Here is a 576,716-nt window from a genome sequence, read left to right on the forward strand (position 1 = left end):
TGAACAAACCAGGATGATCATAGCACCATACCTTTGTATTTTAATTCTTTTAAAGAATTACTGAAAAATTACTGCGCTGTAATGAACTGTATTCATAGCATGGATAAATACCTTGTCAGTCAAAAAATGAGTCGTGGGGCGCGTGAAATTTCCACCAACACTCCGACCGTTCTACACGGATCATTAATCCATTCCCGAGGAAAACGTTCAACATAAATATAGTAGAGAAAATTTTGGGTTTTTGCACAGGAAAGATGAGCTGAGACCTTGAATTTATTAGTTTAATATCTAAATATCTGAAAAAAATTTCAATTACTCCTAGGGACGCAAGACATAAATTTCTGCAGGGAAATTCAAATCATTAGTAGTGAAAATGAAGAAATATTATTCAGTTGTATATTATAAGATATAGGGACACAATTAAAATGATTTAGCAGTATTGAAAGCAATGAAAGTTGGAAGAAAAGTTAATCTGACATTAGGACCAAATGTGAAAAGAGTTAAATTCTGATTCCAGACGAACAAGAGGAAATAAGAATACTATAGTGCCGCATATACAAGAAGTGAAATACAAAACCTTGCCAAGCACTATCACACGTTTCCCTGGCAACATTTTCACACGAGGGAATACAAGGTTAGAGGTGAGGAAATTGTGAGTTTCTAAACTCTTATAATTCTTTATAACTTCGTGTTCGTGCTGAAAACTGGGTACTCCAGTATGTCTAATACGGTCAGGCGTGACAACTGGTACCGCAGCTCAAACTGGTCACAGCCACACTTCTGAACTTTCTTCTGATAGCGCTTACGGTTGTAATGAGTCATACTTCATCAAATAATAATGACTAACGATGCTTCGGTATGTCGTCCATCCTCGAAACGCATCAACAACATGGGCTACGCTTTGTTATCATGACTGCTTAATAGATGGCGCTCGCGTAGCGTCGCCCTTCTACACTAAGCAGAACACTGCAGGGTCGAAAGAAAAACAATAAAGCCACGTTTTCTGGAGGAAACTGGAAATAATGAGGTTTAAAAACTAACCGATAACTTCACAAAAGAAATAAACGGCGGCTATTTTCAAATGGGCATCAGCTGATTTGACGATTCTTGTCCTAATAGACAGTTCAGTTTCTGTGTAGCTGGCATCAGGTATTACAGCGTTTTTATTACTCGATAAAACGATTTAAATTCAAGTGAAAAGGAATATATGAAGTAAAATAAAAGATAACAGCACTGAATGTCATAAACAGGGCCGCCAACCGCTCAGAACGAAAAACCGCTGTTTTCACAGACAGCCGTTACAAAAATAACTGTAGAGTCGGGATTCCTCAACAATAGGTTATACCTAATAATAATAATAATAATAATAAAGACTGTTGATGAAGTTGGTTCAAAAACAGTGAAATTTCATTTTAATTACAACTAAAAAAAAAAAGAAAACAGATTGTTTTATCATTTAATGCTCACAATAGCAATTACAGGTTTAAAATTATTTGTTATATCATCTACACAAGAATTCATCCTACTAAATATGCATCACTTGTGTATATGCAAAAAAACTGCGCCATCCTATAAAATTCAAAATATTTTTCAAAATGGTTAACATTGAGGCCTTCACATACATTTTTAATGTAAAATTATATTCATAAATATAATGTATATTCAACAGTAACATTTTGTAAATATGTAAAAATTTTTCCATCACTGAACATAAATTCAGCCTCAATAAAAACACCGCAGCAGTTTAATATTTTCAACAAATATAAAAGTTAGAAATTCAAAGTTTATAAGGCATGCCTTTAAGGCAGTTCTCGATATTTTACTCAATCAAGAATCTGATACTGCACTGCTGAAAATTGCAGATAAATCGCTATTTTGAAAAAGTCACCACTTCACCTATATATAATAATAACAAATCAAATTGGAAAACTTGATGGAAAAGATTTAAAATAAGCCACAATTTTACGGTATTTATTATGAAATAATGTTGAAATTATTAGAAAAAGTATAAAGGGGTCGATAAAACTATACGTTAACTTACTTTCAATTGACGATTAGTGTTAGAAGTTATTAAATAGAATCGATTTTCCTAAATTGATACCATACTAACTGAGACGTTCTTTTTTCGAAATCAAGGTGACTTTTTCAAGACATTACAAATATGTTGTTTCAACATAAACCTGCAAATATATTTTCAGTGAAGCAGTAGTATTTCTGCAGGTGTTCTTGTGATCTTGACATTTCTTAATATTATATGGTAACATCATATATTTGTAACACATATATCACTGTGTGAAATCACTGACAACCATCTTTATATTCGTAAATCAACCTCATTACGTCTTAAACAAATAAACGTTTTTTCGGAAATTCTTATTAAAAATACTTTTTTGGTTAATGCAAAAATTCTTATAAATACAAATCTTGAAAATGTAGATTTATGATATTGGCATGAAAGAAATGCTTTTTATGCATCTGTGGTAACACCTATAATAAACCAGAGAAAACAGGCAATAACTTTATTTAGTTCAGTTTCTTAGCACTATTAGATAGTTTGAAATTTTAAAAAAGAAATATGTAAATGATTGTTGTTAAGGACAGATGATAAGTGAATGAAAATAGTTTTTGGAACTAAGAGCAGGAAAGTTTAATTTTGTTTTATAAATCAGTTAAGATTGGAGACAAGTTTTATGAAGTCTAATTTGAAATTTGGATAATTATAATGAAAAACATAACCTCTTAATTTTAAACCATGTTAAATTTGATTATCGAACTGTAACTAATCAAATTGTAGCGAGTACAACAAACTCAAAATATAATTGTATAATATTTAATTATATATAATTTTTTAATTTTATAAAACAATATATGAACAATGGGTATTTTTAAAAGAAATTTCAGAAATAACGTTACTCACGTTTGTAATATCAACATTAACAACAATGGTTTCACTACAAAATAATATAAGTTTCATTCTAAAAGTATATATTATCTACTTTTCTACAGACACTTAACAAAAAATAAAAACAGGCCATAATCTATGCATCATCAAACTAATACATCAAAAAATAAATCTATCACTGCAGTCGATACTTATCTAACATTTAAATAATCTTGTAGTGAAAAATGAATATCAAAAATTACATGTTCATAAAAAGCGAGATATCAATTATAAATATGGTAACTGGGGTACGAAAATATTTAATCGCTCAAAATGATATTTTGTCCTAAAATAAAATTAAAAAGAACTTTGGAAATAGTAGCTGGTATTAGATTCATTTTGGTAGTCTTCATTAGTGAGGTATAATTTTGAATATATATTGGACATATCATCAAGCCACATAAAACTGTAACAGAAACTTATAATTTATTGAAACAACTATATGACTATGAACGTTTTTAAACATTTTCAAAATGACCGAGATGTTGAAGATGATTTACGTTTGGGTCGCCTTTCCACGTCAAAAACGAATGATAATATCGAAAAAGTCGGTAATCTCATTAGATCTGAAAGTCGGCTAAGTATTCGGGCGATTTTTGAATCTATGGGAATTGATAAGAATGTGTGCTGCAAATTTTACATGAAAATTTTTACATGCGATAAGTTTGTGCAAAACTGGTGTCTAAAATCCTCACATTAAAAAGAAGCTCGTAAAATTATCTGTATCGACACTTTAAAAGCGATTGGAAATGTCTCAAACTTATTAGAAACGATAATAACGTGTGACGAATCAAATCTGCATTGAAAGGAGTATGTTGAAGCTGGGAAAGAAAAAGCAGCGAGCGTCCTGAAGGACCAGCGCTGTTTCGAACAATAGAAGATTAGCATGAAGCGATGTAGGGATAGAGTAAGGGTATATATTAAAAGTAATGATAATTAAATTTACTTAATATCAAAATCAAATATCTTTTCGTTATTTTATAGCCACATCTCGTATTGCATTCATTCAATAAAATAGTCCTCCTCAAGTGTGCGTGCATTAATAATTATCTGATGGCATCTGCATTTTCAGAATTATGAAATAAATAACAGTTTATTAACATAATTGGAGGTATTTGTAATTTCGTTAACAAGATATTCAATTGATTCTCAAGATGGTGTTGATGAAGAGTCGAGCTTATAGCTAATCAATCTGCTTCCACATTCTAGTTCTTAATTCTATAACACAAATTCTAAAGGTGTAATTTCATGTTAGCGCTTGACGCTATCTTAGAGCTTCAATTGAGGTAACATGGTATAATTTTGACATTTTGACATTATAAATTAATTCAGCTTTAGCATTAAACATTGTTTAGCTTTCTAAATCGGATATTATAGCAAAAAACCTGAATCTACATTATCTGGTGTTTACTAATGTTTTGAAAAGTATAATTAACTACGAGGTGAATATTTAATAAATAACTTTAACGATACAATATATATTCATCCTTTAGAATAAATCGCCAATTTAAGACGAAAATTTAATCAAACAATTATGGAAAAAACCATATATTGATAGAGGTATGTTTTAGTGCTTTTTTTAAGCGTTTTGAAACTTGACGCTCTTATATTTAACGCTGCATTAATTTGAGATATCGCTCCAGTCTAAATTATACCACATGACCTCATTTGACGCTCTAAGCCATGATTTTCTTGGTATTCTTGTGATGTTTCACCAAATCTTACTATCGACATTTTTATTTTACTTGAATGTAAATTGGTTAAAACGTTCCGCTGAAAAATTCAATGACTTAAAAATTGTCACATAACCTCTTTTAAAGATTGTGCATTATTTTTTGTGTTTTTCCATTTGTTATTAGTTACTCCGACGTTCAAAATGCTTCATAATCTATTGTCGTCGGTGTTGAGTATAAAAGTGAAGGTGCGCGGGAAAATAGTCAATAATTAAGACTAGAGAGAGCGTATAAGGGTGTCGATGGTAAAAACAAATACAATAAATTAACAATTGATAGCTCTTTAATTGATATTTCCAAAGTTAGCACTTCATTTAAAGATCTAATAAATAACATGTATTCCACGAGATCTGAAATATCATATCTTTTTAATATTATAACTCACTTTTTGCGAACTTTATAACAATATCCAACAACGAACAATATACAATATTATATAAGGTAGGTTTTATTGTTGTTTCTCTTGTTATTATTCTGTAAGATGTTCGTTATTAGTTTCTCTATAAATAGAAAATAAGTAGCTAAAAAAGTGCTACCGCTTCTATCACTGCACATTTGTGAGCATACTACAACTTTACTATGTTACTTAGAAATACTACTAGATCGGAATCAGAAATAATCCTCGAAACAACTAAGTCAGTTATATTCCATATATTTAATTGAACAAATCCCCGTCCTAATTTATAATTGAGTTGCGTCTGATTCTGATATCATGATGACACTTCTGGATTAAAAGGAAGTTAGTAGAAACACTAAATCAAAAGTAGGAGTTGGCAGACTTCAAGTATTAGAAATAAAAAAGTGCAGAATAGCAGCAACTTATGAAATTGAGAGACTTTTGAGCAAATGATTTATGTAAAAAAATCAATTGAATGGATATTCTAACAACTCTCAGTTGAGGAAACTCATTTATTCTGAAAAGCTTCGGAAGTAAAGGAAAGGCAGGTAAATCGGAGTGAGTGGCAAAATTGTAAATCACATTAGATCGACTTGATTGTAATTTCTAATGTAATCTTCGAGACTTATACAGTCTTAAGCTTAAGGTGACATATTATCATATGGAAATAATTTATGTTCTTGGCCAAAATAACAAAGACGTCCCAATTGAGCATCAGTTACTTCGATTGAATAATAATAATGATATCGATCAATCTGTGTCACCGACGACTGCAAAACCAATTAAAATAATAGAAAGGACTCCGGAGAAAAATTTAGTCATGTCAATTACTGCTTCCGAACTCTCTTACAAAAATAAGGACCCTGCTTCTTCACACGAACAATTTCAGATTATAGACACAGAAAGGAAACCACTCCTACCCTCAGCTAGACAGATATAAAACGAAACATTATGTATTTCCAAAGGAAAGGATTCCAGAACAATTTCAGACTACAAACGTTACTGAGCTTCAATAAGATACATCTAAAACAAATGTTTCATCTTTTCCACTCGCAGGTCTAGAAACTTCTACCCTCGGCCAGCCACATATAAAACGAAAGATTGTGTATTTCCAAAGGAAAGGATTCCAGAAAAACTTCAGACTACAAACATTACTGAGCTTGAACAAGATACATCTAAAACAAATGTTTCATCTTTTCCACTCGCAGGTCTAGAAACTTCTACCCTCGGCCAGCCACATATAAAACGAAAGATTGTGTATTTCCAAAGGAAAGGATTCCAGAAAAACTTCAGACTACAAACATTACTGAGCTTGAACAAGATACATTTAAAACTAAAGTTTCATCTTTTCCACTCGCAGATCTAGAAACTTCTACCCTCGGCCAGCCACATATAAAACGAAAGATTGTGTATTTCCAAAGGAAAGGATTCCAGAAAAACTTCAGACTACAAACATTACTGAGCTTGAACAAGATACATCTAAAACAAATGTTTCATCTTTTCCACTCGCAGGTCTAGAAACTTCTACCCTCGGCCAGCCACATATAAAACGAAAGATTGTGTATTTCCAAAGGAAAGGATTCCAGAAAAACTTCAGACTACAAACATTACTGAGCTTGAACAAGATACATCTAAAACAAATGTTTCATCTTTTCCACTCGCAGGTCTAGAAACTTCTACCCTCGGCCAGCCACATATAAAACGAAAGATTGTGTATTTCCAAAGGAAAGGATTCCAGAAAAACTTCAGACTACAAACATTACTGAGCTTGAACAAGATACATTTAAAACTAAAGTTTCATCTTTTCCACTCGCAGATCTAGAAACTTCTACCCTCGGCCAGCCACATATAAAACGAAAGATTGTGTATTTCCAAAGGAAAGGATTCCAGAAAAACTTCAGACTACAAACATTACTGAGCTTGAACAAGATACATCTAAAACAAATGTTTCATCTTTTCCACTCGCAGGTCTAGAAACTTCTGCCCTCGGCCAGCCACATATAAAACGAAAGATTGTGTATTTCCAAAGGAAAGGATTCCAGAAAAACTTCAGACTACAAACATTACTGAGCTTGAACAAGATACATTTAAAACTAAAGTTTCATCTTTTCCACTCGCAGATCTAGAAACTTCTACCCTCGGCCAGCCACATATAAAACGAAAGATTATGTATTTCCAAAGGAAAGGATTCCAGAACAATTTCAGACTACAAACGTTACTGAGCTTTAACAAGATACATTTAAAACTAAAGTTTCATCTTTTCCACTCGCAGGTCTAGAAACTTCTACCCTCGGCCAGCCACATATAAAACGAAAGATTATGTATTTCCAAAGGAAAGGATTCCAGAACAATTTCAGACTACAAACGTTACTGAGCTTCAACAAGATACATTTAAAACTAAAGTTTCATCTTTTCCACTCGCAGGTCTAGAAACTTCTACCCTCGGCCAGCCACATATAAAACGAAAGATTATGTATTTCCAAAGGAAAGGATTCCAGAACAATTTCAGACTACAAACGTTACTGAGCTTCAACAAGATACATCTAAAACAAATGTTTCATCTTTTCCACTCGCAGGTCTAGAAACTTCTACCCTCGGCCAGCCACATATAAAACGAAAGATTATGTATTTCCAAAGGAAAGGATTCCAGAACAATTTCAGACTACAAACGTTACTGAGCTTCAACAAGATACATCTAAAACAAATGTTTCATCTTTTCCACTCGCAGGTCTAGAAACTTCTACCCTCGGCCAGCCACATATAAAACGAAAGATTGTGTATTTCCAAAGGAAAGTATTCCAGAAAAACTTCAGACTACAAATATTACTGAGTTCCAACCAGGTACGTCTACTAATGTTTCATCTTTTCCATTCGCAGGTCTAGAAACTTCTACCCTCGGCCAGGCACAAATAAAACGAAAGATTATGTGTTTCCAAAAGAAAGGATTCCAGAAAAACTTCAGACTACAAATATTACTGAGCTTCAACCAGGTACGTCTACTAATGTTTCATCTTTTCCATTCGCAGGTCTAGAAACTTCTACCCTCGGCCAGGCACAAATAAAACGAAAGATTATGTGTTTCCAAAAGAAAGGATTCCAGAAAAACTTCAGACTACAAATATTACTGAGCTTCAACCAGGTACGTCTACTAATGTTTCATCTTTTCCATTCGCAGGTCTAGAAACTTCTACCCTCGGCCAGGCACAAATAAAACGAAAGATTATGTATTTCCAAAGGAAAGGATTCCAGAAAAACTTCAGACTACAAATATTACTGAGTTCCAACCAGGTACGTCTACTAATGTTTCATCTTTTCCATTCGCAGGTCTAGAAACTTCTACCCTCGGCCAGGCACAAATAAAACGAAAGATTATGTGTTTCCAAAAGAAAGGATTCCAGAAAAACTTCAGACTACAAATATTACTGAGCTTCAACCAGGTACGTCTACTAATGTTTCTTTTTTTCCACTCGCAAATCTATTTCCATAGTGTGATCAAAATTTGAATCGAAAAGGAAAAACCTGAGTTCTGACGTCCACAGTCTATAAAGAGAGGAATTTCTTGAAAGAAGTAATAAAAACAAAAAACCAAAAGAGAATGCTGTAGAAAGGAAGGTAGAGGTCGTAGACGTTATAAAAAACGATAAGAAAGCTGCAAAAACAGCAAAAAAAGATAGTGATAGTGAAGATAGAGCTGCAGCTTTATGTATTTTTTGTAGAAAAATTATTTCTCATCTGATATTTTGTAATAACATGGGGTTAATAAAATTTACGTTACCTGCCCTTCCTCTATATTGTGCAATTTATCAAATCAAGTAATATGCAAGGAGATTTTTCGATAAGACTGGAAGTTGTTGAAGTTTTTATAGTGGCTATAAATACAATAAACAGGGTATAAATAAGCTGCATCAAGTAAATTATTGAAGAATATGGGTTTCGTGATTGATAGACCCCTACAATTATTGAGAGGAATGCAGCAAGTTGACGGAAAAACTTTTTTCAGTTTATTGTGAATTGATGAGTTAAAGCATGCGTGATACAGCTGTCTTTAAGGTAATTATACTATTATTAGATACTACTAGTATGATTAATGTTTAAACTTAAATTACATTCGATATGACACTTCTGACGATACTACCAACAAACTAATGACACCAATTTTGGTACAAGTTTCATTGTTTTAGAATCAGCATACTAACTTAAATATTGTTCGGGAGAATTTTTAAATACTTCGTGTTTCAACAATTATTTCCAAATTTTACTAAATTAACTTCAACCAAAAATAGACTCTATAAACATAAAAACAATCAACAAAAAAATAGTTCTGTCGAAAAATACTTGGCAACATCAATATTTTTTTTCGAAATGTCGATTCTAATATAGAATGTCTAATGATCAAAAACCAGTGCAAGAAACACAAAAATCAAATGTAAAAAAAAATATACAAAGACAAAAACGATTGGTAACTGAAATGGTAGTACCAAGCAACAGATCTCGACAATTTATATCAAAAGTAAAAGTTGTGTATTGATTAATAATATACAGTTTACTACCACAGAGTAGATTAGGTGAAACAAGTTGTTATAATTTGAGATAACACGTTTTTTAACAATATGAAAGAAGTCGAAAAGAACTTAATACAAAGCGTCATGTTAAACGGTTGTTGTGAGGTGATTTTAATGAGTTTTTAATGAAGAAACTAACACAAACTGTTTTATTCTTAGAAGAATACACAATAGTGGAAAGTAAAGTAAAGTGAAAAGTTACTGAGATTAGACTATGATCGAGAATACAGGGTTGTTTCTGAACTAACAAATATTCAATTGAATAGAATGGTCAATTTTATACAAAGGAAAATATTCGTAAAAAATGATAGTATACTATTACTGGGATTGTTGCTTGATCATTGTGAAAAAATTTAAAGTACTTATATAATATAAAAAAATGGTTTAGCCAAGTATACATTCGGTAACAATGTTCTAGAAACAAACATTAATTTCTACTACAAGTAATAAACTTAACAGCTACATGATGACTACATGTGTATGTTTTATATACAAATGTTTTGGTTGTCTCGTTAAAGAACAGTTGATTCTTCACTGAAGTAAGTAGTTTTCGAGTTTTGGTGGATGAACAACGGTTGTATCTTCTTAGGAAATACGTGGAGAAAAATCCAACTCCTTCAGGTACTTAGACATCTTCATATTTTGACAATTTGTTCTTTAAAATTAAATTTTCTTTCTTCATACGTTCTAATTCTTGGCGAAGTCCTACATTCTAAACAAAAATAATAAGTTTTTTTTAAATATTTGCGCAGTACAGATAACGTGTTTAAAGAAATTGATATATAAGATACCAGAAAGAAATGAACCAGTACATCTGAATATCAATATTAATAAAACCACCACAAAGGTCATATTGAACTTATATAAAGATATGAAGGCTGCAGTAAAAATCCTAAATAGAGTATCGGGATTCTTCACAGTCAATAACTGCTTAAGATAAGAGTGCTGCATCCTCTCAGCACTTTTAAAAATATATTTTTCTAAAGCTTTAACAACTTGGAAGAAAGAATGCAAATAAATCGGGATCTAAATCGATGATGACACCTGGTTGTACACCTTTTAGTTTGTAGATGGTCAGGTAATATGTGCAAAAAAACAAAGATGACTTAAAAGACATGCACGCAAATTAAAGAATACGGAAAATTGCGATTGCAGATGAACGTAGAAAAGACACAGTAATTGTGTATAGGAGAGGATACAATCGATGTAAAAACAACGAAATTATAGTGAGATGTGAGAATTATAAATATCTAGGAGTTATTTTTGACAAAGGGACAGATGATACAGAACTAAAATGTAAAATAAACGGAGCAATAACGAATCCTCTAAATGGAATAAAAAAACAACGAAAATTGAAAACTGTATATGGATCGAAAACGTGGAGAATGAAAGAATAATTGTAGAAAAAACTAGAAACCATGGAAATGGATGCCATAAGGAAAGCAAATAGAACGTCAAGATTAGATCTGGTCAGAAACGATACAATTATAGAGAATATTGAGAACGAAGTTGATTTGGAACGGGCAAAGGTAATGATTGCCAAAAAAATGACACCTAATATTCCTTGATTACTTCAAGTAAATTGAATCTACAATTTCGGATCAGGGCAGTTTTCTTTTTGATGTTCTGTTATTTGTTCATTGAGGAAAATTATAATAAATGAAAAATCTTCATGTTAATTTTGGGGTAGGTATAGAACACGACAATTTCTCAATACTAACCTCTTTTTCTAGGTATCCTGCTCGAAGTGCGATTTGATTTTCCTTCATCCGACGGGCGTCACGCGACCTCTTAGCTGCCAAGTTATTCTTCCTCCGTCTCGCCCAGTATTTGTCATCTTTGAGGTCATCGGGAACGAATTGTTTCCGGGACTTTTTGATAAGTGGTTGTGGTTTCAGATCCTCATCTGAAATTACTCTCTTCCTTGGATCGAAGTCTCGACAACTCGAAGCCATAGATAAAGCTTCAGAAAAATCTGTATTTTTAGACATTAATATTGTAGTGTTTGTAAAACTTTTCATTTCACTGATGCCTTACTAAATTTCTTCTGTGCATTATGAAACACGAATCTAGTAAGGACATGTACAATATTACAGTTAATAATGACTGAAACAAAATAAACAAAAACGGAAAGATGGAAAGAAATGATATTTTTGTCTTTCTGTTTCGTTATGATGCTTCTAGACATTTGTACTACGGGTAATTTTTGTTTAATCAATGTCTAGAGGTTTTTCTGAACTTTAGTAAGGCTTCCATAAATAAACTAAGTTATTTGATATACTTTTAATATTCAACAAGTTTAATTTATAAAATATCTGTACCAAACGATTCTTATTCATTTTAATTTAAAAAATTGGAATATCGCGCTTCTATTTCACATGTTCAAATTCGAAAAACACCAATTAAGTCAATCATCTGGTACATATAATTTTATAAAAATACAACATCGATCAATAAGTCGGCGATCTGGAACAAAAAACAAATGTTTTAGCCAAATTTCGTTTTATTCTTCATTTAATTTTCCTTCGAGAATGAAAACAGCTACAACTAGTAGTTGCTGGAGACTAGATCCGGAGAATATGGTGAGAAAAAACGGCACTAATTTAAAAAAAAATATATAATCATGTTTGAATGCTCATTCTCCCAAGTCAATACTAGTAATATAGGAAAGCTGTTAAGTTCTTTTCCTATTACAAATCATCAGTTTATCCATTATTATCCAAGTCTACATCAACAAACATCTATAGACACATAGTATTCCCAATTTGGTAATGATCTAACTCTGGGTCAAATTCCTGGAGACAATGGAGAGAGATGAAAGCAGTGCTTAGTCTGAAACACTGAAAAAACAACTACACCAATCCAAACCTATCGTTCCATCAGACTCACTAGTTTTTTTCTTCAAACAAAGGAGATGACGGTCCGGTATTTGAAATAAAGTATGTTGATCGAAATATGCCCAAAAAAATGCCTACGGTCCTAAAAGAGATAAATATTGCTTTTTGCTGAATTTTTTAGCCGAAACAGGCCTTTGCTGAAGACACTGCAAAATAATTTTGGGAACCTCGAGCTACCAGTACCAGTAAGCTCAGAATTTCTTTTCGGCGTAGCAAAAACTGCAGCTGTCAGATCCTCAAACAGGCTACTTTCAAGACAGTATCCACGGAGATGGATGGAACATCTGAAATGAGATAAGCTAAGGAACACATAAATTAGCATTTTGCCATTAATTGCTCTGTTTAAACAGGCGGGAAATACGACTGATCATTGAAATCCTTATGGTATAGGCATTAGGGCAAAACTTCCATATGATATCTTCATGAAGAAAGCTCAAAATTCAACAGCTGTCGTTTGAAAGATGGTATCACAAGAGAAAAATATAAATATGCGATTTTTAATAATCTTAATTTGTCGTCAGACCAATAACTTATTGATGGGAATTATATCATTGGAATAATAATTCATTATTAAAAGTATTCATAGTCATGCGGTTTTCACTTACTGGAGTCGGCAGGTGAGGGAGGGTTCATGGTATCCGGGCTCATACAATCGCTCGGACTGGGCGATCTTTCTCTTTTGGGCACTGACTGAGAACTGTTTAAGGGACCTAAAGAACTATGGGTACCCAATCCGTCCATCGATACGCCATTTTCTGATAAGAATTCATCCAAATCCACGTACTGGAAGCACCAAAATTACAAACTACAACTTTTTTCTTGCTCGACAATCGATAATATTGAAAAAATATCATTACCTTAAGGTCCGTTTCATAAGTCTTATCCCAAAGATTTGGACCGAGAAACGCTGTTTGTGCTTCAACAGTATTCCAAAGTTCCCCATCGTCTTTATTTTTATCATCTCCTAATATACTTCCTGCTAAATCTTTGATCGTTGTGTGACCATGACTGTGCGAGTGAGGTGGTTTACTATTTCCTGTAACCAAAAGAATAAGAACTGAAATATACCCAAAATTTGGATTGAATAATTATTAATTTGAAACATATGAATTAGGCACAGGAAACAATTTGGAGGTATTTACACTGCATCTCTTCACTTTTCTGAAATAACTTTTCGCTAAGTCATTTTTTGATATCTAGGAACAGAAAGTAATCAGTAAATGCCGTCGTTTGACATAAAAACTTGTCAGCAGGAAAACATAAGTTTGGCCAGTTAACAGTTTCTCATTTTATATAATTAAAAAAAAATTACATTCCATCTCATCAGCCTCAGCGTCAGTATTTTACTTGGAAGAATGTGTTGGTCGAAAGACCATTATAGCAATATTGGACTGGCAAATCCACGGACCTGGCTCTTCCCTATGTGATGAGAACGATGGAGATAAGTGTATTTGGAAGTGAAAAAAATCAACCAATACGTTCAAAACCCATTCTTGGAGTAGCCAAAAGCTTTGCTATGATATCTCTTACTAGTCTCGCAAAAAAACTATGCGGAAAAGCTATTGTACACATAAATGGGCCTTTTTTCTCTGTAACTAATAAACTGTTCCACTTAAACAAGCCCGAAATTCGTTAACCGGACTCGGACATATCTATACTTTGAGCATCAAAGAAGATTCGAAATGCCGCTGGTCTATGAAGAAGCAAGTAACAATAAATAACGCGTTCGGTAAGTGCCTAGCAGCGGTCAGATGTACGAGATTCACGCACTTGGGCAATCATTACAGAAACATAGCAAATGTGATGTCAATATATTAAAAATAACTCTATCAAGACATCCCAATATATATGATTGAAATTCAAACATCATACACAGTAGGATTGCTTAATTTTGGTTTACTGACCGTAAACTAAAAACATAGAAATAGAAGATATCAATGTAATAAGCCTAACAGAAGGCCAAATTGGGTGGTGACAGTGAAATTGGGGGTTCCTCAAACATATGAAGTAATACTCGTCCATTACCTGATAAATCAAAATGAAAATGAGCAAAATAGTTTATAATATACAGTCAACTCCTAATTTTGTAAAAGTTTTCAATAATCTTGAATATTGTCTTTCTTATTTCATCTATTCAATTCACGTCCACAGTCTACCATACCTAACCCAACCAAACGTAACCTAACCTAATGCATATTTTACCCATGAATACAGATTTTAAAACTTTTGTAATTTTAATATTGTCGTGCAAAAGGATAATTTGATTTCACCACCTATCCCATTTCCTCATATGAATCTATGATCATTTTGAAGGGTAGTTAATTATTCGAAGATATAGTTTAAAAAATTATAACCTCACACAATTTTTTTGTAGAAATTAAGGAACTTGGTAATTAATTTCAATTTTTTAATTGCTTTCTGTAAAGTTTAAAAATATGTATGGAAATTATTTCTCAGATTTTTGTTTTTGTTATAAAACAAACTAATATTTCAATACCGGCGATCTCTTTTTATAAAAATCGCATTCTAAACTTCTTTAGTATATATAAATCAAATTACTTAAATTCACTGGAAAATCAGACACATATAATCGATTTTAGATTCTAATACAAAATTTTGGTTGAAAAACGACTCTGCTAAAAACGACTCTTTCAAATCTTATATTTCACTAATTTTTTGTAGACGTTTTTTGCTTTCATCTATAATAAAATTGATATTAACAAGACTAACAATCGACTTTTGCTTGGCAAATTTATGTTGCATGTTAACAAGTGGTTGGCCTTGAAGACATCTCCAAGTTCTTCTCGCAAGCACACGGAAATCGAATCAAATATTTCTAATAAGAGTGCGTTACGATGTAAAATGTTTAAATCATTATTTGATGATGTGCTGGACATTTCCAGTTGGTTCAATTTAGCTTTACAGAACATTTTAGTTTGGCATTTAGAAATGCCATTCAATATTTAATCCTTCTAGCTTGCTAAAATTAGATGTTTTAAATATTATTTTGAAGGTTTAGAAATGTAAAATGGATGAAAAATTAGTAGTGTATGATTGAGAAGAGACTTGAAATAAATATTACTACAAGATTTTTCTTTTAGAAGTTCGATAATAGGTTTTCCATTGATATACCACCGAGAATTTTGCAATCCCTAATAAAGACTGGTGATTTTTTCTTTGTGATTCTTTGTAATTTTCACAAAATAGCTATTTCCACCTAATTGCTTTACGGCCAAACGCCATCTGACAAATTTGATCCAACTATAAAGACGGGAAACAAATTTTTAGTGAAATAAATTGAAAAGCTCAATTTTTGCACACATGATGTCAGTTTGACTTAACAGCGTCGATATATCGAATGTGTTCGTGAAGAAAATCACTGAAAATTGTTGGCTTATGTTATATATATATTATTTTTGTCTTGGTTTGGAAAAATAGCTTTGGTGTAGTTTCAAACAATATCAGAGATATAAATTCGAGTTTAATTATGTATAAAAGTGGCCTTTATAGATATTAATTTAGATTTAGAAAAATACTATTATACGAAATTATAAATATATATTATATAAATACATCTAAATGTTCTTGATTTTAGGTCTCTTCTGTTTCAAAATTAGTTTTTTTTAAGTCTTTATCAAAATATTTTGATAAAGTCGAAACGTCAAACTTTATCTTCCAAAAATTATTAAAAAACTAATTTTGAAACAGAAGAGGGATAAAATCGAAAATATTTAGATGCATTAATATATTAAAAGGTCTAAGAAATAAGAAATTAAAGAAATTTATTGTATGGATCGCGGTCAATATCAATAATCTGACATACAGCTTACAAAATCCAAATAAAAAAATTTAGAACTTTTTGAATATACAAGATAGCATATCCAAATCCAATACAACTTTATAAAACAGAAGATTATTATGGAAATTATTAGGTTTCCAAGAGTTTACGTTGTGTATCATATTTAATATCCACTCGCAAGTTGAAGAAAAATTCTAGCTGTTTCTTAAGATATCTCGGGGACAGAAAGATGATGTGAATATGCAGTTTTCGCTATTTTAATGTTAATTTAGTTCACTTTTGAAATATCTGGGTGATTCCATTATAACTGTGATATTCAATGTCCTGTATTGTTTTTTGTACTAGTCATTAATTAATAATCAATTAATAAAAATTTTGTGTTAATTGAATAATTCTTAAGATATTTAAACATTATTTTTATACAATATAACTTGCCACTTAAAGAAAACTTATACTACATCACTTGAATGTCAGTACCGTGTCATGTCCATTCCTAGAATTTACCGATAAATTATTAATTTTTTTTGTCGTAACAAATGATTTAAACTAATTACCTTATAAATTCTAATGTTTATGATCAAACTGAGGAAAATTGATGCACTTGTTGTTTAATATCTTAAGTTACCATGTCAGTACCGTGGATAAATGAGTCAGTACCGTGGAACTCAAAATCCGAAATTTGTGTCTTGCTCGTGATACTTTGAAGTTGTAGTAAATTCCTCTTAGAGTTTTATTTTTACAGTAAAATAGATGAATAATATGCATAAAAAAGTTAGAAAAGTTAAATTTTAAAATCTTGAAATTTTGAATACAAAAAATCACAGTTAGAACGGAATCACCCATCTACTCAAAATTTTATAATTCTATTAAAATTTGTCAAGAGAAATCACAATATCTAAAATATATGCAACAACTCCCTCTAACATTCATGTTGCTAATACAATTGCTTTAATTTGATATATTTCGAATTGCTGGATACAAAATACAAAAATCGGTTTAGCAGAACCGGAGTTACAGCTATTTTTTGAAAATAAAGTTCCCAATCTCCCCCACCTCTTATTTGAAGAAATAGACTAAACCATGTGGAATTTTTCCCAATAAAATAAATTACCCAAAATTGGTAATGAGTACGTCTCTGTTGATTAAGTATTTTGTTTTGTAGCCTTGAACTAGACTCCCTCTTACCTTTTTCTTTGAAGTAGAAAGATTTTTTCGAAAATAGTCAAACGAATTTCATTCCTCAAGGTTGAAAAAATTGCCGACTTAAACATTTAACTACGCTTTGTAACTCCTTTAATTGCCGCAATTGCACCTTGCAGATCTGTGTTCTAATAATTATAATATTTAAATCGAATCACATATTACTACAATCTCAACAGGGACGTACTGAATAAATATTAGTATGCAATAAGCATATAAACTGTATTTCAAGAATAGAACTATTAGGTTAGGTTAGGTTGGGTTACTTTAAGTTAGGTTAAGTTTTTCGTATTCAGAAAGAATAAATGCATTTTTTAACGAAATGTCGGCAGTGTACCCTCTAGAAATTAATGAATCTCAATCTAAAATAATTAATTCGTAAAAGTATTAATATAATAGTGTTCTTGAAAATATTCTTCGTGGCTGGGCCGGGGGTGTTGGTAGTTAAAAATTTTAAATCATTGTTCAAATTTAGTCTAAATTTTTAACACCCCCATCTCATAATTTTGAAACAGAAGAGACCTAAAATCAAGAACATTTAGAAAGGTCTAAGAAATAAGAAATTGAAGAACTATGAAAATATTCTGTTACATTTTTGCGATATCGAAACCGAACCTGTAATGTGATTTATTTCTATTAAAATTCATCAGTTGTTTAAAATGTAATTTTCAGTTTATAATGATAGCTATTTGCATCTAATTAATACGTGCTATTCATTCATACTTCAGCAGGTTATATCCAATGTCAAAGAGATTTAAATTTAATTGCAATGGTGCTGTAGTACAAAAAAAAAATAAATCTGGCAGTTAGAAATATAATAGTATACAGTTAGAAGGATATCCTCCATATGCATTTTCCAAAATTTTGGAAAAAAAACTGTCAGTTCAAAGGTTTGAAACGCTGAGTAATTCCTTTCAATATATATAATAGATTTGGAATTCTTGTTACTAAATTTAAGGTTAACGTTTTTAGGAAACTTCACATCGCCAAAAAATTAACTAAAATACATAATTAAGTGGAGTGCAAATTGAGAGAAAGTTTAAAAAAGAAAGGTACATGATTAGAACATAAGAAGAAAGCGAAAAATAGACGTTGGTTGACTTCAAGTGATGTATCCTACCTGTTACTATCGATATGGTTTTTGGTTTTCTCATTTTCAGGACGTGTAAGACATATTTATTCCAAAGTGTGCCATTTAAACGTTAAATTCAACTAAAATGAACCTGCAACTGTTTTTAGTAGACCGACTACCATAAATCTAATTAGTCCAAAGAACGAGCTATTTTTTTCAAATTCTCTTGTTATGAATTGCTCAAATCTATTGCTCTTCAGTTGACGAATGAGTTCTTGAAGTGAATATAGCCTTCAATTTTGTTATAATACCTCATATAGTACCTACCTATAGTACCTCAGTGTTTCGAATTCTCTTTTTGTGATAAAAAACAGATACAGTTTTTAAAAGACAAAACTTTCTTAAAGTATTGATTAGAAACGATTCGGAGGGATGATTATACCCCTTAAATACATACATACATCACATTTCGGGAACATTCCGTCCAGCGCAGCGCTTTGACTACTTCAAACTCGGAAGATCAATAACATAGTCGGATCTGATGTGATTCAATTTTTCATAAATTAAACCAGATTATTTCTCATTTCGAGCGAGATCCATAACCATATTTTGTATGACATACTATCTACAGGAAAGCTGACACGACTTTAGAGGAAATGGCTATCCGCATATGCGGACTGTATCTGCCGAAGAAATCGCAGGGCTGGCTCCTATGTGGAAAGTGATCATTTCTAAACACCAGCACTCACAGGCAATAGACTTCGCAAGTACCTATATACCTGGCGAAGATCAGACACTCCTAAATGCACCTACTCCAGCAAGGAAGACGATGTTGAGCATACAATCTTCCACTGCTCCAAGAAAGAAACGTGGACGAAGTTTCAATACTGTCAATATGATGGAGTACTTGTTAGAATCAGAGTAGTCCTCGAAGTACACTTATGAAGCGATACAGGCTATAATATAAACCAAAGAGAAATCGATCTAGGTTAGTAACTTTTAAAAACAAATTTTATAATTGCACGTATTCGTTAATGAGAATTATTTATTTGATAGATCAGTTAGACGAGAGAATAGAAGCTCGAATGAAACTTCTAACTAGTCCACTCTTGGAATAATATTTTCATACATGTTTGTTGAGTATTTCTTTCGATTCAGATTTGGTGAATTTATCATGAATTTGTTTGCCTGAAATACCTCAATTTGAGATTATGATTTCCATGTTTTCTGCATATTCAATCAATATTATGAGTTTATATAAGTGGTTTTATTTAAATGATTCATTTAATTTAATGGTATTAGTAAAGTATTTTCATAGTACGTCGAAGGTCAAGTACCAACATAAAAAGTAACTTAGTAGTCATGCATTATTTTAAAATGTTATAAATTTCTATGAACCATGGAAATATGGAAAACATAACAACCATAAATATGGAAACAATAAATGTTTTTTGTGGGCTTTGTGTTTGTTCAGAACTACCATTGAAAAGGTTAGCCTGTATTGTCTTTTTAAATTATTAATTTTTTTAACTACCTAATAAATCTAATTTAATAAACGTGTTGATAAACAAACTAAGTTTTTGCATGAACGGAAAATAAAGACGAAAATAGCCAGGAGAACAAAAATTCTGATTATCACTTCTACAAGCTCCAACTTTTTGCCAAAAATTCATATCAAGGAAAATCAGCTTCTATGAAGCAAATTTATTTTATTGTAACCTCTGTAACACTGTGATACGTGAAAAAGTGATGAGTGTCAGTGTTCAAATTTTTGGGCACGAAACAAATTGAACACAACAAACGGTACCCACTTTATTAATGCTACAAACTTGTTATCATATAGGCAATTAATGTATCAAAATATACTACACATATCTGAAAATGGTGAGCAATAAAATCCAAAGATTTATTATTCATTAGTGTCGATTTTTATTTGATGCATTTCAATAATATTGAATTGAAATGAATATTAAAATAAGAGAAAATCACGTTGCAAGGTGTATGATTCTCGAATAAACTGGATTTATCATTGATATCGAAATATAGTAATAGTAATATAGACATATCGAACTAGTGGCATAATACATCGAGTCCTTAATTTATTATTTTCTACTTCAACTTCACACTTGCTAACTTGCTAATCGCAAAGGATAAATCTCCAACAGGCAGAAGAAGTATTGGTCGATCGAGAAAGAGATCGTGTGACAATTTGTTTCCAGAAGGCGGAAACTGAAGAAGAAACAGGTTTTAAGCCTACCATACAAGAAGGAGGAAGAAGAAGAAGAACTTCAGAAGTTTTTTCTATTATTTCTTGTTTTATATCGCTCAAACGATTTTCATAATGTATCTTGGATTCAACTTTTTTCCATTTGTTCCATTTGATCCCGCATTTCTATTCCAATCTGTAAAATTTCTTGAATTTTTTTTATAATTTATTTGCATTATCTTCTCTATTTCCACTAGAATTCTCAGTACTGCGTTTTTTTTCTTTGTTTGTAGCTTCTTTCTGTTTCGTATTTGTACTTTCTCCAGAAACATCATCAATATTTCTACTCTCTATGTCGACTCCTTCACTATGTCTTAATTCACCTGTTTTTGTTTTGTTATCGATTAAGATCACGGAATCGGATCACTTCTTATCAATTAACTGATAACCACCCTACACAGCTACCCTTCTCTCGATAATGTCTTCAAAGTAGGAACTGAAACGTGAAAAATTCTCAAAATTTCAACGCGGTTCACCTCGTGTACCTTTCCGAACATCAATTTTTTAAATTTTCTGCTAGAGCTTACTCCTCACTAACAATATGGCGGTGCACTGACGTCAGTACATAGTAAGCTTGTAAACAGATAACGGCAATTTTTACAACTCACTTGTTTTTATGTTATAAAATGTTTTTTAAGCAATAAAAAATAACAAAATAGTTACAGGCTATTGGAAAATACTCATGTACATTATCGTCCACAATATATTTTGTGTAAATGTACAAGTACCCACAAACAATTATGGGAATCGAAGGAACAAACAGTATTCTAATTCTTTGTATCTTATTTAATTTATATATAATAATTATCATGTCCTGGAGGTAAACTGTTTATCTTCAGTCTCTGAAGATGATAAATTGGTTTTCGAAACGCGAAACAATGTAATTGTGAGTGTTGGTTTAGTGGTGTTGTAGGTAGTCAGTGTATTCAGTATGAATATCGCCAACGGTTCCAGAAATTCCAACTTAGTCTATTGACCCTATTCATAAACTTGACGTTGCTGTCGTTAACCTAAAAATTTTGTTATTATTTTTGACACGTATACCGCTTTTTGTTTTCGTGATATTTTTGTTTGTAATCCGGTATTTATGGACGATATTATGGAAAATAACCAAGAGTTTATTTGTATTGGGAGCATTAGGCAAAATTACGTGACAAAAGCAAATGGATATGATTGGCTCTTTTCCGTTACTATGGCAAACGGAAAGTCAAGTTTACGAATCGACTTTGAGGCTTGGCAACTGGAATGTCAAAATTTGAATACTCTATAGTTTCGTATGTCTTATGACGTTTCGGGCATAAAAACATAGATGGCGTTTATATCAATTTAGATATGGAAGTAGTCCAAATTACCTGTAGTATCTCAAAAATACTGTAATTTCTCTTATAATAGAAAAAAAAAATTTAAATATAACGATATATTTATAATTGAATGAAAATAATCTTAATTTACACGAACTTATGAATTATATCAGCTAAATTCAAGTTATTGTGATCAAGTCTGGATTACTGTCATTTTTGGTGAAATGCAATTTCTCGTTCCGCATCTCAGTTCCAATAACTATCAGGAAGTAATTGCATAAATCAATGGATGAAAAACGGAAAAAAATTATAAAAACAACAAATTATGCAATTGAATACCACAGTTATGTGATATGCCGATAAATTTTATTATTATAAACAGTAAATCAATCGATTCTTATAATTTTACGCTTCAATAAAGCGAAATGTCCCAATCGATTAATTAAACCAAAGAAATTATACGAAATATCAATGTAATCAAGTCGATATAAAAAAATCTTGAGGTGCGACCTATAAAATCATTCTCCCATTGTCCCAGTCACAGAAATCTCATTTTTTTGAGTAAACTTTCCTCGGTCTCCTTGCTCAAACTACTCACAATATCAATTTCATGTCTGACTGATGCTTCTATGCCACTATGAGTCAAAATGTTCGTTAATCGCCGTTTAATTTCATCTTCGCTCTTAAATCTTTTACCTCTAACTTTATGAACTATAGTTACACATCAGATCTCTATGGAGGGTGTAGAGTAGCCTTGGAAATCCAGGTATTGTGGATAAAAGCAATTGCACACCTTAACTGATTTTGCCTCACCTTTTTTCGATAATATTTTGACGCAATTGCCTCAGTAAAATATGCCAATTTTACAGTTGTATTTGATTCTTTAAAGTCAAGGATAACGTTGCAGTTTCAAAATATTACAGCCATAACTTTTTTGGTGCCCTTTGCTTTTATTGGCACGGGCTCACGTTTTCGATGCCACTCCATGGAATCTCTTTTGGATGTCAGATCATACTAAAAGACTAATATTGATCGAAATATACTTCCTTGGTTTTCGTGTAAAAGCTCTAAAAACGGCAAACAACATTCTACTCGACGCTGCTTTTGCACTGCATTGAGAATTCGAGGCATCCTTGTTTTGGAAATGCGGCTCTATCTGGTAATTCCTTTTGTTTTAAGGCTCCGGTATGTCACTTAGAACAATGTCTTCCATTCATTTGATGTTTTCTGGAGTAATCACCATCACAGGACCTCCCGTGCTCGACTATAATGAGACGGTTCGAAGCTGAAACTTTGAGTAAAGCTTGCTGAGACGAAGTAATTCATTCAGATGATGAACTTTCCAGAAAATAGTAAAATATATGCTGGTAGCTATGGCAACAGAAAATCGAAACATTCATAGGTCAAAAGGAAACAAAAAAACCTTCTTCCCGTCAAAATTACTTCAGTAATATGATTATTCAGTAATACAAAATCCAAAACTCTTTATTGAACTCTTTAATAAGTTTTCTATTTATAACAACGTCACTAATTTCTTTTGTTTGATACTATCAATGACTAATGAAAAAAAAAAAAAGATTGTATGACGACAAAAAGAAATGGGGCAATGAAAACAAATAAAACAGCAATTATGAAAATCAGATCTTTCCTTTCACTAAAATGAAAATAGTATACATCTGTTGGATATGAATAATACCAGACGATATTCTAATATATTGGTAAATTGATCTTCCAGCAGTAGAATTACGTTTATTAGTATGTTGCAAGACAATTGAATTTCTCCAAACATATTTATCATAATCATTATTAAATTATTTCTTTGGTATGGGAAGAACTTCCTGAGGCAAACGTATTTAATTATTATTTCGCCTCCCCGGACGATATGAGAGGTAATGCGATGTTTTGCAGAATAGTAAGTTGACGACTAACAGAAAACTCATAGAAATCGGATTGAGAAAGTAACTTCTAGTTTAACAAGGTTATGAAAATAACCTTTGACAAAATGACATGCTGACCAGTATCAAACTGGTAATATAATCGTTTAAAAACATTTTATCACTCTTCTAAATTTTACGACTTATGTGTTTCATTCAAAAACAACTTTTATTAATCGACCAATATAATTTTTATTGTTTTTTTATCGCGTAACCACTTTAATATAAGGTATTATATTAAATGCATACCTCACATTCTAGTAAGCAAAAAATTACGGAAACGCGCGACGGAATATTAAATTGAATTTCTACTGTGCCAATTTGAAAACCGTACGAGGAAAAAGGAAATAAAAATATCTATTGGATCAGTAAACCAGATCAGGAGCCTCGTTATTATGTAACTTTCTAACGACATACAGATCCGTAACGAAAATATAATATTTCTGAATAAAAAAAGTTAATTATAAATGAAGAATAGGCCATTACATTAGGACCTTGCGCCAAGGTCTAGTAAAGTTATTAAATCATGACAATAAATTCAAACTCGGTAAAAACTTTCCCTATTATTGATTTTTCTATGAAAAAATATTTAGAAGATTTCCGCGTAACTTGAAATATTTGGTCAACAGAAAAGTATCAATAAAGTAATTAATGATGATGTGGCAACACCGAAGCACTTTATTGTTCATTAAAAATTGTATTTTTCAATATTTTCTCTCAGAATCACCAACTTTATTATTTAACTATGTACATGACCACAAAATGCCTTTTTAAATAGATACAAAATATACCATTTGTTTGTTATTCACATATAATTTTGATAAATTAGTTCTATATGGTTTTACCTGTATGAAGCATCTTTTAAATGATGATTCCACTTTTTAGCCTGTACACACAGCTCTAATACGAGGTCCCAAAGTATCTAGTCTGACCTAGAGATAGTGATTGCTTGAAAAATAACACAGTATCTATACAACATATGTTTCAAGTTTGGAGACGCCACGTTGTTTAGTATTTGTTAGGAAGCCATCATGAATAATAAACGTTTTAAGTGAATTTGCAAAATTGGTCATCGTTATGTCATATAATACTTTTATTTGGAAGGCCTTAGCCCAACCAATATGAAAGCTGAACTATATTCTAATCTGGGTGAGATTGTTCCTTTGTTATCAAGAGTAAAATATTGAGTAATAGAATTTAAACGAGGCCGTACGACTTTCTAGGACCAGCCTCGCAGTGGTCGACCAAATGAGGTGAAAACTCCAGAAATGTTGAGGAAATCCATACTGGATTGTCGTCTAATAAAAATGCACCTGCTAATAGACATAGTAGGCATTACAAAAAGTGCGGACATCGCATATCAACTGAAAATTTGGACACGAGAAAGCTGTGTTCAAGATGGGTACCGCGTTTGCTAATAATGGAACAAAAACAGCGTAGTGAATTTGATTTGGCGATTTTTCGCAGAAATGAATGAAATTTGGGTGTATCAATTCATAAAAACCATCAAAACAATGAACTGAAAAGGAGAGAACCGGTTCCAAAGAAGGCAAAGACCGTTCCATTTGCAGGCAAGGTTATGGCGTCTTGTACGTGTGGGATAATTTTCATTAATTTTCTTGAAAAAGGATGGCGAGTATTATGCTATATTTGAGCGAAGAAATCAAGCAAAAATAGCAGCATTTGGCTCAGAAGAAGGTGTTGTTTCATTCGAAACATACATCAGCTCACAAACCCATTATTGCATGGCCAAAATTAATGAATTAAATTTTGCATTCACCCTATTCGCCATATTTATTTCACTCGGATTATTTTCTGTTTCCAGACTTGAAAAAATTTTACTTTACGATTCTTATTATAAAAAGGATATCGCTTGGAAAAGTGTAAGTTGCTAAATGAACATTACTTCTGGAAACAACACTAGTTCTCGAAAAATTGAATAAAAAATTATCTTGTGTTTATCTAAAGGAGTAATTTCATATTTCTTAGACCTTTTGATATGTTTATTCTAAATCTAAGGTCTCTTATAATATTTACTACAATTCTTTATAAGTAATACTTTATCACTCTTCTATCTGCACAAAATGATTTCAATTTATTGTAGGACATCCAAAAATATCAAATTCTGGCCTCATTACATTTGTGGAATGAATCGATATTTTTATTTGTTTGAAAAACAATTTGAGGAATTTTCAAAACTATAAATATCCGTAGGAAAATAGAATACCTGCTTAGTGAACGTAATAAATGACGATACTCTCATAGACGAAGCATATTTTATCATAAGCTGTCAACAAATCCAATATATATCGAGAAGGATACAAAATTATCAATGAAGAAGGCAATTGGTAGTTAAAATTATTATTATTTCGTGATGATTTGTCTTAATTTTAGATTTTAGTTCGGTTTGAATATCTTATATGTTTAAATTTTTTTAGCTCAAGCCGGAGCTGGTAAGAAATACCAGCATGTGAAGAATTAACTTCCTGAAAGTGAAAATAACGCATTTCATCACAATATTACGTACTGGTAATTGTGTATTCAGATGCACTCACCAATTTCATTCTTATTCAATATTTGAAATTCAGTACCATTTATTTTATTCATAATTTTTATATATAAACATAAATAGTATCGATTCTATTTAATTATTATTAGATTTGATAAAAGAATAGTGTTAACTTGAAATATCAAAATATATAAATTGAACTGAGAATCCTTAATAATACGATTTTCAATATTGTATGGTGTAGGTGTAGAATTCTAAACGGTTATAATTAATAAATAGTGAATGTACGACGATGGTCCCAGAAGTGCCTAGCTCAACAAAAAAAATACAAAAATGTTAGAAAGAAATTTATTTATTTTTCAACGTAAACTTGTTTTATCTCCATACATTTTACCCAGCGATGCCCTTTTTATAATAAGAATCGTCAGGAATAGCCATTAACTGGTGACATTACTTCTTCATTGGTGGAAAATAATTGACCACCGAGACAATTTTTCAAGTTTGGGGACAGAAAATGATCTGATGGAGCAAAATCTCGTGAATAGGATGTTTGAGGTAGTGATTCAAGCTTTAATTCATTTATTTTGGCCATTGCAATAACAGATATGTGAGCTGGTGCATTGTCTTGATGAAACAACTCTTTCTTTATCGCTCGAACATTGTAATAAGTTCGAATAATACCCGTCGTTAACAGTTTCTCATTTTTCAATGAAAATGATCCCACGTGCATCCCAAAAACCGACGCCATGACCTTGTCTGCAGATGGAACGGTCTTTTCCCTCTTTGGATTCTCCTTTTTCGGTCCATTGATTTGATTGTTTTTTTATTTCTAGTGTAAAGTGATTTATTTCTGTGAAACATTGCCAAACATTTGATTGAAACATCTTCACGACGCTGTTTTTATTCCAATGTGATCAAACGCGGCATCCATCTTGCGCACATCTTTCTCATGTCCAAATTTTCAGTTAATAAGCGATGTATCGCACATTTTGAAAAGCCTACTATGTCTGCTCGCTCACGTACTTTCAGGCAACGATCATCCAGTACAACTTTGTGGATTTTCTTCAACATTTCTGGACCTCATTTGGTCGACTACTGCTATACTGGACTTTGAATGTTGTATGGCCTCGTTTAAACGAAGGAGCAGCCTCGCCCAGAGTAGAATCTAGTTCAGCTTCTATACTAATACATATAACAAATGATAAACTTGAAACATATGCTTTCTAGATTGTGTACTTTCTAATACATTGGTATTTTTCAAGCATCTACTGCCATAACTAGGTAGGGCGAGGTACTTTTGGTATCATCCTCGTATATACCTATAATATATGCCTTAAAAGAGAATGCTTTGATAACTTGGGACTTCTTATACTCTTATACAACGCCTTGTAAGTTGATTATTATAATTACTTTTGAATATTTAATAAAAGCGTTAATGAATTTACTGGTTATATATTAGACTAATATAACTCATGTTTACGTAATCGAGAAGTAGCCTCTTTATTTTTTATCATCAATGTTTAATGTGTTAAAAATGAAGATTGTCCGACAGAAATAAAACCGGATATTGATTATTTCCTTGGTAAGTGAATCACTCTGTACGAAACATTTGACCTTATTTCATAAACTGAATTTTATTTGTGCCAATTGCTTAGTCGGAAGTATTCTCTTTTGTGCTTTCCTTGCGACTGGTGAAAGTGAGAGTGCTTTAAAATCTCAGTGAAACTGGTAGTTGGGTTTTGTCTTTATATAGATTAAAACTCGTTTAAATAATACTAGAAATATAAAAATTCCAAAATCATTTGAGTCTTAAATTATTTAGGTTTTATATACTTTTTTTTTTGACCATGAATTATTTTGATAATTCATTTTGAAAAACAAAAATTATATACAAATATAAATAATTTCTTCGAGTTAATAGAGAATTTAAACGTGTATCCGCAGTAAGATGGGTAATTTGCTCAAAAGATTACAGGAAATCGTATATTTGAGATACAGTTAGAATCATTAGTTCAAATTTTAGGATTTTCTTGCGTCTGTTAATTTCATAGAAATTCCAGACCCAATTAGGATTCACGTTTGTATTGTATCCAGTAAAAAACCTTCGATTACGATGTAATAGGCTTTCTTTGTCCAGGCGAGATAGCCCAAAAATAGTTTTCTACGATTTGTGTGAAACTTTGTATTTCGGTGGTGGAAAGTATGTAAAATTACATATCTTTATCCGTGGTCTGAAATATTTTTTTTGTCATTGTCAAAAACATTTATATATGTCGATTTTAAGACAATTTCTATTTTTTTGCTTATAGCTTCGTTGCTTGTCATCAAAAGACCTATAAAAGTAGACGTTGCACGTTGGAAAATATTAATTAGATCAAGAGATGAACGAAAATAACAATGTCTATTGCTGTTTCTAGATAAACAATTTTAAAGGAGTTTAGTTATTGTCATTGAGTCTTGTATTGTTCCAAAATATTCTGAACTATCGAAAAATGACGTGGGTAGAAGCTGGACATTGTATGTTTAATGGTTTAATGATTTAAGACCTTATAAATTAATTAACAGCTATAACAGCAATTTTTTAATGAGTACATTTCATTATTTTTCGTAAAAAGTCGACGTTAATTTATAAAAAAATGGAATTTTGATATCGAGGGAATTTTTTTTCGAAATCCCCTTTGTTGCAAAATGAATCTCGTGCGGATACGTCTTTTTTTTCATAACTTTTTGATACGTAGGCTGAAATTTTAGTGCGAATATAGTTGAAAATGTGTATATAATTATAAAAGTAATTCAAATTAGCATATTTTATTTATTAGCGAAAATAGATTACTGAGTTGAATTAATATGTATTGAGATATGTATAATGAAAGGCATTAATTATTATTTGCTGTTATTAACTGTAATTTTATTAATAAATATAATTTTTATAAGATATAATTGTATAAACAAATGTATGGATATTAGTAAGAATAAATGAAAATTAATGAAATTTGTTGGACTCATTTACTGTTAGCAAAATTGCAATTTAGTATTTTTGGCTATGCAAATCGATTCTTCTCGTGGGGAGATAGCAAATTAAAAAAAATCATCCAAAATCAAGCGCTCAGTTAATTTTGTTTTAAGGGAGAGATTTCCACGAGATACGTGATTTTTCATGTAATGATAGTACTGTAAATAAAAAATTATGGGATACATTGTTTTCTTCAACTCGCTAAATTTGTTGTACAATTAATTTTTACTTCTCCGGTCTGTATCTCCGTGGTTTTTCAACGAAACTAAAATTTTCTTTTTTTAAATGAAAGCTATTTTTATGCAATTTCGATGTACGTAACAAAAAGTTTTGAAAAAAAGACGTATCCGCACGAGATTTCATTTTGCACCTAAGGGGATTTCGAAAAAAATAATGAAATCTACTCATCACAAAATCAGTACAACCACATTCAACGCATAGACCAAGTTTCTTGTTATTGCTGTTAATTTCTATTAAACGTACAATCTCCAGCTTTTGCCCACGCCATTTTTTGATAGTTTAGAATATTTTGGCACAATTACAAGACTCAATGACAATAACTAAACTCCTTTATAATTTCTTATCTAGAAACAATAATAGTCATTGTTATTTTCGTTTATCTCTTGAACTAATTAATATTTTTCAACGTGCAACGTCTACTTTTGTAGGTCCTTTAATGACAAGAAAAAAAGGATTGAAATTTTTTTATGTAATGTCACCAGCAACAAAGCTATAAGCAAAAAATTAGAAATTGCCTTAAAATCGACATATATAGGTGTTTTTGACAATGAAAAAAAAAATTATTCCAGACCACGGATAAAGATATGTCATTGTACATACCACCGAAATACAAAGTTTCACACAAATCGTGGAAAACTGAACGATTTTTCCTAAATTTCCTGGACTATTCTATCTACTTAGATGCAGTATTCTACCCAGTCTGAGGGATTTGTCTCATTATTCCCTCTTCTTCAGCTTAATATGTTCCTCAATCTAGAAGTCAGGGTTTCCCACTGTAGGTTTTAGCCTTTTAACTGGTTAGTGATTGCTTTGTCGTTAGCGATTTAAATGCATCTATGTTAAAGGACCAAGATCCTCTGCACCGCCATTTCGCTAGCCATCTTATTAAGTAACAACATTCCAATAGGTTTAAGTTAATGTTTTGGTTGATACTGTCAGTTTTTTTACCATATAGTATACTTTTATTATAAACATTTCATTCATTACATTAAAATATAATATATCTGATTATATGGTATGTTCGAATCCACCTCGTTAACCACTATCCATAGTGGATAGTTTCTCTTTATCACTGAGCAGAGGTGTACACCTGTATGTATACGAATTAAGAACAAAGACACTAAATTATATTTAACGAAGTGGTTATTAACGAAAACTTATATTCATTACTTAGGTTATGTAATACCAGCAATCTTAATTTTATTCCACACCGTATGCCAACGTAATTATATCCAAGACAACTGTTCATATTTAATAAGAAATTAACCAATCGGCAATAAAAAAAACTAAATTATCATCGTTGTGGTAATTCTTTATTTTGAATATGTCCATATTTAGAAAATGTTCATTTGTAGTAACGAATATTGAATTGAATACATGGAAGTGATGTTAACGCAGTAAGCTTCTGGATCCCGAGTGATATAATGATGACATCTTCCCATAAATACATGATATATCTACGGAATTTACAATTCACAGTATGAAAATATTATCCCCCTCTGAATTAAAAGCACCTCCTCGAAAATTTTTAAAAAAAGGGGGTCGTGTGGAACCTTTTTGGAGAAAGATTCAATGCTCTATTCAACAATATGAAGTTTATTAATTTTTGTGCAATCATGACTGAGAAAATTAATTTTTAAAATGTGAAATTTTGATAATGTCTCTATCAAAAAACTTTGTGTGAAAATAATGTTCTTTACAATTAAATTAAATATTCTAAATGACCACCATTCACTTGACAATAACCGAGGCGATTCTAGGATTTTCGTACAACATTTTGTATAACCTCAGGGGTTATTTTGTCAATTTTTCCCGTTATCCTAACTTTTAAATCAGCACTATTGACTGGTCTATTAAAGTATACTTTGGAGTTCAGAATAGAGTCAAATCTGGGGATTCGATCATTCCACCTATAATTTCGAACTGTACGTGCAAAATGCGGTGGAGTCTTGTTGGTATTAAATACATCGATCTATCTCATCTAAATAAACCTCACCCTTAACTGTGCTCCCAAAAAAATAAAAGCCCATAATTTTATTGTTGATGATACCAGTCCAAACGTTCACTTTTTTAGGATATTGAGTATGAGCCTCAAACATTCAGTGAGGATTGTCTCTCCTTCAATATCTACAGTTTTGTTTGTTAACCGTTCCGTTTAAATGAAACGTCGATTCATCAGAAAAAACAATTTTTTTTATTATCAGATAATAGTCGTTTATCCCGTCCAACATCAGGATAATCTTCATCTATCAGAATAATCTTGATTTAACTCCCGAATCAATTAAACTTTTTAAGGGTGGTGGTATTTTTCTTTATGCAAAACTCTCAAAATAGATAATTTACTTACATCGTTATCGAAGGCAAGTTCTCGAGTTGTCTTATGCGGATTTATCCGAATCTCATATCCGAAATACATCAAACTTTTTTTCATCAATAAATCGAGAATTTCTACCTAATTTTTCGTATCCAGTTTCACGGAACTTTTTTTCAATATCGCTAGCCGTAAACTACGAAACATATTCATCAAGGTATTTACTATTAAAAATTTCACAATCCTCCTTTTTTATTCATATTTTATCACTAAATTTTTAATTTCTGGATTTACACTCTCCTGTTTCCTTATTAAAATGCAAATTTCATCTCGAAATTAAAATTTTTCCAAACTTAGGTTATTTTTTGGTTCTTGTGGTTTCATTATTAAGACAGTCAATACATCAACAAAAACATCCGCTTTCAGAAATTATTGAACCATGTTTCTACGATTATTCTTGGTTTTGTCTCATTAAAAATATCGTACCATAGCTATTTTAAACAGCACCGGATTCAGGATTCCAGAAATATCGTATTTTTTCATATCTATTGTGATCTGCATGTGTTTTGGTTTTTGGCTATTGCTAAAGGAGTACAGTGAATGGAACAGGACGGATACTACTCTGTTTATTGGAAATATTTGTAAAAATGATTGCCAGAACGTTTTTTAATTTTTAAATTTTGGCGAATGCGCCGGAGTTTTATTGCTGGAAGAAAATCGAAATGTAAAATGAAAAATATCAGTGAATTAGCTACGAGATATACTATAAGTAGAAATCGATGCAAAAATACACCAATAAATTTTAATAAATACTATAAAAAATCTTGAAATGTTTTTTTATATTTATTCACAAAGTAAAAACAGAACGCACTTAAGCCCAAACATGGTCCGTCGTAAATAACATCTGACCCCTTTTGTTACATCATACTTAATATTACTATCCATAATTTAAATGATCTGAAAGTCGATGGCATGTTATTAGTTATTATGCAATGTCCTATTAATTTGGTTCCATGCGTACACCTGTTAAGGAGTGAAAACATGCAGTACGCAAATTAATTTAATCATAACGACAATAATCAAAGTTGATATAGTTTAGATGTATCGAGTTTATGCATTTCAAATTTATTTTGATAATGGAAAAATCGAAATATTGAAGCAATTTACATCAATATCTTTAGCAATGATATATTCGTCGGTCGGAGTAAAAACCGTAAAATTATAAAAATATTAGAGAAGGTAAAAAGATGAAAACTGTTTTTATAAAATTGCCCGTAACAAATATCCCGGATAATTTATAAATAAGTTTCACTTGAAAATGAATGTCAGAAATATGAAATAACCCAAAAAGTTTTACGAGTAACCAATTTGAACTTGGCATTAATAGTGATTGTTTAATCCGTGCACGTGTTTTTGGTATAAGAATATTCTTCCACTACATTGCTTAAACTAAAAAATGTACTCAGTGGAACTGAATCCATTCGAATCGAATCAAATATGTTTTGACAAGACACGTTATCAAAAGTAAGATTAAAATAAATATATAAACCAATCGTTGCACTAATCAAATTGATGATCGTTTTTTGAGACAACGTGTTATCAGAAATCTACTAAAAAATGAATTATTAGATGTTTGAAATATCGATATATAATTTCGAACGGTTGGGAAATTTAATACATGAAGCAGAGTTAAACAACAGAAGACCAGCCAAAAAACCCCTGATCGTGTGTCCCGAAGGCAAGAAGAAAAGTTTACAAACTACCATCTCTCCTAAAGTGCCTTTTGATTATAACTCTTAAATGTTTTGGGGAGAAATTTGCTTCGATGCTCATACGGAATTGGTCTCTATACGTACGATATTACTTGTAGTGCATTTTGCTACGTCTGTTGGGCCTAATTTTTTACTCATGTAGGACAAAGCTCGGCCACTCGAGGCTAGCCAGGTTATTGGCTACTTACATGATGTCAATATCCCTTTATTAGAGTGGCCACTTAACAGCCTATTTATGAATCCTATAGATCATCTATGGGATTATCTTAAAAAGAAAATTCCAAGTTTCTAATCACAACCAACTCCTAGAAGTTACTTTCGTTGAACATTTGATATCAAACATGACTTGACGTATCAATGTAGTGATAAGAAGTACAGGAAGGCTCATTAGGTAAGGTTGATCTATTTGCATTTATTTTCTTTATTATGCATTTCCAGCAAAAGGTTTTATGGAAAATATAAGAGAAATTGAGGTTATGTTGAGGTCATATTCGACTAATTATTAGGTATTTATTATTATTTCAATGTTACTTAGTTTTATTTTGCGCTTTTATATTCTATAAATCTTTAGATCAAGTGAAGTGTTGCTTTAATTTTGTCCAGGGGCTTATGAACTTGTTCACGAACATTTATTTCCCTTTCACTAAAGTCTGCTATCTGATTCGACAGCTTCTTTTTTGTAGCAAAATCTAGTTTAATCCACGAAATAATAGTTTTATTTTCACAGAAAACCCCATCATTTGTGAATCAGTAAAAAAATTGTGTTTTTTAGAAGTGAATTAATTGGAAACCAAGAAATAATCGAAAACGAGAATAAGAAGACTAAAGTAACGAGAAATCTACGAATGATGAGGATACAGGTTTGAGCGAAGAGTATAGGAAATAGAAATGAAAAATAATGACATAAAAATCGAATACAAAGAAGATTCATTATACAAGTAAACAAGACCTGAGTGACTGAAGCGCATTATTTAAAACAAGAAAAATATCAATAATCCCATTTATTTAATAATTTTGTCATCACTATATATTTGACAATTCTAATAATAATTGGTTGATGAAATCAAAAATGATGTGAAGTGACGTCCATTGAAGCCAAATAACGTCTATTGTGAATTGATGTTGATCGATAAAAAAAGAAAGAGAGATTCGTTGGTCTGAGTTTGGGAGGATAAGAAGGATTTTTGTAAGGACTGTGGTTTGTTTGAGTAGGCTCTGATATAGGAATAGCTCCTCTGCAGGGCTGGGGTTGTCGTGGTTTCGATGGGTTGTGTTTGCCTAACTATTTCTAAAGGGAGATTTTGGCCGAATGAAAACGAAGTGAAACAACAACTGCCCTTCTGTTTTTTTTTTAAATTTTGGGGGTTTTATTATTTTTTAGTGTTTTTTTTGGAATTTTGTGTGTTTTTTTCATTTTAAATTTGGGATGGACGGGTTCAGCTGCGACTGTATTATTCCCTATCGTCGGCCATTTGGCTGGAGAATTACCAAGTGGCAGGGAAATTGCAGAAAACCGACGATTTGTTGATCGATGTCTCATGATGTCTATTGACGGGCGGTGAGACGATCAGACAAATAGACAGACGCCAAAAAGCTCCATCGACCGGTTAAAACACTTTTGGTAATGAATAAATAATATTGAAGTAATTAATGCGATCATTTGGTGTCTTCCACAAATCATTTGGGAGTTTGCAGATTTATTTATTTACGTATTCAACTCAAGTCGTACATCAATATTTACGTATCAGAAAAATACTAGATTGTCGGAATTCCATCTCCAAACCATGTCAATATTTACAGTTCACATCGTGAATAAAAATTACATTTTATACTTGTTGCGTTTATTTTTATAGTTTTCGTTAAAGATCGATACTAGTTACTTGATGACTTAAAGATGATTTTTCTTGTAATTAAAAACCTACAAACAACCAATAAATCTGTCGATTGTACCATTTGTCGTGATAAATTCGATATCTTCATAGTTCTTCCTGGAATTAATGAAGTACAAAGCACGCTGGCGAGAGATTTCAATCGGTAGTTAGAAGAGGAAATTCCAAGTAATTACCGAGAACTAGATATTTTATTGAAGCAATTGTGCAAGAAATATCCGTAACGATAAGTAATTAAAAAATCGATTATAATTTATACAAAAATTGGTAAATTAAGTATGCCACACATTTCTCAAGCAAAAGTGAAAACAAAACATCGACGAATAGGTTTTAACACTTTATTATATAAAAACCGAAATCACACCGAGCGATAATTTATCTGCTCTGAATTTCAATAACCAGTCTCAAAAAAAATTACCAGTGGCTCAACAATATTCATCAGAATAATAATAAACCTTTTTTATACTGATAAAGAAAGTGAAAAGGAATTTTTACCCAGATAACCTGTTAATATAGAAAATCGTTATTATTACGAGATTAAGAATCATCTAATTTTATGGTGAAGATTTCTTACTACTAATACAAGGTCTGTATAATATCTGAGCAAAGTGGTTTTTCCATTGAAGTATCATATTCAAAATTTGTCGTATATGAGAGCAGATACGGTATACTGGTTCACCTGATTTCTAGTACCTTTATAACTTTAGTAACATGACATTTCGGTCGACTTGTGAATGTTTTAAAACGAGTAAGAGTGGCCGTACCCAGTCCAGAAGTTTATACTCCCTTATGGTGAATTTACGTTGACTATAAGAAATAATGTGCTCTCAAAACAGGCGTCTGGGGTCACCTTGTAGGCGACTAGTCAACAGCTGCAGATGAATTAAAAGTTTGCTAACTATGCGACTGCATTTCGATGTTACGATTTGAGTAGACAATTGGTATAGTATCATTTTGGAATATTACTAATTCAAAAGTACAAGAATTATTAGACGATGTGGTGATTTTTCGACGACTTGTTTTATTTTCTTCAAAAGAAGTAGCGACGTTTGTCGTCTATCGTAATTGGACTATCAATGATTGAAAACTGGATCTGTTCTCCGATGAAACTAGAGTTAGTCTTAAAGTTTCAGATGGACGTGATATGTCTAGCGAAGGCAAGGAGAAAGCTTTGCTAGCTAACATTGCCTTCTGGTGGTGGCTCTAAAATGTTTTGGAAAGGAATATGCTTCGATGCTCGTACGGAATTGTCCAATATTACGTAGACAACATTATTGGCGAATATGAAATGCTTTTTGCTTCGTTTGTTGGGCCTTTTATTTTTCATTTATGCTCTACGACGCTCGTTTCTATGAAGCTACTTATTTTATAGTGTAGTTTTAGCTCATAGTATTGCCTTGCAGTAGTGGACATGAGACAAAGAGACATGTACGGTTGTAATCCATTGTGATATCGAAGCGTTCAACTTTCAAACGTCTCTTCGCTATAAAAGCATTCTTATTATTTAGTTTTAGCTTCTTAATAATTCTATTGTATACCAATAATACGTAATTTGATATTATTTGTAATTCTTGCTATCCTGTGATGCCAAAACTAATGCCAGTTTATTCAAGTAGTATCAGAAATAAATCGGGTGATTTTTTTGGTAAATAAGTCACCAATGCTTGTTCACGATAACCAACTTTCAGGAGTAACTAATTTAGTCCAAATATTGACATGGCTACTTTGATTAGAGGTCGAATCTAACTTTTAACATTCTTCATAGTTTTATGTTTCTAATTTCCATTAGTTGAATCAGTTTTTTAATTTTAAATTTAGGTTAATATCTATCTACTGGGTAGCTACATTAAACTAAGAAGTTATTTCAATAATCTCATCACTCAATTCAAGTAAAAACGTTGAACTAAAATGATCTCCAGTAATGTTAATTTTTTATTTGGTTTCGTGGTTTGCAACACGTCATCAGTAAAAGCGAAAGTAAAAAAATTAACATCCGCACATATATTTACATATATTATATCTAATCAATAAATTTGGTTAGCACCGTTTTACGATCCGTGAAACGCTTAAATAGCCACTAGCATTTTGAAATTACCAAATGTTGTGACGACTAAAAAACAAACGATACAAAAATTAATAGTCAATGTATGAAAATGTATTGCGAAAAGGAAGTTCGTTATTAACAATTTCGCTTTCTTTCACTACATCACTGCATCATTCGACTGTACAAGGACTATTAAAAAATAAATCAAATATTATTCGACAAGGATTTAAATTACTTTTGTTTCCTTGTTGTACGAGTATTAACGTCGTTGAATCTGTAAAATTCTTAGGGTTTGTTGTGGACAATGGGAGTTATATATTGCCGCCGTATTCAAAAATTAAGTTCCGCCTGTTTTGCACTGAAAACAGTTTCCGAAGAACTGAACTTATCCATCTCCTTAACAGTTTATTATGCCTTTATTGAGTCGCATCTCCGATATGCCCTTTCCTTCCAGGGTACGTGTGGTGCGACTCAATTTGAGTAAATCTTCCAACTCCAAAAGATATTTACTCGGACTAAACAGCAGGGCTCATTGCAATTAAAAGATTAAAAATTCTTTATTCATCTTTGAATCCGTTTGCTTAACTCGTAAGCACGCTTCTCCAATTTCAGAAAGATCGTTGCACGGCTATCCACTTAGGAACGCGGAGGACGATCTTTAAGGGCTCAATATTTTACAATGCAAAAAATGCACAATCATTTGCCTATTGAAATCAAATCGATATCATCTTTTCCCGCAATAATTTGTAGGTTTAATTTTTGATATGGACTTATATACGTCTTATATACTAATTATTACCTATAATTTCGTTACTCATTGTGGTTTTCTTCTGTACATCGAAATTTTATTTCATATGTATCTTTATTTAGTTATTTGTTCGTTCGTATTTTTAGTTTTTACAAGTTTTTGTCTACAAATTGTAACAATTTTTTGACAATAAATCATTTCAAGTTTTAACAAAACATGATTAAGGTTTAAGAAATCAAGTGTATTTCGGAAAAACCTTTTTTTTATGTGTCTTTTATATGGCGAATTCTTTATGTTGAATGAGTATTCAAAGGAAGTTTATCAATACCTTCGATAGAACTGATTTCTGGCTCGTTCGACACATTACAGAATTTCTGTTTTTTACAGATATCTTCTTGAAATACAAAGAGAACTGAAATCGCCTTGCTTCGTTATTTTATTCTGTGCTACAAATAGTGATCTAAATCTCGTTTTGGTTTAGAATTCGCAATCATCTCATAAGTGATCTACTGAATAGTAATCTCCGAAAAATCGTATAGTTTATGTTTTATAAACAATCGTTAAATTATCGTAAAGCTTGAGTGGTATTTATAATACAAATTATTAAATTAGTTTTATGATTGCGTTTCGATTAAATTGAATTGATGAACAAAACAAATATTTTAAAAATACTCCTCGTACATAGATAGTCGTACTAGATTGACCCACAAGCGAGGCCGATTCTCCTACTTTCATTTAAGTGGAAGTTTACGGTGTGGTAGTACTACTTGGAAATGCCATTATGAAATCGAAATTGTTCTTAGTAGAATTGCGACACTGCAACATAATTGTTAAAATAAGATGAACTAAGGAAGTAGCGGTAGTTTTTTATTCATAGAGAAAACTTTATGATAATTTGGTTAAATAAATTTCTGAAATATCTACATACTATTAATTTTATTATTCATGAACATTAATTGTTATGGACAGACCAGAAAGTACTGAACAAGATTATAACAAGTACTTCCTGGATAAGACCTTTTTTATTGTTATTTTTTGTTCATATGGGTGCAGGAATTTGGACAGAAGCAAATATATAGAGTGTAGTAAAAACTGTTATTAGACTACGTTATGTCTCGAGCGAGTGCTCTCGTCAACTCTCGCCAAAGAGGCTCATCTAACAATCTTACTGAGTTCACTTTCGTCGGATTAGTTGCGAATACCGAGACGATGAACACACGTGTCCTCTGTAAGATTCCCTCTTTTACCTCTTTTCATCCACATCTACAGTATGCTCCGATATCCTAACCCATTTTGCAACTTTTTTGGTTTTTATGAGTCTTTTATGGGTCTTATAGTATAGATCATTAGAAAAATTTAATTCACTTCCATTGTTCCAAATATTGAAGCGCGGGAGAGTGTTCAGCAATATTCCAACTTCCTAGCGAGACATGCCGAGACTCGGACACAAAAAACTCGAGACATACCGAGGCGAGACGAGAGCTAACCTGTACATTCTCGCACTCGGCATTTCTCGAGGTGTCTCGATACATACGTTTTTATCGCAACAAATAATATTAGAGAGAAATTGATGATATAAGAAATATGGGTCGAAGGTGTTAAAATATTAGTTCTTTGAAATAGAAATCATGAGGAATCTAGGGAAATTGTAAACACACTGCCTTCTGATATCTTTATTGCCTCAGCTATCTTACGTAATTTCAATTTACGATTGGATATAACTAATTTGTGATGTTTTTGATGTTTTCTGGAGTAACCACTTCAATTGGACAATCAGAACATTCACTATGATCGGTGTCTATACGACCGCGTTTAAATTCAACAAATCATTAACAAATAGTTCTTTTCGATGGAATACAGTCCGGATAACACTTTTGAATCCATTGCTGATCTTCCACAGTTTTTGTTTTTCATCAAGAAGCAATTACCAAACGAAATTCTTTCGAAAATATCAAAAATAGCTTCATTTAAATGTCTGTCAATTATTTCTGACTAAACAAAATTAGTAGAAATTCTACACATCCTCTTTTGAAAGTTGGTAGCGCCATCTGTGTGACATACGACTTATTTAATGATATAATATTTGTATAATAAGCTTACGCTCGAATCTACGTCTGTTTTAGATGGTAATTGTACTTTGACTAACCAATGTTCGGGTTAATCATATAAATCCATTTTTCATTACTAGTGACAACTTTGACAACTTTTATAGATGCTACCCAATGATTTTGAATGGCAATGTTGAAATGAATTTCGATAATCGGCGATAAACTGTTTCCCTTGTAACTTTATATCCTTCAATATCGCACGAATTGAGCGTCTAATCCCCACTATTAAAACAATTAAACCAACGCTGTGTCATTGGCTAATTAACTTTGTCTTCCCCTTCAATTCTACAAGTTTTTTTGCTGTTTTAAACTTTTGTTTCCCATAATGTCTTAACAATACTCGAATTTAATATTTATCTCACTCAATATTTATTATAAAAACGTACTGCGTCATCAATAAACAAAAAGAAAATAATTAAATGAAAGTGAAGCAATTCTATTCTTCATAGAATTAGAGACTAGTCTAAACAAGATAAAATCATTCGACACTGGTAATAATTTATTTTTATTTATGCATTTTCTATGGTATTATCACAACTTTTCCATTTACCAATAAATTTATCATAAATCAACTTGTTTATCGTGTACTTACACGTTTTTTTCTGAAATACTATGAATTCTTTCTAAGATATCTGAGTGTAATTTTGATCAGCTTTGACTTTCAAAAGGAATTTGCTAATTATAAGGAATTAACCTTTCAAACTGTTCAAGTCAGTGACGTGGATAGCTATTAAAAAATAATTCCTGATGAATGGCTCTTATTTGAATTCGATTCTTGTCAAAAATGGATTGCGATAATATTCAACTCCAAAAATTGAATTATTGATTGTCGCATCCTTTCGTGTTTATAATGTCAAGCATGGACCTTGACCAGAACATGGATTTCATATCTAAGTAACCAGACTATAATCTAGTAAAGCACATGTAAGAAAATGTGCTGTCAAGTTACCTCGTGGGTGAAATTGATCAACCAGAGACGTATTAGGAAAATTGTTGAGTTTTTATGTGAAAATATACTTCAAACTACAAGATAAGGAACCATTTTCGGGAAATATTTTACGGATGTTTTGAAAGAAACCAATTTATTATGTGACATAATAATGGTATGTATAAATATGTATGAATTAATGTATAAATTAATTTCTCAATCTGTGTGATATATTGTCTATAAATCCGTTTTTTAAAACTGTGCTGGAAGTCTTTTTTCGGTCAGCTTCATCAATTCATGTCGCTTTCTCTTTCTCAGCCTCGACGGAATCAAAAATTTTGTTGTATATTGTGAGTTTCACCTCAGTATGGAGTATGAGGTGAATGATGCTGATTACAGGGATGAACTTTGTACAAATAATTTGGAATGGGCACGATGGAGACCTATGAATGATTCGTCTTTATTTTAGTTCATTTTTTTCCACTAGCAGAAATGTGAATATTGGGATGGTTATCGACACATTTTGGCACTTGTTCTTCGATGTGGTTATTCATTTTTGAGCTGTGTCCATTATGTGGATGAAAAAGAGAATTTCAAAGATTATGTGAAAGTGAAGTCTCATAATAAGTATTTTGTTTGTTTGATATTAAAAAGAAACATGTCAAATGATCAATTACCTTTTCTAGGTTCAAGAGAAAAAACTTTGTTTACGCTTGCGTAGAATTTTATGCTAGTTTTAAATATATCCTTGAAAATATAATAAATTTTGCATTAATGTTATTACAGAAAATATGCTATTATATATAAATTTTTCGTTATAAATAATAAGATAGAATAGGAGCTATTTCTACCATATCAGTGCTATTTTCGTTATAATTTCGTATCATTTGCATTATGCAATTATGTCTATTATCTATTCACTATCTCCAGTAAAACTTTCGTCATTACTCCACCAAATACTTGCCAAATTCATAATTTAAAGTATTACCAGCTGATATATATGCTAAATATCTAATTTCTTTTAAATATATGGTAAATGTTGATTTATTAACAGTGTCAAGTGTCATTAACTTTACAAAAGTTCACAAAAAATTACATAACATCTTTAATAACTTTCTCTGTAGTTTATTTTTGAATTTATCTACTCTTAAGAGTCCATAAAATGATATTTACAACTTTTCAATGGTAACTATATGCGAAAAACAAAATAAATAAATAGTGTCATAAACATTTTCCAGACATAAGTACAATTAATTTGGATCTCATGATTTTCGGACAATGTTTGAATTTAAGTTTATATTTTAAAACATTGATTAAATGTTCTTAAACAAATTTTAAACATTTTCTCAACTCAGAAATGAATATTTAAAGCAAACAAGACAGTAACTCGATTAAGAAAATCAGCTTATTTAGATTTACGTTGCTTTTTGAAAGAAATTAACTATAAAAACTGTATTGATGAACGAATATTTATTCAAAATTATAAAAGTTAAAGCATGATTGTATATATTAAAAATTTACTTCATTTTAAATTCTTTACTCAGTAGTACGAATATTTAAAAAAAAAAAAAATTCAAAGCATCCAACAACAACGTTTCTTTTTTTAGTGTATTTTGTACATTCATAATTTCTAATTGAATTCAATAATGTAATGTCGTAATACCGCAATTTGCACACCTCAAACTCAATGTAATGATAAGTACTATGAAATTTATGGTGCATTTCACTGGAAGTAAATTCAAAGTTTTATCAAAGTCCACCAAAATCCCGTAAACAAATCTTGGTTCACGAAGCAATCCCAGTTAATGAAAAATTAGCAGTCAAATCTATATATTCTTTCCCCGTTACATAAAAACGACGAAATGATTAAAAAAATATAGTTATGAGAATCGAAGAATAAACTTTGATTTTTCAACACCATCTGGATCAAGCTACGATAACAAAACAAAAAAAAACTTTTTGATTATGCGTTTGTCATTTATTTGCTGCAGAATGTACAAGAACACGAAACTGATAATCCGTGGCCTTCCACGTCACGATAAGCGCTCCTACTATGAATCTAATTGCTGATTAAAGGGTTGTTTCCTTTGATGTCTTCTCGCACCACGGCAGCGTTTCGCGATTCTGTTCAATTTGCCGCAGAAGGATAAGACGTCGCTGTTAAATATCATTATCAAAAGTCGCTTATAACAGCCGATCACCATTCCTTTTTATCCGAAAGCAGTATCACAGATGCTGGTTAAGTTAATGATTTTCTGAAAAACACTTCACAGTTTCTGCAAGAAAGTAGTGTTAATATTGAGCCGTGATCATTCTTTTAACCAGATTTGAATCCCATTGAATTGAAAAAATTACAAAAAAGACTGTATTTCCATAATTATTCACAGATTCTGAAGCAGTTAATCCAATTTTATCATAACATTGTACTTAAGCAATGAAGTAATTGCTAAGCATAAATGGTTTTCAATTAGGTGGACAGTAATAAGTTGGTTGTAATGAAGCAAAGCAAATGGGTCGCTTAAAACTCTCAGGTATCCCGGATCTATCTTACTAAGTTGGAATTTCTGGAAACGTTGAAGAAATTCATACTGAACACACTGTTCATACTATTACTACACCAACACTCACAATTACACTTTTGGTAAGTAAATTACCTTCTTCATTGATTGAAAATTTTGAAACGTAATTTTCCCCAAAACTGTACTTTTAGGGATAGAGTGAATATGAAGCAGTTCCCCAATTAAACGAAACTTTAAGTAAAATGTGCGATTCGAATAATATCTAAAATCAAAATTTTTCAATCGATAGGTACGTTCTGCAGCCATATCTCCATATCTATGACTAATTGGAAATAGATCTTCTTTAAGGAGTTTTTCACGCTGGTTTCAAAAATTGCAATTCGTTTTTCACCACGTCTGGTTAACTCACAAATGGGTAATGTCTATCGCGAGGATCAATTCCCGACTTTTAAATAACCATACGCTAAATCTGAGAGTGATGCTAATTCATCAGAAGGTGAATTTACTCCAAGATAACGTGATGATCCACAGCTGTCAACCAGAATTAAATGATTTGGTTAGAGATTTAAGCCTGTCGAATGAGGAATATCTGAAATCAAAAAATCTCTTAGCCCCAGGTACATTCTTTTCATGGTATCGATATAGAGCACGAGATGTACTATCTTTCTTTGTAGAAAAAAAATTTGATGGTGTTCTGTTGTAATATTTTTCATGTAATGGAATATTTTGGAATCATTTACGAAACGTCTCAGTAGAGAAGATTGATTCCTTTTTCAAACGTGCCCAAAAAGAGTTCTTCTACATAATGGCAATGAATACGCCTCAATTCCAGTTGCCCATTCCGTTTATTTGAAGGAAAATATGAAAATGTTGGAACCCTATTGGGCAATATCAACGCGGAGCGCCGATGTGTGTGTGGCGATTTTAAAATCATATGGCTTCTGCTGGGTTTTACAAAAATGCCTCTTATGTAAAAGGAACAGTAGAGCTCGTGACAAACACTGGAAATAGAAATTGTGGCATCCTGCATGAATCTTTCATTGACCATAAGAAGATTTTGCTACCACCGCTGCACATCAAGCTCGGATTAAAGATGTTTTATGAAAAGAAGGCGCTTGCTTCAAGTATCTTTTAGAAAAATGAACTTTAAAAAAGTTTGTGCGATGTTTTTTAGACAATAATAAAGATCTCATGTACAAATACCTAGTAGGAACGATATCATTATAAAAATCCTGGATGCAATGACAATTTGAATATTTCACTGTTGCTAGAATCTCTTGAGGGATTACCAAGACACCCAAGAGATGTGCAGAGTTCTAAAGCTGAAATGAAGTATTTTCACGTTACTATTTGATTTTTAAATTTTAAACACATATTTCAAAATGCCGTCATGCTTTTTTTTAATTAATAAAAAATTCATCATTTGTCAACTATTCATTTTCATTCAAAAATATCCTGTACACGTAAACTAATATCGAAAACAAAATTTGTATTGTAGATGAGTGAAAACACGTGTTTTTCTTCATGACTTCATAGTCGAGTGAAATTATATAATGGAATTGTACAAAAGCTAGATGTAATAGAGAAAATCGGAAAGCATGAAAAACATTTCAGAAACAGCTATTTTCATTGATCATCCGTAGAAAAATTTTCATATGGACAGTAGTGTTATTTAATTAAAATGTGAATTGGTTAATGCACGCATAGAATAATAATGAAAATTCATTAATACAGTTTTAAACAATAATATTTGCAAATAAGGTTATGAAGGAGTCATTGAATAATCTAATTATACAGGTGAACACAGCTATGTATTTCACTCTGGAACATATTTCATTTTAATCTATCAATTAAAAGTCCACAACAGAAGTAGATTAAGTAGAATGTCAATTAGAATCTGATATGGCAAGCAATCTAAATCGATTTTGAATAATGTGAATCAAATAGTTTCTATTCAGTTGGGCGGTGAAGTTATTTATATCGTATTGAAACAGTACTCAATTTTTTGACAAATTTTCTAGTGTAGTTCAATTAACTTTCATTTTTCAAAGCCCAAAAGTATAATGATCAATCTAATTGATATCATTGGAAGCCATAATTTGATATTCTTTCTACCTATATACCTTGATTGCTCGTTCGTTATGATTTAATTTAATTGAAAGGACGTAAGATAGATTATATAGTTATGATGATGGTCACAGAAATACATTTTTCCCAGTGCTATTCAATAAATTCGCTATTTTATAATAAGAATCGTCAAGCTTCTCAAAACAACCATTAACTGCTGAAGTCACTTATTCATTGTTGGAAAATCTTTGACCACCAAGCCATTTTCTTAAGAAAATTATCCGAGGGAGCTAAATCTAGCGAATAGGGTGCATTATATTGACGAAACAACTAGTATATTATTCTTTCCTTCAAAATTCCACCTTTGCCTCTATGATTCTATAGCTCTACATATTTTAAAATGTTCAACAAGCATTTTGGTGTTTTGAAGAACGTATTTATAGTTTTCAGTCGCAATTCCTTAATAGAAATCAGTTTAGGTATTCTCGGAAATCTTTCCATCATGTATTTCTAGACCCATTCTCTCTAGTGCTCTATTCTATTATTATCAGTTCGACCGTAGAATAATTAGAAATCAAAGTATGCCATTTATTTAGAATAATATCTATTTCTTTTTTGCTAATTTGACCCATTCTAATAGAAACTTTTGACTAGCTTAAATTGATTATTGAATGTAATTATTAATTACTGTTAAAATCGTTTTTTCACAGAAAGTGAATAGTCGAAATGATCGGTTGCGATCTAGTAATTTTTCCCAGTAAACAGAATATTTTCTTTCTATTCAGAACTATAGGATCTATTTGTTTTATGAAATGGTTATATGACAATCAGTTTTTAAAATACACCAGTTTAACTAATTTTTTCTTCATGTTACTAGTATCAAAACAATCAGTCTAAATTAAAGTTCAAAATATAAAGCTGCATAATGAAACATGATAATTTTGAAAAAGTACTTATCTAAAATGAATTTATTTCTTAGTTATTGCTCATTGAGGGATGGCTATTTTTGGAGAACTCCGAAATTGAAAACTTAGAACCTCAAAAAACTTGAAATTTAGGTAATTTTTGGAAAAATTCTTGGAAAATCTTTTTCAAACCACATACAAAAAACTTTATAATGAGCACTATCAAAATGTATAAGAGTTGACTGATTGATAACAAAAATAAGGTTTATTCTTTTTTTTTGAAAAATGTAATAATTATACCCTTGCCATTACCACCCTAATTGAAATTAATCATAATCCAAGTGCAATTAACTTTATTTATGTATTATTGATATAAATCTATGTAATTTGAACGGTTTTGAATGCTTATTTAAAAAAAAACATATATTAAATTGAACACAGCATTTCCGAAATCTCATGTTGTGAGAAAATGTTTGAATACTAATTGTAAGGTTTTTTTTTCAAAAATTTTGAGCTTTTGTAAATCTATGTATCATAAAAATTGAAAGAGATACATTAGTTCAAAGTATGCATTCGCGTACCAAATTTGGTTTATGCAACTCCTTTGAGCTGAACTCTTTTCGAAATCGGGGGGTTTTAATTGATATGACGTTGAAATATTTGAAATTCTCTACAAAATGATTTTTTCAAAAAGTTTCTAGTCTGAAAATTGATCGAGTTATTGTCGAAAAACCAAAATTTCGAAGCACTTATTTTGGAGCATTGGAAAAAGAGAAACGTGGAGCAACAGTTGGGACGAATAAGAAGAAAAAGAAGATATTAGTGATGATAAAATGTAATAAATCAAAGTTGTTCTTCATATTATTTTCTAAATAAAGACATTTTATTGATTTTGAAAATATTTCAATTTTTTTATTATTTCTGTAAAAAAATTTTTGGGTCATTGAAGATGAGTTTCATAGGGTTGAAACGTTTAATAAGCAACACTTCTTAAAAATGATGAAATATTCTCAATCGTTAAGGTTACTTCATATGATTAGGGGATGATTTGGAGTGGTTACAAGAATTTGATTGATCATAAACTTGTTTGAGAATGTCAAAAGATTTACGAATACATTTTAACTTCATTTGACCCGAAACATACGTAAAATCCGAAATTTTAAATTTTTTTCCCAAAAAGAGTATTTAAAACTCCTAAAAATATGAAAACCCGGTAAAAGTGTCTTTAAAAAAAGCTTTCAATATTACTACCCTTAGAAAATGGTCTTTGGAGGGATTGCATGAACCCGATTAATCATAAACATTTTTCAAAATTTCAATAAATTTACGAATAATTCATTTAAACTGTGATTTACTTAAACACATGCTAAAATCGAGGATTTCTATATTTTTTACGATAGTAATAAATAAAAGTAGATGACTAAGTAGAGCTTAAATCTGTTTCCTGGCCTATTAGTTGGTTACAGAGAAGTAATTGATGTTAGTAAGTGATTACTGAATGTCTAATAAAACTAATAAGTTGTTGATTTCGTAGGACACATGCTTTTAACAATAAAATTAAATCTAAACTATACAAATAGCCGACGTTATAAAATAATAAAATAAATAATAATCATAGATAAATTCATTAAATATTATATATTTTGACAACAATGAAAATTTTTTTAATGCAATGAGAAAAAACCAACTTATAATAACTTTTCACACGTGTTTATCAAGTAATATTCATCGGTAATTTCTATAAAAGTGAACTGACCGTATAATAGGATAAATGAATTTAATTATAACTTAGATGGAACACTAGGTAACCTTCAAATAGTAAAAATGTTTAATTATGTTTATAATATACCTACGGGAGCTGAGAATACTTTTATTATATTGAAAAGATGTGCATAATTATACAGGTAAGAATCAAGTAACTGATTGGATTATGTATTTACATAATGAATTTAGTATTTGTCGTTTTAATTTACACTCTTTCTATTCGTAGAACAAACCACTCCACTATACACCAAGTACACAGCTTATCAGGTGTCATAGAAAAACCATTAGAAAAGAAGAAAGTCCATTCCTCTGTTTTCTTAGACGTGGCTAAGGCATTTGGGGTTCAAATACAAAGTGAACAAACTCTTGCCTAACTTATATGAGAAAACGAGCCTTCAGAATAAAGCAAGAAGAAACTTACTCAGACTTGTATCAAATAAACGCGGATGTTTCCACAAGATAGTGTTTTTAGACCGGTCGTTTTGACACAAAGAAGCATCAGACATCAATTAGATAAAACGATGAAAAGGTACAATATGCTAAAATCTTGGTCTACACAAGATGCGAAATTAAGCTGGAAACCTCACATCAAAAAGAAATGACAAGAACTAGGTGTTAGGTACAAGAGAATGTATTGAGAAGACAATCCACCCTGCCAATTTTTAACAAACTACTTAATATGAACAGATCCTGAAACCGGTATGGACCTACGGGATGAGCCAGCGAAAGCAACACCCAAATAATCCATATATATCAATAATGGTCTTCATCGGGATCCGAAGATAGACATTGTAAGGCAGGTATTCACTAAATTTGTAAATACTCACAAACAGCGGCTCTTAAAACATGTGACACCAACCTAGAGAGGAGACTGAAGACGACGAAGCCTTTTGAGATAGTTATAGAAGTGCTTAATGCAAAAGCAAAAGAATAGTGTGGAATTTTACATATTGTTGTTAATAAAGAATATAAAAATTGTACTTATAATAATTGAAGGAGTTTCTACTGATTTTAGTTTCCAGAGATTTATAGTAATTGAGGATGGAATAATATTGTTCGATTGATTAGTTTAAATGATCAGCTGAGAAGTTGATTTCTGCTAAAACTTTTGCCCTATTTAGGTAAATAATTGTATTAATATGCTTAACTCATATAAACATAAATCATTTCTCTTCCAATACTTATTATTCAGGTTTATATTCTTTAGAAATTTAATTCGAAAATCCCGACAGGTATTCAGCTTGAATAGATAAACAATTTAACTATTAGGTATTCTTTAAACAATAAAAAAGTTGTTGTCCATGAACGAGAGATGGTAATAATTTATAACCAGTTTTTGGCTCTACTATTATACGAATAGTTTTATCTTGTCGAATTCGAATCTGTTCAAGTGTGTTAGACTTGAACTAGTTGATACGTTACCGTGCTAAAATACGAGATATGCTTGTATATATATAATCGGATATGTGTCTCTAGGTTCTTTTGTGTTTCAAGGTCTACGTAAGGTTAATAGTTTTTCGAAGGATTCCTCTCATCAGCGAATATATACAATAATAGGTATTTAAATACAATTCGTCCAAAAAATATTGCAAATATTTATATTAACAAAAAAATAATAAATAAATATATAATACCTTCAATTTTTTAGTTGTAGGAAGAAATATTTGAGTCTACTATAAATTGGTACATGATGGGCAATAAAAATATCAGAAAGAAATAAAAAAATACAGGAATAAAAATGGTTATTGAATGGGTAACTAAGACCATATCCTAAATTATACCCGTTCGATGTAGGAAAATTAGGATGGTTGCTTTTTTTAGAAGACATACTCTTAGCCATTCGTCTTGACAAGTTTTACAACATGATGTTTGCCTGGCACATTATTTCCATGCATTTTTTAGATCAAACATATCCTAATAGGTGAATAGGAAGTAGAAGTTTATTTATTCGACCACCCAGATCTCCAGACCTAAATTCCTTAGATTTTTATTTGTGGGGTCTAATAAAAGATCTCGTTTACACCAATAGATCCACGACAAGAGATTATGTAATTAAAAGAATACAACAGGTAATACGAGGTATTTTAATGACAGGAATTGGAACTGCTGTATTATTTAGTAACTGATTTCATGTACAGAAAATGACGGACGACATTTTGAACACCTAAGGCGCCGCTAATTACGTAGCTAGTCATTTTCATTGTCAATTGTTAGATTTCTTACATGGTTTATGTAATCATTTCTTCTGACTGTTATAAATATTCGATTACATTTGGTAGGTAGGCCAATGTAATATATTCGAAGAAAAATTTTTGCAGTTTATACATTTCTCGAGATATCACGGGATACAATAGATGTCAACATGTAGTGATCGCTATTTCAAACTTTGATGCTTCGATTTAAATTTATTACGAGAAATTCAGTGTCAGTTTCTTCGTTTACTGACATATTCACTATTTCAGTATTTCATATTATTTATTCATAAGACAAAAAACTTATTTTAGCTTTAGAAAAACGGATCTCTCGAACTGCTCTCATATCTAGATTTTATTAGAGAGTCCATCACTCACAGATCAAGCACAAGAATTGTTGCGTTCTTTTTTTTTCATTTTCTGATACACTAATGATTTTGGTGAAGAATATATAGAAAAACGATTTGAATTTACATAGATAAGTTGCATGGGCTGCAATTATTTTCTTTGTGATGTGAAAATTCCAAAATCCTATTACATCAAAAAATTCCGGAAGAATGGCGTCAAAGTTTTAACCACAGTTTAACTGTTTAAAAAAGAAGACAAAAAGATACCCGCAAACAAAGATCATGACAAACATAATAAATGAACTCACCACATTGAGCGATGAACAACACAAGGATTCAGATCAGAAAGAACTTATACAGATGCGATATTTATCCTGCGACAAATACAGAAAAATCCATCGAATATAACCGGCGTTCATGTGTTTTATAGACCTGGAAAAGGCTTTTGACCGAATACATCTTCTGTACAACTTCTATACAAACAAACGGCAAATCCCATATAATAATATATATCATAAAAACTATCGAAAAGATTTACCAGAGAAATAAAATACAGACCAAAATCAATGGATAACTACCGAAGAAATTCCTGTAATCAATGGTATTCGACAAGGAGATTCTCTTAGCGTTATGGACAAAGTAATAAAAAGCACTCGTAACCTGAAAGGGTATAAAATGGGAAAAAATACGTCAAGATCCTGTGCTATGTCGATGATGTTGTTCTGATTGCAGAAAACGAAGATGGCCTACAGAAATTACTATTCGAATTCAACACAAAAAACAAAAAGTTTAAAAAGGGAGATATCTGCAGCAAAAAGGAAATGCACGACCACCTCAAAAGCACAGATGCAAACTGGTTGTGGATGACGAAATTATACAACAAGAGATGAAATTTGAATATCTAGACATAGAAATATCAGGATACGGTGATATCGAAGAAACCAAGCGGCAAAAACAGCACGAACCTCAGCTTACAATCTTCCAAAACAAATATAGAGGAATCGAGATCAAATCCCGAATCTACAAGGGTGTCATTCGATCTTAATTAACATCCACAGGGGAGGCCAGACACATCGAACACAAAGAAAATATTAGAAACCAACGAAATTAAAATAGTGCAGAGAGAGAAGCGAGGACATTAGAAGAACATGTAAGATTGACAGCGTAAACGAATGGATACTGGGAAGTAATAAATGACGACGGAATGGTCAAAATAGACCTTAGGGCGCCGATGCATTGGAAGACCCCGCAAGAGATTAAGCGACAACCTCTCTAATAATTAAACGGTAGAGGATACGACGAAAAACAAGAATTTTGCTTACATTAAAGAAAAGAAGAATTTCAGAAACTAAGTTTCCCGAAAAATAAGATAATATCGCGCAACTTTCGCCAGTTCAATTAGAATGAAATAACCACATTTTTTATTCTTTGTATAACAATTATTAGTTCACAAAATTCTTCATAATTAATTAGCATTGTTGATTAACTTTTGAATATAATTATTTTTTTAAAGAAAAGCAATCAAAATCATTAGCTAACTTCATTCATACATCATAAAGAAGAATATGATGAGCGATGCGGAAAAAACGAAGATATTATGTAACTGTTACTACATGGAAGTCTTCTTTTCGATTTCAACACTGATGCGAACGTTCCTAATTACACTTTCACTATCATGACTAAGAATAGATAGATCCTAGACGCATCAGTCATACTTATATATTGCAGAAGTTTTAAAAATGGTTCAAATACGTGAAAGATAAAAGCACAATTCATGATTTTATTTCACGAATGTAACTATGAATAAATTCATTTAAACTTATTTTTCTGAGATTAAAACATAAAATATAATTCATGGTGGGGGTGATCTAAAGATTAGTATAATTATCTTCTTGGTATTGCCCTTCTTAATACAATGAATAATTTCAAAACAAAGACCTAAAAATCGCCGCTAAATCTGTGTGCGGCAGTTTCTTCCTGATACATTCCAATTTCTATTTCATGATACATTCTTATTTTATTCGGAATATACTCAGGGTGATAGAAACGCGAACACCCAGTAGAAATGATTCTCGGTAAAATCAGGGAATTCATAACATATCACTGATTAAAAATTCACTCCAACGAGCCGAAGCAACGCTGTAAATTACTTGATCTTTTACCACAAATTGGAGACAAATCCTTGGACAAGTTAGAAGATAATTTTGAGATCAATGAAAGTACTGTAGTATTTTGGTTATATTTGGACTCAAGGGTCTGTCCAAAGTTTTGGTGCACAAAGTGATGGACCGTACTGTTTGAAATGGTTATCATGTCTATTAGCTCGCGCACTTTCAGTCGAAGATCATCCAGTACTGCTTTGGGAATTTTTCGTCGACTACTGTATATTTTCTAATACAGTTGTATTTTTCAAGCAACTACCACCATCTCTAGGTCAAGCCAAGTACTTCGAGGACCATCCTGGTACGACTACAGGAGGTTCAATATTGTTTGGATCGCGTTTTATTTTGATATGTGTGTTACTTATAAGAACAATTTAATTTTGTTTATATATCGCAGAAACAAGGATAATTAGAGCAAAGAGTTAAGTAATTAAGTGATTAACAAAATGATTGTAACAGTGAATACAAATATTTCACAGAGTTAATTTAATTGGAATACAACCCTAAGCCAATACAAGCACATAGTTTATGACGTTCATAAATATTTGAGAAAGACATTTTCGCATTTCTTTACCATTGATATTTCACAAACGATTAGAAAATATACTATTAAGACGAAACTACTAGATGCTTGGGAGATTTTGAATTGACTCAATCATCATAAAAATAAAAAACATCTTTGAAAGTATATCGACAGGTTTTTGGACATCAACAACAGTGGTTAACAGTTTATTTAAGGAAGTTGTAGTGGATTTATGTAAAAACTAACTAACCAGAACTTGTACGCAGTTTTTGGAACGTTTTAATATCTTCAAATGTGTTAGAAAATAGGAATTCACTTTTGTCGTAGAGATTTCAAATTTGGTGAACGATTTTCTTGAATTAATGGGTGCATTTATAAGTTTGTAGTTGAAATAAAATTTTAAAATTCCCATAATTAAGTTAATACTTTAAATTCAAGTAGTAGTCTAACATAACATCGTTAATTCCGTCGAGGATATTTTTAATAGGTGATTTCCTGTTAGGAATTCTAAGGATATAATAATTTTGATCCGATCAGAGGATATAAAATGATGTGACAGTCGCGTTATTACTAAAAACAATGAAGTTGTACTTCTACACGGACATACTAATTAATCAGGTTAGTACATGGATGAAAGAGTACATACAACAGAAAGAAAAAAAATTACAATGACGGTATATTATTCATTTAAATGAAATACTCTACCTCATCAAGCATTTACCTGTCAAGTTAGTTAGTTAGCACATAGAGTTAGTTGAAAATTTTCACTCTCACCAATTAAAAATAAATATTTCACCTTTTGGATTTTGTTATTTTGAGGTGAAAGTTGATTTTTGGATATCTGTAAGTTGGACTTATTTCGACAACACTTTATTTATTACATGAACATGAAGGCAATTAACAGAAACTACGATCTAATATTTGCAATTACTCTGAAAGTATTATTATCGAATTTTTTCTTTTTTAATTGCAGCGGAAATGGCCATTTAGTTTTATCTACAAGTAAATTGAATAATACTACAGTTGATCGTATTGGATCAATGTAACGTGGTATGTGTCGTTTAAAAATTCATGTCACGGAAACACTTGTTTCCGTAACCAAACGTTCATTGTGTATGAAATTTCTAAAAATTTGTTTTTGATAAAACGATTTACTGTTTTCAAAATATTTGATGTTATTTATTTCACTTATATGGAGTATTTTATTGAGAAACTTTTTTCCTATGTACGAATCATAAAAATATAGTCCATTATTTTATAAAAATCAGAATAGTAACAACAAATTTCACTTCAAAAAACTGACTTTTGGTAGCAATGGATAATCCATCGTTGAATCTACCACTTTATTGGAAATAACTTTCATCAGCTTTTTTGTGGCCTTCTTAATGTCAGAAATGGTTCCAAAACCGTTTTTTTCCACCATATTCTTAGGAATCATAAACCATTTTTAGTACAACGTGTTGTCATAACCAAGAAGAAAGCAATTTATTTTCACGCGGGAGTTTCTTCTAGTAGCCCCTTATGACATTTGGAGTTTAAAGAATGAATGGAATTAACTGTTTGTACATTCTCATCTGTTTTTCTTAAAGGACCGACCATTCTTTGTCTTTCAAACATTCTAAAGAGAGATACTGCAAGCAAGATCTCACTAATTCAACTATAGTACCTGACTGACAAACCGAAAATGGCTTAAAGTTTCCACCTCTTATCAATACTAAAGATTAAGAGACGCACAGAAAGTAATTCTGTTATAAAAATTAATTTACCTCATTTTTAACCTTTTTACATAAATTATTAGTACGTGTATGGTTTTTACATTATAACGGAATGCAGCAGATTCAAATATCCAGGATTGTTATCAGAAAATAAAAAAAGTTAAGCGGACATAAGTAATGAGACAGGATAAGGTTACAGAGTATTTAGGCAACTGAATTCAATCATTTTGAACAAGAATATCACAAAGAAAACCATATGAAACAAAGATTCGTAAAGGTGACAGGGACACAACGAGTTGCGATAGAAAGCGCCCAGAAGATGTTTAGTTTCAAAATTTTTAAACTAAGTTTCAAATGAACAATCTAGAAACCTTTAGATGGATATTCGCGCCTCTCGTTTAATTCAGTTATAAAAGAGTATACAAGCATTTCTATTTCTGAGCGTACTTTGAATTAATGAATAATTCTCAACCACCTAGTATATATATTATGACGAAACCAGTGAACCAACGTCAAGAGAAAGTGTTAAGTTCTACAGACCCATTAACAATTTAATAGCGGTAGTGATCACATTCTCTTCAATCATTTTGATAACCTCTACTGGGATTAATCAAAATTCCATGCGTTATGATTCAGACAAATCGAACCAAGAATCAATATATAAAGAAATAAGTTACAATTATAGTGAATGTGTGTTCTGACGCACCGTTCTTCAGAAGAACACGTCAGAACTCGTTTAGATAAATCAAAAACTAGACAAACGCTCTCGAAAAATGACGGGACGTCTCGTTGATCCGTACTTTTTGAGGGTCACTTGACAAACCAAATTTATACGGAAATACTCGTGGATTAACGTGGACAAAAGGACAAGGATCCAATACTCGCGAAAACATTTCATGCAGGATGGATTCGTCGAGTATCCCGCACGATTATGTGACCTGATTTTTTTCTTTGGGGCTTTCTCCAGGACCGCGTCGTTTTTGCAATTAAAGAAGACTAAGTTGGTATTTCTGGAACATTCTAAATACACTATCCACACCACCACTAACAATTATACTGTCTAACAACCGTTCTGATGACCAAGTTATCGTTTTCAGATACTGCAGGTAAAAAGTTTATCTTTAGTATCTGAAGACGATAACTTGATTATCGAAACACGCGTTAGACAGTTTAATTGTGAGTGTTAGTGTAGTAGTAGTGTGATTAGTTTATTTAGACTTGAAGAGGAGACAATAAAGCTTATCTCCCTCTGTTCCCATCCTGTTCAATATCATTGTCATGTTTTGTAGATTCTTTGTCATTTGACGTATGTAGTCACCCCTGAATCACAGATCATGTATCAGTCGCACTGATATCATTCTCTTGTGCAAGATCATCATCAGTATCATCAATCAATACTGCCTAATACTTTCCTATTTCAAGCGGACGTATGGCAGATTAAATATTGAAATGCCTAATTGGTTACAATTTATTACAGTGCACCATCAATTCACAATCAAGTTCTGCTAGATTCTGCTTGAAAACAGAAACATAATTATACATATTGAATACATCTGGCCAACCAAGGTCAAATAGAATTGGTACCATGATCTTCCACAAATGAAATGTGACGTCAAGTGCGAAGGAGGAAAATACATCATCCTGTTCCTTACTAGATAAAAACAAATTCATAATATTTGTAAGAAAAGGAGAGACTAATTTTTCTCATTTTCTATTTATAGAAAAATAATTATTAAAAGTACAAATATCGCTTTGGTATGACCATCATACTTTGTTTTATAAGTGAATAGAATGGAATTCCCTATATTTACCAATAAAATTTACATTATCTCAATTTTCCATTTTAAAATATACAGGAAAGTACATTCAGTGAATTGAATAACAACGAATTCAAAGAAACAGCATTGTTTAAACAATTTTTCTCATTTCAAGAAATATCAAAAACAATTTACGCTCTTCCGAAATTTCTTCAATAATATTCTCACTTTCTCTAACAATTTCATTGGATTTTTCACTAAAAGTCTTTACTTCAAACTATAATCTCTCTTGTACAAGGTCGAACCATCTTAGTTGTCTTCGATTTTTTTCCTTTACACGCACTTTTCTACATACGTGACTATCTACGCCTTTCAATGTTTCAAACTACATATAACAACAAATTCTAAAATTATTGGTAGCAATAATATATTCTATTTTCATTGCTTAATAATTTAATGTTAATTACACCTTGTAAACCAACATATACGATTAAAACAGGTACCATATACAATTTTTAGATTCTTTTAAATGATGGTATTTATGACCAATACACCACTGGCCATACGGTAAAAAGGTAGTAGAGTTTCAATCCCGGAAGAAACCGTATTCAGTTTGGAGAAAGTTTATAGTTATCGTAGACGGCTTGTAAAGTGGAACCGGTCCCGCGTCTTTTAGCAAAGAGAGAACATAAAGTTTACTTTCGACAGTTTCTTACATAGTAACATTGCGAAACGCCCACATTCATCAGACCAATAGACTATCGAATATTCTTGTTCTTTTCCACCAAAACCACAAATCGAAAGAAATTTTATAATAACTTTTTCATGTAAAATATAAACAAAACTTTAAAATGTATATCATTATTTATTATTTATAATATTTTTTCACTAATTAGATTAATAATGACGTTAAATTGCAAACAGATATGAAAACTTCATGTAACTAAAATCAACGGTTGTTCTAACCAAAAATTATTTTCCATTATGTGCTCAATACATCATTGAATCACCAGAAAACGATATGTGTTCAATAAACATATATACAGTGAATAAAAAACATACTTGAGAGATGCAGAGTCATCGTCTGAATAAATTAGACTGATATTAGTTAACTTGGTGACATTTAGAAATACTTTTCAACTTCAAAATGCTTCAGATGAAGTAAAATTTCAGAGAAAAAACCAAATCTTTTGACCAAATTTAAGTCCATGTTCGATTCCAGAGAAGTTGTGGATGTTTAATTATATAAATATTAACCATTGAAATTTCATACGAGGGTAGCTACTTAATTTTTGAGACATGACAACACTGATGACAATATATCTGACACTGCATTCATGAAATTTGGATTTCTATAATGATAAACGTGCTCAGAACGAGTGCTATTTGAGTTGTTCACAGATACTAGAAATATTCGTCTTGATCTAGACTTTCGACGTGGATTAAACCAACAGCAATGTGCCGATTGACTCTCTTCGACTTTCGTTGATGAAGAACCACCGTGTTTCGCTGCTTTTCCGAATTCAATAGTGGTCGCACTTCACTACAGGGCGAATTTCGTGAAAGTCGTTCAAAATTTGCTATTTTGACAGAAAACATCGAAGCCGTGCGTAAACTGATATTCCATGAGATTGAGACATACTTGGGTATTAGTTCCACTCGCAAATATTTTATATTGCATGACCATTTGGCTATAAACAAAATTGTTGGCGTTGGATATCGCATAATTTGACAATTGCTTCAAAAAATCCTGAAAAATTCGAATCGCGTTACTTCAAAACACGTCTATAAGCAACTAAACATGGATCTATGCATATGAACCCGAAACTAAATGACTATAGGCTGTATGGGTCTTTGAAGACGAGCCAAATCGAACAAAAGTTCCATTAGAGCAACGTGGAACGGTCAATTTGTTTACCAGAAGTGTTCGACAAAACCGGGGAAACCAATAGCAGAAGACGAATAATTTTCTTTCTAATAAAAACGTTTTTGAACAGTCAAAACATCGAACTGATGGGTCATCCGTTGTTTGACATCAAAAGATTTCTTCTTTTTCCTGCAGATCAAAAATTAAATGCGAGATCAACGTTTTTCTATATCTGAAAAAGCGGTTGATGTGTTCAAATCATATGCCATGTCGAATTAGAAACTAGAAACATGAATTTGTTGAAAAATAATTGAGGAAAATTAAGAAATGAAATTCGATAAGATAATCAATCGACAACTATTAATTTGAAGGACAAACTTAGACTCAAGTCAATGAGATACATAATGTCATCTAACTGATAATGTTTTATTTTCCAATCAAATTTATTTTTGGTGGAATTGCTGATAATTTAACGAACATGCCTAAAAAATATTAACCACGATGACGGGCAAGACGAAAATAGTTGAAGAGTTGAAGCGTGGAAAGGTCAAATTAAGCACAAAAAATCGTCTTTTCTACTTGAACAAAAATTAAGAAACAGGATCAATGAGAATTTCCGTAATGTTATTTTATATGTGAAATGTACAAATTTATTCTGACTAATATTCGATTTTTTTCTCCAAATGTTGAGACATGCCTTTGATCGTCTATGAAACGACAACCTTATAATTTTTCAAAAAAATTCCAGTCCCATCTCATGTTTGTAGTAAAAGTAATATTTATCTACATTTCTGTTATTAATGATCAAAACAGGACTTACAAGAAACAAATAAATTGACGTTAAAAGAGATAAATGATATAAATTGAAAAACATGCATATATAGAATATGCAAATTTAAATCATTTACAATTTTCTTTTAGGTCAAACTACTTAGATCTTTAGATTGTTGTTCAAATATAGGTAATGTGCGAAAAGTGGACAAATGTCTCAGTTCAAACAGGTTATTGACTATTCGAGTATTTAGTACAAGTCCTTGTGAAGTATTTTAATATATTTGCAAATAATAGTAGTGCAATTAACGTTGGATCAAGTGAATTGCTAGGAAAAGCAGTATTTTGAAAGAAACCAAATTAAATTTTATATTACTTTCTAACTATGTATTATACGTATCCCAATACCAGGATTTGATCTTCGAATCACCTGTCTTTGATTCCTTTATTCATCTCGCTCATTTAGATTTTTTTTCTACTGGTTTCAACTCGATGATAGTTTCATCTTCGTTATTCTCTACATAATATCCAAACCAAACCAAAATTGTCTATCTTTAATATCTTCCATTAAATGAAAATATTTTTTCATATTTAATCAAAGCGAAAATGCAATATACATGTGGTTAGACATATTTCTTTAACTTGCTTTTATTATTTCGCGTTAACTACTACCCCCAATCCTACAAAAGGGAATGATCATCATAGAGCCACATCTTACAGACCTAATAGCTTGTTTCTCATCTTATAAAATATCTACATTTAAACACTAAACAGCACTCTAAAAGGAGTAAACAAGAACGCTGTTCAGCAATCTTCCTGGACCATCACAGAGGCTCTAGATTTGGTTCCAAGCGCGGATCATGGGGTCATGACCACCCCTAAACTCTAATTAATATCCATTTCAGTATGTACATATTAGCATAGTTTAATTTTTGATAAATTACTTTGGGAAAATTGTCATTTTCTGTAGTCCTTAGACCGAACTCAATAAAAACCTTTTGCATTACCCCAGACAAAACAACAGTATAAAGTATACTGACTGACGTTGTGATATATAATTCAAATTCGATGAGAAATTGTGGTTTAAAGTAAAATTCATCGTAATTAATTTATAAAAAGGCTCAAAATGCCATGTATTTGGTGGAGAACTCGTCTTAACCCTCCGACAGGCGCAATATGATTCATTACTTATTCGGGCGCAATTTATCTGAGATATCAAATACACAAACATGCGGTAAATTTCATTGTAATAAGGAAACATTATTATTGGGCGACTCAAGTTTAATAAAACATTTATTGAAACATATTATTTTACAATAGAAATAATATAAAATATTTTTGTTAAAATAAAATTGCGGCTCAATGAAAGCTTTAGTCTGTATTAAAAGTATTTTCATTAAAGATCAATATATCGACAATCATCTTTATTTCCTTTCAATAAATATGCTTGTGTAATTCACAATCATTTTTATCATTTCCTCCGACTTAATCCATTTCCAGCATTCTAATGGAGAAAAAGCATTTGGCAAATGCATCAAAACATTATGGCTTACACGTTTTATCCGGGTATCGGTACAGCATTCATCTTCTTCGGAGCTTTTTCCTTCTTGCTCTCAATCAAAGTCTTCTTGCTTTTCTTCTATTGTATCTGATTCGTCGCCAATACCTTCATTTTCCAGCAAGTCCTCTTCATTAAATAATAATTCATGAATGGCTGCCAGGTCGTCTGGGTTCTGGGGATTAAAACGCTCCCGCCTTTTTGCCGTTTGATTTTGGAACGTGATCTGGCGCAATTAATCTCACCGATTCGAATTTCTCTGACGGTATCGTTGAACGTAATGGATATAAAGTGGGCGTAGGGTCGGCAATGAGGGTAGGAGTCAGGAAGATAGCTGGAGGCCCTGCTCTCTATTGTGAAACACTGAAATTTGGTAGACCAAAACAAATTCTACTCATCTCACAGATAAAATGCGCCTGACGGAAGGTTAATACTAATGGTCCTCCCTTTGTCAAGATCCTGGATCTGCTGCTGATAAAATGTACATGTTAATAGGTAAAAAATCCAAGTATCAACTGAAAATGTGCTAATAGAAGAATCCTTATGCCGGTAAGGACTTATTGGATTTGCTCTGGGGGGAAACCAGTAATCAGAAACAGAGTACCAAGACATTCAAATGATTTGGCCTAACAGCTATTTATTCTAAGCAGTGAAGTGGAGCGGCTTAAAACTATTAAACTTTATGACTTAAGTAATCGTAAATAAATTTTTGTTTACCATACAAAATCATTAAATATTAGCAGAAATATGTGGGATAGTCCAGTGCTATAAGTAAAAAAAATGATGTCAATACGAAGTCTTTGTTGATAATTTATTTTCTGAATATTTCTCATAATTGAGAAAACATTTTTTCTTTGCAGATGTAAGTAACAGATAGCCTTAAAAGTACATCTTATATTATTATTTTTTTCAAAGAAAATTTTATTAAACTCAACTTAATACCCAACTAAAAATATTTTTTTAGATTTAATCACAGAAAACCTAGTACAAACTTTATTGTACGTGAGAATAGACAGATTTCTTGAAGTTGCTTTTATTATTTCAAGATACAATCTTTACCGTTGAGATTTTGGTAATTTTTTATGCAACTTGACATTCTCCAAGTCCGAACTTTCACTTTATCCAAATATTTATGACGCTTGATATGTATAAAACACATTGGCGTCGAAAAAGGGTGCAATATATATAATTTATGGATTTAGTTTCATTTTTTTTAGAACTTTTATATAAATTTGTTTTTGTTAATAGAAACTTTCATATTATTGATTAACTTATTTATTTAAGTTGGTGAAATTCTTAATTTTAATAAAAAAAAACTTTAGCAGCATAGGAATTGTTCCAATTACCTTTTATTGAACAATCATTGTTTTTTATTTCCGTTTGTTTTGATTATGGTTTGATTAGTTCAATTCCACAAATAAAGTAATCAAATGGAATAGTACAATAGGTCATATCAACAAATTGTCGTCCTTCATTGGCTATTCTCACTACGATTCAACGAACAATAAGAGGTGTGCTAATCCAACCTTAAATATACAAATGTTTGAAAAACCTATAGTTAATAATGAAAATTTCAATGCCATGCCTACGAACCGTTAGCAAATTTGTTGATTTCACCGAGTTTTGTCAACGTATTCAATTTATTCATATAATTTTTATTATTTATATTGTTAACACACTGGGATTCCAGCTAATGATTCCAAAAAATAAGGAAATAACTGTAACTACTTCAAATTTTGTTTTATTTGAATCCACCTCTGTCCAATTTTCATCCTGCACTGCTTCTATAGCCTATTCTGCTAAGTTCGAATCCATTTATATAACATTACAGAATATACGTTAAATACGTTAATTTAAGGTTATATTTTTTTAATTTCTTATTTCTTAGACCTTTTGATATATTACTGCATCTAAATGTTCTTGATTTTAGGTTACTTCTGTTTTAGAATTAGTTTTTTTAATAATTTTTGGAAGATAAAATTTACGTTTCGACTTTTATTTCGTCTTTATCAAAATATGATATTGACAATTTACGTATTCATATTCATCATGAATATCAAAATAAGATTAAAATCATACTAGAACTTTGTTCTAATAGAAAAATTAATTTTTCCTTAGTTCTTACATCTCAAATATATAGCAGTAATTAATTAAACTATTCGTAGTTTTGTTAGAATTTACAAAATAAAATTATAAATTTTACTTAACTTATTTAGATCTTTTTTATCATTTATAGCTTTTTCGTTCTTATGAATGTAAACCATTTCTAAAAAGAAAAGTGGAAACATCAAATTTTATCTTCCAAAAATTATTAAAAAACCTAATTTTAAAACAGTTTAGACCTTAAATCAAGAACATTTGGATGCGTTTAATGCTATTTTGATCCCCAATGAACGTTTGATATATTATTTGGAGCAATATCATCATTTACCGGCAAGGATCTGTGAAAACAGTCTATTAAAGTCCTGTAAGTGTAAAATCCTCATTAATTTCTGTAGTATTAACATTTTTTCTATATTTTCTATAGAATACGCGTTTATTGATTGATATATGAAACCTAGTATGATCCCTCAACTTTGTTTTATTTCTTATTTATTTTTTTTAAATAATACTTCTGGGATTTATGTAGCTTCCAAAGTTCTCCATAAAAATTGTAGTGCTGTTGATTAAACTTAAACGTTTTCGCTACGTAATTTAGTCCATTCTATTTTTCTAGTATCCCAACTTGACTAAAGTGTTTTGAAGTTAAAATGATCTAGGCGTAACATCAGTTACTTTAGTAGATACATTTATAAAAATTTATAAGCATTTAATATTTAGGTTCTCATTTATTGAGATTTTAGATGTGTTTTCTAGATATAACTACAGTTCTTCTTTTTCTTTCAATGCATATCCACTAATGGATGTTCTCAATAACATTTTCCATCGCTTCTCAATTTCTTGCGGTGTGTATTAATGATTGTATATCGTGTAGTCCTGCCCACTGCCTGATGTTTCGCAGCCAAAATTTTTTCTTCCTTCCGATCCCTCTTTTTCCTTCAATTTTATCTTCGATTAATTGGTGCGAAAATTGATATTTGTTGTTTCGCTTAATGCGCTCTAGGCATGCCGTTCTTCGTTTTCTTCCTAATTAATTCCAATAATTCACGTTGTTTGCCGATGCGATTCAGAATTTCTTCGTTTTTTAATCTAGCGGTCCAAGGCACCTTAAGGATTCTGCATTGTCTTCAATATCCAACCTTCCATGCCGTAGAGAAGCACCGACCAAAAGTAGCAATTCACGAACCTCAGTCGTCGGTGTAGGTTATGATCAAAATCTAGACAAATAAGCACTCTTCGAAACCTCAAGAATGCCTATCCAAGTTAATTCGACTGTAATTCAACTCAACTTTTATAAATTTTCTAAAAACCCATCATATTTATTCACATATTTCCCTCCAGGTAGATATATGCTGAACGTTTCATCTTGCAAGTGATAGTTGAGTTGTTTCCAGTCACTTCAAACATTCATCTTGGTCAAATAATGGAATTAAATCGGGAACATTTTCGTGCAATGCAAATAAATTGCGAGGTCCACGTTTCATTTGTCTATTTCAAAACTTAATATCCGTGTATTTGATCTAATAATGGTATGTACGTAAAATTTTGGTGATGAGTTTCTTAGTAATTCAGTATTGATGAATATTTAAGAAAAAATTTAGATAGGATCGAGAAGGTGGAGCAAAGAACATTGAGAAGATAGACATTTAATAGGAAAAAATGAGAAGAGCATTCAATGCATAATAGAAACAGGTAAATTTTGAGCATCTTGAGAAGTTCTAATATTAAGATTCAGCAGATTGGAAATTAGATCGGAAAAAAATGGGATAGAAACAGTATTTGAAACATCAAAAATTCAAATATTTATATTCAGCAAAAGGGAAATGGAATGCAAAACAGTAGAAGAAATACTGTTAATAAATCTAAACGAAAAAACGAGGATGGTCCCAGAAGTAACTGGACCACAAAGAGAAAACACAAAAATTTTGTAAAAAAATATATTTATTTGTTAACGTAATTTTTTTTAGTACCATACACTTTTCCATGCGATACCCTGTTTATAATAAGAATCGTCAAAAATAGCCATTAACTGAAGACATCACCTCTTCATTGTTGGAACATCTTTGACCATCCAGCGGTTATTTCAAGTCTGGGAATAGAAAATAATTCGAGAGAGTTGAATCTTGCGAATACGGTGCATGTGGTAGTGATTCAAACTTTAATTCATTTATTTTGGTTATTGCAATAACGGATTTGTGAGCTGGTGCAATGTCTTAATTAAACAACACTTTCTTCTTAATCAAATGCCGCCGTTTTTGCTCGATTTCTTTGCTCAAACGTTGCAGTAGGTTCAGATAAAGCTCGCATTTGACAGTTTTTCCTTTTTTGAAATAGTCAATGAAAATAATCCCACGTGAATCCCAAAAAACCGATGCCATGTCCTTGCCTGCAGATGCAACGGTCTTTGTCTCTTTTGGAACCGTTTCTCCCTTTTCAGTCCATCGTTTTGATTGTTCTTTTGTTTCAGGTGTGAAGTGATAGATCCACGTTCCATCCATGGGTATAAAAGTGCTTCATTTCTGTGAAACATTACCAAAACTTGATGGAAACACCTTCACGATGTTGCTTTTGTTCCATTGTGAGCAAATGCAGTATCCATTTTGCGCACAGCTTTCTCGTGTCTAAATTTTCTGCTAGCTCGCGCACTTTCAGTCGACGAGCATCCAGTACCGCTTTTTTTATTTTTTCAACATTCCTGGAGTCGTCACCTTATTTGGTTGACCACTGCGATGCTGGTCTTCGCAGACCTCACGACATAGTTTAAATACTGCTACCCAACTACTGTTGATAACGAAGAAGAAGTCTCAGCTAGAGTAGAATCTAGTCCAGCTTTTATATAGGTAAGGTTAGTTTTCGGTCAAAATCTGAAGTTAAGACCAATAGAAAAAAATTGAAGAAATAATAAAACAAATATGGGAAAGATTAATATACAAAAAAGAATCGTGTTGAAGACCACTAAGTGTATAATGATGATTCGTATCGGAATCAAAATGAGAAGAAATGAAACGGATAACAGGAAATAGAATGTTGTGAAGAGAGAGCTTGACAAGAATACCAATAAACTCAGCACCTCAACATGTGAGAGTACAGTGTATAAGCCGAGGAAAGAAGGTTGGCAATGTTGTCAACTTGTGTATGGAAAGAGGTCCTCTAGTGAAAATTGTTAAATTTTTCGACGGTTCTACCTCAAACAAATTCTTGATTGCGTGTACACTACATAGAACTTTGTCAATATAATAACAATATTAGCTGAACCTACAATTTGTAGTACCTATTATATACTAACGACATTTAAATTGTCACTAAACCAATGTCAAACACTCGAATATCACAATAGCATTCAAAATCTCATAACACAAAATACTATGGCATTGTAGCGAACTATGAAATGACTTACTAACAGCCTTGAGTTTTTTTTTTGGCATAATTAAACAAAAAAAGACCGAGAGCACAGATGGGAAGTACTACATAAAGTGTTCTCGTATTACGTTATATCGGTTTTTAAACATCCTAACAAACTTCAAGATGCATCCTAGAAACGCCAAGGTCAAACGTGGATTAAAAGTCTTAGAATAAATAATGTATTTTTAACTTCACGGTTTACTGATACTTCACACTCTTCCAGTAATAAATGAAACGCTTATTAAAATGTAGGTAATATTTCCGTAGGAATGTTTACTCGTGTGAGCAATTTCAAAATAAGGGGAATATTCGGAATTTTATTGAAATATGTAGATGAAATGGATCATTAGATGCATTTGAAAGTGTTAACCCTTTGTAAAGCCATGACTTATCTCGACCGTTCTCACAGACACCGATGAGTTGCTGTTTCCACGGAATCACAGTACGAGGGGACCTCATCAACATCAACATATAAAAGTATTTTTTCACACATTTCCAGTTAGTCAGTTGTGGTCATTTACAATCAATCGTAATCATTTTATAACTAGTTCGTGTTAAAATAAAGTTGTTTGAAAGGTGTATGTTAATAATTTGAAAGTCAAGTGACATTTGTGACAGAAATCGGTTGTTTGTCATTTAAAATTAAAATATTATACCAATTAGCTCAGAAAATGTGGTATCGTGAGTTTATCAATAGAAATATATCGCGACCAAAATGACAAATTATATTTTGACAAATACTTTAGAAGCTTACTAGTGCTAGAATACTTACACAGAAAACAGTATACTGAGTGTTTGTACAATATGCTGAAACAAGATTCGAGATTGCAAATTACTTGTTATTCCAAGAGCCCCAACCAAAAAAAGAGGTTCTGAAAAAAACGTACGGGAACAGGTATTTTTTTAATATTTTCAGGGGTGTAACTTTTTTTGTATAACGCATAGGTTTCCAATGAAATTTATAGAAAATTTTATGCTCTACAATTTAGTTACCACCATTTTTTATTTATCGTTGACCATTAATTAAATATTTAGCAAAAACCATATTAAAAAAAGCGCTATAATTAAAAACCTCTGCGTTATACAAAAAAAAGTTTCGAATAAAAATGATGGCAAATATTATTATCTACAATAATGATCTCCGCAGTTTTTGTCGCACGATGCGCGGTTCGCGAGATATTTAATAAAACGTGTTTTTCAAGATAGCGGCTGAAGCGAAGCCCTTCCATGACATCCACTTGGATTTACATTCAAGGAACACCCCTGAACATATTAAAAAAATACCTGTTCCCGTACGTTTTTTACAAAAAAGCCCGGCTCTTGGCCTGGTCCAGGTCTGGTTGCCTAGATAAACCCAAGACTGGTCTGCATCTCTGGGCCAGGCTGGTTGCTTGTAAAAATAGATTTTGTATATATTGTTAAAAAAATTATAGTTTTATGACAAATTCTATAATGCACTCTATTAATTAGTGTGCATAAAAATATTAGTTAAATAATTAAACATATAAGGGTTACTCAGAATTCTGCCAAGCCTGGCTGACTATAATGACTATACGATCAAAATATAATATAGTGTATATAATATAAAAAAATTGTTAATCGGTAAAAATCAAAGCAACGGTTTTAGAAAATATGTCAACAGATTATAACTTGACATAATTATATTCATTCGAATCAAGATCCAACATATAAATTCAAGCGTCATTGAAAAAGTTCCATTTCAAATTTTTGCATCCAGTAGTTGGATTATTAAATTAATTTTTGCAACTTATAATAATAATCCAACACATACCTCTCATTTATTTTGTTTTAATGTTGGCAAATCGTACAATTTATAGTTTATTTGAACAAGTTTTCCGTAGACAAGGCAATTTGCCAATTTCAATGAAGGAATGTTTTAATCAAATATGTCAGACTAGTCTTGTGTCATTATTGAGATGAATTAAATAATTACTGAAAAATTAAACCCTATAATTGAAATATTTCCACAATCCACCTGCTTATATGTTTTTTTCTTAAGTAAAAAGCAAACACAAGATTAGTCCGATTTGTGCCTGTCATAGATATTGATCTTGAACTCCTCTAGATTGTAGTATTCGAGAAAAACGTGCTTTGGTAACTGACTCCATAGGCTCACACTTCTCCAAAAGTAAGAGTCCCGATAAATTATGGTGGACAACTGCCGTGATAGTATCGGTAAAACAGAGTCAGGTCTTTCTTCTAAGCTCCAAGCTGTAAGTTTCTGGTTACTATGGGTAGCCTATAAGCTCTCTTTTGTGTTGGATGAAGCACTCTAAGGGTATTCTTCGGAGCTAAACTCCAAATGTGCGAGCATCTGCTCAAAAATGGACGATTCTCGACCTTGTAGAGGACTAGAAGCTGTTGCGGAGTATAACATCTTTTGGATATTCAAGTTTTTGTGAAGCTGCCTAAACTAATTCGACCAGGTGACTAATCCAGGACATATTCTCATTCACCAAAAGAAAAAACATTTCTCTATTTGATGTAGTCTATAAGCTAATCTAGAGCTAACATCTCAAGGCTGTGATCGATAAGACCGAGAAAATGATGATAGAAATACTTAAGGACTTAAACCGGAGCTGATTAACCGTTTCTATAAGTCCCTTGTGCAACCAAATCGTTGGCTAAGCAGCTTTCTTCTGATTTACGAAGGCCAAATCACTCAAGGGACGAATTGCAACGAACAGAATGTGTTTCTATAACAGAAGGATTTTGTTTGAATAATTTCAACCGCTGTCTTGCAGCTTACTCTAGACTATGAAATTAAATTGGTATTGTGTTATAATTGGTTTTAATAAAGAAAACTGAGTTTTGTGGTGGATCATTGTACAATCAGAATATTTGCCTTCTTTAAAGAAACTCCAAAACTAAAAAACAACAAGGTTAAGATCTGTACTTCTGAATGGACAAGGAATAGCTGCATCAGGGCCTTTTCCAAATCACCGTTCAGGGTACAGACCGGAAAAATATTTCCCGAATTCGTTACTAAATATGCAGGGGTTCTTTCAAATACCACATATTTCCCTTTTTTTTTAGAATTAAAAGCTTTTGGCTTGCCGTACTGTATATGAGATTTAATATATCAATTTAAGAAAACGTCAATCCCGTCAATCTGCTAAATTATCTGAAATATTGATATTCTTTTCAGTTTTAGCGTAGTTATCACTTATCTTTTAATTAAGTCTTTGAAATATCCCATATATTTCTGTCATATCTCTATTTGTAGTAAATATAATTATTCCAATAATGTTTTGTTTATATTATTGTACTATGTAGTTTAAATTTATAACTAAGAACCCGTTAATAGTATAATCGTATTTTTAGTGTCCAGATTTTTGACGGAGTTTATCAATTTTTTGTTGATATCTGCAAAATCGAACGTAGCAAGTTTTTCAATTATTTATACAATCCAGTTCTATTCCATTCCGTTGTTACCCATAAGTTCCAAAGTTATATCAGGTATACTGTAATTTTTTATCTCGATTTTTCATGTATATTATAATTTTCTGGTAAAATCATTATTACATCGTCGATTGGATTGTAATACTAGGATGGTCCCAGAAGTACCAGACCCAACGAAGAGAACAAAAAAATTTGGGGGAAAAGTATATTTATTTGTTAACATAATATCCTTTTAGCTCCATAAACTTATTCCAGCGATGTTCAATAAGTTTTTATAATAAGAATCGTTAAGCTCCTCAGAATAGCTATTAACTGCCGACATCTCCTCTTCATCTTTGACCTCCGAGCCATGTTTTCAAGTCTGGGAATAGAAAATAATCCGAGGGGGCTGAATCTGGCGAATAGAGTGTAAAAGATAGCAATTCAAACATTTTGGTCATTGCAATAACGAATATGTGAGCGGGTGCAATGTCTTGATGAAACAACACTTTCTTCTTAGTCAAATGCCGCCTTTTTTGCTTGATTACGTTGCTAAAACATTGGAGTAAGTTCGGATAAAACTCGCCATTGACAGTTTTTCCTTTTTCGAGATTATCAATAAATAATCCCACATGCATCCCAAAAAACCGACGCCATGTCCTTGCCTGCAGATGCAATGGTCTTTGCATACTATGAAGCCGGATCTCCCTTTTCAGTCCGTTGTTTTGAGTATTCTTTTGTTTTGGGTGTGAAGTGATAGACCCTTGTTTCATCCATAGTATTAAACAACGAAAAAAATTGGCTTCAATTCTGTGAAACATTACCAAACACTCGATGGAAACATCGTGAGGCAAACGCGGCACCCATCTCGCACACAGCTTTATTTCAAGATCAAATTTTCAGTTAATATATTTTTTGAAATGTTTATTATGTCTTCTAACACCCGCACTTTCAGTCGACCATCATTCAGTACCGCTTTATGACTTCTGGTGCATCCTGAACATCAAAATTAGAATTTGAATACAGAAATCGATTCTCTGTTGAAAAATATAGTGATAATTTATCAATCCCAATATTTTCATTTGTCAAAATTTGAATCGAGTGATTTTCCAAATTTTTTTATTATGTTTTTATATGCCAATTTAACGAGGTACCAAAACCAGTTAAGCCTTTTCCAGTGCCATATCCTATTGTATATTGCGGATTTATGAAAAAACCTCGAATATTTCTTTCGAAATAAATAAAAATTCTACCCACAGATCTACTTGGCTGGTTGCCGAAATTGTGAATGAAAATATCACGACGATTACATAAATTAGAGTAAACCAACAACAGAGCTGTCAAAATTCCATTATCACGCATCTTCCTAAATGATCCGAAAATATTTTCATTGAAACGGAAAATTTCGTCACTGATTATAGTTTACAAATCATTTACTATTAATTTACATCCAATATTTTAATAATATTAGGAGTATAATGTTAAAGTTCTGTAACTGACTGACTGACCTTTCTTGTTGTTAAGAAATATAAAAGTTGTCGATCCTTGTTCAACTATTTAAGTACCTCTTTATTATTGGTATAGAGCCCAAGAGCTCTTGAGGATTCCATTGGAGCAATTTTTAACGATCAATTCTAAGTGGTATACCAGCATTTGTTTGTCAGAAGTGTTTGAAAAAATCAGGGAAATCCACCACAGATTCTCCTTCACGAAAATGCGAGCTCTCGTACATCAGTTTCAACAAAAACGTTTCTGAACAGTCAAAACATCAAATTGATGGGTTATACGTCGTACAGTCCTTGTTTGACACCCAATGATTTCTTCTTATTACTACAGATGAAAAATATATAGCGAGGTCAAAGTTTTTCTACACCAGAAGAAGTGGTTCAAATCACATGCTTTAGAGGTACCTCATTCGGGATGGCAAATTGGTTCAAACGCATGATGTCAATGGACAATATTTCGAAAAACAATGGAGCCATATTCAATTATAAAAATTTGTTTCTTGTTAGATTTTAATTAATCATTATGTACTTCTTCAAAATTCCTGTCCAGATATTGATTATCTTGAGATTTGAGCTTTGTTCGCGGGCTGATTCCGAATCAGTTTACGAACCGATCGCTTATTGCGTACTCAGCTTCTGAATTTTTATCGGTTATCGGATAACACGGAAGCTGTTAGAGCAGTTCTACAGTGTTTTGTTGAAGGCATCGCGGTAAATTAAAATCGCGAACAGGCACGTAATCAAGCATGTACATTACGCCGATTTCAAACTGGTAACCAACTGATTCGGAATCAATTCTTAATTTGACGCGCGAACAAAGCTATCATCTTAAAAAAATTGTATTAATTTTTTATCGTCCTGGTATGTATCAATATTTTAACAAGAAGAGTATATCATTTCAAGTAATTATTGAAGCGTGTAGACCAGTTAAATTTCTAAGGTCGAACGTTGAATTTATGGTTTCAATTAAATTTCCAAATCATAAATAATCATAAGTGAAAGTTCAAATAATCTAGATGTTGAAAGATCCATTGATGAATATAAGTGCTAATTTTAAAATAAATTTATAGTATAGATATTGTACATGTATATAAAAATATCAATATTTTCCTATGGAATGATAATTCTTTCTTATAGTGTTTTCGTACACTGGTGAATGGGTTGAGATACTACTAAAACATCTTTGGATTTCAATCAAATCACTTCGGTTAGTTCCGTTTTTACCTAACAGTATGACGAAGAGAGACTAGAAGAATATTAAGAATGAACTTAAAATGATATAAAACAATCAGATTAGTTACTAATATCTATTCAAATAATTTACAATAAGAAAATAATTTTTGTTTTGTGTGAAATATACGTGGCGAATTCAATTCCTGGATTGTTATAGTGCAAACATTTCATGGTCATCAAATGATCCAGATTCACGTAATTGTCGCCTTTCCCGAAAGAACTTTAAGATATTATTCAAAGCATTGAAATTATTCCAAACAAAATCGAATTCATTTATGAACTTGAACAAATGACATCAGCTCAGTTGATGGCCATTTCTATCATTGTTTTTTTGGTTTTTTTTGAAAATACCAAATCATTAATTTGGCCAAATCAGCCAATTATATCTTCATTTCAATTCATCGTATCTTCTGTACGTTGAGAATCTGCCTTAAGAAAAAATCGCTTTCCATATGGGAAAATTCTTACGCCTCAATTTAACCATGTTGTAGCCTGTAAGTCTCTAATTCTATGATGAGAACAATTTTTTTACTTCCTTCTAGTATTTTTGTTTGGACTGCGATTAATATGAAACTCGCTTATTGTTAAGATATTATTGGAAACAAAAGTTTAAAGCAGCTGTGGAAGCAGTGAAAATATATAAAATTGAAAACGAAAATACAGTTAATGAGCGAACGTTACAGCGTTGGTTTATTCGTTTTAATATAATGTGTTTTGACGATTGAAGATCGTGAATTTGAAATATTATTGTTACAGAAAGCACCAATTATCGAATTTTCCTATACGTTATCTAGATACCATACATGTGAAATAATGAGATGAGTGGCCGAATATGAAAAATCAATGGTTAGACAAGAAAAATTTTATTAAATCCAGTCGCAAAGACATGGAAAGTCTTTGTGTCTGTCTGGGGAAGTTATGAAGCTTTAGTCTACTTCGGATTCACTCCAGATTGTCGAGCTATCAATGCCGAGGGTTATAGTGAATAGCAAATGCGAATGTATGAGGTTTCATTATAGAAATATCGAGGGTTTTGTTAACCGAAACCGTGTTCTCTCGTAACAAAATAATGCTTAACCACATACCGCGAAAATTATGCAATCGAATAACTTGGTGTAATCTCACTCTGGATCACTATTTAATGAAATCCATAGTAATATTATTACCCGGAAAAAAATTTGAGTTCAAAGGATAAGAAAAATTTAGTGTGACATTTAATGTGAATAAATAGTTTTATCAATATCTCGAGGAGTTTGCTGAACGTTGGGTTGAAGCCCAACTCATGAAACCTGTGATTATTAGCTCGAATAAGAGTTTATATATAATTTTTCATATTTCATCGGAAGAAATTGATATGGAACTCAGATAGGCACAGATAGACAATGAAGATCCAAATTATTATTCGTAATGCAAGCCTGAAATTTCAATTTCATTCATTTGAAGGAAGTATTGTTTATGACTGATTCAATTGGGGGTAAGTAGCGGGTAATTTGAAATTAGTTTTCTGAAAATATTAAAAATTTAAGAAGGTTGGAAGAAATGAAACAATCTCATTCTTTTGGAAAATCGCATGAACTAATTTTTGGTACAATAGGAACCATGTGTTAATACATTCACTTCACTTACAACACATTAATTTTATTATCCTGCAAGCTTCAGCGCTCAAAACTCATGTCAACTTCAGAACTAAATAGAAAACTAAAAACATTCTGGACTAAGTTTTTTCTCAGTAACAATAATATACATTGTGATTTAGTTGGTTGAATAGTGGCAATAGAGTATCATTCTGAAAGAGATCAGATTCAATATTTTGGAAACCAAAAGGAAACAGTAATAGGATAAAACTCATTGGGAAAGGGACATAATTTAAGGAAAAATGAGAAAAAAATATAATTTACCAGCCATCGGAGTTCGGGAAGAGGTTGAGTTCTTAAGGTGAAATTTTATCTGTCCCATGGAAAAAAGTTTAATGTTGTACGAAAAGGAAAATTCTACGTTCGTATGTACGATGTTCCCACATAACCTCAAAATGTATATGAAAAATTCAAATATCAAATTTTAAAAGAAAATACGAGATTTCGTTTACCAATTTATGTTCCAAACACACTGTAATTTTTTTAATTTAGAAATTTTTCTGTAGACAACAATCGTTTAAAAGCTTTACCTTATCGAGATGAAAAAACACGTCAAGATGTATTGTAAGTATTTATATTTTCATTATATTTGAAACGATGGAACTCCACATTCACAGTTGTATAAAAATGTGCTTGAAATTGGTATTTTCATGGCACATTTAGCCTTAGGTCTCGGTGAAAAATAAGCTTTGTCATGAGCTTTTGAAAAATCATTCATTTTATGCACTTCATACAAAATAATTATTTATGTAACGAGTCGACGTAAGATCGACGGATGAGAATATTGTTTACATTCGTCGAAAAAAGGCCTTTACATACGAATTGCACACAATATTTTTTCTACTAGCGAACATTTAATTTTCCTATTGAAGAAACTATTACTGGATAAAGTAGATCTCTATTGCACTAGTGCATTAAATATTTATTGTACTCATCTGTCATTATAGTACAGAAGTTTTTGATTAAGACAAACATAATTGGATTACGAAATTACTAGAAAATGCGTTTTTTTTTCTAAAACGCCATATGATTACAATTTATAAACACAGACGTAAATGCCTCAAACATACGATATCACAACTACTACGATTTGGATAATGCGACTCCGCAATTTTAGAAATGTTAGTCAAAAATTATTTTCTGTCTTTCTTGAATGTAGGAAAAATATTGTATGCAACTCGTACGAAAAGTGTGCAAACTAGACAAAATTATTCCATTTACTTTTCTCACATGAGTTCATCCGTTGTATTAATATTGATTTTTTTGGTATGATTTAATTTTTTTTCCATTTTTTAAAAATTTCAAGCTTTAACTTAACTTACTTTCTGTTTTCTAGACATTTTTAAAAACGTAATCTTTAACTCTATCTAAAATCAACATTATAGAATTGCCATTTGGATGGTAATTCATCATTTTACTGGAAAAAAACTGTTGATGTAATATTATTTTTTTAATATAAGTTTTCTAATACATTTTAGTACACTTAAATTACGATGTTTTTGTATAAAAGGCATTTATTTTTGTTAAATCGTCTTGATATTGGATATCAATTAATAAATAATGTATTTTTCTATAAGAAATATTTTATAATAATAGCAGTACGAATATAAATAAACTTTAACTAGTAAATAATAGCTTAACAGTTTTTTACGAAAATATTTAAAATTATATATGCTGCTAAAAATATCATCGCTAATATCAAAAGCATATTTTTTGATAAAAACGTAGTACCCAAATTAAACGGAAATTCCAAAAATTTTATGGGTCGTAATAAGAAAAAATATAATTTTTTTAAACCAACTTTAGTAAAACTTAGAAAAACTCTGTATTAAGATACATATTTATAAGTAACTTGCTTAGGTACAACATTGACAAATATCTCATGTTATAACAGGTGATGAAAAAACCTGTCAACTATCATTTATCATGATGTTAACTCAAAAATACAACATAAAATCCATACTACTCATAGATTCTATCGAAATATGATAGATTTTTGAGTAATCAAAAAAAGTGTATCAATATTCAAATATAAATAATTTTTGAAAAAATTTTTTTTGAGATGTTATTTCGTTATAATGATTTTTCCTGTAGATACTGCCGAAGAATTCATTACTTCAATGAGAAATAGAGAATATTTTGGAACCTCTAAGTTATAAATTGAATGTAAATGTGATGAAACTTTCATAATTCGAAGATTTCAATCGGTACTTTTGTGGTACCATTTATAAAAATCGAAACTTTCTAATTCGTTTAAGGAATTAAATCAATTCCACCACCAGATAAAAAACGAACAATACCATTAGTAGTACCGTTCATGTAGACATGTTGTCTCCACAATTGTTGGTACTGCGTCCACCTGTGCGATTCATCCTGTTGAGGTGCCTGGACGTGTGTGAGGGTGCCTTGCATCACTCCGACCGGCACCTGATGTCCCAGCGGCGCCGGCGCCGCGGTTGTACTTATCGGCGGCGCTGGTAACTGATATTCCATTTCCTTAACCGGTACCACAAAACTCATCCCTAACACATGCTAACTTATGTTCCAATGAAATCACACTTTTGTCACTTTTTTTGCAATTCGAGCCGCGGATAAGTAACAACAAATTATTCTAATACACTATTCGATACCGGTACACCTTAGCGCTCTTCTATGGTACGACAAGAGAGCAACTGGACGGCGATCAGTGGCGGTTCTGGCGGCGACGAAGTGAATGGGCCCAGGAGGGGGCAAAACAAAACACTCTCGGTTTCGCAAATGCCGGAAACTACGCCAGCCGACTGAGATGATCGCGATTTTGTTATTGTTCTTTCTCTGTTGCCTACTCGGATGGTTGCTTAACGCTGTTTGTATACGAGCATTGCAGCAGCGAAGGCGGTTTGAAAATTCGAAGAGAAATTTATCGGTATCTCTTTATTTTCATAAGGGATAAGCGCTTCGTATTTCCATAAAAAATTATTCAGAATTTAGATTTGATGATACTATATTTAATATGAAAATGATAATTAATGTATCGAGCATATAATAGAATAATTTTTTTTGCGCAATCATTCATATTAAACAAAATAAATAATTATAATCAACAATTGAAATTAACGAGATACCAACATACAAAGAAAAATAAAATTGTTTAACCTCCGCGTGTAAAGAATATTTATATGATAGTTGTAGTTCTAAATCTTTTTGATTTTTTAGGTACCTTCTGTTTCAAAATTAGTTTTTTTGATAGTTTTTAAAAGAAAGATAAATTATAACGTTTCGACTTTTCTTTAAGTCCTTATCAAAATATGATATTGACACTGACAATTTACGTATTTATATTCATCATGAATATCAAAATACGATTAAAATCATACTAGAACTTTGTTCTAATGGAAAAATTAATTTTTCTTTAGTTCTTACATCTCAAATATGTAGCAGTAATCAATTAAATTATTTGTAGTTTTATTAGAATTTACAAAATAAAATTTTGATTTTTACTTATTACTATATTACTAATTATTCATGTTTTTTTCTAAATTTCTAAAATTTTTTTTTGTGTATTAGATTCCGTTCTAAAAATGTTGAATCTTTATAATCAATATGATAAAAAAATAAAACTGCATCAACGAATCATGAAATATCAAAAAAAAACACAAACTCAGTTATGAAGATTCAAAAATTCTTGAAACGGAATCTTATACACGAAAAAGAGAATTTTTAGAGCTGGTTCACATTCATAAGAACGAAAGAGCATGAATGAATGAAAACTACAATTAATATAATTGATGACTGCCAAAGAAAAATTAATCTATCTGGAAAAAATTTTTCTATTTTGATTTTATTCTTATTTTGATATTCATGATGAAGGTGATCTATTGATAAATATAAATACGCAAATTGTCAGTGTTAATATCATATTTTGTTAAAGATTTAAAGAAAAGTTGAAACGTCAAATTTTATCTATCTTTAAAACATTATTAAAAAAACTAATTTTGAAACAGAAGAGACCTAAAATCAAAAAGATTTAGAAACATAAATATAACAAAAGGTCTAAGAAATAAGAAATTAAAGATATTTATAATATTCGTTGAAAAGATGATGGTAGCCTTTATGGTGAAGCATAAAAAATATTACAGCCACAAATTCCCAACACCGCAAATTTAGTAGTAGCACTCTAATAATAATAAGAAACCAAAACAAACATTTCACTTTTGCAAACATCCATACATTGGATTAGTTCAAACTTATTTCTAGAACTGTTTTTATTATACATTGAATTGGTTCTCCTTTCACGGTTTCATCAATTTTTTCATATTTTTCTCTTTCATATTTCCATATTCTACAGAATTTAAGCTTAGTTTTGTCATACATTCTGTACCTGTAAGGTATAACTCTTAGTTTTTTCTTAGTTCTACCTTCCTTAATTATTTTTCTGATATTTTTATCTCATTATTTATATATCTGTATGTACTTCATTTTTATTTGATTTATTACTCACTCATCCTATTACTTCGTATATTATATTCTTATGTACACTAACTCATTCGGTTCTTCTTCTTCTGGTTAGGTTAGGTTAGATTAGGTTAGGTTAGGTTAGGTTAGGTTAGGTTAGGTTAGGTTAGGTTAGGTTAGGTTAGTCTAGTCTTTTTTGGTATCCACTTTCATTTGCTTAATTTTTGCTCTTTATTTCATAAATATTGACTGATTATTCTAGACTTACTTGGTGATTAAATTTCAACCGGGTTGATAAACAAACAATATTTTCACGTATTTCAATACAAAGTTTCTTTACCATCTTAAAAATAGGCCAATATAAGCTTCATATAAGCGAATTACTTTTTATGGTTTCGATGGACTCATGGCGCGTATTTTTGAATTTCGAAAAGTGGATAAAGTTACAAGGAGCTAAATCTAGCGAATACGGTGGCTGAGAGATGATTTTCTTTTCGAGTGTAATAAAAAAAATCAGTTACAATCATGCTGAAAAGTGACGGCGTATTATCGTGGTTAAAAATCCATAAACTGTTTGTCTACAAATCCGGTTATTTTCGACAAATTTTTCCACTGAGCCGCTACAAAACGATCAAGTAGTACTTCTTATTAATTATTAGATACTCTCGAACAAATTCATGGTAAACCTCATTACTGCAATCGAAGAAAACGTTAATTTTCGACCTATTTTGTGGTGATTTCAACTCATTCTTAGAGCGCGAGATTTTTGGATAGTTTGGATATCACGTCTCGTCAACAGTAATGATGCGTTTAATGAATATCAAGCCTTCCTCATTTAAGCATCTCTTTTGCAACATCTGCTCGAGTTTGCTTATGCAAAAACTTCAGGTCTTTTGTTACGAGGCTAGCATTGATACACTTAATGTGTGTTGAGTCAATCCATACGACATGTTAACAACCTCTGCTGTCTCTCAGATGCTGATACAACCATTTGTTCAATTGCGAATCCTTGAGGCGACCTCGTCGCCCAACCTATTTTCTGCCATAGTTAATATCCTCAGGATAAAGCTAACAAGCACACACTCAATTTAAGGAAACAAAGAAAAAAATTACGTCACACGTTAAGGGGGCGGGAGAGAGACATTGTGCGACAAGGGGGTGGGAGTGGTCCTGAATTTCGTGACTTCCCATTTTAAAATCTATTATAAACTAAATGTTAAAACACGAATCTTAAACTATTGATTAAATAAAAGGCGATAAGAATTTTTACCTATCACGGAGGATGATGACGATGATGCTGTACGATTGGATGAAAAAGATATTGACACAGCTAATATTCCTGATATTAACAGCCCAAACGAAAACTAAGTGGCCGCTATGCCAGTTATGAATAATTTAAATGAGTGTATTCAAAATTCATGGACTCAAGATTATTAAGTTTATATCTTCAATCAATACGAATCCATTAATATTTTTTGTTTTGTTAATTTCTTTAATTGATATAAATATACACTTTTTGTTTTATTAACCGTTTGATATGGTGTTAATTTTATAAAAAAATTGTTTAAATGAAACTAGAACTGATTTCGGAACAGTTTCCATTCAATAATTTCTAGATTTAATTTGCAAAATATGCTAGCTAGGGGGGAGTCTTACAATTTTGGGTATAAAGCAAACTAATCTACTAGTTAAAAACTGTATTTTTTAGAAAATATATAAAACATAGAACGAAATATTCTAGTATAAATATCGATTGAGATTTCACGTGCATACAACAACCACTCTTTAATATTAATATTTAGATTAAGTTATAAACGATACACTCCTGGGACTCGTATCTCTTTGAAATGTATTAAGAAAATTAAATTATTTTTGTAAATTGCTGGGATCCATTTACATAAAAGGCGGATTTACCGTAATATAGTCAGTTTTAGCACTAGTCCCCCTATGAATTATTTAATAATATGGATTACCCATTGGTGTAATGGAATATTTTGTTGATAAAATTGCGAAAAAAAAAACAAAATTGTGTAATAGAAGCATATAAAAATAATATGAATATTATTCATCAGAATATTAAGAAAATTGGAATGTACAATATTCAGCATAAAATATATTGATATATCATTTGGAAGGTTTCTTCATTTTCTATTCGAAAACCTTAAATATAAAAATTAGAAATTAGAACGTTGTGGTAACATTATAATTTTTTTAATCGTTATTTGCCTTACCGCTCAAAAAATTGGATAAATATTCGTTCTCTTAAATTCACAACATCAAGTTAATGAAATTTTAACGAAAATTATATATTGGAAATTTATAATGGACGAATAATTTGGTAATACATATTGTGGTTTTCATAATGCTTTTTCAATGTATTTCAAAATTTTATAAGGGGCTCAAAATTTCAGTCCAATCAAGAGGGTCCATGAATCTACCTATTTTTTTCGTTTACCAGCAGAAATCTTCAATGTTGTGGATTTACCAATACCATTAGTACCTACAAGTCCCAATACTTCACCAGGACGAGTAATGGGCAAATTGATAATGGCAATAACTCCTGAAGGATATTTTTTACGCAACTAACTTCAATACAAAATTTTCCAAGACGAACTGTAGGGAAGTATTTCTCACATTCTTGCTTGTATCTCTTTATTTTACGCTAACAATATGAGTTAGTGCGTCGAATTCCTCCATTTCTTTTCGTCTGTCTTATAATTTGTTTTCCAACAGAAAACAATACTTAAAACGTCACCACTAATCAACTTACCATGAGTAGACGATGGCAAAACCAATTTGAAAATGTATTTTCAATGGATACCATCATAAAAAGAATTTTTGCTTACAAAATTTTATCAAGACTTAATCGGAAAATAATTTTTAAGGATGTTGTAGCGAATTTTGGTAATCATCGTTCTCTATCCAGCTTTATTACTCGACTCGTATCATCACTACAAAGCAGGTAAATTTTTTATATGATAGTACTTATGTCCTTTCGGTTTTTCTATTATTACAAGGTTCCCATTTCGAAATTGTAGATAATATGAATTTGTATGTTGTTATTTTTAAGAAAAAAATTTGTCTCAACTTACACCCTGTATAATACGCATATGTATGGAATCGAAGAATTGCAACGAGACTGTTGAATGAATTGTAGGTTTTTTTAATTGATTGATGTCATAAAAACATCGATATCTGTCATAGTTCTGGATTCATTCAATTTTATACACAGGGATGACACTAACTTTTTGAAACTTTTTCGGTTTTGTATCAAAATATTGAAAATATAAAAAATAATCAGATATCGAAAATTCATATTTCATATCTTCATCGACTATCCTCAAAAATGTAAAACAATAAAAGTAAAAGTAGAGATTGCAAAAATGAAATAGAGAGTTGGTTAGGTTGGAAACTTTTCAGAAAACCCTTACAGGATGGAGAATTTCTATTATAATAAAGATTTACTATAATTTCATACTCTTGAATTTAGAAATATCCTGTTTAATAATAGTACATATCGTATTTTCTGAGAAAACTCACCTGAATTATTCGCAAACTGTCTATGTATCTGCGGAAAAAATCCTGACTCGTAGTAAGGATTCGGCGCACATTGTCTAGCCCACGATGGATAAGGTCCTACATAAGCTTCGATAGGGCCGAGCCCTTCGGTGCAATAAGGTTCACGAATAGAATTGTCCGGTTGCGGAAAAGTCATGGACAAGCATCCACAATTTTCCCGAGGCCAAGTAGAAGCCGCAATTTTAGAGTCTTTGTAACGGTAGTAAGATTTTTTTTAGATTAGGTAGATGTGTTGATAAGAGTGTAATTTCTCCTAAACCAAACGAATTACTAAAACAATTATTAAATTCATTCGGAATATTTAATAAATAATTTAATAGTTTGGTAATAAAAATTTAGATGTTATCTGTCCGTCAAACATGTGGTATAATACTAAATAATTCAATAATTGGAAATTGCAGATAATCTTTATATATATAGGACAAGTAAAGCTGGAAGGTTTTGTGTGATCACGACTGAATGCTACAAATTGTCGCAAGAGGCCTATGGGGACAATTCTCTATCTCCAGGTCGCCCTGTGACTGTTTCAACTCCGGAAACAGTGACCAAAATCAACCGAATTGTGCGTGAAGATCATCGAATGAACATCCGGATGATTGCCGAGGCTGTAAACACTGATAAAGAAACGGTTAGAAAAATTTTACACGAAAAATTAAACACGACAAAAGTCTATGCGAAGTTGGTGCCGAAATATCTGACTCCTTTGTCATCGGGTCTGCTCAGATTTCCTTGAAAGGTTAGAAAAAAATCTGCTTCGAAAGGGACCCGATTTGAGTCGATGGAAGCGATAAAGTAAAAACGGCAGAGCTCCTAAAGGCACTCACCAAAGAATACTTCCAGCACTACTTCGATCAATGGAAAAACCCTTTATCGTAACCAGTCTCGTTATTTAATAGCCAGACATCGTAAGGAATCTTTCTTGTCAAGTTATATACTACTGAAAAATTTAGTCAGTTCTAAAACACAACTTAGAGGTGTAATTATCTGATTTAAATACCTCGAAGTTAGTTACTTTTGTGGAATGGTTAACTGTTACTAGCTACACTGTAAATTTCTTTTGTAAAATTAAACGTATGATCGCAAAAATTAATATATCAAATTATAAAATTTGAATAATTTCCTTAACCAATTAAGCAATTTCACTTAGATGAGGTGGAACGTTAGGATCTTTGAGTATAAATCTTCCTTGGATAGTAATTACTTTGAAGATTAAAAAAAAATAATTAGTCTTTTGATTGATTCACTATGTTTTGTTGTAAAATTACAAAAAAAGGTTGTGAGATTAACGTCGGGTATTTTTAAACAAATTTAGTAAGTTTTCTAATTGAAATAAATCAGAAAAATATATATAAGAGCATGTCAGAGAAAGTCCATCTTAATTGAGTTACAACACTATATGGTAAATTTACTAAGGATCCTAATTACAAAATTATAAATTAAAGTTGTTAAATTTTCTTTTATCGCTTAGTAATTTATAAAAAATGTCTTATGATTGATTCTCTTCAACTGGATTGAAATACTGTGTTTGGTAAATTCACTAAGTTGCTTTGTGCTTGAACTTCCTACTCATTTTTTATAAAATAATCAAAGAAATTTCTAACTGTGTTTGCGAGTTTGAATTTTTACACAATCATTTTCAATCCCTAGAAATTCATACTTGGCCCACTATGAGTTAAAAAATGTGGCCAAAAAATCGTCAGTCTTTTAATCAACTTTTATTTTCGTCATTTTCGTTTTCTTAGATATTAGTAGATATCTAGTATTTTTTTTAAACAACTTTGCGCATGATCACACGAAATGAAAGGAATATTTTGGTTATATCAAGATGGTAACTAGTTTTTAAATCGAATTGTACTACTCTAGTTCCCACACCCAAGAGCTTATAATCATTTCAAAATATTCCAATGCTTCGCTTCCGATTCAATCTTTTGGTTCATCTGAACAAATATTTGAAACAAAGAGCTTAAAAAAGTGAATACATATAAAACTAAACACGTTTTCTGTTTTCGGTATATTTTGTACTTAAAACTACTGAATATGTTTCGAAAGTCGTTTCGAAGCTGTTGAATCATGAACGACGATACAAAATTGAGTCTTTAAAGACGAGTGCCAAGTGTTCAAAAAGACATATCACGCCGTTCGAAATACAAACTCACAAATTTCTAGTGAGACAATTAATGGATTCTGCATGTTTTTGGGTAAGCAATCTACAATCTTTTCCGTTCTCGCCTAAAACTCTTTAGACAACAACTTTGTTTCCACAAATGTAATTTTGCAGAATTTAGGATTGATTAACGATGTTTAAAAATGATGAATGGATGTTAACCCTAACAGTTAGTTAATTATATATCAGTTATTTTTCATATTAGTTGTTACTGCGATGTTTTTAAATCAATTTGAGACGAATGAAGTTGGCAGCATGTCTTCACCTTGGAACAAAAATAGATAAGTGACATTGTTCAGAGTTTATGGTATCAACTACACCATTTTTCATTGTTGAAACAATATACAGTCTTATAAATCATTAACCCTAGATATTATGTCAAATGTAGTAAGAAAATTAAAAATAATGAAATTTCTACAATCTTCAGTAAAGCCTTTATTGGATGTCTCCATTAGATGAAATAACAACTCATGGGTTAATTCCACGTAGTAAATAATAAAAAATTTTAATCGATCTTTGACCAAAGTTGTTCAAAATGGAAAACCGGCGGATGATGTACTCATAAAAATATAACAACAAGATGGGCATTCATTGAATTACACATTCTGAGACGAAAAATAATAATGTAATATGAGATTCTTTTGAAATTTGAAATTTACTAATCATTGTGGCTTAGGACTTGCATTTGGTATAAATACTTTATACTAGTTTTGGAAAAGTTTAAAGGAAAAGCATCTTCTTTCCTATCATTCAAATCAATGACTATTGCAATTGTACTTTGGAACGTTGAGCTTAATTAATCGACAGTGTTTGTGGTTTAATTTATTACCTACTTTACAACACCTTGTATATCCCCGTTTCAAGTATATTCCAATTATAATTCGTATCTTTATTTATATAATTAAACTTTATAATTTCCGATTCTATCAAAGCCGAATTATCGTTAACACTAACACGTAACGAATTATTTAAAACAAATCTTATTTATTACATTACCGATACTATTTATGAGATATGACACGGAAAAATCACCAAAATTCTTAATCGATTATTTAAAATCACTAATCAACTACGACTGTCACCCGAATTTGAAGAAGAATCGCATGTAACTGATGGATTAGCGTCACGGTTCCATACGGGGGTGAGTTTAGCACACTGGGACGCACGTGGACTACCACATCACGTTTACAGTAACGTGAATAAGTGCTTGTATTATGGTAAAGAGAAATATAAGGGAGGAATTTTTCATCCAACTAGACATTTAGGATACTGTGTCACGTTATTTCGCAAATATTTAGGTTCAAAGGTTTTGTTTAATATAAACTAATCATAATAATTAAATATTTTTTGAATTATTCACTTTTAATTGGGTTCCATTTTCAACAAATGTATATCCAAACAATGACCTAGTTGATAGAATTAAACAAGCATTCAAAAAATTAACAATTTCTTCGAAAATCAATTATAATGTATGTACGAGGGCTGCTACTTAAGATTCACATATCGTTTGAAGCAACGCCATTAAATTTTTTCGGCATTTCTTTATTTAATATTTTTGAGAGCCCAATTCATGAAATATTGAATGTTTGAAACTGAAAATAATGTTCAAGTATGCATCAATGTAACAAGGTAGCTCGAAACGGTGCTTCATCATCAAAAGTCGAAACGAGTTGATCGGCTCACTGCTGTTAGTTTAATCCACGACGAAATCATAGAAAATCACTGAACGAAAATGTTAATTCAATTTTTTGACCAAAATACGTACTTTATAAAGGCAATGTCATATCTCAAAAGTTAAGTAGCATTCCTCGTATATATTCTATCAATCAATTCTGATATTTGACCGCATAATGTTGTGAAACTAAAAATTTTTATGAGGCAACTTCTGTATATCGCTACAGTGGGACATCTACAAAACATGCAACTTTAGGTAATCAGCAAATGAAGTTTTTCACTACAGATAATTACAAATTGCTTCTTAAGTACCTAATTAAAAATGAAAAAAATACTAATATGCTGTCTGATAGTTCCTGAAAGAGTGTTTTGACATTTTTTCCGATTTTAGCATTAATTATAGCTATAAAAAATTGATAATAAGGCTTGACAGGGATGTCTCACTGTAACACTGAAAATCTAACTTTTCTCAGGTCAAGTCTCAGCAAATAAAATACATTATCAGTCTATTTGGGACTATATGTGTACTGATAATAAAAATCATCCCTTCACATAGCTTTTCAGCTTTGAAGTTCCAGAAAAAGAAAAATAATTTATACATCATAGTTTAGCTTCTTATGTCTAACCTAACGTAAACTAACAACTGATTTCAACTAAGAATATTGATAGAATATGAATCAATAAACAGGAACATACGAAAATTCATAGAATTTTATCTTTTCCATGGTCAAACACGAATAAAAAAAAACAAATATTGATATATTTACTAACGATAGTCGTATGTAGACAAACTAGACTAAATTCTCTGCAAATTTTATGTTAGGTAATGCAGACATAAGAAGCTAAACTATGATGTATAAATTATTTTTCTTTTTATATAACTTCAAAGTTGAAAAACTATATGAAGGGATAATTTCCGCGCCCTACATATATATATTTTTTTTCAGCATAATTTTTCTCTATAACATACTGAAGTTTTAACGAAATCGGAGGGGTGTAACCTAATCCAGATAATTACCAAAGGGTGAAATGAAATAATGTAGTCAATGGTACAAAAATGATATTATTTTTATTTCTATTTACAACATATGAAATAGTCTTCCTTCCTCATTGTCTTTTTCAATGTTTATGTTTCTTCATAACTGTTAGCAGATGGTTAAAACTTCTTTGAGCTTTTTCAATTAAAAAATAATTAGTGATGTGCTTAAAGAATTAGATTTACTGAATACAATGAAATTAGATCTTTTCTTTTATTTTCTGTGATAGAAGGTGCTTCGGTGTAAGCTTTCTTTAATACTAACTCCTTTGTGCTTTTCCTTGTCTTATAAAAAATAGAATATTCATTTGTTTTCTTAGTTCAACTATCTTTACATCGTTTCTGGTGGATTTCTCATCATCTGTGTTTAAAGAAAAATGTTTACCAAAATCTTCTTCCGATTATAAAAGTCCAATGTTTCCATTTCTTTTATAATATAGAACTTCCTTATCTTAATTTTCCGTGTGGCCGACTATTAGGTATTTATAATAGTTTCAATTTGCATAGTTTAAATTCAAAATAAGTACATAGAAAAAACATACTTATTCTTATTTTGTGACACAGTATTATCACTGTAAAATATCAAATTATTCTTGTCTTCACAGTGGTCTTTTATGAATTCATGAACCCAGCTCCCAATTTTCACACCACCTCGATTTGCAATGCCTTCATGCAACAAATAGCGATAACCTTTTCTTTTTGAAGTAAATTTCTTTGAAATATGCATTCAATTTTGATTTATAGTAGAATAGTGATACTTTATATATTATATAAAGAAATATTTCAATAACAATCAACTCTATCTTCCATACGAAACTGAAGATACGACTGGACATTCAACTGAATCTCTTATACCGATTAAAGTTTTGAACTGAGTTCACCCTGAGTGAGGTTATATGCTGTCCTATTGGAACCCTTAATATTCGACATTAACATATTAATAATTGAAATTGAAATATGTTCTAATGATCAATATTATTATCTCCAGATTCCTGTAAGGAATAACTGTCTTCTTTTGAATCGAAATAAAGTGCATGTCATTTAAATTTTCTTAATAATTAAATACCAATAATTCTGACAATATCCATTTTAAATATTGATTTTCGTAATTTTTTGTTTTGGATGTCCCAGTAGTTCTGTTTGTCTAGCCTCCATTGAATTAAACATACCAAGTAAGATCTTAGAAGGTAAAATTAAGAACAGAAATCCTCAAAAGGGAAGCATGGACCCTAGTAGTGTCTTTGGAAGAGATAATGAAGATAGATTATGATTCTGTCTATGCAAAAACGACATCAGGACAATTTCTTATCAATTCGCAAAACAGAAATTAGTATTCGTAAATCAAAAGGTGTCTTCATAGCTAAAGCAACGACTGTAAACCAAAAGGAAGTAAGAATCTATTTTGATTTACTTGACACAACTTGCCAGAAAGAGATCCAAAGCTATATGGACGATAACATCCACCAAAAATAGTAAGTTTGGTAGTTTGCAGCAATGCTGAGGGTAACTTCTAACCGCCTGGGTTATAATGAAAGACAAAATAAACAAAAAAGTAGAAGGATGATTTGCTACTAGAGTCTATGTTGTTTATGGCAGATCGATCTGCTTACATCAATGTTTAATGTTGTTCAGTGGAGGCGTGAACATTTTGTACCTAGACAACATCAAGAAAAAGTCCAATTAGTGCTCGACGGGCATGCTTCTCATGTGAATTCTTGAAACCTTTTTATGAATCGTGTCTTGTATGGCTTAGAAATTAAGTTAGAAGGTGTATTACAAGATACCAATTTGGTGAGCTTCTGAGTGTGAGTTGGGGAAAGGTGGCTACTATACGAAATATAATTATATTAAGAATATCATGGATGGACAGAGTTACAAATTCCGAAATACAAAAATAAAAGATGTGAGAACAATAATAACGTAAACAAGTTTTGGGACCCATAACAAGGAATGGGAATGTAAATGGCTTGCTTCAGCTCACTCATTAAAGCAGAATATACGATCATAGGAGAACGGGATAAAGAGAAAACTCTTGAGTCCAAAACGTAATCTAAACTAGCTCAGATTTATTTTGGACGACTGCCAATAGAGTTGGAATATCAGAGGAAGATTTAAAAGGATTCTATATTCAATTGAATGATTTATAAAAACCAAAACGATTTTTCCATTTAAGATTTCAGCGGTTGCGCCGGTTCCCGCTTGTCACCAAATTGTGACCAAATAGAGGCTGAAATTGAGTGATTCGTTTTGAAATTGATAACTTGTATATTAGAGTATAGATAAATATAAGTTATTTACTATGAATTTAAGATGATTTAATCAGGATTTTCCTAAATTATTCGAAATAATATAGCAATTAAAGTTATGTGTTTTATTTTAATTTAATCCTGGGTACGTCTATGATATTTGTGCTACACAGATAATTCATTCTGTGTTCACCATTTCTATCCGCCAATAAAAGTGAAAGTCTTGCGAAATGTAGGTGTAACTCACGTTAAATTGACAGGATCGAACTTGCCCATTCAGTTCCATATATATGTCTACATAGTAAATATAATAGAGAAAGGAAGAGAAATCAAAATCTACTTTGTGAACAGTATTCTGCTTTTTCGAATTTTTACTGTTAAATTTGTATATATAATATAAATTGCACTTGTTGCGGATTTCGAAACATTTACTTGGATTATATAAATAACCCACCTTCTTTTTCAAGCTAAAATGACCTGGAAAATAGCTGTTAGCTCTTATTAATTTGATAATTTAACTGAGTTCCTGAATATTTCAATAAAAAAATATAAAGAAAATAAAAGTGAATCCAAATCAGATGTACAGTTTTTTCTTACAAATAGTTATTTTTTATGTAAAGAACACATTTAATATCTGGATAACGATAGGGTTTAGGTATAGGAATTTGCCTCATTTTTACCCATGAATGCATTAAAATAGAAAAAAACCGGGTGGTTCTATTTAAAAAAATAAAGAAATTTGATATTTATGACGTTAAACTTTGAAAAATTTTTATACACACCCTGTAAAAAACGAAATTTTTTTAACTTAGATTCCGAATAGAACCGAATAGAAACCATTTTCATATTTTTAAGGGTATCTTGGTAAAAAAATAATTTATAAGTATCTGTAACGGTCAAATTTTTTACAAAAAATTTAATAACTCAAAAAGTATGCATTTTTCGAAAAAAGTTTTTAGACAAAAGTATACTATAATTTTACGTAGAGTTCAAAAATGTATTAATATATAGAGTGTTCTATTTAAAATTACAAAGTTACAGTGCCGTCTTTGAAAATATTTTAGTGAAAAAGATCGTATCCGAAAACCCAAACGTAGAAATTGTATACTTGGAATTAACATAAACATAAACTATCAAGCTGCTTGACAGGGTGCACAGCTTTCATCGGTTCACTTTTTTGTAATTATTTCGTATATATGTAGATAAATAATAAGCAATGGAATAGAGATTCAAATTGTTTTATGTCTACAATCTTCCACATAACTAACCTTCAGGAAGAATGTGAATGTAACCCAAATATAGATCAAATTTTGTAGTACATTTTAATGTATTTGACTTCCAGACTTGAATCCGTTGTGTATAGATCAATTTTTAAGTTCCAGAAAAAACTGGTCCCCAAATCAATCCAAGTTTCGGTTTATCACTTAAAATGGAGAATCCATGAATTACATACTTTATTTCTAAGCAGAATCGAAAACTCAAAAAAAACAGCGTCTGTCGTAATCTACTGGATTGTGAGGCTTAAGATGACGATCAATGAAGCAAAACCTATGAAAACAAATTGTAAGTCGAAGTAGAAACATGCAATTTTCGGAAACTTGCCCATATATTACATGGTTTCTCGAAAATTAAAACACGTTCATCTCTACTGCATGTTCGATATCCTTTTAAGTGGTATAGAGGGCATTTAATGAAGGTAAACAGACTGTACAGTCTCTTAGAGAAGGTCAGTACGGATAATTCAATGGAGACTACGAGAAACGAGAGATACCACAAAGCAGATGAATAGATAGGAAACATTAGATAGAAACTAATAACAATAAACCAGAGAAAGAGGTTTATATCCAAGAGTGGATGGTGAAAAGCAGTGGAATAAGCACAAATAGATATTGAATCAAAATGGTGAAGTGTACTAAGTATACTGGTTGAGGTATAACAGTATAACAGGTTGAGGGAGCAGATTATAGAGTTGTAAAAGTGAAATAATCAATTTTATTCAATAAACTTAAAAATATAAATTAGATTAGTATATATTTCAATGAACGTATTTTTTCCTGAAAATATTTGATGTATAGTACGCTCCGTATAGAATCCAAAATACGCATATTTCGAAATAATTTCTCACACTGCCGTTGAAATGAATAAGTAAAAGTGATGTTCCGATTAACGTCTAAAAGTATACACACAGTCTGAATTACCAAATTTTCACGCACTTTCTATTTCGCCTATAGCTGACGTCACAGACGCAATTAACCATTTTCGGCTTCGCACGAGTTGACGGTTCCTTCGTATGAGGTCAACACACTATCTTTACCTTTCTTTTTCACGATACCAGCGAATTTAATGGCTTCGCTAGCTATGCAATCTTAAGTAAATAAATCTACAAATATGTGTACGTATACGGTGGATTAAATGAAAAAATATTATTTTAAATACAATCTTACACAAATGAAATTTCTATCGACTAAATTTAATTTATTAACAGCCATTATTCAAGGTGGCAATCGCTACCTTCAACCCTTTTTTAAAAACAAAGTTAACCATCAATTTTGTAAACAGGAAGTATATATATTAATGGCGTTCCTTGTCGTATGAATCAAAAGGTTTAGATTTGTACACAGTGCCTTTCACATAGCCCTCTAGAAATCTAATAATGTAAAATCAGGTTATCGCGTTGGCTATTCTATCAATCGTTGCTTCTTATCCACCGATTGAGAAATATTGAGGTACTGCTGCACATTGAGTTAGTAATGTGATGGTACTTATCATGCCGAAAACATATCTTAATTATTATTCAAGTTATTTTTAATGAGAGGAAATTTTTTTGAAAAATTAAAAAACGCTTTCTTCATTGTAACTTTGAAACCATATTTTTGTTCAGCATGAAGCTCTTTGAACCATCAATTAAAACTTTGTATTCACTTAAAGTGATGTGCAATATCAAGTATGGACATGACGTTTTTTCTATGAAATCATGGGATTATATCTTATTTTCCTCTATAAATCCCTTATTTTATCTATAACAAAGTCCTAGCAAGTCTCATTTGGAATGTTTTTTGTAGTTCTTTAAAAAAGATTTGATACATTTTTTTCGTAAAATTGACCGTTTTCCACTTATGCAATTTTTCAAAATTTCGGTACAAAGGTTCCACCTTTAATAAATCATAACTCGGTTTTTATTAGGTCTATAACCAACCAAAAAAAAAAACATTTTTTCCATTTTTTTGCAAGCTATATTTAACCTTTAAGTTTTGGAGGAATCTAGTAAAAAAATCAAAATTTGAATCACAAAAAAGTATTGATCTTTCGAACAAACATCATAGTATAAATTGAGCTTTTTACTATGGATTTGTACGGTCAGTTTCAACAGAAAAATCCCCATTTCTTAGTTGGGGTGGTATTCACCCCCAAAGTAAAAGCACATATCGGTAGATTTTGTTTTTTGAGGTATTTACAATCTTCTGTTGAAATTCAAGCAAATTTATGCGTCTAGATGGAAATAAAACAGTTGTTTACTGGACTATTAACAGATTTCGGGGGGATGTGATGGTGAATTACCTCGTTAGGGTGCATTGACTATTGTATATAGCACTTTGTTTTGGAATTTGGAATGCGATATTGGAATTAAGAAATCTAACGTTGCAATGAAAACTCTTCATAATATTTGTACTGAATACCTACTGTACATTTGTAAAGAAATGATTTTATTTTATTCCTAATTGCTGCGATAAACTTAAAAACGATAACATGTTTGAATAAAGAGTGAAGATTTAAAAAATTGAAAGTCTACTTTTCATCCAAAAAGGGGTTGAAAGTAGGGATTGCATTTTGGTTAAAAAATGTCAATTTATAACTTAAATTTGACGTGATTCGGAATTTTTCATAAATAGGAACAGTCACCGTTGCTTTTTACACACTGTATGAAAAAATTTAACAATTCTAAACTTGAAGACCACAAAATTAAACAGTATAAATATAAAATACCCTACTGAGGAAATAATTATTTCGATTCCATCGTCTGTTCTCAACTATCTATAATGATAAATCAAATTTCTTACTTTTTGAAACACTTTTTTCATTTGAATAATAAAGGAATGATATTAATTTTATTATGGTACTATGATTACAATAAATTACGAGAGAAAAAATTGCGGTTATTTATCGGAGACCAATTCAACAATGAAGTGTCGGTTATCCATGAGTAAGTTAATTTCACTGTTCCTGTCTGAATAATTATTTAACACAGCGGTGTTACTAATGTAACTTTGTGGGTGAAAGTGAAATTTGCCAATACAGTTAACAACAGCGAGATGGCGAATTTATAAAACCGTAAGTTTCAATGTTGCTTTTCTCAAACAAAAGTCAATTGTACTACAATAGCGGGATAAAGCAATTATATTTGAACAATACTACATCACTCAATAAGTGGTGTGACTGATACATAGATGGCGCTGCTAAAATCGAATCCGTATGACGTTTATGAAGTACCAACCTTCAAAAGACTATGTGTAAAATTTCATATTTTGATTAGTCAGATATAATGGACAGCCATTTAAGTGTTTTCAAAACAATGGATTCACAACAATTTCGTGTGTTAATTTATCATTGCTTCTTGATAAAAAAAGCTCAGCATTGGTTAGGTTAGGAAAGTGCACCATCGAAAAGAAAGTGGTCGAACAGACACCGATGATGATGAACGTTCTGGTTGTCAAATTGAGGTGATTCGTTCAGAAAACATAAAAAAAATCGACAAATTCGTTATATCTAATCGTAAATTGAAATTGTATGAAATGGCTGAGGATTCAGAGCAGTGTTTGGCCATGTTTACACCTAATAAATCAGATTTTTAGCATCGATGTATGACTATAAATGAAACATGGATCCATCACTTTACTCCTAAATCAAATTGATCATTATCTGAGTGGACTGCAGCAAGTAATCCACGTCCAAAGTTATAACAGTCAACTGGAAGATAATTGACAACCATTTAAGTGAAGCTACTTTTGTTGTTTTCAAAACAATTTCGTATGTTAATTTATCATTGCTTCTTGATTAGAAAAAATACTGTGCAAGCTTAGCAATGGTTAGGTTAGAAAAGTGCGCCTCCGAAAAGAACGTGGCCGTATAGATACTGATGAAGATGATGAACGTTCTGGCCGTCAAATTGTGGTGGTTAATCCAAAGACATAAAAAAGCTCGTCAATCGTGAATTGAAATTGCAATTTTGCATGATTATAACACAGTAGATCAAAAATAACAATGTGTTGATGATTTAGAACATTGTTTGACCATGTTTACAACTAATAAATCAGATTTTTAGCGTCGATATCTGACAATAGAGGAAACATGGATCGATCACTACACTCCTGAAGCAAAACGATCATCATCTGAGTGGATTGTAGCCGGTGAAGCATCCAAATGCACAACAGTCAGCTGGAAATGTTATAGCTTCAGTATTTTGGAAATATTGTTCATCGACTATCTCCAACAGAGGGAGACAAACGATAGCAAATACTACAAAGAGTTGTTGGATCGTTTGAATGCAAAAATAAAGGAAAAACGTCCTTATATGTCGAAGGAAAAACCACTGTTTTACCAAGATAATGCGCCTATTAACAAGTTTATAGCAACGATGGTTAAATTACAAGAATTACTTTTCGAATTGCTTCCTCATTCACCGTATTATCCAATGACTACTTTTTTGGTTTACATGCTATATAATATAAAGTCGAAAGTGATATGAATGATTAATCATTTTATATTAAACGTCAATGTTAATTTCTCTTAACGAGGTCAAAATATTTTTAAGAGTGTTTCTATTTCATTTATCCATTCTTTCTAGTGAAAACCGATTGAGGAATATATCGATCCAAAAATGTCCGATTTTTTGTTAATATTTGTATCATTACTGTATTAATAAAATAATAATTAAGTAACCATGCCTTATCACGGACATTTAATTTAGTACGTAGCAGATGCCAATTTGATACTTATTTAGTTTTATCTTTGTAAGTTTTGAATATTTGAATAAATGTTTAATCATTTAATCAATGTACAGCTCCTAACCAATAAAATATCTATTCAATAGATACTTGAGGTATGAACAATGAAGAATGTCTCATTATTTGGGTTTTACCTAAATTACAAAAGACTCAGTTGCCAAACCTTAACACACAAGACAATCATTGATGGACTACGTTATTTGTAGTTCTCGATTAGAGTCACAAGTGAGATAATCCATGCATCTGCTATTCAACTTGTATCATAAAGAAATATTTAAGGAACCCCTCGATGGACTGCAAGAAGGCATGATGATTAGATAACAGATCATACTAAGAATGTAATTTCAATGTCAAAATATTTTATTACTCAACATATTAACCTCTTAATTGGATACATTTATAACAACGAACCTGCAACGTCTCTAGATCTTTGAAAAAAAAATGTTTCTTCTTGCCAGACCTCCTCGTTGGAAGAAAATTTACGACCTTTTAAACTTTTTTTCAGTTGAGGAAAGAGATGTATGGCAACATGAGATTTATGTGCAGGGGCGTTGTACTAAAAAAACAAAGCACCTTTGGATAGCTTTCCGCGTCTTTTCTTTTTAATTTTTTCCCGTAGAGTGGTCAGTAATGTCGAATAGTAATCTCCAGTTATTGTTCTACCCTTATCCAAAGAATCAATCATGATTACTCAATGGCAATCGCAATAACTGAAGCAAGCAGCAGATTTTTGGACACGAAACTTCTTGGGACTTGGAGAACCAGAGTGTCGCTATTCCATCCATTGTTGCTTTGTTTCTGGATCGTAGAAATATACCCAAGTCTCATCCATAGTAACAACAGATCGAACGCGATGCTTCTACCCTTGTACGCTTTTGGTCAACATTCAAACATTTGGAGATCCATTTTGCAGCAATTTTTCGCATACCCAAATTGACGTGAACTATATGATGAACGCGTTCGTGTGAAATATTCAGTGCTTCAGATATCCGTTTTAGCCCAATTCGACGGTCTGATAAAATCATGTCCTGAACTGCATTGATATTTTCGGGGACTGATACAGAAACTGGCCCTCCCGATCGGTCATCATCTTCAATGGAAAATTTACCTCTTTTGAAGCTTGCAGTCCAATTTTTCACGGTCGCATACGAAGGACATTGATCACCAAGGATATTAAGCATATCTTCGTAAATCTTCTTACCTCTTAACCCTTTTAAATTCTTGGTACTTGATGATGGCTCGATACTTTCGGTGGATATCTTTTTCCGTTCAATTTATCGCGTAACTCTGTTTCACTTTTTTGACTTCAAACTTTACACTGACACTTCTACTAAGTTATTGTTCGTTGCTATAGTAACGCAATATTTTGTTTAAGCATGGAACTGGTCTAGGCTAACTAGAGATCAATACATCTTCGTACGATCTATCTCAAATAACAAAATGAGGATCTTCTAGATTGTAAATTGAATCAAATTCTCGTAATAAGAATGTGAGGAGAGGTTAAAATCGAAAAACTTAAGTAAACATCCAAGGGAAGACATACAGAAAACCAACATGTGGTTAGAGCAATTTGAAAATAAAAAATGTGCAGAAAAAACTCTTTTTGTAAATGCTGCAGTAGCGGGAATTGATTGTAGAAAACGTGAGTTTAAAAAATTATCACCATTCTTACTAAATACTTGTTTTGTGCAGTTTATAATTCTATAATAACCTAAAATATCAACAATTTTATTTTTTCGTAATCTCGACACACTTCTCATTCTCATAAATCACGTTAATTTTTGACGTGTACCGTAATTTTATATCTATTTATGGATATTTTTAAGTGAACATTCAAATGACCCATTAAATCGAAACATTATAATAAGAATCACGAGTCGAATAGAAATCCAGTCACATGTCCAGAAACGCGCCTTGGCAAGTCACGTGGAATGCAGTGAGTTTCCTAGAGCGTTACCATAACAACGAGAGAAGCTATCTGCGCGGTAACAAATAATTTTTATGGTGAGGAGAATAAATAAATGTGACAATGTTGCCGATAAAACGATACTATGGGAACTATGAAAATTAATAAATTATTAACTAGAAGTAGTTGAACCTCATAATAAAGATCACAGAAAATTCAAGCTTTTATTATTATTTTTTCATATCATATAAAGCGTTATGATGAAAGCAATAAAAACTGAATTTGATTTATTAAATTTGATCAAATTGACCATACAAAATCTACCAATTACGTGAGGTTTACATTCAATATCGAAGACTATAACAAAAATAACTCGCATTTTCACGAATTTCCGAGTGAAATTTTCCAAACGAAACATTTTTTTATATGAAATCCGGCAACAATGAATGAATAGTTTGGCCCTGTTCACTTGTTTATATTAATGTAGGTCATTGGAGAAAGTTAATATATTGTGTTCGTGAAATTGATCATCTTATTAGGCAAACATGTTAACAAGAATGCATTTAGTGTAGTATAATTTTCAGGGGAAATATTTTATCTCTCTTTCACAATTACTTTTAGTATCAAAGTAATTTGTCATGAGTTGCAATTTAATTAACATAAGAGAGAATGATAATATTTATCAATAGTGTGATAACGTAAATATACGACACATTAAAAAGCAATTACTTGGCGGAGATCTCAGTTTTATTGTCAAGTCTCATTCTGAATCAGTTTAGATCGTATGCGCAAAACAAACTTTTCACATTTCTAATTTCTATATTTATTAAACAATATATTTATGCTTTGGTCTTTGAACTCAAAATAATAATAATAATAATTCTTTATACAATACTTTCAATATTTAATACATTCAGTACAAAATCAACGCACTAGGTCTGTTTACCTTCTACATAATTTTGTTTATTGAACGATGTATCAATTTTTAGTAATTCCCTTGTACTTTGGCTAAGATTGCGCCTCGAAGTTTTGAAACCTAGTCTCCCTTCCATCCAAGGTCTAGCAAGTTGGTGACTTGGATCAATGATAAATTGATAAGAGGTGAAGTTATTTTTTTCCTTCCAATGTTTTTTCAGCAATACATATAGATTAATAAAAGCAGTATTTATCATTCCGAATAAATATACTTGAGGGCCAACGTATTGTCTTTCTGGTGCAAGATATATTGGAGCATGGAGTTTAGAATTATTGCGTGTTTTTATGTTAATTTTGCAAATTTCTGCTCTTTAGTGCATCATGGATAGTGATAATATAATTTTTTTTTGAACGGAGGACATACGAAACAAACAAAACATTGATGAATCGTGTCTTCGCTTCTAACATTTCTGATGGGATTCCTTTCTTATTTTTACTTAGAGTCCTAGTAATAAACAATTTCTATGTATACTGCGAAAGTAGTTAATCAATTGTCCATGGAGATGTTCCAGAAATAATTTCTTCATGTGATTCTGAAGTAAAATTTTACAAAATTTGACTATTTGATATTGTCATCTGAGAATAATCATTAAGCATTTTGTGCTTTGAAACAACGTTATCAATTTTTGCAGGTTTTGAATATATTATTTAGAAAAGCTCATCCTATAGTTCTTGGTTTATGCTCTTATCTTCTGCTTTGGACAAAGCAGATAAAAATCGAATAGAGAATTTCGAAATATGGGTTTATAGACACTTACGAGTATCATAGACCTAATCTAACCAACGTATCAGTATTACAAGATATTGGTTCACGTACAAGGCTGCTAACCAGAATAAACCGCATGTATCTGCATTACCTCGAACTTAAAGCTAGAAGATCAGGAACAATGAAACGATTAATCATAGAAGGGAAAGTAGAAGGCAAACGCCCAAGAGGCAGATCTCCAACTAGATGGGTAGACCAAACAAAATCCTTGGATAATATGAGACTGCATCATGCTGATAAAATTGCACTGGATAGGCAAGCATGGAAACATTTGCTGGATCGAATATAAATGGTGTCACTACTTTGGAGGATAATGGAAAGAAAAGTTCTTGAACTTTAAAATTGATAGTGAATGCAGCCGAAGACAAATATGGAGTGGAAGTACAGTGGAGCAATTAAGTTTATTGTAATTTATCACGACGCGACGTTAGATTGTAATTTACGTGGTCTGGCTATTAAATAACGAGAGTGGTTACCAAAAAGGATTTTATTATGAAAATTATTCTACATTCGAATGTTCCCTCACCACACACCTTTCCATATGTTTTTCCCATTGATTAAAGTGTTGTTGGAAGTCTTCTTTGGTAAGTGCCTTTAGGAGCTCTGCCGTTTTTGCTTTACCGCTTCCATCGACTCAAATCGGGTCCCTTTCTAAGCAGATCTAACCTTTCAAGGAAATCTGAGTAGACCCATCTACGCAAGAACTTTTGGTTAGGAATTTGATTTTCTGACACTTCGCACAGACTTTTGTCATGTATAATTCTTCGTGTAAAACTTTTCAAATCGTGTTTTTATCGGGGTTTGCAGCCTCGGCAATAATCTGGAAGATCATTCGACGATCTGCACGTACAATTTTGTTGATTTTGGTCACTGTTTCAGGAGTTTAAACAGTCACAGTGCGACCTGGGCGCTGGTCATCTTCAGTGCTCTCTCGGTCTTCATTAAAGTTCTTACACCACTCAAAAACACGTGCACGAGATAGAGAATTGTCCCTATAGACCTCTTGCAACAATTTATAGCACTCAGTAGGAGTTTTTTTCAATTTAAAGAGAAATTTTAGAAAAAAACACGTTTCAAAACGCTACTGCCCAAATACTATAATAGTGACGGAAACGTGTTTTGAAACGTAGATAGACAAGATATTTAGATACCCAAAGCACTACTAGTTTTTCCTCCACTCATCTAGGGCGCCCTCTGGGCGCGCAGTCTCGTTATTTAATAGCCAGACCTCGTATCCTTTTTTTTTCTCTACTATATATTATAAATACTACACATACGAAGAATAATGTAATAAATTAAATCAGAATATAAAGTTGAATTTACAATAATTAAGTGCAATTTTTTTTAAAACCTATTTGCGACGCCTTCCTATAGTCGGGCCAGTGAAATTTTCGTCGTCTTTGCCTCATTTTAGTAGGTGTAGACGAAGGTGCGGTGCTTGCGGACCGCCCCTTAAATCGAGCACAAGATTTTAATCATTTGACTACTGCAACCGACTAAAATATGCACATAGACGCGTTCTAATTGCTTCTAGAAGTTATAGATGAAATAATACTAGCAGTGAAAATTAAATTCACTTAATATTTATCAAAATCCAGAGACTACTTTCGAAACCAGCCGTTTATTTTGTAATTCTGTTTAAACAGCTATTAAAATTTTTATTAAAAAAATAACCTTGTAAGGGACCAATGAATAATTCAGTATACCGTTGCGTCGTTTTCTTGTTGCCATGTGGCAGAAATGGCAAAAACGATATAAATAAAAATGTTGGTTTATCTCAAGTAAATATGATAATTCTCATGATTCCAGTGCATTTTACCGAATTCGTTATGGTGGTGGTGGTGGTAGTGAATGCAACTCACCATTACTATAACGGATGACGTAGAAACGTTGGCGATCGTTTCCGCGAAATGCACATTACATGCAATTTGTAAAATGCACTCGTATTCGACGTCAGCGCATTCGGTTGCATTCAATTAACAGGATAGCAGGAGATGTGAACTCAAAATGTTCAACAGAGTTGCCGAATTGATCTCAAATACAAAATATATCAGAAAATTATATTTATTTATCCCTTGAATATAAAAAAATGTTTTAAATTTCAATTATATCCCTTGTTGATTTCTTTAAAAGCATCAGATATGTCTAATAATCACGCTGGAAATTGTAGTTCTGAAATTTTTCAGTTTTTAGATGCTCAAAACTAGAAACCTTTAAATATATGAATAGACTCAATTGAAATTCAACGTAGATTCTATTCTACAAACAAAAAATTACAAAAAATTAGTGCGTTTCTAAAAAAAAAAAAACAAATTTTAAATCCGCTTATGACAAAGTAATTTCGGTTTTATAGTATAAAATAAAACACTTTTTTTAATAAAGAATAGTTTTTATTCAATTATATACCTTTATAATAAATGGTAATCAGATGGTACCAGATCGGGGCTGTATGGGGGATGTGGCATCACTTCCCAGCCAAGCTCCAAAGAAATGCCGTGTGAGGCTTCGCATTATCATGGTGGAGCAATAAACCTTTTCTATTTGACAATTCAGGCTATTATTCTTTGATTGCTTCATCCAGTTTTATTAATTGTTGACATTAAACATCAGAATTCACTTAAATGAATTTAGGTGAACTTACGACGTTTGTTCAATTACAAATTTTAGAAATTGTTCCTTGAGGAACACTTTGAGATGAGAAATCGAATTGTGGTCATGAATACAGTTGATTATTTTTTATTATTGTTTTTTGTAGAAAAAATTAAAACATATTGCGTGTTTTTGAACGGAGAAGCTCTGTAAGACACTTGAAATTCCTTTCAACACTAATCAAACATTTAAAAAGAAAAATAGTACGAGCTAAAAATGGTATTCCATAAAGGGTAGTTTTAGGGTCTTGAACAAATTCATTTGAGACTTGCTGCTTTTTTATTTGCGGAAATATTGTTTGTTTCTCATAAATTTTAGGTAAAATATTTTCATTTGACTTATAGTTGTAACGGAACTTTTCTTTCCTCTAAATAGAACACTCTTTTTTTTACTGCTATTTTAGATTTTACGATATATTTTAATATAATAATACCTGAAGCTTCCTGAATTTTTGGACATTTTCCAAAAAATGTGTAACAGGTGCATATAAATTGATGCCAAATTCATCTCCTTCCGAAACTACATGCTAAACATGGAGGTCTCAGGAAAAAAATTATGAGATAAATAATATAATAAGATGAGGTTTCAGATTTTTTAGGTCCCACAACAATTCAATTAAGATGTGATCGAGTTAAGGAAGAAGTCGTTAAATACTGAATTTTATGAGTAGGCAAGCCTTCTAGAATAAATTATTTTTAGGTATTTTTAGGCAAAATTTGATGCTTAATTATCATTTTTCCTCAACACTCATGGTAAAAGCAAATCAGTTATAATTAGTCCTAGAATTGGGAAGGTTCCTTCTTTGGAACGGAATAGCCCACATTTTTCATTTATACATATATTGAAAAGCCACGTTTAAAAAAAGATTATGACGAAAGATTTCCAAAATCGAGCACGTATGAACGAATTTTCACTTATGTTAAGGATATATTGACCAACGCCTATAGAGCAGATCATGAAATGAAGATGTACGACGAATAAGAGATAAGTAAACACGGCTTCAGAGAGAATACAGACCAAGCAACTGCTCTGATATGGTCAGATGGTCGAAGAAAGAAGCTTTGATGTATCAAACGCAGAATAGGAGAAGACGATGAAGACCCTCAAGTACCTGGAAGATTATGAGGGTTTTCGTATTTGGAATGTGGCTTAATTAAACATCAAAGAGTAATATTTGTGGAGTTTTTGAGTTGTGTTATTTCTTGTAAAATCATTAAATTCGTAGATTTCAAATTTCAATATTCATTTAGTTTTGAAATCTATGAATTTAATGTTTTTACAATGAATACCGCAATTCAAAACCACCAATAATCTTAATTAATTTTTTCCAAGACGATGAATACACAAGTATTCGAAAACTCGGAATATATTGAAGTTAGTACACTTTGGTGTTTAATTTTGCCAAATCTTTTTTGGGTTTATGTCAATTGAAATAATTTTAAAATGGTTATTTGGACATTTTAATGACGTTTTGGTCTTTTCTTGATACCTTTTTTAAAATTAAAAGTAATTATATTGTGAAACATACAGAACTAAAAATAACAATTATTTTTAAATTTAAAAACATTTTTTTTGGTTCAAAACTTTAAGTTGATATTAGGGGCGGATTTACTGATTTGTCCTCTGAAATTCGATGCTTTTGTTTTAGACCTGAGGTTTTTTATAGGATTTTGATCATTTTCACGTCAAAAATTGTTGAAGTATATTATTTTAGGCATATTTTACAAAGCATTCGGCAACTGTTCATATACAGACGTTTAAGTATAATAATATATTTAATTTTGCTAATTGGAATAAACGGAAAATTTTGGCAAAATTTGCCACCCTTTGAAATCTGACAAAGACAACGCCGAAAACAAAATTCACGTATACTTTTGGGCCCCTGAAATTGATATTTGAAGGAAAAGTTAGAAAATAATTATATCAAGGAAAAACAAATAATAAAAAAAATGATAAAAATTATCCGTCGAGTTTTTGGTCTATCAATCCTACTATCAACAGCTTTAGAGATATTATTTTTTTAATTAAATATTATACTTTAATTCACCTGAATAGAATAGTTGTGTCTCCGATCGATCTCGTAATTATAAATTTTGTAAAGTTGGCAACGTTGGACGCAATGCATTCACCGATTAACATACACTGTTATTTATGCAATTTGCAATATGGATTCCATTCTCGGTCTCATATTAAGAGTGATTTAAAGCGTTCTGATAACAACCATTTTTTTTCCGTCAAGTGACTTGTGTGCAGTTTGATAAAAATATTATCTGTGAATAATACAGTGCAACAGAATCTATTTTAAACGTGAAGTGGCTGCCATGTTGAATAGTTGTTGCGCAAAATCAACTTTTTTAAAAATATTTATTCTATTATTGGATGATGCATGTCGAAATTTATTTTTTCAAAATCACTCGAGTACAGAGATTGAACTATAATACAAGTTGTTGGTTTAAATTGAGTATGATATCAATTAAATTATTTATACCTATAATGACGAACAAGGTACTACATTTTCCACCGATACCACTAAAAATATGTTAACAAGGTAATTTGATAATATTATGAAAGTATCCACATGCATGATATTGGCATTTGTATTTCGTATTTTATTCTGATATTCGTGATCTATTGATTCATATAAATTCGCAAATTGTTAATTTCAAGTAATACGTGAAAACGTCAAATTTTCATCTGTTATTTTCAACTGATTTTCTCTGAAAAGAGACCTAAGACAAAATGTATATTGGAATCATTATTAAGAGAAAGGAGTGGAGGTAGGATGATTAATCGTTAATTGATAAGAAGTGATCCGATTCCTTGGCCTCAATCTACCTACTCCACGCAACGAATCACTACTTTTTTGTTTATTCCAAAGTTTCAATCTGCCTACTCATTGGAATTTCACCGAGGATATGAAAAACTGAAATAAAAATATAAAAGTGATTTGAATACAAATAAAAAGTAATATGCTTACCATCGAGAGCACCGTGGGCACTAACACTATCACTGCTGGTCTTGAGCTTATCAATGAACGAATAACCACCCTACCCCCACCCCACTCTTTATAATGGCTTTAAAATGGAAGCCGAGAATTTTCAAAATTCCAATGCAGTTTAACCCGTTTCTTTATTCATATATAGTTTCAAAAGCATGAAATCTGGACGTTTTATCAATAAAAGCATTTAAATTTGGTCTAAGAAGAAAGAAATTGAAGAAAAAAGTCTTACTACATTTAATTTCTAATAAAGAATAAGTTAATAACTGTTTTTTAAGCCTTAATGCCCGCGCGGGCCATAATGCGTACTTTATGCCCGCAAGAAGTAACGAAAATTACCTAGTTTACTGTATTTTTACTTACAATAAAGACATACTTAAAAATAATAATATAAATTCACCTACTTATATATAATTTTTAATACATGAATCGAAACGCTTACCTAAACTCATCAGTTTCGATGTAGCACCACAAAGCAATTATGATGAAAATGTTTGGTATCGTTGACAATTACGAACTGTATACAGTCAAACTAGTATTTTTCCGAACTTATATAAATTATTATTAAATAATATTTCATAATTTACGTTACAAATGTTTGTTATTAAATGCAGATATAATACTGCAAAATGAGCAAAATATAATAAACAAATAGACAAATGGAAACATTGTATCAAAATTAAGGGACAATGCAACAAAAATTGTAACTTGAACTATATATATTTTTTCAAATTATTCATCATATCACAAAAAGAATATGCTGTTTAGAAGACAATTTAATATGCTTTAATGTGAGTATAAATTTTTGATATGCCACAAAAGTTATTGCTTTAATCGAAAATGGACTTGGTCAGCAGAAACCATTTTCATATCTTCAAGGGTATTCTCGTAAAAAAATGATTTATAAGGGTCGGCAACGGTCAAATTTTTTTCAAAAAAATGCGTACTCGAAAAGTATACTAAAATTTTACGTAGATTTTAAAAATGTCTTAATAAACATGGTGTTCCTCTTAAAATAACAAAGTTACGGCCAACTTCCGGTTCTACCGGCTGTCTTTTAAAATATTTTATTTAAGAAGATCGTATCCGAAAACCCAGACGTAGAAATTTTCATAAGTATTTTGTCACATACGGATAGTTTTAATTCGTTGAGGGACACCCTGTATATATATCACTCATTTAGAGCAGTGTGTAATTTATTTGAATTTATTATTATTAAAGATTGTGTAGCTTATATTGTGTGAGAATTACAAATAAGATAATGAATATCAGCTCTTTCGAAAATTGAATTTTTTCTTTTTTTTTTTCAAATTTCAATAATTTGATTTCGTATCCTCTCACAAAGATCTGATGGATTCCATTCACGAATCCATTCGACAACTTTAACAACTTCAACATACTCAGATTTTTTCCTTTTAATAAAGATTTGACTTTAGAGTTTTATAATGTCGTAATTTTACATAAATATTTTTCTATAGTTGAAAACTATGTCTTTTAGTCTATCTATGACTGTTTTCTTTCATATACATCTTCAATGATAAAATTTGTTTCTAATTTTGGTCCATATTCATTTATATTTTCTAGTTTAATTCGAGGTTCGCATTTCTATAACTATTTTTTGATTTAGTATTGGAATTTTTCATTTCTAGACTTCTTAATGCAACATTTATCAATTCTGTACACATCTAGGGAACGGTGAAACGATAATTTCATCATGCCGATTGAGACGTTTCTGCTTACGTCCCAAATAAAAAAATAGTAAGAAAACAAAACACGTGTCAAAAATTAATCAAAGTGACACAAACTTGATAATGAATAGTTTACAAAGGACATTTGCATAATGAAATTAATCTTCGAGGACAAATTAATGTCAGTTTAGACTGTGGAATATAACACGACGATAACCTTTTGGAATTAAGATTGATTGTAAATATAAACATACATATTTTTTGGGAATTTCACCTACATTTAATATATTTTAAGATATTCGACCCAATTTTATTACGACTAAAAACAGTAATTGTCATCCGTTCCATGATTATGTTTGTATGTATGTAATGAAAAATATTAGGGAAGTATATGGGCATATACAGGATATATACAAAACTGAAAAATATTTTCGTAACAACATTCGTATTCAAGACAAAGGGAGTTGCAGAAAAATAAATTTTTTAAGATTTTGCCGCAACTACTATCAACATTGTATTTAAATTTTATACGAATATGTTTCGGAAGCTGATACATCTAATCAATTTGTTTTCATGTTTTACTCTCATAGAGAGCGTTAGTTACACGGTTCTTACCAAGTAGTATTGAACTCGAAATTGTGTACCGTTTTCGGAATATTTCGATAAAACGGATACATTTAAAAAATAGGACTGAAGTCTTTCGTTTCTTGTAACGTTTCACAAAAATCGAATCTAGTATAGGATCTTTTTTATCAAAGTTAAATAAGTATGGGTACTGAATTATCGGGAAGCCTTAGTATGAAACAAACAAATATTTCTAAGTACTTATAATCATCTAACTTTGAATTTTACACGGTAATGGCATTTTCTTTGAGTTTGCCATTAGAAAACTATCATTCATTGATAGTTATGACGTTGAGTTGAATTACATTTCTGATTAAATGTTAAATTAGATATTGTTAATCAAAATGTACTCGAATTTTCAATACACTGACATATTATTAACCTTAAACGGGTGTTTAGGAAAGAGAAAAAAGTTTCCGCGAACAAACTTACCAGATAAAAATATATTTAGGTCAATTGAACGATGTTGTCGACAAACTGATAATCCTAGAGACAGAATCATCCTGAAATAGCAGCAGAGTATCACAGCTCATAAGAAATGGATAGAGGAAATTTATACAAGGCTACCAGCAAATAAATGAGAGAATATGCATTGATTGAAGAAACAAACCAAACACAGAAAGAACTCAACTCAAATCCTGTTGAAAAGATCATGAAGAAAATGAAGATGAAAACGTAATAGGAGGATTTGGAGAAAATGGAGACCAAAAAATAATGAAAATATAATATATCGAGAACATGAGTTGATAATAACGAAGAGTAAATTCAAGCATGAGGATATACATGGAAAAGAGCCTAGTGGAGCTTAAAATCAATAATTGAATCAATCGTAGTAAAAAAAAGTAATAAAACCTTATTACATGATATAAGAGTTTACAGCTTGGAAGAAGAGGGCAAGTAATTATCGTCTAGTCTTTGAGAAGCGATAAGATGGTATACCCAGAAAACAACTAAGGAAGCTATGGTAGAACCGAACGTTAAAGAGAAATGGATTGATATGAAAGAAACATGATAAAAAAATACCAAAGTACAATTAAAAATAGGCAACGTCAAGACAGGAGAACTAAAATAAGTATGTGCTCACATTGTTGTATAATTCGTGAATTAACATAGTATAAAAATAAACATTATGAAAGACAGGTTCAATGGCATGAAGAATAAATAAAAGGGACGCAAATTTTAGATTTTTATTCTTGAAAAAAACATATGAGTCAAACGAATCACAACACATATTATTCATTTCTAAAACACTATGTCAAGGAATAGTTATTTATGTATCAAGACATTAAAGTACTGCGTTGATGTTATTGAAATGATACCAATCCAGGATGAATTTTTGGATAGTTATTTATTATCTAAAAATCAGATCGCGTCCCCCTAATCTTACCTAGCCTGACCTATTCTGACCTAACCTAACCTGACCTAATCTATCCTTATATAACCTAATCTAATCTAACTTAACCTAACCCAATCTAACTTAACCATTAGGATAATTAACGATAGGAATTATAAATTGGTTATATTTTTTTTAATAATATGTTAATGTCGTTTAAATACACATTTAAAAAGATTTGGGATATTACAAATTTTGCGAGTGTTATGTTCTATAGTGTTATTAAAGTTATTGTCTTGATTATTTTGGAAATTCAGTTATTAAGTATTTCACAGTTAGTTGTGTCTTGCATAGTTCACTTTCGGTAATCAAATAACTATGGGTAAGCTTTGTGTATAGTATTCGTAACCTAGTTAATTTATCTTGCAGTTATCTACCTCTAATTGACCGAAACCATGGTTTCAATTTCGGTTTCACATCGCGTGGTCTCGATTTCGATGTTTGCCACTCGTTTTGCTACAGTTTTTTTCTCGACCATTGTGGTCAGCATTCGAATTTCCTCATAGACCAATAGGAACCCAAACTATTTCATTTCATTTTGGAGTGCTATGGGGTGTATCGGATAAAGCTGATTAATTATATGGATTGCAAGATAGCGTATAGTCCTCCAGTACAGACGCTGGTTGCTTGGTTCAGGTAGCTTAAATTGAAGTGTGCTATTTTGTAAGTTCCCTGCTGCTCATACGTCGCCAGCGGTTTTGGATGCATCTGTATATGCCAAATAAAATTGTGGAAACTCATCAAGTCTCTTTTCAATCTAACTTATCAAATTTGCACAGTGTTATGTCAGTAGGAGGGATATTTATCGATCATAGAGGTTGATTTTGTTGAGGTTTGGACATTCGATTTGGAGTTGTGCAAGAATTCGACTGACTCTTACATGAAATGGCGGATCACTTTTGATGTAAGTCGAATGTGGAAATTTGTAGCGATTGTGCTGTTTGTTATATCAAACTGGATTCTTCTGGTTTTTACTGATGGATAGTGTATATGAAGTGACAAGTATTTTCTTCGGAAATGTAGAGAAATGTTCTCCGATTTCGTATTGCAAGCTTTTTATTGGGGTGGAAAGGAATACTCATGTTGCTATTCTTAAACTGTGTTTTGAATGATTTCTGATTGGTTTAAGGTTGTTTTCTAAGCAGTTACATATACTATAGAGCCTATAAATCCTATAAACTACAAATTGGCAGTCGATAGCGGAATAATACAGCAGGTATCAAGATTCAATTAGTTGGGAATGAATATATCTAGTGAAAGAAACCTGACACAGGAGGCACAAGCGATGAAAGCATCAAAAGTCAGCGGCTGTATAAAATATATAGTGTGGAGAAACAAAGCGTTGAGATCACAGAGCAAGACCAGAATCTATAAAACGTGTGTGAGTCCTATTCTCACATATGCCTCAGAAATCAGAGCCGAGACATCAACAATAAAAAGAATAATGAGAACTATAGAGATCAGGGACCGAATAAGGAGTGAAGACATAAGAGAAGATTCTGGAAGGAAGAAATTCTGGAGGGATCACGTAGAAAGAATGCCAGAAGACAGATGAACTAAAACTCAGAGACCGAAAACACGGAGACCACCAAAGAGGTGGTACGAGAGCTGGAGTTCAGCTTCCCAGGAAGATACAAGAAGAGGGCCAAACGTACAGGATTGAACAAGACCTGGTCGGTCCTATTGAAAGAGGAACAAGGAGAAGATAGAGCCTTAGTCTATCTTTGAGCGAATAAGTGCTTTATATGTGTTTTTCGTTGTTGAAGCGCCGAGATAAAAATTATGGTGCGTATCTTCACGAAAGCGATGTGGCAATTGTTTTGCACATCAATTGAGTGTTTTATACTCTTTTGCCAAAAATTTGATATCATCGCAGTGCGAGCTGATACATGCATATACAATGTGCTTTAAAGAGAAACATTTCATTAAATGTGTCTACGTTTTGAAGGTATGTCATAAACAGTTTAATTTTATTATTACACTCTTAGGAAGCATTGTCAATAAGTTAGTCTCAAACGATCTTGGATTTGAGCCAAGGCCTACTTTGTAACGATTGTAATTAATTTTCATAAGGTTAGAAGATCATAATTTAGAAATATTCTGATTTCTAACGGATGTAAAAAAATTTGCGGTGCGCCGTTTATCCAATAAAACGTGGGTAGAATCGAAATCCTTCAATAAAACTTTAGTATACGCTAATTAAACTGTTTGGTAAAATTATAAACACTTTGGATTATTTTTGGACGCAGAAATTTTCTTTTTAATCCAATTTTATATTTGAAAAAGTGAAAATAAAATTCATTATTCAGAAAAACATGTGACTTCTCATCGGTATGCAATATTTTCTCTACGCATTCATAAGCGTATCAAAAAGGAATTTATATATAGAGACGTCTTTTAAGCTTTTGTTCATTCGATATTCTATACAAACTTTGCGGTATATTTTCAAACAATCAAATTATCATCTTCAGAGACTGAAGGTAAGCTAAAAACTATCAGTTTTCCCACCTCAAGTGAAACATTATTCTAGTGGAAAAATTCACATTTATCCCTTAAATACTAAATACTAGACTATGGAGTGGACTATGGACGTTTAACAATTCGAATCCTACCAAATGAATCCAACTATTTATTATAGGATACATCATTCATGATTATGACTGATACTCACTATGTTATCTGATCCTGCAAATTTCCTTAATAATGATATTAAGATCTAAATCACTCTAGTTGGAGCAATTACTATAGGGGCGCTTCAATATGTTTATCCATGTCAGTTTTTAGCATGAGTTTAAACATTATAGGTTTAAATGTGACTTAAGGTTAAGCAAAGGATTTACTCCTCTTGAAAATGGAGTAAATCTTCACCAAACATTCATAATCACAAAAATTTGTGTATTTAAAGTGAAATCGTATTCATTTCTACACGTAATATTTATTTTTGATTCAAAGGTTTCTTTATTCAAACAAATAGAAACATCACTTACTCAACGTAAAATATGCGAGTGACGAAAGCAAAAACGCGAGCAACGAAATTTATTCAATCCGTGACGTAAATGATTTAGAATTATTATGAAATTGGTGACTAAAAAATTCGAATTTTTCGCAAAGTTTTTCAATGACTGCAGCATGCTTTTTAGTTTATAAATTTCATTACATACGAATCTAAATTTATTTTTGTTACGATATTAGTATCTCAAATTTTATGTCATGTGTTCTGATCACATGAATGTTTTAACTCAACAAGCGTGTTTTTTTGTTGTATCGATGATTTACTACTAATCAGTAATTTGTGAGATCCATTGACGTACTTTGGAAGTATGGATATGGAAATAATTTTAATTAAGAATATTTATCTTGTACCGCGATAAGTCGAAACGTCAAGATTTTATCATCATTTTTTAAACAAAATTCAAATGAAGACAATCCTAAATATATCAGTATTTCTATCAATCGTCATTTTGATTATCGAATTTTGAAACCCAAGAATTTAACGTTATAAATATTCAAATTGACGCTTGACATAAATTCTAGTTGCTACTGAAATCGTTGTTATGAATTTTTATTGGTTAGATGATGAATAATCAAGTAAATAATAAATTGGCTTCAAAAAATATCTTGGTCAACTTCTCTAAATCAGAATTACTGATGTTGGTAAAGCAATATCTCCCGAGAGTTCTTGATATAGAATCTTTATACTTTGAGATGTTGTTGTATTAGATTCTAATGCTCCCCTTCAATATACTCCCCTCCCCACGCCACACAGCTTTCCATACTTTTGTTCCATTGATCGAAGTCTTCTTTGGCTCCTATAGGAGCTCTGCTGTTTTTTGCTTTACCGCTTCCATCGACTCAAATCGGGTCCGTTTCAAAGCAGATTTTTTTCTATTCTTTCTAACTTTTCAAGGAAATCTGAGCAGACCCGTTGACGCAAAAGCTTTTGGTCAGGAATCAGATTTTTCGGCACCAACTTCGCACAGACTTTTGTCGTGTGTAATTCCTCGTGTAAAATTTTTCTAACCGTTTCTTTATCAGCGGTTACAGTTTCGGCAATCATCCGGATGCTCATTAGAGGATCTGCACGCACAATTTGGTCAATATTGGTCACTGTTTACGGAGTGGAAACAGTCACAGGGCGACCTGGGCGCTGGTCATCTTCAGTGCTTCTCGGCCCTCACTAAAGTGCTTACACCACTAGAAAACCTTGCGCACGATGTAGAGAAATATCCCCATAGACCTCTTGCAACAATTTATAGAACTCAGTCGGAGTTTTCTTAAATTTAATGAGAAATTTGAGATTGATACGTTGTTTCACGTTCGTTTCAAATCGTTACTGGACAAATGCTATGATAGTGACGGAAACCCTTCTAGGGCGCCCTCGAATTTTTTAATTGATAACTTTGTGATGTTTTCAATGGCAGAAGTTATCAGAAATTTCACTCTACTGCAGTCTGTCCTATAAAGCATGTCTATGGGCTCAAGATCAAAATGGTCAACAGTGGAATTGACGAAGGGACAATTCTGAATTCAGGAGAATGGAAAAACCTTGTAGCAAGTTTTTTTTAGTTTGTATTGCAAATCAAAGCTTTATCTTTTTTTGTTACACAAGATTCACGTTTTTCTGTAGACTATAAACTTATTATCATTATTTGGAAAAAAAAGATGTACACTGTATGGATTTGTCACAAAATCTTTTTTGCTAATATATTGATTCCCACCACCGCATTTCACGGTTTGTTGACACTTAATTCTTGGGCTAGTCTCCTTATAACCAAATTTGACGTTAATCAGATCATCGACATAGAAATACTTTTACTGTATTATCAAACGTAAGAGCTACAGATATCGCAAAAAAATATAGTTGAAAAAAACTACTAAAACACCCGCTTTCAAATCACATGAAACTAAAAAGTTAAAAACAATTTCCCAAATAATTAATAATAAATCGGAAATTCTAGTATTATTGTGAAAAAATCGTGGGATGCATTGCTCCATATTTCTCGTAAATTGAGCGCCCGACGCTTTTTTCACATTACTAGAATTTATCATTCATTATTATCTCAAGCTTTTTAATTGATACCACCCTCGAATAATGACTTGGCTGCTTATATACCTACATCTCGTAGAAACTTGCATCGAGACATCACGGTGTAGTTGGTAAGGTTATGCTTAATTTCCAACACGGAGATCGGAGGTTCGAATCTTCCGTCAAACTAAATTTGAGTTAATATAACTGTATTAAAAAATGGAAAATTTTTATTTTCAATATATTATTTCAAAAAACGCAGGAAGTTTGAAGGTCCTTAATGAAAAGTATTTAGAAATAGTACATTTTCTTAAATTATTATTAGCAGAATTATTTTTGTATAAATATGTAGGAAGACGAAGTACTTTTAAAAAAATTCTCAACAGATTCTTGAAGGTAATTGTATGAAAAATATAATTATATGTCTTCTTAATGTACCAAAATATATTACTACACATGAATCAGTAATATACGATCCAGTTGAATTGTATCGTGAAAAATAATTAATTATCCTTGACGATGTGCCATTTGTTTTGCCGGTTGGAATCCTTATCTGAATGTTCCAATTGACACTTGTCCGGATTCATTTAATGAATACCAGAGCTGAAAAGTGAGCGAGACATTAACGGAGATCACTATAAATAACTATCGAAAATAAATGTACCGTTAGTATATTTTCGACATACCACCACGTTATTTGCCCACTAATTACTTCCTCTGTCTTCTCGAACTTATTCATCTTGATGTAGGTTTGAGAAAACGTATTCTTCGATAGATCCATCGGAATTTTATTGTGATTTGTTAACGAACGGAGATTTATGTTCTATTTTAAATCGTTGGAGATTATTCAAAATCTAGCAAGGAGAAGTAATTTTAAAACTAAAGCTCCGATAAACAGAGTAGGTATTGAATTTCTAATGGAAACATGGAAACGATATTGACGAGTACACATTATAAATTTTTTTCAAAATAAGTTAACCACAAACATTTGCGCACTGAGAAAATTTGGCCAAAATACGTAAATTGGATATGGCTTTTTTTCCCAGATTTCTTCGAACATTTCTGGCGAACGAATGCTGGTATACCATTCAAAATTGAGCATTCTTTGTTGCTCTAATTGAACAGTAGCGATATATCCCAAAAACTCCGAAGAAACAAACGACCATTTGCTTCGAAGTGCTTCGTGCGCGAACAACTTTTGTTGGATTTGGCTCGTCTTGAAAGACCCATACAGTCGATTTTATTTAGTTATAAATTCATTCTTTTTGACTGCCAATTGTTCATGAAATATTGAATATATGCGAGTGGAAATAATGCCCAAGTTTACTTCAATCACACGGTATGTCACATGACTATCTTGCAATATCAATTTACCCACAGCATCGATGTTTTCTTACGAAAATTTTCGCGATTCAATACCATCCATAGACTAAGATGAATGTTTCAAGTATGTGTAAAAAACTCAAATATCACTCGTATGACAGCATATTAAAAATGTCAAACTTTATGATGATGACAATGACAGATTTGACATATTCATATCAGTGTTACCATCTCTCAACAATCAAGTGGCAGCCCTGTATTTCATTGATTCGAATAAAAAATTCTATTCATTTCTGATCAAATAAAAGCTATTCTTATGTGTTCAATCTGTTTATAGTGATGGGTTTGTTTAACTTGTTTGTCGTTTCTTTTTTATTTTTAAGTACATGAGTTGTAGTTTTTTCTTCCATTATCTTTCATTTTCTATTAGGGGTCCATATAATTAAAACCTCCATGCTTTGTAAAATCTTACAATTATTGAACTATCTTGTCAGCTTCGTGTTTCAACAGTGATCATGTTTCATCACTTTTTCTCTTTATGGAAAACATTCAAATGCTTCCACTCTCATACAACGAAATTAGATGTGTCAGCATCATAGGTTTCTTTCATCACTTCATTTCTTTCTCATCTTCTGTTCCTTCTTTCTTCATATTTATACGTAAATTTCGATTCAAAACCAACACTTTATACTGTTGCGGATATGCAACATACATTCCAAGCAATATTATCCAAAAATTGATACCTTCTTCCAGACTTCTGAATTGCTAACGGTGAAGCTCTGGTCATTCACAAATCTATTTTTTTCTTTTAATGTATTATACCCACTTCACATATTTTGATAAAAAATAATGATAACGCCCTGGTCCTCTCCTTCCGTCGGTTTTTCTTGTCAGTATAAGCTTGAGAGTTGAATATCTCGGTGCTTGCAGGATGTGTCTTCATTCGACATGTGTTCGGTCCATGAGATCAGCAGAAGTCTGCGCAACAGCAACATTTCCATTGCTTCTATTCTGTTTAAGGATCTGACTTTCAGGGACCACGTCTCCACACCATACAAAAACCTTTTTGATAGTCTTTCACTACCAGCTGAAAAATTCGTTCTAAGTAAATGTTAAATAGCATGGGTGAGAATATGCATCCCTGACGGACTCCCCCAAGTATCTGAAGGTGTTCCTAAGCTAGAGAGCCGCTAATTCGCAGTTCCGCTGTTCGATCTGGATACAGCTTTTGTATGATCCTGATGTCTTTACTATCAATATCAACATTCTTTAGGATGTCAAACATTAAGTCATGTCGAATGGAGTCAAATGTTTTTTGGTAGTCTATAAAGCAAACGAATTCATATTTTCTTTAATCATAGCATTTTTGAATTAGTAAGTACACACCAAACCCGTTTTTAAACCCAAACTGCGTTTCTCCACTAATCTTTTCGCACTTTTTAAATATTCGTTTGTGTATAATTTTCAAAAAAGCCTATCTGTCTGTAGTCTCGGAATAGTCACAAGGGTGGATTTTAGTCAGTCTAGGGGAATACTGCCGCTATCATGTATTATGTTAAGAGGCCCGTTTACACGAGTTTAGTGAGCAAGTATTTAGTTAATTTTAAGCCGTGTGAACAGACAGTTTAGTCAGAAAAAACGATTTTCAGTTATAATTTTATTTAATCAAACTTCATTGTGAAAAACAATTTTGGTATGAAATAAAGTAAGGATTTTACCCTCGTATAATGTAATAGGAATATTGAAAAAATACCCGTGGAATGAGCAAATTTTGTTATAGAATAGACCCATATCAATTTCATACGAGCAATCACCTCCTTAATTCGGATGCATGAATTTAGAAACACCCTGTATATTTATATTAAAAAAAGTCTATTTGGCTGTCACTATATGTGACATTCAGTTTATTATTTTTTTTGTTTGTTAGGTGCAGCATCTAGTTTTTATTTTAAGACTAGTCTGCCTAGCGCAATAATTAATTATTTTGTAAAAATAAAAATGCAAAAAAAATAAGCAACCAAAAAGATATTTTTTAATACGTACTGGACCGGATCAGAGACAAATTTATAGGATTTTATTTATCAATGAAAAAAATTTACAATAAGGAAAAATATTATGTATTTATTAATGAACTGTTTCAGCAGGAGTCATTAGCAGGAAAAAGTTTATTTATTATACAAGGGAAAAAAGTACTAGATTTTAACTTGAAGAGAAAAAACCGAAGTATTTTTCCCGTGTATAGTACACAATTTTTTTCTGATAGAAAAAAAATGATTTAATATTGAAAAATCATCTAATTACAATATTAAAATTATCGATGTCAAATTTGAATTATGAAATTAATAGGCTATGTTGTACTCATAGTAACAACAATGTTTTCATGCATGAATTCATCATGTTTTGTTTTCTAAGCACGGAATTTGACATAATTAAGCAACACATGTAGATTTCCAATATACTATTTATTCAATTAACAAACAATATTATTAAAGTATCAATTACAGTCAGAAAATTAATAAATATCGGTAAATATCTCATTTTATGGTGGGAAAATTTAAGTTATTTTCTGATTTTCCCTTTTCATCGTTTCTATTGAAATTTCTCGGCGAATTGACCAACAAAAATCAACAAGCATTGCTAATGACCATTTTCCACCGTAGCGTAGCATTATATACTGTTATAATCTTTAACCTGATATGACTCCAATATTTTCAGGAAAGAAATCTTAATGCCAAATCCAAAAAAATGAATCTTCAGTGACATATTGCATCCTAAAGTTTTGTAAGCAGAAAAAATGATTTTTGATTTTCCCAAAAAAATTATGACAAACTTCCACAAAAGCCACTCAAGCTCTTTTTTCTGCTTTGCTCAACTTCGATTCAGAAGCTTCATCTTTTATTAGCTCACGTATCTGCTGACCTACAAAAATTCCTTCAATTTTGCGTCACTGGTTTGAGGAAATGTTGTTGCACTATCTTTATTTATTTAAGTGAAGTGGTGGCAGAAAAATTCTTTCCACTTAGTACCAGAGAAGTTTTTATTTTGTAATATTTTTTTTCTTGCGCGACTGTCCCACTTATAAAGAAAACAGCAAAACTTTGTGAATCTTCCTTGTAATCTAGTAACTTTAGCGACGACATTTTAATCAACACGTTGCTAAGAAAACTTTTAAAGTAATCAAATAGCTATCAAATTAATTTTGTGATTTGATCAAAAAATTGTGAAATTTGTGGTTGTTTAGTTATTTCCAATCCTATTAAGTAAAAATATCTGATTCCAAATTTTCTTTGACTACATAGGAATTAGTAGAAGTAGCCAAAGTAGCATTACAAAAATTGTTGCCAATTAAATCGCAGAAAATCTAAGATTCGTTTTCCTTGATCGTCAACTACACTTTTAGTTGAATCTTGGGGGGGACTTGATGACACTAAAGAAACATTGCGGTTGGTATTCATCAACATACCGTTTTATTTAGAACGTGTGCTAATGCTGAAATAACAACGGTTTAGTGACCAAGTACATCAATGCTACACACCTTTCCATACGTTATTTCCATTGATCGAAGCAGTACCGGAAATTTTCTTTGGTTAGGGCATTTAGAAGCTCTGCCTTTTACCGTTTCCATCGACTCAAATCGGTGCCCTTTCAAAGCAAATTTGATTTTCGAAAACAAAAAAACTCGCACAGTTCCAAATGTGGTGAGTACGGGGGGCGTGAACTCGTTCCCAAAGGCCTCTTGCAACAATTTATAGCACTCAGTCGGAGTTTTTGTCAATTTATAGAGAAATTTGAGATTGATACGTTGCTCCACGTTCGTTTCAAACCGCTTCTGCGGATACGTCTTTTGGGACGTCTAGGGCGCCCTCTAGGCGCGCAGTCTCGTTATTTAATAGCCAGACCTCGTACAACTTCAACACAAAATTCGACTTCTGTACAAAATAGTTCAAGGAACGTGTCATTTATACAATGCTCATCATTTAATAATTCTACTTTTGATATAAAGATAGCGTAATTTTATTGTCACAAAAAGTGACATTTTCTTACCTAACAATAGAGATATAATGTCAAATTTTTTCCCCTCACAGAAAGAATAAATATATCGATATTTTTTGACACATGCGGAAAGTTGATTTATTTGTTAAACACACAATTGATTAAATAAGAATTCAACTTGGTCATATAATAGAGAAAAGCCTATATCGTTATCAAAAATCAATAGAAAAGTAGGTTAGTAGTAGTAAAATTTAAATTTAAATTTAATAAAATAGTTTTTATATAATTTCAACGTTATCAAAGCAAGGAAATTTCAGTTAATTCATTCACATATACGTATAATTACGTCAAACAATGATTCTATGTTATTTTTTCAAGGCATATTTACAGACAAGTCCAATAAAAAAGGTAAACAACATAAATCTTCAATGGGGTTATATACAATGAATTAGTAAATAATTGAAAGAAATTTTTATTATTTGGAAGTTTTTGTCCCTCACTAATCTTTTTATATTCGCGGTGTGAAAAGTAGGACAGTTGACATTAAGAAAAACGAGTTTATTGAAAAAAATTGAAATACATTGCTTTGGAATTTATTACTTAAAAATGACATCGTCCAAATGTGAACCGTTGAGCTCATATCACGAAAAAATTCGTGGCAGAGACCTATTGGACGAGTGCTCCGATCTGCAAGAAGTTTTACAGTTCAGACACGAAGAAGTCGTCTTACATCTGCACACAGATCTCTGAAATCATTGTAACTGAGCCTTCTGCTTCATCTTCAAAACAGTAAGGATCTCTTGCAGTTCATAGAGTCACATAATGTAGAGGTTTTTAGATGTCATTGTTTTGGATTGGTTGCACTCCATTAGCGACACTTTTGCTTATTGATATATCCATTGAGATGAAGATGAGTTTCATCCGGAAATGATGGTAAACGCTAGATCATCTAGTTCACGAAGTGAAGCCTTTGACCAGCATCATGTGGATTTAATTACTGCACTGAATTTTGTAATGGGTACAACTCCAAATCTTCTTGTAAAATGTGAAGTAATGATGATCTGTGCACGTTAAAAGCAACAGCACCTTCCCGAATAGACAAGTCAGCCCTTGAACACCCAGATTATGGTTAATCCATTGTTGATATCGAGTGCCTTCCACTCAATCAAGTGCCTGTGTTTCACAGATGTCTTAAGATAATATACCAGTTTTTTCTACGTTATATCCTGTGGGACTACAAAAGTTCAAGTAAATTCTTCCTTTTGATGGTTTTTATGCAAAAATCTCTTCATTCTTTTGGTTATAATGAAATGAAGAAATGTTTCAAAAATTATATGATACGATCTAAGTTCCAGTCGATTCAATTAATTAGGATAATATCGAAATTGTTGATATATATAAAATATGTTTACTGATTTCTCGTTGAGTCTTAAAAGAAATGGTACTTTTAGAAAATTAGCGAAACGACCGAAATAATTAGTCATCAGTCAAACTTCTCTCTGTTCAATATCTTGTGTCTATCCGCTTCTGATAGAAGGTTGTTGTAATTTGGATGAAAATCAACCTAGCAACTATCTTGATGTGGCTTTGAATTTTTGAAATTTTCTATAGCTTCTAAATCGACATTTTATATGCGGTAAATAGAATACACTAGATTTAAACTATGAATTGCGAAGAAAATAACCTGAAATATATTTTTTTCAAATAATTACGTGATGCTGTAGAGACTTTTAGAACGAATATAGTAGATAGCGAACTCAAAATTACTTTCTTTTCAAGCGTTAATAAATTGTGCAAAGAAATCATCTTATTTTTCAAACAAAAACGTGATGTCTCACGATTTAATATGGATGAGGCAAGGCGACTTCTGCAAATAAGATAATCGGACGGAAACTGATAATGACTAAAGTTAACATACATTTTTTTTAAACAGTCACGAGAAGTCTTGCTATACTGAGGTGACGTGCTGATAGCAGGGAGACTAGTGCAAATAAAATACTTGAACGGAATCTGATACGCTGAAAATTTAACCACTTAATCACTAAAAGTAATCATATTCGATATGATTAATTTTAGTGATTGAAATTGAAAGATATATTTTTAAACAATCACGAGATTCCTTGTTAATCTAATATGAATATAGCCTCTAGCTCGGCAATATATATCAGGGTAGAAGCCTTGAAACAGTGAGAAGGATAATAGTATAATGAAACCCATTGTAAAATGAATTTATCATAAAAATAAAAAATAATTTACGGAGATTTGGGGTCGGGACGTGGAAGGACGTAGTTTTTAAGGGTGAAAAGCGCTTTAAAAGTTGAATAGTAAATTCATAGGTAATAAAAATATATACAATTTTTGTATTCACTCTTTTATCACTTAACCTCAAAATTTATGTGAAAAATTGAAATAACCAAGTTTTTGGTTTTTTATTTTCAATAAATTAGATGAAAACTTACCATTTTTATATCTCAAATGCACTGTAATTTATCTGATTATAATATTTATTCTGCACCTTATTTTCCCTTATATCGAAAAAGCACCCCTCAAAATAAGGTAAGTTTTTTATAAGTTGAAATCTTCACTTTCTGATTCTGATTCTGATTCTGTAAAAAATTTTACTACCACCATGGTAAACTTTTCCAGAAACAGCAATAAAACGAAAAAATAGCATGCGGAACTTTTTTTTTAATTTCTAAAATTTTAAGTTATGTATTAACATTTTACTCCCTAATTACTTATGTTTATCAATGTAATATGAAATATCACTTTCGTGAAATTAGATTCTGAAATTTTAATAATTAACTAAAAATTGTACAAAATTTGGATGTGACTTTTTTCGTTTTATTGTTTTATTTCCTTTTTTTGAGAAAATTTGCCATGGTGATGGTAATATTTTTTAAACCATTAGAAATTAGAGATTTTAACGAACAAAAAATTCATCTACTTTTTAAAAAAGCTGATATTAGGGTGCTTTTTTGATTTCAATAGTACTTGGGCCAAAAAAGGTAAAGTTTAACTAAATTTTGTGAAAAAATGGAGATAAAAATAAAAAACCTTGTTATTTCAATTTTTCACATGAATTTTGAGGTAATGCGAAGAAAGTGTAAATACCAAATTTGTAGATCTTTTTATTTCATACAGCTTTTCCTTTTGAAATTTTTCCATAGGACTTTTAGTTTTACCGAAAACCGAGTTAAACTGTTTTCTAGCTTCAAAAATTCACCCCTTCCTTCTCCCGATCTCAGATTTATGGTTAAGTATTTGCTCTTCAATTTTTATTAGATTTTCCTCTTTTTTCAAAGGATTTCATCCTATTATTTTTTTTTTGGTTTCAAATATTAAGGATCCTGGTCTAATAACTGAATTATCTTAGTAGTCCATTGAAATGTTAGAATTTAAAGTCCAAATATTGCATTTTTTAGAGGACGCAATTTCATTTTTGGGACATGTGTGGGAGGGTCAATACAAGCTCAACCTCAAGTTTGTGGGGTCGCAACCTTTGTACCCATATTGAAAAAAGGGGTGCATACAGCTTTTTCACGATCAATCGAAAACTATGCGTCTTACAAAAAATTTGTAAAGATAAAATTTGTTGCAAATTATTTTATTTTATTAAAATTTTCTTTTTTGCTCTCTAACTTTTTTATACATGTTACAAAAATATTACCTCAGACAAATCTTGCAGATAATCTTTTGAGGAAAATTTTTTTTGTGAATTTTTTAATTTCATTCATTTAAAAAGCTGTTACAGCGCTCCAAATTTGACCGGGTTCGTCAAAAATCCGGTGAAAAATTTATTTTTGACTTTTTTTATTGTAAATATGTTTTTAAAAGAAATTTTGTTAAATTCGTTCAACTTCACTTATTCAGTAACACCACAAACTCGAATTTAAGCTGTGACTATAGTCACAAAATTTCTGATCGATTCCTGAGATAGAACTGGTAAGAATATTGAAATGGCAAGGGCGCTGATAAAACCGAAACGTCAAAATTCACTGGTAAAAATAAAACTCATGTGATCTAAATAAAAATAGCCATAACGTTAGAACAGACTGGTTATTATTTTAACAAGTTCCTCGTGCTTTCTGACACTTAGATGAGTCATCTATTCAAAACCGTTTGCGCGTGTTTCGTTATCCATGTGCTTCGTAAAAACAAAACGAAATGGAAAAACTATTAAAAAATTCTAATTCATTATCGTTAAATCAACTACTAATTTTCTTTGATTGCATCTGCTATCATTGTATGTTATCTAATTGTCTACAATCTTCTGAAAAATCTGTTTCGCAATTGTGAGAAGTAGATAATATTATTAAATACATAATACTGGTAGAAACATATTTTATAGATAAGTGCTCTGATGTAATAAAAATTTATTTGCAAAGTATGTAATTCCGTTTCAGAATACTAATAGCATTTTGTGAAACAATTTTTTTGTTTCATAAGCTATTAACTTATGGCAATTATAAATATTATACCGCACTAACCACAAAAGTTCATTGCAGATGGTTTGCAGTCATATGATTTGTTCATGTTGTACAATATTTTCAACAAATAAAATTTTAAAAATTAATATTATAATCAGTGACGCAATTAAACTTGTTGTCGCCCTTGGCCTCGTTCGATACGCCGCCCTTTTTGATAAAATGGATTCCATTAATTTAGATCCAATATAATCATTTATTTTATTGAAGTATAATTAATCAATTATATGGACAATAATTAATTCCTTAGCACTAGTTGAGCTTTCATACACAGTAATTGTCAGTGCTTGCTTCTAATATGTTTTTACTCTTTTTAGAGCCGGAAAGATCTTTCTCCTGAACAATTTGTAGATGGGATACTCCATCAAATTCGGAGACAATGGCCACATCCGGATATACATCTCGAAAACTCCATGAATATATTATATCTCTTACATATATAATTAATAATACACTAACACTTGTTAAAACCTAATTAGGTCATATGGAATATACTTTTTGAGTCTCCGCTGAACTGTTTTTTATTTTCACTTGGCACGTGGAGGTCACAAGTTATGACTAAGCTTGGTACAAACCATGGAGCATCTACGATAAATCTTAGGCTCTTCGATTGGAATCGCTCCAGAATTTCAATATTGGAGTTGAGTGCTAATCCCCACAATGGGACTCCCTGGGTCCATATAGGCTTGAGGATTGCTTTGTAGATCAGTACTTTGCTTACTGGCCTATCAGCCAGTATAAATCCCTTAGTTTCAAACCGAATTGTTTGCGTTTGGTGAATATGTGTTTCCTTCAGGTTAATCGCTTGTCCAGGTCCAGGTCCAGATCCAGGTACATGCCAAGATATTTGACATCATTACGTTGTGGTAAGGCTTGATTGCTTAGAGTGACTTCAGGGCATTTGCATTTGGGGTTGGTGAAGGTTACCTGAACTGATCTCGACTCGTTTGCTTTAATGTGCCATTTCTTCAGCTATTTTTCTGTCTTGTTGAAATTGAGTTTAAATGTATTTGATCTGTGTAGTATGGCGATGTTATCTGCAAATGTAGCTGCTAATACATCATTGTTAGTCGGTAAATCTGTAGTTGAGTTGATAATGGATATGAATAAATTCATAGCCTAACTGACTAGTTTATGGGCAAGATTTTTCAACTCATATCTATTTCAGATGAATCATAAAAAAAATTGGAATTTTCGTAAAGTTTTTCATATGAACTTTTACACAGTTATTTGTAGGTATACTTCAGATAGTGCCTTTTTTTCATATATAAAAAGTTGTCTGTCTGTCATATCGTGTAGAAAAACTATAGATCTGCACAACGGATGATAAATCAGGTTAAGATTTTTTAAACTTCTTACTTACAGCATTAAAACGATCTGAAATTACATCTCAAGCGATGACTAAAATTGCTGTTTCTAAATGTTGTAATTTTAGGTACAATTCCGTAACTTCGAATACCGTAGTCGGTTTGCTTTTGGCAATAAATTGCGGTGCATCAATTATAGCATTATGTCGAGTAGACCAACTAGTTTGAGAAAGTCACTTAAATTTGTTCGCTGCACCAAGATCTCCCAACGATGTATAGATATAATAAAGAAATTGTACAGTTCTTGTAAAATAGAAAAGAGGTCGACTACTGTTTTTATTATTATATTTAAAGAATGGAAGGCGCAAGGAACATAATCTGCTAAAGGATTAATTGTTTTGATTCGTGTCTGGATGCATGAGTATACATCTGACATATTGCTAGCTTTATCATACGATTCACCACGAAAGTTCCTTATATACAAACCATAATGTTCTAGACATTTTAACAAAACATCTGCAATTTGGGAAGTTATTAAGATGAATTAGTTTCTAAACGCTTTCCATCACCTCTCGTACCATCTTTTCCTTGGTTTTCCTTTTTTAACTTGGTCCTCCTTTTTCTATGTCCATGTTTTTTTGTTGATTGGGTCTTATTGTTTATTATAATTGAATTATAATGCACCGAAAAGCTGTTTTTCATTCAAGGAAAATCCCTGAATCAAGAAAACTATTTTGGAAAGAAAAACTACTTGAAATAAAAAAAATATACTCATACCAAGAAAATTTCTTGGTTCAAGATTTTTTGTCTTCAGACAAGTTCTTCAATTGGATTATTAGAACCAGTCTTTGAAATGGATTGTTAGAACCAGTTTTTGAAATGGATTGTTAGAACCAGTTTTTGAAATAGATTGTTAGAACCAGTTTGTGAAATGGAATGTTAGAACCAATTTTTGCCTCACAGGCCTAGATGTAAATCGATTACTGATTATAATATTGATATGTGATATTCATTTTCGCTCTCTCAGTTTGTATATTTGGGAACCTCTAATAAGCGATCATTAGTAGATTGCGGAGTTGTTTAATAAAGCCCAATGAACGTCAGCTTAGGCTCGATGGGTGGGATGAGCAACAGAAGCCTCCCAATGTGAGCACAATATGATTCAAAGATGGACGAATCTGGGCCTTGTAGAAGATTAGAAGCTGTTGCGGAGACTGTAGCTTTTTGAAGAGGTCTCCAAGGTTATCTGGAACTGCTTTAGCCTCAACACCCAACAAGCGAATTTACGTTAATCGTGATATTTTATGTTCAGACAAGATCAAATTCCGAGCTACAGTGCCAGTCTTCTTTGTAAAAACAGCAACCTGAGTCTTACATAAAATGAGTTCAATCCTAAAATTGCTTAATCAATTTGAATTGATGAGTGATTATGTCGAAAAATAGAAAAAAACTAAGATATCCAAATATGTCTCATTCAATGAGACAAGTTTTTCATTGTGAAAATTTGTTGGCACTTTTATTTTATGGACAATTTGAAAAATTATTTCATTTAACTACTAATAAATAAGGAAAAAAGGAAAGAATGAAGATAAAATTGATAGAAAAAAGGTAAATAACTGTGCGAGAAAGGAGAGACAGACGGACATAAAAAAATAGTCAAGGACAATTCCGATCCAGTACTAGAGATAACGGTTGAATTATGATTACCTTCTAATGTCGTCTGTATGCCGACGTACGTATTATATCAACCTTAAAAATCTCTAATATTTTTCTGTTAATTTAGTTTAATAGGCAGATAATATTATCAGTTACTTAAAATTTGGTAGTAATTTTCGTATGTTGCAATTATATTTTGGTTATCTTATCTCAAACAAAAAACAATTTGATAGGAAATAGTAAGAATGTTTGTTTTTTTTAACAACCATTTCAAGATCAACATCAACGAAACAAGTTTCAATTTATTACAACAAGAAGATGATTTTCTCTGATGGAAGGTTATGGAAGTTGACAAGTACCTTTATTCATAATTATCTTATAATTGAAGAAGTTTCCTCCACATTCGTATTTCATGATACTAAATCGAAGATCCAAAAAATATAAAAAAACTATTAGATTATTACAAAGTTTCTCCAATTAAAAATAGTTGACAAAAAATTGGGATGTCAGTATTTTTTATATAAATTTTTAAACTTGACCCAAAATTCGTTCAAATTATCCTCAATTATTGCGAAGGAAACTTAATAAGGAACCTATTAATAAAAAATTGTGATGTAAATATTTTTTATAACACTTAAAGCGGTTCAATTCGGTTCGATTGGGTTGTTTTCCGGGCACAACCCACAATGTGAGCAACAATGTTTCGGGGTCTGTTCGATACATACTAGAAACAGTACAACACCGAATACTTTCTTGATACGAACAGGTTTCGTCAGGTTTTGATCAGATATAAACTCGTGTAAGGGAAATAGAAACCAATTGAAATATTCACAATATGCACAGTTAGTTTCAGTATCAACCCGATAGCCAGTGGATCTAAAAGTAATTTCTGTTTATCCATATTGTTAATTATTACTATTTGAACGTACATATAATTTTTAAGGAATTATTGTTAATATTATTATTCTTTTTATCATTTTTTATGTAGTTTCTGTCGTTGAAGACAGTCTTTTAACTTAACGTGGAATTCATCAAAAATAATTAAGTTGACATCCTAAAGTATTAAAAATATTTCTCCTCGTTTTCTCTTAGCTTAACACACATAAAAAAATTAATAATAATTATATAATGTTATATCTCTTCCTACGATATTCTAACTAATGTTTGGCTGATTCAAAAAGATTTCTGACTATCATTAGTCATTAAAGATTAATTAATTAATAAAAACTTTTCATAAAAATATATTTTGACGAATTGGGGATGGAGTTCAATTTAAATAAAATCGAAAAGTACGTAAAATGATATCAACCACGGGACAAAACTATCCATCAAATAGTCGAAACGTCAAAAAAACTAATTCTAAAACAGAGTGATCTAAAATCAAGAACATTTAGATGCATTAATAGTACTAATAAATGACAAGCAGATTGGAGTTATAAAACAATTTTTGTAGTATATACTCAACAACAAAAAAACCTGATACTTCATATTATTCTGATTAAAAACTAATTTTGTACAATGTTTTTGTTTTTGTGAGTATTCTAGTTATTACAAAGAATGGAGTGTAGTCTCTAAACTGTTTAAACATGTTTAATTTATTAAGCAAGCTTTTTCTGTCATTAATAGACAGGTTTTTTTATTTTGGTCTTTCATATGTTGACATAAACTGAGCTGATGCCTTGGCCAGAGAAGCCCGATACCATTCGCGATGCACTCCGACGTCTCCGGGAGACAGACATTTAATGGCTCCTGAGGTTCGGGAAAGACTTGAAGTGGCTCTAAATAAAATCTTATCAAGGTGACCCTCGACAGGGCCTCAATCCCTGGAAAAGCAACGGAGAGAAAGGCGATTATTTACCGATCAGTATTGAGCTCTGGAGCAATGGGGACTCAGACCACTCAGACGATCGAGAAAGAGTGCGAAGACGACCAGGGGAGCGATTTACTCAATGTACCATTCGTAATCCACGGCCTTTTGGAAGGAGATTAGTTATGGTTTTGGGTGGAATTAATTTCCACGCCTGATTTTGATGATGGGGCTCTGACTGCTCGGGGTACATCGAGGAAGTCCTCCTAGAGAAAATGATCCCATTTGCTCAATTTATTGTAGTAATTTTAGAGAATAAACCACGTCGGAAATAAAATAAAAATTCCAAACGGTAGGGATTATCTACGTTAGTAGGAATTATCTTAGAAACTCCTCGGCGTCCCAAGCAAATTAAGAAATTAGTTTAATGACTTGAAACGTACTAAAACATAAATTAAAAATAATGATTTGGCAGTAAGAAACGGGAAAACACGTGTTTGTTCTCTTAAGCGCGTAAGCAGAAAATTTGTTCAAGTCAAATTAATTTCTCTATTTCTATTTTCAACAACCTACAATAAATATTGTTTTTGGCCTCAAAATCATCACATTAAAATAGTCTGTATCATAAAAACGATCATTGTGATTTTGAACACATCGAAATACAATAAAGAACATCGAACGTATCATTATCATTAACAGCTACTAATTCCATAATTATTACTACATGGTGACAGTATTTTTATTACAAACTTGCAAAAATATTTTATTTTCAAAAAGTGGTCTAAAAAAAATTGACTTCCAAGATCGCTATTATAATTAGATTAAATGGTAACTAGTTGGGGCCAGATGAATCGAGAAGCTACAAGAAATGAAAAGTTTTAACTGAACTTTTTATGAACCTCAGCGACAGAGATGCTACTATAGTCCGGGAGGTTTGTAAGCCATCTTAAAAGAATTATACCAGAGGTAACTATGTTATCTACATACTACATCTAGTAGCGAAAAATTTTAGCGATAGATTGTACGAAAATTGTGCGATCAAAATGATTAAGACTTCCAACGATTGGTGTTACAGGTTGTCAAAAGGTGCATGTTTATTGAGATTTTATTTACTTTTTAACTTAGCTTTATAGTTTCTGTAAAATAAGTATCGTGATTTTAAAGAAAACCTGATCAATTTGAGCAGATAATCGACAGATTTGTTCAAAAAATTTAATTACCTCAACTACTACCTCAATTGAAAAAAAAAACGAAGAGCGGAATTTCAGATTTTCTTAATATATTGAAACTTATGAAAAAGAATATCGTCGTGAATTTTCACAGAATTCAAACTTATCAAAGATAGAATGCATTGATGAAGATATTCAGACATATTTTAACAAGTTATTGCTCTGCATGATGTTTTTAAAATCAGATTTGATGATATTCTGTCGATGGAAACGAAAGTGGAGGATGTGATTTAACAAGAGGTGGTGACATTTAAACGAAAATATCTTGGACTGTATGGAATTCTGCAAAAGCTTCTGATAGCGTCTCCTTCGTCATATTTTGTCAAACAGTTTTAGTGCCGTTACAAACTTATTAACGAAAAAAAAGGAGCAAATTGAGTATCACAGAACGGGGAGATTCGCCTCAAGCCAAATTGATTGATTGGTTCTTGTGCCGTAGATTTCAAAAAAGTAAAGCTGGATGGAGTCACTTTTTCGATTTTCACTCACAACACAATCAATTAAGATTTATTTAAAATTTGTTTAGTTGTTAATTCGTCGTAGATCTAATCCTCACTTGTTTCTGGGATTTGGAAATTGGTAGTAAAGCAGCTGCAGGGGATCCACTGGATCCAGCAAAATTTTGAAAGTGGTCTACGAAACAAAAAAGTTTGGGACCCAATGATCTAGATAATTCTCAATAGAACTAAGGAACATTAATGTGGAAATAACATCAGAAAAGTATAAGGATGCTTTTGACTTCGAAGACACAAGATAAAAAACTAAAGCTAGAACAGTTGAATTGGAAAATCTCGTATAGACTTCATAATTGACGCCTATTTTTTACAGAAACCAAAGCACAATCACTATGGTTCCTCACACAAATTTTAAGCAGTGATCCTTAAAAGCAGAAATACAAAAAACAAAATTGTACTGATTTGACCGATATGTCAACATATACGTATTTTACTGTAGCTATTATAAGATGACTGATGATGTTTCTTGAGATATTATTTTTAAGATTTAACTTGAATTATTGCCAAAATACCACAGTAGTGATTTTAGTTTGTATAGATTGACAAAAGGAAACCTGGAATAGTTTTTTGCTTTCGAAATTTATTCATGTTTCTGAGAAACTTAACTTTTCATAGTACAATTAACAGTATAACAACTCACAGTACTTGACTGGATTCGTTCAAATAATAACCAGAAGTCGAAACCTGGGCGAATATAGCACAAGCATACACCCAATGAATACGTTCTAGCGCGGGAATTTATCAGTTTTAAATGTGAAATCAATAGTTTTTGGTATACCTGTGATCAATTCTACATAAAATGCAGCAAAGACCCATGCTGGTATTTTTAGAAATAAGACTGGCACAGAAGCTCAGGATTTGGTTCAGTCTAAATGTCCTGCCCGAATTAGCTAATGCTTGGAGCCCTCTTCAAGACCAAGAAGCTTATAAACTCCGCAATCCTCTACAAAGCCCAGATTTGTACATTTTGCTTCCTGATCGCAACACTAGAATCTACGGTAGATTAATATCCACAAGGTAGACACCACCCGAATTACTCGAGTATGATAGGGTTTACACTCTGGTGATTGCTTTTACATAAAAAAATTGCAGATCCACCTGTTTCACTCCAACTAAAATATAGGACAGAATTTGCAGACTTTCAACAACTCAAATCCAATTTTTCAGTGTCAATTTCATTAGAACGTTACGATAAACTATGATCAATATATTGCTACGGATTTGTCCTCCACTCTTTGAATATCCTATTCATTAGAATCGTTATAGATGAGTATCAAAACAAGAGCTAAAAATATTTTGTAACTAAATGATCATAGAGGCTCTAAATTACATATATTTTCTGACGAATATATCAATCGGTAGAATTTAGTGAAATCACAATTGAAAATCGATCTAGAATTTTTATGAGAAAATCGATACATGAGATAATTCGAGGAAAATCGATGTTTTCAATTTAACGATTTAAACTATGATATATTATACTCGAAGGTGTACATGTGATCATGTATTTTACTATAATTTATACATTTCCGAGATATCATAAGTAAATAATACGAATTATTGAAAAATTTTAATGTCGAAACTAATTTTGCACTGCAAATATTTAAAATGCCCTTCTATTGGTGGTATACATAATCTACTTCTTCTATTTAGCGAACTACTTTGTGTGTATCATATCTATAATGAAATAGGGGTTGATACTCACGTATTCCGTAAAAACTTAAGAAATTACTAACCATACTTCTTAACTACCTTGTATATCTTATTTCTTATTCAAATATTTCAACTCCAATTTCAGCAGTATACGTTTATGTATCGATTTTAAGTTGAACTATTATTGAAAAGAAGTTTTGATATGAAATAAAATAAGGGTTGCTTATTTCACCCCCATATAATGTTAGATTGGAATATTGAAAATACCCGTAGTAGTCATTGGCGAGTGCACGAAAATTACAGGATTTCAAGTTTTTAGTTTAACTGAAATTTTAGAAAAAGAAACTCAATTTTAGCCACCACCTTTTAAGGGTGATATCTCGGAAAGTGGGGGGCTGAGAAAATCCTATATATAAAAATAATAGAGCATCTAAATGTTTTTGATTTTATTTTAAAATTCAAACTAGAACTTTCTTCTAATAAGAAAAATCAAACCATTTGCAGCCCTATTAGAATTCACAAAATGGAGCTAAAAACTTCACTCAAATTATTTAGGTCTTATAAATGATAAAAAAGACTTAAATAATTCAAGCAAAATTCACAGCTCAATTTTGCAAATTCCAGCAAAAGCACAAATAATCCACTACCTTTTTGTGAATTCTAATAGGGCAGCAAATGGTTTGATGTTTCAGATGTGGGAAATTAATTTTTCTTATTAGAAGAAAGTTCTAGTTTGATTTTATTCTTATTTTGATATTCATGATGAAGGTGATCTATTGATCAATATAAATACGTCAATTATCAATGTCAAAATCAAGAACATTCGGATGCATTAATATATCAAAAGGTCTAAGAAATAAGAAATTAAAAAAAAATAATAGAGTTAATAGATTATTGAAATTAAAAACTATTGTTTCAATAATTGGTACAAGTAGAATATTTTGAATGTTTGTTATATTCAATATCTTCTAGTAATTAAATTCGCCTTGAAGTGTCTCCAAGTTAATTATCTGTGTTGGAATATAATAATCAATGAGAAAAATTACAGGTTTTTATAAAATATAAATACCTATTTCAACTTTTCATTCATAATGATGAAACCGTTATATTTACAAAGTTAATTCATATTATAAATCATTCATTTTGTGAACAATCAATTTAATTAAAAGCGCCTTGGCTCTATACGTATTACGAAAACAAAATAGATCAAAATTCCCCAAAAACCAACCGCATGTCCGCCTATGATCGAAGGTAATGTGTGACATTGTATATAGTGCGCATGCGAGACCTACTATAAAACATGTGACTGTGGGTATTAGATTGATATGAAATTAAGGAAATGTTTGAAATATAAAATGATATACTCATTAATTAAAACATTCAATTTAAACGTTTATATTGACATTGATATGTACAACGTATAATCCTGTATCTAATATTAGTTTTAAAAACTAATTTGGTGTATAATTTATTCGAAATTCGGTCGGATTTCTTCATACTCGCAAGATCTTCAGCGAAAGGGCAAGATAAAAATCACTCAAAAATATTTATTTTGATTCAAACCTTACCGTTCAACAAAGGATAGTTGTGGCCTGGATGTCCTAAAAACGATTTTAAACCACTTTCGAGCAATATCGGCGAGTCCCGGTCCTTATAGCTCATCTCACTATCACTATCACTAAAATTATAGATTGATCGCGGAATTTTGGCGGTTTTATTTTGTGAGTGGTGTCAGACACCCCTCAGCCACGGTCACAGAAAAAAAAACAACCGCTGCGAATGCGGAATCGGGACTAGAAGTGTAAAAACACTTGACTAGGTACGGACGGACCAACGCAATCAATTTAGACTAAAATAGTTGGCTCTGAGAGTCGACATTACTGCACCGTAGCGCTTCGGACCGTCGTGCTCCGGGTTACAGTCCAAGGTTGATAAGGCGATGATAATATTTGAAAATTACACATGATAAATTAGACGGTGTTGTGCTGTAATCTATTACAACATAACCAAGACGCGAACCACTCGCGATCGCTGTCTACTACTTATTCCGCGGGGCGCACGCGTCGCCTCTTCCTGCTGCAATCAACCCTCCCGATTGTTCCTTCTTTTCGAAATAACACATAAACATTGAACGTGGAATCATTAGCGCCGTGATGAGTATCACACTTTTTTTAATAATAGGAAAGACTGGAGAAGCTAAGACATTATTAAAATAATCCCAATCAGCCTAGTGTAAATCTATCCAATCAATTCTTGAGATAGGATAACATGGGAATATTATAAAGTGATCATTCGTCCCGGATTTTGCGGGAGAGTCCCGTTTTTTTTCCAGTAGTCCCACTAAAGAAATCGTCTTGAAAAACACGTCATCTACCTCCACAAATTTAATATATAGACGTATAACATTGTGGTACCAGCATCATTGAAATAAATTTTACTGATTTTAACATTTTTAAACACCTTTTAAACCACCCTCATTACATAAATCGACATCGCTATTCAAATGTACAAGTCTTGTCGGTTGGTTGTATCTGTTTTAAATGCACTTCCTACTTGTCGTTACGTTTAACGTTTGTCAGGTGCGGTCGACGCTAAATAAAAGCCAAAAGTTTCGTTCGAACCCATCGAAAAACTGTCCACGGTACGGTGACGATTCTGCGCAATAGATATTATGTCTTTTTGATACTTGGTTGATTGGTAGTTGGAGATTGTGCAGAAAATATCTATAAACCCCTCCAATAACCGTTCCAAGAACGGTCTAGACTAGCAGGTTGGAACAAACCTAAAAAGTAAAAATTAGTTGTAGTGATTGTTGTGCTGGTGGTGGTGTTGGTTGTGGAGATGGTAGTAGCATAATATTGAACAAATTTGAATGTCATTATGCCCCCATAATGGACTTGTAAATATACAGACCTTAGCATAAAAATTCCTTCTCATTAAAAAGGTTTTCAGTGAATTTGTAAATAGAAAAGATTTTATTTGAAACGCCTTAGCTCAACCAATATACAAACTGCACTAAACTCTAATCTGATTGAGACCGCTCCGGCATTATCAACAGTAAAAAATTGGGTAGCAAAATTTAAACGAGGAGCTACGACATGCGAAGACCAGCATCGCATTGATCGACCAAATGAGGTAAACACTCCAAAAATGTTAAAGAAAATCTATAAAGCGTTACTGGATGATCATTGACTAAAAGTGCAAGGGCTAACAGACATAGTAGTTATTTCAAAAAGAAAGAACAATTAAAACAATGGACTGAATCGGCTCCAAAGAAGGCAAAGATAGTGGCGTCGGCTTTTGGGAAACTTATTGCAACAGTTGAGCGAAGAAATTAAGCAAAAACGGCAATTAATGACTATTTCGAGGAGCTTGACGATTCTTATTATAAAAAAGGTATCGCTGGGGCAAGCTTATGGAGCCAAAAGGAGATTACGTTGAAAAATAAATATATTTTTTCCAAACTGTTTTTGTTTTCTTTGTTGATCCAGGTACTTCTTGAATATTATGTTGATTCTACAATTTAGAATTACCCATGCTGATTATTTTGTGGAATAGTACGACACATAATTGAGAGAATTGAATAACTCACGAAGCGTAGGCCTAAAAGCAGTGAAAGATTAAGGATTGGAAATTGACCAAGTCTGGCTATCCGACGATGATGAGGCACCTCTAAAAAACTGTTATACGTCAAGAACATTATGTAAAAGTACTTTTTGTGCTGAAACCCCAGCAAATATCCTACAATATTATTATCATTCGTTTTATTTAGGAATCAAAAACTTGATTGAGATCTACCGTTCAAATATTTCTATCTAGAATCAATTCACAAAATTGTAAACGCTGATCGAATTACGAATCTTTATGAAAAGTGGTCAGAACCAGTTCATTAGCATTACCACTTGCGATTTTGTACAATTTATAATTTGGAGCAATGGCGTAATCATCTATTTGGTTCAATGGCAACACTGTTATTTTGATGGTTACTTATAAAAGTTGTGTAAAGTTATAGATAACTACCATATTATAACTTCCTCACCAATTACAAGAATAAATACTTTAAAAATTTCATGTCTTGGTACTTATATACAACTTATGAATTGTCAAAATCTGAACATTAAACAACAATCTATAATTAATTGATAATTATGGTAACGTACAATGCACAAGGTTAAATTTTGAGTAGTGAAATATGGAAATGCAGCAAGTGAGGAATTGCATCTTTACATAGAAAATATCCAGACCTATCACACATATATAATATAAGATGACATAACAAATTACTGAAAAGGGGCATATTGAAAACAAATTATTCACTCATCGACATGAGTAAATTGAGATGAATGTTTTTTGTCTGTTCAGGACAATCCTGTGGATATCTCATAATAATAAAATCAACTACTGGATGACAGAGGAATGAATTTTCATAGCTTGGTGCCTTAATTTATATTTTTATAAACTTCTGAAAAAAAAACATTGATTGAGAAACGTAGTTAAACGTTTTTATTATACGATGAGAAAATTGACAAGTTTGTTAGTTTTTGGTAAATTAAAATCAACAGTGGATGATAGAGGTTAATACTCAATGTCCAGAAAAAAATAGATATTCAAGTTATACGACTTTAATTTTTCACGTCAAAGCAATAACAACAAATAAGTGTAGATTCAGACCATTAAAAATGTCCATATCAAATATTGATCACGTTCAGAATATTATCAAATAGTTAATGGTGTTCTCCATGAGTTAAAGGTAAAAATTCGCTATTGGAAGTATATATCGATAGAACCAAGAAATTTCGAAAGAAAAAATTAGTATATCTCTATGTAAAGAGATGTCATTGCCTAGAGAAGCTTCGTTTGGTGATTGTAGAAAATGATTAAGAAATTTGGAAGTTTAACAGAATATAAAGTGTATAAAATGAGGGAATTAGAAAATTTGGAGTGGTGAATTTATACACAGTGTTTTTTACTTCCTTAATTTATTTATACACTAACACTAAATGCACTGAACTAATCACTATCCACTAAACTATGCACTAAGACTTATTACCAAATACTTATGTTATTCTTATGATGCTAATTTATTTAAACACACTGTTTACTTGTATATCCCGATGTGTTCGGGAAAACATTAGATTATTTACTGACTGATTGACTGATAAATAAGCGCATATTTATACAAAACGAATTTCTCGATAATTCGGATTTTAAAAAGTGTAAAAATAGAAAGACCTTTTTAGACATTGATTCTATAAAGCAGTTTGTGACCATTTTATAGCAATTCTTGGTTCAAATTTGTACGGGGTGCGTTTACCAAATGTTAGATTTTAATTAAAATAATCCAACGGTTTTACGATCCATGTAGTGAATTTATTAATAAAATTATTAACAACAATAGCCGCTGGAAACCCAACAAAGAGGAAAAGATAAATTTAGAAGAGATTTGAACAGATTCCAGCGAAAAAAATAAAATGAGATCATAATTTACGAACACTTAAAAAAATATGATTTTCAAAATTGAACATTTACACTTATGTTAGTTGTTGATTGTACTATTGCCGTTCTTTCAGTTTTGTATACCTTTTGTATTAGCCAAATCTTTTTTATATATTGTTAAATTAAATCAATAAATCTTCATCTGGGAGTTGGTATTTTTATTCATTTAACTCACATCCGAGGAGGATAAGACATTCTATGTTCTTAAGTTCGTAAAAATTGTTATTATTTTTGATCCAATAAAATAAAATATATTTTTATTACTAAAATTTTAAAATTACGTGCCAAACAATTTCAATTATCCTTCTCCTAAAACTATTTGTAAAGAAAGTACTGAATATAAGTCTATCCTCAAATCATGTAACTTTATATCGTCGTTATCATCGACGAGCACTGCTTAATATTTAACAGATTGTAGTTTATAAAATTTGTAATACAATCCCCTTTTTTCAAGAAGATCATCATGTGTTCCCATCTCCACAACAAAACCTCCGTCCAGAACACAAATTATATCGGCATCTTGAATCGTTGTCAAACGATGGGCTATTGTAATGCAAGTTCGACCTTGTCTTGCGTTATCCAAAGCTTCTTGCACAACCTGCACAAAAAATAGAAATTCAAACAATATGAAGGAGACGTTTTCTTCAATTCATAATCAATTTATTTATACCAAACATTATTATATATTAAAACCGAAAATAAGCAATTCGAAACACGTACTTCCTAGCGAAAAGTTTTTATTTGAAAACCATGCATTTCGTAAACTGCGATTCAGTTCTACAGCCATGTTTGCATTCTGGTCGTGGTAGCAGGAATGCTGCGATCAAATCGTCGTGTAGTAAATTCGTTGCACATGGCTATGTTTAAGCATTTTTCCACTATAGTCCAGATTAAACCATGGAAGATTATCTATTGGCAATTTTTGTCATGAAATATTTACGTAAAGAAGCAGAGGAAATGATAATATAGTTAACGCAAAAATAATTACAAGTTTCTTCTCAGAAAAGGTTTACAGAATCAAACATTCTCTTCTCGCAAGCTTGCCCTAATATGACCATCAGTATAACAAACTGTGGAGGTCTTTTTTGTCGCGGGGTTCCAAAAAAGCTGATAAATGCGTTTCCAGAATCAGTCGCGCTCCAATAATCAATTACATAACAATCAATGCAATGCGATATGTTCGGAGCGTTCGTGTCGCCGAAACCAGAACATGTGGACAGTTTCATAGATTATTTGGTCTTCTTAGAAACCACTAAGAAAGGTTTTTTCACACTTCAGAATGCGTATGGCTTCATTTGACGAAGTTTCTTCTTAGAGAAAGTTTACAGAAATAAACAATGTTTTCTCGCAAATTTTCGCTTACATGACCATCAATATAAGAAACTGTGGAGAGCGTTTTTGTAGTGAGGTTCCAAAGAAGATGATTAAAGCGTTTCCAAAATCAGTCGCGCTCAAATAATCATTCACATAACAATCAATAAAATGAGACTTGTTCGCAGTGTTCGTGTCGCCGAAACCCGGACATGTGGACAGTTTCATACATTATTTGGTCTTCTTAGAAACTATGAACAAAGATTTTTTTTATACTTTAGAATGCGTGTGGCTTCATTTGACGAAGTTTCTTCCTAGAGAAGGTTTACAGAAACAATCAATGTCTTCTCTCAAATTTGCGCTAATTTGACCATCGATATAAGAAATTTTGGAGAGCGGTCATATCCGTTCGTGTCGCTGAATCCAGGATGAAAACATGGTCGTAGACTTATATGTAACGAAAAAAATCTCTCACGTGGAATTATATGAAAATATTTTATTTATCATCTTACTTTTTCACTTTCGTTATCCAATGCTGAAGTAGCTTCATCAAGTAAAAGAATTTTTGGATTTCTCACCAAAGCCCTAGCAATAGCGACTCGTTGTTTCTGTCCGCCAGATAATTGTGTACCTTTATTCCCCACTTTGGTTTCGTAACCCTAAGAAAACATAACTCTCTTGTAGTATTGTCTTCTGAAGATCGTTATTGTTAATTTAAAACCAGGATATCCGGGGTTAATCAATTATATAATAGAAAAAAATATCAATTCATTATATATAATTATATATAATTATATATATATATATATATAATTATATATATATATTGTTAGAACGCTTTTTGCTATTTGAAATTTTTGTTTAATGTGAACATTGATACTTTATTATATTGAAAAATTAAAAAAAAATTAGTAGAAGTACTATATTCAAAAGGTCCCGAGGCTTCTTATTCCAAAGATCATGTTGTTTCGATTAAATTTTGATAGGTGAATATATTTGCAGCATTATTAGATATTTTTTCTAAATTACTCACATTTCATTGACATATGATATAAGTAGAATGGATCCAATTGAAAAATTTTGAGGAAAAACCGATCTCAATGATCAATTTCCAATTTACAAGAAATCATACTAATCCATAATTTTCCAATACATTCTTTCTTTACAAAAAATTATAAGATCTGATCTGTTTTTCAAGGCATCTTTTTTTAAAAGTTAAAATTTGCTTTTGTCCTGATTTTCAATGGGGCCACAACGCGTGAGTACTACGTTTGATTATAATATGATACAAGAATAATCAGTTATAATTATGCAACCAGTAATTACTTATTAATCGCTGTGTAGCTAAACGGCTCCGTTCAGAATAGGCAACACAAAATACGCATCTGCGGCACAAGGTCATTAAAATCAACTGCCGCCATAGACGCGATACACCATTCATTTCCGCGACTGGTGATCATTTGTATCATTAATCGTGTTATAAATTTCAATTGTGTGGAAATGTGAAAGAATAAGTTTGAAATAATCATGAAATGAACAATTTCAAAAGTTTAAACTTAAACACGCTTTGGATAAGTTAAAGTAATAATACTTTTAGATATTAACAATTTGGTAGGCGTATAAATCTCTTTAATATTAATAGTTCCATCTACGAATTCGAATCTAAACGTTTGACTAAATTTGACCATGTCAAAACGAGGCGCGAAAGTTTTCAGCCTTGGCAAAAAAACCGTATATTAAAGAAAAATTGCGCAACAGAAGATTTGTTTGTTAATTTCGTAATTTCGACAATGCAAAAGTCCCCAGTGCACTTAACGTGAATCCTACTGTCATAATAACAGAAAGCTTTATTAAAAAGCAAAATTTCAAGATTTTGGGAATTTTATTTATATTATATCCATCGCAAACAAACAAATTATTAGTAACTACACCCCAAGACGAGGTTTTTTCATTCAGAAATACCTAGATATGTATATAGATGAATGATGAATTAATTGTTATTTTATATTTTTGGTATCGTCTCAAAACGATCCAACTATTTTAAGAGTGATTGAGATGATGACAAGTGGTGAGTGAGGGGCGGCGCGGGGGTCGTTTACTAGCATGTTCCTTAAATTTTTAGTTGCCATCATGCCATTGACGGGAGAGCAACGCTCGTTTTATGTGCGCGCGTATTTTGAGAACAATCGATCATTTATTCGAGTTCGACGGTTGTATCGATGACATTATCGATTGCGCAGCGTTGCGGAAGCTCTAAGCAATGCAACAATTTTAACTTGGATCAAGACATTCAATACTACTGGAAACACTATCGACGAAATTCATTACGGCCGTCCAAGGACAGCAGGAACGCTTGGAAACATTCAGTCAGTACCAGATTCTGTAAGCCGACAGCCTCGACTCAGCTTCAGAAAGTGTGAATTTCAACTCGGACTATTACTTTATTTTACAAGATTGAACAACAACATTTTGCTCAGCGATGAGGCACATTTTCTTTGGATAGATCGAAAAAATTGTCATTTTTGGGGAGAACAGAATCCACAGGCCTTACATAAACGCTTACATTGACATGATGTGCTATTTTTTTGTGTCTTAACTGGAACAATGTGAGCATTTTAACCGGCTGACATGGTTCCAACAGGATGGAGCCACATCACACACCACTAACTTCTTTAGTTGCGTTGCACGAGTTGTTCCCAGAAAAGGTGATTTCACAAAAAGGTGTTATTTAATAGCCACCTCGGAGCCCTGAGTTAACCCCACCTGATTTGTTATTGTGGGGTTATCTTAAGAGCGTGGTCTACGAGATTGATCCACGAATTTTACAAATTTAAGAAAAAATTCTGAAGAAAAGATCAGGAGTACTCCTCAACCACAAGTTTTTAATTGTGATAATAGAATACCAGGGGGTAAAAAGGAGGGAGAATTATGGTCGAGAAGGTATGCATATACATTTCATTGACTGAAGAAATTTATACTTGATATATGTATATGAATTCCTATATTTTCTAAATGACCTTGAACACCTTATTTTCTGGAGTTTTTACCATTCAGGTATACACCAAATTTTCCAACACATAATTCTCCATCCATTTTTAGAATAATCTTCACATTAATTTTACAGACAGGATGTTTCACCACGCCGGAAAAATCTATCAACTAATTATCTATAAACTTCCTCAATGGATTGATTTCTGCTTAGCTGAACAGACCCATCTACATGAGTTCCAAGATTTTACCTTAGACATTAGAAAGGGAATTCAATTAGATTGTATTTCACAATAAAACTGCCCTTAATTTCGCGTTACAAGATTAATTTATTCTCAACGAAAATTTGGAATGTGATGCGGGATTATAAATAATATTTGCAAAAGGGGAGATTGAATTAAATTTTTCTCAAAAAAAATTTTAAAAGAGGGTGTAAAGGTGTATTAACCAATTATTTGGACTCGAGAAGAAATGTAAACCTTTTTATTTGTAAGATCAAGCCCTGAAGGAAATGTAACTGATTAATCATTATTATAAATTTCTTCATTTGATATAAATTCAAATATAAAATCAATTACAATAATTGACGAATCTCTCTTTTCCAGCACTGAAATGAAAAGGATGGAACCCAAATAGGACAAAATGCGTAATGTTTTCGCCGAAATCGTATTTATATGTGTGCTGAAGTAGCCCAATAAAAAACAAAGTGTTCTAGATATATTCAATTTTATATCAAAATTTTCTTCAACGGTTTTATTGGTAGAATTATTAAATTTTATCCTATTCTAACAAATTTCGACGATTTGTTACAAATTTCCGAATTGGATACAGTACTGCCAACTTGAAGCTTTTAAATGCGACATTTACCCAATGTTTGAACTCAGGACATCAGTAAAATATAACCCCTAGGACCCCCATTACCCGAAATCAATAAATTTTATTCTATTGTCCAAAAGACATACGACATTTCTAGATGTTGAAACATGAATTTCTTTTTTTTTTGTCTCAAATTAAACGTTAAATAACATAATAAAATTAGAAAGAAACTTTCTTATAAGCCAAAAACACACCATTGACAATTTGAAAATACTCAATTCTACACTGAGTTCCTGCATCTTTTACAAATAATAATCTGTCGCATCGAATGAATTACTCACCAAAGGAAGTGAGGAAATAAAATTATGTATATTCGCACACTTTGCAGCTTCAACTATAGCGGTCATATCTAATTTCAGATGATTAGCTCCATAAGCTATGTTCTCAGCCAGAGTTGTATCGAATAAATTCGGTTCTTGTGATACTATTCCCAACTGAGTCCTTAACGTTTGCAGGTTCATTTTTCTTGTATCAGTTTCATTTACAATAATTTCTCCATAACTTGGATCATAAAACCGTTCTAATAATTGAATGATGGTAGATTTGCCGCAACCGCTTGATCCAACTAATGCCACCGTTTTTCCTTTTGGAACGTTTAAATTTAAAGCATTTAATATTGGTACCGATGGCCTTGTTGGATATGAGAAGTGGATTTGAGAATATTTGATGGTCTCGTCTTCCTTAAAAAATAATACATGTATTAGTGAATAACAAAGTACCTGGAGTCCCATCCCATCCCATTTGTTCATAGAGTTCTTACTACAATCGGTATAAATTCTTGTTCGGTTACGATAATTTTTTCCTAAAAAAAAAACCAAACGTTTGGTTGAAGTTGAAATACTTACCCATAAAGATTTCAACGGATTTGGGATATTTCTAATGGTGGGTACTCTTTCTAAAAGTGAAATTATCCTGGATGCTGCTGTAAAACCTTTTTGAAAGTTTGGTGAAAGGGACATAGAATTTCCTAGATACCATGTGCCGATTATCATAACTTCGTTAACACTAAAAATATCGATTTTAGGATATATAAGTAGCACTTTCACTCTCCATTCGTTCAAAGACATTGCTCATATCACAAAAGTCATTGCGTTAATAGCGAATTAATTGCGAAAATGTTTGGTTTGCTCATCAAATCAAAAATATTTCTTTACAATACGTCGAAGAATTAATAATTATCAGTTGTATTTAGATTTTCCAAGATTGTATGTGGACAGTTGTGATTTTTTTAGTATAAAAGGAGAGCTTCTTTTTCTTCTTATTCATTTTTAAGATCTCACGATCTGTTAATTTTGCAGGTTTCTCTGTATCAGTTCCTGGGAGGTGAACTGCCAGCTGTCCATCCATTTCTTACGTTGTCGTCCGGGTTCTCTTTTCCCTCTGGTTTTCCTTCAAGTATGATGCGTACTAGTATCTTTTTCTTGGTCTCCCCCATCTTACGATGCCTTGCACCCCACATTGTTCCTCTTGTTTTCATTAAAAGGAAAGCTACAGCCACAAAATGATGTTATACTAGAACTTGCGATATGCATCCAAGCAACGGAAACCATGTTTAGTGAAAAGAATTCACAACCGCTAGTACATTTAAAATCAAGGATGTTCTTCGGTCTTTGTAAATACATGGAAATTGAACATCAATCTTCTTTATGTTTGAATGAGGAGGATCGCGATAATTCAACAGATTTCTACAACTATTTTTATTAAGTAGATACGTTTATGGTGAATATTATTCTGAATATCAAATGTTTAAATCTAAAACTTAATCATATTATACTATAATGCATTATACTTACGTAAAAATTGTCCCATAATCACTTTTACCCGAGATAATTAGAGTTGAACCATATTTCATTCCAGCAGCGTACGCAAACAACATTAGACTTCTTGCCATTCCCAGAACAACACCACGGAAATGTGATTTTTTCCTCGCGATCTTTAGATACGGCAGTAACTCTTTAACAAAATTATCTAGAAAAACTGCTTCGCAACCCAAAGATACAACTGTTCTTATATTACTTATAGTCTCGACAGCAAGCTAGAAAATAATTTAGAAAAGTTCATTCTCATCGAAATACTATTTTCCATTATCGTTCCATAATTCTCCAGGAACGATTTATAATAGGTTTAGGGGAAAAATTATAATAAAGGGATGGAGCGGGTGGTGGATATACAGACGACATAGTCATCTACAAAAAAATATTTTGAGAATACACTCTGAAACACAGTTCAAAGAGGACTCAACTACACAAGAAGGTGGTGTCGATCAGTGGGGATGACCGTTAACCCAAATAAGACTTATCTAAAGTCCTTCCAGTTAAACGATTAAATAATCGAGTGGAAAAAAGAGGAGAAATATCTGGAAGTCACACGAGATAGCAAACTTCTCTGGAACAAACATGAAACAGAGATTATCATCGAAGCCACAATGCTAGTATGCAGAAACTTAAGAGGAATTGAGGTTGTAACCCAAAGATCCTACTGTGAATGTAGATGGCAATTGTGAGACCAATCATCACATACGAGGCAGTGATTCGAGATACTAGAACTAGTCTGAATACCAAAAGGAACAATCTTTCATAGGTACAAAGATTGGCTTGCTTATGTGCAACTAGGGCCATTTTTTTAAAGTGATTCTAAATCTCCCAACTCTCCACATAGTACTCCTTAGCTTTGAGAAAAAAATCACCTTGATATTAAGCTGCAGAAATATGTGGGATTATAACACCATACAAGAAATGAACAGATCTATTAAATGGTATACGTATGGATCTAGAGCAGCAGACAGAACTGGAATCGAAGTGTACTAAGCTAGAACCAAACACTCTGAAAGCCTGGGCAATACACCAAGCATTTTCTAAACAGAAACATATGTAATTGAAAAATATTTCCAGTTCAATCTAGGGAAGAACTATGACAAACAGGAGATCATTATCTGTCCGATATCTAAGCAGCTAGAGCTTTCAACTCCAATATCATAAAATCCAAACTGATTTGGAATTGCATTTAAAAATTAACTAGCTACCAAGAAAAAATGTTACTGAGACACACCGGAGTGAAGGGAAATCAATTAGCTAACAAGCTGAAGCGGAGGCATACAAGCCCTTCAAGTAACCTGAACACTACAGAACAATGAAAAAAGCACTGGAAAGTAGGTAGCAAAACCAATTATTGGGACAACCTAACCTAATTGGCTGAGACAGGCAAAAACAATTTAGGAATACTTGCTGCTCAGGGGATGAAACCCCTTTCCACATTCCCAGTCCAGAGGATTGACAGATCAGCCGTAAACATTGGTTTGGGTACTAGCTGCACACCTTCTTAAGTTCACTGGCACTGGAGTTATCCAGCTTGAGCCTATATTCTACTTTGAATATCTGAGATAAAACGAGTTATCACTCACTTTGGAAGATTTTTCTAACATCTTTTGATTCTTCCGAGCATCTTCTTGCATTATCTTTTGTTCAAAATAAATCGAAAAGAATATAAGAGGACACACTGACATCAAAACCAACGTTGTGCTCCATTCAAAATAAAAAGAAAACGCAAATGTTAATATGAACGTCGACATAAAGTTCAATATAGTTCCAATTTGTACACCGGCTATCTGAAAAGTATCGAGATATTCAATTTTAAATAATAAGTAAATATAGTAAACATATAACTGAAATGATCGCTAGTAAGGCTTTTCAAAATAGTTAACTACTATGCACAATCTAAGTAAATTTGGAATTCTAGTTTCAAGGATTCCTTTCGAATCCGTTTGAATAAAGTGCTAGTCGAGAAATGTTACAAAATCAAAGTGTTTCTGCAATTATACAGGTTTCTGTGAATGGATTTTGGTTTCAACAAGATCAATAAATTTTGGCCAGCTAATAGCAACAATGAAGTGACTGACGTAAAAGTGGTAATGTATCAGTTGAGGTTAACAAACGGTCCCTCGACGTCAAAAACGAATATAAATATCCAAAAAGTTGAAAAACTTCTCCAATCAAACAGACGATTGTAATAGTGGAACGTTTGCTAAATAATATGCGAAAAACGAGACCTCAAATCAGTCTAGTGACTCTTATCAATCGCGACAACGTTCCGCGCCAAAATTATATTTTCATTTCATTTTGGTGAAAATTTGTATTGAAAATGATCAATATCATTATGAAAATAAGTGTTATTAACCAAGGGATGACTACTTTTGCTTTTTAAACTTTCAATTTTCTTGTCGGGTTCGCGTTTTTAAGATATATCTTCAAGCTAGATGCGTAACTATGCCAGTATAAAAAGACTGAAACAGTTAATATTTTTAATCGCTGTCAATTCCAACATATCAAAACAACTCTTATCTGTATATTGTTTAACAAAACGACATTCCATTTTCACCCAATAACACAACAATCAATTTATTAAACCATAAATGTCCCATACAATTCAACAATTTAATTTTCTTTATGGTCAATGTGTCAATAACACAATAATCTTTCAACTATTAATAGCGTCATAAAAGTGTAAATGAACAGTACAATAATGCATTGAGTTTATAATAAAATTTCGTTTCGTCAGTTTTTGACAGCTCAAGTATTCCTATTTCTCCTAACTGATCAGATTTAGCAATATGCAATTTCTTGTACGATTACTAAGATTGCGATTGCTATGACAAAGCTTATTTTCCTTTTGGGGCCGTGCCTGTCTTAAAACGTGGACTATTTCCAAGATAATTTGGTTGAATTGGTCTGGGTCTATCGCTACTTGTACTACTCTCAGTATATCGTAGCCATTATAGCGTTTTGCGACCTATTCATCTTGTGCCCTCAACCTGAATGATCAGGCGACGGATTTGATATTTGGTACACCTCGTAATATACGACAGAGCCCTTTCAGTTTAGTATTCATCACAGGATAAATGCATTGTAATTTGAAAATTAATAATATAAATTTTTGACTTTGTTTTTTATATAAATAATTCGTCGTATCTTTCGATCGCCTATGAATGTATATACCATGATAAAAACGATATTTTGAGTGAATTTTTATACGGACTTACTCCTTGAACAGAAACAGCATCACTAGCTAATTGAGCACATAACGCCCCTACGCCATTTTCTTTTCTATCGTACCAACTAATTTCTTGTTTCAGCATAGTTGCAAAAGTTCGGTGTCTAATTTTCATAGTCAGTCCTTCTCCAGCTATAGAAAACGTAAGCATCTGAAATAAATTGTTTCTTAATTTCACGTTTGTGCAATAATCAAATCGTTCTTGTTGCATTTGAGTATGTACACCACAATTGTTCAATTATATTCTCGTTTCATTCTCAATAATAATCTCGCAATTGGGATACTGATCGGTTTCGATGGCTTTCAATCTCATCAGAGCAGTTGATCACCTTCCTCACAACACCAGTAAGCGTTGGTTTACTGTTTATGTATATTTAAACACAACGGCTCTCTGGTATCATTTCACATCTATCTTTAATTGCTTAAATCACGATAATACAATGTATATATTGCTGATTCAAATTGTTAAAATCTGGTTACACAAAAATAAAAACAAATTAAAACTTGCCTGAATAAACATAGCACTTCCAGTCACAATACCTATAATAAGAAAATATAAACAGTAAATATTACTTTCGCTCCTTAGTTTTTCATCATCATTATTGGCAAAAACCTAAAACATATTACATCTTATTCCCAAGAACTAACCATATAGCATGAAAGTGTGTGAAAATGATTAGTGACATGTAATCTTCTTGACTACCACGAAACAAAAAAATAGAAATTATTATTAATTGTTAATATTTACTCCAATTAGTCCTCCAAAAACAACTGCATATATTGGTAAGCAAGCTCCTGTTACTAAAGACGATAAACACCCCAAAACGATATAGTGCCAATCCGAGGCATTTATTTCCATTATTTTCCATAAAATTCTTTTTACTGCAGATTGTTGAACATCTGACTATAGAAAAAATTCAAATTAGTTCACAGAATCCGCATCAGTAGTTGAGGGTTTAGAAACGTTTAGAAACTATTCAATTTTTACGATGTCTTTGAACGTATTTATTAATGAAACTTTTGAAAACTATTACTCACTATAGTCTCTTTCTTTTCCCGCTGTTCTGCTTCTTCTGTGATAAGTTTATTTCCATCATTGAAGGCTCCAGTGATTTCTTCATCTCCTAAAGTATTACTTTTAGTGAATTTTATGTTTTTAATGTACATAAGAGAACAATTTGATTCACCCGTAGTATAAAAGTATATCAATAGCTTCTAATAAATTATATATTTCTTATGTAAGGTTGACTAAAGGACAACTGTTTAGTGAAAATTCGAGTGTTTCAAAATAAAACACTGGTAATAATTAAACTTATTTCGGAAATGAATATCTATGCACACTGTATACACTCTTGCTAATAATATGATCTAAAGAATGCTCTTCAAAGCATGTACGACAAATTCTTCAAAAAACTTTGGCTTGCGTAGGAACAAACATAGAACGAAGCAAAAACCAACAAGAATAATTATTATCTGTATTTTGCAGAAAAAATAATTAGTATCAATAGCCTCGCCAATATAATATTTTTTCACTACTTCTTCAGAAGGTTTACTGATTTATATACAATTACCAAGCTTCTCTGATTTTTTCTTCTAAGTCATCATCGGTTTCATTTGAACATTTTTCTTCGTGGATTCTCCTCTGAATTATTTGTTACTTCCTCTTTGAATAACATACTTTGGGATCACACCCACTTTTTTTAAGCAAATTATCTCTGAATCAGTTCTATTTCCACATTTCACCAACCAACAAGCTAAATTTCTACTCTAAAACTTTTTTCGTTTATTAATGCTCCACTATTCAAATAAACCTTCATCAAAAATTTTAAATAAAACTATGACCAGACAATATTTCCACTTGTCAAGACAATACAACGTTGCCGGTGAGCAATTGAAGTTTATGAACTGTCTATTTTTGTATGTAAAAGAAGCCTTCTTAAACATGATATCAAGGAAAGAGTTATAGATTGAATAGAGAATGCAAAAGGATTCTTTAAAATGTCGTTTGGTTTAACTGAAGGAAAATCGACTATCGTGGTTGTAAACTTGGTAAAAGTTGAGACAAAAACCGCTAAAAGCATATAACATTCAGTAACTATCTTGGTAACATTTGATGTGAAAAATGTGGATGAGGATTGTCGCTTCAAGCATATCATCATATTTAGATCTCTTGGTAACGTGCTACTTTCCTGAAAGAAAGCAAATCACATGGTGGATACCACCTCCAGCCCCATGAAACTTTTATTATGACAAAATCCTTGTTACCGATTACCCTCAAAAATATCCTCAAAATCCCTAGGATATCGGAGTTTATGAAAGAAATAATTTTGGAGCTTGCGAAAGAAAAGACTAAAGTGATATTGGTGCATTCACCGAGGAACTTCCACAGACATATTTTGAGCACTTGCAAAAAAGCTGAAACATCTGCGGTAGATTTGAGCCGCTTAATGCCAAATATGAACATTTCTACTTCTTTAAATCGAAAAATCCTAATTATGGTCGCTTACTAAATCATGTTATAAGCAACTTCGTGTTGGTATCTTGCACTTAAACTACAGCTTGAGAAAATTCGAAGAAAACGAGTCATCATAGTATCATTGGAAGTAGTAGTGCTACTACCGGACTTGATACTCATAGACTTACTAGCAAGAGAAACAAGTTTGACATATCGTAAAGATAATTAAAGAAAGTGAGATAGAAATTTCCATGGAAAACTACCAAAGACGATGGGCCGGAATGACAGACAAAGATAGTCGGACAAAAAGATTTCTGATACAAGTTTGGTTCGATAACACGCCTTCCAACTTGTCCTGGCAGGAGGAGCGTAGGGCAAGCATTTAACAAATCGGTTGCCTACCTTTACATTCTTTCACATCAGTTATTCCTTGAGATACAACCATATTGTAATAAGATCCTTTTTTGTCCATGAGTTCCGCATGTGTTCCAATTTCTGATACTATTCCTTGGTTTATGAAAACAATACGATGAGCATTTCTTATAGTCGACAAACGATGTGCTACTATTATGGTGGTACAAGTTCCACTAATCTGAAAATAGTTCAGCTTCAGTGTTATTTCATGAAAATTCCAGCTTTTTTTTTTCTAAATTACTGGCTGTTGTTAGGAAAACTGGATCTCGACAGTACCTAAAAACCTTAATCAGTGAATTGATGGACTTACCGAGTCTAAAGCAGCTTGAACTTCTGCTTCACTAGTTGTATCCAAAGCAGATGTTGCTTCATCTAGAAGCAAAATTTCTGGACGTCTTACTAAAGCTCTAGCTATTGCTATTCTTTGTTTTTGTCCTCCAGATAACTGAGCACCTCTTTCTCCAATAACTGTTTGGTACCCATGGGGTAGAGCACAAATAAATTTGTGTGCGTTGGCTTTTTTTGCGGCTTCTTCAATATCTAATTGTGTAGCATTCAATCTTCCATATCTTATATTCTCTGCGATAGTTGTACCAAAGAGATCCGGTTCTTGACTTACAACCGCTATCTTCCGCTTCATCCAATCCAAATTAAAATCCTTTATGTCTATATCATCAATTTTTATCTTGAAAACATATTCATAATTGATTTGTAGAAACGAATTAATTTTCTACTTACTCTTCCTTCAACTGGATCGTAAAATCTCTGAAGTAATTGAATACAAGTTGATTTTCCGCATCCGGAACTTCCTACAAGAGCAACTGTCTCTCCAATATTTATTTTCAGGTTAAAACCTCGGAGTATCTAGAAATTTTTTGTTATAAATGGAGAGTTTAAGGCAAACAAATAATTCAGAAGATAAATTTCTACTGGCAACAACCATAGATAATAAATTTGGTGAAGATATGTATGAAATAAGAGACCTAGATGTTGTGGATGGTTGTGGATGCGAATAACCGCTACTGAAGTTATACAATCCTTCATTATCGATTCCTCATCATTAATTTCTATTACAGCGACTAGCCTATGAACAAAATGTACGGCATGATCGTGGGTTAATAAAGATCTTCCGCAAGCTCGAAATGTATCCCTCTGAGAGCAGATGGTTGGAAGCTAGCACAAAGTGCTGGATTGGGTATTTTTAGACCAAAATGCAAATTCTCCATACCTCTAGGAAAATCACTCATCGTTTTTCAGATAGAGTTGCTAGATTTAAACAAATAGGAGTATCTGGATATCCAGTTGTCATGAAGTTGCTTAAAGTTATTGAGAGCATGTGAAAATTAGCGTGGGAGTGCAAACAAACTCTAAAACCCCTAGCTAACAAAAAAGAAAGTAACCCTAATATAGATACTATGCCACTAGGATGTACTAAGCAATGAAGAAAAAGACAGCTTTGCTAAAAAAGGAGCATTGATTTCGTACTTAGGACCAGAGTCCTATTGTGGTCTTATGAGGTGCCACATTAATAAAGAACTGGACGGAGAGCTGAAGAATTATTTGTAGTCTCACTTGAGAATCAATCCAGGTCTAAGATAATCCTGAAACTTTATGACCACATCAGCAAAGACGTCTGAGGTGATGACCAGAAACAACATCAAACTGGTGATGGGTCTTCTGATAGGTCATTATCCCATCAAGTATGGCAGAGGATGACAACTGTAGATTCTGCGAGCAAGCCATGGAAACATCTACCCTGCGAATTTCCTGCCTATTTGGACATAGAAATCCCAGAAAAATAGTCTCTTTTTGAAATCAGAGCGATGAGTCCTGTACAAATTTATATATATAACTATTTGTTATCCATTATTATGACTCACTAGCTCTACACTCTACTAAATCTCCATAGTATGATGTGGTAATCTACTAGGAAGAATTTCGTTGATGTGATTCTTGAAATCGGGGTATCAAAAAATTAGATAATCTCAAACATATACTATTAGTGTTGTCTCAAACTATTGAGAATATATGACTTACTTTCACATCTGGTCTTGAGGGATAATCAAAGTATACATTTTCAAATGTAATATCCTTAGAAAAATTCTTTAATGTTCTACCAGCATTAACATCTTTTTTTATTATTGGCGCACTATCTATAACAGCAAAAATTTTATGTGCCGCTCCTTTCGCCGTGCCAAAGATTTCCATTAGTGGAGCTCCCATTCCAAAATTCCAAGTCGCTGTCAAAGTAGAAAAGAATACCTGAAAGATCATTTTTTTTTTAAATTCGACTTATACCTCTCAACCACTTTATTCGATATTAAAATAATAAAAGAAATAACAGTTATAGAAAATTAGTTATCACAATCCATTTCACAATTTATTTTACTTTTCATGGAAAGAATGACAACAACTTGAGACGCCAGCTCTCGCTCTTCCAAATTACCAAAACTAATGAACTGTCTTCTTCGAACATGATCTTGAATCAGATCAGAAATAGAAGAAAATAACTAGCTAGAACAAGCTGTGTTTGTCAATATGCCAGCACATTTAACGAATTTTGTACAACAATATCATCGAATCAAATAGAAAACTACTTCAAGGATGCCACTCAACGGATAGATATGAAGATAGACTTATAAGTAATACTTACTGAAATCATATTTGCTGGGGTATAAATTTGTTTTTCTGGAGGTAGGTGTCTTTCTTCAAGAATTAGCTTAACTCCGTACCAAAATGATAGGGCATAGCATGCGTATACAAAAAACCACAAGCACCCATTGCTTAGAGCATTGAAAAAACCTCGTTTCAGATTGTTCTTCTTGGCATTGATCAGATGCTTATCATATCTGGTCAACTCTTTTTGTTGGCCGTCGAATGCAACAACGGTTTTTATAGAACTCAAAACTTCTTCTGCTATTGCACCAGCAGCTCCGTAAGACTCCATTTCTTCTTCTGAAAATTTCGTAGATACCTATAAAACGTTTGTGATTGTTTTAATGAAAAAAGTATATGTCGAAATTGATTCTATTGGCAAAATTGAGAATTATTGAATAATGTTTTTATATTCATTGTTTTACTTTATAGTAATCGAGACCTCTCCCATTTTTTCTTATAGATAATGACAAGAAATTTTCACATTTTTATCAATACAATCAAGTCAATAATACTTCATGTTAACATTGTACCTTTAACTACAAGCGCTGGTATACAAAATACACCATTTGGTGTATTTTGGCAGTCTTTTTTTTTCAAAATGTACACCAAAGTTTCATAGTATTTCCAACTACCACAGTAGTTAATCCGATGAACTCCAAGTAATGAGGTAGGTGATATTCGAATAATCTTTCGATATCGAATCATATTTAGATGATTCAGGTCTTCATGACCATAGTAATTCTTCAAACTACAGCTTCCTTAGATTTCTCTTTGATGGGCACAGCAGTCTAGATAGGGAGTCGGTATTTCTGGAGTAGGAAACAATGCTACGATCCTGGATCAATACTCCTCTCTTGTAGCCAACCCATTCCAGTCTTTTTGTGACTTTGGTTCTTCGTATGCTCTAACCCTGGGATGCTTACACGAACTGCGTAAATGCTTTACCTTGCCACGATCTTTTCAAATTCTTCTGAACCATACATTTCATCAAATGGATCGGTTTGTCTTCGTCGCTGTTCTCTTGTATGGTTCTATCCTTGTTGCATTTTGAAGCCTCTATCTTTTGGATGAGCTAAACCAAGTGTCCTCTCCATGGGTCCTCATAAATGCTTTGATGCCTAGACTTTCCATCATGTTCCCTGCTGCTAATGGACAAGCGTATGGAACAAGTTGACCAATGTCTGCCTTCGGTTATTCAACTGAGATTGATACAAATGTTTCTGACCATGTCACATGCTCAACTTTCCTTTTTAGCTGTTCTAAGTCAACAGTTTCTTCAAGAGGTATCATCTGGAGTACATCTAAGGCGTACCCTACTAGCAAAGTTCACTGCCTTTAACATTATCGGACCTGTTTTAAACTGCTTGACATAATTGGTCTAACCGTCAAACGTGGGAGCTCTTGTTGATTGCATGGCAGCTGTCAGAACTTATTCAAACTTATCATATAAATATATGCGAGTATGAGAAATGTGACAGCGTAAGTTAATGCTGATTAAAAGTTCATTCACCATATTTTTTGATTACATAATCTCGCTTCAACACAGAAGGATTTATTTCGATTAAAGGATAGGAATCTAATTAATTTTATCGAAATAATTTATATTTTATGAAATTGTTCATTACCCATGATATTAACGCCATAAGAATTGTGGACAAAGGAAGTGATACCATGCACACCAATGCCAGCTTCCATCCTTTTACAAGACTTAATATAATTCCAGCTACAAAAGATGACTCGAAAAATAAGAAAGTTCCTATTTTATCGCCGATTCCATCTTCAATTTTGGAAATATTACTAGAAATTAGAATTATATTTTTACAGAACTGATAAAATTACAACATTTTTTTCGTTACAACAACACTTACTGGGTAAAGGTTGTTGCAAAATCGCCAGTTCTGTTCATATCGAACCAGGCAATATCTTGATTCAATGTTTTTTCAAAAAACTGCTTCCTTATTTTGAGAATCTAGAACAAATAGAAAAGTAGTAAGGATTATATTATATTCTGAAACTGAATTACTTTATTCGCTTAATATACGGAATTTCAAATATCTTCCTTGTTCGATTTTTTATTGCGAGCTATGTATGACAAGGCTGCTAATTTGGCAGAGTAATTAGATTAATTAGATTACATAACTATGTGTGATTCGAGTGTGGACCTGGTAAATTGAATTCAATGTAACCTACAATTTAATTCCTATGATTTTGCCTTTTCGGTTTGTTTTGTAAGCTTCCTCAGATATAGGATATGGATCATAGAAATGAGACAGGTGGCTTCTTCTGAAAGACAGTTGGCTATTTCGTTTCCTATAACTCCGACGTTAGAAGGAATACAACGATGACCGGTGTATTTTGAATTTTCAACAGTTCGTCTTGGAATGAAGATTGTGTGGTCGACACTTGTTTGATATAATTGATGGCTATTATTTGCATTTATATGGAAATGCGCATGCTTAAACGCTTGTAACATAGCGAATAGTCCATAGACACTAGAGAAAGAAGTGATTTTATCGGAACCGAAATATTTTTTTGATAACCTACTTCAGCTTTAGACTTTGAAGCATCCGTGTAGAAGACTCTATTATATTGTTTTCTTCCCATCAATTCGAAAAAAAGGTGCTGCTGGTTTCTTCCTTATTGAATTAAGGTCAATGAAATTAAGGTACATTCGAGACGTCAGTTCTCAATCTACCTAATCACCAAAACTAATGAAATACGTACAAGTGGGAGCAAATAAATTAGAGTTTTTATCATATTTTTGTTTAAGGGCTTAGACATCCGTAGATGGTACTATCAGTTTGATTATAGGTACTGGTACTGGTTCCTTTGTGAAAAGAAGAGTACTAAGCGACCAAAATTCTAATGCCTACAGACTACGGATTAACCACCAACTTCGCTATTGGAAAGTTGTGGCATGACGATGAAGATTTGATCGATCATATTGTGTTCATTGATGAATCGACCTTTTACATTATTGGACATGTTCATGATGGAAGGCTTGCTTTGCATGGCATCCACCTTTATGGCCTCAACAACAATCATTTGTATGTGCCACCACAACCAGCAGGCATACCGGAATTAAGACACATGACAGAAGCAGCTGTTGCAATGATTACTCAAGATGAAAATCAATGATTGAGCAGTTCTTGGCTATTAACATTATTTTAGATGTTTTTTAATTTAATGCTTATTGCATTAAATGCAGTTTCTAATATTCTGCACAATATTGAAAAACATTAATGAATATCCTGCCTCTTTCACTGCTGGATATGAGCCTCCCTTAACCTAGATGATTTTGCTCCATATTGGGCACATTGGATCCAATTGGATGACATCCTTTTCAGATCCCCAGTCCTCGCGTTGGCTCGGTTCCCTTAGCTTTATCCCTGAGACGCCATTTTAGTAGTCCCTTCGTCAATTTATTTCCTAACAATCTTGAGACATGTCCAATCCAGTTACATTTTTTTCGTTCTTCTTTGCAGTTTCGGATTTTATCTCGTAATGTCACAACTAACATGGACCTCTTCATGACAAGCTTTTAAGCCATAAGTCAATACAAGGATTGGTCAAACACCTTTTGTTTGAGACATGTCGATATATCTAATGTCTAAACTTGCCAAATGTAGCTTAAGTCAATGAAATAAAAGTTCCACGTAATTATGTGACATATGTATATGATAATACACAATTAACTTACCTGTTGAACAGCGCTATAACTGAAAAGAACCATGGATAAATATGTGGTGATAATAACTCCCAAGCCGATTCCAAATGTTTGGATACCATATTTCCAAATACCATAATTTAGATCTTCGGTTAACGAGTCTTTTTGATCTTGAGTCAATGAATTATTGTATAACGAGGCGTAAGCTATTATACATCCAGTTACATCACCAAATAATATCATTGCAAGAGGCTGGGCAACTCCGCAGCAGATGGAACATATTCCTCCAAATAACATACATACTTTATCTAACGTAGTCGCATATTCAAACTATGACAAAAAAAATAGTATGAGAACTTTCTATACGATGAAAATATCTTCTCGTGTTGGTGAATAATCAGTTATGGAAATTTGGATAACCTTGTACATTTTCGCATATTCTGCATCTTCTCAAATATGTATATTCTACGAGGGTAGCTACTTAAGTTTTGAGGTAGACAAATTAATCAAATATTCACTCGTATATGTAAAATAGAAAAAAATAATGAAACCTGTGAAATTTGGCAGAAACTTTTCTGAAAACCTATAAAATTACTACAAGTTTCTTTTATACTGAATAAATATGAAAATCCAAACATTAAATAAAAACAACAATTTTATTTTTCCTTGATGTTTGTCACAAATAAAATTTCTGAACGCAACCGTAATATTTGACATTTGACAACCAACTAATATGGCGATCCATTCTCTATGTCAATCGATACCTCAGAGAAAGAGTGTATGCTTTTGAGAGTGACGATTACCGCTACGTGCGTGAGAATTTTCTTTACTTCGGTGATCCTTTGTGATGCATACATGCGAGTATTTTTGCCACAAAATGAAACAGGAAATTTGTTTGCGAAGAAGTTGCTAGATATTGGAAATAATAAAGATTTCTGTCACATCACAGACTCACTAGAGGAGCTTAATAAACGTGTTTTCCCAGATATAGCGCAATAGTTCAATAACCATAATTGGGTGGGTGAAAGAACAATATTGCCGGCGAAAAATAGAGATGTCGAGGATCTCAATACGACCATTAAGACGTTTTGCCAGAACAGTTGGTTTCCTTCAAATCAGTCGATATCGTTTTGAATCAAGAACTATCCCACGGAGTTTTTGAATTCACTGGAATTGCCTGGATTACCCCCTCACAATTTGAAGTTAATAGAAGGATCAGTTATCATTATGCTGTGTAACATCAATCAACCTCGACTGTGCAATGAAACGAGACTATAAAAAAGGTGATGAATAACGTCATTGAGGCAACAATCGTAAAGGGAAAATACAAAGAAGAGAATGTCGTGATCCCGCATATTCCGATTATTTCAATGGATTTTTTTGCCATGACTATAAATAAATCGCAAGGCTAGATAATAATAATAAAACATCATTCATACCGAAAATTTTTTAATTTGTTTTGATAAAAAAGGGGTTTCTTTTGTTTGAATTGAGTTTATTTTATACAAAAGTTTAGGTCTTTTATTTATCGATTGAGGCAGTACGAAGCCTGCTGGGTCAGCTAGTATTCAATATTTGTTGTACTCACCAATCGAAAGTAACTAATTGTAGCTTTATCCTCACTCCTGTAATGAAAATATCAAAAAATAAAAATAATTTCTGTACTTTCCAATCATTTTGGAAGAAAAATTAAAGAATGATGCGATGACTAGATGTAAACTCAATACATCCTCTAGGAAAATTGAGCCTACACATTGAGAGAAGCAGCAACAATTTCTTATTGAAATATAGTGAATAAATTAGAAGAATCACGTATAAATCTGATGAATTACTGCAGCTTTCAATGACTCTTGATATATTTATATTAATTATAGACAATTAGGTAAATGCATATGGACATCGTTCTAGGTTTGCTTGGTCTTCTTAGTCGAAAATTACTTCCGCGAACCATATACAAAGGTCTCAAACAGAAGTTTAAATTTGAAAAAACAATTTTATGAAAAATAAGTAGCTATTAAATAAAGGACTCTCTTCACGGATCAGTTTGGATTTGGTCTAAATCGCTCAGACGATCGAAATTGGTGATTCACTCAATGTACTCTTTGCGAATTGTGGCTTTTCGCAAGAAGATCAATTACGATTTGGGTAGAATTAATTTCCATGCCCGGATTGAACTCATTTTCATTGGTAATTGGGCTCTAATTGTTCGGGGGCACATCGAGGAAGTTGTCTTAGAAGCTGCTCCATTTACTGGTGATTCATTTTGATGCAGATTAAAATCTATCGATAAGATCATTCTCCTATTGAATTTAATCAGCTCCAAATCGGCCTTTGTGAAGAATGAGATTCTATGCAGGTGGAGGACATCTAAACTTTAATTAAATCAATGCCTGATAGGGCTAGAGCTTTTCGTTATAGCAAAGGGAGAAATATCAGCTATTAGAATAAAAGTGAAGGAAATTTATTTTTAAAAATTTTATCAACATAAAAATACAAATTACAATTTTATAAATGCATGAATTTCAATTCAATCAATTACATGTTTACAAAATATGATCTTTTTGTGTTTTAATTTTTAGAATAATTTAGATTTTTCTTCATGTAACTAGGAAAAAGTTTTTTAAAAGAATGTGTTTATTTCTATATTAAATCTTCACTTTATATTTTTTGTTATATCTGTACTAAAATGAAAACTATTTATGTCTGGTAGATTTTGTGTAAATATCTCTTAAATTAATCAATTCTTATACGAGGGCTGCTACTTATTAACTTTTTATATATGGCAACACTAATGAACATCTGACATTGCGATTATAAGTTTTGACATTTTTTATGGTGAACGCCTTCAGAACGTGTTGTCATACGAGTCCTATTTGAGTTGTTTACAGATATTTGAAACATTCATCTTGGTTAAAGCATTTTCGTGCGATGATTTTTCTATGACTTTCGACGTGGTTTACACCAAAAACAACCTAACCTAACCTAACCTCACTTCGACTTTTGGTGATGAAGCACCATCTTAAGGTTTCCCGAATTCAATCGTGGCCGTCTAAAATATATGGCCATTAGTTCCATTGGCATACAATAAATGTTCAAAAAGGACACGTGTCGATTGGTGCAAAGAAATGGTGAAAGATCGTGTCGTACTAATTAACTAACTAAACAAGCATGGACTGTCTGGGTGGAATAATTGAAGATATTAATTATAGCAACGTAGAACGGTCAATTCTGAATGGTAAACCAGCATTTTTCTTGTTAGAAATGTTCGGAAAAATAAAGGAAACCAATCGCAGAAGATGAATTATTTTCATTTCGACATTGCGAGCTTTCACACATTAGTTTAAACAAAAATTTTGTTGATGAGTCATCCACCGCACAATTCTAATTTGGCTCTCAATGATTTCCTCTCATTCCTGCAGTATAAAAATAAATTGTGAGGTCAACGTTTTCGTACACCCGAAGAAGCAATTCATGCTTTAAAATCACATTTTGAAAAATATTGAAATATATACAATTATAAATATTTTTGTGTGTATCTAGGAATTTAAGTAGCAGCTCTCGTTTTAAAATGAAATAAATTAGAAAGGTTTAAAATATTTAACAAAATTATAAAACCAAATCTGAGTTTCCGGTTTTTTTGCTGTTGAGTTTATATTTTTTATTTTTATATTATTCCCGAATTCGGGTGAATTACATGAAATTAATTCTATGAGTTAATAACGAATTTCTCTTATCATAAATATACAATGATCTATTTTTTCCTCAATAACGTTGGGTATTTAAGGTATTTACTTACTCATTTGCTTCTTCTTTTTTGTTACACTTATTCTCAATCATTATTTTTTATAATTGTTTAAATACCGTCAATTATACTGAGTACACTACAATTCGTTTTACTGAATCGATCAGGAAATATGAAGCTGTGGCTTACGTATTAATATACATTTAAAAACAATTTCTTCAATCGAAACTTATTAAATTGTACTACCGTTAATTGACTTTAAATCACACTTCAATGTTGAATTAATTATATAGGAAAATTTATCCAAATTTGTTACAGCCATGAAATACAGTGGACAAATTAATTATGGAATAAAGAGTCTATTTCGGAAACAGAAGATTATTTGCAATAATTACGACATTTTACCAATTTTTTTTTGAAATACGTTCCACGTTCCAATTTGCATTATTAGAAAAGAAATGGATGTCATGTGATACATATTTTGAACAGGATTTTAATGACCGTATTCTAGTAAACAAAAACGTGAGAAACTTTTTTAATAAAACTAAATTTTCTAAATGGACATATTAAGTTACTCATTAAGTTGTGTGGCTAACTAAGAAAAACACAGTTTTTTGCCGAAAATCGATTTTATTCTTAAATATAATCTCCTTCAAGAACAACAACTTTTCGATGCCGTGCGTATAGAAGGATTTTTCTTTTACCTCAAGATAGGTTTCAGTTTCAGGAATTGCTTCTTCATTTGAGGTAAATTCCTTCTTCTTTGAGATTAGTGAATAGCTAGTAGGCACTGAGGGACCAGATCTGGACTATACAGTGGAAAAGGTGTTATTTTTGATCGACTGTAAGTGAGCGCGGCACCTATGCTGTAAAAAGCTTTCTCGTGGTCAAATATTCATGCATAATTGTAAACACAATGCCTTCTGATATCTATACGATCTCAGCTATCTCACACATTTTTCTAACCTAACCATTGCTGAGCTTGCACAGATAAATTAACATACGAAATTGTTTTAAATCCATTGTTTTGGAATCTGACTAATCGAAATGTTATAAAACTTCACACATAGTCTTTTGAAAGTTGGTACTTCATAAACGTCATATGGATTTGACAATGGCAGCGACATCTGTGTATCAGTCACACGACTTATTGAGAGATATAGATTTAGAGTAGTACATTTCTACAGACTCATTTTATATTTTTGGGGTCTGTTCACATATACCTTCAAATTTATATAACCCCGAAGGAAAAATTTAAAGAAAGACGTTTTATAATCTTTTCTACGGAACCACATAACATCCTTAGGTGAATTTGTATTATTGGCATTCAAAAACTTCGTTTCCATAACAAAGATAAATAACGCTTACTAATTAATATTCTATAATAAATTATCCCTATCCATACATTCACTTTATGACTTGGCATATGTCTTCGATCATCCAGATGTCGATCCAAACTGCAAGTATAGTGCTTTCCATCTTAGAATATGTCGCCTGTCGCATTTCAAAGTAGTCTTTACTGAAGACACCTTGACCAGGAAGATTCATATTTTCAATGCATCGAATATCCCATATAGGATTTTACGATGGGCCCAGTATAGGCCCATACTTGGGCCAAATATGTACAGCTCTGGCCCTAGCTTGGAAGCTGTTATTGGTCCAGACTTGGTGGGACTCTGGGATGATAACAATGTCCATCGCTTGGTTTGCAAGCCTGGATCAGGCCTAGTTGCTTAGATAAACCCAAGACTGGTTTGCAGCCCTGGGCCAGGCTGGTTGCTTGTAAAAATAGTTTTTTAATATATTGTTAATAAAATTATAGATTTATGACAATTTCTATTGAATCACTCTACTTATTAATGAACATAAAAATATTAGTTAAATAATTAAACATATTAAGAAGTGATACTATTTTTTATTATTCTATATTTTATTGTCTTTTACACATAAAAGAATTTTATTCAAAAAAAATTATTACTTTTAATATTAAGATATATATTATGGATAAGATATTAGGACAAAACTTTATATAGTTATTGAGGGTTCTGTCAAGCCTGGCTGACTATAGAATGGCCGGGGCTAAGTTACTCAGATATCAACCAGGCTTGGGCCATTATTGGTTTGCTAAGGCCGGGTTTTCCAGCGTTGGCTCAAGCTAAGCCCCGTAGCTCAAGTCTGGGGTCTCCTACATGGGATTCAACCGTGCCCTTTTAATGAAAATTTTCAGCGACAAACTCAGTTATTACCGGAAAATTATTATCCTGTAGGTGATCAATGGTCCGAGGTATTTGGTGATATACTTAAGAAAACTTCGAGTTCAACTAGGAAAGATGACGACGGCATTATGGTACCCATTGGAACGGCATTGAGGTTCAGCTGAATCATCACTCAAAAATGTTGCTAGACAAAAAAAATGAGAAAATCGTATTGAAGAAATATGATGATGACAGAATGAGGCAAAAATTATGAAATAAAGCATGAAGCAATGGGAATGTTTGTATGTTTGGTATGATAAAGAAATTTTTCTCATGATTCAAACTTCAAAATATTTTCAATAAATTTAATAGTGGAATGCTCTCAAAATTAATTTTACTTTGTTCAAATCCCCGTGCTTACGCATTGTTCCATGTCTAAAAATGACATTGCGCTCATCAATTATCTACAAATTGTTTTTGTTCGGGATTCATAGAAAACAATCTTAATTAATTACAAATTACGAAATAAAACCGGAAGGCATTTTAAGGATTCATACTGTATAAATAAAACTGTTCAATAGTATATTTTTTCAATCGTTTCCAATGGCTCGGGTAGGCGTGTTTTCACTTGTATTATTCATCACGTCGGGCTTATCTATAACATTTGGAGAACAAAAGGAGATAATGATAGACGAAGAGATCCCTTTATTGAAAGCCGACAAACATGTTCAATATGTTAGTGACAATGTGCCAATTGAAGAATCGTCACCTTGTCACATGGAATATCAGGTAACTGGTACTGAATAACGACTTTGCTTTTGATTATTTAACTCATGAATATTAAGAATTGAGCATTATTGCATAAAAAATGCAGTTTATAAAAAAACATTTTTAAACGTTCACGTACAGATTTTTACAGTCCGAATAAACATATTAAAAAAGTTTAATATCGATATTTCTAATTTAGAATCAATCGATGATCATTTCTGAAACGATATAATAAATTGCAGTTCACATATATTAGCAAGTGGGCAACAAACTTTGTTTTAAGAAGGAAGCTACGAGGCTATAAATAAAAGATAAGTTCATAAGAAACTTATTGTGTCAACTCGTTAAACCGGGTCATCTGAAACGACAGATTTGCGTCCGTAGCCCCCCTTCATCCTGTACATAATTACAGTCACTTTCGACACCATCACTCATGAAGTTTTCCCCATACACACTACTCATTATCCGATGGATTTCTGCAGCACTATGACCTTCAGCCTGTAGACAACATCGCAATTCACACTTGGCGGGAGCATCAATAATGGAGTACATATTCACGTGGCTGTAGCACAACGCCGACTGACGCCAGAATGTCAAAAATGGCGGAGTGTGTAGTGCGATAGCTTTGCAGTAGGATACACCGCAATCCCGCTCTCTTCTGCCCGCAGAGCGTCTGCACGGAGCGATCGGAGGTTGAAAAAAAGACGAGATTGTTGCATTTGACTATTTATACAAGTGTCAAGAAAAACAGAAATATTCCAATAACTTCGTTATAATGGAAATTATCCATGTAATTTAACCAAGGAAATGGTGAATATTCCGATATCTACAGGGTGGCTCATAGCAATCACACTTTTTTCAAATGCGATACTTTGTATATTTCGTCATATTTAGAGTTCTCTTATAGCCTCATTTTAACAATATAGAGTTTTACGAAAGTTTGTAGTACAGCAGACTTTGACGTGGTACATAGCTGCGTTGTTTGTTGCCTACCCTGTAGGGATATGATTTCTAAATACAAAATATAAGGAACCCAGTAGCAAAATTATTAAGACAGTTTACAGATATCAAGAATAATGTTCACTCGAGTGGTTCCGAAAAACGTTATATTTTATTATTTTAAATAGATTATATGTTATACAAAAAGTCCACAATCAATAATTTATCTGAACCGTTCGGAAAAACACGACAGTAGGGGTATTTAGAAAATAACTTTTTTTCCAAAAAATAACTACAAAATAAACACTTTGTACATAAGTCGATAAATTTATTGAAGTCTTCCAAAGATTTAGTACAAAAGTAGGAGAAGCAGTTGTTAAGAATTTATAAGAGAAGTCATAAGATTTTAGAAATAACGGACTATTGAAAAGGATATTAGCGAGTTAAAGATGAAAGAATATTGGAAGAAATATATTAGAAAGTATGTAATAAAAGATAATATCTAGAAGAGTATTTGACAATTACAACTCCACCTATGGGTTAATGAAGGAGTTAAGATCAGATCTATTACAGTCATTGACTTTTTCTACCAATTCTGTAATGGTTAGGTGGCTACTCGCTTATAGATGGCGCTAGAAGTATCATAAAATAATATTGTGAATAGTTCTAGAAACAGTTGAGGTGAAGAACAAAAATATAGTGTTATATATATATTTTTTTGAATTTATTATATCATAATAAATTACGATCCATGTACCAACAATCAAATCTCGTATATGGAAATGAAGTAATGAGTGAACAAGCAAAGAATACTGGCAATAATTGAGCCAAGAAAAAGTTTTGCGAGGGAATAAATGAGTTAGCCAAAGTACAATGTCTTTAAAAAGTCTTAGCCAAAATTCATTCAAACGTAATTGGACTACTTCAAAAATCAAATCGATAATACAGCAACAACGAGCGATAAAGTTTAGAGATACTTTCAAAAACTTACATTCCTGGCTCAAAAGTTCCTAAAAATGCTTGTAACTAGAAGAATATATTGGATTAAGACACGAATTTGTTCAAGAGAAGCAAAATTCTGGCACGAATACTTTTTTCAATAAACGGTGGGCTTCAAGCTGTATAAATCATCTAGCAAATACAACATTTTTCCTGTAATGCTACAGAAAGGCTTCGAAGTAATCATGAAAGATCTTCAGAAGCTTTTCAGATCAGATTCTAGGCTATATACCCAAAATACGGCGAGAGACAAACGTAGTGTTTATACCAGAATATCATTCAAAGTCTTATCACCTGATTTGCCTTACCTCCATTTTTTTTTTTAAATTTCAGAGCACCACCTCAGAAGTACGACAAGAAAGCCACAATTTGCTTATCATAAAGGCAAATTAATCCCCACTTTGCCTAGTTGGAGACATAGAAAAGACTCTTGACAGCAAAAATATCGCTCTAATAGTCTTCATCGATATAGAACGAGCTTTTAACAAAATTATATCGTATAGTAGCATCTACTACGGTCATTGATAATGGAGAGAGTCCTCACTAGACCTAGTGGCGCTAGATTTATAGTTCTAAGCTATGCGGATGTTCCAGTGAGGGTAGTTAGAAGCAAGCATGAAGATATAATCACAGACTGGATACAAAAGGCATTGAACACAATTAAGAACTGGGATGATGAAGAGCAACTCTTGATCTACCACAATAAAACAACACTACTCCCATTTACATGGAGAAGGAAGGCATATTTAAGGCTATCTATCCTGAATGGAACTAAACTAAGACTTATCAATGAAGTAAAATATCTAGGAGTAATCTACTTAGACAAGGTGATTGTAAAAGCCATTGCGACTATATGGATTTGTCGCAAACTTGTTGGCAAAAGAATTTTCAATTATCAAAGAATCATTGCGCTTGTTTAGTGGTCGATAACTAAACAAACAATAGCTCAAAGAAAACTAAACCAGATTCAAAGGCTAATGTGGTATTACAGCATTAGAGAAGTCACTACGTTGGCAAGTTCGAAATGTAACTTTCTGGAACATAGACGGTTTGCAGCTAGGGTAAGGAGCTGGATTGGGCATTTGTGGACCAAAATGCAAACTCTCCATATCACTAGGAACATAACTCATAACATTTCAAGGCGATAGGCATGTCAGAGGACGACGACCGCAGATTTTGCGAACAACTCATAGAAACAGCAGAGTCTCTACTCTGCGAATGTCCTGCCCTTTTCACTAAAAGGCGTAAACACATTGAAGAAGTAGTATTAACACCTTGGAAAATAGTGCACGAAAACCAACTAAAAATTGTCTCTTTTGGGAGGAGTCTTCGTATTTTGGAAGCCGAACTAGGAGATGTAGAGGCATTTACAAATTATTTTTTAGCTAAGTGACTGCCTTAACATTCTGATCCGGTGTTTTTCATGTTATGATACAAAAATGAAATATTTGTTTATTTGCATTTAAAGTCTTGATTTAATTTCAGAGTTCTTTCAATTTTTACAGGTAATGAAGAAAGTTGTTGGTACTTGTGTTAGATTAGGAAGAACAGCTCGGGGATGCGTCGCTGGCAATTATTTACATCCATTTCATCCCGAATGTATATAAATTCATTAAATTATATGAAATACAGTAATAGCTAGATTATACTTTGTTTGCCCAGCTTTTTTTCATTTGCTACCAATAAAAATAATAACAATATGTTGAATACTTTTGTTTTTTTTTCCAATCAATTTTAGTCGAATATTGAAGAGTCAGAATGCAAATTATGGTAAATTATTTTCCTTATTTATCTTAGAGATAATGATATCATGTGAATTTGATTATGTTTTATATCACAGAAATTGAATTCTTTCAGTACCTGACATGTTCAATAATTTATACCCGCATCTCTAGAGTTTCAGATAAAGTTAAAAGAAAACTAATTTGTTATATTGTATTTATTTCTTCGGTGGTAAATTGTATCTTAAACAGCAAATAGAGACTTTCATATAAACCAAAACGTTGTCCTAATGCAAAGGTTGCTAGTAATTCTGACAAATACAGAAGTAAGGTAGAAAGAAACAAAATTTTCATCTTAAGAATTTTTTTATTTGCTAAAAATAAAAACAATCACAATTTATCGAAAAAAAATCTTATCCAACCAATTTAACCGTATCTAGGAGCTGTAACTCATGATTTGTATAGCTTAAGAGTACAAAGCAACTCAATATCTTGTGTTTCAGCTTTGTTTGCATGCAAAGGCACTCAACGCCGTTAGATATACGAGGTGTGGCTATTGAATAACGAGACTTTTGCTGCTACACGTGCACCTAAGGTCAGCGACTGTCAGCTGTTTAGCCTCAAGGCTCGAATACGATGTTTACCGTGTCTGCAGAGAATCTAGAGTAGCCGATTGAAAAGAATGGCTAATTTAACATGAAAATTCTCACATACGAAAACTGTGTGCTCTCAAAAATATTTATAATGACACTTTAAATGGGAATCAAATCTGCATTGAAACAAGATTTGAGTCTTTTGAAGCTGTGAAAGTAGAAGCAACGTGCGTCCTGAAGAAACTAACTCGTTACTGCCAAACCACGTATAGCCTTTTGACAAATAACAAACAATTTATATTCTAAGACAAGATCCATGAAAATTTTCCATTTCTATGTAATTTTGTTGTTATAATCCCACATAAATGATCTTTATGTGTTAAGTTGATAATTAATAAACAACACAGAAGTAACTTTACATTTCATTTTTTCACATCATATTATGATGATACATGGGTGATTCCATTATAACTGTGATATTCAATGTCCTGTATTGTTTTTTTGTACTAGTCATTAATTAATAATCAATTAATAAAAATTTTGTGTTAATTGAATAATTCTTAAGATATTTAAACATTATTTTTATACAATATAACTTGCCACTTAAAGAAAACTTATACTACATCACTTGAATGTCAGTACCGTGTCATGTCCATTCCTAGAATTTACCGATAAATTATTAATTTTTTTTGTCGTAACAAATGATTTAAACTAATTACCTTATAAATTCTAATGTTTATGATCAAACTGAGGAAAATTGATGCACTTGTTGTTTAATATCTTAAGTTACCATGTCAGTACCGTGGATAAATGAGTCAGTACCGTGGAACTCAAAATCCGACATTTGTGTCTTGCTCGTGATACTTTGAAGTTGTAGTAAATTCCTCTTAGAGTTTTATTTTTACAGTAAAATAGATGAATAATATGCATAAAAAAGTTAGAAAAGTTAAATTTTAAAATCTTGAAATTTTGAATACAAAAAATCACAGTTAGAACGGAATCACCCACATGTCTAAACTTCAATAAAAAACTATATACCCCACATTATAAATATTATTCTATTCAAGAACACACATAGTAACTCATAATAACATTTAGTTGCATCCGATGTAGATTGGGATCCGAAAATAATTCTGGTTATAAGAATAAACTACAAAACAGAATTCACAATACTTCGAATTCTATAAAAATATCAACAGATCACTTTCTCAATAAATTTGGCACATGATAATCAATAAACAATAATTCTATATCTGAATTGGGATGGTAGGTATCTTATTTGAACATCGAAATTCAGATAAATCATCTTTGTCTTATACTATTTCTGTACATTAAAAGGTACTTCATTGGGTGAATATATTCATTAATATATAGGTACGATTAAACCATGCCCGCATTCATATTCACTTCTTAAATACCCCGACATCGAGTCATATGTCAAACAAAGTCAGAATTATTGCTAATCCCCGAACCGGAAGAAGACACTCTAACTAACAACGAACAATCGCTGTCGTAATCGTAAATGTCATCGTCCTCTTCTTCTTCCAGTCCAAACGAGTTTCTCGATCATAGTTCAATTACTTCTGGACCTTTCCACGAAATACCTGTTCGCAAGAGATTGCAAAATCTCATTACTCCAGTCATGGCAGCTACCTAAAACACAAGTGAATATTAAGTAAATCAAATTGATGACGGATGACGATCGGGTTAAATATTTTAATGATAATATCGAAAATTATGTTTATTAACCCTTTTTACAACACGTAGTTCTTGTAAACGTATAAACCTATTTCCGAATAGTTCCTTTTTTGAGTTTTTTTGTATATAAAAGTTTATATGATACTCCCTCTAATTTTCACTTTATTAATTGTGTTCTAGTTTATTAAAATAAGAAAAATTAGTAATTATAAATGAAAGTACGCTTCTTCTACAGCGTATTATATATAAATATTTTTTTCGCAGGTAAAAAACTTCCTTTTTCTTTTTCCTTCACTGCCTTATCCGTTACGAAAGTTGGCTATTAACAAGGTTATTCTTATTTTGTTTACTGCGTTTCTAAACAGATGACACTCCAAATCACTGTCGTAGGCTGTGCAACCATTTCGTCTTCTCTCTGGTCTCTTCTTACTATACAGTTTGCCTTGGACAATCAACTTCAAAATACGATTTTTGTCATGTCTTTGTCTCTACATAACCTCCATGCTGGTGATGTGCCGATATATCCGCATTTCGAAAGATTCCAATATTTTTATATTCATACTGATCATACTGTTTACGCTACCACTACACCAACACTCACAATTACACTGTCGTAAACTTTTTAGTTTACTTTCAGTCTCTGAAGACGATAACTTGGTTATCGAAACGCGCGTCAGATAGTTTAATCTTGAGCGTTGGTGTAGTTTTAGACCGCAGTTCGTGATTTTTCTATCCGTGATCGTATTTCTGATGCCTGGTTCCATTTTGCGTTTACTATAGTTCCGAGGTTTCTATTCGATCTAAGTCTAGATTGTCTATCATTGGTGCACTGGAGGATGTTGATTTTCCCTAATAATCACATGTTTTTTTTTCGATATAGTCACTCGCTGCTTATATTTTGTAGTTCTTCATTTTTATTTTCTACTGTATCGTCGGCATATCTAATGTTGTTAATTGCTTCTCCGTTGATTTTGATGCCATCCCGATAGTTGTGCGTTTTCAAATATTTCTTTGAAGTAAATGTTGAATAAATATGCAATCCTGTCCCACATCCCTTTTGACACCAATTTCCTCGCTTAGCGAACTATCTACTTTTCTTCTTATAGTTTGACTTTCTTACATAAAGTACAGCATCGTAAATCTGGAATCGCTGGAAAGGATTGATTCCGGATTTTAGATTATTCCGTATTTTAGATCATACGAACGTTTGAATACATTTATGGTGGTACCGTCTATCGCGTCAACGAGAAAACATATCGAACTTTGAAACGTTTTTAGAGTTTAACGTTATCGAAAGCCTTGGAGAAATCAATAAAGTAGAGGTCTGTGTTCCTATAAATCATTTTTAAATATTAAGAACTGTAGTCAATAACTCGATAATATTATCAGAAAAATCGACAATATTTTTTCATTATAATAATGTTTTTATATAAGTTTCTTTCGAAAAGTTATTTTTTAGCTTATTTAAATAATTTTCATGTACTATTTATTATTGTATGTAAAAGATTTAGTGACATAATTATCTTTTTATAACCATTTTTGTTAATTATTGAGATAATATATTTTAAATAAAAAATTAATTATAATAATTTAAAAAAAATGTTTATAAAAACATATTTTATCAATTTTCTTAAGGTCGGTTAAAATTTTTATAATTATGCATTAATAAATTTTCAAATTTTTTTTTATATTTTTTGACTAGGAAAAAATCTAAACCTCCAAAAACTCCAGCCGAGAGACAGCGAGCTTACAGATTAAAAAAAAATTAATGAAGGAAGCCCAAAATATTCTGGCAATCAACCAATCTTTTTTAAGTTAAATAAACTCTTTTTGCGTCTGGTTAGACTATCGAACTTAAGGAGTAAACTCCAGTCGTGCGTCGGAGCTGACACACACAATTTTTTTACAATATTATTTGAAGGTAGATCTTGTGGAACTTCAACATTCTCTTCAACAAATTTGTATTTGTGGATCGTGTCTTTGCAATGTTAGAAAACTCGCACTCACGTTGCAAAGTTTATAAAACATAAAATAAAAACGATTTATTATCAACAATAATCAGATCCGGTATGTAGGCGCTTGAAGTAGTTTTAATATTTATGCATCGACTAGATTTAATTACTTTTTCTTAACCGCGATTTTGTACATTCCAAAGTAGAGGTGACCGGTGTGGACACAGCACAAATACTGGTGTAACAGTCTTCAGTACAACTTCATGTTATTGCTATATATTTTTGTAGCTTGTCTAGATTTTGTTTATCCAACAAACATTTTCTACTTTCCACTAAATAAGTTTATAAACGTCGTACTTAATCTTAAATAACGATCGGTACTATTTTCACTTTCAAAGCAGAAATTAATAAACTTCCTCGGACTCGATCAAGAGAAACCCTCCCATGTCGCAGCATATTCGAAGTTCGTTATCGAGAAACGGCGATTTAAAGATCAACAACTTCGGATCTAGAAATTGGATGCTATGGATTTGCAACATCAATTTTGACACAATCTGTATCGAACAGTGTAAAAATAATTATATCAAAGTCAGTTTATAAAGCCAATGAACACTCCAATAAGTATCCCAGGTAGAATCATACATATACAGAAATATAGATTTAGGTAACCTCTTTTGGGATAATGGATTATATTTGATATTTTCGATATAATCCAGCTAGTCAATTTAGCTTAAAGATTTTTAAAGACACAAATCCAGCTTATTTTTATAGCATTTTCCTCGACCGAATCGACCCCAGATAAGCGTATTTCGCTACTTTCAAAACGTATTTCCTACTTCAAATCTTATCCTATCGATAATCGTTAAATATATATGCAGAAAAGGTTTAATACAAGGTTCGTCCTATATATTACAATATATAAGATTCACTTATCATCTTTTATATCATTTCGAATTTCGAAATTGTCTGTCATTCCTCAAAGTAGGAAACTTCCACTTTGTTTGTTCATACCATCGATATTAACGTTGCCATTCATCTGACGCTGTTATTGTGTTTATGATTTTTATCGCTTTGGTTCGATTGAGATTCTCAAATTTATTTGAAATGTTCTCAGACCAAAGTCCCCATTTTTTGGAGAGACTTAATAGTATGTTATGCTGAGTTCTTTTAACATATTGAGAAAGGTAAGTTGTACGAAAATATAGTGAGATACATAAAAGCACAAAGGCTCAACTGCGCCGGGCACATAATGAGAAGAAAAACAACTAAAATGATCAAAAGAATAACGCAATGAACCCCATTGTGGCCAAGGAGAAGAGGCGGGCCGAGAAAAACTTGGAGAAACGAAATGGAGGAAGACATAAGAGCAAAATGCCGGAACCGATAAAAATGGAATATAATAACAAAAGCAGCCAAAACTACGAAGAAAATAAAAATTAGAAAACTAGGAGTAATCCACCTCAAAATAGGATTTTAAAGCGTTATAAACGATAGCCATAATCCAAAGGATTAAAAGACTTGATGGTGATGATGAAGTTGTACAAAAATGGTCACAAAAGTACCTGGTCAAAAGATCATCTCCTTTAAGCTCCATACATTTCTCTTTGAAGCCGGTAATCCTTTTCAGTCCATTGTTTTCATTGTTCTTTTGTTTCTGGTACCTATGTAATGTTAGACCTACGTCTTTATTTCTGTGAAGCATTGCAAAGCACTCGTTGGAAACATTTTCACGACGCTGTTTTTGTTCCATTATGAGCAACCATCTTGCACACAGCTTTTTCATGTCCACATTTTCAGTGAATATACGATGTACCGCACATTTTGAAATGCCCGCTAACTCGCACACTTCCAATCAACGATCATCCAGAGCCACTTTGTTGTTTTTTTAACATTTCTGCAGTCGTTACCTCATTTGATCGACCACTGTGATGCTGGTCTTTGTTCAAACCCTGCTATACAGTTCAGCTTTGCTGCCAAACAAATACTAAAGAGCGTGGTGTCTTCAAACTCGTACATGAGAATTTCTTTTGGTGTTGCTCGTATGTAAACTCGATCAGATGATCGATAATCGATCTCGATTCAGAAATTCATGAAATTATTTAAATTGAAAGTCAATTTTTTCATTTTATCAATTCAGCTTCCAAATCAAAGGTCAAAATGATTGTATCATATCACAATACCTGATTCCTATGATAATCACAATGAAAAATTTATTAAAAGCAATATTTGATCCATTCATCATTGGGGCTTTCTCCTATATAATCTGTTTACGCGAAAAGTTCAGAAAAATATTTGTATTGACTTTTTGAATGCGATTAAGTTGTGTGATGGGTTGAATAAGAAACAAGATTTGGGTCTTTTTGAGCTGTAATTTTGTCACTCAAAAATTATTACGAAAAACTAATTTCAAAACAGAAGAGACCTAAAATCCAGAACATTTAGAAACATATCAAAAGGTTTAAGAAATAAGAAATTGAAGAAATAAAATATTTTATATCACCAGTCGCGTGATTTAAAAGCAACACTTAAACAGGGTGTCCCATCTGGAACTAATAACGTTGTAAGTCGCTCTAAATTTCTCTGCCCATTGTGTAGCTCAGTTAACCAAAAAAATATGATTATTTTTTTTCTTTGTTTTAAAATTGTACCACGACGAGTTAAAACTATCTGTATATGGCAAAATACTTATAGTTAAATCATGAAAATGTCTACCATTGGGTTTTCGGATAGGACCTTTTCAATTGAAATATTTTCAAAGATGGTCAACTTTCGGTTCTACCAGAAGTCGACTGTAACTTCGTTATTTTAAATTTAACACCCTATATATTAATACATTTTTGGAAGTAAAATTTTAGTATTGTATTGTCTAAAACCTTTTCGAAAAATGCATACTTTTTGAGCTATTGATTTTTTTGTAAAAATTTGAATCTATGTTGAGAAATTTTTCTTTTATACAGTAAGTGTATAAAAAGTGTCCGAAGTTTAACTTCGTAAATATCAAATTTCTTTATTTTTTTTTAATAATATACTTTCCCATACCTAAACGTTACCGTTATTAAATGTTTTCTGTAAATTTTTTGGCCATATACTGATAGTTTTAACTCGTCATGGGACACCCTGTAGATTGGATTTCGGGAAAATGTTTCAATTTGTACTTTACAACTATTATCTGTTCATGTGCATTTAAGTGAAAATACAAAAGAATCAAATTTTGATGTTAGTAAAAAATATAACTCAGATAAAAAGACATGCATAGATTATTTTTTTAAAAACAGGTCCTTGTGCCAAATATTAAAAACAGTTGGTGAATTTTGGTTTTCTTAACGAAAAATTCGTTTTTTAAATAATATATTTATTAAAGCAATTACAAGTTTATTGTTAGAGATCTGAACAGAGAATGAATTATATTAAAAGAAATTACAAGTTACATATGTTGTTAAGTAACAATTTCTCAGAAAATATAATGTTTCTGCTGCGCTTTTAAGTTTCCTTGATAAGCGGCGTATGTAACTGGTGGTTGAAATGAACATACAAAAAAACTTCAATAACATTACCAAAAACTATATGACCTCATATAACTAACACTTTCTGGTACAAATATTTTTTGTAGTGGTATTAATTGTGTCATATATTTGATCAACTGGAAAGTATTCCATCATGTTAATCTTTTTAATATTCAACATACTATTTATATAATTAAACTTCAAAACCCTACATACTTACATTAATCAACATTCTGCAGATAAAAAACGCCATTTCAGCTTTACAGAGGGCGTCGAATTCCTACAAAAAATGTAAATTTATGCATTTTGGACGACCCTTTATGATACATATTTTGAAGTTTTTTTCCAAATAAGATTAGAATGCGGCTTTTTGTGAATGTCAAACAGATGAGTTATCGAATCAACGACAAGAAAGATAATTTGGAATTCAAATTAAATTATGTACGCCAATAACGGATTACATTAGTAGTATATACGAGGTGTGGCTATTAAATGTTTATGTATATTCATCTATTATAATTTTCTCCTATTCTTTCTCAGCTTCAATAAACCCAAATCTTGATCCTGTTAATACATTCAATAATGAAAGAGGTAGAAGTCGTAGAATCCAAGAGTACTTTGTAAGAAACCATGATTTCTACATCCACAATTCGTTCCGTTTTCTTTCTTATTATTTCACGGAATAAGAACGTGAAGATAATAATTTTGAACAACAGTTTCACCTTTAGGAACCCAGTGGAGGCATATGATTCCATGAATATCGAAGCAAACAATCATCATTGACTTGATTTGCCCATGTTCGTTTTTTTGGTTTTTGGACTCGTCCAGTGCAGAGATTGGCGCTTTGATTCAGGATCATAGCTAAAAAACCAAGACCTTTCACACGTTATTATCTTGAGTCATTTTGAATAGCATTCAAAGTGTCTTATTGTTGGAATGTGAGGATTTTTACCATCAGTTCTGCACATATTTCTTGCATATTCAAATATTTGACGTTTCCGAAGTGTAAAAGCTGAACCAACTTCAAACTTTTCTCGGCTATCTTGAAAACTCCCAGCCCATTCAAAAACACGTGAACGCGACAAAAATTCATTGCCATACAATAGTTTTAATAAATTATAAGTTTCAGTTGCGGTTTTTTCAAGTTCAAGTATTATAGCGGCTAAACTGATTTGTCTACAGTCACGGTAGTAACGCATTCGAAAGAGTAAACTTCAGACTAAGCAACTGACAGTCGCTAATCTTTGACACATGCGTACTATTTCTGTAATAGCGGTAGTCTCGTTACTTAATAGCCACACCTCGTATTACATCAAATACGATCAAGGTATCGTGAAAGGAATCAGATTAATGAGTTCAAAGCTCTAACCTTTTATCAAATATCTGAAAACACTCTATATTATGTGGATGAGCATTGTTATGCATCAGGATAAAGTTCTTACAGATGAAACTGACTTAGGAAACGACGACGAAAGTTTCTTTTATGTATCGGCCCGCCGTTAATCCACCCGCTTCATTGCCAGTTTCAATAAAAACCAAATTTTGCGTCCAAACCATCCAGGAACCTTTTCCAAAAGCCATCTTTCTCCAGGTCTATAAACTCGACCACTTCTTCAGCTATAATGCAAGCATATTCGGCTTTCGTCTGAGAAGAAAACAGAGCCCCATTGTTTGTCAATGCAATTAACGTGTTGTCTGGCAAATCGTAGGTGTACTGGAGTCAATTTGGTGCCGGTGGCTGTTCATTTTGACTCAAAACTAGCTGCTTTTAGTCTTCTTCTGGCTGTTAAGCTACTCTTGTTGGACTTGAACACTAGTGAGGGGTCGACTTATCAGCGATATGATTTTTCTTTTGAAACCGCGTTTTTAAAGAAAATCACTAGTTTCTTGGTAACGGCGGTAAAATCTGAAAACAGCAGATAGACTCATGGTCAACGCACCGGCCACATTTGCTGATTTTGGCTTTATTGCAATAGGATAACCGCCTGAGCAGCTTTAATTCTTGTTATGTACATTTTTAGGTAGAATTTTTGTATCGGTTGACGTTTACTGGCTAATTGATAGGGGTGGGTTAAGTAGATAACCTTTTATCAATTGCCCCTAGTTAGCACTATTATAAACAAGCTTAAAAGGGTAGTTACCGATCATATTTTGGGACTGTGAAAGCAAGAAACAATATTTCATATAATTTTGAAACTCTAACCATCAGTTTTAAGATTTTGATAAAAATAATAGAATTTCGTGTTCTGTTTTTTGCCACTGACTTGCGATTCCAAGGGTGTCGATTTTTTTATCAGTAGTGTATAATAAATGTCTGTAGAACACAATTTATATCGAGCGTTTCCAAAAAACCTTCGTTTTTTTTCTGCTAATTTCAGCGGTATTCAACTAAGTATTTTTTTTGGACGGAGCTTGGTTCTCAACCTCTTATTTTATATAGGCGTAGCGTGATTAATGAGAAGCAAGAGTGACTGGATTCCTCACATAAATTTTCTGCTCTAACAAGAATGAACTACGTAGAGAAGTTTTCCCTAAAGTAATATAAACGAGCAACAGGTGTTTGGTATTATACAACGTGGTAGTTCATTTATGAAAATAAATGGGATAAAGCTACCCAAGGACGTCATATCAATTATGACTGATTAAATTCTGAGATGGTTAATGATGGTAATTCATTTGTTGGTTCAAAATGAATTCAAAGATGTAATCCGAAAACAAAATTTTATTTTAATTCAAATATCACATATACATGTGTAGATTCAAATCAAAGATACAAAAATGTGAGATGAAAGATATGATGTGAGCAGTCAAACATACTAAAAGTTAATGAAAAAACATTAATATTAATATTTAATAAGTTTTAAATCATTTATGTAAAAGTGTTGATCACACGATGGAAACCAAAATTTCAAAGAGAAAATCTTTTAAAGGAAATAAATAGGAGCAAGATGAAGGTACTACAAGTTGAAGAACAGGATTTTCTAATTATTTATCTGCTGGTTCCACCAAATTGTTCGGGCCTTTTTTTTATTATTCACAGCTTTCTAGTTTCTATTTATGTAAATCGAAGTAACGAGATCCGAATTTCGAACGGTGCGATGCATCCATAAACCAGAGGTGGATTTCGTTCTAACCAATTTGTTATAAATTATATAGGTGTCATCGGTAGTTTATCAAAATTTTCGTAAATTAGAATATGTTAGGAGGGAAAGTAATATTTCCGATCTATCTACAAAACCTCTTTGTTGTTTTTTTCTGAATGAAAAATTAGATTTAGTATTTCGCGTGTTTCCGCGTACCCTATTTCTAGACCATTTTATGAAGGCAAATCCATGAATAAAGTGATTTCCTTACTTTCGTTTTCCAATCCTGAATTCCTTTTTATCCTAGATCTTCCACATCCTCTGCGTACCATCTTTTCCTTGGTCTTCCTTTTTTTCTTATCCCTCTTTGTTTGTATGTGATCTAGGCACTCTTTGGATCGCTTGGATTTTATTATAATGCTTAATTTTGCTTGTCTAAATGAATTCCGTATTTCATCATTTGTGCTTCTCATCCATTATTGTCCCTTATTTTTACCCCATAGCATTTTCCTCTGTTTTATTAATAATCCACGTTTAGCATCCGTAGCTCACTGTCGGTATTATTATTTATACAGATGCAGCTTCGACTTTCTGGAGATTTTTTTTAAACCGATTATCGTATTCAATGCTCCCAACTGTTTACTTTCCTCCTAGATTTTCTTCCTCATCACCGTCGTCCTTGATAACCACCCGAAGATATAGCTTTGAACTTTCTCTAAGCTTATTATTTTTTCGTCATTCTATTGTTTTCAAAAACTTGATCTTTACTTTTGCGGTGTTATGAATTTCGTTTTATCTTTGTTGACTCGTAGATTCACTGCTGTTTCTAATAAGGCTCTTCAAATTTCCTCAAACTCGTTTTTGGTGTTGAAAAAATCACTACATCATCTGCATATACCAGTATGCCTTTCCTTGTTTTCAGTCTCCCTGTTCTGTTCAAACTGATTTAGCGTACTATCTGTGCTGGTCTGAGAACATGTAGATATTCTTTGGTTTGTCTTTATCTTCAATTTCGTATATTCAACTCCAATTTTGTAAGATTCTTGTCTAACAGCTGCACTAGAAGTGATTCTAAGTCTTCCACCAGAACCAAACACTCTGAAACCCCGGAGAGCACTGTTTTTCAAGTAGAAATTTATGCAATTGGAAAATGTGTCTAGTTCATTCTAGAGCCATTAGAGCTTTAAGCTCCAATATCCTAAAATCCAAACTCATTTGAGATTGTCTAGAAAAATTAAACGAGCTAAGTAAGAAAAATAAAATTACCCTACAAAGGATTCCGGGACACAACGGATGGAATGGAAATGAAATAGCTGATAAGCTCGCTAAAACGGGGGCAGACAATCCATTCATGAGACTTGAATCCTTCTGTGGTATCAGCTAAAGAGCAATAGAAAAATCATTAAAATAGAATGTAGATACAAGCAAAACCAATTATTGGGACAACCTAAAAAGGCCTAGACAGGCAACGACTTCTCTGAAAAACTATAACCAGAGTATATCTGCTGAATGTATCAGCCTAAGTAAGAAAAATCTACGAGTTCTATAGGGGCACTGTCGCCTCAACAAACACGTGGAGACGGTAGACCTAGCAGATAAGCGACGGGCAGATTTTGTTGCACAGAGGACGAAGCCTCTATCGACATTCTCCCGAAGCGTGAAACACTAAGAAACTCCAGAGCACTACACCTGGGAGCGCTTGAAATAGAAGAAGATCTCTGGTAATTGAAGTCATCCCACATTCTAAACTTTTTAAAAGAAATCGGATTGTTGGGGACTCAACAGATCATTCAGTATAGTTATATTCCAGCACTTATTTAGCGAAAAATAAGTTTATATGTTATTGAAATAAGATAGAGTAGACCTCCACGTTTTTTTCGAATTGATGACCTTTTCTATGGCTTGTCTGAGTGCGTCTCCGCCAATACAACATCTCGAATCTGATAACTTTATTAGCTTTCTTTCGAGATATGTCCCAAAAGAAAAATGATATAACATAATAACATAAATAATATAACAGTCACTCACAATAGGGAGAGCAGGGAGAGCCTTTATATGCTATAAAGTCAAGGATTTTATTTTAGTAACGTTGACAAACTGTGATGAAAAAACTGATTGTGCTTCAAAAATGATAGTGATTTTTTTTAATACTAATAAATAGTAATATTCATTACCTTATTTACATGATCCCTGAGAACGTTGGAATATACCATAGAGACTGCTTCCAATGCCATAAAGGTGATAAAGCCTATTACCCACGGAATTATTAGTGATATATTTTCCTGGAAAAAAAAATTTGTAGATAACAAAAACAAAACAAAATACAATGTAACTGATCAATTTCTATTTATAAGATATTTCGAATGGGATGTCTACCTTGTATGTGAATAAATAATAGGGCAGTGATTCTCGAAGTGGTCCAGATGGGGTTCATTAGAGACTCGATGGGAGTCAACGTTGACGTGACAAATGAATGGAGGTCCACAATTTGTACGTGAAGGTCCATTAAGATTTATTTAGTTTTGATAGTGCAGAGTTAAAATATTGACTCGACTTCTTTCATGAACTTGCACTATTTTATTTAATTTTTGCAAAGTTTTAATATTAAAATATTATTATTCCTATCGAATCTACAGAAATATTTTGGAGAACAGTTAGTTTCATCTGCTGTTGATGAATTTCAAAAACTGCTCTGCACATGACTTAATTTGACATACTTTGAGTAACAACACTGTACAAAGACGTATTGATGAAATGAGCTCTGATGTCGGAATTTTCTTGTTTAATTATCTGCAATGGAGAATTATTGTTGGTGTATGTTCAGGCGAAGAGCTACTATTTGCGAAGACTTTGAAGACGGACATTACAGGTAAATCAATATTTAGGGTCCACCGGATCCAGCAGTTTGGGAGCCTCTGATTTTACTGTAAAAATAATCGACGTCAAATTACAGCAACGGATTGCTCAATTTGGTCTAAGCTCAAAGGTGTTAACGTTTAGGTGCACACAAAAAAAAAATAATTAAACAATCCGTGCCCAATCGTTAACACTTGATTTACCGAGGCGCTTAATAATATATTTTTTCTAAGAGACGTGCGGAAGAGATTACCTCTAATATCATAGGCAATAGGTACAGTTCGTACGCAGAAGTAAATAAATACGAAAACCGTTACATTGGTGTCATGTGTGGGGTCCGATTGCCGATTTAAACATCTAGTGTCGGCTATCCATAATTTCCACGAGGAACTTTAATATAATGAGGGGTATTGTTACGAACAAGCTCGCAAAATGGTTCTCTAGACCGGCACTGGCCAGCTACTATGGAATTTAAAAATTCGTCGAATTCACACGGCGTCTTTCACATTTTTTATAAATGGCGGAAGCGCCTTTGATGTTTCGTTTTATAACTTCTTATTATAGCAGGCGGTTTATTTATAGTATTTCTTTTGGAGTCTATTTATTTGTTTTTGTTTGTTTTAGTGATATTTATAAGTAAATTATTATTGATAAGTTAAGGGTATTGTATAGTGTGTAATTAATTAAGAACGTAAGAGACTGTGTTTATTGATTCACCCCAGAAATAGAAAAAGTGTGAAGTGTAAATAAATAAGAAAAACGTTTCATTGGTGTTAGGTGTGGGGTCCAATTGCTGATTTTTTTATTTTATTACGAACGAGTTCGCAAAATGGTTCTCTACGCCGGTCCTGTCCAGCTAGTATGGAATTTTAAATATTCGGCGAATTCGCACGGCGTCTTTCACATTTTTTATAAATGGTGGAAGCACATTTGATGTTTCTTTTTAGAACTTTTTATTATAGCGGGTCGTTTTTTACAGTATTTCAAATAATTTCTGGAAAATTCAATTTTTTTTGTTCTTTTTATTTTATTCAGGTATATAAATGATTTGTGTCAACGCGGTAAGTAATTAATTTTGAATAAATAGTCGTAGTGAAAAGATCGAATAGCAGAAATTATTTAAGTGATATTTATAAGTAAATTAATATAAGCTAAATGTATTGTATAGTGTGTAAATAAATTAAGAGCGTAAGAGTCAATGTTTATTAATTCACCCCAGGAATAGAAAGAGAATAAATAAATACGTAAAATGTTATTTCAGTTTATTCATTTTACATAATTTTCTTCTCTGTTCACTTGTTTGTGACTGAATCCGCAATCTCGCGATAAAATTTCGATTTAAATTTCGAGGTATTTAAATACCTCAAATTTGAAAACTTAACTACCGACGGATATATTGTGTATTCACTATTTATTTTTCCCGAAAACTCACAATAAAAGACTTACTGAACATGAAAATAGATGATGTCCTATTTAAACTTAAAATTTATGGATAAATATTGTCGAAAACTCAACTTGTAGATGTAAATATATGATTGACGCGGAGCATCAAGTAATTTTCTTAGTGGCCACAGGTAATAAATAGTAAAAAAAAATATATTTTAGCCGGTCCGCTTATGGGCTCTTGGACTATAAATGTCTCTCTCAGCTTAGGGTAATATGACCAAAGTATAGGCGTCTCTAACTTTGTACATAAATTGGAAAATACCTAATCCATTAAACGTTACCATATTTTAACTTAGATTTATTTGGCAATAAATCAAATATGCCATTTTTACGAGCTACTTCTTACTCCAGCGGTGCTTCGTACACCTGAACACAATTATCACTGTCCATTTTAAATATTTATTAGCGGAAAAAAGTAGATATTAAGCTCAAATCAGATATATCCCCAGTTTTATCATAGTAATTATAGAGACTATATAAAGTTTAGTTTGCATTAAAAGCATTTTGTAATTTTTTTATCCATACAATTAATCCTATAGGTGATTCTTCTCATATTCTATTATTTTATGGAAATATTCATATCGATAGACAAATAAATAGGGATAAATGGGCGTGCGCCAGCTCTTAATTTTAATATCGGCAATAAAATTTTAACTCTTGTTATAATGTGTCAGCTCGTAATCGTGGTTGTTATGAAGATTAGACAACTCGTAACGGAAGATTATGCAGCTCGAGATTTTACTTATGAAATTAAAGACAAAAATAAAATAATATTTCACTTTCTAAACGCATAGCAAAAAGTACTCTGTACACTATTTAAAAGTTTTTCAACTTTATTTCAGATCCAAATGTAATTGTCCAACAAAAAATTTTCTCGTCGGTCAATTCTGAACAAATCTGTATTATTAAAAAAATTGTAACTAACCTGAAGCATTTAGAGATTCTAGGTTTTAAATTTTGTATTTTTCGACTTTACACAGTAGATTAGTTACTAAATTCCAGGTAATACTCTTGATGAATCCGTCATGAGTTGTATTGTGTAGAAGGACTACCTTTTCATTTACCTGAAATATCCCCGACTCGATTTGGCCGATTTGGTGCAACTTCATGGATTAAAAATCGTTACGAATTGTACCGCATCCGGATAAGAGAAATGGACTGTAAATAGTAGATTGAGTAAGATCCCATTCAAACTCATCTATATCTATTAGTTATTTTTAATATAGTGAAGAATGAAAAAACAATAATCAATATTTTTACAATACAAATGATTGTCTTAAAAGATTCCAAGCTTTTCAACAATTCCAAATAGTAGTTTCCTTCGTTCTTTTGAAAATGGACGGCTTAATTTATATTAGTGCATCCACCAGGAGTTTTAGGGATAGAAAACTTTTGAAAAAGTCCAACCCGTGAAGATAAACGTATTCTAAATATTAGTAAACATGATCGACGACTCAGTGGTCCAGAGATGGCAGCTCCGAATAATGAATCTAAGGATCTGCCTTTCAGTACTTCTACAGTGAAAAGGAGATTGAAAAAAGCTGGTATTTTAGAAAGGGTAGCAGTGGAGGAACCTTATTTAAATAAAATTAAGAGTGATTATACACATGAAGAGTTGTAACGTGTTTTATGGAGTGATGAGTGAAAATTGAAAGAAGAAGGCTTTAAAAAATAAAAAGAAAAATGTTTTACGCACTGGCCAGCATTTTATCAGCAGAAAATTTATCTTTCAGCAGGACAACCATCCCAAGCATCCCTTGCAGCTGTACAAACAGTATTTGAAAAAATTGCAAATGATAGTGTGCTAAAAGTAATAATTTGGCCGTCACAGGCTCCTGATCTTAACCATATTGAGTTATAGTTGAACAAATTGAACAGGGACGTCATAAAGAAGGGTCCTACTTCCAATTAACACGTTTAGAATATCCTGAATAGACCTGAATACCCCACGATTATTTGTTAGAGTGAATGCCAAAATTGTGCACCGAAATCATAAAATCAGAATATAATATAAATATCGAAATCCAGAATTTTGTTTTTATTCATCGGGCCTTCTTAGTAATGTTTTAGTTCTACTAGGGTTTAATTAATCAGTGTCATGTTCTCAACTTTACCACAAGTTAAAGACGTTTACTCTAGGTTAGTTCAAACCTTGCGTGATAAATTGTGTGCTTTGTTTGTACGAAGATACGACAACATCAAAACAGAGAATTTGAGTGTTTGCAGATACTTGGGATATTTAATAATTCCATGTATGAACCTTCAAATATCGTTCTAAAGGTAGATACTTTTCAAATATCCTCTGTTATATATATATATATATATATATATATATATATATATATATATATATATATATATATATATATATATATATATATATATAGCTCTAAGATATGTTTCTCGGCGAAAAGATGGATCCGAGAACAGAATGTCGATTTTCCAAATTCCATTATATAAATTAAACTTTAAATCCTTACACTTTTTCTGTGATAAATGGCTTGCTGAAATTTCCATTATGTTCTATGCCCGAATTCACAAAACTATTTTTTGGTAGATCGAACGAAGGGAAACCAGCAGAGGTTATTAAGGGAAGTGGCAGTGCCCCCGGGCGGTATTGCGTTGGTAGGCAGAATGCGCGAAGGGTCCGCTTAGTCCTTGTAGGAAATCTAAACTCGTAGATAATAATTGGATGAGGATTCATCCAAAATGGGTTATCATGTCGTATACTTGACATATATATTACTTACAGTCAATCAGTAGCGTCTACTAAATGAATAAATATTAATGCAACAATGTAACGAAATAAAAACATCATTCTATTGATGATAAAATAATATAATTACAACAAAGAATCCAATTATTCACCACGTCTCGAATTTGGAATTTCACTCTTATCTTTATGTTTGTTGTTATTGTTACAAGCAAGTTCGCAAAATTGTTCCCTAGACCGGCCCTGTCCAGCTATTATGGAATTTCAAAAATTCGGCGAATTCGCACGGCGTCTTTCACATTTTTTATAAATGGCAGAAGCGCCTTTGATGTTTCTTTTTAGAACTTTTTATTATAGCGGGCAGTTTATTCATAGTATTTCTTTTAAAGTCTATTCATTTATTTCTCTTTGTTCTAGAACTATGTAGAATTTCATTTAGATATATAAATGATTTGTGTTAATTTTAAATAAATATTCGTAGTGAAAAGATCGATTTAGTAAAAGTAATCGCAAAAATTATTTAAGTGATATTTATTAGTAAATTATTGAAAGTTAAGTGTATTGTATAGTATGTAAATAAATTAAGATCGTAAGAAACAGTCTTTATTATGTTATTTCAGTTTATTCATCATTTTATATAAATTGCTTTTCTGGTTAGTTGTTTCTGAGTGAATCCGCATTCTCGCGACAAAATTTCGATTCAAATTTCGAGGTATTTAACTACCAACGAATATATTGTTTATCCACTATATATTTTTCCTGAAATCTAACAATAAAATACTTACTGAGCTTGAAAATAGATGATGTCCTCTTTAAACTCAAAATTTATGGATAGATATTAACGAAAACTCAACTCGAATCAGTGAAACTCACAATTTTGATAAGTTCTAGTGATAAATATGGCCATTTTTTCACATCTTACCTATCATTAACGCACAACTTCATATTTACCTCATACATCAAATGAACATTATCTCTCAGCTCCTCAATTTTTATTTTCCAACATCTTTATTACCCGCTCGAAAGCATAATCGAAAAAAAATCAGACTGCGGGGTAAAACAAAAAATTATTCTATCGAAAAGGAGCATCTGGAAGCCTGTGAAGCATAAAAAATTATTAACCGTTTGAAAACATATAGAAGAAGGGGTATTCTAATCAACGAGAGTAAAGTCAATCGTCAAATTCACGGTAAAAGAAGCGAGAATACTGATTTATGAAAAAAAGTTGAAGGGCTACAGCCAGATGGACATGTATGATAAATAAAAAAAATTTGGCAATACAAAGAGTGTCCCACGACGAGTTAAAACTATCTGTATATGGCAAAATTCTTATAGTAGAATCATGAAAATTTCTACGTTTTTGGATACGATCTTTTTAACTAAAATATTTTCAAAGATGGCCGACTTCCGGTTCTACCGGAAGTCGAATGTAACTTTGTTATATTGGTCGAAACACCCTGTATATTAATAAAAGTTTGAAATCTATATAAAATTTTAGTACACTTTTATATAAAAACTTTTTTCGGAAAATGCATATTTTTTGAGTTATTAATGTTTTTGTAAAAAATTTGACCGTTGCAGACCCTTATAAATTATTTTTTTACGAGAATACCCTTAAGGATATGAATATGGTTTTTATTCGGTTGCTTTAAGTAAGCTCTAACGTATTTGAATCTATTTTGAAAATTTCTCATTTAATACAGGGTGTGTATAAAGAGTGTTCAAAATTTAACTTCATAAATATCAAATTTCCCTTTTTTTTAATAGAATTACTCGGTTTTGATGCATTTAGGGTTGAAAAATAAGGCAAATTCATGTATAATTTCCTATACCTAAACCTCAAATATATCGGAAATGACTAAAAGTTGGAATAGGATTGATAAATTGAAAAATTTAAGACAAACATTTAATATCTGGATAACGGTAAGGTTTAAGTATAGGAAAGTACATGAATTTGTCGTATATTTTACCCCTGAATACATTAAAATAGGAAAAACCGGGTGGTTCTATTTAAAAAAATAAAGAAATTTGATATTTATGAAGTTAAACATTGAACACTTTTTATACACACCCTGTATAAAAGAAAAATTTCTCAACATAGATTCAAATACGTCTGATCTTGCTCAAAGCAACCGAATAGAAACCATTTTCATATCTTAAATAGTATACTCGTAAAAAAATAATATATAAGGGTCTTCAAATGTCAAATTTTTTACAAAAAAATTAATAACTCAAAAAGTATGTATTTTTCGAAAAATGTTTTCAGACAAAACTATACTACAATTTTACGTAGATTTCAAAAATATATTAATATTCAGGGTGTTCCATTTAAAATAACAAAGTTACAGTTCTTTTCCGAAAACCCAAACGTATTTTGCCATATACAGATAGTTTTAATTCATCGTGGGACATCCTGTGTACGAGTCTACATATGTTGCCTGAATGAAGAACAAATCCAACGACGTTGTTGAGAGATTTGGTAGGGTATGATTGCATTGAATTCAATGAATCAAATTAGCACATGATAAAATCATATTATGCGAGTTTATTTGATATTATATTCTAACTTTACTGTTTGACATACATAGACAAACTATTAGCAAAGTTGTAGTAACTTAATCATGCAAGATTCCTTCCGAAGTCCGTGCAATATGTAACAGTGGATTAACTTTGATGAGAAAGCTCTTTCCGTAATGAACTTCAAGAAACTACATTCCAATTTATTAAAAACTTCAATATAGGCAAACACTTCGTATACAGTGTCTCCATGTATAACTCATTAATTATTAAGTACGCCAAAAAAACAGTAAGATTAAGAAATTGATAAATTGATCCATTACAATTAAATGTTTTTCAGAGAATATATAGGGTGAGTAACTGTTTTTTTTTTATCCTTGTTAATCTAATACTATAAATATAACGTATGGTGCAAATGCAAGGAATGATTATTTCGAAAACCGGTGATCTAAATGGGAAATTTTTATTTTTGACGTCATCTATGTAAGCGTTATGATAGAAATAATGGAAATGTGGGGGAGAAGTCTTTTTTCAAATACCTATTCACAACAAATTTCAATATATAAAAATAAACTCAAAACTAGAACTTACAAGAAACATTTAATTCCATCTTCGACCATATTTGAATATTTGCCCCCTGTAAGTTCATGACTTTATTTTAATATGGAGTAATTCATCTTTTTTGCTTATTTTTTATGTCAATTCCACATTTCTTCCCTCGATATTCAATTCCAATAAACTGGAATGGAGAGTGAGGAACGGTCAAATACCAATTTTAGTTTTGGATTTATCGTTTGTCGAATAAACACTTTCCCATTTTACACAAATGGCATTTTATCAGTAAATTTTTATGTTATTCAGACTTGTAGAGGATATTGAATATAAGTTTTGATTTATGGCTCTTAGGCTACTGTTGAGAATGAGCACCATGAACAAATAACTATGTTATCAACTCATTTTATGTAATTAAACAATGATATACAGAATTTAACGAAATAAAAGAGCAAAAAGTTGCCATTTCAACAATTTAGAATCAACCAAATTGATATATTCATTGAAAAAAATCTGCCTGTAGCACGTTGACGCATAGCTACCAAAAAATATGTTGTTGATTCGATTGTCGCGAAAAGAATTATTTAAAGATGAGGATAATAACATCGACAACTTAAGACCGATTTTAAAACTGACAACACTGTATATGGAAAACCGATTTAACATAAAAATGTTGCACAGCCTTTAAATCCGCGCATCAAAGGTAGTCGAGGTAGTCATGGCAGCCAAACGTTAAAGTCAAAATTATCCGCGAAGACACAGTTATAAAAAACTTGTGTTACGTGTTAAATGATTGGGTAAAATGCGACCTTACGTTCATCAAAATGAAAACCATAAAATGTTGTTTGTTGCTTTTTGTTTTCCAAAGTATTTGTGAATACGTCCATTAAAGACAGCGCACTCCAAAAAATGTGGAATCTGATCATTGAAAGGATCAGGAGGTTATATAATAATAATAATCCTGTGATTTAGTACATTTGGAAATATATTCATTACAAACTCAGAGCTTCCAAATTTCAACACTATTAAGAATCGGTGCAAAAAAGGAAATTAGAAAATTGAGAAAATGACTTTAAATGGAATGGAAATGGGAACATCTACAGTCGATAAATCTAAAAATTTCCAATCTAGATTTTTGCTCGTCATTTGCTAGATTATTGGGAAATTTGGAGAACTATAAATTTACAAAGGAGAAGACCAAATAGTAGAAAAAAATCAAATTTTGATATATTTCCGATATGAAAACACTTCTAAAATAGACAAAAAAAGCAAGGCATTTCAGTAAAAGTAATCGTAGCTTTACTCGGAACGTTACCAATAGATTATGCAGTAATTTTCAGCTGATACCCATTTAAAAATACCCCCCATGGGGGCAAATGCCGTTGCCGTAAGTTATTGTGTAATTTTTGAACTTATTTGATCTATTTTAGATCTTATGGACTCAAGTTTTATTGCGAAATTGCTTATCGAAGAGACGCTACAAAAAGAAGTGTGAAATTTCCTTCCGGAAACGTAACTTCCTCAGATTTTTTCCACTATGTATTATTGTGTTCAGAGTAGGAAAACGGTAAATATAATCTGACACGCAAGTGGATCGGAAACTTGTGAAAAACCAGCAGGGTTTTGACTAAAGCTCTTTTCGTCTAATGAAAAGGGTTAACTCTACCCAAAGTTTCAAATTTCTCCTTGTGTCTTCCATCTGCAAATGAGTTACCATTTTATAATCTCAACAAAGTATTTTTAAAAGCTTGAATTCAACAGTGGAAATCACGTGCGAAAAAAGTTATTATTCTAAATTTTGTGAATTGCTTGAAAACTCACTAAGAAATTGTTCGGATTCTGTTCAATTAAGTTCACTAAAACAGATCTAAAAAGTATCTAAGAAGTGCTCTAAACACCCTAAAAAATATTACAAAACAGCCCTGTAAAAATAAGAAAGTCGATTGGCTCCGTTTTTTGGAACTGTTTCTTTAGATTGCTTTATTACTTAACTTTTTATAATGTCAGAAAAAGTATCGTTTTGTTTTTTCTTGTAAATTTGATATTTTCAATATTTAATATGGTTATGTTCTGTTTTTAGTTAAGACACTTCCCAAATAGGTGTGCTCTATAGATTGAAAAAAGGATTGAGCACATCCCTACTCATGTTTGATAAACTTGAACGCAACAGTCGAAATTAATGCGAAATATTCAATTTCAGCTCTATTAGTTGCACTGAAACAAATCTAAAAACTATCTGTAAGTCCTCTTAACACCATGAGAAACAAATACAAAACAATTCCCACTATCGGAAAACCAGAAAAAGCTACATACGAGAACATTAATTGTTTCCTTCAATTGCTGTTAATATTCTTTTATACGTTTTAGGTGTCCATCTTAGCCTGTCATCTATTCCTTCTTCCTCTTCTAACTTCTTCACTTCTTTCTTCTTTAAATCCTTGAGGATTATTTCTTACTATCTCTTTTTTTGGTCATCCGTTTCGTTCTCATTTATTAGACAATAAAAACTCCGAAACTTTTTGTCATAAACGTTGAGAAGCTTGCAAAAGTCCTAATTATAAAAGTTTGTCGAATTTATAACTAAGAATTTTAATTCCGTTCTTCAATAATGACTTAAAAATATAGTAGCAGTTATTTCATATCTTAATTATACTGCTCGATATTTTGGTAATCGTCCGAATCAAATAATTTCATTGTTCATAAGATAACTGTTTCAGAATTAAAGTTTTGAAACTAAGACACGTCTCATGTTGACGACGTTAAATTTAATAAAAGCAACTTGGCGATACCCACTCCTGAAATTAATACCATAAATTGTAAGGAATTGAATGGATAGACATAAATCTAAGGAAGAGATTGGTGATGTTATTTGTACAGTAACTTTCAATGTGACGTTCCGTCTCCTCGACTACTTCAGAGGCGTATCCTTGCTATTATTATTTGTTCTTATTTCAATTAGAGACACAAGTCACATTACAAACAACATTAAAATATGAAACGCTTAAATCAGGAGTAGCAATTTAAGCATGTCTTTCAGGGGAGAGATGGTCATTGCCAATTATGCAGCATCACGAAAATACATCAACTAAAAATTGACGTCCAAATATAGAAAACAAAGCAAAACTGATTAGATATCAGACTGTTTTCCTCAGACCTACCTTATTGATGATAGGATACTGATCTTTGACATACGAGGTCTTTCCATTAATCGAAGCGGTGCTGGAAGTCTTTGGTGAGCGCCTTTAGGAGCTCTGCCTTTTACAGCTTCCCTCGACTCGAATCGGGTCCCTTCCGAAGCAGATTTTTTCTAACCTTTCAAGGAAATCTGAGCCGCTGATGCAAGAGATTTGGTCAGGAGTTTTTAGCACCAGCTTCGCACAGACTTTTGTCATGAGATAATTCCTCGTGTTAAATTCGCATGCTCATTCGACAATCTGCACGTACAATTTGGTCGATTTTGATCACTGTTTCCGGAATAGAAACAGTCACAGAGCGACCTGGGCACTGGTCATGTTCAGTGCTCTCTCGGCCTTTAACTACAATGCTCACACCACTCAAAAACCCCTCGCACGAGATAAAGAATTATACCCATAGGCTTATTGCAACATTTTAAAGCACCCAGTCGGAGTTTTTTTATTTATAAAAAAATTTAAAAAAAAACACGTTCGTTTCAAACCGATACTGCACAAATACTATGATAGTGACGAAAACGCCTTCTGGAACGTAGATAGACAAGATATCTAGATACCCAACGCACTACTAGTTTTTCCTCCACCCATCTAGGGCGACCTCTAGGCGCGCAGTCTGGTTAACTACTTCAAAATCTGTGGATGGAGAGCTCTTGGTATTACAGATGGTTCGAATCGTAGACGCGTGGTGCCTAAAGTTTTGTGCGGATACTCTTTAGGTTGAAAAAAAAATTCACCAAGATTTGAGTGAATGATTTGGTTGATTATGCTAATTTTGCTATACAAACATGGTGTCTTTCGGTTCTAGAGGAGCGACAATATGATTCTTAACCTAAAAATAGAATGATGCGAGTTGAAAATAGTAATTAATATCAAACGTGAGTTAAACAGCGATTTTTCTTTACAATTTCCCCACATTTCAGTGACACTCATTTCAGGCGAGAATGTTAACCATAAGCATAAGTCAAATCATCCACTACCTATCGATCGGTTTTTCTTTGAATACTCACATACATACATACGATTATTAATTCGTTATTCATCACAAAAATTACAAAACAAATTGTATCTGTGGTCTATAACTTAATTCGTGCGGTTTTTTTTCAAAATTTGAACGAAACATATACAATAGTATTATTGAAAGTATTGCCCATCTGAAGTTATGACCTTTTCCCATCTTTCTGGCAATTTGTGGATGCCATCCCAAAAGAACTGCCCCGGCTTGGCAGCCAAGAATGAATCAAGCCAATTTTTGATATCTCGCTTTGATGTAAACCGTTTTCCAGCGAGGGCGTTCTACATCGACCGGAACAAATGGTAGTCAGAAAGGGTGAGGTCCGGGCTATAAGGCGGGTGAGGTAAAACTTCCCATCCACTGTTTTCCAAATAGTTGGAAGTTATGATGGAAAATTATTGCCTCGTGTCTGGTCGCATATTCCGGGCGTTTTTCGGCTACTGCTCTCTTCAAAGGGAATAATTGTATCCAGTAGTGTTGCCGTTGAATTGGCTGATTGGTCGGATTTCGCATATGATTTTTTGCGCTTGGTGCTGTCGTAATGGATCCATTATTCATCACCAATAACAATCCGATGCGAAAATGACATCCTTCTGTGGCGTTCCAGCAGCATTTCGGACATGCAAAACCGCCTATCGACGTCTTTCGGCTTGAGTTCATGTGGAACCCAATTTCTTTGCTTTTGGATATATCCAGGTGCTTTTAAAAATTTTAAAATGGCTGCTTGAGTGACACTCAAGGATTATGCGAGCTCTTCTTCTGTTTGGTAACAATCTTCATCGAGTAATGCTTCCAGTTCTTCATGTTCAAACTTTTTTTGTTGCTCAGGACGTTCATCGTCTTCCAAGCCAAAATCAGCACTTTTAAATCGTGCAAACCATTTTTGACACATTCCCTCAGCTAAAGCATGTTCACCATAAACTTCCACCAAAATACGGCAGCATTTTTCTTCATATTAAAGTAATGAAGAAGAACCCCCCGCAAAAATACTTTTTCAGAAACAAAGTTCGACATTTGAGTGAAAAAAAATTGTTATTAACGCTTAAAATGAATGACATATACTGAAAAGACATACTATGGAGTGTAGAGAAGGAGGAACATTTCTGGGTTAAAAAATGTGAGCTGATTTTTGATGGGAAAATAGGTGGCGCTGATTATAGAGGGTATTCGCTTAAATTTTACGCGCTGATTTGAAAATAACTGTATAGTAATGCTTTAAATAATGCACCGTGATAATGAAATTAGTAGTATTAAAATAATGAAACGATTAACAAAACGGAATCTCGTTAAATTAACTTTTATTAACTATTATTTAGCTATTTATTTGGTTTAGATAATACATATATTCTAATATGAAAAAAAAGTAGAATCATGTAACAATAATGAAATAGTATAAAAAAAACATTTTGGTTGATTAAAATAAAATATTGAATATTTTAAACGTTGTTTAATTCTTTTCACCACCTACATAATATTCTGTTTTCGTTAGTTTATAGAATCTGAAGCTAGTTTCAGATATAGTAAGTGTTTAACTTCAGATCTCAATCCCATAGTACAATCAGCGCCACGTATTATCCCTACAGAATTCAGACCACATTTTAAACGTACCGTCCATAAGAGATGTTCCTCCTTCTCTACACTCCATAAGACATACAATAACAGTAGCTATCTAACGCAGGTTCGGAATATTGGTACGATGTAATATTATACAAGTTATGCCATCTCTTATCAAATCCACGAATTAAGTTATAGGCCCATATATAAAATAAATAACACAAAGCAAAATTTAGAGGTTGTCGGGAAAAAATTATAACGTATTAATAACAAAAAGAATTGTTCGAAACACTTTTTGAAACGTTCCAATTGACAGTCTATCAATTAATAGTCATCCAACGATAAATAATATTTTACGATGAAAACTAAATAAACGCTTCTGTTGTGTTTATACAACATTCAATGACTGCGTTGTAAATAGATTGTTAGCTAACACAGAAACTGCATTAAAAACAGAATGTGACCTTTCTAAATCTCATGTTACTACTGAAAATACCATATGCAAATGTATGGTTCTCTCTCTGCTATACATGAAATTTTACATTGTATTTTTATATTAGACAAAAAGTGGTATTCCACGTGTATATTCACTAACTGACAACAAATTATAACAGGCTCATTCCAATAATAACTGTGACATAATAAGAAATATATATTAGAATATCAACGTTGTGAAAGAATTTTTTAATCCTTTGAAATTTAATCAAAATACGGTAAATGTGAAAAACGATTCCGGTATCATAAAACCAATAGAAGAAGCTAATCTTTCTAATGACCAGTTTAGATACATATTTTGATACCGATTTATCATATGAACTGAATAAATGATGCGAAATTTTTATGTTTGAATGACTTGAAAAGAGCTCACGGATAAAAAACCGACAATTTGAGGGAAAAAACGGTAGAAATATATCGGTAGCTGTTATGAAGCTGACGCTTATTTCTTTTCTCAAATAAAATATATCTCGAAGATATTTGTAGTAGGTATCAGATCCTATTGATGAATAGCCGTTTATTTCTTTGAAAGACGAAAAGGTTAAATGGGGGATTTGGAGATGTACGGAACTAACAAATATACATTGTAAACAAAGACATATTGAAATTTTTGGAAATACAGGATTTTCCGAAAGAATGGCTGATAATTCAAATAAAAGTTTCAGTCAAAAACATCAAATAACTCTTCAAAAATACTCGATGGCCAAATCAATGATTATGGTTAATGAGAATATCAACATTTCCCATTATTTTAAGTTAATAAAACATTTATGAGGGACGCCCTATACAAAGATTATTTACTGGTGAATGTTATCGTATTAATTGGCATTGCCAGAGGTTGTTGAAAGGGAGACATTTATAATTTAGTACTAGACGATGTGAAGGATACTGGTTCTCAGTTAGTAGTCGCGAGACCGAAGTTCGAGTGATTTTGTCAAATGTCAGTTTTTCGAGCAAAATTACTGATGGAAAAATTTTGATATAAAAAGAAATTAATCCTTAAAAGAGAAGATAAAGTGTTTTATGGCAAGATTAACGCCCGAATATATGAATGAACAACAACAATAATTATCTAAATTGATACAATTAAATTAGTTTAATGTACAGTTACTAATCATCCTCGCAGTTGAATTCCAAATTAATTCAACTGCATATTCTTTATAATCTTCTCCATTCCTCTTTCTCCTATTATACTCCCAATTCTTTAATATATCTGCTACTTTTTATAACGGAATTATTTTCGACATTTCATAATTTCGAATTGACAAAACTCCATAAATTGTCTCCATATTGACGCTTTAGTATTTTTTGTGGATTGCGGGATTGCTTTTCCAATATTTTTTGTTATTTGTTGAGTCGAAAATTCCCCAAAACGACTCATGTTGTGATGTTTCAGTATGAATTATCAACAATAATTGAATAAATAACAGGGCAGACATTAAAGTGATATAAGCATATTATGTATTTGTTTAAGAGGAACAAGACGATGCACCTTATTTTATCGCTGTCAAAATGACAAAACAGTCATATTTAAATGACACATTTTATATAGGAGTTGATTTATCACATAAATACAAATATTCGTCGGGTTTTTACTGTGATCAACAGCAATACGGTGCATTTTTTGGATGTGTTCAGAAAATATAAAAATTTGCGAAAACACCTTTAACTAAAAGCACTTTCGGTAGACTACAGACAAGGAAAATGCGTAGATCAAAGAGCTGGAATAAACAATAATTGCTGAATTCCTCAATCTTGAGCATCCAGAAAAGTATGAAGACATTGCTTCAGAAGGACTTCGTCAACGCTGTTAGCCAATGCTCGGGCTAATATTAATGTTTTAAAACGACATGATGGATGAAAAATTTCATCAATGGATGAAAAACTTGTACAAGAATCCGTCCAGGGCTAAAAAAGAATAGCAAGAACTTTTGTACAAGTGTTAAACCAAAACAATTAATTTATTTGCACCATTACTGTTAATATTCAAAAATTAGAATAAAAATTTAGTTATTGATGTTAATTAATTTCTTATTTCTAATTATTTCAAACGGGAATGGTAGAATTTAATAGTACCGTAAAGTACAAGGATTTTGGTCCCGACTTAGTACTGTAGAGTCGACTTTACGGTAATAATTTGAAAAAAATGGATATAATTAACCAAAAGTATTAGAATGCAAGATATTCAGCTTGATACAGATCTAGAATAAAATGATTCATTATATAAACGTAACATAAATGAAAATACAAACACTTGTTTACGATTGGCAGTTAGTTTTAACCTATAATTATATGAAAAACTCTACGTACTAGTCAAATGAAGACGCGTTGTATCGAAATCGTATAAAATTAAGTTGTACAAACATCGATATATTATTAAAGTTATTTCTAGAATCCTCTGCATCGTAACATTGAGCAACGTCAAACTTTATATAGTTTGGAAACTTTGAGTATGGTTGGGGCTGCATCGACAAACAATTCAGATTGATATTGGTTGGTAAAGTTTCTTTATCGAACTTCCGAACATTTGTCTTCATTAATCATGAATAAAGCGGTAGAGTGCTCTAATTTCCTTCTTAGATTTGAATTTCAATAAATATCTTCATCACAACAACAGTAATGAATTAAATTATTTAACAACATACACAGTAACGAACCAAAAAAGTTTACGTGATACATTTTCACATGTTCTTAGCATATCATAGCTAACCGTGAGGTTTACATTCACCACCTCAGTACTGCAGATCCAAAGAGATAGCCGACATCGAAAATCTATTTTTGCCATCTACCATAATTCCTATTCATCACAACTTAGACTTACCAGAGTTGATGGCGTGTTTGCATTGGCAAGATATTGTTTTAAGAAATAATGGAGGCTCCAAGGAACTTACAAGGAAATTACAGCTCTTAGAAAAAGAAATGTGGTGCTTTCTACATTTTACAATATGGAAAGTTCTTCATGTGTTTGACTGATATGAGTAAATGCTTTCATGCAATCTTCTTGTGAATGGCGCTTGTTTGAACCATCTATACCTGCTTTCAATTAGATACAATGCCTCATTTTATGTAAAATCAACTACAGCCAACACAGGTGACATATATGTGGAGAATTTGTATAAGTATCGCGCAGTGAAATTGAAAAAAATTTGACTGGAAAGATCCGCTTCCGCCTCCGCTTCATATTGAACTTGGAGGACTAATGAAACACTATATGAAAGCTATGAATGGAGAGTGTGGATAGAAATACAGATAGATAATATTCGAATTGCGGTAGCATGTTTTTAAAACATCGCTAGGGCTTAACTTGATTTACAATTTTTTCTTTTCCAATGAAAATAAAAACATGGCATGTGATGCTAAATTGAGAGCTGTCGGAATGAAATTATTTCGATTGAGTTTTTAAATTCTGTTAATATATATACCAGAGAAAAAAAGTGATTTCTTGTACCTTGGGAATGTTGGAAATCTCAAATATTCACAAAAACATAGAATTTCAATTAGATTAAAAGGGATAAAGTTCGCCTAAGTGTGATGATGCCAAGAAGTGATGAGAGAATCACTTGGATTTTCAAAAGCAAACAATTTGTGGTCATGGTTGAAATTTCATCTAGCATTTATGCAAATAAGAATTACTATTGAATTTTTTCAATCAAAATATAAGTTTACAAAACTATATATCTTTTAATGTTTTTTTTTTCGTTAGAAACTGAATATATATGAGGTCTGGATATTAAATAACGAAACTGGTTACGAATCTTTCAAGGAAATCTGAGCAGACCCGTTGACGTAAAAGCTTTTGGTCAGGAATCAGATTTTTTGGCACCAACTTCGCACATACTTTGTCAAGTGTAATTCCTCGTGTAAAATTTTTCTTTATCGACTCAAAAACCCGCGCACGAGATAGAAAGTTGTTCCCTTGCAACAATTTATAGCACTCTAACCCTCTAGGCGTGCAGAATCGTAATTTAATAGCCAGGCCTCGTACATTGTGTACTCTTCCTTTTGTGAAGACGTCCTTGTTAAATAAATTGATTAAAGTTGAACGAATTGATTTACTCTTCCATTAATGACGTCGAACAAAATAACTTTTTCCAGACTTTTCAATAGAATACTTTGTGCCTTTGATAAATACCAGAAACCAAAATGAAAAACAACGTGCTTTCACTATTATTTTCGATTCTTTCCATCAATTTTCGAACAACAAAAGGCGCTAAAGTCGTATTATGCCAACCTGCCTTTTGTTTGCCAACATAATTAACCTCGCAATCTATCACGACAGATGCTATTGATGTGTAGACGAAAAAAATTCGTTCATTTTCCTTTTATTTTCTGATGAGTTCTGTTTTTCAAACAGACAGGGTTATCATTGCTGACCATTTCGTTTTGAATACTATAGCGATAAAATAACTTTCTTTGAATATACCAGTGCTGGATAAATATTTTCTATTGTCTCCATAAATAGGATTTGAAATCAATCAATATAAATGCGGTTAGTTCCCGACTAACTTTTTTGTATAAATAATTTAGATTCCTCTTGAGATGTCTCTATTTTAGTTTCCACTCTATTATATTCCATTAATATATTCCTTCAATTTCCGGTGCTTTACTTTGAAATCAGATTTTGATTTTTGGTTATAATATTTGATATTTTGTATTCATTGCATGAAAATATTCTGGAAATTTTGTTTCAACTTTATTTTAGTTGTTTCGTAGAAGATAATCTCAGTGATTATCGAATTTATTGATAGTTCAGTGATCACGGCTCCTAACCCACGAAATTTTTTTGGATTTAGATAGTTCTCAGGGTGCTTCATCGATACAGTGAAAGTTAACTTTTAGCCGCTAAGCGATATATTTTTAAAATTCCGAATTTTGCAAATCACTCGTAATCTATGCCAAATTTCCGAAAAAGTGGAGGTATCAAAAATGTAAAAAAAAATTTTCGCGCCATGTAGAATCTGAGGGAAATTATGTCCTCGGCTGAAGAAGAAACTGCTGTATCTTCTCGAAAACTCAACATTTCGGGACGAAAGAAAGTGCATTTTACTCGTTAGAGTCTCTACTTTTCAGCTGCATCTGCAAAAAATTCAGACTTATAAAATTTGCTTGTAAAACGTCGTCAATTAGACCAATTATACCTTTGAACTCACTCTGTAAAAGCAAAAAACTACTTTTACTAATGCTAGATTTTTTCATAGTTGACAAGTTCGGTTACTTTTTTATAAGTTGTTGAATACCAGCCATTTTCGCAAAATAATGAGAAAATTGAAGCTTTTTGTAGCTGAGTTGTCGAACTTCAATTTCCTTCCCAAATAAGTTCTTCTCTCTCTCTCTCTTCTAGCCGTTTTCTATCCTTTGGATATAGGCCTCTCTCATATTTTTCCAGTTTTCCCTGTTCTGTGCCACTTGGTACCAGTTAAGTCCGGCTGTTCTCTTGATATCATCATACCATCTTTGTTGTGGTCTGCCGGTGCTTCTTTTCTCCCCCCAAGGTCTCCATCTTGTTATTTTTCCGCTCCAGTTGGTGTTATTTCGAGCAACATGTCCGGCCCAGTTCCATTTAAGACTACCTATTCGCCTCACTATGTCCTCGATTTTGGTTCTATTTCTTATCCACTCATTGGTTTTATGGTCTTTAAGCGTTATTCCTATCATTTTCCGTTCTATTGATCTTTGATGTACCTTTAATTTATTCAAGATTTTCTTTGTTAGGACCCATGTTTCATGGGTCAATAAGTTCTTAAAAATGATTTTTTGTAGATTCCAAAAAGGTTGTAGTAAGTTGTGTAATCATAACAAGGCTGAACGGCTATGTAGAAGCCTGTGCGGATTGTGTTTACAAAATTCATGCACGAATCTGATTCCTGCTGACATGGGGAAAGAAGAATTTTTTGACGGAAAGACCAGTCCTGCAGGAGAAGACAGTGAAGACACCCTGACGAGCACGGAATTCCTCTTGGAAGAAATGCTCGAGACTTTTCTGAGTTATCCGCAAAAAATGCACTGTTGAAAAAATCTAGTAACACGAAATTCACGAGTAATTTTGAGATTATGAAAAAATCACAAGGAAACTTTTTTTGTAGGAAATTTTTTGAACTACATTTTTGATACCTTCACTTTTTACGAAATTAGGCATAGATTCCGAGCTATTTGCAAACAAAGATATATCGCTTAGCGGCCAAAATTTTTATGTTAACTTTCACTGTATCGATAGAGCACCTAAATCCCTAAATGCCTAAATCCAGAAAATCAGCGTCATAACTAAATTTCGTGGGCTTTGGTTCTAATTGGGCTGTACTCACTACTTTGAACTATGAGATGTGGTGCTTTTTTCGTATTTTTCCTAACAATTTCTAGGCAAAAAAATTCACTCTTTTATAAAAATTGATCATAAGGTTGTGCCGTGTTATCAGAATAGTATATTATTCAAGATAATATTATACAGCACCCTTTTATCCCATTATTTGTTATCTATTCTTTTTATTCGCCTTTGGGGCTGCCATATCATGTTTATGTATTAAGTTTCCGGTCGGAATAGGCCTCTAGTCGACTCTTAAATTGCCGAAGCTTGTATTATATTAATAAAAACTTCAAACCCATAAAGGGAATAGTGTGGATTTTGGTATTTCCATCATGGTTAATACTTTATTATTCCATTTTTTGCAACGAATGCAAAATAAGTATACCTAGTGTTTGTTTTATTTTATCTACTGTAGTAACCCATAGATGGTGATATTTCCATTGTAATAAGGACCATTGGTGCAAGCACATCGCATGTTTCTAAACAAAAACACTTCATATTACTCATTGTACCAGGCGCTTTGCGTTATATTTGTTTTGACCATAGATTTACAGATAGGAAATGGGGATGATAATCCTAGACGGCAATTACGTCTCTCAACTATACTTCTTAGACATTATGCTGTTTCTAATGGACACGGGAGCACTGAAATTTATGTTGTTTATGAAACTAGAATTGGAGTGAGTAGTAATGACAATCGATAAGGAATCTGGGTAGAACCAGATCAATAACAATCCAGAACAAGTTGATACAACCATTATTTATCCCTTATATGACTATGAACATGAAAGTTTTGGGTTTGTGTTCAACCAGACATCGCTAGAAGTGTTCCAGATACACTGAATGTAGGATATGGCATGGGATTCAATTGTGATGTGAATATAATTGAGGCAGTATCAGTCCACATTGTATGTAGATGAGTTGGTTGCAGCGAAAATTCGAACAATATCCACAAGAACCTATCAATCGCTTAATCGTTCCATTACACACAAGTGTCAACGTGTTATGGGAACGTGGAGGACATCATACCGACTATTGAATAGAGTCTTACCATTTTTTTGTCATTCAATAAGTTTTGTCAGCAAGATCCTACTTTCTAGAAAACTTTTTTTATGAATAACATTATCGATGTACAAATTACTTTTGTATTTTGAAATTTTTTGATTTTGTCTGTATTCAAAGAAATATTAAAACATCTGACAATATTAACGCTACGAACTCGTCCTCTCATATAGACCGTGAAGATGGTCCTCTTCCAATATGCTGTCTAAGCCAAAGTTTGGTGAATGCAGCGGATATTTTTATTAACATTATAAATTTTGGCACTCTATTGACATTCTTTTTGTTACGAAGATTATAGATTGTGAGGTTACTATATAAAATGAGGCTATACTCCACTGCAAAAACTTGTAATTTTTCTAATGCTTTTGTCTTCAAATCATAATATTTCAATTTACAAATTGCAGTACTACGGTTTCATGGAAACACTTCTCAGCAAAAGTCAGCTTCGAAGGGTTAATACAACGATGTCTTTTTGCAAGCCAATATAATTTGGAGTGCCCAATTTAGATATCAGTGGTAGAATATGTAAATTTACAGAGGATACTAGTTTCTCTTGGAACAATCCTGATTTCACCAGATCTGGACCATAAAACCATATCTATTATTTAGTAGAAAAGGCTGCAACGTGACCAAACTTTAGTTTTAGAAACGTTAAGACATAGAAGATTAGAATTGCACCATGTTTTGAGGGTGATTAGGTCACTGGATATGGTCCTCCAAAGGCATTATGCCCTTTTTGAGTAGCATCTACGATATGCCATTCCCTCCTGGGGACTCAGACTAAAAGATCAAAAATATTGGCACGTTTCTTCTTGATCTACCTACTACACGTGCAGAGTTTGTTAAAGGCTCAATACTGTACAATTCGATAAATATGCACAATCATTTTGGAAAGAACCTTCTAGGATGTAAACGACTTTTGATATAATACTGATATTTGATTTTGAACATTATACGCACCAGTTTGATATGAATATTTATAAATAATACAATTTTTTAACATAAATATAATCACGTAAGATTCATCCTAAGTATAAATTCACGCCACTGTTTTATGAACAAAAATTAAAATATCAAAATTGCTAGAAATCATGAAGTAGTTACCAAGAAATTTTGTAAGTGAAGGAATTGCTTGTCAATCGATAAAAATAAAAGCAATGGACGAAAATACACGCAATTCTATTTAAAAATTTTAAATCTTTTCTATTCAGATATATGCATTATATTCAATTCTCATTCTATATTCTTATCAAGAATTTTGACCGATTATATTTAATTTGAAATTTACACTTTTGTTTTGATAAAAGTCAAAAAAATTATTTTTTCTTGACCAAAACGGCTTCTCCGATAGATATGATGCACCATATGAAGTCAAAACACTTTTGAAGATTAGAAAAAGAGAAATAACTTATAGACGCTTGAAGCTTTCTAGAATTGATGAAAAAATACCGCTAGAGCACTTTTATGAGAGACTCGTTGAGTGTTTGAATAAAAGGATCGTCGTTTCCAGTAGAGGATTTTAAAAGGACTAAGAAGGAACTACTTAAAAGTTAAACGTATTTGTTTTGCTTCCAGAAAAGTTTTTACCGATGTCAGGACAAAAAAAAGGAATGAAGAGGGAACGATTTTATTCGCAATGAATCAATCCAGTTTCTTTGACGTATACGAATCAATCATTGAACTATTGATGAATAGAAAAAAAAATAATTTGGAATAACACAAGCAGCGATTAGTCAATCAGTTAAAAATGATTATAACTCTTTCTATATTTCAGATCCACTAACACAAAAGAAATGGGGAGCATCCATGTTTGAGTGCGCTTCTGTAAATACGGTTTCAATAAACGAAAAATATTAAGACCTAGTTTTGTATAGGAACAACATTTTTATGTATCAAATCTCATTCCATTAGTCGTAACAAATTGAAAATGATATTGGAAAAAAACTGAAACAAATTGGAAAGCTCAAGATTTCACGGTGCCAAAATAAACTCAAAATTAATTGTTTATTAAAGTACTTTTGGAGAATAGTATGTTTTTTCTATAAAGATGAGAGATGTATCCTCTAGTGGATAATCTTGAGAGAAAATTTAATCGAAAAGTCTTCCAAAATTGGTCATACTAGAGAACTAAACACGATTGTTGAGGTCGGACTCTTTCCTTGATGTTGGATAAAGTTAAGTTAGGTTAGGGTAGAAAAATAATAAAATTTTCCACTTATTTGAGCAATAGAACTTCATAAGCAGTTCAGTTCGACGTTCGATAACTTTTTCAAAATGTTATATAATAGTATGATTAGTATACCGCCTAAGAAAAATCATATGTGCGCTGAACTCCCGGAATTTTGCAAAAATACCAAGAAAGGCATAGAAACACGAACGCGGGAATTTGTGTTTATAAATCATACTTCGTAATCTGTTGAATTTAAGTTATTGGAATAATTCAGCGAGTATTGACTTAGAATTGATGGGAATGATAATTGAAACTTACTCATTGACTTCTGGTAAATTCAAAATAATTTATAAAAATGTACAAAAGCTGACAACGTAGCTGGATTGGGCTAAATGAAGGCAGTCGACCGAGAAGGGACGGGAAACTTATAGGAGGAGGATATACCATTATATAAGCTAGCTATTTAGCTAGCGTTAACTTAATTTTGTACAAAATATTATAAGGATAATGTCCGAAATCAAAGTTTAGAGATAAAAGTTGTACTGAACGAACCTATGATAGTTGGCGCCTTCGTTCTCGTTCAACATTAATTAAATAGATTACGCAGTCTAGCCAACGTATAAGTGCCTGATGAACGGTAAAAACTAAAAATTAGACATTTGCGCTGCAAAGAAGTCCAGTCATATATGCGTTATGTCAGAAAAGCCTAGTACTCAAACAAGACCTAAATCGAGGTTTGATAATAATGATGGGAGAACGGAGACAATTCGATGAGCAGTTGCTCAGTAGATAAACTAGGTAATGATTTTTGCATGTCAAAGGAAATATCTAACAACCAAAAGCAGTTTCAAATTTACACAATCTAATTAATTAATACTCGTTCTGAGTAAAATTATATCAGGATCAACTTTTAAAAGACGAGGTACTGAAATGACGGAAAATGTATGCAAATAATAAATCGACTTGAACGGAATATCGTATATAGTATTTCGTTGAATGTCGAGTTAATGGTATTGATATTTATTTCAATTAAATTAATGATCGAGTCCTTTAATTCACTCGTGGTCAAAAATAAAGCACCACCCCGATTTCTGAAAATATTTATTTGTTTAATAATTTTAAACTATTATTGCTATTGTTTGACTTCTTTTTAATCATTTTGACGCAATAATAAGAAATGTGTAGAAATTTTGAGTGATTCTTAATGAGTAAAAAAAATGAAAATGAAAACATTGTAATAAAACCTAATTTTCAAAAGAATAAAACTTGCATTCTGAAAAATAATGTTTTTTTTTGAACACTGGTAGCGTGAATTTCCGCTTCTGGATGTAATTGTTGCTAACATTCGCCTGGGCATGATTTCAATTAGGTGCTGTATCACTTCTTGAAGTATGTTGTCCCATCTAATGCATGCCGCTTGCTCAAGCTCATTTAAATTTTGAGGAGATAGATTTCGACGACGAATGCAGCGTTTTAAAATGTCCCAGACATGCTCGATAGGACTAATATCTGGACTTCTTGGTAGCCAGTCCAAGTTATGAATTCCTACCTCGTTTAGAACATCTTCCGCAACGTTTGGTCTAGCATTATCATGCATTAAACGTAAATCATCACCAAAAAATAGTCCAAACGGAACGACGTGATTTTCAAGAATGTCATATATGTAACTTCCTGCGTTAAGGACTGGTCTAGGAACAGACACTAATTGTGTGCGGGCATCAAAGAAATTCCTCCCCAAAACATGATAAACTCTCCTTGGAACGGCTCCTTGGAAATAATACAAGAGTGCACAAATTTTTCATTTCGCCTTCTTCGAACTTGATTACGTCTACCTGGACCTCTTAGACTGAATCTTGTCTCATCAGTAAATAAAACTTGGCATTAATTTTCTAAATTCCAATCTAAATGTTGCCTAGCAACACGATGCTGCCTGGTTAGCAAAAGCGCCTGGAGAGCTCTTCTACTACGTAGACCAGCATTCTGAAGGTGTCGTCTTATTGATCTATGAGAGATATTTACATTTTAGACTTGTCTTAAAAGGCTGTTGAGCTCTACATTTGTCATGAACCATGCAAAAACGGTCATTTCGAGTTAAAACTGAAGGACTTCCTTGTCCAGGCCTTCTAGAATGTGTGCCGGTCTCTCGAAATCTTTGCATAAATCTGCCAATGGTTGTGTGCCTGTTCAATTAACTCAGCTATTCATTCAGCTTCGTCTCTCTCGATTTAAATTACTGCTAATACACCTTGATTGACTTAAATTACTGCTTTCCACAAGTTGGGACAACAATAGAATGAAGGAAACATTAAAATATGCATAGATTTCAAATTTTAAAAAACCACAAAAACACTTATTTGCTGATAAGAAATTTCCCTACATTTTATCGCTAACATTTGAGATACTTTAACTTTTTGTGAAAAGAAATCACAAAAGATCAACATTTTAGGTTTTGATATTGAATAAAGGATAGTGCGTTATTTATGGCCACGAGTTTATTTGTTGGCAATTTGTACTTGAAAGTTTAGCTAGGATAGTTTTAGTCTTAGTCTTTGTCTGTTAAGACTGAAGCCTTTGTCGCTGATTCTCTTAGAAGCTGACTCCAGTCCTGCAATCGTTACATCGTGTGTATTTTCTTTTCCCAGCTCAACGGTATCTCATCTCATCTGGCTGCTCGCTGGTAATACAAAATCTTCCGAGAGAAATCTCCGTTGAACCACACTAATCTTTATTTCCAGTCCTCATACTTCTTTGACCAACATCTAATAATCACCGGATCTATGATATCCGAAACGAACACACTATGATCAATGTTCTCCCTTCTAATTTTTATGCTGACCTTGGCTTCTCCGAGTACTTCCATCCATTCTTCACTAGAGGCAAAAGATCCTATCATCTGGCGAGATTTTTCTACAATTTTTCCGTCAATAAGTAGGCTTGTCTTCAGGCAATATGGCTGTGATAATCTCAATTAGATTGATGAGGCCTGTGATCTCTTATCCAGCAACTGATCCCTAAAATTTTTTAACAGGAGTTTTCCATAGTTCTCTAAATATTCACCTTCCCGCTTTTCTGCACTTTGCTTCTGCGAAGAGTTCAATACAACTTCGCTTTTATTAAAGTGCGTAAAGCTGGAAGTCATTGTAACCATGAATGAACAGTTTCTTAATATTTCGGTTAAATTGATGAGAAGTTGAAATATCAAATTCCTTTGATTATGTATCGAATTTCTAAATTTACTTTTGTGGGATTAAAAAAACATTAAGGTCTCTCTGAGAAACATAATAGACGTGATTTCCAATCTGTAAGACGAAACTTTACTGGAAAATCCATTTCGGAAAACCGTAGACACGTTTCTGAATTAATTCCCTCAGTCGCATACTTCAATAACCAATTTCTAATGAAGATACTTAAGAGGCACAAATCCTTCCAATGCTGAAAGCGGATTTGATGTATTTAGAAAATTATTATATTTTGACCTATAAATGAATAATATGAATCTATTTAACATCAGTGAATTTCAAATTTACTCTATGAATAGTTTGTTGATGAATACTTTTGATTTACTGTAGATTTTCATAAATTATTTTTTTTTCAATTGAAAGTATCCCTATTGAAAACATCAATAATTACGGATCATTTTTGTGAGATACGATGCTATGAATTGAGGTTCAAATATTTTTAGAATCTAGTGAGTTTTGTATACAATTCTTTTGTTATATTACACAGGGTAACAAATGGGAAGTTGCCTAAAGTATATGCTTCTTTTTCCTCCTCTATTCTACCGTATAAGATATATCGTAGTATGTTGTCAGTTTCGATTTTCACGCCGTAAAGAGCATTACGTTTAATTTAAAATGAGTGACCATAAAAATGAAATAAAGGTGTATCTCATCGAGTGCTCTCAATCTAAAGGTAAAAACTATCTAAAGGTTATCGTACCAAGTTTGGAAATAAAAGAGTAGTTAGTGAAGATACTATTAGAAGGTGGAAGATAATATATATGGGACTTTATGGTATTACGAAGTTTATGGTAAAAGCGTCATCGGTTTAGGATATACCAAGTTTGCACACGCAGGTATAAACTGGCTCCCATATTCACCCGACTTAAACACGTGTGATTTATTCTTATGGGGCTTCTTGAAAGAATACTTCTTCCTCTACACTTAAAAATATTTTCCATAGCTTCCAAAAATGACTTGATTCATTAGCCAGGTTTTCATTGTGACCGAAATTAGACAAATCGCCAAAAATATTCTTCTTTCTCTTCTCATGCCATCTTCTCATTCACGTTTTTGAAGGCGTCTCTATCCCTTTTCTTATGATAAAGAGCCAGGATTTCTTGTTCTTTCTTCTTCATTTCCCTCTTCTCTGCCTTGCATTATGTTCTGTAGCAGTAGGTATTTGTCGTTGCCTAAGATGTGTCCTATGTAAGATGTTTTTCTAATCTTAATAATTTTCAAGAGCTTCTGTCAGTTTATAGAGCCAAATCTCAAAAGCCTCAAGTTTCTTGATCATTTGAGCTTTCAAGGTCCTTACCGACCACAAATAACATTCCATGAATCCTATTCTGACGTGAGATTTCTGTTTAATAATTGGTAACAGCTTTCTTTCGCAACCAATGCGTCTTATTACTTCGTCGTTGGTGATTCTATCAGTCCAAGGTATCTTCAGGATGCGTCTATAGAGCCACATCTCAAAAGCCTCAAGTTTCTTGATCATTTGAGCTTTTAAGGTCCTTACCGACCACAAATAACATTCCATGAATCCTATTCTGACGGGAGATTTATGTTTAATAATTGGTAACAGCTTTCTTTCGCAGCCAATGCGTCTTAGTACTTTGTCGTTGGTGATTCTATCAGTCCAAGGTGTCTTCAGGATGCGTCTATAGAGCCACATCTCAAAAGCCTCAAGTTTCTTGATCATTTGAGCTTTCAAGGTCCTTACCGACCACAAATAACATTCCATGAATCCTATTCTGACGTGAGATTTCTGTTTAATAATTGGTAACAGCTTTCTTTCGCAACCAATGCGTCTTATTACTTCGTCGTTGGTGATTCTATCAGTCCAAGGTATCTTCAGGATGCGTCTATAGAGCCACATCTCAAAAGCCTCAAGTTTCTTGATCATTTGAGCTTTTAAGGTCCTTACCGACCACAAATAACATTCCATGAATCCTATTCTGACGGGAGATTTATGTTTAATAATTGGTAACAGCTTTATTTCGCAACCAATGCGTCTTAGTACTTCGTCGTTGGTGATTCTATCAGTCCAAGGTGTCTTCAGGATGCGTCTATAGAGCCACATCTCAAATGCCTCAAGTTTCTTGATCATTTGAGCTTTCAAGGTGCAAGTTTCCACGCCGTACAGCAGTACTAACCCCACATAACATTCCATGAATCATATTCAGGAGTACTCGACAAAAATATTGTCTATTAAAAATCAATCAAAACTTTTCCTTCCAAATAATTCGAATAGAATTTTTACTTCATAAATATCTGTTGCAAAGTAATGTAGAATTTAATGGCAATAATTAATTACATCCAAGATTTATTGAGATTTATGATAATTCAATTCATTTATTTTATAATACTACAAAGATTACTCTCGGAAAATCAGCAGGTATTCAATCGGGAGGTCTCCACGTCGGTACGTACTTTTTTGAATGTCACGTTTTGTCTGGATTTTTTTGTGTTTTTTATCACGTATTCTAATTTCTAAGCACGTAACGTTTTTAAACATTCAGTGTATAGTTATGCAGCTTAAACTATAAATACATTTAAGCATATTATAAAATCAGAATATTTCAATACTGCTTTGAATATTCTTGTAAGAGGTTTATATGAGCCAACAAAAAATACAAATACCCAAAATTATTCACATAAAGAACAAAATAATTAAATATTGTCGTATGAGGACAACAACCTCCTGGACCTAGCTCGGAGCAAAAGTATCAAGTAACGTTTGAAAATCCTCCATCAAACTTCCAAAATCATCAAATAATTTCATAATTTCGAATAATACAATCATTTCTAATATCTGACTATTTTTTTTCAAATCTAGTACCATGCAATGATTGACAAATTCCATCCCTATGAATGCGTCTTCAGAAACATTTCTAGACTCCAAAATCGTCATAAATGATTTAAAAAATTTTCCAATCAAATTTTATCTCGCAAGAACGTAATATAAACCATGCTGATTGAATGAGTGTAATTCTTATTTCCAGAGACCAGTCTCAGAACTAAATATCATTGTTCAACTTCAATGATCTACATAATTTTTTAAAATCCTAACCAATAATTTCAGCACGAGATCTTTACCAGTTACAGCCAAATAATATTTCAAGAAAACTGTCATTCCATATAAAATCAGCTTCTGATGTAAGAGACGCTTTTGAAATTTTTGAAATTGATCCGAACTTTCTCGTGAAATTTTGTAAAAGGACAAGGAATTGAAATGCGTGAAACACTCAGAGAAAACATTGTCGTGTGCAGAAAAAAGTGGAAGTCGACGGGAGATAAGGTTTCGGAAGACTTAATAACCATTCATACCAGTAAAAAGAAACATAAAAAAATAAATAGAAAAAAGGGAAGAAGATGGATTGAAAATGTTTTAGAGAAAAGAATAGGTGAATATTTAAGTCGAACTTTATAGAAAAACATTTTAAAAATCTCTTCTCAGGCTTTTATCCATAATTACGTTTGATAACAGGTGTATCCAAAACAACACCAGTGGAAAGTCTTCACTGCGAATCAGGGGAACCATATATTTGAGCTTTCTCTATGCAGTCAAAGGAAAATCCAGCCCCCAATCTATGCTAGAATTAGGTCATATCTAAACAAATTAAGTTTTCTCCTTTTTGAAAGTCATGTAACTGGTTCCTCGAGCTCATCATAATTACCTACCATCTTTTATAATTTTAATTTTCGATCTGGTCCGGCTACGAATTCTAAATTTAATATATGGACCTCTGCAAAATTGAGTTTGACACTTCTGCTGTAGGTGAAACACTTTTCACTCAATCGTTAATAATCAGTATACGATTGATGCGATTTTTTTAATAAAAAAGCCGATCTTTCTTTTAAATAAAGTTATTGACTTTCCAATTATACTAAAAAAGTTAAAAGCCCATTTTGTATCAATTAAAGCTATCCCATCAGAAGTGTTCTCTAATGAAAAGCGAAAATACACTATAGATATCGAAGACTTTCCACTGTTCCCCTATATCCGTCACTAGTCGTATTCTTTCATTAAAGGACGCGGAGATCGGCGAAATTGTCTGGGTAGTGATATACGAGAGGAAGGGATGCCAATTTCGGGTCGCTGGATACGACTATTTCGGATACAATTTCAGTTGTCTACGCTCTAGCGGAAATAATTTTCAAGTTAGGAACGTTTCATTCTAGTCTTTGTGTTAACTGCGTATCCTGGCTGTTAAAATTTTATATAAACGAGATTTGCGTTATGGGATAACGTCTGTTCATAAGGTTTATTTTACTCCGTGACTGAATGTATTTGTGGTAATAAAACACACATTATTTTAGAGGACATTAGATTTTAGGGTGTACCTGAAGTTAATGAATATATACAGAAGTTATTAGTGGAAATACGTCCTTCGTTTATGACATAAAACTACCATAAATTACTAACACCAAAAATTAATTACTTAGGTAATGGAATGAAACGTAAAGTATAAATTATTATGAAATTTATTGTTGAAAAATTGTTTACAATTTGTAGACAAAATCTTGTAAAAAACTGAGAAACAAACATACGAATAACTAAATAAAGACAAAAATTAAATAAAATCTAAATATCAAGTATACAGAAGGAAACTATAATGAATAACAAAATTAAATTTAAAAATGTAAAGGTGAAAATTAACTATACTGAAATTCTAAAATTGATAATAATTTGTAGTAAAAAACATCAATATTAAATCAGTGCGTAGCATGCTAGGAAATAAAAATTATTACTAAAATGAAAGTAAATTATTATGCTTTTTTGTGCATTGTAAAGTATTGAGCCTTCAAATATTTCTCAACGTGGGATAGGTAAGTGAAAGTCGTGCTCCGCGTTTCTATGTTCCAAAGACCTTTCTAAAATAGGCAAACGGATTCAAAAATAAATAAAGAAAGGAAGAATCAATATTTTTAATATTTTAAAGAAGTCCCAGTAGTGTGCTTTGTAATTTAGACTGAGTAAATATCTAGCAACTCTTTGTTGTAGTTTAAATTTGAGTCGTATCACACGTACCTCATAAGGAAGGGACATATCGGAGATGCGACCCAATAAGGGCTTAATAAACTGCTATAGAAGTGGCTGAGTTCAGTTCTTTGGAAACTGATTTTAGCGCAAAACACGAAATTAATTTTTCGGATAAAGAATTGTCCACAACAAGCCCTAAGAATTTTACAGATTCAACGACGTCAATAAAAAAGGCTGCAATGGATTTTTATACGATTTAACTTTAGTTTTAGAAACATTGAGACACAAAACTCGGGGTATATTCACATCGGGGTGGTAATTTAAGGTAGAAATGAGAAAATAGTGAGATGGCGAATATCTAGGAAATACGCTGCTAATCACAGATCTTTCTTCGAATCTAATTCATAATGATAATAAAGTTTAACTCATAACTCTTATTGAAGAGACTAAATGAATTAATAGAGAAAGAAGCAGTGAAAAAAAGTAACTTCCCCGTTAAAATAAATGATTTTTTTTTCATTTTCTTCAAAAACTCATATGCTAGAATAAATAAATCCGAAGTGACTACAGTACCACAATACGTGACCAAAGGAATATTTATAATGTTTGGAGAAAAACTTAATAAGCTGAATGGCATATTGCAAGAAACAGAAATTGTGTGATGATTATTGCAGAAGTGATATTGGACTCAAAATCAAATTTTCGGATGCTAAGTTTACCAATAAAAATGGAATTATTTCAAACCTACTCCACAGTTAGTATCTACGTCGAATTTAGATGGGATATGCTTGTCCTATAGTGCAAACTCTCATTATTCTCTATTCAAAAATTAGTGCGTTTATTATAGCAATTGCAATAGAGCAAAAAACTCATATGATGACAAGTTATGCGAAAATCAAGTGCCAGATAAAAAAGTTTTTGAGTTTCATTCATGAAACTCAAAAACGTGTTCACGAACTTTGACTTTGAACTCAATCTCTACGTATGATCCGTATTGTTATTTTCACTGGGTTTGGGTTCTTTTTTGAGAAATGATGAAGAAATGATACTTGTTTTGATTAACAAAATCGTCGAATTGTTGCTCAATAATTAAAAATTTTTAAATTTTAAAGATTTTTAAATGGAAAAGAATATAGATCTGGATTGCCAATTATCTTTTCAGGGTGGAAAGGTGGGAAGATAGAAATTTTTATTGGCTTAAAATGCCATCGATTTTCGTATTTGAATCGGAATGAATTGGAGACGCTTTCAGCACGGACCTTGATGAAAATCAATGGGGGAATTTCACATATAACTGAACAATAATTTTGGGATGGTTAGATTTTACAGTTGACTGCTACCTTACATGTTAATCAATAAAATAACACCAAGCTTCTTTCTTATTTCTGTGAAATAAGATTATCTCTGATTCGACAAAAAAGCGATCAAAATATTTCGCGTTGAATTTTACTGTGAACCGTATTCGTCATTTTTATATATCAATAAATGAAAGATAGATTCAGTCAGTTAGTTATTTTCACGTTTCATTGCAAGTATATACCACAATTTTCATAATTGATGGAACTATACGTATAATCAAATTCGAAATTGATGCGTAGTTATTAATTGAATAAATAGAAGGATCCGTACAAATTATTCGTTATCATAAAATGAATATGTATGGAATATTGAACGCTATAAATTTTTCATAAAAATTTCATAAATGCTCCAATATATACACCCCTTTTTTCAAATAATGAATCGATCTATGAATAATATTCATAATATAATTTAACAGCAGCTTTGAGTAAGGGATAACTAAAAATAGCCAACCCCATTTATAATCATTGGTGGACAAAAAATTAGTTGTAGTAACACAAGAATGAATAGCATATTTTGATAAAATGGAACTTTAAAAGTTAAATTCATAGAACCATATTCATTGGTAAAATATTTAATATTTATAAAAAAAAGTTTCACGTTTTTTAAATCGTATTTATTGACAACTTTTATAGTTTACATCTAATAAACATGCCTCACATCTATTAAAAACAAAAACTTAAAAAAAATCACTTTAAATATCAATTAGTTCTACTTTTTACTCTTATGAGGGGTTGCACTTTCTCTTTTCAACGACCAACAGTAATCACCCATCATGACCGAATCCCATCGTCCTTGAAACCGAATTTCCATTCTTCTAATATCTTGGTGGAACCTTTGACCTTCCTTATCACCCACAGTTCCTAAATATTCGGAAAAAAATATCAGATGGGAATGGAGGAAGTGAATTTAAATGACATTTGAGCACCAAGAGATTCGTAGGCGTTTAGAAGTTGCCTAAAAATCCCCTCACTATGCCTTCCATGCTTTAAGCTACTGTCTGATGAGCTTTTTTGCAAAATTGTCATAGTCCAGCAATTTTCTTATTCATGGCCCAATAAAAACATTTTACTTTAATTTGGAATCACTCAACTGGGGAAAGATTTCTCTAAGGTATTTGAATCCTTCACCATTTTCATCCGTAGCCTTTACAAAGTTTTTATTCAATCCAAGTTTAATGTTATTGGGGGCAGAAGGACATAAAAACCCCAGAAAATTAAACTATTTTGAAAGCAGAACAATGAGATGTACAAAATATTTTCTAGGTGTAGGTGCACAGTGGACGTAAAGCCAAAGTGATTCCTCGATGAATCTACAAACTTCATCAAACTAATATAATTTTTCTGATCGAGTAAGACGCCACAAGCTTGTTATGAAAAAGGAAGTTGAAAATCTTTAAGCACCACATTAATATGAAATTATTAGAAGAAGTTTCAGCTTCCTATTCGAGAACAATGTCTTAAAATTTGACCAAACAAAGTTTGTTGGATTCTATTCGTTTCCTTCGCCAAATTAATTGAAGATGTGACTTGCACTTTAATTATAGTAAATAAAGGATTGAATGAGTGATGGAGAGTAGCTGCTAGAAATTTTTGAAAGTTTTTAAAAATATAGTGCCCAAAAACCGAACCAGATGAAAATATTTTTGACTAATTTTTTATTATACAGACCACAAAAATTATCGCATCTCTTGTATTTTAGGATATTTTCAATACTTAATTTTAGTTTTTTGGAACAATCTGTGTATGCATGAACCTAATAGATATTTCTGGTTTCTTATCATGGAAATTTATTTCGAGGGTCGCACGGAGTTGGTACCAGTGAATGACGGAACACTAAATGCTGACAGGTACATAACCATTATCCTAGAACCCCATGTATGCCCCATATCGGTGACAACTCTGTGCTAATGCACGATAACGCTCGTCCACACGCTGCTAGAGTGGTTCGGCAGTACTTAGAAGAGGTCGAGATACCCATCTTGAATTGGCCTGCACGTAGCCCGGACCTTAACCCAATAGAGCATGTCTGGGACCATCTAGGATGGCAAATTCAGCAACATTCGACACAAATAAGAACGCTAGATGATCTTCAAAATGTTCTTTTTAATTTCTGGGAAAACATACCACAAGGATAAGTCCAGAACCTGTTTAGAAGCCTTCCAAGACGAATGGAAGCTGTAATGAGAAATTTATTGACTGGTTTTAGTTTGTACAATTTTTCTGGTATTTTCTATGTTTTGGTAAATCAAACTTTTTGTACTCTGTAGATTGAACTGATATAAAATAAATGTTGGAAAAGGCGTATCTATTGATGTTTTAATCCGTAATAATGATAAAATTTCGATATGTTATGTGATAATTTTTGTGGGATGTATAGTTAAAAAATTATTTTAATAATAAGAGAAATTAGAACTTTTAATTCAAATGGTTTTTTATTATTTGTTAGGTTTCAAGTAAACGTCTCGAATTATACGAAATTTTATCGGGGCTCTGTAAAAATGATGAAGCTACTTTTAGAATTTTCAATTTTACAATTTAATAAACAGGTACACAAATTGGGAACTCATTGCTTTGGTCAGAGAAAATTAACCCAAACACATAAATGACAATATACAAAAGTCATAGTGAAGCACATTTCCATTTCAAATGAAACTCTAAGTAGTTGAATAAATGTGAGCACATTCAAAGGTATTTTCTCAAATCATACAAGCTCATATTCTGACATTTAACTTGACGTTAAATGCGTGATTCTCACTTTTTCTCTATCATTACATCAATCTAGATGGTGCAAGTATTGTGCTTGAAATGAAACGAGGAAAAAAGGGAATTTCAAATCAACATTTTTCATGTCTGCCCGAAACAGATGAACACCGACGGTGTTATAAAGAATGCTGTATATATCCTGATTATCGCTTACGACGTAGTTTTTCAAAAGGACTCCTCTTGAGATTCAAGCAAACACTGAGAGAATCTCATGAAATTCCCGAGATAAAAACCTTTTAAAATGAATTTCTATACCCGGTGAATTCGTGCATCGTACACAAAATGGTGAGAAACTACATTCATATACTATGTGTTCACAAACACTGTTAAGACTATGGAAGAGCAATTTTAACAATTAATCACGATCATTCAAGAAATTTTATCAGTTTTTAAACATCATTTGAAATTATCAGACTTGTTATAAATGTTTTTAAAACGCTTTTTCATTGTCTACTAAGTAGTAAAACTCTCTTAAGAATTGGGTGTCTACCTTTAGACCTAAACTTTTGTACAAAATCAATTCGAAACAAAACAAATAAAAAAATGCTCGATATGAATGAAGTTTTATTATTATTTTCGATTAATGACACATGATGTTGCTTAAAACTTTCAACGACTGCGATTTATTTATGGTCATCGCAAAGGCCAGACGTACCGGAAGTTGTAAACGCTGGAATCATCGGTATACGCAGGATCAAGACATCCTCTCTGTATTTTCTCTTTATGATTGTTACCTCAATAACGTTATTCATCACCTTTTTCACAGCCAGTCCTGTTCCATTGCACAATCGATGTTATTAATGCATGATAAAAACTGATCCTACTTTTAATTGCGAATAGTTCGGTGAAAATCCAAGCAATTTCATTGAATTCAAAGACTGATTTGAAGGAAACCAACTGTACCAGAAGAAAATTCATAATTTCGTAAATTGAGATCCTCGACATCTTTATTTTTCGCCACCAATATTACTCGTTCACCCAGCCAATTTTGGTTATTACGCTATATCTGGGAAAACATTACGAATAAGCTTCTCTTTTGGGACAGAAATCTGTGGGTAATGTGATGAATCCGGTCGAGGTGTCCACTGCGACTTTATTTCCAATGTCTAACAACTGCTGCGCAAACACTTTTGCTGTTTCAGCTTGTTGCAAAATTCTTCCATGTTAGCATTACACTGTGACTATCACAAAAGATCAAAAAAAGAGCACATAACTTGAGATGTCACTATCACAATGAATCACCGAAGTAAAAAAAGTTGTCAAGCATGTAGCGATAATCGTCACAAAGATAGAAGGATGCACTCTTTGTCTGATGGATCAATTGATTAGTTGGTTGTCAAATGTCAAATATGTCGAAATGTCAAATATGTCGAAATGTCAAATGAGTCGAAACGTCAATTTTTTATCAATCTCTCAAACTTATTATTAAAAAAACTAATTTTAAAACTAATATATCAAAGGTCTAAAAAATAAGAAATTGAAGGAATATATATATAATTGAAAGTTATTAGATAAAAGTAGGTGGGATAGATAACACGTTCATAAATGAAATGTCTGATATAATAAATGAACGACACACCCTATAATATTTATAGCCAATCACAGAAATATTTCGAATCTCCATAAGTTCAATTGATTATATTCTGTTGAATCACATAATTACTACTTTTTAAAGCAGATATCATTCGTTGTATTTCGTGAAACAAAAAACGAAAGGGATTGAATTTACGGAACCGGTTTTTTTATATAAAGCACTCTCAAATTTTATTCAATTAAATAAGTTTCAATGCAAAACCAACATAGTATCGCATAAATTATCAAATTAAATCAACGAAACTAGAAAAACAATTTTTTTTTGGTAGTTGTTTGTAAAATATTTGGACGTTCGGTTAAATTAATTACTACCAACGTTCAAAGTAAAACAAGCAATCAGATACGTAAATAAATTACAGTGTAATCTCTGCTTCTATCAACTGAGCGGCCTTAGACTCAGTTTTTTCATATAACATGAAAAAAGTCACAAGCGGAGGTTTGCTTTTCAGCAAATTAAAGCAAATAATTTTTTGCAACATGGACATTCCTCCCTACGTAGGGAGAAAACCAATAATGAGAAAGACTACCAAATGTTGTATAAAAACTTGGGTAGTGGTGTTTGAGTTTGGAAAATTGTGGTTGATAGAGGGATTAACACGATATGAAAAAACAAAACAAAAATTGAAATGGTCCACTGATAAGTTCGTAATTAATAAGTTTTTTGGCAACTATTCTGATAGATTAAAGCAGAACATAAAAAGTAGGTTAATAATAAAAGGTCTGTATGAGTGTACCCACCTTGTCATTGTCCAATTAATGTTTGAAGATATTTTTTAGTAATTATTAATTAATATTCTAAAAACAAGTGTTATACAATGTTTTTTGTACAACTACCCTATTTTGATGATAAAATAAATGAATTTGTAATGACCTTGAACCTCAAAATGCATTCTAATATTCAAAAAATCACAATTTGCTGGCCTGTTGAGATTTGAAAAACGTAGAAGGGAAATTTCGGTGGATCTGTTTCCTTAGCACACTTACATCAACTTTGTGAAGCAAATTTCCAATGAGAAAGTTAAACGCCTTTTTTGTTGATGTTAGTAAATATTTCAAGGTGATATCATATTAAAACGGACAAGTGAGAATAATTCTAACACAAGAATAAGTTTAAATGTTAATAAACGTGACACCAGGTGAGAAAAACTTGATGGTTAATATTGCAACAACAAAATTTAATACTTGAAGAAACACAACAAAAAATAAGTCATTGTACAAAATACAAATACCTAGGCATGATCATCACTAATGATGGAAGATTAGATGAAGCAATAACACAAAGAAATAACCAAGGAAGACAAGCAATAAGACAACTAAATAGTGTATTGTGGGACAAACAAATATCCAAGGAAAACAAACATCGAATATAGAATAGCATAATAAAAAGTATAACAACATATAGTAGCGAAGTCTGGCCTCTAAAAGAAAAAACAGTCAAAATGCTTGAAGCCACAGAAATGGATTATTGGAGACGCGCGGCAGGAATATCAAGACTGGCAAAAATAAGAAACGACAGAATCAGGGAGATCATGAAAGTGCAACATACGATTACGGAAGACATTAGGGTGAATCAGTTAAGATGGTACGGACATGTCCAAAGAATGCCTGAAGACCGCATACCCAAACAAATTTTAAATTGGGCACCACAAGGAAGAAGAAAAAGAGGAAGACCAAGATTAAGCTGGAGAGAAGGTAACGAGAAGGATATTCGAGAGAGAGGATTGGAAGAAGATCTTTGGGAAGATCGAGAAAAATGGAAACTGGGAATCGGAAGACGGCGAAGAACGTTTTAACCCGATTAATATATATATATAATATTGCAAATGTTCGAATTATTTAGAAAAAGTTGGCGTGAAAAATTATACAATTTATTAGTGAAAGATATCGAAATAACAAATAAATCATTAGTTATACAACTTCTAAAAACAACAAAGAATAGTAATCAATCGTTTTTTCTGTATTATTAGGAAGTTACATCAAAGGAAAATACAGATTACTGTTACATGGTAAATGGTAAAAAAACATGGTAAGTCGAAGTCTACGTCAGTAGACGAAGGCTCATTCTATTTCTTATAGAAAATATTTCATTTCTGGTTTCTACTAGTAATCCAGTTCCTAGAGACCAATAAAGGGGTTCTCCTTACAAAAGGTGGGGTAGAAGATTTTATTTTTTATCTCGTTTTAATTGGTATAAATAGTAAAATACTAAAAAATGTAACTAAATCTGGGTTCGGTAGAGCTTTTGGTAGCCGAAAACCCTCGAAGTTTTCGACGTTCGACAGAAACTTTAGCAGCTACGTTGATTGTGGTTTTGTCTAAGATCACATCAGGAGAAGTGTGGATCTGAGTCCGACGTAATCTTTCAGCGCTCTTTGCGCCAGACCCATCAAAAATAACTGCTACCTCAGATCCGTAATGCCTCGTCAGAAATGAGCAGTAACTTGGCGTGATATGGCGTGTTTCTGCCAAACCTGCCTTTATGGAGTAGGTAGTCACCATCCACAACAGTAAATGGTTTCTTTTCCAATACGTTTTCACAGTTTATTGGTGTGAATGCTGTGTAGAGAGAGGATTTAGTTCCTTTTCTCATACAACCTGCTTCAGAGAACAAAGCCCTAGTTATTACAAATAATTTTTAAGCAAATGGAAAAAAATATTTTCATTGGTCAATTTTTCAATGTTTTAATTCTAATACTTCACTTGTTTAATAAAAGTTTTTTCCATACACATGTTTTCTCACTCTCTTGTCTCCTTTATTCCTTTATTTGGTGATTAATTTTTCGAATTTTCTGCTAAGCACCATAGTTTTGTTTCACTATTGACTTTAAGCCCCGATGAAGCTTAGAAACAATGCAAAAGCTCGCCGAATAGGTTGGAGTGCTTTTTTTCACATTGCATTGGACTGTGAGGGATTCGATATGCCTACTCATTCCTAGTCATAATATCAATGGGGGGGGGGGGGGTTGGAGAGCCTTATTCGTCAAAAACCTAAGTCAAAAATAGAATCAAAGAAAGCATGGGTCCCAATAACACACACAAAAGAAGGCGTTACTTGGCTTTTTTACCATTTTGAGAAAAATGGTCCATCTTTGAGATGCTGTAGCTCGCTCCCTCTTGGTAGTAGAAGAAATAATTGAGTATAAAATTTGTAGGGAATTTAATGCTCTACAACTTTGTAAAGAGACTTTTTCGGTAGAACCACTCCTTTTCGAGATATTGCGAAAAAACCGGAAAATGTCAGAAAATTTCGAGGTTTTTCGGTTACCAAAAGTTGTTCCTCTGGGAACTGGACTATAGTTATGATGGTACTGGTAACTCTAGTAATTTCTTGCTTCGCAATGTTAAGAATTATAGTAGTTGTACGATTAATATCAATGTTCATAAAAGATGATTGTAAATATTCATAATACAATATTCATAATACAAATTCCGTAAATAATTATTTATATAATTTTATTTGTTAATACTGGGTTAAAAATATCTTTAACATATTTTTACGTAAACAATCACTTCTAACACTGTTGGTTTTCATTGGAAGTGACATTTTTAATAGCAGTTGTGAAAAAATATTCCATTTCAGCTGTTTAAAAAAAGGAAGTGCACCAAAATTGTCTCATTTTTTCTCCTAAGACAGCTGGGACATCACAAGTCAAGTCAGTTATTCATATTGATTCATATCTATTCTCAAATGAATTATTATGGGGATTAATAATTGTATATTGAATTTGTTTGTTAACAATGGTTTGAAAGCGATTGATATTTAATAATATCTTCTTGCAATTTTCGGAGAAATTTTCCAAAGAAAATCGCCAGATCAATGAGGTGATTGAGTGAAGATTGAACAATATTTCGACTTACTCTGTATATTCCGTATAATAATAATATGCTAAGAAGAATCATGAAGAGTTGTGTTCCTATTATCGCCAGATAAGCAATTTGAACACCTGAAAAATAAAAGAAATTATAATTTTAACATAAATAATGAGATGTTTACTAATATTTCATAAAAAGTAATCATCATCATTTGGAAAGATTGGTAATGATTTAACAGAATAAATAAATAACAGAAAACAACTTCCTCCCTTCCCAAATTCATTTTCACCTAGTTGAAGATTAGATTATTGATTAATCCTTTATTTTCTGTGAACAAATCTCGAAAAAATAATTAATGAGGTATCATCAAAGTCCATATAAACTAAGAGAAAGGTATATTAAAGTATTAAACAGATAATAACTCATCAAACTAATATCAAATTACTTAGTGCGGTCCATGAATTCTTAGCCAAACATGGACAGAAAAGTCATAAATAAAACAACTGACTAAACTAAATCTTGTACTTCTTAGTTCGGCCTTCAGCTTTGCAAACAAAAAATATTCAGACGAGGTCAGATCAAGGTTAAATGGTGAGTGTTGAATTCAAATTCTGTGAGCCCCACTCGTGTCCAGTACCTTTGGAAAGCGAACCAGTGTAGATTGAAGAATTATCATGAATCAAGCACACGTCTCAACTGGTTTTGCCTCGCCTCTTATCGATAATTTTTTGACGCAACTGCCTCAATAATTCGGAGTTATGTGTCGCGTTCACGATTCCTTCTGTTAGATGCTACTCCATGGATTCTCCTTAAACTTTCTTGGTCATAGCAGCAAAGCTCACAAAGACGCTTCCTTTTGCACTGGTTCTTGCACTATTTTTTTTTCGAACAACAATGAACGTGATCGGGGTTAGTTTCCGAACATTCAGATCATGAGTCCAAAGGATATGTTTCCTAAAGGATGGATATTTTAGTTTTATTAGTAACCAACCATCAACTCTATAACACCCAATATCAAACTTTGTTTTACTATCTTTATATTCTCTAATATCATCAAAATTTAAATGATCCTCTGTATTAAAGTTTAATTTAATAATCAAACCCAAAACCATTTGAGAAATAAGCTCTACATTGTTGTCAAAGTTTTCGAGAGAAACGTATTTTAATGAAAAAGGTTCAAGCTCATTTCAGTTAAGTGGATATATGCAGCTAGGTAGAGTTACTGCTCTTTGTTTTAATTCCCAAAAGTATCAAGTTAATACTGAAGAGTGCAGCTGTTTGTGTAATAACGTATAACTACCGTAAAACTTGAATAGTCGCAGTGTTCGTTTGACATTTGAAGAGATTTTTGTTATAATTTGTTATATCTTTTGAATACGTATATACAGAGCTCGACATAAGTCAGGCAATTTGCGATAAAGTGAAAACAATGCAGCGTCAAAATCCATTTATTAAGAGAAATTACATGGAGGCATGTCCAGCGAAGCCTGTTAAACTGTACGTGTTTCAAATTCTTCTTCAATTGCAGCTCGGAGATCCAGTGGAGCACGTGGTCATCTTGGAAAAACGAAAGTGCTGGAGGAGGCGCCACAGAAAGAAATCGTAGGGTGTCAGGTCACATGTTCACGGATCTATCCTGCATGAAATAACGGATATTCTCGCGTGTTGAATCGTTGTCCATTTGCCCAAATAAATCTTCGAACTATTCCAATCAATTTGACCCGTCACGGGATCCTCGAAAAAGTGCGTACCCACTAGATCTCCCATACACACCTCAGGCAAGTTTAACTCTTCTTCAATGAAGACGTGAGGTTTCAGTACACGCAGGAATGCCGATAAACCGTATCGTTCAGCTTAAAGGTGACTTCATATGACCACAAAATGGAATGCTGAAACTGCGGATCATCCTGAAAAATTCCAATCTACGGTCGAAATCATCCTCGTAAAATGCGTGGAGAAGAGGACTCGATAGTGCATGCGTTTCAGCATTCTTCGTTAATAACGATCGGATATTTAAAGTTCTCCCGTTAGCTGCATTGTGAATTGTTTTGGCTGCTCAACTAATGCGGCGCGGCGCGTCGACAACAGAGCCCGTTTTTAAGAATATCTGGTACGTCTTCCATACTCTCGAACGATTGAGTAATAGTCAGATGGAACTTGTTGTTGAATATAGTTTCGTAATCCGCATTCGTATTCAAATGCGATGTAACAAGAAAACTGTTTCTTGAAGAGTGAATTTGTATCGGTTATCCATTCTGGCAGACAAAACTGTACTAAGCACAAACATTCCTCGTTTCTATTTTTTCCCTAAGCGTTGCCAGACTTAAGAGCGTTGCCGGAGGTACGCTGATTTTTTTAGAGTGTTTCCTGAGTCTGTATGTACAAACATGTATCTGTGTAATAATAATACTCGTAAATTATTTAATGGAGAAATTGAAACAATTATATCACACAGAAGAATAAACTGTGTATAGTACACGCCAACTATGAAGCCGCTCATTTATAACTATCTTGAATTCGCTTTCCCAAGAGATCACTTGTATCAGATAAATAACTTTAACATCAGTATACTGAATTTCTAAATCGATTTTAATACCAAGATAACTCAAACTAACTGTTTGAAAGTGTTGAGAAGCGTCTGTCTGTACTTTTTTTGGAAATATATATCTTCTACCCGCTACCTTAGCTTTGGAAAAGGAATGCGTTCTTCACATGATACCAGCTGCGTCCACAGAAAGAACTCCGTACTCGAAGGAATTCTTAATGAATGGAAATAAAGCTGGAGTGAATCAGTTTCCTCACCTTCAGCAACTGAATAAACGGCTACGGGCAAGGTAATAGAGCCCATCCTTGAGTGAAGGTACAGGAAAATGCTTTCCGATACTAGAGAAGGAACGAGCAACAGATCAAGATGAATTGATACCAATTATATTAGAAAAACTCATGGGGTACATATTTAATGAGATTGAGGTGATTTTCCTACAAAGCTTGAAATTATACTTAAGGCAGGTAAACCAGGTAACACAATACCAGGAGACTTTACGCGGATAAGCCTTTCTTCTTCCTCTCCGAAAACGATAGAAAAGCTATTCGCATATAAAAAAAATTAGAAACAGAAACAACATAGAAACAGATTGCAAAACTCAACACGCGTATAGAAAAAGTAAGTTAGTTGAGTAAACACTGCATGAAATAACGAAATTGATCGAAAAATCATTGGAAGTGAGACATTTCACCTGGGGGCCTTCCCTGATATAAAAAGAGCCTTCAACAACCTTAGAACAGAGCCGAAATTGGATGCAATTGAATAGGATTACCCAAGACTAGGAAAATAATTACTAGAGGAACGCCCTTATTATAATCAATAGTGATTTATAAGATTCTAGCAGATCTAGAAGGAAAACGATTCAAAACAATAGCTTATGCTGACGATGTAGCTGTTTTTATTTCGGGTAAACTCTCACAAACAATCAGCCACATCATCAGAAGGGTATTGTTTTATGAATTGTTGAAATCGTTCATTGAGATATGTTTCTTATTTCCCAATAACCACATAAGTAAACAGTATGATAAATCAAAGTGTGGTAATTCTATTCCAGAATTTTACGAAAATCTGTATTGCAAGTGATTTTGAGATTTCATTCTTTTTCGTCCAACTAAGATAACAAATTAGAGCACAATTTCGAAAAGATAACTTTATAGAATCGTCGCAAGCATGATTTTACTTTCAATCATAAAGAATGATTTGTAACACATTCTAGTAAGACTTTTCCATCTCATATTCCATACGTTTCTTATTTGAACTTTTGCTTTCTAAATCTCATTCCAAAGTGTCATATAATTCTAAAGAAAAGTATGCTTTCTCGTCACGTTGGAAATATAAACGTTTTATAGAGAACTTTAATATCGTACATTCAAACTTGGACTGACAAATTGTTATTTGTAACAAAGTTTCACATAGAAAATGACAGAAGCAATCAGCTAATTATTAGTTTCTGAGTTACATACTATAATTCAATTTATTATAATCACGTTTGGTATTGATTAATTAGTTCATTTGATTTGATTTGAAAATGAAAAAACATGCATTGCACTCGTTACTGCAGTCCTGAGGTTCATGCTTAATATCATAATAAAGAGTCAAAACTTTTCACATCGTATTGGTAGTACGGTCAATTATTTTTCGACCTCATATAGTAAATAGAGTGAATTAACAAAAATATTCATTTTTGTCTTAAATTGAGCTCCGCACTTTTTTGACTAAAGCTCACCGGCGCCTAATAACAAAAGAAATTGCACCACAGACCAGTATTTCCAGAACAAGTGTTCTAACAATTCTACATGAGCATTTGAATATTACAAAAGTAAGCTCAGTACAAAAGCAGCGTCGAATAGAATTTTTAGAACTTCGTTGCGACGAAAAAGAAATTGTAATCTGATTAATTGTAATTTGTTATTAAACTACGCCCCATCCAACTCATCATAAGTACTTATGAAGACGGTACCCCGTTATTTCTATATAACCGGAATGTGCAGAAATGGATCAAGTTGCGGCTATTCATGAGTTCCAGGAGAAACTTCCATCTAAGGAGGAGGTAATCTAATGAACAAGCTCGCAAAACGGTTTCTTACGCCGGCCCTGTCCGGCTACAATGAAGTTATGAAATTTGACGAATTCGCGTGGCGCCTTTCATCTGTGTTATATAAATGATGTTTCCTTTCCAAATAATTCCTAGGAAAGTCTATTTATTTATTTCTTTTGTTTCTTTCGTTCTAGAACTTTGTAGAATTTTATTTAGGTATATAAATGTTATGTGTAAACGCAGTTTAGTTTAGTTTTAAATAAGAACGACTAAAAAGAGTGTAAATAATAAGAAAAACGTTACATTATGATCTTACATCCAAAAGAGATTCCATTAAGTGGCATCAGAAAGGAGAACCCGTGCTAAAAAAAGCAAAGACCATAACAGATATTAACAGAAGGAACCACAAAAATTTTACGATTGCAAAATTGAGAAGTGGGAAATATAAACCTGAGATAACGACAGTAATAACTGCCAAAAACGAAAAGGTGAAAAAAAAAAGAAAAAAATTGAATGAGAAAAGTCAAGTGAATTTGAACAGAACAACAATTTAAAAAAGCGTGAAGGGCAATCTTAATCAGACTTAAAAATTGATAAACGTAGGAAGAACTTTATGTAGAAGGTAAAAGTACATTGTGCACGTATTTCCCAAGCCCCAAGGGTTTTTTTGTTCATGACCTTGTTTCCTCTTCAACTATCGTTTGAACTAAGATACCTAAGACCAACGATCCATTCGATCTCCGAGTTGCAAATCAAGCACTTCGACAATCTTACTAATTTCACCGTTATTGCTCAATACTAGTTTCGACGAGATGCATGTTCTATACCAGGGTGGTAAAATAAACCAAAAACCACGTTTTCATAGCATATGAAACTAAAAAGAGAGAAATGATTTTTGAAATAAGCTTAAAACAATATTGGATGAAAAATACTTGTATTATTGTGAAGAGAGCCACTTACCATAATAAACATCTTCTAACGTTACATACTTTTTAACATTGACGCTTATTCTCCAGCTGTACAGAAGCACAACAAGGATTGAGATGTTCTGAAACAGATAAGTTCTCAATATGATTACTCAACTCCAACTATTGAATTTCTGAGAATAATAATAAAAGATTCAATGAAACATTGAAGAAGTCTAAGATATACAATGTGAACTTTTGGAACGTCGCATTTTTGGATCATAAAGTCCGTTAAAAGTTTCGATTTACGTCTACTTCTAATACCTTCCCTCAGACCTCAAGTGTATACAGCATCAGAACTCGCTTTTGAGATCCCATTGACGATTTGTTATCGAGGGGTTGGTTTTAAGTCAATCATCCATCAAATAGACTAAACAAGAGGAATCCATCACCACAAATTTAGCAGTGGCCATACCTAATCATGCGTTGATGTTGGTTACGACAATGCTTACCAAGACTTGCGCTTCGTTGTAGCTTTATCAGCGAAAGGCCTGTTAAAGCATCTTCAAAAACGTTTATTATTACAAATGGAACCAACAGGTATAGCATCCTCACTGGAAACAGTTTTAAAATATTTAAGACTTCTAGGAACAATTAAACTCTCTTAACAAAAATGTGGCTTCACTACTTGTTGGATCAATCGAACTTTAAATATCTTATTATACTTCTAACACCACTGTCTAATGTGAAAATCGATAAATACTTTCTAGAGAAACTTTCCTCCTTGTAATTGCAAACTAGGATTAAAGATATGTCTTGAGAAGTCACCTCATTTCAAATTCTATCAGGATATTGCGATTCAAGCTTTATTTTGGCATGTAGCCAGGTAATTCTGACCTTCCTCATTTGAACAATTTTTTGTACGTCTTTTCGATATTTGAATATGGAAAATAGTCATTATATAAACAATTGTGAAATAATAAGAAAAATATATTCGAAACAATGGATTGAAAATGGAGGAAGAGCTCCAAAGAAAGCAAAGATCGTTCTATCTGCAAGCAAGGTCACGGCGTCGGTTTTTTGGGATTCGTGTGGGATAATTTTCATCGACTCTCTTGAAAAAGGAGAAACTATCAACGGTGATTATTATTCAAACTCATTGCAACTTTTGAGTGAAGAAATCAAGCAAAAACAGTTGCTTTGGCTCAGAAGAAAGTGTTGTTCTATCAAGACAATATATTAGCACACCAAAATGAATGAATTAAAGTTTGAATCTTCACATCATGCAGCATATTCACCAGATTTATCCCTATCAGATTATTTTCTGTTCCCAAATTTGAAAAAAAGGCTTGGTGGTCAAAGATTTTCCAACAATGGAGAGGTGATATCGGTGGAAAAAGTGTATGGAGTGTTTTCTTGGACCAGATACTTCTGGGACCGTTCTCCTATAGTGAGTTGCACTAATTAAAATAACTATTTCAATTTTGATGTCTTTATTGTACCAAAAACTTTGAAGTTGATGTTATAGGATGTCTAAAGAAGTTATCCTTAATCTTTTCAAGCTGAGATTTGTATAATGAGCTTCATTAAAGAGAAACTCGAAAAAAATTCAGTAGATATTTTAATGATGGAAATCTTCGTGAAAAATCATTTTTCGTATTCAGAGTCGTCGACAGTATACATAGGAGTATAAAAAATTATAAATCTGATTTCAATGTATAATGATTAGTTTTTTTAGACAAAAAAACTTCGAAAAAGATCAATGGAAGTGGAAATACATATAGTAAGATCGTATAGTAACAGATGAATCAATTTTATAGGTATTTCTAAACGGAATGCAAATCCAAATGAGTTTTGAGACAGATTCTAAAGTTAGTTTCTATATAAATCAATACTTTTCGATTCAAATTCTTCACTTTGTATAATAACTAACGTTATAAAAATTATTATCGGGCTTAGAATAGGTGTGAGTTCAGAAGATTTTTTGAGATGTTTTCTCAAGTAAAATTTTTTTTTCTCTATAGTCAAGTACATATCAAGTTTGGAAGTTATATATATTTTTTTCAATTAAATTGGATCTTTTGAGACTTTCAAATGCCTAAAATAAATATTTGAAACTTATATTATCTAGCAAGACGTCGGTTATAATATTTTTAATTGAAATGACCCAGCGTTTTCAATTTTCTAGTATAAAAGAACTTTTATTCTACATAAAAGGGATTTTCAAATTATCTCCGAAATCAATATACAATCAATGTATAAATTACACTCACCAATGTATAAATTGCGGCCGTAATAGCAGCATGTCTAGGATTAAGTAATCTACAGCATCCCACATTTATGAAATGCCCATTTTTGTAGATTAGCGAAGACTTCATTTTTGACTACAACATTCCGAAAATCTGTAATAAAATATTTCCTAAAGTAACAACAGAACAAAAATTTACAATCAAGACGTTACATATATTTCAACCAAATATTTTTGTTTGTCTGTAGTCCTCAATTTTCTTTTTATAGGTATTTATCTGGACATATAGTCCAGTCAATTACGACATAAGAATAGTATTACCATTCCGGAGATATCGCGATTCTAAAAGTCACTCGAACAGAAAATATTCTTCAAAAAGTTCATCTGCTTATCCCCAAATGCCAAAGCTACAGCTCAACAGTATCAAGTTCAAACATGGCTAATCAATCAACTGAACCCAGAAGATTGGGGTTGGTTATTGATAGATAATACTCTGTAACCGATTGAAACTTTATTCCCTCCCGCTCTAGAAAAACTCCTCAATATTTTTTGCAATTTCAAATAGGTTTTAGTACCAAATGTGGCTGTGAAAAAGTCGGGTTACTGTTTTTTTCAACATGAACCAATTGCCAAGGTCAGTTGAGTATAATAGAGAAATATTGCTGTGATTTTAATGAAGAGACCAATGACTCAGCCAAATTTGAACAATTTATTATCATCCAGAAAGAGGAAGAGGAAGAAGAAGAAATCGAAGAAGATATCACTGTTGAAGTAGACTTTCCAGAGTATGAATCTGATTAAAATATCCGAAGAAATCAAATCAATAGCAATATTAATAATAAGATAATATCTAGACGGGTATTGTCCCCTCAAATTGTTCCTAAAAATTGTCATAACAGTTATTTGAGTAGGCCTACCGGGGAAACCACAGTTAAAAATGCGTACACTATCTCATAGGTGGCATGGAAATGTGTACATGTCATGTCGTATATAATGTGACTCTTAGAATCGCGATATCTTAGAAAAAAAATTATACGAACTATTTTGTAGATAATTTTAATATCTAACCTTTGTAGCACACATAGAATCGATAGGGATTTTTGAAACTTTATTTGTAATGGTAAACCCCAGCCCTCAACCAATATTTAGCATTTCGGGAATTTTTCTCAATTTAAATGTCTTTATTGACCGGACTAATACAAAAATATAAGTAGATATCAACAAATTTTTAACAAATAGTGAGTTAGGAGTAAGGCGGAGATCTCAAAATATATCTAAGATAACTGGGAATTGACCGACGAAAAACAACAATCTCGAATAGTCATTGACATATTTACAGGGGGCGCACAGAATATTGTGTAACATACTTGCAGCCGTATATTTAAATTCAACGGATTCTTAGTTTTAGCAAATGAAGTATTCGTCGTTGTCATTCTCATTAGTCCAAAATTTAAACGGAGATCACGAACAAAAATTTTCGAGAACATTTTCTACTAATGAAGCAAACATGCAATGTTCAACCTCATATTATTGACGTAAATCGAATTGGCTAGTATTTTTAAAAAGACAGCTTCAAGGTAACTTCTGTAGTTTCAATATTTTTGATGTTATACAAAAACACCTGCTCTACTTACGTCCATTAGTCATTTTGGTTCCACTTTTTCACAAACTATGCATTTAACATTTTTTAATTGATCTATGTTATATGAGGTGTGGCTATTAAATAATATTTAATATGAAATATTTTATTTTGATATCACCTCATCTGTCCTATCATCCCTCTACCATAGCGAATCTTCTGCTTTTTCTTCCACACTTTGAACAAATTCAAATCTTGTTCCTTTCAATGCTGATTTGACTTTAGGAAAGAAGGAAAAATCTCACGATACAAGATCCGCCAAATATGGCGGGTAGTCTAGCCATGTGATGTTTTATTTGATTAGAAACCTTTAGACAATGCGGAATGAGGCTCCTGTTTATCACACACATTTTTTTGATATTTTCATTCATTTGTGACGTGGATGAGCGACCAGAATGCGAATCATCTTCTCGGCTATCTTGAAAATGGACGCCAAAAACATTCATTGCCATAAATTCGTGTGAATAAATTATAAGTTTCAGTTGCAGCTTTTCCTAATTTCATGTGAAATTTCACATCCGTTTCGTCATTTTTAGGGCTACTCAAAAAAACAGTCCCTATAAAAATGAAGGCGACGGCTAGACTGGTTTGAGTACAAATATGGTAGACATGGCCTTCGAAAGAGCAGGTTCCAGGCTAAATAATGATATATAATTATCTATAGATTATTAAATCAAATATTTTTTGTTTATAATTCACTTTTTTTCAATGATCAATCCAAAAAGTTTATTGATAAGATATTCAGTTTTATTTCGAGTTTATATCTGTCAAAATTTGAGAGCAACTGGCAACTGGAGCTTTATAAGGATATGCTATTTTGAACAAAATAAAAATATTCGGAAATTCATCATTGCATTAGAAAAAAAAATCGATTGCTAAGTTGGAATTTTTGGAATCGTTGTTAATATTTAAACGACCACACTGTTTACTGCTGATACTACACCATTACTCAGGATAACAATACCTGACGCATGTTTGGATAACCAAGTTATCGTCTTCAGAAATCGAAGGTTAACTTCTTGATTCACAACATACTCAATGTGCTGTTCTATCAAGAAAAGGTATTAATTCCGATATAAGACTAATACTGGTTTATTTTTTAAGATACACAGATATTGCAAAACATCAATAATCCCACGAACCTCATATTAGGCAGAAGTAGTATGTACAATGAAAAGTAAAATATACCGTAGTGTGTCCAAAAATTAAAATGCAACCATCAGCTATCAATTTTTTAAAGCAGTATACGAGGTTTGTCAAAAAATTTGAATTTTGTGCAAGAGTAAGGTATCTTTATTTTTTACAATTCAGAAAAAGGTTATAAAGTTGATTTGACTTGAAAGCTACATTCAAATATGTAATAACAGCTATTTATTATGAAAATTCAGGTTTTTTGATTATTTACTAATCATTCCGTATTAATTATTCCGACAGGATAAAATTTAACGCAATCTAGGATGCCCTGACATGAAGTATGTGACAGTGAATGTCAGTTGTCAGTTGTAGTTTAAACATTACAATAAAAATGGCAAATTTACTAAATCGTGAAGAAAAAATAGAACTTGTGTTAATTGCTGGAGACAATTACAAAACAAATAGAGGGGCCGCAAATATTTTTAATCATAGACTTCCGGATAGAAACATTAGGCATCCAACAGTTACAAAAATTTTAAATAAATTTAAGGGTAGTGGAAGTATAGGAAATAAATTTAAGAATAAACGCCGAAAACTGGGAATGAAGACACTGAATTTGAAGTGATTCTTTCTGTCGTAGAAGACCCAAAAAGTCTTAAGAAAAAGGGCCACTGCAATTCAAACTACTTTAGAAAGTAAAGATACAGTGGTAAATATTTTAAAAAGTAATTAATATCATGCATACAAACCGCAATTTGTAAACACGTTACTACCGAGGGATTGCGATATTCGTTTTGAATTCCGCTCTCTGATTCATGGTAAGTTGGATGAAGGCAAGAACTATAATATTTGCCGATGAGGCAACATGTTCTTCAAACAGAACTGTCTTATCACAAAATTGTCAATGGTGGTCTAACAGTTATCCAAACTTTGTAATAAAAACTCGGAACCAATATTCTTTTAAAACAAACGCACGGTGTGGTGTGTACAAAAATAAATTGGTTGGACCAAGACTGTATGACAATTTGGTTCCAACAAGACGGTTCTTCCATCAATAGTACATTAAACGTCGAGTACTGCTTGAAAATATGTTTGATGGGAAGGTGATTCACAGGTATTCAGGTGTTTTTTGGCCTCCTTAGTCTGCTGAATTGACTCCCCTCGACCTGTTTTTATGGGGTTACTTGATGTAGATCATTCATTACGTATGTAAATTGCAAGGTTGTTCAAAAACTGTAATAAATAGAAAGCTTATCAAATCTTTAACAGGTAAGAGAAATAAATTGTATCCAACCAGAATAATTAATACGGAATGATTAATAAATAATCACATTACCTGAATTTTCATAACCAATGGCTTTAATTGCATATTTGAATATAATTTCTAATTCAAAACAACTTATAGGTATTGACAATTGATTCTTATTGAAGAAAACAAAGAAAGTTGCAATTTAGAGGAAACGTATCATCGAGTTCGTTTGTAATTTTAAACTTTTATTCACTTTGTGACAAAATCTATTTTCGTTCAACTATAAATGTATATTCAATTTAGTTTTATTTTTTTTCTTCAATTGAATAAACGACATTCACTAAAAGACAAAATGTAGTGTAGTTTTATTACTTATGAAAGTAGTTTATTACATTTAACATCCAAAACGTATTATTTTTTTGAGGCAGACAATTTTTCAGAATAGTTTTATTGCCACATTTTCTAACAGAAAACAGAAATAGAATATAATTATTCATACAGAGTGAATTTTATGTACGGAACGCCTCAATTATCTCGGAAACTGCTATTGTGCGCAAAGGTCTTATGATAACAAAGTTCATTTTTTTTCCGGAAAAAAAAGATGTGACAACAATGTAAATATCAAAAAGTTATAAAAATCGTACCAGCCGTTTCCGAGATAATTGAGGCGTTCCATACATAAAACTCACTCTGTATAAAGGCAGCATTTTTTACAAACCGCGTTTCTATAGTGACCTTTTCATATGTTATTCTTACATTTTTCTCAACTAAAGTAACATGGAAAGGATTCGAAAATCATGTACGACGCTTAGTGAGAAATGTCTGTGTTTGATAAATTTCGGTAATTTGATTATAAATGTCAATTAACAGGATTGTGGTTTGTTGCAAAATCTCACTTCACACGCGGTGAACGACAAGAACCAACCAATTAGTAATCTGATGATTTCAGCATGAAGGACGTACCTTATAAGGTAGACTGATTACTTCTTAATGAGATATAATATCCCGGAGATAACAATCGTTTGTATTGTCAGTAAGAAAGATCAATTTTTTTATTTAGCATCATATAAAAATCGGAAACAGTCTTATTAAGCAATATGATAAGGGACATAAAAGGTAAATTAACTCATTATTCCAAAGTTTTGAACTTTACACACAATATACAGGGTGTCGTGTAAAAACTATCTGTATATGGCAAAATACTTATAATAAATTATGAAAATTTCTACGTTTGGGTTTTCGGATATGAAATATTTTCAAAGATGTAAAATTATAGTATACTTTTGTCTTAAAACTTTTTTTGAAAAATACATACTTTTTGAGTTATTAATTTTTTTTTGATTGTTGCATACCCCTATAAATTATTTTTTTACGAGGATAACCTTTGAAGATATAAAAATAGTTTCTGTTCGGTTGCTTTTAGCAAGGCTAGACGTATTTGAATCTATTTTGAAAAATTCTTCATTTTATACAGGGTGTGTATAAAAAGTGTTGAAAGTTTAACTCCATAAATATTAAATTTCTCTATTTTTTTTATTGAACCACGCGGTTTTTTCTATTTTGGTAGAATGGAGGTAAATTTCATTTCGACCCGTTGATACAAGCACTAAAAAATAAAAGTATTTTCCTTGAAGAGGATCCTCAAAAGAAAATAATTTATAAGGGTCTGCAACGGTCAAATTTCTTACAAAAAAATTAATAAATCAAAAAGTGTGTATTCTTCGAAAAAGTTTTTAGACAAAAGTATACTAAAATTTTAAGTAGATTTGAAAAATCTATCAATATACAGGATGTTCCATTTAAAATAACAAAGTTACAGTCGACTCCCGGTAGTACCGGAAATCGGTCATCGTTTAGTTAAAAACGTAGCAATTTTCATGATTTTACTATAAGTATTTTGCCATATACAGATAGTTTCAACTAATCGTGGGACACCCCTTATATGAAAATACGAACAACCCAGACATTCATTAAAATATGAAGAGAAATACCAGCAATATAAAATAAATGCGATTCAATGTAAAAAAGCACCTAAGACGTTAAATGAAACAGCAGTACTCTTAAAAGAAACTTCAGTGATTAGATAGTGGCCATAACTGCTGAAATGATGAAATACCAGAGGATTGAAGCCCATGCATCCATGGAAGCTGAGACAAAAGATATTCTCCAAGAATAAAACATTGTGGTACTAGCAAATAACGAAAAACTGAGGGAATTTACTGCAAAGACAAGTGTGAAATAAGGTTGTGTCCTGTATTGTTTTTTTGTACTAGTCATTAATTAATAATCAATTAATAAAAATTTTGTGTTAATTGAATAATTCTTAAGATATTTAAACATTATTTTTATACAATATAACTTGCCACTTAAAGAAAACTTATACTACATCACTTGAATGTCAGTACCGTGTCATGTCCATTCCTAGAATTTACCGATAAATTATTAATTTTTTTTTTGTCGTAACAAATGATTTAAACTAATTACCTTATAAATTCTAATGTTTATGATCAAACTGAGGAAAATTGATGCACTTGTTGTTTAATATCTTAAGTTACCATGTCAGTACCGTGGATAAATGAGTCAGTACCGTGGAACTCAAAATCCGACATTTGTGTCTTGCTCGTGATACTTTGAAGTTGTAGTAAATTCCTCTTAGAGTTTTATTTTTACAGTAAAATAGATGAATAATATGCATAAAAAAGTTAGAAAAGTTAAATTTTAAAATCTTGAAATTTTGAATACAAAAAATCACAGTTAGAACGGAATCACCCATATAAAGATCTAAGTACAATAATATAAAGTTATGGTATGTTATGGTATAAAGAAAAACCGAGTGAATTATTTAATGCAATGGAAGCAACATTCCATCATACCAAAAAATATAGAAGTGAAAATTAGTGGGACCTACTAGGTACGTTATACGGCTGTCAGAGATTGAATCAAAATCAATTAGCCCTTATAAATCAATGGAATGGGCAGAATATCAAAAAGAACGCTCAAAATCAAAAGAGATTTTGAAATTATAAAGTGAGACCGGGAATAAAAGCTTCAAAGATCCAGCAAAAAATAGTACGATATGAAGATACATTATGAATCCCAATCAACGATGAACTGGTTTTAGATTAAGTTAAAAATGAGATTTTTATATTTTATTTATAATGAATATAAGTATCACACGGTATATTATTTATTCGATGCTGGATACATAAATGATGCAGAGAAGACTCTGGATTTTAAATAGAGTCAATTTTTAAAAAATTTTTCTTTCACACATTCTTCTATTCGGATATTTGCAGAAAAAAAATTTTAAGAGTGAGGACACTATGAGAGTACATTAGTACAAATTTAATTGTATCAATCAACAAATATGTTCTTTATATGATGATTAATTGATCAATTCCTCACCTACACAAAAAGTTTTTGTATATTGCCTTACTAGAAATGTTTAAAATGCTCATAAAAAATCCATCTTCATCTGCAACACAATTACTTATAAGTTCTTAAGTCTCATTGTCTATGACTGTAGTTTGTAATAACAATAATATTTCTTTCGTTTTAACATTTTACATGGGGCTGTTATATGCATTAAAACATTTTTGTTGCAATAACCGGCTCAGAAAATAAATGAGTATAAGCTCGAACAAATGATTCAGAAGGATAAAAGTCGGAAGTACAAAAAGAAATCTAAAAACTTATAGCAATAAAAGTTCTCTTTTGAAACACCAATAACAATACGTTAGAAAACGAACAACGAACTTAGGTCATTAACAGAGGATGAAGCTGTTTCACGCACACAAAAAACCTCGGCGTAAAAACCTCTACACACATTTTGCTCCCATAATATGTCTGCAAAGCCGCTGCGAAATTAATCAGCTGGTGTTGGATAAAAAATAATAGCAGTAAATTCTCATGATACGACCAATTTATGAGACATGTACTAACTCGTTAAAAGATTTCGCTTCCAAAAATTTCTTTCACCACATTTCTTGTTACCGCCGAGATTTCCAAAATTAAATTTCAACATTATTTTGTTAACCTACCGTTTAAAAATAATCCTATAATTCAAGAGAGATTTAATAAGGATTAGGTTAGGTTAGTTTAGCTTAGATTAGGTTAGGTTAGTTTGGGTTAGGTTAGGTTAGGCTAGGTTAGTTTTGAAAATAATCTTATAATTCAAAAGAGACATATAATGAAGGTGAAAGAGGCTGGAACATGGGTTAACAATAAAAAAAATCAAAACAATAGAATGGTGAATTGAAGGTTATGTCAGTCAACGTTTTATTAATTTATACAATAAGAATGGTAAGGAAGACTGCAATAAATTATTTTTCAGGGATTTATTTCTAACATCTTATTGTTAACAATTCAAAATAATAAACTCCACTTTTCTAAAACTACGACTCTTCCTAATATTCTGTTCTTAATGGACATTCAAGCGTTTTTATTCTCTTTGGCACATTACAAAAATGTTAATTAATTGATCAAAGTACTCTTCTAATTAAAGTAACATATATTCAATCTTTTTTTTTTAATTTCCACTTGATATGACCCTGCTACTGCTTTTATTATTTCCATCCAAATTACTTTTGTAATGAGATACCATTTTGTTAAGCCTGATTGGATATTTTATCGCCACTGTGACGCCTCTAGCTTTATAAAAACTTGTACGGAGCTTCCAATTTATGTGTTTACCATCGACGAACATTTAAATGAAAAATGAGACATTTTTCTATGTGATTATGGAAACAAATCAAAATGAACGTGATCCTGTTCAATGAGAAACCTTCTGCTTTTTTACAACGGGATAGAAATATGCCAAAGAAATCCAAATTTCTATTTTCGACTTTTATTTCCTACGAGTATATAGACTTAGAGAATAAATGAGGCCCATTCTAAATAGATTTACCCAACAAAAAAATGTTATCGATTTGGGATATCATTCAATATCCAATTTGAAGAAATATGACCACTTTCAATTTTTCGGAAAACATATAAACACATAAAATGGCTTTCAGCTGGTGTTCTCAAAATTAGCAGTGGATTAAAACATTTATGGGAAATCCGGAAAAATTGGAAAATGATTTTTTCTTCACATCAATCGATATCTCAACTACATTTGGAGTCTATTTCTTTGAATTTAGAAAAGCATTCAAAGATTCTGCCTTATAGAGTCATAGAGTCAAAATAAAGTTCTATCGATCATTCAGTTCTTTGTTTTCACCAGACTAGCATATAAGAAGTTTTTAAGATATCCTTAAAAAACTGAATTGATTTTATTCAGGAAAACTTGGTAGCTTAGTATCCACTATACCTGCCAACACATTAACACAAAATTGATGTTGATTCTTTGTTTGGCGTTGTATCGTGAGGATTCTCCGTGTTGTTCAATTAGGAATGTTTGTTGTTTGTGTTTTAATTCCTTCTGTAAGTATTTTCAATGAATAATTACAATTTATGATAATTTTTTCAGAATGTTATGGCGAACGTTTTCCTAGGCATGTATAACGATCTAAAAATCTACAAATCTCCTAAACCATAAATTTTATCGAGTTAAACTTTGTGCTAAAAAATTAATTGTTTAATTCCCTGTAAAAGTTACGGACTGTTAACCATTAGGCACGAGCCGCCCCCGTCTTTCAGATAGAGGAATAGATTTTTTCCGTCCAACAAACTACATGGATATACGTAATCATCCATTAAAAATTCATAATGTTCGAATGTATAATTTAGAAAATATACTTAAATATAAGCTCTGATTTCGTAAATTTAAATGCCTATAACTCGGAGATGAAGCATCGTATGAGAAATTTCATCTATTCACAATGAAGTCCCGGAACACCCTGTATTGTATAGAATTGCATCTCGGTTGACGATTATATAACCTTTATAATTCAGCAAGATATGGTATTTGCAAAATGTAAAAAACTTAGAAGAATGTGAACTTTCCTGTCTAAAGTTTTTATTGACACAATAAGTAATATTTATGACATGAAGTTCAGTTCAAAAGAAAGAGCTAGAGTTAATGACTGGTTATTTTCTTTACGGTGTACTCACTTGAAACTGGTCTTTAACAATCTGCTGGCGAAAGACAAAAAATGGATGCTAGAACGCTTCATACATATATTCTCGAAGCGAGCTCAATGTTCTCGAATAAAGGACTTGATACAGGTCGTGCCGTATAACAAATCCTGCCAATATATTTTCCCTTTGATAACATTTCCCAAAGAAGAAATTCCTCCGAACTACAACAAAAAATAAAATACCGGCACCTTAGTACGTGGTCTCTTCTGAAATGAAAGCAGTGAGTTTATATTTAGGACACGTAAACTTTGGTAAATACGGAAGGAAATAATGCAATTTGATGGAAAGGTTCGTATTTTCCTAGCTATACTTTTACCTTATTTTATATTCAGCCCGCAAAATTTTTTTACAAAAATATTCCGTGGAAATAAAAATAAGACTAAATATGAATAAAGATTCTACATACGGTCTCTGGATATTAAATAACGAAACTGGTTACGAAAAAGGGTTTTATTATAAAAATTCGAACTCTCCTGAATACTCCTATCCCTTCGCCACACATCTTTCTATAAGTTTTTTCCATTGATCGAAGCAGTGCTGGAAGTCTTCTCTGGTGAGGGCGGGACGTTTTTTTGTGTTACCGCTTTCATCGACTCAAATCGGGTCCTTTTCAAAGCGGATATATTTCTAACCTTTCATGTATAAATGATAATCCAATATTATTATGGCAAAGAGCAGATCTTATGATGAAGCTGGAAAGTGGTCATAGGAACCCCGTGATTGAACGTCGCAACCTCATCGAGTTCGGGCTCGTTTTCTCGAGTACTTTGATATGGTAACCAAGGTCTGGTGATGGAGCTGGAAGGTGTTGATAAGAACTCTGTAATTAAACGATGCAACCCTATTGAGTTTGGGCTCGTTTGTTTCGTCTTGGCGAGTATCTTGATTAGCAACAAATTTGAAAAAAGTACGTTCGGTTTGTTATGAATGTGGATCTTGTTTGATTGATTAGATGGATGTTTAAACATTTCCTATCGTTAACGTTGCAGTAGCAAAAGGAAAGAATATGTTAATTGAACCATCAAAATATATTGTCATATATGTGGCTCATAGAGGTTGTGTGAGTGTGTGTAATTTCTTCGACAGCTTCTGTTGAATATACAATTAAAAGTCAACAAAGAAATATAAGTGTTTTTGTGAAAAAGTTTCATTTTGCTTATTCAAATAAATCAATACTTGGTGATCAAAACAATACATGGACTCCTCATAAAGTGTGCAGAAAATGTGAGGAAGATCTGCGCTTGTGGTTTGAGGGTGAGAAAACTGCACTTCGTTTTGGAATTACGGCGTAAACAGAAATATCTCAAAAGCGACTGCTATTTCTGTTCAGTAGACGACAAATAAGAAGAAAATATCTCATCCACTAGTTTATATGATATCCTGATTGATGCAGAGGAATCAGAAACGTTTAATCCTCGGAACGAATCCAGTTGAGATTTTTCAGTTGACGAGGAGCTTCAACTTTTTCTCAGATGGAGCTCATAGGCCTAATCAGAAGTCTTTCAGAACATGCAGCCGAATTACTAGGTTGAAGACTGAAAAAATCTTTTATATCAGGTGATAAACTAACCTCAAATTAGTTTTACTGCATAATGGAAATGTATTATCCATTATATTATATCAATCAATTATCCAACTTGAAAAATGTGTCGATCAAATCGTTGATGAATAAATCTTTCAACACACAACGCACCCTGTATGCGCAAAAACAAAATCTGCATAATTGTATTCCAAATTTCCCAGTAAACAGATGAAGCAGGGATCGACGAATGCATTTATAATTATTATACATATCTTCCATGCTTATTATTTTACTATACCATCAAAGCTAAGTTGCCCATACAAAGGTTTTAAATATAAAAAGTATTATGATCTCGATATAGGTCACTGAAATTCTAGTTTTATAAACCTATAGTCACTAAATTGAAACACTTTGACTAGCCCTCATAGTTATATATTCTCAAACATTCACATAACATATGATATCAAGCTGGAATATTTCTCGATTTATCCAAATTTACCCTTTCTTCTGATCCTCCACAAACTTCAATAGATTAAAAAAACTAATCGATAAAAATTGAACGATATTAGTGGTTTCAGATATAGCTATGTACACTTTTATCTTCATTCATGTGAATTTAGGAATGATTTGTTCGCTTTTAAATCTAAAAATGGTCCATGACGAGTTATTTCCACTTTTCCCTCATGCATACATACATTTTCAACATATCTCTGTACATACTTAGCTTCTTTTGAAAGCTAATTGATGAGTTTTTCACACAGTACAATTATTAACAAATCAATAGATTCTAATTTCCTATATGTCTTCGGTCTTGATTATTTTATCTGTACCTAATTAGATTTTTATTATATTAGCATTAATTCATTTTTTCAAAAAGGGTTGTGAATGTATAAAATGAAATTGAAATGATCAAAAGTGTTCGAGACAGACCTCGAAAATTCGGCAGTAAATAAAATTGATTGGAACGTATCCGATATTTCCATTAATATTTCTATGTTGTGTGTAATGAAATTTTACAGTATATTTTATATAATCAATCCTGTCAATATTCATAAATATGCACTAGAGCTTCAATTTCGTAATTGCTTAACAAAATAAACTTCATAATAAAAAATAAAATATATTTCCAACAACGATCAAAAAACAAGGTATTGATTAAACACGATATGACAAAAAAAACTGAAACTTCTGTATTACGATATATGCAATGCACAGAACATAAAAAATCATTAAATTTGATATAATGTCCAGCTTCAAGGGTGTAATATCAACTCAAATGAGTAATTTGACATATTTTTTGGAGGGGTAGTTCATACAGAACGACTCAGCATATTTAGGTGGAGGTTTCTAGTATAAAGCGTATACATTCTATACTCGTACTTAATATTTTGTCGCAAAGATGATATTTAACAATGTACCTTAGGTCCGTACATTTATCGAATTACGATTTTCTGGTGTGGTTTATCAGAATATGTTATCTTCCACTTCAAGCATATTTATATGCATCTCACACTCAACATAGTACCTTTCAATTGCTGTGTACGATTGCTCTAAATATAAAAAAAATTGAGCTAAGCTCAATCGAATTGCAACACACATACTTCATGTCAAATTTGAGGAGTGCCCACTACTCAAAGATGTCTTTTAGTCTGAAATACAACTTGAAGGACATGCTGAATTCGAGTTTTCCGCTTCTTTATAAATCCACAACTAATAGCGCTACCAACTTTTACATAGTTCAATGTAACTTGCGTTGTTTTACTACATTTAATGTAACTAATCAATGATTGTTGTATAAATTTTGACTCGTCCCAACAGCGTAACTGTTCTATCAATTGTAAGATGGGTAAAAAGAAATTTGAATAAATCGATTTTGTATCTTTACTATGTCTTTGTTGTATCATCTACTTTATCATTTCTAAATGAAAGTTCTGACATAAAAACCACCATATTCTTAATCATATTATTAGCAACCATTTAATGGTTTTTATCAACTGCTTTATCTCTTTTAAAACAAATATATTCAAGTATAGTTCTTGCAGATTTTAAAAACCATTGCCTACAATTTACTAAATAGACGAGTATAATGTACTTGCATGTAAGGGAGTTTGGTTTAAACAGGGTACCAGACGTGAACTGAATTCTTTTTGTACCCAATTCGCTATTTTTCTGAAAAACGAAATTTCAAAGCAAATTAATTGCAAATAAAACAATATAAAAAACATTACAATTCCAAAGTATCTTCATAAACGGTAATGGTAGTCAGAATAATCTGAGCTAGAGTCATCATTTGATTGATTTATGAAGGGTTGTAAAATGGGTGGTACCACATAATCATCTTCTTCTTTGATGACATTCGATTAAAACAGTTTTTCTAAAGCTCTTGGTGGTCTGCGGCTAAAATTTTCTTTACCAGTTCTTAAACCTCTTTACTCAGTTCCGGAGACTGATTATTAAGTCTATAGGGTTAAATATGCAATAGTTTGAAGGTAGTTTGAGAAGAGTATGACCCTGTTCTTTGCACAACTTGTCGATATAATAAATCTCCTTTAGGCGTTTAATAACAATAAGCAATTCTTTGTTTGCTGTCCATAACTATTACTGATTGTGGTGGAATGTTAGGTAAAAGCTGTTCATTAAACCAATTTTCAAATAATTCTGCTGTCAAATCTTCATGATAATCACCTGCACAGTTTTCCCTTTAGAACATGGCCCGTTCAAACAGCAATTATTAACCTTCCCAAAATTTAATACATCGTGAATGTCAAACTATGTTTCATTGTTTCATTTATATAAATTATGTGCGTATGAAAACTTCTGTAGCCTTTTATCTGACGCAAATAATCTAGTCGCCATCGAACGATCCTTGACGATTCGGTTATTGCCGTATGTTTGTACAGTTTTTTGTGTTTAATACCACCGCCGGCAAATAACTTGCTGTGTTTAAATATATAAATCTTTATTATCAAATTTATGCCTGTCTTCATTCTCACAACACTGTACAATTTTATTGACTTCATTCGATCACGGTCTAAAGAACGCCATGTTGCTATTTATTTAAAGAAGTTTATGATTCAAATAAATCTCACCAATCCACGCCACTGCTTATCGCAGGAATATTTCGAAGAAATTGTGTACATTCGCCTTTCGACAGCTACGGCTAATAGAAATGCATTTATGTTTACGATTCGATGTTTTCATTTGTTTGTAAAGGGTGTAAACATTATTGAGTGCCGAGCGTATTTATGAAATCTTATCATGGAATATGAGCTAATTACTTTTGTTTAACATCTTGATTGGAATCGTTCGTTCCCAAATCACCTAATCAACATGATTACGTAAAAATAAATACATATGTAATTGAACTTTGTGTAGAAATTACCTAGTTCCAAGACGAAGTCCCTGAAGTGGAATAAATAATTGTAGTCGGAATGTTTTGTATTAATTACTATGGGGAGTGCACTAAAAATATGAAAACTATCGAGGGTGCTTCCCTGTTAATTAAATATATAACTAGCTTCTCCCTTTTCTACATTTAAATAACTTCACAGGTAATTGATAGAATAATTTTTTCTACTTGATTATTTCCAATTGAAATGCGAAACATTTTTTATTTTGATCTTGTATAATTAATATATATATAACTAATTTAATTACTAATAAACATTAGATCCAATAATGTGAGTACAATTCAAAAAAACTTACATTGTTTCAATATCCCAGAGTACACACAATCATTTTTTCAATTGCCGGAAGTTTGAGAATTCGCTTAAGAGTATTATGGAAATCATTTCCGTAGCAATGCTGAGCTTTCTCAATATCTACATAAAGTGCCATTTATTTTGTCACCAAAGCTCCTTCATACCATTTTATGTTAAACGTGTTCCGTAATTCTCATAGCGGATAGAAATATCGGAGAATCTACCGTACAGAAACTCCATTGGAAAGCGGTCAAGATGTATTATAGTATTTCAACAACGCTTCAACTTTATAGCTTGATCTCACGATGAAAACAGAACGAATTGGTTCGATACAAAGCAACATTCTCTTTATACTGAATATCGCCAATGGTTCCAGAAATTCCACTTCAACCCTCTTTATAGTACCAAATTGTCGCCATGTGACTATTATTTATTTGACCCATACAACTGTCATAGTCTCCAGTTTTCTGACTTTTTCCAAAACGTGGAGTGCACCAGTGTGGTGGAAGATTTCCTCTCAGATATGATAAATAATATGGTTATAACATTTCCACCTGGCAGCACCACACGTCGTTGAAAGAGAGAAACTTACCAAGTGCTCAATGGAGAGTTAGGCACGGAGAAACCCACGGAGGTCCATATATTTAAGGCTTTGACAAACCCCAGAAATTTTCATGGGGAATTAAGTAACCCAACTATTTCCTCCAAGTTTTAACCGCATCTCCAGAAGAAAATTTGTCAACCTGATCATGGATGGAAGTATTTAATTAATATGTTGTTATAGGTCCTTATTCTCTGATTGGCAAGGATAATAGTAGTTGTTTAGAGAATTCTATATTATTATCGGTCCTTTATGAGACTGCAAAATTTCTATCCAATCCAGAGGTGTTAAACACAATTTTGCAGAGGGCCATATATTAAATTTTGAATTCGTAGGCTCTCCAGATTGAAAATAAAAAAAAAATGAATTGAATTATTATAACATTTCATTCATTAAATTATATAAGTATATAATATGTGGTTGTATAATTGAAATCCTTCACCAGCCGTTTCGATTACTCGACTCAACTGACTCACGTCGCGCCGACGCACTGGCTTCATATGGTTAAGGAAGGTTCTAGTCTAGACTCGAAGCGCGTGGAAAATTATATCGGTATCGACAAAAATAATAGGATATTTTCGCTTGCTGCTAAGAGATGGCGAAACTGACTTTCTCTCTCGCTTCTCTAGGCACGCGTTTCCCTTGAAATTACTTATAACCATCCGTAGAGAAATCAAATGAAGTCTAAATGGTCTAAAGAACATGATTCTTCTTTTTGTAACACATTGCGTTCGCGGGCCTTAAGGATACCGTCCAGGGGCCTGAAGGAGCCCGCGGGTCGTATCTTTGACATGACTGATTTAATCCGATGTTTTGAGGTGTTCAAAACATCCCGTTTCATACATACATGCATGTCCAACTGATAAAACATGATAATAAATTTAAATACGAGTTGTATCACTCTCATAGTTTTCTGAAAGAATGCTTCATACATAACGAAGTAAAAGAAGAGATGCAAATTTCTTCAATGACCAAACCATTTATATATTCTTTACGTACATACAATTAAATTATTACTTATATTTATAATGTGATTTCGTAGAGCTAAAAATAATCATTTGATAAATTCTTCTGCTGAAAATCAAGTTTTCGAAGGATTTAGTTCGAATTTTGTTAGCAGAAAAGATTTATGAGGGTGAATGAATCGATGAGAAGACGCCTTTCCAAACTCAACAAGTCTATTATATGAAACTTAGAACTTAATTAGGATTGGCTATAACCTTGCACGTCATTTCTATATAACTTATTTTTCCAATGAATGAGTACAAGAAATCGTTTGAAAAGAGTATGAAATATATCAACTAAAATAATTAAAATAAAAAAGTGTAACGTAAGCAAATTTTATAAATTGATAATGACAGAAAATTGCTGAAGCAGGTCATTTCTTCAACTGATGTTTTTTCAATTGTGCTCAAAATAGATCCAGTGTTTCAAAGACCGGTTATCCAAGGATACTCTTTTGTAGAACTTGATATCATATTGGAACTGATTTGGTGGTTTTTGGTTGTGCTGCGCTTCAAAATGAGTTCCGATGTTAATTATTATAGTTATAGTAAAGCTGAATCACGATTAATACTCCACAAATCAAAACTTTGTTCATTGGATGGATGGAAAAGCAGAACATGACTAATACAGATGAACAAATCGTACTTTCTTACATTCAAAGAATGTCAGAGCACTAGAAGACATCAATAATGTGGACTATTCATTCAAAATGGCAACGTGTATTGAAAATAAACGTAGGAATTGAGATAAAATCATTTATGAAAGTTTACTTATTCATGAGTCAAGACTAGAAAATATTTTCCATAGATGCAAATCGCCATTAGCGGCATTTTTGGTTTTTGTAGAAGATGTGAATTGTGTAATCTACGCTTACATTATATCAAGAAAGAAGAAAACGTATTATCGCTATTCGATGTCAGTAGAAACTCGTCATTCTACTGTTGTCGATATTTCAAATAAAAGGTTCCTGAGAAGTACAAGGGGCACGCGTTACTTCTGTAGAGGTGGGCATAAGTCTCGAAAAATCGGCATTAGTCTGATATCGCTGATAAGTACGACAACACTGTCCAAAAAAAGATTAAAACGAAACATGGTCGTACTTCAGACAGTTGTGTGTACGAACGCAGATTATGAAACTATGTTTACCAGTCTAAGATTCGTTAAATGGCCCATACAGTCATGTGACCTGACACCTTGTGATTTCTTCCTGTAGGGCCTTTTTCAAAGACCGCGCGTTTGCAAGAGGACCACCCACCTTTCTCGATCTCTGAACTGAAATTCCGAGCCGTACTTAAATGACAATGGGATACCAATAAAAAAATGTATTCCTTTTTCTTGAAGAAATACATAAAGATAAACTTGAAAACTAACAAAGATAACTTATTAATGCTCATCACAATTCAATAATTTTCCATTTACTAATTAATCTCTGAGAGACTCACAAGAACAATTGGGTAGATAAGAAGTATTGAGTGATGTAAAATGTACTGGAAGGATACATGGATAAAGAACGGAAGATCAAAATCCATTCTATGAAAAAACTAGAGTTTTCAAAGTTATTAATTAAGTCTCAACGACGATTTTTAATCTGCCAACTAGAGATGGAGATATTTCTGGTAAATGAAAAGGTAGTCCGAGTACGTATTACCTGGAATTTAGATCTAAATCTACTTTGTAAAGTTGGATTATGTTAGGGTAGGTATGGCTACTTAACCTCAATTCACATAGAGATGTTTTAAAAACGGAAAAATAAAAAAAAATTTTTGGGCAATAATTAAACTAATATTATGATTACATTTGGATCTGGAAAAAATTTGTTATATTTTATATTATATATTATCATATTATATTATTATTATATATTATACATATTTTATTTGTGTTTTCCATTTCATAATTAGATCTTCCGTAATAAGTGGTCTAATCTTCATGACAACCACGATCATGAGTTGGCACATCTAGAGTTAAAATTTTATGGCTGGTATTAATATCGCGCGTTGGTGCACACCCCCAATGACACTATGAAAAAGAACAAAAAGAAAAATGTAGTGACTTATGATCACTCAAAAATAATGAATAAATTAATAAATATAGACAGACCAAAAAAGGGATGCCAACCAAGGGTATTTGGAGTTTTTTGGGTAAATTTTTCATCTTATATAATATTTTTATATTAAAATTTTACCAGGAAATGAAAAAAAAAAAACGTTCAAGTTCAGCTAAAGAATATCCTAACCATCTGAATATAAAATTGAGCTACGCAAATTGATGAAATAAGGTCGTTAGAGACGCCGCAATGACAAGAATATTTGAAATTACAAAAAATGTAAATGAATTAATTTGAATAGAGTTTCTCTATTCTATCGAATAATTTGAAATGGGAAATCTTATATTCGTGTGTTTAATATTTGTATCAATAAAATGATTTGAGGCATTCATCAAATAGAACTTATCATATATTACAAATTAGAAAAAAATTCGAATAATTATCCATGAACAACAAATGTGGAAACATAAAGAAACGACGATAAGACGGAACGAAAAAGTAGAATCGATTTGATAAATGATTATAAATATTGAAACATTTTACTGAATAAATTTCAGTGAAGCTGTCTCTGTTGATGCAGTTTTTCTGCGCCCTGATTTGGATAAATCTTTCACTGCACCAGTTTCGTTAAAATTTTTTACTAAAATACTGACAGTAGACCTTGTTGTGGGATTTCGGTTAGGATATAAATTATTAAAGATATCACACGTTTCTTGTTGACTTCTACGCCTATCACCATATCCTAATATCAATAAAATATCAATTATTTGTTATTGTAGCAGTCATTTATAAAAATCGTATTAGCCGTTTCCGAGATAATTAATTCGTTCCATACATAAAACTCACTCTCTATGTTAAGTAGAAACGGTGGAGGCTTTCTACCACGTGACTGAATCTCTTATATCAATAGAAATCAAACAAAAGACCGACTACTCTTTTTCAATTCATTATTCCATCCCTAGGTTACTTAAAAATAGTCTTAGTAGTATTTAATTTCTGAAAAATGTTTCCACAAATAAATTCTTGGTTGCATTCGACATAATTAAAATTGTTGAATGTGAAAATAGTTCAAATAGGGACGAAGCGCCTTTTCCGCATAGTTCATTTTATAGTTCATTATTTAGGGAGCAAATGTAAAATTTCTCACCGAAGTGGTTTTCCTGTTAGAATTGATTCTCGTAGGAAGAAATTCATTTGCGGGAAAATTCAGGGTATATAGGCAGATTTCCAATTTCTGTTTCGTTTTATTCGTCATTACCTAGGTTTCACAGGCTTATGTCAGGGTGGGTCGCAAAATTGTTTATTAACTCGAACTTTCGTAGATCTGGATATCTACTTCGAAGTTAATATTCTTCTAAGGCTGCTGTAACTTTTTAATTACATTTAATTAAAAAGAAACAGTAATAACAAGTTATAACAAGACCTTGCTATCCAGTTCACATATTTCCCTAATTTCCTGTTCAACAAATTCGACGTATTGCAATTTTTATGGTAGTCAGTATATATTGACTCACCCTTTTTGACGGCTGGATAACTTTTGACCCTTGATAAAAAAATTCCAAATCCAGCAAACATTGGAAAAGGGATTTTCCACATTTTTCATCACGAAATTCGCTTAACCTTACTTGTCACGAGTGACGAAGAAGCAAGGAAAAAAATATTTATCTTTTATGTAAATAAAGAAATCAACGCATGAATTCTTCACGAGAAAAAAAAAAGATTTTATACCTTGTTCAATTTGAATGAAAGATATTTCTGTAAATTTTTAAAATACAATACAAAAATACTCTCAATATAAGATAAATAATTTTCACAATACAAACAGTGAAGTTTAAGTATTAAATGATTCAATTATCTCGTGAACGGCTGGTACGATTTTTAAGTTATTAATAACGTTTGTAGGTTAAATAACCTAAGTTAGGTTATTTAAAATATTGTAACATAATGAATTCGATAGACATGTAGAATGGATATAACAAAAAGGAAAAAACTAAAAAATATATTCTAAACTAGAGCAAGAAATTTTAGAGCCATCAGAGAAATTGTGGAAATTACTAGAAAAAGTAATGGATTGGAAAAAGGGAAACATAGTAAAAGGAGAATATCAAAGTATACTATAAGAAGTAAGTCAACGATTTCAAAGGATAATATAATGCAAAACGAGATGAATGATAAAGAATTTGGAAAAAACTTGCACTTTGAAAGATATTAAACGTATTTGGCAGGCATCTGCAATATGAATAAGAACAGGAATGGAACGGAACGTTAAAACAGAAGTTGAAACTAAAAATTCGGGAGAAACTGTTGAAGAAACAGAAACAATTGGTACCAAAGAAAAATACGGAGATTAAGGAATCTGATCATAGAGTGGAAGAAAAAAAAATAGGGTAAAGATCGTCATGGAAACAAAAAATTATTCTTTCAAACGCTTAAATGAAAAAAAAGAAAATTAAGTGAAATAACTCTTCTCTGGCAAAGCAATCATATACTAAATTTATTCAAGTTAGGTTGTTTAAGGATTTTTGAGATGGATTCGATAGGCATGAAGAATTTTTTGATAAAATTATGGAACTATCTCTATACCATCAAGATTTTTTAATGGAGATTCAGTAAATGGAAATAACAAAAATAAAAGAAAAACAAGGAAATATATTCTAAATTAGAACAAGGGATCTTAGAGCCACCAAAGAGAAAAAAATAGTGGATTGGAAAAAGCGGAACATGATGAAAGGAGAAGATAAAAGTATACTACAAGAAATAATTTAGACATTTCAAAGGATAATACACTGCGAAAGGAGATGAATGGTAAAGAATTGGCAAAAATGTTGCACTTTGCAATATATTAAACGTATTTGGCAAGCATCTGCAATAGGAGCAAGAAGAGGAATGGACCGGAAGCTAAAACAGAAGTTAAAACTAAAAGTTTTGGTGAAACTGTTGAAGAAACAGAAACAATTGGTATCACAAAAAAGGCGTAGATTGAGGAATCTGATCATGAAGTAAAATTGAATATATGGAAGGAGTTTTGAGGAAAAATGGAGAAAGATCGTTGTAGAAAAACTGTTCAAAACGCTTAAATTAAGAAATATAATATAATGTAAAATCACTCTTCTCTAAATAGAGGTAAAGCAGTAGAATTAATAACGGAGACGTTGTTGGAAAAATGATCTCAAGCAAGAATCGAAGAATCGAAGGCTGCACATATATATATATATATATATATATATATATATATATATATATATATATATATATATATATATATTGCTTAAATATAGATTTGTCGAAATGTTTGTACCGTTAACTCTTATAAGACTAGAAGAGATTCAATACAGACAAGTTTTACTATAACAATGTCTAATTATAACTTTGTTTGCGTAGTTTTGAATAGAAATCCAGATAAACAGCTCTAAAACTAGTTTCACGGCTTTATCCATTATGTTCAAATATTTACAATAGCTTTGTATCTGGTATACAAATCTGATTTCTACGAACTTTTGATCAGGCTAATACCGAGAAGCAACTTGAATACCAAGTTTTCATTATGAGAAGTTAATTTCTGTATCATCTGTAATTGATTAAAGTTTCATTGTATCTCAATGTTTTGAATAAGTAATTACCCTAGGTCTGATGATGGTTCGTTATATATTATTGTTGATTGGTAGTTTGATATCTATATGTTAACAGCTTTGAGCCGTTACTGACTCATTAAAATAACTTAAACTTGATAGATATATCCTTATAATTCAATCATGGAAATTTTTCACAAGAATATAAAGAATGTGGTGAACGACAAGCTATCTTGGGAGAAGAAAAGAAGCTACAACGTAAAGACATGCATCAATTATCTAGAAGAACCATTCAAGTCCAAACCAATAGGTGAAAATCCTAACGATAAACTGAGAACCAGTTGAAGAAACATCATTGGAATGCAAGAATGGACCCAGAAGTACCTGGCCTAACCTAGAGACGGCGGTAGTTGCTTAAAAAATAACACAGTATCTATACAACATATGTTTCGAATTTGAAGTTAGTATTTGTTTGGTAACCATCAATTTCAGACCTGCGAAGACCAGCATCGCAGTAGTCGACCAAATGAGGTGACGACTACTCAAAATCCTCAAAGTAGTACGATGATCGTCGCAAGTGGCGAACTAGCAGACAAGTAGTAGGTATTTAAATTGTATGGTACATCGCATATTAACTAAAAAATTTGGACATAGAAAGCTGTGTGCAAGAAGGGTGTCGCGTTTGCTCACAATGGAACAAAAACAAAACAATTGACTGAAGAGGGGGGAAGCGGCTCCATCTGAGGGCAAGGCCACAGCGTCGGTTGTTTGGGAAAAACGGCTGCATTCGTTATTGCTATGATCAAAATTAATGAATTGAAGTTTGAATAGCTACCTCATACACAATATTTTTCAGATATGGATGATGTCTATTGACGATTCTTATTATAAAAAGGATATGGAACCTATTGAACATAGCTGGGAAAAGTTTTTGTTGCTAAAAAGCTGAAAAATAAATAAATTTTGTGTTTTGTTTTTGTTGGGCCAGGTACTTCTGGGATCATCCTTGTATGTTCTGGATTATTGATTTAAATTTTAAGAGAATTTTATTTCATATGAACAGACAGAAAACTTGAACGATAGACTAATAAAATTTATTGGTTCTATAGCCTATTGATAACGCTTAGCTACGTAGTGGGTTTTGGTGGCGATCTTGGTGGATTGTTTGAACATCTTGAAAGATTTCTCCAGTATTTTTCTCCAGATCATAAGATATAACATGTATCCAATACAAAAACAAGATTTGATTATTAACGAGAATTTTAAATGAATCGATTGTCTTGTTTAGTTTGTTATTATGAACCAACAGGACTATTTAGACTTCAATCGAAGTAAGACCACATACTGAGATTTCAAAAGATGTTCCAAATTGAATGAGGAAAGCTCAACAGTTTTCACACACCTGTTGATGTTCATAAAGGAAAAGAAAATTAATGAGTGGTACGTTAAAGCAAGAAATAAAAAAATCCACTTCGTATTGATTCAAGAACAGATTAAAGGAACAAAACAAATAAACAAAGAAGATTGAAATATGACATATTCTGAATAATATTTAGAGACTATAACTTAATTCGTACGGTTTGAAAAGAGATGACATAAATTGTATAATATTACATCGTTCAAATATTCCGAACCTGCGTTGGAAAGCTACTGTTATTGTACGTCTTTTCAGTATGTGTCATTCATTTTAAGCGTTAACAACAATAATTTTTTTTTCACGCAAATATGTCGAACTTTGTTCCTTGAAAAAGTATTTTTGCGGGGATTTCTTCTTCATTACTTTAATATGAAGAAAAATGCTGCCGAAAGTCATCGTATTTTGGTGGAAGTTTATGAACGAACGTGCCAAAAATGGTTTGCACGATCTAAAAATGGTGATTTTGGCTTGAAAGACGCTGAACGTCCTGGGCAGCCAAAAACGTTTGAAGATGAAGAACTGGAAGCATTACTCGATGAAGATTGTTGCCAAACACAAGAAGAGCTCGCAGAAAGGCGGTTTTACATGTCCGAAATTCTGTTGAATGCCACAGAAGGAAGTTATTTTTGAATCGGATTGTTGTTGGTGATGAGTAATGGATCCATTACGACAACCCCAAGCGCAAAAAGTCATATTCGAAATCCGGCCAACCAGCCAATTCAACGGCAAAACCGAATATCCATAGCGCGAAGGTAATGCTCTCTATTTGGTGGAATCAGAAGGGTGTGCTGTATTATGAGCTGCTAAATCCAGATGAAACCATCAATGGAGAACGCTACTGGACCCAATTAATCCGTTTGAAGAGAGGAGTAGCCGAAAAACGCCCGGAATATGTAACCAGACACAAGGCAATAATTTCCCATCAAGACAACGTCTCACGTTGCTATTCCGGTTGAGAAACTATTTGAAAAGCAGTGGATGGGAAGTTCTACCTCACCTGCCTTATAGCCCAGACCTTGTCCCTTCTGACTACGATTTGTTCCGGTCGATTCACAACGCCCTCACTGGAAAACGATTACGTCAGAGCAAGATATCAAAAATTTGCTTGATTCATTATTGGCGCAGTTCTTTTGGGATGGGATCCACAAATTATAAGAAAGATGGGACAAGATCATAGCTTCAGATGGGCAATACTTTGAATAATACTATTTTACATGTTTTTTATTAGATAACCGTTGAAATTTTGAAAAAAAACCACACGAATTAAGTTATAGACCACTACATAATGAATTTTGGTTTTGCCGCAATAAATCCATCAAATAAGTAGATGTAATATACACCAAAATAAATTAAAAATAAACCTTTCACTCAAATATGATAGATTCTGTCTTGAAAATATTTATTTATAACAAAATAGAGTTTTAATTTGAGTACAAAACCTCATTCACAAATTATTGAGACAATTATGAATGAGCTATAGTAAAATAGCACACAGCTCCACGTTTATAAATCAGTTATATGTGGCAACGTTTCCACTTGTTTTCCTAATTTCTTCAATCCTTCTACAAACGATACCTATATGATAGTTATTTTCTTCCAATGCAGAGCCCTGTGGTTTTTTATTTATACATTATCCTGTCATTCATTCGAAGTAAAACTTTCGTCCATTTAGAAAATAGATATTTCTGGTCTTTTTTAATAATTTGTATCGTCCTTTCCTGCGTTAGCTTGATATCGCCAGAGAAACAAACTTAGTAAAAAGAAAAAATGTAATTCAATGTAGTGCCGCTTTGCACACTTGCTGGAAAACATTTCTCATCGTGTCACGTATTTTATTCTCTTTAATACTGTTATCCAAAGTTCGGAAACTTTAACACAATTTGGTAATCACAAACTTTTACAATAAATACAATCTACGGCAAAACTTCAACAATAAGAAGTAACTGATAAAGTAACTCAAATCGATGTCTTGGATAATCAATGTAAGTAATTTCAGTAATTATGAAACTAGATAATTCAAGGTCGTAAATCGATTCATTCTCTTTTTTCAACGAGTTGGTATAGTGCTTTTTCCAATCATTTTATTGAGACTTGATTTGATTAGAGCCGGAATATAACTGCTATTTTAAAATAAGCTCCAAACTGGAATTAAACGGTTATCACAATTTCCCGATAACTATGTGAATTGAATGAGTGAAAATCGATTTTTATCGATGGCTTCTCAATTCAAAACTATGAAGTTTGAGATTGCCATAAGATAATCCAAAAATTTTATATAATTTAACAAGTACTTCACTGCCCCAAAAATTCCCAATTGCCTTGTGGCTTCTAAATTACGAGCTAGGTTTTTTACTGTCACTTTTCACGCAAGTTAAAAATGCTTAGAGCGTTTTATCTGCGGACTGCGTCTTGATCGAGAAGTTCCAAAATATTGTTGTTATGAAGTTGTTGTTGGTGATCTCCAGCAATCTTCTTTATCTCTTCTTTTTTATATGTTATCGGTGTTGACTATATTCCTTAGTGTGGCTTGGACCATTTGAAGGGTAGAATGATTACTTTCACTTGTATAGCCCCATTGTTGTAAACCATAAGATTATTGAGTAACTCTTTGAGTAACCCCTGCTCTAATCAGTCGGAGCTCTGAATATTCGTTTATTGAACATGGAGGCATTTTGTTATTTTTAGAAACAAATCCTTATGCCATGCTTTATAAAATGCTTTTGGAATGTCTAAAAACCAACTGAGCATTATTTATTTTCTTCAATAACTTCGTTTTGTTTATATTCTTAATAATGATGTCGATCTGTAGTATTCCTAGCTTGGGAATCATAATCATACTGCATTTATGAGTTTCGTGGATTCACAATTGCCTTTCAAGTAACTCAAGGTCGTATCCCGGGGCTTTCTCGGGATTATTGCTAATTTTAATAATATCTAACAAAGAAAACTCAAATAACAAATTATCGACATAATCGATCCTTTATAGAGTAGGAATATTCTATCATTCATTATAGTTAAATTCCAAAGTCCAACATCAACTTAGGGATATACATTCTCATTTCCACTCTAGCAACTTTAAACTAATGTAGAACTTGTAATTGCTTCAAAGCTTTGTTTTGGAAATTAGTTGATAGAGTTGTTGCCTTGAAGTCCCAAATATTACTTGGATGCGAGCAGTTCATATTAAACGTTTATGAGCTTAGGTATATACTTGTTGAAGTTTATTTAACAAAGATGGCAATCATATTTTCATGCTTTGACTGTAAAGGATTGTTTGAAGTCGTTGCGGTAGTAGAGGACATTATTGAGTGATCAATTTCGATATAATTTCTGTAAAATTTGCTAGTTTTTATAAGACATAAGTTCACGGTAGACTTCTGTGTGCAACAATGCAATGTAATAAAAACTACTACATATAAATTTTTGATTATATTATTGAAATTGATTAAATTTTCATCCATATACTATGATATTTACCTCTACGTGTTGATTAAATTATGAACGGAATTATGTACACGATAGTTAATTTTGAAGTTTAAACATAGTTGATAAAAATTTTGGAAAAAATGTGTTGTAGTTGATTGTGATGTAGAGGAAACTAAATACAAATTTGATAACTAACCGATAATATTAGAATTTGATTATAACTAAAACTGATAACATTTTTGACAGTTACACACGAAAAAGTTTGAGTGCATTTTTTGTGAAATATTTTTTCGTAGTGAAAAGAAAATTAATTGAATTTAGTAGAAAAGAAAGTTTTCTATGTAAAATTTAATCTAAACTTTTGATAAATCCACCCTAAAGAATAAAAATCTAACTTTTTCTTTTAAAATCAAAGTAAATGTTTGAAAGCCGATGAATGAAAACTTTAGTAATTGTTTATGTTTATATGGATTAGACCGCGAAAATGATTAGTGGTTAACAAATTATTTTTCAACCGATATTGTTGAGAGGTAATGGCCTGCATCATCAGATATGAATAAGATGAAAGTTTTTCTGCGGCATTTGTCGAATCTTGGTTCACAAAATTATGTAGGTGAAGAACTCGGTGTCTATTTGTCTGTAAGATATTTACTTCAGTAATGCTTGCAGTTTGGAAAAGACCAATATTTGGATTAGATTCCCTAGACGTGCAGAAGGTTTTGCTGCAACTGCTTTCGTTGCAATAGACTCAAGATTCCTAAGTTCTCAGAATTTGGTTTCGAATATATAAACAGAAAAAGACATCCTAGCATTAGCCTACAGACAATTTACATTACAAAAGAAATTTTTACAAGTGTAGATTAACAGTGGCAAGATTCTGTGTACGATCAGAATTCAGAAGAATTCTAACACATACAACATTCTCAAAATCAGCTCGGCAGAATGTTTATTATCAAGAGACGACGACTACTCTATCTCGCTTTGGAATATGACTCCCTAGAGAAATCCTACTACCCAAAAGCTGCAGAAATCCTACAATATTTCATGTAGACAAAGAGTAATAATTAAAAGGAAAGTTTTCTTTCCTCTGATATGAAACTAGAAAATAAATTATGGACGATAATTTTCAGTATTTGCATTGAGAAAGAACGTATGAAGTAACGATAATCAGGCACCAAATGAATGTCGTCAAATAGGACAGCGAAAAATAAAATCTACATCTTAAGTGCTCCTGGATGATCCTAAAAGTATATAAGCAATAATTTAGCGGCTGGATAAATTACAAATTATAAATGAAAATAAATTCGCACACATGTATTTTCAACGCAAGGTTTATTCATTTATTGTAATTTTGAATTTAAAATTTTTAACTAACATTAGAATAAACAAATAAAAATAATATGTCAAAGTATATATCCTCTAATTACAAATTATAGAAAATAGTTTTACCAGATTAAAGTGAGACGTCATTAGTTTCTTGTTGATTTTTTACTCAATTGTTCTAAACTCTGTAATTCAGCAGAATTGACAGTAGAAAAATGAACACAGACAAACGCGTATTTTACAGAGCCAAAAATTATCTTATATATGGTTTCAAAAACTGGAAAATTGTCTGGACAAAGTATGTAGACTTAAAAGGAGATTACGTTGAAGAATAAGTATGTTTTACTGTATTTTTTTTTCTATTAACATGTCGTATTTATATAGTAAAAATATGTTGCGGAAAGTAAAATCGACTCAACCCATACACATCACGGTTAACACAAACAACGATTCCACTCTTCTCGAAGTTTTTACGTGAGGAGTGGCTATGAGTAACTGGACAGTCAGAAGATTTGTCAAGGAACATGTTAAGTGAACTGACAAACAAGGGGGCTCCGTTATCTTCTTAGACGAAAGCAGAGTATGTCTGCATGGTAAATTATAAGAGAACGAATTTACAGAAGACCTGAAGAAATATTCGCGCAGTATTGTATGAAAGAAAACTTGGTTTCTGGATGGTTAAGGAAAGCATGGAAGCAAAAACCCAGGGATCACGTAGTTCTTAATTTCATCGGCGAAAACTTCATCTTAATGCAGGACAATGCCCGTCCACATATTGTAGGTTGTGTACGGTGGTATTTACAGGATTTCGGCCGGCGCTCAGTCCAAACTTAAATCCTATCGAACATTTGTAAGATGAACTTTAGAAAAAAGTTCGGGAACGAGATCAAATCGGCGCTTACTGTAGAACGAGATAGCGAGAAAGAAGAAATATCGTGCAAAGTAATTTATTCGATTTATAAAAAAGCGATTGAAAGATAGCCAGTGGAGGAAACACTTAATATTGATTGATTGATCAAATTAATTATTATTTCGAAGAATTGGGGCTTGTACTTCAGAAAATCAGGAAAATAATGGAAGCTACAGATTTTTTTATTGGACTGTTGATTTTGATTTGCTTTTAAGAGAATTGTTTGTTATTTTGACAATTTAGGTATAATTTCTATAATCAAACAAGTAGGTTTTGTGGTAGAAAATCAAAAAGAAATATGGAAGTTTTGTTTTAACATCTACTATACTAATAAATTATCTTCAAGACACTTTTTGAGGATTCGATTTGTTATATCAGCATAGTGATCTTCAAATTGTTCCATGCAGTCACATATAGTTGTTAGTGAACTTTATATTGGAAAAATTTGGTATTTAAGCCGAAACGTCACGTTAAACTTATTCTAAAAAGATTGCAAAAGTCAAATTCACCTATTTCAAAATAGAATTAAACTTATCCTAGATGGTTGGCACTATCTATATTTGAAATAACTGAAAAACTCCCGGGTTTCTGTTTTTGTTAGAAAAAGTGAAGTTCAGAACGGGACAATTTTGGATTCTTTATTTCCAATTTAATACGAGCTAGACGAACGACGATATTTCGAAAACAAGTTGGATTGACATCTGAAAGAACATTTCTTTTTTACAGTTGAACGAATTCGATCGTACTACTTCATATCAAATACATGTTTAAATCATAAATTACGATCTGATTTCTAGCCAACGGAGTAGAATTTCAGATTCCCTGAAATCATCACGCAATCTTGTTTGATATCTGAGATTCTTTTTTATGTATCAGGCTCAATCAGTGTTTGTAGTTCATACCAAAAAAAATCAATAATTTCAAAGAAATAACTAGACGAGAATTTCAGGAAAATTCAGGATATACATAATTTTATATAACTAAAACTTTTTGGTTTCAAAGAGTGCTTTTGTATAGCTGTCTTAGCTATTTCAGCCACATGATTTTTCAAGTTATAGTCGATCTTGATGATTGTGAAATATTGAGCACTTAACTAATGAACTGAACATGGAGTAGGTAGCTCAACCTTCAAAAGTGGATAGCCTTGCAACGATTTTTCTGAAATTGGGGAAGCGTGCTCACGAATTAGATAAACAGATTCAAAGTTGAATAAAGGAGGTCCATACTTAGGAGTCGAGATCACAAGCACCAAAAACTCACAACAAGAAGTTCGAACTGAAGTAATTGAAGCCCTCTGGCTATTTTTTTATATGCAGGGAAAACTCGAGCGAACACAACAAAAACGAAGAATATGATGAGCCTAATAGATCAAATGAGAAACAAAGCTATAAGAGAAGATCTGAAAATCTAGGATATAGTATGACCCACGAGATCGAGACGACGATATTGGAGACACCACGTGGACACAGAATGACGGAATATCAATGGGTTTAGAAGGCAAAATATGAAAAGCCATATTCAAGAAGACCTCAAGGAACAAATGCTAAACATCTACTTCTCAATAGACTGAATAGTAGAAGAAACAAAACCATTTTTTAGGAAAAGAGAAAGAAGAGATGATGTTGATACCACGAAGGACTAAATCCGGAGCCGTAACGGCAACAACAGCCTGTGATTTTGATACTTTAAAATCAAATCATATTGTATAATAAACTAAATATAATATATTTGTACAGAATGAATAAAACCCAATGAAAAATTATTGTAATGGAGAAATATGCTCGAAAATACAAATTAATATCATCTAAATTATTCCAACGAGAAAATTTTGTCGAAATTCTATTGTGTAAATTTCTACTTTTTTGTTTATACCATCTGGTGTGCCGAACATGCTTTTTCGGAAATAATGATTACAATTAATGAAACATACCAGCCAGTGTAATGCTGGAAATGCTCTCTAATTGAATTCAGCCAACATATGTAACCCCTTTAATATTGAAAATTGTGACCAGTGGCTGTGGCTAACGCTGTCACAAATATGGCGAGCATCCAATTTCTAATTCTCATTGTTAAAAAGGATTTACGAATTACGAAGTTAAATTAAATTCATGTTTGAATCGTTTTTCTCATTTCGTATATATTCTACTTAATCGTATTTTATGGGTTAGTCTAAATTCCGTGAAAAATTTATTTGTAGATAGAAAATCATTTTATTACATATTTCTTACAGTTATTTGTCGAGTGATTTCTCTGTCTTTTCATATTAAATAAATTGAAAGCTGGTTCATATATCGATACACGTGATCACGACGAAATGATTCTCCACGTTTTCGATTTCTTTGATACGACTCCATTAAATTGAATTAAATTGAACTTTTCTTGAGGAAATTGGCTGTAAAATATATAATGTATTTATGCTGGTGTTTTTACCTCTCCAGTAGCGTGAAATTTTTAACAAGAGGTATGTTTAAATTCACCTTTGAATGTGTTCAACATAAATCGATTTGATTTATTATGGTAGTATCTATCCATCTGAAAATATAGTATATTGTACAACAAGTGGGAAAAGCACAACTTTTCTCACGAGTGTGGAAGTGCAAACACATGAGTGAAAAAAGTACTTTTCCCACATGTTGCACACTATACTTTTTCTACCACTGCACAAATTGGAAAAATAAAAGTAATGGAATTCAATGTTTATTTTTATGATCAGTAAAACCCAAATAATATTAAAGTATCCTCTTAACTGTTGAATAATATTATTCAAAATTGTAGTTGATTGTGAGATTTTCACAATTTTATATAATTAAAACCGGAACTTCATTTATTTTTATTAAAGTTTCTGTTATGTTAATTTTAGATATTGAGGGTTGATCGTTCATATTTTCTGTCTCCATTTCTGTAAAGGGTTCGAGTGGTTTTTCAGTTGCAACGTTAATTTTATTTTTAATAGACTCCATGGCGCTTTAAGGTTCATATGGGTGATTCCGTTCTAACTGTGATTTTTGTATTCAAAATTTCAAGATTTTAAAATTTAACTTTTCTAACTTTTTTATGCATATTATTCATCTATTTTACTGTAAAAATAAAACTCTAAGAGGAATTTACTACAACTTCAAAGTATCACGAGCAAGACACAAATGTCGGATTTTGAGTTCCACGGTACTGACTCATTTATCCACGGTACTGACATGGTAACTTAAGATATTAAACAACAAGTGCATCAATTTTCCTCAGTTTGATCATAAACATTAGAATTTATAAGGTAATTAGTTTAAATCATTTGTTACGACAAAAAAAAATTAATAATTTATCGGTAAATTCTAGGAATGGACATGACACGGTACTGACATGGTAACTTAAGATATTAAACAACAAGTGCATCAATTTTCCTCAGTTTGATCATAAACATTAGAATTTATAAGGTAATTAGTTTAAATCATTTGTTACGACAAAAAAAATTAATAATTTATCGGTAAATTCTAGGAATGGACATGACACGGTACTGACATTCAAGTGATGTAGTATAAGTTTTCTTTAAGTGGCAAGTTATATTGTATAAAAATAATGTTTAAATATCTTAAGAATTATTCAATTAACACAAAATTTTTATTAATTGATTATTAATTAATGACTAGTACAAAAAAACAATACAGGACATTGAATATCACAGTTAGAACGGAATCACCCATATAAACATTGTAATTAAATATTATACGAATGTGTTTTGAAAGCTAAATGAAAAAGGTAAATTTGTTTTTCGTGGAACTCTCATAGAGGTTCGTACCAAGTGGTATTGAGCATAACTTTTTCAACATCAGATTTATTGACCATCGATGGATTGGTAGAAGTGTAGAAGCACCGATTCATCGACCTCCTTGGTCATGCCATTTCAATTCCTTGGATTACACAGTTTAGTCGTAACGTAAAGAAAAAGTTTATGCTAATGAGGTAATTCCACCTTAAGAATTGAAAGACCCCATAGCTGACTCCTAACCATCAAGAAGATTAATGGATTCTTTAGAAGAAATGATAGACTTCTATATTCGTGAAAACGAAGATATTTTGAACAACTACTCTAATTTTCAAATCATAATACATATTCCGAAAATGGTATACAGTATCTAGTTTTATCAAAAGTATCTTTTTGGTGTCGAATTAAATGTTGTTTAAGTTCACTTGAAATTTTGTTTAATAAATTTTATGTTGAAAAAGTTATGTTCACTACTACCTCGTGTAACTAGCGCCTTCTATGAGAGTCAGACATAAAAACAAATTCATTGGATGTATCAGACCTTTATCTTGAATACGGATGAAATTACGGAAATTTTTTACTAAACAAACCCCAAATATTTTTCAGTTTCCTATCTATCCTAAAGATGGGATCACTATTTTTGAAACACCCTATATATAAGTGGAAATTTCTTTAAATAAATTACTAGAATAATGGAAAGGTTTCTACGCCTATGTTTGCTATTGTATAATTAATTTAGATCCTTGAAATTTGTTGTTTTCTATGAATAATCAATGTTTCATATTTTCTACTACATCTTCAGGGAAAAGTAGCGTCTTCTGCATTAACCATTTTCAAGGCAAACTCATGATCCTAGTTCACTTAAAAAATCTTTCGATATATGGATTTCAAAGAAGTATTAACGTAATCATTAACATGATTGTAATAATGAAAGCTGGTGGTTTCATTTGATATAATAGAAGTAATTGCGTATCCCTTAATCAAATATTTGTTGTACTTCGTATTTAGAACTGATCCCTAACCCTAAAAAGGTTTGGACAAATGAAACAGTTAATTGAAATTGGGCTAAAGTAATTCAACGCAATAGGAACGATCGAGTAGACAAATTTATTATTAATCACATAAAATATATTGGAAGCAGTAATTGGATTTACAAGGAAATCGTTGGATCGCGCCTTCAAAATGTATTCCCCATAGAAAGTTCAATATTCATCTAGAGTCTTTAAACGAGAATTTGAGGCTTCTTCAAAAGTGATAGTTCGAAAGTTGAGGTAAAAAAAATTTCATACATTACTTGTATAAATCTCATTTGAAACCAGTTGCGTCGTTAAGGATTACTCGCAATTTATTGTGGTCTTAATAAAAGCTATTCCAATTAGCGTGCGAGAAGCCCTCACCGGCTTTTATCAATGTAGGGTTTCTATTTAATGGTCGACGGAAACACAATAGAACTAGTTCAATTTGTTGCTCCTTACTTTCCTATAGAAGAATGAATTTGTATCGATTATGTATACAGAGTGTGATCGAATCCGGAATCCATGAAACACTTATTAAAAATTCTTTTGTCGTTTAGTTTTTTTTTTTCGATCTCTTTAGCATGTTGCGCAGCCATCGCTATTTATTGCGACATCAATAACAATTGCTGGACATCTAGAATCTATTATATTAACATGTTTTGAATTCAAAAAATTCCAATTAAAATTGAGGCGACCCAATTGTGGGTTACGATACACAATTCGCTGATTTACCTCAATCGGGTTTAGTTTAAATAGTTACGTCTGTATAGATGAGTGAATTTTGCACCAAACTTCCACTACAGATTAATAAATGGAATGAAATACGACAATACTTTTCTCCAACAAACTCATAATGTTCTTAACGTGATCAATACCTACTATTTGTTTCCCAATAGATGGATTGAAAGACGTAGTTTTATCAAATGAATATGTTTGTGTCCAAAATTGAGTACTTTACGTGGACGCGCCACATTTTTATAGTCTTCTGTAACCGTCTCTGCTTTAAGTTGCTGGTATGTTTACTATTCAATTATATTGAAACTTTTTTCAAACTTATGTAAACGTCTAATCATTATTTGTCATCAGTTGTTTCGGTTGTATGCATCTTGCTTTGTAGAAAATCTTGCAGCAGTTTCACTTAACTTTTTCACTAATTTACTAATAGATCTTGATATAAAATGAAAATTATTAGAAATGAATTAAAATGAAGTTATTCAGTGATTGATTCTAATGTATCATTTTTACTTCTGCGTAGATATGTATATGTAGATACGAGGATGTTCCCTGATCTAGAGAAGGCGGTAGTTGAGTTTAAAGACGTCACGTTGTTTAGTATTTATATGGGAGCCATCAATAGTGAATGTTTACAGTGAATTGGTAAACATGGTGTCGTTATGTGACACAAAATTTTTATTTGAAGGGTACAGGAACCAATATAAAAGCTAAACTAGATTCTACTATGGGTGAGGCTGGTCCTTCTTTATCAACAGTAAAATATTAGGTAGCAGAATTTAAATGAGGCCGTACGAGCTAAAAAGTGGTCGATCAAATGAGTTGACGATTTTAGAAATGTTGAAGAAAATCTACAAAATGGTACTGGATGATCATCGTGCGTGTGCAAGCAGACACTTCTAAAAGAGCAGTACTTTGGGTGTTTGGAAATGTTTCGTAGAAATCAAGCCAAATTTTTGCGCCGTTACATAACTATGTATGGAACGTGGATCCATCCCTCCACACCTGAAACAGAAAAACGTCAAAACAATGAACCGACAACGGAGAATCGGCTCCAAAGAAGGCAAAAAACGTTCCAACTACAGACAAGGTTATGGCGTCAAGTTTTTTGGCATGCGCGTGGGATCACTATTAAATCGACTATATTAACATTTAGAGTCGAATCCCACTATAGTAAAGAGTGATTCATAGATTAATCAAATTAGACGTTCACCCTGTAGCAAAAAGCTATTCTCAATAGTTTCTGAAGTTTTGAATTTCGATGAAAAGGAAAAGTTTAGTATGGATTAAAAGTAACTGGATTTCAGTGGAAACCTTTTCCTTCGACTTACTCTCCAATGACTACAGATTTAGGTAGTTTCATGAAAATTGAGAAAACCGCCAACTTTATATTTTTTTGTTTATTTATTTACTTCCCGAATAGTTTTTCATTGATTTGAATGGTTATTGGCGACAACGCCATGAATCAGATAATTTCAATCAGATTTTGGAAGATCTATGTCTTCTGCGAATGATTTTGGAAGATCTATGTCTTCTGCAAATGATTTTGGAAGATCTATGTCTTTTACAAATGATTTTGGAAGATCTATGTCTTTTACAAATGATTTTGGAATATCTATGTCTTCTGCAAGTGATTTTAGAAGATCAGTGTCTTTTACAAATGATTTTGGAATATCTATGTCTTCTGCAAATGATTTTGGAAGATCAATGTCTTCTGCAAATGATTTTGGAAGATCTATGTCTTCTGCAAATGATCTTAGAAGATCAATGTCTTCTACAAATGATTTTGGAATATCTATGTCTTATGCAAATGATTTTGGAAGATCAATGTCTTCTGCAAATGATTTTGGAATATCTATGTCTTCGGCAAATGATTTTGGAAGATCAATGTCTTCTGCAAATGATTTTGGAAGATCTATGTCTTTTACAAATGATTTTGGAATATCTATGTCTTCTGCAAATGATTTTGGAAGATCAATGTCTTCTGCAAATGATTTTGGAAGATCTATGTCTTCTGCAAATGATCTTAGAAGATCAATGTCTTCTACAAATGATTTTGGAATATCTATGTCTTATGCAAATGATTTTGGAAGATCAATGTCTTCTGCAAATGATTTTGGAATATCTATGTCTTCGGCAAATGATTTTGGAAGATCAATGTCTTCTGCAAATGATCTTAGAAGATCAATGTCTTCTACAAATGATTTTGGAATATCTATGTCTTCTGCAAATGATTTTGGAAGATCAATGTCTTCTGCAAATGATTTTGGAAGATCTATGTCTTTTACAAATGATTTTGGAATATCTATGTCTTCTGCAAGTGATTTTAGAAGATCAATGTCTTCTGCAAATGATTTTAGAAGATCAGTGTCTTTTACAAATGATTTTGGAAGATCTATACATCTTACGGTGACTTTTAGTTTGGGCGAAATATTTATCTAATAATCATTCAAATTTCTTCAATTTCTTATTTCTTAGACCTTTTGACCAATACATTTGATTTGATAGCCTTAAATATGAAACTTAACTGAACGATGGATATTTGTTAGTAACCCATGGTTTATCGTAAATGAAGAGATGAACCACGATATGTAATTAATTGTAAACAGGTAATGATTAAATGATTATTAATGTATCTAAATATTGTTGATTTTAGGTATTTTCTTTATTAAAATTAGTTTCTTTTTAATAATTTTTGAACAATTGATAAAAAATTGACGTCAAAATTTATCTTTCTTTTAAAAATTATAAAGAAAACTAATTTTAAAACCGAAGAGACCGAAGATCAAGAACATTTAGATGCATTGATAAACATTTAATCATTACCTATTTACCTATTTACAATGAATTACATCTCTTCATTTACGATAAACCAACAAATATCCATCGTTCAGTTAATTTTCATATTTGAAGCTATCAAATCAAATGTATTGGTAGATGTAGCTGCAAACTGATTAAGTTTTGTTAAAAGCTTCAATGCATAATTAAAAGCTTGTTGAGGAAGATAAATTTCATGTTTAATTTACTCTATATTGTTGTAATTAAATTTCAATTGATATTCTAGTGAACGTTATTCACTATTTCTATTATCAAATTCATGCTTCATCACATACGATGTAAACAAAGTTTCGTTGTGTTTCACAAATATAAAGCAATAAGTATTAACATTGTAATAACATCATAACCCATATTAGAATGGACTTTCGGTTTATTTAGCAAACAATTCATAACTGTTAATTAGCAGTATATAAATTAGATGACTAAAATAATATTTTTGATTGCTAATTGCTGTTTTTTTGCATTTTTTTCCCAATTTATTCAAGGAACTGGCAGCCGACAAATCTAATTTATTCTATTCCATGTGAAAAAATGTAAATTGAGTAATTATAACCAGAGATATGGCCCGATTTCCGAAAAATTATCGATCATCGAACCCAATATAACTTGGGTCTTTGCAAATATGTGTGCGAAGCGAGAAAATACACTAAAATACATCAAATTGTGATAGAGTTGTTTAGAAAAGACTGCACGAAACGACTATGTCAAACAAAAACTAGGTTGTAGAGAAATATGAAGAAGAAATAGCTTGAAACACCAAACCGGAGATCACCAAAGAAGTTCAGCAAAAGAAAAACAGAAAGCATATAAAATATAATAACATTGAATCGCCGACAGGATTCCTATTGGGGCACTGTCGCTTCAAGAAACACCTGAAACGCTAGACTTAGCAGATAATGCGACGTGCAGATTTTGTCGCACAGAAGTCGAGACTTCCATCCACATTTTCTCTAAGTGTCAAACACTAAGAAATTACAGAGCACTACACCCGGAAGCGCTTGAAATAGAAGACAAAGAACTCTGGCAATAAAAACCATCCCACATTCTAGACTTTTTAAAAGGAGTGGGATTAACGGATAAGCTGTAAACACTGGATTGTACAGTATTGGAGCAAGAAAGGGGGATACAAAAGACCCTCACAGTGTATACGATACCCCAAAATCCATACATACATACATATAAAACACCGCATGAGTATGAAATATAGAAAACTGCCAGAAATCCGACAGACAACTGAAGAAGGAAATATTCTAAACAGAAATGGAATAGTACAGAAGAAAGTGTGAAATATGCTATTGAAACAATAAAACAAAACTGTGTGGTTGGAGCAATGGTAGAATAAGAGAAGCTACTAATGTGTTAATGAAAAATGCGTCCGTGCCCATCTTCGTATAATGATGAATGAACATCAAGAAGATTTGGAAAGATACTCATGATGCGTATGGGTTACTGATCTGGACGCACAAGTGACCAGTCCAGCAAAAATCGTGTTTGAGAGATACTCCATTCGATTCGGACGGAATCGTCGAATATTACGCCGAAGAACTGGGTCGAAATTTGTGGTTCTAAAGTACGTATCAGAATGATCAACGGTCGGTATAACAGATAGTGCTAGTCCCAAAAAGAAAAAAAGATGTAAAGAAATGATGGATAGCTATCTATTGGATAACCGTTAAGCTAGGCTATAGACGTTTTTGGAAGAGATTGAAGAAGTTTCTTCTCAAACAACCAACGAAGCTCCATATCAACGTAAAAGTAAGTATGGGGAAGGAACTTACAGTAGAAGAAGTATTTTGATATTGGAGATACCTAATAAGGGATATATCCGGTTTGATATAGTGATATATTTTCTAAAATTAGTTACGAAATTGTTAATAGTGTTGCAATTGCAAATCTCGAGAGTTGATAGAATACAATTTTATCGACTAATATCACCCGAGAAATGTTACAGTAAATTTTTATACGCACCATCATCCCTCCGCCTTCTTAGTATCAAAGTAAACTAGGTCAAGGAAAATATAAAACGAAACGAAACGTGATTTCGGTGTTTTGCTTAAGAAACGTCATATATCTCAGTAAATAATAGATTCCTTGAAACTTCCATTACGACGTAAGGTGACACAAACTTCAGAACCTTCAGCTAATGGTATCATAAAATATTTGGGGTGTCATAAAAACTGTTACGACAGTCAATTCCCAACTTAAATGCGTTATACAGATTTATTCTTTTATTTTTATGTAGGTAAACGAGAACAAATCGCTACTGGAAGCGACACAAACAACCAGCTTCATATACAACGATTTATTCAGTAGTAGTAAAAAAAAAGATTCCAGATTTACTTGTTCACTGGATATATCACATGTGATTTATTCTTAACTAAAGATAATGAAATAAAATGTTTACGATAAGCAAGTCACTGGGTAAAAAAACTGAAGACAAAATTGTAGTTTTATTAGTAAAATCTGAAAGCTGATGATATTAGCTTCATATTGATATAAAATATTGTGAAGTTTTTTGCTCACACAAGTTAACTGATCCTTACAAAAGGTTATCTACCTGACTCTGATGTTACCAGAGTTTACCGTCGTTACCAAGAGACTAATACATGCAGATCCGAAAAAAATGATCAATTCATTGGTAGTATATCGCTAAGAAATCGGGCCCTCACTGATGTTCAAGTCCATCAAGAGCTTACAGAAGTGGCTATGTGTGTCTCGATACCAGGAACCAAAAAGGTCAGTCACTGGTTCCAAATCAACTAGTCCACCGAGAAGACGGTCTAAAATTTACCAGAGAACATTTTAATTAGAATGACGAACTCTCTTTAGGAAACAGTGAATATTGATAGGTTAGTTCTAGTTATTTTGACAAATTGAGGCTGTGTAATACTCCCTTTTACAATTGTTCGAGATTCCTTTCCATTTGCTATTTGTTTTCATAAAAAATTTCACTCATTATAAAGCTAAGACTAATAGCTTTGAGATTCTAAAATCAAGAAAGGAATGGAAACTACAGTTTTTGGCTTAAGACTTTCGTCCGCGAGCGTGCGACTTGAGTCGATTTTTTTGGTCGTAGAACTAAATTAGGATCTAAATGTGTGATCACATGACAAAATAGGGTGCTTCTAGTTCTTGTTGATTCAGATATTTCGATTATTTTTGTGATTCCAGGTTAACAAATATTTATCGATGTTTACAAATACAATTCTTATAGCTTTTAATATGTTTATGTTTCTTAATCTTCTTGATTTTAGGTCTCTTCCGTTTCAAAATTAGTTTTTTTGATAATTTTTGCGAATAAGATAAAATTGACGTTTCGACTTTATAGCTCTATGTAACGAGTAAGGAATAATTTTTCTAGTTTGATTTTATTTTTATTATCATATATTTATTATCTTATTATCATATTTTGAAAAAGACTTAAGAAAAGTCGAAAGTTCAATTTTATCTTTCTTGCAAAAATTAAATTATTAAAAACACTAATTTTGAAACAGAAGAGACCTAAAATCAAGAAGACTTAGAAACATAATTAATCGTCCATTAATTGTCTTGTTATAGTATACTTTATCTTGTCAAATCTTCTGATAGATTTTTCTTTCCATTAGAGTAAACGATAACTGAGTTTATAACTTGCCTCTTACTTAGAAGGGGTGAATAATTACTATTAAATTGGACGCCACAAGATTTTCAACGAAACGAAATTTACAAATAAAACTTTAAGAATGCTAAAAATATTGTGTAAAGCTTTAAACTGCAGTCTAGATTGGTGGATGTAGCTTTCAGTGCTCAGTTTTTTTGTTACGATGGTGAGGACTAAAGAAGCAGATATCAAAATAAATATCATCACAAATTTTTGAGTTGTTTTGTAGACGATGTAGATAAGGGAGCGTTTGAGAACGCGAAAAAATGAGACGTCGACTATTGCACCTTAATAATTAATTAACGAAATATTGAATTTTTTCAAGAAAAGCATAACGGGCTGACGGAATTTTTTTTTCATTTCGTTGCCATAAAGAAACATATATTAACCGTGCTAGTTACAGTTCCATCTGATGAAGTTCATCGGTTATATTACAATAGCCAATGCGGCCTCATATCATCAATCGTAGAATAAAACAGTTGACAATACACTAGATTGATGTTTTGATGGAGCTTCCACTGTTTTCCTCCATCTATTGTCAAAATGTTTTTGTTTCGACGTCGTAATGCGTTGTAACAACTACTGTGATAGCTTGAATCAAACACTTTATTTGGAAGAATGACTGTATGTAGAAACTGAAATTTTGGAAAATAAATTCAGCTTTTGAATTAAGTCATCATTTGCATTATAAGCATTCGTATGTTCATGAAGTAAATCAAGTTTTTGTATTTATGAAATTATTAATATTCGACTACTTCAATGAATACTAGATGATAATACGTACTCGATAAAATCAATCTATAATTTGTTTATTTGTATAGAATTTTTGAACAAATTTTATTGGTCTAATTACTTCTAATAACTCACTAAAATAGGATAAATGATTTATTTTAAAATATTAGCTCTGTAACTTGATCAAAACTTCCACCCTCCTGAAGTTATCGGATAACCACAGAAAATCTGCAACATCGACGATCCATGAGGTGGAGTTTGTAAAAGGGTTTTACCTGATTTCGATGTGGGGAATTTTTGAGGTCGGCAAGAAAGTTTTCCTGGAGATCTTCGTAGACCGTCGATAAAAGCAGAAACGGGGATCAGAAAGTTCTTTTTGGGTTTAGAGGAAAGGAGTCATCTAGTGGTAGGGAGCGAGAGTATTTTTGGCAGTGTACTTGTTAGATTAGATGATATGAATAACGTATCAAGTTTGTAAATCATTTAAGCGGCTCGAAATTTCGTGGTACCTGAGAAATTGATCGGAAGCTTCCTGGAAATCCACGAATATGGCGGTAGCACAGTATTTTTCAGTTCAAAATATCCTCTTTTATCTCTCCTTAATCAGACGGTGGATCAGCACCAATTGGTCAACATACGCATGCATAATTCTTCTTCCACTGATATGATGACGGTCGTTTCCATTTATATAATTTTAATCCGACCATTTAGTAACATGTCGCAGATATTGGCAGTTCCGAATACTCGTCGTCAATCAAAATGATACCTACGGTCAGGTGAAATCATCTGCTTAAAATTTAATGGTGGTAAATGATGTTTTAATTCGGCGAAAAAAGAAGTGTTCTTCCACTATATTAACGCAACGGCTACGAGCTGCTTCACTATCCACCCTCTTTTCCAGATATGGCCTCGTGCGACTTCTATTGTTCGAGCGCAAATTTGAGTAGAATGACATCATAGCCTCCGCGATAACATGCTTTGCAGATTGGACCAAACAGAAAGAGTATTTCTCAGAGGGATTAAAGAAGTGGAAAAGTCTGTATTTAGAAATAAATCACCACTTTTTTCTTCTGTACGCTTGGCACTTATCGGATCACTCTGGTATTTACTTTATCCTTAAACATCAAAATATTCAAAAATTATTCTTATCAAGTACTTTTTTTAAATGTTGATGAATGATTTTAGTATAAAAAGAGGTAACATAATTTATCTTTTTCAAAGTGTTTCCTTTGGAGGTAGATTGAAAGTTGACGACCAAAAAGTGGCCTCCAAGATCTCCAGATCTCTCACCTTCAGATTTATTCCAAAGCGATTATTTGGAACCAAAACTGGATGTAGACAGATCACAAAACGTATAAATACGTGATGCGCTTGAAGTATTATTAATTCATCCACTAAAAAATAAAACCGAATTTATTTTGATGAGAAGGAGAAGTTGAAAAAAATATAAATCTTATTGAGAAAATAATCACGTTGATAAATCATTTTTCGGGTAAAAGGAAAAATATGATTTGAATTTCTAATTCTATTTTTCTCATTAACAGTCAGTGTGGTTTAGGTAGGAGTTTTTTTATCATTTAATCGAAAACTCGCCTTCCATTTTATGAAATGAAAGGGCTCTAAACATTCAACTTAACAAGGTTAATGTTTCAGTACCTCTAATTTACCTACTGTCTTCAGTAATTGACATTTGAAATGGGTTATTCGGATTCAGAACTGTATAAGTTAACCTTATTTACTTATTCATACGATATTTCATTTTGGTGAGACTTTTGACATTTTGTAGAGGCAAAAATTGATAGAACTTGAGGGTGAAATGTCTTAAGTTAAATATTCATAGCGAATGGTTATCAACTCATGAAACTGGGTTAAAGCAGATTAAGAATATTATACTTAGCGCCGTTTATTTATAAGAATAGACATAAAGGAAATAAAAGCACGCACGTTTTTTCAAAACGTAAATATAAATAATTATTACATATTATCAATTACATGTTTCCAACTTTCAATCATTCTGGTGAAAACGTCTTTTAAGCACATTTTCTCCAAACTATGAGCTTCCATAATACGTCATAAATTCATTTAAAATGCAGTCAAAATTATACTTAATACAGATAACAATATAAAGCAAATCTTCTCAATATACAAACTGGTAGATTCATTGATCTAAATTAAGCACATAAAATTTCTTTCATTTTGATAAATCACATAAAACTGCCGTAGGCTCCTATTTTATAACTTGTGGAATATTAAATTATTGAGAAAGTTTTAGTAAAGAAAATTTAGTAGTAAAACTGATCATTCGTTTTAAGCCGGTAGATATATTTTAATGAATTTCTATTCAAGGAAACCTAATGCTCATCTATGTTTTCTAAACTGATGAATATTCATAACTCCATTCCATTACACTATATTAATAACCGAGAAACTCCCTAAGACAGAGTTTTTAGTCCTACCGAGATATGTTTTTCAATGAATGAGACGCTGAAAGAGAGACGCTTCACTAATACTCGTCTTGTTGATTTTGCTGCTTACTGAAATACAACTTTGATTACAACATTTAACAAAGAAATTGTGTAAGATCGACATTGGTGAATTCCTTGGTATTTTAATGATAAATTGCATTAGAAAATCGACAATATGTTGTAATATCCCGAGCTTTCACTTTTTGAAATAATCAGTTTTTGTACACCCCTGTTCACTAAAAAAGAAAATCCTTACGTTTTTCTTGCGTTCATCAGAGTTACTACATAATGACACTGTCATTGTCAGTGACAGAGTCATTATTTCAGCTCAGTTGAAGTAGAAGTTTACCTAATCCCTCATCAGTTAACTTAAATTCAGTGAACTGTATACATCTGTCCAATTAAATCATCACAATTCTTAGTTAGCTTTATAAAGAACGCCAAGTTGTCACGAAGAGCTAACTCTATATAATTATTTTAGACTATTGGAAAACTATGTTGACTAGTCTTTTTCAAAGCCCAGGCGACGACCAATATGGCCAACGAATCCTGGTGCACTTATTTGAGTTTCTCAGTTGAAGTTATCCCTTTAAGCTCCAGACACTTTTACCAGCGATGTTCAATGAGTACTCTTTTTATAACCGTCAAGCTCCTCAAAGTACCCATTAACTGCCGACATCTCGTCTTCATTGTTGGACAATATTTCACCACTGAGCCAGGTATGGAAACAGTAAATAATCCGAGAGGATTAAATTTGTTCAATAGGGTGCATGATATAGCAAGCGTTTATTTAATTTGAATAATTTCGTGGCAGTTTGTTATGGATTTATTCAAATCAAATTGCTGCGATTATTTTCACCTTCTTGATATTTATCTCAATAGTTTGCGCGTCTAGACTGCATCGATTAATACTTATCAGACCATTTTCATACCAAATTCTTAGTAGACTCTTAGTAAACGCACTGGGCATTCTTTGTTCGATGACAACAATCCCTGAACCAAAGATTCAAGGCTAACGTTGACAGGATCGTATGACCTGAGGTAGTAATTCTTGCTAAGGATGGCAAAGAATAACTACCCGCAACGATAAATCCATTAAACACTGGATAGAAGATAGGTAGAGGACTATTTCGAATACATTCCGAGGTTTCATTGAATTTCTTGTATGTAGTGGGAGGTCGATAACAAATTAATTTCCTCAAAATCTGTTGTATAAAACTGTTGTATAATAAATAAATCATAATTGACTACAAGACGTGAACAAACGAATATTTAAAATGTTTGAAGACAAATGATCTTGAATATAATTTTTCTTCATGGATATAATCCAATCATTTTCACTAGTTCCTTCTCATAATTTTTCCCATTATCTTGCTTCATATTGGAAACCCAGTCGTCACAGAATGCCGAAACTGTTTCCATACGCATTTTTGTGTTTTCACCGTTAAATTACATCCTAAACTTCAAGCTATTTCGAAGAAATTCATTACGATTCAAAGAAGGCGGGAGTTAACTAGTAAATCTTCGAATTTGGATTTTCAAAAACAAAATTACAAATATAATTTTATCAAATAACGTTAGAAAAAGGAATTTTAATTAGAAAAATAACAGTTTTATAACGCAAAACCGCTTAGGATAGAAACTTAGAATGAATTGGGTTGAGAAACACTTAAATACCCGATTTATCACCATGTGACTATTATTCATTTGGTCCATTGAAAGAGGAACTTGACGGACAGCGATTCGAAAGCATTAAAATCTTACGTGCCCGAATGGTAAAGTGTTAAGCCAAGAGATTTTTACGTAAAAGGCATCCGAAATCTTGCGAAGAGCTAACAAAAGTATGGTAGAGTGTAATGGAGACTATCTAGAAAAACTGTAAAGATTTTCAGCTCTGTAACTTGATAATAAAATTTTATGTAGCAAAATTTCGATTTATATTCAAAACACCCTCGTACTTAGGGCTTGGTTCTTCTGTATTCCAATTACAGAGATAAATAAATTCGGAATATTTTTTTCTGAGTATCAATTCATGCGAAAACTGGACACAACATTCGTATATCAAAAAATGAAAAGTGTTTCTTGTCAAAACAACCTAGAGCTCGGTTTATCGTGTAACTTATTATGTATTTCCACTACTGAGAAGAAAGATCATTCTAATTTATGTGAAACGTCTAGTAATTTTTTATAAATTGTACACAATCTTTCCCTTTCCATAACATAATCCCATAGGTAGAGTAGTTTCACAATTTGCCCATTATTCTTCAGCTTTTCCTTTTTTCTGATGATCTCTTTAATACGGCCACATCATTTACTCCGGTGGAATGATAAATTTAGCGTCGCTAACCTCAAACAACCCATAACCCGAATTTTCTCTTTAGAAGTCCTTACAACGAGCTCTAGCTTGACGAGCTAGGCCAGTTAGTTCTCATTCTACATGTATCTCGCACTTGACAATGTGCATAAATCTTCTCACTAATGAATACTTGATTGTTGTCTCCAAGTTTTCAGCTTTTCAAACTTTGTAATATCTCTTAAAACACATCAGATTCATCAACTGCAAAATTCAATATTTAAATTGATTATTAATAATAAGGAAACTGATATCTTTTAGATTCAGAAAAAACAATTTCTATGAAAGAAATTCAACACTCTCGGCAACTAACTAACCTTACCTAACCTACAAAATTCAACTTCACTTATAACGACCTAACCTATAAAATTTAATGTCATTCATTCATAATCGAACCAATAACTCAACTCAATTCATAACGACTTAACCCACAAAAATTTGACGCCTTTCATAATGTAACCAATGAAAATTAACACCGATTTCTATAGCAACCAGAATCAATAAACTTATGTCTATCAAGCGTCAATTTGAATATTGAAGTTGATAAATCTAATGGTTTTTAAAAGATATTACACACCGCAATTTTTAACTAATGAATGAGAGTAATTTTTATCATTATTATACTTCAATGCTTATTTTTATATTGTTGTTTTGCCATAAGTTTAGTACCCGATGATGAATACATAAGTTATGGAAATATATTAGAGCTAGTACACTCAATTTAGTATTATTCAAATAACTAGAATAATCATGAACTAACAGAAATCTGTTAAATACATTTTTGGAGATTAGTGATCATTTCTAAATCTATTAATTAATGAATATGTGAACATTATTTTAAGAGAAAAGCTAGAAAGCACATTTTGGTGGAAGAAACGCAGTGTATACATTTTTCCTTACATTGAAATAAACTTAAGAAACTGCCAGAACAAAATGTTCCTTGTCACGTACTTTAACTTCGCATGTTGGAAATTTATTTTTAAAAGCTTTTTTAGGTAAAAAAATGTCAGAAGTGAGCTTACCCAACAAACTCGTAATTAGACAGGGATGAACATGGATTAAAGAGGCATTAGTCTGAACTGAATTTTTAAGCTTTAGAATTTTTTATTAGCAAATTAGTTCCATAAATGTCGCATACAGATTGTATACTGTAACTCAAGAAATTTGGAACGTTTTTTTTTTTTCATTTATCTAAACTATGGTGAAGTGATTAAAAAAGTAATTATGGATTAAAAAAAATATATTCATTAGCAATTTTCATATTTGAAAAACGTTTTTTGAAAGGTAATAATACTCCGAGAATTTCAAATGGATAGGGTTGGATTTAAAAGGGCTATGATTTATTTCCTGTGTATATTTTTTGAAAAATATGTTCTTATATAATAATAATAATCATAGAAACGTTAGAATTTTAGGCAACACGTATATGGTGTATAGTAAATTTTCTATAAATTCAGTTCGGGACCCTAGGAATAGAACCAACAGATAGATGTAGAGGCCAAAAGTTAAAATATTGAATACACAACATGAAAACTTACATGATACTGTTGAAGACAGGAATCAAAAACGAATATTTTGTTGTTGAAGGGGCATTTCTCTATTTTTGCTTGGCAAGCCTCGCTTGGATCAATGACAATAAATATTGCCAACGTTGGATCATCCATCCATAACCCAATTCTGGTCCACCTTTTTGGCTGGGCTAGGTTACTCAGCTAGAACTATTCCTCGTTAATATTTCTATTGAGACAGTCAAATTTGTTACAATCATGAATAATCACAGCCACAGCTGAGAGGCCTATTGTTCAGTTAACGCTATCAGATAAAAGAGAAGCTCGAATCTAAATCAACCAGTCTCGGAGTGATGTTAGTTAACCACAGAAATAGCCAGATGTTATAGCTCAGTCATGGCGCAAACATGAAACAATATGGATGTGCTAAAGCTAGGTTTCCAATGGTGAATTCGGGCATGACCACTTAGACGAACTTTGAGAGCTTCGGTATGATGACGCTTGCTGATTATTAGTTGGAATCGTTCTGTTCACAAACGGTGATGTTAATATATATTTTAAAATTTATGGTAACATGAAAACTTACATGTTACTGTTGAAAACAGGAATCAACAACGAATACTGTGTTGTTAAAGGGGGTTTTTGCATGACAAGCCTCGCTTGAATCAATGACAAAAAATATGGGCAACGCTGGATCACCTACCCTTAAACCAATCCTAGTTCTTTTTTTGGCTAGAGCTGGGTTTCTCAGTTTTGGGTTTTTTGGATGAAATAGTCAAAATTTGGTACAATCATGAATAATTATGCATCTCTCCTCCTTTGCCTTTTTTATAATAAAGTGCTTTCATCGAAATGTCTCGCGCAAATCGTTCAATCTACGTTCCTGACTTGAATAAATTAGATTGCTCACCCTTCTGAAATCCAAATGGAATTATTTCCAGAAGTAAACATTCATTATATCTTAATTGTACACAGATAACCTCAAAAATTTACCGTGACTCAATTTCACAAGAGCTAAGGATGTCTGGGATGAAATTGAATTCTAACGAGATCCCCGAAGCAGATAAATTGAAAGAAATTGAAATTTTATCATTAAACGAATATTAAATTATTACAATATTCTGCTATAACGTTAAAAAAGCGATGCTATATAGTAAGAAGTCGCAAGTAATCATTTTTAATATTTTAATATTTACGAAGTAGAAAGCTATAGCACGAAAATTACATGATAATAAACAAAAGTGCAAAGATATATAATGAAGAAACATGTCTCGATTCAATTGAAAGTTTTTGTGCGAAAAATTTTAGATGAAGACTGACTAGAAGAGGAAGATGAAGAAAGCCACAGATATTTCATGGACAACAGTTGAAAATGCAGTTTTTAAATACATTCTTATTTTCTCATCATTATCCTGATTTATTGCAGATACACACTTTTATTTCTTATTTAATAAAATTGTTCATTCCTTTTTAATTTGATTGTGTTTTCACTTCGTATGTACGCTTGAACGTTTGGACGTTTCGAACGTGGTTCACCGGCTGCAGTCCACTCAGATAATGATCCTTTTGATGCCGGATTGAAGTGATTGATTCATGTTTCATCCATTGCCACGTATCGATTCAAAATATCTGATTTATTATGTGTAAACATGATCAAACACTGCTCTGAATCATCAACACGTTGTTGTTTTTGATCGACTATGAGTAAAGGCAGCACCCACTTTGAAAAAAGCTTTCTCATGGTCAAATTGTAATGCATAATTGTAAACACACTGCCTTCTGATATCTTTAAGGCCTCAGCTATTTCACACTTTTTCAATATTCGATTATATATAAACAATTTGTGACTTTTTTTATGTTTTCTGGAGTAACCACCTCAATTGGACGTTCACCATCATCGGTGTCATTACGACCACGTTTAAATTCAGATTCTTTTCGATGGAACAGATTCCGGATAACACTTCTGAAGCTATTTTACAGATTTTGTTCATCAAGAAGCAATGATAAATTAATTTGAATCCATTGTTCTGAAAATAACAAAATAACATACTTAAATGGCTGTTACTTTATATTGGTATATATGAGCTTTAAACATTTCGATTATTAACTACAATTAATACTGATAGCATGATACGATTGTGGGATTTTCATTAACGAAAATATGAAATATACTCGTACTTTATTATTGAAATTGGTCATTCGACGTTTCTGTTTGATTTCTGTTCATTATTGCAAATTTTAATATACGTTCAGATATTCCATCGCACTGATAATGCCCAATATTCAATCGATACATTCAGTATCAATACCAATTGGTTTACCAACGCAGTTGCATTTTGAATTCATGAAACGCCAAAGCGTAATTTGTTTTTTCAAATAATTTTTCTCTATATGAAAGATAGTGCTAACGTCAGCGCTTTCTTAATATTTTTCTACATATAAGGATATCCTAATTCACCATAAGTTTAAATTCTATAGACTTTTGATCAGGGTCTCAAAATTGTTTCTATGAGAAGGCCCCAGAGGAAAAATTGCAGGGTGTCAAGTCTCCGTGTCTCCGTGTGAGCTACTTAAATCTTTATTATTTCCAAATAATCTTAGCCCATCAAGTGACCCTCTAACGCATGGATACCTCCCCATACAAGACTTGAGGATTCTGGTCGTTTCAGTACATGCAGCTCTGTCGATTGACCGTACAGTTAAGCTTTAAGGTCGCTTCATCCGACTACTAATCATCCTGACTGCATTCGAGGTACTACTTTTCGCAAAATTCCAATCTGCGATCCACATGATCCGCATGGAGTGCCTGCCTTTCAACATTCTTCAAATAACGGTTCGGCTCCTGAACAAACGCCAGCGCCACGGTTTCCATATTTTCGTTAATTGTTGCCGCGACCCGTCGGCAACAGAGCCCGTTTTTAAGAACTTCCGGTACGTTTTACACATTTGGTGAGAAAATGTTGTTGAAATTCGGTGAACACAGTCTCGTAATCCGCGTTCGTATACAGATATGATGAAACAACAAAAAACTCTTGGAGCGCGTACTTGTGTCGGTTACTCATTCTGAAAACGCATCTACTCGACGAGCACAGTATACAACTGTTTGAAGCACGATCATGCTTTTTTTTAAATTTTTTTCGACAGCGTTGCCGAATTTATGCCGTTTATATCATCTAGTAGCATGTGTTATTGTTGTCGATCTTCATAATAATCTGAAATAATTTTTAAGCAACTTTTCGCCTTTGCGGTGGCTACAACATCCTCGCTTTCACAATTGTCAGATACTTTAGCGAAATGAAGATTGATTCAAACTTAAGAATCACTAAACTCACTCAGTATCATTGAGAAACTTTTTATAAAAAAAAACCATGTATGTTGTCGATGTTCTAGAATTTCTAATACGTCTCTCTCTTACCACGAAAATGTTCTCCAAGTAACTTGAATTTAAAAGATTTAATATTATCTGAATGCTTTCCAACTGAATCAATATGAAAACAAGTTTTTAAAAGTTTCTATTCGCTGACCAATTAATTTGAAACTAGTTCATCAATTGTTCTATCAAACTATTTCGTTCTTTTGCAGAAGTAATGTGGAATTTTAAGAACATTTGCGCAATAATACTTGAAATTAAGGCGAAAGCTCCAGGAATACTGATAATTTTGTAATTTCTCAGAATTTATCCAATTTAAAAGTTTCCCAATAAGCAAGGCATGTTCTGAATTGAAATATGTTTATAACTAGATCAAACTCGTGCGGTTAAGCAAAAGCAATAAAAAGTCGTTTGTATTCGACACGGTATTTTCACTCCAGTACATTGGAAGCCATCTTTAAAAATCTTTAAACATTAATATATTGTCGTAATTAACTTAGCAGATACCTGTTTCTATTTTAATTTTAGAAAACATCAACAGGTGTCCCCAATGGAGTTTATTTCAGGGTAGTGCAGTGTTGGAACCATATATGTTGGTATTATGGTGGTACTTACATTGTTGTCAGATCTCTCCTTTTTCCAGAAATATTATGATGATCTCAATCCAACAATAAGCAGATATGGTCAAGACATAGATTAGGTAGAATCGTACACATATCCCAGAACAACAATAAACGCGAAATGGGACCAGGCATCAGAAATACGATCACGAATAGAAAAAGCTCGAGCTGCGTTCAACAACATGAAAAATCTGTTTTATTCTGTAGTGTAGAAGCTTGGACCACAACCGAGGCTACTTTAAAAATACTGGAATCTTTCGACCTGTGGATATTTTTTCTGAAACAACTTTATTTATCAATTAAACAGTTTACAAAAGTATTAACAATTGTTTGAATCTCAAATCAGTGCTTAAAATCTCTGACCTCGAGACTTGTATAACTAAACAGTCTTTAATGAACTATTCTCTGTCTCCACATTTACTTTAGCCTCTGATGTGTATTTATCTTGAACTGCTTCCTTCTCATTGTCATTAATAGAATTTTTTTCTTTATTTAGACTATCAGTTGCTTGGTTGCGCCATCTACAACTTCATACGGTTGTTTAACATTATCTGGATCAACTTTCTCTTCTGTGTCAACAATCTTATCAGGCTTAACAAGAACTTTATATTCTCTAACTAGATTTCCGGGAATATGGCCTCTATTATCATCAATTTCGACACCCTAAAGATCAAGTCCAGACCCAGGTTTTTTACTGAATATTTGCACAATTTCATTGGCCTTAAACGAAAGTATAGAATGCTCTGGACTGCTATATCTCAAGAGATAGACAGGCAGATATCTTCTTTTGCAGTTGACTGTCCAAGGCAAAGAGAGGACCAGGGAGAAGACGACATCGTTGAACAGCCTACGCCTATGGTTTATTGTGACGATTTGAATTTTTTCGTTTAACGCTGTCAGTAATTTTTTTGATGAATAATTTTTTTTTAAATCTGTAACGATAATTTTGAGGACAATGTATTTTTAAGAGAAAAATAAGAAGAATGAAAAATGTATGTACGAAATAATATTTATGGACTGATAACATTTTCCTATTTGAACATCCCTTTCTTCCATTTTCTGTTATAGTAGCTTTATCCAATTTTATTTTTATTTGAAAATAGTCAAATTAGGAGTTCTTTTCATTAATTGATTGAAATGAACGTGTATATTTCCACCCTTGCAAACAAAACGCTTAAAAAGGAGTTATGTTATTTGACAAAAAAACATTGGATAGAAATTCTAGGAATTTATTTCAAAGTGACACATTTTGTACACTTGGCGAAAAAAAATTTATTACGTTTCCAGTTAATGCAAATTTCATTCGCTGCGCTCTTCACAATTAAATTTGGACATAGCGTAGGGGAGTTTGGAAGCACATCGTGTACAGCAGCAGAAATTCTGCAGACGTTAACTGGAACTTGAAATATCAGTATAATAAATAGGTAATTAAGTTAATGTGTAGGGTTGAATAGAAACGATTCGTAGTACAAGCCACCTGCTTTTGTATATAATGAAAGCGATAAATTTTCTCACTTTGTTTCTGCCTTGAGCTAAAATATTTCATAAATCACAATAAAAAATGAAGGTATTTTCGAATGTGCTGAAAAAAAATCAGTAACAGAGAACAATAGAATAATTTTAGTCTAATGTTACTAACAAAAATTATAGAAACGAATTAACTAAAGTATGATTTTTATCAAGAATATCTTACCAAATCTGCGTAACTTAATTTGTGTGCTATACGTATTATAACCCAGGAATTTTAACTAAAAAACTGTCGAAAAAAATCTTTTATTCCCAAATATGAGGGTTGCTACATAAGTTTCGAAATAGACAAATAAAAACATTGGGCAGACATCTCAGTATTTAGAAAATAGACCAAGAGGTCATCAATACGATAAAAAAAATAGAACTGCATTAACGAATCATGAAATATTAAAACAATAAGTCGAAACCTCAATTTTTATCTATCTTTCAAAAATTATTAATAACTTTCAAACAAAAGTGAACTAAAATTGAGAACATTTAAAAACATAAACATATCAAAAGGTCTAAGAAATAAGAAATTGAATAAATTAAAACAAATATTCATAATTAAATTATCGTTTTTTTATTGTTTTTAGAACTATTTTCTATTGAGATCAATACTCTTTTGCATGCGTTGGAACAAATTGTGCATTTCGATTGAGGTACCTCTAAAACATGTGATTTGAACACATTAAGCGATTCTTCAAGTGTATAAAAACTGCGAGAATAATGAAAAATCATTGGGTGCCAAACAAGAACTATACGGGCGCGCATTACTCATCAATTTGATGTTTTGTTGATATCCAGACACGTTTTTGTTCTGCGGTTGATTTTCTTAATTCCTTCGAAAACTTCTAGCAAAAAATATTGGCATACCATTCAAATTTGACCGTTCTAAGTAGTTCTAATGGAACGGTTGAGATATGTCTAGTAATTCCGAAAAAACAGGCAAACAATTACTTGAAAGTGCTTCGTGCGCAAACAACTTTTGCTGAATTTTGATTATCTTGAGAAACTCACGCAGTCGATTGTTGTCGCTTGTTTTTTGAAATCCTGCGAGTGGAGCTAGTGCTCAAGTATATCTCAATCTGGCGATATGAGACATAACGATTTTGCAGAATCAGTTTACGCACAGCATAAATGTTTAGTTGCACAAAAGCCGATTTTGGACGACCTTCACGAAATTTGTCCTGTACCGAAGTCATCACATCACATCATCAAGAGTCGAAGCCAGTTGATCGGTACATTGATGTCGGTTTAATCCACGTCGAAAGTCATAGAAAATAATTACACGAAAATAGCACTTGTCAAAAATGTCAAACTCCATAGTAGAATTGACATATTCACATCAGTGTTGCCAGATCTCAAAACAGTAGCAATCTTCTTATCTTAGCTTATCTTAAGTAGGTGTTTTTATATCAGACAGTCTGCATTACAGAAATGCGATGGACGACTGCGGGGGCGTTCCTGACTCGGAAAGTGAGTTTGTTGACCGAGGGGGCACATTTTTCTCTCTGGTCTTGTTCAGTTGGAGTCGTGCTACCACTAACATCATGAAAGTACGTTGCAACGATATTTATGACTAGTGATAGCAACATTTTTCTAGAAAAACAACAAAAAACATTGTCTTGGATCTATGCTGATGCTGTTGTATGTTCACTGACCTGTGAGGGGGCATTAGCGGGAAAAAAGAGAGAGGCAGAAGTCAAGAACGGTAAACTTACAAGGGAAAATGCCCGAAGAGAAGATTTCAGTATATTAAATAAATATTAAAAAAAATATTAGACAATTTATAGCTTTTTCTATCTCTATATTCGAAATTTGATAACTAATGAGAAGATATTGAAGAAAAATTACATTAAATGTTTTATACATTATTTTTGATCTTCTTCTATTACAGCTTATAGCCTTCTACATAATATTTTGTAATCACTTCTACTTTTCATATCACATTATCCGAAAAACCCCATTAAAAAAATATTTCTAATATAGACTATGGTTTCTTTATTCTGCTCACTTTTCTTAAAGATAAAGATTCTTCTTTTCTTGATCCTGTTGTGATTAAATTTATGTTGTTTCGTATTAAAAAGTTTCTACTTAATTCATTAGATAAATGTGAAAATTCATGGACTAATAATATTTAATTATAATATGATTAAATGAAGAAAACAGTATTTCGTTTTGGAATATTTGGACGTCAACGTTTTGTTTAGGTTAATGAAATTATCAATTTAAACTTCTCGAAACGTTTGAAAGTAATTCTATTTTATTTAATTAGTTCCAAGTTATTAACGTAGGATTAGATTTGCATTATTACGAAGTATTTCAAAATTTAAATCTACTTTGATGGTGAATTAATTATTTGATAAATCCTCTATTCAATAAAACGTTCTAATTAATATTTCACAATTTATTTATGAAATTCGGATAGAATTTTCAAAACCATAGAACTTCTACTTCATACAATAGAAACTTATCATTTCCATATATCATATAGGTTTTCAATATTACAAATCCAAGTAAATGTGGTACAAATATTTCTTTTCCTTTTTTCCTTGTACTTTTTCTGATGTTGAAGGGCGATTTTGGTTCCTCTTGTACCCAATGTTCTATTCTTTTTCGTCTTCTACTAATTTCAATTAGGATTTTCCCCTCATTATCTCCCATCTCTCTTATTTCGTCTAACTACTTTCTTCTTTTTCTTCCTCGCTTCATTATTTATCTATTTTTCTTTTTATTATTATCCTTGTTCCATTCACAAAGCACATCTATTTCTGACGTTCCATGTCCCGTTTTTATTATACTTCTTCTCTTATATTTTGCTGTATTTTCATCTCACAATCTGCATTCGTATCTCATTTTATATAAAGTCATGGTTGATTTATACCTTTTGGTAGCACTACCTCATTTAAATACTATACATCTTCACTATTTTTGGAATTTTTCAGTTTTTTTACTGTTTCTTTAATGTTTTTTCCATTTGTTTGTTTCCATTCGTATGCGGTCATAATTTTCACATTTCGCCTCATTTTTCTACTGTTTCTTTTCGATCTACCTCTGAATATCTCCTGTTGTTGACCAGTTGAAAATAAGTAGAAAACTCTGGAACAATATCGATTTCCAGATTTTATCAGGTTGTCGTGGTAACATCATGTTACTATAGTAACAATACTGTCAAACAATTTGGTTGATTAAGCGAGAAAATGCCTGGTAAAGGTAAGAAGAAAAAAACGAAAAACGGTGATGCTAATAAGAAAAAAGGAGGAAAACCGAGAAAATCGGGTGGAGGAAGGAAATCAAGATCGAAAAGTGCCAGATGCAACGTAGATATTTTCACGGAAATAGCAATGGAAAACGCTTACACCACTTGTCACAACGTTCAGGATTTACTGAGATGGAGAGGTTTCCCATGGCCAGACGCGCAAAAAAAGAAGAAAAAAGGAAAAAAATGAACAAAAATCACGATAACTTCATTTTAAATAGTCGGTATTGAACTGTTTTAGTTTAATTTTTGTGTGAACTTATGATAAAATAAAGGTTAGTTAAGCTCTTATTATTTTATTCTACAATATACCGGATGATAAAAAAATTCTGTAACAGTACATTTTATTCGAATATACTATTTATAAACAAGAATTCCTAATTGATTGTAATTGTCAACTATTTAATAAAAACAATAAGAATTATGTAAAAACTTTTATAAAAGTTGATTGACACTTTTCGTTAGTTCTCAGGTATTAACTAAATTCAATTAATGAAAACAAACAATTTTTTAATCGAATAAAATCGAAGTCGAATTTGCTCTAAATTAAATGTAGTATATTTGTTTGAGCTTTAGCACTTGGTATCTCAAAATTAAGAGCTTTCGTGTACATTAAATCTTGTTTTTCCCTATGAATATAGCATTCTATGGATCAAAGTCAAAATCGTTATATGTGGCAAAATAACAAGCAATTGCGAAATCTATTTGTGACAACTTTTTTTGAAAAACCGGTACTTAATTACATCATCAACTCTTTGCCGTCAAAATAGCGACAAGTAACTCCACCCAGCAGCATTTTGTCAAACAGACTAGCCGCTCTTCTAGCCAATAGGCGGTGATGAAGTAAAACGATTTGGAAACGATCTCAGGAGGTATAAAATTGTATACAACTTCTAAACTTTTCTAAAGCTTTGTATACATATTCTTGGAGGTATTAGAAATAACATAGGATACTTTTTATGGAAAAAAATATGTTTTACGAAATATGAAACGATTATTTGGTAAGAAATCTCAAAATCTAGCTTCCTCAACGCCATCTAGCATTCCAGTAATCGAATCCCAACCCTGAGTACTGTATTACCTCACGTCAATAGCCTATCCAATTGACTATAGTTTCAGCTGTTTAGAATTTTTTTTATTTATTGTTTTTTTTTCTGTCATTATATAAACGGGATAGAACTATTTGAATGTTTGATGCTATTCATTATTTTAGATCTTACTCTTTGGCTTTAATTTTTACTCTGTTCTTCTTTACAAATGCTTCGGAAGCAAAAGCCACGTGCAACAAGGAATGAAAAATATTCGGTTCACGCATAGAAGAGAAGACAACAGCAACCAGAGCGATACCAAGTGTTTTGAGACCAGCTGAACCTCGTCTTCGGGTACGGATTCGTTCAGAAAGACGCTACGCTGCAGGAAGCTAGAAGAGCAATAGAAACGCCAGAACAATTGCATGCGAAAAGAATTCATAATACAGAAATGCAGATCAAGCTAATACCATAATTATCCTTCGATTACTATCGGTTTAATGGCTTTTTAAGATACTTCTCCTTCTTCTTTCTTATATGGTAGGTTCAAAACCTGTTTCTTCTGTAGCTGCAGCTTCCTGGATCCAGATTGTCACACCATCTCTTTCTCGGTCGACCAATACTTCTTCTGTCAGTTACATTTTCTACCTTGCACGTATTTCTTATGTTTTCACTTCTTTCTCTGCCTAAAAATATTTTCGCTGCTATTTTCCTGAGTACTTTCATTTCAATTGTCTCTAATAGTCTTTTTCTCTTAGTTGTATCAGATCTTTTCTTTGCTGTGTAAGTCATCAAAGGTCTAATTGTTGTTGTATCAGTAAAACATCAGTTTCAGTTATAAGTTAATCACCGTTTTTAATAAATTCGATAGTCAGCATCAATATGACTGTACTCAAATCTTTCGTCATTGAGAGCAGAGCTGTTTTGCCAATCCACCAGCCAAACTTCAAACTTTTTTAACGCTACCAATCAAGACATCGCACTTTGGTAAGGTTTGATTTATTTTCATTATTCGAGAGCACTTTCTTCAAATCGTTGATTGCTCGATTTCCAGTAATGTCAACCTTATTTGCACCCAATTGAAACATACCTTACATACTTTTTTTTTTCATTACGATGTAGAAATATTGAATAATTAATTATTAAACGACATTAATGGCCGGAAAAAGATTCATGCATGCATGTGCGTGCCCGCTAAGTTTGTCACGCCGCGAGAGCGCTCAGCTTGAAATCGCCCTGTATTTTTTCCTAATGCATATTAAAATCTGAAAATTTTCACAAAGCTTCTTTGCATTGTAATTTTTAATACTATGAATTCAGAAAAAGGAAATTAAAAACTCATCTCTAAAAAATGAAAAATTTTCTAAAATTTTCCGTTCGGTCGAAAAGTGCTTTTGGTAATTTGGACTGGTCTATCTTCTTTCAAAATACGCTCTAGTGTATGGCATTAAATTTTTATCAAAATATAACGATTAGTTACAAAGATCCGGCGAGTTGGACACGCGAAATCGCAAAACAATTTTTTTTCGAATTTTTTTATTAAAAACTCGATTTTGACCATGTAACCCCAATTTTAGATAAAAATAAATGTCATATTCGTATTTAGCGACGTCAAAAATATGAGGATAGACCATTGATATCGACTAGGACGGGGTTGGTCAGTTTATCACGTTATCACTTTTTAGGGGTGATCCGCTTCTCTAAATGGGAGCGAAACCGCGGGTAAAAGCTAATATATAAATAAAAATGATTAAAAGTGAAAAGATTAATGAAACTTATCATTTTAATGTGAAAAAGCGTGAATAATCCTATGATGATTCTATACCAGTATCTTTCTTTATTCTAATCTTTAATTTTGAAACAAGTACCTCACCCTTTTGTTGAATTAAAATGATATTTTTCATTAATACCTGTACAATATTTAAAGTTTTATAAACATTATTTTGTAAGCGTGTTTTTTCAGTTATTTAAACTATTTATTTTTTTCCTATCAACATCTGCATTTCACTGTATTATTTCTTTCTCTTTTCTTCTAATGAAACATAAAATTTGATCTTACGATATTGTCCGCTAAATCTTTTTCATTTATTTTGATAAAATATGTCCCATCTTTCCTTTAAAACATATGTAAAAATAAAACGTTATCCTGCACTTATTCAAACCAGAGAATTTATTAAAAATTTCCTCTTATTATTCTATATTTCACACATAACATAATTTCTCAACGTATAATATATTTTCAGAGAAATATGAGATATAACAAACATTATTAATATATATTTCCAAGTAAATATGTAAATTATCCTGCTGCTGAATTATGAGAAAACTTTTCTTCGCGAAATTGAGCTGAGCTGGAGCAATTTATTCAGGAGCAATGTAAACAAGTTGAATTTTTCCAATTAGTATAGTTTGCCATTAATAAACTGATGGCTGTTGCGTTAAAAAAATGAAATACGATAATTACGAACCTTCTAGCTATAAAATGTATTTCATACAGCTCCAGGGATAAGGGTTATCGGAGTTGTAATTTATTTGATGGAATTATCAGAATGGTTCACTAAATAAATAAAATTCTGATTCTCGATAACTTTATACTAAAATAATCAAACTTGACGTATGGTGAGGGAATTAACAAACCAGCATTGTTTGTGGAATTCCTAGAAATTTAACCGTAAAATGAAATTCGCTTCGATATACAAGAACAACAATTATAGAAATGTGAATTTATAGATGAATTTTGGACAGTTTATAAAAATATTTTAAATCGTTCACCGGAGAAAAATATATTCTTTTCTACATACTCATGACGAAGGCTGAATCACATTTCCAAAGAAAATTTTTATGTCGAATGAATGAAAAATCTTTCATTTATTCAAGCTATCGCCTCATCAACAAGCCAATTCCAATATCTGAGCAATCCAACTACGGCAAACTCGCAAAGAAATTTTGCCAGAACGATGTCAATTATACAATGAGAAAGGATCATTTCCAACTTAATATCAGTACGTTCTCAAGGAAATACTTCATAACAACCACCTGTGGAAAAAGAATTGAAGTGCTTGTAGAAGCTAAGATCGAGATGGAAATTGGAAATCATGAAGATATCACGAACCCTTTGATATTATGTATAAACACGCGTCCTCTCAAGATTGATTAAGTATGGGGATTGAAGATGAACAAGTAATGGTGGAAATGGTACGATAGGTCAATGGGAGTTGCCCTGAGAAAATTCTGTACATTACCAGTGAAAAGCAAGATGGAAGTAATACTGGAACTAGCTAGACTTTCAAACACAAATTACTGCCACCAAGAATTGAAAAAAGACACGGTGATTGAGCAATTCGAAGAAAATAGTTTGATTATTGAAATGGACGATGAGAAACCTGTTGGTGAACACCACCGAAGTCGAACAGAAAGAGATCGCGATGAAATTGTGGTGCAGCCAACATAGAAATGAAGTCCTGAAGTACCGAAGAATTGAAAACTGAATGATCAAGACATCGGACTAATTCTGAGACCTATGAAGTGGAAAACGATTCAAATAACATGGAATTTCATCGAACGTCTTGCTTCGAAATGATACTGGGCGTAATGAGATTCTATTAGAAATTTTTTATGCATATTGGAGTTTAGTACTATATATATACAGGGTGTTCCACGAAGAGTTGAAACTATCTGTATATGGCAACATATTTATAGTAAAATCATTCTACTTTTGCGTTTTCAGATACGATCTTTTTAACTAAAATATTTTCAAAGTAATTTTGTTATTTTAAATAGAACACCCTGTATATTGATATATTGATTGATTTTGGAGTCTGCGTAAAATTTTAGTATACTTTTGTCTGAAAACTTTTTTCGAAAAATGCATACTTTTTAAGTTATTAATGTTTTTGTAAAAAATTTGACCGTTACAGATACTTATACATTATTTTTTTACCAAGATACCCTTAAAGATATGAAAATGGTTTCTGTACAGGGTGAAGTATAAAAGTGCTCAAAGTTTTTTCTATCTAAAGGTAATAAATTTCGTGATGTAAGTAACGTCAACCTCGAAGATATTTTTTATGGAATTTCAACGAAAAAGGAAAAAATTATCGTCAGCTTCTCTTCACTTTTAAATATAATTTAGTATTCCCAAACTCCGTTGGCTGCAATTATTTTATTCATGAAAACTCTGCATTTTATCCCTCCATAATCCATCGTTAATGTCTTGTCATCATCCCTCTTATAAACTTGACGTTCCAATCACATCCACACGCGATATTACTAGGGGCTTTTCATAAATTCCACGTTGAGTGCAAAGTCCGCTTTGAAAATAAATATGATATGAAGTTCTTCATCCTCGCAATTGGGGGTAAAAGAGGTGAATTACAGTGAGGTTTAACATATTTAAATCTTTCTTTAAATGGTATGAGGTATGATGAAAAAATTACTTTTGGTATAATTATATGTTTCATAGCCCATATGCAGTGATAAGTTCGAACCAAATGTTGAAATCTACGTTATCTAGAGTACTAATTCTGCATAATTTTATTATTATGTATTATGAGAAATTTAGAACGGGGAAAAGTCAGTTGAGCAAAAGACATGGTTGAAACGTTCTACAAAATCAAAAAAAGTTGATTAAAAATTTGTAAACGTAGACAAACTTATTGTTCAAACAGGTGATTGACCTTTTGACAATTTGAGATGTGTTTAAATCTCTATGTAAAACATTGTAGCACATGATTTGCACATGAGACGAATGATTATAAGATGTATGACTGTTTAAATTAGAAAAACTCCGAAGTAAGATTTTTTTGCTGCAATTCCACAGTCTTAGTCGCAGTCTGATATCGAGGTTAGAGAATTGTGAATCCACTAACGCTCCTAATGTAAATCAGATTATAAAGTGTTATTTTTATTTATTTTAGAGGACATCCAGTTGATAGAGTGAATGTTGATAATAATTTTGTAACTCATTCACCCAGTATATCTAAATTTTTATCAAAAGAGTTGATGTCGATGTTAACTATATAAATAAAATAAATTTCTTTCTTAATCACCAATACGTAAAAGGTAGACTTTTGGAATATTAGTCATAACGATTATTTCTACTGAGTTGACAGAAATTTTGATTTGATTTATATGAATATTGTTGCAGACGTATTAGTCACGTAATGGAAGACCTCCTCTTCTCGTTCGGTTCGAATAAAAACCGATCGATAATCTGTCCATACGAATACATTAAATTTGAAAAACGAGACATGAGAAAACTTTCGCAGATTGTAAATCAGAAGCAAATTGTGAGCTGTTATTAAATCGGCAAAATAATCGAATAGAATCCATTAAAATATGGAAAATTATTGAAATGAATTGAATTTACCCATTGACCGAAGTTTTTTCTTTGCATATACAGAGTTATTCTAAATGATAGACCCATTTTTAAAAATTCGTATTTATTAAAGTACAAAGTCTACATGAATAATTTCTATATCAATGAAAAGAGGAAGTTTTAAAGTTTTTTTCAATGTTTTACAAGTGTAGGCAGGCGGTGATGGTTCCAGAAGCGGCCGCTAGAGTTCTCGCGGCAATAGGCCGCCATTCTCTGTCACTGCCAGTTGTAAGATGGCGACTGTGGAGCACAAAGTGTTCTGTGTTATCGAATGAGTCTCAAATTGTGGTGCAACGGGCATTTCGTGCTGAATTTGCTATTAAACCACCAACTAGAAAAAGGCATTACTTTAATCAATTTAAAGAGACCGGAAATGTGTGTAAAAGAAAAAGCACAAGCCGACCGCGTGTATCAGAAGGTGATACTAGACGGTTAGAAGATATTTCGCAGCCCAACTCGTGCAATGACAAAGAGAAGCGTCTCGAATTTTGCGGTAATGTGCTAGAATTGATGGATCATCTTCCAGCTCAGTGGAAATGTCAACAGACTCATATGAGGTTTGCAAAATCCACATACAGTATTGGAACACGAAAGAGACAACGTGTTCTGTGACATGTTGGAAAAAATGGCAATTCCCCCAAATTATGGAATATTCTCATGACATGACATTTTTCAACAGAATCAAGCTTCCCCTATCGTCAAATCGATATACGAAGCTTTTTAAATGAATCCTTTCCTCAGCGCTGGATTAGTCGCGGGAGAAATGCAGACCTGGCTATAAGCTTCTGGCCACCTCTCTTATGAGGTTATCGAGGTTATCGATGTTATGTTAAGCAATCTGATTTCGTCCCGCCTCTACCAACAACTCTGATCGATCGGTGGAGCCGTATCACTGCTGATCAGATACACTTGATCTTGTGTGGCATGAGTTTGGCTACCGTGTAGATTTTTGCCCTGCAGCAGCTGGAGGCCACATTGAACACTTGTATTACATTAAAAAAAAACTTTCTATTGGTATAAAAATTATTCATGTAGCATTTGTACTTTACTAAATACGAATTTTTAAAAATGGGTCCATCATTTAGAATAACACTGTATAATTAAAACTACAAATATTTCAGGATAAAATGTACAATTAATGATGTCATTATACTCTTGAGGATATCTACATCTCCTACAAATCTGCATTTATCTTATTGTGTGGAAATATTCATGAGAGATGAGAAATTGTTGAGGTGTGACAGGATTTTTGAGAAGATCGTTAAGAAAACTGTCTGCATAGCTGTACCAAATAAAAGAGGGCTACGAAGGAATTTAACGACTTCAAATGATGTGAATGTGAGACACAAGAAACGGAAAATATATATATGCAGAGTCGTCTAGATAGTGCTATTTATAAAGACTGTAGCAGTTGAGTTGTTAATGTTGCTATATACACGTGTGTAATTTAATTAAGAGGAGATTAATTTCGTTTAAACTGTATACTTGCTTATCTTGTGGCGTACTGAGACTTTATTAGATTACATTCTATTATCTTTCATGTTAATTAACTCTAGGTGGCAAGGAATACACATTTGTACGATGCTAATAGGTTTTTCACTGACATAATCATTTATTTATATCGTGTAAGTCTTGAAATATCCGGGTTTTTTAATATTAGTGTTAGATAGGAATCTAGTTGCTTATGTTCACATTTCAACTAACCAATGTCTGGTAATAAGTTTCGTCCTGTTTGCTTTGCATTTACCAAATTTTTAGTATCATTCTTTATGGCATCTCTTCTTCTTTTCTGTTACCGTAGCAGAATGCTTGTTCCTTTATTATTAGATTAGAGGTATACTGATCATAGTTTGTAATGTTTCACTTTTATCAATGCCTTTCTTTTTGTACTACTTGGCAATTTTTTATATTTCTCAATTTCATTTACTAATGTTAGGCATTTACCCTTGTAAATATTTCCAAACGGTAGCCTTATTAACAGGCATGTATTATTGTGCTTTCATACTGTATTAGGGTAAAGTCAAAAAATTTCAACTGTTACCAATAGATGGCGCTACGTAACAGCAGTGCTCACTTGAGAGAGATCGCATGTAGTGCAGTTTGTTGCGCCGAATAAAAATTAAAAAGTAATTCATTGGTTTTATATTAATCTAACTGAAAAATTAGTTTCTAAGTTGAGAACGTGATTTCAAATCGATTTAGTATTATTTTTCATTTATCTTGTATTTTGTTTGTATAATCTCGTGTTCGTTCTGTATTTATTTACATACCGAAAGTAGCATTTTGAGTGTTGCATGTAGTGAAATTTCCGTACTGCAAAACACTTTCGGGACGTTCTGGAGTAGACAACTTTAACTTGAATGTTGACAGTTGACAGCTTCATTTCGATGATTATCGAAATCACAAGAGATTCCACCAACATCTAGTAGAGATATACATATTACATCTGCATCCAATCCAATAAATATTAATTGTCTTGGAGGTACAATCAACATTACTTTTTACAAATAGTACATTATATTGTTCAATAAATAAAATGTTTATAATTCTCTATTATTTATTTTCTTTCCCCAGTGTAATCGTCTCGCAATTTTCAGACTCTTCCAACAAAGTAACACTTTCAGTAATTGGCATACAAATAACTATTTTATTTTAAGATACCAAAATACCTATATAAATTAATTAAAAACAACAACATGACAGTCTATAGGGCTGCAGTAACTTTTAATATTTCAAGAAAACCTTTGGAACGGCGTTTGAAGAAAAATAATCATAGAAAGGGACATTTGAGCTCGAATCATTCATTCGTATTAGAAAATGAATGATAACTCTGCCGACATATAGAGGAAATACAGTCTAAGGAATTTCCTTTAACCAGAAGCGATTTGCGGACAATCATATTTGAATTTGGACAACAGTTAAATTGGAAACATAATTTAATACATAAAAACTAAAGCTGAAATCGAGAGGAATATCTATTGCTCTTTTGAGAGGTACGAATCTGAATCATTCAGAATACTATTCCATTTTGGAGACCGTTTTGAAAAATAACGAATTTTTTACTGAGCCTGGATGAAACTGGTATCCAAGTGAATTATCATCCTGAAGCAGAAGAAATACAGTAAAGCCGACAATTGGAAAGGGAGAAACAGTGATGGTAATAGCCTGCTGCAGTGCCAAAGTAGTTTAGTTTACCTCCTGCTTGCATCATGAAGGGCAAAAATAAAAAAGAAGAGTATGAAGTCACCCCAACGAGGAATCTCAAAATCTGTTACTTACACAATCGAAACGCTTAAATTTCAAGTCCAGTCCAAGCCTCGTTTGTATAAAAAGCAGAATTAATTTCTGACGAAGAATAAATAGTAAATTTGGACAGTGAAGGTTCAGTTGGATAAGACAATGAATATGATTGTTTAAGATGTGCGTCACACTGAAAACATACAGGACGATAATATTTTTATAGCCTCAACAGCTTTTTTCAGTTCAACGAACTCTGGGAGATTAGTTGGAGGGAAAACAGGATAAAGGAAAGGATACAAAAAGGCTATCAAGCTTATGGAAGAAACAAAAACCTATCAAAAACAAAAACATAACCAAACAAAACAAAATAAACCAGACCAATAATCACGTATGCCATGGGAACAGCAGAAATTAACAAGAGGGAAGAAGATGAACTTGAAAGAGCCGAGAAAAGATAATGAGACCTATAACAGGTCCAAATATAACACAGGAGGGATAAAGAAGAGCAAAAAAACGAAGAAATAGAGAAAGAGCTGGAGACGGAAAATATCATGAGATACATAAAAGCACAAAGATTCAACTGAGCTAGGTAATATAATGAGTGGGAAACCAACTGAAATGATCAAAAGAATGACGCGATGGACCCTGTTGTGGCCAAGGAGAAGAAGCCGAGAAAGACTTGGAGAAAAAAAATAGAAGAGAACATAAGAGCACTTAATATAGAGAACTGGAGGGCAAAATTCAGGGAACCAAAAAAAAATGGAAAATAATAACAAAAGCAGCCATGACAAACAAGAAACTATAAAGAAAACAAAGAGTAATCTACTCCAAAATAGGAGTTTGAAGCGTTATAAGCGATGGCCATAATCCAAAAGATTGTAAGGCTTGATCATCATCTTCTTCTTCTACTGCCTTGTACCTACAGTGCGTTGGCGATTATCTTATGGTCAGACATCTATTTATAGCGGCATGCGAAGGCATAACATTTGTTTTCGGCCTACGTCTCTCTTTCCTTCGATCTTTTCATGTAGAATCAATTGGGGTATTCTATATCTTTCTCCTCTAAGAACGTGACCCAAATATCCAACCTGTCGCACCTTAATCAAGTTGAACAACTCTCTCTCAGTCCCCGCTCTTCTTAGTACATCTTCGTTCCTCACTCTATATGTCCATGGTGTACGCAACATTCTTCGATGGATCCACGTTTCGAAGGCTACTAGTTTATTGATGGACGATACCTTTAATGTCCATGATTCCATGCTGTACAGTAAAATTGACCACACATAACATTTGAGCATTCTATACCGAAGGTCAAAGGAGAGATTACGGTTACACGACTTGATGATAAAAAATACTATTTATCTCAAAGACACTTGTTCACAAAAAATAAGAATTAAACTGAAAGTAATTCTACTGCATTGAAATGTCAATGATGAGAAAAATTCTAACCGATATATGAGTAAAGAAGATTAAGGATATTGACTTTCTGTCAAAAAATTGGAATCTTATGTGAACATCGTATGAATAACAAAAAATTCCCCTTCGATTTCGTTTTTGCGAAGGAATTTTTTACATCGTTGTGTTCGTGACCTAAAGTTCTATTAGACCGACCTTTAAAAATGTCACCGTAATGTAGAAATTGAAAAATTGTGTGGTTATTTTTAAACCATCAACTCGACGTTGTTCATGCGTGAACCAATGATTAATAAAAATTGGTCGAAACTTATTACTTTTCGATGAATAATGAAACGTTATAACTATATATATCCCGCAGGATTTCATATGGTTGAGAACGAAAAATTCCGTCAGGTACAATAATCCCATTATTTTGGTTACAAAAATTTGATCCAAATCACATTGTACATAAATCAATTGATCAATTTGCAAGAGAATAATTTTAAAAATAAACTCATTTCCATTTTCTCATATATTAGGAATTTTATATAGAAAATTAGGTCATCTTTGTATATACAAAACTAAACGTTAAGTAATGAATATGACACTATCTCGCCCTCGAATTATATTTTTAAATACACAAATTTTACTCAGCAAGTATACTTAAAATGAAGACTGGTCATGGGAGATATCCCGCCAGGCTGTTCTACAGGCATTTAAGCTCAAAATGGTGTCAAACCTCCAAATTCTTTGATACAGCTCCGAAAAAAATATTTTTAGTAATGAAAATATTTACAGTTAATGAAAAAAAAATGAAAACAAAGATAAATTTTATGCTTTGTCATCGAAGCTATCAGCGATTTCTTTAATTCCGTATTTCTTAGACTTCTTAGACCTTGATATATTAATGCATCTAAATCTTCTTGATTTTAGGCCTTTTTGAAAGATAGATTAAATTGACATTTCGACTTTTCTTTAAGTCTTTATCCAAATATATTTTATTATTATTATTATTATATTATTATTCCTCGCAGTTATTGGCGGTTCAAAATATGTTTCTGCGTTTAAATCCATTTTAAAATGGAAATTTTGAGGTTAGGAAAAATTTTCAACCTTTTTTGTACAGAACGTTGTGCTCCACATTGTTTTGTCCCTGCAGTTTGTGTTAATATCTTCAAAATTTTCGAGTTATCCGCAATTCAAAATGTTGCGCTGTACATTTTTTGCTTTAAAACTTCTTTTTGAATTCTTCCTAGTTTTCGAATTCACGTTTCAAAATATTTTTGAGTATATAAACCCATTTTAAGGTGAAAATTTTGAAGTTAGGAACAAATAAATAGAATACTTTTTCCTAGAGAATTTTATACTCTACATTTTTTGTCACTATTGTTTTTTTAGAACTCCTCATAGTTTTCGAATTATTTGCGTTTAAAAATTTTTTTGAGTTCAAGTCTCAAAATGTCAAAAATCGCCTAATTTGCCTATACTATACTATCTTGATACTAATTAACGTTAGAACCTTTAAACACATTGGAATTGTGGAATTTATCCTATTTTTAGAAAATATCTATTTTATATAGAAAATATCGAATGTAATATGTGTGTCGGCCCTTGAAATTGTTGTGAAATTGCTGTGGTTGACGTAGTTGTCTCCGGCCGATTTACCAGCACATGGTTACTATTCAACCATAAACACTGAATCGATACCCTTCATATACACTTTGTAAATTTCTGTGTCCTTTAATAATTTCAATCGAGAAATATTTTGTAATTCAATCCATCTACAAATAAATATATAAAAGAGTCAACTACCAAATATCAGTCAGTTGATAAGGAATTATTCCAGTGACAACCAAGTAGCGGATTTAGTGAATAGTGAATTCAAAGGGTGTGTAGTTTATATTTATTACAGTTTTGAGTTTTCATTTTATAAAGATATATTTTTTTAAGAAAATACTGATCAACACATTTAAAAATGATATCTACATCTGAAACCACTGATATTTTTTAATATAATTATATAAAGGGGTCATAGTCCAGGTATTGTAGGAAAAATTTTACTAAAATTTTATTAAAACCAATTGACACACAAGATGTTTTGAGATGTACTTTAAGAAAAAAATTTTTCTTGCTAGCAGCCATGGAAAGTTTGAAAAACTGTAAAAATTGGTATTTTGTCAATAACGTGGATGTGACTAAAAATTTCGATACAATATATAGAAACAAGCATTTAGAGAGTAAAAAATTCTTAATCTAAATGTCTATTTTGATACGTGATCCTAAAATGTTGATTTTCACTAATGGACCTCTGGTAGGAAAGTCGTGACGCGCTTGCCAAATTAATTAGACTATAACTTTGCGGATACGTAATTTGAGTAGACTGAAATCTCTCAATAATTGTTATAAAGTTGATTTGCCGATTATACAATATTTGTTCGATCCCTGTTTCTGAAAACAGCTTCAACAACTCAAATTATCTATTTACGACTGAACAGTATTCCAAAAAATTTTATTACATTTAGTTCAACATCAATTGAAATAAATTCCTTAAAAGTGGAAGAAACGAAAAAATCATATAGACCGAGTAATAATTGGAAAAGAAAGATTAAAATCACTAGTTTAAACCAGAAAGACTGAAAATGTGTTAATTTATTGATTTACTAGATGGTACTAAGTAATCACTAGAAGTTCATAATTTTTATTCAATTATTCAAATCGGCCCCGCCGGATTTCCCTGTCGATTCGTTCACCGTCAGAAATCGTTGCTTGGGATTCAAAAATGAAACAGGCCTGAGATTACAAAGAAAGATGCCACAGTCGAGAGCAGGTTCTGAATAATTTCTACATTGATGAAGCTATAGTCAAAAATATAGACTTACTAGCATTATCAGGAGAGTCTCCATGTGTTTTGGAAAATTTCCGCACGTTTTAGACGCATATCTTGAAAGATCAGGGTCTTGGGACTAGATTGACAAGTTGCCTTTATCTGGAATCTCCACATCGATGAGAAAAATGAGCAAACTAAAAAACAACGTGTTTAGAAAAATGTTATATCTCATTTGTTTAATTTTGATCTATTGAATCTTGAAACAAACTCTGCTTGTCGAAATAATACAAAATACAAAAAATAAGTAAAATAACATTGTAATTAATTTTTGGATTACAAATAGAAACCATTTTTGACAGAAACTACCAACTGTATATATCAATTTCTGAACGATTTTCCTCAAAAATCACATTTACTTTGTGACTTTTCACCCAAAAATAAGGGAGTTAGGGAGATCTTAATTCCACATTATTGACAAAATACCAATTTTCGGCATCTTTTTCAGTTCCCAAAGCCGTTCGCGTGCAGAACATTTTGTTTAAAGTACTGTTCAAAAACTGCTCGTATACAAAAATCATTAAAGGTTAAAACCCATGATTCATATTATTATTCCTCGAGCGCTTCTAGAATGGTAAACAGTTCAGCAGAATTTATAGATGTAATAGTAGAGAGTACAAAGGATTTTGACAGGTTTTCGGAGTATGCCAGTTTCATCTTGATTTTTCGAAGTATCTGTGTATACCTCATAAAAGTTGAATTATTTACCTAAGGTTCATAGGTTCAAGCTTTAGGTCTGTAATAGGTAGGGCTATTGTCCATGGAGGGATAACATATATTGATGATAAATATCGCAGATTCATACTGGATAGATATGTTTTGACTCTATTATAAAAATGAGTTGAGTTGATTGGAAATTTCTTTTTAAAGCGTACAGATACCACGTTACGGATTACAGGATAGCTCTCCATTTTCTTTAAATAACAGAATAATTTTTCTAGCAAAGTTGTGAACAATTGCTCAGTAGTCAAGTTTAGATCTTATCAATGATTTGTATATGTGTAGTAAACATCAATAATCTGAACCCCAATTTTTGAATGCTAGTGCCCTGAGCAGGTTAATTGCAGGTTGGCATTTTTTCTTCAATATCAGATTGTGCGTTTTCCTTGTTAATTTTTGATCGAGTATCATTCCTAAGGAGTTTACTCCTTTCACATACCCTAACTTTTCTTCATATAGATATAAAGTTTTGAGCTGTAGCTGAGTTCTTCTTGAGGAACATTCCGCTTTTGTTTTCGATGTACTGAATCACAACCCATTTGTTTTTTTTTTTAATTTCTAAATCGGAGTATACTTCATCCACTCGCACTTGATACTGGCAATATTGTAAGAAGTTACTGCTCGTATACCAAAAATATTTTCTATTTGTTTTAGTGTCAGGTTGAAACCCATGATTCCTGGACTATTATTTTTTTCTTATTTTTGTCAGAATAATGTCTTCAATTATTTTTTACGATCTAGTTGACAATGAAGTATTAGTTTTGGTTTTTTTCCTAGTCTACGTTTTAAAATTAACTTATCGCTTCCTTATATTCCAGAAACGAGTGAAACGATGCTCAATTTAAGAAGAATGTTTCTAATATTCTCCACATTTCTTCTTGCTCAATGCATCACAAGGAGCAACACGTATATTAAAAATACCAACGTAGAAGATCTCGAGATGTCAGCATCAGGATATTCTTATCAAGTTAGTATATTGGTGACAATACGGAGTGTTCCTTTATTCAATAATAAATTACAATTATTGTTTCTAGATGTCTTTAGTTCATTAAGTAATTTAAATAATAGTTATTTATAGTAGGAGTCAAAAAGTTTGTGAAATAAGCAGAGCGAATAGCAAAATTTTACGAAAAAAAATGTTAATCACTTTTAAATCGAATGTCGAGGGTACAATTTTTTTTGTATAACCAACCTATTTCGATAAATCGATAATAAAATAAGCGAATTTAGAATGACATTAAACTGCATATCAATATTCAAATAATCACAAGGATTTGTGAATGGCAAACAACAAATATATGGATTTGGGCACGTATACACTACGACCCAAAGGATTTGTTGGTTCCCCGTTACCTGCTGCGATACTGGAGAGCCCAGTGCTTATAGCTGATCCATCAATCTCAATCCATTTCAAAAGTCTAGAATGTGGGATAGCTTTAATTGCCAGAAATCTACGTCTTCTATTTCAAGCGCTCCCAGGTGAATGTTCTGGAGTTCCTTAGTGTTTCACACTTCGAGAGAATGTGGATAGAGGTCTCGCCTTCTGTGCACGCCGCATTATCTGCTGGTCTAGGTTATCCCAATAGTTGATTTTGCTTTTGATTGATTTTATGATATTGGATCTTAGATTTCTAATCGCTGTTTGGCTATCGGATGACATGATGATAGTTTGTCTTCAGATTGAATTGGACACTTTTTTGCTTAAATTTTCGCTTGTAAAATGCTTGGGGCGCTGCCCATGCTCTTAGAGTGTTTGGTTCTGGACCAGTTCACTTCTATTCCAGTTCCGTCTGCTGTTTTTGCTCCATCCATTAGCTCAGCAGTAGGATATTGCATATACCAATTTCCTGGTTCCGTAAATCTATTTTTTTAGCATACTTACAATAAAAATAAAAAATATGGAGCTCATCAACACCGCGGATCAAATTTTCAATGACAAAGTCAAACGCCCTTGTTAAAAATGGGTATTTCAAGGTAATGGCATATGTAAAATGATAAAGCTGAAGATATCGTCCCAAAAAATCAAAAACTTTCAAACACGAATAAGTTTGATAAACATTTTTCTGCGCGAATTTTTCTTATGTTTTTACATATCATATGGAGTGTGAATTCTAGAAAAAATAAATTTATTCGAAAAGCTGTGAAAAATGATGTTTTGAAGTTACACCCTACTTGTAATATGGAAAAACAAACTTATCTTTGCTTCTTTATCATTTGAATGATGATTTTATATACATTATATACAATATACGGAATATTTTGTTTTTTGTTCAACCAAAATTTTCGCTAAAATTACTATGACGTATTTCCTATTATCTATTTTGTAATTAGTTCGATGGATTTGATGATTTCTGTGTACGATGTCACCGCCTCCAGTTCAATGTGAAATAATATAGTTTATAATCCATCTTCTTGTCTCATTCCTCTTTCTATTGTAATTATCTCCGTGTTTCCTTCTATTGTCATAATTTTCGAGGTTGAATTAATCTTTGTTACCTCGATAATTTCTTTGGCACATTTATCTCCTTCATTTTGTTTAACAGACAGCTTTCTATTGCTATTGGAGACTTGCCGAAAATCAAATTAAAAGTTTGTATAATTCCAAGTGTATAGAAAGTACAATTGATTTTAAACTATTACACATATTACTTTTTTTTCTTCATTGGATTCATGAATGTTTTTGTAGATAATATAACTTTTTTCTCAAGAAGATCTCTAATATAGCCTCAATTTAGTTATAATAATTTTTTTTGAACTTGGAGAAGATTTTTTCCAAGCAATTTGGAAAACTAAGGAAGATAACCTTCCATCCAGCGGAAGAGCCTTGCAATAACTTCTCTAAATTATTCAATCCTAGCGAACTTTCATGTCCTAGAGCGAGGGATGTCAAAGGAGATTACAAGGATTACCAAAGCAAATAAGATCGATATGATATACCCATCAATAGTGAAAATATCCAAAATCGTACATAAAAACTATCAGTTTGCTACTCATTATAATTATCAGCAGATCTAAAAAACATCATTTTATAAATTTCAAATTTATTTCGTTTTTTATGACATTCGGTACACAATTTATATGGAAACCGTGCTAATAGATGTTAATAATGATGATGCTGTCAAATTAAAAAATTTAATCATCACTTTTCACATGATATATTTAGTTTTTAGCAAAAATGAGAATCAGCATTTTTGGTTTGCCTTGTACAATGGGTATACGCGCGATTCTCTTTGTTCCACATCCCCTAGATAATCACTTCTTCTCCGTTCTATCTCTTAGTACAACAATATTACCCTTTCTAATTTCAGTCAACCTGTATATAAATATTTGTTTGCAGTATGTGCCACGTACGATTTTGATGATGTCTCTATCACAAAATTTTACGTAGAATGAAGATAATGATGAACCATAATGTTTAAAATGTTCTTTACAATTAAATTAAATGTTAAAAATGATCGAGAGGAAACAAATCGGGTGATCTGGCCGGCCATTCAATCGTTACACGTCCTCCAATCCATTTATTGGTAAAAACCTCGTTTAAATAATTTCTAACTGTATTTGCAAAATGCGGTGAAGCTTCATAATTTCCTCAGTTATGATTGCACCAAATTGAAAAAACTTTATATTGCTGACAAAAGGGCCAAAATCCTTTTCCAGCAAGGTGTCACACGACCTCCTTTCTTATTTTACATTTTCGAGTGAATGCTTATAATTCAGAAGGGGTGCAAGAAATGGATAATATTTTCATACTGTAATCAGTTAATTTTAGAATAAAAATCGACCTTTTTCAGTTTTTTTCACATCAAATAAACAATTCTCCGTTTAAGATATGAATGAATAGATTTTTCTTTTGTATCCATGTTATATATGTAATCAAAGTTTTCGTTGTTTTTCTGCCTCTGTAGCGGCTTTATGGGAAAACATTTTTATTAGGAAATTATTTTATCCATATTTCTTACTAAATAGCATTACCGTTGACCTTGGTACGTCAGCTACAGGCTACTGCTATCAAGTTCGCCATAAATGTAAACAGACGATGACATGAAAGGGGATATACTATATACGTGGATAAAATATAATGATGAAAATGAGTTTGTGCTGGAAATTGACGTGAAGGTTATTTAGAAAACAATTTTAGTATTAAAAGCGAAATAGGGAAAAAATAACAGCTCATACGTTGTTTTAATATCAGACACATCACGCTACTAGTAAAACGAAGACACCTAGAGTGTTGGTTGACTCGAATTCGCTATATGTACACGCATTTCAGATGGATCTTTTCTAGAAATCTTATTTTTTATATATTACAAAGAGACTGTAATGATTAATATAGATCTACTTCTAATAACCTAATCTAACCTACCAAAAGAAAAACGTCTGAATGATTTACATAGTCTGGTCAACATTGTGTACTCAAAATACATCACAGCTTTACTTGCCGAAACTCAATGGTGTACTCAATCAATTAACGTTGAGAGGTCGAGGTTCCCAACATCAAAATATGTGGGAATGAGACAAGTATAAAAAAAATGTTGATAGGCAATTCTAAGAATATAATTAGCAATTTAGAGTATGGAATCAGGCAGGACCTCTTAACCTAATATGAAATAGTTGATCCAGCTATGATTCCGAATATATTTGGACGTTAAAAATCAAATTTGGAATGTGAAATATCTTATATCAGAACTGATCGGTATTCCAAAAACTAGATGAAGAAATCGCGGCATTTCTACACACAATCAACTTCTCAATGTAATCACTACACTTTCCAAGTACCTAAGTCGTTTTTTAAAACGGGCAGAATATTCACAAGTTTCTATGACTTGCTCGTAGAATATACAGTTGCCATCCCTGCAATACCTATCGTTTAAGGTGGTATTTGACGCGGAACTGACCCATCAGAATACAGACTAACAGGTTAATGAGGTTTCTGCACATTTCGGGCTCTTCAGACTTCTTACCTAATGTGCTTATGCTTTGGATTGTCTTAGGTCTGAATTTTTTCTCCAATCAGACTCCATTTGATCATTGAGCTCTTCATTCGATTCGTTGATGATGCGATATGTCAAGATGCCACAGTAAGGCTCTGGTCCAAAATATGGAGCCATATACCTTTATATTAACTATCTATTGCTTTCAAAGAAAATTAAGGAAAAAGTTCATTTATTGCCGATGATTATTCAAAAGAATGATTTAAATAATCAAATATGTGACTACTTAATTTGCATTGGAAAAATTTTTCAATAAAAAGCGATTTTACAGAATCTAGAAAACTTTGATAAGAAACATTTGGCAATCAACATCGTCGAGTTCGTATTTAATCAAGTGCTTTGGTTAAAATTGAATTCAGAAAACAAAATGACCGAAATTCGATCAAACGTTATCATAAAATTCTTTACTTCTGAAGCCAATAACTAACAATCGGTAGTAGACTGAATGTTACTGTATACGATCGATTGGTAATTGATTCCAGAAACAGTTTTCACTTTATTACGGCGTATTTTATGAGAAAGTAAAATTTTATAGATCATATGGAAACTAGACGAGCAGTTGAATTACAACTTTATAATATATTTATTTTAGATGGAAAATATATCAAGTACATGGAACAGCGTTTTCCACTTATCAAGTTTGAATATAGAATAATTTTATTATCTAATGCAATAATAAAATATGAAGGAAAGTAATGTAATGTAAAATTTTAATAATGTCTCTATCAAAAAACTTTACGTAGAATGAAGATAATAATGATGCATAATATTTAGAATATATTCTCCAACGTACTTCGCAATTAAATTAAATGTTCAAAATTACCACCATTCACTTCTTGACAATTAATGAGGCGATTTTGGAGTTTTCGTTCAACATTTTGTATGACGTCAAGGGATTATTTAGTTAATTTCTTCCGTTATCCTAACCTTTAAAACCGCAATATTGTCTAATCTATTAAAATATACTTTAGAAATAATCAGTTATTTTGGAATCTGTTTTGCTAAACATCAAGATCAATGTCTGAAGATACTAAAATATTAATCAAAAAAAACAAATAAACAATTGATATGACTCTAGTAGGCTGCTGTCATTTAGGTATTCAAATTTACTAAAAGATGTCAGTATATCAATATTTGTGTCAATAAAGAGAGAAGTGCGAAAGATCAAAATAGTTGATTAAACTTATTCCTAAACTAATCAATATATGATTTTATAAGAGAATTCACTAGAATTACGGAACATTTCTTCATGTCTGTCAGATTTGTACTATTTTCCGACCGTCACTTACCAAGATATAGTATCTTGAAATCAATTTTACTACCAATATATTTTAGAACTTTTACTTTTACTCAAATTTCCTCAACTAATCATTTTATAATTTTATAAGTAAAGTCACTAGAATTATGAGAAATTTGTTTAAAAACTGTCAACTTTTCACTATTGTGAGACCGTCAGTTATCAAGATATAGTATCTTGAAGTCAATTTTACTACCAATATATTTTAGATCTTCTACTTTTACTCAAATTTCCTCAACTAATCATTTTATGATTTTATAAGTAAAGTCACTAGAATTATGAGAAATTTGTTCAAAAACTGTCAACTTTTCACTATTGTGAGACCGTCGGTTATCAAGATATAGTATCTTGAAGTCAATTTTAATACCAAAATCGTCTAGTTTCACTCAAATTTACTCAACTAATCATTTTATGATTTTATAAGTAAAGTCACTAGAATTATGAGAAATTTGTTTAAAAACTGTCAACTTTTCACTATTGTGAGACCGTCGGTTACCAAGATATAGTATCATGAAGTCAATTTTAATACCAAAATCTTCTACTTTCACTCAAATTTCCTCAACTAATCGGTTTATGATTTTATTAGTACAGTCGCTAGAATTATGATACATTTGTTCATGAATTTCGAAGTTTTTATTATTTTGGAACCCGTCGGTTACCAAGATATAGTATCTTGAAATCAATTTTACTACCAATATATTTTAGATCTTCTACTTTTACTCAAATTTCCTCAACTAATCATTTTATGATTTTATAAGTAAAGTCACTATAATTATGAGAAATTTGTTCAAAAACTGTCAACTTTTCACTATTGTGAGACCGTCGGTTACCAAGATATAGTATCTTGAAGTCAATTTTACTACCAATATATTTTAGATCTTCTACTTTCATTCAAATTTCCTCAACTAATCATTTTATGATTTTATAAGTAAAGTCACTAGAATTATGAGAAATTTGTTCAAAAACTGTCAACTTTTCACTATTGTGAGACCGTCGGTTACCAAGATATATTATCTTGAAGTCAATTTTAATACCAAAATCTTCTAATTTCACTCAAATTTCCTCAACTAATCGGTTTATGATTTTATTAGTACAGTCACTAGAATTATGATACATTTGTTCATGAATTTTGAAGTTTTTATAATTTTGGAACCCGTCGGTTACCAAGATATAGTATCTTGAAGTCAATTTTATTACTAAATCATTTAGATCTTTTACTTTCACTCAAATTTCCTCAACTAATCAATTATTTGATTTTATAAGTGGAGGCACTAGGATTATAAATTTTCAAATTTTTAATATTTGGAGACTGTCGGTTACGAAGACATTGTACCTCGATGCCAATTTTTCTACCAAAGCCCACTACATTCTCTACTTTTACACATATTTTTGAAACTGACAAATATATCATTTTATAAGAGAAATCACTAGAACTAAGAAACATTTCTTCACAAACTGTGAACTTTTCAATATTGTGGGTTCGTCGCTTACCAAGATACATAAGCGGCATTATCGGCATTATAACTTTTGTAAACTTGCGTTCATAGAAATTGGCCCACTATAAACTTTTAAAAAGAGATCAAAAAGAGAAATAAGCTGTTTCAAAGACAATTGACAAATCAAATGTTTGAAATATTAAAATTATTGCGTTTGCAACAGAAATATGCATATTATTTTGAGATAGACTTCCTACCCCAAACTTAACATCTTTGCTTAACATTCCATAAGAAACTATTAATTAGATCTAGAGATGTTATTAGAGCACAAGTAAGGTCATACTCATTATTACGAAATTAAGAGTTAAGTTTTAAATTGGCAATAATTCATGTTAATAATAAAAAAATTAATCTGCTTAATGCAATAATTTCACTAAATAAGTTTTTATTGATTTATATTCACATTAAAGCATATTGAATTTGTCTATCAGACAGCATATTTTTTTCATCGTATGAAAAATATGAAAAAATATATATTAAAGTCAAAAGATTTTTATGCAAGCAAATGATAGTTGATTGTTTTGTTGCATGGTCTTTTAATTTTATATGTGAATGTTATTTAAGCCTCTCCTATGCGATACGAATCTAAATATGAAATTCTTTGACAATTATCAAAATTTTACTCGTTTATTGATGCTGATAACATCTTTACAATCAATCCTAATTCTGTTTTCACATTCTGGGTGATAATTGTATTTCCATAGATATAAGGTCGTTGAAATATTGCTTCAATACGAAATTTATTGACTCAATTTCATTTTGTAGACAAAATCTGGAGCTCCATTCGATTATAACTCGTTTTCGAGCAAATCCCACGACAGTCCTCACGAATACGATACAATAGGAAGATATTATAATCAACCTGTACCGCTTAATTCGCTTCCGTTATCACCGAATTTCCTTTCGAATATTAATTCCGAAGATGTCGATTCATATGGAGAAATACCCGTTCCCTATGCTAAGGGATTCGACGAATTTATGGATGGCAAGTAAGTAAACAAGATAATTCTCGATCTTTGAATATCACGTTCCATATTCACCGAAAATTTGAATCAATCGTAGCTTGAAACAAGTTTTTTCACGACATGCAGTTGAAAGTTGTAAGATTACGAGGTTTGTCCCAATAGTATCGAGCCTAGCCTCATATCTTCGAATAAAAATCTCCAAACGACCTTTGGGAAATATATTTTGTGAATCGTGTAATAGTTGAATTAATATTGGTAATGAATCAAAGGCTTATAGCTAGGATTCAGAAACAATGCAACCGTCTTTACGTAGGTAGTATTCTGAATCACCCGAAAAAACCAAAAATTTGGATGAAAATGAACAAAACATAGATTGTTTCTTCAATCATCATGTTGAAGTTGATGTATTGAAAGTATACATCAAGCAGTCACACTTTGATGGTGATCTTTGATGGTGATTTGCTGGTTCAACACGAAAACGTAATTTTTATACTTTGTGCAACAATATACCCCCGAACTAAATCCCAGCAACTCTATCCAAGATCATAAATACTGTTTATTTAATATGACGTGTTATTTATTCCAATGGGGGACTATTTTAAAGGATGTCACTCACTGGAGCATTAAGCATAACACCAAAACAAAAATACAGAAACATGGGCTACGTTTAATACTTTTGGGAATAACCCCGTATATTAAAAATAGTCATTTAGGCAATTAATTTGAAATCTAGTATTATCAAACATAGAGAAATTGAATTCTTGAAAATAAAAGCGAATAAGAATTTGTGAAAATAATTAATTGTTATCACTTTGGAAACAATGCTTTTAATGCCTTATTGAAAATTTACAATAGACTCTCATTTAATTAAGTTCATCACTTTTCGTTATAATTTTTTCTTTCAAATTAACATAACGTTATTAGAGTATAATAAAGAAATGAGAAACGCTTTGTAAGTAGTGTTAAAATTGATTAAATATAATTTTTTTTGTTTCTACGAGGATGGTACCAGAAGTAACTGGCCCAACAAAGAAAACACAAAAGTTTTGAAAAACAAAATATATTTATTTTAGACCCATACACGTATCCCAACGATGTTCGATAAGTTCGATATCCTTTTTATAATAAGAATCGTCAAGCATAGTCATTAACTGCCGACATCAACTCTTCATTATTTATAAAATGTTTGACCATCTAACCACCGATTACCACCGAACCATTTTTTCATGTCTAGGAACAGAAAATAATCCGAGGAGGCTAAATCTGACGAATGGGGCGTATGAGGTAGCAATTCAAACTTTAATTCATTAATTTTGGCCATTTCAATACCGATTCCATGACATTGCTTGCAGATGGAACGGTCTTTTTTAGAACCGGTTCTTCCTTTTCAATCCTTTGTTTTGACTGTTCATTTGTTTCGGTGTGAAGTGATGAACCCACGTTTTATCCATCGGTTATATTTCTGTGAAACATTGCCAAACATCTTCACGATGCTATTTTTGTGAACAAACGCGGCACTCTTCTTGTGTAAACCTCTGTCATGTTTAAATTTTCACATAATATGCGATGTACCGCACTTTCTGGAATCCCTAATATGTCTGCTAACTCGTGCACTTAGGCCGAAGCTCATCCAGTACCGATTTGTGGATTTTCTTCAAAATTTCTGGGGTCGTCAACTCTGCTACCCAATATTTTACTGCCAAACAAATCCTAAACAAGGTGGCGTCTTCAAACTTGAAACCTATTATATACTTTCTAATACCGTGGTATTTTTCAAGCAGCTACCGCTACCTAGAGGGTACTTCTGAGACCATCCTCTTATTTTTTGAATTATAATGCTTCGAATAAAACGAATAAATGAAACTTACTTAAACTTAATTCTTATCAAGTTCTTTAACAGAGTTACGATGGATGATTTTGGAATTTACTATGAAATATTTTGTCTTGTGTAGAGAGTGTACAGTTGGTGTCCAAAAAAAAATGGATAAAAACTACATGGTTATATTCCACACTATTATAAATGTTTCATGTTTGAAAATAAACAAAATTTGTGCTTTTGACTGCATCGCATGGGAGTAATTGAACTTATTACAATATCTGTTCCAGTATATGCCATCGGGAAGTTTCCGCAGTATATTTCCAGATTGGATGTGTGAAAACTTTTTCACATAATGCAATCTTCTTTACCTTGGATTTTTCCTAGTTAGATAAGATTTTTTTATAGAGCTGTGAAGCCTGTAAAAGTACGCAGCATCACCTAGAAAACTTGGAAAAAATCGTTTCATTGCCGGTTTACTCGGAAATATTAATCATCAAATCCTCAAGCAACAGTTCATTGAAAGCAATCTCTTGTGACTTTCACTATTCCTTGTAGTTGCGTACTGATAATATCGTCAACTCGCAGATTCGAAATGGGTACAAGAGAGAGAAATTTTAATGGAGACTAGAAATTCTACAGTTTTGGTACAATTTTTCATGTTATGCGAAAGTATCTGCAGCTCACCCTCTATTCCTAATAATAAAGTTATTGGAAACTTGCTTATGTAGCAGAAAAAATTGAAAGAAATTCAATGATTTCAAACAAAAAAACTTCAAAGAAAAAAATACCTGTAAAAAGGGAATTATCAAAAGCATACAATCGTGAACATATACTCTACGCCAATTTCCCTAAGAAAAACTTTTGCAGAAATAAACGAAATAAATCGTCTAGAGGTTTTGTGAAAATTTTAGAGAAAGTTCGTTAGTAAATTCCCTTCTCTAAGCGTTGGATTTCCAATTTTTTACTGAGGAAAAGTTGAAAAAATCTATAAATTATCTCTTATAAGAGAGTCCTCGACGTATTTCCTTTGACACGGCTAATTTGAAAGCACTTTGAGATTCCCCAACAACTTTGCTAACTTGAAAACTCATCTATAATGTCGTATTCATAGTATATTCTAGTTAACGACATAATAACGAGTGAAATTATTCAGGCACAAGTTGAAAACGAAGGATTCTTAAGAAAAAATTCTCTCTCATCTTGAAAGACCTTTGATTGGAATACAAAAAACATATTTCTTGTGCCGATGCGAATATTTTCAACATCAGATGTTTTTAATTATTATGAACGAAATATCTTGGAATGGAAAAGAACTGGTATTCAAAAAATCTAAATAACTTATCGAATAGTGTGTTTATTTTAGTTTCTGGTGAATAAGTTTATCTAACCATGAACTTCTAAACTCCATTAGACTTCTCTCTAAGAAAATACGCTAATACAACATTCCATTAAACTCTATGTGAGGATTGAATTGAAACATTTCTGTTAAAATTAGTGAAAATTGAAAAGATGACATAGAGCGGAGTAGAAACGGCACTTACTTTACAGACAGGGTGATATATTTTCGAAAAATACATTAGATATCAAAAAGGCATTATTTCTCTATCCTGGTAGAAGACTGTTCCTCAGTTAAAGGTACCCAAATGAGGTTTTATTAAAATGGACATCCCCAGAATGGAAAAGCTGGACACATACCTTAAGAATTAAATTAGTAATAAGAATTTAACAAATGTAAACTATCCCCGGACTCGGAATATTTATTGCTAAGAACAAAAAAAAAAGTTTTGGCAACAAATAAATTTATTGAAAAGATAGCACAACGAATATAAAGCAGTTATAAAACAAAAACAACTCAGATTTATATATTATCAAGCTGCAAGTTGCAGCCAACAACTGAATTTCCAATTGTTGGAGTTGAATTGTTTTTGTGGTGTACCGGTTGAGTCCTTTGGGTGTGGTTGAAACTCCAGCGTGGCAACCGTAGAACTGCGAGAAAAAAACATAAAATAAGGAAGTAAACGAAAGTACGGATGGAAATTACTGAGAAAGGAATGAGTAGGAAGAACCAATTTTGTTTATTTATTAATAAATATCAAGAAAGCAAAGAAAAACTCACCTGCGAATATAAAAATACATTACGAGGTTTCATTGAATTTCTCTTAAAAAGTAGGAGGTCGATAACAAATTAATTTGTTCAAAAACTCGAATGACAGAATGAATAAATAAGAAGTGACTACTGGGTCACAATACGTGAACAAAAGAATATTTAAATTATTTGAAGAAAAACGTAACAAGCCGAATGGGATGTTACAAATAACCGTAGTGTTATTTAGTGTTATTGTTAGTTAAAAGATCGCTTGACATAGTGCAAAAAAACGTGCAAGCAATTGCATGCAATTTCATGCGAGGTCAAAATATTGTTTTAATGGATATTGCACATCGCTGCCACTAAAGCAAACAAATTCCTAACCTCAATTTTTGTTAAATCTAAGTATAATTAGAGAAGTGAAAAAGCTGTCAATAATTTTATCAGTTGCTGTCTTACTTTTGGAGCCTGATTTACATATTGGTTGTTAAACCAAAAGTAAATAGATTTCTCACTAGAATTGCAGTCCAAGCTGCAATGAAAATGGCACCAAACCGATAATATTTCAAGTGCGAGATCTTTGCATAAAACAATCATATGAACTTCATCTGCGCATGCCTTTTATCAAAAAATATCGCACATTGCATTGCATCTTGTCAAGCAGCGTATGCCTTTGATCAAGAAATATTGCATCTTGCATCATGTCGAGCGGCCTAAAGGAATTACCAGGTGCTACAAGATCCATTAAAAAAAACGGGTCAATCGGAGAGATGAGTGTGTGTGTGTGTGAGGGCGAAGGTACTTAGCCGAAATTATTTTTCATGATTTGTTTTTATAATGTAGATGTTAATGCCTTTTCAATGATCTCAAGCATGCTTATATAGGACGATCGATCGTTAAGCTGGGATGATGATCGTCAAAACGTGATGGTAGAATTTTTTATTATTTTTGTTTAACTATAGACGCTAGGGAATCGAGGTGCCACATAATCCTATTTGAATTACCCGCGAACGACACCAGCGCCATCCAGATCTTGACATATCGTTTGTTGCATAACCATCCAACCAATGCCTTTGTGAGGGGGTAGTTATCAGCTTACATCTTTTTTCGCAACGGACACGTGACTTATATAATGACCGAACGTTATGGATCCTTTTTATCTCCCCCCGTATATCTACTTCTACCAAATGTCTGTTTAAAATTTCTTCTAATCAATTATGTATGATATCGAAAAATTAGCATTTTCCAATTTGTGGTACAAAGAAATAGGTAGTAAACTGTATATTGGAACCATACACGATTCCTCTCTATAGATATGCGGAATTTTTACTGTTGTATTTCGTTTTCCAATTCCTATTATACATTCGTGTCGATAGGAAAACCGGTTATCTTTCCAACTGTATGAAATTGCAGCGATATTTCTTTATTATCGAAAATACATACGAAAAATCTCATCGAATATTCCAACAGATATAAATTCAGTAAGATACAGACAGTTGGTTACTGACTATACAAATGAGAATTCTCCGAATTCAAAACATTAAAATTCCGTCTCATTCGATTTGATGTTTGGAGTCAGTTCCTATATTTGAAAACTAGATAGTTACCTAACAAATTTCAGAAATTACTCGGATATCCACGAATAAAACATTAACTGTTTCTCTAACTTTTCCGCGTGCACTCAACATAAATTCCATGATCAACACTGTTTCCAGTTACGGTAACCTTGGAAAAACGCCGAGAGCCCTGTAGCTTCTAAAGAATTGTTAATTGCATGATGAGGATCTAAAAAATCTATTGTTTGATGCCGAATGCTAATTTATATTACCAGAAAATCAGCACATATCAAATGTGAAGATCCCAAGCGAAGTCCAAACCAGACTAACCAGAGTTAGAACATACCTTTGTCTTTGGAATTTTATTAGTATTAGGCAACAGATTTTGTGTTGATCCAACAGGCATCGTTGTCAAACAACTGACTGGAACATGCTCTCTGGTATACGGAAACAAACGTGTCCATTTTCAAAGCGTAAATTTATATTGTGTGGTTAATACTGAGCTCCAAAGCATTGCCTATTTTGCTGTGGGTCAAGGTCGATTTCTCCTTTGGAACCGCTAGCTTCACTTGAAAGTTATTTTCCTCAATTGATTGCAAATAGAATTTAACCCTTTGAAGAAAATGACTCTGGAAGATTACCTAAAAAATGGAGGAGCAGTTGGTAATCCATCTCTCAAGAAATAATGTAGACTCAACCTTAAAATCAGCAGACCAAGAGGTCTCAATAAAAAAAAGGTCTCTAGATCTCAAAGGTTGTTCTCACAATGTAAAGCTTTCAACTGGTCGGTCATATATTTTTGAATGTTCCCCGAGATTAGATCTTTAACGTTCTCTTAGTATTCAAAAGTAGTTTACACCAGCTCTTAATGATTATATGAATTCACCAAATTTAACATAGAAATTGGAAATTAATTTCGAAATTTCATCTTAAATTCCAACTCTTTGTTTTGTAACATATAACAAAAACACAACTAGTACAATATAATAAGTCTCATCATTCACCAAATCCAAGTTCGATGAATTACTAGCATAAATTGCTTTGTCTCTCGAGTAATTTTATTTTTAATTTCTTCTGTTATTTCAGCTTCCCAGAATCAAATCATTACGGGCAGCAATCAACAAACTTCATCAAAGGCGGCGGATCAAATTACGAAGACGCCGAAAGGGCAAGCAGTGGAGAAAAAGGAACAAAAGGATATTTAAATCGAGACGAATTCTCGAAAGGCCTGAAGGGTCGTCACCAAAACGACCAAAGAAAAGGATTTTATGACGTACTTGGTGGAGATAAACTCAGTCACAACCAACAAGAAGGACACTACGCCAGCGAACATCATTCAGGTCATGCTAATAAGGGAGGATCCTTCTCTGAGGAAAACAGCCACGATAAAGGGTCGAAAACGACTGGTTATCACAAAGTTTATCACAAGGATGAATACAAAAAGGACAAAAGCTTCTATGATAAAAAGGATAAGAAAGGATATTTCAACAGGTAAATTGAAGTTTATATTCTGTTTTATGGCTTTCATAGGATCAACTTAGAAAGAATAAGATGTCAAAATTCATTATTTATATTTGATAGCTGCAATTTTATTTTGATACGACGAGTTTTATAGTCCTGGAATTCCAGACATATTCTCAAATACTATCAATATAAAATCAGTCGTTTAAAAATACTAAAACTGGATTTTCATTTTATAACGGTAATAAAAAGGTTAGATAACGATTTTTGTGGTATTCAAAATTTATATTAATTGAGGTTAGGTCCAAGAAATCTACTGCTGATAAAATGGATATGTTAAACGAAATAGTTTCAGATGAAAACAAACAAAAATATGATTTTGGTTTTGTTTTCTTGTTAGCAAGATAATCAAGTTTGATAACTACCTATATTCCAATAAAACAATATACACCAAGTGAATTAAAGCTTTGCCTCACGTACCTTATGTCTAGGAGCAGCATAGTTGCGCTAGAGCACTAGGTGTTCCAGATCAGTCTTTTCGGATAGAATTAAGTTAATTTTATGCTATTAGGATATTAAGAAGTTATAAAAAAGGTGACTTCGAATTACAAGAAGAAGATATTTCTTGGGTCAGATATCGGTTAATCAGTAAGGGGTCGAATGATTATTGTTTTATTGAGAAGTTGTCTGAAAAACGATTAAACAATGGGGTCAGACATCGGTTAATCAGTAAAGGGTCGAATGATTATTGTTTTATTTTATTTGCAGTACGTTTTTACTCCAAGTAACTCAACTTTGGTTTAATTTACTATATTATCCTTCTAGGTCAAACAACTTCTTTAGTCATCAACTTTAATAATGTCGAGTTGAAATTTTCATTACATTCTTGTACATATTTCCATTTACAACGCAAATTTTTCATTCGGTATAAGAGAGTATAAGAAACAGCGTAAATTCAAGAGGATTTTGAGAGTGGAAATCGAGAATTTTCCTACAGAAACTAAAGATTCAATACGTATTGGTTCATTTTAAATGGTAAAAATTTGACTATTCCTTTAGTAATTAATAATTTCAAAATGAAATTGTAGTATTATCAATACTAAGGACGACTACAACAAGTAAACAATTATTTTAGACGATGAAAATTGTCTACTAACGCGAATTACCAATGAAATGCCACTCTGACTTTATTGTCAAAGTTTCTGGTTTCCTTTAGGCAGCCTTCTACTCTAATATTGAAATTTGTTGTTGAAATACATGCTCTGTTACATCTTTTGTAAACAGAAATAAAATTAGAAAACAAACATTTTCTGAGAATCAATTCAGAAGAAGTGAATAAAAAGCATCCTCCTTCCATTATTGCGATCCGGGATAGTGTGTGTCGAAAATGGAATCTACCCTCTCATATTTTGCGAAAAAGATGTAATTCAATTTTTGTCGCCGCACGTAAACAAGAAAGTGGATATATTTTGAAAAAAAAAATTTTGTTCAAATAATTTCCCACCAATAAAAATCTCCACATCTTAATTTATTTACTGTGATTCATCCAACCTTATTTCTAATGAATCGCAGTATAAAATTGAAATTCGATATTGGAAGTTCCAAGGGACCACGAAACACTTTTTTCTGATAGAAAAACTTTTTGGTAGAATATCTGGTCGTCTTGTGAGTCATTTCGCAATCTAATCGTTTCATCTAGTACTTCACCGATACTTTGGCGGTTGAGTTTTAGCAACAACATTGTCTACCGATGTACTAAAAGCATGTCCAGTAGCAAGCATTAAAGAACGTATTTAAATCACAGCATATTTAAAAGTACATACATTGAGAATTTATTGTCAATCATTAATGTTTTACACCCCTTGGTATAGTATAGTCCCACGTTGTAGTTTACTCTTATAGTCCCGATTGAGACTAAGGAAAACAACACTTTCTTCTTAGCCAAATGCAGTAGTTTTTTCTTGATTTCTTCGCTCAAACGTTACTTTTTCAAGATAGTCAATGGAAATTATCCCACACGCATCCCAAATAATCGACGCCATGATCATATCTGCAGATGGAACGGTCTTTGCCTTGTTTGGAGCCAATTCTTCCTTTTCAGTTCATTATTTTGATTGTTCTTTTGTTTCTGGTGTGAAGTGATGGACCCACGTTTCATCCATGGTTATGAAATATCGTAAAAATTCTATGAAACACTCGATAGAAACATCTTCAGGACGCTGTTTTTGTTCCATTGTGAGCAAACGCGGCACATCTTTCTCACATCCTAATTTTCAGTTAATAGGCGATGCACCACACATTCTGAAATGCCTACTATGTCTGCTAGCTCACGCATTTTCAGTCGACGATCATCCAGTACCACTTTTTGATTTTTTGCAATATTCCTGAAGCGTCACCTCATTTGGTCCATCACTGCGATGCTGGTCTTCGCTTAAACTCTTCTACCCAATATTTTATTATTGATAACGAAGGAACAATCTCACCCAGAGTAGAATCTAGTTTAGCTTTTATATTGGTTGGATTAATGCCTTTCAAATAAAAGTACTGTTTCAGATAACGACGACGATGTTTATAAATTCACTGAAATCGTTTAGCACTATGAATAGTTGCTAAACAAAAACTAAATAACGTGGCATCTTCAAACTTGAAACATTTGCTTTACAGATTGTGAACTTTCTAATCCAGTGATATTTTTCAAGCAACTACCGCCATTTTTAGGGCAGACCAGGTACTACTAGGACCATCCTTGTATTGTCATCCGTCCTCGACAAGTGGGCAAAATTTTGATATCGTCTGGTTAAAGTCGGACAAAAAATCGAGTTTAAAGAGAGGGAGAGAGAGAAATGCTATATTGTTAAAAATTATCAAAATTTGCAGACAATTAAAATTTCTGTCATCGGTCTCCAGTAAGTGTGCGACAGAAATCAATCAGAAGTGTTGAAGTGGTAGTAAATCGAGTTAAAAGAATCCTGTTTTGTAATTTCCACCAAACTGCATCTCTTCTCGAAATAATTATCATTTATTTCCATAATTTAGCACTTGATTATAAATGGAGAAGGAAAATCTCGATATATTAGATATTTCGAATTGTCTCAACTACAGATATTCAAGATCCTATTCGCGACAATCATAAATCAGCTGCTTTTCGTTTTTTTTTTTGTCTGTTTATGGCGTAAAATTTAGTGCCATCATTTCAAATTCCCGAGCAAAGCTCAACTGATATCAAAAGAAAATTAATTGCACGAATAAATGATTTCTGAAACTTTATATTAAACATAAAATTTCCAACATTAATTTTCCTATATGTGTTTAATGACTAAAGTTGAAAGTGTACAAAGAAAATCTTTGTATATTCTCTTAAAAGTTTCCAACTGCTGTTTTCGTTCTTTTCAAAGAAACAGTCTGCATTCTAATCGTTTCCTCGTTATAATTTTCTGCAAGAAAGTAAATTAAAATGTGTTGACAGGTAAAAACATGTTATCTAGTTTTAAACTGAGAAACATTTTATTTGTAAAGCAACGCATATTATTCACTCTGACTTGTTTTATACAATGAAATATTTATACCGGGGTATATAAAAAAGTGTATACGTATAAACCAGGTATGATAAACACGATGTTATCTAATTCACATTGAAAAAAAATTGTAAACAACATTCATTTCATTATATACAGTCTTCATTAGTTTTTTGATAATTTTATTTCAAATTCTGACACTTTTTTGTATTTTTTCTTTTACGAATAATATGATATATTCTTTCATCTCAACTCTCTATCGTTTTGTACTGGTTTCTCAAAAACTTCTTATGTGGTTCTGCACATAAAGAGTGTCTCATAAAAATGTCGATTTCCAATGTTCACTTTGTTTATTAAATAATCAAACACAAAATCTCAATATTCGAATTTACTATTTCAATTTTCAATTTCGAATCAAATATCTAATTTTGCCAGGTACTTATTTCTTATAGTTGCTAGTCGTCTTCTTCATTGCCCTGAATTCAAATGTGAGGAGGAATTCCAATAAATTTAATGTTTATTTAGGATTTCTGTATTTAAAACAGCTCTTTAACTAGGAAAAAACAACCATTTTCACAACGAAAGTGAACTATTTCCATTTTAGAATATGAAAAATATTTTCCTGGGGCACCCGACTAAATCTTAGCCTCAAGAAACATTTATTTTTTTGGTAAATTTGAATAAACGTCAAGTTTTGCGAGAACGCAACGTCTTTTGTTGAAAATCATGAAAATCGTCGAACAATAGTTCCAATGATATAAATAATTCTTCTTTGGTTTTTCTGAATCGTATAAACTGTTTTTTTTTCTCGCAACAGAAACAAAGTCTGGCTAAAATAATACCACAGAGGATTGGAGGGAATCGAGAATAAATCAAAGTTGATATCCACCCCATAATGAGGAATAGATTTGAAGGGATAATCCGTTATGTATTAGGAACTATTGATCGATAAACTTTTGGCAACAAGAAATTCATTCAGTTGAAACAGATACAAAATATCATCTCAAACGATATTTTATTTAATACTCAAAATATTCAGATGAATGATTGCATGAGATGTCTATGGGTAGGATTAAAAACGTCTGCTTCATTTTTTATAATATACACTGCCGAATATAAAATTACAGTCATCCAATAACTCGGATTTATTCCCTGAATGTTTCGATTGTTTCAACTGCTACCTCCTAGTATTAAACGCTTAAAGAGAAGTAAATGAAAAAAAATCAAAAGATGTGGAGTAATTGGAATTGCACTCTAACAATAGATAATACAGTTTGATTATAATGTTGAGCAGATATGGAAGAATTTCAAAACATTGAGATGATGATCTCAGAGAGATACTTTAGTTGTCTTACATTATATCTGATAGAAATTAAAGTACATTTACATCACAAGTGCGAATGAATGTTTAGTCAACTTCATTCATAACCTTAATCTATTCTCTATTCAATTCAAATCATCAATAATTCATTTTACAAAATGAATAATTGAAAAATCGTCTTTCTGCAGGTAGAAATTAAGTCAAACTGAGTTTTATACTAATTCTTGTGTATTCAACTCTATCAAATCATAACAATCTGAATCTTGGGGAAATTATATAGTGGGGAGCCATAAAAACCTAGGTTCACTTACTACGTGGTGAATGCTATGAAAGGAGCTTCTGATCATTACTCGTGAGCAGTTGAAGAATTAATGAAAAGTGCAACTTTATGGTTGTATAACTGCACTGGCCGAAACCGGAAGAAGAATATGATGTTAACACACACCCACACATATGCTAAGAAGAACATTCCACCACTCCCGGTTATTTCGACAGGCCCTCATCCTCGTTTGGGTCAAAGTTTTGCGCGTAGATTCCTTCCTCTCCTCTGAACTCTAAGGAGAATTTCGGAAGTCTTATCTTTTTGTTAAGAATCAACCTGTTGGCTATGGTCTTAATTGTCTGGACATCTCAATCGTCGAGTAAACCTCGCTTCGCCTTTTCTGCAGCTGTTCCGCACTTGCTCATTAAATGCGGAGTTAACGTGTCGGGGGGTATCCTTTTGTGGGTTCACTTGGTAAGCTTAGGATTGGGAAGACATTTGTTTGTTTTCGGGGCATTTTATAATGTAGCCGTTTTCATGTGGCATATTTTGCTAGGCCACTCATATTTTTTTATATGTTCTAGCTATAGTCCTTATTTGCTGTATATTTCGATTTGCTTTCAAGTTATATATTATAAAGGTCTTGTTGTACCAATATTACTGGATCTCTTGCAAAATTTGAACGTAAATAGTGTTGTTATTGTAAAGAACAACCAGATTTCTGCATTACATATTGAAAAAAGTGCGAGGGGTAAGCAACATCCCTATTCCAATCTCTCGTTTATATAGAAACCACTGGAGACTGAATTTCCGATTTTTATTTTTATATGCGGGTTCTCATAAATATTTGTGACTTCCAAAGCTCCCAATAGTTTGACCAGTAATCAATTAGGTCTACAATTAATATGCAGACTCCCATTCTTACGATTGTGAAACTTTATGTGAAACAGATTCGGGAGCCGACTATTGATCTTCTTGTCCGAACTTCAACTTTCGTTTTCGGCGAATTATTTTCGATTATTTCGCCCGTTTAATCTTCTTGTTGATCCCATTACTGCAATACTTTTATAATTTTCACGATCCCTCTGATGACCATTTTTATGAGATGGGACATACTCTTCTGAGATTTCGCTTGTATTAGTGCAACTTTGGAATAATTTTGCAAGATTTTTTGTCCCTTATTTCATTAAATAAGTTGACATGTTACTGTCAAATATCTTTCAAAATGATTATTTCGTCGAATGTATTCCATAATCATTGAGGACACCCATTTTGTCTTGGAGACTTGTTTTAAATATAAATCTAAATATTTTAAGCTTTATTCAATAGTTGAGGTATTATCGAATGTTGAATAAACCTTGTTCCTTTCGGTTAATTCAATAAAATGTGTATCATACAACTTATCTGAATACGGATGGAAAATTATATTATCCCGACATCAACAACTTTTTGTAAATGTTTTTCTCGGAATCTCTACCTTTCATTCGATAAAACATTTTGCTGGAAGGTCGGGAAAGGATTCCTTAGATGAATCCTCATAGTCGCATTAAAATCTAGGATGGTCATCTTCATTCAGTATGATAAATGATTTCGATATTCAACTGAGACTGAGTCTACTTAGTCGAGATAATTAATCTTTCTCTTCTTAAAACATTTAAGATTTCAAGCTTGATTTATGGTACAGAACCACAAGCATCGAAAGCATATAGTGAATGTAATTCGAATCAATTCTTCTGTTAATGGACCATAAAATATTTAAATGAAAAAATATAAATTTCAGTATTAATGGTGGATGTTTCGAAAGTATTTTTCAAGAAATGATAATAATTTTATCGGAGTCAAAAAGTGTTTATTGGATAAAAACGAGTATTAAAATTTATTATATAAGGTGATATACATAAACAAAACATCATCAAGTTTTGAACACGCTTATATTAGCTTCATCCGTAGGTGACCTTGTTCATTGGTTAGTAACTCTTCTTTGAACTAAGAGCAAGAGGCCCATTACTGTTAGTGTATCCCACTACTTTAATTGCGTTCGTTAACCGCTCGGCCTTCAAGTCATCTCGAATTTTAACGCAAGAATCAGGAAATAAACTAACTCAAACTAAGGTAGACTCAAAATAATCGAAGATAAAGTAATTCCAATCTAACCTTATCTATCCTAATCTAACCTAAACTGATCTTACCTAATAAAAAAATGGATCCACTCCTCAGTCTGCTTAACAACATCAAGAGACAATTCCCAATTCGAACATGAAGAATCTTCAAAATCGATTATTTCGTTTAATTCATAAGTCCAAAAAGCATAACTCGAAATCGATCAAACGAATAAGTAGTAAAACATGTAACCCCGAAAAGTGTTTTATTATCATCCTGGAATGAACAGAAAGTATTTCTATCAACTGAAACGTTAAATTCAACATTCTTGTCATATTTTTTGAAATAATTTTTGGTTCAACTTCATCCAAATGAGTCGTCAATCATTTGGTAAATGCTCGGTCGCTGTAGGTTGAATAAAAATATTTAAAGGGAGTATGTTGTCCTCAGTAAGCAGTAAAATTGAAATTCTGAAGAGGATTCTGTTGCTTGAATCTTGCACTAACGAGAGCTGATTCATTTACTTTACCCCTGATCTGACAAATTTATGTTAACGTCACTTTGTAATTCATTATGTATAGACTCATGCTCGAATCAAACAATACTGAACCTGTTGAAGTTTCCCTAAAGTAGAAACGCGAATTCGAGAGAGTCACATCTCAGAATCAAAATGAATTGTATAGAGCAACGGACGGTGATATTTTCTATTAAAAAATTAGCGATTTTAGAAGTGGATAGAGTCGTATATAAACTATTGAGGATTCCTACCAAACAAAAAAAATGTTTAAAAAGTTCGTGATTTCGTGTTTGAAGATGAACGTGTTAAAGATAGTGACCTCCCATAACATGTGGTACATAATAAAAAGAAAAGAAAATGTATAAATGATAAGTACCACGAATGTTAACAGATACATACAAGCAAACTCGAAAAAACATTTACCGTGCGTTTTAATACAGTATAGACAAGACAATCAAAATATTCTGTCATAGATCAGAATATAATCATAGATCATAGATCATAGAATCATAGATTTGTATGACGTAGAAACTTCAGCTTTTAGAAATCGCAATTCACACTTGGATGGAGCATCAATAATGACAGACATTTTCACGTGGCTGTAGCATAACGCCGACTGACGCCTGAATGTCAACAATAGCGAAGTGTGTAGTGCGAGAGCTTAGCAGTCATCTACGGCGCTTTCTTCTGCCCACATAGTGTCTGCACGGAGCGATCGGTGGTTGAAAAAATACGGCCCTCGTATAGGGTTATGCCACTTGATTTCCAAAATTTGGTCAGGCAATAAAAGTTAAGAAGTTGGATAAAGGTATTCCCTCGCATTATTACGATTCACTCAGTCACATATATACACCATTTAAAAGACGCAATAGCTCAGACAGGCTTTGAATTGGAGCTGGACCATTGGGAAAGGCACTGAAAATCCTTTCCTTTCAGGGAGACAAAAGTAGAATACATAAGCATATTACCATACCAATACGACATCTAGTGCTTATTTAAACAGAGGGAATCCATGTAAGCGTGAAATATATCATCAACTAAGATTATTACACCATAAAATATACTTTTGTCTAAGTTTGAAAATTGAATTAATTTAATTTTGTACTTACCTTTTAGTTTTGTCTAGTTTATGTGATCGTTATGTTTCTGTATATAGGTGAAGAAAAACTTTTTATCACTAATTGATATTATGCGAATATAAATAGATGAGCACGTTATATGATAATGTCTTCATTTCCATTTATAGATATGGTGACGCGAATTCTAAAGAAGAATCAAGTTCTGGAGCGGTTGTTAATGGTAAATCAGTCGATGACAGTTTTAGACAAGGCAAATTTGGCGTCCAAGGAGTAAGAGAACAAGGAAAATCTCTAGAGGAATCTAGTGGATATAATGGTGCTGATGGTGAAGTTAAATTTTATAAGAATGGCGCTTCTTATGCAAATAAAGCTGGTAAATCGCAAAATAAGGAAATCGGTTTTAGTGACAATAAAGGTGAATATTATCAAAAAAAAATAGGTGATTCCCCTATATTGTAATCAAATTCAATTTGATGAACCATTATTACTTATTTATTCAATATTTTTTTATTGTTTTTTGAATAATTTGAAATCAAGTTTGTTATAGATTGTTATTTATTCGCTTATAAATTGAAATTTTTTTAAAGACTATTGAGTCTGCAAATATATGACGTATTCCGCGATGTCTGTCTATTATTATTCCTTCGATCCTTTCTAAAGTCAAACTGAATTTTCTTCTAATCATTTATAAAAGAAATTACTGGAAAATTGGTTCAATTATCAAAGTCACCGAGACACTGAAAGATCGTTTTTGAAGAAACCAAATGTGGAACATGATGACGATCAATTTGGTTTGAATTTTTTGAAAATACATTTTCAAATTTCTGAGGTTAAAGTGTCTTGCTTCTTTGATGAAGTGTGTTTTGTCGAAAACGTCCGTGATAATTCCATGTTGTAGAGTAGAGCCAGGAGGATTTTTTTAATCGTTAATGTTTTCACAATGTATGTAACAAAAAGTAGTAAAATGTTTCCAAAAAATAGGCTTGAGGTGAATCATATTCAGGATGAACTTCTCCTCTTCCTATGTTATATGGAGCTGTTGGCCTCATAAAGCCGTATCTTCCACAAAAATCAAGTGCTTCACTAAACAACTCAATTCTCAAACCATTCCTAAAATCGATTTATAACATTCAATACAGATGTACACCCAAACTTGATGATTTTTGTGACCAATTCGTGAGCATCTCCATCAATTTTTGAGTTAGATTCAGAGCTTCAATATTTTCCAGAGCACAGAGTACATCTAGTGTGTTTTGAGCTGCTCACAAGCTTTCATATCTGCGTCTTGTTTCATTTAGTGCTTTCAAAGACAAATTCTAGTTTGTTACCTCATTGAATGCATATGCCGTACTATTTACCGCATGTCTTCTAGGTGCAGCCTCAATTATATTTTCCCCGGAAAGTGGAGAAGCGACTGCTCCACCTGAACCCCTCTTATCGACGCCAGTGTAGTTTTGGACTGGTTCTGCTAGTTTATTCGGAGAAACAACTAATCGACAGTGTCTCACACTTAGAGCACGCAATATACCAGATAGATCATGGAAATGTTCAATTTGGCGTGACTAGCGTGAAATAATGGAAATCACGTCTCAACCTACAATCAGCCAGAGCTAAAGAAGATTTGATAACCAATAATAATAAGGACTTTTTTAATTATGACTTCCAGTAACCACTTCTCTTCTGGATAGTAATGTTTCCATTAACAAGATTTTAGTTGGCTTTAAATTCAATTACCTTAAAGATATGGAAGAACGATAAATCTCAACAATAAATGGTAACACTAAAATTTGGTATAACCTGCAAATATTTTGGCATATAAAAGAAAAAATAGAAGGAAATTATTGTCATTATTACTGGTTTTCAAGCATACTGAGTCTGCATACTAAAAAAAATTTAGTATGCAGCTATATACTAAATCCAATGTTGCTCTATGGAATCCAACTGAGAGGATACATGAAAAGCATCAATATATAGAGCATTAAAAACAAATTATTACATAATTACACAATGGAATTAAAATGTGAAATATATTGTATGCTGTATACCTGTTTCTATTTATTTTCAACCAAAATTAGATGCATATATGTACATGCTTATATATTATGTATTATTTATATGGTCATTGAATTTAAGTCAAATTTCAAGTTTTTAAGACCGCGTGCGGTTTACAAGGAATAAAATTTCCTGCCAGTTCCGTGAAATAAGAGACTATTTAAAATATGATTAACAAAATCATGAAATTATTCAATTTAATAATATTTTTTCTAATATATTATGGGTATATTTCCTTGATCGAATCATATATAGGTAAATAAAGTTCAAAAACGTTACCTTATATGGAACTACCTCCTTCGAAATGAATGAAACAAATCTTCATTCACCATATTCTGCGTTTGAAGCGAAGCTCGATCTCAAGATCCTGTGAACAAGATTCGCCAAGCCTTTTTTTTTCGGAAACCAAGGTATTTAATACCTTCTTTGGTATTTCGCTTAGTGTTTTTGTAGCAACATTATGACCTCATAATAGGAAGTACAATCTTTTAAAAGAAAGTAACAACAATTAGGTCAAATATATCATAACGGCGAAATATAATAAAGATCAGAAACGCCCAGAAGCCCAGTAAATACGTATAAATCTAACCTTGTCTTTATGGCTAAGAAAATATTCTGATTCCAGCGTGACGTCATGAGCGAAGCGTTTCAAATTTGAACCGACAATTCAGCATGGCGCCAGACTACATCTACACGACAATATTCGAATCCTGTAACTGCACTGATTAGTGTATTGGTGTGATAGAAAAAACAAAGCGCGAATGATAAACGTCGTTAGAGGATAGATTTCAGAATAGCGGTTTGAGACGAACATGGAGCAACGTATCAATCTCGAATTTCTCGTTAAATTGAAAAAAACTCCGACTAAGTGCTATAAATTGTTGCAAGAGATTTATGGGAACAATTTTCTATATTGTGCGCGTGTTTTTGAGTGGTGTAGCGCTTTAGTAATGGCCGAGTGAGCATTGAAGATGACCAGCGCCCAGGATGCCTTGTGACTGTTTCAACTCCGGAAATAGCGATCAAAATCAACCAAATTGTGCGTGCAGATCGTCGAATGATCATCCGGATGATTGCCGAGGCTGTAAACGCCGATAAAGAAACGGTTAGAATAATTTTACACCAGGAATTACACATGACAAAAGTCTGTACCAAGAAATCTGACTCTTGACCAAAAGCTCTTGCGTCAACGGGTCTGCTCAGATTTCCTTGAAAGGTTAGTAGAAGATCTGCTTTGAAAAGGGATTTGAGCCAATGGAAGCGATAAAGCAAAAAACGGCAGAGCTCCTAACTGCACTCACCAAAGAAGACTTCCAGCACTGCCTCGATAAATGGAAAAAACGTATTGGAAGGTGTGTGAAAACCCTTTTTCGGAACCAGTCTCGTTATTTAATAACCAGACCTCGTATATCCTTTAAAAAAAATACCGTATCTACCGTATTATTCGAAATTATAGAATTCAATATAGATAAATGTCATGAATTTCAATAGAATTCTATGACATCATAAAATACATATTGATATAGAAATTGTACTCTATTGAAAGTTGTATCTGAAGCTTTTCTAAATCTTTGGGAATAAATTTGTGAGAAGGAAAGTTTGGAGTTGCCAAACTAGAAGAATGGGATGTCAAAGAAACTCCATCAAATTATAGAAAACAATACAATTTCTCGACATACTTTTGAGCAGTACACTCACATCAGATCACGGTGGCGCAACTTTCCAGTAAACTTGATAAGCCTGAAAACAAAATCTCGTCTTTTATGTGACGTATAGATGACACAAAGTTATCTAAATATTTACCAACGCGCCTTAGAAAATCGCGCGCCTAGGAACTTAATTTTCTAATACGACTGTTGTAATACTAGGAGGAAATTTATTTTAGTATATAGCTAACGTATCAGCAATCGAATTTAAAGTTAAATTTGAGATGTTTTCTTAACCAGAAAATAATTTATGGACAATGAACATATTTTGAAAAAGTAACTCAACCTGATTCACGATAATAACGCAAAAAATAAAATGTAAAAGATTTAATTCAAAATGTAGTCAACTAGAATGAATATCCATAAATATATTTCTGAGGAATAACGACATGAAAGTAAAAATGGACTTTCAACTTTTGATAATTGTTAATCGATTATAATGGAATGTCACGTTTATAGCCCAGTTGGGTTATTATTATTGATATTATCATTATCATTTCAATTGAATAAAGGCAGAGAAACAAGTTTGCTTTATGCCCAAAAACTACAAAAGTTTTAGTATTTAGTTTAGATTGCATATGCCCGATTTTCTTGAAATTTTAGTATGTCGTGAAGAAAATTATTCTGATTAATTTAATACGTATATATAGGGCGCGGAAATTATTCCTTCACACACTTTTTCGAGGTTGAAAATGTTGATAGGTTAGGTTAGGTTAGGTTAAGTTAGGTTAGGTAAGGTAAGGTTAGGTTAGGTTAGGCTCATACTCAAAATATTGAGCGACTTTAGCAAGATATTTGTGATAACTTACCTCGTTATGAAAGATCTCATTATTGTCAGTATTTTGTAACTAATTATATTTAATGTTGGAGAGGATTGGGTGTGGAGATCCCCACCTCTTATCCTCTACAACATCAAATATTTGCAAAATATCAATTATTCAAAAATTCAAAAGAAATTCAAATGTAAATACATACAGCGTCAGAGAAATTACAAATTGTACACCAGTTTATTTTTGGAAGAATTATCAGAAACCGCAGCAAGAATGTCAAAAATTCTATTGCTGTGTTGCTCTAGCTGATTGTTGACCCACGCTCTACAGAGAGGCAATTTGATTGTGGAAAATGGTTATTCAAAAATTCGATAAACTCGCTTTAGCTCCGAACCATTCATATGCAATATCGAATTTCGTTACCAAATTCAATTGATAGATATAATTTGGCTTGACGAAACCAAAATATTAACTGGCGTCGTCAAGTAAACTTCCATGCGACAAACGATAAGATCCTAGGGGATTCCTGGACGTTTTAGAATCTCTATAAACGATTTAAATGGCCCATCGTAAATTCTATAGCATTCAGTTTGTGTTAATTTGAAATAAGTGTCCATAAAAGCTCGTTGATTGAATAAATATATAAATTGTATAGATATACTCGTAATTGGTAAGAATGATAAGTATTTGATTTTATTTACTTCAATTTTGGAAACAGAATTTTCCAGAAAAATATTATTATTTGCTAGAACCTATCAATAAAATTTCTTGATTGAACAACACAGTTTCTTCAATATCACTGCTTTAGCTACTACTTTTTCTATTTTCAGTTTGATCTGGTGTCTCTCTCTAAGGTTTTCAAAGTATAAAACAATCTTTTCAAAGATCTTCTAGTTTCACCTGTTATTGTCTTCAAAGAGTGAAGCTTTTAACTTGTCTATCAAAACGCTCATATCAGACAGTGTAATTGTGAGTGTTGGTGTAGTGGTAATAAAAAAAGTGTGTTCAGTACGAATTTTTTAAAAATCGTACTATTCTAAAGATGGAGACTTGGTGTATTATAATGATACAACTGGAGTGATGGAGATTTTGAAAATCGAATTTAAACACTTCTGTTGTTTATTAATTGACGCTTCCGAAACTAGCTTAGAGGTAGTTTTCTTGTATATTGGAGATATATTCCTTCTGTAGCTCTCACTCATGCTGTTGATATGTATTTCTCTCTAATTTTCAGGCCTCGACTAAGGCATGTCAAATTCTGTTATTTTCTTTGTGGATAATAATAAAAAACAAACCGTTATCGTGAAAAATGGGTCCAAGCGAATATCTTAAAAACGTTGTAAAATGTCTAGGAAATCATAAGAGTGGAAAAGCACTAGGATGTTGACCGATTATTATACTAAATTTGTCATAAAATCCTAAATCTATAACATAAATCGATGAAAGTGAAAAATATGAAGTTCGTATGGCAAGACAAATCTGAAATTTCGTTCCTCAGATAGATCTAGACAGAACCACGTTTCGGAAAAAAAATTCCAGTTACTCACAAATGGCATTAGATTAGATCTGATAGTGGTTTTGTTCTTCAAGAGTGGATAGTAATTTTGGAAATAATCATAATCTAGTATTTAATTTCTTGAAGTTTTTTATATAGTTATTTATGTCTTATTCATTCAAAATTCCATAGATCAGTTTTGATGTGCTGGATATACCGATAGCTACATCAAGAAAGTGTTAACATGATATTCTAACAAAGATATTATGTTTGTTTTCCAAATATCCTCATTACTACTAAAAAAACTCAATTATCCTCTTATCAAAGATATTATGTTTCCTTTTCAAACACCGTCAGGCAAACTCCGCTTTTTTGGAAAGTGTTGCTATGTTTACTTTTTTTGCAAAATGAGGTGTCAGTTTCATAATGAACCAAACGATTCTCATGCTTTTAATTAAAAGTTCATAATTTTTAATTACTTCCCAGGTGTCCGTTCTTTATTTTACAACGACAATAGCCATCAATTTGAAAGTAAAAAAAGTAAAAAGTAATCATTTATATAAGGGTATCTTGTTATTTTGCAAACTAGTTCGTAAAATACGTTCTCTAGAGATACTTCGTGATCCCTTTTAACATTAACATTTATTTTGTCTTATGGTTTATTCAGTAACTTCGCTTTCTAATCAAGTGGAAAAAGACAATGAAACAAATTGTAGAAGTGTAACTTATTCCACCCCAATATTGATAAACCAATAAATACTCATCCAACTTTTAAATTTGAGAAATAAAATCATCAAATTATCTTTCTTCAATCAAATATTATTTAAGTTTAATATTAATAATTTTTACTTAATGTCCAATATTTCGTTTCAAATTCAATTAAAATGTTGGGAAGAAATTGCAAACATCTTTTTAATTTTATTTTCAAAGAAGAGAACACCTATTGTAGATTCTTTATTAATATGGATTTTCCATAACGAACCGAGATAAGAATTGATGTGTTCCACTGAAATATTAACCCGGCGATAACGTATATCATTTTGTTTCCCAATGGTAAGGAAAGAACTCAGCAAAGATGATAATATCTATAAGTCAATATTAGTTATGAAAGATATTCTATATACTATTAGATCCGATAAATCCAATGAAAATATATTAGAAAGCAATTATAAAATGAATGTGGTAGTTTGGACGAATAATCTCAAGAAAAAACTTTTCAAACTTTCAAATTCAATCAATCAAGCTGAGTTAGATAATAACATTTATCAAGATCCAAAGCAGAGCTCCTTGGGTCTCGGTTACAACAATGGAATTTGTAAACATCATAAACGAAAATGAAATTGTTTGTTATTGAGCTTACAAGACGAATTTACTCAATACTCTCATTTTTTCTTATATAAGAAACAACAGAACCAGACACCAGGACCTATTCCAATTATTGGTATATCCAAGAAACATTTTTCTTCACTTCTAGTCATTTTCAATCAATATTTTAGTAGTTTATATGTGCACGCACTTTTCGCATGTTAAAATTTTCATTAATTCCTATAGATCCAGAAATAAATTACCCTACAATAGATTCAATTATACACCAAAGCGTAGGGAAATAATATAGCTGGTAAGCTCGCTAAAGCAGGGACAAATAAACCCTTCATGGAACCCGATCCCTTCTGTGGTATCAGCTACAATGAAAAAATTATTGGAAAAGATAGATAGATAGAAGTAAAACCTACAGGAGCCGAGACACATTTTCTCGAAGTTTGAAACACTGAGGAAATCCATAGCACTTACACCTGGGTGCATATGGAATAGAAGACGAAGATTTCTGCTAATTGAAGTCATCCTACATTCTATACTTTTTGAAAGGAGTGGAATTGATGGATCAGCTGTGGTTCTCCAGTATCGCAGTATGAAATGGGGACAAAACAGATCCACCTTCAACATCTTTGTTTTCTTGTAAACACGTCGACGCGATAATCATTCATAGCCATATATTTACTTCAATGAATTATAAGTTTCTCCAGGTTCACAACTATCGATTGTGAAAGAACATCCACTATACAAACGGAAGCTACAGCTACATTGAATTTCCTGCATTTCCTGTAGACATCGCGTTCTGAAGAGTAGGATTCATACTAAATAGCTGAGAGTCCTTAACATTTGACGCAGGCGTACTTTTTCTGTAGCAGCGTCTAGTTACTTAATAGCCACACCTCGTATACCTGTTTAATCCTACTAAGACTGAAATCTCTTCAGGAAACGTTTTCAGTCGTGACGATGAAGAAAGGAATTCTCATAAAATCATATAATTATACCAAGAACAATGATTGTACCCAATTAAAATAAATGCAAATATTTCATACCACAAATAAAAAATATTCTATTGAAATAAATGTTTTAGAAATTGAATGTAGTAGAAATTAAACAAATATTTTGAAACTCAAAAAATTTTCATTGTATCACATCGTATCTGTCTCTCAAAAAATGAGCATCAACTTTCATATTTACACCATCCTAGTATCTAAAATACAAGTCAAAAAATGAGCATGAACAACTAAAAAAGGAAAAACATCACAATTGCGGGATAATTTGCGACTACTACAGATAATTGAAAATCATCATGCAAATCATGGGTTGTCGGATTTAATGATTATAAGAAGCTCTTGTTCAACTCATTCGATTTAGATTTAAACTGAGTTTGTAATGCTACTCACGAATCGGTTAATGCAACAACCTTCACCCAAATTTTCCAGTTCAAATCACTGATGATGCTGACCCATTCGTAATACTATATCTCGAGAAGATCGCCACTTCCAAAACGAAACGCTCGTAACTTCCGCTCTTGTTCACGGTAATGGACAAACTCCCGCCAAATGCTTTCCACAAGATACTTTCCCACTACATTTTGAACGATGTTCGTCGCGTTGTCGGCGCACACTAGAGTTTCAAGGGCTTTCACCGCATTTTCCTTCGAATTTTTATATATATAATGATGAAGAAACTCCTTGGATGATAAAAAATTTGAATATTTAAACAGTGTGAATTTCATATTTCTCGTGTCTTCATATAATAACCACTCATAGTCGCTAACAAGGAGTATGAAGTCTCGGAGATAAAAAAAAAACATAATTGGATGAATTAATTAGGTTCCCCAATTAGAATGATGAGCTTTTTATTATCCTAATTGTAATTAGTTTTGTTTACTTTTCATAGATATTAAAAAATTTCCTTCCATATATATCATTTCAAGAGATAATTGGATTGAAGCTTTTAACGTTGTGGTAGCTACGATTACAGAAGTCCATTGATGTAAGAGAGCAGCACTTAATTACATACCACTTTCACTTTTGTGATCCACTTTAGATAAAATTATTATAAAACAACTGGGATATGTGAACTCTCACCAATAGACCCAGACACATCTTTGGTATAGCTAAAAGTGTTGCTATCTGCTTACAAGGAGGGCTCGGCAGAGATGGATAGATCAGCATCATCAGACATAGATGAATCTTCTGCCTCTCCCACTAAACAATTGCTCCTATTAGATTGGCGTCAAATTCGACTAGTGACCCGATTTTTACACGGACTAGAGAGTCGCTAGTGCATTGAGGAAGATAAAATTGCAAACTACGTCATCTATAAGTGCACTGCACTCATACGAGCATTCACAGCTTACCTAATGACATTAACGGGCTCAAGCCAAAGCCTCTGATTGAAGGACATTGACCTGTGCCCCTTGGGTAATGTCAAATGGGGCGACGAACCTATCAGAATGCCTGAGCGTAACGGCCAACTATGAACTCCTCTAAAACTAATAGTTCTTTCATTCTTGATCCTTTATTAAATGTTTGGATCTCCGTTGGACTCAATTGAGATAAATTCTTCCATTTTATGTTTTAAACTGTGAGATTCAGTCTATAGTGAAAGTATGTGGTAAATATTTCGAATTCTATCCAAAGAACCTGCAATCTTCTTCCAACAGTTCGAATTTCATTAAGTGTTCATTCAAGTGGCATTGTCCTGTCAGAGCAGATTTGCTCTAAGTAATGCATCCTTCCGATATCTTCTGGTCGTTGTTTTCATTTTAGCTTTGGAATTTTAGCTTTATTTATTTTCCTACACATTTCTTGGGTTGCAATTTCTCTTCAGATTCCAGTAGTAGTCAGCTATCATTTTTCCATTCCACCTACCTTGATACCATATTTCCATTCCTTATATGTCTTGGTGAAACCCCTCAAGGTTCTCAGGGAAATAGTAAAAGTGGGAATATAGGAAGTGCAAATTCAATATGCATCAAAGATTTTTATAATGGTGTAACATTCTTTCAACTAGGTTTTTATACTCAAAATCTTTATATTTAACCAAAAAACGTCGCACGACTTTTTCAAAGCTCATGCAAGCAATTTTTTCTTTCCGATTGATACTTTTTTCAAAATTTGGATTTGTGGACCCAAAAAAAACTCCCGCCTGGATTTTTCTGAGGTAATGCGGGGAAATTTTTCTAAAAGATACTTGAAGCAGGCGCCTTCTGTTGATAAAGCGTATAACCCATCTGTTAACCTAGCAGAAAAAATAAGCCCCGAACATTTGATGCTGCCCAATAGGGTTTCTACATTTTCATATGTTTTATGAACGGAATGGGCAACTGGAATGGAGGCGTATTTATCACCATTATGTAGAGAAACTTCTTCTGCACTTCTTTGAGAATCAAGTCTCCATTCAGACGTTCCCTAAATTTCCAAATTTGGAATTTTTTTCTTAGAAGAAACGAAATAAATCTCGTTCTCTATAGCGATTCCATGAAAAGAATGTACCTGGGGACAAGAGTTTTTTTATTCTTTCCATTCTTTTCATTATGGAAATTATTGATTCTATTTCTTTTCTGAGTCTATTTGGAGTCCGATTCGCTGAAACGTTCCATTTTTCAACTATGAATGTTACTTCTTCGTAGCATGCATCTGACAACGTGAATTTTCAAATGAAACAACTAGTTAACTACTAATTGTATACACCTGAAACAACTTCTTACTCCGTTCGAAAAATTAAATATTCATTATCAAATGAAAAACCCAAATGACTTTATCAGTGACACTGCATAACGCACTCGCCGATTTTAGGTTACTTGCTGTCAAAATTATCTACTTACATCATTTTCTAGATAGCAGCGCCGCACCATGTCTATTTTAAAAACTTAAAATCCGGAAAAGGAAACTACGCCGCTTTATAAAAATTGAGCAGTGACCACGTGGTGTCCATACACATTAGTATATCAATTAATAAACTAGGGATTAAAATAATCACTTTTATATTGTTTGTAAAGTTTATTTGTAAAATTATTTTATCGACTATAAAATGGAAGTGACAATACTGAATCTTTTGAGTATAGTAAAAACGAAAAGTACTTACATAAAAATATTTACAACAGTTACGATTTTAACAACTACATTTTCTTATACTACAAATGATGCTTTCAATTTCATATCTTCCTAATACTTGCATTGAATGCATTGAAATTAAATGTCAAATGTTAGTCATAAATTGAAGATGATTTATATAATTTTTCTTAATAGCGAATGAAAAGCTTTCAAAACCTCGATTTATATATTTTTGTATATATTTTGTATATAAATAAATGTACTTTAGACCGGTTTGGAAATACTCGACTGCATCTTTCTTTTAATTATAATACTTTTATAGTCATATTGTTAACAGTATTAGTGATATATGGTCCATTCTTCTTAGTTTAACGTTAGTATTTGCGAAATTAATCAATAATTTATTTCCTAAATCTCTTCGCATTCCTTCAATGATTTCATCGCGTTCTGAATCCGTTCCTCTAAAAATTTTGTTATATCTTCAATTGGTTTCATGAGAATTATTGGCACGTGATCATCTTGTCTCTGTAACAAACAACATCGAATAAATATATACTAGATTCAGTATAAATTCAGAATTTAATAAGCAATTTTTAGTTCAAGAATTAATTGTCTGGCTAAGAGTTTGGTTTTGTTAAAATGTTCATGTCGAACCACCAATTTTCAAATTTCAAAATGGTACTTCTCCCAATTGCTTTAAGACGGCATCAAGAAGAAGAGAGATAGAAACGAAGTATCGAATTATCGCCCAATTACACTCCTTCCCAATAATGCTTTATTCTCCCTTTTAAATAATGTCCACTCCAGCCTAAACAGCCATCACTACACTGCAACAACTTTCGATTGTGTCAATCATAATATTTTAATCAACAAATTGCTGTACTAAGGTTTCAAAGGAACACCTCTCGCCTGGTTTAAGTAATACTAACAGAAGGGTTGATACAACGATGTCTTCTTGCACGCCAATAGAATGTGGAGCGCCAGCTCCTCTTGTTTTGTTTCCAAATAACTGAACTTAGCCACCTACTTAATAGTCTATTATGCCCTTATTGAGTTGCATCTCCGTTATGCCCTTCCTTTTTGGGGTACGTGTGGTGCCACTGAATTTGAACGAATCTTCAAAATACAAAAAATATTTGCTCGGACTAAACAACAGGGCTTACTGCACGGATTTCTTCAAAAGATTATTTATATTATATTATATTATATTTTATATTTCTTTCTTATTCCTTGAATCCGTTTGCCTAATTCGTAAGCAAGCTTCTTCAGAAAGATCGTTGTACGGCTATCCACTTATGAACGCGGAGGACGATCTTTAATTATCTAGTCCACGTTCAGAATTAGTTGAGGCTCGTTATTTTACAATGCAAAAAAATGCACAATCACTTGTCAATTGAAATCAAATCGATATCATCTTTTCCCGCATTTCGTAATAATTTGAAGGCGTATTTATCTATTTCTATCTGTTTTTAGTTATTTTTATGTTTGTTTTTTAGTTTTTACAAGCTTTTGTCTATAAATTGTAACAATTTTTTGACAATAAAGCATTTCTCTCTTTCTCTCAGCGTTACAAGGATAAAACAAATAATTATTAATGTTGAAAGACTGTTTAATTATTTTAACAAACTTCTTTGTTGATTCACAGCTTTTAAATTTTTTTATTTGTAAGATTTGCTAAAAAAGTTGAATCCTTCTAAGCATAATTTGGGACGACTGATTTGATTATTCTTTTGCCAGACCAAACATGAGATATCTTTGGATCACTATCAATACTAATATTTATATATCGGATGTGTCTTGTAGTACCAAGAACTATTGATGAAAATAAGTTGAGACATTCAAAATCTACTTACTTGAAACAAACATTCTCCTTCAAAATCCACCAGATTATATTTTCGAGCCCTTAGTAGAATTCCAACCACTTTATCAGAAATAGCGGTATATATCTGAAAATGAAGCATACATTGTAATTATCGTGATTAAATCGACGACAAAATTATCAGTAAGCAGGAAACTCAATCTCATCGATCACTTCACCGTCACCTTGAATATTTTGAAGACTGGAACTTAAAACATTCAAGTCATCCAATATTCACTGAAGACGTATCCCAAACAGCCATCAATAACAGATCAACGAGCTCAACATAGTTACCGTTTGATCGAGTCAAATACACAAAACTTTTCCAATGTCTAAAACCATATAGCTTTGATATGTGAAGATTTATATGGCAAGATAGGGGGCTACGTAAGGTGCATAGATCATACTGCCATCATCGTAGAAAACATGGAAGACTTGGAAATACTGCTGGTCGAAGATAGAGTATTAATATAAACATCAAGTAAACGAAATGGATGACTGCAGGTAGAATAAACATAAAACCAATTCTGATTATAATCAGTGGAAAAAACATTGAACTGATATCACATTTCAATTATTTGGGTAGCTGGTAGCTGGTTGAACAAAGAGATATCAGCGAGGATTAAAATTGCACGTAGGGAATTTAGCGAATGGAAACCAGCTCTCAGTGAAGGAAACCTCACAGTTAAGACGTTGCTACGTATGGATGTGAGACATGGATGCATGGATAAAATAGAAGCGAACGATATGTGATGCTATCGAAAAATCCTCAAGTTTTTATGGACTGTACATAGAGTAATGAAGAGTAACTCAGGCAGCTCAAAATAGATTAAGAACTCCTGAACATCATAAAATCAAGAATTATTAGTCATTTCAGGTATATATCCAAATATCACATCCCTTGCTTGATTATTCTGGGGAAGGTTGAAAGCAGAAGATGGAAAGTTGGTGAAAAGCTGTCATGGCTATGAAATATTAGAAATTGGACTTGACTAGGTAGCAGATAAAGACCAATTCAACCAAATTGTCATGGAGATATCCCACAAGCCAAGCACGACACCAAAAGAATTAACTCTGCGTAAGGAAGCTAATATGTAATGATGATGTACGGTTTCAAAATCTGGTCACTAGAACAAGAGCTCCAAAAACTATAAGCCTATGGAGCGCTGTATGCAGGGTATATCAAAGATAAACCATAAGAGGATCGAGTTGATTAGATGAGTGACCCATGTAATAGACGTCATATACTGGATCAAATATCTCAAGTGGTAATGGGAAAGGTAACAGGTGGAATATAATGGGGGATCCATCGATCCTTGTTATAATGCCAATTACAGTTTGTTCTTGGTTAGATTTCGGTTTGATGATATATTATCAAGAAAAAAATATACACGCGTATAACTAGCAGCTGGATGGAGATTTCAAAATGATGTAATTTTCAATGGAGCAAATGATTCATTAGAAGTTATCAGAAGTAAAAGATTTCGCCGAGGAAAAATTCCCAACGTCGTTGAATCGTACTCAAAAATCGAGTTGGGGCAGCTTTAAAGCAAAAGTTTCTAGATTTTTAAGAAATAACAAAGATGACGGCTACAAACAGTTAGTTGAAGATACGCTAAGGGCGGCTGCATGATAATATAGATAAATTCGACAATAACATGTAAACGTATACAGAAGAATAATAGGGACGTTTGGATCAGGATATCATGAGAAAATGTTGAGTAGCCGTCTCTGTGATTTCAAAAATAGAGTCAGTTATTTAGGGGAACGAATACTTACTGCAAAAAGATCTCCGAAGCTGATAACTTTTCTAGGATCGCTAGGTTTTTCTTCAACACTGAAAAGACGTTCCCCGCATTGATCTATAACCTGACACAGCTGTAACATTTCCCTGCTGACATGAATGGTTGCTTTGAGCGATCTGATTTCCGAAAGAGAACCTTTTGGTGGTCTGTAACAAAGTTTATCTAATATTGCTATTCAATTTGGAATATTGAAATAGTTACTCACTTCCCATATTCTTCTTTGGATATGGACGGTCTAGGTAGACTACCGACTCGACTTCCATTTGAAAAAGGATTTATTGATTGACCTTGAATGTGTCTATCAGCGAAATTGTTGAATAGAGCTACTTTAGACTTGAGTGGAGAGTCCTGAAACAATTTAAATCACTGTTGATCGAATGATTTGTTTAATACTCTACAATTTAGCTCTAATTGAGAATTAGTTTGAGTGCTACAGTTCTTGGAATTTATAAAAACAAACGAAGTAATCTGGAAATTGGTCAAAAATTGAAAAAAACTTTGGAAAGGATTGAAAATTGAATGAGTTTAAAAATGAGAATATATAGTCTTAATTTGGGAATCTTTAATGATAATACTGTTAGAACTAACGGGTTTTCCTCATCCTTAAAACGAGTACATGGAACAGGTTTTATGACATTGATGTTTAAACACCAATTCCACTAAAACTTTTCAAATATTAATTCCCAGATTTATCAACATTGGAAAATGACTACAGATAACCACAAAGAAAATAATTCAATGTTCCCTATACCTTTTACCATTACCATTTTTAAATAAATACAGAAAATGATTCTGACAGTCCATAAAGCGTAATTTTCCGTGAATGTGATTGTGTTTTGACAAAGGCAGTACAAATGCCACAATATTTTTTAATAGAAATTTAATTTTCCTACGCAAGTTGAATCTTGAAATCCTTTAACTCAACATCCTTTCGTGAAAAGTGCAGAACGACGACGAATTGATTGATTTGAATCTTTTTCAATTCTTCCATATCTAGCAGCTACATCTTCTTCCTTGCGAACTGCTTGGCGTCTAATTTTTATTCCAATTAACAGATCTGGAGGACGATTATGTTAGCCATAAAATAAACGAAGTGTATAAGTTTGTAAAAACGAAAAACATCATTTTGATAAGAAATTCTCACAATTTTCAATCATTGATCTGGTATAATTCTATCGAAACTGAATACGAAGCAACTATAGGCTGTTAAATTGGTTGCCAAATAATGTAATCTTGCTAACTCTAAGTTGTGAAGCTCCAAGAAAAACCTTTAGAAACAAATAATATTGTATAGAGAAATTTGGATGTCTAAGAGCATTCATATCAGCTGTTCTTTGATTGAGGTGCAATTGCAATGAAGGATATCAAAATACCTAACTGATGGTTCGTAATTTGGAGAACGGAATGGAGAGTTTAGATTACAGATAGTGGGTGTAATTAAATAATCGTCGCATTATTAACTAGGATTGACGTTTTCTTATTTGAAAAATTTTGGATTTTCGAAACTATAGAGGTGATTGTAGGAATTATATTTCAATGAGTCTACCCCGTATTACACACCAGACCTTTCATTACAATTATATTTATGAACTCAAGCGCTAGTGCAGAAAATCAGAATAAACAAAAGTAAAATTAAAATAGATTGCCAGAACCGAACGATAAATTCTTGGATCAAAAATCTTGTTCTGATAATGACCCCTAACTATGTTAAAATGTGACATTGAAAATGAAATATTTACATGAAAGCTTTTCGTGACTTTGGAGGATATGCGAGCGTGTTGCTTTTGGAAAACGGCCAGAATCATTTAATTGTGTTGTATTTATATAGTGCCCTAGGCAATTCCTCCATTGATTTATTTGATGATCATTTCAATAATCATAAGAGATATTTAATGTTAGTTTTGTTTTGGAATTGCTCATATTTTAACTTTAATATTTATTTAGTTGAAGGTTTATTATTTTATGTTCATTGAAATATATCTAGAAATATGAACGAAAACAAGAAAATATTTTTCTTAGGAGACATACCATCGTTTTTGTTTTCTTTTTTATTTCGAAATGTGTGGATTCCGATTAATACGATAATGAATAAAGAATATATGATATTATATTTAAACTTATTTAAATTTTCATCGTGTAAAATATACAAAAAACTAACTGGAATTTTTCTCAAATCCTTCATCTTGATAATTGATTGTAAGTGATTGTTACTAAATCTAATGTAATCAAATTTGACTGACCAAAAAAACAAAAATATTGTCGACTTGCAAAAAGGATCGTTTCGAACAAATACAACTATACTCTTGTTGTAAGCCTCGACTGGGATGTCCTCCAGTACCTCAAATGAATTAATTTTCTTAACTTCTTCCATGATTGGTTGATTGCCAGAATTCGTCGCCTATTGGACCCGAGCTTTTGTTTGAGCGATGGTCAAATCATGCGGTATCCAAAGCGAATGAATCTTTTTGAGCGCCAAATGTTGATGCAAAATTGATTGTATGCGAGTTGAATTAATGCCTAATCTGTTTCTAAAAACAAGCCACAAGGAACCAAATATGGCGAATGCAGTGGCTGAACGATGGTCCGTGTTTCTTGTTTGTCCAAAAATGCTGTTGAGAATGTAGGAATTGTCTGCTCATCAATCCATTCGTTTATAAATAATTGCCTCACGACCAAATAGTATACTTATTGACCATGAACGAAGTCATAGTGAACCACACCACGGTTATCAAGGAAAACCAAAAAATAAATTTGAATTTCTATTGCTAGATTGCTGGTCAGCTTCGAAGTCATATTTATAAGCCCATATCTCATCACCAGTAGTGATGAGATATGCTTCAGTTAGAAGCAGTAGATGCTTCAGTTACGTTGCGTCGCTTATCGGAATTCTTGACAGAGGTCTTCTTTAACATTAAAAGATCAAGAGTGGAACACTTTAAAGTTGATTTGTAAATGTGGCTAAGACGGATCCCAGCAAACACAATACAAACAAAAATTGGATAATGAGGCTGACTCAAACGCAAATATTTTTCAAAGCTGCTTTGTACCTGTGCGACTAGCTTTCAGCAAAAACAATGAATAGGTGTTGGTGGGAAAACACAACACCTTCGTCTCCCCGATTTTGTCTTCCAATACGATTTCGCTTCGTCAAAGAAACAACTGAGATTACTAATGAAGAGATTAATTACGTTATAAATTCCATTAGCAATTTAACTGCGACTGAGGTTGATATTGACGGAAAGAAAATTTTGGTGTATTCCCATTTTGTAATGATTATGGTTGACGAGAAGGTCTGTAACGCGGCTACTGGAACAACATCCACCAGTCGTTGCTACATTTGTGGAGAAAATTCCAAAGATTTTAATAATTTAGAGGACAAAAGGAAAATTACAAAGAGTACTACTAAATTCGGTCTAGTTTACATGCTAGAATTAGATTTTTTTAAACAATTCTTCATTTAGCATACAAGCTGCCCGTAAAAAAGTATCGGGGGAAAAAAACAGATGCGGGACAATAAATGGAGAAAAACAGAAAAACTGAAATACAGGCCAGGTTTCGCAATGAAACAGAAATACAAATGATGGAAATTCGAGCAGGAGAATCTTTGAGGATCCGAAATTAGCCTCAGACATTACAGGTATAGATTAAGAATTAATATATAGATTTAAAGTCACAAAGTACTAGTGCACGGAACATACATAATAAAAATGCATTGGTACCAATAGGCCAGTTGTCTGAGGAAGCAGCCGAAGGACGTAACAAACATTTTAGGATATACAGGCAGGATTACTCAAGAAAATTCTCCAGAGCATCCTGTAATAGAGATATTCTGAACAGGCTTCTTTTGAGCTCAGATCCTTTTCTCAGTGCATCAAGAATTATAAAAAAAAAGAAACTTGTCTTCGTTTCTACCTGAAACATGGAACATGCTTCTACCTGCCACACCGAAAAACCTTTCAGAATCACTTCAATCATAAAGTTAGGATGAGATAAATTGATTTTAGTTTCGTAAAAATAATTAATTCTACTTCAAATTAAAGTTATTAAAATATCGCGTATTTTATATGACAATTGTTTTTTAATTTTAGCTTTTATTTTGTTTTAAGTAAGTAATAATAAAGTTTTTTGTCTGTGTATAATTTGCTTGTTTTATTTTCGTCATTCTAAACCCCAAAAATCACACAATTTTTGGATAGATAGATAATTGAAATACCCCTATGTGCGCCGAACGGTAATATCTATTAATGGGTTGTAGCTGGGTGCTTGTCATCGGGAACGTTTCTGGGGGAGGATAACACTGTTTTTTTGCTTCTTGAATTGATCTATAATACGGAAAAAAGTTCTTGTTAGTTTTCCTTATAATATTAAATTGTCCTCGAGTTAAGTCTGCATCTATAAACATTTTTATTGCTTGAATCGGGCTTAGACGCGAAGGATTTCTACATTTAGAGCTATCGTGTTGGAGAGCTCGTAATATCTTTGAGTACGTTTGAAGCATCACGTTTTCCCGATTTACAGCGAGCTGCGTGAAGTATTACACCGTGCGTTGTCAAGCATCCCTTCAGCGACCTCCACTTGCCGTTGTTTTGGCAAAAGAATCAGGTCTATTGATACGAATCTAGCATTGACAAAATTTGTATCCAAAACAATAACCAAAAATGTTGAGTCAATCCATGAATATATTGGGAGCTTCCGCTATTTCTCTATATGGTGTTCAAATAACTAAAAAGGTTGTAGCAATTTATAGAAAAAATATTACTCATTGTATACAATTGCGCGCGAATATTTGTTAACTGTAAACAAACATGTCTACGATTCTACGGTATGTAATCATTAAATTATTTCACAGCTTCTTTTTTCACTACTTTCGAATTTCTAACGGAATTTAGACAAATGATAAAACTTAAAAGCAATGTATCGTGGTCTGTCACCTACTGTTAGTGTGAATTTTTTTACACTACAATTAATATACTAACGAATGGTTTGATGAAACCTAGAAGATGGGTATTTGCAATCCGAACATGAAAATACTTCTGAAGTTTCAGAAAACTAAGAAGAGGATACTGGTAGTAGAAACAGGAAAAGTGAAAATGCGGAATCGACGTTTACTAAAGCTAATACAGAGAGCGAAGATGTTCTGAAATCAAGTTTTATTATTGTATTAGAAATCGCGAAAAGATCAATGATCATGATGGTGATTTTATTAAAGACTGTATGTTGAAAGTTGTCGATGTTTCATTTCCATTTCAAAAATCGATAATTCAAAATATTTCTCAAGAAATACTGTTGTGATGATTTATCTCAAAATTTGGTTCTTCAACTGAAGGAAAACATTAAGGATTTTACAAACTTTACACTAGCTGCTGACGACAGCACTGATACTGTTGATACAACTCAACTTGCTGTTCTCATACAATGCATTAACAGTAACTTTGAAATAACTGAAGGATTATTAAAGCGCGTTCCATTGACAGGTACTACAACAGCAGAATGCAGAATATGAATTTGACTGGAACATACTTAGCAGCACAACTACAAAATGGAATCAGGGATCATTGCCATCCAAATATTCAAAAATTAAATTAAAGTAAATTTTATAAGGAGCACAGACTACATCACCGACAGTTCGAGCAATTTTCAAAAGATTTGGACGAAAAGTTTTCTGATGTCCCTTATTTCACCGAAATTCGTTGGCTCAGTCAAGGAATAGTTTTGGAAAGATTTTTTGCATTACGTGACCTTATTCAAGGTTTCTTGTTGAAAAAATGCAAATCAATTGATTATAACAGTGACTGGTGGATTGATTATACCTTTTTGGTAGATATAATTAAAGCTAGACTGATCTGACTATAAAGTTATAGGGTAAAAATTTGATTGTGACTCCAATGTATTCAAATATATAAGACTTTGAAACAATGTTGAGGCTGTGGGAAAATCAGGTAAAAAATCGAACTTTGAACCATTTCCCTTATTTAAAATCATTTGGCACAGTGAACCAACGAAAAATTGGATGAATTTTCTCAAATTCTGCAGAATTTGATTACGGAATTCATTCGTTTTGAATACCTTCACAAAATGAATGAAATGGAATTCCCAATTTTCAACAATCCATGTAGATGATAGATCTTCAATGTGACAGCATTTTGATAGAAAAATTTGATGATGAAATTAACGCTCTTACATTTTATATACAATATTTCAGGAGTTTGGATAATTACCAGGTATCTGGATCCTCGAGCTCAACATAATCACCTACCAACTTTTTTAACTTTGATATGAACTTTAACAACTGAATTTCATATACTTAAATTATTTAATGAATAAAATATTATAAAAATACAGTCCATTTTTTTTCAATCTGACCCATCTACAGATTCAAAATTTAATATATGACCCTCTGCAAAATTGAGTTTGACACCTCTGCAATAGACGAAAAATGTGCCAAAAGTTCAACGAGCTGATGGCGATGAAGTATTCTTTCTTGATGTTTCCATCGTAAATTTATTTATTTTGCACTTTAAAACATCGATACTCTTAGAGAAAAATCTTCAAATGTGAAAAAACTAGTAAATTGTTTAATAGAGTAGCTTATGAGAAGCGTTTAGATAATCCTCGCATGCGGATTCTGTGGAACAAATTAATATAGAAAAACTTAAATCGTGTTCCATGTACTCAAGAGCTGTTTGTTTATCGAATGACCAGATATGTTTGTGTAAAGTACATGCTCCCAATTTGCTCACAATGCTCAAAACCGCAGTGTGATTCATGCATTTCTAAAGATGAAAATTAACGGTTGATGAGAAGATAGTTTTGATGCTAAATACAATTAATGTATTGTTTCAATGTTGTTTATACGTATTGTAACGAAGTAGTCTACAGAACTTATTTGTACTACAAGACAATTTTTGTGTATCTAGAAGCGGTTTCAAAAATTTATATTAATTATCTGTAGAAATTAATTGAAGTACTTGAAAAAAAAACTGATATACAGTTTGCATTTATATAAATTTTTCTAAAAATATACTTATTTCCTTAGTACCCAAAAATAGTAGTTTCTAGGACGCCATGTTTCCGAGGGTTTACTAAAAGTCCCACCTTTCCGTTTAAGGGTTGATGGAATTGATTTAAAAACCACCATAGTACAAAATAAAATACTTATTAATTAATATATATCTCACTTTTTCCCACTCTAAACTTTCAAATAAATCACAAGATTTGTCTGGAACAAATATTTTTCTAAATCTAATTTGATATATGGATTTTTAAACTGTTTATTTTGATCCAAACACCTTGTTACATCTGACCTTGCTAGGAAAATTCCCAAGTTATAGTAATGGCGCAGCTGGGATTATAAATAGGGAATTCGTCCTTCCTGAGACCTAATAACGTTCTAATTTCCGGTAGACATAAAAATGACTGCATCACTTCCAAAGAAAGTGACTTTGGACTCGAATGTAAAATTATTCAGTTCCAGGAATCTTCAAGGTCTTCCAATCAATGAAATCTAATTTAATTCGGCTGTGTACTATTTCAAAGTTTATCTGAATGAAATTACTTACATAAATTGTTTAGAAAAATGCTTCATCTATAAATACTGAACGTTCCTTCGATTATAACACAAGGTCAATTTTAATTCAAGCGTTATAATCATGCCAATTTTTCTGGTATTTAGAGAGGAAAGACAAGATCTTTTTTAACAATTTGTAATGAGAATTATTTTAAAAATAATACTGTGGACATTTTCACGAAAAGGCAAAAGACAAAAGAAGATAAAATAGTTGAAATAAGGAATAACATTTTAAAATAAAAACTAGGAAAGATGAATGAGATGTTTTGGCCAGTCATGCGAAGAACTATTAATGCGGAGGTCATAAAAAGTACTTACAGAAACAATAATGGTGCACCGAGAAAGAGCTAGACAGAAAGAATAAAGATGACAAAAGAGAACGAGGAATGAGGAAACAAGAAATAAAACTAAAGGATACACAGGATAGGAAACAATGAAACTCAACTTCGATACTTCTCACATCTGTAAAGGTTGGATTCAGTGAGGTTGAACATGATACATGGTGTATAAGAATATAATGATGCGACTCCTATGAATACAAAAGAGTTTTTGAAAAAACGAAGATGATTAAGACACGTGATATTTATAGAAAAGTGCTATATAAAAATCCCCTTTGGAAAATCTGGGAAAATCATAGTATTACTAAACTGCACCTAATTGGAAAGATATTCTTCTAATTATCTCATCTAGAGTCTTATTATGCTTCTCTTATTTTCTCATTTCATCATAATTGATCTATCCATTGTCATGTTTTCATGTATTTTTATCTTATCTGATTATTCGTTTTTTGAAAAACAGCGGATTAAGCAAAAAAAAAAAATAGTGGCGTGTACATGTCAGGGTATTTAATAATAAAAAGACAAGCTCATAAGTAACGTTTTGAGTTTGAACAATAGCTATTTACCTTCAGTCTCTGAAGACGATAACTTGGTTATCGAAACGCTCATATCAGACAGTGTAATTGTGAGTGCTGGTGTAGTAATAGTCTAAACAGTGTAGTGTGTTCAGTATGAATATCATCAATGATTTCAAAAAATACAATTTAACTAAGGGAATGGTTTTTATTTCCAATATTTTTTCAATCAAACTAGACATTTCAAAGAACGAAAATTTACTCAGAGCTGTATTTTGGTCAAAACATTGGGTTCGCCATTGGTATGCCAATGAAATTTAATTAAGTTCAAAGTAATAACTTTATGAATTTTATGAGATATAGGGACAGTTTGTGAAGATAATTTTTGTATCATAAAAAACCAAAATGTTTGCCCTCAGACTTGAGTTACTTTCTTAACTCTTGTGGGATCGATGGGAACTTCTGGAAACTTATTTCATGACATGAATATCTTCAAAAAAATTTGATTTTCTGAGATACAAAAACAAAAAGGCAAGAATAAGAGCACCACTTCCAAACAGTTAAATAATATTTTTTTCCCAGAAAAATAGGAAAATGTCAATAAGAACTCAAGGACTTGAGTACGAATCGAAAGGACTTTCTATATCTTACAGGAATCAGAAAATCGCGGACTGGTCAAATCCCGTTCGGTCTATTAGAGAAAACAAAAAATTCTCTTCTAGAAATTGGTCGTGTCTAATTTAGCCATAATTGGTTAGGTTAGTAATTCCTGGAGAATTGTTCAAACATTTTTATATATCTACTTAGAAGGATTTTCCTTGGGAAATATTAAATTGATTCTGATATCTTAGACTAAGAGCATTTTTCTTACATACCCGTTTTTACATAAATTTTCGTTTTCTTTCACTTACTTACATTGTTACACTACTGGCTTCTTAAATGAGAGATTTTTCAAAAAAAAACTGATTTTATAATTAATACTTCTAACTGCAATACCATCTATTTAAAATGCAGATAAATACGAGGGTTGCTACTTAAGTTTTGGGATAAGGCAGCACTGGTTTAATGACAATTGACATTTTTGACAGACAATATCGTCATGTGACATATTGTGAAGTTGTGACAATCAATTTGCATGAACATTTGGTTGTCAAAAAGATTCGTTCGCGTTGGATACCGCATAATTTGACCATTGCTTAAACAAAAACTCGGGGCCATTAGTGACGGACCCATTTGAGCGACGAATCATGAAACAAAGCATATCAACCCGAAACTAAACAACAATCGACTGTATGAGTCTTCCAAGACAAACCAAAACCAACTCGCGCACGAAGAGCTTCTAAGCAAATGGTCGCTTATTTTTTCGGAATTTCAGGAAAACCAATCACAGAAGAGATATCAAACGTTTTGAACAGTCAAAACGTTGAAATAATGCCTTACTCCTTATTTTCGCAGAACGGGAATAAATTGCGACATCAACGTTTTTCTACATCTGAAGAAGCGGTTGATGCGTTCAAATCACATTTTTTGGAAGTTCAAACGCATGTAAAAGTGTATTTTTCTTAATAGAGCATATTTTGAAAAACAATAAAACCATATCCAATTATGAATATTCGATTTTTTGGTCCATATAAAAATTTGACGTGCAACACTCGTATGTAGTTTTTTATAGAATGATCACGTAAATAAATTATTTAAGTGTCAAAATACTTCATTTTACAATTCGATTTTTCTTTCAATTGAAAATGGATAAAAATTGGATAAAAATTGGATATCTTCACACATAAAAAAGTCGATTAGAACGATTAATCGATGGGTCCCAGCAATTTTTGATAAAAATTGGCATTGCAGATTTCCAATTTATAATATAAGTTAAAGATACATATTTTATATTCAATTGAAGTAACTTCTGTATTAGAAAGCGATCAGAATTCCAAAAATCCAAATCTTTAAATATGAATTTCTATATAATGTCACAGAAATTTAAAAAATATATGTACTAATGTACTAACCACAAAAACCCTTTCGTTGACACAAGTAGACATCTCGAAATATTTAAGAAAAGAATAGTCACTGCACAAACTCACTTAGAAAATGCTATTCACTATTTTTAAGTTGAAATTAAGAGGAAACAAAATTTTCTGAATGTGATGTTTTTGTTCGGCCGGCAAATTAATGAATGTAACTAAACGTTGACCAAACGACGTTTATATTCTGGCATCGAGGGAATGTGCAAAAATATAGCGAATATTATATTATGGAGAACGATGCCGACGCTTAGCGTCTTGTGACGTCAAAATTTGATATATATTTTCGAATTCTCGCTCGGTGCTGACAGATACACTCATTCTTTTGGTATTTTCTAGAATATACGAGTGCTAGTAACGCACTCGATATTTACATCAAATTTTTCCGAAAATATATACATTTTATTATTTTTAGAATAAAAGTAAAATTCCTGCAGTACTTTGTAAGCGAGGGACCGGAAGCTATGTCGCTTTCTTAAATTCAATTCCAGCGAATAAATTCTTATGTTTAATCAATATAATCTCCTTCGATATCAACAGTACGAGGTGTGGCTATTGAATAACGGGATTTTTTTTTTGATATTATGTATATAAATTTAATTTAATATAAACCTCTCCTCCATGGGAATCTTGTTCGAAACAGTGCGGAAAGTTCTTTTCTGTCAAATCCTTCAGGACTTGCGCCGTTTTAGGTCAAATCGTATTCCTTTTAATGCAGATTTGATTCGTCACACATTATTACCTTTAATTCATTTTCAATCGCATTCAAAGTGTCAATACAAATATTTTTGACCAGGTTTTGCATACACTTTTCGCAAGTTGAAATTTTCATTAAATGTTCCAAACACATTGTTTTTCGACACCTATAGAATCAGTAATCATAAGACGTGGAAGAGCTACCTGAACATAAATCAACTTTCTCAATGCTAACCGATAGTTAGCATTATTAATTATTAAATTATGCTTTTTATTTTTCTACGCCCAAATAAAACATTTTTTTTCATGAACGTAGAAAAAATATTGTATACAACTTGTTGCATGAATAACTATTTATCGCGAATTCTAATCGGCTTTTGTGAAATTTTGTCGTCAACTGCGTAGAACATGATTCCAAAACTCTTAAACTCCTACACAAAATGTGTTTTACTTCGACTTGCCAAAAATTTAAAACATTTTTTTTTCAGTCATTGATAGAAAAACGTCCTTCCCAACATAATAATCTTAATTTTTTTGTAAAAACTGTCATCAAAAACGATAATTAATAAATAAAAAGGTGAATAATATTTCATCAGGCGCCAGTTATGTTGTCTATGCATACGAAAATACGAAAAAAAAATATTATTTATAAAATGATTGCAAAACTAGTATAGGCGTCGGCGTCGGTTCTTGGTTAACAGTTGCTAATAATCATTTAATCCTATGTCGTTTTACCACATTTTATTTAACATATTCCGTTAGTTTAGTTTTTGTTAGTCTATTTTTTCTAAAGATGGTACCAAATTTTCACTTTTAATCAAGCTATTAAATTGAAATTTCGTATACTTTCTCGCTTTTGATAACAATACATGATTCATTAAAAAAATGATGACATACTTGATTATACACGTGAATCAATTTCTGTACAGACATATTCACAATATACTTTTTTAGATGACGCAATCTGAAAGTTTTTTGCTCTGTATTCATTTATATACAGAAAGCTGCGTTTTGACGGTTCCATGGAGTGAAAATGACAGCAAAGCACTTTCGGGACGTTCTGGAGTAGACAATTTCAACTGCCTTGAATGTGAATCCAGCCATTTCAATGTTGACAGTTGACAGTTTTACTTCGATGACACAAACACATCTACAAATTGTATCGAAGACACAAACACATCTACAGAGATTCCATCAACATCTACTAGAGATATACATATTCTATCTGTATCCAATGCAATAAATATTAATAATTGTCCTGGAGGTACAATCAACATTACGTTTTTAATAATTTTTGAAAGATTGATAAAAAATTACGTTTTGACTTCGAAATATATTTGATCGTAACTGCTATTATTTTCTATTCTTAACTTGACTTTCTTTCTTGACTATTCTCATTTAGTTATTTTTCCATTTCATTCCCACATTAATACTCAATTATGACCTTGAATAAGCTCGTTCTCGTGCTTCTTATTTAGGTTACCACTCAAAAAAGCTACTTATTTTATAGATATACTTTTTTTATTAGATTAGATTAGATAAGGTTTGAATCTGTACCAAAGACTATTCACCAGTCAATTAGCAACGACTTTGCAAAGTTAGCTACTTTACTGGGGGCTATGAATCTCAACTTTTCGAGTTTTCAAAAGCTTGAATGTAAATATCGTAGCCTCTGTTTTTCAACAGCTACGCACTCACAGAGAGCTGTTTTCTTTGGTTCCTTGTAGAAACTATTAAGAGATGTCATGAGTTTCTCCGATATTTTTCATAGTGTCCAGGAAACATACCAGAAGATTTTATTAGCTCATATGTGCTCAATAAAAGAGCCTTTTAGAACCAATTTGTATATTAAGACGGAAATCTCTTCGATTACCTCATACCTGGAGTCTTATTCCATGTACGGATTTCTGATACCTTTTTTTCTCTCACTTTTTTATGGCCAACACTTGACGGCTTTCTTGGGAACCTATAGAAGGTTGTAGCACTATGAAAGAAGGTATACCAACTTTCTTCATAGCGAGGTCAGCTTGTTCAATGCTTTGTTGTTGGCCCGCACTGAATTCAAAGATTATGTACATTCCCATATCAGCTTTGACTCAGTGTTTGGGGATTATGCGTTTGAGGGGCTGATCAGCTATCTGATCTTTGTATTGCAACAAATTATCGTCTATATGTCTTTTTTTACTACATTTTCAAATTTAATTCATTTATCTTTTGAAGCCTTATGACATTATGTAGTTTTCCATATAGCTTTCATCATTGACATAAACTGTATAATGTCATACGAGCTTCTAGTTTTCGATGCCGATAATTTCTGTACAGTTTCTGTTCTATTTTTTACTCATTAGAGCAAATATCTTGTGAGTGTCTTGTTTTTGAAACAGCCAGAGGAAAATGGATTAGGCCTTGGATTCGAAGGAGTCTTGGATTCAAGTCGTTCGACTTCGAACGTGTTAAAGTTGTTAAATACTGGGCAAGAAGATTCAATAGGAATCAAAAAACTTTTTAAGGATGTCCTAGACACAATTCGACTATTTTTTCAAAATGGAAACGAAGCTAATTAAACACGTCAACATAAGAAATATGATAAGTTATGTTTATACAACGAAATATCATAAATGTCAATTTTGACTTTTGACAGCTCTATACCACCAATCAGAAGCGTTGTTTTTGTAAATTTCAATATAGGAAACAACATAACTGTCATACACAATTGAATAGACCTAAAGTTTCCTGAACAGGAAACTGTAAAGTTTTTGTCAATATTGACAAACGTACAGAAATCGATATCGAAAATTACATAAAATGTTGTTGTAAACATATTTTCAGAAATACTCTTCATAGTAATTCCAATGTTATTTATGCCTTAACTTTTGTCACTTTTCTGGAAAGTAGATAATCAAAGTAAAATCCAACTAGTGTCGAAAGAGGTTGTTGTATCAACGAGTTAAAATTAGTGAAATTATCGAGTTGGTTTTAATTTTTTTAACTCAATTCACTATTTCCGTACGCCACTGTGTATCATCGACTACTAACGTGGTTTAGTCGGCCTAAATTTGAAAACTAGTATAAATGAAATAAGTTTACGATTCAACAAATAGTATTTTTTGAATTGCATGTGATGATATCAGAACGGCAACTGGGCTACGTTTCAAAAGAAAACTTTTGAAATTCTTGGAATAAAGTTTTGTTTTTTCGCTAATGACTGCCAAAAATTACTCAAGGTTAAAATCATTCGGAAGCTAAGATTATGAACAAAAGACGATTCACGGATTGAACCAGGTTGGAATTTTTAAAATCATGGACGTTTCGACTCCCACTCTGAAGCCATTATTTCTTAAAGTTGCAGATACGATTAATTATATACTGTACGAGATATTGAATCGTTTAGATTTGTGTATACTTATTTATCTACCCTTATTTAAGTCCGAATGTTCCGATAATGAAGCATTAATTTATAAAAAATTATACAAAAATAAATTGAGGATTTCATCTTTGTAAAACGTCCAAATCAATGCTGGAAGAAATTAATTATATTGTATAATTGAATCAAATCAGGCTAATTAACAAATATTCAATTAATTCATACTGAATGGTATTTTGGAACAACAACAAATAACGGCCAAAAATGTATTACTCATCTATCGGAGTTTACTGGTGCTGGCAACATATTTTCTGGATAATTAGTGTTGGCCAGCACGAGAAGTTGATTAACGTACGTCATACTTGTCTAAATTTGGCATCTTCTGTGGTCTTTTTACGCCCTTGGACTTGGCACTTTTCACTTATTGGCACAGTTTACTGATTTGTTAAGAAAATGTAATAACAATGAAATGTTGAATCAGACATCATATTAACTGTCAAGATAAACATTTTTAAGTGATATAAATCTGGTTGAAATTCGTCGAATGCGGCGGCGAAATCATTACTTTCAATACATTCTTCTTCTGCAATACTCTTTGCACAGTTTCAAAAGATGCTTGGGATCATTATCTGCTGAAAGATGGAAAGGTGAAAGTTGAGATTACACAGTGATCTAGCATCATTATTCCTTTGAACTGCGCACAAACCATTTTTTTTTATATTCTGAATGCATTTCCTCATGTTAATGATTTGAACAAACGCGTCCTTTAACAAATCCTGAACCATTACCAATATGGGTGATGATAAGAAGATTTCCAATTCCAAATAAGACATTGAAGTCTGTCGATTAACCCCCTACAAAAATTTGATGTTTGCTTTTTGCGGTCGCGAGAAAGTTGGATTGTTTGGTACCATAAAAGGAGACAAATTACTCATTGCTGTTGGGAGAACTTGATTACATCAAGTAGAAAGGAAGGAGGAACATTTCTTCTCGTTCTAAATACTATTTGTTGGTGGTGAAATAAACCCGATTTGAGTCTATGGAAGCGGCAAATGCAATGGTTTTTAATTTTATTTATAATTCGGATTTGCAAGTATTCTAGTTTCAAATTTTGACAGTGACTGTGAAAGCGAAAATTTTACTAGCAATGACGATAAAATTTTATCAGATCTTAATAACACTTCATTTGTTGATGACGATCCACCTGCATGGAATATGATAGGCGATCCATTTGGGCATACTCGACCTGATAATGTGCCAGAATTCATTGGAGTTGCAGGTCCAAATCCTGATGTGTTTCCTGAAGGAAGACGTATCTTTTACATGTAGTGTAGATGCCTTTTTGATAGATGAATTGCTTAATTTTATTATGCAATGTACAAATACGAAAACTCAATCATATTTTGCAAATCAACCACATCTAGATTTTCAAATTCATGGTCTACAATGGCGCGATGTTACCACAACAGAAATTAGAATATTCTTTGGATATCTACTGAATACGGGCTTCAATAAAAAAACCACAAATTTTAATGTATTGGAGTGCGCGCTATAATCTAAACACTCCATGGATTAGGGAGAAAGATCTGAGTCGAAACAGATTTTTATCGATATAAAAATTCCTAAGATTTGCTTACTCAAATGCTCTACAAGAAAATTATAGATTAGAGAATTTTTCAACATAATTATTAACCAAATAAGAATGTTGTTGAAGAATCGTACAATATATAAAGTTTGGAATGAAAAATGTTTAGCCTATAGTGGACAAGGTCAGTCTCTGAAGACAATAACTTGGTTAACGAAACGCGCGTCAGGCAGTGTAATTGTGAGAGTTGGTGTAAACAGTGTATTTAGTATGTCACCTTGATTATTTAACTTTATAATAATTTCGTAGTTTCCATCAGCAATATAAACAAGAATAATGGACACCAAAAACTCAATATATTCGTTGTAATTAAATCTGCTATATTTATGGAAAGTATAATGTCTGTGAGATTAAACATTGCCAATAATTAATACATTTTGTCGTAATCTAAATAAAATCTCTATTTTTTTCAGTTGCCAGACGTAGTTTGTTGCCAATTTTGCCGTGTACTTGTGTTCAACTTGACCGGATGTACACTTGACTATATAAAAAATTAGAAATAGTATCAAAGATGTAATGGCTTTGACTGTTCGGATTTAGTAGAACAAATCGTTTTTTCTTTTGAAATTTGTTTTAATCAAGAAAATAGTTTGCCTTTGGTATCTCCATAGTAAATATTGTAAAAAATTGCATATTTTACATTTAGACATCATTCTGATCGATATTAGAGAGATTAATTTGAAAATGGTGGCCCTTTTAGCGAAAAGCAAAATTAAAAAAATATATCATGTTTAAGGCACGATTACAAGGAAACTGCTTGTTTCACATAAATTTCCTAAGAGAGCTTCTTTCTAGAAAATTTAATTTTTCATAAGAATACGCATCGTTAAAATTTTTTAAATTGATAATTGACGAGTTTCAAGTAAAAAACGCGGTTACTGTGTTACACCCCTTAATAATATTATTAAGGACTCAAACTTTCACTATAATTTTTTTCATAATCTCGAATGATATTTTCTCAGTATCTTTAAAAAAATGGTCGTTTTTTGCCCAGACTAATATATATATTTCAAAATTTATCGGCTCCGAATCCGAAATTTAAAAAATGTGTTGTTTTAGCTATAACTTTATCAATTTTTGAGCTACACGGTCAATTAAAAAACTATTTTGAAGTAAAATTCATAATTTATACGGCTGAAAATGTTTGGAATTGATTCAGCCCTTTATTTTTAAGAGAACCGTTCCAAAACGGGACCGATCACATGCTATTGTGAACTTTTAAATGTTAATTTTGAAGTTGAGGAAAAATAAAACAAATTATCAAAAATACTCAACTTCCTATTCTCCAGCAGTTTTAACGTATCTTTAATATTTTGAGTTAGTTAGTTAGGTAGTTAGTTAATAAAAGACATTTTTTCAAATTAAAAAATACTTTCTCCATTATTACCAAAATATTTTTCAGAATCAAGCTCTCTAAACAATTCAAACTTTTTGATCCTATTATATTGTATTCAACTAAAGTGATTCGCAACTTTATAACATTTTAGTTCAATTAGGGATGCAATATCAAAGGTAGAAATGACGTATTTTTTCATCAAATGAGATTTTATCTTATTTTCGTTATAATTCCTCTATTTTATCTAACACAGAGTCTTGTAAAGCCTCATTTGAATGGTTTTTGAAAGTTCTTCAAAAAAGTTTGACACTTTTTTTCGTAAAATTGACCATTTTCCACTTATTTCAAAATATTTGGTTCACTAAATAATTTCCAAATAATAACTAGATTTGTATTAGGTTTTTAATAAAAAAAAACATTCTTTTTATTTTTTTAAAACCTAAATTTAATATTCTTACAGTTTTTTTTTTCATAAAATCTAAACTTTTTGAGTTATTTATCAAACCCCTATTAAAAATATTCCAATCACGAATAAGTCAAATTCAGTTTTCGAAAAAACTCCATAGACTAGATTTATGCTTACAATGCTTTTTTCTGTCAATTTATAAGGTTAATTTCAACAAAAATCTCTAATTGGGGTGGTATTCACCCCCAGAGTAAAAGCACATAGACTAAACTTCGCTTTTTTAGGTATTTACTATCTAATAATAAAATTTCAAGCATATCGATATGTCTTAATGGAAATCTGAGGTAAAAACCCTTTGTTCACTGGAATATTTAGATATTTAAAAATGTTAAAACTCATATTCGTACTTACTGATGTGAAAAATTAAATGAGTCAACCACGAATTAGTTCTTAAAAGAACTGATTCTAACAATAAATCCACGTTCTATCTAAAAATTCACTGAAAACCACACATTAAACAAAGCTGACTTATTTCACTGCTAAAATTCGGAAAACTCAACTTGAAATGAAAGAGGTCAAAATATTCCTAGTAATATTATTATTAATAACTTTTTTTCGTGAACCTTGCAATAAAAAAGTTTCCCATATGTTGAAAACTTTTTCAGATTCATTGTATATTCCTTTGACTGCTTCTAAAGACTCCGAAAAAATAGTAAAGTGATTTATGTACTACATTACTACAAAATGTAATTCTCTGAAATGACAATTTTCCTCCCGAAAAAGATAAATTAAATTTGAATTATTTATTATTCATATTTGTTCTCAGGTGTATGAAAAAAGTCAAAATTTGTAAATCTTTTTGAATCCAAATATTTATTTTGAAAACTAATTTTATCCTCAACAATTTGGAATAGGTAGATGATCTTTATCATTTTTAAAAACTTGTAAGTTGCAAATTTACAACACTTTCAAATTAAAAAGAATGAATAGGTATTTAGCTAATATTAAAATAGATTGTCAATGGAAATATTTCAAAATAAATGCACTAAATGTAATGCGCAATATGATAGTTATGTGAAAGGCTAATTTTTTTAATAAAATTTTCTAAAAATACTTGAATAGTTGGCTCAAGCTAAAAGGAAAATATTATTTATTAGATCAATCTCCAGAGCTTTTTCAGATATTATAATTACCGACGAAATTCGTACCTATCTTTAAGAATCTCACACGTGTGTTGTTTATATATTTATTCTCACCAGAAGTAAATATAGAAATAAAACAATAAATAAACAAAAATATTTTCACAATTTCTCTTATCGTTGATAATATTTTGATATAAAATAAATATATAAAATGTAGACATCTGGAAATATTTTCTTGACTGAGATTACGGTGGATGCTTGGAAATTACCACTAAATTTTGAAAACGCCACGTTGTTTAATATTTTTTCGATAGCCATCAATAGTGAACGTTTCCAGTGAATTTGTAAGCATGGAAAAAGTTTACCTTTTATTTGAAAAGTATTAGTTCAACCAATATAAAAGCTGGACTATATTCTACCCTGGATTAGACTAGTCCTTCGTTATCAACAGTGAAATATTAAATAGCAGACCTTAAACGAGGCCGTACAATCTGCGAAGACCAGCATCGTACAGATCGACCAAATGAGGTGACAACTCCAGAAATGTTGAAGTAAATTCACAAAGCGGTACTGGATGATCATCGACTGAAATTGCACGAGCTAGCATACATAGTAACTAAAAATTTGGACATGAAAAGCTGTCCACTAGATGGATGCAGCGTTTGCTCACAATGGAACGAAAACAGCGTCATGAAGATGTTGCCATCGAGTGTTTAGCAATTTTTCGCGGAAAAAAACCGAAATTTCGCGACCGTTTCATAATCATTGATAAAACGTGGATTCATAACTTCACATCCGATACAAAAGAACAATCAGAACAATGCAGTGAATAGGGAGAACCAGCTCGAAAGAAGGCAAAGACCGTTCCATCTGCAGAAAAGGTCATGGCGTTGGTTTTTTGGGATATGCGGGAGTCATTTCCATAATTTCTTCTTAAAAAAAGGAGAAAGTATCAGCGTCGCGTGTTATGTACTTATTACAACATTTCAGCGAAGAAATCAAGCAAAAAATACCGCATTTGGTTAAGAAGAAAGTGTTGTTTCATCCAGCTCAAACATTCGTTTTTCCAATGGCCAAAATTAATGGATTAAAGTTTGAACCCATGCACCCTATTCGCCAGATTCAGCGTCCTCGGATTATTTTCAGACTTTTTCCCAAAATTTTTTGTGCATCTATACGATCTTCGTATATTTATAATTTAATGAAATGCAAATTTTTAATATCAATATTTAACAATCATCACTTAAGCTTATTAATCGTACAACTAGAACACATTATCGCTTTGAACGTTAGGAAGCTTTGCAACCCGTCCAAAATCTGCTAAGTTGTTAGTTGGTACAATATTTTCCGCAATGGTATTTCTATAAACGCTGGAATGTTCAACATAGCCCTCGACTGACACGTTTCTTTTTACCACTATAAAAATTTGCTCCTGATGCTGCTACCAAAGAAAGAAACGGAGGTTCTACGAAAGCAGTGACTATCTTTTTGACAACGCCGTGGGCCAAAACGATGATAATTGACGGCACGTGTTACACAGTCATGATTCCCGCATTTTTTTCTTGCTCAACCAGAACTAGAGTACATAGTTCCAACAGGATGGTGCAACGACGATGATTGATATTTTGAAGAGTAGCTCTCGATTTAGATGTTGCAGACTTCTTTTTGTTGAAGTTTCGGGTTCATGTCAGATTCAAAAATACGGGAACTTGTCGCCAGAATACTGGAAAGTGCCATAAATTCTTGCAGCGGCTTATATCATTTTCTAATAAATTGTAAGTGAATTATCTAACTAAACAAATCTCTCAAACTAAAGTTTCCATTAAATAATTACAGCAAACTAATATTGGATGATTAGTTTCAGCCCATCTTATACTATTTTTCATCTAGCTGTTGATTAATTTATCCACAATTCTAGTACATTCACTTTGATCTATTGTAGAAATCTACAAAACGATTAACACCAAAAATCTTTGTCATATTCGTACGATTCATACCTTTGTTCTATTTTTTCTGTTTACTCTGGCAATTACAAGACCCTCCGAATTAATTCCACAATATATAACAAATAGACAGCATATAAAAATAAATAAATATAGGTAAAATATAGCCATTATGGCTAATTGATGACGTCAGTCGGACGATTGATCGCTCGTAGTAAATGTCGAATTTTTATCGTTTTTCGATTCTCTGCTTTGGTTTTTTTTTGGTTTATTCTTCTTTAAAGTCGGTTCTTCTAAATTAGCCGCGTCGCTTTCTTCGGAAAAGACGTCTTCCAATTTTCTTCTACCTCTAGTATCCCTGTCGGATCGTTTAAGTTTTTGTTTCATCATTCTTCTCGTCTCTCTATCCACATTATCTAATGTTGGTTTTGAAGGAGGTAAATGGCCGCTATTCCGAGTGCTCGTTTGAGAGCTAGCAGTCGAGTATCCCGTATCCTTCCTGGTATTCGACTTCCTGAAATTATATTAAAAAAATGATTCACATAACTTGATTTCCTGATTAATTTTGTTGAAAGACTTTGGGAAAACTTTGTTTTTTGTACCGATATCTCCAATCGTTTAAATAATTGTTGAAGACAATACGAAAAATGATTAACAGATTCATTTGATAGCTAGATATCGAAAAACATATAGAAGCAGGCAAATTTATTTGTATAACTCTCAAATGAGCCATTCAAGCTTAAAATCTACCGAAGCCTCGCAATTTTAAAGACCTTCATCGATCTTCTTGAATATTTGGGATTAAGTTCATCCTTCCCTCCTCTTCAAATATGACTTGGTGGCAAAGTATGATTTTCATTTTTAAGGGGTGAACATCACCACCAAATTGAAAGCTAATGAATTAAAGCGGTAATGGGCTATAGTTATATTCAAATATAATGAATGTTGATTGATAATTTTTTGATATTTTACAGCTCACCTACATTTAAAAACAACCCTTCATACAAAGATTAGTTAAGAAATGTGGTAAAAAACATGATATTATTTTTATTTTGTATCGTAATAGGGGAATTGTTTTTCTTCGAGTCTAAGAAATCTGACCCTCATTATTTTTAATAATGCAACCATCAAAAAGCACCCCTCAGAATGGAAAAAATTGCAAATTACTAAATGGAAGCAGTTATAGGACTCAATATATTGAAACATGTGAAGTGATTGCTGTTTTTTTACAAGTGAAGTGTTATTTCTATTTTTTATATGTAACTACCCTTAAAAACTACCCCAACACAATTATTTAAGAACTTAAAAACTCTCTCTAAGAATTACGACGGAAGAAGCGCACCTTTATTTTCTATCTTTAACTCATAATATATATACTCCAAAAAGATCAAAACTTGGACGTTTCGTGATTTTCCAGAATTATCTTTAGAAAAATGTATTCGGTTTTTTAATAATAACTCGACTTCCCTTTAAGCTTTTTGCATTCATCCATACATCATTTTGTAGGGAATTTCATAAGCTACAAAACCATAAGAGTTGCAACCCTTCTAGGCCCTTTTCTTCAGAGAATTTATATGTTAAAGCGTAAAAAACACTCTCCCTTGGCATTGAAATCAATACTTTAAACGCTTATATCTCGTTTAATTTTCAAACTACGCGAGTTTAAAGAAAAGGCAAAATGTTCAGTAAAATAAAAGCTAAATTTTAGTTACAAAAAAATTCTTTCGTTGATCCAATAGTTTTTGAGATATTTTGAAAAATAAGTGTTTTTTCAAAAAATCGAAAAAGAATTTCGCATTAAACAGGTTTTATCATAATATACGTGTTCCAAATCATTCAAACTTTTGGAACGCATTGTTAGGGCTTAAACAAAGATAATTTTACATGGGCTACGATAAATTTTAACTTTGACGCACATGGTTTCAAATTTACAGACTTTTTTTTTTCAAATTCGAGTTACTTAACTTATTTCCGTCATAACTCGCTTAATTTTTATCCTAGACGGTTTTATAAAAGCTCATTTCAAAGGTCTGAAGAAGTACTTCAAAAATGTTCTTCACAATTATTTATGAAAAATTGATCATTTTCCGTTATTTGAGCTCAAACTTCTGCATAAATTTCCGAAAAAGAAAAAATTGGCTTTCAGTGACTCATAAGTTGCTGAATATTATTTGAAAAATTTAATCTAAACTGACTAATTTCTTTGTTTTTCTATAAGCTTCAATTTTGAGGGAAATAATTTTTTCCCAGAAAATGCGTAATTTTGGAGTTTTTCGTGAAAAAATGTTGAAAAACATGTTTTTTTTTAATTTACAATGGCGAATAAGAAATTATTGAGTTTAATAAAAAAACTTCATTCAACATTCGATTCTCTATCGATTCCCGTTGTTATTTTAAAATTTCAAATTTCCACTCCCGAGTAACAGTAGCATTCGCCACTGGGGTAGAAGCATACATTGGCACCAAATCAGGTTTGTTATTTGCATCATTTTTGAGCTTCTGTCAAAATTTCAAACTAATCCATGAAGGTCTTTAAAATTGCGAGTTGATTTGCTTAGTTCACTGTACTATAAACGCGACTTGCAATTCTGAAGTAGATCGAATCCCATTAGGAGCATGAATTAAAAAGCCAATTTTTTGTGCCTTTAAAAAGATTTTTCCCCTTCTTATGAAAACAGAGATTTTCTTCGAAATGGATTTAAATGATTTGACATAAATTTCAAGCCGAGTAAAAAGTTGTATCAGACATACCTTTCTCTTCTGGTACTACTGATCCTACTTCCATCACTATCACTTGAATCTCCTGTATCAATACTCTTTTTACTGCTCGTACTTTTATGACTCTTAACCGTGCTTTGACTTTTTATACTAGCTTGTTGAGAACGAGGAGGTCTTCGTCTCCTTTTTGGTTCAAAAGTTAAATCACTTCTGGATAAGTTAGAAATAATGGAAACCGTCGAAGCTAGTTCTACGTCATCTGGCTTGGGTAGATGAAAAAATAATAACGGAAGGATTATTAAGGATACTGATTGTTACTCAATTAAACTAAAATTGTATTTATACTAACCTTTTCTTTATTGTTTTCTGTATAAACAACGTAAAGACGATAAATTTGCAGAAGAATTACCAAAGTATTTTTGCAGGTGAAGAAAATGTTCATATATGTGATAATTTTGTAATGACAGATGAGAAGTAGTCTGAACGCAAGGTAAGGGGCGTCTTGTAGTGTTATATTTAGTAAAATACTGCAGACGTCTATTGTACAACAGTTGTCTGATCTGAAAATAATATACTTTGATTATAACCTAATAAAAAAGCTGTAGAAATAATCATAATAATCATTTTGGTATTCTAAACTCTTTAGAGCTTAGAGCTTTAGCTTTTAGCTTTAGAGCAAAGCTATATCTACACTACTAACCAATTTAAATAATGTTTTTGGAAATGTATTACGACTAGTAGATAATAAAAACTCTACTAATTATCAACGGCAATTATATCATCTATTTTACGAAATGGCTAACTTTCGTTCATTAGGATTATTACTTTTTTTTAATTTATTACAACGACTAGAACTGGTGTTACTTAGTGACGCCATGGAAACAGTATCAAAATCTAGACAGAATATTTAGACTCGTCGTCGGAGGGCTGAAGTACCAGGCCTCGAGCACGTAGAGATCCAGCCAAATCAGCCCAGTAATTGGTTTTATCTCTATCTATCTTCTTTTCCACAACTTTTTCTATTGTTAAGTAGCTGGTACTACAGAAGGGATCAGGTACTAAGACGGGTTTGTCTGCCCCTGATTTAGCGAGTCCGTCCGCTATTCCGCTTCTCTCCACTCCGGTGTGTCCGGGAATCCGTTAACTTAACGAAAAATTATTTCCATCGAAAGGAGTTTTATATGTGAAGAAAATAGAACGAGGTTCATAACAATTTATATGATTATTCTGTTAGCTTTGTGTCTTCTCGATGTCCACATGTGTACATTAACACGCTGGGTTTTATATAATAATTTTAGGCTCATAATTTACCAATTCGTAGAGATAGCATTTGTTAATTCCTATGGGATTTGTCATAATTTTTGAAACATAATTAGATTTATCTACAAGTAATAATGAAACGTTTATCTATATGACGTAAATTCATAACATCATTTCTGTCGGCTACAGCGTCGAATTTAGGGAGGATCTAGCGGGTGCTGAAGCCCTACACCCCGCTACATTACAAATTTGAAAATTTATTTTAGAAGAAATATTGGATCTACAGCAAAATTGTTTCTAAAAATTGTTCGGCAATTTAAATAAAATGACTGAATTGGTGTAATTCAATTTACACACAAATTTTTCACCCCATATAATAATTTAATACTCTAAATAATAATAAATTCAATATTTCATACATTCAAAATATGAATGATGAATTAAAAGTGCAAGTAAAATCTCTAGTCGAAATATATATTCGAATGATTTACAACTTGAATTATTTTATGAATTAAAGCAATTCATTCCTCTTATCAGCTTCAAGCCGAATTGATTAATAATACAAATAATTTATCAACAAATTTCCCATCATACAACTTTTGTGTATCTATTAGACCCTGAAACTGGCATCATTAAAAACTATAACATATGTACTACTAGTGAGTGCACCAGACACGATGCTGAAGCCATATGGGCTCATGTTATTCCTATTTTTGATTTCATAAAAGAAATGATTTTCTTTGATACGGTACATTTTGTCACTGCCAGAGCCCGTCAAACCATTATCGTAATAATAAAATATTCTATGTTATTAGTCAGCTTCAGCAGCAGTATCCTGATCTAAAAGCAATCACATGGAATTATTTGGAAAATGGGCAAGGAAAAGGAGCACCTGATGGGATTGGTGCAGTTATCAAGCGAACAGCTGACAGAACTGTGCGTTTCGGAAAATATGTAGAAACTGTAGCGGATTTCTGGTGTGTTCTTTAGCGAAACGTTAAAAATGTAGAATTATGCATGGTCACAGGAGAAAATATCAAAAACAAAGTGATTCCACAAAAACTTGAAACCTTTAAAGGTACTATGTCTGTACGTCAAGTATTGTGGTCCTCCAACAGTCTTAGGATGACTTTCAGAAAAGCTGTTTCCTCTGTAAAAACGGAATCGCATGCACTCACGGTTATCATTTGGGTTATATAGATGTACCGGAAAGCAATGTACACCCACAAATGTTACAAGAATACCTTGATGAAAATACTACACCAGAAATAATTGAAAACGTTACTGAATCATCTCCAATAACATTCAACGAAATATCAGAAACAACAAAGCCAATTACGACTTCCCCAAAAGTAAAAATATTGTCAGATGTTAAACTTGATTGGTCAAATACCGCTTTCTATCTGAAAGCTAAAAAAGACTTTCAAAATGATTTTGAAAAATTTGTAAATCTTAATGACAGAAGTGGATAAAAAAGGAAGAAATAATTGAAGATAAAAAAGATAAAAAAAGCGATGAAGAAAACTTAAATATATTTGATCAATGAAAAGACTTATGAAGATTATTCGATGTAACTTAGATATTTAATAGAGTTAGTTACTAATAGAAAGTGATAATTTCATACCAAATCAAACTAATTATGTCATACCAAATCAAACTTTGATATGTTTAATTTTTTGGAGTTTTCCTAAATAAAAAAGGATTTCGAATTAAGTTTGCCCTTTTTTTCCATTTAATTATGTTTTATATAATAATTTATCTTGCAATCCATTACCGTCAAATAAAAATTCATTACCGAATTCTTTTTACCATTGTCAGAAGGTAGAATTTCATTACCTTCAGTAATTAAAATTTAAAATGCTTATAATTCCTAAATTCATTGGTGCAATTACGTAAAACTCATACTGTATATTAATACATATATTTTCAATTAGTATTGATAAATTAAACATTTTTAAAATTCTCTTATTCACTTCCAAATTTCACGAAATGAGAGAAATAGCCATTAATACTATTGAAAAAATTGCTTGATTAGATCGTTGAATTAGATATGATAGAAACGAATTGTGGAGCAGAAAGGTCGTTCTAAGTTTTGAAAATAATATAAAATATACATCGTTCTTCAATGTTAGACGAGCGATTGTCGTCATTAACAATGCTGTGCATTGAAAATGAGTCACTTTTATTTTAATTTTGCTCTGACCACATATCCCGATTGATTAAACAGTACTTTGATCTCTGCTTTCGTTCTTCTTCTCCACTCCTCCGAAAATCTTCCTTAGTACCTTTCTCTCTATAGCTAACTGTCTTGTAAATGGCGGCTCTTGAAATATCTTTTGATCTTAATACTCCTCCTAGGACTCCAAACGTTTTGTTCCTTCTCGTCAGTCTTCTGTTGATTTACCTGGTGTTACCTCCTTCGTTTGTCACTGTCACTCCCAGGACTATATCTCCCAGAACTCCTAGGACTCCTGGACTATATCTATAATCACTGTTTTGCTCTATCGTCACTTTGAATTTGTTGCTGCTATTCGGATCCCTTCCTACTTCCATATATTTGGTATTCTATTCATTTATGCGCAGTCCATGTTATTTTGCTTTCTTTTCAAAGAGTAGGAAGATTTTTTCTAGATCCTTTTTCGTTCTACTTATAAGTACCACATCATCAACGTAGGCAAGGATTTGTGTTTTGTTATTTTAAATCATCCTCTGGGTTCGGATGCCACTACTTTTACTTATAATTTATATATAATTTGAAACTAATATATTACATTTAAAAGAGTTTGAGCTGATTTTGATTTTCTTATGTGGGCCCTTGGTCGATTTTAGCCCCAGGCCCCACTATTACTTTATCCAACACTGCTTAGACTGGATAACCAACTCAAACATTGTCTTCTTCCTCCCATATCCATTATATTGGTTCAGAGCCACGGATAATATATTTATCATTCGAAAGAGGCACAATTGCTATAGTACATGAACTAGCAAAGAGAAGAAACATTCCCTCTCCTCTGGGTTGAACATCATCTGCCTCATTCAGTACTTGTCGTACTGCTTGCTGTAAGTGAATATTACCAAGTGTGGACGGCAAAGAGGATGTTGAAATTGCGCAAAAATCCTCTGTCCTTACAAAAGTGTAAAGTCACGCATTATAGTGAAGACTTTTTGTTTTACTACTGCCTCGAGGTACAAAATCTAGAAATGGGCAGGAAATAATTCACAGAATAGTTGCTCCGATATCTCTATAGAGTGTACGCAAAAGCTGCAGATGTTTTTATCTACCGTGCCTATTTTCTCTAGGTGGTATTTGGGTATTAGGTAGTATGAAATGACCGTCATTTTTGGACATCTCGGAAAATTATTTGTACTTAATTCATATGGTGATAAAAGTTTTGGATTGCCTCGAGTGTTTTTTAATCAGTTCATTGTTGATGTAACGTTGGGTTACTTTAGCAAGAGTTTTTTGAAACACACTCAATTGCCTTAAGGGCTCTCAAAGACACTTGATTATCGGAGATAATGTAGATGTGCTATCTAGCGAGGTTTCTATATAAAAACTCTGGTAATCATCAGTTTTCCCTATGAGGCTTGAGCTTAATTCAATGGTTAACGGACCATTATCGATATTTTTGACCCGTGTTGAGCGTTTTGCTGTTAGTAAATGTGAGAAGATTTTTTTGAAAGTCTGTCCTTGACTTCCTTGGATTTACTTTGCTATTTCTAATTTAAATACTGTCAGTTCTCGAAATTGTTTTGCGATTGCATAAACATTTTCTTTCTTCTATTTTTCATAAACAATGATTTGGAATTCTAAAATTCACTCAAAATACTTTATACACTTGATTTTCTCATACCAACTGACGTAGCTCTAACAGTCATGTAGTGTTAATTATTTTAGTTAGCTTTTTAGGAGAAACGTCTATCTTTAAGCAAAAAACATGTCTCACAAGAAAAATGTTACAACCATCGATTCGCAAATACAATCACATCTCAACTATTGTCAATCTAAAATCATTCAAAGTTGATTCTGTACACTCCTTGTAGGCAGATATAACCGGTTTGAAGTGGTATGGTATATCACCAGCAATCGCAACTTTATACAAATCCCAATTAATGGATATTAGTTGTTGATTCTGTGAAAGTACTGCGATCAGTACTCATTAGAGACGGTCTTTGTTATCGTGAATCGTCAAAGAAATTTGTTTTCTGTACTCGAGAGTATCCAATAACAACAGTTTGTTCGATTGAAAGTACTGTACATCCAGCACCGCGCCCAATTATTGGTTATTTTTTTCATTGCCCTTGTATAATGTAGTTTAAAAAGTTAAGAAGTCAACCCAGTACAACATTGAAAAAGTAATTGATGTAATATGGGAGAAACTATAATGGTTATAAAGCAAATTTTGAAGTTTATACAGTATTCTTTGATAGTGATCCATCAATTTATCCATATTATATTTTATATGACGAAATAACAAATGCTTTCAAACTTACTTTTGAATCGTAGATGAAGTTGTAGCAAGTCTAGATTTTCGAGCTTTAGTAGCTGTTAAAACTACAGTAAACTGCATTAAGCTCCATGACCAGATAGCTAATGTAAGCAGTACTAATACTGGTTCAGAAGCTATTTTGTCATCTTTAAATGAATCAAAGAATTCGAGAATATCAGCAGCCGTTCCTAAAACATTTTTCCAATATTCATTAATATTAATCTAATAGTTTTCCACAAGCTGAAAGTCAGGTTATGTTACAATGTAAATATTTCTCAAATGAAAATTGACTTTTGAAACCTTTACCATGATACCGATAGCAACTACATATCAGATTTTGTGTTTTGATATATGTTGATATGAATATCCGAAACCAAATATCTCTAAATGGATTCTATAAGTGAGTGATGTTTCCTAATTAACTTTTAGATGGCCCGTAAACGTGTGAAAACTAATTTTAAATACAGTTATTACTTCAATTAATGTCAATATTTAACTTGGCATTGAAACCACACCGATGACAAAGTAAATTTCTCAGAAAATTAAAATAAGACACGTACCAATATAGACTAGTAAGAGCTGGCTTAGTTGATCCCTAGTGAGATCACCTTTTGGCAACATCCATCTACCAATTATGAGTATTAACATTAGAAATTGTTCAATTAGAGTTATCCACGTTTCCGTGCTTAAAGAAATGTCGGGAAGTTTTATGTCTACCTACAAAAAAACATTGATTTCAATATTATAAACCGTCTATTAAAAATTGAATATCAATTTTAATTTTTCTACATAGTGTGTAGAGTATTTTTTTAAATTAAAATATTGAAGATTATTTAATTAATCAGATAAGAAAATAGTCTTTTTTAAATAGGAGAAAATTTCTGTTTTGAACTACTCGATAGATAACTTTCTATTGGTAATATTTTGACAAAGAATTTATAGTTTTCAGAATTTACAGTTTTGAAAGAGAATAACCCCATTGTTACGAGGACGGTACTAGAAATACCTGGCCTCACCTAGAGATGGCTGTAGTTAAAAAAATATGTTGAGGCAACGACTTCAGAAATATTGAAGGAAATCCACGTACAGAATGATCGAATGAAAATGCGCGAGCTAACAGACATTGTAGACATTTCAAAAAGTACAGTACATGGTATATAAACTGAAAATTTGCCTCGTTTACCCACAATCAAACTAAAACAGCGTCGTGAAGATGTTTCCATGGAGTGTTTGGCAATGCTTCACAGAAATATTTGGGAGTCAAGTTCCAAATATACGACCAATGACTACCTCCAAAGAGGACTGGTGAGTTTTTGTGAAGTTGCCTTAGCTAATTCGTCCAGGCGACTATGCCAGGACATCTGGCTACCAACCTCAACAAGCGAATTTGAGGTGGTGGTGATATTTTATGTCCAGACAGGACCATATTCTGAGCCGCAGTAACAACCTTCTTTGTAAAAACAGCAGTCTGAGTCTTTGCTACGTCAAACACGATCAGATTGCTTCTACACAACTCCAGAATGTTTTCAAAATCGATATTGATTGTGGTGATTTGTTGCTGATTACAGATTTGTATGTTAGCCGAGATTATGGGAGCTGCTGGTTATCATCTGCGAAGCTTTAGATCTTTAGGAGAAAGTGAGTAGGTGAAAAGATGCATCTAAGATAGGTATCTATAAGTAGTGTCATGCCCTAATGGAAATTTGAGATCAAAGTACTGCAATTGACTGACAATACCCCAATCAACTTTAATGCCATGACTGGAGGAAACATTTCTGGAAAGCTGTTAGCACATTTTCTGCTAGAAGAAGAATATGAAGATAAATCTGGTGAGTGAGTGAAGCAGTGGACTTTTGACATCCAGCCACTCGCCAAACTTTGAAGACTTATAGCACAGCACGTTTACACTTCACATGGGCTTTTTGCAGATTTTCATCTATTTGTGAGGTCAGAGGACGCTCGTGCCATTCCTCATCCTAAACTGTCACTTGAAAATCATTTGTAAACAATTTTTAGAATTACTGCTTTATTACCACAGACAGAATTGGACATTTTCTTAGCTTCTTTGGAAGGCATACAAATATCAACTCGCTGGGATTGTTGATTATCGTTCAGCAACCTTGGAACCAAATTATTGTGCTTAAATTTTTGTGAGGCCTATCTACTTTCTAGCAATTGATTGATACTAATGCGCTGCTCAACAGAAATATACACACTCTACTTGTACTAAGGGCTAAGGGCTATTAAGTGAGCTCTGGATAAGCCGTATAAATTGGTTCCCCTAATCACACACAAATACCATCCCCCACTCCCAGCTACTAAAATGAAATATTAGAAAAAGTTTCCAAATACCAAAAAAGGGGGGCTATAAAAAATTATAAATATTCACCCCGATTCCTATGAGATTACTTATGTCCGTGAGTTGAGCTCCTGTTGTTAGATTCATCGGTAACTCTTCCAATGCTTTCATTCGCCTTTCTACTTTGTCCAGTTCTAATAGCCATATTGCCGGAACAACACTCGCCAAATACAAAAATACCGAGGGGCAAAACCTGAAAATAATAAAAAATAATACTTGGAACTCATTGGATGCAAAAGTTACTGCGATTTTTTTCGAGAGATGTTCCCCGATAACAAATTTTTAAAATTACATTACAACAAATCTAAAAACAACGAAACGTTAGTTGAAGATATGCAGACTGTTATAGTCGACGAAGTTATTTATCGGGTTCGCAGTTTTGTCGAGTAGATCGTTGATGTACAGGAAAAGTGAGTAAGTGACCAGATGCATCCCTGGGTAACACCAGCGTTGACTTCAAATCATCTTGAGGTGTATCCATCGTTAACAACCTGGATAGATCGGTCTTTGAGGAAGCTACTAATCCAAGCGATAAGTGAGAACGACAAACCGTTTGATCTTAATTTATTTAGAAGGCTGTAATGCCAAAATTTACTTCTTAGATATTATTTTGTTTTGGTATCACTAGATTATTTCTAGGTTATTCGTTTTAGCACAACCCTACATATACTTATGACTATACAGACCTAATAACTTGTTTGTACAGTAATATTCCATCGTAAGCTGGAATTCCATTTAAGCAACCAGTATTTTTTTTTTTCAATTTGATATCTAATTCTTTTTTTTAAGTGAGATGTCCAGTAGAACATAGCATTGTGTTGGGAACCATTATGATCTGTTAATCATCTATATAGATGATACAAAGTGTCTCTAATTTCACCCTACATTAACGTATCGTCTCGGATTATCTAATTTTTGTCTTATATTAATAAGACTGTGAAGAATTATAGAATTCCCTACTTAATTTCAGGTAATTATCGTACTTGTTAAGATTTATTGTACCCTGACCGCTTCTAATGGGAACCAACGTCGTAGTTAAGTGATTCCATGTGTCCATTAGACACGTATCAAATTACATACTTTTATTTATAGCTTTGTATACAATAAGATTTTGGTAGTTTGTAAACAGATTAATAGTTTGGCATTTGCAATATCTTGCATAATAAATATTTTTTCACAAAGTAGTTTGTAATACTTGTTAAATGTGAGGTAAATTTTGAAAAATGAATAGCCTTAAAGATAATTCGATAAACAGACTTCAAGGAAGCAATTGGTTTTGTGTTTTGGTTTTATTTTATCCAAAAACATTCACCATTACATAAAATGTTTCCAAATATGTACTGTTAGTATTCTTAGCTCTTCATTTATAAAAATAGCACAAACATAGTTGGAGTGATTCACTTAGTTTTACGTCATTAATGTTTATTTCATTGTAACAAACATAATGGAAACTACGCATACACACCATTCAGATTCGCCATTCATAAGTTGAAAATTACACACGTGCTGTTATTATTACTTGTTTGTTCCCCATCTATTTTCAGTTTCTTCGATTTTTAATTTAAAAATATAATCGGCATATAATAATAGATTCATTCTTTATATAGTTGATTATTGAATGGAAGATACATATAGAAAAATGGTTAATTTTAGGAAATTAACAATTTTCTCTTTCATTTCAAATTCAATCCAAGTTTGAGGAGTTCAGCAAATTACAAATGGCCAACCCATGGTTTATACATGATATTTATCACGGCAAATATTTGTTGATCCACGATTCTACAAACTTGAATATTCCATTGAACATTTATTTTTATATACAGAGTGATTTTTATGTATGGAACGACTCAATTATCTCGGAAACAAATTGTACCATTTTCATAAATTTTTGGTATTTACATTGTTGTCACATACTTTCCTTATTCTGGAAAAGTAATGAACTTTGTTCTTTCAAATAGATCACTCTATATATTTTATGTTTCTAGAAATCCTTAAGAAATACTTATTATTTTTCATGTGGTATTGTATATTGAATGAACTCGTTTAATTTGAATATTCTTGAATAGATTTATGTACTAATACAAATCTCGTAACCAGGTCTAGTGTGAGAAAGTTGGTAAAAAGTTTGAAGAAACTTTTGCAGTAAAATAATTATCCAAATCATGGTGCAGAAAACCTGATGATAAATCTTTAAATGGTTGTGTCATGTTAGTAGATCTACGTTTGTGAAGTAGAAAAATTCCAATTAAGACAATTTAAGCAGATGCATAAAATGTTGTCAATTTACCTCAATACAATAAGCCATGCAATTTTTAAAACTTTACAATACACTTTTCAACAACCCTGACTCTCTTATGGTAATCCTATTCTTTAATTCCTGAATATTAGCTGGTGTTGTGTTATAAACAATGTTTTTTAAGTGACCCCTCAGTCTAAAGGATCCATGTCGGGTGATCACGGGGGCCATTCGATAGAACCACGCCTTCCAATGCATCTTCTGGCAAACCATTATTCAGATATTGTCTCACCACACACGCATAGTGATGTGGGGCACCATCTTGTTTTAGCCAAATATTGTCGTTTGGGATAATCTAATTGTCCTAAAATTTCTAATAATAAAGTTTTTTCTAAATGTAAAAAGGGACCAATTATTTTGTCGACTGTTATTGCAGCCCATAAATTCAGTTTTTCGAGATTTTGGGTATGGGATTCACGCATCCAACGAGGATTGTTACGTGACCAGTATCTACAATCCATTAATACAAAAAGTGGCCTCATCGCAAAACATAAAGTTACTCTAAAAATTTGGATCGTTTTGATTGTAACATTTTTCCATCATTTGGATAGATGAAATTTATTATCACGTACAATTTTCATTATGGATATTTGCGAAATATCAAGTTCCCTGGATATTAATCTAGTACTCAAGTGTGGATCGTCTTCTAACTGGACACAATTTTCGTTTTCAGTTGATGCAGTTTTTCTGCGCCTTGATTTGGATAAATCCTTTAATGAAACAGTTTTGTTAAACCTTTTTACTAATTTACTGACCGTAGATTTTGTTATTGGATTTGTGAAGCATTTTGTTGGTTATTATCACAAACCCCATATTTTACCATAAATAACTAGAGTAAATATTCTTGTTTAGCATTTACTCCCTCTTACATAAGTTTATTCTATAATATTTACAAATTATATTCGTGTTTATTAAGTTGAAAACAAATTCTTCACTGACTCTATTAAAGTATATTGTTATTCAGTTGAAATCGTAACAATTAGATAGTTCGAAAAGTAGCGAAAAAAAAAACTATTTTCTCGGAATGTACAAACCACTCAACTATGCAACTTTACTAAGTCGTCTGTGAAGTGTGAATTTTTTTTCCGGATAAGTAAAAAAATTATTGTAATGTAACGATTTGATAGCATTGATGCATTAGCCGCCTCCAATTCAACTAATTATAGTTACTGAAAGTATTTTGAATGAAATCATATTTATCAGATACGAGAACTAACAATGTTCTTTTCCATAAAAAATCTATTTGGCAGGAACAAATAGGGTGCAATTTGTTTCTTGTTTGCATTATTTCGAGATTGAATCAATGTATATAAATTTGGTGATTCAATGAATATTTATCATTCTCACATCACATTACATCCTATATTTTAAAAATTTCGAAAAATCCTATACTGCATTTTGAGAATGAATGAAATAAATTATTTTCTGAGGTCATAACAAATTTTGAACATTGTTTCTAGCATTTCGTAATATTAGTACAGGTAAAATAGGATTAAACCCGAAATTGAATCGGACGTTTCTCATTTTCTAGATTCTAAAAAAATTACGGACACCGGTATTAGAAATTCTGGAATTGTAACTCAAACAAATTTTGAAACGCGAATAATTCGAAAACTGAGAGGAATTCGGAAAAAACTTCCCATACAAATAATGTGGAGAATGAAATTTTCTATAAAAAAGGTTACCAGTCTTTTTTAGTTTGAAGTTCGGTTGATTATTATTTCAATATTCACAGACTTCTTTATAGTTTCTCTTCCACAAAAATGTGGGTACTCATTTTGTGATCCATAGTTTTTTATATAATAACTCTTTTTCGAATTCTATGTAGTTTTCGAGTTATTCGCGATTTAAAATATTTTTGAGCGTTTTAACCCATTTTATAATAGAAATTTCGAGGTTAGGAGAAAATTGGAACCTTTGCGGTACAGAATGTTGTGCTCCACATTTTTTGTCCCGGTTTGTGTTGAAATCCTCATAGTTTTTGAGTTAACTGCAAATCAAAATGTTTATGAGTACAAGAACCCATTTTACTGTGAAAATTTTGAGGTTAGGAGAAAATGCTTGCAAACGAATCTGTAGAAAATATTGTGCTGTACATTTTTTGTTTCAGCACTTTCTTTCGAATACCTCGTAGTTTTCGAGTTATTCGCTATTCAAAATATTTTAGAGTGTATGAACCCATTTTTAAGGTGAAAATTTTGAGATTAGGAACAAATTCCTAGGATACTCTTTTCTAGAGAATTTCATAATCTACAGTTTTTTTACGGCACATTTTTTTCGAGTTATTTAAAGTTTTCGAGTTATTCGCGTTTAAAAATTTTTTTGAGAGCTTAAACCCATTTTAAGGTGGAAATTTTAAGGTTAGGATACTTTTTTGTAAGGAATTTTATATTCTGCATTTTTTAAGGCATTATTTTTTTCGAGTTCCACATAATTTTCGAGTTATTCACGTTTCCAAATGTTTATGAATACAAGAACCCTTTTTACGGTAAAAATTTTGAGGTTAGGAGAAAACGCTTCATAACTAATTTGTAGAAAATTTTGTGCTGTACATTTTTATTTCAGCACTTTTTTTCGAATTCCTCGTGGTTTTCGAGTTATTCGTGAATCAAAATATTTTTGAGTCTTTGAACCTATTTTAAGGTGAAAATTTTGAGGTTAGGAACAAACACCTATCATACTGTTTTGTTAGAGAATTTTGTACTCTACATTTTTGATACGGAAGTTTTTTTTCGAGTTCCTTATAGTTTTCGTGTTATTCGCTTTTCCAAATGTTTATGAGTACAAGAACCCATTTTACTGTGAACATTTTGAGGTTAGAAAAAAATGCTTGCAAACCAATCCATATGAAAATTTTGTGCTGTACATTTTTTGTTCCAGCACTTTTTTTCGAATTCCTCGTAGTTTTCGAGTTATACGCGTTCCAAATTTTTTTTTTAGTTTCAAGTACAAAAATTTCGAAAATCCGTGTCTGTAATTTTGTTAATAGTTGTTAGACATATTCAGTATCCCAAAACCTATCATGAACTAGAAAATAAAAACGGTCGAATTTAATTTAAGGCTTTAGCTCACAATCGCCTAATTTGCCTGTACTATATAATGAAGTAAACATCGAGACTATGACGTCAACAAATTTTGGGAAAATATATTTAACGTTGAGTGATTGAAGTAGTGAAATTACGTAGCACGAACATATTTAGATTTAAAAATTAAAAGCCTCCTCGGTATTTGTATTTTTATTTATTTATATATATTAAAATAATAATGAATATTTTCCTAAATACATAATTTTTCCTGTTCTATCTATTTAAAATTTTGGACCTTGGCCCGATACTGTAAGCTCTAAGTGGCAGAAGCACTCAGGTTTCATTTCCGGTTAATTTACAATATTATTGTGTGAAGATTACCACAAAATCGACCTGATTTCTTTTTATCGTCGCTTAGTCGAATCTAGGGCGAGTTCACGTCATATTAGAGGGGTGCAAGTAACAAGCGCATTATGTTTATTATCGAAAAACGCTTCGTAGTACCATTTCATCGACTTAGTCCTATTTTAATGAGTGGTGAGAATATTTGATCGTCATCCGTATCCTTCGAATTATCAGTTTCCAATTTTCTAATTCCATTTCAATTTGTTGCAAATCACTAGTAATCGTTTCTACGCTTCTAAGACAAAAAAAATTGTTTTCTTTATACTCATATTAGGTAAATTACCCCGCTAACAATGATTCTCAATTATCCCTCAACAATTTATAATGAAATATCAAAAAAATTACAAAAGTTCCATTTGAATTTTTACTCTTTAAAGTATAGAAATTAGTTCAACTTGAGATGGTATATTTCAAACATATTTTATCCATTTGTATTGTTTCATAATAGAATATGGATTTATTGTTGTCAAAATGTTTTCATTAACATCAATACACTTTTATATCCATTTGAATCAATTGTCGAAGCATTTTTACCATTTCCTTTGAGATGTTTTTGATTGACGTTGTGGAGAATGATTCGTCTGTTTAGCGATTGGTTTCGCTGATTGTTTTGAACATTTCTTGTAAACTAATCAAAATTGACTGTTCCTCGTCGCTCTAATGGAACGTTGCCGATATGTCCAGTCATTCAGAAAAACCTGGCGACCGTTTGCTTCGAAGCCCTTCGTGCACGAACAACTCCTGTTGGATTTGTCTCTCCTTGAATGACCCATACAGTGTATTGTTGTTTATTATCAGGTTCATATGCGTAGATCGCCGGTTATAATCTTTTGAAGCACTGCGACTGGATTTTTTCGAGCTTTCAAGCGATGACGATCTTGCTATATCAGTTCACGCACAGCATCGATGGTTTCTGGTACAACAATCGACTTTGGCTGATCTTCATCTGTATCATAAATAAAATATTTCTCAATTTTTTCTGCGGATTTATCTAATCAAAAAAAGAAAATCTATACAGTCTTAAAAACACGGACATATTTGGACTGTACGTACGTGTGGTACGACTCAATTTGAGCGAATCTTAAAACTATAAAAGGAGCTGTTAGATATTTACTCAGACTTAACAGCAGGGCTCACTGCAGGGACTTATTTAAAAGATTAAAAATTCTTTAATCAACTTTGAATCTGTTTGCCCAATTCGTAAGAACGCTTATCCTATTTTAGAAAGATCTTTCCACTTTGTAAGGTTGAGCTACCCACTCCACGTTCAGAATTAGTTACGTGCTCAAGATTTTCCAATGCAAAAAGTGCATAATCACTTGCCAATTGGAATCAAATCGATATCATCTTTCATTCCGCAATAATTTGAAGGCATATTTACTGGCAAGTGGCTTTTTCTATGTAATTTTGTTACTCATTGTGATTTTCTTCAGGATATTTAGTTATTTTAATGTTTGTTTTTCAGTTTTTACAAGCTTTCATCTACAATATCTACAATTTTTTGACAATTTCTCTACAATTTGCTTTGTGAGAATGTCCAACCTTGTCTTTTTAACTTTAAGCCTGACAAACGGCACAAAAGCCTAAAAACTCAAACCAAATCAGCGTAACCCCTAAAAAAGTATATTTTGCTGAATTTTCTTCGCTGCGAAATTCACCGAAAATACTCTGGACCTCGGAGCGACTCCACTGGTGGTCACTAATTAGCACTTTTGGGATCGCGGATTGAAGATCGCTAAACCAACTCTCGAGCTATTCGAAAGCTTTCTATTTATTGAAATATTTAGCTGAAGGAGATTTCGTTGTAGAGAAATGTGAAATATGTAAACATAGTATCCTAAGTTATTTAATAACGATTGCGTTGTTTAAACAAATACCAAGCTATTACAAATTTGCTGATTCAATTGTCCACCGCACTCGAAAGTATTTTATAGCTACAGGGCGTTCCAAAATTAACTTATTTTCAATGATTATTCCTTTTTTTTCAATTAATCTTTTATATATCCTTGTTTATTATACAAATGTAAACTGTTCCAGTATAAGTCACAAAAATAAAGTTATTATTGTTTGGAAAATTCACAGTAACATTAATTTGTGTGTTTCCATCTTCAAAGATTATTTATTTGGTGTTAGTTTTGGATATCCGCTTTTTTGTTTTGCCTACTACATCTTTTTAACTAAAATGTAACTTTACTATTTTGAGTGTAACACCCTATGTATTAATACGCATAAAATTTTAATATACTTTTTTCTATAAACTTGTTTCGAAAAATGCATACTTTTTTAATTATTAATATAAAAAGTGTTCAAAGTTTAACTTCATAATTATCACACCCTGTATAGAGTGTAAGATTTTACAACATAGGTTCAAATACGTCTGACTTTGCTAAAAGCAACCGATCAGAAACCATTCTCATATCTTTAAGGATATCCTCGTAAAAAAATCATTTATAAGGATCTGCAACAGTCGAATTTTCTACAAAAAAATTAATGATTAAAAAAGTATGCATTTTTCGAAAAAAACTTTTAGACAAAAGTATACTAAAATTTTACGTGGACTTCAAAAATGTATAAAATATATGGGGTGTAACATTCAAAATAACAAAGTTACAGTCGACAGTATTTTGCCATATACAGATAATTTTAACTCGTCGAGGGACACCCTGTATAAGAAAAGACTGTAAGAATCATTGAATAATCTTTTTCTTTGTTTTTCTATTGAAACTATTAAAGCAATTATGTCATAAGAAAAATTCCTCAAGTTTAATTCTCGTTTAAAATCTTTTAAAAAGTACACATACCAAAATTGATGGTGATATTTTAGATAAATAAATGAAAATAGTAAAACGTACCATGACCATTCGAGATTCTTTCTGAGTGTCATTGTTACAACAGTTTCTAATATCATAAAAAATAATGGACAACATAAGTACCACCACCTCCTGTCATTTTTCATATAAACTAATTGTGCGATTGCTAATAGCGAATGAACCACAAACACTAAACGAATAAATATAGCCCGAACCACTCTGTATTTACCCATTTCAACTATTTTTTTTAATATACATGTTTTTATTAACAAACAATTTGAGATCCGGTGCGTTACTGAGGAGGTGATACATTTTGCAATTTATTTGAACAGCCTTATCTTGAAGCTGGTAATCCTTACGTGAAACAATTCAAAGTTAACATATATTTATCTTACGTAATCATTATTTCCTCAAAAAAATTATCAAGTTACAACAATTCCAAATAAAAAAATCATAGATTAACATACATTGCAATATTATTAACTATTGGTAATGTAGGTCATAACACAGGTAAAGAACATTGGGAAAAACACTTTATAAGGAAGAACAAATCATGTGATATATATAAAATGTATAGAAGAAAGATCTTCTTCTTCTTATTTATTTTTAAGATTTCATGATCTGTTAGTTTTGCAGGTTTCTCTGTATCAGTTCCTGCCAGCTGTCCTTCCATCTCTTGGGTGGTCGTCCGGGCTTTCTCTTCCCTATTGGTTTCCCTTCAAATACGTGGCAGTCTACTCCTTCCATAGTTTTCTTTGTCTCCCCCATCTCACGATGTCTTGCACCCCACATTGTTCCCTGATGTCAGTGTACTTGATTTGATCTACTCTTGTTTTTCCTACTATAATCCTAAGCGTTTTCATTTCGGCTTTTCGTTTTGTTGGTTAGGTTACTGGTTTCTATTCCGTATGTCATGATTGGCCTGATACAAGTCTTATAGATCCTAACCTTGTTATCCTTTCACGTGTTATCTGCCTGATATGGCAGTCGCTTTGTTGATCTGGCTTCTTAGGCTCTTTACTGGGTCGTGATAATTCGAAAGGTTCATACCAGGTATTTAAATTGTTAGACTTGTACGATAATTCTGTCCTGAACTACTAGGTCAGTTCAGAGGGAATATGAATATATAAAACTAACAAACAAAGAGAATACAAACAGACCTGGACCCTATGAGATCTACATTATTTAAGAACGTCCCATAAAAAGAAGAAATACTAAACGAGTGGAAGAGCAGTCAAACAATACCCATTTCTGAGAAAGGACAGAAAACGCATCCAGAAAATTATGGAGAAATAACACTGCTTGATAGTAATCACTGGAGAAGAAATCACCGAAACCATAAGCACGAGGATGGTCCCGGAAATACCTGATCTGGCCAAGAGATGGTGGTAGTTGCTTCAAAAATATCACTGGATTAGAAATATACTATCTTTAAAGCAAATGTTTCAAGTTTGAAGACGCCACGTGATTTAGAATTTGATTCAATAGTTTTCGGCGAATTTGTAAACATAGAAAAAATTGGAGAAAATCCACAAAGCGATACTGGATGATCGTTGACTGAAAGTGCACGAGCTAGCAAGCTTAGTAGGCAATGCAAGCCGTGAAGATGTTTCCATCGAGTGTTTGGCAATGTTTCAAAGAAATAAAGTCCAATTTTTGCGCCGTTTCATAACCATGGATGAAAGGTGGGTCTATTACTTCACACCCGAAAGAAAACAACGATCAAAACAATGGAAACAAAGAAAAAACCGGCTTCAAAGAGGTAAAGACCGTTCCATCTCCAGGCAAGGTCATGGCGTCAAGTTTTTTGGGATGCGTGTGGGATAATTTTCATTGACTATCTTGAAAAAGGAAAAACTATTAATGACGAGTATTATGCGATCTTATTATATCGTTTGAGAGAAGAAATCAAGCAAAAATGGCCGCATTTAACTGTTGTTTTATCAAGAAAATGCACCAGATCACACATCCGTTCTAGCAATGTCCCAAATTAGTGATTTAAAGTTTGATTTGCTACCTTTTGCACTCTATTCGCAAGATTTAGCCTCCTCGGATTATTTTCTGTTCCCAGACTTGAAAAAATGTCTCGGGATTGGAAATTTTCCTACAGTGAAGAGGTGATTTCAGCAGTTAATGGATATTTTGAGAAACCTAACAATTCTTATGATTATAAAAAGGGTATCGAACTTAGTACACATCGCTGGGAAACGAGTGTGGAAAATAAATATATTTTTCTTCAAAATTTTTGTGTTTTCTTTGTTGGACCAGGTACTTCTGGGAGCATTCTCGTATACGGGAAGAGATCCACCATCGAACGCAATATTCATTATCAAACAGACATCTAAAAAATCACTGAAATACAATAAACCTGCATATACATGATGTTTCAAAATAAAATTCACGAGGTGATTGCTCTTATGATATTAGAGATGGGTCTTTCCTATAACTAAATTTCCCTAACAAAATTTGAGATCAAAGAATATTAAAAAAAAAACATAGATTTCAAGCCACAATTTTATTTTATGAAACCTCATCTTGAAAAAAAAAATTAAATGAAGTAAGGGTCGCTAATTTCACCCCTGTATAATGTAACAGGAATTCCAGAATTTCAAGTTTCAAGCTTTACTGAAAATTTGGGAAAAATTTAATTTCAGTCACCACAATTTGAGGGTTATATTTTGGAAAGGGGTGGGCTGAGGAAATTTTGTTATAGGAAAGATTAATATTAATTTCAAACGAGCTTCAACCTCCTGAATTTTGTCGCATGCAGTTAGAAACACCCCGTATGTGTTTTGTCGATATGACCAAGGCTTTTATAAGAGTGAGATTGAATGATGTCTTATAAATATCGAGAGAAAAGGGACTAAATCGTAGACTTATTAACCTAAACCAAGATATTAATTCGCACTACAAAATATCAATCAGAGTGAGGCATACAACACAAGACATCAGTGGTAAAATATGTCGTTTTGCAGACGACACTAGTTTCTCTTGGAGCAACCCTCACAGCACTTCATAGGACCATATCTAGTGACTTAATCACCCTTAAATCATGGTGCGATTCAAATCATTTCTGTCTCAACGTTTCTAAAACAGATACACTACCAATGACGTCGTTGAAACTGTAAAATTCTTAGGGCTTGTTGTGGACAATTCCTAATTAAGTTCCTCCTGTTTTGCGTTGGGATCAGCTTCCAAAGAACTGAACTTATATACCTCCTTGACAGTTTATTATGCCCTTACTCCATGTTCAGAATTAGTTAAGTGCTCGATATTTTACAATGCAAATAAAATGCACAATCACTTGCCAATTGAAATCAAATCGGTATCATCTTTTCCTACATTTCGCAATAATTTGAAGGCATTTTTATTTATTTGTATCTTTATTTATTCATTTTTATGTTTGTTTTTTTAGTTTTTAAAAGATTTTGTATACAAATTGTAACAATGTCTTGACAATAAAGCATTTCTCTCTCTCACACTGCTCAAAATTGAAAATACATTCTTCTACAACGTCTGTTATTCTGTTATTGGATTATCATAAAATAAAATCAACGATCAACGATATTAAACATTTCTTCAATTTTCTATTAAAAAATTATAGTTATATAACTTTAGATCAATTTCTGTTATACGCAAACTAAATACACTTGATAATTATATGACTAATGACACTTTAAATCTTCCTCAATTAATCATAATACCAATAAAAATATTATGAATATCGTAAAACTTTATCATAGATAAATGATAAATTACGAATATAATTTTGTACCGAATCTCAAACATCAGATTTGCTTGAGCTTGTTGTAAACGCAGATAACAACGATTCCTAATCAAATCTCGTGTATCCGATATACAAATTATGAATGTAGAGTTTAAGTCATTCAGTAATTTGGACTTTCACTTTGGAGAAGAAGTGGTTGCTATATTTTATAACCTTGGTCGCTTTTATTAAGTCTAAAATAATCTACAAGCGTTTCGATTGCATGAATTGAAGTTGATTTTTATGAAAATTTTAATTAATCGTATCGAAAATCACCATTATTTGACGACAGTCCTAATAGATGTTTTGCCATTTTCCTTGTGCTTGTGTGAATAGGAGGAGTAGCAGTCCATGTCACAAAGTGGTCTAAGATATGGTATAAAAAAGGAACTCAGCATCACATCTTAACAACAAAATAAAAGAGAACCATTTCGACAAGTACAACATTTAACACAAGCACGCTAGAGAGATCAGACTCATAATTAATGAAAGTAAAACTCATTACATAATCGCTTCAGCTGATAAAATTTCCAACGCAGTAGATCTTGCAATATAAAACTGAATCTTTGGAGTAACAACCTTCTATAACTCTGGGAAACTGATAATTAACAATGCAAAATGCTCAACATCCATCAAGGTGCAAATCTGAGTCTACTAAAGAACTAACTTCACTTCTAAAATGCAGATCTATAAAACTCTTATCCGCCCAGTAGTCTCATGCGGTGATGAAACTTGGACACTGACAAACTACGATAAAGAAAGATTGAGAAGGTTCGAAATAAAAAAGTCATCATGAAACTATGTAGAAGCGTTAAAGGGAGATATAAAGCGGCATATTACAAAGCTAAGATATTCTTCATCTCGAAGAATCTAATAGTTTGAATGCCAAAAAAAGTTCTGAATGCTGAATACGAAGAGAAGAGGGAGATTGAAACTTAGATGATTGGATAACGTCATTGATGATTTCCGAACTATCCGTGTCACAGGATTGTGTTCCAAGTCAAGGGACAGAATGATATTGAGGTCCATTATTTAAGACGTTAAGATCTACACAGGGCTGTAGTGCTGAATTATTGCTTTTGGATCAACGACTAAGATAAAAAATGTCTGTGCAAAATTTCTGGGTTGATTTTTACAGATTTTAGTAAACCTTTGGCCGGATTCTGTGAATGTCTTGAAAAATGGATCGTACCCAATTGCGAAGAGAGACATAATTAATTTTCTGTAATTCCGTATTTTATCAATTCTTAGACCTTATATGTTTCCATGGATAAGTGGTCTTAGGTCCCTCTTTCATCCTTAATTATCACATTTCAATATACGCGAAAAAAGCAACTTCCAAGTTATTCAGAGATATACAGGGTCTTTCAAAAAAAGATAATCCCGTTTCTAGGATAGATGGAAAACTGAAAAATATTTGGAGTTTGTTCGTAACGCCATCGGTATTCAAGATAAAGGGCGTTGAAGAAAAAAATATACACATTTTTAGCGATTTTGCCGCAACTATTGGCAGCATTGTATTAAAATTTCATACGAATATGTTTTGGAACGTCATAACTATCAATGAATGGCAGTTTTCTATGGCGAACTCAGAGAAAATGCAGTGCCATGCCATTCGGTTTGTTACGTTTTTCTACAATTTGAATATTCCTTTGTTCACGTATTGTGGCACAGTAGTCACTACGGATTTAGTTTTTCTAATTTCCGAGTTTTTGAAGTAAACAATATTTTATCGACCTCCCACGACATTCGAGATATTCAATAAAACCTCGAAATTGATTCGAATTCTTCCTCTACCTATCTACACTTCATGTAAAAGTGAATTTCAATAAATTGTGGTGATTTTATTCTTTATATTCGCTGTTCTACAGCTGCCAGGCTGGGAGTTTCCACAAATATATACAACCACCAAACTACAAACTCAACCTCAACTCTAACATCTGGGAATCCAGTTGAGAGCTGCAATCATTCCGGATTTCCATAGTTAAGTCCCAGCCTCATCTTTAATATATAAATAAATCTGAGTCTTCCCCAAAAAATCGTCTTTGAACGATCTAGCGCGTCTGGAGAGTTTGTTGGTACTCTTGAACGAACCTTTGTGGCCACCAGAACCTGGACCAACCAAAGATGAAGGACACGAAGACTCGTCTTCTTATTCATCAAAAAAAAAAAGAAAACTGAGTAATCACTAAATTTACTATCACGACCACAAACAAAACAATGAATCAAAAGTATAATTAAGTTCGGACGATGAGCTTAAAAGCAACTCAAACTTATTTATATATGGAAGATAAGGCTGGAACTTATCTACGGAAATTGCAGATATCAACTGGATTCCCGGATGTTAGAGTTGAGGTTGAGTTTATAGTCTGGTGGTTGTTGTGGAAACTCCCAGCCTGGCAGCTGTAAAAAGCAAATATAAAGAATAAAATCACCATAAATTTATTAAAAATTACTTTTACTTGAATTGTAGATAGGTAGAGAACGATTTCGAATACATTCCGAGGTTTTATTGAATTTATCGAATGGAGTGGGAGGTCAATAACAAACTAATTTCATCAAAAACTCGAAAGTTATAATAAATGAATCCAAAGTGACTACTGTGCTACAATACGTGAACAAAGGAATATTCAAAATGTTTGAAGAAAAACGTAACAACCCGAATGGCATATTACTATGCTATTGCCGTGTAAAATTCAAAGTTAAATAAATATTCTAGAGACGGGATCACCCTGTAGATGGTGAAATTTATTTAATAGAATAATAAATTTTTCTCATATTGTTTAAGAAAAGTTAAATATTGGATTTACTAGTCATAAATTAGTTGTATTCAGTTTGATTTATTCAAAAAATTGTATTTTTCAAGTTTCTACTAAAACAGATTAGGACCAGATTGACAAAGAGAAAGATAAGAAATAATTTGGACAAGATTCTAATTGTTTCTGCAATGAATACCACTAATGATCATGCCTTTTGATTTTAGTTTGGTCAAAACTTGGCTTTTCGATGTTCAACTTGATAAAAAATTTGTTTTCATAAGAAGAAATTGTTATTAATTAATACTAAAGCGGATGAACCGCGGAGTATCAAAAAGGACAATGAAAAATATTTTCGAGAAGTTTCTAATTTTTTGTGCACTGACTACAAAAATGATTACGTCTTCTATTTTTAATTTCGATCAAAAATTGTCGTGATAATAATATAATAATTGAAACATAAATTAGTTTTGCCAAGTTCTATTTGTTAAAAAAGTGGATTTCTTAAACTTAATTTTGTGAAAAATTTTATTTCAATTTTTCATTCGAAGAAAATTGGTTTTTGCAAGTTCATTTTGTTTTACCAAACTTCAGTCGGTCAAAAACTGGTTTTTCTAAGTTTTATTTTATTGTATTTTTCTAATAAAATGTCAATTTAGTAACAAAATGATTTTTACAAGGTTCAATTTAATCCAAAATTGCTTTGTGTGAGGTTACTTCGTCAAAAACTTGTTTTTCTTAGTTCAATTTGTATTAAATCGATTTTTTAAGCTAAATCTTTAAAAAAAATTTCCTGCTTTAACTTCAATTTGACTTCTATAAGAAGTAGTTTAAAAGATAATTCCAATTTCGTCAAAAATTGGTCTTTATAGTGAATATGAGTAGCAAAGTTATTTGGATTCCTCAAAACTGGTTGATATGTGTTTAATTCATTGTAAAAATCAGTTTAATAACTTACCACTTCCACTCTTGATTTTCCTTAATAGTGAGTGTGAAGATCCCTTCAAAAAATAACAATAAAATAGGGGAACTTAAATACCAATAAAAATAATTCTTCTTAAACGTCGTCACTTGCCAAATGGCGAGAAAACCGTGCGACGAAAAAACTAATCGAGTTATTATGGCTTTGATAGTGGCGATAATTTTTACCATTTTTCATACGACGTTCAAAAGAGCTGGAAATCAAACGCGACCCTTGCATTTTACTTTTAGAACTCGAGCGCAACTTAAAAAATATTGGACTGCGGCTGGTTAGTTTCAATGCGCATAGGGGTTGTTTTTCTTTATATTCACAATTATTCTCAAAAATAGAGGCGATCTGATACATTATATGTGTTCACAAAACCACTTTCTGTGATCCACAGAAATAAACTAATTATTTGTTTGCCGACTTTAATAAATAATGTACCATTTTACTCGATTAGATTCATGCAGATCATTATAAACATTCAAAAAATTTTATTCACTTCACTATTTTGTAAGAAATGTAATCGTCAGCAAAAACATGATTTCTATCGCAAGAAGAAATATTCGTTTCAATTCATATCTTAATTTCCCGTCATCATATATAATATTTTGATAAATTTATTATGCTAAAGTTCTATAATTAAAAAACAAAAAAATGTGCATTGTCTAATCTAATTTGACCCGGTCCGAGTTAAAATTTTGTATTTCCAATGAAATTACGGCTACGGAATCATTGAAAATATTTCAGAAGTGCTTTTCGAAATCCACTTTATTTGAAACACAAGTATTTAAGAGGTTCAAGGTATATATGACGTCGGAGTGGTCCAACAATCTCGCGAATAGTGCTCCAAAAATGAGCTGAAACTGAAAAACCACGTTAAAGTAGGTCGAAAATTAAGGTCAATAAGGATTACTACTTGGTCATTTTGAGGCGTCTACGTGTAGTAATTCGTCTCAAACTATCAGTATCGTAAGTTAAGAATGTATGGATTTTTTATCACGATAATACACCTTCCCATTCCAGTATTATTGTCACTGATTTTTAGAGCCAAATACGAAACGCCAGATTTGGCTCTCTTTCACTTAATAAGATTACAACTAATGAATTTCCAGATTCCATCTTTTGTGCTATATCTTAACAATATGCCATTTTGATAAATATTACAAACAAAGTCATAAATTTGAACGTTTATTAGTTACATTACATTTAAATGATTTAAATCACACGCCATTAATAAAATTTAAATTTGCCGGTATTTTATAAATGTCATATTAGTAGTAGTATTAGCCGATAGTAATTTGGTTAGAATAAATAAAATTCTCCTGATCCATCTAAATATAGGTGATCCGTGGGTATTTCCAAATTATTGGCAACAATGTCTTTGTGACGTCATCACTAGTAGATAACTTTACAACTTTTAATTTTCGAAAATACACAGGAGGTAATCCGGAGTATTTCCAAACATTCAAAACATGATCAGTTTAACAATCATAGCTTCCGAAAAATTATATCTATTAGCTTCCTAACCAATAAATGTTGATTGCACTGCTGCTCATTCTGAAGTAGATGTACTCTCATATATATACCTCGAGGTATGTTGGCATAACTGGGTAAAATATTTGTGGTGCTTTGTTGCATTTATTGTACAGCCTGTTTCTTTCCTTTCAAATGTCTAAAATGGCTGCGAGCACCGATTCTCTGGTCAACGCGCTAGTTTTCGATTTTTTGTATAAAAAAAATAAACAATTGGCTTTGCCGTTCCAAAAAGAAACAAAGGCAGTAAGTAGCTTTCATGATCAATAATAATCGAGTCGATCATTATTATTTTTTTTATGTAAAATGGTTTGTTTGGATGTATACTACTCACCACGTGTTTTTATACCCATGTTTGAAACGTGCTTTTTCTTTTAGGGTACTTTAAAAAAAGGATCACTCGATCTTAGTGAGCTTGTAGCATCTTATTTAAAATTAGGTATCAAAGGAAAATCAGTACTTCTAGCTCCTAGTGAAAATGGTATTGCAAAAAATAATGAAACTAGCAGCGAGGAAAGTTCGGAAGAAGAAACTACAAAAAAATCTATTACTAAACAATCTGTAAAACCACCTCAAAATAAAAAGGATAGTAGCTCCGATTCAGAAGTAAGTAATCACGTTAATATTTTGTGTGCCACAAATATAGGTACATTGCTGATTATAATGGTGGTTTAGAGAGTTAATATATTATTTTTTACTTAGGGATAATTATCAATTTTGCGAAATATTGTTCAGGTTAATTCAGTAGAATTGTTCTAGTGTACTTCTGTGTTTGGAAATTCTGTAGTGTATTAAATTGATTAAGATTTAACAGTTTCGATTTGATAGATTTTAATACCATGAAATTTTTGGAACCATTGGTGATACTTAATACTGAATACTCTGTTTACATTACCACTACATCAACACTAACAATTACACAGTAATTGTGAGTGTTGGAGCAGTGTTAACATTATGTTTGTTATAATTTTTGCATATGGTCGTTCTGAAACTATGATCAGTTGATTCGATCATGATATGAATGTTCAGAAAGTACTTAATCCTAACTATAAGTTTATGATGAAGCTTTTCCGTTTCATTGTTGGCAAATAATTAGCATTTAATTATTCATTAATTTCAAATGTTCCTATATTTTTAAGGATTCTTCAGAAGACGAACAACCTCCCAAAGTTCAACAACCTAAACCTCAACCAGTAAAAGCAAAACAGAGTAGCAGTGACGACAGTTCGTCTGAAGAACAACCCAAAAAAGCAGCACCTATTAAACCTGCTACTGGAACAAAAAGGAAAGCAAAAAGTAGTTCAGAAGACTCCTCTGAGGATGAGAAGCCTCCAGCTAAGAAACCTGCTGCTGTTCCTAAAAAACCTGTTGCTGTTGTTAAAAAGGCAGAAGAAAGCAGTTCTGAAGATAGCAGTGAGGAGGAAAGTAAACCTGTTACGGCAGCAGTAAAACAAGCAGTGTCACCTTCAAAAAAACCAGTATCCAAAAAAGAGAGTAGTTCAGACGATTCGAGTTCTGAGGAAGAAACTCCAGCTGTTAAAAAAACAGTGGCAACTATACAAAAGAAACCAGCAGTAGCAGAACAGAAGAAACCTACTGCAAAACAAAAGAGTAGTTCAGACGACTCTAGTGATGAAGAAGAGACTCCTGTTACAAAAAAAACGGTGATAGTAGCTACTAAGAAACCTGCTACTAAAAAAGAGAGTAGCTCAGATGATTCTAGTGATGAAGATGAGAAACCCAATAAAAAAGTCGCAGTACCTGTGAAAAAACCTGCTGCTAAGAAAGATGTAAGTTCTTCAGACGAAGAGTCCAGTGAGGATGAGGCTCCAGTGGCAAAGAAACCCATAGCTCCCACACCCAAACAGGTAAAGCACAAACTTGATATTTTTTTAATCAGTGCCAGTAAAAATCAACTTATTATCCAGGAAACAAAACTACCCTTTTTATAGAGTAAGCTTTTCTATGCATGATTGTGTTTCTGTTTAGAACACATTTCTTTATAAGTCCATGAAATTCTAAGATGCCAAATTACAAATTTGGATATTTCTTTTATTATGATACATACATTTTTATAGACTCCAACTAAGAAATTAACTGCAGCTGTTGAAGAAACAGATGATAGCAGTGAAGAAGAAGAAGAAGAAACCAAACCTGCTGCAATAGCCAAAAAGCAAAAATCATCACCTCAGAAAAAACCTGTCAATAAAAAAGAGAGTAGTTCAGATGATTCAAGTGAGGAGGAGACAACACAGGCGATCAAAAAACCAGCTGTGATTGTGCAAAATAAACCAGCTACTACTAAGGAGAGTAGCTCAGATGACTCTAGTGATGAGGATGAATCTCCTGTTACAAAAAAACCTGCAGCAGTACCATCAAAGAAACCTGCTACTAAAAAGGACAGTAGTTCTGATGACTCCAGCGACGAGGAAGAAAGTCCTGTTACAAAAAAACCAGCAGTAGTATCATCAAAGAAACCTACTGCTAAAGAAAGTAGTTCAGATGATTCTAGTGACGAAGATGAGAAACCCAAACCAAAAGCTTCAGCTCCTGTGAAAAACTCTGTTGCTAAGAAAGGAGAGAGTTCTTCGGAGGAAGATTCTAGTGATGATGAGTCATCAGCAAAAAAGAAACCCACAGCAACGCCTACACCTAAAAAGGTAAAAATTCAATATTATTCAATCATTCTTGTTATGTCAGCTTCTTTATATATCATATTAGTTAGTTCTATCAATTATTTAACCCTTATTATAATTATTGTTGGGAATTATACATCATGTTTTTACTGCTTTGAATTGAAATTCAGTGTAGATACCAACCTTAAGATTCTAAAACTAAAGGTTGGTCTTATATTTTTCAACTATTTGCAGAATTATTAAAAATTATTGATAGGTGTTATATGTTTTTTTAATTCCAGGCTGCACCTAAAAAAGAATCTTCATCTGAAGAAGAATCTTCAGAGGAAGAGGAAGAACCTGCACCACAACAAAAGAAACAAAAACAAAATAAAAATGTTGAAGATGATTCCGAGTTGACGATAAAGAAACCAAAATATGACAATTTTGTCAAAGCAGGGCAAAATAATAGTTTTAATGGAAATGATAAGGTTAGAATTTGGTTTAATAATTATTTCAAATATATTTCCATTTGATCATACTTTTTCATTAGGAAAAAATTTATTTGATATTAATTACGCTAATTTATAAAGATTTTTAATTTGATGGATAATTTTTCTATTCGTTTGAAACTAGGGTATTATGTATATAGAAAATTTTCTTTTCAATTTAACACTCCAGCAAAATTGATGCATATTTTGTTTATTGTAATCCTTCAAAATTTGATAAAAAAATAACTATGGAGGTGGAACAAAATATAATCAATGCATTTTCTTGTTTAAACACTATTGAAGAAAATACAAGTTTATTGCACCGATTAATACATGTTCCAAGTTTTTGTAAGCTGGCCTAATTATTTAATGAGAATTTCACTGATCTATAAATAAATTGGTTTTAGTAAACCTTTCTTCTTCTTTCTTTCTAGTGCCAATTGTCAAAAACTGAACTACAATTTGAATATTTAGGTTAATTGCCTAATATTAATGTCAAATGTTGTTTTACTTAAGACTATTGAAATTGAATGTTTGATATACATTTTAATTTCTAATAGTTTATCTACTTAAATGTTCATTTGAATTGCCAATTTGTATCGTTCGTATCCTGAATCTATATTCGTTTCAATATTTTGTTTTTATTCTTTCTAAATCTCTATATGCTTATATCAGTTTTTTCGTGGACGTTTTTTCCTTTTGTTCCTTCTCCCCTTACCTTTTCATCCAACTTTCTTCATCCATTCTAACTATATGCCTCATCCAACGGAGTCTTTTTGCTCTGACCACATATTCCATCTCAGCTTGACCATACAGTACTTTGATCTCTGCGTTCATTCTTCTTCTCCACTCGTTTTGCTTTTGCACTCCTCCGAAAATCCTCCTTAGTAACAGTGAAGGTTCAAAAAAAATTTGTCAAATTAACAATTTATTCGTTTATTTTACTGGAGAGTGTTGATAAAAAATTTTTTTCCCTATTAAAATTTGTTTATTTAATTTAGCAAAAGAATACGCCGTTTCGTCGAGTCAAGGATGATGAAGTTAACATTGATCCACGTTTAGCAGATAATTCTTTTGATGCTAAGGTAAAGTGCAAATCTCATGAAAAGTGCAACTGATGTGGCAAGCATCCGTTTAAGGGATTGTAAATTTTTTTTAACAGCTACCTTTAGTGTTAAAGGGAAACTTAACTAAAAACTTGATGAGATTTGCACATTTTCCTTTAAATATAGTTTGCCATTTCTGTTGTACTTACATATTTTTTCCTTCTTTTCATATTGCTGCGTTTTCCAAAAACTTCTTATTGGACGTTTAAAATTTCAAAAAAAAAACAGGGAAATAGAAATTCGTTCGGTGGTCGCGGTGGGGGAGGCCGCGGAGGAAATTTCCGAGGAGGCCGAGGTGGTAACAGAAATTTCGATGGAGGCGAAAGGAGAAGTTGGGGCAATGATGGAGAGAGAAAAAGTTGGGGAGACGGAGGCGATAATCGCGGAAGGGGTGGCTTTAGAGGAGGTAGGGGAGGAAATCGTGGAGGTGGCGACGGTGGTTTTAGAGGAGGTAGGGGAGGAAATCGTGGAGGTGGGGATGGTGGTTTCAGGAAATCTTTCGGCGGTAACGATAGAGGAGGAAGGGGTGGTGGACGTGGAGGTTTCGGTAATAAATCCTTCAATCAGAGAGACAGTTTTGGATCAAAACCTTCGGAAAATAAGAAAATCACATTTGATGATTAGATTACAGGATTTTATAAATAATACATGTGAGTATTTATCAATTGAAAAAAATTACAATTTTTTATAAATTTTCTCCAGACTATCAAATAAAAATTGTAAAGCCAAAACAATTAATACAATCTAACTACAAGCTACGTTCAGTTCTTTCTCTAATGGCAATAAAATACCTTAAATCACAAATCTATTAAATTGTGCATATCCAATAAGTTTAAAAATAAAGAGAGAATTTTGAGAAAGCACCAAAGGCAAAAAACACAGTAGCGTGCGTTTAGTAAGTGTTTTCATATTTATTTATTTATAAAACTTTCCAATAAACGCAATATATTTACAAAAATAGTAAAAATTTGACGATTAGACAATTCTTGGATATACGGATAAAACACAATTCACCTTTCTATTGCTTATTGCGTGTCGCAGTTATTCGGAGGGGCGCTGAAGGTATGTCAATCGGTAGCTTTTGGGAATTTTGACCCTATGGAGCGATTCTCGGGAGCATACCGTACGTTGTGAGTTTTACGGAACCATGCTGTTGCTTTAAACATGTGAAATCCTAATTATTTCGCTTTTTACACAAAGATTTGGTGCTGCACACTTACAAAATTTAGTTGGTGCAGAAATTGAAGCTTGTCAGAGGCTTGGTTTGGTTCTTTTTGAGATGAAGTTTTATACATCTACTCCAAGCAAATGGGGAGTAAACTGGAAACAATAAATAATAAACAGACAATTAACAAGTAGATATAAAACTATGGAAATTATTTCTTTTGCTTAAAAGAAATAGAAAATTATCTCCAGAATATTCGAGAATGAAGGGGAATTATACGATAATAGAATGACAAAAGAGGAAGAAGTGACAGGGAAAATCAAAATAGTAAATGTATGTGGAGGCGATAACATAGAGACAATAAAAAAGAAGAACTATAAATTGAAAGAAATAATTGGCTCTAGAATCGTTAAAAATAGACAGATTAGTATATGCAGATGATATAGTAATCATAGCAGATTCGTTTAAAAAAACTAGACATATGGAGAAAGACAATAAAAGATAGAAGTAAATATCAAGAAATGTAAAATAATGATAGTAAATTAAAAAAGAAAATATGGAAAACAATAAAGAATAGAGAGATCACTTTTTATTAACTGGAAGATACGGAAGAATAGATATAGAGATAGCGAACTGCGTAAGAAAAGCAAGTCAAATATGCTAAGCTCTTAATAAGACAATTTTTGGGGAAAAAAGAAATGGAAGAAAATTTAACAACAAAATATATAACTCTTTGTAGGTAATGGAGTAACTGAGGAAAATATAAGGGAAAACGAGAATGTTTAGAATAAGAAATGAAATAAATATAGAAAAGCCTAAACAGGAATATATAGGAAACAAAATATTTAAGTTTAAACTGGTACATAAAGAAAGGAACACTATAAAGCCTAAAAAAAATTGTGACAGAAGCTAACAGATATAAGAAAATAAGGAGAGGAAGACATAGGAAAACTTTGGCACAAGTAGCAAAAGAAACAATACAGCAGATGAATGAAGTAGCAAAGGACGGAAAAAAATGGATGAAAGATCAAGGAAAACTAAATGATGCTTGAAAGGGTATAAAGGGTTCTAAAGAAGAATATAAATTATATAAAAAAAAGTCGTTAGTCCCATAAAATAAGGGAGGTGTTTATAAAATCGAATAGACAGTGATATCAGTAAAGACGTTATTGTGTAGCAGCTGATCTTTTCTTTTCTATACATGAATTAAAAATTCCAAATGTGCTTTTCTTATATATATGAATTTTTTAGATTAACGCAAGAGGATCCTGGGGTGAGAGAGCAAATATAGATTTGAAACATACAAGAGGGAAATCGTTCAGACATGAGAAAACTAAGAAAAAACGGGGATCCTATCGGGGAGGCACCATAGACATGTCTGTTAATTCCATTAAATTTGACTAGATTAATTTTATCAAATTGTTTTTATATTTAAATGATAAAAATGTAGTTTTTAAGCGCCATTTATTAAATTTAGTTTATTACGTGTAATAATATTTTTTTCGTTAAATCTGCAAGCAATTAATATATTGCTTATGTAATTGAATAAAGTTTGATAAGAAAAAAATTTATTACAAAAAAATTATCTCCATTTAATTTGTCTGATGGTGTCTTTTCTTTTATTCGTTGAATAGTTTCTATATTTTAGATATTAATGTTTATATAAAAATAGTATTACTGTGATTATTTTTTGGACTACATGTTTGCATATCAATAAATGCAACAAAGGATTTTTCTTTATAGTTTTTTGGTCCGCAGAGAAAGTGTTCGAAGTTTTGATGTGTCGGAACCCTGTAAATATCCGTGAATATTTTATGGTACCGTATACTACCCACTCGAGTATCATATTGTTTCATGTACTTGTGTTTATTTTTAATAAAATTTGTATACTATCTGTGTATTACAAAATTAGACCGTTATTGATTCCCAATTCCTCTATATGCTATTCAGAAGGTTATTGGTTAAAAAACAACACCAGTAGCTGTTCTAAAAGACTTATGGCCATAACACTATTTTAGGGGGAACATAAGCTTAGGTGAAAATTGATTGCTGTCAATTGATCAAAGTTGTGAAAATTACAATGGAGTGTATTAAAACTCATTATTAATTGTAATATTGTATAATTATAGAAAATAAATAGCTGTATTACATTTACAAATAATACTATCAACAGTATAGGCTATTATATACAGGGTGTCACTAAATTCGACTGATAACGTTCTAAGGGAAATTCCTTGGGTCAAATGATCGGAATAATCTAAAATTAATCGTTTTCTAGACAAACGTTTCGTAACTGCTCTTGTGATTATTTAGAAAAAAATAATAAATAGTTTCTTCTGTATCAACTAACAGTTTAATGTTGTCCTACAAAATGATTTTTGTTCGTTAAACTACACGTTTTCCTTGAAAAAAAATATTACTGCGATAAAACGGTTTTCCAAAAATTTTTAAATAGTGGTGGCGAAGTTTCAATAACAATCAATGAAAGTCGAATTTATGGACACGCTGTATAATATTTAAGAAAAATAAATAGAAATAATATACAGTATGTCTTCGAAATTAACTTTTACTTTTGAAAACTGCGTAGTACTACTTATCACTAGGTTAAAAAATTTATTTTTTAGAAATTATTAAACAAGACTGAGTATCTTTCCCTGACAGCAAATTACAGTATTATATGGGTCACCCTAATAAGTATATTCTCAATTATAACTTATTGATCCTGATCTAGTTTCCGAACTCATATCTTAGTTTACCTATTCGAGAAATTAATAAGTGTTAAGGGTACAATTTTTCTTAATCAATGTACATCCCTTTTTTCAAAGTTTTCCTAGTGAAAATTTCAGTGGATGGCGTTGATAGCGTCTTAGGCGCTGATTTTAGTACATTGTGCGTGTTCCATAACTATTTTGTCAGTTTGTAAGTGGTTTTCATTTGAAAATAAAATAATAAATATTATGTTCTACAAAGTTTTCAAAATGTTTTTCAACGAAATTAAGTAACAACGAATAAAACAAAAAATGGCACGACACAGTTACATAGGTAGTGACATAAAAACATGAAAGTATGGATTAAAGAAAAATTAAAATTTATGAACACTGCCAGTGATGGATTTATGCTTTGGCACGTGAGGCGCTGCAGTAAAATTTTTGAAACCCCAAAATTTTAGAAACGAAAAAAAAACAAAGATTCAGATTAGTTTTTGTGGAAGATTTTGTGTGAAATGTACACTGAAAAAACAGCTGAATCGACTCAAGCGAGAATATTTTACATACAATGTATTGCATTCACGAAGATGTTTATTCGAATGTGGACATTGCTTTTCGATTTTTTTTAGTATTTCAGCTAAAAAATGTTTAAGAGAGGGATTTTGCACTATTAAAGACCAGAGTTAGGAAAAATAAATTTACAAATTGATTAATATTAAAAAGAAAATAATTATTTATGTACCTAAGGATTATACCTTATTTTTCTTTCGTGTTTATAAGAAATACTTAAAAATTGTACTACAATAAAATAATGTTAGTTTAAAATAAAAATATTGTTTTAAAATTAATAAAATCATAAATTAAACAGAAAAATGTGGCACAAATTCATCATTATTTTTATCAAGAAACCCTGAATGTTTACAGGGTGGCACAGTAGAACGTGCATATCGCATCATCTTTTTTCATAAGATAAGATGCGTGGCGAGGGGAGCCTAGCGTGATTGGATAGTTGCACTTGCAAATTTAATCAAAATAAGTGTTTTAAAGAAACCGGTTCCACATTTAAACCACAAGCAAAAAGTCTAGGACCACAGACAGGTTCTATTGCGCCACCCTGTATCTTAACCTTGTAACTATGTCAAAAAAGAACCGATAACAAAATAGAAAAAATTAAAATTCATCACCTAGTCTTTGGAGTATTAGCGTTTTCGTTTTTCTTTGCTTTTGAATATAATTTTATAATTAATTTACTCATTTCCTTATCGGGAAATAAATTACATAATATACCTTCTAATAATACATATAATAATCTACGGTTTAAAATTGGTCTTTGGAAAAGATCGAAAATTGTAAGTAAACCTCGCCTAGTCGTCTCTGAACCAACAATATGTTTGAGTTCATCTGAAACAAAATTTTCAATTAGTTCAATTCCATTATTCATAATTAATTTCTTAGAATTTTCAGCCGATTATGGAGTGTAGAGGCATTGTATAAAGAATAGGATAGTAGGTTAACCTTATGAGGATATCATTTGACGAGGTGGATGCCACCAATAGATGGCAGTGGAGAGATGGCTTCCACAGCAGGTCTTTTCTTACTGTACGACGTAGCTTGAATTATGTGTTTTCTAGCTTTGGTTGCCGTATTACCCCAATAACAGATGGCACCAAAATTATTTAAAATATTATAATCAACCCTTAATCTGTGTTATAAAGTTTCTTATTTTGGGTGCCTATAGCAAAGTTGTAATTTGAGTTCATTATTTTATTGTGTTCGTTGTGTTATTGTTGAGTTTCGATGGTTGTGCATTTGGATTATTTTTTTATTTGAGAATCTTTGAACTTGGATATATATTTCATTTTTAAGGTAAGTGAATATTATTATAATTAATATACATCACTACTCTCTTAGTTCATATATTTAAATTATAAGAGGCGCTAGATGTATAAATGCTACAGCTTGCAATTTCGAAAAAAAAACTGTATATTTAGCGAACTACTTACTAAAATGTATTTATATAACAAATAATCACTTCTTCTTTTCAATTTTTTAGAAATAGCTGGAAATAAGTGTGTTTATTTCATGTAAGTGGACTAAGTAAGAGATCAGATCCTACAATTAAAATGTACCGATTTCCTTTTCGCTAACCTAACCTAACCAGATGTCAAAAATGGATCATACACTCGGGTGAGTTATTCTTAAGACAATTATTTTTCATAAAGGGATAAAAAATAGTGAATGTGAATAAATGACTGTTTACAAATGTTCAATACTAAACATAAGTAGGTATTTAATTATCGTCAAATGAAAGATAATTCGTCCAATAGTTTTTTCTGATAATGAGTTTATCTGTATTATGGTCACATTGCATATTATACGAGTACAATGATTTACTACAAATTCCAAATCCATTCAATCTTATAAACTTATCAAAAGTACTTGAATCATACCTAAATTTAAACTTAGAAGCCACCTTTATAGTAAAGACAAACAGAATAGAATAAAACATTTTTGAAAATATTTCAAACTTATACATAAAAACAACTAACCGAATACAAAGGACTCAACTTTAATATTTCACAAAAATTGAAATAGTATTTTTCGTTATTTTTTTATGTTTATAAACTAAGCACATAATAATAAGGTAGTGTGTCTGTGTGTTTATATTTGGAAATTATCCTGTCAATGAGGCAAAAATTTCACCTGTTCAAATGTATATAGACTGTTTTTTATCACATATTATAATATGGTTATAATATTATATTCTATGCCATAACAGATTGACAAAATAGTAACAATTAGGGAGAAAATTATAATTTTCTCCATTCTCAAGTTACACAGGAAAATTATGTTTTTGTTTTATCCAGCATAGAATGTTTGAATGAAATAATATTAAATACTAGTTTTATTTGAATACAAATTTACTATAGACATATACCAACAAAGCTTCGATACGACGTTTCGTGCCTTCACGAGGCAAACTTATAGGTTTTTAATGAGGATATGCTTATTCATTATAATTATTAATCAATTTAAATGATATAGCACACTTTTATCTCGAATAACCAACATCACTAATGATTATTCTTAAATACGTTTCTATCGTAGATACTCGTTTTGATTTTATCAAAAAATGTACTGAGGGCTTTACTTTAAACATTACCTGTTGTTTTCTATATAAAAAAGAACTTTTTTAACCAATGTAATGTCCCTCCATAATATAATCACCATTTTTGTCCATTGTTCATTTTTGTCCTCGTATCTATTAAGGGTAAGAATATAGTAATGTCATATACCATCTTATGATTGTTGAATACTTCAATAAAAATGAATTTTAGTTTCAATTTTATTATACATATATATTGCAAAAAACACTTTTAACAAGAGATAATATTATTTGCTAGTAATAACCCGCTTTTATGACCATACATACTTGATTCAGATAAGTAGACCTTTTGCCTGCTTTTATTATACCATTAAAGATGGTTTTGTAAGCATTTATGTAAAATATAATTTCTGAAATTTGAAGGTAGCAACAAGCTCCTCAAGTACATTTTTCCAGTCGCACATTATGAATAAATTTATCATCCCAACAAATATTGATTTTAGTTATTTATTTCACGATTTACCTATCCATAACTTCCTACAGTGATTATAGAAACAGCCTGTTTAAAACTATAGATCAAATTATTTTTAAAAAATGTTACTTATAAAAAATCCTGGAGAAGAGCAATTTATATTTTCAACTGTAGTAGTTGGTGTCTTTTTTGTAACGTTATAACTATATTAAATATGACGCCTTGGATATATTTTTTAATGGTATATATTTTTTGTATTGCACTTTAATAGGTTATAATTTCAAAAATATATGATTTATGCTTGATTTACCTATAAAAGATTTGTGAATAAAATCATTTTGTTAAATTAGTACCAGTAGTAATATAAATATATTTAACTCAATAATGAGCTCAGTTTCAACATTTCTACATTATTTTGTGGTCAATCCAAAAAGTATAAATAGATAATACAATAAATAATATTTTCCATTATTATAACTTTTGGCTCTCCAATGTGAAACCAAGACCGGTCTTGGGTTAGTTGGTACACTTATCGGTAAGGATGAGGCCATTGTACAAATATCTTTACACAATGATAAAAATGACAAAACGATTATAAGTAGGTATTTTAGTAATAGTTGATAGGACAATTTTTTTTTCTTTATTAGAAAGAGTTTTTTTATTTATTGGTATTATCTAAATTTTCGCATTAATCCGTAACTTTCAATACAAAGCCAATGAATATAATACTTATATTACAAATCAGATTACTTAAATATCTTTGGTACGTATATATACTTATTTGTATATTTTTTATTTCTGGTTTTGTTACAATTCTTGTTTGATTTTAAAAACCCTTATTAAAGATAAGTATGAGAGTTTTTACCGTTGTTGTGTGCATACCAAGAAATTTCAATGATGTGTAGTTGTTTTTGAGAATGATACACAGGTATGGAATTATCTTAACACAATTCGGGAAAATTCTGTCATTCGATGATATAAGATACAATTAGGGAAATTCCAAATAAGGGTACTACTAGTCGTTATTCCATTTATGCCCGTTATTGAAATGAAATAAATTCAGGTAATGCTGTTTTGGCAAACCTAAGCCAGAAATTACTAAGAAATAAGCTGATCTTCAGCAAACATTTCAGTGAAAATATTAGTCAATCTAAAATATTGCCTACTACTGTTGTACCATTCCGCTACAAAAATGATGAAGGTTCAGAAAGTGAATCGGATAAGGAAAATTTGGATGAACAAATAATCCAATTGAATGTTTCCTCACATCCACAACCATGAAGATGAAGAGTGGTTGAAAGAGTTACAGAACCTTCCATCTTGTTCTATGGGAATTGAAGGTAGGAAGCAGTCATTGCAAGAAGAAAATGAACGGTTGAGAAAGGAACTAACCAATGCTAGGAAAAAAGTCAATAACCTGAATACTCAATTGAGAGCTACAAAAAAAAAGGATTATGAAAACGCAACTCTCTGCGAACGTTTTGTATGGAGAAGGAACTCTCACGAATTTTACAAAATCTCTTGTGAATATGCAATTACGACATAAGATGAAATCCCCATGGTTACTATCTGAAAAGAAAACTGCCCTGTTATTATTTTATAAAGGACCTAAGACATACAGATATTTGCGATAAAAACGGTTTATTTGCCAGCAATATCAACAGTGAAGAAAGCCTTTGCCTGCCAGTGAAGCTCTAGTTCTCACGTTCAGAGGAATCTATAGCAACTGGAAAATTCCTATAGCCTACTTTGTATTGAATGGTAGGGTGTCATATGCTTCTTTATGGTGTATAATTACCAAGGAATTGGAAAAACTTAGTGAGACAAAACTAGACCCTATAGGCATAGTATGTGATTTATCAACTACCAATCAGAAACTCATAAAGCATTTGGGGGTTAAGAAAAATCAACCTTATTTTATTCATAATGAGAAAAAATATTATGCTTTTTTTGATGCTCCCCATCTGTTGAAATGCGTTAGAAACAATTTTTTGAACAATAGTTTCATATTTAAAGGGCAGTTCATATGTTTTTCTGGCATTCGAAAAGTTTATAATCTTGATAAAAGGAGCAAAACAGGAAAGGTCTTATTGAAACTGACTGATAAACACATCAATCCGAATTCTTTCAAAAAAATGAAGGTCAAATTAGCTGCCCAATTTTTGAGTCATTGAGTCACAGTGTTTGTTCTGCCATAATGACATCTTTGGAAATTGGTGAACTTATTTCAAGTACAGCTAAACACACGGCTAACTTTTTTCTAACCATAAACAATTTATTTGATGCCCTGAATAGTACACGTTTACATTAAACAAAACCCTGTAATCGTGTTCTGAGAGATACGAATCCAGAAGTGCTAGCAGCTCAGGATATGATTTATTAGAAAATCTATACAAAGGAAAAAAGGGGAATTTGACAAGACCTGATAGCTTTGATGGTTTTTTTCTCACCATTAACTCCGTTAAACAATTTGCAAGTGATCAAAAAAATGAAGATTTCAATTATTTATTCACAGGTAGACTAATTCAAGATCCACTTGAAAATCAATTTTCTGTTTATCGTCAAAGAGAAGGGTATAACAGAAACCCAACAGTGAAAGCATTTCGAGCTGCATTTAAAATAAATATTGTCGCCAATTTAATGAGGCCACCTAGAAGTGCTAATGCAGGCAGTCAACTGGATGATGATGATGATAATATACTGCTTTTACCAACAGATGACAATGAAGCACTCGCTTCATTAAATGTTGAAGAAGAATCATCATCTGAACAAACGGATTCATCCACCAATTCAATTTCTTCCGAGGTACATTCAAATGATATTGCGACGTTAGCAAATTGTCCTGTAGAATATTTTGGGGGTTATTTAATTAAAAAATGTTTAGATCGCTTCAATTGCAAAGACTGTCAAGTCAGTTTAGAAACTTCTGATGACATAAACAGTGGACAAGAGCTTCTTATATTCTATAAGAATTAGATATACTTATAAAAGAATAAGAAAAATATAAGAAATAATAAGTGTGCATTAAAAACTTAAAAAATTTGAAAAAGAAAATTGTTGGAAAAATAGAAAAAATTCTTCCCAAATGATATGCAACAAATGCAATCTGTTGTAGTCATAGGCAATACATTTTCAATTTATTATTGCGAACTCAGATTTTCAAATATTGTAAAACTTTTTCAAGTTCATTAAAAACTAGACAAGTTAAAAAAAAAGATAAATTATCAATAATTCAGCATAACTGAACAACCAATATATTTTGTATGTTTCTTATGGTATATTCTTTCTGTTTTTTTTTTTTTTGGTAAATCAATACACAATCTTTTTTATGTCAACGTTTCGGTAGCGTTGGTCCAGTTACCGTTATGAAGAATAATGTTTTATAAAATTGTTGGTCCCTAGCTGACATTAATGAAAAAATTCGAAAACTAGAACATCAATAATATTATATATAATAACATGGTTTAAGACTGATGCAAAAAATTGTCGTACATTTTTCAAAGTCCATTCACAATAGATTATATTTTCGAAAAAAAGGTGAATATTGAAATATTTGTATGGATTTTCGTTTGATTTCCAATATTCAACAACATTTATAGTACTTGTTTCAATAGTAAATGTAATTACTTGACCCAAGAATATCTAGAGTTCATCGCGAGTAGATTCTACATGTTGTACTACATTTTGGATTTTGTCCATTTCTTTCTATGGTCAAAATTAAGAGCTACTTTGTATATATTTTCTTGATAACAAATAGTCCAAATGGGTCGGGTACTGGTTATAAAAAAAAATAATTTCCAGAAAACAAAAATATTAGAATGTGAATAATGTTCCAAAGCAACACTATCATACTTTCTAACAAACATTTTAGGAATTTGAAAAAGTTTTAAAATTACAATTGATTTACTCAATTTGTTGGCCATTCGAATTTCCCACTAATAATGTTGTAGCTGTAAAATGCATAAGGAATATATACAGGACCGTACTACTTATAGATTCTGATAATTTTTTCAAACGCTGAGTTTATAATTATTTTAATTTTATATCAACAATTTCATAAAAAGTGTAGTTATTATTGTTACTTTATTTAATATTTCTGTTCGACATTTTCTAATAAATTCATTTACTAAAACTTTGAGTGTTTTATTTAGTTATCTAATATGAAGAATGCAATTACCTCATAGCAAAAATCCGTGATTCCTGACGTTTACGCCAAAATCTAACATTTTTTTAGTTACATTTTTAGAATACATGCTATAACATTATTAGAAACATGATATTTCAAAATACGCCCTATCTAATACTGTAAAGATTCCTATCGAATAGGTAATTTGTGTCACTTTCGTAATAAAAAGTAAAATCGGCAACAATGTACTGTCTGTTCGAATTTCGAAGATAAAGAAAACTTCACATTTAGTTGGGATCTTTCCACAAAAATTTAGTTGTTGAAAATAGTGCTGTTTATTTCAGACGGCACTAAGCTACGGGCCATTTTTATGAAGAACGAGCGTGCAAAATTGCCTCAAATGGTTTTAATTGTCACTGTTCTACTATCCTATTCTTTATAAAATGGTAGAGGTAAGAAGAACCATCTCAGTGTATCACTTTGATTATAGCTTATACTGGATCCTTATCTTATATACACTTTTGGAATTTTTTTATTATTTTCCTTTCATTTTAATTAACCGTTTAGTTTCCCTGTCACTACTTATACTTTCGAATTTTTATTTACTTTCCTCTGACGATTGTCATTTTTTTTTCAATTATGTTCTTTTACGATGTCTGTTTTTGTTATACACTGAGAGTACACTCTAGTAATTTCTTTTTTATATAATTATAAGGTTACAAGACAACATTAGTTTTTAGTTTGATACCGTCATATTGTATTACAGTATATTGAATGACATTCAATTTTTTATGTATAGTATTATTACCTGACAGGCTCGATAAAAGAGCAACTTTAGCAGCCACTCTTGTTCTATTTTTAGTATCATTATCTCGTTCCGGTCTCTTTTCATTTCTAATACCATTTGGCCAAAAAGAGTGTCTAAAAATAACAAAAAAAAAATGCAAATAAATTACAAATTTACCTAAAACATGGTATTTTCTTCAACTTTTCTATCACAAATTATATATATATATATATATATATATATATATCTTCAATTTCTTATTTATTAATGCATCTAAATGTTCTTGATTTTAGGTCTCTTCTGTTTCAAAATTAATTTTTTTTCGATAGTTTTTAAAAGAAAGATAAATTTTGACGTTTCAACTTTTCTTTAAGTCTTTATCAAAATATTTTGATATATATATATAGAAAAAAAAAAAGAATCCATTCTTTTGAACTGATTTTTTATGAAAAAATTTTTCGTTTTGACATTTTTAAAATCTTATAAATCAAAAAATTAGACATTAATAACCACAAACTATTATCTCCAATGTAGTGAAAACGTTCACTCACTTAAAAATATACAAATAATGTGCTACATTCTTTGGACTAGTGATGAAGGACACATATTCGAGTATTCTGCGGTTCACTATATCACCAAACATTGTCCTCACTATCTGCCTCAAAAGTGTGACGATTCTTCTTCTCAACCATTGATTTCTAGACTTTAAATCAAACACTTCATCCATCATCAATAACATTATTCTAAGTGGAATGTTATCGTCGGTCTAAAAACAAAAACATGAAATCAAAATTTACCATATTGAAATAAAAATATAGTCGGTTCGATTTTTGAACTATTTACTCATTATAGATGGGACCGAATCAGCAATTGAAAAAATGAATAACTACTTAAAAGGATTAAATAACAACATAAAGTTTGACTATTCTTTATAGGAAGCATTAAAAAATCTGAAACAACCAGCCAGCCATAAACCAGAATTACAAACACAGAAAAACCTGAACTTTGAAAACATATTCAAAACGAATGAGTCTGAAATAGAATTAGAAAGATACATAAAAGGGTTCTATTGTTTCCTCTTTTCCGATACAAAATAGTGTAAAAATTATGTTGAAATTTAATCAAAAGTAGTTCAGATGAATTGGAGAAAGAAAAAGCGGATCTATCACACAATTATTCGCTCGGTTGTCATGTACGCTAGCGAGACATGGGTGTCGAATATAGTTAAACACGCGGGAGTGAAAGATCTTATGCTGGATATAAGAACTAGTGCGCACAGCGTGTAGCGTAGCCGTACAAACACCGAGCTCTATCGACTCTATCGAGGTAAAAGCTCTTTGAGGACCGTAGTAGTCGTAGTAGTTCAGATGTACCACAAATGTTATATAATGAATTGTCATTGTGACAAATCATTTCATTTAAATCAAAAGTCATCATCGTACATTGTAATTTTTGAATTCACTAAAATGAAAATCTAAGTAATGCCAAATCCCGATGAAGAAGAAAATACAAGAAGGCCTGAACCTAAAATTCTACCTTTGTATCGAGAAGAAGACCTACCTACAGGCGGTAGCAGTATGTGGACGAAATTCCCGCTCATAATTCCATTCTGTATACCGTTATTTATACGAAGAAAAAAATGATTGTAGGTAACGGTATTTTGACCATTTTTGATCGAGAATGATCCAACTTGTAATAATTTAACAAATATAAGGAATTGAAACAATATGTCATTATTATTATAATTCACTTTATATTGAGGATTTTTAATTTTTTAACAACTTTAAACGGTAAAAATAATTTCTTTCTTATTTCACTTTTCCGAACATTTCTTGAGATGGACAATAAAAGTCCTTCATTCGTAACAGTATTTCGCTGGTAAAATGAATTTAAAAGAATACGGACATCGCTTGGTAATGAGGTACGTAACTTTTTAATTCTGTCTCCTCAGGTAATGAGGATTTGTCGTTACTGTCCTTATCGTTACATGCTTGAGTACAAAGTATATAATCAAGAACTTATATTTATTCGAATCTGTATTGTGCACCACCCTGTATTTTAAGTAAATGGTATTAATTTGAATAATTACATAAGTTGTAACAATAATTGAATGTTAATATCTCACTTCTTCTATTGAGGCACCAACTTTACAAGCTTCCGGAAACCTCACTGGTTTTGGATGGAACACCTTCGTTAAACCAACGACTACTTCATCAACGGTGTTAATAAGATGTTCCGGCATATTTTTAATTGTTTTCATTCCAGTTTTAAGAGGATTCACCAAAGTATCGATCTGAAAATAGTAATAAAATTAATTTTTTATTATAAAGTAACAGTACACAAATCCGCTGTCTGATAAGCGTTTCGATAACGGGGTTACCGTCTTCAGAGACTGAAGGTAACTAGTTTATCTTATTGATAATAAAATTAATACTTATGTTTACAATGACTTACGGTACTAGATATTGGTCCTCCGTTTGCTCTATCATAATCTCCCTGTTCGAGGAACGTTATCACAAGTTCTTTAAGACCTTGATGAGTTGATATCACATGATTACGACACAATTCATTCATATACGAACCCAGCATTTTCATTCTTCTTTCTAAAACGGCTCGGTCCATATTATGGAATGTTTTCTTACCAGGAAATGGAAGTTTCGATAAATCTGGAAACTGAAATATACGATGAAAAAGTAATTTCGGTTTTGTATTATAAAGAATAGTTTTTAATCAATTATATATTTTACATTTTTCTCAACGACCTTTTACCATTTTTCCTTCCGGTTCATAATACCGCACTTATAAAATTTCTGATCCTTATCAGTAAAAAACTGAACCAAGCGCGATTGAAGGACATAGTCAATTGTGAAAATTTGACCATTCAAAGAATTCTGCAAACTTCGAAATAAATGGTAATCAGATGGTGCCAGATCCTCTTAACAGAGTGGTTTATCAACCCTTATTCGGGCTTGAAAGCCTTCAAACGTCAAAGAGCGTCGCTACTTCGTTCATGTAGTTAAACATTCCCTAGCGAACGCTAAGTGGCGCCATCCTCACTTTCAACTGGCAATCACTGGTCAAGTTGAAATCTAACCGATAATATAGATTCCGATGCTAAATTAGGTTGTAAAATATATCAAAATATTCTTTTACAAAAATAATTTTTATTTGTGTGTACTTTGGATTTAATAATTACCTTTTCCTTAACTTTGGAATAAAGGTCATGAAAGTCGCTATATCTTCGATAAATATGCCATTCTTCTTGGTAACCTGTCTCATATGATCTACTAACTCGAATGGCATATATACCAAATGTTTTACCCTTTTCACAAACTATTCCTGAAAATAGAACGGTTTCTATAAACGCTGGCCAACCAATAAAGTAACACATCACTAAATAAATCGTGTGACTAACTAAGAAAATCAATTTTATTCATCAATCTAATCTCTATCACGAGCAATACAATCGTTTGAATGCTTCTCTAACTTCTCGATGCCATGCTTGTAGAAGGATTTCTCTTTTGCTTTAAAATAGACTTCAGTTTCAGCAATTGCTTCTTGATTTGAGCTGAATTTCTTACGACGAGCATTTTTTTCAGATCAATAGTCACTGGGGACCAGATCTGGACTATACGGTTAATGAAGAAGCAATTCGAAATGTAATTCGTTCAATTTAATCATCATTGTCATCGACTTGTGAATTATCTTGACTTTTTTTTCGACATGCTATTTTTTTTTCATCAAGAAGCAATGATAAATTAGCACACGAAATTGTTTTTAAAATAACAAAAATAGCTTCACTTAAATGTCATGAAATTTTACACATAATATTTTGAGTACTTGAGTTGGTACTTCATAAACAAATATGAATTTGTCAATGGCAACGCCATCTGTGTGTCAGTCACACTACTTATTGAGTGATGTTATATCCATAGACAAACCATAAAATCTTGAAAGTTCACTTCTTCAATAAAGCTTGGGATTCGAAATTAGAGGGATGGATATTAATTTATTAGTGCTTCCAAAACGAACCGAAATGAATTGTATTTCCACAAATTGAGAGTTTTATAAGCAAAATTATTTTTATTAAAGTTTTCTGCACATTTTCATCATCAATAACTAATTACGGAATTTAGAAATATTGGGTTGATATTGTCCCTATAATACCCAGCCATTGAATGAACTGTAGTTTTCATTAGAACCTGTAAAATTTTAAGTAGCAATTTTTATTTTAATGTTGTTAATTCTATCGTTTGTGTCCATGTTAATTTTGGCGATTGTTTTCAGAATTACCATAACAAAAAAAAATATTTTAAATAGAAAAATGGTCTACATACAGAGTGTTATAAAAAATGCAGACAAATGTAATTAGAGGTGAATGGTCATTGAAATTGGTATGAATAGGAAGAGCAAGAGATTTTTCAAATGAAAATGTGATAGCGTTATTTTCGTCGGTGAACTATCGAGCATTTACTTTAGTAGTAAAATATTTCTACGCCTCTTTCTTACCAGTTTCAATAATATTCACGTTAAGAGTAAAATTTCCGGTTTTCAAAAGTTTGTCGTCGATTTTTCTTTCTTCCTCTTTAACTACATCAGATCCGTTAGCGGTTATCCTTTTTTCTAGGCTAGAGCTACGTGATTTTATTTCGGATTCATTTTTTCCAATCAGCATTGTTACGTCGCTCCACGATCTAGCGTGTTTCACGTTCTTGGGACTTTCAACGGACAAAAGATCCATTTTTCTAGTTGCCACATTTGGAGGTTCGTCTACACATTCGCTACTGTGAATCAAATATATAAGTTTCAATTTTGAGATAAATCAAAAATTTCTACAGAAGAATTTAAAGAAAAACGAGATGTTATCAAATTTTAAATGGGAGAATAAAATGATCGTGAGAAACCACAGAATCTAGACCACTAGCTTCATGAAGCGGGAGTCTGGTTAAAAAGCATAGATACAGATATCGGAGTAGTCCAATCAATGAAGCATCTGCCAGAGTAATTCTTTTTTCCTACAATTCGTAGATGTACTTTCCTATACCAACTATAAAATCTACTTAAAATCTTGGCAAGTACAATGTCCTATTAATTATCTTGTTATGGTTGCGAAAGTCATTGAGGTTCCTATTGTATTCCAGATCATATTTGTACCGATAGAGTAGGAGCTCAACATATCCTAACTATTGAATTTGATCTCTATATCACTATTGTATTGGTTCCTTTCCAGGTTAATTTCCATACACGTTTCAACGGCAAGTATTTTTGTCTGAATGGCGCCGGTGCAGGAGCTGCTAGATCCAGCTCCAAATACTTCAATGTCAGCTCCTAGCAGTTGATGATATTTTCCTGTTCCAATCTTTTTATAGCTTTTATATACGATAAGATTTAGTATTTAAGGTAACTTGTACACGGATACTAGGTTCTCAATAGTTTGACATTTGGCGAGTACGGTAGTCGGATTATTGAGAGATTAAGAATTAACATTTTTGTTGTTAAGTAGAATATGGTCGACCATTATTGGTTAGTCCGAAGATACATTACATTTGGTCCTTCGAGCCGGATTTTACTTTAGAGACTGATACGTGGTTAGCCAAAAGGACTTGTCTTTGGTCAAGACCTCTAACATGCCATAGTAAAGCCTGAAGGTATTATTTTAGCTCTTTAGCTTATAGAGAATTAACTATTCTATTAATTATCATTAATTAACTTTTCGTAGGTTCAGAATATGTAGGTACACACCTGTTAATACTGATTACGTCATCTTCGGAGTTAGCTTGTTGTAATAGATCGAGTTCTTGTAATAACTTAACGTACGATTTGCTTTTTTTGAACAACGGCAAAAAATTATTTTCCATTTTTTCGTAAGTAGCTTCGAGAACAGTATCGAACCAAGTTTCCGAAGGGATTTCGTTTAAATTTCGAATCTTGAAATGTAACGTTTGTACAATCGCCGGTTTTATTTGTACTTTTTGTTCAGTTTTTTCACCCAAATATTGTTCGTAAATACTCAGGGCAGTGGAACGGATATTTTCGTAAGTCGAATTTAAATTTTCTGTTGATCCTTTAATTAATTTAGTTAGATGAAGATCCGACAATTGTTGTTCTACGGATACTTTCCAACCTACAAAATAAATTTTTTACAATACAATGACTATTGATTATATTTTTGACTTAACAATTTAACATTAATTGAATTATTTTTTTTTTCAATATTATCCAATTGTAACTAAATTAGTGCTATACAGCGATTGAAAATGATTGGTATTTATTTTGCTTTGTTTTTCAAAACACACAAATGTTTTTTGACTAAAAAATGTTGGATTATCATTTACAATCGACAGACTATTGTTACTCTATGTAACAAAAATAACATTTATTTATATTAATAGATAGTCCGGTCAAATTAGACAAAAATCTAGTAGTTTAGATAAAAAGCCTCACATAGAGCTGAAAATAGTTAGAAGTGTTCAGAAAACTAATATTATTCCAGTATGTGAGGGGATCCAGCATTTTTGTTGTTATCTTTTATGAATTGCAGTTGCTGCTTGATTTTGATTGTCAAAGAATTTGTGGCGTGAATTTGAATTGAGCTAAGGGAATCTATAAATATGAGGTAATATAGTTGAAGTTTTCAATTGGTTTAATCAATATAAAGTTGTTCATTCACTTAGTAGTAGTATTTGTTTTTATTTTTGTAAATATAATTGTAAGATACGTGGTTAATCAAACAAATAATTCGCAATATAAAAGGTTTTATTGTCTATTAGTAAGAACAATAAAAGAAACATCTGTACCATAGAACTGGGTCCTGTCAAGGTACGCGACGTATGCAAGAAGCCCTTCTACACATATAAAGATACACATGCGCACAAATTTAAATGTAGTACTTTAAAAACAGTTTTTCGGTGATATAATCACCGGTATCAACTTTGTAACTCTATTACCAGTTTTATTCTGAATAGGACAAATTCCCCGTTTCTCAATATTTTCGTCACCATCGATTCGAGCCATTTTTTGTCGCTGCATTCGTCTACCAACTAATAATACTTGCGAACCGATTCGCCACTTTTAATGTTCAATTTGTCAAAAATCTAAAAAATTAGCAAATGATTTGCTCGGTTTCTACTCTTCCTGAGAAGGATTGTGCCCATTGAAAGACTTTTTAATCTTTAAATTAAACTTTTAATCACGTTGCATTGAACTATTATCATACCAAGTTTCCGAATAATTGGTCGAAACCAATTCACTTCCTCCAACCATAGTTTCGAAAACTTCAGGATTAGTTTTGGGTTCCGTGTCCATTGAAACTTTCAATTACGTTGCTTTGAACTACCATCGTGCCGAAGTTTCAGAATTGGCTTAAACGCAATTTCCATAAGGATTGAACGGGGTACTTTTGACCTGAACTAATTTTTTGATGAAACTTTTGGTACAAAATGCGTAAAATCCATTTTTGTCACCTCTGAAATTGAATACATTTTTCCAAGTAGGGGATCGATAAGATATCATATATAATAGTGTTCTGAACGCTCTTATGAACCAAGAAATGTCCTTTATTTTGAGACTTTACGTGACATCCAAAACATACAAATCATTATTTTAAAGCCGGTATCTCATATGATGGTGATGGAATACAGTTTACTGAACTTTCGAATTATCGAATGAAACATATTTGTAAAATAAGCAATTTCAATGCCTACGTTGAATTCGTGGTATTTTTGGGTGATTGATAAAGAGTAGTAAGAGTTTAGAATTCAGAGTCGAACATAACCCCAATTTACATAACAATAAAACTAGAATATTACATGATATTTGGCAAACGCTTATTATTATGTTATGTTATGGCTAAAAATATAAACAACACCCTTGGTATAATAGTTAATTGGTGTTACCTTCAACGTTTAAATAGAAGAAGAGGTCTAGTTGTTTTCCTTGACTAGAAACGAAATCGATAAAATATGACAGCGCTATGTTATTTTTTAAAATTTGGTCTAAAGTAAGTTCGATTTTTTTGATGTTTTCTATTTGAATATAATCCAAATTTTGCCCATCTGAAAAACATTCAATTTTTAAATAATTATTCGTAAATTAATGTGCAATTAATTTTATTTTATACCTATACTGTCCATATTTTCCATTTTGGATAATTTATTATCTATTATTTTTAAAACGTAATATAAGCTGCTGAGTTGTTGTTTGACTGCTAGATCACTTTCTCCTCCCAAATCCCGAGATCTCTAAAATAAAAAAACAAAAACTTTAAATTTCACTAGTGCCTAAATATAAGATTTTTGCTAGTAGAAAAAATAATTTATGCAATTCGTGTGTAAAAGCCTTTTTTCGATCAATAAGAAAAATGTACGGTACAGAGATTTGGAATTATTAAAATTGGTAATTCAGATGTATACTAATGTTTCAGAAGACCATCAGCAACAATACTTATAGATGCTGAAGAAGACATCACCTCATCGAAAAAACATGGAGATTGAAAACAGTTACAGAAGATTATATTGACGAGTCAATGAAGAATAAAATAGTGAGCTCGATATGTTATTATGAAAACCTATTTTAAAGTAAAATATTTTGGAAAAGAAAATACAAATATGTCATAACCTCAAACAATACGTTTTATCACTGAAATCACCACGTCATTATTGTGAATAACAAAGATTAACAAAAAAAAGTTTTCTTAATATGGATGCCTACTCCGAGGAATAAGAAGAGCGTTTTCATTAAGATGTGATGGGCGCGTTATCAAGGGTAATACAACGAGAATAAGATGGGAGATTACACCTCGGGTTAAATACCAGGTAGGTCGTAAGAGAATGGAAGAAATACAGAGAATATTCACTTTTAGACATTAATTTCTTGTTAATTTACAAGAAAATATCATTGTTTATTATAAATCTGACATACAAAAATTCTGATATCTAGCAAATCTGTTTCATATTATTATGTAAAGTAAAATTACATAAAAAATAAAAAAAATTTTCCAAAAAAAAAAATGAAAAGCTGCTCTAGTTATTACAGAAGCAAATTTTTTTATCAAACATTTTTTCCCTTATATTTCTGAGAAAAAAATTAAAATTCAACATATTTCTATACATACCATTTAAGTCCATAACTTTATAATGTCTCTCAACCTCTTTTGGTCAAGTTGCTCAAGTTTTTATATAAGCAACTTTTTTGATAAAAAAAATATTTTTTTCCTTATTTTTCTGAGAAAAAAGATTAAAATTCAACATATTTATATACAGACCATTTAGATCCATAGCTTTGGAATTTCTCTCCACTTCTTTCGGTCCAGCTGCTCTAGATGTTACAGGAGTAAATATTTTGATCAAAGAAACATTTTTCCCTTATTATTAGGTCCATAGCTTTGCAATTTCTCTTCACTTCTTTCGGTCCATTGCTTTTTCTCTCCCGCTCTGGATGTTTTTCTCTCTAAGGTCTTCTTCTACTACTTCCCTCCACTGTTTTTTTGATCTATCTCTTTTCCTCTTGCACTCCGGTATCTTCCATGCAACTCGTTTAAAGAATCTATCTTCGTCCATTCGTTCTAAGCGATTTATCCATTGTAACCTTTATAAAAGCGCAGATTGGTGACTCATTCAAAAGTGTGTAAATTTCATGGTTTGATCCTAATTCTGTCTGCTTGCCCCCAAAAATTCTTCTTAATATTTTCTCTTCCAGATTTCCAAGTTATTTTCAAATTCATTCGTCATTATCCAGGTTTCACAAGCGTATGTCAGAGTGGGTCTCAAATTCCTCTAAGGCTACCTGCTCAGTTGTAATTTTCGGAAATTCTTAGTTCGATTTCCTTTTCTTCTTGGCATTCATCATATAGTCTACATGAAATTTTCTACTTCCACGAATTCTCTTAACGTTCCATCATGTTTATGTACTTTGAAATTGTTTTTTGTCTTCCTTCCATATTTATTCTTCATTTCCATAAATTTTTTATTTTGTCATTATTAAAGTGTAGGCTTACACCTTCTGCTGCTGTTATTAGTTACTTAATGGTTTCTTCAAGCTTTCTTCTTCACATCGTCACATCATCAGCATAAGCCAAGCATTGATAACTTTTGTTAAATATCTTATCCTTTCTGTTGATACTGGTTCTTGCTTTCCAAAGCTAGATTAAATAGTACCGCGCTGATAGAGGGCCACTATAGGGAGTCTTCTTGTGTTTTGAAACATTCACTTTTTTTATCAATTTTTAATACATTAAATGTGCCCTCTAATGTCATCTTAACTGGTTCAATTAATTTGTTTTGATTGAAATTGATCAGAAAAAACATGCAAAAGACAAACTCTAAAATCGTGTTGATCGGTGTAATTAAAAATTTATTTCTAACCTTCTAAAAGTAATAAAAAAAACCGTTACTTTGTTATTCAAAGTGCAATTGCACCTATATGGTTTGAATAACATTAAATTTGAAATTCTTTGCTACAATCACTTCGCTATTACCCTTAAAAGCCGTAGAAAAAATATAGTGTATAATTCGAATGCTGATTTCCTAGTGGTATGACTAAAATTCCCCACAAAACAAAGTAACAGTAGCTACTTATTTGAACTTTTATTGCTTTTCATGACCTAAAGTTTCACTTACCAGAGTTTGTATTTCAAGTGATATTAAATCTTTGGTACTTTTCAATTCATCACAGTTATCAGTCATTCTAAGAGTAGTTAGAAATATGTCGGTGGGCAACTGATTCTCTCTCAAGCACTGAAACAGAACAAATCGAACGAAAATGATATGATAGAAAGTTATCACTTAATTTTCTACGTACCAGCCAGATTATCGCCTGATTTATATAATCTGGATCCGAAATTAAATTTATTAGTGGTAAAATAACGCAATTTACAAATATTTCTCTTAAAATATACCGAAGCGGTTTACATTGAAAATCTTCGTCCGGAAGTAGGATGTACAAAAGAATTTCAGTTAATTCACACAAAAAATCTAAAACAACTTTTTTCAATATAAACGAATTCATAAATGAAATTTCGAAATTGATAAACACTCGAACGAATTTAATCTTTGGAAACAGTATAGGGTACCATAATGAGTGGTTTTTTTGCTGGTATCTTTTTCTGTTTTTGACAGCTGACACGTGAATCGTGTCTTATGTCATTTGCAAATTATTCAGTTTTACAATGAAAATTCATGAAACCACTAACACGTAAACGTACAGTGAGGACTGATGAAAATATTGCGGCTGTATCCGACCGTGAAATGTCGATTCGCCGCCGTTCGCAGCAATTGGGCCTCTGTTACTCCACTACGTGGAAAATTTTGCGAAAGGATTTGGATGTTGAACCTCTTAAGATACGAATGGTACAAGAATTGAAGCCACACGATCTTCCACAACGTCTAACATTTGGTGAATAGGCGCTGGCAAAATTGGATGGAGATCAATTTTTTTATCGAAAAATTGTGGTCAACGACGAAGCTTATTTCTGGTTGAATAGATACGTCAACAAGCAAAATTGCTGCATCTGGAGTGAAGACCAGCCAGAAGCATTGCAAGTGCTACCAATGCATCCCGAAAAAGTCACTGTTTGGTATGGATTAAGGTCCGGTGGCATCATCTTCAAAAGCGACGATGGCCGTTACTGACGAGCACTACCGTGTAATGATTGGCCAATTTTTTTGACCAAAATGGAAGAGTTGGCCATGCTTGACATGAGGTTTCAACAGGACGGTGCCACATGCCACACGGCACGCGAAACAATGGCTAAATTGAGAGCTGCCCTCGGTGAACAGTTCATCCCACGTTTAGCCGCCTGTGATTTAACTCAGTTGGACTATCTCTTGTGGTTCTATGTCAAGGCTAATATCCAGAGGGATAAACCAGCAACAATTGACGCACTGGAAGCCAATATTGAAGAATTTATTCGTGAAATACCGGCCGATATGTTGGAGAGAGTGTGCCAAAATTGAATCTTGCGCATGGGCTATCTAAAGCGGAGCCGCGGCCAATATTTGCATGGAATCATCTTCAAACATTAAATTATACTGATCGTTCTATCGATTCCAATAGAACTTCTGTTAGTATTCGTAGACTGTTGGTACATTCGGCAGATATACACTGGTTGTAGTTCCATTGTTCTATAGCTGATGCAACAGAAGGGTTCGGTTTAATTTTTCTAGGCAATCCCAAACGACTGAACATACTGTTTACACGAACACTCACAATTACATTGTTGTCTGACGCGCGTTTTGATAACCAATTTGTCATCTTCAGAGACTGAAGGTAAACCAACGTCAAAGTGAACTAAAAATTTACGTAGATTTCAAAAATGTATCAATATACAGGGTGTTCCATTTAAAATAACAAAGTTACATTCGACTTCCGGTAGAAGCGGAAATCAGCCAACTTTGAAAATATTTTAGTTAAGAAGATTGTATCCAAAAACCCAAACGTAGAAATTTTCATGATTTTACTACAAGGATTTTGTCATATACAGATACACCCCGTATAATATAAAAAGAGACAACCAACTTTTGTTATTTTCAAAACAATTTCGTCTGTTAATTTATTTATTGCTTTTTGATAACAAAAAAAATACTGTACAAGCTCAATATTCATATATAGAGAAGATATCTTCAAATCAAATAATAATCATAGAAAAATATATTGTAAGTTGGGGTAAAAACCACTAAGAAAATTGATTCGAGACATTTATGGCAAAAATGATTGGATTTGTGATTGTTACCGAAAAAATGCACGTTCATGACGAAGTTAATTACGTGGAGTTCCAAGGGGTATCCCATCGTGATCGTCTGGAGTTAGGAGCTGTGCTAGAGGCGAATGAGTGCAACAAGTTTGAGATGGAAATTGATTTTGTTCGTTGTTTATTGCACAATTTCTTGATTTCATACGTTTTATTCAAATTATCCTCTCTTCTTCTTTTTTTTATCTTTTGACAGGACCAAAACTAAATAACTAAAAATGTGTGTGTACATTCATTTTAGGAGAAATTATTTAAGGGTAATTCATGTGAAACAAGTTATTCTTCTTTCTTTCTCCATGAACTTGGCCTTTGTCTATATAATTACATAGTTATAGAATATACTGAACAACTTAATAGGATGGGAAATTGACAGAGTGTTTAGATAAACTTCAATAGTTGCTTAAATCCAGTTTACCAGTTTCTGAAGACGATAACTTATAGAAACGCGTGTCAGACAGTTTAATTATGAGTGTTGGTGTAAACAGTGGGTTCAGTATAAATATCACCAACTGTTCCAGAAATTCCAACTTAGTCTCAAACGAGTTTAAATTTTACTATATTGGTACTTAGATGATGATAGTTCTTCTCCAGATTGAACTGGACACTTTTTTTCAATTGCATAAAGTTCTGCTTGTAAAATGATTAATGTGTTGCCTAAATTTCTGTTTTCAATAAAAGGTGAATACACTTTTAAATACTTACCCTTTTCAATATCTACGTTTCTACAAAGGGCATCTCGTGAAATAACATTATTTTCCATTTGACATTCTAGCTTAAAAAAATAGTCCTCCAAAGTCATATCCTTTTTATCATCCCCCACATAAAATACAGAGTTGCCCACTCTTTCAGCATCTAAATGAAAAATATTTCAAAACACACGATAAATATTGAGAATTGCAACAATATACCATTCAAAAAATATTTTATTTGAATGGACTAGAAAAAGTTAGGTTAAAACCTAAATTATTATTATTAAGCTTTTTTTGCAACTAATGCATCTTAATACTTCGCCGTTGGTGAGTCCAGATTAACTTCTGGATGCGTCTTTAGAGCCACATCTCACCGTCTATAGAGCCACATGTCAAATGCCTGAAGTTTTTTGATTATTTGAGTTTCCACTCCGTACAACAGTACTGTCTTATCGAATTTTATATAGTAGTAAAGACACTTTCTTAGATTGTGAAAAATACTAAAGCGGCTTTATTTTCATCGACTATCCAACACATTACACAGCAAGTCTCAAGTATATACTTTATTGTTCACTTTTACTTCATTTTATATAATTGAGGATGCCTCAAAAACTTTCGGTAATATCAAGTTACACCACCCCTCTGTTTTCGTTAAGATTTTAGTATATTATAGAGAAAATTACGCTGAATAAGACTGCATTTCACCAAACCAATACCAAGGACGTCTTTCAAAGAAAAAAGTTTTCAGATTATCCCTTCAAAAATTTAGTTCAAATTGATGGGCTAAACGCAGAAGCTCGATATTTCTCCAAGTTGCAATCTTCCAATAGACATTATTCCAATCGAAAATGAGGAAATCAAACGGATCCAGAAGGCTGGATTTTGTCCCAAATGCCCCCTCAAGCTGATAATTTGGATTGAGCTAATCCGTACACTGACCCATGTGGTAAGAAGAAGTTGGCGCCGTATAGAAATGTGCGTAGAGAGGTTAGAGGACGATTTATCACAAAGTATGCAATGTCCTTGGAAAAAAAGTGGTGGAGTCATGAAATATCCCAAGAGAAGATGTCACACCGGTACTCGTGCAGCTTTTTATCTGCTCCACATCACCGTCAACGTGCCTTTAGTGAATATCCAATTTGCAAATGTCCTCCGGGTAAATCCAAAAGACGGAAGCGTGCGATAGAGAAAAAAAAACGAAAGATCGATAGGTGAGCGTTCACCGCTTGTGGGGCGACAAGAACAACGTCGTTCCCATGAACGATGAACGTAATTATCGCGGTGGAAGAGAAAACTCTCGCCGTAGCAATCCAGACGCAGAAAGAAGATGACGAATGAAGATAACGCCAAATAACAGCTGCTGTCTCAAAAACGGAATGTGATTGGTTAAAGAACATGACAAAGGCCATCCACCTCCGTGTCCTAATTGGAGAAACCCTACAGACAAGAGCACGATTTACACGAATCCTATTACAAAAGAAAGACTCTCATAAATTAAACGGAAATATTTAATGAAATCATATTAACAAATTTAGTTTTTCATGTATATTTCAATTAATCAATATTTCTATCGAACGTCATTTTGAATCCCACGAATTTTAAGTTTTTAGAAGAATTGATACAATTCAAAAGCCTCCGCAAATTTTAATCAATTATTTCCCAGACGATGAACTCATAAGTAGTCGAATGTTCGAAATATATTAGAAATGGTACAGTTTGGTGTTTAATTGTCACGTTCCCAATAAGTAAACGCTCATACTCGAGCTGCTGAGCAATCGGTTCAAAAAATATAGTTGATAGGGTAGCAATGTGGGGGAAAATATTGGGCATCGGCATCAAAACAACAACATATTTTGTTTATTGGGTACTGAACGAACTTTTATAACACAAGATTTTAGTTTTAAGTATTATTAGATGATAAATAATTGTCTACCTTTGGATTAGTTCATTATTTGAGACTGTTTTTCATGTTTATTCTAGTCTTAGAAATAAGATTAATTTAAAGTTGATTCAAATATGATATTTTTGGTATTCAAGAGGTAATATACCTTTTTTTAGTTCTGACGTTCGCCCATTATACCAATTTATATCCGTTTCGCTTTTATTTCTTTTGTGTACATTTTTTTTGGGGGAACTTTTATCCTTCTGCGGCGAAGTATTCTGTCCTCTAGCTACTTCTTGTAGTTTTATTTTCGTTCTAGCCTGTTTAAATAATCTTAAATGCGAAGCTGCGTCATCAACAAATTTTTGTGTTAAATATGGTATCCAATCAACTTCTTTAACTCTTAAAAACCAAAGAAATATGTGAGTCTACTTAAATTTGATTTTAATATTTTGTTATCAATTCACAAATCGGGTTCAAACAACTAAATATCAATTGAAACCTAAAATTTCGAAAATATGTCATTTAAAATATACAGTAGACCTTACACCTCGATAATCTCTATAAATTCATAAAATATTATCACTTCTCCTCGAAGTCCAGAATCTCTTTTACTTAATATATGAACTAGGCTAAGCACCTAAACAAATAAAGTAGGTTCATAATGCAAAGTTCTAGACAACGGATTTTTTTTTGATACATTCAGGGGTGTTACCTGAACGCCCACTTGGATTTACATTCAGGTAACATATTCCAAAAAAAATATTGGAGAGATTCTGAATGATTTATCATGGTGAAAATGGAATTCCAACATTTTCCAAAGGCACTTTCAAAGTATAAATCTTGAACTATGAATAACACAACTCAAACAGACACCCTGTATATTATTAAATGAATGAATTGGTAATATTTACCTATTGGATATATTTATAGCAAAAGTTTGTGCTGTACGTCGAACTGTGATGTCTGAAAATTCAGTATCTTTGGTTATAATACTATACCAATTTGAAACATAGTCTCTAATAACGTAACCAAGAATTTCTTGTAAAGAACTATCGATCAATTCACTTCCAGTTACTCTACTATCACGTTTTTGTACTTTTTTTGGACTCTCTAATTGTTTCACAATCTGTTCTATACCGCCTTCTCTAATGCTGTTCAAAGTCAAAGGGTTTCCAGCACATTTTACGAAAAATTTTTCTATGTTACCTTGTTGCACATACAGCAATGACACCAACCTGCAATTTAAACAAAATTTAGTTTAATAGTCCAGGCCACCATGGTTTTCATCTCCGATTTCCATGAACCCGCATCAGTTTTAACGAAATGTGGAGAATACTTTAAAAAGCAAAATCTACCCTATGCCAATATGTGCTTTTTCTCTATAGGGGTGGAAATTTTCGTGTTGAAAATAATCGCGGAAATTGATACAGGAACAAGAAAACTTGAATTTTTCTTGAATATATTTTTGACAAAAGTTGTTAGAAGTGTCCTTAATTTGGATCAGACGAAGAAGTGCTCTATGAGTGTACTTTTTAGAGTTTTGATCCCTTATCCTTAGTAATTTATTTTACAGAGACCGACTTTGCTTCTAATCATATAATCTGCTGTTTGTGTTTGAAGAAATAGGTTACAAACAACTAACAAAAAAAATGACACCATGATGGAGAAACCAAATAAAAGAAGAAATAAGAAATAAAAAGGCACTTGGAAGCGATATCTTGCTAGCAGAACAATGGAAAACAATGAAAAATACAAAAAAACAGAGAAAAAAAGCGAAATATGTGGTAGCTGAAGCAAAGATAGAGAATCGTACAGCTACTGTTCATATTTATAGAAATAAGAGGTTTTTTCATAAAATATTATAAGTAAAACTGCATAATGCTAATATTCAACAATCAGCTTGAGAAACTACACTTGCTATTGATAGAAGAATAGTTGGAAATAATGAAATTCAACTCCAAATAAAAAGAAGTTTTAGAAGAAAATGGCGATAGACTAGATAAAAATATTCTCAACAATGCTACAAAAATACCACAAATTAAAGAAGAATCAGTTAGTATTTACTCAAGAGAATTTACAGATGAAGCAGTACTGGCTACTCACTGTGGAAAGCCACTAAAATTCTAAAAAGACTCATACTGAGAAGAATACCACCTGTCTGATTGAAAGATGTTAAATGGGCTAAAAAAATGAAAAAAAAAACAACAATATTAGCAAATCATCTAGAAAAAATCTTTCAACCACATAAAGATCAAGATGAAAAATGTAAGAACATTCATATATTGAGTTTACCTCTCCCAAAGAAGAAATTATGGGAATAAATTAAAACATCAGTCCGAAAATAAATCCTAGATTTGATCTAAATACTGGAGAAATTTTAAAACAAATACCAAAAAAAGAGACAGTTAAACAAACTACCCTAAAGCAATTGCAGAAGTTATAATGATATTGAAGTCAGAAAAACACAATTATAAATAAACAGGTTGAAGAATTTCACCACTAAAATTTTTAATTACATTTCCAATTAGTAGTAATAAGTTTGAAATCGTAAGTCAACAAAGATGAAGATTTCGTTGATTACTCAGATAATTATGACGCAGTATTAATTATATTCATTTTCAAACTCACCCCACTATAAATAATATTAAACTCAATGTAATAATTAACAGCCATGATATACCAAAGCTTGTAAAACATAAAATTAGTATAAGACCAAACCATCCAGCTGTACTTGTTTCCATATCTGAAAAATTAATAGTGAAAATTGACCTTCTACTTGCGATAAGCAAGTACACCTACCTTTTCAACAGCTTACATTTGGTGTATAGTGAATTACATAGACGAGTAATAACATTATCGAAAATTAATGTTAGCACTAATCAAAGATTGTGCAGTATTTATGTTTGATTTGATGTGTTGAAATCATATTTTTGAGGTTATCAACTTGTCAAATATTTTAAAACAGAAATATCAGATCATTGCATTGATTTACTACATCATAGATGGTAGCAGTAAAAAAATAAGTATACAATCTTAAGTAGATCCTTATAAGTAATTGTTATGCCATCATAAACGAAACTTTTAAAATAAACCAAGTCGTGTAACTCAGTTCAATTATCGTGAAAAATTGTGAGATCCATGTGATACTATATTAACATAATTGTGTTCACTCTAATGTAAATGGGAAGCAGTTATTAGATATAAGATTTAAGATAGAATTTAATTTAAGATCGAAAGTCCCTTATATAGGTATTTAATAAATCAGCCGATTTGGTATTACGTGGATCGCACAACTTTTTACGGTAGAAGAACTGATTCGCGACACTTGGGTTTCTTTTACAAGTTTTGTTTTCGATGGCATCTCATTTCTTTTTGTTGTATTCTTTTTCAATACCCTCTAATTCTTAATTACCAATAAGGAAGTTTCTTAAAGCCCACTCTCTGTCTCATAAGCATTTATATAATTTGTAGATAGTCTTCCCTTTTTTCTTCTTGAGCTTCAGCTACAGTTTTTCTCAATGTCCACTCCTTGTCTTTATCGGAGGATTTGAAATTACCTTGTTTATAGAATTCTTGCTTGGTTACTGGAAATACAGGCTTCTAGTTTAATCCACAACGAAGTTATAGGGGGTCGAAAATGGCTTGAACTGCCTCGAGAAAAGGATGCATTGAAAAACCTTTCAATATAAATCTTTTTCTTTATTTTAAACGATTTAATACAACTATGTTTTGTTAAAAACTATTATAAATAATCTCAGGTAAATTAGGTACCTTAAAAATAAACGTAACTATATTATAATTGATAAATAAGTTCACTGAAATAAATAGTCTCTTAATATGTAAACACAGTACTTTTATAGACAATATTTCCAGTCCATTTGATTGTATACCACCACCTTTTCAACTCCAAAATAGTTAGCAGGTATACTATACAGGGTGTCCCACGATGAGTTAAAACTATCTGTATATGGCAAAATACTTATAGTAAAATCATGAAAATTTCTACGTTTGGGTTTTCGGATATGATCTTTTTAATTAAAATATTTTCAAAGATGGCCGACTTTCGATACCACCGAAAGTCGACTGTAACTTTGCTATTTTGAATGGAACACCCTGTATATTAATACAATTTTGAAATCCACGTGAAATTTTAGTATACTTTTGTCTACAAATTTTTTTTCGAAAAATGTATACTTTTTGAGTTATTAATTTTTTTGTACAAAAATTTGATCGTTGCAGACCCTTATAAATTATTATTTTACGAGGATACCCTTAAAGATATGAAAATGGTATCTGTTCAGTTGCTTTTAGCAAAGTCAGACGTATTTGAATCCATAATGAGAAATTTTTCATTTTATACAGGGCGTGTATAAAAAGTGTTCAAAATTTAACTTCATAAATATCAAATTTCTTTATCGTTATCCAGATATTACATGTTTTCTGTGAATTTTTAGAGATGCATGCGTCTAAATTTCATTTTGACCCGTTGATACAAGCTCTACGAAATAAAAAATCATTTTTGTTTATCTTGTAGAGGTCTGAAAGAAAATCAAATTGTCTTTACTAATCATATTCCAACTTTTAGTCGTTTCCGAGATATTAGAGGTTTTAAATTATTATTGTATTTTTTAACAAGTTTTAATTTTTTATTATTCTTTTAGTATACATGAATTTACCTCATTTTTTACTCCTGAATGCATTAAAATCAAAAAATCGGGTGGTTCTATTTAAAAAAATAAAGAAATTTGATATTTATGAAGTTAAACTTTGAACACTTCTTATACACACCCTGTATAAAACGAAAAATTTTTAAACTTAGATTCAAATACGTCTGACCTTGCTAAGAGCAACCGAATAGAAACCATTTTCATATATTCAAGGGTATCTTCGTAAAAAAATAATTTATAAGGGTCTGCAACGATCAAATTTTTTACAAAGAAATTAATAACTCAAAAAGTATGCATTTTTCGGAAAAAGTTTGTAGACAAAAGTAAAGACAATAGTAAAATTCTACGTAGATTCCTAAAATATTTGAAAATATTTTAGTTGAAAAGGTCGTATCCGAAAACCCAAACGTAGAAAGTTTTACTATTTTACTATAAGTATTTTGCCATATACAGATGGTTTTAACTCGTCGTGGGACACCCTGTATAGGCATTATGGTAGATTTGATATAATATCATGTTTCAATCAAAGCCATGTCTGTTACTAAGCGTTTCTATTGATATTTATATCTTTGAATAGGTGGTCTGATCAAAATTCTCGTCTTAAATCTATAAAATATCCTACTTCCAAATTTCAATAAATATGAACTGTTCTGATTTCCAAAAAGTTTTATGTGTGTTAAATTCTGGGAATGGCAGGTATATTAGCAGCTTCTGCATTATTTTGTCCAGCATATTTCGGTCTACAAACGCATCCACTTTCGACTAAAACATAATCTTGTCCTGTAAGAGTAACTGGTCCCAAAGGGATGACTAAAAATAAGTAGGGAACATACGTTTGAGTGCATTCTCCTCGAACAACGTCACATTCCGAGCTTTCACAAACCTAAAACATAAAACAATTCCATTTCAGGATATAATATTGACAATGATCATCACTGTTTTCTGTTTAAGGGGGTAGTTGCTTTTCTACATATGGAACTAACTAACCCTCTACAATTAATAGAAGTTAAAGAAAATTGTTACATGTCAAGCTCAACAACTGGAAAATGAACTACGTCACAACAATATTTGCTGATGATATGTCACTAATTGCTAAATTCCAAGGCGTATTAGAACAAAATCTGGATGTATACCAAACAAAAGAAAGGAAAAGAAGATACAAGACGCTAACGGTCCTTTGGATTTAATCCCTGCACAAATTGAATCTTGGAGGTATATAAGTCATGATCCTGTCGTAAAATCTTCCCTAAAGTGAAAGGACACAAACCCAGTTGCTTATACAGCGGCGACAGCTTCTTCAGAGGGCACTGTTAGGTATTTGAGGTGCAAATTATCAGTAAGAGTAAACGTTATCCGAAATCAATTCATCGTTACTTAATTAGCTACTCTGAAGGTTGATTGTGTACGCTATAATATGGATTAACAGTTTGACGAAAAGAAAAATTTGCGAATGTTGCAGTGCATCCACAATTAAATGTCAAACAAAACTTTACAAACTAAACAAAAATCAACTATCCGCTGTTAAATGGGTTGCCAAATAAATTGGTCCAGTTAAAATTGGGAAATTCTAAGAAACACCAAACAAGATTCTACAAAGAACTGCTTATTATTATTATTATTAATGAAGGTACAAGGCCAGTCAATAACTACATAATCCTGTTCAGTGAATTTCCAATTTCTTTAAAAGAATCTAAACAGTAATCGTTCCGTAAGCTCCGTGTTTATCTCTGTCATTTCTTCTGCATTTGCTCTGCAACAAGTCAAGCTTGGGAACAAAAAGTAGGTGAATATATTGAATGGCATAGTCAATCGAAACGTCGTTTACCAAAATTTTCAGATCTAGATCAGATGATTGAAAGAATCAACACGATGGAACCACCTGTCGTTTTAGAGAAAGCGACGGTTGAAGATTTAGAAAAGTTCTACCGAGGCAGTAAAAACACACACACACACACTTCACGAGTACCAAACAACCCTGACGATAAGGGTGTACAGTCCTTGGAGATGACTCTTCCAAAAGGAGAAGACCTCGCATAGAACTAGGTAAATAGGAAGTGGAAAACGCGCTAACAACAAGATGTAAGCTACGAAGTCCTGACGGAATTACAGAGTTCAAATTGGAAATTTCAAACGAAAGAGCATGGCCGTGGTGCTGATTTAAATAACAAAAATTCGGTCAAAACATTTTTCATTGTTCGAAGCAGTATTTTTTTGTCGGTTCCTTCAGTTTTCGGATGTAGTTTTTCCTAGTTTCTTGTTTAATTCCACAATTTTTATGTCGATCATTTTTAAGGCAAAACCAAAACAAAACAGTCTATATACAAACGAAAGCAGCTGCTATACTGGTTTGTTTACAGATACGGTAGACTCTCATTTGAAATAATAGGTTAAACAGCGTTGGTCTCGTTACTCAATAGCCACAACTCGTAATGCTGTTTATACTTGTTCACAATTATTTCATATCATCTTCAAAGTTTTGAATCAAACATTTCGACTTACCTCAAAAACTACTTGTTGAAGAAGATCGGGAAATTTTTGAACAATAGTAACTGGTTGGCCAGACGTTAGGGAAACACCGTACATAGGTGCCGTTGTATTATACCTCGTTTTACATAACCTAGGAGGTGTCGATCCACACATATTCGATTGCGGTAAGTTAGTAGCTCTAGCTAAAAAATGTTATAGTTTATTCATGAATTCGCCGGACCGATAAGCCAATCAATTGGCCAAAATTTAAAAGTGTAACTTACATGAATTCAAGTATGAATTTTTATTTATGTTTATAGTTTATTGTCGAATGGAATAATGTAATCGGTTTATTCTGTTAGTTGCCCAAAATAATACTAAATTGAAACAATAAACTACTTTAAAATTATACAAAGATTCTAAAAACGTTCTGGTTTCGTCGTTCAAATGAACCGCCCCAATAAACTTGGCTAACATCTAAATATATAAACAGTAACGGATCACCACCATCAATACCGATCTTGAAAAAATTCTGGATGGGGTTTAATGCAGCAAAGACCCAGGCTGTTATTTTTACAAAGAAGGCTAGCACAGATTTGGATAAAAAATATTATCATCACCGCAAATTCGCTTGTTGAGTGCTGAGGCTTGAATCAATATGTCCCGGCATACTCAAGTGGCCGATTTAGACAAGGCAGCTTCACAAAAACTTGGAGCCCTCTTTGAGATTTATACTTCGTAACACCTTCTAATCATCTACAAGATCCACATTCGTCTATATTTGGAATCTTGCTCGTAACTTTGGAGCTTGGCTTCCAAGCATATCCTGAAGATGCTCGATTCAATTCAGAAGAGAGCAAATGCGATCCAGAGTGGATTAGAAACTTGGACACATAGAAGAAAGGTCGCTGTTTTACCGTTACTTCCACGTTTCACATAATCCTACCTAGAGCAGTATTTGCAAGACTTACTTGACAGGCAGACGTAGCTCATGAACACCAAGTTCGTCCAGAATGTCAATTTATTGTCACTAAGCAAGCAAGCCTGAGGAATCAGCTACTAAGGCACGTCTTTCTCGAAGATTAGTATGAATTATTATAATTGTTTTATTGAATTCCATTTTTCCTTTAAAATAGGAATTAATAAATCAATTGGAATATTTCTACACAATAAGAAAACATGATTTGTTTTCCCTTTTTGGGGCCATCTGTTAACTATTTGATGACACTTCTGCTAGTTCTCACACAATTTGAGTGAATATTTTTCTGCCGCTAATACATGTGGAGGTGGGAGATTTAGGATCACTTCTAGTGCAGTGGTTGGGCATGTTCTAATAGCCCCAGTTTTCGATTCTCGAGGTATTAAGACCAGTTCTAGTGACTCAGATCACTACCGTATACGTCATGATACAAGGGCATTCGTGGCGCCTTTTAAGGCTTGTTCCAGAGGAGTTTACTATCTAGGGTGTATTTCAGATATTCGAATTTGTTTTATCATCAGAAAAACGCTCTTGTATAATATTCGTTTCATCAACTTTAGAAAATAAGAAGTTATAATTAGTATAGACAGTTATATTTGTAATTTAATAGATTATAAAGACTTCTCAATAGGTTATTTTAGAATATACTTTTAATAGACTTAAACGGATAGCCTGTAGTATTTGGACATACTTTTATTCCAAAACAGAAATTGAAATGTGATCGTTACATTACTTTATTAACATACCTTATCTAAGTGAGCTACATACATGGTTTTGACTATATACACAACGTAAAAAAATAGAATATTGATAGAATAGATTTAAGGTATGTCACAAAATATGGAACATTTCGAGAAATGTCGAAAAATTACTCATAAAAAGTAGTACTAGAATGAAATAACATTCAGCCATCTCCAATTCTAATCAAAATACAAATAAACAAGCGCGTAGCCAGGATTTAGTTTTGGAGGGGTTTGGTTTGAAGTAAATTAAATGGTAAATTTAATTTCTTTTCTTTGCGCTAAATCTGTAACCATTAAAGAAGAAATCTTCGGCTGTTTCTTTTGAATATATCCACTATTTCATCTGCATTAGTTTCTTTTCCACAGTGAATGTTCCTGACAGCCAAACCATTAAGTCTGTTTTCACTTGTAGTGTTTCGTAAATAGTTTTTCAGTCTCCTTAGGCTCGAGAAAGACCTTTCTGGGGTAGCAGTGGGTACAGGAATGGAAGCAAAGATTTGTAGTAATGTGAAATATTAGGATATTTTCCTTTCGGGAAGCAGTGACGGTACATGGAAATTGTTTCTTCAATTTTAGAACTGGCAGTTAATGTCGATATTACTTTACGATATTTGGTAAACCTTTCAATCGTTGAATTGTATGATCAAGAAATGGAAAGAACCAATTAATTTTTTAATATGTGCGTACATCCAACGTAGGAATGTTCGGTCTATTTAATTGTCTACCGACGACGCGTGGAATTCGCAGTATACCACCATTTTCTTCCATTAAAACCTTTGCATCTCCATAGAGATGAGGATATTCGACGGTGGTATTGTTTCTCAGGAGTTGTAAGACATTAATAACAGCATATAAATGTTTGAATTGATGAGATCGATGTCAATAGTTTGTAATTATTTTGATATAATATTAGGTAATATTTTGTTTATTTCGAAGGTGGTTTGATCCCCCAAAGCCCTCCCCTTGGCTACGCCGGTGCAAATAAATATACGTTAAACTACAAGGATGGTCTCAGTAGTACGCGACCTGACCTAGAGATGGCGGAAGTTGCTTGAAAAATACCACACAATCTATACAGCATATGTTTCAAGTTTAAAGACGCTACGTTGTTTAGAATTTGTTTGGCAGCCATCAATAGCGAACGTTTTCACTAAATTTGACTAAACATTGAAAAAATTGGTCATCCTTATGCTGAATTAGATTCTAATCTGAGTGGGACTACTCATTGGGAAGCAGAGTTTGAAAGAGGCCGTACGACCTGCGAATGTTGAAAAAAACCCACAAAATCCACAAATCCAGATATAGTAGTAGTAGTTTTTGAGATCCGCATGGGATAATTTTCTATCTATTTGAAAGAAAAAATTAAGTAAAAACGGTCGCATTTGGTTAAAAAGAAAGTGTTGTTTCATCAAGAAAATGCACCAACTCATACATACGTTATTGCAATGGCCAGAATTAATGAAATAAAGTTTGAATTGCTACCTCATACACTCTATTCGCCAGATTTAACCACCTCGGATTATTTTCTGTTGTTGGTTGTTGGTAAAAGATTTTCCAACAATGTAGAGGTTAAATCTGCAGTTAATGGTTATTTTGAAAAGCTTGACGATTCTCATTATAAAAAAGGTATTGAACTTATTAAATATCGTTGAGAAAAGTGTACGGAGCTAAAAGGAGATTACGTTGATAAATAGACATATTTTTCCCAAAATTTGCGTACCAGGCACTGCTGGGACCATCCTCGTCTAATATACACATATAAACATACTTACAATGTCTCAAGATCATTTGAGGTTGATCATTGAATGCTTGTTGATGCGCACTAAGTAGAACATTTCTCGTTATGAACGGATCTATCGTGTTTTGAGATCTTCCTGTCCTAAAATTACCTAACCACAGTTTAGACGCTTTGAAATTTCTATCTATGGCAGCTCTGAAAGAAGATCCGTAAAATGGAATATTAACCATCAAATGAAATAAATTAATAATAAATAAGGAATTGTGAATACTGGAAATAATTTTAATGTTTCTAAAATGGACGATAATAAATTGTTTTTTTTTGTATAACTGCCCTATTTTGATAATAAAACAGTCGAAATTATGGTTACGGTTACTAACATGAGTTTGTTTATGAATAATAAACACTGCGTTCTTGAAGAATATTTGTCTTTGATTCGTGGCTGTTTAATATCTTTGTCAACAGTAGAATAATTAATAAAACTATTAATTTGGTTGTTTCTGTGGATATTAAAGAATAAATCAAATAACTTTCAAAAAAAAAACGAAAGTCAGTCGTTCTTGTTGTATTTGCCAAACACTATGTTGATCATTCCATTACTATAGGAAATTTATTATGAAAAAAACTCTTCCAACCTCTTACAACTCATCAGATTTTAAAACGTCATCATCCAAAATTGTACTTCCGGTTTCTACTAGTTATGATGGTATTGGGGATTCTAGAAATATGTTACGAAGCCCCTTTGACTTCACAAGGCTTTAAATGAGGTTATTATAACCAAAAACACGAAGAATTATTCAACTTTTAACTACAAAAACTGGCAAAAATGAAATGAAAATTAAATGAGCAACAAACCGCCGCCATGTTACGCTCAGTACTTGATGTTGACGTTTCACACATGGGGAGGTCCTTATGACAAATAACATATAACTAGAATGCGTGGCGCCATCTACAAATTATGGTCCACTCTTAACTACTTCAGCTGTTGTAAAACATTGAATTGAATTAGGATGGAATCTGTTTTTCTTTCAACATTAATGTTGGCAATACTGCTAGTTTAAAACTGTATTAAAATATTCTTAACATGATTCCACGTAAACAATCACTTTTAATACTGTTGACTGTCATTAAAATTGTCACTTTTATTAATAATATTTAATCTTCCAACTCCATTTAGAAACGAATAATATTCTATCAACTATATTTTATTCATCCTAGTTTTAGTTAGACTTTGAGGACTACAATTGATTTATTTTCACTTTGTGTTCAAAATAATACTTACGTTGGATATGGCATTTCATTAGGCCCTACGCAATCTGGAGAATCAACCATGGCGTCACCCCATAAATATTTCAATCCAGAACTTCCCGAGCATGCTGGCGTTAACTTTGATAAAGCTAAATTTAGTGTGGAAAAAAAGAAAGTTGTTATCTGGAAAAAGAAGAAAACAACCCAATATAAAATCTGGTAATAATATTATTCGTGATGGTCTGTGACTGACCTTTGTTGTTGGAAAATCTTCGATCAACGAGTGATTTTTACAAGTCTGGGAAAAGAAAATATTCCAAGGGAGCTAAATCTGGCTAATAGGGTGTATGAGGTAGCAATTCAGATTTTAGTTAAGTAATTTTGACCATTGCAATAACGAATATGTGGGTTGGTGCATTATCTTGATGAAACAACACTTTCTTCTTAACCAAATGTGGTAGTTTTTGCTTGATTTCTTCTCTCAAACATCTCAGTAAGTTAGTATAATACTCGATGTTGATAGTGTTTCCTTTTTTCAAGATCCGTGCCTTCTTTGGAGCCGGTTATTTCTTTTCAATAAATTCTTTAGATTGTTCTTTTACTACGGGTGTGAAGGGATGGACCCACGTTTCATCCATGGCTATGAAAGGACGCAAGAATTCTGCTTTATTTCCGTGAAACATTGCCAAACACTCGATGGAAGCATATTCCTGTCGCTGTTTATGTTCCCTTGTGAGCAAACGCGGCACCCATCTTGAGTACAGCTTTTTAAGTCCAAATTTCCAGTGAATATACGATGTACCACACTTTTTGAAATGTCTACTATGTCTGTTAGCTCGCGCACTTTCAGTATACGATTATCCAGTACTACTTCGTGGATTTTCTTCTATTTTACTGTTAATAACTAAGGAGCAGTCTCACCCAGAGTAGAATCTAGTTAAAGTTTCATATTGATTGGGCTAATGCCTTTCAAATAAAAGTATTCTATCACAGGGGCCCACGGTAGACACTACAATAGGGGTGTATGTGAATTTCCATTGTTTGACGAGTTTTGGAACTATCAACTGAAACTAGCAATAGGCATTTTGTTTCTGATGAAATTCGTCACATCGTCACCATGATAATCAAGAATTACAATGCCTTAAATCTTAAGTTTTCATTATTATTTATAACTGAAAATGTTTAACATCGCTGGTATCCCTTAAATATAATCTCAAAGCAGCAAAACTATTGGGTATGACAGATTGGATCGTCTCATATGACGATGATCATTTAAAATTGAATTAACTGTTGCGGATATAACACAAAGAGTTGTCTCAACTGTTCAACATGGGCATCTTGGATATTTTTCAGTCCTACTAGCACGTAATATCCTTTTTCAAATTCGCTATACCAGCGAATCAAAGTTCATAAAATACGCGTTACAAGCGATCAGAATACGAGGTCTGGCTATTAGATAACGAGACTGGTTACGAAAAAGGATTTTATTATGAAAATTATTCTACATTCGAATGTCCCTTCACCACACACCTTTCCATACGTTTTTTCCATTGATCTAAGCAGTGCTGGAAGTCTTCTTTGGTAAAGAGCCTTTAGGAGCTCTGTTGTTTTTTGCTTTACGGCTTCTATCGACTCAAGTCGAGTCCATTTCGAATCAGATCTTTCTCTTACTTTTATGAAATCTGTGCAGACGCGTTGACGCAAGAGCTTTTGGTCAAGAGTCAGATTTCTTGGTACAGACTTTTGTCTTGTGTAATTCCTCGTGTAAATTTTTTCTAATCGTTTCTTTATCGGCGTTTACAGCCTCGGCAATCATCCAGATGCTAATTCGACGATCTGCACGCAAATTTGGTTGATTTTGATCACTGTTTCCGAAGTTGAAACAGTCATAGAGTGACCTGAGCGCTGGTTATCTTCAGTGCTCTGTCGGCAATCACTAAAGCGCTTACACTACTCAAAAAGACGCTCACGCGATAGAAAATTGTGTCCATAGGCCACTTGCAACAATTTTTAGTACTCAATTGGAGTTTTTTTCAATTTAACGAGAAATTTGAGATTAATACGTTGGTCCATGTTCGTTCCAAACCACTACTGCACAAATACTATAATAGTGATGGGGATGTATGTTTAGGGCGCCCTCTAGGTGCGCAGTCTCGTTTTTAATAGCTAGACCTCGTAGATCATAACATACACATATTGATCAATCTGCAACCGGAATTCCAACAACACCTCTAGCTTCGTGGTGTCTTAAAATATACAGACTCTTGTATTAGAATGAAATTTCTCTATAGATTATGTCCATTTTTTCTTTCAATTATGGTTGACTTTTTATTATGTTTCATAATTATAATGATTGAAAGTTATTTTAATTCACAATAAATCTACAAACAAATCCATTTTCCATCAATAATAAAAAGGCTTAAAGTAATATACATTATTAACAATAACGTGGAATTAACTATGAGAATAAGAAGCTTAATTTTTAATAGTATTACTGAGTAATTGCCTTTAAAGTATTAAATCAAACAATACCTACTTTACTGTTCCCGTTTCTAAAGTTGTTTCCGACTCAAGTAAATAACTGTTAAGAATAATTTACACGAAACAGACAGGTGCCAGAGAAATTGCCAGTTATGGTATATAATCAATAATAATTGAGAACGTGAAAAATTTATGAAAAAAGAAAAAATTTCAGTAAACCGGATCGTTTCCTTGTTTTTAATAAGTTAATAGTAGAAATCGCAGTCTATAATTGGTAGTGGCAACAATTACAGGGTTTGTTTGGAAAAATACCGTTTCAGAAAATCCCAAAATGACATTCACTTTTGACTGGTTATCATCAGTAAGTGATTTAAGATTAGGTAGTTGGCATTATGGAAGTTCCCGATTCGGAAATCGACATGACATTTATATGTATAGTGCCATAAAATTTTTGAAAATTGTGCTTTTTTAACTTTACTGGCTAATGGCTCCAAGTTCATCATCCTAAACAAATTTCGAGTGCAGCACTACAAGAAAATTGTTTGCAGACAGTCCCTAGCTGACAAATTCGATTTCCGAATACAATCATCTACATCTGGAGCTGTCAAGTAAAACTCCCTAAGAGTTTACTTCCAAGTAAAGTTCAAAGTAAGTTCATAATAAGCATACGGTGACAATCGTTATTCAGTTATATATATAAATATGTGTTTTGATCTCTCTCCAAGTACATAATTGGCTTGGTATACATTGTCAGCCACCAGATTAGGCTGGGAGACGAAAAACCTCTTCAAGATAGTTTTCTGTAAATGCGAAGAGGACTGTGAAATTGGCTCTAATTGCCTCACGGAGGGTTTCACCTGCTGTGCACGTACAGCGCGGGAATCGTCTGCTCCAACTCGAAAAAAGTGACATTAGCGTTGGACGATGATGGACATCTTGATGATTGATTTACTACAACGCGTTACCGAAAAAAACGTTGGAGAGAACAAATTAGAATATCAAGATTCAGAATCGAGAATATTCGTATTACCCATGGCTGAAGAAAGTTCAAACAAGACCAGAATTCTAACAAGATGGAATCTCGAATGAAGTGAACATAAATCTAATAAATACGAGGGGCAGACGCTGTACAGTCACTACGCGGACTGAAGAAAGCGGGCACGCGCTGTAGGCGACTGCGAAGCTTTCGAACACACTCTGCCACCATTATATATTCTCCAGCCAAGTGTTAATTGCGAAGTTTTCTACAGGCTGCAGAAATCCATCGTTGAATTAGTCGTGTGTATGGAGAAAACTTCATGAGTGATGATGTTGTGCGTGAATATTGTCGAAAGTTTAAAAATGGCTGTAATGATGTGCATAATGAAGGGGGCCAAAGAAGCAAATCTGTCGTTTAAAGAGAACCATTACTGCTTTGTCTACGGAATTTCCAAAAGTTTTAAAGTCTGTTTTGTTACTACATATTTTATGACTGAACGGTTAGTCTACATTGGCCTCAGCTTTCTTTGAAGAAGGTATTGAAAAGCTTGTCCACAGATATGATAATGTCTCAATCTCTATCGGAGGTTGAAAAAAAATGGTAGTGACGCTTAGCGCTAGAAGTACATAAAAAATCAAAAAAAAATGTATTTGGAGTTATTGCATAAAATATTTAGCTTCGAGAATGTGCGTCAATAACAAAGTCTACACAATACTCAATCAGGAGGTAAGTAACTTTTCCTATGTCGTATTTTACCGGCATTACACTTAATTCAAGATAAATATGTTAAAACAATAAAATGGTAAATTATTCATATTTGTATAGTTTAATTTTTATTACCTATTAAAGATGATACTTGAGTCAATATAGACAGAAAATTGCCTAGCAAAAGCAGTGTCAGTAGGCTTATTTGTTCAAATAATCCTGTTTTATTAATAAATCAGTACATTGCACTATTTTTTGTTAGTTTAAATGAAATTATCGTATAATGTATATTTTATATTTAGTGTTCTTTTCGCTTTTTAGATATTTATACTGAGTGTATAAGCAACTCCTTTCAAATGAGAGGTACAACCCTAAAGTGGAAGTGAAGGTTTGAAATGTCGACCACGTAAATATTCCTTGAGGTTACAGAATAATCAGAAATCATAACAAATTGCCAATCAAGCGAATGGGGTGATCGAAAAATGACGAGTACTTCATTTTCTTTATGAAAATTCAATTGTCCACTGTGTAATGTGTGTGTGATTATAGCGATGCAATATTAACTCTCTAATACCGAACTAACTCAAGACTTGTAATAAGCATTTAGTGATGGGCCAATTTGCTCACACTGTACGTTGATTGTCAAGCTTAACTGCTTTTCTCAATACTGTACAACGAGCAAAACTGTGTACATAACTTTCTTGACATACCTTTGCTTCCACGCCATGTGTTGGTGAATCCTGGCGAGTAGAAATAGTATGTTTGTTTTCAAAGATGTAGAAAAGAAAATGTAAAGTAGAAGATTCAATAATAGATACTAAGAATCAGAAGGTGTAAATAGATTTAAATATCTCAGAAAAAATATAAACAAACAAACCAAACTAAACACTGCCATATAAGAAACAATAGAAAGTGGTAATAAAGCTTATTTTTCGATCCTGAAGCTCTTGAAAAATAAATTAACATCAAGAAAAATGAAATTGAAAATTTATTGGATTCTAATAAGACCAATTGTGAATTATGGCAGTAAATGTTTTATGATAATATAAGAAGACCAAAAGTATTTAAGAAAAATGAAAGCAATTAAAACATCGATTCATTAAAGCTCTAAGGCTGCAACAGCCAAATTCAAAGAATGGAGGACTAGCGGATGTCTAAGAGAATCATGAATTTTGTAATATACAGCAGTAGAAAAAGATCTTGTATCAGGTAGACTCACCAAGTTCACGAAGATACACAAAAAAACGGATGGAAGAGGATAAGGAAGTTTTGTTAAGGAACGGATCAATTTGGAGGCCAATTCTCGAGGACGCCGAGGCTTTCACCGAATTAGAATGAATGTACCTGACTGGATAATCCGAAATAATAGAGATTTATTGAAGCCCTAAGGTTGCGACAGCCAAATTCAAAGAATAGAAGACTAGCGGATGTCTAAAAGAATCATTAAAGCTGTAATATACAGACCTAATGGACTGACCAGGCTCACGAAGATACACAAAAAATGGATAAAAGAGGATTGGGAACGTTGGTGAAGAGCAGAGCAGTTTGGAGGCGAATTCTCGAGTCTTACACCGAGCTGTAGTGCCCATTAGTAAGTTGAAGTTGCTTTGCTTTTTGGAAATTGTTTAGTGGCACTGAAATTGTAAAAATTTGCAAACCCAATACCAAAAGTTACCTCGATAGCTTGATATGTGCTTCTTGTAACTTCTTCGTCCTCTTTTAAATTCGTTATACCAGCCACACATTTAAAAATTCATATTTTGATGGCAAATGGTATTTACTCCATTAATGGTATATTATTAACTGCAAATAGAGCTTAGGGATGGCGATATTTGAAAATGCAGTGGTGTTTTTCATAGTATCAGTTGGGATTTTTTGTTCAATTTCCATGATTAATTTTTTTGAGGTAACCGAGATAATTAGACGTTCCACTCTGTATAATTCCTAAATGACTCTTGAACAGTGACACGAAAAGGTTCAACCAAAAATTATCGAGTCACGATTGTATGAATTATACTCAGTGGACCACTAATTTTCATTTTAATTTATGAGTAATTTGCCATTTCGGAAGATAATAAAATGATTCGTTCGTGATATTCGTGTTAAAAAATTAGAGCGTGAGCATGAATCACCAAGAAAACACCGTTTCTTCTTAGACATATTTAGTGAAAAACACGTTTTATAGAAATACAAAAAGTAATAATACTACTGAGATTATTTAAAAGAAGCTGATTCACAAGAAAATTATCATCAGGTAACAGTCAAAATACCGTTGATAACCTCATTCTACTAAATCACTTACTAATTGGGATTGGTTAGTAAAAGAAATAACAGAAACGGATTCATTGAAAGTAGTCGCTATTTGAGACATTCCTGTATCAACTGCAGTTTGATTCAGTCACAAATTTTTTTACTCTAATGGTTAATAGATGATTCCCATTATTTTTATGGATTCATTAAATTTCTTCATCGAGAGTTGTGTATCCCAAAACTACTAAAAAACGTAATATTAATTTGATTGAATACAACCAGTCAATACAACATCATACTGAAAATAAATCCCATGAACTGTTTTCACTTTGTCCAATATTCCGTCTTCATATGCAGCAAATTAGCGTGTACACTACGTGAAAGAAAAACTAAGAACTAATGACTTTATACGATGCTTTCCAAAGCTGAAAAATAACTTTGCACTCCGACTTCAAAATTGGTGTACAAAAAAAATTTACTTGAAGCGTCTCAAGGATTTAAGTATGTGGTCCTTTGGTACCAAAATAGACACTACCAATTCACCCTTAAAACCTTTAAACCTAACGCCGCGAGATCCAAGTACTGGGTCTATCAGTGAACATATTGGAATGGACAATGTGAAAAAAAAATCTAGCTTTACTTGAGGAAACTTATTTAAGGAGATCAACAGGTAGGCTATAGCTGCTTGTAAGTCTCAGAAGATAGGGAGGTCTGATATAATTATAGATAAATATGCGAAAAGAGATGATTCGTTACATATGGATCCGATGACTTCACCTATAGTGGAGTCATCGCTATGTACTGACAAGACTGAGAGATCCTACAATCTTAGACCATTCCTTGCGTGAATTATATTATCACTTCCACAACGTGTATGGTATTGATTCACCCTTCTGGGGTACGTGTGCTGTTAGATATTGACTCTGATTGAACATAAACAGCAGGGTTTATTGCAGGGACTTCTTTAAAAGACTTAAATCTTTGAATTGCCTAATTCTTAAGAACGCTTCTCTGATGTCAGAGAGGTCGTTGCCCGGCTATCCACTTAGTAACGCGGAGCTACCTATAGCACGTTTAGAATTAGTTAAGGGCTCAATATTTTACTTTACTTTATTAAAATATTTCTATCACGTGACTGATAGAGAGAGAGGGAATTTAATATTTTCAAATGTGACGATTTGGTTAGAATACTGACGAAAAGATTAATGGAATTATAGAATCAAACATACCAAAAAAATACCGTTTACAGTAAAGACTTTGTATGGAAAGCATTTTAAGGATACAGAGTTTAAAGAAACTAAGGTCAAAACCATGTGTAACCTAACAAGTGGGCTGTTAACAAGAAAAATATTATAGACAAATGAAAGTTGTTGTAATTCATCAAGCTCGAGCTGCCATATATTCTATATGACGAAAACTGCAATCAAGCCCTTGTAAAAGTGAACAAAGTTTGGAAACAAATTCTGTGGCTGGCCAACACTAATATCGATTCACTTTTCTGAATAAAATTCCGCAAAAAAATTAGTAACGTTTATCCTTGACATTCGTATTTATATTGGTGGAGAATCAAAAAAGTTCATGCAAGATTGCAAGCACATACACCGAAAAACGTAATAATTTGCACGTTGCGGAGGGGACGGCGGCCGGCGCGGCAACGGTAAGTAACGACGCGTTGTACTGCATATGGAATATGCAAGTTATTACAAGTAACAGTAGCTGAGCTTCTTTACATGATATGTGCCTATTTTGACAGGAGAAGTCAAGACAACATTTTAGTTGTTCATTATCGAAATTAAATAAATTAAATGAATTGTGGACCCCTGTGAAGTCTCCCGTGGACTCCTGGTGGATCTGGACGAGTTTTGGATTTGCTGTCCCCTGTAATTTAGTTGTCTTGCTTTCCCATCTTTCTTAGAGCTTTTCCTTTGGCTTTTCAGTTTGTTTTCGCTGTTTTTCTATATGTAGTTTTTTTTTGATAATCATTCGATGTATTGAATTATGCTTGTTATTATCTGCAGTGCCACTTTCGAGGTGGTTCTCAAGGCTGACGTTACACTAAATTTGGATACCCTATAGGCATTATTATGAGAAAAATCTTGATTGAAAATACTAATAGACGGGTTCGAGCATTAAAAAAATTGTATTTGAACTAAATTACAGACTTATATTGTATAAAGTGTCACTATAAAATGTTCCCTTCTATTTTCGAAATATTGAGATGTCTGTCCTATGTATATTCGTCCAATTCCAGTAATATTTGTTTTACAAAGAACTATTCTTTGATACCCGGCTTGAATTTTGTCATTAATAATTGAAAATAATGTCTTAATTATTATAAATATCATTCTGTAAATCAGCATAGTTTTGATAGATATAAAATTATTTATTTTCTTTGTATGTGGTTTAGGATTCTAATTTTTTGGAATATTTACATAGAATTTCTAGTCATTAGCGTCAAATAAATGAATACATTGTAGAAGAGATATATTATACACAAACGATAAACTGATCATTGACCTCACTGTAACTGTTCTTTATTACTTATGTGGGCTTTGTAAGAGTCCACGTACATACTAATATCCGTTGGCCCAATTGTAAAAATTGACCCTCTTGACCATTTAAAAATCAACAACATACGAATAGTTGTAAACCTAGATTAGATACGTGATAACGAACTAAGACTTGTACTTACAGTTAGCTTAACAACATTTTTCCCTAACATTTTTCAAATGTTTATCAGACACTCGATTAAAAAAGTTAATTTTTGCTTTGTAACTGAAGACACTATTTCGTTCACTGTTTTCTTCACTTCATGTTTAATAGTACACCTGCTCTACTAAAATCTTCATTTATATTTAATCGAGCAGATTGATATGTTGAGGTCGAGAATTCAAGTCATAAAATCGCGGTCTCGTTCTTGAACTTACCATCCAACCAGAGAGTACTTCGTTCAAGTAGCAGAGAAGGGGTATTCTTATGTTAATCAACCGTCGGGTCCGTTGTAAAGTAGTACCGTAGTGGTACTTTATGAGAATCTCGAAAGAAAATAGTGAAGGAGCTTGACACCGTCTCCAAGAATGTTTGATGAAAAATTAACTACCATTCGACATCGTTTGCTTTTGGAGTAATTCTTCATTTAAAATATTTCTTCAATATAATGAAATTTATTTCATTTCTATGTTTCAATCCATATATAATTCACTTTATAAATAATGAACAATCGTTACCATTTCTTGACACCAAATTTTAATCGAATGGTTTATGAAACCAAAAAGTACAGTAATTACAGATTATAATATGAAAAAAAATTATGTAGACGTGATAATTACAAAGTATGCTAGAACTTTTTCAAAAAAACACAACATTAGAAAAAATCGCACGACAGAATTTTTCTATTGCTGTCATAACAGGTAGTTGGTATTACAGAATCAAAATGTACGACTGCGGGGGCGTTTCCGACACAAAAAGCTACAGGTACGTGTAAAGTGCTATCAAAATTTTTGAAAACTGTGTTCTTTTGTGTTTTATGTCTAGACAGGCACATTTTTCTTTCTGGTCTTCCGTAATTGGAGTCGCAAGGAACCTCTAGCATGCAATCTCAAGCAACCTCTACAAATTACTTATTTTTACCCCAAAGCTTGGCATCACATTCATATATAAATATATTTTGAAAAAGCATGGAAATCAGAATAATTCCAGTAATTTTCACGACTACAAAATTATCATTCATATCACATCAGAGGAAGATTGCTACTCAAGTTTTAAGATATGGCAACACTGATGTGAATATGTCAAATCTAACGGTGAACGTACTAAGAATGTGTGTCATACGAGTGCTATTTGAGTTGTTGATCTTGATAATCTTGATCTAGACTTCCGACCCGGATTAAACCAACAACAATGTACCGATCTACTTGCTTCGACTTTTGGTGATGAAGCACCATCTCAAGACATCATGTTTCGCTAGTTTCCCGAATTGTTTCATCATTGCAATTCGCTATAAGATGAATTTCGTGCATGTCGATTGGTGCAAAGAGATGTTGAAGAAAATCCAATCGTGGTGCTTCAAAAGATTGTAACTGGTGACGAACTCGAAAATAAAGAGCAATCGACTGTATGGGTCTTGCAACCCAAATCCAACAAAAATTTATTGAATATTGCACCATTTTTCCATTAGAACAACGTAGAACGTTCAATTCTGAATAGTACAACGGCGTTGGGTTACCAGAAGTAAACCAATTGCAGAAGACGAATTAATCTCCACCACAACATTGCGAGCTTACACACATCAGTTCAACCAAACAATTTGTGAACAATTATCAATGAATTACGAGGTAAACGTTTCTCTAGAAGTACTAAGAAGCGGTTGATACGTTCAATCAGATGCATTGGAGATATCTCAATATGGAAATGGAAAAAATGCTTCGACAATTGGTTCATGCAAATGTATATTTTCGAAACGAATGGTCTGTTCCTCAAAGGAGAAAATAGTTACTTTCTTGGTTAATACCACGACGAATATTGAATTATATCTCCTCTGAACAACGTGGTGTCCATCGACTTTTTTCTAGATATCAATATCTCTAATAACTCACGATTTTAAGGAGAGGGTTGTAACCACTGAAAACAACATCTAGGGGCGCTACTATAATGATGTAGTAGATGAAGTATAATATATCTGACACGTACGTTCTTAATTTATATTAAGTTAAAATGTTTATAATTTTTGTTAAAGAAATTGGCTTTTTCGAACTTATTGGTGTCTAATTTTCCATTCGAAATTTTTAAATAAGCTACTGAACTATTCTTGGAATTGTTAATGCCATTGTTATTCATGAGTAATATCGATACGGGTCAGCAGAGCGATTCTTCGTGACTTAATAAGCTTAATATATTTATATTCTCTTTGTGTCTATCTTTGTATTGAACGATATCTTGGCGAATAGAACGAAATAATTTTTTCAGAGATTTTAATACTATTTTGATATAAAACATGATTATTTGTTTGAAAATTGTTGTTGTGAACATTATTGACAAATTCTCTACAGTTTTAATAAACTTTATAGTAACATGAGTTTAAAATTGTTTTTTGTTCGTTCCTATATTAACTTCTCCAATTATCTTGTTGGGGATGAGAAAATGTAACATTGAGGTTATGAAAAAAATACATAGAATGATTGAACAGAAATGTTGCTTCAACAAATTATACAGAGTGTCCCACGACGAGTAAAAACTATCTGTATATGGCAAAATACTTATAGTAAAATCATGAATATTTCTACGTTTGGGTTTTCAGTTACGAAAACTAAATTTTAACTAAAATATTTTCAAAGATAGCCGACTTCTGGTAGAACCGTAACTTTGTTATTTTAAATAGAACACCCTGTATATTAATACAGTTTTAAAATTTGCGTAAAATTTTAATATACTTTTGTCCGTAAACTTTTTTTGAAAAATGCATACTTTTTGAGTTACTAATTTTTTTGTAAAAAATTTGACCGTTGTAGACCCTTATAAATTATTTTTTTACGAGGATACCCTTAAAGATATGAAAATGGTTTCCATTCAGTTGCTTTTAGCAAGGTCAGACGTATTTGAATTTGGGTTAAAAAGTTTTCCATTCTATACAGGGTGTGTATGGAAAATGTTTAAAGTTTAGCTTCATAAATATCAAATTTCTTCATTTTTTTAAATAGAACCACCCGGTTTTTCTCGTTTAATGCTTTCAGGGATAAAAAGTAAAACAAATTCATGTGAACTTTCCTATACCTAAACCTCACCGTTATCCAGATATTAAATGTTTGCTGTAAATTTTTAGAGAGGCATGGTCTTAATTTTATTTTGACCCGATAACTTTTGCTTAAAATGAATTGTTGAGGATTCTTTTAAGAGTATACAAGTTTGGTTGTGTTCTATCTGGATATCTTGGAGCAAATGAAGTACATGTTCTTTTAACACACCCTGTATAAAATGAAAAATTTTTCAAAGTTCAAATACGTCTGACCTTGCTAAATGCAACGGAACAGAAACAATTTTCACATCTTTAAGGGTATCTTCATAAAAAAATTTTCTATAAATTTAAGAGCCTGCAACGGACAAATTTTTTAGAGTCAAGAGACATTGAAAGTATTCACAAGAGGAGATAGCCCCGACGAAATTTACACGCAAAATTTTTTTTCAAATGATTATGATGGTATGATGAACAAAATAGAAATAGAATTAGAGAAATGGAATTAACTTTGTGTATTGATGTCATACCATCGCTCCAAAGATTGCGCCAAGAATCTTGGATTGAAAATAAGCGTGAGATCATCTTACAAATTTTTGAAGACTTCTTAGTAGTAGCGATGTGCAGATTTATTTTCATTAAATTCAGCGTGACGAATTATCTGTTTTATCACGAGCAATGAGAATTTGGTAGAGGTCATGTACGTTCTGAACTACTGTGTGATCAATGAAAATGATTTTATATGAAAGTATGTCGGGAATGACTTAAAAACATTCCTCCTTATAATTTTTTTCATTTTCTGGAAAATCGAGTGGCATGTAATCAAATCTTGGGAGTAAGATGAATGTGGACAAAAAAACTCGTGGTATGACGAGTTGTCATCACGGAAAACAAGCCACCAACAAATTTTAAGTTCTCTTTTTAAGCACATCCTTGAGCAAATTCTTTTTGTAAAATTTTACATTTACGGATTTTACATTTACCCTTAATGTTCTACTTTAGTTGATGGGAGTTTTTAGGTTATATAAGTGGCTGTTATCATTGGATCCGGTCAGTTACGAAGCTATGCTATTGGTTCTAGGAGCACTTTAATTTTTGACCGACAGTCCACCCAACGCAATCATAGGCGTCATTAATATCAGGGTACCTGAGAAACTTAATTTGGGAGATGATTACCAGAAGCAAAATCAGAATATACAAGACCTGCGTGAGACCAGTATGACATAGGCTATAGAGACCAGAGCAGATAACACATTATTTGACCACAAGAAAAATGATGAAATAAGCTAGATATGTGACATCCAGGATGTATTGAGATGGGTGAGAAATCGGCGAAGGAAATGGAAAGACCACGTGGACAGAATGTCAGATGACAGGTTGGCTAAGATTGCAAAGGATGAAAAACCGAATACATCCCGACCATCACCTATAAGATGATATAAAAGCTGGTCTTCATCATCCCATTGATGAAAACACAGGATCAAATCCTAACGAGGAAGGCGAAGAAAGAAGAAGTCGCTGTGTTTTCATAAGGACCTCCATATTTTTGTTCCTGTATCAAACTCATAGGTTTAGCTCCTCTTTCTAGTAATAGCTGCGGCAATGAATTGTGAATCTACATGAAAACGATCTTCCAATTGAGTGAAAAAGCACTTTATACTTATTCGTGCATATTTTTATTTGTTTTTGATGTCGATGTCTCTCTCGAACTTTCCTCATTCTTCATTGAGTTACTTAATCACTTTTCAAAAAAAAACTAAATGCGTGTACGGGGTCCAGTGAAAACGACATCTCACAAAATCAGTTTTGATAACAAACTAATAAGCTTAAATTTCTTTAGAGATTTTATGAGAAAACCTGGATCAGCGTATTTTATCGAAAGGCACTTCTGTTCTATGTACATTTTTGTACAAGGTTACGACAAAAAATTATTCTCCGCAACCATATAAATAATGGGAAATCCATTATTTTGAGGGTGAGATTAATACTGCAAAATAACGCAAGGTCTAGATGTATCTGTATTATTTTTAATACCAGCGCTGGAGATTGACACAATATATTCACTATTATATTTTATTTTTTTTATAAAAAAGTTACAAAATCTCTTGGTTTGCACATATTTTGTACTAATGTACAACATTTTGTGCTTATAAATATGGCACTCCAATTTATAGTAGTTGAACAACTGATAAAAAATTAATATTTAATTATGATGCTGGAAAATAATTATCAGTCGTTCATTATTATATTTGTTTACTTTTATTATACTCCTATAATGTCAAAATAAAACTTTTTTTCATAGATATAGGAGTTTGTTAATATTTCCCCATCATGTAAATTACACAAGTTAACAAAAAATAATTTTTGATTGTTCACAAAAAAAATAATGGTGGTAAATATTTGGTTTTGTACATTACCTATAGATACAACAAAAAATCAATTAAGTTACATTCAAACTCTAAATGCTGTTTCAAACTTTTGAGTATGAAGAATATTCCAAACGGCCAAATTCAAGAGATTTCAATGACTGGTTTTCAGGAAAAAATGTAATGTAGGTACAAATAACCATGCTACCTATGCTTTTATCTACGATACCAAAAACGTGAATTTTGTGAGAACCGTGGGATTCCCATTACAAATACGTTACCAGGAGTCCCCATCAATACTAAGTCAATTTTTTTCTGTTTTTATGGTAAATAGTATGTTTTATAGAAAAAAAAGTTTCAAGTGAAAATTGTAGATCACAAAATTATCTACAAAAACTGTCATTATCCTTTTTTGGTTAGGAACTACCGTTTCTGAGATATCGCGATTCCAAAAGTGGTAAAAATTACATTATACGGGGGTTACGCCAAAAGTCAGTTAACGTTATCACAAGTAATCACTTGCATATGCTACATCGCGTTTACAGTATGCTCAGAGTTAGAGGAATTCGTTAGTTTGGTAAGTACAATGTAATTCATCTCGAAATCGACCACCTCCAATTTATCCGAGGGGCATCATAGAGGTAGATCTATTTCTCCGAAACAAATGCTGTATATATAGATTATTCCCGAATTATTTGTACTTTTTAACCCAGAACCACACTAACGAGAAATGCCGTTAATTATCGCGATAATGGACGTTAACCTTATTTGTAGCCACGATAATTTAACAACGGCATTAGCATTGCCGTTTGGTACATCAAAGAGATTAATACCATGAAGCGGCCACACTACGTATTGTCATGAAATACAGAGCTCTGTTAAAGTCCATCTTGCTTGAATTCAAGTAAAATTAACGCCGTTTATCGCCAATAATAGGCATTGACGTTAGCCGTTAGTGTGGCCCCAGCATTAAAAGTTGCTGACTTATTCTACTTGCATGACCTTGAATCTGTTTCCTCCATTGTTGGTATGGTAGCACTGTTATGTCTTGTGTTTGTGTGTTTTTTTTAGAGTGTAAAAATGTCTCAGTTTTGACTGAAGGTGGAACTGTTACAAAAATTGGTGGAGTGAAAAGTTTAATCGACTCAAGTATTTAAAGGAATGAAAGGAATTAAGAAGACGGTTTATACCAAATCACTCCACCTCGTATTATAGCTGGATGGAAGTTAATATTTGTATTATGCCGCCATGAAGCAAATGAGGAGAATAAGGACACTGAAAGTTTGCAGAAACTACTACTCTTCCATCTTAAGAAATAATTTTGAAAGAAATTCGAGTTCGTGCATAAGTTGAAGCAGAGATTTTGACTACGAGAACGCTAAATTATTACAAACTTTTCCTGAAACTCATCTCAAAGGGTGAAATTGACCGTATTCCAGGCACGAGTACGATTTCCGTGGCGTCTGGATTTGCTATACCATTTTGTGAATCGACTCAAAATAAATCGGAAATGAAGAATAAAATATATTTGTATATATCAACCTAACCTAACTTTCTCGTGGTGCACGTTGAGTGTAAAAAGTTCAAAAATCGTGAATTTGTTACAGCCAAAATTGTCTAAGAAAATTTCTTCGCGTAAGGATTATTTTAGTTTTATTTCATTACCATATAAATAATATATAAATTGAATCTTTTGTTTATTGAATTACAAGATTCATATTGAATTAGAAGTGATAAAATATTCATTTGAAACGAAGTATTGAGCGCTATCTGTTCAATAAAGCGAATTTTGAACTAACGTTTGATTATAACTTTAAGTATCGATATCTCGAAAACGAAGTGACATATCAAAAAATTCTATTCCTCATTATCGATTTATTTTGGCCTGATTGAGCCAAATCCCCGCCACTGAAATCGTACTCTTCCCGTATTCCAGATACATCGGGAATGAAAGAAGTGTTTAAATTTCTAAAAAACAGATGAACCGAAGGATGTTTGGAAAAGATGTTCGAATATCGTTACTAAATATTAATAATTGAAATGTAGTGAATATTCTACAATTCTTTCATGCCTACTAGAGAAACCACGATAAAAAAATCGAGTCATCAAGTACACGACCTCATAGTGTGAAATATGTGCGTTTGATATATATATCTAATGAAAAGTTTTCAACATTAGAATTGCGATATTTCAAAAATGTTGATTCTTAAATCAAAAACGATAGATAGATCCACAATTCTTTCCATGACACTCACTGTTTACTACAAAAATATTGAAAAAATCTTGATCATGAGTACATCATTAGCACATATGGGATCGATGGGGATTTATTACTAATGTGCACCAAAAGTATCCAGTACAACTCAGCTCTGTGGGAATTTCTATTTAGTCGCTTGTCGTCACAGCTACAGGTAAGCGGACAAACGATTCAAAGAGCGTCTAGTTTCAAATATCTTGGTTGCTACATTCCTGAACAACCGGATCCAGATAAGGAAATAAAATGTACACTTGAGGTAGCTCGTACAACATCCGGAAACGGATGATCAAATGTTACATATGATCAGTTCTTTTATATGGTGTCGAAGCATAGACTTTAAAAATATCTACCGCTTATGGTGGGTCCACACGATGCAGACTTTTGTTCGTACAGATATCTGCACAGTCTATGAAGTCGGAGTAAAAAATTATACCCAAACATGTCTGTACAGACTTTTCGTTCGAAAATACAATTTAAATTTCTTAGATACGATAAATACACAGACTTACATGTATACTCCGACTTTTGGATCGCACCGACTGTATCGTGTGGACCCACCATGAGAGACTTTTGAAATGCGGTTATATAGACGCATTCTCAAGATACCGTGCAAATAAACTATGCAGTCCTTAACAGAGCAAATTCTGTTCGTGAGTTAGTGGATAACATTAAATGCAGGAAAATAGCTTATTTGAGTTTATCTTCCCGTGGGTAAAGTTAAAGATCGTAGAGGAATTGGAAGGAAACAAGCCTCTTGGTTGAAGAATATAAAGAATGGACTGGGTTAAGAGAAGCCGGGCAGTTATTTAGACTAGCTCAAGATAGAAGGAATTTTGCCATGCTGATCGCCAACGTCAAGGAGACTTGGTACGGCTCGCTCAGAAGAAGAAGGAAATTTCTGTTAATTGAATAGTTTATTTTGACCTAATAACATAAATGAACTGTTCCAGGTTGAGCTAGAAATTTCTAAGCAATTATTTGTAAAATGCTTAGTACCTTTGAAGGTAGGGCTTGTAGAGTGACCACGAAAGTACAATCAGTTCAAAACTGAGATAGAAAGAAGGGAAAGAAGAGAATTTTGAACAGTTTTTTTCAGAACAATATCATGGCAATGTTATGGGTGATTTTTTTTGAGAGGAATCATTCATTTGAGCAAATAAACACTAAAAATATTTATATTTTTAACGCTTCCTGTTTTTTTTTAAACATATATAAAATAAAATTCATTCTTCTCTTTCAATTTACAACCGAAACTGAAAAAAATTGAGATTTACGTGAATTTTTGTTTAGCTAGCATCAAAATCACAAAATTCATCAGTCCAAAGTATCTTTCCTTATATTAATCATACTTAATCGAAACTGGATATAAAAAATCTTGTTAACTTGTGTTATCCTAAACTAGTTGACATTTTTCAGGGTCAGTCTTTCATCGTGGAATTTTCTCATCAAATATATAATCCACCAAAACAATGCTCTTCGGTTTAGGTCGTAGAGCGTTTTGTATTTCTTCAAAGCTTTTTCCTTTCGTTTCCGGAACAACTAAAGCGACAAAGATACACGACAAACCGGTTAAAGTACCAAACATTATAAATACTCCGCCCATTCCAAGAGTATCTCGGAGTAAAGGAAAAGATGCGTTCACGAATGAATTTAATAATAAACAAAAGGACGTTGATATAGTGACACAAAGGGATTTGGTATTAGTTGTAAATAATTCTCCACATAACGTCCAAGGTATAAAACCGTAACCTACGTTGAGAAATATGTAAAAACCGATTAGACCTGCGAGAGGTAACCAAAATATACTATCAACGTTACAGTTATAATCTTTCAATACGAAAAATATACCAATCGACAGCATGGATAAAGACAGACCTGTCGAAGAAATGTGTAGGAGAATTTTTCTACCAACGCGATCTACTAAAACGGTTGAAAACAGACTGAATATTATTTGGACGAAACCGATGATGACGCACGCTACAGCTGGTGGAATAACTCCTCCGCTAGCCTCAAGAATTTGTTGCAAAAAAGCTAAAATAAAACCAACACCTGTTATTTGTTGAATCAAAAACATAGAACAGGAAATGAATAAACCTCTTATAACAACAGGAGAATTGAAGAGCTCCTTCAAAGAAACTTTATCTCCGTTTTTAGTATTTTGTTCTACTAAGATTAAATATTGTAATTCTTTCTCTATATTAGAAGACTTACGTATTCTCTTTAAATTCTTTCTAGCTTCTTCATGATCGTCTTTACTAACTAAATATCGCGGACTTTCGGGAATAAGAAAGAAATAAGAACAAATGAAAATAGAAACTGGTGCTAATAGAATGTAAGCGAATGTTCTTATGCTTACTAAAGGACCTATTCCGAAACAGAGCAAATGTCCTATACCACTCATAATACCAAAAATACCTCCTAGTGTACCTCTATTAGAATCTTCACTAATTTCCCCTATAAAACTTGGTAAAACATTGAGGACGCAACCTGCACTACTGCCTAATATTAACCTCGCCAAATATAGCAAGTAAATATTTGTAGCGTTAGCTGTTAATATTAACAAAATTACAGTTGGAATACTAAAAACAAACAATGTTTTCTTTCGACCAAGCTTCTCGGCGACATATCCTGATAGTAAAGTCCCAATGACAGATCCAGCTGAGCCTAACGAGGCTATACAAGATTCTTCAAAGGTCGTTACAGGTCTTCCCAAAGGATTTATGTTTTTGTCGTTGCTTGATAGGAGTGGTATCGATGGTGATGCCCATGAAAATACACTTGCCGTGTTGATTGATAGGAGGTTCACTAAAAATAAAGAAATTATAAATATTAATAAATAAACTCAACTTACAAATATAAACGCGTCATCTATGTGAAGTCATTAAAACGCATAAATGAATAAATGACGCAATAATTAACTTAACTTTTTGTATATATTATTTTTTTTCACAAAGCTCTCTTTAAGATTAAAAATCTATATATTCCGCAACAGCTTTTAACCCCCTACAAGGACCAGATTCGTCCATTTTTGGAATGTTGCTCGCACTTTTGAAGCTCGGTTGAGGATGGTCGACTCGATACTGAAGGAAGCAGCTCGAAACATCTTAGAGCAAATAGAGAGGTCGTTGACCTGACTCAATTACTACCACGGCCGATTTGTCCAACATAATCCTGCTTAGAGCAGTTTTTCAAGATCTACTCAATAGGCAGACGAGGCACATGAGCACCGAGTTTGCCTACAGACGCCCAGAACGTCATTTAAAAATCATTACTAATGAACATCGTACAACTAGAATCATTGCTAAAATTTATGCCTTGGGACGTTAGGGAGCTTCGCAACACATTACAAGCAGTGGTCTGTATAATTTGGTTCTGGTAGTTCAAGAAATTCGGCAAAGATAAAGGGCATTTTCCTAAATGTATTTATACCAACTGAATTTGCATTTTCTATTCTGTGTTTCAGGAAAAACGACTGACTTTCGTTTTGGTACTTGGAAGGTGTTTTATCAATTATTTATTAGCTATTTCCATATCTTCTACTAATAACTTACAGGCTCCAAATAAACCGAAAATAGTTGTAATCTTAACCATCTGGTGCCTTGTTTATATATAAACTTTTTAACTTGTTCATGTGTGAAAATTTTTGATTTTTTGGGACGATATCCTTAACTTTTCTGTTTTAAATACTAGTGTATTGTAGTGTCTTATTTATTTTGTGCTACCACTTTCTAGTTTACCTGTAATTAAAAATTGTAACTATCATGGTAGATACGTTCGAAAAGTTTGAAATACTACGAAAATAACAAGCAAGCTTTTGTTATTAACCGCGTTGGCAATGTTTGTCATTCACAACATCTTTGTGATCATTTGAAGATTAAAATGCATTTTGAAGTTCAATGTCATTTCAAAATTGCTCATTTATTATGAAAATAGGACAGTTACACTAAAAACAATATATGACATTAGCGTTAAAAGTGATTTACTTTTGTTCGTGAAATCGTGAAACTCATTTGACTTACACAAACTAAAACATCGTTTAAAACACTCACATCACAAATAACTGTTTCTAATTCTAGAAATACATCTTTGCGCAAGTTATTTTTTTTAAATTTTGCCTAAGACTATAAGAATAAATGCTAAGAAACAAATATGAAGAAAAAACCTGACTCTAAGAAATTGATTGTTTGTTTTTAGATATTTAGTATTTAATATTACTTCGTAAAAGTTCGTGTCAATGGAAAAAGAAAACAACTACTGTCATTAATACTGAATATCGCCTAGTAGAATTGGAGTTCAAAAATATTTCTTTACAGACTCCTCTCGTTAAATTTTCCGATAGTTTTAACTGGCACTGAATTTTTTGAAAAAACTGATTTCATTTATACTAATTAAGTTTTATTTTCATTTCAATATGTTCTAAACTGTTTATAGAATTGTGTCTTTATTATATACCAAATGTGCGATGATTCGACTCTTCGTAGCCTTTCAGTTATTCTCGTTTACAAACTCAACATTTTAAAGAATTAGGTCGAAATAAGAAATTTTTAGTTTAAATTTGGAAGTCTTTTATATACCTTACAGTATAATACATTCTGTAGTTGGTCGTGCAGAATTTTTTAGAACTTCCTGCGTGATTGCTTTTGAACTGATCATATTTTTAATCAATCACTGCGATGAAAAAGGACAAGAATTATCTCTAAATAAAGTATCTTGGATAAAGGCAGGAGAAAATTTTTCTGACCATCTGTTTCATAAGGCTAGATAGTTAGTTAATAGAATGGACTACTTACCTGCAAAAGCAGCTTGGTACAAAGCAACGTTGAAAGGCATCTTGAAAGTGGTAATTTCACCAGTTCGGGAAATATTTAAATTTAATTTTAAATAAATATTTGTAGTAGATTTTCTCATACATATTTGTTGAGATAAGTCTATATATAAACTTAACGAGTTTGTTCAGGGCAAATGACGTCGTTTTATGCTGAGAGGTACTTGACATTAATTAATACAATCTTGAAAAAATCGATAATTGGTGCGTGATATTTTTTTCTATTGTATAAATAATGAGAATTTCAATAATATGATTCCAATGAAACTCATTTTTTCTAAAGATTATCATTCCTCCAATTCTAGTTTCGTTTATAGAAATTTTAGACGTTCTTTTCGGCAGATTTACAAATACGAGAATTCTAAATTATAACTAAAACTTGATTAGTTATATTGATTTCATAAATAATTCATTGATTCTTTCCAATTCTATTTTCTTTATGTGAGAAAAATTATCCTTTCTGAGTGATTCTCAATTTAAACATGTCATGTATATTCTAGACCATTCTTACTAATGTAGGATATCTCTTTTTTTCTCTTCACATGTCTCATGTTAGGCCATCCTTTTTTCCTTATAGCTTGTCACCTCTGTAACAATTTTATATTCTCTCTCACTTAAACTGCGAACCTTCCAACCTAATTTCTGTTTATTCAGAAAATCTATCGTAGATATACGTGGTCAATTATGCATAAATATTAGTACACTGTCTGGAATAATTCCCTCTAACTCCTTTATTCAATTAGAGAATCCTTAGATTCTCGAAGCACTAAAAACAAGATGAAAATATCTCTTCTTGGTCCTCCTTTTAAGGTTTTGCTTATTCTTTTTCCGAATTTGCTTATTTCTGTCTAGTTTTACTGTTGTCAAATCACCAACTTTTCGTTGGAGCAGCTTTTGGAAATGGTATAATTTATTTATAAACTAGGAAATTTATAATGTAAGTTTGGTGGCATCGGAAGAGTGTAAACTGGATGTTGCTTTTTCAAATTACGTGTTGTGTTGACTTTTTTTTGTGCAAATTCCATTGATCGTGATTTGACAAGGCACTTTGTAATATGTATGTACACATTCACTCAAAATTGATTTTTCAAACTATTTCTTCAACATTTGCTGTCTTCCCAATCATACGAAGGTTGCTACTAAAGTTTTTAGTTATGGTAACAGTAATGGGAAAAAGTGCTATTCGACACACACACACACAATTTCCCTTGAGACGAGCCCGTCCCTCTAAGCATCCACCCCTGGATAAATCCACGAGTGGATGGGAAGAAGAACATTCCACCACCACCTGAGGTCTATGGGAGATTCTAGGATGTAAAATCTTTTTGTTAAGAGATTAGCCTGTTGGCTATACACTCTTGGCTTCTTAGTCTGGACGTCTTCGTATGTATGTATGTGCTTCGCTACCTCGAGTAAACCTCTTCCTACCTCCTACCGGTAGGAAAAGATCTAATCCGAGTGGTCCTTCGCCTTCTCTATAGCTGTCCCCGATGTATAACTCTGCATTTGCTTATGAAATGCAGAGTTACCGTGTCGGGGGGTGTCCTCTTGTGGTTTACTTCTGTTGGGTAATGAGTGTTGCTATGAGTGTTTGCATGTTCTGCAACACACTCAGTAGCTCGGGAGTTCCTTCTCCTGTCGTTGTCGTTTTCTTAGTAGCTTGTGCGTAAGTGCGTCCTGTTTGCGTGGTGTTCTTAGCTGGATTGTTTTCCATCTTTTTCGGGTGCTTTGGGCACCTCTTGTAGTTTGCGGGGTGTTCTCCTCCGCAGTTCCTGCAATTCGGTTTTTCCGTCTTGCTGAGCGTGCATTCCGCCGCTCTATGCGCTCCCGCGCATCTCACGCAATGCACGTCCATGTTGCACGTGCTTTGTCCGTGGTGGAATCCCTGACATCTGTAACATTGTACAGGTCCGTCGTGCCTTTTTTGTTCTACCACACTTATTTTTGTGTGGCAGAGGTATCTCAACTTCTTATGAGTTGGTTCTTCTGCGGGTTATATTACTACCATGTATATAGGTAGTAGTTTTCGGGTGTTGTCCTCGTTTCGTTGTGTACGGCTTGTCAGCTGCCATACTTTTTTTGGTCTCAGTCCATTTTCCCTCAGTTCTTCCTCAACTTTTGATACTGGGGTGTTAACAGCCAGTCCTTTTACGACAAGCTTCCTCTCTTTTTCTTCGTTGAGTAGGTAGGTATACCACTCAATCTCCTTATACTCGCTCAGGAGCATCTTTATTTTGTTAAAATCTTCTTTCGTCTCCGTCGTTATTTTCCCCGTGTAAATTCCCATTTTACACTGGGCATTGATTTTTCTTTGTACCAGCTGTTTGCGTAGTGCTGTCCACATGAGTGGGGATTTTAGAATTATCGGAGGTGGCCTTCTCTCCGATTTTGTCTGTTTTCTTTGTTCTTCTTTCCTAATTTTTTCCAGTTCTTCCTGGACTTGTTTGTCCATTGATGAATCTTCTTCTTCCGATGGTTGTCTTTCTGGTTTCAATGCTATTCGAACATGGATGTGATGGTTTTATACGACTTTTAACGTGAATTAAACCAATAGCAGAGTGCCCAGCAACTCGCTTCAACTTTTGGTCGCATTTTGCTATAGTATGAAAATCGTCCAGAATCGGCCAAAAAAAAAACAAAAAAATGCGTAAACTGATATTGCAAGATCGCCAAATTACATACCGTAAGATTGAGGCATATTTGGGCATTAGTTTCACTCGCAAATATTCAATATTGTAGATAAATTTGACTGTCGAACATATTTGCTCGCGTTGGATACCGTATGATTTGAAAATCGTTAAGAAAAAAACCTTGTGGCACCTAGACAAAAATCGCCTCTATATTCTTTCAAGACGAGCCTAAACCAACAAAAGTTGTCGCGCACGAAGCAATTCGAAGCAAATGGTGGAATAATTGAAGATATTGATTGGAGCAACGTAGAAGGGTCAATTCTGAATGGTACACCAGTATTTGTTTGTGAGAAATTTTCAAAAGAATCAGAGAAACCAATCGCAGTTCAGTTCAGTTCAAACAAAACGTTTTTCTACACCTGAATAAGCGGTTGATGCGTTAAAATCTCATGTTTTGGAGGTACCTTGATGGATATGGAAAAAAATGCAAAACAATTGGTTCAAACGTATGCGAAAGTGTGATCTTGAAAAACAAAAAGTCATAACTTGAGTAGCAACCCTCGTATTTCTTTATAATGTTTATCTAAGTTTTACTTTTAATCTAATTTTTCTTCGGCAATCAATTTATGCAAGTATTCAACTGTATGTTTCTTTTTTAATATATTTCTATGTCTTGTTTAGTTTCTTTGTCTATTACTAATACCAAATATTCACAGTCGTATGTTTGATTTGTTATTTGTATGTTTATTGTCTGCCCATTTTTATTTATCTTCATAGCTTCTTCTTTATCAATATTCGTAATATTTTGTGTTCTATGTTCTGTTTTAACTATATTTAGTGTTACATGATATTATATCATAACATTTTTTCTTTTATATCATCAATGAATATTACAAAAAGCTGTTCTATTTATAATAACCCTTTATCTGTGAGACATATTTCTGATTTTCGGTTGATGTTGATTACTAACTTTATTGTTTTTGTTCGTATACTTTTATCATATTTTCATTTCTCTGTGATGTATTATTGACTAATTTTTTTCAGTTGGTACTCTATTCAACACTGTTTCTTTGTTCAGTTTGTTGTAATGTAAAATGTGATTCTTAGTGCTATTTCCCTGTTTGAAAATACTATTACTAATACTACTTGTGTTAATTAATTTTAGTTACTTTTTTAGTTTTTTGGGACAATCTGTATATGTATCAACTTAATAGATATTTCTGATTTCTTATCATGGGCAAAAAATATCACAATTTCTTACAAATTTTTTTGGAAGCAAAAATGCACGAGTAAATCATTTCTATCTTGGAGAATGCATTGAGATCGAGAACTTTAAATGCAAATTATGTTATTGTATAGTGGAAATTTAAATTTATTTTTTTAATATTGAATGTGCCTCAACGTTTAACCAGACATGTGACGAATGAAGAAGCCGCTAGAATCATCGCGCTCATACACGATGGCCGCAGTCAAAGTTACGTCGCCGGGGTAATTGGAGTTCAACAAAGCACCATATCCAGAGTTGTTATTCACTACCAAGAAACAGGGCAGCTAACCAGAAGACCCGGACAAGGCCGCAGAAGGGTAACTTCGGTAGTAGATGATCATTATTTGAGGTTAATGGCGTTAAGAATTAGGCGTACCACCGCTCGAAGGCTGCAAACAGATCTGTTGGTGCTCGTAATGTCCACGTCTTACCAGAGAACATCGAGTAGCAAGATTGGAATTTGCTCGAGAACACGCAACTTGGAATATTTAAGATTAGTCCAATATTTTATTTACGGATGAATTAAGATTTTGTCTGAGGAATTTCTTTCGACGGTCGCACGAAGTTAGTACCAGTGAATGATGGAAGACTAAATGCTGATGCTAATGCACGATAATGCTCGTCCACACGCTGCTAGAGTGGTTAGGCAGGAGAAGAGGTCTAAATACTTACCCTGAATTGGTCTGCACGTAGTCCGGACCTTAACCCAATAGAGCATGTCTGGGACCATCTAGGATGGCAAATTCAGCAACATCCGGCACCAATAAGAACACTACATGATCTTCAAAATGTTCCTTTTAACTTCTGGGAAAACATGTCGCTAGGATACGTCCAGAACCTGTTTAGAAACCTTCCAAGACGAATGGAAGCTGTAATGAGAAATTCATTGGCTGGTTTTAGTTTAATCACCGTTCATTTTTTTGTATAAGTGTTTTGTACAATTTTTTGATATTTTCTATGTTTTGATAAATCTAACTTTCTGTCCTCTGTAGATTAAACTGATATAAAATAAATGCAGCAAAAGGCTTATCTACTGGTGTTTTAATTCGTAATAATAATAAAATTCGAAAAACAGACAACACATTTAAAATATTTAAAAAATAGTGAGTGATGCGATAATTTTTGTGGGGTGTATATTTTCTATCTGTTTCTTATATTTAGGATTTCTTCATATACTTCAAACACTGTGCTAATTAGTGTGATTTCATGACAATTACTACAATCTTTCTTATGTATTGGTATTTCAAGAATTTTCCCTTCTTCCAGAATTCAATTTAAAACAATTTAAGTAAACTTATCCTTCGTTTTTAATTCATATTATATATTTACTTCATAATAAATATCGGAAGCCTACCCTGGCGACTGAGCTAACAAAATTTTACAAAAATTGCTCAATTGAGTATTCATCAAATAAAATTTTTCTTTAAGTCTTATTTTAATAATATGTGATAAGAGCTTGTGATGTACACGTGCATTTTCATAGAAAAATTAGAAAATTTGAGATGAAAATTTCATTTACATTATAATATTTCACCTAAAAAATCTTGATTAATTTATATTTACGTATAAGATTATCAGAAAAAAAAATAGAAAACGTATAATGATGGAATAAAATCTGTCATAAATGATAACAATGAATTAATGATGACAAACTTTCCCAAAGTTTTTTATTCATATCATCTAAATTTTCTTGATTTTAGGTCTCTTATGATTTAAAATTTTTCACCTATCAGGCGCTGAACGTATTACATTTTCCATCGACATTTTTTTAAAGTCTTCTTTTCCAAAGTCTCTTGTCGCCCTTCTTCCAAAACACCCCCAAACCATCTTCGTGTCTCCGCCGTGGTTTACAATCAGGATTTAACATTTGTTCTTCTTTACGCACAAACACTCCTCTTAAGCCCAAAAACTTCATACTTGGAGACCCATAATTCCATAAAACGCTCCCTCGTTCTTCTTGGTGTTCATACTTTAAAACTTTGACTCATCACGCCCTAAAACTCACTTCATGTGTTTAATTTTTATGTCCCTTAGCTCATTGCAAACTCTCAATTTTATGTTGACGTCTCAAAGGAGATTTCTTCACTGCCACCCTTCTAAAAAGATCATCTTTTCATTATACAAATATTAAATGACGGATCTCTAGATTCACTGATCTGAGCTGCTATCTTTGGTCCTGTGTTTATGTAACCTAACCAAAGCTTCTGGCGATTAATGTAGTAGAGTTTCAACCGATAGTTCCTTGGTTTTATCCCTTGCAAGACCGAATTTTCGAGAACGAAAACAATTCGCATACGAAAAGATCCAAAAAGATCCAAAAAGAATAAATCACTGGATGTTCTTGCGTCTCATACGACTTAAACTAAACTACAATCATAAACATCGAAAAAATAATTTTATATTAATAATCCATATAAATTATTGCTTGTATTGTACTTTAATATAGGAATTTTTTAAATTTTCTAATCAGATATATTTTTTTGTCAGTTTATGTTTTTTAACACTGTATTATTTCCGTATTGATGTTTTTTTAATCTCTTTCCCAAATATTGTGTTGTCTGTCCTATGTAAATAGGATAACAAATTATAAAAACAAATTCGTATGTAATATTTCGTTTTTTGTATTTTTCCATTTTAGACAAACGAAACGTTTTCCACGACTGGATCTGAATCTTTATATTTATATTAATATATTCCTAAACTTCCGAAACGTATTACAAAACATTGTATAAGATAATTCATTTCCACTTCGAGCAAAAATTCATTTACTAATTTTTTTGTGTGGGTCACCAGGGGCAAATTGAATGAACATTATGCTAAATCTATTTCCATAAATGCCTCCAAATAACGAAAAAATAGTCTGTGGGACCAGGTTTAAAATCGGATAAAACTGTAATGGTTCCATTCACCTTAAAAATATGAAGACAAGGTACCTAGGAAGAAAAGTAACTATATCAAAATAAAAAGTGAATTACCTGGGACTTATATTGAATAACAGACTTTTGTAATGTATGCATATCGATAATAATATCTAAAGAAAACTGAATGAACACAATGTTTATATTACAACTACACCAACACTCACAATTATACTGTCTGACGCGCGTTTCGATAACCAAGTTATCGTCTTCAGAGTCTGAAAGTACGGTTCCAGAAAATCCATCATAATTCAAGTCATCAAGGTGTTAAAAAAATAGCAAGCAAAGGTAGAGATGCATTCATACAACCATTTTCCAATAATAACCTATGGAACAAGGTGAAGAGATTAGTATTCATCTGTTTTATAAGGACAATGAGGACTGGGGCAAACTGGGGCTTTATTATTTCAGATTATTATGTCACACTTCAATCAATCAGTAAACATCCCAAGACTTGGTACATCTCGAACTCCAAATTCAAAAGAGATTTAATTCTTAACTATTTCTTATGACTATTAAGTAACTTATTACGTAAGAACTCATTGATATAACTTGGAAATACATATTAAATTAAAAATAAATCTTGAAGACTATGGATTTTATTTTTAGTATAAAATAATACTTCACAATAATTATAAATAAACTTAGAACGTTAAATATTTATTCATAAATAATACCTTCCTACATATTCAAATATTTAAACTTTTGAAATAATCTTACTTCAATATTATTGATAAGTTTGATAACAGCGACTGCCATCTTCGTAAGTAAATTACTATTAAATTTGTGATTGAACATTGAAGATTTTAATTCAGTTACTATTCAAGAGATGTCGCGGGCTACTCCATCAAATTCTCAGAGCAATTTCAATGAGAAATATTATTAGGAGACTATTATTAATTGGATATTAACAAATATTTTGTTTGTTGTTATTATTTTCATAGTAACAAAAAGCGTAGTTATTTTAGAAACAAACAGCGTCCTCTTCCGTATGTAATACAGTAATAAAGTTTAAATTTTGAATAGGTTTCTGTACAAAAATTGAATTTAGTTTAACTATTGCTCTAAAGATGTCGGGGCTTACTCAAATTTAGTACAGTAGCTTTTGACGGGTCTGTAATATAAAAATAATAAAGATTTGATTGATTTTGTTATATATCAAGGAATTAATGGGTGAGAACAGTATATTATATTATAAGGATTAAATGTGCACATTTTTTTACGAGCAATATTTGCAGTTGCGAGGCGGAGCGCAGTGTAGCCGAGTGAATGCAAAATTGGAAAGTGGCCACCCAAATCTCGCCAAGTTTATGAACTTGCATATCGGCGATTCATGGATTGGTGTAGAGAAAAAAATATTCAAAACTATGCGAAGAGTATTCTTATGGTGTATTTCTCAAATTTAACGAAGACCGTCAAGCCATTCACTATTTGGTCACAGTATTCAATGTTACGATCCACACTGGATATCAAAAATGGTGTGGATATTAGTAAATATTCAAAATTACGAGCATTGTTATAAAGGCAAAGTGATGGATATATACCTAAAAAGTCTAGGGTTTTTACAAAGGATTAAGTGGATCGGTTCCTGGATATGGCACCTGATAATTTATATTTGATGATAAAGGTTGTTCTAGTATTAGGAATTGGAGGGGCTATGCGTTGTGACGAACTAGTTCATTTGAAATTTGATGACATTGAGGATATGGACTCGGTCCTGGTCGTAAAAATTTTGCAGACAAAAAACAAAAAACCTCGTTTGTTTACCATTATAGGCGATAATTATTTGCGTTCATTTTGAAAATATGTTGCACTACGGCCATCAAATATACAGGAACGTAGTTTATTTTTGAAGTATGTTAATCGGAAGTGTCAAAGAATGGTTTGTATTCACAAAATTAGTGCCGTGCCGTAAGAAATTGCAAAATTTTGAAGTTAGAAAATTGGATGGAGTATGCTTGACATTCGCTAAGATGAACATCTGTTACACTTGGTGGCGGTGACCTCACTCTTAAAAGACATGGAGGTTAGAAATCGAGTACGGTAGTACAAGGATATATTGAAGAATCACGTAGTGATTAGTTTGTTTTACTAAGTTTGTAAGAGACAATGTAATTACTTTTAGTCCTAGGAGTAAAAGTAGCGTTTTTAATTCTAGGAATAAAAGAGTTGCTAAGCAATGAGCAAATTTTTGTACGACAAGGAAATTGATGGCTTTTGCACCTGAAAATAGTACAAAAATGTCAACATTTTTTGATAGTTGGAGAAAAAAATGTATTTTACCCTTTGGTTTATAATAATTAATGATTTAGAACAAGTTATATGGACGGAAATTTCTAAAAAATCAAGCAGATAAAATAAGAAATCTCACATTTATTTGTATTATCAAGATTATGCCCCATTTTATTATTACCACTTAGTTATATGAAAAAGGTATTTGAATAAAGCCAAAAAGTACTATCACTGATCAAAACATTAAATTCTTTGGGTATATAAGTATGAAATTTGTAGGGAATAAGTAAAAATAATTGTTTTATCTAATTCCGCTATTAAATATGAGAATTTAAATGTTTAAAATTAGGAAACGTCACATTTTTCATTACCTTCATGCATCATTTATATAAAAACTACGTAACTGCTTAAGTTTCAAAACATAACTAATTAATTATTGTAAAATTTCACAATTATTTCATTATTTAAACTGACATCTTACTTATTATTATAATTCAATAGTCAAAAGATTTATAAACGTTGAAAACAACATTATTCAAGATAGTTATTTGAAGCAAGTCCATTTTCTGGGTGAATATTCTCTTGAACTTCTTATCTAGTGTTAATTTCATTTGAAGCTTCTCTTATTTTCTAATAAACGCTAACGAGCGTCTGAAACAATGATCCCTGTTCTTCATCATTAGAAAGACCCACGTGCTTAGCAATCTTTGGTGATAATTTTCCTATGGTATTTATGCCCACGGGTTGTATGCCACATTTTCGATTTTTTTAAACTTTGAAATATACTTTCTATATTCAATTTGAAGAAATATGACCACTTTCATTTTTCCGAAAAACGTTTTTCGAGCCCTGTGGCTCCATGTAGAAGTCTAAGTTGTGAAACGTTTCAAATGGTACACTCCTTTCAAACAGCTGTCATTATGGTCCAAATTTACCTATCGGGACAAATTGTGTTTTATAACGTGCTTTATTTACTCCACTTTCAGCTGGTATTCTCAGAATTAACACTGAATCAAAAACTAAAAGTTGACTTTTTCTTGGAAAAATTGTTTTTTCAAAAACCTCAGCGTTAATATGCGCTAATTTTAGATATGTTTTTCAGTAACCCCTGACCTACCTTTTTGCCAAACAGCAGTAAACTAAAATGCCCCGTTCGGAAAATACGGTCCCGCAAAGAGAATGTCGGTTTTGACTTATCCAAGCCTCACATACGTTAGGTATTTCACTCCCAGCGCTTATAATGTTGGATTTATCATAAAAACAACTTCATCGTATTCTACGTGAAAAAATACATGGAAAACATACATTACTCTATTTAGAAACATTTTTTTTCACTCATCTTATCCGACAAATAAAAATCCCCGGAATATCCAACATTATTTCCAAAGCTTCTAATAATTTATATTTTCGATCATATATTCAGTAAAGAATTGATAGAAAGGAAAAAATAGAAGAAGAAATTATAAAATGTAAAAAGACGAGTAAAATGTACCCGCCTGTAAGGGAGTTTGGTTTAAACAGGGTACCAGACGTAAACTAAGCCGTTTTTGTACCCCATTCGTCTATTAGAACTTCGGTAGTCTTTTATCTGACGCAAATAATCTTGTCAACATCGAACTATCCTTTAAGATTCGGTTATTGCCATCCATTTATTCAGTTTTTCATGTTTAAAACCACATACTGACAAAACTTAACGCAATGTTTTGAAACTGGTATAATTGTAATTCTGGATAATTTACTACATTTTGCTGTATTACTTCTTATATAAATTGTCCTACGTATAGAATTTTGATTAGTTCTGTCAACTGATTTCAGTTTTTCTTTACATGTTTTTCGGTTCTGTGAATGATCCATGTGACTACTCGATAAATGGAAAATTTATTTACTCTGTTTTAATTCACCATAATTGAATATTTTTCTTTGTTAAACATTCGAATATATTTAAAATAACTTGCTGTGTTTGTATATCTAAATCTTTATTATTAAATTCATATATATATATCCCCTTTTATAGCGTTATACGCCTTTGGGTTCCTAATCTCCAGGCCTGTCTATCTTGCCAGTCGTCGACTGCTAGGTTCCTTTCGGACATTGCTCTAGTGATTCCTTGTAGCCATGTTCTAGGTGGTCTTCCCCTCTTTCTTTTTTCTGTGGGGGTCCATTCTAATATTATTCTTGGTAGTCGTTCTCTTCCCATTCTCTTAACGTGTCCGTACCAAATCAACTGTTTCTTTTCTATATCTTCTACTAAAGTTCTTTCTACTTTCAATTGTCTTCTTATTTCCTCGTTTCTTATATGTTCCGTTCTAGATATTCTTGCTGCTCTCCTCCAGAAATCCATTTCCACTGCATTTAAGTTATTTTTTTGCTTTTCTGTAAGTTGCCAAACCTCGGAGCTATATGTAATTATTGGTTGTAAAATGGCGTTGTATATTCTCTTTTTTGTTTCTGGTCTAATATTCTTTTGCCACAGCACTGAGTTCAGGGCTCTTATTACTTTTCTTCCTTTGGTTATTCTGTCCCTAATTGTTTCCTCGTTTCGTCCTGTTGTTGTTAGTTTTACACCTAGGTATATGCATTCCTTACAGTTTTTAATTATTTTTCCCTCTAGATCTAAATCCCCAGGTGAATCTTCTGATCCTATACATATGTATTGTGTCTTCTCCGTGCTAACCTGTAGACCCCATTTTTGGTATTCTTCTATAAGTTTTCTAGACATGTACTCCAGATCTTCTTTTTCCTGTGCTACCACTACCTGGTCATCGGCATAGTGCAGTGTATACAAGGTGCTCTCCCCAATAGTTAGTCCCATTCCTTTACATTTTTTCTTCCAAACTCTTAGGGCTTCATCTATGTATATGTTGAACAGAGTTGGGGATAAACAACACCCTTGTCGCAAGCCTTTGGTTGTTTTGAAGCCGTCTGTCACCTTGTTACCTATTTTTATTTTTGCTGTTGTGTCTCTGTATAGTTCTTTTATAGCCTTTATTAGAGTGGTATTTATGCTCGTTCTTTCCAGAACCTCCCATAATTTTGAGACAGGTACTGTGTCATACGCTTTCTTCAAGTCTACCAATAGTAGGTGCACTTCTTGTGATCTTACGGTTCTCTTTTCGATTATTTGTGATAGACAGAAAATACTATCTATCGTCGATCGACCTGCTCTGAAGCCGTTTTGTTCCTCGGATTCGTATGGGTGATATTCTTCACAAATGATCTCCTTTATTATTTTTCCGTATAACCTACTGAGCGTACTAGTCACTGTAATGCCCCTATAATTATTGCAGTCTTCCTTATTTCCTTTCTTGTATATGGACGTGATCCATCCTTCTTTCCACGTTTGCGGTATTGGTTCTCCATTTAGATGTCTATTGATAATTTCTGTTAGGATATTAAACAGCCTATTTGTTCCTGCTTTTATTAATTCTGCAGGTATTCCCTCTGGACCAGGAGCGCGCCCATTTTTAAGTAGTGTTATAGCTTTCTTTGTTTTTTCTACGTTGATTTTTATTGGTTCACCTGTAATCCGTATGTCTTCAGCCGGCATGTTACTATATTCAGATCTCTGTTCTCTGAGTAATGAGCGGTAATAGTCTTGCCATTTATTTGGTGATATGGTGCCTATTGGGATATTTTCTTTTCTGCCAGATCTAACATTATCTATAAATCTCCACGATTCCCTGGATTGGCGTCCTCCTAAATAGGTATCCAATTCCTTGCATTTATTTTCCCAGCTGAGGTTTTTGGCCTCTATCGCAGCGGTTTTAAATTTTGATACAGCTTCACTATATTGTTCCCTATGTTCTGCTTTTTTAGTGCTTAGCCAGGTATGATACAATCGTTGTTTTTGTTCTTTTAAATTTTGCAGTTGTTCAGTCCACCAATAATTTCGTGTTCTCTTTCTCATTTCTTTATATCCTAAGGCTTCTTTGGCTGCTTTGTGTATGCTGTCAATTACTACTTTGGTAAGATTGTCTGTTGGTTCTTGTTCGTACTCCTGTGGGAGGTTTTGGTCCAGTCTTTGTTGGTATAATAATTTTGTGCTCTCGTTCATAAGGCTTTCTATATTATAGTTTGGTATATCTATATCTGTTAAATCTTTACTGTTTTGCAGTTGATTCTTTTGTTTGTTGTCTTTGATTATTGGCATTATTAACTTAGCTTTTATCAGATGATGGTCACTTCCACATTCTGCGGATCGATATACTCTGACATTGTGCACTTTTATCTTCGTTTTTTGTTTCATTATAAGATAGTCGATTATTGATCTTAGATTTCTAGTTATTTGCGTCCATGTATATGTGTGTATTTCCTTATGTTTAAAATACCCATTCATTATTCTTAGTAAGTTATGTTGACAGACATCTATCAACCTGGAGCCATTATCATTCCTGGTATTTTCACCGTAGGGCCCTATTATCTCATGCTTCGTTTCTTTGCCAGTTCTAGCATTTAGGTCTCCCAGTATTATGATTTCTCGATCGTTACCTGTCTGAGATATTAGCTCATTTAGCGTTTCATAATACTTTTCTTTTTCATCTACCCGTGCGTCTTCATTAGGTCCATAAGTAGCAATTATTGTTATTTTGCAGCCTTTTAAATTGACATTAACTTTTATTGTTCTATCGCTTATTGCTTCCCAGCTGGAGACGTTCTTCTTATACTTCTCATGTATAAGGAGCGATATACCCCTTTTTGCATGTTCTTCTTTGTTAACGCCGCTGTATATGTGGATATATTCCCCGAGTGTTTGTGTACCTTGTCCTTTTTTCTTTGTTTCAAAGAGAGCAATAAAGTCCAGTTTATGTTTTTTAATTTCTTGTAAAATGTCATCTACCTTCGTTCTAATTCCCTGTATATTCCATGTTCCACAAATCATAGTCCGTTTTCGTTGCCATTGTCGTTTTCCATTTTGATCATCCATATTCCGAGGCCTAGTTTTCGGATTTTTAGCCAAAAGAAGTTTTTTCCAAGTGATAGGGGGCTGGCCTATCGACTTGACCCTCCTCCTTTACCCGGGCTTGGGACCGGCAGTTGTGTCCAGTGGGCTACTCAATCCACCACACCGAAACACACCAGGCGGAGTATTATTAAATTCATACCTGTCTTTATTCTCACTATACTGTACAAATTCATTGTCTTCATTCACCCATGGTCTAAATAACGCCCATATTTCTATTTATTTGAAGAAATTTATGAATTAAATCTCACAAAGCCGCGCCACCGCTTATCGCAGGAAAATTTCAATGAAATTGTGTACATATGCATTCCGACAGCTTCGGCCAATAGAAATGTTTTTATGTTCACGATTCGATGTTTTAATTGGTGAACAGTGGAGATGATGAGTCCACGTGGACTGACGATTACTGAATTTTATTATTTTTCATATCTTTGGTATGAATGTCGTGCGTATTAATGAAATATTGATTGTTTTTGGGAAAAATGGAAGTGGCCAAAGTTTGAAATTTATTTAGAATGTGCCATATGTAAAGTGGTAAATATGTTAGTCGAAATGAATTAAATATATTGACATTATATCCCTATTAGAATCGCCCAGTTATTTGATTTGATCATGTCATTTCGTTATTACAAACACTCGATCTATTGTTGCATCGTAAATCTTCCCACGATATAAACCATTCGCAAATCTCAGATATTAATCGACTTCGTAGTAAAAAAAGTAAAGCAAATATTTTCGAAGGAGTTAGTTAAAAGTGAGGGCGTTTTGTACGTTGTGTGTAATATGTAAATATGAAATTGATAAATGTGACTATTTATATTGATTGTAGCGTTCGACTTTCGTGGGAAAGCAAATAAGAAGTGAAAGTTGTTTTCTTTTTTTCGATATAATTTAAATATGTACATTTGTGGGATTTCACAGTATTACTGAGAATAAATTTGACGTTAAGTTTATACGAATTGAATAATATTGCAATTAGAAAACTCGACAATAGACAAATTTATTTATTTCAACAAATATCTAATTAGTAGGATCAGCCAAAATATGATATGCTCAATGATCCTAATAAACGACTATCGTTTAGTTGAGATCATGTACTACATATACAGTTAATAACGTTAACCATCCGAGCTGCGTCTATTTCAGCATTTTTCTAATACATTCGTGGTCAAACATAACTTTTTGTGATAGAAAAAAAAAGGAACACAAAATATTAACATTTTGGGTTTTGATATTGTTACTTATGGCCACGATTTTATCTTCAAACTCCGTATAAAATTTCGAATGTTTAGAAGACTGTTTGCGTCTTCTGCCATCTTTTTCCAGGTCTTCCATCAAACTTCAAGATTAAGTATTTCTCTCGGCAATCTCTGTTCTCGTCTGCTTATTGCAGTCTTTTTACTTTAACAAATTCCCAAGTCTGTAGTTCCTTATAAGATTCATAATCACATTTAGGTCTTTCAAAGGTATCTTATATTATCTGCTATTTTTTATGTTAAGATCCACGTTCCACAACCGTACATTATTAAATTTCTAATAATGCTTTTATGTATTCTGACTTCATTATGTATATGATAAATTGTATCACTCGGTATACATTTAATTCGACATTACAGGATGACCCTGTTCAAGCTTTTTTAATTAGTTATTACGATAGTTGCTACTTACGTTTTGAGAAAATTTGATTTCATCGCGGCAACCGTTTCATGGAATAAGAAGGAGTCGTTTGGTGTGGAACGAGGATTGGATGGCGGATAACCGATCAATTCGATGTTTTGAATGTTCAAAAACAGTTTTTATTTGAGCTGAAGTGTGAGAGCTCGCATTGTTGTAGTGAAGAATGATCCATCTTCTGCGATTGGTTTCCCTGGTTTTTTCGAACACTTCTGGCAAATAAATTAACCATTTTACGTTGCGACATGTCCAGTTATTCCGAAAAAACAGGCTTGTTGATGTAAGAGAGCTCGCATTGTTGTGGCGAGGATGATTCTGAAGAACTAACTGGTTAAACTTTAATCATTTTATGAGGAAATGCAAGTAATTTTTTAGATAATTTAGAAAAAGACATTTTTAAGGAATATTTCGCGAAAGTTAAAGACAAGACAAGTAGATCCCTTCAGGCTTCAAGCGCAAGATATAAAGTTTCTTACTCGCATTTAGAAATAATCGAAATATTTATTTTGAACTAAGAAATTAGAGAGAAATAAGATAGTTACGTTTCTGACGATATTAGAGTATATATAATTTAACCTCTACAGTTGTTTAAACACACTCGTTTAATTCGACATTACAAATATTTATATGCCTGCCTCTATCTCAATATATACAAAAGAACACGATTGACTAAGTTGATTTATCTTATGATCTTTCTATACACGAAGATATGTGAAATCTGTTACTTTTTCCAGATTATTATCTCATTCGTTCTAGAACATCATGTTCAAATGGGTTTGTGTTCATAGTTTCGTTTTTTTTATGTTGACAGCTGGTTCCTCTTGTTTGGTACAATTAGTTTCATGCAGAAGAAGAGAACACACTTGGAGGATTCCAATTACGTATAGAACATAGACAAAAAACGAGAATATTCTAATAGAAACTACCGAGAACGATAAAGGAAGGATTCCATTTACAGAAAAAGAAAATATTTTAATGGAAAATACTGAGAAAGATGAAGAAATGAGAACAACATTTAAAAATGCTGTATACTGGATCGACATCATCACAAAAACTGCCAAAATAGTCTAAAGAAAGCTGAAGACTTTCGAAGTAAACACCAATTATCGAATATACAATCCACAGTTGTCATAAGCAAGCAATGAAGTATCAGAGAACAGTACAAATAGACAAGAAGAAAATAGAAGACATAAAGATGAGAGAAGATCGAAAAAAATATTTAGGGAGTAATCTGCAAAAATCAATGAAGACGAAAACAAACAATGGTGACTATAAAAATATAAAATTAGAAAGTATTTTGAGCAGAATACAAAATTAAAGCTATAAATGGCGAAGAAAGAAGAAAAACCAAAAATTCTGATTGCACATTGCAGTCCCTTTCGAGGATGGTTCCAGAAGTACCTGGCCTGACCTAGAGATGGCGGTAATTGCTTGAAGAATACCACTGTACTAAAAAATAAACAATCGATACCACATATGTCTCAAGTTTCAAGACGCGACGAAAAAGTACGACCTGCGAGGATCAACATCAAAATGGTCCATCAAATGAGATATCGATTCCCGAAATATTGAAGAAAATGCACAAAGCGATACTGGATGATCGATGATTGAAAGTGCGCCAGCTAGTAGACATAATAACAATTTCAAAAGTGTGGTACATCGCATGTTTACTGAAAATTTGGACAGGAAAATGCCCTCCACAAGATGGGTGCCGTGTTTGCTCACAATGTAATAAAAATAGAGACGTGAAACAAAAACACAATCAAAACAATGGACTAAAAAGAGAAAAGCGGCTCCAAAAAGGCAAAGTACGTTCCATCTGCAAGGTCAGGGCCATTGACAATCTTGAAAAAGGAAAAACTATCAACGGCGAGTATTATGTGAACTTATTGCAACGTTTGAACGAAGAAATCAAGCAAAAACGGCCGCATTTAGCTAAGAAGGAAGTTTTTTATCAAGACATTGCACCAGTTTATACATCTGTTATTGCAATGGCCAAAATTGATTAATTAAAGTTTGAATTGCTATCTCATGCCCTCTATTCGCAATATTTAGATCCCCCTGATTATTTTTTGTACCCAAATTTGGCTCGGTTGTCAACGATTTTCCAACAACGAACAGATGTTGTGGACAGTTAATGGCTATTTTGAGAAGCTTGACGACTCTTATTATAAAAAGGGAAACGAACTTATTGAACATCGCTGTGAAAAGCTTATGGAGCTAAAAGGAGATTACGTTGAAAAATTTCCAAAATTTATGTGTTTTGTTTGTTGGGTCAGGTACTTCTCGCATATGCTCATAATTTACTTTTTCAATTTTGTCATTACCAGTATCTGTTTTTTGCATTATTCCCTATATTATTATTCGCTATAATGTGTTTTAAATTTAATTTTTTTAACTAAAAGATACGGGGCTATTCACAGAGTATTGCTTACAAAGAACTTTTGGTATATAGTTGATTCACCTTTTTAAATACGAGGTGTGGCTATTAAATAACGAGATTGCGTGCCTAGAGTGCGTTTGGTATCTATAAAGTGTTCCAAGAGGCATATGGAGAAAAATTTACTATTTCGTGCGCGCTTTAGTGATGGCCGAGACAGCACTGAAGATGACCAGCGCCAAGGTCGTCCTGTGACTGTTTCAAATCCGGAAACAGTGACCAAAATCAACCAAATTGTGCGTGCAGATCGTCGAATTAGTATCCGGATGATTGTCGAGGCTGTAAACACCGATAAAGAAACGGCTAGAAAAATTGTATTCGAGGAATTATACATGAAAAAATCTGTGAGAATTTGGTTCCAAAAAATCTATCTCCTGACCAAAAGCTCTTGCGTCAATGGTTCTGCTCAGATTTCTTTAAAAGGTTAGAAAAATATTTGGTTTGAAACATTTCTTTTTCGTAACCAGTCTCGTTATTTAATAGCCACGTTGGAGAATGAAAATCTAGCGAACTTAATGAATAAAACTAGCACTGAAAAACACTATAGCAAAAGTTTTTAGCAATCTAGAAAATATAAACCAAATTTATAAAGCTTTATTTACAATTTTTTGGGAGCTAAATTAAATAATTACAAAATACAAATATAACTGACTGATCCTGTCCATAGTTCCAAAATAAAAATCAAATTGTTGCATTGAAATTGTATTTGAAATATGACAGGGGTTAATGAACTTATTTTCTTATTAACAGCTTTCAGTGTCCTGTAATGTGTAAATGTAATGGTTGAAATGGGTTGCGAGTAATTAAAGTTTGTCAGATGGACATTCAATTTACTGAAAATATTAAATTTCAATTAGTTGAGGTTTACATCAGTTTGATTGCATTTACAAGCACCAAAACGGATCTGTCACTGTTTGTCAACTTGTCTAGTTGGTGATAATTCAGTGGTTTCAAGTACCAACTAAATTTAAATAGTCGGGATTTATTCCAGAACCGAACTGAAAACGAGTGGAAAATTCTCGGAAAATAAAATATATGTACTAGTATTAGAAAATCTTTCTATAAATTGTAATAAAAATAACGGAAGCAACGTTAAAAATTTACTCACTCAATTAATCGCTTTCTTAGTGCAAACCGTTCTTCATTTTTTTTGTACGCAGTGGCAAGTTGAGCTTTTTCCATATTTTTTTTTTCTATGTAACCTTTCTTAAGCGACGATATATATTTTCTTTTCAGTTCGATTTATTGTAAACTGTTATATAAACTGCCAGTTTGCATATTTAAGAAAAGTTTACAAGAAATTTCAATATGTATTCATCAGATAACGCACTATTCGACTGATTAAATAAATACAGGATCTATAAGGATTCTACTAATTTACCTCAGCGACGTATATTTAACAGAGAAGCTTTAAATTTGACCTAGAATTCAAGAAAATATTAGAGTAAACTGATCCTTAATGTTTTCTTTTCTAAATAATAACACTCTAGGTTATACTTCAGTGTATAATGAAATTTTAGTGATTGATTACGCATATTCAAATGCTATGTTTGACGCTATAAATGAATCTACTTAACACACAAATATCCAGAGACGGGTGTGCCCAATGTTTAATAATCTATAATTGTAATTTTAGAGACGCGGTACTATATCACTAGCTTTTCAAAATTAATACTGTCGAACTACATTCTTGGCTAAAAGCTCATAATTCAAAGTTATAATTTGTAATTTTTTATGTCTTCATTTATTATCAGCTTAGGTACTCTGTTCTTCTTCAATCTTCAATCATTTTTTTTCAAATCCGTTGTGACTGACTAACATTTTATTTTTAATTTGCCCTTTCACCTTCCTTATATCCAAAAGAACTTTACTGACATGTCTTTCTATTACCATACACATCTTCTAACACGTTTTTTTTTTCATTATTTATATTATATGGTCCTATAACTTTCCTATATTTACAAATTCATTGAGTACTGCAGCTTCCTTTTGTATTTAGTAATCGAAGTACGAGGATGGTTCCGGAAGTATCTGGCCTGACCTAGAGATGGCGGTAGTTACATATGTAACAAGTTTTAAGGCGTCACGTTGTTTAGTATTTGTTTGGCGACCATTAATAATGATCGTTTTCAATGGATCGTGAAGATGTTTCAGCCGAAGGATAAAACAATCAAAACAATGGACTGAAAAGGGAGAATCGGCTCCAAAGAATCGTTCCATCTACAGGAAATGCGCCTGGGATCATTTCCATTGGTTATCTCTAAAAAGGAAAAAACTATTAACTTCGAGTATTATGTGAACTTATTGCAACATTTGAGCGAAGACATCAAGCAAAAATGACCGCATTTGGTTAAGAAGAAATTGTTGTTTTATCAATATAATGCACCAGCTCACACATTAAATTGAATTACAACCTCATTCGCCATATTTAGCCACCTTGGATTATTTTCTGTTCCCAAACATGAAAAAATAGACGATCAAAGATTTTCCAATAATGACGACTTTTATAAAAAGTGTATTGAACATCGCTGAACCATATACTTCTGGGTATTGAAACAAAACATATTTTCTTCTTTAATGATAGAAACAATTGGAATTAGCCGAATTTCAAATTTTGTGATCACCGTCCATCTTACCAGTGAGCTCTATTTCAAAAAGGACAACAGCATCCTTGAATTTCTTAATTACCCTCCGTTAATATAACAAGTAAATTTAGTCAGTCCAATCCTGGTTCTTCCAGGTGTTTTAATTAACATGTGAATTGTAAATATTGTTAGTAATTCAATTAGTCTTCAATTTAAAATTTGTTAAAACTAATCCGACGACTTGATTATTTACTATGATAAATCTTTTGTCTACATGTAAAAACATACAAGATAGTAATCCAGGGCGAGACCTGCTTTTTGAACATAATTATTTATATAATCTGGAATTTATATTTCTGGAACGCAATATATTGAAATAATTTTGCATAACGGAACATTTTGCTTGGGATCAGAATGCTTTCATATATTTTTGAGAAAAAAAAATTGAAAGGAGCCTCAGATCGGGTTATAAATAAAAAAAAACCACGAAATAAGTTTTGCTAAAAGGCTCGATCTAACGACAAAGTAAAATTGAATATAACCTAGACACAGCAAATGCAAATTAAATATTTTCGGGGGATTCCTCAATCTACTATACCATCTCTAATTCTTGTATATAGGGTGATTGATTAATGTGATAAAGTTCACTCTTCACACTTCATTCTGAAAAATTAATAATTTCGTTAATATCCATTCAATCTGATACATGGTGAATCCAAATACTTATACATTATTTTCTCGATTTTTTCAAATGAAATTTTATATGAGTATCGAGAATTACTACCAACACATTTTTCTTATCGAGCATTCCCTGTATCTTGAATTATTAGTTCTTGAGATATTTTGATTTTTCTGTACAAAAAAATGATTATGTACCTATATCCAATCATTCAACAATTAATGGTGAGTCGGCTCAAATTGATATTTGACATGTGGTATATTCTTTTTTTGATTTGATGGTCCGGTACATTTTTTGGTGGCTCAGTTAATTATGAAAAGCGTGAACAATTAAAAACTTCTGTGGCAGAAGAAAATGATATTAACGTTTCGCTGGCAGTCACTGAAAACCTACACACGAGTGTACAGGGAACAAGAACTTGGCCCTTAAGGTGTGCAAAGGACAAAAACAAAATGCACCTTCACCACATTAACGTGCAACAGGAATTAACTGAAGTAGATTTTGAGAATTTTCTTTACGAACTTTTTTGACTATGTTCTATTCGGAGATTTGTGTTATTTAGAAAAATGTAACTTTGAAATGGCCTAACATTCTGGAAAAGCCTGTATGATCGTAATTCATGTTAAAATATGAAGACTAAGGAGACACTGAACTTTATCACAATAATCAATAACCCTGTATATAAAAAACAGTTTTTATTGTTCTTTAAGTTCGACTAGTGAATTGATTCGTTTACGAAACCAGCGATGTATGGATTCCAAGAACTACCAAGATCATCTCGATGAAAAATTAGTTAAAATACAGGGCTAGTAAAAAAGTGAATTAATATATCAAATCAAACTTGTACTGAAAATATCTCAGTTCCACCAAATGATTATATCTTGTTTGGATCAGTGGCCTAATTACGCGATATCAACCCCAAGATAAATTTTGAACACATTTTTGGTTTTATTTACAGTAGTGTTCAATGAACACATTGAAATTCTAAAGTCTGCAATTAGAGAAATAAGTAGGAGCTGCGCCACCACTGCATTCGTTTAATAATTAATGTGTCATGTTCGTCGTATGTTTTTTATCACAAAACAAAATCAAATTCAGTGGCGAAGCCTCACCCACGTCCTCGCACTTAAGGGGGTCTATTCGCTTCTTGTAGTCTCGTTTTTTGTCCATAGTACGACATCTAAAAAATGAAAAATGAGGAGGGAGAAATTATAAACAACGCCAAAAACTTCAAAGATAATTCAGAACAACTGCCAAAAGACACTACCCCTCAAGAGCCTGATATACTAAGATCGGAAGTTGAAAATGCCTTAAGCCTTCTCCAAAACAAAAAATCACCAGGTGCAGATCAAATAACTGTAGAGGTCTTTAAGACTCTGGCAAGGCAAGGAGGGAATAGAAATATTTTACAAAATCTGTATTCTTATATGGAAAACTGGACAGTGGTCTTAAAATTGGGGAGAGTCGCTGTTTATTCCAATATTCCCCCTTGGTGTGCAACAACTACACAACGATTTTTCTAAAATATCACGTTAGTATGATTTTCCTGCGTCTCAAACCATGTCTTTTACCACAGCTTTCATAGGAGCAAGCAGGTTTTGTACCAGGAGAGGAAACTAGGCAACAAGTATTAAATATCAGACAACGTTTTGAAAAGGCTAGATAATTTAAAAGCGTTCGATATTGAGTTAACTGGAGTTATGTTTGGACCATAATGGAGGAAATGGAAAGTCTTAAATACCTGATTCAACTAGTGCGCAACTTCTATCAGAAAAACAACGAGAAAGTCAGAATCGACGTGTTTTACTCGGAGATATTCGGAACGGTCGTAGAAGTTAGATAGGGTTGTATTATTTCACCTACCTCAATTAACGTTTATAGCGAATACGTCATGAAAGAGGTTCTAGATGAGTGGCAAGACAGAATATCATAGCGCCAACCATACCAGCTATAACAGAAATTATGACCAGACTGTCTGTTGTCAGCGAGTTATAGTTTATAGACACGACAAGAATTCTCCACAAACATCAGAAATTGCAGACTATGAAGTGGTTAACTATGCGAAACTATGAGACTATGAGATACGATAATAAATTGTGGAAAGACTAATTTATCACGAAAGCAACGAAACAACTGAATAGAGGTTTAGAAATGTGGGTTTATGGACTACTCTTACTAATGTCACAGACATAACACGAAACCAACGTATCCGTATTACAAGAAATAGGTCCACGTTCAAGACTACTAATCAGAATAAACCGCATGTGTCTGCAGTACCTGGGACATATAGCTGGAAGATCAGGAACAATGGAGCAGTTAATCATAGAAGGGAAAGTAGAAAGGAAACCCCCAAAAGGCAGATCTTCAACTAGATGAATAGACCAATTAAAACCCTTAATAGGTATGAGATTGTATCATGCCGAAAATATTGCAATGAATAGGAAAGAATGGAAAGAACTGCTGAATCAAATATAAATGGTGTAACTTCGTTGATAATGGAGATAGGAGGAGGACGATATCTATCCCATCGTTCACATTGCTATTAGAATTATTTGACTATGTTTGTAAGATCAGATAAGATATATAGAAACAAGTTTTAATTATTTTCGTGACAAAATCAATAATTCATATTTTTTTTACTTTCATCAGTAGAGCTACATCGTATGCAATATTGTTTATTGTTGATTTATTTATTGAATTGATCTTGGTAAGGGAAGAAATTATTCACACAATCGTTGATAGGCTTCGGCTTGTTTGGAAGTTAAAAAATTTACCGAATGAGCTCATAAGATGTTGAAATTTACCCATGGATAGTGGAGTAATATTTTGAACACATTTCTGACTTTGAAAGCTACGGTAGAGCAGATGAAGTTTTGTTAATACTGCTAAGCAATTAATTACAATTACATATAAACTTTTTTATAAAATCCACTTTATTCGTTTTTTTGACACTTCGCATACTGATGAATAATACTAATTCTATAAATTTTTTTTATCAATGGAGGCAGCTGTAGAAATTTGGTATTTAATTTTTTAATGCCAACAAAGTTGATATTTGATTCACTTTCTAAATTAACTTTATCATTAACAATATTTTACTCATGTAAATTAGAGGATTAGTTGATGAATTGTAATAAATCCAACTATTTATTTTGCATAATTATGACCTTCCATTGTCTCGAAACAGAATAATTTTATCTCAAATATTTGATAAGAATTGAATACGCCGTAATTGTGTTTAACAAAGTGAGATTACATTTATATTTATTTCATGTACAATTTTATTATAAAATATTAAGATTCCAGCTAATTCACATAACTGAGTGCACATGTACGCAAATGCTGTAAGTTTTTGTGGGACTCTCACCCACTAAACCACCCTCCTCAATCCTCAGGAGTGTCGTACGCCGGGAGGACAACAAATTGTCATTGCATCAGCGTACAACACTTAATCCTTTGGGTTTTTGAGCTGTTTCTTAGCCTCACTCCTCTCCACCAAGAAGAGAGAAAGTTACTGAGCCACTCCACCAACTTCAAGGTTTTACAGCTCCCAGGAGTGGTAATTTACATAACTTAGATTTGAGGTTCCATTCTCCAATAATCAAAAAAGTGTTAACTACACTCTAAAGATTGTCCAAACTTCTTCTTCATCTTCATGGTACGTTAGGACTTAGTCCTGTGTTTGCATCAATGGTTGCCTAGCTGCAGCTTGGATGATAAAGATCAGCTTTCATACCATCTTGTAAGTGGTGGTCGTGCGTGATGTATTCGATTTTTCTTCGTTTGCAATCTTTGCTAACATATCATCTGACATTCTCTCCACGTGGTCTCTTCATTCCGTCTCTTGTGGGCAAAGACGAGGAATATGCAAAATAAGGTTTAAATAAATATGTGGAAAACAGAATATCTGGAACCACACGAGGAGACTGTTTGCAAATAAATAAAGTTGGACGAGTCCAACAAAATAGTATTTCAGCCGCGGCGTACACAACATTTTTTAAATGACGCATAAGATCCAAAACTTTTTCACTTACAGAAAATAAATTATAGAGAATTATGAACATTTTATTTATTAAACAATTATTAATGATATTTGCAATGTCAATAATCATTTTTTTTCTTTTTTATCATAATTAATTATTATTCATTAATTTAGATAAAACTTCGGATAAAACAAATAATTTCAGAAAATTAAAAATTTAAGGTTATGCAGAATCATCGACGTGAAACTGTCAATTGTCACCATTGAAGTGGCTAGAGTTACATTTAAGGTTGTCTACTTCAGAGCGTCCCGAAAGTGTTTTGCAGTACAGAACTGTCACTTTCACTACATGGAACACTCAAAACGCAACTTTCGGTATGTAAATGAATACAGAACGAACAACTTTCAGATGGCGTCGTCTAAAAAATATATTATATTCCTTTAAATACTGTTCCCTGGATTCTTCTGGGAGAAGATTCATAGTAGCTGCAGTTGCCAATTCAACAACATCTTTTGGTGTACACTTTTTTCATTATTATTTTCCATCACTAATACTAAAATTACACTCCTTCTAATTAGACACAATTGTATTGATATCAAGAAATAAAAGTGTTTATCGAAGAAACGAATTGATATGAGAAAGAATGAAAGCCTTCGCAGCTCACTGTTTTAATAAAACAATTTTATAATGGCGTTAAAAAATGACACGTTAAGTCACTTTTGTTAACGCAAAAGTGTGAAAAAATGAACCACTATAAAGTTATGTGAAGAAAAATCCAGCACATTCTAAAAAGTAAATCGTATAAAGATCAAATTACATAAAAACTGTCAGCATTTTATTAGTATACGAGGATGTATTGATATCTAGTTAGCCTAGACAAGTTTCAGGCATAAACAAAATATTGCGTTACCATAGCAACGAACAATAACTTATTAGAAGTGTCAGTGTAAAGTATGACTTCAAAAAAGTAAACCAGAGTTACGCAATGAATTAAAAGAAAAGAGATGTCCACCTACCTGTATTTAAAAGGCTTAAGAGGTAAGCAGATTTACGAAGATATTCTTAACACCCTTGGTGATCAATGTCCTTCGTATGCGACCTTGAAAAATTGGAATGCAAGCTTCAAAAGAGGTAAATTTTCCATTGAAGATGATGACCGATCGGGAAGGCCAGTTTCTGTGTCAGTCCTCGAAAATATCGATGCAGTTCATGACATAATTTTATCAGATCGTCGAATTGGGCTAAAACGGATATCTGAAGTACTGAATATTTCATACGAACGCGTTCATCATATAGTTTACGTCAGTTGGACATGAGAAAACTTGCTGTAAAATGGATCCCCAAATGTTTGAATGTTGACCAAAAGCGTGCAAGGGTAGAAACATCGCGTTCGATCCAGAAACAAAGCAACAATCGATGGAATGGCGATACTCTGGTTCTCCAAGACCTAAGAAGTTTCGAGTCCAAAAATCTGCTGGAAAAGTTCTTGTTTCAGTTTTTTGGGATGGGATGGAAAAATCATGATCGATTTTTTGGATTAGGGTAGAAATAACTCTTCATTACTAACCATTCTAAGGGAAATAATTAAAGAGAAAAGACGCGGAAAGCTATCCAAAGGTGTTTTGTTTTTGCATGGCAACGCCCCTGCACATAAATCTCATGCTGCCATGCAAAAAATTCCTGATTTGGCTCCGTCCGACTATCATCTCTTTCCTCAACTGAAACAAAGTTTAAGAGGTCGTAAATTTTCTTCCAATGAGAAAGTAATAAAAACTGTGGATGTCTGTTTTGGAGGGTAAGAAGAAACCTTTTTTTTTAAAGGTCTTGAGACGTTGCAGGTTCGCTGTAATAAACGTATCCAATTCAGAGGAGAATATCTTGAGTAATAAAATATTTTGACAATGAAACTTTGTTTGGTTTTATAGTAGGCTAAGAATTTTTCAATACATCCTCGTAAATATGAGAAATGAATCTAATTCATTCAATGAATCTTATTAACTCAATGGTAAAATTAAGTTCGTTCGCTTGAAAATTGTAAAATTATAAATTGTAATAATAAAGTTTTTTTAAAAATAAATTTTCAAAAGTAAAATCTTTAACTACAGTACTTTTTTTATGATTGCAAATTAATAAAAACAAACGTGAATATTATAACGGACGTAGAAAAATATTTGGTACGAACTTTTGAAAATAATTTCATTTCAAATAATTGCTTCAGTATGGTTCGCTGATATCCTTTATAACCAAAGTAATTTTTTGTAATATGAAAGTATGGAACATGCAGTATAACATCAACGCGACAACAATAGATAATTACTCGGTATTGCGCAATATTTTTTCATATCATGTAGTTTAAACGAGATTCACAAACAGTTTTATCGTATTCCTATTATGTTTAGTCATCGACTTGACGAAATGTTGTGCAATATTGTGGCAACGTCGATGTATAAATAGTTTACATGCACAGCGTTGTTCATCAGTACGATCCAACGATTGAAGTAGTGTTATAGTGCGCGGTGATTGTGATTCAGTGATAACTGCAGGTAACTGTTGTTAAAAAGTTGTGATTTTTTTATTGTTTTAGATGGAGGTCGACAAACAAAAAACCGCTTCTGCAGCCATCCCAAAAGAACTCGAGGGGGTGATTCAATCTAAAGTCGCTGAAATAGTAACAAGTATTTTAGAAAATACAAAACTTGGTCGAAGAAAACGCAGACACTCTAGATCAGAGTCCAGTCGTTCCAGATCAAGAAGCAAATCCAGATCTAGAAGTCGCGGAGGTCGTTCTAGATCCAGAAGTAAAAGTAGAAGTAGACACGGATATTATAAGCATGGGAGTAAGAAGTCACGTAGATCTTGTAGTAGAGAACGATGTGACGTATCTTGCAGTAGAGATAACGAACCGTGTGTAGGTTGGGAGAATTTCGGACCGTTTCCTCCACGTCATCACCATCATTTTCATCACCACCCTCCACATCATCACGGTTGGTTTCGTGGTGAATTTGGACCTTGGGCTAGAAAAGGAAAATGGGGTAGGCCTGGCAGATTCCCCTGGAATTCGAATTGCAAATGTGGTAATGGTACTGAAGCGAAAGAATCAGAAAAAACCAAAGATGATACAAAAGAAAAAGAAGGTACACCAGCTGCTGAGAGATATATGACGAGTGATCTTGAGTATTTGGATCTATGTGATGATGCAGATGATATTGAATAGATTATTATTTTTTTTTGGCTTGTAATTCATATATTGTATTTTTACGTATTATATTGTATTATTATAATTTGTATTTGAAACTTTTATGTGTAATTATATTTCAATAAATTAAAAAATTATTGACATTTGTTGTTTTTTCTTTCAAGTTCTATAAAAATAAGAAATATTATTATTAAAGGTGGAATTTGATCTAATTGTTCAATTGACTACTTAATAAACAACGCAGTGTTAATTTATGAATTGTTTTATTTCAAGAAACTAAATAATTTTATCTCAAATACTTATATGTAGTAATTGGTGGTCAGGCAGACCTAAAACACATAACCATTAATAAAATGATACTAAATGCGATCCAACGTTGTTCATAAACAAGTAATGAGAGAATAGTATTATCATTGTGAGCTTAGAGTTGACAATGGCAACGTTGTAAAATGCGTACATTCTTATGCCGCCAGCATCGAACTCGATAAATAAATGGAACGGGCAGTGAGGTCGATTGAAATAGCTATATTGTAGTATCCCCATCGCATTCTTTCTCATTGCACAAACGTCAAGAACTTCGAATATTTTCATATGTTCAATTATACTTACTGCAAAAAGTAATCTACTTACAAAAAACAAGTATTAGCAATTTTTTAATACAATTAGTCTTGTCAATTAAATACACTTGGTACGTCATTAAGTTATAAGACTTTTCATTTGCTACCAGGTATATCTTGGTAATCTGATGGTAGGAAATGATCCCCACATAATCTACTTGTTCTCGACGGATTTCAATCTTTCTGAACGTTTAAAAAGGAAACTGTAAGAACGTTTTTAAGGTTAGAAATATTTGTGGCAAAAAATATCGAAAACAGACTTACGTAGGAAAAGAAAAAACCTTCTTTGAATAATGCGCAATTATATACAACACATTTAAACACCGTTATAATTTAGAAAGTCAATTTGATTGTTCCAAAGTGTCAACACACTCAAAAATCGCAACTGTACTTTGGGTTAAAAATAACATCACTTGATAAAAATGTCGTAAACACTTACTTTACTAATTTTTGTATTCACAAAGCTTCAAAATCCTCACAAATTCAAAATCAAATATTAACGAATAACGCCTTTAACCAGAACGCTCAAGAGAAAAACGGGGATCCTACAATCATGTGTTTTCTCTCATACAAGTTTGGACACTTTTCTGTATTGACAATTCCCTTCTATTTATTTATTGAATTCGATGGCCGCCATTGGTGTACTGATTATCGACTAATTTTACCATAAATAAAACATTTCGTAGTTATTTTATAAGTTCTGGGACTCGAACTGTTGCTTGTTTTATACTAAGGCCTCCAATAGTTCAGTGCCCATACTTATTTAATTTTGAAAAACATTTTTGTGAAGTTACAAGAAACGAAAACAGTCCAAATTTTTTCAAATGTATCCGTATCAATACTTCGTACCAGCATCGGTTATTACTTCATAATTTTCAAATAAAAATATTCATAAAACGGTACACATTATAGAGTTTTATCAAGATTACCTTTTTGTAGTAAAATTGAATGATGTTTAAGTTCACTGGAACTTTTGCTTAATAATTCTAATATTGGAAAAGTTATAGTACGAAGTGTGTAATTAGCGCCCTCTATGAGAGTGAGAAATAAAAACAAATTCATTGGATGTATCAGCTCCTTTTTACTGAGCAAAACCCAAATATTTTTCAGTTTTCTATCTATCCTAGAGAGGGGATAACAATTTTTTTAAACCACCTGTAGATGCATTGTATCTAGACGGTCGTTGTGTATTAAAAATGCTCATCAAGAAACTATTAATAATATTTCAAATAATAAGTTTAAAGCTATACGTTATAAGAATTTAATAGAAAGACCTTGTACAAATAGAGCTTACATAATATATGTTAATCTTAATGTATATTTTTAACAATTTTTCTGTGTGAAAACAAGCCGAAGCAAAGATATAGTATAAAACACTCGGAACAGTAGACCATTCCAGTATTAGTACCTTGGAAATCTTGCTGGGATGGAAAGCCTTCTGTTACTTGTATTTCAATACACTATTACCGAAATTTTACGTTTATTTTTATTTTGGAAAACAAATTTTACGACTTACAGTCCTATGAAAAACATTTTCATTCTTCTCCAATAGAATCTGGGCGATGTGGTGTCTCTTCTTCGGAATGGATTATCAACTCACAAAAATAACACTGTAAATACGAAACGATGTAAGGATTTTTGTTGAACCAATTTGTAGTCCTACTGACTGCGCCAATTAGATTAAAGTTTGTAGTTACTAAAAACTACTTTTTAAAAAATAATCCTAATTATTAACTACATTGATTTGCTAAATAGCACATAACGACATAGACGACACCATCATAACAATCGATAAAATAAGAGACATAAAAGACACAAAGTGACTGAGATAAAATAGTAACCTGCCAGGATAAATGTGACAATGATATGACAGGTAGAAAAATATATGAATTAATAAAGACAGTATGAGAAACGGAAACGGAAATATGGAAAACAACAGAGTTAGATCATAATACATATTAGAAAAAATGCTAAAAAGGTGGATAAACTAATGGGGAGACTTGGAAAAACTGCATAATTCAGATGTTATTTTTCTTTTCATTGCTTTGAGATTCTTAACATGAATTTTTAGTTTTATACGCTAGTTTTATATGTGTAAAATATGGAAAACAACACGGTTAATAACACCATAGAAGAATACGATAGAAGACCATCAACTCGAATACACAATACAGATCAGACAAAATGCTAAAAAGATGGATAAACTGATGGGGAGATGATATGATACTTGATGACGAAGAAATTTTACTATGGAAAGCATTTTCATTCTTCTTCAATAGGATCTGGGCGATGTGGTTCCTCTTTCTGGGAATCGATTATCAACTCACTAACTAACTATCACTGTACAAATAAACCGTAAATACGGAAGGATGTCACGATTTCTGTTGAACCAATTTGCAATCCTATTGACTGCGCCAATTAAATTTGTAGTTAATAAAAACTACTTTTCCAAAAATATAATTAATTAATAACTAAATTGAGATTTTAAAACTTGAAAGCTAAATAAAACCTGTTTTTACAAATGAAAAAATGTAAAAAGTTAAAGATAAAGACTTCTGTTAGAGTAAGATTTAGCATTCTACTAGTGTAAGGTTACTTGTTACGTTCTCATAAATCTCCTAATATTTTTTGTCTCATATTAATGGGATTGTCTCCAGTAATTAGAAATAATTTTCTAAAATTTTTAATCGCAATAAAATGGAAATGAAAATATAATTAAAACATGTCGCTGGAAATTATAAATAAATTAGTCGAATCGACCCATGTAAATACCTGAAATCAGACTATTACTTCCACAGTTGACTGAAGAGAGTTGTTATAAACGAACAAGGTTACCCGCTTCGGTCATGATCATTCTAATTTATTCCAACACGAACGTTTAGTTAAGGAGAGTCTGTGGTTTGTTTAGTGAAGAATACTTTGATCAAATAAGTACGAACAGTAAAAAAACCGCTATGCGTTGCATTAATGACATTATTCGTGCCTCGAAATGTCTTTAGTGTGAGGTAGGTTGTATGGAAACATGAATAAGTTATCGGTTCTATTAGTGGTCTGTGTTTTAATAACAACAACGGTGAGTTTGAAATTTTTGTTTTCATACTAAGCGACAGCCATGAATTCTTATGTTTTCAATATCGTTTGGCAGTTTTTTTTTAGTTCAAACTTTTAAACAAGTAATATACATATTGTATTGTATATTATACCAAACTAAATATATTATTTACTCATATAACCTAAAAAGAAGTATTCGTTTCAAGTTTTGATATTTTTAACATACAATAATGTAAATAAAATTTCCAATTTCTATAATTTGAGAAAAAATCTCGACTATTAATTGTTACAACAAGTAGAACATTTTAGTTAAAGGTTAAGTTTGCCAAATCCGAGACACTAAGTCAATTAAGATTTTATAAACATAAAAAATTAACAAACTAACCAAAAAAATGATGATTCTTCTTCATCAGTTACTACTTTTTAAATTGATATTTTTTTAATGCTTCGTGTGGCATTTATAAAGCCCTTATCTTTTTTAGAATTAGACTAAAATAAATTTAAAATTATGAGAAGTTCGGGTGTTATCAAATCTATGCTGAGTTGGCGTTTCGAAGTTCGCTTCCTTGGTACTAACGAAAATTTGACCCAATTTCATCTAAACTGTTAAAGTTGAACGCTTACTGACTTCAGTTCTAATGGTTATTGAAAAGATAATTCTTGGAGATATTTTTCTCGATGCCCAGTGCAGTGGTAGCTTCTAAGGAGTATTTAAAAGAAATATCCTCTATCATGAGTGGATAAGATATTTTCCTTGAAACAAAATTTTCCATTTATAAACTGGATCATGACGAGATGTAGGAACACAAGAAGAAGATAAAGATGAAGAAGCAAGAGGAGCATGATAATTGTGTGATTCAACACAATCAGAAATTAATGGGGTTGTTTTAGTTTCCCTTCAGATCCGTTCATATCCAAAGAAATTTTAAGCTGAACTTGTTGACCATCATCTGCGTCAAGATTAAATTAATTACTCGATTAAAAACGGGTTCGCGATTATTACCATTAAAATTATTGATAAGTTCATTCCAATCTTGAGATGGGCTTTTGCCCAGGAGGCTTCACACGAGGTGACGCTAAGGTCCCTTTCACTTCAAACGAATCCGAATCAAATTGGATCACTCCGAATCAAGTTGAATCTGATCGTCATCTCCACTCTTTCACACCAGCTGAATCAACCTGAATCCTGGAATCAACCTGGAATGTTTAATTCTTCGCGACCTCGAATCAAACCTGATTGAACCAGATTCGTCCGGTCTGAAGGCGGGAAAAGAGTCCCTTCACATTTAAACGGAGCGCTCGAAGCCGAATCTTGGTCAATCAGATTCAACTTGAGTCGGAGCGATTCGGAATGTGCACTTCGCACTTGATTCAACCTGTCAGATTCCTCGTCCGTGATAAAAATCACAGCAACAGAAATCTCATAACTTCTGTGTATTCCTATTTGTGTGATGTATCCACACTTTTCTTGTTTTCTGTTTCCGCCGTTGCCTCCTACGAAACACTATTGCATTTAAAACAACTGCGTCCATGATGATAGCTCAAAAGCAACTAAAAGAAGGAAAACAAAAAGAAGATGAAAGGATTTTTATAGATTCAGGTTGATTCAGCTGGTGTGAAAGAGTGGAGATGACGAACTAGCTCTGATCTGTTTTTGAAAGTATTGGTAAAGTTAGAAGTGGGTATGTTGTTCACAGTAGCAGGATCAGAAGCAGATACAACGGGAGTTGAAGTAGAAATATATTTTAATTTTTTGAATCTATAATCACAAAATTTCCGCGATAAGCCGTTATTGCTCGTTCTAATATTAATAACAATGATGTCATCTTTTGTTATCACATTGGGAAGCACTACGACGAGCACCGGCTACCTGAAATTATTGAAAATTAGAGTAAAGTTTTTCTTTTGATAATTCTTAAAAATAAGCTAATAGCACATTTTCAGTTGTCGCAGATACGTTTTCATTGTTTACCAATTTTTAAAAGTTTGTAGAAAGTAGTATAGAAAGTTGTCTATTTGTATATATTCGTTATAATTTAATATCCACTAATAAAACGTTAGATAGTCATTAAGAAAGTCCTTGTACGTATGGTAAATATGGTGTGTGACATTCTGATGTTCAAAACCTGTTTTGTTTGTTAAATTATCATAATATTTGTTTATCCTTCAACACATTTCAAGACGAATTTAGAAGATCATTAAGAACTGGCACTGACTTCCAATTTGAGGTTGAATTACCGGGTGTTTATAAATATGTATCGGAGTTATGATATTTATTACATTAATCTTACAGTTATGAATGATATGTCGAATTGAATAGCAGCAATTTTATCTAGAGGTTGATCAGGATGTGCACCAATTTTTCACAAAATATTGCTGTTTATTTATTTGTGGAAGGTCCTAATTTCGACTGGTATCAATTGTTGTAAAGCCAAAAAAATACTTTTGCCTCCGCTTCATATCAAACTTCCACTAATGGAAAACTTGTTTTAGGTTATAAATCAAGAAAGTGGAGGATTTAAATATCTAAGTTAAGTCTCTCTCCAGTTAAGTAACACCAACTTAAAGAAATGTACCAGGTCTGGCTATTAAATAACGAGAATGGTTACGTAAAATGATTTTCTTATAAAAATTCTTCTATAATCGAATATTCTCCTTCAATATATTCCCCGCCCCTCGCTACACACATTTCCATACGTTTCTTCCATTGATGGAAGCAGTGCTGGAAGTCTTCTTTGGTGACGGCCTTTAGAGGCTCTTCCGTTTTTTGTTCTACCGCTTCCATCGACTCACATCGGGTCCATTTTAAAACATATTCTATCTTCGAAAACGAAAAAGAGTCGCACGGTACCCAATCTGGTGAGTACGTCGGGTGTTCGATCACTGGAGTGCGTTGTCCTGATGAAAAATCGGGCCGTTTTCTACGAAGTCGCTCTCGCAAAACTGACACTAGATAGAGAATTGTCCCCATAGGCTTCTTGCAACAATTTATATCTGTCTAGCCCTCTAGGCGCTCAGTTTCGTTATTTAGTAACCAAACCTCGTATTTTTATTGGATCACAAATTAGAAAATTGCTAGGCGATATTAATTTCATAAAAATCCTTTCCACGTAAGAACTTTGAGATTGTTAATGTACTTTTAGTTCCCTGTAAATTGCTTGTCTGCCAAATTCATTTTCTTCATTTCTATTTAGTAATTTTTTTTGGAGAATATGTCAGCGATAAGCAGACCAAAAGTTTACACCAATATATAAGAACATTCGGTACTAAAAGCATCATGATCTAGCCAGAATGGCTAATTACTACTAGGTTTTGACGATCTTTAATAAAATAAAATATGTGTCCTCCAGGAAACTCATAGTAACTTAATGCTACATATAATACTGAAAATAGATCACCTCAACTAAAAAATATAATATTGTATTATGGTACATTCATTAAATGAAATTATTCTAGATGTAACCAATGATATGATTTCAAATCACCTTGAATTGTCACTGTATATTATTTTTTTTCATAACAATTTATTCCATTCTACAAATAAATAAACATATCACTCATCAAACAATTATTTACTAATAAAACAAAAATAAATATATGATATATTGATAATTTTTCTAGTTGATCGATCAGAAATTACTCAATAGTATACAAGAAACACTTGTTTCACGGTGTCAAGGGAAAAATATTTTTAATTTCACTTTTAGTGTACTTTTACCATTTTTCAAATATCTACGAACCATATCAAGGCAGTTATCATTGGCGTAATTTTGATTTTTTGTTTATTTAGATAAATAATTTTGAAAACAAATTGCTTGTGTAAAAGTTTCGTTATTTCAGTGTTACCAAAAGCGCAGCAAAAACTAATTAATTGTAAGACATCGTTCCCCACAGTTTCCATCTAGCTCTTAATTCAGCTAGATCTAACTTATATCAAAGATAATTAAAATGAAACAAACAGTTATAATCAGATCACCTGAAATATCGCACATATCTGTCCACCAATATCTTCTAAATATTGAGTTCACTCTAGCACTTGGTATTAAATGATTCTAGAAGGGATAATCAAACATATCTGGACATGTTGAAGTTTGTCTATTGAATCTGTATCAAACCAGATACGAATTATCCTCATCCACCTTGTCCTAGTTCCAATTGTTGATTGGTAACATCAACAATTCAGTTATTATGATAAAAATAGAGCTGACACCACATTATTACGAAAATCGAAGGAAAATTTTCGAAGAAATGGAAAATAAAACGCCAATTTCAAATTTTAGTCGCAGACGATGAATACATAAGCATTCCCTGAAATATATTAGAGTTAGTACACTTTGGTGTTTTATTTTGCCACAATCCTGATAAGCAAACGCTCATAATCTAGCTTGCAATATAAAAAAATCGCATCCGCATACTAATAATGTGCTCATAGCTTTTTTCGATTACTTTTTTATAGTATTTATGGCATCCACTCTTGATTATCCTTATCTAAAAACTTTTTGGTGCTAATATCTTTATAATTACTAAATATGCTGGGATTTCCTCCCTTGATTATTGGTATAATCAATTCAGTAGACCACTTTAGGTATTGTTTTTGTTCCTTTTACACTTTCTATGATCTCCCCCATATTATATTAGATCATTTACTATTTCGTCTTACCCTTCTGTTTTATTGTGTTACAGTGTTGATTATATCATTTCATTCCTCTTCCTTCGGTTTTTCTTCATTGTCATTATTGAATCATCATCACCATTATCATCATTATAATCATTATCACCATCTTCTTTTGATATAATTCCACATTATTTTCATTATCATTTTCCAATTTGTCTATACATTTAAACATTTTTTTCTCTTTGTGCTCTCGTTTGTTACGTTTGTTACTTTCCTATATTTATCATAATCATCTTGTTTGGTACTTCGTAGGCATTTCATTTTAGATTCTTTTTTCTCTTTAATTTTTATGTTACATTCCTGGTCAAACTATTTGTTGTTGTTTCTTATATCTTATGTACCAATGACTTCCTGCGTTGCAACTATAACTTTTTTTAATCTTTTCCTATTGCTCAGCAAACGTATCTTTTCCTTGGATTTTTTTGTAGTTGCTTTTCTATTTCTTCTCTGTTTTCGTCGTTTTCAGTTTCTGCACATTCCATTTTCTGCTTTTTTTGCCTCGTTCGCTATATTTACCATTCTTAATTTTTAATTACAACAATTATGTTCTGCTTCAATTTGTTATATTGTCTAGTAATTTGAAATCAATCTAAAAAGTTATTTTCTACTATGAAATCTCAACAACATTTTGAATGTTTGCAAGATTCAGTTTTTGTTTATTTCAGAATACCGAGTTGATGCGATGGGAACATTCGAATGGTTGTATAGGAAATATATGTTACAGGGATTCCAGTTATCCTCATGAAGAAATACAGAATATGTGGACGAAAAATTCGAAAGGATTATCCAAAACATTTGGAAATCTGAATACCAGAATAGAACGTACTAAATTTAATACAGCAGCGACTTGCGATCTTTGTCAGAGTAAGACTAATTTGGTGGTACAATTAGTTAGTATAAACGAACCAAATGGAAAATTGTATATAGCACCAACTATGAAGTACAATCCAAAAATAAAAGTAGTTGTATGCCAGTAAGTGTATTTTCGATTTCTTCATTTATATTTGATCTGGAAATATGAGATAAATATCAATTAATCTTTAGAGGATGAACTTAATAGCTCAAACTTACACCTGAAGTATTGGCACTAACAATTCTATCAAATGTAAGTGTTTCAATGAAAATTATGTCATAAGAACCCACTTCATATATTTTCCGCTGATTCTACATTACTTTAAAGTCAAATTTGTAACATTCAAAATAGCTTGCTAACTTTTACATTTAATATTTTTCCTATTTCGTTAATTTATTATGACGGTGCAGTGGTCATGGCTACCTCAAAGTTCAAAAATGTCAAAAAATCTGTTTTCAACATCCCACTCAATCCTAATCAAAAAATTTATTCTGAAAGAGCAAGGAATTTCCAAAAAACGTCTTCAAATAGAAATTATTGAGGATCATCAGAGGTACTTATCAACGACAAAAGTAAATTAGTTCTTTAAGCTGTTAAGGAAAATGTCATTCTGTGACATAGTTCAAAGAATGCTCAACTCCATAAGAAGGTGGTATCGATCGTTGGGACTAGTGTCAACCCTAATAAGACTGATCTAATCACATTCACTAGGAGAGAAAACTCAATTTCAAGCCCATCATGCTGGACGGTGAAAATAGAGGGGAAATAACTGCCACAAGCCAGGAGAGCCCCTGGGTTTTTAACTGTGGACGCCATGAGCTTATATCCAATAGCTGCACTAGAAGTGATTTTAAATCTCCCACCTCTCCATATCATATAATATTGGAAATGAAAGACGAGATGGAATTAACAAGAAAAAACCGTCCTCAACATCGACCAAACGTGGGAAATGCATCAGGACGAAATACCAAAAAAAGTTTAGCTTTGAGAAAAAATTCAAAACCTCATACGAGAAATGTGAAAAAATGCCTTTAAATGGTATACAGATGGATCTAAAGCAGCTGACAGAAAAGTGGAATAGGAGTGTACGAGTCCAGAACCAAACACTCTGAAAACCTGGGCAATGCACTAAACTGCATTCCATTTAATCTAGATAGGAATTATCGCAAACAGGAAATAATTATCCTGTCCGATAACCAAGCAGTCATTAGAGTTCTAAGCTCCAATATTATCAAATTCGTTTAGGATTGCCGAGATAGGCAAGAAAAAAGTATTTCAGGACACACCGGAGTGGAGGAAAAAGAAATAGTTCACAGACTCGCTAATGTAGGGGGAGAAAAACCCTTTACAGGATCTGAACTTTTTGTGATACCAATTGCAGAACAATAGAGAAAGAAAGACGAAAAGAAGGTAGATAGAGATAAAACCAATTACTAGGACAATCTACAGGAGATGATATAGGCAGAGATTTTCCAGAGAAACTATAACCTAAGTAAGAAAAATCTACGAATACTAAGAGGAGTTTTATCGGGGCACCGCGCCTCAACAAACATCTGAAGATACTATCATATAGGACGAAACCTCTATCCACGTTCTCTCGAAGTGTGGAATACTAAGGAACTCCAGAGCACTACACCTGGGAGTGAATGAAGACGAAATTCTCTGGCAGCAGGGGGGATACAATAGGAAGGACAATCATTTCATTTATTCAAATTGGCGAATTAAAAAACTCTAAGTCTTCAAAAGGCATACGAAGGAATTTAAATGTTGAAGTGTATTAGCGTTTATCATAATTTTCCATAATCGGGTACCAATACAATTTCATTTTTATGGTACTAGGAAATGATGTTCATTATTATTCACAATAAAGAAAAAGTTTTGTCTTGGAATCTCATTATAAAATATTTACTTTAAAATATCAATTTGATTTGGGATTATTATCGTCTTCAGAGACTGAAGGTTAACCCTGAAGACGATAACTTGGTTATCGAAACGCGCGTCAGACAATGTTTTCAATATGAATATCGCCAAAGGTTTCGAATTAATCAATAAATATCGTTTTTTTAGGAATAATGCAAGTTGTGAAGTACCAAATAGACCGAATGATTTTACTACGAGCTGCATACAAGTTAAAAGTACAATGAGCCTTCTTGTTTACAACTCAACGACGAAACAATTTCTTCCACATATTATTAATTTCCCCAGTGGTTGTGAATGTATGTTCCATGCATCCTAAATAAGTAAGAAACAGAAGCGCTCCTGGGAAATATGGAAAAAAGGAAACTAGAAGAAGCAGATATACATATTTAGGCGAACTGCCCTACAGAATATCTGCCTTATTTTTGAAATAAAAACTTCTGTAAACGCTAAATTTACTTCCAAAAATGATAATTTAAAATAAAATGTCCCTACACTGTATCTCAGGTATTATTAAAGGTATAGACATGCAATTTTCGCGATCCTGTATCACTTTTTTGTAAAACTTTTAAACCAACAAACAGAAAAATTCCGAAAACAAAAATGTTCACTTTTAGAGATGTTATTATTTCTCAGGTCCTGTATGAGATAGAAAAAAAATGGAAACTGCTTATAATAGATATTTAACCCTCACAGCTCCGATGACTTTGAAAATTTACTATATTGTAGAGGTGATCATGCTGATTAATTTGATATGCATATGATATAGGGCGCGGAAATCATATTTTCACATAGTTTTTTATAAGTTGATAACTGAATCAATATACTGATTTCTTTGCATGCAATATTTCTCAGAAACGGTTTATCCCATCAAGATGACATCACTATCTAAGGAAATTGTGCAAAACTTTGCTTACATTTGTCGAATATATGCTTTTTGTATGATAAATTTTCATATACATTTGAAGCAATTCATTACTCATAAAAGTGAAGCTAGAATAATTTCACAGAATAGATTTTTCGAGCTTATAGCAATCGCGATGCAATTATTGACCTAACTTTACCTAACCTAACCTAATTTAACCCAACCTAACCTAACCTAATCTTTTTTTTTGGTGTGGGTGGGAAAATCTTCGAAAGACGCCTGGGAAGGTATCCCAGGTGTGCTGGATTCGTCTGCTGACCGGACGCCTACCAGCTAAAAACCCACCCTCTTTTCCACAGACACGTGCGGTATAAATAAACTGTATAAATAAAAGTAAAACCTAAACTTTATTGTATAAATAAAAAGTGAAAATTTCCTAAACCTAATTGTATAAATAAAATCCCTAAGCCTAACTGTGTAAATAAAAATCTAGAAAGTGTAAAAACATTCCTAATCCTATATTTATAATGTTTTCTAATCCTAATTAATTGAATAAAATTTAAAAACTTGTATAAATAAAAAAATATTGAAATCTAGTATAAATAAAATGATAAAATGAATTAAGACACTACACATAATGACACAAAAAAACCCAACAGTTTCAATCGTCTCGTTCTCTTTCCTTTTTTTCCTTAGCCTTCATTTTTCCCGTAACAATCTCGATAATCTGGTCGTAAACCTTTTGATGTCTAATGGTAGCGTTCATTATTGCTTCGCAATTCGGGTTGCCGCTGCCGCCGTCTTCTTCTCCCAGTTCTGGACCACTTTCGAGTGGTCTAGAACTCTCCTTGTATTTCGGGGCAGCTCTATGGCCCCCAGTTCCTGTAAAATTTACCAGAAGCTTCGCCGAAGACACCGGATGTCTCTTCACCTTCAACTACCAAGAATTGGGGGTCACCGAGCTGCCCCGAAATACAAGGAGAGTTCTAAACCACTCGAAAGTAGTCCAGAGCACTCCTTGTATCAACTACTTATTCTTCCATTACATCAGCTCCCAAATTATTAGATCTCAGTAAGTCCTCAAGGTACTCGAAGGTCTACGGAATCGGTACGCTCGGAAATAATGGACTAAAATCAAAGGAGATTAAAATTTCTCCATCTCCAATTTCTGTAGACTTTGTTGACGTAATTGATTTTTTGATTTTGGTTAAAAACCAATTTGAAAATTCCAATCGATTAAATCGATCGTCAGGACGCAATTATTGAACAATATTTATCTTATAACGGTTTAAATTTATGCTTTTCTAAAAATTTTTGCACTTTTGATTTTGAATCGTCTATGTGTTCTTTTATTTTTCTACTTTGGGGTCTTCTTTCCGCACACCGCTAAAAAATTAAGTTGTGCTAGATTGTTTCCTGCTTTTTTTGGATAAAAATAGCAGTATCTACGAACCAGGTGATCAAACAGAACCACGTAATGCTATCCGATATCTAGATATGTTTTCATTCATTAAATCGGTACCACCCATTGAAGCATTATTCCTTGCAATGTGGCCTGTTTGTGACAGAAGTTTGCGACTAACTAAGCTAACCCCGGACCGCCGATAACATTTAAACCGATGGACAGTTTGTTTAGGAAAAAACGTCCCTACGTTACGGTGTCGATAATATTCATTTCATATCTCGTTCGAGACACTTTATCTATATTGCACATGCTTGAAACTGCGCAGAACCGAGCTGAAACCTCGGAGGATGGAGAAATCATTGCCATTTTGTCTTCTTTAGTCCAAACAGCTCCACTTATAGAAACTGTACATAGTATATCATGATCTGTTTAAAGTGACGTTTGAGGTTTATTATGCGAGTCCCATCACCAAAAGATGGGTGTCTCTACAAATGTCATGTAAATTGACAAAAAATGTTCCCACATCAGCACAATTGAATGCCCTTACGAAACTACAACAATCAATTAATGAAGTTCGTGGATACCTAATAAGAAATGATTTCCGTCATTCAACTTGGTTCTCATACCAAGAATAGGCATTTTAATATTATTATTCATTTTTTTTCCTTCGGAATGTTTGTCGAGTCATGCTAAAAAAATAGGAAAAATATTGTCTTTCAAAGTGGTACACACTAACCGAGTTAAATCTCAGAACTCACAAAACTAAATGGCCACGTTGTAGAAAAAATACAGAGAAATGTGCCGGTTAATTTAGCCGAAATCAGTGTTCCCATCTCTCAAAAATTTATCTCTATAAAACCCCAAAAATTCCAAACAATCAATAAATGATTTCATTCAACAATTTTAATTTTTTTAAATTCTTTATTCATAAATTATCAAAAACTTCGAATACCTAACAAATATTTTTCTTCAGATTCTGATTTTTTGGAATCATACATACGTTAAATAATTTGAAAATATTTGGAGATGGTTGTAGTGCTTTGCCTGTTTCCTAATAATAGAACATCCGATTTCACATTTTTTCCCCTAAATCTTTGGGGAAAACCACTATATTAGTCCAAAATAAAGTTTTTCGAGGTATAACGCATGTTTTTGTGATTGAGTCGAACTCGAAAGCGATCAATCGATTGACTTAATTCACAATGGGGTAGTTTACCCTCTATATTTATATTGTTATTATATATTTCATTTTTTTTGTACTTTGTGGATGTATTATGTTCTTTTGTATTAAAATTCAACTATATATCTATACATTTAACAATTTTCCACATTATATCTGCAGAATGAGAGTGCAGTAGGTACGCGCAATAGATAAATAAAAAGTGCAGCTGATAGGAGCGAAGGAATTGAAAATTTATAGTCCAGTGAAACTCATCCAAGCTACGACACCTTAATAAATAATAATGAAAAAATAATAGTTATTTGCGAGAAAATCAAACAAATATCGTTTATCTGTCTGTTAAATACAGATAGACATAAGACCTCTAATAATTTTGATATCTACAAGTTGTTTTTTTAACTTCCTCGGACTACATGGTAATTTATTTGTAGAGGGCCAATGCCTTTTGCGTTTTGGATTATCATATAGCACCAATTTTTTTTTTGCAAGCGATCAAAAAACTTAAAAACTAAGTGAGTTGTTGCCATCGGTTCTAATGGAAAAATCTAGTTACCAAGAAGAAAATTACTGACCAAACCCGATTTCAGGACAAACTAGTTTTGTCTGGGCTAAACTAATAATACCAGTTAAGCCTAGTCCAAACTCTTTGAGTTGTATATTTAACATTTTGGTAATTTAAACAGAATGTGTTACAGGTTACGTGATTTGATGGAAGATTTATGTCTTGCAAAGACAAATTGTTGTCTTGGTATTTGGCAAATTAATCAAAAGAATCAAAGATATTGTAAAATATCAAAGATATTTTACAATATGATACAACTCATTCTACATGCACTCATTACCCCAATTAAAGCAACCTAAAATTGATGAATTTTATGAATCAAATATGTGAAAGATTTTTTTTTATATTTTATTTTGTTGCTAGGTGTTTATCATTAGATGCTTTAGTTAAAAAGTTATTCATATCTAAACATTCTGATTTTTCTTATGATAATGCTCGCAGTTTTTTATAATTTTATAAATTAATACCTTGGTGTATCATATTTCTAAGCATTGAATAATAGATCCATAGCTTTGAAGCTTTATATTTTACCGATAACTCAATAAAGTATACAAACAAAAACGATTCAGAGAGTAAAGTTGTTTTATTTTCCTCAAGAGCTATATTAAAAAGTTTTCTTGATTTTTTCGACAAAAAATTTAATAAGGCAACATCAGCAGCTCCTCTAATTTCTTGTGGGGTTCAAAAACATTGACCTTCATTTCTTACATTTATTTCTAATTGTTTGTTTTAACGAAATTCAATACAAAAATCAAAACACCAAAAAATATCTAAAGATATATTGTTGACAAATTTGAGTCAAATTTATTTTGTTTCAAATACTATTTCGATTTTAAAAGTTACTTAGATTTCGAAATTGTTGCAAAAAACATGGTATGTCTAACGTCTCGGGTTCGAATCTGGTCAAAAAAAAATTTATGCTTTCAAATCTTTTCGATTTTAGGTCTCTTCTATTTCAAAATTAGTTTTTTTTTAAATAATTTTTAAAATATAGATAAAAATTGACGTTTCGACTTTTCTTTATATCTTTATCAATTTAAAGATCATAGAATAGACCTAAAATCAAGAACATTTAGAAACATGAACATATCAAAAGGTTTAAGAAATAAGAAATTTTAGAAAAAAATTATTTTATCGATTCGTAATGACTAGCAAAAACAGACTTATAACATTATACAACAGTCGAGGATAAAATTAAGAGTAGGAGAAGTAAAAACATATTATAGCGTAAATTTTTCTATATAAACTGAAAAAGGCATTTATTTTTTCAGTGCTTCACGTCGAGCGCCAGAGATTACAATTTTTCGTGTTCATACTAAAAGTAGCCTGAAAAAAGACAAGAGAAAACTGTATTTTTTCCTGGGTTGTCTATGGACAACCTTAGGCTACGACTAGTCTATGCTCATGGGCGCATTTGCTTTTTACCCAAGTTAAATGACCCAAAAAAATATGAAAATTAACTAATCATCTAAAACAAAAATCAGTAAAGTGAAAATAATCAAAAGATGTTCAAACTACTCTGAGAAATTCTTCTTGAGATTCTGGGCAGTCCATCTCACAACGCCCTGTACATTTCTTTGGATATTCCTTATACGTGAGTAAGTCGAGAATGGCCAAATCTGATTCTTGATATTTTCATTTGCTCTAGCCGTCTGGATGTTAAGGGTAGTCGATCTATGAATTGTGGATACCATATTTGAGAAATTTCTATATCCAACGATGTCGCTGTATCTGCTAATTCGTTGCCGTCGATTCCAACATGCGAAGAAAAAATTTGTTGTGCTATAGGACAAATTGTGTATATCTCTTGGATGGGGATTCATCATCTCCATTCTTTAGTGCGTCAGTATCTAGAAAATCTGATGCTTTGTATGGTTCCCATAACTTATTGAACTCAATTTTGAGTAGAACGGGATGCGTTTCCTTTTTATTACCTTCGAAAAACTCAGTATTTATTAAGATAGGTATTTCTAGGAATGGTACCAGGAAAATTGTGATGAATTTCAGAGAAAGGTTATTTGATTTCAATTAGAGCACGTTTTTCTTATAATATAGACAGCTAGGCTGGGCCAAAATTTTTGTTGAATAAGACAAAGATGAACGTTTAGTTATATATGTAAATGAGATTTTTCTGAGAAGGTTGTATACCTTTAGGAATTGTTAGGAATGCACCCACTACCATTTTCAGAGCTTTGCGATGTAGCAAGCCATAGAGCCGTATTCTGGATCTAACAGTACTAATATTAAGTGAGGAATTCATATCTGCTCCCAATATTTTTTGAACTATGGTTTTTAGTAGCAATTGGTAAAAAAATGATGATTTTTTTGAGGCCTGCCTCTCTTTTTCTCAATCCGTGTTAACAACAATTCTGCTGGTGTTCCCAAATAATTTTCAGCTTTCTCATTAACTCTGAATTCTCCATGTAGAAAGTGAACAATGAGCTTTTAGCTTTTAACAGTTGATAGATGTCTGATTTCACTCTAATTATTTCAACCTAATAAACTATTGTATGTTTAGAACTGTCATGAAAAGCTCAGTTTTACATGTGCTTCAAAGCATTCATTGTTGACAGCTTGAATGGAACAACACAGTCTGTTTAATTTGTATTATTCATGATTATTTGCTTTCTTATTTCCACCACTGCTCTATGTGGAAATGAAGCATCCTTTCATTGACCTCCCATGCTCTAATGCAGTATGTTTTTTCGTATAGTTTATTTAGAATATATTTCCAGTTAATATTTCTGGAACATTGTATCAAAAATAGGTTTCTGTGAACTAGTTTGGGGAAGTTCGTTGTAACTAGGATAATATTTCCACTGCAGCTCTCTAATTTAGAGTGCTACATTCTAGAAAATCCTGTACAACTTCAGGTGGATGAAATGATACCATAGATCAAGTCAAAATCAACAATTTTGGAGATAGCATAATAAACTTAAGCTAAAACAACATCTCATAAATTTTTTAATAATTACCGTTAAACAAATCCGAAATACACCTGCAATGTAAATTGAAATCTATAAACTGATTTATGTATCGAATGGCAAACGTTTTGCTTAATTAGAACATCTTCAGTCATGTACGTATGGGATTTCTGAAGAATTTATTACTTGTTTCATTACCGACTCTTAGTTTAATGTACTATAAGTGAAGCACCACTGTTTTACTGAATATATCCATGACAATTTGTTCTTATTTATAGAGTAACTTCATGGAAAACTCAGTTAAATTCAATAAATGTTTCTTTTTGATATATCGTACAGAAAAACAGCGTCAGACACTCGCCATAAGAGTTAATCTTTCTCCACGATCCGAATTCCGTTTGTCTATTTATTGTTATTATTGGTCCACACTTTATTTGGGATTTCTCAATAAATACTCTTCCAGAAATATGAAAATACCTCTCAGACGCATCCCTAAGTCTCTAATTATGATTTGGAAATAATGTAATATAAAATTTTTGTATATGTATTTACTACGATCTTTAAGAATATAGTGTACAAGAGATTCATCGAATAAAAATTTGGAACAACTTCTATGTTTATTCGAGCTAGACGAATTTTGAAGAAAAAATCAAAGAAACATTCAATTAATTACGAAATCAGTTTTGTTCGGCTCGAGGATGTTGAAACGCTCAGATTATATTTTCCATAGTACCAGTACCGCTGCGAACATCCAAAAAAAAGAAACTTTCGCGCTTGCTTTGAAAAAATTTTGAGGAGCGTCTATTGGTTAATGTTTAATTAAAAACAGGTGAGATATGATGAAGAGTTACGTTTTAAATTTTATATCATATAAACATTTCATTAATTTTTGTTGTCTCCATCAACATTGCCATTGACAAACTTAATCGAGAGAGAAATGCTTTATTGTCAAAAAATTGTTACAAAAGCTTGTAAAAACTTGAAAACAAACATAAAAATAACTAAATAAAGATACAAATAAATAAATATGCCTTCAAATTATTACGAAATGTAGGAAAACATGATATCGATTTGATTTCAATTAGTAAGTGATTGTGCATTTTTTTGCATTGTAAAATTTTGAGCCCTTAACTAATTCTGAACGTACAGTAAGTAGCTCCGCGTTCCTAAGTGGATAGCCGTGCAACGATCTAAAATTGGAAAAGCGTACTTATGAACTAGGCAAACGGATTCAAAGATGAATAAGTCAGAATTTTTAATCTTTTGAAAATGTCCCTGCAGTGAGCCCTCCTGTTTACTATGAGTAAATATCTAGCAGCTCTCTTCTGTAGTTTGAACATTCGCTCAAATTGAGTCACACCACACGTATTCCAGAAAGGAAGGGCATATCGGAGATGCGACTCAATAAGGGCATAATAAACTGTTAAGGAGGTGGATGATTCCAGTTCTTTGGAAACTCATCTCAGCGCAAAACAGTAGGAACTCAATTTTTCAAGGAATTGTCCACAACAAGCCGTAAGAAACAAAATAAGGCCTACTACTGAGCCTTGGGGTACTCAACATTCTCTTGGTTAGGTTCTCATCGTTGTATCAACCCTTATAAGCTGACTTCTGTTGGTGAGGTATGACTTAAACCATGCGGGAGATGTTCCTCATACTTACAATAAATCAATATCTCCTTCCACGGAATAATATATATTATATGCTTTGTTCTTAGTTATACTAAAAAATTAAATTAAAAGTTAGGTCAAATAATCAAAATGTCAAATTTGCGATATTAATCTTAGTGAAGAATATTGTGAAAAACCATTATAAAACTCACTGGCTAGAAAAAATATTATTTAACATATTTTCTAATACGCTCCTGTCTCCATTCCTCCCGCAGTCATTCGGGTATAGTAGATTTATTTGCAAAGAATTTTTATCTTCAAAACGAGTGATTTTCAGCGACCATGAATCTTTTCTAACTGTTAGTGGTAAAGCATCTTCTCGCCAACCACATGTTGAAATCCACACTTGAAAACAAGCTAGTATCATGTGGTATAAGTGAACATTACCATTTTCTTTAATTAAAATGGTACGTAAAAAACTAACCACTAATGACTCGTGACTGTCAGGTCGCTGGTATGTGTTCACTTTATTTGACGCTTCTATCAGAAACTGGAATGAGTTTTTGTACTCGATATACAGGACGGTTTCTATCATTGGATTTAGTTAAAATTTCTAGCAATTTGCAGTAAAATTGTTAAGAGAATATTTAACTTTCAGAAAGTAACTAACTCAAGCCAGAGGGGGTTTATATGAAAACAAAAACAAAAATTCAAATTCTCAACACGAAGACATTTAATCTCTTTTTTGTCATTCAATAACAATAGTAATAAATTCTCAAAAACGAAAACATGAAGAAGCTGTGAAGAGAATTGTATTACAAATAAACTGAAATAGTACCAAAGTGAAGACATGGATAGAAAACAAGTTCGAAAGAAAGCTGAAGAAATGAAAAATAATAACTAAAAGATTTGAACATAGCTGCCCACTAAAGTTCACAGAAAACCAGGTATCAATGGAGATATTATGTAGACGGAGGTAATGAATTAAAAAAATTATTCAAAATAGTCATAAGGACTATAACTACATCAGTAATCGAGAATTTTAATGAAGAAATAGTGCAAGGTTTAAAAAATTACACGGAGGAAGACAACGAAAAGAATGGTGATAATAAAATAGAAAAGATAGAAAAAGAACTTTTGTTTTGATTCCAGATTTATATAATAAAAACAAAGAAATTAATAACCAGAACAAAGAAGGAAATGTAAAGAGCATTCTGTGAACTAGGGGAGGCTACGTATCAAGAATAAATTGAAAACAAATAAAATATAGAAAAATTTAGAAATAAAAACGGAAAAGGACAAAACATATAATATAGGAGAAATTTGTGAAGTCGAATTCATGTGAGCGACAATGATAAAAACATAGAACAGACTCAAAGGGAATAAAAGCAAACAAAGGAAACGATTCTGTGTTTATGGGAAAAGAAGGAGGTGAAGAAAATATTTGAGGGGATAGAGTTCGAAAGAAGAAATAGAAAAAATAATAACTAAAAGGATTGAACTTACACAGAGAGGGTTACAGAAATAGAAAACTAACGAATGATGTGTTATGGGGACGGAATTGGAATAGAAAATACAGGATCAAGATGAAATAGGGAAAATAGAATTGAGAAAATGATGGAATCGAGTAACTCTCATTTTTGTTGAAAAAAATTTCGTAGAAATGTCCTAATAAAAAAATTTGGAAAGAGATAGTTGAATCGGAACATTATTTGAAGTTGTTCAACCCAATTTTTTTGTAATCAATCGCACACATAAGATGCTAGGAAAAGAGAAACGGAGACTTTTAAATAACATCTTTGGATGGTTTAATGATTTTCAATAATTTAGTGAAAAACTATCAATGATGAGTCATACCAATGCTCTTTGAGTGGTTTACAAATATTTGAAACATTGGTCTTGGTCAAAAAAATGACTTTCGATGTGTCTATCAACTCGTTTCGAACTTTGCTGATGAAGCACCATCTCGAGCGACATTTGGCTGTCAAAAATGTTTTTGATTCAATGGAGAATCAAGCAACACAAACAAAATTAGAATTTCAAAAAAATTGAACACTTTTATATAGGTATTGTATTAAATAGAAGACAATTATTCAGCCCTCTAAGGCCCGGTATTTACTTCATATAAATTTGTTATTAGTTAAGACAGTTTATTGTGGGTAGGGGGGTAAATTCAATTTAATTTAGCATTTTAAATATATTTGAAATCTTTTTAGATACATTATAGGTGAGATTAGTTAACAAACTGTGAGAATGTCGAATGCAAAAATCTTTATTTTTTAAGATATTGCACTTTTACATAATACTGATTTATATATTTATATATATATATATATATATTTATATATTTATATAATACTGATTATTTACATAATACAAATTTATCGTTAAATCGAAAAAAACTCCAACTGAGTTCTATAAATTGTTGCAAGAGGCCTATAAAGACAATTCTCTATCTAGTGCGCGTGTTTTTGAGTGGTATAAGCGTTTTAGTAAGGGCACTGAAGATGACCACGCCCAGGTCGCCCTGTGACTGTTTCAACTCCAGAAACAATGACTAAAATCGACCAAATTGTGCGTGTAGATCGTCGAATGACCATCCGGATGATTGCCGAGGCTGTAAACACGAAGAGTTACACTTTACAAAAGTCTGTACGAAGTTGGTACCAATGGCAGGGTGATTGCATCATTTCCTGGTGCTTTGTCACTTTTGAATTTGTGTAAGATGTCTTCTATTTCTCTAGGTGTTATAGGTGGCCAGAATAAAGAATTATATTGCTTTTGGATAACTGGTGGAGTAAAACTAGGAGGTTTTATGTTGGAAGCAAGTTTAAGGTCAACACTGACAAAGAAGTTGTTTAAACAAGTAGCAATATTAACATCACCCGTGATGAAATTGTCATTTTTCAGTATGTGTGGTATGAAAAGATGTTAATTTTATTCATAAACTTCCATGTCTTCCTGCTATTTCCTTTCACTGAATCCATATTTTGATTTTAGTAATCAGTATTTGCTTTTCTTATGGCCGCTTTAAGATTTCTTTGTACTTCTTCTTACTGTAACTTTAAATGTTCTACATTAGGAAATAATTTTGCCTTTCGTAATAACCATTTCAATCAATTTCAGTAGCTATAATGCTATAAGATCCTCCTGCCCAAAAGCTCTTGCGTCAACGGATCTCCTCAGATTTCCTTGAAAGGGTAGAAAAAGATCTGCTTTGAAAGGGATACGATTTAGTCGATGGAAGCGGTAAAGCAAAAACAGCAGAGCCTGAAGGCCCTCAGCAAAGAAGACTTCTAACACTGCTTCGATCAATGAAACAAACGTATGGAAAGGTGTCTGGCGAGGAGGGGAGTATATTGAAGGGGAGCGTTCGAATGTAGAATAATTTTTATGATAAAACCTTTTTTCGTAACCAGTCTCTTTATTTAATAGCCAGACCACGTATAATAAACCAGAAAGTTTCTCTTCCGTTACATTTAAACCGTATGCATACCAAATAAAGCTTTAATTCAAACTAAGAATTAACTTCCGATAATTCTATTGATACCTAACATGCGCCTCTGCGATTCCAGAACACTGTGTGGGTGTAAAAATTTCATTCAAAGCCACGGGCATCGATAATGGGTTCGGCACCGACACAAATAAATTTGGTTCGTTTAAATTTACATAACTGATGGCAAAAAAACGCCCACTTCGTAAGTGGACTTTGCCTTCGGGCCAATTATTATAGATAATCATTTAGCCCCGAACAATTCGGTTGACCGTTTAATAACTGGTGGAAAAGGAAGATGTTCACCTACTGATAGATTAAACATTGAATATGGGTGGGTTTTCTGATCCATTTTCTTCCACAAACTCTTTAGACGGTGTAAGAATTTTAAAGAAATTTACATATAAATAGTTGAAAATCTAATTACGTAAAGTTTTTAAATTGATACTGTCAATAATGCTTACAAATCAATCAATGTGTTTATGATTCTAATAATTTTTATACGACTTTAGAACGCAGCTTAAAATATTTGATATTATTTTATAAATGTTATTGCAATAATTCCACAATATTCATTTAAATATAAATGCAAGTAGATAATAACTTTTCATATTGATCCACTTCTAAACTTAATAGTCTTATAGCCAGTGAAACTTTTAATTGATGATTTACTTTTTAAGTTTCCTCTTTCAGGATAAATGCATTGTGGTTATTTGTTGTGTAATAATCAAGGAGAGAAGGCGTGTTTGTTTTGTATTGAAAAATGATAAAACGGAAGGTTAAATGCCACAATAATTCATTGACTGCATCCTCTCATCTCTTTGTTGCAACAGTTTGGAAAATATAAAAACATTGTAACGACACTTTTTTCACATCAATGCTAAAACTCAGATTATTCTATATACTTGAAAATGCGTTTTATTCAATTGATATGGTTTAACGTTGTTTTGATTAAGGAGATTTTCAAGAGCAAAGAATAATGAAGCTACAACATTTTCAATTGCAGACTCAATCTTTAATATTTGTATAACTAATTTTGAATCCTTGAAAGTAGTTGCTATCATTACACATCATCTGTTTAATCGAACTTGTGGCCATAAATAACGCACCACCTTTTATTTCAATATCAAAAAGTATCTTGAATGTTAGCGATAAAATTTCTTATCAGCAAATAACTGTTTTTTTTTGGTTTTTCAAAATTTTAATTTTATGCATATTCTAATGTTTCTTTCATTCTATTGTTGTACCAACTTGTGGACAACAGTAATTCAAGTCAATAAAGGTGTGTTAAAGTCACACAAGACTAGTCAAACGAAAAATAAATGGAGTTAAGAAGTTAAGTGAATGCGAAGCTGAGAGAATAGCCGAGTTAGTTGAGCAGGCAGAAAATTATAGTTAAATGGCGTACACCACACAACCATTGGCAAATTGATGAAAAGATTTCGAGATACCGGTTCACATTCTAGGAGGCCTGGACAAAGACGTCCTTCAGTTTTAACTCCTCGAGATGACCGTTTTTTGCAATTAAATCGGTCAATGACAAGTATCGAGCTCAACAGCCTTTTACGAGAAGTCCGAAATGTAAATATCTCTGATGTATCAATAAGACGACACCTTCTACACAGCAAAAGAGCTCTCCAGGCAGCATCGTGTTGTTACACTAAGATTTGCAAGACAATATTTAGATTGAAATTTAGAAAATTTGGGCCAAGTTTTATTTACTGATGAGACAAGAATCAGTCTAAGAGGTCCAGATGGACGTAATCAAATTCGACGACGGCTAGGTGAAAAATTTGCGCAGTCTTGTATCATTCCCAGGGAGCCGTTCCAAGGAGGGTCAATTATGTTTTGGGTAGGAATTTGTTTTGATGCCCGCACAAAATTAGTGTCTTTTCCTAAACCCGCCCTTAACGCAGCAAGATACATAACTGACATTCTTGAAAATCACGTTGTTCCGTTTGGGCCATTTATTGGTGATGATTTTCTTTTAATACATAATAATGCTAGACCACACGTTGCGGTAGATGTTCTGAATTACCTAAACGAAGTAGGAATTCATAACCTGGACTGGCCACCAAGAAGTCCAGATATGAGTCCTATCGAGCATGTCTGGGACATTTTAAAACGCCGCATTCGTCGTCGAAATGCATCTCCTCAAAATTTAAATGAGCCTGAGCAAGCGGCATTAGAGGAATGGGAGAACATACCTCAAAAAGTGATACAGCACCTAATTGAAAGCATGCCCAGGAAAATGTTAGCAACAATTAGATCCAGAGGCGGAAATACACGCTACTTGCATTTTAAAAAAAGGAACATTATTGTTTAGAATGCAAGTTTTATTTTTAAGAAAATTTGGTTTTATTGCAATGTTTTTAATTTCTATTTTTTTACTCATTAAAAATCATTCAAAATCAAATGCAGTGATTTATTTTATTATTTAATATTTTATTTTATTATTTAATATTTCTAAATTGGAAAGAGTTTGATTCCAACGGTCTTAAATCGCCAAATTAATAGAAAGTTTTTATGACAAATATCTATTAATGGATTTATTTATGTTATAAATATTTATATGGGGTCATTAGAAATAAAAACCGGTATATCGCATTTTCATCTTTGTAAATGTTTTTTTTTTATTACTGTGTCAATTTTTTTTAACTTTCAAATGTATGTATCTTTAATTTAGATTGCTAATTCCATGATAATAACTATCGTCACTTTCAAAAAATATCAAATTTTGATCAGTACATTATATAATATTTAAAGTGTCTTTCTTGGGAATTCCTAAAATTAAATTCATCTGGAACTGGAAAGTAGGTTTATTATTTTATCTCTTACTTCACTAGAACACGTAATTTTCCACCTTCTAGTCAGGAGAGGAAATGATTATTTTTCTCTCAGGGGGAGACTTATTTTCTAAAGAAGTACATTTTTTGATTCGTTCTTCTTTAGCCACGTCTCCTTCTTCTGCTTAATCATCTTCTGCTTTGTTTGAACTTAGTGCTAATTTTTCTATATGGGAATTTTTAAGGGAATATCCATTACGCTGCAAATTAGCGATACACTCCACCTATGACAGAAAAAATTATACAATTTTTTTTTCTTTATTTATTGTTGTTGTAGGCTTTATTTCTGACTGTACATTGTTCTCTGTAGTTATCACTATGATTTCTTTAACTATCTGATTTGCTTCTTGATTAGTTATATGAATTCAAGAGCCATCGAGTATTTTGTACAAACTTTTATTAGCTGAAGTTATAATAAAAATAATAGAATCAATGAATCCCTATATCAATCAATATATTAATCAATTGTAAGTAGACATACTTTAATCATATTCATTTGGGAACCAGTTGGGCCTACTCTCTGTTTTTCTCGAGGTTTTTATTTCTGTGTAGGTTCACTTATCTTCCTTTTCAGATCTGTTAAATTGTACTTCAAGTCTATTAATACCTAGATTAATTAATTAATACCTAGAGAAAAAATATGAGAATAACTATTAAGAAGAAGGGTTTATATAAAAATTCAGTGAAGGAACATTTACGCAAAGAGCGGCGAAATATTGAAAAATGAAAAATAACTCATATGAATGTGAAGAGAATCTTACCAAGAGTTACTAAATAATCAGTCAGAACTTACAGAAGAAATAGTAAAAATTGACATAACGGGAGAATTATATATTTAAAAAAACCCGCAATCACAGATCTGAATAATGGAAAAGCGTCAGGATACGACAAAGTAACTGATGAAAAATATGGGTCAAAAAGGAAAAGACGTGCTGTTTAGCATTTCCAATTAAGTTATAGAAGACACTCCCAATAGACTGGTTGAGTGTATTGCAACGATGAAAATGATGGAAAAATATTAGAGAACAGAATTAGAGTAGAAGCAGTAGAAGATACACTTGAAGACTTTAAAAGTGTATGTCGAATGGGAAGAAGCACCCAAGATCATGTATTCACTATAAAACAGATGAAGTTTAATGTTTAGAGTAGACTAAATGACATTTTTTTATCAACAAAAGACACATACTAATGAGTAACAGCAATATAACGAAAAAACATTCAAATAAAAGGAGGAAGTACTAGTAAAATTGGTTTGAAAATTTTATTTATTTCATAATAACAAAGCTTTCGAATTATATATAGATGAATCAATGAACAAGGAAAATGCTTGATATCGAGTTTACATACATTCGAATTCAATGATTAATATAAGTACAAAAACATAAGAAATTTTCTATATTGTTAAATTTGGACAAAGTGCATAATTGAAATTTTCATTTTAATGTCAAGCGAGTTCCACTTAATAACGATGAAATCACTCCAAAGGTGTCTTAATACGAGCATTTTGAGGATAAGGTTTTATAGCAGATTACAAGTTTGGATACTTTATTTTGAACAGCTCCAATTCCTTTTCATACAAATATAGAAATCATCGAAATGGTTGTTAGTTTTTTTCATACTATTAGAACTAGAAAAGGCTTACTTCTTCTCTTTCATTCTCTTCACTGAACCAATAAGACATTACAAATGATCCAACATACATAGGGAGTCAACTATTTAACCTGATCTCCGATTACATCACCAAAACTCATAAAATTAGCTTTCTCAACATTTTCAGGGAATGATCTGCCTTCGAACTTCATCATAAATTCTCTACAAATATCACAAAAGCGATCAAAAGAAATTTTGCAGGTATGGCATGCACATTGAAATAAAATCAAAAAAGATTTATCAGGAATATAAAGAATAAAACGAAAACAAAAATAATTAATATTTAAGGTAAGGTTTAACTGGAAAAAAGTCAGCAACTCGCTAGCTCAACCATTATTGGAATTAGGTATGTACAAATATCGATATGAAACATACAAATATTCAAAAAATCATATCTACCAAACTAATGGTTGAATTGAGTTGAGATTCTGAGAAAGTCTCATTTAAGGTAAGATTCAACTGGAAAAAAATCAGCAACTCGCTAGCTCAACCATTATTGGAATAAGGTATACACAAATATCGATATGAAACATACAAATATTCAAAAAATCATATCTACCAAACTAGAGGTTGAATTAAGTTGAGATTCTAAGAAAGTCTCATTTAAGGTAAGATTCAACTGGAAAAAAATCAGCAACTGGCTAGCTCAACTATTATCGGAAATAGGTATACACAAATATCGATATGAAACATACAAATATTCAAAAAATCATATCTACCAAACTAGAGGTTGAATTAAGTTGAGATTCTGAGAAAGTCTCATTTAAGGTAAGATTCAACTGGAAAAAAATATGCAACTGGCTAGCTCAACTATTATCGGAAAGAGGTATACACAAATATCGATATGAAACATACAAATATTCAAAAAATCATATCTATCAAACTAATAGTTGAATTGAGTTGAGATTCTGAGAAAGTCTCATATAAGATTCAACTGAAAAAAAATCAGCAACTCACTAGCTCAACCATTATTGGAATTAGGTATGTACAAATATCGGTATGAAACATACAAATATTCAAAAAATCATATCTACCAAACTAATAGTTGAATTGAGTTGAGATTCTGAGAAAGTCTCAGTTAAGGTAAGATTCAACTGGAAAAAAATCAGCAACTCGCTAGCTCTACCATTATTGGAATTAGGTATGTACAAATATCGGTATGAAACATACAAATATTCAAAAAATCATATCTACCAAACTAATGGTTGAATTGAGTTGAGATTTTGAGAAAGTCTCATTTAAGGTAAGATTCAACTGGAAAAAAATCAGCAACTCGCTAGCTCAACTATTATCGGAAATAGGTATACACAAATATCGATATGAAACATACAAATATTCAAAAAATCATATCTACCAAACTAATGGTTGAATTGAGTTGAGATTCTGAGAAAGTCTCATTTAAGGTAAGATTTAACTGGAAAAGAATCAGCAACTCGCTAGCTCAACCATTATCGGAAATAGGAATACACAAATATCGATATGAAACATACAAATATTCAAAAAATCATATCTACCAAATTAATGGTTGAATTGAGTTGAGATTCTGAGAAAGTCTCATTTAAGGTAAGATTTAACTGGAAAAGAATCAGCAACTCGCTAGCTCAACCATTATCGGAAATAGGTATACACAAATATCGATATGAAACATACAAATATTCAAAAAACCATATCTACCAAACTAATGGTTGAATTGAGTTGAGATTCTGAGAAAGTCTCATTTAAGGTAAGATTTAACTGGAGAAGAATCAGCAACTCGCTAGCTCAACCATTATCGGAAATAGGTATACACAAATATCGATATGAAACATACAAATATTCAAAAAATCATATCTACCAAACTAATGGTTGAATTGAGTTGAGATTTTGAGAAAGTCTCATTTAAGGTAAGATTCGACTGGAAAAAAATCAGCAACTTGCTAGCTCAACCATTATCGGAAATAGGTATACACAAATATCGATATGAAACATACAAATATTCAAAAAATCATATCTGCCAAATTGATGATTGTATAGAGTTGAAATTCCGAAGAAGTTTTAATTAAGGTAAAATAAAATAAAATAAACTGTAAAATACAGATAAAACCACTCAGGGATAAAATATATGAAGCATATATGCCGGAAGCACGAAAATTATACAGGAAAGCTAAGAAAACTTGGATTGAAATGTAAAAATAAGCAGCGGAGATATAAGGAAGAGAATGGGAAGGAGTAAGAGATGAAACAAAAGATATAATGAGGTGGAGGACAAAACTAAATGCCATACACCTATACGGATAAAATAAGAATAAAACTTCAATAATGAAAACACTATTAGTTCCGAAAAATAAATAGCAACCATTTTTACTTCCTTTCCCTTGTCGACTTTTTAATCTTCTGGTCATTTCAAGTATCATCTTGGGTTCATTCCACACTCCATTCTGGATCATTCCATTAGAAAACTTCATGTGGAAATTAGACCCAGCATACACGTCAAAAGATGCAACAGATCACGCCTTAGTTCAGCAAAAACATTGTAGAAAGTTCTATTCTTTGATTAGTAGGATGAATTCAGCATACTCAATTCTACGGCGCTAAAGATGGTGATATATGGCTATAACCCACTCGTTTAGGATTTATTATTACTTAATAACCTCGTGTTACGACAAGTGATTGTTGAATGGTAAAAATTCGGTGTACAAGAACCTTATAGTGAAAATTTCTGTTTTATTCGACAAAATATACCATTTACACGAAACGGTTTTCGATATTGAATACGTATCAATATCGTTTGATGTGTTTTATACCAATATGTCTATTAAGGAAGCCATAATAGTAGATAAAGTGTTTTTTCAACTATTGCCTAATCAATAGAACGAAGTTCAACCCCAAAAAGATTTAATGCTCTCAACCTGTTAAGGTAAATAGTTCTTATACAAGTTCATCTTTATTCAGACCGCGACTTCGTCTCAGGTCACTGACAGATTGTTTGTGCTCTGCTGGTATGTCATGTCAACAGTTTTTCTTAGCTACTGATATCTCTCGGTGCAGTACAGGACTGGATTTTTTACTAAGTAAACGCAATTTATAAATATAATGTAAGTTTGAAATATAAAAATAGGTATTGGAAAAAAATTGTACATACGAATGGATTAAGACAATTTTAAAGTATAATTTATTTTGTTATGGTATATATTCATTGCGTAGAGAATGAATTACTGATAGGAAACACAATTAATTGTATATACAAGGTTTTGGATAAATTTTTTCTTTCTCAAAACTTGAACTACTATATCAAAGAAGAAATCGTGAATTGTGAACCTTGATTTCTACTATGGAATAGTATAGTTGACGAGATGTGACAACCAGACTATTTTTCATCTCCTTGAAACATCAAAATGACATTATCAAGCTGAAAAAAAGTTAATCGCACCAGGACAACTCTGTTTAATTAATTCTCCATCGGGTTTTCCTGAACAAGTCCATGTAAGAAACCTCTCAGGATCACCTTATTGAGGTTAATTTCACAATTAGACTTACAGCAATCCTTCAGCAAACGCTTGGTCCATTGATACTCATCAAAGCTGAAACATTTACTGAAAATTTGCTGAACTTATTATTTTAGTCAACAGATTCCTCTTCATTTGAGTGGTCTGTAAACGCAAAAACGTCCATCATTGTACAATATGAATGTTTTTTCATCAATGAAGATAATTCGTTCCCAAAAGTCCAGATCTATATTAATTCGACTGCATGCCGTAGGATGGAATTCTGGAAAGTTTGTTGCATATGCAGTACTAGTAGCAAAAATTAATTAATGCGCGAATTTTGGAATTTTCTTTCTTCCAGAAACAACATTTCGGCGCAAGATCTCGTCTTGTTCCCATCGCTTCTTCACTCTGCCTACGGTACTCGCATGAAGAGCTAGATGAGTTACCAGTCTTCTGTAGGCCAGCTATCTTCCAATTCGGCAATAATGGCAGTTTTTTCAATATCAGTTAACTGATGGGGCATTGAGTACACTGAATTATCTGTCATTGACAATGGCATTATGTAAGAAAAAAGACAAAACGTAATTGTGTGCTTTTTCCGTTACTTTTTAACCTAAAAGGTCACGTTTTGGGATCCGGCTAAGCTCATCATGCAAATGAGTGTCGTCAGGGTTCGTTGCAAGATTTTGTAGTGTTTATGATGTTCAAAAATTTTAGTATGTTTTCAAAGTCTCGAATGGGGCGCCACTCAATTTATTAACTTAAACGGAGAAAAGCAAAGAAATAGGAGGAATAAAACTAATCGTTAAGACAAAGCACAATGATTTGTATTTGAAAAAAAAAAATGAAATTTAAAGCAATCTTTACGAAGAAGTTGACAATTATTGTTATTTTGATTTAATTAGATTATATTTGATTATTAAAAAAAAGGAAATTTTGGGAAATCTAGTAAGTTTTTATTTATGATTAAAATACATTAGTTGTATTTGAAATTTGAAATTATAAAAAAAACTACGCGCAAAACTCTTGAGTTTGTTGGTTTACAGTAGTGTAAAAATTTTAAGTGTGGACCATAAAAATTTAAATTAGCTCAATGCATTTACAAAATGGGTTATTATTTATTTTAAATTGAGTTTATGGTGAAAAAAAAAATTAAATTTTGAAAATAATTATTATAAAGTCTAAAAGAAAATAATGGAGTAAATTTTACGACGAAAAAAATATTTTTATGGATTAATCTGACCTTTAACAAAACATAAGGGCTCCCTACTTGTCAGGAGAATGTAAATAGGACCATATCCGTGGAATGTGGTTAAGAAGTAAGGAGGTTCATCCGGTAAGTTGTTCCGGACTATGCAGTTCCATGAGTTGAGGTTAGACATTAATTTCAAATTAAAGTCGTCTAAGTTTTATATCCCAATAAAGGACAGTAATCCCCAATAAAGTTTCTATATCCAAAATAGGTTACTTCTTATCTAATGAAGGGAATCCATATCTACTTATTAGAAGTCAATTTTACTCCAGCTTGGATAAAAAAAACTAACCTTTTTTCCAATTGTCAAATTTAAAAATTCATAATGAAAAATTTCACATCAGTTGACAGTCAAAAGGAAAATATGAATGAAGTTAGCAGTAGACTTCTTGAGCAAAATCGGGTCACACGTCATGACGACAATCTGGCTAGGTGCAACAATAGCTCAAGTTCAAAAACACCAGCTAACAAATTCACTCCTCAAAACAACCTTTCAACGGACCAAATAACCAAAAATCAATATCCGCAAAATTTACAAAATACTGCACGCATAACTAACTAAATTCGTGAACAGTTAACTAGATGTTGCTCGAACCTTCCAAGGGGAAACAACCTTGCTTACGTCCTGTAGACCAAGACTTAACCTCAAAAGAAAATAAACCGAACATTCAATTTGTTCAAATTGAAGTAGTACAGCGAAAAGACAAATTAAACTGTATTAAATCACTTAAATTTCGGGAACCCAGTATTATGTCACCAACAAGTATCCAAAACATAAGAAAGTTGTCTCACCGTAAGACAATATTAATCTTATGACAGTCCTGTTTCTCCGTTCTTTACTGGAAGTCTGATGTAAATACAACGGGCACACGTAGATTTTTGCCATATTCGTCCATCATGAGGTAAAAATAAAAACAGGGATATAAATTCAGCTCCTTTTATTGGTCCGATTAATTGCGAAAAACTCGGGGATTTAATTGATCATTTGGGATGCATTAGCAGGCGAAGAGAATTCTGTGTAGTAAATATTCATTTCAATCTGAAGTAGTCGTTGCATTCCATAAGCCAACATACAACTATGGTATATTAGGGAAAATAAATAGTTTTTTGAATTCTGGGTTAGTGGCAAAAAACTAGAAGGCCTTATTCAAGTGGTACGTTTCTCGTTAGTCGCAGTTCACGATGATTGAAAATATACGATTTCAATTTATAAAATTTTCTGAATAAGGTTCTGCTAGAGCTTAATCCGAGTTATCTCATTTATATACTAACTGCAAACTTCAAGGTGGAATATCAGTATTTGATATTAATTTCTAGTTACTACATTTTATCTTTCATTTTATTGCGTAAACTTATATATTATCCATCGAACTAAGGCCCGAGATTCCTTGTGTTCTCAAATTATTACTTCGGCTTTTTGTGATTTCGCTAAGGCCTTCGATTGTGTTAAGTATCCGAGGTTTTCCTTTAAAATGGTTTGTATCTTACCACGATTGCAGGACCCAACTGGTACGAGATAATAAGTTTCGAGTAATTTACGAGTTATCAGTGGTGTACCTTTTTTTGGCATTTATCAATTATGTCATAGACTTATGAATTAATTGTGAATCACCTCTTTACAGATAACACCAGTGTAACCTGGAGTAGTCCAGATATACATTCTTCCATGGACAAAAACCTGGTTCGAAGCGAACGGGCTCTGTTTAAACACTGAGAAAACTAAAAAGGAGTTTTACAACCTCAAGAACTTAAAAATGACTTAATACGATCTTTAAATTGAATCAATTTCTTGGTCTAAATATTGACGGTGTCCTTCAATGCCTGTACATTTAGATACTTGGACGAAAAAGTTATCATTTGCTTGTTTTGCTATTAAATCTGTGTCTAAACAGCTTGATTCTCGTATTGCTTCATCAACTTACTACTTTCTTTCTGCCTTTCAGGGGGTCTTGTAGTTTGCACCTCTTCGAATCTATCTTCAAAAAAAGGTATTCGTTATATTCAAGGTTTGAGTATTAGAACGCATCGCAAATCAAATTTTGAAAAACGAACATTTTCATCAATTCCTGTTTTTTATTTTAGAATCGGTTTGTTTGGTTTGCAAATACTTTCATAATTCAAATGAGATACCAATTCATGGTTAGTATGCTAGAAGAAAAATTTGGATGTATTTTTAACTATAACCACTTCTAATCTAGTTAAAAATTTCATTACTTTCAATGCCTAAAAATTATTCAGCTACCTCCTGAATAAAAGTGGCAAATATATTTAATGAGTTCCAAAGGCATTTCTGCTTGAAAGACTTCATTATTATGTGACAGAATTCCACAATCTACCATAGATTGGATGCAAATTGTGTCCATTTTCTTTAATTTGGCAATTTAATTAATGAATAAACCATCCTTCCATTTTTTTCTCTTATGGCTTATGTTTTTTCCTTTTTTTTTAATTTTAATTCTGTTATTTCTTCGAGTATTTGACGACGTTTTGAAGACAGAACAATTCAATGATTCGATACATGTTTTGCTACAGTTGTTTGTTGTGTCTGCCCATTCCTCGAGTCTTCTGGTAAGAGTACAATGTAAAACCATCACTCCAGTGGTCTTTTGGATTAACTGGTTTGTGAATCTTCTCTCGATTGATAATAGGCTAGCTTTGTAAGTTCATCTGCCTTATAAATCCCTTTTCATATTGTCCAGGAATGTAGTAGAAGTGATCTTGTGTGACAAAGCTACGAAAGTACCATAGAACATCTCGTAGATACTTTCAAATCAGTTGCTGCTTCTAGTCTATTCAGTTTCTTGGAATATACACCGGCTTCTGTTCTGTTTTTAGTTCAAGAGTGAAGATTAAAATTTATTAACACTTTTTCTTCCGTTTCAGCAGGATAGTTGTCTGTCCAAGAATCGTTTGTTTCCAAAGAAGAGCGCTACACTTTTTATGAACAATTCTGTAGTCAAATTTTGAAAAAATTGCTCTAGTCAGTTGCTATACAGAATAAGTCGCCCCTGAAGAATAAAATCTTAGCAATAATTGGTATAAGGAATAATCAGGATTAACTAGTACTCAAAATAAGTGAAGTTCACTGTACTTTCACCAAAATGTTTCAAGAAAAAAAAATGATGTGATAACAGTTATCTGAGATGCAATCATTATTTCTATAGATGAATTTTAACGTCAATTCAATGCCGGTGGAAACAATTACCATAGAGAAAAGCTTTTGCGGGTAAATGGGGTCCTTTCAATGAACAAGCGGTTATATAATGAAGGTTGCGAATCACACTTTCTTTCCACTAAAGCGTTCCTGCTAAATTTTAGCTACACTGCGTTTAATTGTTATTAATTATCAATACTTAGTTATTGTTTGTAGCTTCTGTTCATATCAAATAGTTTAATTTGTATCAATTGCATTGAAATTCAAGTTTTGCCTTGAAATTTTCTTCCTTCACATATCAAATTCTATGTTTCTAGCTTCATCTAAACAACTGAAATTTCCCTGCGAGTTTATTTTACGAGTGTTGCTACTACAAATCAAATATTTATATTTGGATATGGATTTATTGTCTTTCCAAAATATTTTCCATTAAGATCAATACACTTTAGCTTGGGTTTTAACTACTATTTCCATCACAATTGAGGTATATCCAAAGCATATGATTTAAACGCATCAACCGCTTCTCCAGGTGTAGAAAAACCTTGACCAAGCAATTTATTTTTGATATACGTGTGCCAAAACGCAAGAGAACCCATCAATTCGATGTTTTGACTGTTCGGAAACGTTTTTGTTTGAACTGATGTATGAGAAATTGCATTTTCGTGGTGATTCATTCTTTCTTCTAATTTTTTCGAAATCCTCTAGGAAACAAGTATACCATTCAGAATTGACCAAGATTGAAATTGTACACACGGTGGTTTGAGATTGGCACACAGCTGTTGGTTTAATCCGCGTCGAAAGTTTGACAACACGTTCACCAAAAATGACCAACTGTATGATACCAATGTCAGATTTGACATACGCATATCAGTGTTGCCATATCTCAAAAGTTAAGTAGTAATCCTCGTATAATTTTTTTCTATAGTGAAGAAATATCATTTTAACACGTTGTTATGAGCTAAACTGCTTGTTTGATTTGAAATTTGAGAGCACTTAGTTGAGCTTAGATTTTTCTGTTATCTATTTAATCCTGAGTGTATTATCACAGATAATTTGGTGTAGAAAGTACGTAATTGGATTAATATAGATTTAAAATGTCATATTTTTTGTTCGCCTCTCATTTTCAAGGCTCAAATTTCAGCACCGATCGCGTTCAAACCTAATGGAAGAATGAGATTTGATTCAATCAGTCATTGCACCCACGATATTTCTACAAAAGCAAGCGAAGTAGTTTCTTTGTAGTTAATTAAATACTCCATTAAATTTCCAAATAATTTCCGCGTATCATTCATTCGTTTGAAATTAATCTGTTAGTTTGAAAAATACTGAAGCACAACTGAAGTAAAATGACATTTCCACCAAAAAAAAAACAAATGAAGGGCTGATTTCATTCAACAATCGTTAATATGCAGTTTGTTCGTTTTTTTTATATATTTTTAAGAAATAAGCGTAAAAGTTAAATCCGATATTCATTGCGATATCGCACCCCGTTCAAAAATAGGTTAGTTTCACGTATCGTTTAGAATGATGTTATTTCCGGTCCTACCTGGTCGACTGTAACTTTGTTATTTTAAATAGAACACACTGTGTATTAATACATTTCTAAAATCTACAAAAAATTTTAGTATACTTTTGTCTAAAAACTTTATTCGAAAAATGCATACTTTTTGAGTTGAAAACGGTAAGGTTTAGGTATACTGTATGATTTTGCCTCATTTTTTACCCCTGGATACATTAAAATGGGAAAAACCGGGTGGTACTATTTAAAAAAATTAAGAAATTTTATATTTATGAAGTTAAACTTTGAAAACTTTTTATTAACACCCTGTATAAAATGGAAAATTTTTCAACTTAGATTCAAATTCGTCTGACCTTGCTAAAAACAACCGAACAAAAACCATTTTCATATCTTTGAAGGTATTCTTATAAAAAAATAATTTATGAGGGTCTGCAACGGTAAAATTTTTTACAAAAAAATTAAGAACGCAAAAAGTATGAATTTTTCGAAAAAAGTTTCTAGACAAAAGTATACTAAAATTTTACGTAGATTCCAAAAATGTATTAATATACAGGGTTATTTATTAAAAATATCAAAGTTACAGTCATCTTCCGGTAGAATCGTATGTCGGCCATCTTTGAAAATATTTTATTTCAAAAGACCGTATTTGAAAACTCAACGTAGAAATTTTCAAGATTTTAGTATAAGTATTTTGCCATATACAGATAGTTTCACTCCTCGTGGGACACCCTGTATAGTTTGTTAAAAGTAATTTATACTTTTTTGATAGAAATAATATTGTTACTCTTTTAAATAATTAATTATCTCTGATTGTCATCATATATGTTGTAAATTGAGTAGAATATCATCCAGACAGATGTTCACTGGCCTCTCATGTTTTCTACGGAGGTCATATTATGTATTATGAATCTGCCAATATTTTGATAACTTGAGGTAACAAAAAAAGGATGTTTTTAGAAAATATAATATCTTGCCCAATAAATGATTAATGTATTACTGAAAAAACTGATTCAAACAACCTTAATATAAGTAATCTATGCATTTTTTTCAAATTCTGATTTTCTTAATCTTTCAATTCTCAGTCTTTTTTTTTATACGGTTTTGTTGATAAATTATCTTCATTTTAGGTCTCCTTTGATTGAAACTCAGTTTTAAAACAGATAAAATTGCGGTTTACGAAAAATTTTGTTTGTATCAACTAATTTATACATAAATGAATAAATACTTGGAAAACAAAAATTCCCTTAGTTTTTCAAAAAACCATAATAATTTCTAAATACAATTTGTAACTTTCGCTTTCCATACAATCAGAAGTTTAATTAAACTCCGTTGATTTTTAATTTATGGAATATTTTTGAGACCAGAAACAGCTTGTACGATTTTTATAAATTTCTGATATGGCCGGTATTATGGTGGTATCTACATTGATGTCAGATCTCTCTGTTTACCGGAAAAATAATGAGTTATCTTCGCAGAAGTTAAAATAATACATTTAGTGCCTGCTACAATCACAAATTGGACGTTTTAATAAATTATTATTGTTGAAGTTTATTGAATGTCACAATGATATGAAAAAGAGTGATATTTTAATGATTTTAGGATATATTGATAGGCGTAGAAGTCAAAAAGAAACGTATATGTTTAATAATTCATATCCTAACCGAAATCTCATAACTTGATATTTCGCAACCATCCGTAAAGAAAATTTTACGTGATAATAAATTCCATCCAAACAAATATTTTGTTTTGTAGATACCATCATAATACCGGACGTATCAAAAATTGATAAAAATCCGAGATAATTCAGGCGTTATACACATAAAACTCACTCGGTATGTACATAAGGTTGTCTGTTTTGTACATTATTTCAACTTTTGGTGGAATGTCTTAGGTAATTGTTAGTAGAAGAACGACAGCAAGAATATTGTGGGCGTACGCGTACGTTTCCTTGATCAAACATTAAACGCTAAATGTAATAATTATTATAAGTACATCGTAGGTGGACAACTAGCTTCGAACACACTTTCTAATTCTAAATTAATAACGAATTTTTCCAAGGTGGTAACGAATTCGTTTATTAAATATTGTTAATCTTCCATATGGAGATTATGAATATAAGAAATCAATTATGAATGGATTTGTTTTAAGCATTATTTATTAAATTGAATGGTTATTGCGGCCGATACAATTTTTTTTGTTGATCTCATATTAATTAAGTTGATATTTATTACGGTTTCATTCTGATAAATTCATGACTATGTCTGGAAAATTTCCGATCTCAATCTGAAGATGTCGGAGAGCATTTCATAAAAATTTCAGCCATTTTGTTTCTGTCAATCGTATGAGCGAGTCGTTGTGAAGATTTTTTCGGAAAATACTAGAAATTGAATTATGAGATATTTTCATTAAAGGCAATAACCTGCGGAAATGAAAAATGACCAAGACAATAGACATTGATATTTATTTACCACCGCGAAATATTGGGCAGCTCAATTAAAACGCGTCCGTCTCTTTGACGTGATCAAGCAAAATGTGTTTGATTCTTTGTATCGATTCATAATTGTTGATGATATCTAGATCCACCACTATGCTGCTAAAATAAAACAACAGTCAAGACAGTGGATTAAAAGGGCGAACCTACTTCGGAAAAGGCAGACGGTTGCATCTCCGAAAAAGTGATCGTTCGTTGGGATTTCCATGGAATTGGATATATTATTAAAAAAGTGAAAATTGTAAAAGTTTCAAGAAAAGACTGCATTTGAAGGGAATGCTTTTCTATCCGACAACGCAACTTCCCACTAATTTTCTAATTGCACTTAAAATTTGTTGTTTACTAACTATACCGAAATTCTTCTTCCAAGGTCCAAAATACACTCAAAAGTGAAATTCGGAGTAACTTTTATATTCAGGTTAATTCCACTGAAGATACAACGTGTTTCAAAAAAGGTGATCCCGTCTATAGGAAAGATAGGAAACTGAAAAATATTTGGGGTTTGTTTAGTAATAACTTTTTTGGTTATTATCTACATTAGCTTACCCCCCTTCCAAATTTTAGTATGTTATAAATCAAATTACACCGAACAAGAATATATCATCCCTTCAGATACTTTTTTGCGTTTAAAGAATCAAATGTTTAGCTTAATCGTTTAAACCTAACCTAATCTAACCTAACCCAACCTAACCTAATCTAATCTAACCTAAAAAAATCATGGTTTTCGATAACAGCAACCCCTGCTTGTGATTGGATTTTATTTTGTAGAGAAATATGTAGGTTAGGTTAGGTTTCAACGATTAATTTAAATATTACAATCACTGAAAAATCATTACAATTATTTGATTCTTAAAACGCAAAAAAGTACCTGAGGGGATGATTTCCGGTATATATATTCTTGTTCAGCGTAAATTTCATTATAAAATACTAAAATTTTTAACGAAATCGGATGGGTGTAACCTAATCTAGATAATTACCCTTTTTATGTCTTCCGTATTCAAGATGAAGAGCGCTGAAGAAAAAAAAAATTACATTACACATTTTTACGATTCTGCCGCAACTACTGGCAACATTGTATTGAAATTTATACGTTTTAGAAAATGATGCATTCAATGAATTTGTTTTTATTTATGACTCTCTTAGAGGGCGCTAGTTACACGTTTCGTACCAAGTAGAATTTAACATAACTTTTTCAATATTAGATTTATCGAGACAAATTTCAAGTGAACTTAAATATCATTTAATTTTACACCAAAAAGGTGCTTTTGATAAAACTCGAAACTGTCTACCGTTGTCCGAATATTTTGATTTCGACGTTGCCGAAAAACTAGGAATGTAAGACTTGAAAAATTAAATTCTGGTTTGCCAAAAACAACAAGATCCATAATTAAAGAAAATATGATTTTAAATTGAGTTGATCAAGAGTTTCCCCGAAGAAACTTACCAAGTAAAAATACATTTAAGCCCATTGAACGAAATTGCTGAATAACTAAGAATGTTAGACGTGAAAAAATAAATTCTGGATTGCCAAAAACAACAAGATCCATTATTAAAGAAAATATGATTTTAAATTGAGTTGATCAAGAGTTTCCCCGAAGAAACTTACTAAGTAAAAATACATTTAAACTTTGATCAACATTCAACAGTTCCTAGTGGAGAATGTGGCTAGACAAACAAATACGTCTTCTTCAAGTACTTGGAGGATACTCAAAGAGCTAAACCCTTATCATTACAGTCCAAGAGGTGTTGCCAGACGATCTACCGATTAGATCAATCCAAATTTTTAAAAATGTATCCCGAAAAAGTTATGTTCAATAGTAGTTGGTACAAACCGTGTAACTAGTTAACTAAGTACGAGTATTTGGAATCATATATCATTCAATAATTAGGGTAAGGCACATTTTATATTACAAGTACATATTAATTCACCTTTTTTGAAATTCTAATTAATGTTATTGTTTAAATAACAATGCACTATGTAGGTTTATGGATACTCATTAAGAAAACCAACTGTTTGTTTATAGTGGGTGTTGCTGAATGCATTAATGAAGTTTTTCATTAAATAGTTGGAGATATTTGATAAGTGGAAGCCTATTTAATACTACAATGGAAAAAAATAGAGTAAAACATTTTTTCCTATACCCACATTTATTTATATTGCACTAATAAAATTTTTGTCGCAAATTTTAATACAATTGCACTTTTCCAATGATTTAAATTTTTGTCAAATATTCAGTGCTTCTCAAAAGTTCTCTCTCCCATCTTGTCTCGGCTCACAAAAAATGTCTTAAGGTGTTTATTCCTGTGACCGATATTCCACATCTAGATAACGTCTTGTACATAAGCACCATCTTGTTCGAAGGTTAATTCCAAATTATCAATTTCTTCCGGATTACCTTCTAGAATTTGAAGAATTAACGGTTGAATTGTCAAGTTTCTTGTGGATTTTCAACATTATAAAGATTTTAAACTCGCTTGGTGATTGCTCCGTTTATACAATTCTAGAACAGTCTTCTTATAGTATTTAATTTAGCCGGTTTTCATTGCATCATCCCAGTGGTTCTACTGCAGCTCCATGTACTGTTCCATATTTTTCATTAATAATTTTCTTCGTCGTTGTTCTGTTTTTCGTCTATGCATTTCTTTTATAATTCTTTCACGCTGTCATATTCCAAACTGTTTAAATTGTGCTCGAAAGATGCAGTTTCTTTTTAAGAATGGAAAATGCTTTAATGAAAAAGCTACACTTTTCTGTGTATATCTTTGAGTTGATTATAAAATTACCGGCCGACCGCTCACGCTCATTCTTCCGATATTTGTCTGGGATATGACTAATGCCTCATCAAAATGGAAGAAGACGCGGGAATGTCATCGACTCTTTGATAAAAAAAAGAAAAGAATGAACTGTGACTAAGCAAAGATTCGGATACCGCCCACGCAAACGTCTGAGTGAGGGTGATATGAAAAAACAAACAGATCGTTCTTCAAGATTACTCGACGTTTGAATGAATATATACAAGGTTCAAATACGAAAATAAGAAAAATTATATAGAAAAAAACCTCCCCATGATATCTATTGTTAATTGGAAATTGTATTGATGCAGATATTTCAAAATACGCAATTAAAACTTCGAATGCAAAAGCTATTTTATCAATCTGCTCTGGGATAGATTTGAGGTAGTTAGAAAAACTAATATATTTAGATAGATAGATCGATTTCATGGTAGTTTGTAGCTTGCATTAACTATCAGTTAAATCTTTCAGTGGTTTCCCTAGTATAGGGGGTTACATGGTTAGCTCACAATGCCCTGGTTAACAGACTTCACTTCACTATTCATTCTCTCCATATTTGACAACTGTATTAATATAAATAGTTTCACTGTAATTTTTCCTGATTGACTCCTCCACCATAACCTAGAACTCTACTCCACCCATTTTTCAATAACCGCCATGGATTTTGCAATGCCTTAGAAAGGTTCCTGTCCAATAAATCACTTGGAGGCAGCTTGTTTCACTCTTGTTGTCTGCATCTTAGGTCCAATGGGAAAGTGACCCCAAGTCTATGAGTAATCCTCATACCAGGCTTTATTCTGAAGTATCTTATTTATTTACTTTCTATTCGTGAAGTGAATTTATAAACGCTGTCTCTTACATTCTAAATTTATTTAAACACTCAACTCTAAAATTAACTAACTTGTACAATTTAATTCAATCATTTGGTTACTTTTCTAATTCACTCTGTTCACTATGACTATTTATTATAAACTAACTAACGACGCTTACAAACTCGTTTATACATGCTAAAAGAAATTCTCAGAAGTTCTAGAAAATGAAGATACAAAACAAATAAATGAATAGACTTTCCTAGACATCAATTCAAAAGAAAAAATGTAAACAAACTGCTTGCTATGATAAAAAAATGTTATAAAAAACAATTATTAAACGAATTCCGGATATATCAAACGTGTCGTGCCTTCGCCAAATTTTAGAATTCCATTACAACCAGACAAGTGACTGTTGCATCTGTAGGTTGCTTTATTACAAAATTGTACGAAAATGAGCAGAGTTGGCGGACTCAGCAAGACGTTCTATGCTTCTCCTCACCCAAAGACAAACTAAATTTTGTATGCGATTAATTATAATGTCCATTTGCTACGACAGATTTTTTGTGGTCTATCTAGTTATCAATATATATGTAAGCATATGATCGAAATCTACTCAGAAGTAATCTATTTTTGGTAATTTCGGTAGTATTGGAGGTCTGTCTGCGTCATTCCAAGTGTCAACAACCTTGTAAAATTTTCTTTATCTACAATTACTATATCGTGTGGATATCGTAGACAGTAAGAATCTGGTGTAGATCATTTTGTAAGGCAATTTAACAACTGAGGTTTACCAAAGTAACGGCTGCAGAATTTCTCTTTGTGGATATCTTTCACTGAATCTGGCTTTAATAGCGGAGAGACCAAGACAAAGACCAAGACCAAGACCAAGACCAAGACCAAGACCAAGACCAAGACCAAGACCAAGACCAAGACCAAGACCAAGACCAAGACCAAGACCAAGACCAAGACCAAGACCAAGACCAAGACCAAGACCAAGACTAAACCGGTCTTGGTCTTGGTTTTGCTTTTGCTCACCAATAAGTATAACTTCAAAGTATCTATCTATATATTCATCTATCTATTTATATCAATTCATAGATGCTTCTCTTCTATTAATATTCTAATCAAGATAAGTTCTATGTACCTTGACGTAGAGTTGTTACAAATAATTGTGACAACGAGTTTAACCAGTCATCCATATTAATCCATCAGTCACTTACCTGTAATTAATTCCCATGTTACTTTTCAGTACTTTCTTGTTTCCTTATAAATCAGATAAACTTCGTCGTGTGCTTACAATCAACTAAAGTTGATGAAATGGTTAGTATTATGAGTACCTATGCATAACCTCCGTAACCTTTTTGGGAAATTGTTTATGGTCCGTTCTGTATACTCATAATATAAATACATAGTTTTTAAACCGTAGCTACTACTATTGGTAACCAGACATTATTAAAAATGGTTGAATTCCAAATCTCATTAAATACATCTTTGAACAATTTGCCTGTAAGTACAGTCATTAAAAGAGGTAATTAATTTTAAACACATTTCTTATTAATCGTAGAAGAGAGAGGTTGTCCATCCGCTAGTCATGGTACACCCCGGTGGTCTGTTGAATATTTTTGCTACAGACATGCCGAGGAAGAATTCCTACAACGTTTTTGAATGCTTTCAGAATTGTTAAAATACCTTAAGCATATCTTTGTTGATGTATTATGTTTGTTGTGTTAGTGGACAAAGAATTTCTTATAGTGACTTGGTTTCGATGAAAAATCGTAATATGCAATGCCATACTTTGTATACTACAAGGAGCTCTCAATAATTAGAAATACATTCAGTTAAAACAGAATTAACAAGAAGAAAATAACGATTTGTTGTAACAAATAAGTTTGATTATAACTTATTTCCATGAAATCTAACATAGGAAATGGAAGGATAGGTTTACTTACTTTTAAAAAATCACTGTGATTCAAATATAGTTGAGGTTTTTCCTAATTATTAGGGAATTGTGGAAATTAGAGGATTTAGTATAATTGTGAGTTGATCGTAACGAGACTAAATTCACAGAGCAATCAACATATTCATTGAAAGGCATTGATATTTATTCAAAGTATCTGAATGTTTTTATAATTTAGAGAAAAAATACAACTTCCATATAACAAATCGGCAGTTTTCCTTAATATCATGGGATACTCTATAGATGCAATTTAAATAGTGCTTTTTTTCTTTTTTATTCTATTTTCTCACTTTCCTTCACCTTTAAGACTCCTTCTCATTTATTGTTGGCATTTTTGTTTTTTCAACTCAGTCGTGATTTTTTGAGAGCAAAAATTTTACTTAGAGAAGTAGCTGTATCCTTTCATTACTTTCTCAGCTAAAACTGACTTTAGAGGTGAGTAAAAAAATGAAGAAAGTTTTATGAACGAAGATGTATTACTTCAGACAGCTATCGATTTTTCAGATGTTGAAGAACGTTCTAATGCAGGAGATGAATTACAAGCTCCAGAAGTGTCAGATGATAAAATAATGATGAGAAACAGTTAAAATTAGAGAGGAAGTGACCAAGGGCGTCGCCAACTTATGATTAAGGTGGAGGGGGGCAATGGGGCAAGATTAAGGAGAATAAAAAATATGAACGCCTGGTACTGACGAAAACATGGAGCGTGACACTTGTCTCGATGACGATTATAATAAGAACGGTTCTAATATCAATGTATAAAACTTCACAAGCCCTAGACAGCACAATAACTAAATCAAACTTTCAAATACAGTGATAATTAATTCAAACATAAGCTGAGGGTATTTTTTGCAAACTTTTCAACTACTTTATCATTAAAATTATTTAGGTTCTTATTTATTATAGCTCTGTGTACACTCATCAGGGCCAGACCATTAGGGCGGATGTCAAAATCTTAATGTTATTCTGAATATTTCAATGCTTTGTACAATATACAGGGTCTTTCACGACGAGCAGAATCGATATGTATATGGGAAAGTTTCTACAAAAACCGTTAATTTGAGATATATCAATTTACTGACCCCCTTCATTTAAAGCGTAGAATCCAATGGTGAAGATAAAAATTGGGGTTGTTGTTTGAAACAATTAAGTTTTCGGAGTTTTTATATAGCGAAATTCGGCACCTTTTTCTGAAAACCCTGTATAAATTTTTGTCAAAGTTTCCACAGATTTTGAAAGCTGTAATTGTTATTTATCCAAATCCCAAAAATATTAGACCTGACTCACTTAGAACTTGGAAATATTTAGTGGAGGGCTGCGTATGTCCAAAAATTTCGAAATTGTGAAATAATTAGAAAAAAGTGGACTTTAGGCATACGATGCCATGTATAAAGTTATATTGAAATTTCACGTAGATTCCAAAAATTTAGTAAAAACCATAGTATTCCGTTCAAAATAATGAAGTTTGAGTCCGCTTACAGATTCGGTTATCGATTCAGCTCATCGTGAAGGACCCTGTACATTAAACCTTATTGTCATGCGATGCGGAATTCATTAGTTTGGTCGCTTTGTGGCTAGCTACATTTGATCTCTAGAGGAAAGGGGCAACTGCACCCTATTGCCCTCTCTTGGCGTCGCCCTTGGAAGTGACAGATACAAAAAATAGAACCGTTATTGTCAAATGGTACAACAAACCGATTTTACTTATTTCTTCCTATGTAGTTCGACTCCAAGCAACGGTGTTATTTCTTTGAACTCGTTAAATGTTGCCAATTCAAGTACCAATAGTAATATAACTTCTTCATTTCAAATTAATTAAACTCACAGATGTATTCTTAATATTAATATCGCAAAATGATAATTGATAAAACTTTTGTCGAATTTTTTAAAGTTTACGGACGTAGACGTATGAAACTCGCGAATAACGTAACTTTTTTCAACTCAAATCAGGAATTGCCGTCAAACCGTCCTACTCGTGAAAAAAAGTATTACTTTACTCACTTGTTGCATAAATAATTATTAAAACGGACGTAGAATAAACTATATTGCTGCTTTTTTTTATCAAATAACACAACCATTGATATAAGTGAATCTGTAAAATTCTTAGGGCTTATTGTGGGCAATTCCTTGAAATAGGAGTTACATATTGCAGCCTTTTCTAAAATATAAAGTTCCTCCTGTTTTGAGCCGAGATCAGTTTCCGAACAATCGAACTTATCCACCTCCTAAACAGTCTATTATGGCCTCATTGAGTCGCATCTCCGTTATGCCCTCCGTTTGCTTAATTAATTATTCTCCAATTTCAGAAAGATCGTTGCAAAGCTATTCACTTCACATCCACGATTAGTTAAGGGCTTGATATTTTACAATACAAAAAAATGCACAATCACTTGCCAATTGAAATCAAATCGATATCATCTTTTCCCGCATTTCGTAATAATTTGAGGGCATATCTATACTTTAAAATCAATAAATTAGATCGTTGTTAAATTAAAGGATAGATATTAAGTACCATGGTTTACCAAGTTAGTAGCAAAATCATACAATAAAATTTGTTTCACCCTCTTACTTTCTAATAAGATCGCAATCCTTTCTTCTAGTGTCCGATTTCCACTCCTCAGCAAGTGTAGTTGCCATTCACAGCAACAAATTAGAAGTCGTTGTATAAATAAGAATGCGTGCGAATAAACATTTCAGTATGATTGAAATAATTACAAAATATAAATCGATATCTCTTAGTAAAATCTCCTACACTTCCATTTATCGGTGCTATTTATTAATTAAGCTGTGAAATAATAAACCTCTCTTGTCATTAGCGCGACTGGATTGAAAGTGGTATTTAATTAAAGCAATTAAAACGCCGCATTACCAGAAAAAAAATCAACTCCGACACGGTAAATTAGATGTTTTGATAGTTCTCAACTAATATCTCGGAGATATAATTTACAATTCAGAAACGTCGAATGGGAATTAGCTCCTTGATCGGACATTAATTCTTTTTTTTTTATACCGACTGTTTCTATCTATACCCGCACTTATTTTAACTCTTTTAACATGAAATTATAAAAAATACCAATACAAAAACGTATAATTAATTAATTTTTCATCTAATGCATTTCTAGAAATTTGTCTGTTTCTGTAGTTGCCTCATTTTGTCTATTACTCCTTTCTCTATTCTCATTTGCCATCTTCACATACCTCAGTTCCTCATTTCTATTAGTTTCTGTACTTATCTCATTTTCTATTCAGTTTTCCATTCTCTGAAGCTTCTGTAGTTGTCTCATTCGAACGATTTTCATAATCAATAATAGTCAGTTGTCTAATTGATACAGTTGAAAGTATAATATCAAATTTATTGTAAATCGGAATCCCTCACAGTCAATAAAGACCTAAAAAAAGGGCGCTGCATCCCACCAATACTTTTTCAAAATATGTTTCTAGAGCTCTAACAACTTTAAAGAAGAATTGCAAAGGAATGTGGTTTATACATCCTGCAATTTAGAGATGATCAGGAAATATGGTACAAGTGGGTCCCACAAGAGAACAGAATGAGAAGAAGATTATCATCAAGTACGAAATTTGAACGATAAGAACTGTAGCGACAGGAAAAAATGGACATCAGGCATCGGGCAACACCGTGAGAAGTTTTGAATCCGAATTTATCTACTCATTTCTTGTGAATGATTCTTTAATAGATGGAAACGTCTTTAAACGACGTGGACATGTTATAGTCCTTTTGGAACTCCTCTCTCAATGAATGTAGCCTAATGTAGATTTTTTCTCGACCTTTTCCCCACCCCTACAATATTTTACATTTTCTATTACAGATTTATTGAGAAAATATTCGAAAATGTATCCATGATTCTTCATGGAAAAGTAGTATTTATATATCAAATAAAATGATTTTCTTCAAAAAAATTTCATCTGAAAAAAATGTAGCACTCCTTCCACCTACCCCCACCCCAACCCTCACATTGCTCAGCGTAGTATTTGATCTTTTGGTTTATCTAAATTTATGGACGTTTCTTATTTTTTATCGTTTTAATGATTTTAATGATTTTCATTGATTTTATTTATCACAATGGAAACATATTGCCAAGACAAAAAAAAAACAGTATTCAGAATATTTTCGATTATACGCAAACTGGAATTGAAGAAAGAAGGGCGAAAACCAGAGAAGATAAATAGATAAAAGTTACTGGAAACCACAAAATCATCTTCTAAAAGAGGAGGTTCAAACAAGATGAAGGAAAAGAAGAAAGTAATTAACTAGATTAGGTTACACCCCTCAATTTCGTTAAAATTTTGGTATGTTATAGAAAAAATTATGCTGAAAAATTTGATATTTATATGTAGGGCCTGGAAATCATCCCTTCAGGTACTTTTTTGCGTTTAAAGAATCAAATAATTGTAATGATTTTTCAGTGATTGTAATATTTAAATTAATCGTTGAAAGAAATAAAAAGGGATAAAATAAGACAATGTTACCTAACCTAACTAAACAATCTAGACTAAATTCTTTGCAAATTTCATGATATATAATGTCACCATTAGGTAATGAAGACATGCGAAGCTAAACTATGATGTATAAATGATTTTTCTTTTTCTGGAACTTTAAAGTTGAAAAACTGTGTATATAATTTTTTCTATAACATACTAAAATTTTAACGAAATCGGAGGGGTGTAACCTAAACTAGATAAAGGTTACGTTAGGTTAGGTTACATTGTCTTATTTTATCCCTTTTTATTTCTTTCAACGATTAATTCAAATATTAAAATCACTGAACAATCATTACAATTATTTGATTCTTTAAACGCAAAAAAGTATCTGAAGGGATGATTTTTTGCGCCATATATATATATATATATATATATTAAAATTTCAACGAAATCGTAGGGGTGTAACTCCATCTAGATATTTACCAAGAAAGCAAAAGATAAACACGCAGCAGTGGTTTCCGCGGATGGAAACATGAAGTCAAAATCTGATTAAACCAAAAATTACATTATTTTGCCCAAAATATCAACTCCATTTAAATCAATCCCCGTGGAATTTGTATCAAAAATTTGTTCTCAAAAATCGAGCCGAACTAGAATACCATTTATGAAATTAAAATGCCTGTAAGATCAGAAAATTTGTCCGGTCCTGCGAGAATATCATACATATAAATTTGGGAAGTCAATGCATCCATTGAATTGGACTTGATAACATTTTGAAGCTGAGAGATTTGTTTGTAGTTGGAAGTGAACATCCTACTTTGATCACTTAATATATTTTTAATTTCGTACCAAGAGGATTTGTGTGATGATGTCTGTGGAAAAGAATTCCAAAAGGAGTGATGCATAAATTTTTGATTCCTTGACTTTTTTATTTTGTATTTAAATCTGAAAGTGGTTATCATCTTTCTAGCCTCACTGTTTATCAAACGTAAGTCACTAGTGTAAAATTTCTAGTATTAATCAATCCCTCTTTAAATTCTTTTTTTTTTCTCACGAATTGATTTATTGCCATGTGTCGAAATTCAACCATACAGTCACGGCATTTAACTAGCAAATGACAAAAAAATATCATCTGTTAATTTATAATTATGGTAACCGATAATAAACTGTGAGTCTAAGAATGTTAATTGTAGATAAATTGAAATAGATCCATTAAGAAATAACAATTTTGATGGCGATAAGAGTCAATAAAATCTGTAATGATATAATCATTAAGATTCTTGACCTTGTGTGGGAGTACCGTGAGAAGAGCCATCAAGAAACAAGTGCGCAATTTCAAAGTTTAATGGTTCATATTAAATTGGTGACCCACGCTATTGATTGATGAGGTGGGAATGGATTCATAGAAAAGTTACCAATAAAATAAATGTTTTATTACGAGGTTGAATAACTATATCACTCACTTATATCAGAACATCTTAAATTGAAATTATATTTTTCTATTGTAACTTTGTTTTCCCATTTCCCTATTATTCTCGCGAAAGTTTCGAAGTAACCATAAGTCGTGAGACTAACTAAGAAAAACACATTTTTTTCTCAAAAATCTATTTTATGCATCAATCTAATCTTCTTCAAGAGCAATACAATCTTTCCAGCGTTTCTGTTGCCCCAAAATAGACTTCGCTTTCAGCATTGCTTCTCCATTTGAGCTGAATTTCTAACCACCGAGCATTTTTTGAGATCAATAGTCACTGGGTTCCAGATCTGGGCTATACGGTGGATGAGGAAGCAATTATAAATGTAATTCGTTCAGTTTAACCATCGTTTCCATCAACATGTTAATCGGCGCATTATCTTAGTAAAACAGTGAGTTTTTCTTCGACAAATTATCCTTGATTTTGCATTCAATTGATTCAATTCGCTATTGATTGTCCATCTCTTTTCGAGATACTTGATAAACAATATTCCATGCGTATTCCAAAATACTGACCTTCCCAGCTGATTGCTGTGCCTTTGGAAGCTTCGGACGTAGTTCGTCGATTGCAGTCGACTTTTTTGATTAATTTGTAAATTACTTACGTACTTGCATTCATATTAGCTCCATAAGAGGTCATTTTCAACTAAACATAATCAGGCGATTCAAAACGAAATTAAAAGAAAAGAATTTCCTCCAGTGGCGTAAAAAATAGGGAGATAAAAGTAACAACTAACCCTAACAGCGCGTTACTGGTTAAATTTTTCCAAAATTTGTTTACGTCAAAATATTACTTTATCAGGGAGCATATTAGTCACCAAATTTGAGAAAAAGTTTTAGAGGCGTTCTTGATTTATGGCAAAGTTTTGATTTTATAATTTTGAACACCCTATATCTCAACAACTAGGCCCCGTAAGGGTTCGTATTTCTATAACAGAATGAATCATTTATTGAGATCTCTCTGTGGTAGAGCGTTGTGGGTCGAATATATAAACACCCTGTATAACTAAGAAGTAAAAAAGTTATTTATAATTTTATATCAAATACAAAAAATAAACTCAAGTGAAAACAGATCATGGAGTAGAGCGTTGTCGTTCGAATATAGAAACACACTGTATTATAAGTAAGCAATGAAATCGACTATTTGTACACCCTGTATTTTATACAGAATATCGTTCTATTCATCTTTTTAATTTACTGCGGAATGTATTTCTCTGAATGTGTAGATACATTTCAATGTCTCATATGACCAGGTACTTTTTTTCAATTCACCTGTTCAGAAACCATAAATGGGTAATTTACTGAGTATAATTTTAGAAAGGTGTATTATTACGTTCAAGTGTTGGTTGCTGACCGAGTACCAAAATACACGTAGCCGTATATCGCTATCATTAGACGGTGGCGATCAGGTACACGTCGAAGAACTTGCAGCAGCTACGTGAGGGCGTTGGATCAGTCTTGGGTATTTTGCTGGAGGCTACCGTTCTTCAAAAAGAAATCTTGAATGAAGACTTGACTCGTGATAGTATATTTATACATGGTGTTTATGATAATAACACGTAAAAGAATTTTACTTGAGTTAATGGATTTTTGTTAAAAGGACCAGGAAAAACGTTTTAAAATTTTTTTTTGTATCCTTGAACAACAGTTATAATTATGTCGACGGTTGCCAGCATTCAAGATAAGTTATTACCGCTACTATTATGCATGCATTTCAGGAGGACAACTATAATTCAGAAGACCAATCATCTTTTTCGCAATCATGTTTTTAGTGTGTTATAAAAATCAGTTTTCGTATTTCGTTCACAAACAGCGAAAGTTAACAAAATTTTTTGAAGATTCTGCAGTCAACTATTCACAAAATTGCTGTTATGATCATCCTAAATTAATTCCTGCCCTTATGTTACTTTTAAAAATTAACTTATTTTTCTTGATAAAATTACAACCAAATCCTTGTTTCTTGCTAGGAAAACATAAATAATAATAATGTTTATTTGCCAGAAAAATTACGAATTATTCCAATGACAATATTCAATAATCAATATTCATTTGAACTTCTGAATTATAAGCCCCCGTTTTAAAAATTTCAAGTAAGAAAGGGGGTCGTGTGGCACCTTGTTGGAAAAGGGATTTGCAGCAATATAAAGTTTTTGTTAAATATGGTGCAATCATAACTGAGAAAATTAATTTTTTTGATGTGAAATATTTTCGTATCTAAACATTAGGAAAAAATATTTGAAGATACTAAAATATTAGTCAAAAAGATAAATAAACTATTGATATGAATGTAGTAGGCTGCTGTCATTTGGGTATTTAAAGTTACTAAAAGACGTCAGTCATCTCAAAACTCAAAGAATAGACATTTCAATTATGATTGGTTATGATAATAAAACAACAACTCAAAATAAAGTTTGTGAAATTTTTGATAATAAATAACCTGGTCAAGACGTTTCGCATTCTACAGTTGACAGAATTGAAAAAAAAGTTCCGTGAAACTGGACATATAAATGATTGAAAAACTCTGCGCTCACTATCAAATATACGTTTTTGTGACATTATGTAATAATCTTAAAAATTATGGAATTCGGCACAGCAATTATGAATATCGCATGCGCTCGACACAAACCTAACCTAACCACAATACCTTCACAATCACTACTTCGCAGTACAATTAAAATCCTTCTCTAACCGTATAGCTTCGATTACTCGACTCAACTGACTCACGTCGCGCCGACACACTCGTTTTATATGGTTAAGGAAGGTTCTAGTCTGGATTCGAAGCGCGTGGAAGATTCTATCGTTCTCGGCAAAATTAATAGGATATTCACGTTTGCTGCTAAGATATGGCGATTCTGTCTTTCTCTCTGCCCTTGAAATTACTTATAAGCCCCCGTAGAGAAATCGAATGTCTAAAGTCTAAAAGCTCTAAAAACATGATTGTTCTTTCTGTAACAGATTGCGATCAGAATACAGCACTGGAGCCAGAAGCGTGACTTGACTGATGAATAACAAATTCATGGGATTCATTTGGTTTCAAACTATATTCGTGTGAAATCTCATCTCAATGTTGCCAGCAATTTCGGCAAAATCGTGAAAAATGTACATACTTTTTTTTCTTTAAGACGCCCTTTATCTTAAAGACTTTACGAAAGGTTTTTACTAAGAAAACCCCAGTTTTTCCTCTATCCTAGAGAAGGAATCCCCCTTTTTTTTGAAGAATCCTGTTTAAACAAAAAACCTGTTTTATATTACCTCTACGAACCGAATATCAGAGAGGCTCTGTACCTCATTTTTGTTACTGAGGAACATACTAATAATTTTGACGTTTTCTAATTTTGAATTTTGAGAAATATTTCACATAGTGAAGATATATTATCTTCTATAGCTATACTAATATATTTATTCCCAGAAAATTTTTAAAAATGATATGAAAGTGTACCCATAAAAAATTGATAGTTCGATTAGGTTATCGTTCACAGATATAAGTTAGGAAACTTTAAACAAAGATTTGAAATTACGTGCGCTTCTTAAGCGCCCCTTGCATTGATATGAAATTTATCGATGAAAAGAATACGATTAAGTTGGACATGAATTTTATCGACAATGGATATTTATTCTCCAAAATGTCTAATAGATCCAATCATGCTGATTCCAGTAATAATAAAAATTTATCGGGTCTTTCATTGTCAAGTTCCCATAGAAATATTTTTAAATCTACCATCGTTGTATTTTTATGATCAAATTCACTTTTAAATATAAAATTTCATTCTCGGAACGTTAATGTACTTAAACGATTGGTAATATTTGTGCGATATCTGAAAATAGTATGTACCAAAATGGAATAGAATCTACAAGTATGACGGAAATCAGACATACTTTTTTTTCCAATCGATTAAACATCTCAGTAAAGAGTTTGTCAACCCGGTAAAGAAAGCGACATCGATCAGCTCTTGCTCGGAGTCGTCTTCTTTAATTTACAATGTCAACTGCCAGGTCTTCTAATCGAGAAACTTTGTCCTCTTTAAATCATTACCTATACTTTGATTCCGCGTAATTAGTCACTAGTACCGTATAAAGAAATATATAAGCGAATAACCGCATGATATAAAAAATTTTTGTTAGATTCTGCAATTTATAGAGGGGATTAGATTATTTTTTTGTTAATTTGTTGTAATTTAATTTGGAATACTTATATACTTCACAGGCTTCAATATCGAAAAAGAAAATCCGTATATTGAGAATAGTGAAGGAATATTAACGGAGAATGATGAATATGCTGATAATATACGAGGAAAATCAATATAATATACTAGAAATGCCAGAAAATTCATCGTATCATATCTGGAGTTCAATTTTGATCTTCCGAAACTGATATTCATATGTAGATATCGGGGTCTCGTATACACGATACAGCCAAAGGATCTGTTGGTCCCATTTTATTGCTGCGATACTGGGGAATTCATCTGTTAATTCCATTCCTTTTAGAAAGTTCAGGATCAAAAAGAAGTTATAGTTTCTAGTTTCTACTTCATACGCTTCCATGTGTGGACAGTACTCCGATAGGACTTTGTTGGTATTCGTAGATTGTTTTCACTTAGGGTGACATCTTCAGCAGATCTTCTCTAGTTATAGTTTCCCAGGCCTGTTTTACCCCCTGTAGGTTAACCCAGTAACTGATTTTACCCCTAGGAAGCTGAAACTGGATTAGTAGTGATGCCTGAAAATATGTTAAAACACACATCGCTCAATAAGTCGTGTGACTAACTAAGAAAAACCTTTTCACTGCGGCAGATGATGATTGTTTTGATTCCGGAGTGAACTGATTTATTCATTTCTCATCCATTGTTACATATCGGTGCAAAAAATCTGATTTATTACGTGTAAGTATGGCCAAATACTTCTTTGAATCATCAACACGTTATTGGGTGTTTAATATTTCATATTTTATAATCAATAACAAATCGTTGTTTTCGGTGACGCACTTTTGAAACCATCACTGATCTTTTACAATATTTTTTCTTTTCATTAAGAAGAAATTAAGAATCGAAATTGTGTTAAAATCATTATTTTGAAAATAACAAAATTAGCTTCACTTAAATGTCAGAAAATTTCACACATTTGTGAAAGTTGGTACTCCATGAACGTCATATGGATTTGACAATGGCAGCGCCATCTGTGTGTGAGTCACACGTCTTAACGAGTAATCGTAATCGACCGATTTTGACCTCAATCGGTAGAATCAAAGCAACAGTCTAGTCATAAGAAGACCTAGCTCTGTGTGACTTTTTTCAATATTTCAATATTATCCTTGGAGAAAAATAAAATATTGAACAGTCCCTCAAATTGAGTATCCGAGAAGAAATATCACTAGAAATTAAAAAAAAAAAACAAAAACTGTAAGTTAGAGGCATTGCTTCTGAATCCCATCTTCTTTAATCCTACCAAAAGAAGTTACTGTAATTTTGTATCAGCTAATTTCGTAAGCTTATTGTTATTGAAGGGTTACGTTGAAAAATAAAAAACTAAAGTACGTTATTCCATTTTTTTTCTCATTGAACTACCTGAAATATAAAAATATCAAATTATACCCTTTGAGGAAAGACGTCAAATAATAAGTATCAAAACTTCACCTCTAGTAATTTCGAGTGTATAATCAAATTATTAGTAATTTTTATTTTATTCTTAAGGTGAATTTCGGTATTGCACATGCTGCGGGCTGCTTATCGGCATAAATTACCAAAAATATGTAGCTTCATAAGTTTTCGTTTTACTTAATGGTACCTGCAGTGGTTACGTTCTCTATTTTATGACGAGCAAAACGAAGAGACGATATTGATGGTCACGTAAGCCTTCGGGTTGTTATTCATATTTTTTTTACCAATTATTTAGGGCGCCCAAAGATCCGAAAACGAAATGTTGTTTGGTACATAACAACACCAGCTTAGAAATATATAGTCACTACACCTAAAAGCAGAAATACCTTAAGTTGGAATTTCTAGAACTGTTGGTAATATTCATACTAAACACGCTGTTTTACACTACCATTACACCAGCACTAATAATTACACCGTCTGTTCAATTTAAGTCTCTGAAGACGATAAAGTTAAAGTGTTAAAGGTTAAATATGGATTGAATTGTTGTTATGTATGTGGACAGATTATATTTACAAATAGAAGACCCATCGTAGATTCTTTGACTATTGCGAACCACCAGATATGTTATGAAAAGAAATCAACAATCGTAATAATTACTGTTACTTTCATACATGCCGATGCTTCTTCTGTTATCAGGTCAATTTAATTCCAATCAAAATACGTCAAAAGATGATAATGAAAGATATTTCGAAGTTAAATGTATTTCTAGTGATTCAGACGATTATATTTCTTCTTGGATGCAGCGACAATTTATTTATTTATGACCACATCGTTGATACTTCTTGTATCTGTTATTTGGACGGAGTTGGACAAATGTTGGAGTTGGTATGGTGGTGGTGCCTATCAAACCTCACTGGTCATTTCGTTTTAATCACTAGTATTTATCATATCAACACCAAGATACGTTACTTTGTCCAGGAACAGATGAAACTTTTATTCACAATTTCTCGAAAGTAACAAAGGATATTGGTATTGAACTGATATCCCGAAAATTGTGAAGCAATGAGTCGAACCCACAATAAAACAGTACATCATTCTCCAAAATACTATTTGGAACCTAACGGAAATAAGAAACTATTTATGCCAATAGGACACGAGTAAATTATAAACATAGTGTTGTTATTTTCAGTTGGTTTGGGTTCTTTGTTGAGAAATGATAAACTTCAAAGTTGACAAAATGTTAAGTTTATTAAACAGAGTTTCGAAAGTACACAAAAATCACAATCCTCGGATTGTTGCTCAATACTTAACAATTCTTGAAATTACAAATTGGAGTACGTTTATCTGTCATCATTTCATTTCGCTTCTTCGATGTCGCGTGAACATATCAAAAAGTGCTTATCGCCTGCCAACTTAACTAAATTAAAAATTAACATGGTGACCAACTTTGACTCTATATAAAACAAAATAGTGTGAGGTAAGATTAGGGTTAGGTTAGGATAGGTCGGGTCAGCTGTCAATTTGATCAATTCTCAACGCATAGCAATGAATCAATGAAATTGATAAAGTATGAAGAACATTGATGAAATTATGCAGTAACATCTGGTGCATCGTTTTCTTATTTGGATTAACCAAATAGTCTTGGCTCCTTTGCCTGAAAGATAGCAGGGCCAGAGGTCATCATTACATAAGAGGATAATTCACAATGGGTACACTCCAGGTAAAATTAATACCAAAAGTAACTTTTTGATATAGCTGAAAACACCATTTCAACTGACACTGTCACATCGGGAATTCGCAAAAAATATTTACAAATATAATAGATGCAAAATTAAACGCAGGAATGCCTACAGTTGCAAAAAGTTATGACAGATCTTTAGTTTAAGTGTCTCTTATCTCTCAATGACCATATTATGTGTTAAGTTAATCAAAAAGGATATCAAAGAGTTTTTGGAAGAAAGGATAAGTGGAAATTATGAAGATGTGACAATTTTCAATAGGTCGAAGTGTATATGTCATTGGAGATTTATCTTCAGCATTGAATTTTTACCAACAAGAAAATCGAGTTCATTAAGATTTAGAGATTTTGAAGCAAATTTCTGTTTGCCTATAAATTATCCCTTTCTCCAATTTTCTGAGCTTATCTTGTAACGTTGATTCGGGTTAGAACTGTGCTGTAACAAATTGAAAATAATAGTAAAGCGAGGGTGTAGAATCGGATGCCGTTCAGTCTTTTCGCGGCAATGTCTGTCGTTTTATGTACCACACAGTTAAAACAGTCAGAGTTTCCAGATTCTAACTTGACTTTGAAGAACTTTTTCGCATGAAATACTTTGGTTATGTATGACAGAACAATATTCAACACTTTTTATCTATCTCCCTTCCTTCTTAGAACTTCCTTTTTAGTTAATCTGACTTATCAAAGGACTTGTTGGATTATCTGGCAATTTTCTTATATCTCAAATAATTGTGGTAAAAGCTTCGGAAGCGTCCACGATTTAATTGATGAAGTTACTAGCAAAGGGGATGTTAGTAATTAGGAAAATATTATGCTAGGATATTTTGTACCAAATGTGGTTTGATAATTGACATAAACATTAGTAAATTATGAGGGAATTCAAAAAGACTTATGAATTGGTAAAATGGAGTGATTGAAGCGTTTAAAATAATTAAGTAGATTTCGGCTTTAGTCACGCGATTTAAACTGGTTCTTGTGTATTTGACATGACACCAAAGCAGATCTCGCTACTCGTTTCATATATTTATTTAATATTATGCAGAGTTTCTATAATAACCAATATCGAAAAGTTTCGTATTTTATAATAATGGATATTAATATTTTCTATTATCTATAGTTTGTTTTTATAATGAGAGAAGCTAAAATTATGAAGCTGAAGTGGAGATATATATAAAAAAAGAGACTGGGCTGCTTAAAAATTCATATTAGGCCTACGGAGGAGAATACTACAACCCAAATGATAGAAGACGTAAACAGATGATGAAAATACCCACAATGAAAGAGGATATAGGAAAAATAAGTAATAATGCAAACGGTTCTAGATGGAATATGACATAGAGACAAGGGAAAAAGTTAAACTTGCCCAATGTGCCCGAAAGGACGTTAATCTGATATATATCGTGCATGAACATCACGAGGAAGATTTAGGATTGGGTTAGGAAGCAGATAATTATGATTCTGACTAATAATTTTTGCCGTTAGTCAAAATTTTTCTAATACAATTATCATTTCCAAATCAAAATTTTATTTTCTACTAGATAATCAGAACAATTAACGATAGAACAAACCGTGTTTTTTTTGTCTTGAATTGTGAAACAATAATGGCGCTTGAACATACAAAAACGGAGATCAAAGCAATCCAAAGAACATCAACCTGTTTTCAGACTAACACGGGATTAGAACAGGGAGATGCACTAAGCTATTCAATATAGTATTAGAATGGATACTAGGTGAAATCGGTTTGAACCAAACCTTCCAACATCGCAAAAGGAATTCAAGAAAATTTGCAGAGTGAATCTACGAGTCAATAAAGAAGTTCATGATAGGCAACACCACAAAGGTGAAGGTGAAATAATGAGCTAAGTTAAAACTATAGCTTGTGTGGTAAGGAGTAAAGAAATCTAGAAGCAACGATGACGAAGGGAAGTGAACAATTGAAAGCACTGAATAAGATAATGATTTCAACAAAAATCTCCAGAGAGTCGAAGCTACATCTGTACAAAACAATAATAAGACCAAACAGTGAGCTACGGAAGCGATTTTTAGCAAAGCAGAAGAAGGGAAGCTAGAGATATGGGGAAGGTAAATACTCAGAAGGATAGTAGGGAGTAAGAAGGAAGGAGAAAGATGATTGAGAAGATCAAAAAACTGAATACGGAATTTATTTGAAGAAGCAGAACTATGTAAAATGGTAAGATCCAAAACAATAGAGGAGATACCAGATTTCAGAGCAAGAAAAATAGGAAGACCAAAGATGAGGAGGAAAGAGAGGAAAAAATAGGAGAGAGTGGTAGGGAATCATATGAAACAACAAAAATTATCAGGAATGCCGAATACAATTTTTTTCAGTAGTAACTTTTTATTAAAACTTACCGTTTGGCTGAAAATGCGAAAAACCCATTTTTGTTATTTTTCAGCTTTAACACAGAATAAAATAATATCAAGATATTTAATTGAAAATCGCAGAAATTTTAAATTTTTAACTACATAAGAAAACGATTCTCTTTCAGTTGTGACGTCATAAGTTTAATAAAAACATTGAGTAGTTGCCTACTTGATGATCACGAGGTTATCGTTGCCGGCAACTTAGCGTGTGCTGTTATAAAACAGTTTTTATTTATTAGTTACGTATAAATAAAACATTTTCATCATTTAAGTTAATAAACCTTATATAAGTTCTTATATCATTACGTAATCACGTTAAAAATTGGAAGCATAATAAACTTGATTACTACAAAATATTGAAATGAGTTGAATTTGATTCTTACTCACATTACAATGATCCTAACAACAGAAATAATTACATCAAAACGACAATACTTTCAAAACATTTTTGTCGTATATTCGAATTTGGCATCATAAAAAAACTTTATCAGGTGTTTTAGTCGTGGTACTTTCACATCCTGGCATAAAACACGATTTATATACCATTTTCCAGATTAATTTCAGTTTAGTTTAATAATAATAACTGTCGTATTTATTTTGTATCATGTTTGATGGCTCTTCCTTCCCTATTCATCTTTGAATCCGCTTGCCTAATTCGTAAGCGCGCTTCTCCAATTTCAGAAAGATCGTTGCAAGGCTATCCACTTTGGAACGTTCAGAATTAGTTGAGGACTCTATATTTTACGATTCACAAAAAATGCACAATCACTTGCCAATTGAAATTAAATCGATATCATCTTTTCGTCTTTTCGACCATGGTTTAGTTTTTGCTATGGACTTTTATACTAATTTTTATCTATCACTATTACTTATAATTTTGTTACTCTGCGGTTTTTTTCTGTATATTGGAATTTTATTTTATTTAGTGATTTTTATGTCTGTTTTTTAGTTCTTACAAGCTTTTGTCTACAAATTGTAACAATATTTTGACAATGAAGCATTTCTCTCTCCAGTGTTTATTTTATATCTATGACGTCACGCAATATGGCAGCCTTACTGAAATGTTTAAACCACCTACAAAATATTTGAATTTGCGGTAATTTTATACTTTCGCGGTCCTCTCATTTTTAGCTCTAGAAAACCCAAAAATCATCCGATTTCAATGATTTCTTTTCAAAATCTTCGTTTTTACAACGGATTTACTGACAAAATTATAGGAATAAAAAAAGTGAAATATTATAATGGTTAGGTCATTTCCAAACAAGTTGTTATATATTTTTTCATAATCTACACAATGAAACGAACAAATTGAAAGAAATTATACAAAAAAATAATGATTTATCATGTTTTTATAATCAAAAATAATAAAAATTTCTCTTAAAATTGACCCATATAATCGTTTGTACCTTTTTTATTGAACAATCTTTAAATTTTTATGAACAAAACATTCTTGAAATGTTTTGATGTATTGATATCAAGTGTACAATATCAAGATTTTAGAAAAAAAAATTTTTGAAATCGGATGATTTTTCGATGTTCTAGAGACAAAAAACGAGGGAACCGCAAAAGTATGAAATTACCGAATTTTCAATTATTGTTTTCTCTATAGATATTGATCAAATAATTAAAAGAAAATATATTAAAAGTTGTACTCGTATATAAGCAATCGAAAACTATATGGAAGAATCAAATTAAGTCATGTTTTGTTTGTATTGATGTATCCTATTGTAGAAGATGCATTATTAATGACAAAATTATTCACGCATTTTCTAGTTGTCGTGATACTGATATTGTCTGCGATAATATCATCATACAAAGCTGGAACACACATTATAAACCATTAATCAATATTGACTAATTAGTTAAATCAAAAGTATAATTATTCAGATTTTTCAAGGATCGTCTCCATTTCCTTCAAAGATAAGATGAATATAGAAAAGTGGTTTTGATGTGGGTGTTCAATAGATTAAACCGACTAGAAAATAAAAAAGACAAACAAGAGAATCTATCTTATTCAACCGATAAATATTGAAATACCTTGAATTAATAAAGCTGGAATGGGAGTGATCTAAAACCACTGATAAAAAACTGTTATTACATCATATTATATTAGAAACGTTTTAATAGTGTAGAACAGACTAAGTTTGACATCGAGAACTTGATGTATCTCATTCTAAACATAAAAAAATCGCGTTGGTGTTTCATCTCCATAATTTTTTTAATAGGATCAAATTATACACGGTCGCCTGATCAAAATGTGTTCCTATCGGTATCTTTACCCAATTAAAGTTAATCTCGGATAACATCTTGGTAATCTGGTAATTCATAAGATAGGATTAGTTGTTTATTACCCGATACTTCCTTTCCAAAAAATTGCAATTTTACCTAATTGTTATTTTAGCTTTGAAGGTTCGAAGTTGTATCCAAAACTCTTTTTTTATTTTATCAAATAGATTATTTATTAAATCATTCGATACTTCACGAAACCACTGGTTAAGTGTTAACCAGCCTTATGTGTTGACAAAAAATTATCAATAAATCGGGAAATCTACCTACTGATTCTAATGTTTAATCGATTTTATGGAAACCTGTTGATACTTTGTCATTATTGGTCATGAATTATCTGAATATTTCATTCTATTATTAGTCAGATACTGCAGCGAATCGGTGAAAGTACTCCATTACCTTGTACTTCTACCTAATAGGTAATTTATCTTCAGTTATCAGATGAAATAACAAACAGCTCCATTATGTTAATAAAATTGTTTACTTTTATTGAATGTCGTTCGACGATTGAATGCGTTGGAAACAGACAAAATAATTTGCATAATTTTTAATAATGATATTGATAAGTATATGTTGAACTATCGATCAAATGATTTTAATGAGGAGGATGGAAAAAACTATATTTATTCTTCAACTCAATTTCCTTTTAGCTCCATACCATTTTCATAATAAGAATCGTAAATCTGCGCAAAATTTCCGACAACACGACTTCATTGCTAGAAAATAATTGACCACCCAGACATTTTTTTCAAGTATGGGAACAGAAAATAATCCGGGGGGGGGCTAAATATGGCGAATAGCAATACAAAATTCAATCAATCAATTTTGGCCATTCCAATTACGGATGTGTGAATTGGTGCATTGTATTCATGAAACAAATTTTTCTTCTTACCCCAATGCATTCTTACAGATTATCACTGAGTACGGGGCTATTTGAGATAAACACTGGCTCTGACGGAAATGTTTTTTGATACAAATTATTTGATTTTAAGCGGGTGCGTCTCGGCACACTTTCCGTCAGTGGTAAAGGATCATTTCACCTGTGTAGCGGGTAGCCTAACTTCGTGACTTACCTTGTAACTAATTCGTTGTTAGTTCCAAGACCGAGAAATTAAACAAACAATAAAAAATATCAAAAACGACGTTTTCAAAAAATGTAATTGGATATATTAATTACGTTAACGATTCTATAAAATCATATACATATTTAACTTTTTTTAATGTTAATCCAATAAAATTGTTGTAGGAAATATAATAAATAAACAACCTTTCACATTTTTTTTATAAAACGTTTATTATATGTACAATTTTTCAAAAACGAAACAGTCAACTAAGCACAAGGGGGGTTTATTTGGAAAGGCCGGACCGAGGTTTTTCTCTGAGGAATGAATGAAAATACACTGCGAGAAATATAGAAACGGTATTGTTTTTAAAAGTTAGAATGGGATAAAGTGAAATCAGAAAAAATAGAAACAGAATGTTTAATGGAGAAATATATCCCAAAACACCGAACAGAGAATTTAAAAAGATGTTAATTTTAAAAATGGTCTCAAAAATAAATGTTTGGTCCAATTTACAAGAATCTTTATATACAACTTGCGAAGACACACTTTTACTTGTCTGATTTTAAAACGGCAAATGACGTACTGTACACTGTTTCTTCAAGAATCACGGAAGTACAAAGCTGAGTCCTTTAGTTGTAACGGATAGTTTGGTATCGAGTAGTAAAGTGAAGGGAAACGAGCGCGTCGGCACGCTCTACGTCATTGGTGAAGGGAAAGAAGAGCCAGCCAGCACGCGCACCGAAGAGTGCTCTCCGTATTGAATGGGTTAATAGAAATTATCCCGCGCGCATTCTAAAAAACCGGCTTGACCTTGCCTGCAGATGGAACGCTCTTTGCCTTCTTTGGAGCTGGTTCTCTTTTTTCAGTCCATTGATTTGATTGTTCTTCTGATGTGCAATGATGGACCCACGTTTTATTCTTCGGCTGTATTTCTGTGGAACATTGCTAAACACTCGATGGAAACATCTTCGCAAAGCTGTTTTTGTTCCATTGTGAGCAAACGCGGCACCAATCTTGCGCACAGCTTTCTGAGAAATTCCTAATATGTCTGCTAGCTCGCGCACTTTCAGTCGACGATTATCCAGTACCGCTTTGTGGATTTTCTTTAAAATCTCAGGAGTCGTCTTCACGGGCCGTACGGCCTCGTTTAAACTCTGCTATCCAATATTTTACTGTTGATAACGAAGAAGCAGTCTCATCCAGATTAGAATCTAGTTCAGCTCTTATATTGTTTGCGCTAAAGCCTGCCAAAAAAAGTATTATATCACATAACGATGATCAATTTTTCCCATGTTCACAAATTCACTGTAAACGTGAATGGTATAATTTTTGTTTATAATAATAATGTTATAAAAAAGTCTTTTTTTTGAATTTAGTGCCAACTATGTGGCACCGAGACTGAATTGTTTCCTTGCCTTTTAGGAATTAACAATTGATAAACTAACTAAGTCGGTTATCATCATTTGAGAATTTATTATTTTATATTTCTTTTGGATTCCAATCACAAGGTTGGCAGCCCTGTTTACACCTGCGGCGTTGGCATTCGAGTACCGATCTGACTATCCTTGTTTGCATGTTTCGTTTACATCTCAGAAAGAGATAGGTATATATACTGTAGGTCTTGGTTAATAGAAGTGTTTGAGAAATATCTGTTTTTTGTTTTTGTTCTCATTCTATAAATTTATTCGGTAGGTATGTATGTATTTTTTATGTTGGAATTTGTTTGTAGTAATACAACTAGCCCGATGGCTATTTTTCTTAATACGGTGGTGTTTAAGTTTTCAGTTACGATTCATTGAGCAATGTGGGGTCCCATCTTAGTATGGTGCGCTTGTGATTTTCTCCGCTTATACTTCACCTATTTTGGGGATTGTAAGAAGCTCCCATGCAGTTTTCCTGGTAACCAGTTTTTATGATTTTGACGTTTTCCATTACCATTAGGTACCATTACCTATCGAAGGCACAAAGCACAAAAACCAGCATTGCCCTATAGAAACTCCAATTTTCGAGTATATTCTTTTGTGGCATTATTGTCGCTTAGCATTTAGTTTTGTGATTGCTTTGTGATTATTAATTCTGATTAAATCAAAGAAATGACAAGGTTTTGCTTGTTGTGTACCAAATAAAAAACGTACAAATAAAATTTATGAGATACTGGAAGCAAATGTGTATAATTCCTTGATATTTACATGCGTTTCACTTTATTCAAGGTGAATAATATTAGATTTTATAAATTTTATACAAGCATTTCAATTAAGGGAAAATGTCAAATGTCATAAAAGTTAAAATCTTCTTCTCTTTTAACAGAATCATAGAACTAAAGCTCTAAACACAAATATATATATATATATATATATATATATATATATATATATATAACTTACAGTTTCAAAATTACACCTCATTTTTGCGTAGAAGTATTAATTCAAATTCTGATTAAGGTAATATGTCACGATGAAATAGAATTTAGGAAAGAAGTAGTGAAACCAAACCTACCGATGTTTCTAATTCGGAAATATACCGATTAATATGAGCGATTATTATCATTAAGTTGGTGTAATGAAAAATTAGTTTCGCCTTATGCCACCAGTATAATTGCATGTTAATTTTCCACTCAATACAATGACAATTTAAGAAACGAGTGAGACAGAATCCGTTTCAATTTAAACTTGACTTCAATTCAATGCAAATTAATTGAATGTTGCCGTTGTCATAGTTAATTAGATGGCCGATATGGAATCAATTGTCGTTTGTTATCCCATACAAATTGGAAATGTTTATAATAGTCGTTGTTTACTTTATGTTTCGAGTAGTTATTTGTCTCGAGTTGATCTCTTATGTATCGGTAATATGCAATTTCCTTCTGAGGGTTCGCCTTCTGTTATTTCTTTATTACTATAGCTTTTGAATGCCTACGTTTCGACTTGTTCGATAATCTTTCAGTTTTTTGATGTGAATAGGTAGGTATTCATTATTGAATACTGATTTTTTATAACGAGAGAAGTTAACAATAACTGGTGAGCTAACAGAATTTATTGTGTATGTTCAACTACTGGTATTTCAAACATAAAGACTGGATGATGAGTAAGAACAGTAAGAACGACTGGTATTCATATACTTCACAGATTGTAGGCGATGAAATCATTAGATCATATTTGAAACCAAATCATTATTGCTAGCAGTAGTATGCAACGAAACGTATAATAACTTTTACAAAAAAAGTTATTGTGAAAATGAACATTCGTACTTTTAAGATTTAGAACTTATCAAGTATAACTATATTTACACACAGTTTATATAATTGAATCAGCACTCAATCAGATTGTTTTTTATTTGCATCTTCCAAATATATTGGCGGTTACAGAATTTCTAGAGAGACAAATGTATGCTGAAGGAAAAATAGGAGAAAATATCGTCAACCACACCAACACTTTCGAGTTGAACTTTCAGTGTCTTTTCGAAGTATACTTCTGAATTCACTTCCTCGCCTTCCTTACAATAATTGAACTTATTATTAGTAGTTTTAGTCCCGTCAAAAGTAAAATATGATTCGTCGTCGATAATGATATCCAAACCTACAAGGGGTTATCACTTAGAGCCCTTTCACACCAAACGAATCCGAATCGAGCGCTCCGTTTATGTGAAGGGACTCTTTTCCCGCCTTCAGACCGGACGAATCTGGTTCAATCAGGTTTGATTCGAGGTCGCACTTGATTCAACCTGTCAGATCCCTCGTCCGGTCAGTCTTGAATCAACAACCATACGAGATGGACGTGGAGTTATTAATTTTAAAAGTTAAAGAAATTAACGCGATTTATGACGCCAGTGATAAAAATCACAGCAACAGAAATCTCATATCTTCTGTGTGGAGGAAAATTGGCGAAGAATTAAATGTTCCAGGTACGAATTATTCAGGTTGATTCAGCTGGTGTGAAAGAGTGGAGATGACGAATCAGATTCAACTTGATTCGGAGTGATCCAGATTGATTCGGATTCGTTTTGTGTGAAAGGGGCCTTAGACTTCTAAGTTTGTATTTTGCTTAAAAATTTTTTTTCGAGTTCGAATTTTCTGCCCAATTTTCGCACACTGGGCTTCTAAATCTTGATTTTTGTTGAGTGTTGATTTTTCAACTAAATTTTGTTCCTTTAGTATGTTGCTTACATATTTCTTATAAATTTTGAATTATTTGCCCAAATTTCGCACGCTAAGCTTCCAAGATTTTTATTCTAATTGTTCTAGTTGCTACTCTTCAAAATATTTGGGTGCTGATTTTTCAATTAAATTTTATTCCTATAGTATGTTGCTCACATACAGGTATTCTTTATCGATTTTCTGCCCAATTTTCGCACACTTAGCTTTAATAAAAGCTTCTCTCCTGATTTCTGACATTCTTTTGCTTTTCTGCCTCATCCTGACTTTCTTTTAATCGAAATACCTCTCTTAATACGTCAACAGCTATCTTAAATTGTTTTTCTGATTATTTCCATTCGTGCAAACAATTCCTTCAGATCTTGATTTTGTTCATAAAAATTTATTTAGCATCTTCCGTTTTCTTTGACATTTTTCGTACTTGGGACTAAAGTGCCAAATTATCAGAGCCAGCAGGAGAGGGTAGCCAAAGGGGATAGATTGCCATGGGTCTGTGGCCCGGCGGGTCTCAAAAGAAGCCTAATTTTTTCTATATAAACATTTTCTCAGGCCATATTGAATTTCACGTACTCATATTATGAGACACTTCAAAATCACCACAACGGGCAACAGTTAATAGTCGCGAAATTGAGAGTTCAGAGTTAATACTTCCGGATGAGACTGTACGAGATTTCACAAATCCACGTACAGGTCTTGACAGTTGTAGAGATGTTAAAAGAAGATGATTCCTCTACACCAACTGAGTCTACTCGTACGAACCAAATTATAAAGCTAGCTGAAGATCTTGCATCCACATACCCGTCAGATCTTAGCAAGGAGGATCTGACGGAAGAGATGAAACATTTTTTTTAAGGTTCGTAAGCAATCCAAAATTTTTGTTAGTGGGTACATTTCATCTGCCTTCGATCTACTTAACCACATTTATAAGATACGACTATATCATTGACGATTTTGCCAGAACGAAGACTTGAGTAATTTTTAATACTAATAATTAATAGATAAATTAAAAATTCCATGTGTCGGAAAGTTTGTAATCTATAATCTACATATTCCAAATATAGCTGTGTAGAACAGGATGTTTGGAAGCATCCTCCGGTATAAAAGTCGTGGCTTAATGGCTTTTGGACTGGCATTCCAAGAACGCTGGCAGCTTCATATTCTTATCCTATTGGAGTCGGAGTATTTGGTTTCTCCAAGACATTGTGTTAACTATGAATATCATCAACGGTTCCAAAAATTCCAATTTAGTTATTAGGTAGCATCCGGTATTTAACTGATAATTCAATACTATATGTAGGCGTTCACCATGTTAAGTAACTGATGGGATGACTGCATTCTGAAGCCACCTTGATGGTTTTAGAAAATGCTGATTTACAGCTCCATAACCATTTTCAGAACTTGTCTGATTATATTTGCAAATTTGTACATGGTTGAAAAATCTATATCGATATCGAGTATAAATCAATTAATATCTAATAAATTATTTATTGAATGTTTTGCCGGAAAACCAAGAAAGATTACTTTCATAGTTCGACGAATTAATTAATTTAATATTTTTATCATCAGTAATAATTATTGTCAACTATGGAAAAGACATAATGGTGTGGTAATATATGCGGATTGATATTTATAATGGTGAGGATTTCAGATCAAATTATGCAGAGGAAATGAACGTATAAGAACCAATACACACGGAAAGATCTTATGGTCCGGTCAAATTAGACCAAAAAATAAGAGCTACATAAATTCCCATCAAGCTGAAAATCAGTAATATGGCTTAATATACAATTGAAAATAAAATTTGAATGTTCCGTGTATGACAAAAATTGTAGACCATAAAATTATTCACAAGAAATGTATCAATAAATTTTTTTTCTACGAGGCACCGTTTCTGAGATATAATTTTTTGAAAAAGTTGTAAAAGTTATAATGTTTCAGATTCAATGTCGTGTTTTTTGGCTATAGTTTGCACGAGAAATACCAAAGCAAACCATTGAATACGACAATATTTGAATCATTATATCTCAAAAACGGTGCTTTTAGAAAAAAAAAAGTATTAACACATTTTTTGTAGATAATTTTATGATCTCCATTTTTTAACTGAGGTATTTTTATGATGAAACTCACTGTTTTACTGAAAATTGCGAAAAACTCATTTTTTTTTACCTTTAACCTTGAATAAAATTTTTTCCATACACGGGAATGATAGGAAACTTTTAAATTTTAAGCAATTTCACTGATTTTTAGCTTGATGGGAATTTATATAACTTCGAATGTCTAAATTGACTGTATTAATAAAATAAAACAGAAGAAATCAAATTAATTCCACTCCACTTTCTAGTGAGTGAAAAATTTGGAAAAACCTAACCAGGAGTGCTAAGGTCAGAGGAGGTTCAGTAATTGGAGGTTTTCAAAACCCAAATAAATTCCGTATTTCGTTATTTTTTCTCCTCAGTCATAATTATCCCTCTTTTTTCCCCCCCAATATTCTCCTTTCTCATATATCTAACTTCCGTTCCTCTGCTTTATTAATAATCCACGTTTAGCCTCCAGAGCCCTCTGTTGATCTTATTATTGCTTTGGACAGATGTAGCTTTGCCTTTCTGGATATTTTTCGGGAACTTTTATCCCATTAATTGCTCCCAATTGTTTACTTCCCTTCCTGATTCTTGCTTCTCAATTTCCTCCCTCGTTACCGTCGTCCTTGATAACCACCCCAAGATATACATATCTTCGAACTTGTTTTAGGCTAATCACTTTTTCTTCAATCAGTTGTATTGGAACACTTCTAATTGCTTTAATTCTTTGTGGTGAATGAACTTCGAAAAGAAATATATTAATAAATGCAGCAGAAAAAATATGTTGAACAACAATAATAATAAGTATGTAAGGCAAAAGACTAATTTATGTAATTGGAAAGAAGAAATGAAACTGCAAGTAATACTCAACAACTAAAGCACCACGAAAAATAGAGAAAAGGACTGACAGAAGTAGAAAGATTGGTATATGGTTTTTTTGTTTCGTCTTACAAATGATCGATGGATTGTCCTATAATTTCACATGAAATTTAGAAAAACTACAACTGAAAATGTATAGAAATGAATGGTTTAAGCATTTTTAAGATCTTCGAGTAGATATTGAAGATTATTCACAGTCGGATCGCTCTTCCATGTCAAAAACGAATGATAATATAGAAAATGTCGGGAATCTTGTTAGGTCTGAACGTCGGTTGAGTATTCGTGCGATTGCTGAATCTATAGGAATAGATGAAGAATGTGTGCGGAAAATTTTATATGAAAAATTCAACATGTTAGAGGTATGTGCAAAACTAGTATCTAGAATCCCCACATTTTAACAACAGAAGCTCACAAGTACAACTTCCTAGTTTTAGGCCATTTTCCTAGTGTCAAGTATGCATTTAAAGGAACAGGATTTGGGTATGTTGAAGCTGTGAAAGTCCTGAAGAAATTAACAGACTTCCTGTACTGTTTCTAGGAATGGAAAATTGACATGAAGCAATATAAGGATAGAAGAAAAACGTCTTTTTTGAGTTTGTTTATCATTGTCACCACTTAGTTATAGTTTTTTTTTGTAATAAAATGTTCAAACAACTTTTTAATTCAAAATCGAAAATAAGGGCAATAAAAAAAATGTATTACAATTTATTACAAATTATTAGACAAAATAATGTCTCGTGAAATTTGTTTAATGAATAATTATCACATCATTAGTATCGTTATTTAATAACTATACCTCGTATCACATTCCTATAGTTCACATTTCGAAAACTGGAAGTTTTCCCTACATTTGAAGGAGGTTCAGTAACCAAAATGGCTTCCACACACAATAATTTACATTCTCACCTTTCTACATGAATTTCATAATCTATTATATAAAGTGTTTCGGAACTAACCAACAAAATTTTTCTACATTCCGATTTTTTCCAAATGTAAGTAGCACGATGTTGGACAGTGTGTAGTTCAATTAAAAATGTTTGTGTTCTAATACCTCCTGTAAGTATTTTCAATGAATATTTACAATTTATGACAATTTTTTTCAGAATTACCCTTTATGGCGAACGATTTTCTTGGTATGTGCAACGATATAAAAGTCTATATATCTCCTAAGCCATAAATTTTATCGAGTTAACCAAAGAGTAACTTTTTGTTAAAAAATCGATTGCAAAATTATTTTTTGCTATCATTAGATTGTACTGTCCCTGTAAAAGTTACTGATAGCTAACCATTGGCCATAAGTCGACACTAGCCTTCAGATAATAGTGTGGACACTCGGAATCAATCAATTAAAAATTCATAATGTTCGAATGAATAATTTAGAAAATATTCTTAGATATAACTTCTAATTTCGCAACTTTACAGGCCTTTAACTCGGAAACGAGGAGTCACATGATGTTACAGCATTATTTTCACTCCCGAATTTTTTACATCAAACCCCTTATACTGTTTTAAGCTGATTTTTACAACTCTAAACTAAATAAATGAGATAACAATTTGATTACATTTTAGTTGAAGAAGCTGGACGACACGTGGAACAAGGAACAGCTAATTTAATACAATTCCAACAAAGTAGCATGTGTGAAACGAAAATCAATCAGGAGTTAATGAGTTTTCCTCTATTGGTTACGGACTAGTAATGGTAAGTGGACGGACACGTGCTTTACCATCATTTCTACGACTGTTCAGTCCACTCAAGTGCCAACAGACGCGGTTAATCTACAACGCGATAAATATCAAAGACCCGTTTGAAAATAGAGAGAAAAAAAATATTACCGTAGCAAGTACATAAATGAAACAAGTCAATGATAATATGGCAGAAAATCAGAGATTCATACCAAGATGACGCTACGTGCATTTTAATGAAATGCTAATATAGCAACAGAAGGTTGGTGTGTGCAGCAGTAGTATTCCTTGGTTCGAAGGAATTCATCAGTTTTTCTTCAAATCAAGGAAACTTGTACTGTAAATTTATTATGAATTTGTCCACGGTGACAGACAACTAATAAATATCCGTGTGTCGTGTTTTATTCGTTATACAAGATAAATCGAATTATTTCATATTATTTTTTCTATTTATTTATTTTTTAATATGAGTTCAAGTATAGTTCGTTGGAAAATATTTCATATTGACTCAAATAACCCAACCTAACTAACCTAGGTTAGTTCAAAACACTTTTTTATGTTTTGTAAATGGAGTTTACCGACAAATTCCGGCTTAAAAAATTTATATTCCAAAATCTTCTACCTCTACTCTTTTTACTATACTCCTCCAACCATTTCTGTCTTCTGTTCTTTCCACTCTTCTCAAGCATCTGGTAACATATTCTTCCAGTTCGTCATCATAGCTCAAGTGTTGATTATCAAGGAAAGAATTGGTATGAGAAGAGATGAAAATTGCAACGAGCGAGGTCCACGCGGTACATAGGATGATTAAATACTCAATTAAATTCTTGTAGAAGTTTTTTTTTGGAACGTTCACAGTGTGAGGTCAAGCATTACCGTGGAAAAAAGCAAAACCTTTTAACAATGATCTTGAGCGTTTGTTCTGAATAACGCGACGAAATTCCCTAATAATCTCGCAGTAAAAATGTACCACTAGGCCAAGTTATCAATCAGCAAAATGATACACCTTAGTTTTCGAGATGTCAAGATTTGCGTAGACTCTATTTTTAATGCAAACGTAGTGTGCATCTATTCCATTGATTGAAGTTCAGTTTCTGAGGTGTCATAAGATACCCAAGTCTAATTCCTCGTGACTATTCAAGAAAAAAATTAACACCATCTTCATTGTAGCTTGTCAAAAGTTGTAGTGCATTGTCCATCCCTTTTTTTCATTGTTCAGTAAGAATTTTGAATATTAAATGTGAGCAAAGTTAGGTAAGGTAAGTAGTAAGAACTAATTGTGAGCTTACGATTACTTCGAATCATTGAATCAATCATTCACTTGGTTCAATTTATTCGCATCGGAAAAACGAATCACAGATCTAATTTCCCAAGCAGCGACATTTTCAATCGAAGTAGACGTCATAGAAAAGCACTAGATAGAGCACGTTCGCTTGAGCTTCGATTTTGCTTACAATTGCGTGATCCAGTTCATGAGTAATCGAAGACGGCCAGACGTTCTTCGTATCGTGTTCTGGATCACGTCATTCATTCTAACTCTACCTCATCTTCTAATAATTGAATCAATCATCCACTTTGTTCAATCTTTTCGCATAGGAAAAAACGAATCACAGATCTAATTTTCCAAGCAGCGACATTTTCAATTGAAGTAGTCGTCATGAAAAGTACTAGAAAGAGCACGTTCGCTTGAGCTTCGATTTTGCTCACAATTGCGTGATCCAGTTCATGAGTAATCGAAGACGGCCAGACGTTCCTCGTATCGTGCTCTGGATCACATCATTCAGTGTAACTCTACCTCATTTTCTAATCATTGAATCAATCATACACTTGGTTCAATTTATTCGCATCGGAAAAACGAATCACAGATCTAATTTCCCAAGCAGCGACATTTTCAATTGAAGTAGACGTCATAGAAAAGCACTAGATAGAGCACGTTCGCTTGAGCTTCGATTTTGCTCACAATTGCGTGATCCAGTTCATGAGTAATCGTAGACGGCCAGACGTTCCTCGTATCGTGCTCTGGATCACATCATTCAGTGTAACTCTACCTCAACTTCTAATCATTGAATCAATCATACACTTGGTTCAATTTATTCGCATCGGAAAAACGAATCACAGATCTAATTTTCCAAGCAGCGACATTTTCAATTGAAGTAGTCGTCATAGAAAAGCACTAGAAAGAACACGATTGCTTGAGTCGAAGTAACGGCGGCGCTTGATCGGATCTAGATAGCATCACTGCTAGAAATGTAAACGGAACTTACATTACCCTTGGATAGCTTTAGGTGTTAAATTTTCTTTTCTTTGGTTTTTTGCATAGTTTGATAATCATTTTAATTTCGTATATTCTATAAATACAACAATTTTATCTTTATTCTTATCGAATTTGTGTTCATAATGAGTGAAATCAAAATATAAAACGGATTTTATCGTAAAGAGTATCTAGATCACGTTCCAATAAAAATCGACAAATCATTTCGATACAAATAACCGACTACTTCATGTATAACTAAATTTTTTTCTTATTTTCTCTAGTCGGTGTCTTTCCATTCACAAATGAAAAGATATTAATTTATTAATTTATATTCAGCGTCTGGTAGCCAAGTTAGGTGTCAAAATTTTATTAATGGGATGCTTCGGGGTATGAGAATGGGACCACGCCTCGAAGTAAACGTTCTAGCGTGGAATTCGTATCTATCAAGTAAAGATTTATCTGAGAAAAAAAGGAGTAGCGTAGGAGTGAACGTAAATGATAACTGCACAGCGAGCATAAAATATAACATGTCAATAGAAAGAATATTTTGAATTATTCATGAATACGGTTATCAGTAATCGTGTTTCAACCTATCATTTTCACATCTTCTGTATTTTGCTAACACTTGGAAAAATTATGATGTTAATATACGAGGAAGTTATTTTTATCAAGTGTTATCAGAATGATAATATATCGAAATTTGTCTATTTTAACTTAACATAAACAGACTTGATTGAAAACTCAAAAGGTTTGTCTTAAACCGATTTCATATGGGAAAATTTGAAAAAAACTTATAAATAATCACAAACGCCTGACTAACGTGGGTCTATTCTGGAAATAAAACTCATTTTTTGGTTATGAACTCCTGCTCTAGCAGTTTTTAGAATGAATTTAACTAAGAAATATATAGTACCTACTCTGAAAATCATTCCCTCACTTCAATATCCAGATTAGAACATTTTCTGAAGTTTTTATTAAGAAGTTTTAAAAAAATCTGTTTGGAAATATGATTTGTCTATTGGGAATATAACAAACTATCGAAATTTATCTGAATTCATGAATCATTAAGTACTTGTCTAATGTCTAACTCAATATTTGTCTTATGGAAAATAATCAATCCCTCACGGTATTACCAACAGTCGATAAGCAGGTATATTTTTGATAATACTCGCATTAGATTTTGACAGTTGGTAGTACGGTTGTTGGTCGGAATGGCGATTTGACTTCAAGTTTGTTGGAAGAAGATTTCATTGTAATTGTTCAAATCATTTCATTACAGTGAAGAATTAAAAAGGTAATTATAATATTTCAATTTTGATGACGATGTTTTTATAGGTAGGAAGCTAGCTGGTAACGGTAGGTTATGTTGCGAGTTTTTAGGTTATGTTTCGTTTTGTCATTTCCTCATTTTGAATAAAAGTGAGGGGAAAACAGTAAGGAATGCGACAAAAAACTCTTGCAACAAAAAATGTAGAGTAAAAAATTCTCTACAAAAAATCATCTCAAGTATTTGTTCCTAACCTCAAAATTTTTCTCTTAAAATGGGTTTATACACTCAAAAATATTTTGAATCGCGCATAACTCGAAAACTACGAGGAATTCGAAAGAAAGAGCTGAAAAAAAATGTACAACACAAACTTCTCGATAGATTGGTCTGTAGACTTTTTTTCTAACCTCAAAATATTCACCGTAAAATGGGTTCATGTTTGAATTGTGGATAACTCGAAAACTATTAGGAAAACGTATAAAAAAATGTAGAATACAGAGTTATTAACAAAAAAGTATCCCTAGTATTTGTTCCATTTCCATTATGAAATAGGTTTGCACGTTCAAAAATATTTTGCATCACGAATAACTCGAAAACTACGTAGAATTCGAAAAAAAGTGCCGAATCCAAAACTGTAGAGCACAAAATTTTCCATGAATTGTTTCATAGGCAAACCTCGAAATTTTTACCGAAATGTGCGTTCAAATACTAAAAAATATTTTAAATCGCGAATAACTCGAAATTCGTGAGGATTTCGAAAATACTGCGCAGTACGAAAAATTTAGAGCACAAAATTCTGTTCAAAAGACATTTTTATATGTTCATAACCTATAAATTTACACCGTACAATGGGCTCTCGAAAATAATTTGATTCAAATAGATTAAGTATCTTGGATATTTTAGGACATATTTACGAAAAAACGTAACATTTTGAACTTTATTTGCATTTCCAAAATTGTAAGAATAAGAATACACCAGAATGTTTTGAAGGTGACAATCTAAGCTTCGAATGAGTACCCACATTTTTGTGAAAGAGAAACTATTAAGAAGTCTGAGAACGAAGATAGTGTTCATGATCGCGTTTTTTAAAAGTTAGTTCAATGTTTGTTAAATACATGAAATAACATATCTCCTTGAATTTGCTTGTTTATATAGCGAGTGATGGAATATATCCAATGAAACTTCAAGTGTTTATGTGGCCAATACACCTCTTCATCTCGCTAGATTATCGAAAATTATGCTAGCCCACCCGTATACAAAATAGAGATCTTAATCATCATGATGCATTTCGATTTTTTGAAAACGAAGTAGTTTTCCAGAGTTGGAGCAGTTTCCATGTGCGCCTAGAACTTAAATTGTGGCTCTAACAAAAAAACGACTGGAAACCTTTTTTGTGCAAACTTTTGTTCTCTACATTTTCGGCAGATTTTTTTCAAAATCCTCTGAGTTTTCGAGTTAATCGCATTCAAAGTTTCAAAATTTCGTGCTCTTAATTTTGTTAAGAGTTGCTAGGTTCATTTAGTAACCGAAAACCTCTGAGAAACTAGAAAATCAGATGCGCCCAATTTAATTTGATGTTTTAGCTCAAAATCGCGTAATTGGCCTGTACTATTTGTTTATAAATGACGTCGAAGGAAAGAATGTGTCTAATGGAGCTTACCATCATCAGTAAAAAATGTTACCAATACCTTGTTAATATAGTACAGAAACAAAAAACAGTATCGATAGAGTAGTTGCAAAACAAACCTTCCTGAACTCTTATCCATGTGGAAGAAGTCTGAACTGACATTTCTACGAGAAGGAGACGTTAATGTTGTATCCCTAACAATTTCAAAAGTTCACATTGTATGATGGTCGTACCTATACATTTTTAGAGTTTGAAAAGTGAATTTATTCGTCATGATCAATCAAGTGATTTGCACCATATTTATTAATGAGATCCAGTTGTTTCAGGGAAATGTATGTCACTTATAAAGTCATAAATATATAATTATATTCCTTTTTTTATTCTCACTTATAATATCAAGTTTATGTCTAATAATCCAATCGAATAAATATCCAATCATAATATGGAATATTACATAGTACCCGCAGAACTAATAAACACTACAATCGAATGACCAACCGGTCAACAACTCGCATACATGCTGTTCCAATTAAATAAAATGTATGATTATCCTCAACCCCGTAAGCTGCACTTTCAAATTGAGAATTTGGTTTCTGATACTGAAATTTTTAAATATATTTCCAGTTTACGAAGCTTTACATAAACGATGTATCAACTGTTGTTCGAACTACATATTCCGTTTAATTATTACAACTGTTTTACAGCACTGGTCTATAAAATGAAGATTTCAATGATATTCTTTTTAAAATATCATGAATTTGTTATGAACATTATTTAAATTGTATACAAAAAAGGCAAAAACACGTGAATTGATTTTACATCGGACGTATTTGTTATGTATAATTTTTTTCTACTTCCATTATAATATTTACGTTTTTTTTTCATTCATTAGCATTCATAAAGAATGTAATTTCTGATTCGGTCAGAAAATACTGTAACGGTTCATTTTTACACGCTTTTGCTTTAAAAAAAGTGCCTTAACTGTGGGCTGTGGGCTGTGAACGCTCAGTCTTATTATTAGTGATGGAGAGAAAAAGTGAAGAAAGTTTAAACTGCACACCAAGAGATGTTGAATCGGCAACTGCAACAACTATGGATCCTCCAACTGAGAAATCCAGGAAACAGTATTTAAAGGAATATAATTCTCTTATGAAGTGGCGTACTAAAAAAGGCATAAACAACTTCACAGAAAGAGTTTCACTAGCTTACTATGAAACTAAATCCAGAATGTGGAATTCTTCAACACTTTGGTCGACTTATTCAAAAGTAAATGGCACTCTAATGGTAAATAACGACGTAGACATCAGTAAATACTCGAAACTCATTGCATATTTGAATAATGAATCAGTTGACCTAATCAGACCCCAAAAATCTAAAACATTTGCCCGTAAAGAAATTAAGTTGCAAGCTCCAGACGATCATTATAACCCAAGTTGTGAGTATCAATACTTTTTCAAAAATTATCGCATTTTGAATCACCTAATCCAAAAAACTACACCGGGCATACATTTCGACGCTCTTTGGCGTCTCTATCAGTGGATTCCGGTGGTGATATAATTCAACTAAAGAAATACGGAGGGTGGAAGTCCAACATAGCTGCGGAGGGTTACGTAGACGATTCAATAAAAAACAAAATGGATTCCGCAGTCTACGGACATTATTTTGTATGAAACTCGTGAGTAAAGTAACTTTTTTTGACTCGTAGTAATTGCTAAACCGTCCTACTGATAAAAGTTTTTCATATTAGTGTTCTAAAACCATTAATAGTTCAATAAATGAAATAAATTAATTATTTAGTTTTCTGTACAAATTCCGAAATACGTTTGCTGAATCTCATACCACATAATGGTAATGTTATTGCTTAGCTTTTTACCAAAAAATATCTTCAAAACATAAATAATTTATTGACTACTTAAGGACTTCGTGAGCGTGAAGTGTTTCCATTGGATCTAATTATGCAGAGACAATCAAAAGCGTTAACACCTGATATGTCCTAATGTCCATACAGTAACGAACAAAAAATTAAAGATTATCTAAGAAATATCTTCATTTCTGTCCGTATAGGTGTGACAACATAATTCAAAGTAAAAAAAAGATGGTTAGTAATACCGTAGGTGTAAAATAAAATGTTAATTCCGATTTAACACGTAAATGCTAACATATTACGATGGAAAGTGTTCGAGATGACATATGAGATATCAAATTATTTGAAAACAAAACTACATAATCCAACTTTTATTATGACCACTGTACTATACAGTGGGTTCACAATGTAATGTTTTACTTTAGCTCTCGATAATTTTACTCCGATGGTTTTAAGAGAATACCATATTCAAACCATTATAAGCAAGACGATTTGATGTGTAAATATTTTTCTTTCCACAGCTCATGCAAGACTAGTATCTGCATTTCAGTTGTTGTGGTAAAAAACATATATAAATCGATAATATTTTTAAAAATTGTCTTCTTCATGGTACGTTAGGACTTAGTCCTGTATTGGTATCAATGGCTGCCTAGCTGCAGCTGGGATGATAAAGACCAGCTTTCATACCATCTTGGAGGTAGTCGGGATGTATTCTGTTTTTCTTCCTTTGCAATCTTTGCTAACCTGCATTTGACATTCTGTCCACGTCTCTCCATTCCCTTCGCTGATTTCTCGCCCATCTCACTACGTCCTGGATGTCACATATCTCCCTTATTCCATAATTTCTCTTGTGGTCAAATAATGTGTTCTCTGCTCTGGTCTCTATCACGTATGTCATTACTGGTTTCACACAGGTGTTGTATATTCTGATTTTGCTCCTGGTACTCAAATATCTCTTCTTGTTATTTGAGCTTTCCCTTTATTCTTTAGATTTCTATTACTTGTTATGTTCACTCCTAGATATTTGAATGACATCTTGTTCTCTGATGATATAAGAAGTTTACATCTTCTCGATTCTCTGGACACTGTAGAAGATTCGGTTTTATTCAGGGGAACAATTATATTATGATAAATGGTACACATAGTCCTAAATTAAAAACGAAATGATTTCCTTCGTTATTCAAAAGCAAAGTGCCACGTATTTTCCTGGTTCTGGCCTCAGTTCACTTCTGATTTCCTGGTAGTGAATTCCCCCGTCAATTCATTAACGTAAAAGATAACTGCACAATATTTTTCAATTTGATTGTTGTTGAACGATTCAATACATTAATTAAAGAAGCGTCTATTGCCCGATTTCATTGGAACCCTCATAATGACATTATCAGGTAAGGTTAACCTAATTAGGGCAATCTTGATGAGGTCCATACAAAGAACCTCCCCTCGCCAAAAAGAAAAATATTTCTTATCAGGTTATCCTGTCGAGATCAATTAGGTGGACCGTAATGATAATAAATCAATATTACTTTAGGCTTTCTTTATATAAAGTGATCAGACTTGATCCTAACTATAAAACGATGCACGAGAATAATAATTTGATCAGTACCACGTAATAAGATCCTGACGAAAACTATTCAAGAAAAATCTCATAACGAATATGTAAGGTACTTGTGATTAATTCTGATCAAAACCATAATCCTAATCAGGATCTTATTAGTGATCTGCGTCCTTATTAGATCCTTGTCAGTTTATCGTGACTTATACCTTACGGGTTACGTAATTACCTGGTAACATCCTTATAGGGTCCTCACAAAAAATTCTCGTATTCATTTTCATGATAAATTATATGATCAATGGAGCTGATTAAACAGATCTTTTCCTCCCGTAAAGTGATCCTGATCAGAACCATACTTTGAGGTAGTCCTAATCAGAACCTTATTAGTGATCTGCGTCCCTATTAGATCCTTGTTAGTTTATCGTGACTTATACCTTACGGGTTACGTAATTACCTGGTAACATCCTTATAGGGTCCTCACAAAAAATTCTCGTATTCATTTTCATGATAAATTATATGATCAATGGAGCTGATCAAACAGATCTTTTCCTCCCGTAAAGTGATCCTGATCAGAACCATATTTTGAGGTAGTCCTAATCAGAACCTTATTAGTGATCTGCGTCCCTATTAGATCCTTGTTAGTTTATCGTGACTTATACCTTACGGGTTACGTAATTACCTGGTAACATCCTTGTAGAGTCCTCACAAAAAATTCTAGTAGTCATATTCATTATGAATTATATGATCAATGGAGCTGATCAAACAGATCTTTTCCTCCCGTAAAGTGATCCTGATCAGAACCATATTAGTGATCTGCGTCCCAATTAGATCCTTGTCAGTTCATTCTGACTTATACATAGAAAATTCTAGTCGTGATTTTCATGATAAATTATATGATGAATTTAGCTGCTCAAACAGATCTATTCCTCTCATAAAGTAATCCTGATCAGAACAATATTATGAGGTAGTCCTAATCAGGACCTTATTAGTGATCTGCGTCCATATTGTATTCTTTGATATATCAAATCCACTAATATTGGCTGCAACATCCCAGTAAGCATCTTTTTTTGCTATGCATCATCGTTCCACAGATTCAATTTTATCTTCGATTCATTAATTGAAATTCTTCAGTTCAGATGCAAAAAACTTATTAACGCCATGAACCCATATGATATTTTGGTATCGTCAAACGAATTTATAATATTTATTTTTTGGCATCGGAATCTATAATTGCAATTAAAAGATCCAGAGCAAAAGGGTTAAACTGGAGTCCATTTTCTAATTGTCCCTATTTATAATCAAATTGGGACTCACGTTGGGAAACATAGCCCTAGTGGGCTCGTACGAATAAACGTTTTTGTTCCTAGAGAGGAAAAGTAATTTTCCAAGGAATGGAAAGGCTCTAATTGTATTGACATTTATAGAAAATAAATATTGCTATAGACCAGGAAAATGGGCATAGTTTCACCAGAACCTCGGCAATTTTACTTGAGTAGACATTTTTGTATTTCTGACCAAATTATGAAGTTATTGAAATTGTAATCGACCATGTCCCAGTACATTCGGAGGATACTAACTGAATAATGATGTTGTTAATGAAAAAATCACGAAAATTGCGTAGGCTCCAGCCCTCACTTTTCCCCAATGATCGAAATTACACGTTTAACATTAGTATGAATAATTATTCTAACATAAATTGAAAATATGAGTGATACAAAAATCAAAAACAACGTACTGAATTCTTAGTATTACCTCTTTAATAAATTTTGTTTGTTATTTTCATGAAGAAATTATTCAAAAATGACTTCTTATTTGATGAAGGCGGAAAAATCCTCCCTTGAATCATTGAATGATTAAACTTCATCCCTTACAAAGTAGGAAACTCTGGAACCATTGGCGATATTCATACTGAACACACTATTTATTTCTAGCACCACACCAACACTCACGAATACATTGTTTGAGGCGCGTTTCTATAACCAATTTATTGTCTTCAGAGTTTACCTTGAGTCTTGTTAAACAAATAACTATTTTCGCATTCTATATTTTACTAATGGAGTATACAAATAATACAAACGTTTAAGTAATAATGACCAATACATATCCGATGTTTCAATTGGAAAATGATGTGAGCAAAATGTAAATAACATATTTTAAATTCAAAGCTCAATTTAGTTAACGAGCATCAGCAAATCCGCTGATCACTTTTACATAATTACGGGATAAATAGCAATTTTTTGTTCTACGACAGCATCCTTCACCTATGGTGATAACTGAGATGTGTTTACAACATTCCAATTCAATTCTAAACAAGGAGTGTATTAGTCTGCACTAATGAACCGGGATAGTGTTAGCGATCATATGATGAATATATATAGTTTATTAATGGATGTTAAGGTAAAGGGACTATCAACTTATGGGTGCTTTTACCATATGGGAATCAAACTGTCCACTAACGCCGATTTATTATAGCAGCGAGCAATTCCGCTTAATTAAAAGTCTTCGTTTAGGTAAAATATGCTTTTAGTGGGTAGTTAGGTTGTACTGAACATTTTTGTACAATTATGGTAAAGTGGTACCGAGTAGACGCGCGGATTTATCAAAACTATTAACCAACTACTATTATGTCGTTAATTGTAGTTATATAACCGGTTGTCATCTACAAACAATGTTATAGGAACAAATAATACTGTTCCAGAATACAAGTATATAGAGTGAGTTTCATGTATGGAAGGCCTCAATTATATCGGTAACGGCTTGTACCAAATTTAGAAATTTTTGTGTACAAGGGCCGGTATTATGGTGGTATTTCCTTTATCCGGAAAAATAATCAACTTTTTCATTTCAAATTGTTCATCCTGTATATTTTCGCTTTTCGAAATCCAGCAACAAACGTGTAAATGTTTAGATAATAATTTATATCATAACCGAATCCTACAATAAAATCTAATATCAGTAAATTAGTAAAATAAAAACTAATTCGGGAAAAGATTTATCCAAATCAGGGCGCGGAAAAACTGCATCAACTGTAAACAAATCTTTGGATGTTTGTGTTCTATTAGAAGACGATCCACAGTTAAGTATTAGACAAATATTCAAGGAACTTGATATTTCGCAAACATAATAAATTCTATCCATACAAAGTAACGTTGTTTTAAGAGTTGTCAGATGACGATTTTGATAGATGTGAAGAGTTTGCAGACCTAATGATGGAAAAATGTTACAGTCAAAACGATCCAATTTTTTTTGCGATGTGGCCACTTTTTGTATTAATGGAAACGTAAATCAACATAATTGTAGATACTATTCACGTAACGATCCTCGTTTGATGCTTGAATCACATACCCAATATACCAAAAAAACTGAATGTATGAGCTGGAATAATAGGGGACACAATAATTGTTCCCTCAACTTAAATGGTCCGTTGTATTTAGATTAATTGGAAAATAGTATTATACCTGAGTTGGATTGAATATTTCCAAATCCAATTAAGTATTTTCAATTACAATTATAAAAACTTCATTATTAGAAATTTTTAGATAATAAAAATATCTCAAACGGTAATATTTGGCTACAACAAGATGGTGCCCCACCTCACTGAGCGTATGTGTTTCCCAGTAGATTGATTGGAAGGCGTGGTTTTATCGAATGGCCCCCGCGATCACCCGACATCACTCAAAAAACATGCCAATATTCAGAAATTAAAAAATAAGATAGGATTATCACATAGATAAGTCACGGACGTTGCAAAATTTTAAAAATCGCATGGCTTGTTGTATTGAAGTAAATGGACACCATTTTGAGTATATGTTGTAATCGCCTTTACTGTATGTTTTCTAAAATTCTTAATTTTTCTACTTCACAAATGTGGATCTACTTCTAACATGACACAAACATTTAAAGTTTTGTTAAACTTTTCACTAACTAACATGAAAAATAATCAGGATTTTCTAAAAACATTAAAAAAATAGGGTGATCCATTTGAAATAACAAATTTTTCCGAGATCATTGAGGCGTTCCATACATAAAACTCACTCTGTATACGCATTAAGGTGAACCAAAATTTTGCTATTTGCATTAAGCTACTACAAAGATATCTTTCAAGATGACGAAAAAAAAAATTCTGGCAAAGTTTGAACTCTTAATATCAATATTTATAGAAGCCGCATCGTGATTTATGATTTCCCATTTATATTTTTTTATTTTTTGGAATTCTAATGTATTCAACGAATTATTGTGTAGCGAGAAATAGATGTTTTTGTAGTAAATTAAACGGCCTACAAAAAGGTGTTAGGAAAAAATTATTTAAGTCAATTCGGTTAGAAGTTATTAGCAGTTAAAGTTTAATCTAAAATAATATATGATTACTCAAAATCTTTTACAAGAAAATGTCTTAAAAACATAAAACAACATATATTTCGTGATTTGTTTTTATTTTTAATTCCCAAATATATTGAGAAAAACTTATGTTCTAGAGCACGATTCGAATGAAAGCGTTGAAAATTGATTTCAATATAGTCGGAAGTACAGTAAAGATTTTTTATGCGATTATGTCTATTATTTCATTTTTTTTTGCAACTATTTCGCATCAACCATGCTGGTTAATTAGAAAAGTATTTACTACATACTTATAGATATTATCCACGTCGCATTTATTTCTTATTAAGGTTTTTATGTCATGTAAATATTCATGCGTATTTAGATTGGTCGTGGTTTACTTGGAGACTTGAGATCCATTTTTTTAGCCTTTATTTCACACGATTTAGTAACTTAGCTAACTACCGTTCGATCTTTTCCCCTTTTATCGCTCATTTCAATACATTTCCAGCTTTTTTTGTGTTTTTGTAATTCTGCTATTTTTTCGAGGCAACCTATTATGTTGCCCCCCAGAATTTATCGTCGTTTCTATACCAAGGCAGAAGTTATTATTCCCTGGCCAAATCCTAACTATGTATCCTGATGTTTAACTGTTGTGTTCAGAGTATATTTCAACAATTCCATCACTAGTATCATTGTTCCTGTCTCTTTGTCATTATCTCCCACTTTTAGCAAGCGTTTTTGCCTAAGAGCTCCCTTCCATTTTATAATGTCCAGTAGGAAATTTTTCTACATTAATAGGCATGTGATCTTGAGATAACTATGTCAATTTCCTTATGATAAATCTTTCTGACTTCAATAAAATTGTTTCTTAAAGTATAGAATGAGATTAATCTCTTAAAAAAGTAAATTATATAAAAGATTTTAAGGTAATAATTAATCTAAATATATCATCTATCTATTTAAGCTCCCTGTAGGTAAGCTGCAAAATATATGTAAAATCCCTATTCAGTAAAAGTGAACAAATTATATGATCTACTTGTTACCGATTATAATTTTACATTAATTTCACAGCAACTCGTAAGGACGGATTGCTTTTTTAAGTTAAACTGTTGGAAATCTCATAATTTATGTTTCTTTAGTCGCAAATCTTAAACATATAATTTATACACAGTTATGACAGAGAATTATCATTACTAGTTTCCCACAGAGATTAACTAATTGTCCCCTAACGTAAAAGACCACCTCTAGTATTTCTAAATACTAAACTTTGCAAGAAATATACATTTATTTTGCTCTTCTTCTACTTAACAAATTACAGTTGATTTGATTTAAAAATGTGTGATGTGACAAAACATTTAGTTCAATATACGATTTCCATTTATGAATTCAATTAGTTTCTATTGGAAAGTGCTAATCCAATTTCCACATTATTCGTTCAACCAGCTCAGTATTAATAGTAACCGTTCCTGATATCAAGACGGATGAGAAGCGTGTTTTCACTTTTATTAATATTGACTTCAAAAAAATGTATCGTAAATATACAGCTATTCGACCAAAACACATTGTTAATAATAATCATATATTCTTGAGATACGTAAACGGAAAGTGCACCGTACAAGTTGTTGGAGTGCACCATTGAGAAAATGTCTAAACGGGTCACTGTTTTCGGAAAAGTTCTGCCAAGCTGTTTACCAATACTGGGGCTGATATGTCAATTCTTAAACGTCACGGTGCTACGATAGTAGCTGAAGCATATATAGAAGACTCTATCGAAAATAAGAAGCAAATTTCCAACTGAATTTCTGGCGATATAGTATCTGGTTTGAATGTAGGCAATAACCATTATTTAGAAACACTAGATGTAGTTACTTCAACTCCTCGAGTAAATATAATTAATAATACAAACTGTATAATGTTAATATTCATAGTAAATAATATAAGTACTTATATATTTGTTGGTTATTCAATAAAATTAATCCTTGCCTTTGTAGTATTTTAGAAATGTCAAATTTGGAAGTGACGTTTAGTTTCGCGGCCGTTGCTATAGTAAAATTGAATTTTTAGACGACGTCATCTAAAAGTTGTTCGTTCTGTATTCATTTACATACCGAATGTTGTATTTTAAGTGTTCCATGTAGTGAAAGTGACAGTTCCGTACTGCAAAACACTTTCGGGACGTTCTACAGTAGACAACTTTAACTTCAATGTTGACAGTTGACAGTTTTACTCCGATGATTTTGCATAACCTTAAATTCGTAATTATCTGAAATTATTAGTTTTATCTGGAAATCTGAAAAAGTTCTACTTTATGGTCTACATTCTCGATGATGGAAAGTACTCTCGAGTTACATGAAGAATAATCCAGATTATTCTTGAAATTGAGACGTAGAAAGATTATATTTCATAAATAAGTATCCTCATTTATTTTAATATAAAATAGGATTATTGTAAACAACTGTTTAATGAATATTACTTAGTTCGCTTGGGAGATTAATTGTATTCATTCAACTACGCGAAATTATTGTAATTTTGTGTTTAATGAATTTTTAAAAACATATTTTCGAATCCCAAAAATATAATTCTCGTAATAGACCAAGATGTTCACACCAATAAATATCCAAAACTCATCAATTACACTGACGAAAGAGAATAAGTAATAGAGAATTATAAACATTTTATTTATTGAACAATATAATGTACTTAATGATATTTGCAATATCAATATTAATTTATTAATTATTTGCAAAAAGTAATGTTGTGTCAGTGCAATTGAAAAAGTTTTGGATCTTAAGCGTTTATTTCATAAAAAGCGACGAAAATTGATTCCAGTTTTCTATAAATTCGATTCTTTGCAAATATCTAATCAACAATTTGATTCGATTTGTTTCTTATGAAAGTTCAGCATAATCATTCTCAAAAGGATTATTCTCTACAGATTGTTTTCGGTCGGTAACATTGGTTTTTACTGGCATCGAACAATACGTCTTATCATTAATTTTCATATTTCTTTCGCCCCTTTCAATCGACAAAGTTCGATTTGTATCATCTTCTAAAAAAAAATATAACTAAGAATCAATGTATTCTGTAACATTTAGATGAACTTATTTAGTCAAAACTGTTCATATAAATAAGTAAATATTGCTTATATATTTAGAAGCATACATGATTTATCTATTATTTGCGGTCAAGTAACCCAAAATTATTTTTTAAATTTGTACTGAATTTCTAAAATTATGATGTTTCTTGTTGTAAAACTTTAGCGTGTAGTGACTTTCCAAAGCAAATTTTTAGTTGAGTTACTATACATTATATATTTTTTATTTTATTTTTCGAATTCGACATCCATATTTTGACAACATATATAACAATTTTGTGAGCTGTTCATAATTAATAATATTCGTCGCGTCATGACGAGCTTCGCAATTATTTGAGAAGATTGTGCTCAAACCAAGATATTTTTGGCACATCGGAATAAAAACTTAGAAAGAGAATTAATATCTACGAGTAGGCCAAGCAAATACAATTTTTTAAACTCATCGAGATAATAAGTGAAGATCGGTATAGAATGTGGTCGTTCATCAACGTCCATAAAACTTTCCAAGACTAACAAATACGTTCGATACAAAATGTTCTTCTAGATTTTAGAAAACAACTGTTCACAGATGTAGGATATCGCAATTATCTTCTGAGGTTTGGGAAACTTGATTTTGATAGGGCCTTGTAGAATTCAATTTTAGGAACCTTGAGAAATAATTGTTCCAATTGAAAGTTATATCGCAACTCAATCAGCTCAAAGTTCAAAAATTCTGGTTTAACTGAATCACAATTCACATTAAACCGCATGCTGAAAATGAATCTTCGTTCAAATTCTTCAAGAAGACGTTCTAAAATTTGTCTTCCGTAACTGCAATTTTTTTTTGGTCTTGAAAAATAATATGTAAAATCTATATTGACTAGTTGGTTGGAAAATAGATTTTCTTTTTTAATTCTCTGATATAACCACAAATATCAGATATCTATTGATTGTTTCCTGAAGTTTAAGATTCAATCTATTTGGTTAAGTTGATTTAGTTAGTGGAATTCATTTTTACTGCTTTGAATCATATTACAGTATTTAGTTATGACTAAATCTGTTAACTTCATACTTTTCATGTTAATTCTGAACATTTTGAACTTGTCTTTACAACTGGTCCCCTTTTTTTGGTTTCGCTATCAAAAAATAACCTTAAAAAGAAACAAAAAGTTTCCATATACAGGTAAACAGCGGGTGTTTCTTGAAATTATATATCATACAAAATCTGTGACCAGGAAGATGTTCACGAAATGAAGCTGAGACCCCGTCTATCTGCTCGAAGTCTTTCCTAGATCGTTGATTGTACTACACTAACCTTTAAAACAATCCGACTATGCACGTCAGTTAATGTTAGATGCTCTGCAAACTCGTCGTGAACGGCTACCGTGCGTGTTTTTACAGGTCGCGGGCCGGATTAGACTAGCTCGAGGGCCACATTTGTCCCGCGGGCCGTCCTTTCCCCATAACTGTTTTATCACCTATGTCAGGTACGTCTAAGTATTCAATATTTTTGATGAATCATTTTAGATCAAGAATAAGTCCGCGTTTGCTTTCAAAGATATGCTTCCCCTTGCTATAACAGATCCTCCATCAAATAGACGCTAGACACTAGCTCCGATTGAGCCTCTAGCTTCTAAGAACTTGTTCACTCACTTGTTTTAAATAATTGCTTGTGAAAACCAAGTCAAGAGCTTCTCTTTATATAATCAATATCATGTTATTGTTGCAAAAGTATTATAAGGTCGATCTTCAATGATTTAACCGACCATGGCGGGGTTCTTCCCAAGTTTCCTGAACCAATTCTCGCAATGTATATAATAATTCATGACATATTTCACTTTCTGTAAGTGTTAAGTGAAGTTGTTGTTTTTGTTACATAAATCTTTTTCAAACAATAGATAATCATCTTAGTGGAAGTGGAAGAAAGCTCAGCACTTTTGTAATCTAAAGTACTGGACTACATTGCTTGAAAATGATTTTATGAAATAACTCACCTGTATCAGAATTCGGAAATTCTTGATTATTTTTTGTTTTTGACAGATGTAAAACCACACAAGGTCTAATAATACACTGTAGAAATATCATTGCAGCAGAAACTGATTCTTTCAGAGCTAAATAAAAAAAAATAATTATTATTACACATATTTTCTATCAGTATTTTGTAATTTAAACCTTAAATATCCATTTTAATAATATTCAATAGTCTGTGTAGTTGGGTGACCGCCTAGAAAATAAGTAGATAATTCTTTATAGCTTTTCTAGATCATCTTCATCACAGTTTTGTAGCCTTTCCGGAAGCTTTCGGATGAAGGATTCTACTTCAAGTACCTCCTTCAATGGGCTAAATAAATAATAGTCGCACGGCGACAAAATGGGACTATGAGGATAATTTTCCAGTCTTTCTCAACTCAATTCTTCAATTCTTTCAACGTTTCCATCGTAAGCCATGCTCTGTATGCGGTTTGGCGTTGTCTTGCAGCAATATCGCACTACGTATTGGAATATCGCGTCGTTTTGATCTGTAGACAGGTCTCACAGTCTTGTCGTTGAGATTTTCAGCATCCCATAATATTTCTCTCAACGTATATTTTGTGAAAGCAGCTTCTAGTTAACATCTATGCTTTTTTATTTTCACTGCTCTTTTTTTACTATTATTTAAATAGTCGCTTCAATATGTAAACACTACTAAACTTTCTTGTTACTAATTACCACAATCTTGTTGTTTTGGCTTCTTATTTTCGTAGAAAAAAAAATGAGGTACAAAAAGCGTTCAATTCACGCCTGGTATTATATTAAGATGCTCTACAGGCCATGTAGGCCTAGGGCAAGTATGGCAATATTACATAGTTTTATATATTATATATCAAAGTTTTCTATTTTGTATTTTTCACACAGCTTTTTCTTTCCAATTCTGAACATTATTATTTTGTAGGTCTTCCATTACACAGTTATAATATTGGTCTTCTTTGCAGTACTAATTTTGGCAGCCGTTCTCTATGTAGTCTCTCAACATGTCCCAAACATCTCACTCTCTGTCCCTTAATAAACGAGCTTATTGTAGCTTCTCCATAAAGTTCCTCCAATTCTTTATTAGTTCTTCTCCTCCAGCCCTCTTCTGTGTGGTCTGCTCCGGAGATTCCTCTTAGTATTTCCCTCACACATCCTTCCAACATGGCTTCATCTCCCTTTTTCAATATCCATGTCTTACTACCGTTTTATATATTCTTTACTTTTGTTTTCTTTGACACGTCTTTTAACTTCATCAGTCATCTAATACTTCCGAATTTTTGTGTTCCTTTAGTTATTGTGGCTTTCGGTTCTAATTCTTCTACTCCCTTGTCTTATATTACTACTCCTAGATACACAAAGTTGGAAAATCTAT

The 576,716-nt window shown here is 32.2% G+C and overlaps 15 protein-coding genes and 1 long non-coding RNA gene across 24 annotated transcripts in view; 7 read left to right on the forward strand and 9 right to left on the reverse strand.

The window, feature by feature from the left end:
• Positions 1-1,442: 1,442 nt before the first annotated feature.
• LOC130901983 (hepatic leukemia factor) lies at positions 1,443-134,243 on the reverse strand. Of its 5 annotated transcripts, none has more exons than XM_057813738.1 (5): positions 133,786-134,243; positions 13,388-13,566; positions 13,136-13,313; positions 11,355-11,608; positions 1,443-10,345 (listed from the first exon to the last, which is right to left on the reverse strand). In XM_057813738.1, exons 1-5 carry the CDS (start codon positions 133,877-133,879, stop codon positions 10,259-10,261), a joined length of 792 nt encoding a protein of 263 aa, XP_057669721.1. In that variant the 5' UTR covers positions 133,880-134,243; the 3' UTR covers positions 1,443-10,258. The 5 variants fall into 5 exon arrangements, with proteins under 5 accessions (XP_057669721.1, XP_057669720.1, XP_057669718.1 ...); XM_057813737.1 differs by lacking the exon at positions 133,786-134,243 and adding an exon at positions 77,400-77,781 and having other exon boundaries at positions 11,355-11,539; XM_057813735.1 differs by lacking the exon at positions 133,786-134,243 and adding an exon at positions 77,400-77,781.
• On the forward strand, positions 104,712-124,558 carry LOC130901985 (uncharacterized). The gene is made up of 2 exons (XR_009060345.1): positions 104,712-105,066; positions 124,368-124,558. It is a non-coding gene; the product is annotated as an uncharacterized LOC130901985 (long non-coding RNA).
• A 2,952-nt stretch (positions 134,244-137,195) lies between the features above and the next one.
• LOC130901760 (ATP-dependent translocase ABCB1-like) lies at positions 137,196-161,032 on the reverse strand. 2 transcript variants are annotated; one of them, XM_057813341.1, is made up of 20 exons: positions 160,925-161,032; positions 158,717-158,753; positions 157,162-157,458; positions 155,330-155,430; positions 155,087-155,258; positions 153,457-153,777; positions 152,841-153,065; positions 151,542-151,667; positions 151,114-151,488; positions 150,792-150,981; positions 148,973-149,058; positions 148,683-148,838; positions 148,443-148,547; positions 147,924-148,085; positions 146,289-146,492; positions 144,682-144,923; positions 143,734-143,893; positions 143,170-143,568; positions 139,537-139,683; positions 137,196-138,311 (listed from the first exon to the last, which is right to left on the reverse strand). In XM_057813341.1, exons 1-20 carry the CDS (start codon positions 160,963-160,965, stop codon positions 138,111-138,113), a joined length of 3,747 nt encoding a protein of 1,248 aa, XP_057669324.1. In that variant the 5' UTR covers positions 160,966-161,032; the 3' UTR covers positions 137,196-138,110. The 2 variants fall into 2 exon arrangements, with proteins under 2 accessions (XP_057669324.1, XP_057669326.1); XM_057813343.1 differs by lacking the exons at positions 137,196-138,311; positions 139,537-139,683 and having other exon boundaries at positions 143,372-143,564.
• Positions 161,033-167,839: 6,807 nt separating this feature from the next.
• LOC130901880 (uncharacterized) lies at positions 167,840-335,158 on the reverse strand. The gene is made up of 7 exons (XM_057813535.1): positions 334,934-335,158; positions 229,690-229,818; positions 227,472-227,559; positions 221,974-222,059; positions 180,496-180,603; positions 175,459-175,518; positions 167,840-169,738 (listed from the first exon to the last, which is right to left on the reverse strand). The coding sequence occupies exons 2-7, from the start codon at positions 229,792-229,794 to the stop codon at positions 169,652-169,654; spliced, it is 534 nt and encodes a 177-aa protein (XP_057669518.1). The 5' UTR covers positions 229,795-229,818; positions 334,934-335,158; the 3' UTR covers positions 167,840-169,651.
• LOC130900565 (trophinin-like) lies at positions 266,288-267,232 on the forward strand. The gene has a single exon (XM_057811263.1). The coding sequence runs from the start codon at positions 266,288-266,290 to the stop codon at positions 267,230-267,232; it is 945 nt and encodes a 314-aa protein (XP_057667246.1).
• LOC130901882 (small lysine-rich protein 1) lies at positions 287,029-287,293 on the forward strand. The gene has a single exon (XM_057813536.1). The coding sequence runs from the start codon at positions 287,029-287,031 to the stop codon at positions 287,275-287,277; it is 249 nt and encodes an 82-aa protein (XP_057669519.1). The 3' UTR covers positions 287,278-287,293.
• Positions 299,823-326,817, forward strand: LOC130901879 (uncharacterized). Its single transcript, XM_057813534.1, has 5 exons — positions 299,823-300,015; positions 302,550-302,698; positions 310,281-310,504; positions 317,028-317,432; positions 326,364-326,817. The coding sequence occupies exons 2-5, from the start codon at positions 302,564-302,566 to the stop codon at positions 326,653-326,655; spliced, it is 1,056 nt and encodes a 351-aa protein (XP_057669517.1). The 5' UTR covers positions 299,823-300,015; positions 302,550-302,563; the 3' UTR covers positions 326,656-326,817.
• Positions 335,159-337,520: 2,362 nt separating the features above from the next.
• On the reverse strand, positions 337,521-352,008 carry LOC130901652 (actin-binding Rho-activating protein-like). Its single transcript, XM_057813170.1, has 5 exons — positions 351,690-352,008; positions 341,463-341,605; positions 341,232-341,403; positions 339,448-339,540; positions 337,521-338,119 (listed from the first exon to the last, which is right to left on the reverse strand). Exons 1-5 carry the CDS (start codon positions 351,720-351,722, stop codon positions 338,003-338,005), a joined length of 558 nt encoding a protein of 185 aa, XP_057669153.1. The 5' UTR covers positions 351,723-352,008; the 3' UTR covers positions 337,521-338,002.
• Positions 352,009-360,383: 8,375 nt separating this feature from the next.
• LOC130901167 (transmembrane protein 26) lies at positions 360,384-381,887 on the reverse strand. Its single transcript, XM_057812305.1, has 7 exons — positions 381,643-381,887; positions 373,094-373,256; positions 371,265-371,421; positions 370,709-370,892; positions 365,304-365,514; positions 364,988-365,217; positions 360,384-362,750 (listed from the first exon to the last, which is right to left on the reverse strand). Exons 1-7 carry the CDS (start codon positions 381,831-381,833, stop codon positions 362,426-362,428), a joined length of 1,461 nt encoding a protein of 486 aa, XP_057668288.1. The 5' UTR covers positions 381,834-381,887; the 3' UTR covers positions 360,384-362,425.
• Positions 381,888-390,643: 8,756 nt separating this feature from the next.
• Positions 390,644-397,907, forward strand: LOC130901535 (nucleolar protein dao-5). 2 transcript variants are annotated; one of them, XM_057812987.1, is made up of 7 exons: positions 390,644-390,868; positions 391,001-391,228; positions 391,762-392,490; positions 392,701-393,282; positions 393,540-393,728; positions 394,730-394,813; positions 397,251-397,907. In XM_057812987.1, the coding sequence occupies exons 1-7, from the start codon at positions 390,758-390,760 to the stop codon at positions 397,401-397,403; spliced, it is 2,076 nt and encodes a 691-aa protein (XP_057668970.1). In that variant the 5' UTR covers positions 390,644-390,757; the 3' UTR covers positions 397,404-397,907. The 2 variants fall into 2 exon arrangements, with proteins under 2 accessions (XP_057668970.1, XP_057668969.1); XM_057812986.1 differs by lacking the exons at positions 394,730-394,813; positions 397,251-397,907 and adding an exon at positions 395,063-396,554.
• On the reverse strand, positions 397,817-425,733 carry LOC130901534 (sorting nexin-13-like). Of its 2 annotated transcripts, none has more exons than XM_057812984.1 (17): positions 425,317-425,733; positions 425,146-425,260; positions 423,429-423,752; positions 422,681-422,916; positions 420,646-420,795; positions 417,996-418,168; positions 417,815-417,931; positions 415,318-415,438; positions 415,094-415,252; positions 412,941-413,322; positions 411,708-411,982; positions 410,395-410,537; positions 409,653-409,871; positions 409,324-409,491; positions 407,750-407,964; positions 407,220-407,332; positions 397,817-400,108 (listed from the first exon to the last, which is right to left on the reverse strand). In XM_057812984.1, exons 2-17 carry the CDS (start codon positions 425,256-425,258, stop codon positions 399,888-399,890), a joined length of 3,129 nt encoding a protein of 1,042 aa, XP_057668967.1. In that variant the 5' UTR covers positions 425,259-425,260; positions 425,317-425,733; the 3' UTR covers positions 397,817-399,887. The 2 variants fall into 2 exon arrangements, with proteins under 2 accessions (XP_057668967.1, XP_057668968.1); XM_057812985.1 differs by having other exon boundaries at positions 417,996-418,024; positions 425,317-425,491.
• A 1,987-nt stretch (positions 425,734-427,720) lies between these two features.
• On the reverse strand, positions 427,721-445,736 carry LOC130901538 (uncharacterized). 2 transcript variants are annotated; one of them, XM_057812990.1, is made up of 5 exons: positions 443,701-445,736; positions 434,393-434,541; positions 433,145-433,305; positions 429,684-429,853; positions 427,721-428,067 (listed from the first exon to the last, which is right to left on the reverse strand). In XM_057812990.1, the coding sequence occupies exons 1-5, from the start codon at positions 443,701-443,703 to the stop codon at positions 427,861-427,863; spliced, it is 690 nt and encodes a 229-aa protein (XP_057668973.1). In that variant the 5' UTR covers positions 443,704-445,736; the 3' UTR covers positions 427,721-427,860. The 2 variants fall into 2 exon arrangements, with proteins under 2 accessions (XP_057668973.1, XP_057668972.1); XM_057812989.1 differs by having other exon boundaries at positions 443,466-445,736.
• A 3,005-nt stretch (positions 445,737-448,741) lies between these two features.
• On the reverse strand, positions 448,742-456,091 carry LOC130901537 (facilitated trehalose transporter Tret1-like). The gene is made up of 2 exons (XM_057812988.1): positions 455,915-456,091; positions 448,742-453,929 (listed from the first exon to the last, which is right to left on the reverse strand). Exons 1-2 carry the CDS (start codon positions 456,030-456,032, stop codon positions 452,551-452,553), a joined length of 1,497 nt encoding a protein of 498 aa, XP_057668971.1. The 5' UTR covers positions 456,033-456,091; the 3' UTR covers positions 448,742-452,550.
• A 27,698-nt stretch (positions 456,092-483,789) lies between these two features.
• On the forward strand, positions 483,790-484,656 carry LOC130901539 (arginine/serine-rich protein 1-like). The gene is made up of 2 exons (XM_057812992.1): positions 483,790-483,860; positions 483,902-484,656. The coding sequence occupies exon 2, from the start codon at positions 483,902-483,904 to the stop codon at positions 484,529-484,531; it is 630 nt and encodes a 209-aa protein (XP_057668975.1). The 5' UTR covers positions 483,790-483,860; the 3' UTR covers positions 484,532-484,656.
• Positions 484,657-487,923: 3,267 nt separating this feature from the next.
• Positions 487,924-500,215, forward strand: LOC130901916 (uncharacterized). The gene is made up of 3 exons (XM_057813604.1): positions 487,924-488,203; positions 493,522-493,829; positions 495,777-500,215. The coding sequence occupies exons 1-3, from the start codon at positions 488,153-488,155 to the stop codon at positions 495,943-495,945; spliced, it is 528 nt and encodes a 175-aa protein (XP_057669587.1). The 5' UTR covers positions 487,924-488,152; the 3' UTR covers positions 495,946-500,215.
• A 72,564-nt stretch (positions 500,216-572,779) lies between these two features.
• The window catches only part of LOC130901161 (uncharacterized), a 5,827-nt gene continuing 1,890 nt past the window's right edge, over positions 572,780-576,716 (reverse strand). Inside the window, exons 4-5 of the mRNA XM_057812299.1 lie at positions 575,329-575,445; positions 572,780-573,310 (exon numbers count right to left, since the gene is read on the reverse strand). Coding sequence (XP_057668282.1) covers positions 573,150-573,310; positions 575,329-575,445 — 278 coding nt within the window. The 3' untranslated portion in view covers positions 572,780-573,149. The remainder of the gene's footprint in view (positions 573,311-575,328; positions 575,446-576,716) is intronic.

Source organism: Diorhabda carinulata, chromosome X (assembly GCF_026250575.1).
Source record: "Diorhabda carinulata isolate Delta chromosome X, icDioCari1.1, whole genome shotgun sequence".
Classification (NCBI taxonomy): domain Eukaryota; kingdom Metazoa; phylum Arthropoda; class Insecta; order Coleoptera; family Chrysomelidae; genus Diorhabda; species Diorhabda carinulata.

Excerpts from the sequence above, each read along its gene's own strand:
- LOC130901983 (XM_057813734.1), bottom strand. The coding sequence starts at position 77,607 with ATGAGTTTTGTGGTACCGGTTAAGGAAATGGAATATCAGTTACCAGCG. Across the intron at positions 13,314-13,387 it reads CTTATGAAACGGACCTTAAG|TACGTGGATTTGGATGAATT; the intron begins GTAATGATATTT and ends TGGTGCTTCCAG. Across the intron at positions 10,346-11,354 it reads CAGGATACCTAGAAAAAGAG|AATGTAGGACTTCGCCAAGA; the intron begins GTTAGTATTGAG and ends ATTTTTGTTTAG.
- LOC130901760 (XM_057813341.1), bottom strand. The coding sequence starts at position 160,965 with ATGATTGAGAATAAGTGTAACAAAAAAGAAGAAGCAAATGA. Across the intron at positions 151,668-152,840 it reads CCTCAAGACCAGATGTGAAA|ATACTCCGAGGTTTTAACCT; the intron begins GTAAGTCATATA and ends AAAAATTTCTAG. Across the intron at positions 148,839-148,972 it reads GGGAAAAGAAAGAGACTATA|TCAGATGTTCAACAATCTGC; the intron begins GTGAGTAATAGT and ends TTTTTTCTATAG.
- LOC130901880 (XM_057813535.1), bottom strand. The coding sequence starts at position 229,794 with ATGAAGTCTTCGCTAATCTACAAAAATGGGCATTTCATAAATGTGGGA. Across the intron at positions 175,519-180,495 it reads TCAGGGATCATGTAAATAAG|GAATTCGACGCCCTCTGTAA; the intron begins GTAATGAATATT and ends CATTTTTTGTAG. Across the intron at positions 169,739-175,458 it reads TCTGCAGAATGTTGATTAAT|GTAGCTGCCATGACTGGAGT; the intron begins GTAAGTATGTAG and ends CTTGTGTTTTAG.
- LOC130900565 (XM_057811263.1), top strand. The coding sequence starts at position 266,288 with ATGTCTTCTGCGAATGATTTTGGAAGATCTATGTCTTCTGCAAATGAT.
- LOC130901882 (XM_057813536.1), top strand. The coding sequence starts at position 287,029 with ATGCCTGGTAAAGGTAAGAAGAAAAAAACGAAAAACGGTGATGCTAAT.
- LOC130901879 (XM_057813534.1), top strand. The coding sequence starts at position 302,564 with ATGCTCAATTTAAGAAGAATGTTTCTAATATTCTCCACATTTCTTCTT. Across the intron at positions 302,699-310,280 it reads CATCAGGATATTCTTATCAA|ACAAAATCTGGAGCTCCATT; the intron begins GTTAGTATATTG and ends TTCATTTTGTAG. Across the intron at positions 310,505-317,027 it reads GACGAATTTATGGATGGCAA|CTTCCCAGAATCAAATCATT; the intron begins GTAAGTAAACAA and ends CTGTTATTTCAG.
- LOC130901652 (XM_057813170.1), bottom strand. The coding sequence starts at position 351,722 with ATGTCTACTTGTGTCAACGAAAGGGTTTTTGTG. Across the intron at positions 341,606-351,689 it reads TCAACGAAAGGGTTTTTGTG|GACTCTCCACTCAAGTCTAA; the intron begins GTTAGTACATTA and ends AAATTGTTTCAG. Across the intron at positions 341,404-341,462 it reads TCCAAAGAAGAATATGGGAA|ACCACCAAAAGGTTCTCTTT; the intron begins GTGAGTAACTAT and ends ACTTTGTTACAG.
- LOC130901167 (XM_057812305.1), bottom strand. The coding sequence starts at position 381,833 with ATGGGTAAATACAGAGTGGTTCGGGCTATATTTATTCGTTTAGTGTTT. Across the intron at positions 370,893-371,264 it reads GCTCTTACTAGTCTATATTG|GAACGGCTGCTGATATTCTC; the intron begins GTACGTGTCTTA and ends AAAATGTTTTAG. Across the intron at positions 365,218-365,303 it reads CAGAAAACAATAAAGAAAAG|CCAGATGACGTAGAACTAGC; the intron begins GTTAGTATAAAT and ends CATCTACCCAAG.
- LOC130901535 (XM_057812986.1), top strand. The coding sequence starts at position 390,758 with ATGTCTAAAATGGCTGCGAGCACCGATTCTCTGGTCAACGCGCTAGTT. Across the intron at positions 390,869-391,000 it reads TCCAAAAAGAAACAAAGGCA|GGTACTTTAAAAAAAGGATC; the intron begins GTAAGTAGCTTT and ends TTTTTCTTTTAG. Across the intron at positions 391,229-391,761 it reads ATAGTAGCTCCGATTCAGAA|GATTCTTCAGAAGACGAACA; the intron begins GTAAGTAATCAC and ends TATATTTTTAAG.
- LOC130901534 (XM_057812984.1), bottom strand. The coding sequence starts at position 425,258 with ATGGAAACAAGTACAGCTGGATGGTTTGGTCTTATACTAATTTTATGT. Across the intron at positions 420,796-422,680 it reads AACGTCAGAACTAAAAAAAG|ATGCTGAAAGAGTGGGCAAC; the intron begins GTATATTACCTC and ends TTTTTCATTTAG. Across the intron at positions 407,965-409,323 it reads TTGGTGCCTCAATAGAAGAA|ACCGACGATAACATTCCACT; the intron begins GTGAGATATTAA and ends TTTTGTTTTTAG.
- LOC130901538 (XM_057812989.1), bottom strand. The coding sequence starts at position 443,495 with ATGTTAGGGAAAAATGTTGTTAAGCTAACT. Across the intron at positions 433,306-434,392 it reads AATGAAATGCCATATCCAAC|AGCTGCCATAGATAGAAATT; the intron begins GTAAGTATTATT and ends ATCTTCTTTCAG. Across the intron at positions 429,854-433,144 it reads TCAAATGATCTTGAGACATT|CTAGAGCTACTAACTTACCG; the intron begins GTAAGTATGTTT and ends AACATTTTTTAG.
- LOC130901537 (XM_057812988.1), bottom strand. The coding sequence starts at position 456,032 with ATGAGAAAATCTACTACAAATATTTATTTAAAATTAAATTTAAATATT. Across the intron at positions 453,930-455,914 it reads GTACCAAGCTGCTTTTGCAG|TGAACCTCCTATCAATCAAC; the intron begins GTAAGTAGTCCA and ends CTTTATTTTTAG.
- LOC130901539 (XM_057812992.1), top strand. The coding sequence starts at position 483,902 with ATGGAGGTCGACAAACAAAAAACCGCTTCTGCAGCCATCCCAAAAGAA.
- LOC130901916 (XM_057813604.1), top strand. The coding sequence starts at position 488,153 with ATGAATAAGTTATCGGTTCTATTAGTGGTCTGTGTTTTAATAACAACA. Across the intron at positions 488,204-493,521 it reads GTGTTTTAATAACAACAACG|AATACCGAGTTGATGCGATG; the intron begins GTGAGTTTGAAA and ends TGTTTATTTCAG. Across the intron at positions 493,830-495,776 it reads ATAAAAGTAGTTGTATGCCA|GAATAATGCAAGTTGTGAAG; the intron begins GTAAGTGTATTT and ends TCGTTTTTTTAG.